Genomic DNA, 576,716 nt, shown 5'->3' with positions numbered 1-576,716 from the left:
GCGCAATAGCAGGAGATGCTGTGAGGCTGAAGCAGAGCAAGAATTTTTCTTTGATAGAGATCCCCTGGTGAAGCTTTCCAGCAACAGCCCAGCCCAGACTCTGCTGGGCTGTATCACAGGCTTAGTTTCAAATGGACAGTGTGATGCAAAGCCAGGGCAGGGTACAGAGCACTTTGGCTGAGTCACGCTGTTAGGAAACGAGGATTTCTGTGGTGAGAAGCCACAGCAGGCACTGCCAAGTCCCCAGGCAGTGAACTCCAGTGTGTTTTGGAGATGGGAACAACGTTCTCATCCAAAAATATCTGGCCAGCCATGGGGGGAGGCAGTGGCTACAGGGAGACTGTGCTTCCTTTGTGTTCTGTTTTCATTTGTTACTAAAAGTGACCTGTGGAAGAAAGAGCTCTGAAGTGACCATGGGGCCATGGTCACAGGTGGGAGCCCAGCCATTGGGAGCAAAGCCAGTCTCTGGCAGATTCTGGCAGATTCTCTGTGGCAGATTCCTCATTTCAGCAGTGAGACTAAAAGAAAGGAAATGCCTAATTTTACACATGCTCTCCAAAAAGCCTTTTTCTTCCCTTTGTGTTTGCCCCGCAGAAGCAAAATGCCATGTTCAAATCCAGGGATGCTCTCTGAGAATAACTGCAGCTGGGCAGACAACCCAAAGGCAGAGCTCATGAGAGGCTCATGCTTTCTCTCCTCCACCGGCTTGGGACGAAGGGCCACATTTTAGGGCCCCATCAGGCAAGGCCCAGTCTTGCCCAAGCCACTGGCTTTCCTCTTCCCCCTGAGCATCTCCTCTGCCATTCTGGGTATCGTGTGGGGATGATGGTTAACAAGAACACTGAGTCAGAGCTTACAGCTGTGATGGCAATTAGTGTAACATTTGTTTGTAAACTGACGAATACTGGCAAAAAGTGCGTGTGAGGGAGGGATCTGTGACTCACAGGCTGCCAACTCACTCTAACCAGATACAACTGGCCTCAGCCTTTTTCAAGCTCATCCAGGCACTTCAGGGAATGCAGTATTTCAGCCCCAGCACAAGTTGGTTTTGTGTCACACAGCCCTGTTCAAACACATGTTTTAATTGCGTAGCTTGCTCAGCTCACCGTCTTGCACTGCTCCCCGTGGTCCTGATTGCTCTCCTGAGGTCTCCAAGGACCCCACTTGTCAGACACAACTGCAGGAATGCCGCCTCTCTGCCCTCTCTTCCCAAGCAGATGCAGCTCTATGAGGGATCCTGAAGCTCAAAGGAGAGCCCTGACCCAAAGCTCAGAGGAGACTGAGTGGTGCTTGGCAGTAAGAAGGGGCTGTGGGGATTGACTCCAAAGTGGTTGCTGGAGTGCTTTGACTTCCAGATGCAGTTCTCTGCATAATCCTTTAGCATCTGAGCTAACACAAGCTTTTAAGGTGAGGATCTCTGAAATGAGATGGTAAGGGAGGGTACACTCATCACCAAATCTCTCAGAAGGCAGCAACACACCTTCATCACCCTTGATTCAGTGGAAAGGAAAAGCCCTGAAAGTCTTGTACTATTTGTTAAAATTTTCAACTAGTTTAGATGATACCTGAAGCTTTTTCAAACCCTTTTTATGGTCCCTTTGAGTTTAAACTCACTGCGTATGTACTCCTGTAGCAATACAATTTCCTTTCACCAGCAGAGCTCACTTCAGCTGTTGTTGGGTATTATTATACCTCACTGCTTCTTTCTTCTCCCATCAGCCCCTCTATATTGGATCTAAATGTCACTTACAGTTCAAGCTATTTGACTGCTCATCTCCCTGTACCCCAGAATAGCCCAGGAAGACATGAAAGTTGACAGGGGAAGGGACATCAAGAGGCTCCATTTTCTAGAGCACAAAAGAATCAGACCCCAAGAATCTGGTTAATAGATGTGAAAGTATCACAGGACGTTTAGGACAGAGTAATTTGGTTAGAACTGTGTGGTATGACTGCTCACACTTGGTGCTATGTGCAGCAAGAATCATCCAAGTGGGCACAGATACTACTGCAAAATGTCACTGCTGCAGTGAAGTTGGTACCCTTTCTGAAAAGAAAGAGGCCAATCCTCACCACAAAGGAGATATAAAAGCTAAAACTTATTTTGAACATTATTTTTTTAACTAAGCAGAAAACAAGGACTGACATAAAAAGTCTTTATCAGTATTTTTGCGGCATACAAAATTTTCTGGTAGACTGGTAACTACTTCAGAGAAATCAGGAACCAAAATAAAAGTGATTATGAAAACATCCTTTAAATCTGAGTTGAAATGATGGCTTCTTTGCTTGTTTTCTTCTTTAGCTTGCTTGTTTGTTTTTTTTTGAACTCACTCATGCTAATTGTCCTGCAGCCGTGATATGTACCAGATAGCCAAGAAAGCTGACATAGTGAAGTTATATACAGCATCCTTGTGACCTTTTTGCAGTGAAGATACATATCTGTCCAATAAAGCCCAGGCCAAATGACAGTGACAGCTGTCTTGTGGCATTCAGTTTGAATTGAACAGGTTTGCTCACAAGTCAGGAACAAGTGTTTCATTACAGACTGTGCACCAAGATCAACATAAGCCCCCAAAAGTGAAACTTTCCCTCAGCAGCTGTGGAAACTGTTCCGGTGGACTGAGATGCACTTCACAGGCTCCTCCTTGTCTCCTTGCTTTGACTTTCCCACCTCCTGCAGGCTGGCATCCTCTGTTGGCATTTGCATATTGCAAGGGAATAAAATCTCAGTTCTCTCAGGAGTGAATCAGAGTGTTATGGGAACTGAGCACTCGAAGAACGAGGAGCGAAGGAGCATGGTTTTCCTTAGGAAAGGCCCAAAGCTGCCTGCATGGGAAGATGCCCTTCTCGCAGGGAGAGAGCCCAAGTCACTGCTGAAACGGGGACTGCGTTATGTCAGCTTGAGCCTCATAATGAAAGGGATGACCAGCACACCTGACTTCTTGTGGGGACTGCACGAGGTGCAGAAGCTGAACCTTTCACGCAACCAGCTGGTGGTGATTCCTCCTTCACTGGGAAAGCTGGACAGGCTTGTAGTGCTGAACTTGGGTGGCAACTGCCTCAAGTGTCTGCCTAAGGAGATCGGGCTGCTGAGGAACCTGAAGGTCTTGTTTGTCAATATGAATTGCCTAAAAGAAGTGCCAGCAGAGCTCAGCTTGTGCAGGAAGCTGGAGGTTCTGAGCCTCTCACACAACTGCATCTCACAACTGCCTTTGAGCTTCACCGACCTGACAAGTTTGAGGAAACTGAACCTCAGTAACAACCGCTTTGTGCAAATTCCTCTCTGCATTTTCGCCCTGAGAAGCTTAGACTTCTTGCACCTAGGGTCCAACAAGCTGGAAAACATCGCAGAGAGTATCCAGTATCTGGTCAATCTGCAAATCTTTATTGTAGAAAATAACAACATACGCAGTCTGCCGCGGTCTCTGTGCTATGTCAGCACCCTGGAGCTGCTGAACGTTGATTACAATGCCATACAGAGCCTCCCAGATGACCTGTACCTGCTGCGCCGGCTGCGCCGCATCGCCTGGAACCCGATGGACAAAGGCCTCCACATCGCCCACAACCCCTTGTCCCGGCCCCTGCCTGAGGTTGTTGAGGGGGGGCTGGACGTCCTCTTCAACTACCTCAGGGACAAAAAGGAGCACAACTGAGCTTCTGCTGAGCTTGGGATTAAGCCTGTCATCAAGACTCAATCACATCAGAGAGCTTTCCTGCACAGGCATTTCCACTTCATAATGCTTGGATTTTGAAGGCTGTGGATGGCTTTAGTAACAGTTGGAGGAAAGCAAGTAAAGTACAATGGTCTTGATTAAGTGTGTGAAGAGCAAACTTTCTAAAAATAGCTACCTCTGTAACCTTCACTGTTGTGATACTTGGGGGTTTTTTTTAGAAGAAAACACAACAACAAACTTGTGATAAAATATTTGCTCTTCATTTGACAGAAACAAGTTAAAGCAGACTGCTGGATGTGCAGAAATGTGTATTTGACAGCTATCAGGTTGGAGAAATATTAATATAAATTAGACTTTCTCTCTGTGATTGCCGTTGCATTTCTACTCCTGCTCACTTCTTCATACACAGGTAAACCATGACATAAACAAACACTGCTATCTAAGTGAATCTCAAGGAAAATGTTTGCTTTGGGCAGTGAATATATCCTGAGCTATATTAGCTCACAGACAGTATATTACTGGCCAGTTCAATACCACTTGTTGTTTACCCCACAGCTGTGCTCTGGCTTGTATAAATTACAGGTAGAGATTGCCAGTGATGAGGCAATTTCCCAGTTCTTTGGAAGTAGATCCCAAACTTCCCCAGAGCTCCTTGTACCCCTGGTGAGACAAGCAACCCTTCCCTGGAGCCTCCTAGGATGCTGACAGCAGTGCATCACAGCCGGGAGCAGCATCTGCACAAAGCAGAGAAAGGACTGTGGCTTCTTCCCTCACACAAAGGATGGAGTTGCTCATTGTTACATGTACAACTGCTCTCCATTCCCTTTCCCATATCCCTGCAATCCAAGCTATGGAGTAACTTTACTCAGGAGGCAGTACATCTCCTAAAGTTGAAATATTTCCTTCAGGAAAAGCAGCATCAACCCAATCATCACCTTAAGTAAGAGCTTCAAAAACAAATAGTTATTTCTGGGATTTTCAGTATCAGCCAGCAGCATAAAAGTCAAGTCTTATGTGGTTTCTCATATTGATCTTCTGTGAATGTCCTTCATCAAAGTTTTATCTGGTAATAAAGAGGCAGTATGAAAGAGCTGTTAACAATTTATGCAACTTGGGTTTCTTGTTCCCTCACACCAGTGTAAAACAGAAGCAGCTCTGTTGAAATCAGTTGAGATAAATGCTTGCAATGGCAGTGTAAGAGAGGAATGAGACTGTAATTCTTGAGCTAATTATGAGTATTCAAAGCCATTTTCAAAGTGCTTCCTATGTCAAATCTCAGGAATCAATGATTACTTTCTAAAACATAATTTGTTCAAAATCATAGAAGGCTGTGAAAGACTGATCCTACTTCTAGTGAAGTTAATGGGCAATCCCTGGCTGAGGGAAAAGCTCCTCAGCAGAGGTAGGAGCAGCCTGATAAAGCAGACAATTATGTAATTCATAGGTACATGAGAGTAAACACAGCACCTTTGGGCACACTGACATTATCGGTGTGGTGTTGAATGCTAGCAATGAGGAATTGTTGCTCACATAATATTCCACCCTGGGTCTGCCTGACCTCATATTTTATTGTGTTGGATTGTTTTGTGTATGATTTGTATCTCAACTGAGATTTTCTATGTTAGGCCTGGAAATCACAGTCTCCAAGTGTGCAGTCAAGGACAAATCTTATGTTTCTAGCAAACATTAAACCTTTTTGAAGGGCATATTTGCTCAAGCATTAAGCAAACAAAGCAAGAAAACAAATATTTTGTGAATTTTTTTACTTAATATATATTTCAAATGCAAAGATATTTTATGTGTAGCTTTACATGTATTTATTTAACTTATGCAAAATTCCAAGTTTTTAATGAAAAATGCATCTAATAAATTAATGTGTGATTCCATTAGCAACAAGGAATAAAGCTGCAATTATTTTTAGAAATACCAACAGATAATTCTTGGAGGGGATTAGGGACAGATTATTAACTTTTCTAAATGCTCATTTCATATCCCTTAGTCTGGCATTCACATAAACACTGCAATATTGCTTTGCAGGAAAATTAGATGCCTATGGCATTAATCACCTGAAAAGATTTTCCACATGTCAGTATCCAGGATTATATGACACCAGATAGCCTCTGATATGATCTGACTAGGAGAGGTATGCACAGTAATTTACATGGAAGATGTGAGGCTGGACTGCATGTGTTCATTAGGATACCACTGTGAGGGTGAGAAACAGTGAACGATTCAAGAAAATGATCTCCAGACAGAGGATTAAAAGGCAAATTTGACATAATCAAATGCATCTGCAAAAGCAGTTATAATATGAAGTGCAATACCAATAATTTAAAATTAAATTACTCAATTGAATAATAATGACCTTTTACTCAAGCTAATAAACCTTTGTAAGCATATGAAACACATAAAAGTGACTGCCTTTTTAAATAGAATAATAAAATTGATTGAATAAATGGTACTTTAATGTATAATTCAGATTTTACCATTAAGAAAATAATTTCTACTGATCTGCTTTAGTCTTTTTTTCATTCCTCAGCCAAGGCCCTTATAAATCTTTCTCAGAGATACAGAAAATTATCTCTCATGACTGAAGGTAGTGTTCTGAATTCTTCCTGTAAAAAGAAAATATTGTATACCACTGTTATTGCATAGAAATATGCATGAGAGGCAACTAATGACATATGTACTTGCATCTGAGAGGGAGCAAGATAGAAGAAGCAAGCAAGGGCACAGGAGGGAGATAGAATGTGTAATGTCACATGCTGGCTCTAGTTTTGAGCAGGGCATTAGAAAAGAATTGGTGGATCTCAGCGTTGTCATCTGATATTAGCTGTGCAGATGACAAGGAAAAAAGGAACTGAAAGGCTGCAGGGCCTGTAGTCATATCTCATAATATATGACAACAGTACCACTTATGTGTATATCAAATGATACAAGTTTAATTTTATAATCTTTCAGAGAACTGTATGCAGAATATTACTCTTGTTTCTGGTAAGCACTGAAGTTTTCTCATCCTAAGCTTCACAGCAGCATAACATTTGATGCATCCACTATTTTTGGTGGTGGTAGTATTCTTCAAAGGAATGGAAAATGTGGGTTCCACTGGTGGAAAGGATCCTTTTCTGGCATGGTGGCTTTTCTATGGCTGTCGCTCAGGGAAGCTCTCAAGGTGCTTAGAAAAACTCTTGATGTGGACAAAAGAAAAAGCAAAAAACAAGAACAAAGTAGAAAGAATACAGTCAGGGGTCAAGCTGGCTGGAATAAATGTAGTATACAATAGGGCTATAGAATTTTCTTCTCAGCTGTCATCAATCCCATTGGTGGTACAGTTGGTCAGATCTGGTGAAAAGGTTCCACTTATTTTTATTTTAAATCGAAAAGAAAGCTGCATTCTGTGAAAAATTTAAAGTCTAGTCAAAAATCTAAGCCTTTGAAAACTGGAAGGTTTCAGGCTTTTGGCCTAACCAAAGTTAGTGGTTCAACCTTTGACTGAAAGAAAAACATTTTCATCTGAAATATTGCTGTAATACCTGACTGGAAGTTAATGCTGAAATGTATTGTGCCTACTGCTCTGAGGCCACTCGCCAACTCTGGCACATGGGCCAAATTCTTAATGCCACTCGTGACTGGTAAATTCCCAAAATACACTGCCTTGCTCCAGCAGCCCTGTGGGGCACCCATGGGCATGTCACCTGGCCAGGAACACCAGCCCATTACATGAGCAAAGCGGCAAGACCCTACAAAGACCCATTTCGGAGATGTGGAAAATTTCCAAGATGTGGACTGCAGTGGCATTTCAAAACAGAGTTTTGCAGAGTCCAGTTGAAATATCTTGAAATTCAGATTTTAAAGTTTATGATTATTAATCTGGTTGAAAAATATGTCAACTTTTTTTTACCAACTTGCCAATATTTTCTCCATACTTTTTCGTTTTCATCAAAATTCCCCTCTTTTTTTGTCAACATATAGAACAGTTTCTAATCATTTTACTATAAGAATATGCATTCTGCAGTTTAAATTTTTTAGAAAATGAATGAATGAATTTCTTATTGTGCTTCAGGTAGCTTAAGGAAGCCAGATCTTTCAGTTAGTAACTCTAAATTAGTGAAGGAGGATGAATCTAAAAAATATTACATTGACTCTGGAGAGATTTGGACTTGTTATTTACTTCGTTAGGCCAGTGCATTACTTGAAAAAACATACCACAGCATTTAAGTTCTGCAAGCAGAAAAAATATTGATACTTCAGCTTATTTCTTTAAACAATTAAAAAACAGAAGCCTCAAAGGTCTTCAGCACATGAGAGATAAACAGAAGTAAAGAAAGAAAGCAAGAAAGCAAAGAAAATTAACTAATCATCTGGGCATTATGATTTCACCAAGTTTCAAGGGCAAATTTGCTTCACAGCCTTCAGACAGCAGCTCTTAAGTGATTCAAGGAGTGTTTCAGGCTGAGTGGCTGAGTTCTAATAAGTATGCATGAAAATAATTCTATAAAAATAACAATATATAATAATTCATAAAATATTAAGAAAACATGTATATTATTATGTCACATGTTCTTCTGCCATTCTCACATGTGGGAGCTGAAATCTTGAAATATTTACAGACAAAAGAAAACTTCTGACTCTAGAAGGGCTTGTATTGATATGAGAATATATACTTCTCCCATTTTATATGTGGCAAAAACCAGATTTAAGAAATCAGTAAATGTTTAAATGGGAATAAGGCTTTAGATATATTGGTACAGAGGCAGACTTTAATACTCACATATGGAGTAAGTCTGAAATTCTTTTTATAAAATTTCATGATCATTCCTTTGTACAAGTAAGAGGCAGAATAGTAATTATAAAATATGACCCTCCCTCACTGATTCTCTGCATTTATCTGTGGTGCAACAAGAGCCAGCCAGCCTTCAAAAGCTACCCCTCAGCACTGCCCAGCAGAACTGACAGCATCCTGCACCAGTACAGCCACCTACCCCACGGGATTACTTTGCAGGGTTTAATGACAAAGCCTGAAATTTATAGTCCAATGTATGTGGAGTCACATCATGCATGGCTAAAAAGGTGGTTTCCAGCAAAGCAGGAAGCGTATCAACAACTTCAGAAAAGGTCACTGCAAATTATGCTGCCCCATAAAGTGAGCTTACCCAGGCAGAGTGAAAAGACGACCAAAGGGCAGAGCTTTATGTTTTCCTAGGGCTCAAAGGAGTTTCAGATAGCATAAATTCATTGATGGATAGCCTGCTTTTAATTTCCACTTCCCAGACATTAAAAACCAAAAATTACTCTTTTGATACAACTCTCTGAGGGAAATATGTATTGCTTCACTTTCTCCAGCCTTTGCATCTTTGGTGTGTTCACAGAAGCAATGAATTGCTTTTCTCCTCCTGCAAAGGCAGCTTTGCCGAGTGTGAGTGGGCATCAAAATGTACACAGGGTCTTATCTCTCACCCTGAAGGGAAGGAGTGCAGGACAGAGGAGCCTGACAGGCTCCACAACCACTGGTGACAGGATGAGTAACCTACCCAAAACTGGTGTCATGCTCACGACACCAGCTTTATGCACTTGCCTTCAAGGTATCAGGCAGTGGTTATTCTCCAGACACTGTTTCCATGGTTGATAGAGAGAGATGGATACAGAGAGCTCCAGGTCATCTGCAGACTAATTTAAGCATGTAAAGTAAGGTCAGTGAAGCTGTAGGGTACCAATGCCTTCCTCTGACTGGCTTTCCTTGCCTCTGCAGCATGTGTGCAGCGGGCACAAAGCACCCTCTCTCAGTAGAGTATAACATTCAGATTTGCTGAGATGTATCAGAGAAACAACAACACACCTGCAATGCCCTGTGACAGATACTTTTGATGTCAGAAAATCCTTTCTCCCTTGCTATTAAAATGCTCCACCTCAAAACAGGTGTAAGCAGGACACGTACAGAAGAAGTCCCTGTATTTTTAGAAACAGCATTCCAAAATCAGCTAAAAGAAACTACCAAGTGAGTAACAGGAAAACGGTTACAGTAAAAAATTGCTTCCACCTGGAAAACATGGCTATTATCATTATACTTTCCTGCTTGTTCTTTGTCTTTTCCTTTTTTTTTTTTAACATAATGAAAGTCTGTGTGTGTATGTATATATAGTTTCTGTCCTGGCCCATGCATGTATACATACTTTCACTACAGGGAACAACAGAAGCTATTAGTGGTTCCTAAATTGTTTGTGTAAATAGAGAAATCTCTCTGGTATAGAGTAATCTAGTGCCCTGTGAATGGCACTGATAGGAGAGCTGAAGAATACAGAAGAATAAAATCTTCACTTTGGGAAATTCATTCAACCAAGCGTGACTTGGTTAAGGTAATGCCTTTCCACAGCTATTGCTATGCACAAGGGTCCTCTATATCTTTCAGCACACTTATGTTCTCTTTACAGTTTGAAAATAACACTGTGAAGAATGGCATTTGTGTGTTGTCTACTTACAAATGAAGCCACAAAAATACTAACTTTGAGTTCAATTCACTTAATGAAATCACTCCAAGCACATGTATGTATGTTTGGAGGTATTTGGGAGGTTGTTACCATGTTTTGCAATGTAGTATATGAAGAATATGTATGAGCCAACTGAAAAGTAGCATATTCTGCAGCAAATAAAATGCTGGTAGTTTAGCATCAAAACAGGACTTAAAACATGTGACAGTTAATTATGTTGCATTTGAATTACTTACACATCTGTTTTCCTGTGTGTTTTTACCATTAGACATCAAGAAGTTCTGTGGCATTTTATCAATCTATGTGGGGATTTAAAATATGGAAGAATTCATATTTGGTCTTTATTTGATTGATCAATAATCATGCAAGAAGACATCTTCATTTTCTGTCACAAAACATTTGTTAGCCCTCACAGGAAACTATTTAAAATGCATTCTCTATCCCATAAAAGAAGAAAAGAAGCTAAACTCTACAGAGCCTGCTTGTCTGAGAAAAATGTATGTATCTGACACCAAACTGAATGCTTCTGGAGTCGATTTTGGCCTGGATGTGTGTAGGAGGTTGAAATGGAATTTCCACACTCAGTTGTCTGGGCTGCTCCTAGAAAGGGTTGATTCAAAATTTTATTTAACTTCAGGAAAACTTTAGTAGGTGGTTGTTTGCAAAAAGCTGATGTATGTCTTTTAACCTTGCCCTTCAATGTCCATATTTTATTTGGATAAGCAAATATAACAGTCTTTACTGTGAGTCTACATAGCCTCTTCTTATACTGTGTAAAAACATAAAGCCAGTATCACACAGACTTCAGGTACTACATTTTCTAGTCCCACTTGGAGGACCAGAGATTGCTCTGGTCTAAATGATGCCCCGGAGACTGGAAAACAGAAAGGAAATTATTGCTCTTAGTAAGAACTGGTAAATTTTCAGTTTCACAAAGCTCATATCAGAGGTAGATTTAATTTATTTATCATTTGGCTCAAAGTTATGAATTTACAGCAGTTAAGATGTTTCATCTTTCTTGGACTGGCATGCAGATATTAGAGTGCATGGGTGAGAAAATTCATCCAGCACGTCCAAATCCTGATAGGGACTAACCTTAGGGGAGAATGTGGAAATTCACTAGAGACTCAGAATTCTTCCTGATGTCTCAGGTGTCCATTAGAGAGGCTATTTAATGTTCTTTAGCAAGGCTAATACGTTGCAAAGCAGTGACATTTTAAGATTTCTCCATGAAGCTAATAGCTTTTCTCAGCAAGTAATTTTCACATTTACATCAATTTAGCACAGTCTAGATTTGGATAAAGACAAGCATCGCTTTTCTCTTGCCAGTGTTGCCAGGGTGATGATCACCAAACTGTCCCAACAGTCCCTGCTCTCCTGTACTCCCCAAACCAGCAGCTGGCTGTTCTGAGGAGGGCTTAGGATTGTGTGCACATTCAACAACAAATGCACAGCAGAAAAGCCCCACGGTTGCCTTGCCACAGTTGATACAAGCAACCGAATATTTAAAAGTATCAGATAATTAATAAATACAAGGAGGGCAAAGGAGAAAGGATTACCACTTTAGAGGATGATGCCAGACATTTCATCACTGTAGTAAGAAGCCAGGAGAACTGATGCACAGTTTTTTCTGTACTAGTTATCTTCATTTTCCCATTAATGCTGTTGCCTTTTCCTCTCATTTGTCCTTCATTCTTTTTTGACTGTGCTCTCTCTTTCCTATTGCTCCCCACTCTCCTTCCTTTTTTTTTTGTTTTCTCTCTGTTTCTTATTAACAAGTTTCAACATTTTTAATTAAAGTTGACTGCTTGACTGATGCCAGTTCAACCCTCCTTTTCTGGATTTGGCATCCAAATCAAGTTAATCATTAGTAGAGGCCTCTCTTCATTAACTACACAGAGGGATAACAATAAATAAATAAATAAATAAAAAGACAAACAACTAGAATAAGTGAAAAATGGAGAACAAACTTCAGGGAGCAGCAACTAGTCTGAAGAGCAGAATATACTTTGCACTTAGTGTCATTTTTCTGTGTCCCTGTACCTCCTAAATCCTCAGTTTCCAATATGATTCTACATGGACATTTATCTTAACCAGCTCCTGAAGGGCTATTGCAATGTTAAAGGTACAGGAAAGAGTCCGTGAACCACCATGAAGAAGTCCTGTCCTCTCCTGACATTCTCCAGGGATCCCCTCCTGTTTCCTGTGAAGCCCCCCATAAATTCACTGTCTCTGTTACTTTAGAAGTGAGGAATTTTGGACCCCTGTGGTCCTATTGCTACAGAATGATTTAGAAACACATAAAACAAGAACAGATTTTACCATGTGCTGTAGACAGTGAGATTTATGTCAATATCTCTCTCTCTACTGTAAAAATATGCCTGCCTCCCTCCCTTTCACCTGTGTGAAATGTACTCCTACTCCTACATAAGGGAAGCTGCAGTCTGAAGCTGGAGCAACGATGCATAGCCACAATTACAGAGTGCAGTAACAATTATGCTGTTCACAGACAGCTATTCATGTAAACTTCAGGACAGGAGGAAAAAAGGTAGAATAAAGAAAGGAAAGACAACAGGATCCAGTAAGGAGGCACAAATTTGCTTACATGGTTTGGAGTGACCTAGCTGCTGCGCATGTGTGGTGTGAAGCTCAGAACTGCCCTGCCATGACTGTCAGGTGATTTTTTTTTTGGGAGGGGGTCTCCTTACATGAGGTACTCAGCCCAGCAAAGCAGGACCAAGGGAACAGCTCCTCCCAGCTTCACCACACTGCTGAGAACAGTGGGGGCTGTAGGTGTGCAGCAGAAGAGGGATGGACCCAGGGTACACAATGCCTTATGGTATAAGGTGCAGTAACAGCATAACAGTAAAATTCATTCACTAGTTCTGGAAGAAATCAATCAGGGTGGAAAACAGTGCTGTTGCTTGCTGCTGGATGCCTGAAGGTGCATCCAGCTCTGTGGAAGTTTTACATTTAAAGGAAGGGCACAAAAACTCTTCTGCCTCCAAGGAGAACCTCCTGTTTCAGGATCCGTAGAAACTCGGGGATAGATCTGAACTGACTATGACAATCTTAAAGTCCCTCTCAACCTGACACTACAAAATATAAATCAAACCACTGTACAGTATCACTGAGAAAATGCAGTTAGAGTCCTATTACATAAAAGCAGGGAAATAATATGACTAGAAGGACATTTTAATACATTATACTCGTTACATGGTAGTTTGATGTCAAATATATTAAATATTAAACAAAATATAATAATCCCTCTAGTAATGTAAAAATGTTCACATTTTTAATCTAGAGATCTCACTGATGAGGCATGATTGTTCAACATCCTAGAAGGCAGATTTCTAAATTATGCTATTCCCTGTGGCAAGTGCAGGACAGATCACAGACTTAATGGAAGGAGCATTTTCATTTTCCCTGTTGCACAATGGGATTTACATTTCAGCCCTCCAGCAAGCAGAGTTACTCATGATACCGTCTAAATTAGTACCACCTCATAAGTTGCAATCAGGGTACCTCCTAAATTAACAAGTAATACATTTAGGAATCCCTCAAAGGCTCATTATCTCCTGTCTAATATATTATTATCACTGTGTGTAATTTCTGACACAGTGTGCCCACCCCTTCTTCTAGTGAAAGATTCCCATAGGTTAAATAGGGCATTGTAGAGGTCCATTTCTGGCTCCCCATTATACTTCTGTATCTACAGAGGAATTAAGGATAACTGCAAAAGAATAATTCCTCTGGCCTTTCAGTTTATGTACTTTGGTACTTGTGGAATAACAGCAGAAGTGCTGGTTGATTATGTTATCATTTCTATTTGGTACTACAAAAATAAATGCTATATTCATAACCCCATCTTCAGATAAAAGAGAGCTGTCATTCCAAGGATGGAATATCTGCTTCCATATCCCAAGCCCTCCTGGCTGTTTTAGGTACCTGCATTGCTGAAGCCACCTTTGAGCTGCTCATGCCCCCCTGCGTTGCCACTCATGATAGCGGCAGGAAACAACACGGGGAGAAGAAATGCTGATACTACAGTTCCCGTTGGGAAGTAGCTGCTCATTAATATGCTCTCAGGCTGTCACACTTTGAGATGTTGGTCAAAGGTGTTTGCAAAGCTGAAAATCAAGAAATGAGCACCTCTTCAGCCTTGTCTGAGCTAAGAATTTAACTCCTTGCTGACAGAACACATAAGCAGAAGGAGCAGCACTCACACAGGTTAGGCAGAGCATGGAGATATTACTAAAAGCTTAATACAGCCCCTCAAACCTTGTCTGAGTTCTCCCTCCATCTGCTTTTACCCCAGAACACGCTTGTGGCACTGGGATTCAGTTGCTTCAAAAGGCTTTGTTCACTTAACATCAGTGTCAGATGTCTTCATTCCACACAGAGGGCTGCTGGCAGCAGAAAGCTGTTCCTAGGCAAACTGGATCCCTCCAGGCATTTGCTGTGACAAAGGCACCTGAGACTGGGCCTGGTCATCCATGGCTTGCATCCATTCCTCACTTCCCAGAGACAGCTCCCACACCCATTCCTCGCTGAAGTTCAGTTCTACGTTCCCCCAGCAAGTGTTAGGCAGAGCAAATGCTGAAATTTCTGACTTTAGACAGAATAACCATAACTGTATTTATTTAGGGTTTATTGTGCTAGCTGGAATAAATTGCATCTGTGAGCTTTTAATAATGTTTTTAACTGTAGTTAATAAGCATTGGCACAAAGATGTCCATCACCTTCTTGGAAAAGGGCAGCCGAGAGTTTACACAATAGGAGGGTAGGGTTTCTTTCAGGCTCACAAGAAGTCATATATTATATTTCTTCATGGAGACACCTTCCAGCTGCTCAGTGAGGTAACAAAGAAACAAATCCATCTACAGACTCCCTGTTAGTTCTTTTGTGTATAGCCACCATTTGCATTATAAACAATTTAACAAAGACTCATTGAGCTAATTTTAACCCTATGACTTTGATGAGTTTAGTCCATTGACTTTGTGGAGGCAAATACAGAGCTGAGTCTTGTTTTTGATTAAGCTCATGAGTACAAAAAACTCTCTCAAAAATTGCCACTGTTGGACCTCAGCCAGCAGAGGCCCATAAGCAAATAATGGGAACTTGTTATTACTCTTTGATTATAACTGTCTGTTGGCTAATTACTCACAAAATGAGTGTCTCTTCTTTTTAATAGATAATCTTGCATCTATTTTTAAAGAACAAAGTCTCTGCTCTCAATTTCTGAAGGCCCCACTAACTAGTTTAAATATGGTAGATTGAATTCCAGTATGACTAAATTTGATTTGCAACAAGAAACAGATCAACAGATTTTTCTTATCTCAATGCAAATGTTCCTCATTCATGTGAATTAAGAGTCTCTGTAAACTCTGAGTTGACTCTCACAAACTCCTAGAATTCAATTTCCTGAGCAGGAGACATTATAGATTAGTTTGATTTCTAATAAATTTCAACCCTCCCAAGGTAGCTACTGCCAGCAGTGTCTCCTTTTTCAGAGCCGTAGATCTTAAAATATAGGAGTCAGATACTGAGGTTAATAATTAATGTGAAGCCTCCAGATCTTACAGCTATTCCAATCTAAAGTAATCATGTAAACTTCCAAGAAGCCAAGAAAGAGTCCAAATCAGAAGAAATGCATCCTTGATGCAGCCCATGTGTGCTAAGGCAGACATTCAGGTACCTTAGTGATGGAGCATGTGTTCATTCATTACCAGTAGAAACTGGGATTCATATTCTGAACCCATGAAGGAGCTGACTTCAGTCCTTGGAATTTATCCCTCATCATAGCAAATCCTCCATCACAAGTTTATCACTTTCTGAAATTCAAATTTGGACCCTTAATTGTGAAGATCAGGTCTGCAATATGAAGCATCTCTGAGTTACCGCACAGCATCTGTTACCCCAGAATCCCACACTGGCTAATTCCAGAAGTCTTGCCTCCATGCATCGTTAATGAGTCTAGGAACAGTAGCAGAGGACATGGAGGACAGCTGGAAAGTCTGCAAATCAACAGAACACCAAAGTTGAACACCCCAAGCAGACAAATTGCAGGGATCCAGTAGCACATGTACAAAAAGAGTGGGTGCCTCAGGAGTGGTCTAATGAGGAAAATTAGTAGATGCTGGAGTATGCCAAGAACAGCCTTTTGCCTACAAACATTTCTGAAGCCAAATGTCCTAGTATGGGGGATTTTTTTAATGGAGCCTCTTAAATTAGCACCTCCTGAGCTAATGATGCTAGACTATCCAGCCTGGAAAACATCCTTAAGAAAGAGGTTAAACATCCAGAAGGAGGTCACATCTAAGGAAATCATTTCATCAAAACTCCATTCCTGCTCTGTCCTGAATATGTTTTTGGGGAACTCTTTAAAAAAGTGAGAGTGTTGAGTAAAGACTAAAATTATTAGATACATAAACATGAATATGTGGATTACAGCATTAAATCCACCAAAATTGTGCATGGAGTGGCTACACCTGTATTTTATGAGTTCTGTCAGGTTCAATATTTAGAAATTAGTCTTGAGAGCCATGATGGAAAGCATTATAAAAATTCATAATATTGATTAGACTTTTCTGTTATAATTGCTTCAGATAATATAACATATAAAGGCATTCAGAGATGTAATGAACACTGTGAAAAGGACTGTGTATAAAAATATGGATTGAAACTGACACCAGATTTGCACGAGTAACAGAAAGCCCTTTTACAAGGTGACAGAAATACATCATAGGAAAGGGATTGGACAGCAGCTGTTTGGTTGCTTACACGTTCACAGTGCCTGTCTCACTGACAGACAGCTTTATAGTGGACTGATCCTTCAAAAGTGTCTGAGCACAGGGTCCTGCTACACTGAGAGAGAGAAAATATTTTCTTTATTTATTTTTCCAAATGGGGAATGCCTCTAGCAACAATAGTCCAGACATGTTTTCTCAGGGGGCCTGTATACACAGTTGGGTACATAGGCTGGGCCAGAGGGAGGGCTGGATTTCATCCTGCCCTCCTCAGCTCGGTGCTACGTGGGGGCTCTCAGATTTGCTGCCATCGCTGCAGCAGAGCAGGAGACAGCTAAAATCATCTGGCTTTCACAGGAGAGTGCGCAGCAGATGGCACTGTTGCTTTAGCAGTCCTGCAGTTTCTTTTCCCCTTTGTAGGAAGTGGCAGGTACAATTTTCCTTCCAATCCTCTCTCTTTCCGTGGCATTTTACCCCATTTTTGTCATCGGGTCCATCCACACCCAAGTGTGACGCTCCAGTGCCAGGGTCCCTCAGTGTGAGCATCACCTGGGCAGCCCTGCTTTCACCCCACTCCTTAATTGCCACCACACCAACTCCTAACATTTGCTTTATGTAGGGAAAACCTTGCTTTTGCATAATAATTTATTCCCGTTGGTTCCCGTGTATGACAAACTTAATTAGTTTGTTACATTTCAGTAGTGTTTTTTCTCAGACATTAATAGCATCTTGGGGAAGCTGAGCACGTTTCTGCCATGTCTTCTCACTTGCAGCACACATGGACTTTTATCTCTTTCCATAACTTTGTCTCAGTGATTTTTTTTCCCTTTGGTTTTTCATGCAAGATGCCTTGATGTTTATCTCCATTCATTTTACAATTTTTATGCCAAGCAATTTTTTGAAAGGCTAATATTTCTGGGTTTGCCTTACCTCTTTATAACCTGTCATTTAGATGTTAAATTAGTTTAGACTTTCCTAGATGTGTTTTAATTAGAGAGATACTTGTTTATTTACCACTATCTGCATATGCATGAGCTGGCTTTTTAATGCAGTCCTATCCTGAAAGCTGCTGAACACATCCACTAAAATCAACCAGCATCAAGGCAATTGGAATCTTATTGAACATAAAGTCTTAAAAGAAAAAAAATAGAGGAATTGCAACTGCTCTCTGTCTGTCCTGGCAAATGCTTAACTCTGCCCTTTTAAAAACCATAGACTTGGTGCCAAAATGTGTGATCCTGTGGTGCCTGGTCACCTGCATGGAAACTGAAACCCACTATTTGGCACCACTTAAAAAAAAAGTTTGGTGTTTCAGATCCAGAAGGTGAGAGTCCCACAAGAAGAATGGGAGCTGCCTAGTGCAGATAGGAAAACCTGGGCACACAGGGGTGTCTGAATCCTTCCCCACAGTTCACATCCTGTGTCCTGAACCGAAGTTGCCAGCAAGAGATGCTGTGCCCCTGAATCCAACAGGTAGAACACTTGTCTGAGGGTGGTGACCCATATCGCTTCTTTGCTTGGGCTGGACACAGAGCACTGTTTTACTCTGGAGCACGGGAGGAACGTGGGAGGTGTGGGTACTGGCACACAGTTTATATTTGTCTGAGTAGTAGGAAACCTTCCCACCAAGCTGAGATTTCCCATACCATATTTTTATCTCTTCCTGTGGAAGTGTGGGAACAGTAAAAAAATAAAAGTGACCTTCATGGAAGATACAATGTCAAAGCAAGCCTGACTTGGGATCCTGGACACCAGCATCCCCTCAGGTGGTTGAGGCACTGGTCTTCTTTGCACCTCAGCTTCCCAGTACTTTATGTCAAAAAGAAGGTGGTAAAATGCCACCAGGATTAAGCGACTGCTGAATGCCAAGGTCACATCATAGTTTTGAAATTAGGCACTAAATCCTGTTTTGATAACCAAAGTTATATCTATGGTGTGGAAGCCAGGAGTCCTTTGCACCTTCTGTTGTTGAGGTAAACCATAATCATACTCTGCTGTCATTTTGAGATATACTATTCTGTCCATCATCTTGTTGAGGAGTCCCTTTGTGCTCTGAGTTTCTTGCAGGGTGATGCAGTGAAATTCAGCATATCCCAGCCTAGATCTGGTGGGCACAAGGTTTACTGAAAGTACTACATTCCTCATCACCTTTGCCTTGTAGCTTTGAGCTAGAAGCATAAGTGAGCACCAGCAGTTCAAGACAGATTTTGTGACTGTCTGAAGCCCACACATCTTCCAGAATTTTAAATCTCCATGAGCCTCAAATCTGAATTTGAAACACCCATGACTGCAGGTGCAGGAGTTTCCTGGCTGCTAGGACAATGCAAAGTACAGGAACTACTAATTTGGCATGAAATTCTAAAATCTGTGCTGCCCTTTGGACACCCTGTAAATGTTTGCTCCTTTTTTTTGTTATAGGAGTTAATTGACATTAAGGGATTTAGAGAGTGAAAACCTATATTTAGTTCCTCACTTCAGTTTCCCTCAAAATCCAGGAATTTCCCTCACAGTACAGAAATATTAATCCTCTTTAGGCAAGAAGTGTTGCCCTTTTGGTTCGTTTCTGGCTGCATTTAGCATAAAAAATTAATTTTACTATGAAAGCCATCTCAAGAAAAAACTGTGTGTGTGTTTTCTAGGAGAATGAACACAGAAGAAAAATCAGGCAAAACAAAGGAAAATAAAAGCAAAGTCTTTAGACTGATTTATGTAATCCTTACTCACATGAATATTAACTGGAACTATCCACATGAGTAGATGTTGAAAAAGCAAATCAGTATCTCTTAGGCTTGCTTTTGTTTGAAGACAGCTGGAAAACAATGTATTCTTTAATGACATATGTGTGTTAATACAAATTGTATACTCTCCACTAATCTAATACTCATGAAATGAGCACATCCATCATGGAAATTAAACAATAACTTCTTACTTGAACAAATTCTGCAATGAATATGTTACAAAAATAATTAACAGATAATGTCAATTGGCTAGAACTTTATCATAAGAGAATGGTCTCCATTTGTAAGATTAAAAAAGCCCAAGACAAATCATGGGAAGTTATAAAATAAAATCCCAGGAACAGTTCTTCAAACTATGAGACATATTCTTTCACAATATTTTATTCTATTGATATTGTTTCTATTAAATCACTTGATTGAGGATTGCTTTAGACAGCTGAGTGCTAATGGTCCTCAGTAACATTTTGGAAAAATGTGGCTCTTGATTAGCTTCAAGAACATTTTTTTTCTCCTAGCCAATAGTCAGCTCTATCAATAAAATAATAATTTCTTATTAATGGCCTATATATATTTGAAGAAGAAGGTTATTTGATTTCTTTATATAGTTAATTAGACATGACAAGACATGCTTTGAATACATCACCACCCACTCATTTCTTCAGCAATGTCCATAAGAAAAGAATAAAAGAGGTATTTTCAAGCATTAAAAAAACTCTTGCTAATATTTGGTTTCAAATACATGAAGATGTAGGTTTGGTTCTTATTTAATCTCAAACTTTTCCTCAGGGCAGAAAACACTGATATTTTCATTCCTCGTAGGTATACTGGATTTTGCCATATTTTCTTGATATTGGCTGCCTCATCTCCTGCACTGCAAAGACAAGCAATGTTCTGCAAAAATACAAAACGCCTAATAGCCTCTGGGATTCTGCTCAGAGCTGGAAGCAGAATTCTGCCAAGTTGTGTGTATGTTTCCTAGTAGTTCCCAGCCTTTGTTTTAGACTTACAGCTGCCATTCTAGGAAGATAACATATTTTACAAATAATTTAAGTGAGAAGTTGCACAGGCTTACCTCACATAGAGGTGGAGTCAGAAATCCATATTCAAATCATCAAGAGCCCTGATGTAATTAGAAAGTCTAACACTGTGCAGAAGTCAGAGTACTGGCTATGAGAAACACAATTTCAGTTCTCTGCCATAGCCAGTGAAAATCAAATTCAAATTTTTCATGTCACAGAGAATCCTGCTACACGCTCAATTTAAGCTGATTGCCTGGAATAGCTAAGGAGAAGCAAAGCTGGAAAGTCTGAGCACTTGTCAGTAAAGGCATTTCTTCTTGAACAAGAGTTTCACACATCTGTGAGATTCATTAGAAAAAAAACTTCCTTCACCTGACCTAGGTGACCATGTAGGTCTTCTGCATGTACAGGTAGGATCTTCTGTGCTCACTTTTCACCTCTTCACTTTTGTGTGTGTGTGTGATGGAATTGCTTCAACAGCAAGTGGATAGGGACCTGACACCCGTGACTAGTTTATTAGCTAGTTTATGAGCTAGGACAGTCATTCCTTTGTCAGGGTCACAACAGAGGAGAGAACTGAGCCTCAGTTTCCAATTTTCAAGGTGAGAGCTTTCAGCCTGAAGTATATCATAGAATCATAAATATCCTGACTTGGAGGACTCCTACAGGGATCACTGAAGTCCACCTGCCTGCTCTGCACAGGACAGGCCCAAGAATCACACCACGTGCCCAAGTGCATTGTCTAAACACTTCTCGAACTCTGTTAGGCTTGGTGGTGTGACCACTTCCCTGGGGAGCCTGTCAGCACTCAACCACCCACCTTTTCCTATGATCCAATCTAAACCTCCCCTGACTCAGCTTTGCACTGTTCTTTCTGGTCCTGTCACTGGTCACCACAGAGAAGAGAGCAGTGTCTACCCTCCTCTTCCCCTCACAAGGAAGTTGCAGACCACAATGAAGTCTCCCCTCAGCCTCCTCTTCTCCAGGCTGAACAGACCAAGTGACCTCAGCCACTCTTCATATGGCTTCCCCTCAAGTCCTTCACTGTCCTCATTGCCTTCCTTTGGGTGTTTTCTAATAGTTTTATATCTTTTTTGTATTGTGGCACCCAAAACTGCCCCCAGCACTCGAGGTGAGGCTGCCCCAGAGCAGAGCAGAGGGACAATCCCCTCCCTTGCCTGGCTGGTGATGCTGTGCCTGATGCCCCCAGGACAGGCTTGGCTCTCCTGGCTGCCAGGGCGCTGCTGACTCACATTCAACTTGCCACTGACCAGGACCCCCCTATACCATATATATATATATACACACATATATAAAATATGTACACCTATATACTGTGTAAAGTGAGAAGAATAGCCTCTTTTAAGGAGAACTAGTGAGTACTCAGGTTATATAGACAGTCAGCTCTGGCTAATGGCAACTGGTGCTTCCAAGGACCATCTACTGCATCAAACTCCTCACACGTGGGGAGTTGGTAGACACAAGTCCCAGCAGCTTGCAGAGTTTTGATGTCTCTGAGGATCTGATGAACTTGAGCCCCTGATAATTACTACTTGGACTTAAATCCAAGATAAAGTTTAGAACCAAGCTGAAGCAATTATTACCTTCTCCAGATGTTGTATATGTCCTGATTGATGATATAAATGCCATTAACAATAAGAGGTTTTGGTTTGAGTGTGTTTTTTTTAGATAGTAGTGGCACTTGTACACAATGAATTATTTGACTCATTATTTTTACTTTGACATTGTCATTAACTGTAGCTATAAAAAATGCATTTTACCTCTTTTAAACCTAATCTTGCTTTCATTTAAGTTAATGGCTAAATTGCTATTGACTGTGGTAGAAAGAGCTCTATGCCTCTATATATTAAACTGCTGGAATGTAATTGCTTCACTGCATGGATCAGTGTTTGTAATACAGGATTTAAGTTAATAATCCTTTTTATATTGCTATATATGTGAAAGGCAAACTTATAATATAGCAATAATATGGTCAGTGTTGTCAATATGAAAGATTAAATCATACAACTTGCATTTTCCATAATAAACGTACAGATTCTAATTAGAACTAAAGTGAGCACTGCCTATGGATTTATCTTAACTCATAAGGATTATCTTCTGCTTTATAATATGAATGCAGGCTTTATAAATTGAAAAGAAATAATGAACTTCCAGGTTGATTGAAGTTGTCAGAGTAACTGGGGCAAGTTACAGCTTGAAGCCCATAGGCGAAGAGGGTTTTAAAAATATATCCTTGCTTATCTTAACTCACATTCTGCCTCATTTGGTAGGCTCAGGGCTTCACCTCTGTGAAAGAAAAGATGTGGTACATCATGTTTTGAAGAACATAAGCAGATTTGATAGAAGTCTGGAAGTAAGGACCTACTTTCTTGAAAATGGAAATTTAAGACTGCATGGATTTCACTCCTGCCTCTCAAGCAATCATCTTGGACCATCTTTCTTGGAAAAAAAAGACACTCATTTCAGGTAAGTTCATTGTTAACACTTTAGATTCTGACTTTTCTTGAATCAATAAATACTTCTGAATTTGCAACAAGCATGCAATATATTTGGCAATGTTGCACAAGGCCTTTGAAAAAGGGCAAATCAGTATTATTTGCGTAGTCAGACCAAGCAGATATTTGTTATCACAAACCTGAAGTAATTTATTATTGAGGTCATAAGGCATTAATAGATCAAGTGTCTGGTAACAGGGACAATATTTCTCCCTTTAGTTTGCTACGTAAGTAAATATGCTGTCTAGTAGATAATGTGGAAAGAGACTATAATTTAGTCAACATAAAAAAACTAAAACACACTGGAGATAGGTTATGTAGAGACTTCCACAGATAAAAACTAACATTTCATGAGAAGGAACTAGTTCTGGTTTATGCTGCCACTGCCAAATCAGAAGACAGCCACTGAACACTAAACTACTCATTAATACTATCACCACAGGCAAAGGTTTACCAGCAAAAACACTCTAGCATGCATTTACTAGGGAACTATTCAGGAACTATTACTCCCACCCCTCTTCTGTAGCATGGTCACTACTTACATGTTCAATCAGTGCTGCAGGTTCCCTCGTGCCCTGCACCGAAGAAGCAAACATGAAGAAAATGTTTGGCTGTACTTGTGAAATGAATTACCTCCTTCTCTTGCCCCACATGGCCCACAGTGGCCATGGGATCCTGCAAGGGTGAGGTTGATGGATCTGCATAATTCTCCCTGTATACTTGAGCTTGGGGGTGCTGGTTTCTGAACATCCTTCTTACAAGTGAAACACAACTCTAATGCTCTCTGGCTTGCATATGTCTGAGTAAGTAGTCACCCAGTCAAAACCTGTAAGGTAGAGCCACAGAGCCAGCCTTTATTAGAGGTGTGTATGTATAATTGCAAAACATAAGCTTCTGAGAAGTGACCAACCCTCTGCCCTTTGAAATAAAAATAAAGAACTGTGTTCTCATCGGTTGAAGAACTCTCACAGCAGAGCTGGGAATGCCTCCCTTTCACTTTCTCCTGCCCTCACAAAGCTGCAGACTGACAATTAGCAAATGTCCTAAGACATTAGACACTCTTCAGGCTCAGGAGTGGGATAGGGTGAATAGCTTTTGAGCAAACATTTGCTTCCACAAAGAGCTCGATAACTGCTACTAACATATAAAGAGACAGTAAGTGTTCTCTGCCTTGCCTAGCTCTTTCTGAAAGAAAGTCTGTCCATACCCACTTTCAGCTGGTGGTAGGCTGTAAACCCTGTGAGGAGAGGAATATGAGTGCTCTTTATCCAATTCTCCTGTCTCAAGAACAGTAGACCTAAGGCACAGCTCCGCTTGGAAAACTGTCTCTTGGCACAGGCAGCTCTCTTCTCACATCCCAGATCCACATGCTTTTTCCACTGAGAGCCTACACGCTCACTATATTTCAAAGATGGAATTAGGGCTCAAATTTTTCATGCCCCAAGCCAAACTGTCAGGATGCAAACCTGCTCTCAGACACTGCATTTAATCAACCCCCAGAAAGTGACAGGGCAGAAAACATAAATGTCTCCTGCCCCCCGGTGTCTGGACTGACCCACATGCTACTGTTACATTTAAACTTCCTTTCTGCATGTGGATCATTATCTACTAGTCTTTGGAGTGCTTTCATTACCTAAACTAGATATATGGATGTGCATCAGGAGTTTAGGGCAGGCTTATAGAAGCAGTTTTCTAATTCTAATTAGTTCTGCTCAGTTTTACAAGATTTTGTAAACTTTTGCTTTTTTTCCTTCCTGGTCAGTTAAATTCCCCATGTGATTAAATCATTTCAAAGAAGCATAGTATCATAGAAAGGTCCTATCAGAAAGGATTTTTGGAGGTCAACAAGTCCAACTTCTTGCTACAAAGCAAAAGTGATCTCAAAGTCTGATTAGGGTTGCTCAGGGCCCTTACCTGTCAAAGTTTAAAATCCTCAGTGGTGGATTTTCCACAAATTTTCTTGGCTTCGAGACTTAAAACACTTTTTCTGCATAGAAAAACATTTTTAATATCCAGTCCAAATTTCCCTAGGTGCAACTCACTATGCTATTTCTCTTTGTGCCTCTGAGACGTTTGGTTTCTCTGTAACTCCTCCTTAGGCAGTGGAAGGTAGTTAGCACTCCACTAGACTTCCTCTCCTTCAACCCCAGCTGGCTTTCCACACATGTCATGTCCTCCAGCTGCCAAGCTACTTGATGGTCCTCCACTGAACTTGATTAAGCTTGTCCATGTCTCTCTTGAACTGGGTGTCCCTGAAATGAGTGCAGTTATCTCCTGTGAAGTCCCTCCAGTACCATGGGAATAATTATTTTTCCCAGCTCACTGGCTACACGTGGGCTAAAGCAGCCCAACAAGAGGTTCACCTGCGCTGCTGCCAGGGTGCATTGCTGACTCCTGTGCAATTTGCCAAAGGCCTCAAGTCGTTTTCTGCAGAGCTGCCTTTTTGCCAGTCCCCCGCCTATGTCACAGCACAGGATTACTCCATCTTGGGGAAGGACTTTGCATCTGCCATTGAACTTTAGAATTCTTCTGGCAAACCATTTCTCCTGCTTGTGGAGACTTGCATGAGAGTGTCAGCCATGCCCTTTAGTGAATTCATGCCTCACCCTAATTTAGCTCTAGGTATGAGCTTCCTGGTGGTGTTGATCAGTCAGGGTGGTGATGAATATCATTCAGGGCATGTTAAATGTTGTCAACCCTAGTACCTCCAGTTCCTCACATGTCAAACAAATACGAAACATTAATTTCTAAGGGCTCTTTTTTTCTTTCACTTGGTGGTGGTGGTGGTTGTTTTATCACTACACTGCTAGCAGGAAATCCAAAAAAGTGTTTCCACCGTCTTTATGGTTTATAAAATCTTTATGATTTGTAAGCAAACTTACTTCTGCATTGTGTTCTACCAGAACACCTGTTTATCAGAAATATAGTGGTAACAGTAACAGGGCTAATGCTACTAAATTATGGATATGCCTTAAACCAGCATATGCCTCTTCACTTTTTGGTACTTTTCAAGAAAATAATCATTAAAGTTCCCTCCTGACTAAAATGGAAGATGAGGTATTTGTGGAAAAAAAGGAATTCAGCAGAGGCAGCTAAAATCTGACATCTCCTGTCCAACTGCCTCGTCTGTTGAGACTGCAGCAGTAAGGTCAACTGTATATTGCATTTTTTATCTATTCCTAATTCATTCTGCAAGCACACGCACTTGCACACATGTACCCATACATGCATGTACACGTATATTCACACTTCTCTCATTCTGTCCCCCTGTATTTTCTGTTTCTTGTAACTGTCTTTAAATATGCTGAATTGCAAAAATTATTCTTTTACTCTTTAGTGCAAACCTACTTTTTATTCGGGCTTACTAGTCTATTCAAAGTTTTCAGGTTTAGATACAGAGGGGTTTTAAATTTAGTTGATTTTTTTTGGTTTTTTGTTGGTTAGGAGGGAAAAAAGTTTCTTAGAAGTTATCATTTCCAGCTTTTAACTATGTAATAATAATAATAATGTTTAATTTTCAAAAATCAAAAGCCTGAAGCTTTCTTCTGATTTTGCATAAAATAAGCTTTCTCCTTTATTCTCCCTCACACAGTATAATTGAAGAACTCCAAAAGTAAGCTTAGCTGATATTGTTCCTGTTTTCAGTCTCCCTCATTCAAAAGCATTTGCATCTGCAGACTTCAGCATCTTTATCACCCACATTTTAGAAACTCTTAGTGTCGTCTCTAGAGTTTGTCTCCATTCTTACTGTGTGAGTTAAAAGGTATTAGAAATCAAATACCATTAGCAAAAATGCTCCTTTGCTGAACACTCTGGATAGCTGAGGAGGAGGATGATTCTGCTCTCAGCCATTTCTGCAGATACCCAAAAGAACAGAATTGCTCAGTGTAGGCTGCATGATTTCTGCGCTAATCATAATGAGTGTACCAGGTCAGTATGCAAGGCTTTGTTTCCCCTTTTTTTCCACCCTGTGCACATAAATGAATCAAGGGGGTTTTTGTTTGCTTGTGTCCAGAACCAGGTTCAAGATCTTTGCTAAATTGGTTAAGTCAGCAAGTTTTCTAGGCAGGTATTTCTAATAACTACTTTGGAGTGCTGTTTGCTGACTATAAGCATCTTGAAGCTCCTCAGCAGCTGCCTCTCCCCCATGGACATGGATTCCTGCTCATTCCTAGTGCAAGAATGTGGCTTTTGCAACACTGAGAGAACAAACTTCCCCCTGCTCATCTCCCGTCATTTATGGGAACCTCACAATGTAGTATTTGAAAGCTGAGTGACACTCGCTTAACCCCAGTGAACTGATTTTTGTAATGGTTTTATCTCCCTGATCGCTTTTGCAATGGAAAAGACTGATGCTATTTTAGACTGAAAGATGAGACTTTCCAGTGTACCTTCAAGCTGACTGTGGGCAGTTCAGACAGAAGGTTTAGGGGCATCAGGAGTGCTAGCAGTAAAAAGATGGCATGTAGCAACAAGTTTTTATAACCTCCAAAATCCTACCTTCTTTTCTATTTGCTCTCAGTTTACTAAGAATGGGAAAACATTTCTGCTGTTCTAGTAAACACATTTCAGCCAAACCAGAAGGACATCATCAGGTCAAAATACTCCCAATTAAAAATTAAATAAATGATGCCACTACCCTGAAGTCACAGCAAAGGTTGCACATTAAAAAACACACTCCAAATGACCGAAGAACCTCCCCCCCCTTCCAACAAACCAGCAGCGTCCAAGCAAGTTTACTGTTACAGATGCTGTAGATACATGTGCTACTGCTCCATTTGACTTACACGTGGGACTGCAGCAAATTGAAAGGAAAATCGCATCAGGTTATGCCAAGTCAACCAGAGAAATGTATTGTGTCTCCTTAAATGCATCCTTTCTCCCCGTTTCAGCTGAATAGTGCCACAGCTGTGCTTATGCTGCTGGCAGTGCTATGAATGTGCAAGGCTTTGACTTCTGAGAAGTGAGCTACCTTGGAAAAGCTGCCCCTAGAAATGCTGATCTGTTGCTAAATACCCAGCCCCTCCAAGGCATTTCTAAGTGATTGCCCTGGAGGTGGGAGACCCAAACTTCAATAAATTCTTCTGGAAATTCAGGGCAAGTACAGCACTGTCAAACAAGAGAGATTTAGCCAATTTAAAAGTATGAACTTGCCATATGTTTTGTGAGTATATAAAATAGCATTACTAGCACTAATAAAACTGTCACAGTTGCAAATATGTGATTATTTGCTATATGTGGTACTCATTTATGTACATTCTGGAGAGATGTGGAAGTCTTTAGAAAAGGATTCACATATTACCAGCAGTGACAGCTACACTGAAAATTGTCTATTATCAGATACAGGTTTTCATTTGCTTTTAACTTTTTGATCTTTTCATGGGTTTTTTTTATGCTTGAAGCTTGAGTCTGGGAGCGGGAGGGAGCAAATATTTCTGTTACTGAACCCCACTATTGAAAAGAGACACCTCTTTGCCTTAATCAAAATATATTTTTGAACAAGTTTACCTATTCAGAAAATAATAATTCTATGGTGCATTCAAGGTTTAGACCAACCAACACATAACACTATCAAATGAAGGGTTGGATAAGCAAGTTGCACTGAATATTTATCCACTGTGTGGCCTTCCTTCAATTGCATTCACCGGGACACGGAACCAAAGGGAAGTGAGAGAATGTGTTTACTAACAACCTCTAACAGGACAGAGAAGAGTTTTGCTAAGCAGCAGTTTGCTCAGAGACTTTCAGGTAACCAAGAAGATGTGGTGGCCGACTGGCCTGTAGCACAAGGGACAGAGACCTCTTGGTAAGGCAGTCTCTGGTGCCAGAGACCTAGTGGTCATGGTGAGGGAAACAAGGCTCTCCCAGCCCGCACTGCTCTGTTATGGTAATCTACCCCACTTTGGATTCCCCGGTTGGCTGTTGGCCTCTACCCCTCGTCGCTCCCCCAGAGCTTCCCCATTGGTCCCCATTCCCTAGTCCTGCCTTTTCCCTGCCCCCAGATAAAAACCCTGAGTTCGCCATTGATCTTTCGCCTTTGCCTCTGTAACCTTTGACAGTGTGGAAGTAATAAATGCTCCTGTTGGAACACACACAAGGACCCTTCCTGCCTCTTTGTCACTGACATGATGCTGAAGCTAGCCGTGTGTTTTTGCAGGTTAAGTTGTAATCAGATAAGTATGCCTTCACAACATCTCCAGGCAGTTCCTTTTGTTTCCTCAGAGCTTGCACGGCAGTCAGAAGAATCTACTCAAATCTTTTCTTAGCCCCATTAACTGGTGAGTGATAAAGAGCTATGCTCTGAAATATGATTTCTTACTTCATGAATGCTAAGCTCTTTCAGAAACAGATGGAGGTTAGCTCTCTGGGAGAAAAAAAAAAAAACACAGCAATTTTGTGATGCTCAATATAACAATTCTTGGAAGAAGCCTCCTTTCATATTTAAAATCATTTGCTATTTAAACAAGCTGGTACATTTAGCACCACCCAGGCGATGACAAACCACTTCTCTGGAGGTTCTGACTACTTCTCAGTCTGCCTGCTCCCTAAGCACATGTATCAGAGTCCTTGGAAAATCTGTTAATATAATTTTACCTCTTTGCCAGAAAAAATGCTAATCCAGTCCTAGGAGCTCTATTTAACTTTTTCTTCAACTATAATATTGTCGATTTAAAAGGTACTGGATTTTGGATCTCATAAGAAATCACATTGGATGCAGCATGAAATCTGGAAATCCAGATTTAAAGAAACTGGTTATATAAAATTGACTTTGTTTTTTTTCTACAGGATGTTAGCCTTCTGATCAGCTGACATGAGCAAAAAAGCAGTCCAGTGGTACTGTGAAAGGTAAAACTGAGTTCAAGTGGTAATGCTGCATTTTCTACACTTGGCACCCATTACTGTCCATAATACATATGTTTGCAATGTTTTCTGATTTCATTTACCCCGATAGAAACTCCAGAGTAAATCTGTTATGAACATGATTGTTTTGGCTTTGTCCCAGTGGAGGTGAAGAAAGGATTTATCCTGCTGTGAATTTTGCCCCTGCAACAACAAGGATTATTTTCACAATATGATGTAGTGCAATGTTTCTGGTTATGCTAATAATAAACCCAAAAGAAATCCTTCAATCTTACATGGCCATAAACATCAGAACAAATTTTCTTACATGCATGTTAAACAGCAGTTTATTCCCTTTCTTTTCCAGACAGGTTTAGAAGGTAAGCTGATACAAGAAAATGACAGCCAAATCTATAAAGTCTCTCTCTCCATTATCAATGTCTGCCAAGGTATTCATCTAGTGTAGCAGCAGGTACTTAGGATGTATTGCTGTGTCCTTAATATTGTTGGCTTTCATTACTTGTTGGTTTTCATTACTTATCCAGTATCAAAAACATGCTTAATACTCTCATAAAACCAAATTGGGACATGATTCCAGCCCAAATGGAAATAATTTATGACTATGTACTACAGATGAGCAAAATTCTTCTTTCATGTTCACAGAGGAGCTGTTCTTGCCCGAGCAGCAATGAATGTGCTTTAAGCTGGTCTTCTCAAATACTTTAACTAGCAATAGTTTAGTTTATACTGGATTTTAGCAACGCTTACAACTGCTGGGACACAGCATTCCCCGTCACATTCCCCAGTCTTTGCATAAACTATTACAAACCTGTCAGACAATGCTCTGATGATACCTTTTGCAGGAAGAACTAGTTATTCTTATACATTTCCTGCGTACAAATGTGATAAAACAAAATTAAATTCAATCCTGCAGTTAAACCTTAATGCAGCTTGGTTTTTTCCTTTTTTTTTTCTCTAGGAAGGATGCCTCAGGCAAGGCAAGTATATTTCAGTAAGGAAGGGATGAACATTTTCTAAAATTTCCAGTGTTTTTATCTACTACCTTTTCCTAAATTGCTCATGCTTCTTCAAGTATTAAAGCTGCAATGGGTTCTATAAATCCACTTTCTGATTATATGAGTTAAGCTATGCATTTGGGACCAAAAAAGGAAAAAAAAGCCTGAGTGAGTTATGTCACAAATTGCCTTTAGTGCTTCAAATTCAGACTATCAAATACAGAGGCATATTGTTCAAGATTGTTCCAGCATTAAAATAAATAGTAGTATAAGGCCCTTAGAGCTGTAAATGAATTACAATCCTTTTGCCAGGGAGATAAGGTTTGTGAGTGGGAGTAGAATCTTTTATTAGACCAACCCCTGTGGTTGGAAAAAGCAGATAGGAAGGGGTTGTACGCCAGGAAGATTTTCTTCTTTTTCCCATTGTGCTAGATTTACCAGTAAAGACCTGAAAATTTTAGATCCCCCATGTCCTCTGGCCATCACAGTTATAACCATAGTAACGCAAGGCTTTTTAAAAGCAACCTGAAAACTAAAAATAAATAAAATGCAAAAACAAGAGGACATCTTCAGCCTGCAGTGTTTTCAAACTTTCTCAGCTTTGGCGGGTACATTGAGGTTACAGTAGGACTATTCAGTACGAGTCTTCATAAATTAAGGCCTGTGTACTGCACTGCTGGAAACAAAAAAAGCCGCTTTTTTCCCAGGTTTTCTTCTTGTTCTAGCCATACCAGAGGACAGGAGGGGAGAAAACTGGCCTCTGTAGAGCAGGCTTTTGTGAGGCTGCTTGCATAATTTTGCCCTGGATGGATGAATCTTTTAGGAAAGGCTATATTGGCAGACATTTCTATACCCTTCATGCATCTGTACAGGATTTAGAAAGTATTCATTGTTCCTACATGCCATGCACAGTATTTGACAATAATGCTTTTCCCTTACAAGTTAAGAAGCTGCACTGTGTCCTTCATTTCTTCCACATTGCTCTGTTCTTTCTTTAATTCTGTTTCTTCTCTTTTTCTAGTCTCTGTCTCCATGTTTTTGCAATTTTGTCTGCTTTCCCATGAGCAAAGTTGCTACTGTGTTGGTTAATATATCTTTAAAAGTGCCAGGGATTTTTGTCTCTAGGATCATCTTCTCATTTCTCCTGAATATATTTTGCTTCCTGTCCCAGAAGCATAGAAAGTAAAACAAAATTCAAGTGTGGTGGCATAATTAGGCCACAATTTTATTAATAAAAGCCATCTGGGAACAAATGTTAATAACTTGTGCAGGATAGGTCACAGTTTCTTCCCTAATCATTTTCACCTGCTGCAAGGCTCTTTTCCTCCTTCCCTGGCACCCGACTCCGTGCTAGCTCCCTGCCCCACAGAGTTCTCCTCCCTCACTCCTTTCCATCGCTACTCCCCAGCCTAATGTTGAGGCTCCCTGATTATGCAGAGACTAAAGGCCTAGAAAACGTAGATTTTTCCTTTCTATGATATAGTAGGAACTCTGCTTTCTGCTGTACTCTGATCTGATTTGACTTTATCAAGCAAGGTATGAGATTGTCATCAGATAAGTGTCTGAAGTGGCTTTCTGTCGCCTGCTGAAATGGACCAGTCTGAACTTACCATTTCTAGTGACCCAGCCAGATTCCTTGAAAAGGCAGAAAAATTCACCCTGTCTCAATAAATCCAGTGATGGATGAAAATTACCTGAGGCTTCAGAATGTGGTAATGACTGCAGCAGGCTAAAAACCTATCTGGCTACAAATCCCAGTGTAATCTGAGTGTGAGGGAGACTTCACGTCTTTGCTCTTTTCCACCCTCCTTGTAATTCTTCTACCAAATTAATATTTGAATTATGTCTAGGCCATGTAAGCAGTGTTTTCTTGAAGTCAGGTGAAGGAACCCCCTCTTGGTTGTGGTGAGGTGTGTCCAGGACAAGGAAGTATCTTGGGGAGGAGTAAGCACCAGCTGCTGCTGGCAGCTATTGCCAGCTGCTTGCACAGGAGCTGTGAGCATCCCTGTCCACATGCATCTTGCTGCACCCACAGCAGGTTCAAACCCAAGAAAATTACTTTTTCCCAAAACAAAAATACATGGTTTCAGCAGCTGATGTTCATCCTTAAAAAACCCCAACAAACCCCACGACAAAACGGGACTGGTGAAGTTAATGAGAGAGGAAACCTGACTGCTTTTGTAAATGTGCCCTTTCTTGGATGGAATTGCACTGTGCCACCATCTGTGCAAACCCAAACAGAAAGCTTGTAATTGAAGTAGCGAGAACAGGGAAGGAAAACATGAAAAAGAAAGCAGTTTGACCAAAGTCCTGTAGGCAGTCAGTGGCTGAGCAAGAACTAACATTCTCTGATTCCTAATTCCCGGTACTTTTCTCCTGTCGTCTGAAAATGATTTATTTCAGACACTTGCTATTTGCTGGTCTCAGTGGGTTAAATTGGACCAGAACATTTCAATGAAAAACAATCATTTTTATGTTCCAGGAATCACACTGAACAATCTTTCAGCTGATGTTTCTTAGGTAATACATAGCTGTTATATGGAATGAAAGTTTGCTGTAAGTGCTTGCTGCTGAAATGTAAGAGTGAAAGATGGCTTTGGAGAGCCTCAGGAGCAGCTCAGGCAATGTGTGTCCTCCCACAGATAGAACAAGGAAATTACATAGTCAGGGGCAAGGCAAAAATCATAACTGTTTTTTATTAGGCTCTGTCCTCTATTTGTTAGGATTATTGCCTTCACTGTTGTCAAACCATAAATCTGTTTTTTCTCCTTTACACTGTAATTACAATCTTGTTTGGGGGAATTAATATTGTTTGGGCTGAAAAGGTACCCCCAAACCCTCCCAGTCCCACTAGCTTTAAGGGAAGAGATACTTTCTTTAAATAACCTTAATAATATATTTTTCTCCTAATAATAGAGCACAGCAGAACTATCTAAAATATATGGCTGCAGTCTTTATGAAATGAAAACGAGATTTAATTGAACATCTATCCTGGAGCTTTCTTTCATTCTCTGATAGAACATTACATGTAAAAATATCAGGATGCTATTTCAAAACAAGATGATGTTTCATTCAGGCTGGGGGGTTTTCTCTGTACTGTATGTATTCCAAGGTCTGCAAATGCTGGCACAATTGTAAAACTATCATCATGATGAACGGATTGTGCTAATTGGTATTAAAGAATATTTATGCTGGATCGACTAAGTGAAAACTTTAATTGGCCAGAGACACTTGGGTGATGATACCCAGGGAGTCCTATTAGCACTGAATTGATGTAGGAGCTTATCCTTGCAGTTGATGGCAATCACCACAGTGAAGAAAGTTGCAATGTAAGAGTAAAACTCCCACCTTAGATTTATGATGCTGAGGGGTACAAACCACACTCAATTCTGCATGGTCTGAATTACAGATCTCTACTTAACGGGACAACATAGACCTGCTGTTACAACTGTGTCTGTGATTACAATGCTCTAGAGTGTGCATTGCATTGTAATGCAGTTATTTATGCCGTGCCTTTTTCCTTAAGGCAATAATACATCAGTACATACACGAAAGTCCAAGGAAATTGTTGTGTCTCATTAGCAGAGAGAATTTTCCTTAAGAGATGCAAGAGAAACTCAGAGAAATTTAAGTTTCTGCCAGCAATCAGTGGTAACTTGCACACCAGTCTTCACAGAAGTTTTTCTTTTGGCAAAATGTGTTATTCCCGCACTAGATAGTTTTGTGATGCTTCTATTCAGTACCTCTGGAAACTTACCATGTTTAGATGCACATAGCTCTGAACTGCACCAAGCAGCAGAGCAAATTGCATGTCTCTTACAGAGAGCGGGCAAGGTACTGACCTGGAACACTGTTTCCTTTGTTGGCACTCCTCTAATCTGTTTTTCTGTAGATCTGGTTTATAAATACAACCTCATGTATTCTGAAACACTACACATTGCATTAAGAGTCCTTTGTCTCTGTCCTTATACCTCAGATCTCCAGCAGCAAAGAGCGTTGGTGCTATGGAGGGGCTGTGGACTGACAGAATTTCCAGCACATTTCTGGAGTCTTTTCAGGGGAGATTTTTCAAAAGCAGAGCACGTGCTTTCTGAAAAGAAATAGGTACGTGGCATCTGAGTCCTTTGGCTACCTTAGAAAAATTATCAAAAAAGTCCACTTATCCTTTCACAGTACTGAGTACCTTCCCTTAAAGGTGACCTCTACCATTACGAGCCAGGTGACACTGAAAGCTGCAGGGCTCTTGGGACAGACACTCGGTCACCATTTCCTATGCTGTTTCTCACAGCACCTCAGCCATTGAAAGCTGCTGGTTTGATGTGACCATTTGCAAGGATTGTTTGTTCAGTCTCAGTGGCACTGGCTTGACTTTGGCTGAATACCAGTCCAGACATCTTGGGAATACTAAACCAATATGCCCCCTTGACAGCGATGTCAAAGTATGGAAAGACCATTAGGCTGCACCAATCTAGGCTGGATGGACATTTACATGGCATGAGGTAACCCTATCAGTGACACCTTAAATGAGGAAGCAACCCCTACACTATACAGGCTTGCCAAATTTCTCTGCAAGGTCATTCCATTTCGGTCAGTACTGAAAAAATTGTTTGGTGATATTTTGCTAAAATATAATAAGGAAATTTTGGTTTAAAGTCACTTTATTCACTGCTAATATCTCATTAACTCTGGTCAAAAGCAGAGTTCCTTGTTTCCTTAATATTACTTATATTTGACAGAAAGCAGCTGCAGGATACCTCCTCAAGTCCACTCATGCTTATCATCACTGCTAGGACTATTAATTCACTGCAGTATACTTTAATGTACTATAACATTTAGAAATGGCATTTGGATGTGCAGTAATACTATTTTGCACAATTAACCTCTGGTTCCCTTCCATATAAGCCTGTTCTAAAGAAATATCAGTTATGCTGTGTTATTTTCAAATTACATTGAGTTTTGTGCCTTTTTCCTAATAGGTTGCCCTTTCCTCAGAGAGTAGTAACACACATTGAATTGTAATAACACTCTATTTTCCTTGCAATAAAGCTGTATAAATCACAGAGATAAAAGGAGATGAACCCATTCCCCAGCCCTAGATCAGATAGCTCCTGACCATAGTTTTTAAAATCAAGTTCTAGATCCACATTAGTTGTGCAAACAACAGAGACAATATAAAGAAGGAAATCTTTCTCCTTGAATAAGAAAATTTAAAAATTCTAAATGATCTTGCCTTAAAACCTGTGCCAAAGAGTGAATCATCCAGTTCACAGTCATTGTAAAACAGAAATTTATGCTTCATTTTTTTGCTTAAGAAATGTGAACCAGAAGGTTCTGTTAGAGTGTAGAGCAGAGGAAAAGTATGGAAGATGGCTTGCTTAATAAATTTCATCTTGAGCTATTTAATTCTTTTTCTGGAGCTGATATTTTTCTGGAGACTTAGAGAACTAGAAAAGTATGGGATGGTCTTAGGAAACAAGTTTTTTTAAATTTCATGAGAATAGAGATGTGTCACTAGAACAACAAGCTCCAGCTCCATTACAGAGGGATAGAGGCACTTAAATGTAAAAATTTTCAGAGGAAGAATATATCATTTTACTTTATTGATCATATGGTGGGTGAAAATTTTAAACTCATCCATTAATCTCACCAGTGAGGAGTAACTACAGAGTCGCACACGAATCTAGCTGATCTCACAGGTTCAACCTTCTGGTGGAGTGAACAAGAAAAAGTAGTTTTTGAGATCTATTTGATGCCTTATTGCTTTGCAATTCCACTGTGTCAAAATGCACAGAACTCTTGGCATAGGTAGGAATTTCATTTTTTGAACATAGGTGCTAAAGTTTTCTTTAAAGACCCACCATCTCATCAAGAAGGAGAATGCTTCTATTAGACTCTACAACAAACAGCTCTAATTCTGCTCTTTTTTTCTAGCATATTTTTAAATTACAGTAACATAGCTGGCTGTTATTATCTCAATTATAAAAATGCATCCAAGAACAGAATTTAGCCCAATGTATTTTTCCAATGTTTTATATTGCTAAAAAGAATGGATTTGGCTCAGGAAAATTATGCTTTCTGTTGTTTCATGCATATGTTCAGCTGAAGACTATCAGAGTTGTATTTGTGCATCTCATTGCAGAATTTGGCCCAAGGGTTTAGAGCTCCTAATATTTACAAAACAGATTGTATTCAATTTGCTGACACAAATATATAGCTTTAATACTGTGAGGCTTTAAAAATTTATATTCATGCCTAGATGCAGGATAAGAGTAGAAGTGAAATTAGTAAAATCTTCTTTTTGCATTGCTTATGTTGTGGTGGAGTGATAGAATTTGGCAAACTGGTCTCATCTGGTTACCTCATTGCCTTGACTTTCATCCGAAGTTATCAAGGTTTTCACAAGAGCATGCTCTTAATCCCCCCTGCTTCTTGCTAGATTTTCTAATCTTGGACTATTATGTTCAATCACATGTGAACACATTTCTCTGGCATTTGAGCTGCACAAATTCTTTTGTATGTGGTTTCAAACAAGCTTTAATGCACAGCCAAGTTGTTCAGTTTATTCAGTACTTCCAAATGGGGAAAAATAAGTTCACAAAGCATCATAGAACTGTTCCAGGGGCATTGTTTATAGCAAAAGAAAGAGGTTCAAAAACATTATCAACAAAATTTTCCCCTCAGGTATACCTGGGAGAACATCTGGATTTGCCTCAAGTAACCAAGAGAAGAATCTGGGCTAATGAATTCAATCAAGATTAAAAAAGCCATGTAAGGTTTTGATTTTGCAGAGCACAGATGTGAACTGCTGCACAAAGGCAAGGTTAAAAGAAATGCATAGAATGGTCAATGTGGGAAAAAGCAGTCCAGCAGGGGAAGATGTGTGCTGGGTGGCTGCCAAGCCTTTTCTGCCTGGCAGGAAAACTTTGAGCAGCTCAAATACCTGTTGTTATACTGGCAAGCAGACTGGAGCTCACATGACATGGTAAATGCCCATTGCTTGCCCACTTGTATGTTTCCAGCCCTCAGTAATCCTGAATAAAAGCAACTGGGGATGGAAAGACTGACTTTCCATGCAGGGCATTGCATGGATGGTCCTTCAGACCATCTGTGCCCACGAGGACATGGCAAACTGAGGCTCCTACATGGCTCTGGGAGAGGAAGGCTGTTCCTGAGGTTCAGACACAGAAATGGTGCTTGAGAGATCAGGTGAGGGCTGCACTATGGGTGTGCTGGATGGCCTTGGGCAGGATACTGAGGACTTCCTTGTGCAGTTATCTGCTCCATCACAAGGCAGACATTGCCTGCTGCTGAACCCCATAAGCAGAGTTTTACACCGATGCAGATGAGCAAATGCAGTTGAAGATGGCAGCAAGGGGAAACCCCAACTGCTTTAAGGCTTCAGTGTCTGTTCTCTACAATGGCATCATAAATTCACACAGACATAGGACACAAAATCCCAACAGCTGGATAATGTGGATTCCAGAGTAATATCATCCATTCAATATAGATGCTTTTGGGGTTTTTTTCTGGGCTCATCCACAGGAAAACAAAAAAAAAAAAGAAAGTCTGGCTGGCATTTCTTCATTCCCTAAAACTCTCTTTATATGAAATCTTTTTTACAAGGTTCATTAGAGCTACTTCTCTTCCTTCCCTCCCCCCTACTATCCCTTTTATCACCCACTTTACCCACCTATCTTGCTTTTCACATTCCTCTTCCATTTTCATGCATCCTCTCTTCCCATGGCTTTGGCTATCACTTCTGAAGAGCTTGGAGTGTGTCCCTGGGGCTGACTTCTGAGCAGCGAGCTCCAGTGCTTCAGGAAGGTGACCTGCCAGTAGTTTTAGGCTTGACTGAAAAATCAGCAAATAACATGAACATGATGAGATTTTTGCTTTGCACCCTTACACACACGCTTTGGGACTTGAATCCTCAGTGGTAAAGCAGCACAGAGGTTGTGCATGTGCAGAAGCAAAGAGAGAATTTATCTTCAGATACATTAACCCACACAGAAGAAATAAACACAACTTTTGCACTGTTTGCTGAAGAGAAAATTGACTGAAAAGAAAATCAACACAAAAGGGATGATTTAGGCATAGAGAACAATCTGTGGTCTCTGTTGCAACCATGGAGCTGAGCTCAGTTGGCTTACTGGAAAGAGAGAAGGAGATAAAAAATAGAACTTGTTCTGGTAGAGAAGAGTCTCTCATGCTGCTAATCAATTCAGTGGCCAAATTTGCTATTGTGATCTGATGGTTTAGCTCTGCCAACTCTTGTAATTATCTCTATTCCCATTCTCCATTAGTGGCCTTTCCAAAGGATGTGAGTTTTCACAGTGTCAGACTATGCCATGCAGTGAATACCACACCATCAGTGTGTTGCAAACATAACACAGCATGGATGATTTGCAAATGCAGCCTCTTGCGACAGTAGGTGGGACACAGCGGTTCTGTGTTTTTGGCCTCGGCGTTCTGGTTTCCTCATGGGTGACCTTTCCTCCCTTCATATTCTTCTCCCTGCAGATTATGGTGTGGCAGCCCATCTCATTAGCTGTGGGAAAATCAGAGCATCCAAAAAGATGAGGAGGCATTCAGATATCTAGAGCTGACAGGTAGCACAAAAGTCCTGGAACAGTCAGAGGACTCTGGCCAACCATGCATTCTGCTGACTGTTCCCCCAAACATCATTGCACAGGATGCTGTTGCAGAGGAGGGCATCACAGCAGCCCACAAGCACAGCACAGTGTTTGGTACAGGTCTCACAAGTGCTGCCCCACAGGAGCAATATTTTCAGATGTAAACAAAACTTACAGAAGCCGCTTGACGGAGCTGTTGAAAGAGCTGCTGTGGCTGAGGGTGAGCAGGTGGTGTAATGATTGAAGGCAAAATGAAATGTCTGCTTTGACTGAAGGGACATGTGCTGTTTTCCCAGGAACTAAAATGTGGCTCAGAGACCTTTTAAGTGCATGCAGACATGCCAAGAACAGTATTTAAGAAATGCAGCATCACATACAATATTTAAGTGATTAATCACAATATTTGAGAAAATAAAATACATCACACTAAAAATTCAAAGCTTCCTTTTTTAAAAATAAGAAACACAAGACTGAACAACCAGATGATTCCCAAGAGAATCTGATGATTAACTGGCTAAATCAGGACATCTGCAGGATGTAAGAATAATAGAAGGAAGCGGGAGTTTTGGCTACCACTTTTATAATTAGCAATTGTAATGATCTTAGCGGTGTCCTCCTGAAAGAACTTGAATATTCATGTTGAGGCACAGCATTCTGTTTCAGCGCTTTTGGTAACTGTAGCCACTTGCACAGAGTCAAGCACACACTCAAATCAGGAAGTCAAAATGAGTGCTCCAAATACTTTCTGTCGAAAATTTTAAGGAAAGCTGTTATTTGCATGCAGTAAGATGGGGAAGAGAAACATAGCGTCCAAGAGCTCCCTTGGCATTTTCAGTTTCCTAAATAATCATCCTGCTTCTGCTTCTTTTTTTTTTTTTCTCTCCTCTGCAGATTAAATTCAGACTTGACCCAAGGAAATGCAAAACACATCTGAATCTGTAAAGTTAGATTTCATTACATCAGGCCAGACAGTAGCCAAAGGCACCCGAAGTAGCAGTTGCTAGGTATAGAAAGCCAGGTATCCATTCAGTCTTCCTGAATGGATGCTAAAATTTCATAATGACCTAAGATGAGCCTGAAGGTCATACAAGGTTGTTTGTGATCATACTTAATTAGTAGTTTGGTGGATACTCTGACTGCTTCTCAGTTTTTTCACCTTCACAAATAAGTCAGATACATGGCTGACCAAGTTCCTCTGTGTTTGTACCGCAAAGAAACAAAGACTGATGAGATGCATCATCTTTGCAGGGAACCAGTTAGATCAGTCACTCCTCTGAGAGGCTGTAGAAAGAGGGACCCCCATCTGCCTGCTGATTGATCTGGAACCCTCAAAAGGTTGCATATGTCCATTGCATATGTGAGGTGATGTGAGGAGAAATCGCTTCCTTTGCTCTCTTTAGCCACCAGAAGATGAAAACTCAAAGAGGCTCTTGTCCATTTGAGTGTGTGCACGTGTGTGCTTTGGCTGTGGGCACTGGGCAAAGCGTGCAAACCCCAGTTAATGAGTAGCACACGCTAACAAGCATCATTATGCTTGTGAATTGCTCTTGGGCAACTGAACGGTTTGCCTCTATCCAGGACAAGAAGGAATTAATTAGCTAAGAGCCAGAAGGCAGTGATCCAGGTGCACCCCACGTCCAGAGGAGTGGGCTAGCAGCTGCAGTGTGGTATCTAGGGCAGAACCAGCTTGGTAGGCTGATGCTTAGAGAAAATTGTAGGCTGGTCAGGCTTCCTATCAGTCAGATCAAACTGATTTAATTTCCTGTGCTCAGGCAATGCAGTGGCTATCCACAGAAAGACTCTTACTATCGTCAAAATCCTGCATTGAAAATCTAGATACACTTTTTCTTTTCCCCTGCTTAATATGAAACTATGTGGGCATACAGCTCTTCCATTTTCCAGCTTATCTATGGTTTTTGTTTGTTCCTTGCACATGAACTTGCTTCAGCTAGAACACATGCTTCAGATAGCCCCATGTCCTATGAAGTGCACTCTGAGGAGACAGGTCAGCTTTCAAGCACAGGGAATATTCCAATGGATGCAGGTTTCTTGCCCAGGCATCTATCTGCCAGAATGGAAGTGGCACTGCTGGTGGCTTGCCTTCACAAGCAATCTGAGTTGTGACGCAGTTGGCTCCAGCAATGCTCTGTACTTTGCATAGCTGCTGCATTAATTTAACTGCTTCTCTCCACTTCAGCTTTCAGCCTAGGGTTCATTTCCATCACTGTCAAGATGCTCCTCAAGTTCCATCAGTGTGAAGTTCAAGTTCCTAGAGGTCCCACTCTTGCCCTGGGCTGGCATCCAAATCTTCCAGGTGCTGAAATGTTTTTAGTGCTAGGGTATAACATGTCTTTTCTCAATTCCTCTCTCCAGACCAAGGGAGTGCTTTAGCAGCACAACAAATACCGCTGCTGATCTTGCTCTGTCATTTGTGCACCCAGTGTATTATACCGTGTTCATTTAGCAGAGCATTTAAAATTAGCCTATGTAGCCCAATTCACCCAAACTAAAGAAAACTTACCATGTATAAGATAAAGTAATATCAATCTGGCAGAGGTACACTCAGCAAGTTAAAAAAATTAAAACTTTATTGAAGGCCTTTACGTCTCAAGCCACTGCAGACCAATCTTCACAGCAGGACCACAAGTGCCCTTTTGGGCACTGGTGCGTGTACCTATATGCATGAAGTGTAGCTAAGGTGCCTTGCCTGGCAGAAAGGAAGAGTCTTTGCTTTAGTAGCTTAATCGTCAGCATCAATTCTGTTGAAATTTGGACAAAATTTTTATAGATAATGACTCAGGTGAGCAGCAGTTTATGCTGCAACTAAAGATCCAGCCTCAAAAATCTACTTTTTAAAGTCCAGGAACATGTGTGGAGAGGAAATGTATGCAAAGCAGGGGAATGTCAGAGATAGAAACTGCATGAAAATCCCTTTTTCCAGCATATTAAACCCAGAAGTCTATATTTGCTCATATTTGCAAATCCATATTTTTCATTTTTTGTTTGTTGAAGACTTACTTTTAATTACACAGTAAATAGAGTTTAATGTTTAAGTCTAACTTGTACGTTTTGGACTGCATTCATCTGCACAGATTTGCAAACAACAGCAGTTGGATTCCTGAATACTGATGTGCTGATACTGGAAGAACTAGCTCAGGGACCACATTGCCTGTTACTGTATTACATGACAGCCAATGAATAAACAAATTAGCAACAAGGGGGTTTGGGGTTTTGTGTGTGGTTTGTTGTTGTTGTTATTGTTTTAAACAGCAATAATATTTGTGCAGAGGAGGAAATAATCCAGAATTTGCATGGTGACAAAAAACCTGTGAAATATCCTATTTGCCCTATTGGCCTATAAAGGCCATCTGAACAGCAACCACAATACTCAGGGAGGCCCCTTGTCCCCAGACAGCTGCTGGCTTGGAGATCAGTGGGAAGGAAAAGGAGGAGTATCCTGTCTGCACACATTTCCCCAGAGGAGAAGCTTTCCTGGCAAAGCCAGGAAAGATGCTTTTCAGTGATAGCTCCAGTGTTTATTGTTTCATACAATATGGCCAGGCTTTTGGAAAGCAATACCTAGGTAGAAAGGTATTGTCTCATAGAAATGGATAATGGATGGATCTGAGCTGATAAAAGGCTTTGCCTTTGTGTAGGAAGATTAAATAATTTCCAGAAAACGCTGCCCAGTAACACCTCTACGCATTGAATACTTGCAAGGGGATTGTGTTATAAAACTGCAGCAAAGTGCCACCAGTCTCTTGGATCACCTCATTTGGGAATGCTGAGGGTGTTCACAATTCTACACATGTAAAGATGCAGCAAGCAAAGATTGATGTTTGAAAGGTCTCTCTCCAAATAATAGGGTGCTATGAGTTTTTAGTGCAGGATTTTGTTGCAGGATTTTTTTGTACTGCTTTTGACTGCTCTCCTCTTAGCTCAAATATTACAAGACAAAAAAAAAGGAAGAGAACTGACAGCAAAGACAGATTTTTAAGTGTTATGACACTGATTCATGAACAAACCTGATATCACACACCTCAGGGGTAGACATAAAGGCAAGAGAGACATGAGCCCTGAATCTAAATTTCAACATGGGGTTACTATAACGTGTAAAGTATGGTTAATGTAAAAAAGTAAAAATAGCCAAGGAATATGTTAGGATTCCTATACTTCTGCACCAAAAAGGATATGGGGTAACCCAAAGAATAACAGGATTCCTTAATCAACTTACAGCTCATGGTGTAAAAAACATAAGAACTCTGATCAAACAGTCCATTCTTTCAACAACTGCTCTCAGACCTCAAGGCATATAAGTGAGCCCATCTCACACTAAAGGATGGCTCATCATCTGGGCCAGGCATAGTGCTGGGGACCTCAACCTCCACCCACAAGCTGCCTTCAGGATTAGGGTGGGGGTTCAGGGAGCTACAGAGGCTACAGGAGCACTGGCGCTGTAGACATCATAACCAGGGGAGCATGGCATTGCACCAACATTGTTTTCTCCACACCCTTCTCATCTGGGCCACATGTGGTGCTGGGGACTTCAATGTCAGCCCTGAACTGCCACTAGAATTAGGGTTAGGTGTTCCATAATCCTTGGAATTATTATTCCTGTTGTACAACAGGGGATTTTTACTTGGTTGTTTTCTCTTTAAAAAAACACAATATGATCTAGGTCTTTAGACCCCTTGCTGCTGGATGGATGCTTTTTCCTTACTCTGAGCATTTCCCTGCACATATAATATCATCCCTCGTGAGTCATATCACCTATTCCCATGCCTGCTGGCATTTTGAACTCTTCCAGGTGCAGCTTTTTTGATACCATCACTAGGCTTCCAACCCTTTACACCTGCTTTCTCAGTCAGCACTGCCAAGCAGGGGAAGCAATTGACTTGCCTGATTGTCTAGAGCAGCCTGGCATCCCTTCCCTTGTCTCACTAACAGGTCTGCAGTGCTGCTTCCTTAGCTTTCTTTCCTCCAGGAGGACTTCTCTAGATTGTGTCTGCCTTGAGGTGATCAAGTATGAGCTGGCTGTACTCCAACCCTCCCATTGCAGCTGGGAGGGGCACTCCCCAGGACCCCCAGCAGTACAACCCATTTCAATTTTTTGAATCCTCTCATGAGCATCTGTAAGTGCATGTTAATGGTCCAAACTGCATGAGCAAGCTGCTGAACAATCTGCAAGTCTTTGTCTGTCTTTTGACTGACGAAACCAGCCAGACAAACCCCAGGAGTGTCATGTTGTGTTGGACCTTTCTTTCCCCTCCCCGGACCCCCCCAGCCCTTATACTGGACTTTCCCTTTCTGTCCCTGGAGAGGAATAAAGCAGTGCTGGATCACCAGTCTTTTTTTCTCACTGACTGGCAGCATTTTGTAAAATCTTCTACAGGAAAAGACTCTTTTTTTCTTGCTGGTGACCACTCTAATGCATACTGCTGCTTTCTTGTAATGTCTGATAAAGGGTATTTTAGCCCTGGGAATGCTCATTTACTGGAGCAGAAATACCAGTAAGGCATCACCTTAGGTCATGGTCATAGCAATATAGGTCAGTGGGTGAAGCAAGAATGCTCGTGGATAATTTAACTCCCTACATGGGCATACTTTGGACAGGGAGTGAAAGAGTACTTTAAATGAGGATAGTCCACTGACTCTGAGGTAGTTTTCTGCACAGATAAGCAGAAGACTGACATGCCTGGGTCAAAGCACAGTCTCTTGCTCCTCAAATTGGCATGTTTTAAGAGTGAGAGAATGCAAAGGGAAAGCACCATTCTGGATTGCCTGACAGTAACTTATCTAAGACCTCATCTGGGAGAATATTTCAGGGTAAATACTTTTTTCAATGCATTTGCCTCTTTTCCATTTGGGAATTGTCTATAGACATGTTTTTGCAAGACTGTTTGTCATTCAGAATGATTTACATTGAGTGAAATTTAAGTTTAGACCCATTCACAGGAAGTTTGTTGCAGCTTTTCAAAGAAGAAATTCAGTCTGATCCAATTTAACACAGAGATCACAAGGCGTGTCTTCTTGCCTCAATTGGATAATTCTTTGATTTAGTTTTTTGATGTGAATATCAATTATTCATTTGAATTTTAACATTCTAGTAGTACTTGATGCTATTATAATGGTGTATGCTGTTTCGGCAAATATTTCTGTACGGATATTACTTGTGAGAAAATTTACGGCGTGAAAATTAAAACCAAGGAAATGCAGAGTTCCTTTCAAAATACAGATGAATATTCATAAAAGCATTGCAGTATTTGCCTCTCTCTGATGTTTAGTGTTGTTCATTCATCCAAAGTTGGAAGGATATAAGCTGAGACATGATACTTCAAGAGAGCAGTTAAATGAGGAACTGGGGAGATTAAGTTATAAGGCATAAGATGATTGTAAAACTCCTGGACATTTTGGGGCTGCAAAGCCTTTTTGAAAGATGAGAGAAAATACCACTGGGTGTAATGTACAAAGCAAGCTCAGAAAGCAGGACGTTCAGATGCAAATTACTTCAAGAGCCCTGGTCAAACAGTACCTTGCAAACAGAAGTATATGGAGCATACTGAGATAACAGAAATTTCAGTAAACTTAATTTTTCACTGTGAGGGCCTACTTCTAATGTGACAACATGCAAAAGTCTACATTGGAGCCTGATACAACAATGGGTGAAATACTTTATAGGAAAACAAATTCAGGGAGGAAATCTTACGTCCAAATCTCACAGTAGTCTGTCTGAAGTAAGTCATGAGAGGTGACTTAGTTGAACAACCAGGAACATAGCTCTAGTGGCAAAGCCATTCAAGAATGTATTGATCCTGATGTTTTGAAGTATTTGGTGTTTTTCTGGTCTCTGATATTTGTTTTGTTCTTCCTTGTTTTCTTCTGCCTAGGATAAAGTGTTCAGGGCAGTCTCCCACGTGCAAAGGGGTTACGTGCATCACACAGAAAACTCAAAACTTTTGACAAAGTCAAATGCAATAAGACTTTACCAGGGTTGCCCTCTGGAATTGTCAGCATTTTGAGCCCTAAGTGGTAAAAGTGAAATTATTGTGTAATTAAACACTTGGTTAAACCCCTTGGAAACTAGCATCTGGGGGAATGTCCAGTCATAGTTACCTGCTTCAGTATAGTTGCTAGAAAACAAGTGAGGGGGCTCTGATTTCTCTCCCATATGCAGGAGTTGGTACCCTAGCAGTTTCACCTCTACACCCCAAAGATGGAGCACAGGCACCTAGGAGGAGCAGAGCTGCCTCACCTCTTCTTGTTCTGCTGGAAATATTATGTATCTGCAGGAGAAACTGCTGCAAGAACAGAGATTCTGAAAAAAGGGAGGAAGTAAGAAACCAACTAACAAAGAATACTCACGATAGGTATAGAAGGATGGGCAGAATGGCTTCAGGGAAAAAGCCTGGAGAGCTTTTGGGTTGGGTGCTAGTTTAAAGAGATTCTTTGCTCATTGCTCTGTGCTTTTTTTTGCTGTTGTTGTTGCTTAATTCCTGCCGTAGTCAGGGAAAGTAGATTAGAATGCATAACAGAGATCTAGTTTCAGCATGAATTTCCTTTCTACCATACAGCACTTCAGTTGACTGTTCAGATGAGCATGCAAGTTAACCTCCTTGGAAACTGAAGGATATGTAGCTACTGTCCTCCACAGAAGAGAGCCACAAGAACCCATTAATTTCCTTTATGTAACCAGGCAGGTGATACGAAAATTTCCAGCTGGTGTGTTTGAACCTCATTCTGCCCTGAATTTAGGATGAAGCTGCCCCAGGCCCCTGCTTCACTCAGTGTTTCATCAGCTGACATTTTGAAAGCTGCTTTTTCACCACACTGAGTTAAATTTGCAATAAACCAGTCATTCTTCAGGAGATCAAACACATTAAAAAAAAAAGTAAAAAGGAATCTTCTGAGATCCAAAGATGTAAGCACATAATGCCTACATTATTTTGATCCTATGAATTTGTATCTGTATCTCTTCTATGTCCTTTTCCTAAGGTTTCTATTTCTCACCCCTCTATTTAAGCCTGAGGGATGCAGGAAAAGCTACCCCTTCACCTTAACTCTTCACACAATAAACACTGAATGAAGTTCATACTGCAGGCATTGGCAGTAGAATCTCTCGCTCCCCAGCAAAAGAGATTAAAAATGTCTCTTGGCACATCTCATCGGGGGACTTCTTTTATCCTTTGAATCAACAGAAGCTTTGGATCAACAAAAAGAGTGGAAGCAGGTGTGTCTTACTTCATGCCAATCTATCCTACTCCCCATCTTCAGAAAATTGTTCTTTAGCTCTCCAAAGGATACTTAGCACTTGGGTAGCCATTTGTTTCTGCTTTATCTTGACAGTGCAAACCAGAATAACAATAACCCTGGATGCAGAAGGACTCAAAATCACCTATGCTTTTATTATTATTATTTCATATACATGATATATTGTATTAAAAATCCACATAAACTGTCATGTTATCAGATATGAAGCAATGCTCTTCTTCAAGGTTATGTTTTGCATTTCTCAAATGCAGCTTTTAATCAGAAATTTCTGGCTGTCCAGAAGAAAGTATCTCTTCAGTGGATATTCTCTTATCTTTATGAAAGGTCTTTCTTGAACCACAGTTTCACACACCCTCTAAGTCTTTGTAAGAGTGGTTTAACCTTCTGTCCCTTCCCACAGTCACTCATTTACACGTTACATTTTCAAGCCTATGTTGGCAGGGCTCTTCAGGGGGTTTGCACTGAACTAGATAGGGGAATTAGGGAGCACATGAGAGGAAATGGCTTTTTTTCATAGGCAGTATTAACCATTCAAATTGTACATGGGATTATGGCTACGGCGCGTTTTCTCGGGCTGACATACAGACAAACTTGCAGCTTGCTCTTGCTATGCTCCAGTCTTATCTGACATGAATAAGCACAACTTCAAAGCCATACTGTGTTTCCACATTAACGTTACTCTGCTGAAACACAGGATATGGGATCTGTCCTGCAGCAGAGTGGGAGCAGTTCTTCTGGGTTTTGTTTTTTGGTTTTCTTTGGGTTTTTTTTAATATTGTGGAGCAAAGCAGGAATTTTCTGCCCTACTCTCCCAAACGAGATGCTTCTGAATCAGCAAAGAGCCAGCTGATGTCCCAGATTTGTGTTCTTCCCTTTTTCATGTTTCTCTTTCAGTTATGTATTTTTGTTCCCTAACCTGCCATAACCTATTTCCATACTTCTGTAACTGCTTAAGAAAGAGCGATCTCCCCCCCACTCCTTTCCACTGCCCACCTCCCCAACCTGTTGCTGGAATCTCAAATCCTCAAGCATTAAAAGAGGAGAGGCTTTTTTTTCCTCAGCTAAATTAACACCAATCTGCTCTTGTTAGCTTGACGTTCTCCTGAGAGCAGCCATACAACCTCTTCATTTCATTTCCCCTTCTCTTGCTGCTAAAGAAGTAGCACATCCTCACACCAGAGACACTTGTGTGAATCAATTTGCGGTGACCAGCTTAAATGTCTCCTGGGCCACTCAAGTTTCTTTCATTTGGATTTGTAGAGTGAAGAAATAGCTACCTTGTGATGGCTGTAAAAGAAACCTGACAAGGGACAGAGGTAAAGTGCCTGTGTTGGCACACCGTGCTTGCTCCTCAAGTCAACTTCCAGAGCCTCAGTGGGAGCATCATCAGGCCTGCTAAGCATGTCTAAAACCTTAATCTTTTTTATGATCCTTCCGGTTTTCTTCGTACACATTGGATATTTGGGCTTTTGTGTAGAAAAGCAGTCTGAATTCTTCCCTCACAACCAGTTCCATGCCAGTAATCCTTGCCAAGCTTGACACAAGCAAGGGTGAAATCCTGGCCTGGCTAAAGTCAATAGAAAAGCTCCCATGAGAGTGAGAGTCCAGATCATACTGTCAGCTTTTTGCACAAGAACCAACCTTCTCATGTGTGCTTGTCTGTGGGGATGTCTGTCGAAAGAGATATTCCTTCCTCATGGAAGGGAAAGAGCTGGAAGGCAAGTAAAACAAGGACAGTGTGGAGAGGGTCTTAAATGTGATGTTAGAGCTTTTAAGGATGGTCTTTTTTTTTTAAAGGTGTGTTATAAAAGTAGCTGACAGGTGCAAAGCTCCCCCAGGTATCCTCATCATCCCTAGAATGACATAACAAGCTGTAAGAAGCAATTTGTGCATTTTCTCCTTCTGCCTTTTCTCCAGTGAGTATTTCCTGGAGAGGAAATAACCTTAAACAAACTCAAAACCTCTGTCTGTTCTGAAAATTACACCTGCAAGGGTGGAGCTATCTAACCTCCTGGGTGATTTTTCTTTAAAAAAAAGAAAGGGTCATGTTTGCTTTTTTTTTTTTTTAACCATTGAAGAACCTCAATATAATTACATAACAATCAACCAGTTCCTTACTGGCCTCACTGTCAAACTGCTGCACTAGCAGCTATCCAGTTACTCACTAAATGTCTGCTGATTGTTTGGTCTGTTAGAGATGATTTGCAGTAGGTTGCAGACTCCAAGTTACTACATCTTGCTGGAGAAATAAAAGTCTTCATTGCCATAGTTTTGCTGACTTTTTCAACACTGCATTGTGTCATTTCACTACACCCCAAAGATGAAAGTAAAATAGAAAATAACATCTTCTAAAATTTTAGTATCTTCTTGGCTCTAAAGTATCCTGAGGGCAGGGAAAGGGGAACCTCAATATAATCACAACAGCACTTTCAGGACAGAAACTAGGGAGATTGTAAAAACAATAAAAAAGGTCGATGCTGTTGGTAACATTGATCTCCTTTAGCTGCAGTTTTGGGTAATCTGAAGACACTCTTCTGTGGCTGGAGAATCCTCTACATTCCCAGAGAAGTTAATAGAGAGCATGAGATTTTCATGCCCAATCCTCACTCTGGTAGGAATGAACAGCAGTAGCTATTTACTTGTTCTTTGTCTAGGCTATGCAGTCACATACAAAAGGCTTACATGCTCTGCACTTGCAGTAATTTAAACTTTTGGGGCTGCTGGTTTTGTTTGAAGCCACATATTCCCACTAACCCTAATCAGAAATATACCCGTTATCAAAGGCAAAATACTCCCCTCTCTGTCCAGCAGATTGGTTTACTGCAAGAAAACTACCTGCACAAGCAAATATCCCAGATATGTCAGACTTCTAACAGAGCTATGAATTCTGGTAACAGTCAGAGGTAGAACATTAATAACCAGAACCATAAAACAAATCTAAAAACTGCAGAATAATAATAAAAAATGATATTTATAGAGGCAACACAGGAGATGCAATAGTAAAAGAGCCTCCCTCTGGATCATCAATTCATGAGCTCTGTGATCCTGAATAACGGGCATGCTTCCAAACGATGAAATAAAACACGTCAACTATTCAAAATCACTAACTTTCCTCTTGCGTTCCTTAAAGGTGAATTGCAGCAAATGTATAAATTTTAGTGTGCAGTAACTTGTGTGCATTTTACTACCATAGGAAGTGAATTTCACAGTATTTATTGGAAATCATTATCTTCCTCTGCTTTTTAAAGTTTAATTTAAAATTTGTCACAGCAGCAGCAAAGCTGACACAGCCTAATACTGGTGATGGAGTGATACTCTCTGAAAGGATTCCATGGGAAGATTTGCCACAATTTGCCAATAGCAGCATCTGTAATGCTATTTTCTTATTAAAAATCATTAGAACTTCCAAAATAAAATAATTAAATGTTTGTTCTAAAAAGAACTTATGGACAGGGATCATGGCCAGTAACAGAAGATCTTTAACTGATCTAAGCAGCAGCATCAAAAAAATCAAGCCTCTATGGAAGCAAAACACTGCCCTATTTTCAGTCTTATTGGTTAATTAATTCTTTAATTCTTTATAATAATTTCATTTGGGACTCTGAGAGCAGATGTAACCACTTGCTCAATTATGGAGTGTTTCACACCTGCTCTACCCAGACAGAAGAGGCAAGCAGGTGAAAATCAATCAGTTTTGGCAGAACGAGCATTTTTTATTTTTCAAAAACAAATCCCCCACCACCTTAACTAACACACATGTTTCTTAACATGGGGAAATCAGGCCTTTGCTATTAGAATGGTGTCAAACACCTAAGGGTTATAACTGTAATATATTGTGTGTACAGCTCAGGATACAATTGATAAAAGAAAACTAATAATCAAATAGGGATGTAGTCAAATGCACATGAAATATGAATTTGAGTTTTTGGGTATGTGTACATGCATTTGTTTCATTGTAGGTGGACAGGCAAATATGAAGTGTTCTTATCTGACCATTAACCAACTCATTTTCAGTAGGTGTTGGGGTAGAAATGCTTATTGTTAAGTTGAATACTGTTTTCATTTCAGCCTGAGGAGTGGTGAAGTTTTTCTCTTCTGACCTCTTTCATATGATCCCATGCTGATTTGAGTAAATGGAATTTCACCATGAGTTTCATGAAGTCCCTAATATCTTTCCAGGGGCCATCTGGCAAGAGATAATCTATGATTGCTTCTTTCGATGTTATCAGATCTGTCTCCTGCAATCCACCTCTGTTTATGGAACAAGTTCACCTGGTAATTGATTATTATTTCATACAGGCTTACTGAGAAGGACTGGATTCAGACACTATTGTATTTGCAGTGCCTTCAGATCCGGCTTTAGGATTGTGGACCTCTGACCTAACCGCAAATAATGTTAAGGAAAAGACAAAAAAAGTTACTATTAAATGCAGGGAAACTTCAAAAACAGCAACATATGGCACATATGTAACTACTAAGTACCCACCAAGAAATCCTTGGTCTAGCACCATAAATCCTTAATCCAGAGATACCCCCAAAAGAGAGCCCCTAAATAACCTTGTAATAAGAATTTCATACTAAAGAATGGGCTCTAACAGTCTCTAATCCATTTGGAGCCTTCTTCAGTATTTGCTTCTGACTAGCAGGAGCAGTTAGACAGAATGCCAAAATGCATATGCAACTGTTTGGTCTCTTAAAATCTTCAAACACTAATGGCACCACAATCAAATTGTGGCATTCAGCCTCAGATCCTCAGACAGATAAGGCTGAATGAGATCAAATTTAGACAGCTAAACTGTATGTTCATATCAAATGTGTAAGGATCCCCATCTATGATTTTCCACAAGAATGTGCTAAAGACAGGCTCGGTCTGCTGAGTTGCTGTAGCTCACATTTTAAGGAGGTAGACATGGGTTAGGCAGCTAACAGAGGAAATGAAAGATTATTTATCATTTGATGTTTTATAAACTATTCTATAACAACCTGTAAAAATGTCAGACACAGAAAACCCTTGATTTGGCATTTCCTTGCTGTGCTCTTGTGAGGAATCCAACTCAGCAGGGACTTAAGCCTAACACCTTCAGATCTTCCAAGTTTCGGTTCTCTCTACTACCACAGAAAAAAAAATGAGCACAGCCAGCTAATGGTGGTAGAAAGCATTGTCAATTTTTCAAACATCAGGCCCCAAGGAAGAGCAGATCATAACAACCTCCCCCAGTTCCTAACTAGAACAGCAAAAGAGGCAAACCCCTTTGTGTGTTTTGTACAGTTTATTTCTTCAGGGCTCCAGCAGCTGTTTCCTTCTTTGGTTTATTTTAAATTAACACCACAATTTTGTGAGGAAGTGCTCAGGTGTAAAATAAAACAGTACCACTGTCCTTGTTTTTCATGCTGAAAGCAGTGAAAAACAGTAATAAGAGTGGCAGATTCCCTAACAAATATCAAATCTATTTCAGTACAAAAAGATAGTGGCTTTCCTTTAGTTGTGAGTGATGACAGAGCCTACATGTTAGTGTCCCAAGAATTTCACTAAAAAAAAAAAAAGCCTAAAGCTCTCCATGGAGGTGTCTTGGGTTAGGGGTTTTCTTTATTGTGGGAAGGTTACAGAAGTAGTGCACGAAGCTAGTTTGCAGATGAGTTCAAAGTAGCAAAGTGATTTCACTGCTGGAATGTTTCTTTCTGTGTATGTTCCTTAATTGTACCTCAACTTTCCTTTAAGAGAAATAATTTGTTCATTTCAGGCAAAAAATGGAACTGCTTCAAGAAGGCTAAAAGATAAAAACATCAATTTATTACAACTATACTTCCACTTCTATAAATGATGTAGTCTGAAAGCAGCTGTCTGTTGCTTTGCTTTATATAAAGATGCTATCCCATCCTTTACTCATGTAAACTGGCTTCTAGTCAGACTTCCACAGAGGTGTACAGAGAGCACAGAGACATTTTCAGAAGCAAAGATGGCCACAGGACAAGGGGTTATAGTGAATGGGTTGATATCACTGGTGACTGGTCACTAGTGAGGCTTCATCCTTGGCCCAGTCCTTCTCAACATCTTTAACTTGGATGCAGGACTTGAAGGGATACTAAGTAAGTTTTCAGATCATACAAAATGGGAGGAACTGTTGATTCCATTGGAGGTAGAGAGGCCCTGCAGGGAGACCTCAACAAAATAGAGCTCTGGCCAATCAGCAAGTGTATGAAGTTAAAAAAGATAAGTGCCAGATTCTGCAGCTGGGATGGGGAAAGGTACACACAGACTGGGAATGAGAGGCTGGAGAGCGGTGCCATGGAAAGGGACCTGGGTGTCCTGGTTGATGGCAAGTTGAGCATGAGCCAGCAGTGTCCTGGCAGCCAGGAGGGCCAAGCCTGTCCTGGGGACATCAGGCACAGCATCACCAGGCAGGCAAGGGAGGGGATTGTCCCGCTCTGCTCTGCTCTGGGGCAGCCTCACCTCAAGTGCTGAGGGCAGTTTAGGGTGAAACAATATAAAAAAAAAATGAAACTATTAGAAAGCATCCAAAGGAGAGTTAAGATGGTGAAGGGCATTGAGGGGAAGCCATATGAGGAGCTGCTGATAGGTCACTTGGTCTGTTCAGCCTGGAGATGAGGAGACTGAGACTCATTGCAGTTACAACTTCCTTGTGAGGGGAAGAGGAGGGGCAGGCTCTGATCTCTGCTCTGTGCTGACCAGTGACAGGACCTGAGGGAATGACCTGAAGTTGTGTCAGGGGAGGTTTAGGTTGGGTATTAGAAAGAGGTTCTTTACCCACGGGGTGGTTGGGCACTGGAACAGGCTCCCCAGGGAAGTGGTCACAGCACCAGCCTGACAGAGTTCAAGAAGAGTTTGGAAAAATATTCTCAGTACGAAGTGTGATTCTTAGGTTGTCCTGTACAGGGCCAGGAGTTGGACTTTGATGATTCCTGTGTGTCCCTTCCAACTCAGAATATTCTATGGTTCTGTGGTTTTCAAGCCTGCCAAATTAGGTGGGAAATTAATTTCCACTATGGCTGCCAGGTTTGTCTCATTCTGTTCCTGACAGGAAACCCAAAAAGTGACATGACTGATCCCCACAGCTTGTGAAAATGCAGGTACTTTTGATACAAGTCACCTGAACTGATGGCTCAAGCAGGCTCAGCTGCTTAGTATGCCATTAGGCAGCTTATTACCCCTGCAGGCCCACCTGGAGAGCCTGCCCACAGGCATTTCTTCAGGGTGCTCTGGAGCTCTCCTGTCAAATGGAATGGGATACTGATGCATGTCTTCCAGCCTCTGTGGAGACCAGTGCCTTTTAAGTGTGGGGGGGCAGGGGGTGGACTCAGACAAAATTTCTTGTTGAGGGAAATGGAGGGAAAGCAAAAAAAATACTTGTCTTGCTGTAATGAGAGAACCTTGAAATTTTGCTAGTTCTAGCCTAACAGTTCTGCTGTCGAGTTTACTGCATCTGTTGGCTAATGAAACAAAATGTCAAACCAGTTCTCTACTAAGGGTTACTTTGACAGTTTTCCAGAGGATGGTGGTGGGTCTTACAGCACATTGTATCATGTTATCATCTTAGAGCATTGCATCATGTTTATTTTGGGCTGTGGAAAGAAATGTGCTTAGAATTTGTTGTTTGGATCTAGGGATCCACCAAATGCCTAAAAAGGAGAATCAGACCTTTGATACAGTGCTGAAAAAACCCACAAACATCAGGTACTAACTAGAACCTGAGCATCAAAATCCTATTTTGTTTTGTCCCCTTTCCTCAAAAAATTGGAAGAATAATTTTCAAAGCTCATATGCCATGGAAACCAGAAGGCAATCCTGAGGTTGATGTAGTGGGTTGATGCTGGCTGGGTGCCAGGCACCCACCAATGTCACTCATTCACTCCCCTCTGCAGCTGGACAGGGGAGAGAAAATAGAATGAAGGGTTCATGAGTTGAGATGACTTGTGGGAGAGATCACTCACTAAATACTATCACAGGAAAAACAGTCTTGAATTAGAGATACTAATTGAATGTATTGCTAACAAAATCAGAGCAGGATAATGGGAAGAAAATTAAAACCTTCAAAATACCTTCCCTCCACCCTTTCCTCCTTCTTAACTCTACCTCCTACCCGAGAGGTGCAGGGAGATGGGGAATCTGGGTTATGGTCAGTTCATCACCTGTTGTTTACCCCATTCCTCAGAGAGCGGAGTCCTTCCCCTGCTCCACCCTGAGGTCCCTCCCATGGGAGACAGTTCTCCATTAAATTCTCCAGATTGGGTCCATCCCACAGGCAATAGCTCTCTTCAACCTGCTGCAACATGAGTCCATCCCATGGGCAAACAGTCCTCCCAAAACTGCTGCAGCCTGGGTCACTCCCACGGGGTGTAGTCCTCCAAGGACAGGCTGCTCCAGCCTGGGCGCAGGGCTCCTCTCTCCACAGGTCTCCCACAGGGTCACAGCCTCCACTAGGCATCCACCTCTCCAGCATGGGGCTCCTCCATGGACTGTGGGTGGATCTCTGCTTCCCCATGGATCTCCATGGGCTGCAGGGGCACAGCTGCCACAGTCTGCACCACAGGCTGCAGGGGAATCTCAGCTCCAGCACCTGGAACACCTCTTACTCCTTCTGTATTCCCCTTGCTGTCTGAAGACTTGTTCCTCTCACACTCTCACTCTGCTCTTCTCTGGCCACAATTAACACTGTGCGATAACTTTTTTTTCTTCTTCCTAAATATGTTATCACAGAGAAAATATCCCCATTTCTAATTGTCCCAGCCTCAGCCAGTGGCACATCCATCGTTGGAGTTGCCAGGGATTGGCTCTGCCAGACACAGAGGAAGCTTCTAGCAGCTTCTGACAGAAGCCACTCCTGTAGCCCCCTGCTACCAAAGCTTGGCCATGCAAACCCAATACAGTTGGCTTGGGAGGCTACCTGGGATATGGTGATCATTAATTTTCTGTATTTGAAGCTTCCTAGAGTAAGATTGCACTGAGGAAAACAATGACATGCAACAACTAACCTTTTTCAGTGTTTGGCTCTTGAATATACAATTTTCTCCATGCCTTTCAACATTTAGATTCAGTTCTGACTTTGGTGTTAGTCACTTCAATGTATACATAAATACTGCTGTTGAGCAATGACTCTAAAGAATTTTACTGAATTATACAGTGTTTTCAGCCAAGTTATGAAATTTCTTCACAAAAGTGTTAACCTCTCTTTTTGGTGGTTATTTTTTATTAAAGCTGTGCCATAAAGTAACTCTTAGGATCAACACTTTTAAGTACTGTGACAGATTTTTTTATGATCTTAACTGTCTAAATATCCCAGAAATAAAACCAGTTCTAGTTTACTCTCATGTAATTGTGATTAACTAATTTGCAGTCTTGCATCTAATTTAATAATACAAAGCAGGTATCCCAATAGATAAGATTATTTCCATGTTCTGCTAGGAACGGGCTAATAAATGTATACAGACATATAGAGGTATATATGAAGGACTGATTTCTGTAGAAACTCTTCTTAAAAAGACAGTTACAGAATCTGGCTGAGTAGCCCTGTATAAGATGAGGAATTTGATGTTACTTACTTGTCCTTCAAAGCACTGGATAAATGTATTAAACTGGACCTCAGCATCCCCCTTAATAGTATTCCTGTTGCTAGGAAACGGTTATCTGGACCCCATCCATAAGCCTTGTCTTTGGGACTGCTTTCATACTTTACTCAAAGCCCTAGCTCTGACATCCTTGAAATTGTGTTTTCATTTTTCATTGTCTTTCCTGCTGCTTTTGGCCATTTGTTTTCGCTTACAAAATCCAGTTTTGCAAATGAGCAGATAAATATCATGTAACTAACCAGCTGTGTAAAACAGAGATCTTCAAATTGTATTCTCCAAAAGATTTCCTGGAGTAGCTTTTTGCCCTCACCATTTGTCCTGGGATAAGTGTCAGTGTAGATGGGACTGCTCATGGAAGCTCATCACTTTCCAAGTATTTACTGAAACATCTGCATTTATGTGTAAAACACAAAGTTTTCTTTCCCTTCACTGCTGAGGTATTTATTGCACCCACCTTCTGCAAGATTATGCTTAATTAGAAGCCTCATTGTTTTGTTTGAGGCTCTTTTTTAGTTTATTTCCTTCTGCATATGAGACTTCCCATGGATTTACTAAAGGGAAAGGACACTAGGTCCTCTTGCTTATCAAGCATATAAATAGATTGCACAATTTATCTTTCAAAAATCCTAGCAAAGCCAAAGTGATAATTATATCTGTATAATTATTAAAATGTGTTCCTAGCTGAGCTTGTTATCGCCTCTCAAGAATCAATGAAGGAATAGATGCTGTGGATTTAATGATAGGGTTGTTTTAGTTGTTCTTATTTTACAAAGCAGAAGTAAGGAGATGGTGAAAAGGTCACAGAAGGTGGCAAAAAGGGTGAATTCAGCATTCTGCTATAGAAAGTGCTCTTTAGGAACCTCCAAGGATATTTCTAAAAAGCTGGACTGAGATATAAAAAAGCCCAAAAATCTAGACTTACCCCATTTAACCTCTTACATATTCCTGATTCAACACAATCTTCAGATATACATTGCCAGGACACTTTTCCCTCAGAGTATCAAACTTCTGTCCCTGCAGCTGTTATAAGTCAGTCACAGCAACACGTCCTGCTGTACCTTGTTATAAATAGAGGTAACTTGCTCATCAAATGCCAAAGACTGGCCAGCATTAAACAGACTGATCCTGCAGTTCTTACACAGGCAGGACCACCACTGACTTAAGACTTCATTCATTCCACTGATGGCATCAGCTCCCTTTTATTCATAGAGGTATAAATCAGGATCCACCCGGAAGACATCATGGATTTAGACAGAAAATTCAGTGTGAGTGGAGTGTCAAAGGGCAAATTCCTGTATGCAGGAATCCTTCAGGCTTCAGTGCAATCCCTGAAACCTTGCTCCATGGAGACCTTGTCTCCCCAGCTACCTGAAACTGCTGGGAACCTGACCTCTGTGCAAAGTTTTACATCAATGCTACTGAAAACAATTTCTGTGTCATTTTCAACGCTCATTTCTTACACTGCCCTCTTATGGAGTTGGGTTGCTTTAGCCAGGCTGTAAGGTCTTCCTTCTGCTTCTTGCATCTGGCAGTGTATCACAAAGGCTCTCACTTAGTCTTGTCATTCTGCTTCCAAATTGAAATTCAACTTTAAAACAGAGAAGAAAAAATTTGGAGTTGGGGATAAGAGGCTGCAAGAATCATCTTGTTGTCCTGAAAGGGGGATTCTGATGTTCCCTTTTCTGGTTATGAGCCTCAGATTTGCCATTAATGAAATGCTGGAATGCTTGATTTATATCACTAATAAGTGACATAAAATTTGTTTTGCTGCCAATGCAGGCTGTTCAGAATGCAGGATGTGAACTGATAAATATGTACTGTAGATCACAGTGAGCCCAGAAAAGAGACAACGTTGTAAAACATCCTGCAGAGCACAGTCTTGCCATGCAAATCCCAGCATTAGTGATAACTACCCCTCAGTGAATTCAGAAATTGCCCTGTGAATCTTTAGCATCAAAAAGACATAGACATTGTCCTTGGATTTTACATCCAAATCCCAGCACTCACTGAAATCCCTGATTTAAAAAAACCCAAATTGTTCCAGTTTTAAGGCTGCCTTTAGGTCAGGTTGTTAACAGGACAATATATTTATAGACCAAACCAAATACAGGTTTATCCAAATTCTTGTTTTACTGAGGAAGACCTGATCACAACTTCATGACTTGAGTTTGCCTGGCTGTCATTCATTAAAATACGAGTACCAGCTATTTCACTCTGGGCCCAGTGACAAGGCTAAACAGTGCCACAGTAAAGGAGTATAAGATGTGCTCCAGCTGTCCCCTACAACTCCTCTGTCCTAAATATATCTCTTCAGTGGTTTAACTGGCTTAGTTTCCAGGAAGACTGGCAGAGGTTTAGCTTTATTTGTGGCTAGCAAACTGAATGAGCAATAAATAAAACAGGGAAAGTTTTGTTCTCACAATGCAACACAGAGTACAGGACTTAAGAAGTAGCTTTGCTTGTCCAAGTGTTTTGTTTTGAAAAGAATTTTTGAAAAAGCATGATCATCTATAGTTCTCTTATTTGTATTCTCCTCTTTCAAAATCTCAGTAAAACTCCAGTTTCTTACGCCTTTGCCAACATACCTTGGCAAAAAACTTGGCAACAGTCAGGTTTTGCTCTGCTAAGAACAGCGTCTATCAGGCTGGTGAGGAAGTTCTTACTGCTTCCTTACACTCCCCTTCTCCATCTGCTGCTTAATATGCAGCATTTATAGCTCCTGGGGTAAGGAGCTGTCTCACAGTTGTGGGTTTGTGAAGGAGGTACTGGTCCAAGGACAAAACTCTTAGTTCTAAGTTCTAGAAATAATATTAATTTTCAAGATTTCTCAACTGTGTTGGCAAAGGGATATTTATGGCAGTGACAGACACCTTCATAAAAAGGGTCAAGGCACAAATTTCCCATTCCACACTTGCCTTTCTCTTTGCTATGATTGTTTTGTGCATGGGCCTGACCCCATTGACGGAGAGGAGAGGAGAGGAGAGGAGAGGAGAGGAGAGGAGAGGAGAGGAGAGGAGAGGAGAGGAGAGGAGAGGAGAGGAGAGGAGAGGAGAGGAGAGGAGAGGAGAGGAGAGGAGAGGAGAGGAGAGGAGAGGAGAGGAGAGGAGAGGAGAGGAGAGGAGAGGAGAGGAGAGGAGAGGAGAGGAGAGGAGAGGAGAGGAGAGGAGAGGAGAGGAGAGGAGAGGAGAGGAGAGGAGAGGAGAGGAGAGGAGAGGAGAGGTGGACAAAGGATGTTGGTCAGATACATGAGACACATGCAATTGATTTGATTCTCTAGGCTGTGTCAGGAGTTATGAGACAGGTTTGTTATCTCATTGCCTTCATCATGATGAAAGTCTTTGGGCTGATGGGACTGAGGCCTCAGGCTTTAAAGACCCCTCCAGGCAGGAGAATTCAGAGAACACCTGTCAGAGGAGACATACACCTAGGCTGTTTTCATAATTACCATGAACTGGAACTGGGGAACTTATCATGACTTGTGTGCACTGCAATCCTACCTCTCACTAAGATTTACTACTGTTAAGTTTACCACCCCCCAAATTTCTTTCTCACTTAGCAGAGGGGCTGCAGCAGGGCTGAGTCTGCTCCTCAGCCAAGCCTGAAGGTTTTTGCTAGCAGCATGGCAGAGCCAAGGGAGTCTTGCCTGTGGATTCGCACCTCCCATCACTTTTGCATGCTGTCTTTTTGGCCCAAGTGTCCTCAGAAGCAAAGTGTCTGCTGGGAACTCTGCCACAAATCCTCTCTCAGTAAAATACAGGTGGAAAGCAGCAATTAATTCTGCTCAGTGGAACACTCATTTAGGCAGCATGGCTATTGGAATGATCACTGAAGAGGCAGGGACTTTTTTGAGCTGTCCCTCAAGGCAGGAAAAGCCTCAACTCATATGTGATAGTCCTGAAGAAGGTATGTTGGAATAGCTGATTGAAAAAGATTTTTTTTTTTTTTTTTCTGATGCCTTTTTCCCACTGAGCACTCAGCTTAACAAGTGGGAGCTCATTCAATTGAGCAGAGGTGGCCTCTGGACTCCTGTGAGCTTATTCTGCCCAAATAAACTTGTTTAGTGAGGCAGCTTCCCAAGCCTGAAACTCATTCCTTTGAACTTTCACACTTTGTGGGCCAGTAATTAAAGGTATTAAACGGAGAGGTTGAGGGAGGGCACAATTTCTTCCTTTTGTTCTCTTGTTTGTTTGCTTGGAGTTCAGCCACTGGAAGTGCAATATCTCTAGCGTTTAAAAGAAATCAGACCGTAAAATATTCTATTGCTTTTGTCTCTTGGCTTTCTCAGTTGTAGAGTGTATAACTCAGCAGGGAGGAAAGGAAGCCATGGCTTTTAGCTTGGCATCTAGCTGCTGGCACTTATGCTTTTGTAATCAGCCTTCAGGAGAGACTACTGCATTTTAACCATTTTCATGACTGCTCAATTATCAGTCATTTCATCCAAATTTCAAGAGGACTTGACCAGTTCTGTTTTCACCACAGATTCCAAGCTGATTACATCTTTGGGATCTTCACAAACTCCATCTCTGACCCTAGTGTTTTCCTGCAGGATGGTCCTGTTTTTTTTCTTGGAGGCCCTTTGTCTGTGGTTATTACTTTGGCTGCCTTAATAAGTAAGAGCCATCTGGAGACATGGTTGACCGAGTTTGCACCTGCGTCTACATCTGCACTGTCTGGCCACGTCAGGTGGATGTTCACCTAAAAGATCTATCTCAGTGTGATAAAAAGGAGAAGAAAAGGGAGGGAGGGTGTAAAACTGTTATTCCTGCCTCCCTGCAACAGCAGGTGCACCAGATGGCTCGCAAAGTAATTAGGGTGAAGAAACAGTGTCAAGACTTCATGTGGTGTGGTCTGTAAATGATCATCAAATCAAATTCTTTATCAAAGATGGAGTTTTTTCTCTCCCCATTGGCAAATCAATACACATTTGAAACAGCGCATGTAATCTGCTTCCTTACGTGCAGGTACCTGGAATGCAGACAGAGAAACCTGGTCAAGAGACCATTCTTGTTAAGCAGCCATCTGTCCAAACAGGCTGTCCCTAAGCATTCCCAGCCTGTTGAGTTGTTATGCTTTGCTTTATTTGAAAGCAATTTTTCCTTAAAAAATATTTTTTTCACCTCCTTGAGTGGTCACCTAGAGGAAATTTTGCCATGCAGTATGTAAGGTAAACAGCACAAGGCTTCCTGGTAGAGTTATGCTTTGGCAGCAGAACAAAGGACCTTGCACTGGTTTAATCTACAGATCTACTGATTTTTAAAGCTGCTTGTATTTCCCCCTTTTTCTTAGCTTTTGACTGTGTTAGCTCCCTTGGAAGCAGGGAGATACTGGCTCCTGCCTGGGTCTGTTGGAAAGACCTACCAGAGCTCTGATTGGCATGTTGGGTATCTGCTAGAGCATGATAACGCACTATCACCGTGTTGCAGCCCAGGGTGCCTCAGTCCAGGACCACTGCATCCCCACCATTTTGCAAAGGGCTGCTGCACACAGCTGTCTGCTGCCCTGCTCTTTACCTAGCCCTCTGCACTCACCTGAAATAACCATGCTAACTACCAGTATGTTCTCTCCTATTTTTTATGCCTTTGTCCCCCATTTCAAATCCCTCGTTGTGCCCATGGAACTCTGCACCACCCTGGCACCCATGGGAACAACATGGATGGAGATCACAACCACTGGTGAGCAGTTTAATGGCAGGCCTGAGGCTTTAAATACTTTTACAAGGGTATTTCTGTTTATGTTCTGAAACACCTCTTTTTGCCACACACAGCATTTTGTTAAATAACTACAGTAAAGCAATACCCCATGAAAAGGGAGAAGACTAAAAATGAGCTTTCAGCTGGCTTCTCAGATAATCACAGAGCAGCGAGGGAGCAGCTGCACAAGGTTTAGATACTCCAGGATAAATTCTGTAGAAAAGCTTACACACAGAAAGAAGTTTTAACAATGTGCATAATGCTAGCCTAGAATTTGAGTCTAAGAAAGGCAGTCTGTTGTCCTGCTGCTATTTACTACAAACTGAATTATTTTGATTTGACTGTCAGCATGTTTGGGTTTTTTTCCAAATTATATTCTGCTATGGTGAGTTTACATCTTAAAATTGATAGATTTACCTTTCCAAATCTGTGATTTAAAAAAAAAAAAAAAAATTTTTTTTTTTTTTCTTTGAAAGCTAGTCTGTAGCTGAATGTTCTCTGTTAAAGGAAGTTATGACAGAGTTAAAGGGTTAGAGGGTCCCTAACAAACACGTGCCACATGCAGAAGAAGAAACCTCACCTGCGTTGCAGCACAGGAGACTGGAGTGGGCTGGTGTAGTGCAGGGCCTTGTAATCTGGCAAAGCATGGCATGCTGAGCCCAAAGAATTTCTCCAGAACTGCATTTGCAGTGTTTATGTAAATAAATCTAGAACTATGACTTTTTATTTTTTAAACCTGCTCTGCAGCTAGCCAGCAGTATCTAAACTTGCTGGGCTTTGTTTGGCCAGGAGGCTTGGCTCAGCTTTTACTCATTTTACACTGAGATCCAAAAACAAATCAGAGAACAGTCTAATTCCTCTGAGAGGCAAGTACATCTTTGGGATTAGGCTGTGCCCCACAGAAATACAAAGTGTTCTTGCTTCCTTTTAAAAGCTGCTCTCCACTGTCTCTCCTCTCCCTCTTCTCTCCCTTTCCTCTTCCCCCAGGCTTGGCAAGCCGCTGAGCCCAATTCTTGAGCAGATGCTATTGAAAAAAGGGTGCCTGGTGGGAACATCTCCTTGTGATTTCTCGGGAAGAAAACTCAGCTCTTTACCTGAGCTATCAGGCTCTGGGTCCCAGTTACATGGAGGGGCTTCTGTTCTCTTGGATGGTTTGGCACACAGCCTGAAGATTGTTCTTTCTTGCTAACTAGCTGAAAATCAGGTACCTGCTCAGGATTCTCTGGACCAGCTGGACTTTAGTTTCTGCTTGGTGAACTGGGTGTTTTCTGTTTGGGGCAGATCTGTGCCTAATTTTTGGACTTATAAATCCTTTACTGCTTCTAGATCTCAGTTTGATATAGTCAGCAGTTCAACTCCTGTAATTTCCGCACTCTGTTCAAGCCTAGATAATTATCTATCCCTGTAATTACAGTGGTGAACAGTGTGTCAGTACCTTAAATGTGCATTTCTGGTTACTTATAGCCATACTCTACTCCTCCATTCTAGTAAAAAGGAGCCAAATTTCCCCATTGGTATTGCTAGAGTCACCTTTTCAAATCAAACCTAAGCAAATAAAGCAGCTCTTATATATGCACTCTGACCTTAACTGTTCCCACAGCAGATGAACTATTCTGTATCACTCTACCACACATCTGGAGTTTTCCCCATCAAAAATGTCTTCACTGAAAAGATGGGGAAAAAAAAAATCTGTTTGTAAAATGCCTAGATCTTTATTTTCCTGCAAGAGGCAGTCTAGGAGCTTTCCTCAGTTATAGTTTGCATTTTTGCTTTTGTTTCTGTATATCTTCATATGTTCCAGAAAATACAATTAATTTCCCTACTGCTTTTGATTACTCCTGGTTGGCAAAAAATGAAGATTAATTGTTTTTTGATGTAGCAGAAACAAACATGATTCTTATTCACTAGTAACCTTGGCAGTGTCAAAAGGGGCACACACAGCCCTGGGAACAATTTTCTTAGCTAGCTGTACATACAGAGACACAAAGAAAAGTCAGTTTGTTGCTGTTTCTAAGATAAAACTATGGCAGAGAACTAAGATACAATCCAAGTCTCATATTCAAATTAATAGGTAATTAAGTTGAAATGCACTTTTAAATTTCTCTGGTTATTTTTTTTCATATATATTTCCCTATTTCACAGCTTTTTATGGAATTTTGAGGCTCTGTTTTTTTTCCTGTTGTATAATCTTAGCTTACCCATCTTGCTGAAAGACCTGTGGCAGGAAAATGAAAACAGTGATGGGACTGTCCTTGGAGTAGGTTTGCATGGAAAAGAGGAACAGGAAGCTGCCCAGCCCCATCATAGCCTGGGCCCCAGACCAGTTGATGAGAGGGGAAGCTTTACTGGTGCAGGTACAGTACTGTGTTTTAGAACTTCTTTTGCTTCCACTTTATGTTAGCACCAGAGCAATATGTGGACATACAGGCTGGGATGAAACCTACCTCAGGCATCCTGCTATATCCCTGTGCCAAACACAAACATGCCCTTAGTGATGAATGGAAGAGGGGGCCGGTAAACCTTAAGGTAGATGTCTTTTTCCACAGATGTGTATAAGGAGTCAGAGTAATTTAACTGCTTACAAAATGAAACAAATGGATACATTTGCACTGGTAGATGATGGAATACAAAATGTTAGCATTCTACAAATGATATCTTTTATATGTTTGCAAAGAGAGAAAGAAAACAAATAGGTAAATTAATCTATTCATTTTGCTCTGTGGTAATGTTTCTTCAAATTAAATTATTCCATAATGACCTATTCAGTGTTTTGCATTATCTTTGAAACAAATAGTCTATTATTTTGGTACTTCTCTGGCCCTTAAAAATGTGTCTCAGTTCTTCAAAAAGTAGGAAAGTAATATTTATTTCTGATTCAAAGATAGGGAACAAGTACTGTGATTCTAAAAATCTTAGTTCCTAGTGGTTGTGGTCCCACCAAATTTCTGTGCATAAGTTTTGCAGTGGCCGAACCTAACAGGGGACAAAGGTCAAACAAGAATGAGGACAAGACTGACTGAAGCTCACCTCACAGTAAGCTCACTGAGATCATCTCACACTGAACTCAGCCTACCCTTCCTTAGTTGCAGGAGTTTTGCTGAAGCAAGAACTCGAAAATTAGTTCTCTGTGATCATTAACAATTTTAATAAAATCTTTTTTAGCTGTAAGTGAAAAAGTCAAATTTCCAGTGCTTAATAGTGGAGCGTACTTGTGGTCAACTTGGGTTCAAACAGCCTTTCAGTTACCTAATTATGCACTGTGAGGATGCCATGCCAAAATATTGATCTTGTTCTGAGCAAAAAGCCAACTGTGCTCAGTGTAAGTCTGTGCTACAACCATTGTAGGACTAAGCCTTATGTGGCAGCTATAACATTTGAATTAAGAGACACAGTAGAATATTTTGCAGCTTTTCTAACTCAAATAATAATTATGTAGTATCTATTAGCATGGAATTCCAAATGTAAGCCTCAGGGTCAAATGGCTTAGAAAACTGAAACTTTGCTCCCTTCCTGGGAAAAAAAAAAGAGATGAAGCTGTTCTAGGAAGCTTCATTTGCATAAATTGCAAATATTGTTTACAAATAATACCATCTACTGTGTTCTGCTCTTCATAAATGACAAAATATTCTTACTCATGGACCACAGTAGCATGCACCCCAGAACTGGTAGGTCACTCTCATCAACAGGCAGTGATTTTACGTTTGATAGTGCAGCCAAGAGGGTGCATGATATTCTTATCAGCACAGGTAGTATTCGTAGTTCTGGTGCCCTCAAGTACAGCTGGTAAAGCTCAGATAACCTGGTCAGCTTTGGGACTGAAGACAACACATGGCCAAGATAGTTAGGATGCCTTTTTGGGAACACAGCACCAAACCTGCAGAAGTAGATTTGAAATCACAGAACTGAGCCCAATTAGCTGCACATCAGAGTAGATGCTGGTGAAGTGATTTTCCTTGAACTGAAGCCGTATGGTGGAGGATCAATCAATCAATTTATGAACACCTCGAGGGTAATAATAGTCTAGTGAATGTGAATTTGTCAAGGACAAATTGCATCAAACCAATCTAATTTCTTCTTTGACAGGATAAGTGAATAAGGGGGAAGCAGTAGATGTGATCTATCTTGACTTCAGTAAGGCTCTTGAGTCTCCTACAGAGCATTCTTGTAAGCAAATTAAGGTATATGATTAAATCACTGCAGAGAAGGCTCACAGCTGGTTGAGAAAAAATCAAAGAGAAACTATCACTGGTTTGTTGTCAGACTGGGAGGACATTTAAAATTGTGTATTTCTGAGTCCATTTATATTCAATCCTTTGCTGATCAATGATCTGGATGATGAAATTATGAGGATGCTTTCAAATTTGGAAGGAGTTACGGAAAATAGGAAATTGTTCCAAAATCAGCTGATGGAAATTTGATAGAGGCACATGCAATTGCAATAGAAGTGCTTTGCATATATGAAATAGTGGAAAAAACACTTAGGAAGCAGTATAAAGTAGAGAAGGAGTTAGAAGTTAGGGAGACAAAGACAGTGGCAACAGTGTGACACTACTGTGTTTAAAAAAGTTTCCTCTTTTTCTTGGACAAATTAATTTTCATTTGTGAGGGGTAAGAGGCTCTAGGTGGCTCTAGATGACCTTGCTTGAGCAGAGAGGTTATCAAGATGACCTCCAGAGGTCCTTTGCAGCCTCAACCCTTCTGTGTTTCAGTATCAATGTCACTACTGAGACCAGTGATACCTCTGTTAGCATGAAGTTTCAGGCTTCGGACTATGAGGAAGGTGTAAACAAACACTCAAAGGGAAAAAGGAAGATAAGGTAAATAATACAGGCTTGAAAAACTTGACATCTGAAATAGGCTGAGGGTGAAGCAGGCCACCTCTGTATCATTTGTTGTACTGAGCAGCAAATGTCCTCCAGTTTCTTACTGTCATTAAAGCACATAACTGACATTTGAAAACTTGGGCTTCAACAGACTTCTTATGCATGCTTAATTTTGTGTCATTTTGTTGTGCATTTAAAAGCTTAGGTGTTCTTCATTTCTTTCTCTTCAATTGAAGTTCATCATATTTACCAAGTTTTCTTGTTTGCCTTTTTGCTGCTTTTTTTTGTGTGCAGAAATATCCCTAGACAGAGGAAACTCTGCTCTTGATGTTGGCAACTAAGATTTATGGAAAAATACAATTTCAGCTCTGTGTACTTAGGGCTTTGTAAATTTTATAGCATTATACCTCTTTCTTCTGCATCTCTGTTGTACTGATTGGAGCAACACAGGTGAAGTAAATGACTAATGTTAGTCGAGAAAATACTGTGGCTTTATAACTATTCATGAAAAAAAAGCCTTGAAACATTTCCAGAACTGGAGGCAGAGAATTTATTGTTCCTGCTGGATCCCAGAATAACTACTGCTTTGTGTCATCATTTTATAATCCTTGTCTGTCAATAAACATAACTGTAGCTAGCAATAAAAATGATACAGGCTCAGTCAGGCAACGCTACCCTGGTAAAACAAATTTATGAGCCAGTTAATATTTTTAATCCTGTTACAGAAATGACCTCAAAACCCAGACCATTTATTTAAGCCTCTATCCCCTAAAGGAGCACATGTGGATGTCAGATAAATGAAACCTGCTTTTGAATCATGTTGATCTTGGGCTGGGGCTGGGCAGCAAGAGGGAGAAAGGGTGGAACTGTAGACATCTGTCTGCAAAAACAAACCAGCCCCATTAGTGTCTGTCTCCTGTCCAGTACAGAGTTGGTCAAACCCTCTTGCAGGCTCAAATGAAGCCATTCATCTGATAACACAAAATTCAGTATGCTGTATTTTTCCCTTCCCCACATCAGTTACGTGCCAGCGATTATTCCAGTTCTACCATTGATCCAAGATGACTTTTCACAACAGGGAGTCATTCTGTTTATGCTGCTTCAGAAATCTCTGGGATGTTATTTGTTCTACAGCATCCATTAGATGCACAGAATACATTTCCTTCTCTATTGTTTCATCTTATTAGGAAGATATGGCAATGACACTGGCTGCTAATTGCTATCCAACCAGTGCTTTGTGCCTTGTTAATTTTGACTAAGACTCTTTTCCTACATAGCATGGTGTAGATATTACTAATAGGAGAAAGACAGGTAGTTAATTGGTGTCTTGAGTGTTACACAGACAAATGAAAAATTCACTGATAATCAGTTTTTCTTTGATGGAAGGGTCAGCTCTTGTCAGTAGTTGCTACACTGTCCTTTCTCTCTACACTGCAAAGTATAACATTTTATACTTGTAATGGCTACCAGAAGAATATATGCTGCTGCCAACAACTTACAATGAATTAATACGAGGAATGGTCACTTTTTAAACCTTGGCCAGGTATTCCCTTGAAAGTGAAAGCCAGGGAGGGTCCTAGGTCAGAGTGTATTTTTGCACTGATTGTCTGAGTCTCCTGGAAAGTCTGCAACATATCAAGGCAAGACACATGGTCTTAACAACTCAGTTACAAGTTATAGGCATCAAATATCAAGTAAGAGTGGCTACAAATATATGCATTATTCTTGTTTGGGGAAGCCAGATGAGTCGGTCTGGCAATAGAAGTTCTACTTGTAGTTTTCATCTGTCGTATAAGAGAGGCGTTTTTGATGGCTCCAGACAGAGATCCTTTGAGTCCTGAAAGAAAATAACTGAAAGTGCAAGGGAAAGAGTTTTCTTTCACCCAAGCTACTTACAAAATCTCTTTGTTCTTGGACTTAGACCCAAATCCACACCTTCTGCACTGCCTCATCAAAAATACAGGTTGATGTTTCACTTCTTATGTCTTGTGTATACCAATCCTCTACTGCACACACAGACATGCATCTCAGGCAAAAGAAATGAGAAATGATGGTCCTTATAGAGTATGAGCTAATTGTTGAGGTAGGTGGACAGAAACAGTAATCAAATATCCTACAACAGGACATAACAGAAGCTTTCTGGTCATGAGCAAATATAGTTACATGCCTGGTCTTATAGAAAAGATGGATTGAGTGTATCTTCCTGCAAGTTGGTGGTTTGTACAGGATTGGTGTTTTGCAGCCCCCACTAAATGCAGAACTGTGAGTATGCAGCATCTCTGAAGTAATGCCAAGACTTTTATAAATGTGTGCCTGAGTTAAAGACAAATTTGGTAACCATGTAGAATGCTATACGTCATATTCAGTGTCTGTTCACTACAAAGGTTTACTTGTGAAAAAATGTTCTGGTTTCACTCCTAATTTTATTCAAATTTCTGTGTGTGAAGAACAGCCTTCAGACAAATAATCATTTAAGTGTAGCAGCTGAAAACAAACCCTAGGAAGACCATAGCATCAATTAATTTCCTAGACATTAGAATGGCTCTCTGGATAACAATCAAAAGTTGCCAGGCAAGAAAAATCGAGCAGGAAGATGAGTGCAACAAAAAGGCCCACTAAATTCAGTACAGTCTGGTGACAGTCAAAGTCTAGATATAGCTTCCTGCAGAACAGCAACAAGGCTACGAGTGAGCTTAATCATGTGTAATGATACGGATGAGCACAGCTCAGAGCAGCACCCTTGCTCTCTCCATTCTGCCTAAAGTGCCAGTGCTCCAGCACACAAAGCTGATGAGTGCCAACTTCTCAACCACTGTCTGAACTTACAGACATTATCAATTTAAAAATAACACCTCCATCAGAAAACATTTTACCTATATTGTCATAATAACACCTACTATTAGAGGGGGGGAAAAGGAAACCTGTGAGTTTTTATCTCTTGTCTCCTGGTTTGGTTGTTGGTGCATTTGAAAGCAATCTGTACATTGTCTGTTTCAATGTTTGCTCAGTCTAGTCACTGTTATTCTAGGAGCTAAGGGAGGGGCTGGGGAAGGAGAGAGACAAAAGCATCACAGAGCAAAAAAGGAAAAGGGTATGATGATTTTAAAATCTGAAAAAAGGTATTAACACAGGCTTTTGTGGATGCATCTAGAGAAGGATAGGCAAAGTGTTTTAATTTACTGGAGTTTGAGCTTGCTGAAAGGAAGGGTTGTGTCAATATTCTCCCTGCAGGGAAGGCAGAGTGAGCAGGGGAGGAAAGCAGGTGAGAATCCCCCTCCCTCCTGTGGCTGCCATTCTGTGCCTGTGTTGAGCTGTGCATGTGTTACACAAAGCCTGGGCAAAATGCTGATGTACTTCTCTCACAAGTCTGTCTGTGAAAGAGCAAACACCCTCCCAATCAGTTCCCTTCCCCTCCATGTCTCAGTGCAATTGTCAAGTTTGAAAATTACAGACATTGCATGTGCTTAAGGAATTGCTAACTCACCCTTCTGATTTCCTCCTTCCCTTCTTTTCACCAGGTGGGCAGTTTTCATTTTTCACATTCAGTTTCACTCCTTGTTTTTGCCTTTCAAATCTAGCAGTGACGCAGGAAGAAAAAATAAAGACATCAATAGTATAAAGAATATCTCATTAGTTTTGATTTATTATTTTTTCCCTTCCCTTGCACAGAAAACTGTAGATTTAATTTGAGGAGAACCTAACTGGTGAACTGCAACTGAGCAGGAATTCAGCTGGAGAAAAAATGCAACTCTACATGAGCAGTTTTTATATGCTTACTTAAATCCCTTATACACAAGCTCTTTCTTTTCCTCACCTACACAATGTGTGTCACACTGGCTCTTGTAATTCTGACTACCCTAAAAGGCCACCTTGAAATTTATTTCACAAAATATCATTTCCAAAACATGTTTTCAAAACTTTATTTATTATTAGAGAGGGGAGCTAAAAATTTAACCTTTGATCTAGACTAAATAACTTTTTGCCGGTTCACCCTGAACTGTCATTTCCACTGAATGGACTAAAAGAGGCAGAACATCTGAGAAGCAAAAACCTGTTTTCTAAAAATGGTTCTGCCAGTGTCTCACAGACAAGCTGGAACTAGTCTCTATCAAGCTGCTTTAAAAAGTAATATTTGTATTATTGCAATATTTCTTCTTTGAAAAGAGATAATTTTAATGATGGATTGATAAGTGATGGAGGCAGCCATTCACCCACCCCCTTTGCCACAGTGTGTGGGAGCCTTTACCCATTGCTACATCCAGGCAGAGATGATTCGAGACATCTGTTTAATACTTGAAATGGCTGAATGGGTTTTCTACTCACCATGCACCAGAGGGCACAGTCTGCTATTAATCACCATTTCTTTCGTAAAGGTTTTGGTTGTTTTCAAAACTCAGATGTTGAGGCAAATTTTTGTTTCCTAAAACTAAATATGTGTTCTGATTTTCCAAGTGACTAGATAGGTAACACAGCCCAGGGAAACAGGAGCAGGAGGGAAGGAGGGACAGGGAGGAATGGCCACTGTGTCTAAAACTGACATTGACATACCAGCTTTTTGGGATTGAAGCCTGGATTGCCCTACACCTCTGTAAAGTGCTTAGCACATTTTGGGCTCTGTAAGCTGTTGCATTAATAATGACCTTGGCTCACACATAACAAACAGCCTTAAGCTCAGAGTATTTAACCTGGGCTTCGAAGGAAAAGAAGGTGGCACTCCAAGCACCATTCATCTGAGCTCCCAAGCTGCAAGAGAAAGCGCTCAGCCACTGGGCAGATGTTCACACTATGTTCACACCTGCTGTCAATTGTTTCATCAGCACTGGAATGGTTAACAGTGAGAATTATCTAAAATACTGCCTTTGGCTCCTGATCTTTTCTTCAGTGTTCTCTGAGGACCCAGGTCAATGTCAAATTCTTGTTTATGACAAGACTGTGGCATAAGTGTGGCAAAAGGGGCATGCACCACGTTGTACCAGGGCAATTCAATATAGGTTGGACCATGTCTGTAAAGGCACTGTTCATCTGACACACACTTCTGACACACAGGTAATGGAAGAAGTCATTCAGGAAAAAAAATACTCAGGAAATACTCAGCCAAAAGAATAAATTCAAGTCCAAAATAGTAATCCGTATTCCGGGCTTTTACCGTGCTAATGTAAAGCGATAGGAAAAGGATATGATACTATGCAGAATTTATGAGCGACTGGAAACAGTGTGAGATGTTGCAATAATGCTAGCAATAACAATTTGTGTCTTTGCAGTGTTCAGTGCAAAAAGATCATAGAAAAATAATGTTACACAGTTTAACAATCAATGATCTTGAGAATGTAGTACTACTGAATGGGTTTTTCCTGAGAGGATTCTACCTGTAGTGGCAGAAAAGAAGGGAGAGAGAAAACTTCTGCATTAATTTTAGGTTTGCAATGCAGCTTCCATTTTCCAAGAAAAATGCTACTGGAGGAAAAAAGAACCCCAAATTTTATTCACCATTTTGTAACTATTAAATACAGATGCATCATAATGATACAAAGTATTTCATTTCTAATTATAAAATGTATGAGTGTTATAAATATGTTAAGCTCCTTTGTTGTTATGGGTCAGTACAGACTAAAAACTGTATTGCTAAACAAGCTGTAGTCAATATTGATTTTTGTACTTCCAAAACTTTTAGCCAATGATTATACATTTGTGAATATGCATTTTGAAATTTATTTCTGCTAGCAAACACTGTTTATTCCTCTTTAGGGAGAAAGTTCAGATAAACAGAGTCATGTAAAGAAGGTTTGGGAACATTTGTTGGGGGGAGGTTGTATGGGGGGAGGAGTGGGAGTGTAAGGCATTTCTGAGTACCAATTAAAAGTAAAATGTCTCTAGAGACACTTCATTTGTGTTTTTTCTCCTGTAGAGAGAAAGCTTCTTAATGAAGGAAATGTCCTTTAAATTCAATTTTAAGTGGTTGTTAAAATGAAGTGTGCATTATACCACCAATCTAAAAGACTAACAGGTGTTTCATTTCTGTGGAATCATAAACTACAAGGTTTTTTGACACTATTGGTGTTAGGGGGTGCTTGTTTACAGCTGGGATCCTTAAGGAAAGAAAACTTTAACCTTGACACAACAATAGAAACTGAAAAAGAAGTGACTGGCTAAACGACTCCATTTCCTTTCAAGAGCCCAGTGCAGCAGTGCAAGACATCATCTGGTGTGACACACAGAGGCTTTAACAATAGCACATGTGGAAAACAGTTTAAATTTTTTTTTAAATAGTACTGAATTTCTGGAACAATGATGTTCAGATCTAACTTCCTTCAGCCTTCTCGGTCCCTGCTCCTCATCAGCCCGGTAAATTTATATGAGATCTTTATATCATAACTGAACATTCAGCATTTATAAAATAAATCAGTATATGATGCATTAAGTGTCAATAGGATCATGAAGAACTGGAAGGGAGGATAGACATTTTGTTTAATTTTAAAAAAATTTTTTTTTAATGGTACGAGCTAGCTGATGGAATTAAATCTCTAGTGTGTGCCCTTTCCTGGCAATCAAGTTTTGCAGAACAAAGAGAACTGAAACAGCTGAAGAACAGAGTCTTCTCTCTCTCACCACCACCAACTCAATCACTATATAAGCTCAGCTGGCTTGTTTATAACACTCCAAAGTTAATTTTGTATGTGGTTATAGTTTAGGGACAGAAAGTCTACCTGTATTCTTGTCGTTGGTTGGGTGGTTTTTTCCCAGTAGCTTAACGTGAGTCGGCAGTAAAAGCTGAAGTTAGCGAGAACTTCCTTGGGTCGCATCCATTGCATGGTGTTTTTAGGACGACAGAAGCCCTGTAAGGGCTCAGTTCTTTTCATGGCTATACAAACTGCTGCTGAAAACAATATTTAGTGAGGAAAGAAGGACTGTGCCTCAGGGCATGAGGAGGATATCCTACTTCCACTGACCATTCCTGGATGACAAAGAAAACAGGATTTGACTGAAACGGCACAGCTAGGAACAACAACAATGCAAATACCTCTAATAGCAGTATAATTAACATGGTAAAGCCATGTTTTGGTACCATTATAAGTCATAGGACTGGTTTCCTGCAATGACTGTACCTCTTTAGGATTGTGTAGTGAAGCTAAAAGGTTCCTTTGTAATTTGTGACCTCCATGACTCCTAAACAAGGGCATGGGCTGCTTCGGAGGCAGTAGGTTTGGAGTTGATGTATGTTAATTGACTCATTAGCTTTCACAAAAACAATGACCTCTACTAACATCTCCTTTACGTGGCCCTCTTAGTACTGAATTCTTCCTCTGCCCTGACCGGTTACTTCATCCAGTGTACATCAGTCTGCTTCCTCCCTAATTACTTCTCTAATTCCCATTTGGTGCTGAGCATGGACTAGATTTCTATACAACTCTTTAGTCTGCTCATTCCTGGTTTTCCATGTATTCCTGTTTGTTCTGGGTCATCTTTTGCTTTCTGTGCCTCTGCAGCTTCTGTTCTATTTAGAAATATCACCAGAGTGACAGTAGTTAATGTGAACACACAGAAATTCTTGATGCCAGAATTATGAAAATCTCTTGATAGTATTTTTCCATTATTCACTATACAAAGTGCTGAAGCAATACCTCAAGGAATGTTCATTTCTTTATTTTTCCTTGCATCATCCCAGTTTCAGCTGATCATTGATTTCTTCTGTGCCAGGATTCAAATATATTGGACTCTGTTCCTTCTGGCTCCTGGAGATTTTTTGACTGCCATCTGACCAGGGCCCCCATAGCTTTCACTCCAAATCCTTCTTCTAAAATGTAAAATGATGGCCTCTAGCCAGGATGTTGCCTTTTACTTTTCCTGTGGCCCAGACCTCAGTTAAAGATTTAACAAAAGCAAAAAAGCTCTGTTTCAAGCCAAATAAAGGAAAAAAAAATCTAAAAGTTTTTCCAGATGAGAATGTTGGACATTTCACAGCCAGCTCATATGCTCTTTGGCAACTGAAATCTAGCACAAGCTTTGCTCACATAACACAAAATAGGGGGTTTTTTATATAAACTATTTCCAATTGTTGCCTTTTTCTTTTAATACCTCTTATTTTATAAAATCTACATGAAAGATGAAAGTAAATGAAAATTTGCACCTGTGTAGGCAGACTTCCTGGGTTGTCATCTCCAGTCCTGTGCCAGGAGTGCTGGGTGGCAACAAATGCTGGTACTCAAGTGAACATCACTGTGTGCAGCTCCCTCTTGCATCCAGATAATCAGTCCCTCAAGGGTACACAGCACCGTCCTGAGTTTTCCCAGCCCTGTGGAAGACCCCCTCTTTGCAAGGACTGACAAGCCCAGTGGAATGTCTCAGTCTTGTAGATGATGTATATACCTGTAGAACTGTGTTTGTCTTTGAACAGAGAGCCCCCATTTCAGCAAAGCATTCTGATCAAACTCTGCTGTGCTCAGGGGAACCTGCTATTTAAAATCCAGTGGAAGGGGGGGCATTGAAAGCTGATTATACTCATACTTACTGCACTGTGAGCTTTTGCTTGTGACTGAAATGACTTTACAAAGAGAAACTTAAATGAGGGATGGATTGGAAGAGAGGATAAACTCTTTCCCTCCGGCTTCCCAAATGACAGGCCTGCCACAATGTAGTTATATACCATACTATGCTAAGCTTTTTCACAATACAAAGTACTACTCAAACACAATGTGTGATTACTTCAGTTTCCCCTCTTTGGTTCACAAGATACTGTATCTGTAAGCATCTCTTAATTTGCTGTTTGTGATACTCGGTGCTGGACAGAATTTTCCTGTGCCACTCATGTTCCCTGCAGAATTTCTTGTTGCTGTACGGTTCTCACCAGTGCAGCATGAGGGCATGTGTATACTGGGGCAACCCAAACCCAGACTGGGCTGCTCTCAGCCTGCTGGGGAAGACAGTTCTGGATGTACTACTGAAAGAGATGATTCAGAAGGATTCATGACACTAAAGCACTACTGTCCAAATGTCTGAAACACATTTGGAATGTGTGACACTTAGAACTAATCCAGCTGGAGAGTGATTTTAAACAGAATTTTATTTCTCAGATGTTTTTGAGAGAGAATACCTGTTCTCCTCCCAAACCAGAGACTTCTCTCCTTCCTCCTTAATTCTGAGAACATCTTACTTGGCATAGGCTTTTGTGAGCCACTGGTGCAAAACTAAGTTTAACTCATGAAAACAAAATTCCAACAATTACTTGTTATTCTTTAAGACCATAGCAAAGCACATATGCACAAAGCACATGGCAAAACATATGCAATAGGTTATTTTTTTCTTGTTACATACATTTTACCTTTAACTAGTTATAATTAATGAAAAAATATTATTTCTGTTTTCCTGAGGTGTTGTTTTGTATGGATTCTGGCAGTCACTTTGGGAGTCTTAGCATCAGCAGTATTAATGCACTGAATCATGTAAAAAATTTCTCTCACTGTTCCAAGTGAAGCTAGAGTACTGAGGTCCCAAATACAGATATTTCCCATGAAGATTAAGGGTGACCTTTAATTAAGCTGAGGAAAAGGCTGTCAGCTGCTGCTTGAAGCCTAATATTGCAATGGCAGGTGAGGAAGAAAGTGGATGTGCAGGTAAGTTTTGAAAGTGGTGATGAGACAGAGGGGAGAAGAGGTGGGGGGTGTAGAGATGAGCTGAAGGGGGGAGGAATATAGAGGCATCAGTGTGAAATATGAGACCAAAGGATTAAGAGGAACAAGGAACACAGAAAAAAAATTGAAAACGCCCTGTGAAAAGAGATCTCTCCTTATGAAGGAAGTATAGAAAGTGTGACCTATAGAAGGTGTGGCATGCACAGTTCAGCCAAATGAAGACCATGTGGACCTTTTTGCTATCTGTGCTTTTATTGTAAGGATAGATACCAAGGAGAAAAGAGAGATTCTCAAACCAAAGGACTGAACATGCATAAGAGGAAGAAACTTAACCATGGAAAAAATCAGGGTGCAAACTGGATTTCTATTTCTAAGAAAAGGAGGTTTTCTAAAAATTGGGCTCTGTGGGATCTCTTAGCTAAAGCCATCACCTTTGTTGAAGGTGGTACTGGATAACTCCATGAAAGCAATTATATGACATGAATCTTCCCAGGCCTCTATTTCGACAATAGATATATTGTCAAAGCTTACACACACACAGGTGTAGAACTAGATGAAACATGAAATGAGCAATATGAAAGTTTACATGACCTTCAGTGGTGTTATTGTGGAAACTGTGATAGTACCACCATAGCAGTAAATGCTCATTTCATTTGTGTTGGGGGAATTTGTTGCTTGAAAACATTTATTGTCATCATGTATTTCACCTCAGACATTTTCAATAAGAAGCAAAATGTTCTATAAGCAGAATGGCTTTAATATAGCATTGCTCCCTGAAACTGAAATACCTTAGGAGAGATTGTTTCTATAGTAATGAGTTGCACAAGAAAAAATGACCTGAGAATGTTGGGGGAGGAGGAAGCAGGAGGCAGGAGTTGCTGTTGGGTTTCCTAGTCAAATTCAATGAAATACTGAGTGGTGTTGACATGGAAATTAATGGAGCAAACATTGTTCTTTAGAAGATATATTCATAAATATGAGAAACTCACTGCAAGTGGAAGTCTCTGGTCTCTACATGTGCCAGGGACTGGCTCTTTTATGTTTCAGTGCACAAATTAGAGATGCTTCCCGGGGGTTTTGGAAACAATTCCAGATTTTTGGCAACTTCATCATTAGAACAGTGCAGCAGGTTGGAACAAACAAAAATTAATTCAAATCATTAAGATTTCATTTGTACTGTGGTCACCTCACCTTCCTAATCTTTATTTTTGTTCCTTTCATTCTCTGATTCATTCTTCCAACATTACTTCTTTCATTCATAAGACATTAATTTTCATTGTCTTGGAGACTAGCAGATGCTATCTCACTTTCCACTTCAGCTCTGCCTTCTTGTTCTTGTACAGCTTACATAAAACTGTCTGCACTAAATAAGAGTCCTTAACTTACCCAGCAGAGCAGTGGAAGAAGCAAACACTGTATAAAAAGACTTTAACAACAACAGTGATAAAAGTCTTGCACTGATTTCACAAGCATTGCTAACCTTTCCCTAACTTGGACAGCATATGAAACACGTGTAAAAAGTTTTTGGCAAGTAATTTTTTTTTTTTAAATCAACTAAGAAACAGAAGTTTTTTAAAAAAAGAAGACAGCTTAGGATAGTCATGCTAAAATAAACTTAGTTTTAAAAACAGGTACATTTTGTCCTCATCAAGGGAGATGGTAAAATAAATACTCTTCAAAATGTTTCATCAGTTTCTCACAGTTAGTCTTCCCAGTGCTTTAAAGTTCTTCTCTCCCCTCCACAGATAAGTAGAGAAGTATCTCTAATGCCTTGTCTTTGTGAACAGGAAATAATACATCTTAGATAGCTAGACCTTTCAAATATCATGAATAAGCACTTAAAAATGTCTCACCAGCTGAGAAGAAAGAAAAGTAACTTAGATCATAAATGGATCAGTTTCAGAAATTGTAGTGATTAACACCATAGTAAATCTTAAGAAAAACATCCATGAGAAAGATTCTGCCACCTTTATACAGGCTTAATAAGAACTTACTCTGAAAAAGAAATCCCCACTGGAATTTAGTGAAGGAAGATACTTAGCAGTCGGTTTAAGTGTGTCAAAGCCTGATGCAACAGTAGCAGAACTTTTGAGATGCTATTTTTGGCTATCTTAAATATTCACTCTGTTTGGAAGAGAACAATTTAATAAGCATGAGTCATCGTGGATTTGTGAAAGGTAAATCATCTCAGACAAATCATAGTATTTAATGAAATAACTGTTGGTATAGACAGAGCCAGCAGATTTAACATATTTGGATTTTCACATACCTGTATTTAACTTCAGACATGATGGATTATTGGGTCATGATCTTTTCAAATACAGGACAGGTAATAAAGTAAAACAAAATAAAATAGCTAAGGAACATCAGGGAGGTGGAAAGCAAATGGCTGAGATTACAAAGGCCTTAGCATTTTCAGAAAAGCAGGGACCCAGAGGCATCTCTACTGAGATCAATGCCTTTTAATACTAGCTTACATAATATTTAAAAACTGATGGCTTCTCATGGAGGTTCATTAGATTTTTGCCAATGGCTTTAGGTTGTGTTCTGATCTCATAATCAATTTATAGAGCATATGAAATTACATCTTATCTGTTTCAGGAGGATCTTGCAGGCATGGCCAAACCAGAAACACAACAGAAGGAGATTAAAAGAAATTTAATGTGTAAAATTATGCCTTTAAATAGAAATGAGGCATTTGAAGTAATATTCACATCATTCAAATGACATTTGATTTGCTAATATGATTGAGACAAAGCATTCATGTTCAGTAGAACAGCAAGTATTTCCAGGCATACATGTACAAAAGAGCAGCTGCAACAGCCAAGAGGATTTGCTTTAGTCATCCATATGTGTTCTGTCACTTTTCAGTGCTGTTACCTGTGCTTGAGGGTGTAAAGGCAATTCCTTTCTGAACTGTGAACCGAATGCTGGTGATAGAAAAGGCCCTTTGGAAGAAAACTAATTTACAACTTAAGTCTGAATATTTCTAAGACCTCCAGCAAGAGATTCACACTGTGTATTTTTAGCTGCAGGTGACCTGAATCACTGTCTGGTGACATCTCTAATACAGAAAGGCTTGACTGCTTTACTCAACATCCTCTGTACTGCATGAAGTAGATGGTAGGAATGCCTCTTTAGACCATTCAGTGCTGATTAGTAGGAAAATTAAGATTCTTAAACTGACATGAAAAGTGTAGCATATATCCAACAAAAAAATTAAACTCCCTTGTAGAGATTTTTCGACAGATAAAGACTTGAGATGGTTTCTATAAATCAGAAGAAAGAAATGTAGAAAATTCTTCTATGAGTTATAGTGCTTATGTACTGAAATCAGGAAATTCTAGCATGCTTTGAAAGACATTATGTGGTTATTAAATGTCGTATATTAAAAATGTACTGATCAATTGATCATCTTGCAAATTTAATCATTGCTTTGATTGATTTGAGTAGGGAAGTAATAAAATTATCTGCACTTAAAAACCAAGTACTTAGATTTTTTTCCTTGGGATAGTCACCACTCAACCTGTTTTTAACAATGAGGGAGATAAAACACTGGAACAGGTTGCCCAGAGAGATGGTAGATGTCCCACCCCAGAAACATTCAAGGTCAGGTTGGATGGGGTTCTGAGCAACTAGATTTAGATAAAGATCTGCCTCTCCATGGCAGGGGAGCTGGACTAGATGACCTTAAAAGGTTCCTTCCAACTGATACTATTCAATGATTTTATGTTTTTTTTTTGGTTGGTAGAAATTTGCCTTCTCTTGAAAAGTTGCTCATCTTTTAAAATGTGGTGAGGGTGAATCATACACATAAGGCTTATAGTATCACCTTGCACTGCAAACATTTAGATTAGTTTAGGTACCATTGGTATTACATTAGCAAATGTTTTGCACATATTTTTTTAAGATAAAATACTGTTCTGCACAGGTCCACGCAGACTTGTTCCGCACAGCTCCCATGAACTTCAGCCAGAGCATGATATGGCTCACAAAGTTTTGCTTCAATAATAAGTGAATAGAGAACAACTCAGTTAGTTCTTAATTACCACACTGTCTGCACACAAAGTTGAATATCAGTTAATACGGCAGGATTCTGGATAGCAAATTGGGGTCTACAACCCAAAAGCTATATTTAATACATGTAACTCTGCTTACTAGGATAGGACAACAAACAAATCACTGCACTTTTAAGTGTGGTATTTCATTTTAATTCAAGAGCTGTAAAAATGTGTCTATCAAACACTGTTTGTGTGATATTTCACAGCAAATGTCAATAAACATCAACTCACAGGAATTTCGCTCAAAATCTTGCCTCCAGGAATCCCACAGTTAGTGCAAGGTAAAAGTCAGACTTCCTGGACAAGATGAGTGTTTACCTGAAGGTCAGCAAACGAGCTTTTGGATCAATTAATGGCAGGGTCATCGACTACAAACACTCTCTCCTCTGCTGCAGAGTCTGGGAACGGACTCCACCATCAGAAGCAGGAATCTGAGCTGCAGTCCTGGCTACTGGGAGAGGTGGCATTTTTCCTACAGCTTTGCTGTGGGCATTGAAGTTCCAGAGAGCAATGTGCACTTCAAGCTGCATAGCAAACAGTCGGGATTGCCAGATGCTGCCTCCTTCTGCGATCAATGGACAACAGTTGTGATGCCTGTTAGCTATCTGTTGGATTTATTAGCTATCTGTAGGGTTTGTTAGCTATCTGTATGGCTTAAATATTTATGTTTCTTGCAGACAGGACACAAACAAGCTCTGTTCACACCCCATGGCCCAGGTCCTACTTCAAATCACACTTCATGCCATTGTGCCTAATACTATTCGGAGACTGCCCACAATGCCTGCTGATTTTCAGTCTATAAAGAATGAATAATTGGGAATGGGAGAACTTAAATCTATAAATGCTAGAACGGTATGAATTGCTCTACTTATGTAAGTAGAGGAAGTAGCTATAAAAGTAAGCAATAAACAACAGAAGTAGGCAATACTGAATATGAATTTTCTACTAATTTCTGTCAGTGTTTTAAAATTATACAATAAGTCATTCAAGAAACCTTCTACTACCACACTACCTCCTTTTGCTTTCTGCATTAGTTTTTTCAAACTTACATTAGGAAACAGCTAATCATAATTTTTCACTGGTGTTTTTTCTCTAAGGAAAACCTTCACTGTTCGCAGCAGTTAGCACTGAATTCTTCTAGTCCTCCGGAGATTTGCACTCATTTCCCCAGTAAAACTTTATGCTGTCAATATTGCCCCTCGGTTCTTTACAAAACTGTGCCTAGAATGTTCCTATTTGTTTATAGTTGAGATTTGATTATCTTGTAATTTCCTAACATAGCCTTCCGTTAGGAATAAATCTAGGTTATATTGGCTCTATTTCTTATGATTTTGTGGATAATGTCTCCCCTACAGTCTAGGAAAACAAAGCAAAACACAATTCATCTTTTTCTTGCAATTCTGTGAAATATTTTGGCCACTTTAATCTAATTTCTTACATATTTTTAATCTTTTACTTGTATTTTAATGATTTCTTTTCTGAAATTAGTACCTGCAGTATGTAACTTGTGATAAAGAAAAGACAGATACTGGACTTATTACAATTATATTTGAGCCCAGCTGGTGATTGTTTGGTTTTTTTTACTCATTATAGCTGCATAATCCTATATTTGCTATAGAATTTGTTGGTGAAAATAGATGAGGAAATTTGGAACAATCACTTCAGATAAATCCTCATGCTACTTAAGGAAAGGTGTAGTATGAGAAACAAACAAATGAAAAGAAAATTAATTCATATATCTGTAGATACTAAAACATATTACTGCTTTGATTCTAATATATTCTTTGGCACATCCACTACCTTTTCCCATGTTTATGTATAAAAATGTTGCTAAGATGGTTTTCCTTAAAAAAATTAACAAAACTACTCCTTTATTTTTTTAAATATCTACATTCAGAGAAAAAATCCACTAATGTAACTTCAGTGCTGATTGAAATGCAGCCCTGCTCCCACTGCTTTGAACATAAAGCATACTCATTATGGTGTAACCAGTTTGCAAATAGATTTATCTTATAATATACTTTGAATGAAATGCACTAGTTCTTATTCAGAAAAACATTTCACTATCTGTTTACAGATCCTGCTGCTTCAGAGGACAAATTGAGAGGTGCACTTCCCTTCTACAGCTCCACCACAGAGACTAGGCAAGATTTCATGTCTTACTATTCCATGTGCAAGCCACTCAAATGAGGGCTACATTGCCACCTCCATGTTAAAAAGAAGTTTTCTGTCTAGTCCTCTTACATGATGAAAATAATGTGATCTTCGCAGTTTAGTCCCTGCCCTTGTGAAAATTTGTACTCACATTTAGACTGTTAAGTAGGTGCAAAACACTTGATCAGGTGTATACCTACCTCTCCAGGCAGCTGCTGAGCCCACGTCTGTACGTAACAACTCACAGGTAGTCCGGAGCCCTTTTCCTCCCCAAAGAGAACGTAAGTTTAATTCCACAAGTTAGATCAGACATTTAGATCAGTGAACAAGGGATCAGTGAACAAGGGATCAGTGGGAGCAGAGCAAGGACAAGAGGCCTCAAGCGTTTACTCGTATCTCTTGGTGATGCAGTTGTTGTTGTGCTGGTGTGCAGGAGCTGAGGTTAATCACTCTCTTCCTGAATACTGGTACTGTCACAGTTGCATCAAGGCAAGACTCAAGTAGCCTAGGCAGAAACAGAGATACTGTCCTTTCCACTTCTCACCTAGATGAGGTGAGAGTCAGCATGCTCCCTAGATGCTACAGATCCTGTGTAGATCTGTCCTGGGAATCATCTCCAACTTAAGCCATGTGTAGTGCTTGGATCACTGCAGAGTCCAGCTTTCAGTATCCTCTGTTGGTTAAAGAGCTGACAAAATGAGCTAACACATCAGTGCCATACAAATAGTCAGGATCACTCCTGTCCGTTATCTGCTCCGTTTCTCCAGGGGACAATGTGACTTTAAGAGAATAAACTGCAAGTAAAGGAGCACATCTTTTATTTTTGTGTAATCAAAACTGATTTATAACACTGTTTGAAATGATCTACTTAAAACTTCCTTCCTAATACGCATCAAAAGCTGGAAGACATTTGCTTACACAAAACCATTACATCAGAGGAATTTTATGTGTTTGATGGGTGCAGAATACCATCTTTTGGTTATTCAGTATCTTAGTGAAGTAAACTAGATGAAAATGCATGGTTTTTTTCCTCCCTTTTTTCTTTCAAGCCAAACCATTTTAAAATTGGAATAAATTCTTGGTAACTTGGATCTTAGAGGCAGTCATGTCTTAGTAAACTGTTATGACCTTGAAAAAAGTTCAGTGAAACCACAAGGAGTCAGACTATTCATTCTGTTTCAGTTCCCAGGAAAACACCGTCCAAATATCACCGCACTAAATAAATTAAAGAAATAAATATTGAACAGAAGGCAAAACTTGGACTAGCCAAAAGTTAAGCATAGAGCTTATCCCATGCAAATAAGTACCAATTATTGTTTATTGAACCTGAATCAAATAAGGACTTTTTTATATGTCTCATGCCAAGAATAGAACAGGATTCTCCCTGCCACAGGGTGTCCTGTGTTGCAGTGTATTCTATTACCATCCTCATGAGCTGTGGAAACCAGGTGGGGCAGTGTTTCCTTGCCTCCTCCGCCCAGACTATCTTGCTGTTAATGGCCCATCATTGTCCTGCCCATGACTCAGAGATAACTCCCTCCAGACTATCTTCTGTTAATGAGCCTAATCAACACTTGGCCTCATGACTCATTACCCTATTGTGAGATACTCCACCCAGAGGGAGGAACCAAGCATTCCATCCTGGATATAATCTGAGATTCTGAACACCACATGCACTCTTTCCATTGGATTCCCAGAGGACAGGAGCTACACAGCCACCACTGGGCCTTCCGGGGAAGAGCAGACCCTTCCACAGGATCACTCTTCAACAGAACCACATCCATCACTTCAGGAGGACTGCAGCCATCATCTTATCAGACTGCTACTGCCACCCTGACTAACAGGGTGTCAGGTTGTATCCTGACTCTGTCAGTTTGAACCAGTGTTTTGGGTTTTTTTTCCCCTTTTCTTTCATTTCCCTATTAAATTGTTATTCTAACTTGGTGCCTCCCACTGGTTTGTTTTCAAACTAGTACACAGGGAACCATAGGCAAAGTGCCACTGAAATACTTTTGTTCACAAAAAAAGGAACAGTCTGGTCCAAACTCTGAATACATGATGAAAAGAAGCTCTTTAAAAAAAAAAAAGAATATACAAAGAATAGACATTAAGCTTAACTTCTCTTAAACAAGCACTAGAATGAAATGCAAGTAATTAAGGATGGAGACCAGTGGTTACATGTGATAAATTATTTGGCAGTTGTTATTTGCTTTAAAACATATTCCCTTAAGGGGGTATTTATTATTCCTGAAAGCTTATCTGGGAACAAGGGGAGACTTGAGTAAGAAGCTGGATGCAGCAAATGAAGCAACTTGCTAAATGATTCACTATGTAAAACTTGTGTACAATTTTAAATATGTACAGTTGCATCAATTTTGCAAAGCAATTTCTCTGTGCAATTATTTTTTTTTTTACTTTTACTTTTCAGTCATGACTAAATAACTTTTAACTTCATCATTTCCATTTTTTAAAGCAGATGGCCACTACATAGAGAGGATGAACTTTTCAAAATTATGAAAAGAATGAAAAAATCAGATTAATTTTTTGGATACCTATTAATGAAATGTGGCACACTTCAGAACTGAGTCAGCAAAGACACATGAAGCAGTTAACTCACATTCAGCTGCCAAAATGGTCCACCTATTGAGCAGATAGCTGGCATTCATTAACTCACCAGAAGCATTTCTGTTTATGTAACTACAAATAGTATTCTATTGAAAAAGCATATCAAAGCTTGTCTTTTTTTATTGATATTGCAGAGAACATTTGCAGAACTTGGGAATGCAAAACATCTTCTAAAGGTCTGAGTAACTTCTTATCAGATATAGCCCTACATTTGTCTCCTTCCCTGCAACAATCCCATAATTTTTGAGAAAATTGTGTCACAGTGAGTGCTAAATCAGTCTTAACCACTCAAGGGAAATGATTTTCTTGTTATTACTTAACACACACAGAGGTTCAAACTAACCATTTCACTGCTTTCTTGACTGACAGCAGCCTTACTTGCACTTCTTCCATGATAGCTGGAGCAGAAGCCAGCTAAGCTAGTAGTGGCTGAAGCAGCTGTAGTAATTCTAAGATTTTAAAACGAGAGCAAAGACGATGTAACTCCATCCTCTGTACTAAAAAATAGATTAAAAAAAAATTCTGCAGTGTTGTACTCCATTCAAGACATGGTATGGTTTTAATAGCAGAATAAAACCCAAACGGCTTTTAAGTTATTTTACCATATCTGGGAATGCAGATGCCGCCTCAGTTCTCCTCTAAACACATTAGTGACATCAACTTCCAAGCAAGTTCTCACAGGCTCTTAAGAGCCCATGATCTCTTTCTTCATGTTTGCTTACCACAGAATGGTGGCAACACAGATCACTGAATGTGCTTGCTTCTGTACATCTTTGGAGGACAAGACAGCCTACATTTTGTTTCTACAACAGGCATTTATTTCTTTACTGAATAACATTCTTACCATTCTCTCACACCGTAAAATATGATTTAGTAACATGGCTGAACTCACACTCTCTAGGTCTATTAAGGCTTGTTTTCTCCTTCTTACAAAACAAATATAAACCCCTAGAAATCTGAATTTGAAATGTGTGAGTCATTTGGAACATTATCTTATTGACTGAAGTAAAAAGAATAATTTTCTACTCTTCTTCTTGAAGAAGAACAATAAGTGTTTATGATCTTTAAAATACAACAACGTAGCCATGCTGGTTTTACAAATAAGGAAGCTGTTGGGAAGAATCAAACAACAAAACAGCTTTTACTTAAATTACTCCATTTATGGAAGAGATGTTGTTTTCTGATGAAAACTAATGAATTGCTGAAATGTCTACTTCCAGGTTTTATAGAATAAAAGAAAAATATCTAAATCCCTGTGGTAAAATTGTTTGAAAAAAGAGAAAGAAAAAATAAAAGGATAATTCAATAGGCTAGTGGCTAGATACCTTTTTAACCTGCAGAGAATTTGGGTTCCAGCTCTTTCTCTACAAAATGTCTGGACATGAAATACTGATAAATACAGGAACCACAGATGTGAGGATTCCCTTTTTTTCTGGTTCAATTTAGTTGTTTCTCTAGCTGATTGTGTAAAGCTTTCTTTGAAATCCCTTGAGAGGCTGTGTTTAAATCCAAAGATTAGACTTGGCTCTGGGGGCAAGTTAACATTCTGTGTTCCCTTTGTTTGTCTTTTCTCCATGTTATTTCTTTAAAAAATGAAACAGCAAACCAATTGGCCTAATAGCCATAATGTCCATAAAAGTGCTTCGGATGCAAGTTTCTTATATGCAGATATCTAAATACTATATTGTATGTCACATGATCATTCTTTTATTGGTTTTCCTCTCAGTAGCAGAAAAAGAAGAACAGCTGCTAATTATTTCTCCAACAGCAGAAATAACTCAACTTGTCTCTTCGTTGGTTAAACTGGATTCTCTCCCATCCACAGTGATATACTTATTTTTCACAAATATACATAAAAAAGGGGTACATGTCAAGTCAGATGTTATGACTATATTCCTATGTAAAAATATAACAAGTATATAGATTTATTTAAAGGATGCCACCTCTACAAAAGTTTAGGAAACCACCAGTATTTCAGACCTCTCAATGTTCAGAACAATAGGTAGTTTCTGCCTCTTCTCTGTGGCTTTTTCTTTGTTGCAAACCACGACCAACTTGCTGTGAAATGGATAGTAACATACACACTGTGTACTAACAGAATGTGACTATCCCACTAGCCTTAGGTGACCTTTTAAACTTCCACCTTGCACGTGCGTTCAGAAGAGGTTCAGAGGAGATGAATCTCAAGGAGTGTTAAAAATGTCAGCAGTGGCCTTCTGGCACTTGGGTTCTAAGCCAAATGGACTTGAACTCATGTAGGAAATAGTGGGATGCTATTAGAAACCTTTTCTTAAAGGAGACAGAGTCAGAGCTACAAGAAATGAAGAGAGAGAAAAATGAGACAACAGGGGTAAGGGAGAAAGAAAGCTAATGAAAAAGCAAAGCTGAAATAGCCTTAAATCTTACAGCCTTAAAGAAAGTTAATATAGCCCTACATGAAGCAGCCTTTAGGACAAAAAGAAGGACACTGGCGTTCCTCGTTATGTCTAAACTGCTGGTCTCATGAGCACATGCATCATCCTGTACTGTCATGTGAGTCCCAGTCATAAATATCCACTGGCTTCTGTTCACTTTTCCAATCAAAATAAGGAAAGTTTGTATAGGCAGAAATGGCATTATATTGCACCATGGTTTGCTGCTGAGGGACCAAGAGGCACAGCATGTCATGACCTCACCCTTTAGCAAGTTTAGTCCTATTATAAATTATATACACTTGGAGAGATAGAATGTATTGCACATTCCTAAGCATTATTTACATGGTGGCAGTAGACAGCAAGGTATCCCCCCACCCCCACAATCAAAAAGTTATGGACTGCAACAGTACCAGAGATAATAAAAGAAAAATAGATTCAAAGACTGTTGATGTTGATTGAACTGGAAAACAGGCCTCAAAATGTAAAATCTTATTATCCTTATCACGAAGACTGGTTCAATGCTGTGAGTCATCATGACTCTAGAGCAATTCTTTTAACATTTCTGACAATGGTGTTTTCTCTCTGAAAGAGCAGAACAGGAGAAAATAAACTATTTTTAGTTTCTGACCTGAGAGCATTTGGGACAAAGAGATGGTGCATCTCATAGAGGCTCTTCTGCTATTTGTTCCCAGAAAGGCCTCAGTTGGAGGGGTCAGTCCTCTCTTAGCATGGCAGTGGTTCCCTCCCTGACAAGCTATTCCTACAGGAAGGTATGAAGCTCCTTTCAAGTGCTAGCATACCACTTCAAGAGGATAAAGACAGATCTCTTTATGTAACGATGGAGCTGAAAGTTTCATGTGTGATCTTTAGGACTTTCCAAAACATAAGATTTTATAAACTTAGCCATTAGAAAACCCTTTGTCTGCTGATAGTTTAAATAACACACCAAGATTCCAATCATAAAAAGGCCAAACTCAAAAAGGCTTAATCCTAACTCTTGCCCTGCTCCTAACAAAAACCAGCTGATCAGAGAATGATTCCTTGGTTCCCCTCTTAATGCCTAACTTCGACGGAGGTGAAGGAACCATGTAGCCAAAAGCACAGCAGAGAGCCAAGGGTGCAGCTGGAGGCAGAGACATGGGTGCAAGGACTGCAGCAAATAAGACAGTTTGGCAGAGTGCTACAGTCAAACAGGTACACAAAACTCTAGCAAATACTCAAATAGTCCAAGTACGTTGGCCCTGTGGGCCCTGACAAACAAAACAGTCAAAACACATTTCCACCCTCAGGAAAGAGTTAAGGAGCCCTTGGTTTCACAAGTGCCACTTTCACACAGGCTGAGGAATGTGAGATCCTGCCAGCCCGGCCCTGGGGGTGAGTACTGCTACTTGAGTTCGTGCTCCTTTAGCAGCCTGATCCCCAACATCGCATCCTGTCTGGTGCCTCCGTAAAAACAGTGAGCTCCTTTCAGTGTACCACAGCTGCTAAATATTTAAGCTGTGATACACAACAAGCTTGTTCCACCAATCAAACTGAAACAGACACTTGGCCCACAGAGCTAGAGGCTAGATGGCCATTTAAAGAAAAGTATGCATAATTAAATTCTGTCTCATTTTATGCCTTATCCTCCCTCTCTCCTTTTATCTCCAGCTACCATTAACAGGCTCCTTTTCATTCTCCCCTTCTTATCCTTTTTCCTTCTTTCCCTTTCATCCTTGTTTATGTCTTTTTCATTTTCCCCTACTTTAATTTCTTTTCCAAATCCTTTTGATCATCTGCCTCCTCAGCTCCCCAGTTCTTTACCCAGCTGTGTTCATGGGCTTTTCCATTTTATATCAGCTTCTCCCTCTCTTCTTTCTTACTACATTCCTACTTCTTCAAATGAATTAAACCTTATTCCAGCAAGCCCAGGACCTGATTTCGGCATTGTCTGGAACAAATTTTAGTCACTCTTCCCTAATGAGCAGATTTGGATGGAAACAAAGCATATGGCTAGAAGGAACAGCATGAAAATGGGGTGATAAAATCAGTGGTATGAAAATGAATTTAATTACATTATTCTTATCATTGTATCATCCAAATGCTCATTTGCTTTGACAATGGTTTCTGTTCAGCATGTGTGACATTTTAGCCGTATAGTTAATGTGTAGCATTGTCTCTCATTTGTTATTAAAAAGCAGTGAAAGGCTTGTCTAAATGAAATCAGATCTTCATTGTATCAGCAGGAATATAATCTTTGTAGAAAATGATCCTGCCAAGAGTATCTGTGCAGGTCATATATACAAGTATCTGTTTTAATTATTCCCATATAAATATGCTTGCTTTCTGTAGCTGTACATAAACACATACACCTAGCAAGGTAGACAGGAATATGGGTAAGTTATCCAGTTACAAATTAACCTCATTATCCGTTAAACTGATGTAAATAGAGTAATCTGTTCATTTTCACATGCTTCCAGGCAAAGGGGCTCTGCTCTGAGTCCTCTCATGGTTTCCCATGCTCTGAGTTTGAAACTAACACTCTTGAACTAAAGATTTTTTGTCTAGCAGTCTAGTATCCTTTTTTCCTAATTAAAAAAAAAGTGATAGTCTTCCAGTCTTCTTTACTGCAGCATCTGCATATTCCCAAGCCCTCCAGTCATGCACTGTGAGAGTGATTTGCAGATCAAATGCAAACCCTTCAAACTCCGTGTACCAGAAAAATCTGGAATTCAAGTTCAGAATAGGAATGCCTTCGAGTTTACGTCGTGAGATTCTCTGAAACCTGCAGAGAATCTCACAAGATTCTCTTTGGCACACTTCTTCCTAACCTAAACTGATCTCTCCCCTAAATCTGGGGATTTGTTGTTTAGGTTTTTTGGAGGGATTTGTTGGTTTTTTTTTTTGCAACTGAGGCTGGTAAATCCCCTCTTTCCTTCCTGAGCTCTCCTTATGCAACAATGTCCTACTCTCTTCTTCACAGTACCACATTGACTTCTCTCTGTTCAGTGATGAGGAAAACATCACCATTCATACCAATCTATCATTCTTCCACTTAAATCTGTCCAGAACTGGTCCTTGAGGATGAACCAGAAGTTCTGTGTCAAGTAAAGTCATTAGTCAGAACTGGTGGTTCTTAATACTTACATTTTTTCCCAGAGAAGTATTAAATGTCTTTTTCAAACAAGTCAGCTACTGAGGATGACATAATACAAACTCAGAGAATACCCTCAGCATATAGTACAAAGTAGACCTCAAACTGATAAAGTTACAACTTACTTCATTGCAACCCTGAAACAAAACATTTTCCCACAATGTGAAGCGTTTGAAAACATTCTAACATTCCACACATTAAAACTTCTCTTTTCATATTGGATCGGTCTTCTGCAAACTCATTTATGTATGAGTATTATCCATAACAATAATTTCTTGAGGTTTTAAAAATGGTTTCTATTTTATAGACTGTAATTCATTATAAAACAAATACTACACATGTATTACATATGAAAGGTCATCTTTATGATAGCATTGACATTTCTTTGAACAGAATGAAAAGAAAGCCACTGATATATTTTCTGATTTCTCCCACCTAAAGAACTCAGTGAATTCAAAAAGATGTCATCAGTTGAGATCAGCAATCACATAATGTACACATACATCATGTGAGCTTTCTGCATCTTTCATTGTGTCTCGTAGACTGCTCTCCTACACTAATATTTCCCAGATGGGCTGGATAGAAAGGACCATGAGGTGTAAGCAGACCATTCTTATTCCAAATGTCTTTTCTGTGTTAGCTACTGGTAAGTGTCACCTTTTTGTGTCAGTCATGATTGTTTTACCATTTTCTGAGTCCCGTTATTCTGGGTCTCTGATTCCTCTACCCCTTCATACCGTCCCACTTCATTACTGCTTCTGTTACATGCTGTTTTGTTTCTTAACTGTGCCTTTCCTTTCTTTGTTTCTTTGCTACCCATCCACTCCTTTCCTTCCCCTGACTTTCGTGTTTTTCCTGGAGTCTCTACTTTGAAACTGAAACACAGAGGAGAATTAAGAAAAACAAGAAAAAATGTTCTCAAGGGCATCAGGAGCAGCCCAGAAAGGTTTGCTTCCCAGTAAAACCTAAAATGTTCAGTGACTATGAGAGACATTTTCACTTATATCTATCTAAGACCGACACAGCTAATACAGCTGGTGTTCTGCTATTAGTGAAGAAGGTCTTGTGGCCAAGTGAGCTGCTACAGATAGATTAAAGAAGCTGCAGTACATTTATATCAAAATTATATTTATAAAGGTCAAAATATAACTTATGGTGACTGAAGATTTAAGAATTGGTTTTGGAGAAAATAACCTTAAGTGGGCAAAACCACTGCTAAGTTATGAGAGGAGGAATTATAACTCTTGGTAATTCTTGGTTCTTTCTTTTTTGTGATGTGCAGAGTGACAGCTTTCTAACTTAATCGTGCCAGGCACTATGAGCATTACAAACATGTGACAATGTTTACATTATCTTCTTGTACAATCACTATTTTTAATATTGGCAGAAATACTGACATGCCATGGAAGTTAGACTAATTTAATCATTCATCCTTACGATTTCATTGCCTCCCAACTCCTGTCAGAGTTCATTTCTAAATCAAATTTATTATTTTACCAGTGTATTTAGTGACTGTTAGCAGAGCCAAATGCACAAAGTTCAAGACTGGACCTAGAAAAAGGCATGAACAAAACAGGCTATTTCCTTTTGGTGTCTTTAACATCTACCTCTGAGCTGTCTTGTAAGAGCATCTTCAGACATAGCCTTAAGGCCCAATGCACCATAAAGACCACCCATGCTGAATAACTCCACAACAATTTTCAGACTTTTATTCCCCAAACTGGTGACAGAATAATGCAAAAAGCTTCCAGATCATCCCAGCTAACAGAGAACATGATCCATAGCAGGAATACTGCCCACTCTGTATGGATCCAAGTCTCCCCAGACATCCTCCTTGGGTCCCGGTTTACACAACCTGCCTTTGTATCATCACACAGAGCCACCAGCCACGTCAGTCCTACCAGGAAAACGCCCTGCTCTTTGTCAAACTAGATGTCCATGGTTTGGGGGATGGCCCTAGGACAGAGCCATGCCTTATAGGGTGCATAACTGGACAGTCTATTGGTCTGTATTCACATCTTGACATTGTACAAGCACTGCATGCTGGTTATGATGCCTTAAGAGGCAGCATCTACTTCAGGCAGCTTCTTAGTCACCAAAATGTGGTAGCTCCCATGAGTCATGACAGTGAACTCTCAGGGTTCAGGAGCTTCGTCTGTTCTCCGTATGAAGAGAACACACAGGCCTCACTCTGGCATTTCACCATCACCTTTGCCTCGTTCTGCACAGCTGCATATCAAAATCAATATGGACAACGGGGAGCTGTCACAAGGAGTGGACAGTGCTTAGCATCCTAAAGTGCAGCCTGAGTGCTGAGGGAGCTGCACTGCTGCTACTGGCTTCACTGGGAGCAGGACTGCTGCTCAAATAGGAACAGCACTACTGGTGAAAACATTAAAGCACACAAATCAAGCATAGGCTTGTTCTTCTACTACTGTGATCATGAAAATAAAAAATATTTTGATTTCTCCTTTTGGGGTTTTCCCCAGTTACTCTGTTCCAGAAGCTGTGCGTCCCTGGTTTTGAGGCATTTCAGAGATGTTAAGCTGTTATTTCCAGGAACACAAGCAGTTATTTCCCATTATAATATGGATTATTCCAAAGCATTTGGTGCTTGGAAGGAACTCTAATCTAGGAAACTTTTAGGTCATATCTGCAATGCTTGTGACCACAAATGTTATATTACTTAATTCATTCAGTTATATTCTGAAGAGCTCTGTCAATTCATTGTTTGCACCTAAAGCTTTGAATTTGGCAGAGGTAAAGCTCTGATGTTACAGTGTTTTAATCTAGCTGTTTTACAACTTTTCAGTAGTAGCATTCTTTTAGTAGCATTCTGTTAATATCTTTTTGTTTGTACTGTAAACAAAATAAGGATGTTTGATTAAATTTTTCCCCTGACTTAGAATCTGTCTGATTTGTTCCTCAACGTGAGAAAATTTTCCTCAGCAATGCTAACATCTGATCACTGCATGGGAAAAGGGAGAGAATAACATTTTCTTATTTGACAGAGATTCACCTTTTTTGAGAGCTTTAAGTCCTTCAGATGTGGCTCAACTCTTTTTCATGTAAGTAGTGGTTTTGCCCCAAACCACACCTGTAATTCCCATTAGCAGTGGTGTGAGGGTAAAAAACCTCCAGATCTTCCACAATGCAGCTTTTCTGTGCATACAATTCCCATTAACTTTAATCTAAGATCTCCACAATAAGCAACAGCAGGGTCAGCGCTCATTTTGAAAAAACAGAGAAATATGTAATGATTCACCACATCTGCAAAGCCTTCCTGAGTTTTATTTATCATGATTTTATTTTGGCACTCACTTTTCGCATCCGAATGGTTATTTAAACTTGTGAGAGGAATCCATTTCAGCATTATGTTTCAGCACATACATTTGTATCCATCATAATTCTTAATTTAGACTTAATAAAATAATTTACCAGTATAAGGTAAAATATTAAGTAATTGATTTTTAGCACAATAGTGCAAGAAGCAGGAGAATCAATAGCATCCATGGCCACAACAAATTTCAAATTACCATTCCCAATGCTTTTGACAAATCAATGGGTAGTTGATTTCCTACTAATTTTATTATGTGTAAAATACTAAAAAAATTCACTGCATGTAAATAAAGTCATTTTGGCTGAGTACATTTCTGCTCTTATTCTCTCCTGTGTTTGCTCTCCTCTTTGTCTCCTCAGAGCCACACTATTTAAATAAGCTCCCATTATTTTCAGTGGAATGACTTGCTAAAGGGAAATATTTGTGTCCCTTCACTGGACATCTGCTGTTGGTATGAAAGCAATCAACAGGAAAAAATGATGGTATGAAGTACATTTAACTTTCACGCCTCTTCATCATTCTGCACAAGCGAACACCAACAAGAATTCAATCGTAAGTATATCAAAATAAATTCCTCCCCTTTCTAAAAAAGCAGATATTAAAAAAGGAAAATAAAGAATAAGAAAAAATTACTAAACAAGAATAGATTTTACATGTGAACCTTTCTTTTTAGTACCTCTCCTGACACACTATCACCATGCAAAAAAAAAAAATTCAAATACTTTCAAATACTTACAAATATGAACTAAATTCTACAAATGACTAAGACAAACTGTGTAATTTAGAGATGTCATCATTATAACATCTAACTTAATTATCAACAACTCTTTAACATATTAGTGTAAAAACCTGCATTCAGCACAGGTGGTGGTGTGAGAGGTTGTGCTTACATCTATGCTCATATGCTGCCTCCTTGATGGATTCTGCATCTCTGACTACTGGGTCAGCCTGCTCAGAATTGCCTCTGATGAGATGGTATTGCAGTGTTTTGCAGCAGTATAAATTGTTGTTCAAGTAGACTTCATGAGATTTTTTTTTTTAATTTGAAAGACAAGATATAAACTTCACATCCACTCAACTACAACTGTAGAAAAAAAAGAATCTTCACTTCATGTTCCAACAGGATCCAGTTTAATAATGTCTCATGCATCTCATATAACAATTGCATCAAAATAATAGCAGGAAGTTGTCCAGAGGTGCTGCTGACAACATGAATGCTACATTGCTAAATCAGAGTTAGTAATAAAGAGGCTGAAGGAATGGTAATTCCATCCATCAATGACTGTTTTTAAGACCCACAAAGAGAACCAAAGAGGCTACATATTTCACTTCTTCTGTTTCACAAACTCCTAATTAGCTGTAAATGAACTTTTGGGAAAACTTAATCTTATGCCAAGGCACAGATCCCATTATCTGATGCTAATTTAGAGCTATTGAAGAAAAATGAGAAAAACATATATGAGTGAACAAACTCAATAGAAGTTTACAGGCAGAAAGAAAACTAACCTTATATTGAATGGGGCTTTTCAGCTGGCTTTTGCTTCTATGCTTTTTTTGGTGGAATGAACTCAAGATGTCAGAAATATGTTTTCCCAACTGGAAAAACCATCTGAAGGGCCCTTGCAGATATGATCAGTTGATATTAGCGTTGATGGCATCAGACATCACTGTTTCAGTTCTTTGCCTTTTATGAAGACGTCTGAAACCCAAACTTTTGCCAAGCATTTCTAGGGATTACTCCTAAAGGAAATGTTCTATCTGACGAGAAGCCTGCAGAGAAACCCCCTCTAGAAAATGGCTTATCTATGGAGAGGGATGGACTAGAGTATTTTTAGCAGAAAAAATAAAATGCTATATAGCTCTTCTGGTAAAACTCAGTGTGTGTTCTTTCTATTATGTAATAGGCACTAATTTATTTTGGAACAATGACTCTGTCTTGGAAGACTGAGAAGTTAGCTTACTTCACAGTGCTCATCTAAATTTCGATTCTTCTGGTTTCACTCCTTGACACTGTTGATTATAGAAGCACTGAATAGAAAGAATAGCAACTTGAAGTTCAAATGAGTAGGGAGAGGTGGAACAGTACGGAACTTTGGAGACAATGAAATTAAGCCTAAATCTGTAATAGAAAAGGATGTTAACCCAGATGAATGACAAGATCAAAGCAACGAGTGACAAAGATGATATTACAGTCAGCATTTGTACAGACTTTGAAGACTGAATATATGAATATTTGCAAGTATTTGCATTTGATCAATTGCGTTTCTGCTTCTTTCTGCTCCTGACCAATCCTATTCAACCTCACACAAATCTGAAGGTTGTACACTCTTGGTAGGTGTTTGTTTAACAGTGTTAGGTACTTGGACTATTTTGCCCTCACCTCCTGTATGTATCTGCTGATAATGTGCACAGAGACACAGCTAAGGACACACACATTTTGGGAGAAGCTAAGAACAAGTAGTAAAAGAAAAACAGTGGAGATGCTTTTCTTTCCAAGGCACAGGAAGCTAGAACAATTATTAAAAGCCATGTAATACATTTGAAGATGCAAAGGTGAAAAGTGAGATGATTTTGAGTGCAGTAATGACTCTGATCAGCCTCATTTGGAATCCCCTCCCATACCCTCTGCCCATTTGTCAGAGAAGCACCATTTCAGCTCTCCCTGGGGCCTTCAGTTTCTGCTGGAGGTATGGTGTAGAAACGTGGTCTCCATGGGGCTGGTCACAGACCCTGATGACCCAGGTCCCAATCTGTAGGTTCATTTCCAGGCTTGATCTTGGACCTGTCTTAACGCAGTGGACTTGGCTTCCCATCTCTTAGGGAGCAGCTGACCCTTTCTGTTCCCTGAGAGCTCAAATTTGAGGAGGCATGATTCTCACATATACTATACCTACTGACTTATTTCTAAGAGTAGAGGTAAAAGCCACAATGGTTTTAAATCTTTGTAGATTGTTAAACACAAAAGTTTTCTAATAAAATGCTGACAATCAGAAGGTGAGACATAATTTGGCTTGCAGACATAAAAATACATCAAACACACTGTGGTATGAGGTGCATGTTCTTCCTCGTCTGTACAAATCACACGAGTGGTAGAAGGAGACTATGTGGATAATGGCATTAAAAATTTTGCTTCCAGCAGAAGAGACAGCGTGGTACACAGAGTTAAAATGTTACAAGTTTACTAGCTTCTACCTGCCTAGGCTACACTCTCTCTTACCTATCTTATTATAACAATTATGAAATAGATATTCTTCCACAATTCAGTTAATTGGTTTTGGGCTTAAACCAGCAGTAACTATCTCTGTACAGTGTGATCTGTTGTTCTTTGCTTCCTTCCTGACATTCAGATCCTAAAGTTCTCCCACTGTTTTACTTGGACACTTCAAATCTTTTTCTCACTTCTATTCAACAATTTCTGATTAAAGATTGTTCTCTCTAATCTTTTAAATAATTTTCAAAGATCTGGATGTGTTTTCTCTCTCAAGCCCCAATTATGGTTCAATATCAAAGCTGCAAGTGGCCATATAGAGTTTCCTCAGCTATTATTAAAAATGTTGGTTTTTAGCAGATGGAAACAAAGAGGACTTTGGTTTTTATGAGTTTTCACCAAACTTCAGAGTGATCAAGTGAATAAGATGTCCTTGGGAAAAAAATGGATAATTATTGTTGCTTGCATAAATAATTAGTAATAAAAAAAAAGAAAGAAAAAAAGCAGGCAGTCATATTACACATGGCAATATCTGATAGGGAGCAGTCACAGTTGTGATTAGTGCATCTCAGTGCCAAATGAATGATCAGGGATTGGTTCTAGTGCCAGCACACCCCAGCAGCAATAAGCAGGAGAGATGATGAGCCACTATGAAGATAGAACATTTTGTATGCAGCAACTTTTGCATCTGGTTTAGATTGACCTTGGATTCCACGTAGTTCTTTGTTGTTCCTTGGAGGCAGGGAAAGACAAGGTATGGGGTGGGTGCGATCTTTTAAGGACACTACTAGAACCTCATCCTACCCCTCAACAAAAGGCAGGCTTTTTTGAATAAACACTGGAAGATTTACATTTATCACTGAAATAGCTCTTCAGTAACAAATGAAACCATTATAGCATCCACAGATACAGATATATTAAATATTATGAAACAGAATATAATTGAGTATAATGCAATCAATAAATCCTGGCACATAGATAAGCCCACATATTTTTCTCTTTGTAGCTTTTGACAAAACTCAGCAGTGAAAAGGTAAAGAGCATCAGTAAAAATCTGCGTGAGAAGCTAAAGCTACCTAAAGATAAGTGCATATTAGCTGCTCTGTGTTTAAGAAAAGCCCCAAATGGAAAAAGAAGAAATTTTTTGGCATATTTTTCCTTGACCTACAGAGATGATGTTATTTTTTTTGAGTGGTTCTTCTGACCAAGGATTGCCTCTGGAATTTCGCTATAGCAGAAAAGTAGCTTTGACAAAACCAGAGAATTGGAATCATTGCCTGTCTTTTTTCTAACAAAGCAAATCATACTTTCACTCACTAGCTGTACTTAACCAAGAAAATGTGCCCCTGTCCCATGAAGAAAATTACTTTTTCATCATATTTAAACAGTGGTGTCATTGAAAGATTCATGAAGCTTGTCTGTCCGAGCTTTAAAACAAGATGGAGCAAGCTAGTGAAAATCACTCTTGTCTAACTACTTTACAGTGCAAAAAATAGCTTTGAGCTGTGAGTGTGATGTTATCTGCTACTGAACCAAAAGATCAGGTGACAGCTGTGTAGCCCACATTCTTGGCCACTTAATCAGCATTGTCACGGGTCAAAAAAAGGCAAGATGTTTGGGCCTTCCTCCAATATTTGAATATGAGTCTTTGCTTTTCTATTTCTGCTGTAACATGAGCAAGAAAGTGTTCCTGCTGTATATCATTATAGGAAGGGTGACTTCATGCCACGGATTATGCAGGGTGGCCTTGATGTCTTACAGAATTCGAGATATGTTTACTTGTTCTTGTGCCAGTAATACAGAATGAATAGCACTGTAAATATCATTAGCATCTTTAAGGTAACAGCTATGTAGATAAATACAATCTATATATCTAATGCTAAGCATAGATGTATGCCTATCCTAAGAATTCTTCTTTGACATGGGCCAAGCAGACCTGTTTCCACATCATGATAAGTATTTGGACGTCAGACCTCTCTAACCAGAAATGCAGTTCTTGTTCAGTTAGAAATTTTCAAAAATCAGTTGCGAGAAGTAGCACAGAGATCTGGAATACGGGAAATGGTTCTGCAAGAGAATGATTAGCGAAGAGAGGGCAGCTGTGCCAGTGAATTTTCTGTAATGAACAGTGTAATTATTCATAATTTATCATCAGGTTGTTTAATTTTCCCTTCAGTGGGATGTATACAAATTCCATATTTAAAAATAAAACAAAATCGTTGCAATGAAGGCTGGCTATGTGAACTTCCTATTGTTATACATTAAAATCTAGAAATTAGTTACAACCACTTCCAGATTTTCTCCTTATTCTACATGTCTTACTGTCTCGTCCTTCAGCAGGAATAATTTTGTGATAATTAGGAACTCCTGTGTTCCTCAGCTGAAATATGTCTAGATAGGGAACTGTAATCAGGTATTTCTTTGAGGTGATCCAGTTCAAGAACAGATGCAAGGTATGTAAAGTATCTGTTTGTCAGTGAGAAACAATCAGCAAAGTACTTTTTTTTTCCATGCAGATGCCTCCAATCCCCTCTCCAGCCACAGCTTAGCCTTTTATGAACTCTCTTGAATACATTCTTGGAACCAAACCACCAGAGAACCTGTGGGTTTTGTCTGGTGTTTTCCTGATGCTCCAGTTCTTTTTGTATGGTTTCTGGATGGTTTTCCTGCACGCTCCAGTACTGAACACAGTGAAACACAGCTCACAATTCCCAATCAGCCATGCATGACCTGTATTTTCTATTGTTCTTGTTGGTTTAGCAATTCCCTGGAGCTCAACCGTTTCTTAGATTTACTGTAATTAAAGCAGACCGGTTGTGTCTTTGAAGGTCAAGCACTTTAGCCTCATTCCCACTGTGACTGTGACCAAACACTCTTAAAATATTCTGCTATAATCCTCAGAACTTGGCAACTTTCTATCTCATCCTCACTAAACTAACATCAGATAGCTGTGGATATAGGCATGGAATTTCCAACTCCCTGTAACAAAGACAGGGTGGCGAGCTACTGCTATGTGTCTGAACACTGTATTTTACCACACTGCACAGCTGATCAGAGATACAATTTCACCTGTGTCTGGACATCCCGAACTGAGAGAGGTCATCATTAGCATAAACACTGGTGTAACTGCTCATTTCTGGATTTTTAGTGGCAGATCTACTAAAAGACATATTTTAAATTTTATTTTGTTGTAAGTTAAATTACTTATGATACTTCTTCAGTTTTTTTAAGTTTTGTGTTACAAAGGTAGCACTTTCGAGATCAGCTATAGATTCCAATTTTTGGAAGCTACAACTACCACTTTTAAAGAACATAGAAATTACTTAAATTATGTAACCATGAAAAAAAATTAAAATTAAAAATTGAACTTTTACTGCAAAACACCCATAGGTTACCAAGGCTTCGGGGAATTAAGGCAACGTCTTTTTTTGGAGCGGGGGGGAGAAGATTGAAGTTCTAGGCAAACAATGAATTAAGAGAATAGCTATCGAAAAGAAGAAGTCTGACGTCAGGAAACACAACAATTAATGCTACTCTGCCCCCTTGCGTTAACATTGGAGGTAGCTGCCGTACCCCCACACATCCCGAAGTTCATGCCCCTTCGCGAAGATTGCGTCACGTCACAGATCCATCACCCAAAACATAATAGAGCAGCGTCCCGAGAACAGCATGGTTGGGCGATCACTGGAAATGATACAGCTGTGTGCCTAAGCTCGGGCGTAATGTGTTGTATGTAAAAATAATTCAAAATACGCACAAATCACTAAATATGCTGGAGCTCGCACGGCCATGTGGGGGATGGGTAGAGTTTACAGTTCAATTAAAACCGGCAGCGAAGCCGGCTAACTACATGGAAGAGCAACACGGAAAACAGAGGACCTGTGCTGGAGAAAAATCAGAACCTAGAACCTGAGCTCAAGCTCTTCAAACCAGCATTATCTGAATTCTTGCTTTTATCGTTTTAATAACCCACAGGGAAAAAACAAGGCATTAAATCTGGCCACAGTTGCACTTGAAAGAAAAAGCTTTCGTTGAAAGCGAGGGCCAACAAAAATATTTCCACCTCTAGAACTCCACTTTAGTTTTAAAACTGTTTTAAAACCAGCAAACACATCCTTGCAGTGCCATGGACACCAGGAGCCAAAGCCCCAGTGGGAAGACGGCTGTCAAGCAGCTGTTATTTCGTACGTGACGCGGAGATAAATGCCAGAAGTCACGCGCTGCAAATGATGAGAGATAACTGCCATTTTAATGTGATTCTATTTCCACGATTCCCTCTCCAACCCTGCTAATTCCTGACGTTACTCTTCACTCGCAGGAGTAAGAGCTGCGCCCGTGTCTTGAACCGGGGGCCGGCTTGGGCGCTCTCCAGAGATCCCTTCCCGAAACGCTCCGGAGGGGTGAAGGGTGGCTCTTACCGAGGGCTAAGCAAGGAGATTAAGTTTTATGAGCAGCACGCGAATGCGAAGCAATTAATGTACAATACAGTGCCGCTCCTCGCCAGCCAGGAGAACCTATTCACATCTTAATTTCCTCTCGGTATCAGCCGCTCGCTGTGCGGGCAGGGCTCTCACGCTTGCGGTTCCCGCGGAAGGCTGAGCGGTGGCCTCCAGCTAGTTCTTCCGACAGACTCCAGACCGCCCGTACAAACCAACCGAAGCGCTTATGGAAAGCCGGCGCTCTCCGCCTCTCCTGCGCTTCCCCTTCCCTGTCCCAGTGCTCGGAGCAGCGCCAGAGCGGCGGGGCGGGGGCGAGATCTCTCACCCGGGGCCGGGCCGCTCGTTCCCGCGGGGCCGCGACCCGCGGCGGCCACAACTTCAGCGCCTGCGGCTCTGGCCGGGGCTGGCCCGCGGCAAAGTTACCGAGACGCCTAGCTGAGATTTTTTTTTTTTTTCGGTTCCTTCTTCACTTCCCCCCACGCTGTCCACGAGCATTCGATATCGTCCTGCCCGGCACAAAGCCACCACCTCCTTAGCAAGCAGAGCCGCGCTCGGGGCAGCGGGGCAGGAAGGAGACGCGAGCGCTTCGCCCCCGCAGGCGGCGGCCGCCCCCGAGCTGCTGTCGGCGGCGGGGCCCGGCCGCCTCGCCCTCTAGCGGGGGAGAGCGGCGGCGCCGGCGGCTGGGCGTGACTTTCCGCGCTCCCTTCAGCCCGCCCGCCCGCCGGGGGGGACCGCGAATCAGTCAGGGAGCCGAGCTGAGCCGGGACTAGCAGCGGCGCCGGCCGAGGAGGCTCCGGGATTAAGGGTGCCCCCCCGGGCACCGGGGGAGGCGAGCGGTACCCGCACGGCCCCCGGGGCAGCGGCGCGGCCGGAGGAAGGCAGACGGCAGACGGGCGGGCGGCCGCCGGCCGGCCACTTCACAGCCTCTTTCCTGCTCTTAACTGCAGAGAGAGGGAGAGGAAGGGTGAACAGCCCGCGGGGTACCAAGAGCGGGAGTCCGGCTGCCCCCTCCTCGCCTGCTCCCCCGGACTGGAGGGGGGCGAGAGGGGCGCCTCCTACTTTGGCAAATACTTTGGCACTTTGCTGGATCCGGAGCAGGAAGGGCTGGAAATATGGGGAAAGTTGGAACTTGCCTGGTTACTTTGGCCGGACTTTTGCTGGCAGCGGGAGCGCAGACGTTCACAGGTAAGGAGTCGATTCGCCAGCCCGGGGCCGGACAGCCTTCCCGGGGGCCGGGCGGCGGAGGGGCAGGGGGAAGCGCGGGCACTTCGGAGGTGGTGGGGGTTTGGTTTGGGTTTTTTTTGGCTTCTGTATCTTTTTTTTTTTTTTTTTTCTCCCCATCCCCCTGACGGGTCTGACACTTTGGAACCGCTGCGTAGATGGGGTGGAAAAAGCGTCCCGAGGAGGTAGCGGTGTCGGGATGCCGCTCGGCTGGCGCCCCTGAGCCCGATGGAAAGTCGAGAGGCTGGCGGGGCTCGGGCAGCCCTAGGGCAGGGCTGGAGGGACGGGCGGGACTCGGGCTCGCTCCGGCGTTTTTCCGCCGCTGACTTCCCGAAAGTTTCCCGCTGCCCCGGCACGGGGGGCGGAGGGGCGAGGTGAGCCGGTCCCCGGCGCTCCGCCCGCCGCCGCGACTGGCGACGGGGGAAGGAGGGCTTGCGGTGCTCCCCGGAGGGGCCGGCGGGGCCCCGCGGCTCTGCCCGCCCGCCGGTGCCTGGGCGCTGGCCCCCGCCGCTCCCCGCCCTCGGCGCTGCTCGGAGGTGCGGCTGTGAGACGCCGGCAGAGCCGAAGGGAAAGCCCCCGCCCCGCGCTCCCCGCAGCCCCCCGAGCGCCACCTGAGAGGGCAGGGCAGAAGCTGCCCTCGGCTGATGGGTGCCGGCGTTCACAGCCAAGAGGAGCCCGGCGAAGTGCCCCATCAGCGGCAGCGTTCCTCTGTTCTCCGAAGCCCCAGACCTGCAGATGGTTATCTTGGTCTCGAGTCCCCTGCTTGCACCCCCGTCCTATTTATGTGTTGGACAAACCCATAATTTTAGGCAGAAATTTGGATTGTGAAATAGTTCTGCGTGCTTCGCTGCAAAGAGTAACTTCAGGATTTTTTTTTTTGGTTTGTTTTGTTCCTAACATGAAGTTAGTGCAACTGAAAGCACGTTAAATTGAAGACATCTGGTCTTCAGCTCGTGCGAAGTTTGCTTTGATCTGGTGGGAAGCAATACTTCTGGCTCCTTGTTGCTCAGGCTGCAACAAAATAGTTTATATTTTGCACATGACATGTTGCTTCTATGCAGCACTGTAGCTAAACCAAGTTTATGGCTAGGAATTGGTGGTCTCGTTTAAAACTTCTTAAAAATGATTAAAAATTCTGGTTTTATATTTGGTTCCAGGGACCTCTTGTATATGTAGCTGCATTTCCCCTAGCTTCTTGAGAGCATTTTTACTGCAGATGAGACAGAAGATCTCCGAGTAGAAAAATGTTTTGTTCCAAGGTGATATGTAACAATGATGAAATATTTTTCAAACACTCCTATTAGAAGGAAACTGTACTCTGCAGCGAATTATGAAGCTGCACTCAATTATATTAGCTCTACAACTCATTAATGTTGGAAGTCTAGCGTCCAGACTTCAATGGGAGCACTTGCTTTGTTAAGACAAATCTGTAACTCGTTGCTGACCTATGTGAACTGTCTTACTTCTTGTTTAAAGTTAAGCTGGGACGACCCTTCTTCTGGATATTTAAATGGCTTGTGCATGCAATGTGCTGATACTGTACTGGGGCCAGCATTGAAGTGCTGTTCGTGTTGCTGAAGAACAATCCTACATTACTGTTTGATTTGTATCCGTTGTATTCATTTATCTGACACACACTGTGGGGAGAACGGTGCTATGAACCGCAAACAGTTCACCAATGACTTGTGCATGCAGTTATTCCAAGGGTGCAATTCCACACCTTCTGAAGTACTCAGTAGCGGAGGCTGCTATTCACACACTTCACTGAGGTTGCAAAGGATGGCATAGGATGCAGAATCTGCCCTGTCTTGTCCCCGTGTCTGCATATGTACATGTATGTTAAATATTGAAAGTAAAGATTATTTGTGAAGATGCATGTACAGAATTCTTTTCTTTTTAGTATTGATTCTCAGCACTTGGAATAAAATTGATGATATTTCCATTTTTGTGCTTTACCATATGAAACTTGTGCCTGGGTGTCATTTTTGCCTGGGGGGAAAACTTGCTGTTTCTTTTGTTTAAACTTTGATGCTTTAGCATCATAGAAATTAAATGACAGAAAAATCCATCCTTGAGTTGGGTAGTTATCTTTTGTAATAGCTGTCCTTTATTGCAGATGGGAGTTACATGACTAACCTGTGAAAAGTTTAAAAATAAACAAAGAAGAAAAGAAACAAAGCCAACTCCACACCTCTAAGCAGAGTAGCAGTGTGTGAGTTAAGTGCCTTTGGCATTTATAGTCCCATTTTTATTTTTGCCCTTTTCTAAACTGACTGATTTCTTTCACAAAGATTTGTTCTAATGTTACATTCAGCTATTGTCTTATTTGAGTTTCTTATTTAGAAAATAATCTTACTGAAAGATCGGGTCTTGGCTTTCTAAGGCCTGGGACCTTTCAAGTAATCTTTTGAAAGCAGCTTAACAGTTAATAACAATGAGATTTTCTCTGAGTCCTTAACTAAAGATTTTAAAATTCTAGATTCATCAGTTCAAGAAGTAAATGATCTCAAGAATTTGAATTCAAGAGCGGTTACTGAAAACATTGTCTTAAATGGACAGTGCTGCTTATCCTAAGTTTTTGAAAGTAGCTGTGCTCTTTCTGCAAGATTGGTTTTGGGTTTTGGTTTTTTTACTATTTTTTTACTTTCTTTCTTAGAAACTGTAGTACACCTAATTCAGCTGGCTTTGTTTATAATTTTAGCAAAATGTTATTAAGTTGGTCTCATGTGAAGGCTGAATGCTAATATTACAGAAGTCCCTGAAAAGTGGTGTTCAGTCATAGAAAATGCCACTTGACTCCACCGTGTTCCTTCTTCCACCTCCTTGGTAGGTTATTCAGGCTAGGGAAATTCTCAAGAATTCACTCCTATAAGGGATTTAGGTCAAACATAGAGATGTGTGAAGTTAGGAGGGACATTGTAAACTTAAATGTTTGATCTCACATAACCTGAAGGGTCTGGATGGGATGAGTTCTGTCAAATACAAAAACGGGGAGCTGAAACTGAAAGCACGGAAATGTACAAAAGAACTTGGAAACTGTGTTTTTATGAAGGCATTCGTGTTCAGGTAGATGTAAATGTGCACACAGCCTGGATTCTGAAATTGGTGCTTCTTGGTTACAAGCTGACTCTTAAGGAGGGAGGGCTCTTATTAGTCTGCTGTGTTCTCTCTTGATATGAAAAGCACCGAGGTTGTATGTTAATGCTCTTCTTATGGCACTGGTTTAAAAAGTTTTAGTTTTTCTCTGAGCAGGAATGAGTCTTACTGCGGTGAGAGGGATGGACAGACTGACTAAAAGTGCTTGTAGAAGGCCGTTCGTAATAAACCAGGACTAGTGGCAATTATGAGGAGAAGAAAAGGAGGAAAAGTGCTGTACAAAACTTGAAAATTACTTGTCCTAGTCAGCTGTAAAGGCTTTACATAAAAATAGTAATTCTCAAGCTATTTCATGGATTAAAAATACAAAACCTTGCATTCTGAATAGATGTTGTATCTTAGATTCATCTGCTCATTTTTGGGTGTAGGCACTTTAAAAAGAAGGATCATATTTTCCAGAAAAGAGATGTAAGGAAGAAGTTTGACATGCTGAAGTTGAAACTTACTGTGATCATGTTGATGTTTGGTGACTGCAGAGAAAAAGAAAGAATATAGGTTAAGTCTTCATAGGTCCTCTCATAGCTGAAATGAAGCTCCTGGCAATGTCTAGAAAATAAGTTTCTGATATAATTAACTGTGTTTAAAGAGATTTCTCAGACTATTCAGGATCTCTGTTTGAAAGTCTATAATAGCTATTCTGATGACATTAGCAACAAAGAGCTCCAAGTGTAATTATATCTCACTTTAGCAAATTCTGCTTTTGTTTGCATTGTTTATTCCACCTGCTTTTTTTTCTCTCCACACATCCATCAAGTCTATATTCCTGCATCTTCTAAGGGAAGTAACATATGGTAGCAAAAATGCAGCTTTGTTAGTGTCTCATGCAGTTGCCAGCTCATCTACAAAACGATTCCAACTATAGGTCATAGCATGGACTTGGCCTCACTAAACAGTGAGAGCTGTGGGGGGAGATTCTCAAACCAAACTTCCCACTGTTAAGAGATTTTTCTGCTGCTATTACAGCTGTTAGGTGAATAGGTGAATGACTTGATTTCTGGTTTACATCTAAGACTATTCATATTTAAAATACTCCAGCAAATTAATGGAAGCATTTTGAAAAACCAGCTTCTAGGCGTGATATTGGTTTTTTGGTTTTTTTTAAACTTTTTACGGTTACAAAAATGAAGTAAAATTTGTGTTCCCATGTAAACTGGAATGTTCTTTAGAATGCTTCAGGTAAAAATGAGTCAAGGCTTTGGAAGTGGCACAATTCATCAAAAAAGAAACTATATGGTGGGTATGTTTTTGGTTTTGGGTTTTTTTTACTTCATTTTGCTGTTCTGTTTTCAAAAGATAGTAATGAAATGTCATCAGAAATTAAAAATAAATTCTACAAAATATTGCAAGGATGTAATAACACTGGGTGAAAAAACTGCTATGGTGTTTATTTGGTCTCATGATTTAGCAGTCGTCAGAATTCATGAGGAAAACAAATCACAGTGTCCTGAAACAATAAAAGTGCATGTAATGTATGAAATAGTAATATATTTAGTGCTCACAGAAGTTGCTAGATTGACAGCTAGAGAGACCAAATCCCCAGGCAAATCACAAAACATGTTAGGGTAGAGTGAGCAAGCTTCTGAACTCCACCTCACTAATATCATTTGAGTCTGACCTGGAGACATGTGGGGATGGTTTATTTCTCGTGTGCACTCACCCACATCCCACGACGGTCAGCGAAAATGTCAAACAGACGAGTTGCTGGTGGCCGGGTCAGTTTTACACATTCCTGCTGAAACAATCCCTTCAGTTTGCATCGTTGGAGGGAAGATAGTAAGTGTAGACTTGATGGAACAAAGTCCAATGATGTTGTAGGGTCAGGATCTGTGAACTGATCCTGTATTTCATGTGTTGCAACTTTATGCTGAAGGAAATGCTTTTTGAGAGGGATATCTCTGGTGTTTAAAGCTTGTTAGTATCACTGTCAAACACTTATTTCTATGCTATATCACTAAGTTCTGAAGATGTTTCCCCAGGAAATGACATGCAATTATGAACCTTTCAGCTCACAATTAAGACTCTTGTGTAAAGAAGTAGTAGTTTTGAAAATTTTCCCAGGAAGAAACTGTTTGTTAATGTGTAAATGCAGCTGAATTACATACTCATTTTCTTTAGGAAAAATTGAGAATCTTCTTCTTATTTCATTTAATTTCATTTGATTTTGTTGATAACTTCCAGTTTGGTTGTTTCTGATGTGTAATGTTACGTGTTAAAGACACCAAAACCAATTTGGAGCACATGGTCATATATTTAGGAGAAAAAAAAAAGTAGCAATAATTTTTCCTATGTCAGTCTGTTCACCCAAATGTATTCAGATACTTCTTTCTGAATTTTGTAATGTCTTCCAGACTTTTGCCTGCTGTGATCTGCTGCTGATCACTAGGTGTAGCTGCATCTCTAAGTCCATTTTTCTAAGCATAGAAAGAGAAAGGGCTGTCTGTAAGCTGGGCTTTGTGAGAATGTAGATGTGTTTGGAGCTGGGGAGGTGTGAAAATAGATGATGGAATTTTGTGACCTAGAGAATTTTAATCCATTGGTGGCTTGTTTGCATCAATTTGATTACAATACAAATGAACTTTTAATTACTTGTAAAAAGGCTGATTTCAGTATCAGTGTTAGTATTCAAAAGAGGGACGAATGAATGCTCTAATATGACAAAAATACATAATAAAATGCATGAAACCTCAAAGAAATTGTCAGTACTTTCCTAGTGTTTTAAGTGCAAGAATTATTGCTGCAGAGATCTGGTAAGTTTTGCTTTAAGGATCAATCAAGATGGTTAATATACAACCTTAAGTTTTGTGTACTTCTCCTCACAACCTATTAAGAACCTTTCTGATCCATTCAAAATAATTATCAATGGAGATGATGTTGCTGTCAGTGGATTTCTGTTCTCCTTTTGGCAGAAGGAGGGGTTGTGTTGGTTTTTAAGCCACGTGGCTTCCATTAGTGCTATGAGGAGGTGTAGTGGGTAAGGTGCCATATATGCTTTCAAAATGAAGGAAAAACGTTTTTGTGCCCAGATGTCTTAGAGGAATAACAGTAAAAATTAAGGTGTATTTATGCCTCTAGGACATACCCATGCTCAGTATCTGCAGAGAATAGGAACGAAGTGTCTCAGCCAGAAGTGTCTGACTCAACGGTGACCCTTTGACACATAACAAACAATGATAGGAGAAAAAAAAAGTAATGACCACAGTTGTTCAGACAAAACCAGGGCAAGATTAGCAGGAAGGAGTTCTGAAAACAGGTGACACTTAGTGTGTTTTGGGGGAGAAAGGTGGGAAGGAAGGTATAACGTTTGCTGGAAGAATGGAAGAGATGAATGTTACTAGAAAAGATGTAAAAAAAAAAATCTGAGGTCTAAATGGCAGCTAAATTACTTGTGGAAAACAGAAGTGAATTTATAATTATTCGTATTTTCTTATTTTTTATTATCTTCGTTTTCAACACATTTGTTTTTAATAATGTATTCAAGGCTCAAATACGTCTTCTGACAACTTTACATAGCAATGGTTGATTATCTTTATGCATATGATTAAATGTAATGATGTTAATGAATCTTTAATTTTTTTCTGTGAAATGGTGTAAACCCAACATTTTGCTTATGAATTTGTTTGTTTTTCCCCTCCCCACCCTCCATGTGTCATCTGCCGTGATTTAGAACAATAATTTTTGGTTACAGTGGGGTTTTTTGAGGGGTAGATTAGCTTTTTTTATTGCTCCCCCGTTTTTTTGTCTTTTTAATCTTCTTCACTGTTAAGCTGTTATAAATATCTCTTACAGCATTTTTTTGTTAATCACTAGAAATGTGTTTTTGCTCTGGAATAACTAACAGCTAATTACCTCTTTCATCACTTCAGCTCTTCATCTTGTAGGAGAATGAAATAGAGCATCACATGCCTGTAGGAGAGCAGATTCTTTTTTTCCCACCACACATATTTGGGGGGGATTTTTTGCTTGTTTTCTGTTTTGTTGTTTGGGTTTTTTTAATGTTTAGGCACGGTTATTTTGGGGAAGTTTTCAGAAGGATCCTGCTTTATTATTTTGAATCCTGTCACATCTTTTATCCTGAACTCTGAAATCAAATATGGTTTAGACTATCTATAAATAAATGTAGTGGATAGAATACTTTTGTCAGTGGCCCTTTGTTTTAGTTCTGTAGCACATAAATGTAGGCTCATTAGGTGAAAGAACTGTTTATTTGTGCTGATAAGATTCTAACATAAGATTGAGGAGGATATTACAGCAGTTTCTGTGTACTTTAGGTGAATAAATAGTGGACCAGTAAGGTTTGCTTGATGAAGTTGTTACAGATAAATTAATAGAGTGGCTATTCACATTTTTTTTCCTGGTGAATATACATTAGACTGAGTAAATAATTTCCACCCATGATACGTGCACTTACATACTTGTGTATATGCCTGTAATCTGTGTACTAGTTTGTCTGCCTGTGTCTTAAAGTTGATGAGTTTTTATCCATTAGCAGACCTTTGCATTTTTCATGGTGTACTGGAAGCAGACGTAGTGGCAGGGGGGTTGTATTTTTTTTTTCCCATGATGGCCAGATAATTCCTTATTTGGGGGCTGATGCTTAGGCATTCTGCTATTGCTGATACAGTAGTTTGTGACCAAAAAATGGTCATCTACATGCACATCTTTTGCTTACCAAGTTCATATAGTTTCTGAGGGTAGAGTTTCTCATAGTTTCTGAAAAAAGGATCTCCAGTGCTGAGAAAAAGTGTATTACCAGATTATATCTCAAGGAGAGGCAGAGGTTTCCTGAAGGGATTCGCATTGTCCTCTACCTCCATAGAAACTTCTGTTTGTCTCACTTCTGCTATTTTTACCTTCATGTCTTTTTACTGTTTTAATAAACAGTTCAGTGAACAGTTGAAAACAAACATGAAAGTCAATTCCCATCTCAGTGAACTGTGTGAGGTGCCATAACAGACATAACTGTTTTCTCTATAGCTGCTTAGTATAGTTGCTCTTTCTTCTTATGTGATTTGGATATTTGTCTTGTTTGAAAAATTTCATTGTTGCTTCTTCCCTCCTCCATCCTTCTAGTAAATAAAATTACTGTGAGAAGTCCAAGGTTTCCTAACAAGAGCTTGCTCAGTGTGTGCTCAAAGGCATGGCAGAAACATGCAAGAAAATCTATTTGTTTCAAGGTGTTTGACACTGTTTGCACACCTGTTAGTACTATATATAGCATTTTGTAATTGCTGTGATGTTTCTGTCAATCAGTATAATTCAGGAACAGCACTGTTCTGATGATTATTTTGGAAGTTAATAGTGTTTCTTTAGTGTAATACCTCTTTTTTACTTAAGTGTTTTAAGATATGTCATAAAACCAAGGAGCTATTTGCTCTCAGTAGAACTTTCTGAGCTGGGAGATTTTTCTGGTTCCACATTGGGATGACGTAGCCTAATGTGAACCATGTCCCCGGAGCACAGCATGAAGAAGATATAGATGTATGTGTATATATATATATATGTATTTTTTTTTTTTTAAACTCCTGTTGTAATAGTTGCTTAGTGATCAGAACTCCCACATAGGTGTGGGAGATCCGGATTTAACTCTGCTCTGGCGTTTGACTGTGACATGGGTGAGGATCTTCATAGCCAGACTAGTTGGAATTTCGTCTTTTTTTTCCTCCACGGTTGAGAAATCTGCTAAATTTCCATTTACAAAAAATTTTAAAAAATGGAAGGTGACAGCTCAGAACCCCAAAACAAATTTAGAGAAAATGTACAGCAGCCGCTTGTCACCACCTCTAACTTCCATTTTCCCTGGAAACTCAAAAGCATGGTTAAATACTGTCACATGTTTAGGAGATAGAGACAGTTCTGGACATTTCCAGGAGCCATAGTTCTCAGTGGGGTAGTTCTTATGTTAATGACTGGAAATTGCTATAGCCTTTTTCCTTTAATGTTACCTTTTCTGCATTCTGCAGAGTGGATGGAGATTATTTTACAAAGCACTACATTCAACACTTTAATATAAGCACTTTACGTAACACATCACTTAAGCTGTTTTTCTTTTTAACTTCTGCAGAGATAGCTTGATACTGAAGTAATTTCTCAGTTATGTAAGATAAATTGTTGTGCCAGTAATAATTTTGAGGCACCATGCAGCTGATGCCCTCTTTACCGTGTCTGAGAGATGTCATCTTGACTCTGTCCTAGCTCAGGGGAAAACCTTTGCAAGCAACTTTCTAAATAGGAAAGAAACCTTTTGGGTTTAGGCCTGTGAGCATCACAGACTTTTTGTTGGGAAACCAACTAAAGTTAATATCTATTTAAAACCTTAGAGGGTGAAAATGTGAAATGGAAGCCTTTGTTTTGCCCAGCATTAGTACTTGCTGCTTATAGTGACAGCAAAGCACAATGGATTGAAGAGCATGTATAAAGTTCATGAGGTGTGTTTTATTTATTTTTACTTCAAGAATTGTTGTTAGAATTGCCTCCATAAATCTAGGCTAGTAAGGGATTTATGTGAATTAGTGTAGCACTTTCATTTGTGGATTTGGAAAACACTGGGGTTTGTTTTATTTATTTAAGAGTCTTTGAGACAAGCACATACCCTTTAGAGCAAATATGCATTGAAATTGCACAGGGCCCAGGAGTCCAAGACAAGTTGAAATACTCTCTTGGCAAGTAAAACCCCTGACTTCTGCAGCAGCCGTGCACCACCGGCAGGCATGGATTGGGGTTTTTAAATGAGTCTTGCAGAAACTTCAGAGCTGGATCCTTACATGTAAAATTGCTCTTTGGAAAGTTTTTAGACTAGAATCTGGTATTTCTTTGCATCCTGAATTTTGAGCAGTTAAATGTTACTCTTGTTACCCAAAAACTTTCCATGGCCACAGAAAGGTGTGAACATAAAAAACCTTAAAATGTTTATGAGGTCGTAGCCCAGTATATAGCATAAGGTATATATGCAGGAAAATGATGTGGAAATAACCCCTTAAAAATAATTTTCTTCAGATACTTCTGTTCTGTTTTCAGTCGTAGACAAACATACTGTAGTGCCTGTGGGTTGATTCACTGGCAGATGATTGCTGACTGCGAACTTCAGCCTTATTCACCTGTACCTTCCTCTGTCATATAATGGAGTTGGAGTGCTGAAGAGCAGATATTAATTCTGACTTGGAGAAGGGGTGAAGCATATGTTCAGACTGAGAGTTTCAGGTAAAGACTGTCTGGGCTTTATCTAGCTAAATGGCCAAGGTCAACTCAAGGGGAATTAGGGAATGTAAACAGTGCATGCATTGTCTGCTGCATTTGAAATTTTTTCACTGATTTCTACAGAGAAAGAGAAACAGATACAGCCTTTGGAGGTCTAAATTTTTATTTTGGAAGATACCTGTAATGACTTGGTGACAAGTGGAAAGCAGCAGCTGTGGAGTCATTCTGGCATCAGTCAGAAACTACTTCAGAGGTTTTGGTTACATGCATTGGGTTTCAGTTTAGGCTGCCATGTGGAAGCTTGCATTTTTAAAGTTCCTGCTTGCCTGTCAGTTCTGTTGAGTCCCTTGCAAAATATGGAGCCAGGTTCTGATGTGTAGCCCAAACCCCAGGACCACGATAAGAGCTGTCCATATTTTTGAATTACATTCAATTTCAAAATGAACATAAACTTGTGGTTTCATGAATTGTTCCACAGTATGTCTCCTTCAGTCAAGTAGTATCTGGCATGCTTGTTTGCTTCAAATTAATGCTCATTGTGGGTGGATCACAGCTTTGCAAACGGCAGTTTGGGAACCATTCACTGGCTGTGAGTGAGAAATCTCACGTTTCCAGAACTCAGTCTGTTGAAGTCTTCACAAATTGCAGAGTGTCACGCTAGATTTGTAGCAGTGAAAAATTAATTCTTGCTTGTACACCAGGATTAGAGAATGTGTATTTCTAGACCTTTGGGAGCAGAACTGCAAAGAAATGGGATCTGTATGCTTGAAACTGGCTTTGAGAAAATACGTGACATTCATAAGCAGCCCCATTCCTGTAATTTCAGTGCTTTGACTCTGCCCAGTGGTCTAGCAACAAAAGAAAGAATTGACCAGTCATAGAGATCTTCCAGAGCTGTGTACTGTGGAACTTTGTGCAGAGGAAGAGGGAGGGTTCTTACCTGCTCTCAGTTCTAAAATTGTGCTTTAGTACAATGCATTCCACAGGAAATACAGTACATATTTAACAAAGCTCTTAACCACCAGACCACCTTTAAGAATACATTGCTTACCTGCCACCTCCAGAGCTCTCTCCACCTCCTTTTCTCTGTTCATGCCGGCTCCTCATCTCTATATTCCACAAATAGAATCATAGAATGGTTTGGGTTGGAAGGGGCCATAAAGATCATCTAGTTCCAACCCTCTTGTCATGGGCAGGGACACCTCCCACTACATCAGGTTGCTCAAACCCCTGTCCAACCTGACCTTCAACACTGCCAGGGTTGGGGCATCTGCAGCTTGTCTGAGCAACCTGTTCAAGTGCCTCACCAGCCACACAGTAAAGAAGTTTTTCCTAATATCTAATCTACATAAACTCTTGGTTTGAAGCCATTTCCCCTTGTCCTAGCACTACACTTCCTGATGAAGTGTCCCTCTCTGGCATCCTTGTAGGCCCCATTCAGATACCGAAAAGCTGCTATGAGGTCTCTGTGCAACTTTCTCTTCTCCTCTTCTTGAATAATTTGTGCCTTCCTCGGCCTCCTCCGTCCTTTGGACAGCAGTGACTGAGCTGGGGAGAGAGCTGAGCCTGCAGGATGGCAGCTCTGATGTGGATTTCCTGTGTTGCTGTGGGGCACTTTTGCCCTTACAGTTTGGAGAACTATGTGCATGTTTTCAGAAGGCTGCAGAGCCTCTGGGCATCTATGGTAGCAGCTTGGGGATACAATTCCTGACTGCCTGAGTATCATTCATAACATGTTAGGCATTTTGCCTTTTTTATTTTTCCTGGAGGCAGATAAGACCAAAATGGTCCCATGCATGTGCTAACACACGTGACAGCAAAGCATGTGCTTATACATAAGTACTGTGAGCAAATGAAGTTTTAAGTCTTGCTTTGCACTGAGTGCAGTCACACTGAACACTTGGTAACAACAGCAGGCAGTGCTGGTGGGGAATGAGATACAGCGGCCAGATCTAGATTTCAGACCAGATGGACATTGTTCATAATATTATTTGGGTGTGAATGGTTTCTACTAGAGTGTGAAGTAAACTGATGAAGATTTTTTGTTTGTTTTTCAAGCTAAAAAGAATTAACAATACTGGCCCTAATTTTACAAACGCAACCTCAAATCCTCAAGATGACTACAGTCACTTTTGGGCGTACTGTCAAAGTAATTACAAAAAGCTCCTGTTGACACAATAATTGCAAATAAATCAGATGTTAACGCAAGTCAGCATGAACACACCAATATTGGCATTTTGTAGAGATGTAGTTACACATATAGTTTTCTGGAAATTGGAACAGCACTTTTCAAACACAGCAACTGAAATTTTAGTTTCTTATAAAAAGTAGAGTGGTTTTTTAGCCTACCTTTGAAAATTCACCTGGAATATTTTTCTGTGTGAGCAATGTGCCATTAAATACTATGCTAGAGATATCAGCTCATTTAAAAAATCTTTTGGGGACTGTTTGTGGGAAAAGATGACGAAGAATCTTTTATTACCTATGTCTGCTTCCATTCTTAATAGATACAGAATAAATGTGGTTTGTAAAGATTTGGAAGAGGGTCACTTCTTTATTCAAACATTTCAGTTAAATATTGTATAATATACTATCCATACCTTGGGTTGACCTGGGTTTGTCCATGCTGACATGGTAATTTTGGCCCTTGTTTCTATGTGCACTTCTAATGCATATGCAGTGTATTTCGCACTACCAGTACATATTTTTACTAGTTAAAATTATGCTTTAAAATGAGCTCAAAAGTTCCCACTCTGTACTTACTGTGCAAATTTTTATTGTGGTTCCTACTGATGAAAGTTCAATATATGAGCAGGCTGCTGGCCATGCTCTCACATCATCCTGCACAACGCAATTTATGTTCGCATTAGCAGAAGCTGAGGTGGTCTATTAAAGCATTCAAGTTTTCACTCCCATATTGAGAGCAGCAGATTCCTTAATCCTCATATGGCTGATGTCTCTGCTCTAGTGTTAATAGATAGTCTAATTTGTGAGCTAAATTACTAATTGTATTATGAGCCTAAACCTTATTAAGCCTTTTGTATAGAATTAGATCACAGGGCTTTGGGAAGCTGAATGCTGGTTGGGTTCTGTCTCCTCTCTTTAATGACAGGAGCAAGTTTTACTGGCATATTTTCTTCAGCACTACATGGGTCTGAGACTGCAGCTGATTTCTTTTGCTGGCTTCTACAGTATTAACAGAATCATAAGTTTGAAAAGTGGAGTGACTTTTAAGAGCAGCTGAAGATTTCCAAATAGGGTCTCAGGTACCCGAAAGCAGTAAGATTCCATGTTTAGCTGAGGTGAGGCCGTGATCAGGACTTGAAAAGGATTACTCTGATCTTGTGTACACACACTGGGTGCAGATCCACCTGTGTGGGAATAGTTTAAATCGTTCAAAAGCTGTGTAATGGCTGCAGTTGTATAACAGGATAATGGATTTAGTTCCTGTAATAGTTCAGGTGGATGAACTCTTAACTTAAACAAGTCACTCGTTAGATTTTTGTTCTGAAGATGCTCACTACCCACCTAGAGATGGAAAATGCTTGCCTTATCACATAGCTATGCAGTAAATTTCATGAGCACTCCTCATCTGCTTCTGTTCAAATCTGTCTGTTTTCAGAGTTGGTTTGCGCTCCCCACTCTGACTTTGCCCTGGAGTGAGCCTCCTAATGCAGCCCAGTTGAGGATGGAGATGATTGCCTCCAGCAATGAATCAGTAATAAACAAACAATGTGCAACTTTGGATTTTGACATCACTTGCGATAAATTTTTATGTTGATGTGGAGGATGACTGTGAACTGTTGGCGCCTTTGATATAGGAATATTTCTCTCAGGGCAATTAATTTTCTTTAAGAGAGAATATTTGCAGCTACTCCATACATTTTCTTGTGCATACACAAGATAGAGGTGCAGTGGTATGGAGTTTTACTCTCTTCATTTTAAGCACAACAGAACTCTAAGCTGTTGTGACAAACTGGTCTGTTTCACACCTGAAATTCTCAGAGCTCTGTATGTACTTAATGGCTTTGCTTTTTGCTGTTGTAAATTAATGTCATTTGACGTGCATGGGTAATAAATGAAATTAATAGGCTGTATAGCTTGTATCACATCTTCTTATATTTTTAAAGAGCTTTTTCTGTTTCTGTTCTTGCATTACATCTAGTGTTTCTGCATCACATTTAGTAATATGCTTTTTAGAGTATAGTAATAAAAAAATCGGTGTTTGTCCTAAGAGACAGAAAATCAGAGGCTTCAGCATTGGACTTTTCCATGTACATTGGTTCTCTCGAATTACATACTGTGTTATTTGTTATGGTGTGGTGAGTAGAGCAGCCAAAAGTCATTGCCAAAAGCTAATTGTTCTTCAGGTGTGTTCTGTAGAAGTCTGAATTTGTTAGGACTTCCTGTGTACCTCCCAAATTTATTTGGTTTTTGAAGTATTTTGGTAGGTGAAGAGTTTTTGAGGGAATTTTTACATGTTTAAAAAAATCTAGTATTCACCTAATCAAATACACCATGTCTGGAGATGAAAACTCAAGGGCTCTACATTCTAAATTTCTGCTGAAGAGCGGTAATCATGCTGAAACTCACAATTGACCTTGTCTACCTTTTGGTAGCAAATGCAACTTGCACTGTCTTAGATTTACAGATGAAATAATTTTGGGATCCGGGAATAAGAGAACTTCAGAGGTTTTTGTATGCTTAGTCAGAGGCATGGCTAGGAATGCAATGACTGTTCCAAATCAGGCTGCTGCTTCTGTAGAAGAGAATAATGCAGGTCATTGAGGTACACACTTCATTAGAAAGGCTGAACTAATGTTATAAACCCTAAAGGCCTAACCTGATGTCCTGGGAGGGACTGAAGTGATAGTGTTGTGCATGTATTCAGAAAAGCAAGTGAATTCCTTCATCTCTAGACTGTGCTCAAAAAGTACTTTATGAAGAGTGCCTTTCTACTCTAATTTTGTTTAATAGTCTTGTTAACATTTGTAGTCTGGCCCCGATTGATTTATTTGTGGGGTGTGTTTGATTTTGGTTTTCTCCCTTAGGATAATGAGTGGTGCTCAACATCAGTGGCATTCTTGTGGTGGTTTTCTTCCTGCTCTTTTCGTACAAAAGGCCAGGAGTTTGTTGACATAAACATCAAAGTTGTATATATATGCATTTTTGTTTCATCTAGTACGCTACCTTTTTTTAAATTTCTTTTTTTTTATTATTTTCCATTTGGTAAGGATTCTTCAGAACCTTTAATAAGTGATTTTGAGAATGAGCTGCTATACAGCTGTGGTTGGGAGCTGCACTACACCATCCTTCCAAACAGCATCCAGCCCTGAAGAGGCAGAGAGAAACCATTTCAGTCATACTTTCACACTTACTGTGTAGGAGACATGCTAGAAGCAAAAGCTTAATCTTAGAACTTAACTTTTAAAAAATACAAATAAAAAGAATCAGACATTCTTCACCTGTTTTGTGGGGTTCTTTTTTCTTTCTTTTTTTTCCCCCCTGTAAATAAACTTTTGTGATTATGAGAGAGGGGATGGGAGGATGGTTGTGAGATAACTACCTGCTTTACAGTGCTAATTATGGTATATATTACATATTAATAGGGAATTTTCTGTTGCCACAGGCAGAATCTCCCAGTGGGAGATACAGGAGAAAGCTATCTCAGAAGCAGGGAGCAATAGAGAAACCTGGCTCTGCTCTTTTGTGCGGTGGCAGCACAGGAGTTGATGTTGTTCATTGAAGCAGGGGGGGCTGCTCTGACAAACCTTGGAGCGTTGCATCCTTGCCGTGGAAGAAGATAGTGCTGTACTGGCTCAGAGAGAACTGAGCTCTGAGCGAGGGAATTTGTTCCAGAAGTTTTCCAGGGATTACTACCACTGTCACTGTGTGAAATGTAGGGACAGTTTGTGCATGGACATGAAGCTTTATAAAAGCATTGCAAACTAAGAGCTTTTCAAGGTACATTTAGTTGCAGTGCTTTTCTGCGTAGATTTCTTATGGTCTCCTATATTGCATTTATGCCATGGGAGTTTGAGATCTGTGGCCTTGGTGTTTATTCCTAAAGGAGGGAACACTTGTATATTAAAAAATAAAAGGGAAGAAAAAAGCATAACTGTGTGGTTGTTATGTTAAATGAATTTTAAAGCCGATGAGAAGAGGCATTCAGAGATGAGAATGCTAGGGGGGAGAAATGAAAGCACATTGAAGCTGTTTCCCCTGGAGGGCTTTAGGCAGGATTGAGAAGAAGTGGTGCATACTGAAGCCTTGTTTATAGTCTTTCACTTACTGTTAATAAAACAGGGATGTTCTAAAAGGTTTCCATAATTAAAATGCAGTCCTTGAGTATAGTGCATTTTCAGAGTGGTCTAAAGCCTTGCTGCCTCTCAGACTGCTTAAATCACTATTTATAAAAAATGCTACAGTGGACTTAGTGTTTTGAAGTTGTTTTCGATCAGAATGATGTTAGAAATGTTGGGTATTGAATAAATGAAAATAGAATTTATGGGGAAGCTGATAGGCGTACAAATTGACTGGTTAGTAACTAATTACCAGTAAAGAGATTGTTTTCGCCTTCTCTCTTTTTTTCCATAATTGGCTGAATATTAATAAATTAGGTTTATTTCTGGAAAACAGCAAGTTTTAATGGTCTGGCAGAACTTAATAAGAAAAAAGCTAAAGAATTAGCATAATAAATAATTATTGCTTCCAGGGTTTTTATTGTTAAGATAATAAAATGTTAAAAAGCAAACCACTTGAGTAGAAAGTAATTGCACTGACAAGCACCACACAGCTAGCATTCACAATAAAGTAAACCTTCTCTCAATGTCAACCTGATTTGCTATCCACATAAATGCTTCCTCACATTATGGAAATGTGCTTTTTCTATCAACAGAAAAGAATAAAACTCCTGGCATCTAATTAATCTTGTCTGACATTTGATTTCATACTCAGGTTAAAACATGAGGCAGGTGGGTCTGTCTTTGCCCCCCCCCATGTGCATGACCACAGGCAAATCTCTCCATTAATGTCAAGCTGCATCTATGTGTCTGTGCCTCTGCCACATGTCAGTCATTAATGCATTAGCATCGCTTGGATTTGGCTCACATGCACCAGTTTTCTTGTCTGGAGGGCTTGGTAAATAGGGAACTGCGGGGCTTCAGCTCTGCAGCACAAGCATTTCACCTTGACCTTCCCTGTAGAGGAGGAGGGATTCTGCTGTATAGGAGAAGGATTAGAAGTGGTAATTTGTAGCATTGGGAGTTTCTGAGTTTGTATGATCAAGGAGAAGAAAGAAGCAAAACTGGTTGGGCTTTGACATTTTTATTGATTAGGAGTGCTCTTGTTAAAGACTGAGAACTTTTAATAGTGCCTAAATGTATTACGTGCGTAGTTTAGACTTGTTGATGGCAGGATTGTTTCTCTAAAGTGCACCAAAAAACTCAACAAAACTAGTTAGATGCATTATGGGTATTTTATTTTCTGAAGTTGGAGTTAATGGTTTCTGCCAGAGGCAGTGGGCAGCACTTGAAAATGTGGTGGTTTTGACCTTGTATGCTAAAACCTGGGTAACTCTGTTGTATTTTTACATACTTGGGGAGTGCAATCATTTAAAAGGAAAGTTAAGAACTTAGGTTCAAGTAGGAAAATCTGTCCTTAGGAATAAAAGTAATAATATTAAGCCATTTCATAATTAAAATGACATTAGTAAACTGAGAGATACCTTCATTAACATAGTTTACATATTAAAATATTTTCCTATAGTGTTTGCATGCAAACTCCCATGGTATTGGGAAATAAATATTTGCTTATGAAGTCAGAAAGTATTAGGAAGAATCAGTTTTGTTTTGCTGCCTAAATGGAAAAAGTAAAAATGTCACTGGTGAAAAATGTCTGCTTCTGGTTTTTTGTTTTTTCTAAAAGTTATATTCTAAGCTTTTGTTTCTAGTGCCTGTATCCTACACAGTAATTGTGTTAGTGAAATGGTTTCTGTCTGTATCTGTGGGGCTGGATGCTGTTTGGAAGGATGGGTGTAGTGCAGCTCCCAGCCACGGCTATATAGCAGCCCATTCTGTAAATCACTTATTAAAGATGCTGAAGAATCCTTACCAAAAAAAAAAAAAAAAGGAAAAAAAGAGAAAAAAACAGGCAGTGTACTAGATGAAACAAAAATGCATACATTACAACTTTGATGTTTATGCCAAATTGGTTTATATGAATAGTGCACTACCAGAAGTTAATAGGCAAAAATTGTAAATGAGCCATATTCTCATTATGATGAGCACTGCAGTGAGTAGATAACTACTTCATACGTCACCTGCTTCTGAGCAGTGACAGGTAGAATCTGGCACTAGAGGAATTAGCATTTAGAGACCTAAAAAGAGAGAGATTTACTCATGATTGACTTTTGGCAACAGTGGCTTTCAGTCTTTGTTATGTTTTGACTGTCTTTTGTAATCTTAAAAGGCAGCCTCACCAGATGGAGGTAGAAGATGGAGCCAGAAGATGCCGGTCTCTGCCAAATGAGGCTCAACTATGAGGTTCTTGCTGTCAGGGTTTTCCCTGGATATTTCTTGACAGACTTTGCCTTCAAGAAGCAGATCTAGAAACCAAGAGGAGAAGCACTAACACAGCTTTGGTTCACACTTACTAGTTTTCTCCACCTTGAAGAATGAATATTGCTGGTCTAACAGCTTTTCAGAGACTGTGAAATGTAGATGTGGAGTTGGAGAAATGCCATCCCACTCAGTATCCCGTGTCGGCAGAAGCAGCAGATTTTTTCAAGAGATCAGTTGTAATGCTTTGCATTTATGTGCTGCAGTGTCTTTTCAGTTGCTTTTGGGAGGGTTTCAATTCACAGAACAATTAGAGTAGGAAGAGTCCTCTGAGGGTTTCCCAGCTGATTGTCTGCTCAGCAGTGAGAGAGTTGATTTCAAAGCTAGGTGGTGTTGCTCAGGTTGTCCAGTTGAGTTCTGAGTTCTTTAAGGATGGAGGGAGGTTCTGCAGCCTCTTTGCATTAAATGAACTCGTAAAATATGATCTCTAAAAATTTTTCAGTAACTTAGAGTAACATTTTTGTACAAGAAGAAATATTCCAGCACATATTAAAATATAAAAGTAGAAGTTAAAGGATTTTTCTTTTAGATTTCTGAATGCACTGTGTTTGACATGCATCTGTTAGGAAGGTCTTTCTTAATACCTTTCTTTAATACCATAATGTTGACAAATACTTTTTAAGGGTGTCAGTAAAATAAACTCATGTTGCTTTCTGTCCTAATTTTGTTCAGAATGGGTATGGTTGTACCAGTGACTGCTTCTGATTGTCTTATTTTTTCAAATAATAAAATGATGACTTATATAATATAAGAGAGTTGCTCCAGAAAATATTTAAATTTGGTTTTCAGATTCATGTAGCTTAAAGGCCTAGACTTAACTACTTTCATAGCAGAAGTTTTCATTGTATGGTACCAGCATTCTTGTTTAATAGCAGGGAATACTAGAGCTCTCCCTAACAAAGGTGCTTTTTTCAGTTAAAAAGTTCAGCAAAAAGAAAATACAGGACAATACTAAACAAAAAACAAATTACAGCACCAATAAAATGAGTGAAATATATTAAAAAATATCCCAGTGGAGGACAATTCGTAGTTGAGGGTAAGAATTACTGATCAGTAACTGAGTTTTGTCCCAGATAACACTGGCAGGGAAAGAAAGGTCGTTACTCTGTAGCTGTGAGACTGTGGGGAGTTTTAAAGCAGTGGAAGGAAGAATGAGTGATGCCTCTAGAGGAGTTTGTGGAAAGGAACAGCAAGCACAAACATGCTTTCCTGATGCAGAAGAGCTAGAATTTATTATACCATGTCTGAAGATTTTTTCGTATACTTTTTCTGTTTCCTAATTCATTTAAGTATCGTTGGCTGCCATTTCAGTGGAGTTCCATAAATTCCAAGTGCCTGAACCTGAGAATTCCAAGAAACCTGAACCTTTCTCTTTGTTTGGAGAACAAATAAAAAAAGACACAGAGAAATGGGCCTGGCTAGACATGCTTAGATCCCAGGCATGCTGCTATTCACAGGGGTATTGGTTCGTTTGAGACATCTGTAACTTAAGTCTCCATTGCTGTTCTCTTTCCTTATTTATCCTTTTGGCAATAAATTTTGTTCTTGCCAGAAATGTGCTAAGTAATTAGATGACACATGATGGTCATTTTCTGGGGATTAAAGTTCATGTTTTCAGAGAATTCTAGAGTTTATAGTCACAGTAAAAACATCTTGCTAGTAATCACTGAACAGTGATAAGGTTATAGGTTATTCCGTGTTTAAATTAATTACCATGTCAGACTTCTAATTAGGAGTTGGTGTATTATAGCTGAGGTTTCACAAATTACTAAAATAAGTGTCTATCTTCTTTCTTTTTTTCTGTCCATGTTTTGGCAATCTCCACAGGCTCTGTAGAATCAGCACCATAAAGTCAAGATTCCAGGTGCAATTCTTGCACTGTTTAAAATGTTTAGGGATTTTTTTAAAGTTCTTTAAAATACTGCAAAGGGCTTCTTTTTATTTAGTTACTGCTGGTTTAGGTAACAGGACAGTGATTTCCTCTTATGAGGGGATAAAATGCAAAAGACTAAGTGGCATGCTCTGCCAGTAGTCATGTAGCTGCTATTATTTATGTCCCCGCATATGGACATATAAATGCCAATTTTAAGAACTGTCAGTTCAAAAAGAGAAAAATAAGGAGTTAAACACCACCAGTTTACACTTGCACATCAACAGAATTGTAAATGTTGGAGTTGGTGTACATAAAAGGTATCTGTGAACATTCCCCTAGTGCTAACATTTGACTCAGGCCAGCAGGAAAATTAAAAAACCAAAACAAAGTAAACCTCCTAAATTTAGAGTCTCTTTTTCCATTCACAGTCTCATTATTTGACACTCTCAGGACTCAACACACTACTTTCATTTAGCCTATTTTTCTGCATTAATATCCCATCCTTCTTGCTCTGGTAGTAATTGTGACTGTTAGGTGGAGTGTTGCTTGCTGGTGGGAGGAGGGCATTTTGAATAGAAGCTGCTATGACTTGAAGCTTCAAATTCTGGCTAATTTTACAGTGGCTTTTTAATGCTACACATTATTACTTGTTGTAGGACTGAAATTTATCCCTGTATGAATGATGGATTGCATTTCCATTTTACTGTTGCTTTGGTTTCTTGTCAGTAGTTGATGACCAGAATGCTTTCACAGAAATGTTGGTGCAGTGTTTTGTGTGTGTGGTGGTGGCCTTGAGTTTTTGGTGTTTGGGGGAGAAGAGAGCTTTAGGCTGGGGTAAGCTTGGCTGCCAATGAAGGCTGTTACCAACAGAGATGCATGAATCTCCAAGCGGTGTCAACAACAGTCCCACCTATTTTTGGCTGTAATTATGTTGTATTAGAATATTTTAATTTGTCTGATACAATGCTGTTGGTACACCAGAGGTATTTGAAACATGGAGAAGAGAGAGGGAACATATAAACAGAACTGGGAAAAGAAAGGGAATAGAAAACACAGGGTGGAAAACTCTGGAAAGCAGAAGAGAAAGAAAAAACAAATGTGTGAGGAATGTGGAACATAAAGAAGTATTTGTCTCATTTGTTATGTGTAGGAAAAGGAAAATGAAATTAAATGACAGGCAGCAACAAACTAAAAGTTTTCAGTTTATTAATGACAGCTAGTTATATCACATTGCAACTAAACAGATTATATCTGTCTGAAGAGCTTTTTTTTTTTTTTGTGCACCTGCATTCAGGTAGATTTGGTTCTGTAACCTAGGTCAGCCTAATTTTTCAAGTTCTTGTATACATATTGGCCATAAGTAGGTACTGTGTTGTTTCTTTCTTTGCAATGATAGTTTGCCCTTAAAAAAAAAATCTTTAAAATCATGAAACTTTATTTTTTTAAAAAAATTTTTCCCACTTTTCTCAGTCTGGGCAACCCACTATGTTTTTAATTGAGCATGAAATGAAAATAGATTTGTTTACTCAATTAGTTGATGTTATCTGACCTGTCAATACTGGCAAAACTGCATTGGGGCAAAGTTTCAGGCTAATGTGTTGCTCTTCTTTTTTTGCTGACATCCTTCAGAAGCCGTAATGTTTATAATTTAAAACGAAAGCAAGAAAACCCCAAATGAACAAATAAATCCCACATGGTAAGTTTAAAAATAATATAACCATGATGCTCAATCCTTTTCCAAGCTAGCTGATTGTGCAAAGCAAATAACTGATGTTTCAAAATGGTCCAGTATATCTGTATATGGTATTATGTGGGTTGTCATTGTCATTACAGAAGTCATAAGATAGATAGATATTTAGAGATATATATATACACACACACATGAATTATTTACTACTGAACTTCTGCTATAACGTTCTTATATCTATTTTAATGAATTCCAACATGTATGTACATTACTAAAATAAACTGAGTTTTCTGCAGCTGTGAAAGATCTGTATCTGTATTACGTGTTTGAGTTCTTCAGGCAAACGTGCGAAAATGCTTCAGTCTTGTATATATACTTTCACTTCATCAGTGAAAAATGTTTCTGTGGTGTATATAAGTTTAGTGATTGAAACATGATTTTGGTTCTTATCCAGATGATTGCACAATGTAATTTACTTATTTAGTGTTTCTTGGGGGTTTTTTTTTGTTTCTGTAGGGGAAGTATGTGATTGGACAGGTGCTTTTACATTGGTGTTTCCATACGTTTATATGGAATGAATTATTTAAAATTCTGCCTTTTGCAGAAAATGCCCTACGTATTATGACTAAATTATCTTTTGACTTTAAATATTTATTAAGTACGCAGTTAATTGGTTTTGGTGCAAATGCGTGACATAATGTAGTTTAAGGCTAGGTGGAACCATTAGGTCATGATCTCTGGGGCACAGATCAAGAATTATTGCTGAATGGAGAACAAGTAATGCTGCACCTATGAACGTCAGGAGAGGAGTGCTCAGGAGTTAGTGTGTGAAATCAGATGGCACTAATTCCCTTTTGAATAGACACAATGTGGCTAACTATTTGAAAAACACCGTATTATCTCACTTTTAGGATTTGTGTATGAATAAATTTCCGTGATCTGGGTTAAGGTGTGAATGTACATTGTACTGGCAGTTCTGTACCAGCTGTGCAGATGAGGTTCTTGAAATGATGTGCGTGCAAAACAGCAGCATGAGCCACCAGTGCTGGCAAAGCAGAGCAGGCAGCCCAGCTGGAAGATATTCCAACTGCACTAGGAAGAGTATCTATGCAGTCTTTATGGTGCCTTATGCTGTAAATTCATTCTCTTGGGATTTTTTCTGTGTGTGTGTATCTTATGTCATATCTTAAATGGAATTCAAGTTCTGACTTCATTATGCTGTGTGTTTATTACACTCCATTTCACTTTTATTGTCTACTGCAGGAGATTCAAGAAAATCTTTTGAGTTGGTCGAAAGATGATGATTATTTTAAAAGATTTCCCCTTTCTCCCCAGCATCTGTTACTGGGTGGCTTGCAGTAGCTGTTCCTGATGCTGGCATCTTACAAACTTGAAGAAACAACAATAAAAACCCAAGAGACACTGTAGAAGACTTACACACAGAGACAAGAATTTGTTGCTGTTGGTATGAATTACATTGCTGCAGCTGTTCAAACTTAGATGAGCATGCATAAATGTGACAGCTATTGTGATTGTTGAATCTTTTTCTACTTTTTTAATGTTTAACTTCCAGTGATTCTTTTCCCTTCTTTGTGGTGTTACACAGTCCAGTTCTCATCTCCTGAATGCAGGTGCTGCTACTTAGGGCTGCAGTAGCACTCTTACACTGATAGATTCTCACTTTGCATCAAGGCATTTCTGAAAGCTGAATTAGTGAGTGAAACAGAAGCTAGGCAATGTTCTCTATTTATTTTTTCAGAAAATCTCAAAGCAAGGAGATTAACCATACCACATCATCTACCTCCCTTTGAAGCTTGTGACTAAATTGTAAATGGAGCCTGTGCTATTTGTAGCGTAAAACAGAATCACCGAATATGCTGCGTTGGAAGGGGCCCGATGAAAGATCGTCAGGTCCAATCCATTTTGTTATGAGTGTGTATATTTTTAATAGAGTCAATACTATTCACCCCCCCCCCCCCCCCCTTTTTTTTTTTGAGTTCTCAGACTCCTTGAAAATTTATGTTAATTAGATCTCCCATCATTTCCTCTCATGCAGTTGCTGCTTCTTGGGAACAGTGCTTGTTGTATGCTTCGTTGCTGGTAAAGAAAGCTTGCGTATTCTATAATTGGAATATTTATTTATGCTTTGCTTTTTAAAGTTATGCTGGATGCAGTAGGAAAACCAGATGCTCTCTCAGGGTGATGTGGGTGAAATAGAATCCCTTTGGGGATTACTGTAAATGCTGGTTTCTAATGTAACAGCTTTTAATTATATTGATTTAGCTAATATTTGCAACTGAACTGTTGCTTCCTGAGCATTTTGTAACTGTTGACAATAATCTAAGGAGAGAAGGATGATGTCTTGGTGCTTTTCCAGTTTTCAGATGTTGTAGTCATATTGTTACAGCTTAGTCAAAATTCTATATGCATGTGCAAAATCTTTATGACTTAATAGTAAAACCCTGGAATAAGCAAAACTTTATTGCTACTTGTCAGTGTGTTCATTGTGAGCTCTTAATTAATTCTAATAATAAGACTATCAAGGTTAATTTGTAAATATTTCCACTTTTTAATAACTATATTAATAAATGTTCGTATTTAAAGCTAGACGTACTTTAATTTTTTAGACTATTGTTTCAAGGGTACATATATAATAATACATAATAGGTAAAAAGTATAAATATGTCACATGATTTAATGTTAAAAAATATTTAGCATGTGTGCCAAGCTGAAAAGACGTGCTTATTCCCTCCACACTCATCATCTACAACTATCTTTCATCAGATTCCAGAGCACATTACAAAGGAAGATAAGTTTCCTCATTTTATGGAGGAAATGTGGATCATCTGCCTTATTGATTAATGCAGCACTTTTGGGGTTTTTTTTTGAACATGTCATAACAACTATAAATGCCTCAAAAGCTCTTGAAGGCTGTCAGTCATGGTGGAACACGATTTTATTGTCTTCTGCAAGCATTCTGATAAAATGCCTCCTTATGTGATTGGATATGGCCCTCCTATAGAATTTTTTGTTCTCCTTAACCAATGCGGAGATGGACTAAAGGAAAGAGAAGTTCAGGTGTTTGAGCTGGATAAATCTCCATGGATGTAACACTTGGTTTCTAATGTAGCATTTTACATAAATGAATCTAAGGCAACATAATTGTGAATATGCATATACTTCTGTCTCTCTCAAAAATTAAATGCAGGCATTTACAGTACTTTTATCTTTAACACTTGTATCCATTCATCAAGTACATTCTGTTTAGGGGAAACTTATGCAATGTAAACTTCCTGAAAGCAAATTTTATTTGAAATATGTAGAAGTTTTAGAAATCTACTCAAATACTACACTGTATAGATTAGAATGCTTATCTGCTATGTGTAGATTGGACTGATCTGGAGAGATAGCAGAAAAAATTAGCCTAATTTTTTGTATTAATTAAACAAGACCTATCAGTTATGAAGCTCCTTGTGCAAATAATCTTTTTAAGTATATTTTTACCAGTCTCATTTAAACTATCATGTTTTAGTATCACTGTCTTGTAATGCAACTACTGTGACTTACTAATTTGCCACTAATTTTGTATTAACATAATGACAGGAAATTCTAATAAAATCAGTTAAGTTGATACTAATTCACTATGGCTTTGGTATTCTGTGTTGGGGTGTAGAACGTTTTGCTCCCTTTCTGGTACACAATTTGCTGAGAGTTGTTTTCTGTTTTTCAAAAACTGTGTATGGACAAACCCAGCCACTTCTCTGGAAATAAGTTCTGGAAAAGTTTGTGAAACTTCTCACAGCTGGTCTTAATTATAATTGAGTAATATGTGAAGACTTCTGTGCTAGGCTTGTAAAGTGTTTTTGCAAAGTTTTATCCCTGATCTGCTTCAGAATAAAATATTTTTGTTATTTTTACTATTTGTCTGTTTCAGCCAGGAAAAAGCAGTAACAAACCTTTCCCTTCTCTGTTCATTTATTTTTCTGTGGGAAAGTCTTGTAAATTCTTGCTTTTAGGAGTACTTCCATTGAGTTAAAGAGGGACAGAGGTAAGAGTTTCCTGAAACTACCCGAGGTTGGGAATACCTGCAATGCAGTTAACCTAGATAAAGCATGGTGTTTTGCAGTGAAACTGGTTTTGAAACAGTTTTGACGCAACTGGTTTGGGGTTTGTTTTTCTTTCCTGAACACTGGGCACATAGGCCATGAGTCACTGCTGCACCTTCTAAAGACAATTGTCCTAAATGTCCTAAAAGTTAGAAAATATATGGCCTCTTTACCATATGGACTTTTACTTTATTTTACATGAAATTTTAATAACAAATGAAGATTTCTATTTTTTTTGTAGCTGCGGCAGCCTTAATGGAGAAGCAGCTTAATTATTGATAATTTACAAGGGTGGTACACTGGCTAGATTTCACCCATGTAAATCTGCTGCTGCCTTAGCAACAGCTACAGTGTATCATTTAGTGCTTAGGCTGTTTGTGGACTGTACAATATTATAATTATAGAAAGAAACTTACAGATGTAGGGGCTTGAATATAGATGAGTTGTGTCTTGTTGAATTTTTTAGGAGGGATACGCGTGGTGGATGTATGTATGTGCATCTAGCTCCCGAGTTTCTTGTCCCCCAGCGCTGTCTGTAGGATAAATGAGCAGTTGATGATTGTGAAGGGGTACTGTCCTACAACACAAAAGAAAGGATGGGAGCGGATATAACGCAAGAAAGCTGTTACTGTTAATTATGAGTAGGAGGACAGTACTTCAGAACCAAAGGGGCACCATGGCTAGCACTCTGTGAACAGAGCAGTAGATGTGTTTGGCCCAGGAGAAGCCCACAAGTTGATAAGGGACGAGGTCGACAATGCGGAGAACAAATCATCGACCGCAGCAGCGCTACTAGAACAATTTCAGAAAAAAGCGCAGCCATGTAGATAAGATTCTAATTAGCTTTATCTCCTATTTATAATGTAGCAGACACCTCTGTCTGGCAGCGACCTTCATGAAATTTCAAGTATGTCAAGAAGGATGATACTAAGTGACTGGTTGTTTATATTTGTTTACAAAGGCATTTTTTCCTTTCGTACTCTGTACTTGACTACTGTGCATGAAGTCTTCTGTTATATTGTGCAGTGTTTTTAATGATGCAAAATACTTATGAACACAGTATGTAACAAATGTACAAAACCTTGCCAGTCTACCTGAGGAAGATCATTGAAGATTATTCACTCTCCATCGTTACCTTTCTTTTCCATCTTCACTTGAATGAAGGAGTTTGCTGTTAACATTTATTGTAGTTATTGTGCACTTACTTTACCACTCTTTTCCGTAAGAATAGAGATTTGCTAACAAGCAAGCTCCTCAGTGGAGCAGCGTTTCTGGGGAAAAGTAACAAGAAACTTGAAATATACTGAATGTATTGAAGAAGTCTCAAAATATTTACTTAAGTGTCAATTCACCTAGGTCCTCACTTGAGCTTCTTTATGGGGGTAAAATGACATATTGTTAGTTATATTTTGTCCTCTTCAAAAGATAGTAATTTAGTGCACTATTGTACTGAAATGTCATTGTAGAGGGAAGCATGGGTTAGAACAGAGCCATGATCTAGAAAGGAAAAAGAATGATGTTTTTAATGCCAAGTTGTTCTTAGATGTTTCTAAAGAGTTGATGTAAAAGAAAAGCAGCAACTATTAAGGTACTCCTTTTAATCTGCTGCTCCAGCCATAATGTGTTCAGCAGTGCTTTAGGACTGTGTTAAGCACAACCAAGACATCTGTAGAGACTTGTCATGGCAAAAAAGCATACAAGTAATATAAAGGCTGTACTGTGCCCATTTCCTTAAACAGTACAGAGCAGAAAAGGGTATTTATTATTTAAATGTTTATGAAGAAAACAAGAAGTTTTAATGTGTGAATGTGCAGAAAAAAGAAGAAAGCCTAATTGAATGGTGGGGAAAGCTGCAGCTTTCAAAGCTAGTGGTGGCTTTTTCTTGCTGCTTAAATTAGGCTAGGAAGAAGGCTTTCTTTTCCATTAAATAGCATAATTAGCCTTACAGTAACTGGATGAGTGTCATCAAGTCTCCTGTTTGTTTTCATTACTTCCTTGTTTACTTGCAGGAAGAAAGTTAGTAAGGGGCTTTGCTCACCAAGGTGTGTATGGGAAACCCACCAGAAAGTGGGGTGTGATAAGTGATGCATGGTATGAGAAATAATTTGGGAATTTTGTTTTTGACTTCTAGTGTCAGCATTGAAATTTAAGGTTCTGATTTTTGGGTTTAGCTTTTTCAAGGATTAGTTGTCCCATGTTAATTAGCTGTATGATTCACGCTCTTTTTGCTTTGTCATAAAAGTCCTCTGACAGGGTACAAATGTTACTAACTGTATAGATTATTTGGGACATACCTGTTGTACTGTATGTAAATGGTACATCTGCTGTACTGTATATTAAGTCTAAATCCATGAAATTTAATGAGAGATCTGGATTTAGCCTTTGGTTTTTAATGCCTGATGAATTGTCCACAGCCTTCTTTTTAAATTGTGAATTTCTTTTGTCTGTTCAAATATACTCCTCGATTTAATATTAGCCCTCGTTTGGTCTCCAGACAAGAATGCAGTCTGAATAAGCTCCTGTGAAAGGTGGTCTGCTTTTTCGGGATCCTTTTTTACCCCCAAGTTAAAAAGAAATAATAACTGGGTTAATAGACTTACTCCTCACAGAGCGTGTGTGTTTATTTTCATTCAGTCATTATTCTCTATATGTAATGGTTCATCTTTTTTCATAAAGAAGACGGATTAGACAGTGACTGTGTGGGTGAGAACACTGTACATCACTAAGTAACAAAGTGTTGGTCTCTTTGAAAAATTTTGAAGTTCTTTGATTCCTGAATTAAACCTGACCAAAGGCTTAAGATTTTCGTTTTAAAGCATTCCAGAGTGTATCTAAGAAGCTTTCCTCGATAGTCTAGTGTTTGATTAACATGCATATTACTAACCCAAAAGAAAGCATATGTAAATCTGTGTATGTTCTAAAACTAGAGCAGTTGTACACTGTAACAGATCAATTTTGTTTCTTTTAATTGAAAAGAAAAATAATTATTGCCAGACTGAGTGGACTAACAACTGTTCTGGTTTACCTGAAAATCCTAACTTGAAAAAAAATTCTCAAACTCCTTGCATTATTAAAGTTACCTCTGCAAATCTCTAGTGTGCGTTATAGAAAATAGAGTTGTTTGCTCACCAACTCTACAGCCCTTATTAAGCTTTTTCCATTCTGTAAAGGCAATAGCTCTGAAATACAGAAGAGATTGCATTAAATCCTTGGCTGGCAATTTTGTGTGGGATTGAGTATTGAAATGCAGCAAAGCAAATAATGAAGGCATATGTTTACCTATAATTCTTTTTACCTTGGGAGAAGGATTAAATAGGAACAGTTTGGTTGTTGTCAAATTCTTAACAGTTGCTTTCAAGCATGAAACAGTCCCCGGGCTCTCGGAGGATTTACTTAGCAGTTTGAATAGAGAGGTCTTTACTGCTAATGGAACTGAGATGGCAGGCTTAAGCAATGGGGTGCTTTATAGCCTCTTTAGCCACTTGAGAAGATGTAACATCAAATAGCTGAAATTGTCTTGGTCTGCATTGGTGTTTGGGAAGTTGCACAAAGATTGATGAATAAATAATTCAGAGTTGTATGAACGTCTTGATGCCAGAGCGTTGCAAGTATCTAAAAGCTTGATTCACAGAAGGTTTAGTACCAGGAGACGTTCTGTAGTTTTTCTGTGAGCTTTGCCCCAGGGAACATTTACTGATTTACTGAAGTTTCCAAAAAAAAAAAAAAAAAAAAAAGGAGAGGGGGCAAAAAAAAAAAGAAAAAGAAAAAGAAACAGAAAAAGAAACAGAAAAAGAAACAAAATCTACCGGGATTGTTTGAGGTTTGTAGAGAAATGTTTAAGATTCTAAAATATTCTTAGCAAAAAGGAATATATTATATTTGGGAGGATGGTTGCAATTATGGAACTATTTTGTAGTTGAGATTTTTTTATCAGTTGAGATGTTAGCTGTTAAATTCCTTTGCTATATGATGATTTTTTGATAAAAAAATCTATGATTGTGGATACATTCCCAATCCCATCTATAAATCAGATTTTCAGTTTTGTTTTGACTCAGGGTGAGGTTTTTTTTTCTTGTTTTGCTTGTTTAAAGTTACTTACTATATGGAGTAGATCCTTTCTTTGAAAGGAGGAGGCAGTATAAAGTCTACTAGCACTGGAAGAATATTAGGTTTACATATCCTAGGATTTCCCTTTTTTTCTGCCAAGTGAAACATTATTTAGGGTTCCAATTTTAAAAAGTACAAAAGCTTTCCCTCCAATAGTCCCTTCTCCTCTTTAAATTTCTTATTAAACCTGCTAATGAGATACCTAGTATTTAGAAGCTTTACTACAGGGACCAAAATGTAATGTGAGAAACTCTTCTGCTTGAATACGCAGAAACTTGGGATAATTTTCTGTGCTTTAAAAAGGTTCTTGCCTATTCAGTTCATCTAATTTCTGCACATGCTAATTGCTGTGTTGGTACAGAACTCCTGAATTTCAGCTTCTCTAATTTTTCCTCTGAAAGCTATAAAGTCTGTGCTGTGACTTGTCTGTAAGAAAGTCCAATAACAATTCAATTAATTTATAGATTTGTAGATTTTAATTTTCTCTGTTGCCTACACAGGCTTTCCCATTACATTTCACACTTTTTTTTGGACCTGTATGTGGAAGGTATTGATACAGGGGGTCTGCCTGATGGCTAAAAAACCCAAATCCTGGCGTAGACTGTCACTTAGATAATTTAAATGAACACCTATTTCTGATTTGCGTTTGTTCACGCTTTGAGGTTCTGCTCTGTTGTATTCCATTATGTATTTTTTTGCTAGATGAAGAAATTACCTATCATCAGAAGTATTATTGCTGTTTAAATTCTTTAGACAATGAGTAAATTGCCTCTGAAACCTTCTGCAACAGTTATTTGGACTTCATAGGTCTCATATTAAATGGCAGATTTTCCAGAGCTTCATTAATGCTTGTATTCCTTTTAACAATTCTTTGGTTTATTCTGCCAAAATTGTCTGTTGTACACTGAAGTCTGCTAAGTTATCTAACAAAAAAAAAAAAGTGATACTGTATTTTATTGTTGAGTATGTTGATTGTAATATCAGCATTAGAAAGGTTTTTGACCTTGGCTTCATGTTTTCTAATCCTTTAGGTTATCATTTCACTCCACCTCATCCCTTAAAAGTTAGCATCCCAAGACTTCAGAAGCTGAAGTTCATGTCTGACAAAAAGGCTCTACTATTACGACTACAGGTGATAACATAATGAAAGCCTGTATTTGTACCTGTATTTGCCACTGGTCCCCTCAGATAATTGATAAATACTTTCTCACCAAATACATTGCTTTTAGTTTCCAGTGGAGCCAGAATCCCTCTGATTAGATTCCCTTGCAGTAAAAAGAACAGCCTCTCTCATCTGGTCTTGCCTTGCTGTTTTCTGAAAAAATTCACCTATGGAATTTAATAACAGATGGGAAGTATCACGAGGACTACTGCCAGGATAAGATACAGCTGTGTAGAGCAGAACTTGCTTCCAAGCAGGCTGAAACCAAAGCAGAATGTAGCAGTTGAAAACATTTTGCTTATTTCTAAGAATGAGCCATATTAACAAAGGGCACCCCAAAGAAAAGCAGTAAATCTTCCTCAAAAGGCTTTTAGGTAATGTCTGAAATGTCCATCTGCACACGTGCTCTCCTCTGTAAGCGTTCTGTCAAAATGGTAGGTGAATTCACAGTTCCCATGGAAGAATGGGAAAATGATGTCCATCTCCAGCTGCCTTTGAAAGCTACGTGGTGTCTTTCAGTCACTCACGTGATCCTTATTTTTTCCTTTTTTATTCTTTTGTCAGGGCTTCCTTTGGTAGACAATCCATTTAGTGACCTCTTGCTGTGGAACTAAGGGCACTTTAGTTCAAGTCAGCAGACCTCATCCTGAGATATTGTTACATTTACTTGCCTTTTAAAAATGAGCATCTCTTCAGGGACTTCGTTAGCTAAACTCTGAAATGTTCTTGGGAACCTTAAGACTGGTCACCTCCTGTTATCCAAGAAATAGCGTACTAACAGTTCTGCTAGTGTGTTCAGGGCATAGGCAGCTTTTACAAGCTTCCCTTCCCATTTGAAGGAAAGTCAGTGCTATTTTCTGGGTCAAACACTCTTTCCTCAGCTGTGAATTGAGGCACAAGACTTCTGAAGTCAGGAATATGAAATGGGACAGGTTTGTTCTCCTTGAGTCTTTTGGGAACCAATGCAGTAAGGCATTTTGTAGCTATTTGCTAGTATCGCTGCAAAGTGTTTGGGATGAATTCCTTGTGGATTAGAGGCTGGGTGAATCTTAAAGTCAACCAGAAAGTAGAGTAGTTGCTCAGGTGGCTGATCATGACCTGTGAGCTCATAGGCAAGATACAATTTCAGCAGTTCAGTTGCATAGACTTGCAGAGGGATGAACAATCAGGTATTATTGGCTCTGATGAAATAACTGGATTAACATTGAGAAGATGTTGGCAAAAAGATAATGTTTTTAGCTGCCGTGAGAGTGCATGCATGGTGGAGGATTTATTTTCTTAAAGAAATGGAAACTTCTGAAATTGAATCTTACAGGAACAGCACTCTGTCCTCATATTAGATTGGGCAGTGTAGCGATCTGATCATTGCAAGCCCCTGATGTTCAGTATCTCCCTCTCCACAGTGTAGCTGTAAAACAAGAAAATCTGAACTCCTGTGGTGAAATTCCAGCTGTATGTACAGACATCATTGCAGTGTGAGTTGTTCTTGCAAAAACACAAATCATGTCAACTAACAGTGCTGAAAGGAACTCAGTTAATTCAAATATAATAGCTATTTTTATAAATTAGATAGGTATATTCTACAGTGTTAAATAATTTACGAAAGAGTGAGTATTAATTAAAACAATTGCTCTTTATTCTGGAAATCTAAAATGCTAGTATAGTATGCATGCTCTTGCAAATACTGAGCTCCATGAGACTCTCTTTAAAATACAGTAAGAGAATTCCCCTGTCTACCAGTATTTACCAATTTGTGTGGAAACTTTGTTGAGGTGGTTTAAGGCAGATTGAGTCAGTGTGGTGGAACTTCTATCATTAAAAAATCTGCACTTTATGGCTCTCTCACACAGAAGTATTCCCAGCCTTCTGCATACAGTTGGGTAACAGGAAATTTTGAGCTCAGGGTCAACCCACACTAAGAGGGAAGCCAGCTTGATGAGTTCATAGGTCTTTTTTTGTTGCTGTTGTCAATTTATAGTCATATTAGTGCTGGATTTGAGGAATAAATGTTCATCTTTGGGAGAACCCAGCCTTCCTTATGTTGTTCTATTGTTTCTGCTAACACTTTACGTGCATTTATCAGTTATTTTGTGTTAAGAGTGTAAGAGAAGAATGTTTCAAGGATGTCTTTAATTTGTGATTTCTACATATTGGTGTTACTTGGCTCTCTGGCTATCTGTGCCCAGAATTTTAGTATTACTTGAATAAATTCTTATCTTAAAATTAGGATCATATTTCCACATCCCAACCCCCAAGTAATATTATAAAATAAAAGGTCCACTGTGGTACTACTGAAGTCATGTAACAGATAGTAATAGTGCTCAGAAACTTGGAAGGGGATGCTGCTTTCTCATACCCATAATCAAATAGCCATTACTCCTTTGCTACAAAACCGATGAATTTCTATACCTCTTTGCCTTTGAAACTGCTGGTTTGATAAAGATGTATATAACTCTGTTTTGGTGAAGCAGAAATTTGTTTATGTAAGATAACACTTAGTGATGAGTTTTTGTACAACACAGTGGCTTATGCAATGTTAGAAGCTGCTAGAGTTCATAAAAAATTCCATAGGCTACTAATTATAGTTCCAGCAGCTAAATATTTTCAACCTCAAGGGTTGCCCCTTCTTTTATAGCTTTTAGTTTTTCTGTGTTTTGTTGCATAATAGTATCCACACATCTTGTTTCTGAATCCTGATTTAGGGCTTTACTGAAATTTTAGTAGTCTTTATCCTTTGTCATGGAGGTCTTGTGGACATTTTTTTCTATTCAGAAAATCAGCATAGTTTGCTATTGTGAAAAGTCGATTTTACTAGGCAAGAACTTTCCCTGTGTTTCAGGCCTAAGAATAATTTGATACTAAAAAGTATTGTTGAACAAAAAAAGAAAGGGTAAAAGATTATTAATCGCCTGTTAAAAGGCCAGTTTCCTTCTTTTGTTTCTCTTTCCTTTTAAAGGAAGGTAATCTGTTTTGGGGGCTATGGAAATTTTTACATGATTTGTAGATTATAATACCAGAAGGGGATGGAGGTGGGTGTTTGTGGATTGGTTGGTCTGTCTGCCTCCATAGCCCAGGCTGTAGCAACTTCCACAGCTAAATCCTCCTTGAACCCCAGAATTTAATGCCTGGGCAGTGCATGTTTGTTTCTTTTGCCCCACTGCTCTATGAAGAACCCACAATTGTTTATTTGTCTGGGTTTTGTTTGGGTTGGTGTGTTTGTTTTTAATCACTTTAATTGTTGATGTTTTCACTCCTTCCTTCCTGGCATGGAGGTCCTTGTTCTCCATACTCACTCTTTCCTTCTAAGTGCAAGTTTTTCTACATGTTTGTCAAAGTGATTATATACCGTTGTCTGACTTGATGAATGTTGTTGAGGTTGCTGTGTAATGCTCTTTATTACTTAGTATTTCTTCCTCAGTCCTTGTGTCATCTTCAAACTCAGTTTGGGGATGGTGCAGCTTTCTGAAAGGTTTTTAACAGTGTCCTATTGAATATTTTTGTTAAGACCTCCTACTGCACACCTGGTTAGTGTTTTGTGTTTTTTTCCCAGGTAATTACTGTATTTCTTTGAATAGATTTTAGTTACATTAACAAATGTAATTTTTAAAATTATTATTGTGGTATCTCTGATATGTTATTGCAAAGTCCTCATGAAAAAAATACATCAAACCTTACATTTTGATAAATTTGCTTTCAAGCATATGCTTCAGATTCTTTAACATAATATCCATAAACTGGTGTTAACTTATGGTAGTTTGATATAATTGAACTTTGTAGCAGCTGTTCTCTCACTGGGGATTGTTTCAGGATCCAGGGAGAGTTCAATAGGTTTCTTCTCGTTGTCTTTTTTTTTTTTTTTTTTTTTTTTTTTGTGTCATTCCAGTTTTATCTACTGATTACAGCCTTATTTCCTGAAATTTGTTGGTATTTCAGGACTTCAGTTCTTGCAGAGTTATTTCCTGAATATTCTGCATGCTTCAGAAATTGCTGAAGTCATCTGTTTTGAAAAATCTGAACTATGTGATCTTAGCAGGGCTGCCTATGGCATGTTAATAATTGTTTAACATCCTTATTTACTAAAAAAGTAGTATATTTTTTCATTGTTTGAGAAGAATACGTCCTCTGTCTTATGACACAGGTAACATATCTGCAGGCTTGGATTCTTTTCTTAGCATTTCTAATACAGGGAGGCCAAAGCAGGTAAAGGTACATCTTTGTTTAATGAACTGTGTAACTTGACAGAATTTTCTGGGTTTGAGTTTCTCAGCCCTAGTAAATGATCAAAAGCAGACAGTAACTTCACCAGATTGATCAGGCCATGCTTCCTTAGTATTACAGCTGGGCAGTTGTAGCCAACTTCCTCTGGAATTTGACCAGGGAAATGCATTGGAAGCAAATGAAGGTGCATGTGATTAAACACTGTGTGATTAATACTGATATAACTGCAGTGGAAACTGGCTGGTAGTCTTCCACCCTACTGTCAGAAGGTGTGCTATTTGAACACAAAGGTCAGGAAATCCCAAGCATAATCAAGGATGGATTATTTTGGCTGTACATGCTTTTTATCTAAACCTTGAGTCAGAAACAAAAGCTTTAATTTTGCCAGATCTGCAGCGTATTGTCCCAAGTGCTGCAGTTTACGTGACTGCTCTGTGCTTCTTGCTCTGTCAGCCCCTCATTGCAGCACTGGAACCTCCTTCTCCACATTTAACAGCTGTAAAATACTTGGAAGAAGAGGTAATTAGTTCCTGCTAGTTGTGTGAAAATTTGTGGCTGAGTAAAGGAGCAGGGTTTGAGTTGGTGTGTGCCCGGGGAGCAGTTTCTGCCTTGCTTGGCTGTGTTGTGGCCGGCTGCTTGCCCACCTGGAACCATCACGGCAGGGTTCTCTGTCACACCTAGTGGGAGGCCTGGGGGAACATCCGTGATAATGAGGAGAACATGAGGACCCTGCCTTGTGGAATTTGTGATGAGATACGACAATTTGTGGCAGGAAATCCTGGGCTATTTCCTAGGGCTCATATTGTTCCATTGTGAAAGAAGCCAAAGTGCTGATTTTTCTTCCTTTAACTTTGATAAAACTTAAATGTGAAAGTTAAAATTCACTTTTAAGTGGTGGGCAGTGGAGAGGGCTTGTGAGAAAGGTATTTCATCTCTTCATTGCTTTATTTTCTTTCAAGGTTGTATTTGCAATTCTGCTGTGTCCTCAGGACAGTTCTTAAGCTTCTGAATGTTAACATTACTGAATTAATTATTACTTTTATGTGGTTGATGAAGATTATGTTTTGCAGTGTTTAAGGTCGTTTGCCTGAGGTTGTAAGTTGAAGAATATGATTAGCTGGTTGGTCTGCCACTGCTTTTGTGGTCTTGGCCTAAACACACATAGGAGATCTGCATGACAAAGCATGGATTATGTATTTCCACAGTAGTTAAAAAACCTAACCAAATAGAGTGGTAGAGGATAAAAGAAGAATAATTATACTGGCTGCTTGCATTCCTGTCAAATTGCATTTCCTTCTAAGAGTGCTGCTTTTAGTGAGGTTGCTTCTCTCTTCATCCTGAGTGATGAGAAAGCTGAAAACTCTGAGGTCTCTACTTTTTTGTTATGAACAGAATTAATTTGTTACTACACAGGAGTGGCAAAGGTCAGCTAGACTTATTTCCAGAATGCTGTTGTTGTTTGCAAGTTAAGATAGGTAGTTGAAATAAAATACTATGCCATAATATTTACTTGACTAGCAATTGATGTGAATACTATGAACCTAGTATAAGAAACAAAAATATTATATTTGCAGCAGTTTTCAGGAAAGCTACAGGCCTTCCTGATCTGCTTGTTTCTTACTAGCCATCCTCGCCTTGAAAAATTATGAGAGAACTGGAACATTTTGCATCCTTTTGTGAAGGTCAGTGTTGTGTAGTTTTGCAGAATCAACCAATTTCAGAGTTAGGCGTCCCCTGCTGAAGAGCCCTGCCAGATTATAATACAAAAAGAAAAGTGTTTTCCTAAGTAGCTCACTCAAAATTAATTCCGGTGCTGCCAATCCCCACACCTCCATCCCTTTCCCCCTAACAAATAACTCACTGAACCCTTGGCAATCAGCTGCCACATAGGAAAAATCAGAGGTGATATGAGTAAATGGATGTGTCACTCCGTGGTCTGTGTAACACCATGATTTTTATAAGAATTGCAGTATAACATGGAAAGGAGGCAAGTGAAAATAAAGCATGTCAATGAGGGTCTGGCTGTGAGAGCATCACTTTCAAAGGTGACAAAGAACAAGGGAACAAGGAACAGTATTGAGCGTAATGACCTTGGTAAGAATGCCAGTTACGAAAGTTCACTGCTGTTATAATTTTGTTCTTGTTATGGAAACAAGTGCACTGTCTTTAAGAAAAGCATGAGAAGAAACTAAAAAAGTAATTGAAAGCTGCCTACCACAACAAATGGAAGGAAAAAATCCAGCAAGGAACCAATAATTAAAGGCACTAATTGAGGGCACTGAGCCCATTCATTAATAAACCTACGTCAACAAAGTAATCAGCAGATTAAAGTCTAAATAATGAAAACATTAGGACTGCAATACTAATATAAGGGACTAAATTAAGTGGAGGAGACATTACTATTGTCTCTGAAGATTCACTCTGTGTGTATGTCCGCAAAAATTAAATTGAATTTTTAAATAATTAAATAGCTTTTACTGGCCTAGAGGGATTAAAGAAAAAAGGTTTCATCTACATATCTTGTGGTTCAGTTTTGCTGAATAATACTGGGTTGGTTATATTCCAGCCACAAACTTCTAAAATCAAAATGTAACCATTCTAGTCAGGAGTAGATATAATACAACAAGTAATTAGTCTGAATATTAGTAGGTGATGTGTTTTCTCTGACAGAGCAGTAGTAAAATAAGAAGAAATAATATCTTTTTGGTAGTTCACAGATGAACTTCAAGTACTAAATGTTTCCCAGTAGAAGAAGTATCTCTATTATGGTGTGATCTGAAAGAGAATTACAGCAAATAATGGATGTTATTTGTCTTGGTAAAAAACCCTTGAATATCTGATCTTTGCAAAATGACAAATTTGCAATTTTTTAGATGATAATTTCAGTTAAAATTACCATTACTGCTTTATTAGATGGAAAGATTAGCCAAAATGCAGTGACACATTAGGAGTGTTCTACTAATTTATCTGTTGAATAAAAAGAGATGGGATGTGTTTTTAAAGCTGTAAAATGTCACCTTATTTAAGTATTGTAAGTTACAAGATTTCTGATATAAGGCCTTTTTTATGGTTTAAATGACATTGCACAGTATCCCTTTTCTAGGCTTTTTCCTTCTTTTTTTTTCCCCCTGAAGATTTTTATAAGACTGTAAGCTTTACTGCCATCTATCAACTTCTGCCTACTTAGTCATTCACTCTTGTAATTGTTTATGTCACTATTCCCACAGCAAGAGGCATAGAAGATAATTGCTGCTAAAATCAGTTGAAATGTAGCCTGGGAAAGAAGTCCCAGTTCATTGTGAGCATTTGTTTAGGTAATTGGTAACAACTGGACTTAGGCTAGAAAGTGAATTAGAAAATTGCTGAAGTTTCTGCAATTTTTTAAATGCTACATGGGATGAGGTTATCTATTGCTATCTTTGATATATCTAAAATATCTTCAGTAAGTTTCTGTTCCTGGCTTTTCATATATTACAAATACGCATCTGTTAAAAGTTCAATATGGTACAAAGATGAAAATCCCATTACTTTAGGATTCTAAATGTCATAGATGTGGTAAAGAACATCATAATATGATGAGACCACTTCCATAGCTTGTACTACTGCATTTCCAATCTTTCACTTCTGTATTCTAGAGACTGGCCAGGCACATAGTGCATGGTTAAACCTGGGAATGATTCTGGTTCCTGGCTTGCAGGTGATCTGCTGGAGTCACATGCTGAGAGCAGTGGTTGATGCCTCTGAGTTGCTTAGTAACTTGTCTGCGTGGGTTGTCTTTCTGCAGTTCCACGCTGCATTTGTGTATAATTACAGCCTCACTCGGATGTTCCAGCACCTGCTGGCTCTCATACTTCCACCGCAGGAGCACTGCAGATACTCATTAAAGCAAAGGCTTGGTGTGGGATTTCTCTACCATGGCTGACATAGCTACAGCCAAAGGGAACTGGAACCCAAAAACTGTAACGCGTATTCAGAAGGAGTACTGGATTATTTTAACAAAATATATGTGTTCATCCTTGTTTCAGCTGCTGGGATAGACAAGCTGATGGAATGCAGCAATTCCTCTGACATAATGTTGGTTTGAACTGCAGCATGTGCTGAAGTCAACTGGCTGTTTTCTAGATACTCTCTTAATACCAGAGCACCAAGGGAATCATTTCGCGTGATTAAAATAAAGGAGAAAGATCCCTTTTAAATTCAAACCCATTTTTTGGTGTAAATTCAACGTACTAGTTCATTGTTGTTGAGTCTTACCTTCAATAATCTTCCATTTTCCAGTAGTCTTTTTTCACTTCCTAACTTGCTTGTGCTTGAAAGTGACAGCCAGAAGCTGTGGGACTCAGATGTTATTTACCTCTGGCAAAAAGCTACATACTATAATATTGCTGAGAATCTTGATATTTGGAGGTTGCTTCTACTGCACCAGCCAACTCTTAAGTGTAAAATTTTTCATAAATATCATTATAAGCAGACTAGTGTTAACTTCAGGCTTTCAGAATTTTTTTCATTCTGTTGTAGTGTGTACTCAAAAATATAGATCAGCAAGTCTTCCTACTTTGGTTCTTTTCCTAGAGAAAAGCATCTTAATATGTTTTTCAATCTTCAGGTAACGTCAGACATTGCAGTAGATAATTTTAATGATATTTCATATTGATTTCTAAGATGATTGGAGTTTCATTTTTGGCGAACAGTAAAGAAATATGGGAAAACAATGTGTAAGAGCACGTGAATGATATTTTAGTAGAGATGTGTGTGGTAAGAGAAATCAGAATTTCAACACAATTCTTTGTGTGTTGAGTTATTCACCTTATTGGTTTTAATCTGTGAAGGAGTTAAGTTAGAAAATACTTTTTATGCCAGTTTCACTTAAAACTACATTCTTCAAAAGAATGACAAGAAGCTCCAATAACTATGTAATATCAGTCAGAGGGGACAGATCTCTTTAATAACACTTTTTTTTTGGAGTTTTAACACTCAGATTACATGCTTCTTGAGATAAAATGGAAGTGCTCTCTCAAGATTTTTGTTGCTGAATTAAAATTCTTAGGTTCATAGGAATGAGTTTTATGGGCAGTAATCTACTAGTGGTGGGGAATAATTTCGACCATTTTTGGTCATGGTAGCAAACCACAGTAAAGGCACTGATAATGGTTGTGGGATACTCAGGCATTAAATGCTGTGGTATTTGTGGTTATTTCACTTTGAATGTGTGAAAGCAGTCTTGCAGTGAAGTTAAAAATCGAGGTCAGCTCTGTGCCCAGGCTGTGGGAGGCTGGAGTGGTGCAGCACAGGCTACACATGCTCTTGCTTTCTTTGGAAATGCTGCCTCTCACTGGCGCTGCATCATTTGACCTGCAGATGTTGGCAGTTCAAGAGGTTTCCGACTTTTGGAAGTCCTAAACTGCGTAGGGTGCTGGAAACCTAATGTTACGTTAGCTTTTCATTAGTTGAAATCTAGGAGTAGATGTCTGTAGGTTGAAGTTATTGCATAAAATCATGAGTAATTAGTTGATACATTTATTTCATTAATTGCTGGTTATTTGTCTTAACTTAGAAGTAAGACGCATAAATGTTACATTTTCTTTTTTTTTCTGGTCAACTCTCTTTACATTTCATCTATGTTGCCTTGTCCTCCCGTAGCAAGGTCTTGTCATCTTGTGCAAGGAAAAGAAGAGAAGATTTTTAAGCATGTTTCCTTGCTGTTGTTGAATAGTAGTTTAGTTTAGTGCTTTGCCTTTGTTCAAGGGAGGCAGGCCATCTTTTATGTTCACCATGTTGTAAGGGCTTTTTCACTTGGTTCTGTGTTTTTGTTTCTATCATTTGTGATATTGCAGGTGAACATGCATATCCAGTGTTTGGTTGATCACAGAAATGGCTGGTATGTTTTCATTAAGCAGAAAGAAAATCTATTGTATACTGCCCTGTAATCTGCATGTTTCCCATATTTCCATCGCATTTTGTTTATTTTTATAACTTGGTGAGAACATGGAAGAGTTTAGTACGCTGATCATCAGCAGTTGAGGTGTCTGTGTGTTTAGGGACTTAATACCTCCACTTCCTTTACAGGTATTCACAATGAAAGCACACTGTTCAGCAGAAAAGCTGTGATTTCTGCTGAGCGAAATTGTTGTTTAATACCAGTCTTAATTTTTATGTCAGTAAAAGTAAGGCTGATTAGTGCACTCTTGCAAATGGTCCAGCACGTTTTCCTAGGCATCAGGCATCTAGTTTTATATAGGTTAAGAGTTTCTCTTTTTCCATAGCCTCTTCCTGCATTATGCACAGTTTTACAAGAAGTCAGTGTAAAAATATTTATCTTACCTTTTGTGTCAGTGTTTAGTATCTTCGGTTATTGGTTGTACAGCTGCTAAACCACAGAACACTTAGTAGGGAAAAGACTTTCTTTGTCTGGGACCAAGTGATACAGCACAGGTTTAGTGATTTTTCACAACAGGACATTCTGTGACTGGTTAATGTATTGCAGAGGAAAGCTAGGAAGCCTCTTTCTTTTTCTCTCTTCCTTTTTTTTTTAAATTATTATTTTTATTCATGTGGTTGCCTCAGTGCCCTAAATACTCCTGTGTCAGCAATTAGCAGGAGCAGTGTTTCATTAATCCATCAGATCTCTGATGCAGCACATTCTAAGGCCAAAAGATAATAGGGAGTCATTTGTTTAAACCTCAGGATTAGCCTCTGATGGATCAGGCTGCAGTGTGTCATTAACAGCAATGGTGGTAGAACTGTAAACTAAAGCAGATACACAGTGTGTGGTAGATAACCCTTAAAATCAAGCAAAAGCTCTGTTGTCTTGTACTTCTAAGCTGATAAACATCCCAGAACTCACATAAATTTGAGGAATAGCTGTGTTATTTTCAATAGTGTTTGTAATTTTCTTTTGTATGAAACACTTAATATGTAGCCATAACACATCTGATATCAAATTCTCACTGAAAGAAGCATGGTTTTGTTTTTCATAATATTAATTTAGATGTATTTAACTATTACTATTAATGCAAAAATTCCTTCAGAATGTCTGATGCTTATAAAGCACAGTAGTTCTATTAAACCAGAGGAGTTTTTATATTCCTTGTAAGCTTTTAGAATGAGGTGTTTCATTCCTGTGCTGAAGCATGAGCCTTTAAAAATGAGAACTCTTCAAAAGCTAGCAGTTGATTTAATTTGTAACTTCCACAGTATATTGAACTTGCACATTATTGTGTTCTTATATTATAGGGATAAAAGAGGATTTATAGGTACTTTCTCCTTTTGATTGAGTAGTACTTTCAGAAGAACACTGTAAGTGCAGTAGTGGCTGAAATGATAAACTTTGCAATCCTGTTTGGCTCCCATGTGGAGACAGGAAGGGTAGAGCCATTACACAGGATGGAATGGCAGATAGCAACTTGTCTACAGTATAATCACAATCAGGCATGAGTGAGTTCCAATTCCCCTGTATTGACAATATTAGTTCCATTATCAAGAAATACCCTGCTGCACAGAGCTGGGAGAGGTTGTCCACTGTCATCAGCTAGTTTCTGCCTGCCTTTTCTAATGCTCAGGGTGTATCTGGCTACTTCTTGTTGCAGGTTGGCAACTGGTTTTGCTTCCAGGTTAACTGGCCTCTTCAGTATATTTTGCTTTTTAGGTCAGTTGATTGGCATTCAAACCTCACAGAAAATGAGGAGCTGAGGGCTTCCTCTTTATTCTGCTGCCAAAACAACATAGCCTCCAGTCAATCATGACCTATATATATAAATCCACTTGCCAAAATGTACTCTTGTCTTATCTTCCAGTACTGGAAGGGTTGTGGGGATTTAGTTGAAGGCAGTCCTATCCTGGTCCTTGCTAGAGCCGAACAGATCCCTGCTTGGACACAGGATAGAGGTGGAAAGGAACAAACATATTTGCTTTCCTTTCTTATCTTGAAATGTATCACCTGATGTGAAGGCAAAACTACCCTGCAAAGCCAAGTGGAATTTTGTTTGTGTTTTATTTCAGTTGTTGTTATGTACCCTTAATTGGAAATTAGCAGCAACTGCTTGAACATTTTACTATTAGACTGCATTATCTGTTGAGGTTGTTGATGTCACTTGGTGGTCCTCTGCACTTCTGAATAGTTAGACTGGGTATAGTGGCACTACTTCTGCAGAAATTGTTATCGACAGACGTTACTTTTTATAGGTAGACCTAAAGATATTTCAAATCAGAACCCTACTGGAATAAACATGGTGATTAAAAACTTGAACAACATAAAAAACACCCAAAACACCTCAAGGTAAAAAGGCCGTTGGTCATCTGAGATGAGAGAACTCCGTTCAGCAGAGATATATTTATTAATTTTTAGTTACATGCTCATGGTATAAAAATTGACCATTTAGGTGTACTTCTTGCCAGTGGTAACAAATGCCCAAAAAATAATTCCATTGTGAAAATCTTTTTGTTCTTCTGTGCTTTGGGCTAGTGGCAACTTTGCAATATGTCTGGAAAATTAGAAATACTATATTAATTGTTCCTCTGTTACGTACCTGGAGCTCTGGCTGTAGCATCACATGTATTGCACCTGCAGTAGTGTGACATGTCTCTTTTGAAGAAAGGGGAGCTTTCAGATAAATGAAGATCAGACTACTTTGTGACTGTGTTGGTGCCATAGATAGCCAGTGTAGCTGCATTTTCTGGTGTATGGGTTAAGAAGTTCTGCACAGAGTTTAAATTTCTTATTGTGATCTTCAGCATCAGCTGTCTAATGTGGAGGAGAGACAGACATGGATGGTTATTTCGGTGTTAGCAATACAAGGGAAAATGAGTTCTGTTATTTCGCCATGACCGTGTGAAGCATAAAGCAGACTTGGATGTAGTTCCTGTGTTGCCTTTCTAACTTCGGTCTGAAATGTTTTGTGCCTTAACACTTTCTTTTTGTTGTATGTGGATTTTTTTTCTTCCCCTTAGCAGAAGAACACAGGAAAAAATGGTCAGTGTAAACTGGAGTGGATTAGACGTGCCAGCTATGATGCCCAGTTTAATGGATTCCATATTTTTGAATAACCACCCCGTGTTATTGTTATTATATATAAAGATGTATTTCTGTTTTCTTCCTTCTGCAAAACGCAGTGGCTTTAATCTTTAAACTTACTGACTTTACCTTCTAATTAATTTTTTCTTGTTGCAGTTTCCTTCTGTAATTTCTTCAGAGGGGAATTACAGTCTTCCTGATGTGTGGTGTTTCCATATAGCGCTCTAATTGTTTTATTCAGTGAGACTTTTCAGTCTGGAAGTGGTTAGTTTATTATGCTGTACTGCTTGTCTTCCAAGTTACTCTTTTTGAATTATTCTGGTTGAATTGTGTTCTTTCAGTCCTTGTCCTCTTCAGCTCTCCCATCTCTCTTGGCTTGGTGAAACACTGGATGATGAGTGTACGCTACGAGCAGGTAGAAGGAAAAGCAGTGTTCATTCTACAGATCTTGCATGAGGGCACTGAGAGCAGACTGTCATAGCCCTCAATAGCTCTGTCTGTCAGCATGAGTCTGTACAGTGAATTCATCTTCACTGTCACCTTGGGACCAAGAGGGTTTGTTTTCTCACAGATACCTACCCCAACCCAAAAACTGTTCTCTTCCATTCTGTGTTTTGGCATTTGCAGAGCAACTCGCAAGAGCCCTGGGGATTTCTCTGACATTAACAAATATAGGGAAAAAAAAATGCTGCAGAGTGACCTTTTATTAACTAGAACCTTGAGCAACTTATCAGTGCTGCTGGGGTAAAAGTAACACCATGGTGAATTCAAATCTAAAATTGGTATCGGTACATCTTCAGTTGTGTGCGTGCCCTTATGCACTGGCTGGCTGTAGTTTTCCTTATAGGAACCCTTAGCTAAAGCATTGGAGAGACGATCCAGGCTTGCAGAACAGTTGATCAAGAATCATTTATTTTTAAAAAATACTAGGTAAACATCCCAGCAGAATACTTTTATGATCAGAGTCTGCATATACTGGAAAAACTATCGGGATTGTTTTTCGCTGGGATGAATAAAAAAGCTGCATTTCCTCATTTGGCTATTTGAAAGCCTTTCTTGGCTTTGTTGATCAGCATTCTGGGGCCAGGGTTGAGAGTCCCTTTGTCATTTAGAAAACCAGGGCTGTTTCGAGAGTGAGTCGCTCTTTCTGTGATTATTGGAGTTAGAAGGAAGGACTGAGCAGTTTGTCTTCTACTTGAATCATAGGGGGCTTTCTCTTCCCTTCAAATTAAATTATTTTTATATCATAGGATCATTGGAAATTCACCTGACCTGAGGCAATCTGACCTGTGGTCAGTAATGATCATACTGTTCAGACAGATATATAGTTATGGTGGGAAGAGGGTGAAGGTGAATTACTTTTAAATTTGGGATGTTATTTCTGCACCTGGGAATAAGCCACTAAATAAGAAACAGTCTATTGCATGCACCTAGCAGAACTCTATCTTCAAAGCTATTTGGCTTAAAAAAAAATAAAAAATGAAATTTGTCTCTGATGGATGGTGAATCAATAATCCCCTGCTGTAGATGAAGTGTTCCATAAAGAAGCTCCATCCTAGTAGAGTAAATGGAGATTATAAGTGGAAAAGGCTATAATTCAAGATATTGGGACAATTTGCATTTAAAAACTAAAAAAACAACCAAATAAAAAGATAGAATTTGGAGTCTTCATCTTCCACTGCTATCTCCTGATGGGATCAAATGATAGGAATAACAGTACAAAAATCAAAAGCAGTGTGTAAATAGCCCTTTCTTTGAATAACTTTCCATTTAAACAGTTTCTACATCTTGTAATACCTATAAATAGGTTGAAAATTCTTGCAGTAATACATATGTTGACAAACTAAGCTTTATGGTTTTTTTTCCATGCTTGTGCTAAACAACACCATTAGAGGAATCCAGAACAGATATTCATGCTGTGTGACAGTCTTCCACCAACTGTTTTATTTCCTGTTTATATATGGATATTAGGTTGGAAGCTGTGCTCATCATGTAGGGGAGAAGGTGGAAACATGGCCTGGCTTGGCACAGAACCCTGTCAGAATTACACAGTCAGCTTCTGAGGTCTGTATCAGCTTTAAAGCCTGCCCCTTTGCCAAGGTGTAACCTGTGCCAACAACTACTTAAGTTTCTGGAGGCTGTTCAAAAAATCTTGTTGATTCTGATGCTGTCACCCTAAAGACAGTAAAGACTGTGCTGGGTACAGGTTGTCTTGATTCCTTCGTAAAGCATCTGGTAAATTGGGCATGACTCACCAGAGCTGGTGTGTTTTCAGCATCCCTCTCACCTACAGTGTCTGTTCATAAATTACCAGCATATGCTTGCCTGGGCTCTGGTGGTTTGTTATGAGAAGAGGACACTAGTTGCTGGCGTAGCAGTAGGCTCTGTTGTAGCACAATATCTAGTTCTATATCTAGTTCTAAATATGTTGCATGTAAACCCCAAAAGATTGCAACATTCATTCTTGTCATGTGGATGTAAAGTTCAGGTCTCAGATGCTTTAAATGATGATCTTACTGTACTGACATTTTATTTGGATGGTAGCCTGGATGTGAGGTTCCATAAAACTGTAGTAGATTTGGGATTCTTCTGAATGTAAAACTTAAAAATTTTTGTGTTTGGTTTTTATGACTGTACAAGTTTTATATAACATTATTTTTCAAGTTGCAAACTGGCTGTGATTGAAAGTCTTTACTGGAGATCTTAAACAAAATGCAGTTGGTTTAATTAATTAACCGTGTAATTAATGAGGACTCTCTATAATAAAAGCTTCCTGTGCAAGACCCCAGTGTGGCTTAGGCTAGAGTAAATGGTTGTGAATTTTAGGGTCTCTTAATAAAATACTGTCAGATCTGGGCTTTGGCTTTATGTCTGTGGATGACCGAGGGATGTTGCTATTGTAAACATTCTGGAATATTTAATATTAATAATGGGCCTTCATTTGTAAATTATTCTTAGAAAATGTAAAAATAACTCTTTTAAAATCTCCACTTACAAGAAAGATTTAACAAAATAAACTCTAAATCACTATTCTTTGATGAAGTAGGATATAATCCTCTTAGTATGCTTTCATGATGTAAAAGAGAAACAGCCATTCCTAATTTAGCACTCATATAGACCTCTTCTGTTTGTACTATGCTCAGACACTCAGCATCACATGTAAAAATAAAACTGAAAAAGGGAAAAAAAAAGGCAAACTAGAACTAGGATAAACTGCTTATCATTGTGTGCTCCGGATGCTACCATTTTTAGAAGTAGGTGGCTTGTGGTCTTTCAGTCAGAATTGTTGCTCATTGAGAACAAGTGAGTATGCTACCTGTTAGCTTGCCTTCTATTTGTCATCTCATTGCTTATTATGAAGCAGGAGAGATGAAATGACATGTAGAAACTTAAGCATGCTTCTATGTCTTTTCTCATTTTTAACTCTTTTGATCAACTTCTGTTGTTGCAGTCCTTTCTTAATGACAGTAATGGCAGTGCTGCTTCTCTCTTTTACTATCTCCATTAGGACTTCCTTTCAAATTTTAGCCTGTATTTCTCTTTCATGGTCAGATGGTCATTTGGGCCAGCTGTTTCCAGTCAGTCACTTATCTCTCAGCATCAATCTGCATGAAAAATGGGACAAGTTGGTGTACTTGAATATGTATCCCCTCCTGTGCTGTGATCCCCCCTGAAAATGCATGTAATCATTGTTCTATCATTTTGGGGGTGGGGGGGGGGAAGAGGTATAGTCTTTATTTTTGAAGGCTGCAAGTCATGTTGGATTTCATTTTCTGAATTTTACATTGACAGGAGGCAGATTGCAGTGAAGACCATAAACTGACAGTTTAGGGCAAGCACGCTATTGCCTGAGGCAGTCAGGGATGTAGCCCACTCCATCCTTCTGACTTAGGACATTCATCCCTCCTGAGGTTCCTTGTCCTTTCTGATGATAGATTGAGAAAGACAAGCAGCACATGGGTAGACAAACACCTCACCCAGGCACTTGGTGCCATTTAACAGCTTCTTCCTGCATTTGACATTTTCATTTCCCTTCTTCACCTCACTCATCACTAACTGTTTGGGTCTTGTTTTCTGTACACAACACTAATAGAGAATGACAGAAAACAAATACAAGCTCCACTACTCATTTTATATGCAGTATATTCTAGCAAAATTATATAGGAAGGCTCAACAGCTGAACCATGAAAGGAACGCTTAAGATTTAATTGACATTGACCTTATGCAACTATCATTCAGGATAAAGTGTTGGGGGTTTGGTTGGTTTTGTTTGTTTTGTTTTGTTTTTGTTTGGGTGGTTGGAGTTTTTTCCTTGTTTTTTAATGAAGCATCAGTACCTGTCTTGGGGTGACGTTATGATGTGTATCCCATATCGCTGCCTATGCCCAAAATTAATTTTTGTGCCTTTCTGTGCCTCTAAACTGAGCCTGAGAGGGGGAAGGAAAAAACTGAGCAAAACTTTTTCAGGGCAGTTTGCAGCTTGTTCAAGGTCACACAGAGATAGCAGGTTTTTTTTTCAGCTGCGGGAGGAGAGCGAGGAAGCACCCGGCTTGCTGCTTTCCAGTCAGCTTTTGGCCAGTTGTTTCAGCTTCTTGTTCTCCGGAGAGAGAGAGACTGAGAGTTGGACTTTGTTTTTCCTTCTCTGGAATTCCGGATTTTCTCCCTTTTATACTGGACTGTTTTCTTCAACCTCAGAGCACATCGGGAGGACTTTCCACCGGGCACAGAGGGCCTGGCCCTGGCCCAAGCCCCAGCGCCGAGGAGACCAAAGGGAGGACTCTTAACACTTTCCCAGGTTTTTTTTTTTCCCTCCACAGTGAAACATTTTATTATTTAGCCTTATTTTCCTTTTCCTGTGTGTTTGGTAAATAAATAGTTTTATCTTCTTCACTTTCCTTCGAGGAAAATTTATTTTTTCCCGAACCTGGGGGGGGGAAGGGGTAGCTGTGCCTTCTCTCAGAGGATATATTTCTAAATTTGGCCAAACCGGAACAAATTTAGTGGCGCCCAACGTGGGGCTCGAAGGAAAGTGAAAAAACGGTGCTAATTACATTTTGGTTTGAATTTGCTTATTCTGTGTTGGGGTAAAGTAATCACCATGGTGGTTGAATTCATAATGTCTCTCTGGCTTGATGTACTCATGTCTTTTTGGTCCTTAGGCTTCATTGAGGTACTGGTTTTTTTTTGGTCCCTAGGGTTGTTTGCCTATCCACAACTTGCTCAAATCTTGTCCCTGATATGTAAATTTTACAGAGCAGGGAGACGAATCAGGATTTCTATCTTGCTGTGCTCGGTGATAATGATTTATAAGAAGTTGACAGAGGTACGGGCAGCTGTTCGGAGTGTGTATGATAAGTGGTTTCTCCGTCCTAACCCCAGTCCTAGCTTCAGTAGCCTGTTTTGGGAATTTATTAGTAATTGCACCCAGATTGTTAGAGGAGGAGGAGACGAGGTTTCCCTTCCCTTTAAATTTGATAGGTTATCTTTTGAGAATGTTCAGTTTCCCCTGGATGTTAAAGACATCATCTTCGTGGTATTGTATCTCCTAAGCTTCCTCCATATGTCTCGCAGCTTGTCTAGAATGAGAGCTCAGATTTCCAGGGTGACTGCTGAGACACCTGACCCAGAGGTGGAACATCCTGAGTGGTGTGGGGAATGGGAGGATATGGGCCAAATCTTGAAGAAATTCTCTGACCCAATGGTTTGCAAGTTTCCCCCTGAACAAGTTCAGAAACCAGCTGAGGTGGCGAAATATCTGAAAGAGAAATATAATGACAATTCCAATGAGAACAAGCTCCTTGCAATATGTTGGGCTTTGGCATATGCCTATCGCACACTGCAGCATGTAATGGTAGAGAGACAGGAAGATCAATCAGCAAAGCCTGCAGATACCCCAGTCACTCAGGCTGCAGATAAACCAGACAGCAAGCCCAAACCAGATGGAAAGTCTAAGCCACTGACAGTGGCTCCTGTCACGAGGAAGAAGCACACCACCAAAACTGATCGCCCAGTGAAAGATGATGATGATGCAGGGGAAGGGACCTCAAAAGATGCAGGGGAAGGAACCTCAAAACCACCATCTGACTCAGGCACAGAAACCATTACTGAGTCCATGTCCATAAAGGACCTTCACAGCCTAAGAAAGGATTACACCCGACGGTCCGACGAATCCATAATAAGTTGGATGGTCCGTATTTGGGATGCGGCAGGTGATGATGTGATGCTGGACGGTGCTGAAGCGAGGCATTTGGGATCCCTGTCACATGATCCAGTGATCGACCAAGCGATGAAAAGGGGGGCTGATTCTACCAGTGTCTGGAGACGAGTTTTAACAGGCGTGGCTGAAAGATATATGTGTGGAGATGATCTCTACATGCAGCAAACCCCATGGAAGACCATAGAGCAAGGGATCCAACGCCTGAGAGAACTAGGGGTGGTAGAGGTTGTCTTTGCAAATGACCCAGGATTGAGGAGTCCAGACCGGGCCAGAGTTATTCCATACATGTGGCGAAAACTCATACACCTTGGGCCACCAGAATACGCTTCTGCTTTAGCAATAATGAAACCGGACTATGGTGCGAATGAGACTGTGAAGGATATGGCAGTGAAGCTCCGAGCATATGCAGACTCTGTGCATGGCCCAACACATGCAAGAATCGCAGCTGTGGAAACACGTATGCAGAAAATGGAAGATAAGATGGAGAAGAATCACCAGGAGATTAAAGAGTGCCTTCTCCGCGGACGTTCCCCGGAGAGAAGGCACATCCCACGAAGTGAGCTGTGGAATTTCCTGTGTGACAGTGGGGAAAACATGAGGAAGTGGGGTGGACAACCCACTTCTGCTCTGGCAGCACGAGTGAGTGAATTGAAGGAGCGCAAGTCTCAGAAAGGAGGATCTACCAAAAAGGAAGTAGCTCCAGTTGCCTGTAGCCAAACTGCTGGAAAGGATGGAAAAGACGATGGCATGTCCAATTCCCATGAAGGAACCTCTAAGATACAGGCCCAGGGAAAGAAGGATGACCAGGCATAGAGGGGCCCTGCCTCTAGCCAGGTAGAGGTCAGGGAAAACCGCGTTTTTTGGACTGTGTGGATTCGTTGGCCTGGTACATCAGAACCACAAAAATATGATGCCTTGGTTGACACTGGTGCGCAGTGTACAATAATTCCATCGCAGCATGTGGGGGTAGAATCTGTTTCTATTTCTGGTGTAACAGGTGGATCACAAAATTTGACCTTGGTGGAAGCTGAGGTGAGCCTGACTGGAATTGAGTGGAAGAAGCATCTCATTGTGACTGGCCCAGAGGCCCCGTGCATTTTGGGCATAGACTTCCTCCGGAACGGGTATTTTAGAGACCCAAAGGGACTCAAGTGGGCTTTTGGAATAGCTGCTGTGGAGACAGAGGGCATTAAGCAATTGAACACTTTGCCTGGGCTATCAGAAAACCCGTCTGCAGTCGGCCTTCTGAAGGTGGAAGAACAAAAAGTACCAATTGCTACCTCGACAGTGCATCGCCGACAGTACCGGACAACTCGAGATGCTGTGATTCCCATCCACAAGATGATCCGTGAGCTGGAGAGCCAAGGGGTGGTCAGCAAGACCCACTCACCCTTCAATAGTCCCATTTGGCCTGTGCGCAAATCTGAAGGAGAATGGAGATTGACTGTGGACTATCGTGCCTTGAATGAAGTGACTCCACCACTGAGTGCTGCTGTGCCGGACATGTTGGAGCTCCAGTATGAGCTAGAGTCCAAAGCAGCGAAGTGGTATGCTACTATTGACATTGCCAATGCATTTTTCTCCATTCCTCTGGCAGCAGAGTGCAGGCCTCAGTTTGCTTTCACCTGGAGGGGTGTGCAGTACACCTGGAACCGACTGCCCCAGGGGTGGAAGCACAGTCCCACCATCTGCCATGGACTAATCCAGATTGCACTAGAAAAGGGTGAGGCTCCAGAACATTTGCAGTACATTGATGACATCATTGTGTGGGGGAACACTGCAGCAGAAGTGTTTGAGAAAGGAGAGAAAGTTATCCGGATTCTCCTGGAAGCTGGTTTCGCCATCAAGAAGAGCAAAGTCAAGGGACCTGCCCGAGAGATCCAGTTCCTGGGAGTGAAGTGGCAAGATGGACGGCGTCAGATTCCCGCTGAGGTCATCAATAAGATCACTGCAATGTCTCCACCAACCAACAAGAAGGAAACACAAGCTTTCCTAGGTGCCATAGGCTTTTGGAAGATGCACATTCCTGAGTACAGCCAGATTGTGAGTCCTCTTTACCTGGTTACCCGCAAGAAGAACAATTTCCATTGGGGCCCCGAACAGCAACAAGCTTTTGCCCAAATCAAGCAGGAAATCGCTCATGCGGTAGCCCTTGGCCCAGTCAGGACAGGACCCGAAGTGAAGAACGTGCTCTACTCTGCAGCCGGGAACAATGGCCTGTCCTGGAGCCTTTGGCAGAAGGTGTCTGGTGAGACTCGAGGTCGACCACTGGGATTTTGGAGCCGAAACTACAGAGGGTCTGAAGCCAACTACACTCCAACAGAGAAGGAAATCTTAGCAGCCTATGAAGGAATCAAAGCCGCCTCAGAGGTAATTGGCACTGAGGCACAACTCCTCCTGGCACCCCGACTACCAGTGCTGGGGTGGATGTTCAAAGCAGAGGTTCCCTCTACCCACCACGCCACCAATGCCACATGGAGCAAATGGATTGCTCTCATCACACAGCGCGCCTGTATCGGAAAATTGAATCGCCCTGGGATTTTGGAAATAATCACAAACTGGCCAGAAGGTGAAAACTTTGGTCTCACTGATGAAGAAGAACAAGTGACACGTGCTGAAGAAGCTCCACCGTACAACCAACTGCCATCAGAAGACACACGCTACGCTCTTTTCACCGACGGTTCTTGTCGCATCGTAGGGATGAAACGAAAGTGGAAAGCAGCCGTATGGAGTCCCACACGACGGGTTGCCGAAGCTACTGAAGGAGAAGGTGGATCAAGCCAACTCGCTGAACTCAAAGCTGTTCAACTAGCCCTGGACATTGCTGAAAGGGAGAAGTGGCCAAAGCTCTACCTCTACACTGATTCATGGATGGTAGCCAATGCTCTGTGGGGATGGTTAGAAAAGTGGGAAAAAGCTAATTGGCAACGTAGGGGAAAACCAATCTGGGCTGCTGAAGAGTGGAAAAACATTGCTGCCCGAGTAAGAAAGCTGGTTGTGAAAGTCCGCCATGTAGATGCTCATGTCCCCAAGAGTAGGGCTAATGAAGAACACCAAAACAACAGGCAGGTAGATCAGGCTGCAAAGATAGAAGTGTCACAGGTAGACTTGGACTGGAAACACAAGGGAGAGTTGTTCCTAGCTCGATGGGCCCATGATGCCTCAGGCCATCAGGGCAGAGATGCCACCTATAAGTGGGCACGAGACCGAGGGGTGGATCTGACCATGGACAGTATCTCCCAGGTGATCCATGACTGTGAGACATGCGCTGCGATCAAGCAGGCCAAGCGGGTGAAGCCCCTGTGGTATGGTGGGCGGTGGTCCAAATACAAGTATGGGGAGGCCTGGCAGGTTGATTACATCACACTGCCTCAAACCCGCCAAGGCAAGCGCCATGTGCTCACAATGGTAGAAGCCACCACAGGATGGCTGGAGACCTACCCTGTGCCTCACGCTACTGCCCGGAACACCATCCTGGGCCTCGAAAAGCAAGTCCTTTGGAGGCATGGTACCCCTGAGAGAATTGAATCTGACAATGGGACTCATTTTAAGAACAGCCTTATTAACACCTGGGCTAGAGAACATGGCATTGAGTGGGTGTACCACATCCCTTACCATGCACCAGCTGCAGGCAAAGTGGAACGGTGCAATGGATTGTTGAAAACCACTTTGAAGGCACTAGGTGGGGGAACTTTCAAAAATTGGGAACAGCATCTAGCAAAGGCCACCTGGTTAGTTAACACTCGAGGTTCCACCAATAGAGCTGGTCCAGCCCAATCTGAATCCCTGAATACAACAGATGGAGATAAGGTCCCAGTAGTGCATGTCAGAGGTCTGTTAGGAAAGCCTGTGTGGATAAATTCTGCCTCGAGTGCAGACAAACCCACCCGTGGGGTGGTCTTTGCTCAGGGACCTGGTTGCACATGGTGGGTAATGCAGAAAGACGGAACAACACGTTGTGTACCACAGGGAGATCTGATTGTTGTGTGAAATGCTTGTATACCCCTGCTTGCTGATTGTCACTGTCACTGTTCGTATATAGCTGTGTATATATATATATGTATTAATGTGTGTGTAGAATTAGAATATCTTAGTTTGGGCATTGAGCCAACAATATGGGATAAGGGGTGGAATGTCTTGGGGTGACGTTATGATGTGTATCCCATATCGCTGCCTATGCCCAAAATTAATTTTTGTGCCTTTCTGTGCCTCTAAACTGAGCCTGAGAGGGGGAAGGAAAAAACTGAGCAAAACTTTTTCAGGGCAGTTTGCAGCTTGTTCAAGGTCACACAGAGATAGCAGGTTTTTTTTTCAGCTGCGGGAGGAGAGCGAGGAAGCACCCGGCTTGCTGCTTTCCAGTCAGCTTTTGGCCAGTTGTTTCAGCTTCTTGTTCTCCGGAGAGAGAGAGACTGAGAGTTGGACTTTGTTTTTCCTTCTCTGGAATTCCGGATTTTCTCCCTTTTATACTGGACTGTTTTCTTCAACCTCAGAGCACATCGGGAGGACTTTCCACCGGGCACAGAGGGCCTGGCCCTGGCCCAAGCCCCAGCGCCGAGGAGACCAAAGGGAGGACTCTTAACACTTTCCCAGGTTTTTTTTTTTCCCTCCACAGTGAAACATTTTATTATTTAGCCTTATTTTCCTTTTCCTGTGTGTTTGGTAAATAAATAGTTTTATCTTCTTCACTTTCCTTCGAGGAAAATTTATTTTTTCCCGAACCTGGGGGGGGGAAGGGGTAGCTGTGCCTTCTCTCAGAGGATATATTTCTAAATTTGGCCAAACCGGAACAGTACCCCAGAATGTGCAGGTGTTTAAATTATTGCTGTGTAATAATTTTCTGAGTTTACTACGATCACAGTACCACTATCAAAAACACCAAACCCATTAGAAATCAACAGTCACGTATTCTATCCCATGCTTTGACTGTGGATGTATCATTGAAGTCATAATTGGGAAAGGGAAAGAAAGTAGTCCCTTGGAATAGGAAATAATACTTATCTACTCAAACCCACTGAAGGTACAAATGGCAGTGATAAGGGTGAATTAAAAGAAAATGAAACTTCTGGTGTTCTGCTTCTTCTCCCTGCAGATGCAGCAGTGGGTGGTGTAGAACAGTTTATGGAGCTGTGGATATGCACTTTTTTTATGCAGTTCACAGAAATTTAAATCAAGTTTTAGAGGTTTGTTTAAGCTGAGGAGGTCCACCTGCAAGCTGAAGACCAGACAAACTGTAGCCTGCTCCGTCATAAAGTGAATGTGTGAGCTTTTGTATTTTTATATTTTGTTGTATGGTTGAAAATAATGGGAAGCAAAAGAAGCCCATCCGCTGTGGACTTGGATTGCTGAAGATCTTGGCAATGCAGGCTCATTTGCTCAAGGATCACGAAGAGCTATATTGGCTTTACAGAACAGAGATGTGTGTATTCTTGCCTTCTATCATTGTAGCCCTCCTTACTCTAACAGGGATGAGTCTTAAGAAATAATGGGATAAAAACTTAAGCTCCTTGGTTTTGAGGTTTTTTGGTGATTTTTTGGTTTTTTGGGTTTTTTTTTCCTTTATTTTTTTTCTTCATGCTAAATATAGTTCTTCTTCCTTTATATACAACACAATTAAGGTTAAAACTTTCTTTTTTGTGGGGAAGTTATGTGCCAAAATTTATCAGTCGGGCTAGGTCTTCGTTCTCAGGTGTCTGTATATTTATGCTATTTAATCCTCTTGCACATTGAGCTGCCATGGAACAAATTGTGAAGACAAAGAAAGGTTTGGGCTTTGTATAGATATTGCAGGCTTGGACATCTTTCATTTATCTCTAATCCACTGTTCTGGAAAATATGAAAATTCTCATAAAGTCTGTTATTACATTGAGAAATTCATTACACTGAGTTATGAAGCTCTACTGACCGCTGTGACAAATTTGGTTCTCCAACTTTATTTTATGGATAAAGACTACATGTAAAATCATACATGTTCCCAAAAGGATAGTGCTAGTGCATGTTTAATATTAATGCAGAAAAGCTGTTAATTGCAAAGTATAAAAAGGAATATCATGAGCATTTGCAGATGCTTTGCTGAGAGTTAAAAAAGAATAGTATGCCAGATTCCTTCAAGAAAAAAAAGGAAAGGTTAATTTTTTATAATAATCTCTAATGTTACTCATAAATTTTCCAATTTCTCTGCTACTTAGCTACAATACATTATTTAGAACATAAAAGGTATTAATTTGAAAGACTGATCTCTAGATAAGCCAGCTTTCCTTTTTAATAGACCATTTAAAGCACAGGGTGCCTTGCAAGAGTTTTGCAGATAATATTTCTTATTGCATTAAAATAATTACTTATTTCAGATTGTGTTATTCCAGACATTTGTACTCTGAGGAGGAGTACATGATAGGATTTAGACTTCATATGTGATGATACGGCACCAGGTTCCCAGGTGGAAAATCTGGATTTCTTCTGGTAAATTATTTGCTTTAGTTCTTAGTATTTATGTAGTAAAATACTGCATGCCATGAATGTGTCAAACCTTTTTTATGTTGACTGTCATTTGGTTTAAAATGTATCCCCCCTTAAGCATTTCTTCTTTACTTCCTTACAAACATGAATTAAAAATGTTTTCTTGTCTACTAGCTGTTTTTCCTCTGCTTTAAGGCATATTTATCCTTAAATGTGGAAACGAGGGCAGGATGTTATATTTGCTTAATCATAGATGCTTCAATCAGACAAGCATGATTTTTTTGCACTTGTGCATTTGTGTTTAATTTCAAGAATATAGACATTACAAAATTACCCTCTTTAATGAATAATACCTGAACAAGAAAGCAAAACTAGTCTCTGTCAAAATCATAATTCTGAATTCTTAAGGAGGTTGCAAAAATTGGTGTTGGTTCATACTCCCAAGAAAGTTTCAAGTATAGTATTTTTCTGTAGGTACATGAATCTCAGTACCCTATGCAAATAAAACTTCTGTGAAGTCTTCAGTTATCAAAAGTTTGCTAAATTGAGTTACTCTAACTGCCTTCTTAAATAGTTTCCTATTTGGAAGACAGTGGTTACATGCAGGTATTAAAGCATCCTTCATCTTATTTTCATTTGGTATTACTGTGCTTCAAATCCAAAAACTTGTTGGCATTTGCTGCCTGTTTGTGTCTCATTTCCGGAGCTGACTCGTCTTTCCTGAGGAAGATCTTGACCAATGACTGGCACTTAACTGGATCTTCAAGATTCAATGGACCTCTATGCTTTCTGATATCCCTCTGCTTCCTTATGATGTCTAGCATAGGTAGTTGAAGACTGGCCAACACTTTTTTCAGGGGAAAAATAACATATGAAAGGATGATCCAGTTTACTGGAGTCTTTCATGTGAAATAGCCATGTAGGTTTTAAGAGTAATGAATTTCTTGAATGTCCACTTATTCAGTAAGAACGAAAAATTAGTATTTCTGTAAGAAATTGCACTCAGTTTGGGGCCATCTGTGTCCTATGAAATAGAAAATGCTTTAAGATCAAACATTACTTTTCTCATTACAACTGCAAATACAGGGCAATAGAGGAAGGTGCTGTATTGCACTTTTTAAATATATAAACTACATAACACAACAGGCATTTGCTTAAGGTTAAGCCAAATCTTGGCATTTAATGCTCTTTTTATACTGGCATTTACTAGGACACGGTTGAACATGGTGTTTTTTGGTTTTACCATTTCTTCTCTTGAGATGCCCTTTCTGCTAGAAGGATGTGAAATCAGCTAAGTTATACTGTCACAAGAATCATTATATGGAACAGCACCTCTCTCTCTCTCTCATTCTCATGCATTTAAAGTAATATGCAGGGATATCTGACCCACAGAAATTTGTTCTGTCTATTACAGGTGGGTAACTCACAGTGATGGAAGTTTCCTTGTGGTGTGCCATTGGCAATAGATACCAGGGAAGGGTAGGTTAATCTGGTTGCCTGCACAGCTGATTCTGAATTAAAGCAGAATGTTAGGTTTTGCTGCTTTTCCCCCCCATTCAAAATTAACTTGTCTTTCCACATTTATATCACAAATAAGTGCTGTGTTTGTTTCTCCCCTTGACTTCCTTGAATGGGTCTCTGTATTAAGGATCTTCAGTGTTTGTTCCACTTACAATGATGGGGATACTAGAGCTTTGATTATGGCACTAGATAGTGTATTTTAACATTATAAGCAACTTAAGCATATGCCTGGTTATGATGTAAGCTGTGTTATGGAAGGAAAATTTTATATGTAATCACTCTTGCAGCAAAGTAGAAAACAATAAAGTCAAGAAAGGACATCTGGAATCATGTTCTCTGGCCAGTGACCTTTACTTTTTCAAAAAGGAAGTTGATGTACTTCTGAAATATATCAACAGCTTCCAAGTAGGGTTGATATTGCTCAATGCCCTTTCCAGGCAGGGCTAAGGGTTACTAAGTTTTGTTACTGGTGTAGTACCAACTCTGTTTATAAAAAACACTGTATTTGATATGTGCTCAGTAATTTAAAGTGCTGCTAGGATGAAAGTGGCTCTGGATGAAGGTAGGCAAAATGCTTAGTGTTACTGGAAGATCTTGAAAAGAGAAGGTATGAGAGATACAGTAGTCCAAGCTCAAAAGGTCATGTTTTTGTCGGAGAGAAGCAAAAGTATGCAGTAGCAGGAGATGGAGGATGTTAAATACAAGGGAAGTTATTTTAAGAGGAGAATTTTGAGGGTTTTTTTCTATGTTATTTTGAACAGGCATTTTTTTCTTCTCATATCTTTGATGCCAAATTTGTGTCCAAACCATCCTTTTTTTTCACAGAAGGAATTCACATACTTGGCATACAATGGCTACAGAGCAGATTTGAAGCACATGGCATCTTGTACATACAGTTGAACTGAGTTTTGGTAGTTGCTACAAAATTTAGCAACTCTTGATTCTCCTCCCTCATGGGGTTCCCTTGGTGGCTTATGTTCTCTTTCCACTAACTCTTTTGCCTGGCATACTGGCAGTGTCATCTGCTTCCTTCTCTGTCTTCAGAGAGCTGAACTGTTGAGATATAATTAGCAAAATGTAGTGGGTGGAAGATGGAGCTGTGTCAGTGCTTTGGATGGTTGTCAGGAACATGTTTCTTTTTTTTATTTTTTTTTTTATTTGTAAGGAACACTGTAGTGTACTTTGAAGATCGGTTCAGATGTAGAAGTAAAATATGGATAAAACAACAAACTCCAATCTGTGAATTTAAAGGGCACAGGAACACAATAGACATATTTTGGAGATACACAGTTTAAGCGGAGAAGAATTCATAAATAAACGTACAGGCTTTGAAATACTCAGTTTCTATTGTTGGGTTATTATTTCCACTGCATCTTGAAAGGAGTAAAATGTGCTGTAAAAACCAGTAAATGTGCTGGAAACAAAGAAAGCTATAAAAATTCTACTTTAAAGGCCAAAACTTGTTACAAGGCGCCAGTATAGTGAATGGCTAATTTATGCATAAAGACTGAATTGTGTTTTGCAGAATGTCTTTTGTTCTAGTTTATCTCTTCATACAGTAGTCCTCTAATCATTAAATATAGTTTACTTATGCTGGAAGACAAAGTACTGTGTGTTTACAAATCTGCACAATGATCTTGAGAGGAAAGAATGTGTAGTCCTATTGTATTCTTGCAAGTGCCTTTTTCATCTTTGGTCATGACTAAAATTCACTGTGGACAAAAAAAAATAAAAGAAAGGGTTTTTGCATATTCTTGGGGTTTTTTTTTAGTATGTGTACAATGAACTATTTCTTGGCCAACAGGATTTTCAATAAAATGGTATATAATTGTTTTAAATGGTCCCCATATATTCCACTGTGTCAGAAAATAGTAGCTAGAATTATGAGTCAGGTTTTTGTTCCTGAAACAATGTTGTACTTCTCAAACTAGAGCAGGGTGCTCAGAATGGTTTGGGTTTGGGCTGCACAACGTAATTTGTATGCTGCTGGGAAAAAGAGGATCTGCCCTTACCAGAATTTAATCTCAAGTGCCTTAAAAATTTAATCACTGTAAAAATCAATATATAAAGGAGTTAGTCAATATTTCGCAAAGCTTAAAGGAAGTTTGGAGTTACAAGATTTTAATGAATTATTGAATGGCACTTGCGGGAGAGAGATTTAAATGAACTAAAAATACTTTTCCTTTCTTTTTTTTGTGGAGTGCGTTGCTCTGTTAAGAGAAGCTTAAAGTATCCTAAGGCTGAAAGACTGTTTGTGCAGAAGTCACTTACCAGGCATGGTTTGCCCCAGAATTATTTGGAATGATCATATTATAAATGCATAGACTTTCAGGGCTACATGTAAACCGCATGCCATCTCATAAATTATTCATAGTAGCCCACAGGTATAATTATTCAGAGAAGTGAAAATGAAGGAAATTACTTCCTATTAATGTTTGCTTATTCAGATAAATATTTTACTTATTTTTATTGAGATTTTAATCCTAAATTATCTGAGTCGGCTCACACAATATATGTGTACTTTGCAAGCATTGTCTTGTGATATAAAACCATGAAAGATGCATGAATCTTTCATGTTTCTCTTTCTTCACCAAATTACGTACTTTATTTCACTCCTCTTAGTTGTGTTTTCAAACAACAACTTCCTCCTTGATTTCAGGTGCAGAATACAGACTTGCCATATTCCGACACGAGCTTCGGTGCATTACAGGATTTAAGAAGGGTGCCGAGGTTGATGAAAGTGGCTCTCTCCAAGCTGCCATGTATAAAATATGAGTGCCGTATATGGAAAATAAAAGGCCACTGCATGAAAGAATGTCAAGGAGAGCAAAACTGCTTTAGGTCTTATTCTGCAAACAGGAATATGTTTTTGCTAATTTGAGTAATCCCGTTGAATCAAATAATTCATGTTTGGTGTTTAAGGTAAGGACTCAATCCTCCAACCTCTCTAGAACAAGTGTGAAATTTATTACAGCTCCTTCTCTGCTTTGCAATAGCTGGAGTAGGCAATGTCCATGTTGCCTCTCAACCATTGTAAAAAGCATAACAGGAAAAGAGAATAATTATCTATATTTTTTTCTTTTTTTAAAAATTAATTTTGGACACTATTTTGTGATTTTTATAGTGTTTCTGTGAATGACAGAAGCCTTGAGTTGTCATAGTTTTTTCAAGTATGACAAAGGGCTAAAACTAATTTTTATATCAATTCCATTGTCTGCTCTTTGCTTCTTTTGAAGCGTTGTCTTCTATTTGTTGTTAGAGCAGAGTATGGAAAGTAAGTCCTTCCATTAACATAAAATCAAGCACCCCAACTCAGTCAAAAGAACAAGGGAATTGAATTATTTCTTTTGACTTCATGTGTTGAGACCAGACAATATGTGTAATTTCAGTTGTTTTAGCTTTTCCAGTTGATAGTGGCAAGAGACTTCTTGTAGGGTCACACATCTTATTTTTCCTTGGCTGCCTTCCTTAGTATGGGGATGAAATAGCTTATACAGTTACTGTCTACTCTTTATTATAGAGAGGTTGTAAATTACTAACTTAAATAATGGCTTTTAGAGAGCTGAGAGACAGTGAGTGGTTTCATTGGTATTTTTGCAGTTCAAGCCATTGGGAATCCTCTTCAGATACCATGCTGCTGCTGCTGCATGGCGTCAGCACCACTTTCATTACTAGGCTCCTATAAAGCAGAAATAGGTGGTCTTTGCTTTTTCTTGATCTGTCCCTGATCCCTCCATAGCTTGACTTAAAATGCATGTAATTCTGTATTTTGATGAAAAAACTTCTCTTTGCATGTTAGTATCTACAGAGATTAGTATGTAATACAATAACTCTGGAGGGTCTCAGTATCAAAGATATCAAATTAGTAATGATATATAATGGTCTTGGAAAATAGGACAAGGGATAACGGCTTTAAACTAAAAGAGTGTAGGATTACATTGGATATCAGAAACTAGAAAAGTTCTTTCCTATGAAGGTGGTGAGGCACTGGAATATGCTGCCAAGAAAAATTGTGGATGCCCCATTCCTGCAAGCGTTCAAGACGAGGTTTAATAGGGCCCTGAGCAATCTGGTGTAATGGAGGGTGTCCCTGCCCATGACAAGGGGGTTGCAATGAGATGATCTTTAACGTTCCTCACAAGTCAAACTATTCTATGATAATTAGGTTTGATCAGTTGCAGTTGATACATGTTGGTCTATAAAAATGCTTACCTGTGAATTTTAAAATTCTGAAACTATTCACTTCAGTAATTTTAATCAAAAGCTTCAAAAGAAAAAAAAAATTGATACTCAGAAGTAGTCATCTTGCTGTAGTCCTTATTTCTTTGTGAACTGCAGCAGTCTTGGTTTAGCAGAATTAGAATTGCATGTCCTTTCTTGGGGAATAGGGTTGCAGTAGGAGGGCTCCAGATGCAATGGTGCATTTCAGCCACGATGGGTATTAGGTAGGGTAGCACTGCATCATTGAAACCAGCAGCTCCCGCAAACTTTGACAGAAGAGAACATAAATGAGGATGAAGAAAGACCGTGTGATAGAAATCCATCTGCTCTTACATCTTTACCTCATCAATTATGAACTCCTTGTGTTTCATTCAGGGACTTTAACAGCCCCTCACAATACATCTTCACCCTGAGCTGTCTTCTCTCATTCACACAGATGAGCTGGTGCCAGCTTCCATCATCAGATGAGTAAAACTGTGGATGTCAGTTTGTGTGGCAGTTTATCCATCTATGTTCACTCCATAAACCTCATTGTCAGTAGATGGCTGTCATCAAACTTGGATATGAAAATGTGGATGTAAATAAATCAGTCAGAGAATTTCCTGCTGGCAGTGAGATTCAGATACTTTTTGTAGAAATATCTTCAGACTCCTGGATCCCTAAGTGAGTTGACTCAGATCCACTAAATTTTGCAAACATGAACCTCTGGGGAGCAGACAGTCTGTTCTGGTCTGGAATACCACCAAGGTATTCTTGCCACAGTATTTTTACATACTGTGGCAAAATACTTGCCACAGTATTTTTACATTTCACTTGTATGAAACCAAACCCCAAAAAATTACCATTAACACTATGAACAGGGTCATGTTTGCACTGTGTGATGTTACCAGACCAACACATGGAGGATGGAGCCAGGGCTCACACTGGAGAATGTCTGATTCTCAGCTCTGCTATCCCTGAGCAGTCTTTGCCAAATGGTACAGAATTCTGCCTTCTCATCTTCTTTCATGACCTTTAGCTGATTTTTTCTCCCCTTCCTTTGTGTATCACTCTGTTCCCTGCACCATCTCCTTCTTCCACTCCCTGTTTTATCATTTTCTTTATTTCTGTATTTTGGGGAAGGCTTGATCTTAGCAGAGTTTGGTTAACGGTGTCTGTGTTTGAACCGTGTTGAGTTTCAGCATTTGAGGGCTGTTCACATTTCTCCTGGAGGTATAGGTGGAAGAAGGATAGAGTCAACCTGGCATAGTTGGATACTTGATATATCTGTTTTTGTTACCAAATGTTGGAGTTTTTTCTGGCATCAGGACTTGTCAAATTGTCCATTTTGAAAGGTGTTTTGAAGAATTCCCAGTATTTAAGTCATAGGCTGCTATTGAGGATGGTGGTTATTGAACAGGGACTCCATGACTGTTCTTCCTCTTTTGCTTAAGCTGATACTGTGAAGGGTATGAGTAAAGTGATTTTTCTTGAATTTATGATATCTTACTTTTTTGTACTGTTTCCTCAAGTCCACATTAATCAAATGTCTTACTTCTGTTTGATTTTTCCCTGGGTTGCTCAGCATTTTACAAACTTCTCTGTAAAACATTGGAAATGTGAAATGTGCAACTATATTAGGACGTAAAGAAAAACTTATATGTGCAACTTAAAAAAAATTCAAGAACCTTGATTAGAACACATTTCTAATTTTAGGAAAATAAAGATAATAGTTACTCAATTCTTTTCCTTAAATGAAAACCTTTAGGGGAAAGCAAAAGATTTTTTAAAAATACATGGCATGGCAACAGTTTTTTAGATTTCTCTAAACTTTAATGAAATGTGAAAGTTCATCCTTGGGCATTAAAATCTTATTGTGCCTTGGTCCAGTATCTCTCATTTGTCCACTTCTTTTTCTTTCCTCTTCACTTTCAAGTGATCACGTGCACCAGCTAAATGTCTGATAAATCTCCAGGCAAAGCTGGGTTGACTTGTGTGGAACTGACTTTAAAAATATTTGATGGAACATTGCTTCAGTCTCTGAATACTTGTCAGCTTAGATTTATTACAGCTGCTCCCACTACAGAGATATGCACTTTGGTCCTTAGGGATCTTTCCCTCTCTTTTGCTGTGTAGTCCCAGCTATTGCAGTGTCACAGTCGATCAATTATTCACTTTGACACTTTCGAGTCCAGCAGAACATTGGGTAGAGTAACATCACCATAACTTCTGGATTATTTTTCTCTTGGATGTAGGGGTGTGTGGGGGTTTTTAAGTGAAAGCCCTTTTTCATTGATGGGGTTTACTGTTTGCTTGTTTGTTGGGTTTTTTCAAGGGAATGGGTGGATGCCACATTTTATTCATTCAGGGAAAAAACGTTGCAGTATCTTCTGAAGTTTCCCATAGTGCGTACTGTGAAATAAGTGCGTCAAGTATCAGCAGTTTTCCTTAATAGATACCTTTTCTACATGTGTATTTCATGTAGCCCGAGTTTCTGTATGCAGAGGTGGATAGCTGTATATGGCTGATGTGGGAATAGGAATGCTAAGAGATGACTTTGGAAGGTCATTAATAAATACATCGATCTTATGAAATTATTGTCTTAGGGATAACCTGTCCTTTATTTTCAGCACTTCCAACAAGAAATTTGGAGTTTGTATAAAATTACAGCTGGCATGACCTATTTCTATAATGTGTAAATTAGATATTCCTAAAGATACTTTTTGACCATCTGAAAATATCTGTAATTAAGTGCACTCTAGTATCAGCAGGAAAAAATAATTTCACTCAAATAAGTGAAGCATGTCCTTTCAATGTTATAAGCAAAAGTGGTGGCTTAGTTACACATCTACTATTGATTATAACACTGTGACTAAATTGTTGTTTAAAAAATCCACACCAAAAAAACCCCAACAAAACTCCACCATAAAACAAACTCTACCACGCTTCTTAAAAAAAATGAATGCTGCCAACATATAGAGTGGAGTCAATTTGAACTGATAATAAATCAACAACAATTTTAATTAAATTGGAAACCTTTGAGCAATTTGACCAGGAGAAAAATTTACAGCCTATGTATTACCATATTTGTGTCTCAGGTGGTTTGATAAAAACTTCAGTAGTCAAGGTTAAACATGCAGTAAGCATATTTATTGCTCTCAGTAACATAAAAAAGTATATTCTCTAATGTCTTAAATGGAAATATCGTTTAAGATTTCAATCAGCATGTCTCACCTGCCCTCAGGATAAAATCTTTCCCCCTCCTTTTCCCTACATATGTACAGGAAAAGTGTGGGTCAAAACTGAAGAACCTTTTAGTGTTAGTGGTCAGCTGTGCTATTTAAAGTTCTTCTGAGTGGAGCCCTGTAGAGCTGGTCATTTATCACTTTAGAGTGGACTGAGTTAGCACTGTGAGGTCAGTTAAATGTTCCTTCAAGAATTTTCTTCTAAGCTTTGGGGTAAAAGAATAAAACTTGACTTGTTACCAGCCCTTGTCAGAGGAGCTGCAGTTGACAGACTTGAAACTGGTTGTGATCCTGACACACAGCACCAAGCCATCCTCTGCTTTATGAAGAATTGAGATTTAGACTGACCCACTTTTCCTTTATCTAACAAATTCCAGGTTTGCTCTGTTCAAACAGAACTGACTGAAAATTCAGTTTCCAGGAGAAACTAGGTGAGTTTGTTCTGGAGGCAAATTATTTTGATTGAAATATGTTTTTGTATATTTTCCTCGAGGTATTTACTTGATGCTGCAGACTTTTCTCTTATTAATAAAAGAAGGAATACACAAAAAATATGTAGTAAATTACTTTTTTCCTTGGCTTTTACTGAATGAATGTCTTGAGCAAATATGATGAATGAAAGGATTTCAGCCCACAAGAGTAAGGCTGAGGTGAGATGGTAGATAAGGAATCAGATCTTGCATACAATCTGTAAAGCTGCAAGCAGACAACATCAATGAGGAATGGAAATGGAGGAAAAGGACCAGTTTTAGCAGTCTTGTACAGTAAACTTTGTTATATGAATTCTCAGTTCTCTTAAGGGAGGGCAATTGTTACTAGAACATATCTATTATCTCAGAGGAACTTGGTGGGAGGAGAGTGGATGATCCATAAAGTAACTGAACTATTTATTTTTATAAAACACTAATAATATCACCTAAAAAAGGTAGTGGCTACCTGGCAGTTGGAATTTTATAGTCTGAGGCTCTGGTTGTTGAAGGACCTGCAGCATCCTATGCAAAGTCCACTCCCACTGTTGACTCAGAGAACTGAGCACGCTCTGGGCTGGAGCGGTCATTTTGGCCAGGATACCCAGCACAAGCCTAGGAAGTGCTAATTTACTCCCTGGAAGTGGGTGAGTGGGCTGTTTAGTGTTAGCATGTTCTCAGTGGTGAGCATTAAGATAATTGTCACCATACTTTTTCCTGCTTCCTTCAGCCCACAGTTACTATTTTAGATAGGTATTGAATCAAACCCTTGTATTGGCTCTGAGAATAAGGCATGGGATTTAGTCTGTTCCCAGTCTTCGTTGCTTCTGTGCTGTGAAGTGGTTCATTGTCCTTGAGTGACAGGTCCCTTAGGTTCTCTGCTGTATGAAATGCACTTCTCATGAGTATTTCCTACCAGCATTAAGAGCACGCTTAGCTGATGTGCTGTGTCATGTTTACATTTTACTGCTGTCTCATTTTTTCCACTAAGTTTTAATTGAAACTTCAATGCTTACAAGATTATTTTAATCTATTGAATATTTTAGTAGACTTTTAATTTTGGGAATGTAAATTTGTGCTTTAAAGTTGATTCATTTTATTCTCTTGACTGAGTTCAAGTTGCTGTTGAGGAACAGGCTCCCAACCACTGGATAACCTCTCCAGAGTGTAGGATACTTCCTGTGGTCTTCCATACTCATATTATTAGGCTGGAAGTTCTTAACTGGGTTCAGTTATTTCCTTCATTTTTAAAGAAATCCAACTTGAAATATTTTGTTCCTCAGTGTTGTCTGTTTGGGGTTTTTTTGTGTTGTTTTTTAATTCTCTCAAAACTACCTGTGAGAGCCAAATGTCAGGCTTAGCTTCAACCACAAATAGTTTGTGACCCAGGTGTGGGGTATAGGTATGGAAGAAAATATTCTTGTCTAAATTAGTTATTTATAAGAACAAGCACTTCCTAAGTTTTGAAGAGTGCAGTGTAGATTTGATTGTGTCTAGAAACTTAGTGAAACACTTCAAGTTTGAAGTTCTTCTAAATACATATGGTTTTTTTAGTATCTGTGACTGAAATTATTTTAAAATTACTATTTCAAGTCATTAAAGGGTTTATGTATATAGTATTATTAACTATGATCAACTTATTTCAGTTGTTCAGATGAAGTTGGTAGTCAGCCAAGAGGAATGATGACAGAAATTTTTGAAGTGTTCTATTTGTCAGTAGATAATCAGCATTATAAAGGCAGAATTTTGGTGTGAGAAGCCAGTGCTCAAGGCTTCTTTGGATATGCTTTCAAGGTAAGCTTAATTAAATAATAATTCATCTGCTCTATGTGTAACACAAAGATCTAGATCTCTGTGCTGCTATTTTCTGTAAAGAGTTTGTTTACTGTTCATGGTTACACCTGCACTGTAAGTTTCAAATGCTTCATGCCTGTTTTAAAATCATGATTAGGTAAACAGTTCTGGATTTCACACACAGGCTGAGCCAATGTTCATATGGTGTGTTGTTCAGAGACAAGTACTGCGTGAATGCTGCTTGGCTAATCAAAGTGACTGAGTACCTTGTTGTTAGCTTTCACTTTGAACCTCATACCTAATTTGCCCGTTTCAATTAACACCCTGCACACCCCCATGATAAATAACAGTATATGTGAAGTCTTGTCTAAACAGTTTCATTAAAAAAGAAAGAGCCATTCATTTCCCATTCCATTTATTTCCCATTCCCATCAGTTGAAGGTCTGCCCTTAGCTTTCAGATGCCTGTTGAAGAACAGATGCTGAAGTATCAAAGCCCTCTCTTCTAGATGCTGGAGGGCTTTGTCCATGTGTTCATACTAGTTATGACATTTATGGGTAGAATCCTTTCCATCTTTGTCTGTGCCCCATCTTCCAGGGGCTACTTCCCCTGTATGCGGCTCTGGTGAGGCCACACCAAGAGTCCCGTGTCTGGTTTTGGGCCCCTCAGTTCAGGAAAGAAATTGAGGGGCTGGCACAAGTCCACAGAGGGAAACAGAGGTGGTGAAGGGTCTGAAGGATAAGTCCTTTGAGGAATGGCTGAGGGAGCTGGGGTTGTTTAGCCTGGAGAAGAGGAGGCTCAGGAATGACCTTACTACTCCTTGCAACTACTTGAAAGGAGGTTGTAGCCAGGTGGGGGTTGGCCTCTTCTTCCAGGCAACCAGTGAGAGGGCAAGAGGACATGGCCTCAAGCTGTTTTGGGGAGGTTCGAGTTGGACATAAGGAGGAAATTTTTAACAGAAAGGCTGATTAGATACTGGAATGGGCTGCCCAGGGAGGTGGTAGAGTCACTGTCTGTGGAGGTGTTTAAAGAAAGACTGCATTGTGGCACTGAGTGGCACCTTACCAGGTGGTGTCCAGTCACAGGTTGGACTCGACAATCTCAGAGCTCTTTTCCGATGTAATCGATTATGTGGTTCTGTAATAATTGGGTGGATATTGCTGGGGTGTGTTACTTTGCTAACTTTTTTAGGTTATGGGGCAATATGCTATTAATACAGTTTCATGCCTTGGTTTTTTCTGCCATTCATTATGAGCCACACTGATTGTAGGTTGTCTGTTATCTCTTGAATGCATGATATAAAGACTGGTCTAATATACAACAAGTCAGCAGGGAGGCAGGTGCAGTTTTTGGCGTTTAAATTTTAAATAAATGGTCAGAATTAATTACCTGAAGTATTAAAGGAAAACAAGGAATGTAAAAATGATGGACTGCTTACCATCTTCCCCTGTGGCTTGTGCTTGTGAAGTAGGTGAAAAGTACTCTGCCACATAAAAGAGCTTCAGGATGGGCAGAACTCTAATTTTGTGCTTGTTCAGTGTGTTTTAAAATGGAAGGTGAGCCGAAGAGCTGTTTGGAAGATTGCTGCATGGTCAGTGGTGGACACTTAGGCAAAGGAGAGAGAATCTGTATTAATAGGATCAGTACAAAAGACCTCTGGCTTTCAGGACATCTGCTCTTCATTTTGTCTGATGATCTGGCATCTTTCATAATCTTTAATGTTTCAGTCCTCTAGACTGAAATATTAGACTTCCTCTAGACTTCCTCTTTCAAGGGAAGTGCTTCTACTGGTAGGTTTTTTTTCATCTGAAGCCAAGGTCTAAAGGACTAAATTCAAAATGTTTTCAAGGGTAATAGTGTCATCCAGAAAAGTAAGTTATGGGTATTTGGATATTTCAAAGTATGAAGAACCGTATACATTATGTAGGCTGCAGTGCTGAATCCAGTGTATGTACAGTTAGACTGGTACAAAGCTGCTTTTGCTGACAGTTAATTTCTCTTGCTGAGCACATATAGAAGTATATGTCAGGGCTTTTGCATTCACAGCAACCCCAGCAAAGCTTTCATCTCTGGTTTGCATGGAGAGCTTGTGGAAAGAATACTGCAGTGTGCCATGCTGAGCTGCAGGTTCCCAAGGGCCCAGTTGCACCCATTTGTGTGTTTATTCTCTGTACTCTTAGGAAATTCAGGAACAAGTGAGAAATTATGTTGATTGTACTGAAATAAAGATGTGGCTTATCCCTGAAAATGAGTTGCAGAAGCTAACTTACATGTTTAGTCAGCTAAGGATTCTTTGTGTACTTAAGTTCTTGCACATCTTTCACCTCTCTCCAAGACCCCAATTTAAATCCAGCACTCAGGGATATCGCACGGATTTGTACACTTGCTGGTGGATTGTGGTTCCATAAAACAATGAAAAGATTATGCTTATCCATGTTTATTCCATCTGTAACAGATGTAATATTAATAATATATTTTTTTACTTAAGTCTCTCAGCTATAATCCAGTGCAAATTAACTGAAGTTAGAAACAGTCTTTATTTTAGTATTTCAGAGCACTTCAGGAAAGAGAACACATCTAAGTGATTATTGCTTGTAGAAATACTGAGATAGGTACTTTCTTTTTTGCATATAACCTGATTTTCAGTGAAACAAAATCATGGTGCAACATGTTATTTCCACAGAGACAGGCTTGCTTTTACATTGACTGAAACGTAGTTTAGGTGGCATCTTTTTATTTTTTGTTATGCGGAATTTGGGGCTTCAAGTGTATAGTATTGGGTAGTGATAGATGCTGAGGAATGCTGTGGAAAATTCCCAGCTGTGGAGATATTTCAGTAGGTAAGTTGCTAGCAGCATTGTCTCTTGAAGCTTCCTACACCGTTCTCAATTTTATGGAATAGACATATGGGGAAGGGAAATGAGAGTGATACTGCCATTATTCCTAACTGACGACGTGGTCATCAGGTTAAGCGTGGCTAGCTTCTCACAAGTACTTTACTTTTCTAAGATTTTCACAGGTGTTTGTAATTGGAAAGCCTGAGGTATTGTGCTTGCACTCAGCTGGATTAGCAGGGTCAGATAAAATTGCTCCTTTTAAAAAAAAAAGTGAAGCATATCCGTATTTTTATCCCATAAGAATTATCAGTGAGTTTCTGTTTTGAAGTATGTGTGGAAGGAAATGTTGTCCACAAATGCACAAAATTTCTCCTCTGTTACTGCACTCACTGGTTAGACAGATCTTAGACATTAGCACAGACACACTCTATTAGGGTTAGCATAAACCATTTAATTACTGTCCTGAATTTCCAAATAGGTCTGTGGATAAATGTTTCACTTCGTCAGCAGCTGAAATGAGATGAAATGTAAGGACTGGTACAACAGCAACACAGATTTGTAACCCTGCAACAGTAGAATGCTGTTCTAGATTTATTGTTTTCGTTAGAGAATTGCCTTTATAAGTAAAAATTTAGGTATAATTTTGAATATGTCTCAAAAGAGTAATGGTACACTGGATATAAACAGCAAACAGCATTCCCAGTGTTTGTGTGCTCTGCTGACAATGTGGGTATGTTACTGCCTGCTTCTTTTAATAGGATTGCGTATATGTTTGGTGACTGCTTTAAAATAATCCTTTTTATTATTTTACAATATCATAATATTTCTTTTTAAATGAACAGCATGTATGCTTAACATGCATTTTTCAAGAGTCAACAATTTTTGTGAAAGCTATCGTGGTGTAATAGCATTGTATGAAAAGCTCCTTTTCTTCATAAACCCTTATATTTAATCCCTCAAAGCGGCAAGCAACATGCTGGCCAGAGAATTAACTTCAGATTGAAGATAAAGAAGGGGCCAAAGTTAATGACAGCTACAGAAAACTGAAAGATGTAATTCAAGTAGGAGAGTAACAGCTTGCAAAACAGGTTGCGATGTTTGCTTTATGCCGAATGACTGCTGCAAAAGAAAGTGAATTTCCTGTGCCTAGAGAAAACCACATTTTCTGGTAAATAGATTCCTAAACTTAATATTCCTGTGAACATGCGGTAAGTAAGTTAGATGGGTTATGTTTGGCATGGTACTGGCTAGCTATTTGACTTTAGAATATAAATGATAATGCTGTGTAATACTAAATTGATTACAATAGTCACACTTAAAGTTTCTGTATCATGTTATGAAATATTGAAACAGAAAGGAAATCTGCTCAAAGGGAAAAGTAATAAATCTTACTTGCAGTTAAAACTTAGAATAAAATATACTGTATTATTAAAAGTCAAATCAATTAAGATTTTCATTAATCTGACCATGCTCCCACATAAACACATAGTAAATATTCTGAAAGGTACAGGTATTAACCAATTATTTTCATTTATATTCCACTAAGTGCTTCAGTTTTTTATGAAGTGAGTTTCTGAAAATTGATGCCTCTAACTGTGCTAGGAGTTAGAGAAGCTTGGTCACACGAGGATTTACAACTATCTTGAAAATAAGAATTTCTTCATATGATCATTTGATGTCATCTGCTTGGGATAATATAAAATACTGTATGCATCTCTTAGCAGTCAAAATGTGAAAGACTTTTTCAGGTTTCTAGTGGGCATTTTAAAATAGGTGTTATTGTCATGTGGATGTAACAGGCAAACCCTGGGTCAGACATTATTTTTGGCCTGTATTCTGCCTCAGCATAATTCACAAAATTTCAGAATGTCTGAAGTTGGAAGGGGCCACTGGATGTCATCTTGTCCAACCCCTCTGGTCCAGCAGGGACACCTACAGCAGGCTACTCAGGGTCATGTCCACATGGCTTTTAAATATCTCCCAAGAGGGACACCCCACATCCTCCCTGGGCAAGCTGTGCCAGTGCTTGGTCGCCCTCACAGGAGAGAAGTGTTTCCTGGTGTTCAAAATCCAAGGTTATGAGACCTCTCCTTTGCCTCAGCTCAACCCTTTACTTCTGCCACAGACTTCCAGACTGAGAAGATTCAGGAGCTTTTTCAGTTTTTCTTGTCTGAATGTTTGTATTCACCTTTCACTTGTGCTGTCAGTCAGTGCTGCAGGAGACTGCTTTGTTACAGAAGATGTGCACCTTTGTCCTTACTTGAAGGTGCAGTTTTCCTGGCGTGGTGCTGCCACATTCCCATTCCTCCGGGTTGGATCATGTTCTGCACGCTCGCTGTGGGGGAGAACATTGCGAGGCTCCCTGCAGTAAACAATAGTTGTTCCTTAAAGCATAGTACAAGTACATAGTAAGTGTTCAGCTGGCATGGATACAACATTGCCAGGGTTCAAATAAATTACGAATTTTGTTTGGCGAATGTACTCGAAACCTGCTGGAAATATATAATGATGTAAACACATAACAACATTCAAGCAGTGCAGCTGTCAAGATATTTTCATGTGCAGAAAGACACTGCTAGTAATTCTTTGCATCACATTGCATTGAGAGTACAGAAACTTGGTTCAAAGTACTATTTATTCCATTGAGAACAGAAACAGGGGATTTATATCTTCATATTTTGCATAGGGTATCTGTGTAGTTTGCTAGAAAATACATAATAAATTAAAGCTTCCTTTAAAAATAACAATTAGAAGTAATATAAAAATGACATATTTTAATCATCATAATTGAAACCTCTTGGAGAATGGAGCCAATACAGTCTTGGGAGTTAAGTAGGGCAGTTTATTAAAACAAATGGAAGTGATCAATTCCAAGCTTTCCCAGTCTCAGCCTATATACTAGAGCAGGAATAAGCACTGCATAAGAGAACACTTTAATGACAGAATCCTCTTATCTCAGATACCAAGTAATAAAAAATAGTTATTATTGTCTGGATGCAGCTGGCTTAGCCTTGGCATTAAGTCCACCTGCCTTTTTAAAGAAAGGCCAGCTGGTAAAGAATGGCCACATGGGCCAGGAGGAAGAAGGCTGAGACTTTGTTTTGTGCATGCTCTCCTACAGGGTTCAAAAGGTAAAAGGCAGTAATGATGCTTTTGAAGGATTCATATTTCTTCTGTAAACTTCTGACACTGGCTTACTCAGTGCTTGTGCTTGAACCAGTTGCAAAGATTATAGCTGGTAATGGAAGATTGGTATGGTGTGTGTTTTTAGAAAAATCAGTGTCTTTTTATTAAGGTTTGTTGTGTATTACATGACAGCAAATAAAACTAGTCTCTCTGTCTCTGAATTAATAATGTTTTGATACTGTAAAAAACCCCTTGTTTGAGAAATATATCCTGGCATGGCACAAGCTACCTGTTTCTTTCTGAGGCATTTCAGAGTGGTGAGTGTTGGCTTCTCCCTAGAGATCCCTCTTGAAATGTTTAAGCTCTACTCTTAAGCCTTTTTGAAAGGAATCACAGATCAAAAGTTTTTTAACAGAAACTTCTGGCTGTAGAAATTGGTGTCTATCATAGCACTCAGTTACTTCACTTTTGCAGAATACAGTGGAGTTAACGTTTTATCTCTCATTACTTCAGCCTTTAGATCTCAATTAAGCAAAGTAGTCTAGCACAAGCATATTGTTATGTAGGCACTCCTGTCAAAATAATGATGTTCTTTAGATCCTAAGTAAGCACACTTTCATGTACCGTGTTAGTACTGTGGAAGGCTTTACTTGAAGAAGAGAGAGATCAAGAGCAAGTTCTTTAGCTGGAGGTAGTTCTCCTCTCAGAGAAGTCGCTGAAAATAGCACTGCAGAGCTATTTAAAATTATTTTTTCCACTCTGTATAGTAAAATACTCCTAACACATAGTTTATTTTCTTTCACAAAGAGCAGTCATTACAGTTTATCTTCCCATGGTTCGTCTTTCATTATGATGTAGTCAGCATAGATTTAACATTTTTATTTTGCATAGTGTGAATATTTCAAAACACAGGTCGATGGCCTAGGCTATAGGAAGACAAAGTTCTGTGCCTCTGATGTGCCACTTCCCGCTGCTGCTTCTAAGAGATTCAGTTTATCCCTTTCCATTGTGTACCTTGGGTCATGAGCATGGACAAAAGGGAAAGTTTGCCTTTGAATTTCATTTACCAACATGTCAGCTTGGTCCTAGGTCAGGAAATCATTCATCTGAGTCTTACAAAAGCCTGTACCAGTGCCCTCCCTGTTGGGCTTTCTGTCCTGTCTGTAAGGAGCTGACTCTTTTTGTAAGTTCAAATGTACTCAGGCAGAGGGTAATCGTCAGTGTCAGTCCTTTCCCGTTGACTGGTTCTAGGCTTCAGACAGACTCTTCTAGAAGAAAGCACAGGGAGTTTAATAAATCTGCACTATTAAAATACACATCTTTTTTTATTTCTGAGCTTGATGATTCTCTGTTTATAGTCAAAAAAAGCAGTGGTGTCTTAAAATCTAAAGTGTCTGTAACACCTACCTACCTGAACTTTCTGAATCATCTGAAGCATTTGATATATTTCTCCTAATGTCTCCCCAAAATACACTGTTCATGTTCTGCTGAAATCACTCCCTTCCAAGTCGTCTGAGCTTTTCTCAGTCCTTTTCTTTCACCCTGCCAGGAAAAAAAATGACCTGCCAAGTAATTAGCACAGTCTAGGTTAAATAAAATCACCTTATTTTCAGGACATTTCATATGCCTTTTTATGAATGACAGCACTGGCATCAATTCACCTCTTCCACTTAAATGCTGTAGTTCTGGTTAACAGGGTCATGTGATGGGCACATTGAGATGTTCAGAATCGCAGATAATGGTCCTCTGACTCCTTTTGACCTTCCTTCTCTCATTCGATAGGGCAAGCCCTGATTCATTCTTCTGAGATGTTAAAATGTTTTTTTTTGTTATACATAAATGCCTTTATATACTTCCTTATTTCTTACAAAACATAATTATTGCTTCACTAGTAAACTATAGGAATGAGATTTTGTCATGGATGGCCAGTTAGATACTGGTTTCTTGTTTGATCATTAACTGAATGTTGTGGTTAGACAAACATTTTGCTGACTTAAATGCCTCAAAATACTTGGAGAAGTACAAATGCATTAACTGTTTTGGGTGACCTTGAGTTTACAGAAGCACATCCAGTGTACTTTATGAGCTTTTCTAAGAATCTCTGGGTTTTTTGCTGTGTGAATGGGCAGCTGTATGTGCATCCACATATTTCTGTTCAAAACCCTTGCTTGTGCTTATGTAAACAAAATGTTCAGTGATGGGACATCGTTATTGTAATTGTGTGTTTTTATGAATGATTTTCAGTTATGCTATGAAGTGTCAGAATAACAATATGAGCAGTCATAATACTGTTTGGGAAACAGCCCATTTTTCATACTTCATGTAGCCTGTGGTGAAGTTCTTTCATTGCTTCATGTGCTGAAGTTTCTGGTTTATGTGATGAAAATGGTGGAATTCCATATTACAGCAAATATGAATAGCTTCTTGACTTTCATTGAGTAGACTTCAAATTATAATTCACTTAGGTTTTTACCAATTTAAGTGACTTTGGCTTAATTTCAGTCCTGCTAAAGTCAGTAGTTGAAGTGATTTTGCATTATTCTTACTTTAAAAAAGATTAAAGCTGGTTTGTGGTAATGGATAGATTCTAAAAGTTGCCTCTTAGTGGTGGGGTTTAATGGGCAGTCACAGTAATTAATATGTTTGTGTAATATGTCAGGTTTTATTGTGTGTAAAATACTGGAAAGCTATTGTCACATAGAAGGTGTCAACACTATTTCATAATTTATCTGAAGTAAAATAATGTTGGCAGAAATATTGGCATGACAACTGTAACAGCTTAAGACTGTGAGAAGTGTTTATTTTCAATTTAAATTTATTTCTAGAAATCAGCTCCTGCTTAAATTCCCTTCTGTGTGTCCCATACAACATTGACAGCGCTACTAATATTTGAGATTTTGGGCATTGGCAGTAGTTGTGTAGTGATTCATTTACTTTATTGTTAGTGATGACATTTAATGTGATAATTTAAAAAGCTTGTGAGAACTGTATGAGCTTATGATGACTTCTTGAGCATTTATAATATAACTTCCAGAATCTTCATTCTGTAAGATCACATCTGCAAAATTCAAGCTTTTTGGATGCAAGTTGTTTAACTACATTTTTCCCTAAGGACTTTAAATGTTCTATGTAGTTGATGTGATAGTATCTTAAGTAAAATAAGTATTCTTCTTCTAACTTGTCAGGTTAGGAATTTTGCTGTGCATCTTTCTTCTCATATCTTGTTGGCAACAGATCTGTTGTGTAAAGTTGGGTTTTGATTCTTTGGAGCAAGAAAGATTATATTTTATATGCTGTTACATGATATTGATAACAGTGGTAGTCATATATATGTGTATATATTGTACTTTAAAATGCATTTTATTAGGCAGAAAAGTGAAATATACTGTATAACTGATAGTTTTTTCGTAGAATACTGTATTTCCGTATTTTCCCTGTTTATGCTAATGAAGTGATGGCTTTGTATTCATTTTAGCAGATTTTCATTCTGTGCTCATTGATGTGGCTGTTTTAACTCTGTAGTTTTTATGTCTGAAGATGCTCCATAGAAATACAAACAAGGAATTGTATCAGCAGTATTTCATTACCAAAGCTGAGAGATGTCAGACATAATTACTGAGACTAACATCTGGAGTAGTTTATTGAAGGAAAACCTGCCAGTATTGTTAGCACATACAAAGGAGCATTATCCATATGTATGAAGCTTTATAACTGGAGCAAGTTGGGCAAGTACTGCAAGGGAAAGGTATAAAACACAACAAAGATAATTTATGAACTGTGCTTGCTACAGTGGTGTGTTTCAGTAAACTACTCAAAAGAAGCTGCATCAAGGTAGTGAGTGCTGCCCCTCTGTAGAAAATTTTAGCAAAATCCTTGGAATACAGATTTGAGGTTGTACTGAAGAATGAGGTTAAATGAAATGTGGGAGTCTAGCAGAGAAAAGCTCTGAGGCAGCATGACCAGCCCAGTTTTGTGCCCTTTTAGCAGGCCACTATTTAGCTCTCTTAATGGTTACTGTAGAAGATGGTTTTGGATTGCTGAGGTTCTTGCTACTGGTTCTTCTTGTGCCAGGAGTTTGAAAGGATGGTTTGGAAAAACCATCCTTTTGGCTTGCCTATATGCTTCAGCCTGTCTCTTCATAGTCTCTCCCTACCAGCAGAACAGGTGACAGTGATCTAGGAATATCTGATCATTTCAATGGGCATGAAGCTTATCACTTATTTTGATGAATGTAAGGTATATAGAAGATGCTAAGGTGGAAATCAAGAAATCATGTTCTCAATTGCTTGGAATTTTCCTACCAACTTTTTACCATTTTCTGCATGAGGGTTCCAGTCCCAGATAGGATTTTGTGCAAATGGTGTGCAGCACAAGGATTTAATAGTGGATTAGTGTATTATAAACGCAGACAAAACTATGTACATACTGCATCTGTGTTTTGAGGTTTGTATTACTGTGGGGTTTTTTCTGCTTATGATTTACAGTAGTAGCACCCAGAAACATTAATAAAATTATTCCTGTAAATCCTCTGTACCCATGCATGGTTACTTAGCAATATCTCTCCAGCGGGTGTGTTAGAATAACAGGTTAAAAGTTATTTCTGTTGGAGGGAATTGATAATTTAAATAGTGTTCCCATGTATATGCTCAGTAATAATTGTAAAACTTTTATTTCTCATACATCTCATTATTCTCATGCACATTCACTTTCTGGCCTTTTTTCCCCTTGTTGTCTGTAAGATAGCTTAGTGATTGTCAAAAAGACTTAAAATGTTGCTATCAAATGCCTTTTGACTGGGACATCAAAGAGTACCTGTGTTTTTGGTTTCTAGATCTTTTCAGTTATTACATAATTTTTGAATATATTTGACATGAATTATTTTAAAATAAGTTTTCAAAAAAACCTGGTCACAAAGTCCTCAGCTAATTCCTGTACCACTTTTGGTAGGTACTGTGATACATGCTAGGAAATGTAGAAGAAATAAGTTACTGTAAAAAGTTTGTTTGCGTGAACTTGCAAAGTAACCTGCTTTTGGAAAGTGATGAACTATCTCAATTGATTGTTTTTCAATGACCTGCATAATATATGAACAGGATTTGTTATATATTAAATGAAATGCATTTACTGAGTGTAGACCAAATATTTGAACTTAAGCCCATGTGTTTGTTACACTAAAAGTTTCCTTGTCCACGGAGGTGGTAGATGACCCCATCCCTGGAAAAATTCAAGATCAGGTTGGGTGAGGCTCTGAGCAACCTGATCTAGTTCAGGATGTCCCTGCTCATTGCAAGGAGGTTGGACTAGATGGCCTCCAAGGATCCCTTCCAACCCAAACCGTTCCATGATTCTAAGTCACTATAAATTGCTGGTTGCAGGACAGACAGACTGCCCTGTTTTCTTAGCTACAGTAAATACTTGTTTACAGATTTGCCCTCTGCCAGAGTTTCAGTTTATGCTTAATTATTAAGAACAAATGAATCCCCAAGGAGATGTCAAGTATTTCATTATATCTGCAAGGAGCTAGAGTGCTGTTTCAATTACTGTAGTCATTTTTTCTATACCAACTATACCAGTACACTGGGAACATCAGTATTGTTTAGAATCAAATAATGTTTCATTTTCATTTTTTCATTTTTCCCCATTTTTTTACACTTTTAAGGAATTAGACAATTCTCAAGGAAGCTTTAATTGTAAAATGTACACCTGCATTAGAAGAAAGTAATAGCCCATTAGTCTAATACCTTACATGTCTGAGACTAGTATTTTTTATTTAATAAAGTCAGTTCAACTACACTGAAAGTCAATAAAACCATAGTGGGTATGGTGCACTCAGTGCCTTTTAAATAATTGCAGTAACTGCAAATCATATTGAGGATTTCCCTCTTGGAGGCAGTTATATATTCTTAGTTTTTGAGTTTTGGAGATGAACTGAAACCCAGTGATTTGAAATATATGAGAAAACTCCAGGTTCTTTATAGAAGACATTTGCTCGTATGATGAGTGGCATTTACTTTCAATAGTAAGTGAAATAAGAGGCCACAGTGGATTTAATCTTGGCGAACTGAAAACTTTGTGAACTCATGCATAATGTATATGGATAACATGAGTAAGTTAACAGTAGTCTAGTATTTATTTTAGAAGTAATAAACAGTATAATTCATTACACTGATACGTCAATTTTTCATTTAGATCTGTTTTTGCATAGGAAGAAATACTGAAAATATGGTGCTTGACAGTCTTATGGATAAAAATGCAATATACAATGTGCCAGCTTGTAACTGAAACCTCTATTTAATGAAGCTATGCCAATGCAACAGATTTATGTTGCAAACAAATCTTTTTTCTGCGTTTGAAGACCAAGTTCAGCACTTGTTTCCGTACATATTACTGGTTTGGTTTTGCTTGAAAGACAGTAAGTAGAGCATTCATTACTAAAGCTAAAACACAGCCTAAAACCAAACTTATCATGTTTCCGAACAGAATGATGATCATTATTTAAAGGAGCTCCCTCCCATCCAAGCCCCTTTAATAACCTTCATGTAATCCTTTAATCCTGTAAGCTTTTATCTGGGGCTTTGTATATATTACCAGAGCAACTTACTTTCATTACAGAATCATCAAAGAATGGATTTCTGATGTTCTGTAGTACACAGGGAGAATGAAGAATTTTTAAAAAACAATTCCTTTCTGTTAGTGCTTTTCCTTTTGGATGTATTTTCCCCCCTGTTTCTCATAATATATTTGAATAGCTAAGCATTTACAATCTGGAAGTGTAGTTATGAAATCTTGCAATTTAATATTTTTCTGCAAAAACTTCTTAGTGGGGAATAACTTTAGGTTGATGAGGAATGTCATGTAACTCACTTTAATAATGTATGGTCTAAGAATTTTTTCTGTAGTGTAGCTGACCTTTTGCAAATTGCCAAGACAGGAAGAATAAATGACATTGTTACATTGAAAAAGATGTATGAAGTGAGTATTGCATTTTTAGTTTTGAAAGCTGAAGGTCTGATCATGTTCAGAGTTTATTAGTGATTGATACAAAATTAATGTTTGATGAATTTTCTTAAAAGCTGGATTGCAATGAAGAAGGTTCCATTTAAATTAATATTTGTGTCACTGCTCTGATCTTTATTCAGGACAAATCTGTAAGTTCTTCAAGCAGTTGTAGTTATTTTAAATATAATGTATACATTTAATTTTTATTGATTGGATTGAAGTTAGCAGTAATGTCCAGTTGTTGTCACTAAATAAGCTGCAAATTCCTGTATTTGTTTTATGCTTTAAAAACAGGAATATAGATGTTGTGTAAGTTTTCTCGTAAGAGTCTTGGTATGGATAAAAATCCAGCATTTTATTAAAACCAGAGCATGAATTATATGGAAACCTATACATTTTGTAGTTCTCTCCAGTAACTAAAAGTACTAGAGAGATGTCTATATGTTGAAGGACTGGAAATGCCTCTTCTTGGATTGTTTTTGCTGCCATACATTGACAGCAGGAACATTGCTGCTTCTCACCTTGTGGATTTCATCTTTGGAAAGACTGTTCTGACTTTTTTAACAGCATGTCTCAGGAGCATGTATAAGTGGTTGACACCTGTCCACATATGAGGTGTTTCTACATGATTTTGTGGGGAAAGAAGTAGCTAAACTTAGAGAAGATAAAAGCTTTCTAGGCTAAATTTGAGGCATATTTTATGACCATGATTTACGTGAACAATAAGTATCAATACTTGCGGAACAAATTGGTCTCCAGTTTTGTTATATAAAATTAACCTGTTCAGAAGATTATAACTGTATAGATTATAATCAGACCTCTTGAAGAATCTGATGGGGATTACATTTTTAAGAGAGCAATTCATTCGCTGAAAACATTTTATGTTATTTACGTACCATGTTCTTTTCATTGTTTTACTGAAAAGTTAGGGCCTAGTGTTTGTCACTGCAAGTGTTCAGCCTGTAAATTGTTGCAGAGGAATGTAGTAAGTATTGAAAGAAGCCTAGATTATTTGCAGTGGGAAGAAATTAATTCTTAAGTCTACAGTTTTTGGGAGGAAGTAAAAATGTCTCATTGACTGTACATACAAAGGAGGAAGAATTTTTTATTAAGTCTTCATAGAACTCACGTAATACACTTTGCTGATAGGATATTAATTTTATTTTTAATTCAAGTTTAAAATAGTGAACTGGCTAGTTATGTTGGGGTGTTTCAGTTATTGGTCACTGCAGAGGGAAAAGGTACTTGCTGGTTTTATTCCACCTGTATCCTCTTCACTCCAGAGCTTTATTTCAAAGCTGCATAAAATAAAACTTACTAGAGCTATATAAATGGAAGTTGGAAAGGAATAAAATTAATAAAAATCTGCAGTCACTCTAATAATAATTGTTATTTTCTCTCTGTTTATTCTATAGGTTTCACAAATTTCTCTATTTTAATTTCTTTCAACTATTGTTTTAAGATTTGCTGAATAATTGTTTTTGATCATGTCTCTTTTGATGTCTCTTTGCATTCTTAATTTTCCTTCTATGAAGAAAGGATCTGAGGATGTTGGCTTCTATTTTTAAAGCCAGTGGTGTTTTTTAAGCAGTCTTGAATAAACTTGCTTATTCTGCCAGAAGGACCTCCCATTTATTTATTTATTTAGATCTATATGACGTCTTTCTGTTTCACCCTCTCCTGTTCTTCAGAATAAATACCTAATTCATTGACATTTAGGGACCTCAGCTACAGAAATTAAGGATATTTGCTGTCTGTGTTAGTTAGGGAAAAGGAAGAAATAGTTTACCCTCCCACGATAGGTGAAAAAGTGTATCTGAGAGGATTTGCTATTTTTATATCAATGAAAATCCAGCATATTCACTTGCTGTGTGCAGTCCAGGGACCTGTTTCAGTATCTACATCTGGTAAAACCTGGAATTTGAGTAACAAAATCTATGTTTTCATTATCTTGCACATGTTGTATGATAAATTGCTGTTGTCTGTTGGATTAAATACAGTGGAGATGTGGTAGGATGGAAAATATGGATGATTTTTCTGTCCTTCTGTTCTTCAATCAGCCTTGAGAGTTGAAAAAAGCAGTCTCGGCAAGGAGACAGTTATGGCATATTCTGGGAAGAATTTTAATATGACTGAATAGACATCCTTTGCTTATTGACTGGTAATTATTGAAGATGACTGCTGGGGGGGGGAAAGAGCCATCCCTTATATAAACTGACAACTTCTTGCACTGTAGAACTTTGTAAATTAATAAACACCTGAGAAAGTGCAGAAGAAGCTACAGAACTGTGAGAAATTGTTGAATATTAAAAAGTGATGAAGGGGAAAGAAAAGGAGAAAACTTGCTGTCTGTATTCCTTTACTGTAGGCTACCTCAAAAAGGGGCAGACAAACTCTGTTTAGTGTGTCTTGACTGTTGTCACAAATGTCCTGGAGCCAGGCAGAGCAAGCAGTGAACATGGTTTGTCAATGGGCCATAATCTGTCTGATTTTCAGGGCCTGAAGTGAGAATCATTGGGTGCAAATCCAGTAAAAATACTTAAAGAGCTTCACTGTCATACCACAGAGCTTTTTGGGTGCTGCAGTGAAATGCTGGATTGTTGTTGGGTCTTCCTGACACGTGCAAGGAGTCAGATGCAAGCATTTCATGCAGCCTGTTTGGGGTCATCAGCCGTAGCTCTAAGGAATGCGTAGTGAAATTCTGTCACTCATTGAGTTTAGGCAGTCTGGGATTGTGGGACAACAGATAACTGAACTGCATGTTAAAATCTTCTCCAAATTGTACTACACCGAGTTCAGGAGCTTTTTCACCATTTCATGGTGCCCACACTGCTATTGCAACCTGCTTTCAACTACATGCATTGCTTTTGTCATCCAAGTAGGACCCAGTGGGGCAAAAATGAATGATTTTACTTAATTGTTTTTCTGTAAAATTTATGTCTAGAAATTTCTTCTATTTCCTGTTTGAATATTAATATCTCTAAGGAACAGGGGTTTGTTTCGTGAATAAAAATTGGAATTGTTAAGGAGGCCCATGTCAGAAAAGAGTGCTTCTGAGTCTGCCCCTGTCAGGTATGCCTTAAAGGAAAGGTGCTGAGAAAGTTGCAAGAAACTGAAAATAGTTTTTAGATTGCAATAGCATTTTCAGCCTTAAGTATATAGCATCACTGAGGCTGCACTATGTAATTACATTGTCAGTTGAGAATTGCTTAACACTTTTGATGCTTTAAACTATGACAGACTAATTCTGAGAAATGTTAGTTTAGTTCTGTGACACTTGCAGTGGTGCACAGCTGCTTGAAATTTCTGAATGTACACTACTTTCTGCTTGAAATTGGAGACAAAAAGGAACCTCTGAAATGAGCTGTCGAGCTTCCTTTAAGGGAGATGATTCAGATCTAACCTTCCACGGTAGGTGGTATCGCTGGAGATGAATGAAGAATTCTTCAGGATGTAATGCCATTTTGCCAGCAGGAAAACACTTCACATTCAAGATAAAAATTATTTTTGAAAGCTCCTGCCAGATACAAAGTGACAAGGTAGTTCCTAGGCATTAGGTCTATATCTGGATAGAAGACATTAGAAGTACAACTCTGGGAAAACATATTTAAGGAAAGCTAGGATGAAATGAAGGTAATATAGATTGAATTTGTCCCTGAGGTTTTGTTGCTCAGAAATCTTGTAAATGTCACATTTTAGTTTTTGCAAACTTTATTTAAAATAAGATTCCATGTGCTGCAGTGTGTGTAACTGTCAGGATGTGTTTGTGAAGCTGTATACCTGTCAGTCAGACCAGATCACTGAGATTTGACAGAGCTACTGCCTCATGTCTGTACTTTCATAAACTTTTCATAAGTCCTTTCATCAAAGATGGAGAAACTTGCTAGTGAAGTTATTAGTCTAGTTGTTTGGGTTTTTTCCTTTTTTTTTTTTTTTCTCTGCTCCTTCATTCTTTAAAGTAGGTGTTCTAAGTTGAGTCCTTTCATTTATTTTTGACAAAAACCTCCAGTGGAAGGTACCTCTTTCTTGTAGTGTGAATCATATACAAAATGCTGTTCTTCAGTTGTCTGAAATTACACCTCACCAGCAGTTAAAGTAAATACTCTATAATCCTTGAAATGTGTGGCACATGTTACCAAGTCAAATCTTTTTTGTTTTCTTGGTCTTGTTTCCTTATTTATAAGTCTTGAGGGATGCATCTAAATCTTGACTAGATTCTCATGTAGACTTGTCTTTTCCTTGATGTACCTGCATAGGCTTCTTAGACTTTCTCCTGGCGCACATCAGCACATTGGAAACCAGAAGTGGTTTCCATTAATTTTGCAGTGCATCTATCAGCCATTTAAGGTTGTGGTAGTTTATGATTATACAGTTATATACGGAGACATACATAAAGAGAATCTGTATCAGTCATTTTCGCTTTATAATTTCCTCTCAACTGAGGCACTTCAGTCAGTGTACATCTGTGAGTAGATGAAGACCAATCCAGTTGAAGGAATAATTCCAAGTAAAGGTTCTAATGGAGTGCCATACTGGTTAGGCACGGAAACCAAAGCTAGAAGTCAGATGCAGTCACATGCAATAGTTATTGCAGGATAAAAATGCTTTGAAAAAGTAGATGGTATGGATTTTCTTTTTTGAAGCTTAGTGCTCTGGGATTTCATTGAAATGACAAGCTGTACATCCTAGGACTCTCTGTGAGATTGTTACCAAGGACCAGATAACTGCCTAATGGTTGCTTAATTACCTAATGGCTGCTCAAATGAAGTTATTCTTAGAAAACATCCTGTTATATTTAGCAGTGTATTTTTCACTTGTCTTTTTTTTTTGAAAGAATTGTTTTTACATAATTTTCAATATGTGATTTTGATGCCCTGTTACCTAATTGCTAGAAGAAAAAAAAACATCTTGTGTCTTTTGGGAGGCTTGATTCATTATAGTCTTCCCTCCCCCAAAGTTCTCATAAAGTGATAATAACAAGTATTTTTACCAGATGCAGATTGAGTTACTTTATTTAAAAAATAGGTTGTAAAAAGGGTTTGTTACCTTACATGCATACTTTTATTGCTGCTCTTAATGACAAGGGACTTATTCTGAAGCATTTTTGGCCTTCAGCTTCTTAATCATAATATTAGAACATCATACAGTTCTGATGGAGATGGATTTAGACTGTTTATTGACTGGGTGTTTTTTGTGAAGCAGGCGTGGTGAACAGAAAGAAGTTATTGAAATTCACTAATGTGTGTAATTCATCTATCATAATTTAACAAATGGAAAAGACTAAGACATGCTGCCATCCATCACAATTATTTAACTACACTCAAGGGTGTGATAAATCCTATTAAACAACTTTTGGTTTAGCAGATTCAGAGAATTGTACTGAGCAAGTTGCATCTTCTCTGTCAGCTTTCTGCTACTGTTCAGTGACTTGTAGTTTTGACATGTGTTACAAAACATTTAATTTAAACTAGAGATTTTTCAAAGCTGTTTTAGAAACAAACTTGCATAGAGACATAAATAGCAGCAACCAGACTTAAGTAGGAAGCCATAATATGACTGTCCTTTCGAGGTACCTGCTTGTTCACTGAATTATATGGTGGAGAGCCAGAGCTGTCAGGGAGCTGATTTTCTTATCAGGCAGCTGTGTCCAAAGTAAAGGGGAGGTAAATCCTAGGGCAGTCCTGAGACTCTTTTGCCCTCAGGTTCAGCAGCTCCCTCAGTTTTTTCTTCCCTTGTTAAGATGAATAAACTACTGTATATTGCATATATGATAGTTTAGCCAAACTAAACTTGCCCCTCATTAATAAGAAACAAGCTAAATGAAGAGGAAAATCCAGTTGTTTCTTTTTTGTTGTTTTTTTGTTTGTTTGTTTGTTTTTGTTTTTGTTTGGTTTTTTTGGGTTGTTTTGGTGTTTTCTTTGTTTGGGCTTTTTTTGTCCTGTGTTACGATATTCCACAAGAGACTTCCATGGAAAACAGCTTGGAGTGCGCTAGCTCTGATTTCCAGGCCTTGGCACATGATGGTTTAGAGTGATCATTTGCTTGTGGACCACATCATTGTGTGTGAAGGAGCCTAGCAGAGATGGGTAGAAATTATTGAGAGGATGCAGGAACAGCAGTGCCTGGTAGCGACTCCACAGGGCGGGATGTGCTGGCTGTTGGACACAGCCCAAGTCTGCAGGTTATGAATTGACGTGTTGCAACACTGTTGCAAACTGCAGGGTTAAGTCTTCATCCTCTGTTTACCATAGCAAGCTCTGAAATATTACAAAAAAATTTAAGGGCTGTCAGGCTTTCTTTAAGCTATTGGAATGTGGCTTCCATCGGACCTATAGCATCAGCTTGGAGAGTCTGGCTGTACCGTAAATCCACATCTGAGGCTGCTGGTCAGTGTAACAACATGGGTGTGAGGTCTGTGCTTTGCAGAAGAGTCTCAAAAGGATTCCTTTCCTAATCCTATCCTTTTCCCTGTTTTATCTCCTGTACTCTTTAGTGCATATCATTATGTTGAGGTGTTGCATCAGTGCTCACTGAGTTGGGGAACAGGGAACTCTTAAGTGTTGTTCTCTGCACTGTTGTTTCTGCTCTTCCCATGCTCCTTGGTTAATTATTCTGGTTGCTTTTTTAGGGTACATGTCTGATGCTTTCTTTTCTGTCATACATGCTTATCATCTCCAGATCCTTTCATATATTCCTTAAATCAGACATGTTCTTTTCTTGCCTTTGCAGAGAACACTTCTGTATGCTTTCCTCTCCTCCTCCATCAGTTACTGCAGAATTTGCTGGTGTTCCTTGAAAATCCAAAGTCAATTGCCTGCTATCATGCTAGAAAGAGTGTTCAGACTGCAGTCTTTCCCTTCTCCACTAAAAGCTTCCTGCTGTTGGCCTTTACGGATTATCGTGTTTATGAATTTGCTGTTGGCTGTGACTGCATCTTTTCTTCCCCCTTTTCTTCCCTTAAGCCCAGCTCAATAGCTTTGCCTACCTGCTACTCCGGGTTGTCTTGAAGCTGAACACAGGCTATCTTCCATGCCCCCTAGGTAAGGGACTTCTTCCATATGCTTATCTTCATTCAAAAAACATCTTCTAACCTGACACTGAGATTATGTGCCAGTAATTAGTCAACTGATTAGGCTGAGGAGCAGTGAAAGGCAGCCTAAGATGATACTAATTAGGGGCTTTTGGCAATGTAGTGAAAGATGAACAAAGATGATTACAGAGAGTTGGCCCTCAAAGGCGCGGATTTACAGTTTTTAGTAAAGGATTTACAGTACAGAAGCTGTTGTTGATTTGCCATCTGTGAGAACTGCTGCAGCAGTGTTGAGATGTTATCTTGAAACTCTCTTCATGCACAACTTGGCATGATAGCGGTCCTTTATAAAATAGTGAAGCCATCTTTGTGGCATTATTTTTTGTTTGTCTGTGGGCCTTCACAGTGACTACTCTTTGCTTTACCAAAAAAGATCTCAAGCTTTTTTTCTTGTCAGGTTTGGTGAGTGACAATTGCACCACATCATGCTGAGGATATCGTAACACAGGGATTAGTTCCCTACAAAGAAAATGCCAGAGTTCAGGCATTGCGTATATATAAGTCATAAGATCAACAGCAGGCAAGCACAGAATGAGGCTCTGGTGCCTTCTCTTAGCAAGGAAGGATGTGATCAGAGGGCAGCTGAGTCAGCGTGCAACATCCCCATTGCTCCCATGTCCTGTATCTGTCTGGCTCTGAAGTATGGTTGGTTAAAAGGATGGACTGTGAGTAGGCCATTTCTTCAATATGTTTATTTTGGGAAAACAAATCATTACAAAACAAAACAACTTCCCCCCAGCAAGACCAAAAAAAGGTGCAGGGGGTGGAGTATGGATGAATGCCGCTGGTCCTTCAGCACCAAAGAACAGATCTCCTGCTGCCAATCAGTGAAGGAGGAAAACTACTATAGTATTATTATGGCATGTACCTTAAATAAGTCTACAGTATGCATGAATTTGAAATGAGACTAAAATACTTTCCTAAAAATTTGGAAGGTAAATGTGCCAGAAAGACTAAGAAAAACAGGAAATAGAAATTTTGTCTCATTCTGGTTGTTATAGATTAATTCTTGGTTGCTCTCAGGCTTACCTCAGGTTTCAGGGAGAAAAGGAAAAAAATGAAAACTGCCAAAGAACATGGGAAAATATGTCTGAATGTAATGTATGCGTAAAATGTGGGACACTTGTCTTGTAAATGAGGCAGTTTTCTGCAGGAAGGAGATCCATTATTTTGTAGTACTTTCACAACTGTAGAGAAGCAGAGGTGTATTTTGTCAACCATGGTTTAAATTTTCCATCAATAAAATAACCTTTTAAGGTATAGAAACCATTAAAACCAGTGAAGTTGGTCATTTATCTTGCAACTATTCACCTAAATTTTAAAGGAAGAAAACTTAGTATAAATTTTTCTCCAGAAAGTTCTCATGCACAGAATTTCCTGTCTCCATGAACATTTGTTTAGTCCTTTATTTACTTTGGTTGAGCTCTGTTTCTTTAGCCCTATTGTTCGCAAATCAATGCCTTTCTAAATTAAATACCAGATTTCCTAGAACACTGCTAATCAATTCATGCCACAGGTGAGTTATGTCACAATTTTTTTTTACCATTGTGAATAAAACAAGTTGTGTGAGAAGGTGTATGTGTGTGTTCCTGAAAGTCTCAATACATCTTAGTGAAGCTATTTGAAAAGAGCAGTGACTTCACTGATTCTGAGCATGTTTTCTGCTATATGTGGTTGTTTTTCATCACTACTCTGAGTGTATGGCCTTATAATTTCGTGAAGTGTCTTGGACTGGTAGGTTCTATATAAAAAAAAATCTGGCTTTCTGTTTTTAAGTCTTGGTTGGTTGTTTTGTTTTGTTTTTTTTTTTTTTTTTTTTGTTTTTTTTTTTTTGTTTTGTTTGTTTTTTTTTTTTTTATTTGTTTGTTTGGGTTTTTTTTAAGAAGGGATAGATCTGTGAAAGAATTTCCCTGCTTCACAGTTTAGAACTTCTTTGTAGATTAGGAATTGCCTGCTATTGTTCCTACTACTGTTGTGGGCAATTTACTTTACCAGCATCATGAAACCATGTAGCTATGTTGGTGTGCTTGTTTATCATGAGAATAAGACATTTCTTTCTCACAATCCATAGGTGATTACCTCTGGAAGCAGGACTAATGTGGATTTGGAAGTAGTGGAAGAAAGTATATACAGAATATTTAGAATATAGAATAGAAGTAATTGCAATGTTAGAATTGTTTGGTGTGTGCTTGTTAAGAAGGGAGGAAAAGTAAAATAGGTTACAAAAAGGGAGAGGAAGTGGAGGAAAGAGGGGAAGGAGAGATGGGTGTGTATTAAAAAGTAAGCCAAGCCTTTCCTTTCCTTTCCTTTCCTTTCCTTTCCTTTCCTTTCCTTTCCTTTCCTTTCCTTTCCTTTCCTTTCCTTTCCTTTCCTTTCCTTTCCTTTCCTTTCCTTTCCTTTCCTTTCCTTTCCTTTCCTTTCCTTTCCTTTCCTTTCCTTTCCGTTCCGTTCCGTTCCGTTCCATGTTTAAAACTGGTAAGACAAAGCTTTACAAGGATGAACAGGGGGACCAAGTCTGTCAAGCAGACATTGATTTGGTGCAAAGTAGCATGGCTGCCAGGGAGTAAACTGTGTTACACATCTGTAATTCTTCATTAGTAATTTCACTCAACATAAACTTCTGAGAGGTGAATCTTTTCTCAGGAGAACGTGATGTTTTGAGAGAAAAAGTTTGACTTTTCAGAGATATGTGACATTTAATATTTGTAAAACATTTGATTTGGAGCTATGTGACATTGATTTAGAAGCTGGAACGGTACAGAATCATCAGCGTACATCAAATGTCTTTTAGAAAAATGGTTAATAGGTAATCAGGGTGGAGTATGTGGAGGTCCTCTGAGGATTAATTTTAAATCTGATGGCGTTTAACCTTTTTATTAGTAATGAGGAAGAAGTACAGAGTCATTACTGATAAATGCATGCAGATGACAACAGGGTTAGTGCCATGGTAAGCAGTGATCAGAGGAGAGCTAAGTCATCTAGTAAGGTGGAGTGCAAGAAAGCAATGTATGTTCTGACACAGAAATGAAGATGTGTCACCAGCCTTAAGAAACATTATCAAGGAGACTGTGATTGAAAAAGACACGGAGGTCATGCTTTCTGAGGTGTGTTCAGAAGTATCTAAAACAGGAGGAATGCTTGGCATTGTTATTATTATGTCATTGGAATAGTTGATCTAGCTCGTGAAACATCACAACTGATGAAGGACCACAAACTCAGGGAAGCTCAGAGGAAGAACTATACTGAACCATTAAGTCTTTGGAAGCACACCTTTGAAATTGCTTAAATCGGTTCAGTAAGTCATATTTACAGTATTTGTAAATATATATATATATATACACACAAATATTGTACAGTACTTGATCTAGGTTTGGAAGCATGCTGTAGGAAACTGCTGTTTAATAATTGAGACAGGCCACTAGTAAAAAAAAATGCCTGAATGACTAAACAAATTCAGGCTGAGAATCAGGTGAATTAATTTTTGGAAAAACTGGGGAGTTGAAGTGGATGTTCCTTTGGTAGCTGTGGTCCAAATGGAATGCATGAGAGGGAGCTGGCTGATGTCATTACAAGGCTATTCTTCATAACCTTTGAATGATCATGGCAGTTGGGAGAGGTGCCTGAGAGCTAGAGGAAAACAAATGTCAAAAAGAGGAAGTAAAAGGATCCAGGGAACAACAGGCACCTCAGAAGGTGATGGAGCAACTAATTCTGGAAACCATTTTCAGGCAAGGACAAGAAGGACAAGAAGATTAGGAGCAGTTACCATGAACTCACTAAGGGGAAGTGACCAACACGATGAGCTTCTTGACCAGGGTAATAACTGGCTATGGGGATATGATTGGCCTGATAGATGAGGAGAGACCACCAGATGTTGTCCACCTTGGCTGCAGTAACTCACAGAGAAGCTGATGGAGAATAGGCTGGATGAGCAGTCAGTGGGGCAGGCAGAAATCTCTGTGAGCAGCCAGGCCCAAAGGGTGATGGTCAGTGGCACGAAGTCTTAGTTGGAGGCTGGTGACTGGTGATAGACTTGAGGAGTCCAGCACCTTCATTAATGATCTGGATGAGGGGCAGAGCACAGCCTCAGCAGGGACAGACCACACCCTCCAAAACTGGGAGAGGTGGCTGATACACTAAGGAATTGTTCAGCAAAATGCAAAGTCCTGCACCTGGGGAGGAATTATCCCTGACATCAGTACAGGCTGGTGTCTGACCAGCTGGAAAGCAGCTTTGCAGAAAAGGCCCTATGGATCAAGGTGAACACCAGGCTGACCATGAACCAGCAACGGTCCCTTGCAGTAAAGGCCGGTGGTATCCTGGGCTGCATTAAGTGGAGTATTCCCAGCAACTCCAGGGAGGTGATCCTTCACCTCTGCGCAGCACTGGTGAGGCCACAGCTAGAGGGCTGGTTCCAGTTCTGAGCTCCCCAGTACAAGAGAGACATGAATATACTGAAAAACATTGAGTTTTTAGAAAGGCCACAAAGATGATGGACTGGTGTATCTCTCTGTAATAAAAGGCTGAGAGTGCTGGGACTGCACAGCCTGGAGAAGAGAAGGCTCAGGGGGATCTTACCAATGTCTAAAAATAGCCGAGGAGAGGGTGCAAAGAGGATAGAGCCAGGCTCTGTTCAGTGATGCCCAGTGATGGGAGCAGAGGCAATGGGCACAACCTGAAATACAGGAGATTCCCTCTGAACATCAGGAAGTTTAAATATGTGACAGAAATCTGCCACAGATTGCCCATGATGGTTGTGGAGTCTCCAGCCCTACAGATACTCGGAAACTATTTGGTTGTTGTCACTTGACACACAATTCTTACTGTCTGTTGAAACCTTTAGACCTATTTGCTACTTCAGATGTAGAGACCAAATAAAACTTTCAAAAATATTTTTAAAAGTTTAAGTAAGATGCATTTGAAAAAATGTGAAAATTGCCCTAAAAGCTCAATGTTTTAATGTCTAATAAATAATTAAAGGTAAATCAAGGGAGATACTTCAACATATGTTTAAAAATGTATGTATAGATACCATATATAACAAGTAGTAGTATTACAATAATACCATATCAGTACTTTCAAATAATTGAGCCTAAAACCTCTGAGCTAGCCTAATCTGTCATGTATCAATGATACTGTCCTGATCTATACTGTTTGGAGACATGAGCACACATTTAGCTATTATTATTTTTATTCCTATCCTGAAGCAAACTTTGGTAACTGAGAGGGCATGACCTTCCCAGTGTAACATACTGGTGTCCCAGGAATATCAGACTTTTTTCACAAAGGATCAGAGATGCTTGTTCCAGCGTCACAACCTGGAAAAAACATCCCTTTTATCAGGCATGGAACAGGAATTAGTGGAAAGCAAAAAATAATTTGAATCAACCTGACAGTTTTTTGAATTAGCTCATACTCAGATGATTACAGTCTCTCACACACAGACCTGAAATGGTTTCAGCAAGGTTAGAAAGTATGAAGATTTGTGTGGCCTCAATTTCTCTTTTTGTTACAGTACAACATTTAAATGAGTTTACTACTGACTTAATCCTCTCATAAGCAAGAATTGAAAGTAATTATTTTACCTGGGTAGTGTAGTGATAGTGCCCTATTCTGCTGTGTGGGAGGTTCAAGAGTTCGCTCTTCAGGTCATCTAAGCTTGGGCATGTCAGTGTTGCAGCAGTAATGTTTTCAGCAGTGTCAAATGTGGGTCTCTCTTGTAGCTGATGAGACCTTGTGAAAATACCAGAGGTTTCTAAAATTAATTAATTCTCTTCCTTCTGAAAGGAGGTTATAGATGTGATGAATGAAATAAAGTATAATTTACTGCAAGTGATAATGACTAAAACCAAGGGAAAAAAAAGCAGTAGCTAACTACATTTTAAAATAGAAAGTTATTTATACCTGTAGCACAGTTAAAGCCTGTTGTGCTGACTGAATTTAGCAAGCAGACCTGGGATTCAGCCTTAGCACTGCTAATGACTCGAGGTGTTATTGATGTAGTGAACTAATTACCCGTGTGATGAAGTTGCCTGCTGGAGGTTTTTGACTGCTTCATCACCGTGGCACCTCCTACAGGTTAATTCACTGAGCAACACAGGTAAAACTTCCAGGTGGAGGTCCTGCTCTCCTTCATCCAGTCACAGAGTCGTTATGACAGCAGTAACTAATACCAAGATGAATATTTTCCTGAATTGTTGGTCAAGTGGATCTGTATCAGTGTTGTAGAACTGATGGTTGTATCGTAGAACTCAAGGCTGTAGCACTTCACATTCGCTGCATGGGAAAATGCATACACGGTGACTTTAAAAACAAAACTGAAATGAGTGACAGCCTTTCTCACCTGAAGGAAAACCCACAGATATTAAAAGGAAAAAAAAAAAAAGAGTGGCAGGATTCTTGGGTTAGCAGGCGGGACAGGGGCTGCATGGGCTGCAAGATCTGATTTAAAATTTGAATTCTTTCTACATATAAAATTCTTTTATGGCATTTGTTCTCAGATGTCTCAGTTCACACATTAGAAGTCAGAGCATAAACAGCTTGTTTAATTAGATGATAAACTAGTTAGCTCAAAATCTATAGGGAAAAATACTATCAGTAAAGTAGTTTCATAAGGAAAAGAATAAATACCAATGTGTTTAGTCTATTTTTTCTTTTTGTTTTACCCGTTGATGAAGTAGAATATAAACTTCTGATATACTGGGCAGAAGAATTACAAAATTTATCTTAACATTACTGGTATAAAGAAATGCTTAGGGGTTTTTTTTCTGTTTTTACTTGTGGCATAGCTGAAAAACCTCTTGAGACTAGTAAAGTGAACATTGCCTTTGTTCTTTACTTAAAGCTAGAGCTGTGTTGTAAATAGTCTGTATTTTTCATCCAAGCTTAATATGCTGTAGTCTAACAGGATGCATTAAGTGTTCTCTAACAACTGCAGAACTCATCAAGCAAATGGAAAGATTAGCCCTGAAATCAAGCTTCAAACTTTTATTTTCTCACAATCAATAGACAAGTAATGTATGTTGGATTTAGAATGATATGAGATTGACTGCTTAAATCCTTTTTAAAGTTCAAAGCTGGAAACAGATTGTGTCTACAAGCAATCCACAGCAGAGTTTCTAGAGGCTTGTGATAAATAAGTGAAATTGGGTTTGACTGAAATGGCCCATCAGTCCCATATGGGTATAGCAGGAAGATTTCAGGCTCAAAAAGACAGAGGTTTAGAGAAGCATCAAGCAGTGGTTTCACAGCACCTGAGATTGCTTTGTGGAGTCTGCTGGGAGATGTAAAGACAAGAGCTCATTAAAAATGAGTAGCACCAGGGAGAATGATTGAGCTTCAAGTACACTTGAGTTTTTTAGCTTGAGGAGTTTAAAGGTGAAGATACATTTTAAAAGCTCAACTGGCAGATGAGAAGAATGCTGTCAGGTTTCTCAAAGAAATCCCTTTATATAGAGATAAATAGCATGTTATAGTAGTTTTTTGACAAGATCGGGGAGAAAAAAAAAAGCAAACCCAAAAAATTACTCAGCTCAGAATGTCCTGATAGTAGGATGAAATAATAGTTAATCTCTCAGCTATCAAAACTGGATTTTGATAAAGCAGGTTGTCTTCAGTCCTGCTATCTGATAACTTCAGAGGCAGTATTTACTGCCTGTAAAAGCTGTGAAATCTGGGGAAGAAATTAGTCTTGGGGCTCCCTTTGAGGATATTCTATCTGTAATAGTAGTTCACTTGTGGTATCTTAAAGTTTGTGGCGGGTCCACTGCCTTAGAGGTGGCTTTTGCCTAATCAGACTTTGAACTGTTTTACACTGTTGTACTTACTTGCTTTAGAAAAATGATACTGAGCTTTAAAATCAGAACTTAGCTTCTTACTTGCTTTTTATTCAGATATAATCTGTGCTGTTAACAGATACAGTTGTTATGAAGTAGTTAAAGTAATATAAAATATCACAGATTTTGATTAGTCTGTGAGAGCATAAGGATTGTTTGTCAGTGTGTGTCCATTTACCTAATGCTGGAAGACACGGAATGAACAAAGCCACATTGACCTGGGAAGCAGCACTTCGGTTTGGTTTGTTCAGTCAGAACAAGTGTCCTTTGGCTCAGGACAAATACATGATATTTGTGATATGTGATAAATGTGTTGAAGCAACATAGTCCTTTTTTTCATAGTCTCATAGCATGAAATGCAGCTGATCACTATCTGTTTGGTGAAAGCTTGTGACTCTTGGCACAACTGTAGACAAAAGAACAGTGGTTGCTCAGCGTGTTACTTACATTTGCCTTCATTCCCATCCATTCATTCCTATCTATCCAATATAAAATGGGGAAAAACTTTGCGAGGGGAATTGAATAGCACAGTTTCTAGCTAAGAATGAAGATGTTGGATTTTAGTAATTTTAAGAAAGAAGTGCTGTTTTTCAAAGTTATTAAAAAGTGCCTTAGCAAAAAAGAGATTCCACTGGGATCGGGAATTTAATGGCTTTGTGAGTTGAATGGCTAGCAGTGCTGGTTGTGGAAAAGGTGGTTTGACTGTCTTTTATTAGGCTGTATTTCCCCAGAGCCCTAGGATGGATGTAGCATGAAAAGGTTTGTCTTCATGACAAACTGAAAATCTAATACGGTGTTTCCTGAACAGATGTTAGATAAATGGTCTGGTGTGGTCTCATAATCACAGTCTTGATGATTGGATATTTCTTAGATTATACTGTGTTTTAAGTATAGTGTTGAGGTGAGCAGAGCCTGTATTATGACAATTTTGGCTGCAAGGCATAGGTTTCAATCTCTTCCTCCCAGCTGGGATGGAAAAAAAGAGTAGATCTCCCCACCCTTTTTTCCTTCCTTCTGAATTGCATTTTATTTCACTTCAGACTTTCCATTACATGTGATTTTTTTCTTGAATATCATCTGTGTAGTTCTGTACTGTTTTCCACTTGTGTGGTTTTGTGGTGCTTCCCAAATGTCTTTCCCTGCTCTTCTTTCCCCTCCCCTGGATGAATCTTTGTGGGACAGCTGTACTGTGCTGTTTTAGTGAGTTATAAAGATGCTGGGATGTTTGGGTGAGGTGAAATGGACTAAGGAGTTTTTAGGAGAATCAGTTATAAAAGTGGAATTAATATGAAACTACTGAGGATAGGCAGCTGTCTTATTTGTTGGAATTTGCTTATCTTTGACAGGTCAGCACAACTGTTTACATTCCTCGTAAATACCATATTGAGAGATTAATGATGAGTGATTCTTGAGTTTACTCTTTGTCAGGGTAGCACTTCACCTAAGGAAACAATTTAGGATTTTGCCTTTAGGCCTTGGTAGCTCTATAGGAGCAAATGAAACCAGGAAAGAGTGAAATCAAATTTGTAATTTCTTACTGTGTTTAGGTATTTTCTCTTTCATTGCAGCTGCAAAATATGCTTGGGCATATATTTTGGTGATAGATCTCCTCAGTGTACTGAAAAGAGAAGATAAAATTGCAATAAAATCTAAATGAGGAAAGGTTAGAGGCATTCTACATAATAATTAAATTAATAGGGGCAGCATCTGTTGCCAATGTAAGAAATCACAAATAGCTGCTGAATGGAAAAGAGTTCCCTATGGTATGTGCTTTGTCCCTCAGCTGACAGAAGGGTGAAGTACTGCAGATTGCTGCTTCAGAGTTGCAGTTGGGAGTGGGAGTGTGGTCCAGGGGCTGCACTTCAAATCACCCCTCTTTCTTTTCTTCCCTAGAAATGAGTACAGAGACATTGTTGTGGGTTTTACTGTAGATTTCCAAAACAGAGGTGTTGTTTCAAGTCCTTTAAGAGGTGCTGCACGGTGTCAAATGAAAATATGCCTAATTGCTACCTTCCATATATATTAATGCACTGTGTGCATCCCACCATCCTGATCATGTCTTTACTAGTCTCCATTTCAAGTAAATGGGGGAAAAAATAATGTCTCCCATGTCTCTGTTCCATAGCATCTGCTTTCTTTGCAAGCTGGGATGACTGAATGCTTTTATGCGTTTCGTAAAGGGGTTCTGTGCGCTCCTGGGTGGTAGCTATAAAAATAAATTAAGTAAATCCTTTGGTATAAACTATATGAAATAGGTGTGCAGTTGCATTTTTGTTTTTCTCAGTAGGCTTATTTCACTGCAAGAATATAATTTGAATTTTTAATTCTGTTTTAAGTGTGCGAAAAGAAGGTTCCTTTTGTTAGTTATTTGTAGGTCAAAGCTTTATGCTGAAATGTTTCAGGCAGTTCATACAAGAGATTTTTTGCATTTTGAACCACATTTTTGTCATGTATTTGTGATAAACAAGATGCAAAACATAAGGGAAATCTGCCTTTTATTTATTCACTTTTGTAGTGGTTTTGACCACAGTCCAGAATTTCATCACGTTCACTCAGCTCCAATAAAAATGTAAATCACCTGTCTCCCTTTTGCAACTGGTATGCCCAGTGTGATCTTTTTAATAAGGTGTATACATCTGTAGGTTAAACAGGTGTTACAAATTGGACTTCTAGTTGTTCTTGTAAAGTCTTTCCAAAGTACTTCTCATATGGAGCTTTTTTTGGTAACACTTTTTTGTGAAAGTTATCATAGCATACATTTGTAAATTCAATTTAAGCATTAAGTTAGTAATTAAAAAGGACAACAGTACATATACAAAAAAAAAGAAAAAGTAACAAAAAAATCCCACCAACCCCCTCCCTGCAACAGCCACTAAAATGTATCTGTAGCAGTTATTCGTACAAGAACTGTCTCTCACTATTAACTCATGTTGAACTGGCAGAACAGCTATTAGTTTTAGCACCCAACATGATATCCTCCCTTTAACTAAAGCATAAAATCTGATGACTTCTGCAAATATGTTTGTTTTAATAGTACTTCTCAAAATAGAGTCTCCATAGCACATTTCTGCATAATCCTGTACGCTCTTTGTGGGGTTGAACACTCAAATATTTCTCTTGGTAGATACCCTAACTAATGACAACTGCAGCAGGGTTATAATTTGTGTATGTAAGCATATATGTGCACTTGCCCTTATAACTGATGCCATACATTAAGAAAAGCTATCACTAATATTGTGAAATCAAACACCCTGCCATTAAATAATGCCAGAAATAAGTTTGCTCATAGAATATTAATATGCACCCATTTTCCTGTGGGCCTCATAAATATTCACTGATACAAAAATGACACAAATATATGGATACTATTTGCTTACACAAGATGGATGATTTTTATTTTAAGAGCCTTTATTCATTGTCTTACCTTGGTGAGTGGTTTCTGTTTTTATGTCTTGGTAGCTCAAAGGCGTTGAAATGCACATTTTGAGAGGAAACTATTTTCAGGGTTTTTCAGTAAAGTCCAGGAACCCAAATTTTGAATTACTCTCTATATCTATTAGGCAAATGTAATTGTTAAAACCCATTTTATTTGCCTAAGTGTGGGCAGGTTTCTAGGGGAAGTTAGAACTGACAGATACGTTTTCCATAAAATTCAACGTTGCTACATTATCCTGTGTTACCAAAACTGAAACATTTTTGGTGACATTTATGTTGATTCACTTTCTGTCAGATAAGTGGAGGGAAAACAGAGAGAACAACTGTAAATGTTTTATGAACGTGTGGTGAGCTTTTGAATACTCTTAAATAACAGCTCTAAGTGTTTATCTGAATTTTGGCTTTTTTTTTTTTGTATGCTGTCATGTCATCCATCACCTGTGATAGTGCTAGAATTGTGTCCATAAATTTGGAATTCTCAAGCATTCTCGTGCCACCTTCTCCACAAGTCTTAGCACAGTTCTATAGAATTTTTTGTCAGTTTTTCTCCCTTAGGGACAGAATTAATATCCGACTTTCTTAGTTGTTAAACGCATACTTTTACTTCATGATCTTTTCTCTGGCTCATGAGATTTTTCCAGACAATTCTTCTATTCTCTACCTTTTTCAAAACGCCTTCTGAGCACAGCCACAATCAGAAAAGGTCTCTAATTGTAAAGTCTGTTTCTTTTTGCTCTTATCTCTCACCCCTGTGCATATGTAGATTTGACAAAATGTAGAAACTGTTTTAAATGAGATCAACTTTATGCAGCACATGGATTTTCAGGCTCCCTGACCAGTAATATAGATTGCAGAATTATTTTAGAGCTCTGAACACTTGCCTTTGGTAGGAAAAAAAAAAAATCCCTTGGTATGTTTTGAGTGAAAATAAATGTTCCATTTTAAAACAGACTACCCACTGTTGAAAGCTCACTAGTAAAGCCTGGATAAGAAATTTTGGTGCATGTGTGTTTGCTGCAGATACGTGGCAGCTCTGTGGGTACTTTGGAGACACACAGAGAAGTTTCTTTTACTGGCTATCTCTGAGCTAGCATGTCTGGAAAGCCCTTTCAACATGTAATACTGTAACACCTTTGAGAGGACAGGTCGAGCCTTTTTTTGCTGAGAATCTACACACAAAGTAGAGTCCAGGCAGACCACGGTGTTCAGTTTCTAATACGTTCTTTAAACTGTCCATTTACATAGCTGAAGCTAGTTTACATGAACCTTATTGGCTTAACCATATACGGATTTCAGGGAAGCAAATGTTTTTGAACTAGGCAATTTCTGTCATCACCCCATCTATAGTAAAAGCTACACAGCAGACCAGACCTGTGTTACAGGTTCACAGGCAGCAGTTTAGTTTTTTTATGTTAAAGATTGTCAGTTGATTCCCGCTGTTGCTTTCTCTGTTAGTGAGTTTATAATTGAGAATGGCTTATTTTCCTCTTTATGACTCCTTATCTGCCCCCAAAGGAGAAATTGTTTATTCTCTGATGGGATGGTTTGTCAGCTTAAAAGGCACAGGATCCTGTTTCCTAGTGCTGTGTTTCTCAGATCATTTTCTACTTGTCATGAGAGTGTCTAGATAGGATAATTGTCCTCAGCAGTAACCCTTGGGGTTACTCACAGATTATGGCTCATTCACAGATTAGGCAACCTTAGCAATTGTAGTTTGCCACAGTTTTCAGTTATTTCACGTTTCATTTGCCTTGGTATGTTGTCCAGGTGATGCACTTGCTCCATTGCTCTTGGATGCAGGGTTGTTCATGAGGACAGGAGGGAATGCAGTCGGCTGAGGAATGCTATACTGTTGGTTTGGGCAGAGGCTTCTTTTTTGTTATAGACAGAAAGGAAAGAGAAATTGCCTAATAGGAGATGACTCTTTCCCTGCATTATCCAACCCTACTGATACAAAATGTGGTCTAGGCATCCCAGCTTTCAGATCAGATGTCAGCATTTTAATTCCTGTTTCGAAGTATAGCTACATTGCGCTTAGAGTTAATCAACATTACCCCATTTCCAGTATGAAACCGAAAATAACAGACAGCAGAATTCAGAATACTTTTTAAATGAGATAAAGAAGAATACTAGGCAAATGGGAGATTCAGTAAACTTGTCTTCTGGGTTCACATATTCTGCAACAGGATTCATGTTACTATGGCAGATCAGAAACCATAGGGCTTTGCTGCAAAGAAAAAATTGATGTTATCCCAAAACAGGGCCAGTGCATCAGTTCTGGTATGCGCATATGTTCCCTGCCAGTGCTAGCACTGGCACTCATAAGAATTACTAGTTTTAGGACTTGTACACTTGGCAGCAAATTTTTGATGGAAAGTACATGTTGATCTGAGATCTCTGAAGTATATAAAATCAACAGAAATAAAGCAGTGCCCAGCATAATTTGAACTTTTTTCTGTGCTGCTTTTTGTCACTGAAAGGATTTTTAGTATCCTACTGTTTGCTAAGGTATTCTTTGAGAATGCTTCATAACAGTTGTCAGAGTCTGTAAAACACAAAATAGTTTGAATAAAACTTTATTCAAATTAGGAAAAATACAGTGTATTCTTTATCCCTTTTACTTTAATTGGTTGCTTTCATCTTACATTACATTCCTTGTTTAAGCTCATAAATTTTTCAAGATCTAAAGTAATTTAGCCAGCTAAAATTGAAGCATCCAAAAACGACTATGCTCAGACAATGGCATAGTTATATTGAACTGGGTTCATGATGGTTAAATGGATAATTGCAGTTGAAAGAACCATAGACTGTAATAGACTGTGTTGCATCTTGTGCATTTATCAATTCAGTTCCCCTTAGGAATCCAAAAATATCTATAAAATGCAGCATAAGCCAAAGAATCTTAATGGCATATGTATCTTCTGCTTTACTTATAAATATTTCAGTCAGCATAGAGTTCATCCTTTAAAATACAGTTTGGCCATCCAAACTGTGATGTCAGTATAACAGGCAGGGAAATTGCTTTGCTTGATTAAACTGTGTAACAGCCAATATGTATTTTGATTATTACTATCAATTCTAGTAGCAAAAAATGAGCAGATTTCTCAAGTGAGCTGGTTGATTATAAACAGCAGCCAGTCTTGGCAGTGGCTTGTGTTTCAAAACAGTGCAATGATGAGAGACATTAAAGACCTGATAGTTGCTCAGATTTTACCAGTCCTTGTTGATACCATGGGTCCATTTCATGAGCTGGAAACCTTGCACAGTAAGAGCATCGTGACTAGAAAATAGACGAAGTGCTGCAGGAGCAGCCAGGAGGGCTTCAATAGAGACAAATGTAGGGGTTTCTCAAAAGTTATGACCCATTTCTGAAGAACTTCATCTTGTAGTATGGTCAGATGTGAGGGGCAGAAGTGCCAGGGGTTGGTCATAAGCCATCAGGATCTTTGATGACTATTGATTTACAGTAATTGTTTCTTGGCTAATTTGGCTAAGTGTTTTTTTTGTTGTTTTGTTCCACTAAGGTGTTCTGTGTTACAAGGTTGCCTTTACTTCCAAAACCTATATATGCCATGCAAAAGACTTTACAAAAAGTCATGGCTATGCAAAGCCTTTATTAGTATTCATCTTATCCTCAGTGTCTGTCTGTGGAAAGAAACATGGCTTGACATCTGTGCTATTAAAGATCCTCTGTATGCTGGTCAGTTCTCTGGATAGGTGACTGTACAGCTTGATTACTTGTTGCAATACTCCCTACACTTTCCTTATTATTTGTGGGTGGATGGGGCTTAGGAATAGAAGGAGTTCAGAAGTTTCTTTAAACTTCTGGAGCAAACTTGAAGATTTGATACCCATTTTGATGAAGTTATAGTAATAATAATACAACAAAGGATGTAAATGGCAAAGATGGGAAAAAAAGAAATCCTGAGTGTGATTTAGCTGTAGACTTGCAAGAGAAATGAGGAAAAACAAGCAGGGAGAAAGGGTCCCATGTTGAGAGACAAATGGTCTAGACAAATAGAACTATTCTATTTATCCACATTTTTGACGTCTTCCTGATTCATGAGCATGGGAGAAGCCTTTATTAACCATCTGGAATCACAAATCTTGCCTTTTTCCCAGTATTGGATATTTTTCAGTGCTTGGCCAGGCTTCTGGATTTGAGGAAGAAAACACTTTAAACTGTTTTGTCTTCTTATCACTAGAGATATGTTTGATGTCATAAAGTGTGGGAGCTATTCCATATATTCATTCATCCTGGTTTGAATTGTAAACCCTGATTTATGCCAGCTTTCATTTGGGTATATATTTTTTGCCAAGTTTGACTACATTGCAGACTGCATAACTTAGTGTTTAAATTTATGTCCTATTATCATTTGCAGTACTTTTTCAAGGAAACTATCTTTCTTTTTTATTTTTTATAAAAAAGCACAAATATATCTGTGAAAGCTGATGTTCAGCTCGTATGTCTGAAACTTAGTTTGTGCTGTATTTTATGAAGTTCGAAGTAATATTTATGCAAGTACTAGAAAAAAATGTGTAAATGACTGTCTAAATTTCTAAGCCTTCCCTCTGGAAATGTTGCAGATGTTATTTAATATACTCTATAAAAATCTTGCGTATTTCTGAATTTTTTTGACTTCAGGAGAGAGAGAGTTTATGTCTCTTGTTAACATTGAGGCAAAATGTTAGATTTTGGAGTTGTGAGTTTTTAAATGGGTTTTCTGTTCCCATTGGATTATCTAATTGAATCTTTTGCACTTAAATTTGTACAGAAAGAAGCAGTTTCCAGAGGTGCTGATTTCCCTCATACACTTAGATCTATTGGAGACTTCCCATAGAAAGTTATCTTAGAACAGAGACTAGTACAGGATGACCTGTATCCAAGGACAGGGCAAACATGGTATGTCTCTAAAGGCCAATGTAATAGTCTCACTGTTAAGAAAAAAAAAAAAAAAATCAGTGATTGCATATAAAAATAATTTCTGCTGAAGATTATGTGCTTGCAAAATTCTTACTGTGAATCTCAAATATACACTTGGACTAGTTATTAGGAAGGCTGGACTTCAGTTAGGTGATATTTGTCAGGTGTAATGGAATTTTGTCTTCTACTTTTTGGTAAGTGTCATGGTTTTAAGCCCTGGGAAGAAATTAATTTTATCCTATTGAAAATGGACAGTATGGTATTCTGTAATGCCATTTATGTGCTCTAGGAAAATTAAGATTTTAAAAGTAATTTTTAAATCTAGATTTTGTCTGTTTCCTGTTTTAATACAGCTTGGCAAGGCTAAGCCTACTGTGCCTTTGGACAGATAGCAAAGATGATGAATAGCCCTAAAGTTTAGTTTTGTTTGAACAGCTGTAGAATTTCCTTCAATATGGACAGAAATATCTCTGACTAGAGTTATATTTATTTTCCCAAATAGGAAAGATGTCATTCTTCACTGGACTGAAACATCAAATAAAACAGAATTTTGTAACCCTGTGTTAGTCTCCTCTTAGATGATAACAATGTAAAAAAGCTGAAGTTTCCTCTGTACCACAGGAAAGAAAGCAAAGCTTTTCCGTTTTCTTGTGGATAATGTTAGACTCCATTCTTTTAAATTTGGGACATTAATTTTTTCCCTACCCCAGCTTGGGGGTGTGTGAGCTTTTATAACATTTTTTTTTTTTTTTACTTAGAAGAGAGTGAGAAAAAAAAGAAGAGGAAATAATACTGTTTTCTTTCAGAGATTCTGAGACTCAGCGTCTCGGGGTGACTTTATGATGTGTATCCCATATCGCTGCCTATGCCCAGAAATTAATTCTTGTGCCTTTCTATGCCTTTAAACTGAGCCTGAGAGGGGGGAGGAAAAACTGAGCAAAACTTCTTCAAAGCGGTTTGCAGCTTAGCTTGTTCAAGGTCACACAGAGACGGCTCTCTGCGTTCAGCCGCGGCAGGAGAGCGAAGGGAAGCACCCTGCTTGCTTTCTTTCCAGCCAGCTTTCAGCCAGTGTCTCAGCTCCTTTCCCTCCGGAGAGTTGAACTTCTGTTTTCCTGGGACTTTGTGTTTTTTTCCCTTTTCTCTGCTGGACTGTTTCAACATCAGAATACATTGGGAGGACCTTCCACCGAGGCCTTGGCCCTGGAGGTGGGTCCATCACCCCATCCCAGCTCCAAGGAGGGGGAGAGAGAGAGGCTACGGAAGGGCTCTGAAATTTTCCCAGGTTTTCTCTCCACAGCGAGAGGTTTCATTATTTAGCATTAGTATCTTTTTTCCCCCGTGTATTTCTTAAATAAATAGTTTTTATCTCTTTCACTTTCCTTTGAGGAAAAAGGTTTTTTTCCCCGAACCTGGTGGGGGAGGGGTGGTTTGTAATCTGCCTTCTCTCAGAGGATGTATTTCTAAATTTGGCCAAACCGGCACACTGAGCATAGGTTGACATTTTGAGGTAGATGTGCCGTGCTGTGCCAGAGGCACTGATCCCACAAACAGCTGTGCTGGTACCTGTTTGCAGTGCAGCACACCTGGGAGCATCTAGGTTTTCCCTTACTTGGAAACCAAGATACAGGAATTAAAGCTTGTGTTCCCACCTTTACAGATTTCTTCTAAAATGTAGGTCCTTGGGCATGGAATACTTTTTTTTTTCCCTGAAGAATATTAATCATGTAATCTTTTAATATTCTTATTTTTACTGGTGTTTATTTTGCTATTTTGTTTTTGATACCTGGTGATTGCATTATAAGAGAAAATTTGTCTGCAGTTCTAAACTTGCTCTTTTACCCTTAGGATTTTGTTTGCATGACAAGAAACTTTTATGCCCTCTATAAGGTGAAGACTAGTAAATACATAATAATCTATATTAAAAGATGTTTAAAAATGACAAAGCCTACTTTGAATGGTGTTGCAGTTGTTAGGATTGGAGACTCATAATCTGTTATCTGCATGCCTTGTTTAATTTTTACCCTTTTGTTTCTTTAACAGGGTGCTGCACTTTTGATGAGCCTCTTAGTTCCTGTGGCTATAGTCAGTCAGATGATGATGATCTCAACTGGGATCAGGTGAATGCGCCGATGAAGCCGTCCTCGGGTCAAGGGATGCTATCGGGTTCGTCTTTATTTTCTTTGTTTCTCTTCGACCTTACATCATGTGTTTGTCCAGCATTAATTGACAGTACTGTTCTTAAGATGCTGTTTCATCTGAGTCTGTTTAAGTGGAATACTCAGATTTTCCAAGTGATTTCTGTGAGGGATATTTTGCAACTCAGAGTTGTTGTGTGGGGAGTATAAAGGTTAGAAAGAAGAAATAGAAACTTGGTGTTATCAGGGAAGGCTGAAAGAAAACAGAAGGGTGACATGAAAATGAAACCAAAGTAGTACTAGAAACAAGCAGACACGACTTAGAGAGAAAAGGAAGATAGTCTTAGGTATTTTCATTGAAAGATATAATAATCAAAATCTGTTATAAAAGGATGGAGAGAAAAGAGGTGAGTGAAAAAGCAAAGAAACCCCAAAAGAAAGGGTTGCAATGATTCTATGCTCGTTGAATGTAAAAGATAGTTGTGATACTATTACTTAATGTATTTTTTGCACTGCATGGAGTTGGACCTTATTCCATAGCAACAACCTGTACATTCTGCTGAACTCTAAACCTGCTCTAGTAATATAGTTATTACCCTAGTACTTCATCCACAGAAATACGTAAAATCTGTCCACTAGTTTTAAACTATTCGCTAGCCTAAAATTTACCAGTTGTTCCTTTTTCTAGTTTTTATCTAGGCACGTTAAGAATTCCCCCCATGTACTGATCTCCATTTCCTGGGAGATGATCACCTGCAGCCCAGCTCAGCATCTACTTTGGCTTTTATAGACTGAGCCCTAAGTGACTATTATGACTTAAAAGTAGGCAGAACAAGAAGACCACTAGATAAAATCACTGGTTGTAGCATTGTGGGACTTCTTCAGCATTAGTCTCATAACTTAGTATAAATATATCCATAACACTTAAAAGCATTGCAGATGAATGTCCCAGTATTTCACATCCCTTCCAATGAGGTCTTTAAAAGACCCATAATGTACTTAGGTGTTTATATAGAATCTCTTCAAAAGTTGTTCTTGAGAAAATGTTCCTTCCTAATTTTTGAATAAGGGAATTAGGAAATAGACAACGTCAATCTTTAGAAGTGACAGTATAAACAAAACCTGAACATAATGCACTCATTAGTAGTGTAGCAATAAATGTATGATGTGCATAATCAGCCTTAGGTACCATTCACTTGTATAAAAAAGGCTTTCAGTGTTCTTCACTGTAGATTTACCAGTGTCGCCCTCAGTTGTGAATGACACCTTACCTGAGGTTCATGGCTGAAGTACCTTTTACTTCAGCACTTTGTTTCCTCTGGCAAAGGCAGGACTCCCAACTTCAAGATGGATGTTCAGTTTATCTGAGTCCTGGCATTTGGATCATTGTGCTAGATTGAGTTCATCAACCCAGATAAAGGAAGTTCTTTCAAATTCCTTTTTAAACTGGCATTCGTCCAGTGGTCTTGGCATATACTGCTAAACATTTTCTGAACTATTTCATTAGTGCTTGATACTGTTGCTCAAGATGGAGACACACATAGTTTTATCAGCCATCTTGGCTAGCGGTACAAGATGTACATTCTTTTTTTCAGTCATGCCACTGGAATTTTCTTTCTATTCCAAATTTCATTCATTACTTTCCTCACTTGGATTTGTGAAAGCAATTGTCGGTATGTGATGTTCAGTCTTCTTGGCAGATAGAAGAGGTTTAAATCTATGTTCTCTTCTCTCATGACGACAGGCTTGCAGCTTTTTGGGGTTTTTTTCTTGATGGTAGGAGTCTAGACTACAGACTGGCATGTCTATAGAAGGAAAATTATATGTGTAATTTTATTTATCGGATGTCATACAACTTGTTTCTTATTTGTCTTCTTGCCTTTTTATCAGAAGTCTGAAATAATGTTCTGATGATCTAGTAAAAATCTATTTAACTTGGTAACAAGTTATATTTACAGTTTAGGGAGTTTTATTTGTGCCCATAAAGGAAGTGAAATATTCTTTGGGAGCATTGGGTCAGAAGATGAATGAGTTAGTCTGAAGATATTGGTGCCTTAAAAGGTCAAAAACCCCTTTGAGAGGGAAGAAATGCTCATTTTTTGCAAATGAGAAGCACTGTGTCTAACAGCACGATTTAGTCAAGTGGTATCTAATTTTTCCTCATAATTTCATCTAGACAGTTTTTTCCTGTTCTTGTTCAAATCATCGTCTTAATGATTTTAATTAGTTTTCAGTTAGCCTTAGCCAGAGGGTTATGTGATACACTTAAAAAATGATTTCAAGTAGTTTGTCAGCAGTTTCTGGGCTACATATTTAGGAAGAAATAACTTCAGATGGTAATGAGTAGAACATCTTAAATTAATGGTTTGTGGGGAATTCTTGGCTTGAAAGCAAAATGCTTTATGCAACAATGTTGTAATACTAGACTGAAACAAGAACTCTCAGTTCTGTACTCCCTTGTCAGAAGAAAAAAATTAATGCACATAACATTCCTAATTTCAGGCAACATGCTCCAGTGGGTGAATTGATGTCAATATATAATATTTTGTATAATTTGGTGACTGTCAGGGGGAAGCACACAAGTGATGACATTTGATTTTTTTTAATCCACATGAGAGTGCTGAGAGCATAGCTGCACTTCAGATAGATAAATATTTTGGCATGATACGTTATTTCAGTGGAACAAAAGAAATGTCATATAAGATTCATGCATATGTGTGCACGCTTTCATGTACATGCTGTTTACAGGTTTATGAATATTGCAGATCTTAATTTAGATGAAAATTGCTAAACTGTATCAAAGGTAATAATATATCCCAGAAGTGTTCCTTGCAGTGGACTTTAATCCCTGTTGGATTGTTACTGTAGCACAGAAACAGGAAGTTACCACTAAAGTTAGTAGGGTGCTAGTGCTCTAATTTCCTTGATAAATATAAGCATGGCCTTTAATGAGTCAGTACTAACCTGAAATTGTGTTAAACAGACCCCAAAATTAACGACATGTATGAATTTCTGTATTTATTCATATGAATTAAATCAGTGTGGTTTATCCACTGCTCTTCAGTTTCAAGTGTCCTGTGAGTCAGATGGAGTAAATGCTGTTTGGAAGAGCGGCTCTTCCCTTTTTTCAGCCTCTGTCTTCTCCTTGTCTTTCTGTTCCCAAAATGTGTGTTTAAAATATTGTTCATTATCCTATGGAACAGTTAAGCAGTTTGATATTAATGTGTTTATATAATACAGATTTACAATTACAGCTAACTGTAAGCCCTCTAGTTGTAGTCCAGTAAAAATGTCTTCAGAAAAATACACCCACACAGTAGATTACTCAGTTGGCAGGGTGTGGGCTGCAGGAGCACGGCCTCCATGAGAAGAGGTCAGGGATGCCCCGTGTTGGACACATCTGGGCACAGCCACTGGACCCCAGTGCTGGGCACAGCTGAGCTCCTGCTGCACCTCTGGGATAGCATGTTTAGGAAACTGTAAAAGCCACTGGGCAGTAGCTGTCAGAGAGAGAAGTAAGAATATGTGAGAAAAGCAGCCCTGCAGACACCAGGGGTCTTCTCCAGGGTCAGTGGAGAAGGAGAAGGGATGGGGTACTCCGGGCACCAGTGCAGAGACTCCCCTTCTGCCTGGGTGGAGCCCATGGTGAGGCAGCTGTGCCCCTGCAGCCCATGGAGGTCCAGGGTGGAGCAAAGATCCTCCTGCTGCCTTTGCACGACCCCACACCAAGAAAAGGTGGATATTTCATGAAGAAAGCTGCAGCCCATGGAGAGGAGTCCACACAGGGGCAAATTTTATCACAGGACCTGTGGCCTGTGGGGTCACTGGAGCAGTATATTCCTGAAGGACTGTGTCCCATGGAAAGAGGTTGCTTTGGGGTTTTTTTTAGATACTTGAGAGCTTTGTATTAGTTCAGATACTGCTACAGTAAGTCATCACTGACAGCGATGCAATTAGAATTTTACAGATTACTCCAAGAAGAACAAATATTGTCAGGAGTCTTCTGTATTTATCATTTACTTGATATCATTTCTATTCGTGTCCATGTATTTTTCTATGAAACATTGTGTTCAACTGTGTAAAATCTTTCTATGGTGTTTCACAGTTCCAATTGATTTCTAAAGGACAGTAGCATCATTTTTATTCGATGCAGTGGTTGGTTTGATATCTCTGAGGGGATGTCACTGCATTTGCAGCGAGTCACTGGCATCAGCCTTTCATTCATTTTAAAACAGTTCAAACCCAAATATAAATCAAATCTTCACAGGCTGCCATTCTGCATTGAAAGGATGTTTCCTGCAGTGAAGCTTTCTGTGTTTAATGCAGTGCTGGTCAAAGCCGGGATGAGAATTCTGTTTGTGCTATTTGAGGTGATAATACATTATTTTCGTGGCTATATGTGATTTTTTGAATGGCCTACTATGCTTATTTGTATTCTGAATAGGTAGTGTTGCTTAATGCCTATGCAGTGTCTGCAGAAAATGCTTATAATGCTTATATTATTGTTTAAAATGGCCTTCTGATACTTAGTACCCAGACATGCAGAGCTAGCAGATATTTTATAAACAAGGCAGTGATTCAGAGGAGTATTTAATATTATAGAATGTGAAGTAGTTGTCTGAAAAATGTACATTGTTGTTTAATTGTGCATAGAAGAGTTGTGATCCATTTTAAAAGACAGATAAAGTGATCAGTTGGCAAGTGTGCAGTTCAAGCCAGCTGCAATGTTTTACCATGTAAAGTTATCCTTCTTTGATTTTGTACTTTATCATTAAGCACATTTTAGGGCTGCATTGCATTTTTGTTGTATGTTAGCAGGGATACTTTTCTTCTGTTTGTATCTATATTGAAGAGAATGAAATACATTCCTTACTCAATCCTGTTTCCCCCATATTACTTTAAATAGCTGTATTTTTAAATCATTTGAATGCTATCAAGAGATAATATAAAGTACTATCAAGGTGTGGGAGTTGCAGCTTGCTCACTGTGTTAAATTTTTTCACAGAATTTTCTAGACCTGGAACACTAGCACGTTTAGCATTTTATTGCACACCCAGGTAATAGCTGCAGCCATTAAGGACATGCCTTTTGGCAAGCAGCTCCAGCTTCCAATTAACTGTGTAAGTTAACACCAGTTGCTGCTAATATGGAGCAACATGGAGGTCACACAGAGCAAACCACCTGAGCAGGGAGCCGCGGCAGCTCTGTGCTGCCATGGCTACGGTGCCAGCACTGGAGGGGTTGGCTACTTCAAAAACACACCTGAAGACTTAGTGAGTGGCGTTTTTAACAGGTCTGTTCAACAACAAGAATGATGCCACCAGCTGTGTCTGAGGTATTGCTTGTTGCATGGATCTTATTTTTGTAACTTCTGACCTGACTTAGAGGTTTCAGCACCTGGCACAAATTCTGGGTTTATTACAAGTATTGAGCATCTGTCATTCTTGCAAAGGGAAGTAAAAGATTAATCACCATCAGAGTCCCTCTTTCTGAATCACTGATGGACAATGCTTCTAGGTTGCTTAGTAGGCAAACTAGACAAGTTATGATAATGTGTTTTGCCTGCATGCCTAATAGCTTTCAGAAAATTAGTGCTAATGATTTACTTAACCCTTTGTTGTAGATGTTCTCTGTATATAACTTTTAGTTTGCACTTTTTAGAACAAATGATTTTGAATATGAGCAGTGTGGTTTATGAAGTAATAACACCTAACTTAGATGACTGATTTGTGGATTTTCATTTGAAGTAACAGGCTTGCTGTAGTGTTCATCACTGTAGCTTTGGACATTAGTTTTCTTGTTTTCTGATGCATTCCATCAGCCCTCATATTTGAGTGCAGAATTGCAGAGCATGCTCCAAGTCATGGAAGTAAGTGGGATATACTATATTAAAAGTACCAGTAGCTGATAAAGATTTGTTCAAGATATTTGACTGAAATATGATGATATAATAAATTGTAGCACTTTTTTTTAATGTTTGGGGAGCTCTCCTCTCCTGTAGAAGACAGACAGAAACTACATGAAAGGTCTGAGAAGTCACTTCTCATTAAACCAGAGTATTCACAAAGCAACCTGGAAGATAAAGTTGACTGCTGAGGGTAATTTTGTTTAGCACCATGTAGTGCCACAGAGTGCTAAGCAAGTCCTCTAACCTAATTAATTTACCTTGCTGTGATTACCTGTTTCCTGCTGAGGTTATATCTAACACCTGCCATCATATATGCTGAGAAGCAGCTAACATAATAAGCTAGACACTGGAGTTGGGTTTGGAATGGATTTCTTGGCAACAAGAATTTTTGGGATAAGAAAGTTCTTTTTTGCTACATATCAGAAACCCAGTCTCCTTCCCCATCTTCCAGCCGTAGTGCCAGACACTATCCTGCTGGTTAAGTGCATCAGGATCTAGGTTCAGATTTCCTTGCTAAATTTAAAATAGAAGTACTCTGAATAACTGGGGTTTTGTTTGTGTGTTTGTTCTCCCTTCCTGGACTACTCATGATGAGCTCCTTCAGATGAGGTAGGAGTAGCCCAGCTGGAGAGAGGAAGCTAAAGTAAGAGAATCCCAACAGGACAAAGTACTTCATGTTGTAAAGCCAGTAAAAAAATACTTTTTTTACAATACCCTCTAGTAAAATGGTGTTTTTCAAGTCGAATATTGTCTGGAAAAGAAGAATGAAGTTACTTCTGGTAAGGGCTCTTGGTTCAACAAGGACCACATGAAGAATGTAAATTCTCTTTCCTGGGGATGTGTCCAAGACATGCAAATGTACCTCAGGAAGCTTTACTCTAGGTAGTTTGAGTCTCTGGAGTAATATAAACCAAACAGCACATGCTTTAGTGTAGGTTCCCTAGGGACTCACTGCTGGAGGCATGTTACTGCACCTTGCCATGGGTGTCTTACTGAAACCGCTGCCGTTTCTGCTCCAGTTTTAGCAGACTTGTGTTAAGTATCAATGCAATTTTTTTGCTTCTTTGCCTGGCTAGCTTCTTCTGTTGAAGAATGAAAATACTTTACTAGTTTGAGCAAAGGTGTGGCCAGTAGAAAGCCTGTGAATAAACAGTGAGTCTGAAGGTGCTCCTCTAGGAGCTGCACTCACTGCATTGCAAGATCAGGGGAAAGGAGAATAATCAGAGTATTCCTAAATAAGCTTTTTCTTGTTTAGTAATTAATCTACTGGAAAAAAAAGCCTCTTAATTTCTTGCAGTCTTCAGGGCTTTTCTTTCAGTCTCATGCTTATCCCATTAGATTTCTTCTCATCCATCCTGCCCTTTAGAAACTAATAAAGAGTGGATCAAAACCTCTCCTTGCATCTGCAGGCTTTAAAGTGTGGAACGTGACTGCCTCCATTTCAGGGCCTAAGTCAGTTGTTTCCTGAGTTAGTAGTTTGTCTTTTAAGACAGTTCTTTATGACAAGTTCATAATCATAGGCACAGTGAAAATGCCAGTGAGCTGGAGACAGACTCCATCACTCCTCTTTAGGAGTGCAAATGTTACAAATTTTCAGGGAATCATTTTGTGGCCTTTTTTTTTTTTTTTTTCTGAAATTTAAGAGGACTTTCTTGTTTCAATTAGATTTATGGAAGATTTTTCATACCTTTGCAGCACTTAATTTGTTGCCAGGCACTGATGACTGATAGTATGTTGTTAGCAGGTCTAGTTGTGACTATAGTATGAGTGGCCAAAAAGTCACTGGTTTGAGGCACAGGTCACTAAATGCTCCATGTGGCTTCAAGTGCTCCCAGATGTCTGCACTTTTTGGACTTCTGCTCCCAAGTTGAGGGAAGTCATGTGGCAATTTATCATGTGGGAAATGTGGCAGCAGAGATAGGTTAGTGCACAAGCAAAATGGATGGATTGTTTTTTGTGTTGTATGTAAGTCTTCTGGTATTTGAAGCAATTTGGTTTCCCAGCATATCAGACAAAGTCTTAATCCTTTACAGACGTTTGCAGAACTCAGGAGTCAGGGAAGAAGCAATTACATGAACTTTATGAACTGAATTAAAGAGCTCAGTATTTTTGTTCTCAGTATTAAAGCAATATACTTATTTCCCTCACCAGCTGACATAATTCTTCCTCTATCTAGAAGTCACATTTCCAATCAACTGCTTTTCAGTAGCACAAATGAAAAAAAAATGCTGTCTGGACCTCACTGAAAATGAAATGATGTACATAGTCATTTAATGAGAAAGCAGGTGCAGGTAATTATCCGAGTCATAATGTTGCAGCAGCTAATAACATCAAATATTTGTGATAATTGCAAGCAATTGATCACAGTCCTGTGCTTCTCACGTGTAACAGATTTGAAAAACACTTTTCAATACCCAATTCATGTATTCTTCCATGTTCTAACAATTCGTGTTAGAACATGGGGGCCACAGATGTACTTTTCTTGCCAGTAGCTTCATAAACTGTGATTTTGCATTAAGTTCAAATATGACTGTGTTCTTACTTAAATTTGTACTATTTCATTTTTCCCAGTGACTTAGAGGGGGGGAGCATTTTTCTGCCAAATTTGAGTTTCTGATTCCCCCATACTCTTACAGTCTTTACCTCTTCTAGATGTCAGAGTCAACTCTTGTGTCAGTCTGGTTTCTGCTGGAGCACTGTGTAAGTCCCAGTGTAGTGCAGGAGAGTTCTCCCAGTGCCTGATGCGTGTGCAGCTGAGCATGGTGGCACCATCCTGAACTAGGGAGTCAGGTGTTGTTCTTCCCAGCATGTCTGTCTCCTGCAGTTACACGAGAAGTAGATCAAAGTCACAGTGACAATGGGATGATCCTTAATGTATTCCCTTACTTATATGTTGAGAGCTTCAAAAGAAAGGAAGGGAATGGAAATTTGCTAGAGGCAAATTTCTTTCATTCCAGGGCTGTGTGATAAGACCTCTGCTCAAAGGAGTTTGGAGATGCTTCTTTCTGAAGCTTTTTTACATTCATATCTTACAGGTACAAGGAAATGATGAGGACCTAAGTTGGTCAGTAGCCCTCTTTCTGCACATGGGCTATTGCAGAAATGAATTTGTAGAAGAGAAATTTACATTTTTCAGGCATTTGAGAAGATTCTGGGAAGAGAACCAGAAGGTGAAGAGAAGCAGGCCCTTGGTCCAGTCTTTTATGTCTGAAGTGTTTTAGCAGTTTTCAGTTAATAGGAATCAAAGGCAGTTACTGTTTGAGTGGCAGACAGCACATACACAGTGGTTCTCACAGCTTAGGAAAGGGCTGCTTAAAAGGGTGGTGATTTCTTACAAGTGATATCCCAAGGTGAAACTGAAAGAGATTTCAGAGGAGGATTCGGGGCTCATCTGTATCCCTGATAAGGAAGGGTGCTTCAGTAGAAGCTAGCAGGGGACCTGAGAAAAGGCATGTAAAACTTGCTGCTTTTCTTGGCATTTCCTTGTGAGGTTTCCTTATTAAGCAGCCACACATTAAATGAAACATCTTTGGAAGATCCAGGATGATAGTTGATGAGGGTCCTGTTCTGGGGAGATCAGTTGGGTATTGTGCACCTGCTATGGAGCTAGTGCCTCTGGGAACTGATTAATCTAAAAACCATCAAGCAGAACAAGGTTCTGGAAGCTTCAAGAGTTCTGGAAGCTCACTGCGTAGCAGCAGTAGAAATGATTATGTGTCAGAAACAAAGAAATCACCATGTTCTAGAGTAGGCTTGATCAGCAACAGCATCAAATTCCCTTTCAGGGGTGCACAATGTGCTGTATGAAATTTAAGGCCGCCTGTAGCTTGAAATTTTACAGTGGAGTAAGTTGATATACCATGTATAAAAAGATGTGCTACATCTTTCAGCAATCACATTTAGGTGTTACGTGTGCTATGGTGTTCTTGCCATGTTTAATTTTAGTGTGAGGCACATTTGTGAAGCAGAAAGTTGTTTGGAGGAATTTCAATTCAGGCATTTTACTTACTTGGCTTGCAAAATGGGAGCAGCTTTATGAGTGCATGGCAGATTTTTTTCCCTGTTTTTTGGTATAGCAGTAATAACAATTGTATAATAGTAAGAATTTAATTATTATTTTAGGTACAGCAAGGAAAAGCTATATTTTGCAAGGATATAATAGTGCCTGTTGAATTTAAATTACCTGTGTTTTAGTGTGTCTACATCCAGTTGAACATTTAAGTTAAAATAAAGCATTAAAACAGGTAATTTTTACTTCTGTGCTAGCAAGTCCAATTAAGCAAAGTTCAATTAAAAAAAAAAAAAAGAAAAAGCCATTAGAATGCAGACCTTTAATAAATAAAGTCAATCAGTAGTATTTCTACATGTAAAAAATAGATTTAGATTCGGTGTAGTCTTCACCGCTGCACAGCACCAACAGGATATCAGTATTTTTCTAAAGGTACACATCTATGTCAATTAACTTTCTCCAGCCTCCCCTTTAGTTTCACCATTCCCATCTCCTCTTAAAGCCTGATTGTATTGGAAATGTCTCCAGTTCTAATCCGACATTCTTTGTAATATTAAGGATCAGACTAAATGCATCGTTTCCTACCAAATTATTGCCCTTTAGAGATGAGGTAGAGGTCAGTTTTGCTAAACTGCAGTGATGTTCTGACTCAACAGCAAGTGGGTCATAAAGAAATCATCATCGCAGTGTTTTATTCCTGGAAGCAGAAACCTACAATTGTTATGAGATACTGAAAGATATTTAGCAAAGCACACGTGAAATTATGCAGACAGAAATAAAAAGTTTTGTGGGTTTGTTTTCCAATTAATGAATTTGCCTTCAAAGTTCCCAAAAAGAGCTCCCCTGAGATCTTTTAGTAACCCATATTGCTGTCATTCAAATGAAAATACTCCTTTGGAAAAGCTGCTAATGCTGCTTTGCCAGCTGTAATATGGAAATAAAAATGTATGCCACGGTGATGCTGCTATTTATCTTTTGTATTTGTCAAATAAAGCCTGTGCTATGTAATGCAGCATAAAGAATATAGAAAATCCTTTGGTGTAATCTCAGGTTGCCTAATTTCTTTCACTGGTGAATCTTCTTCATGTTGATAAGAAAAGCATCTGAAATCATGTAACCTGAGGCCACTATTTTGTGTTAATGGGTAGGCTGCTTTTATGATGGTGTGAATTTCCTTTATTTTGCCATTTAAGAGCCTTTCAATAGCGTTGTAAGACTGAAGCCTAACAGAAGCTCTAATTTTTGTACTGTAGTTGTTAAATGACAGATCTTTGTAATGAAAGCAAACTTTAATTGCCGAAACACTGATTCAGTGTTGTTACTTCGAGATTCTGGAGTTTTGTTGCTTCAAGATTCTTTTCCTGTTCTATTCTCTACAGTTCATGTGCCATTCTCCCTTCCCGGGAGAATATATTTATTTACAAGAATTCTATTCTCTCATCCTTCTGTTTTAAGCTCAGTATGTGCATGAGATTTCTGTGTTCAGAAAGTCTTCATAGTCCCTCTCTAAATTGTGCGGAATCCTCTAGCCACACACAGACTTTACATTTTACATCAGCTGTCATGTTTGCTTATTGTGTGCCAAATTTCTCTGCCACCTCTAACTCTCGGTGCTTTTTCTAAGCATTGTTATTTTTCACAGTTTCATTTCCTAGTGAAAGCTTTGTTGGTGTACTGCATTTAAACATATCAATGATTCAGAGTCTAGGGAAGCGCAGACTGCTAAATTCCCTGGAGGATTCTGGGATATCCTTTTTTACCTAATAGTTGCCTGAGCTTTGCTTTGCTTTGCCTATTAAAATGTGCGCCTTTATGTTCTTCCTCATTTAAAGGAAATTTGATGGAACACTGGAAGATAGGTCTAGAAAAGCACACACATTAATATTTATGGCTGTGTGTGTTTTGACTCCAGAAGGGCTGACTAGCAACTGGATATAACCATGTTGATGATTTTCAATAGGTCTGCTGAGCCACAGGATATTCTGAGCAAGGTAGTTGCCTTTACTTTGAAACGAACACATGAAGAGATTCGGTTTCGCTAGGCTTCTGCATGCACAGATGCATTACTTATAGTCAAGATAAATTATATTAGTCTGCTTTTTTCCAAGGCATTCCTCAATACTTCAATATCTAATGCAAAGCTTCGTAATACCTTCTTCTTTCCATGTCAAGATTAAATTGTGAAAAAGCATATTTTTAGAAACTGGTAAAAATTTTCTGCAGGTTTTTTTTTGCTAATTAAGTGCAAATAGCAGATAGCACCGAGTTTTGACCTCATCTGATGTTCTTTGTCTGCAATTCTATTGTTTGTTATACACAACACGTTAATTATAGTATGGTAATTAAATTTTAGTTACTGTTTGTTCAATAAGTTCTTTGTTACGGTGTCAAAAAGTATTTTGACTCAAATATTCTCATGGTCTTTTAAAAGAGACATATCTCATTGATGGAAATGGAATTTCTAAGTAAAATTTAATTTATTTTTTAGTAGAAATGTTTTATTATAATAAGACAGCACTTCCTTATGGAAGTTACAAGGACAGCATACTTAAAATTTAGACAAGATGTTAATTGTTAGTAATGACTAAAGAAACCAACATTGTGTCCAACTGGGGACTGAAGCTGAATTCCAGTTATCATGTCCATTACTGCCGTAGACTTCACCTGAACCTTATTTTCTTATGCTAGGCTAGATATATCTAAATGCTCACAACTAAATTTTGCTGCACTCTACTTTGGGAGTATAAGTTGTTTGTAATTCTAAATAATGAACTTTTTTGCAGAGAACATGATAAAATTATTTTTCTGTGTCATTCTTTCCTCTCCTGCTCTCCTACTGCTCATTCCTCTGGCTTCACATCCTTTTTCAGGAACAACAAGAAAGAGTAGCTTTTTCTGTATAGTTGTGTTAACTTAATTTGGGGGATTATATTTGCAAAGAAATGTAGTAGTTTTACTTTGCAATTCCAAATAGTTTGTATTTTTACTTTGAGTCTCAAATGGGAATGCACTTCTAATTTTATTTAAGTTCCTTTGGGAGAATGATTTTTAGTTTGTTTGGGTTTTGTTTCTTTATAATGAAGATACTACATATCATAATACTCTGTGTATTCAAACAACAGCACTTTTCAAACATATGTATTGCTTCTGGTCAGTGAGAGTGGAATACTAGGTTTCTTTAAAAAAAAAACAACCAAAAAGCTATAAAAGCCCCCAAACTCCAGTAAACCAAACCCAGCCTTTAAAAAAATAAATTATCTACTTTCATACAAACAGTTGTATAATGAAATAGCATATTATTTAAATGCTGGTGTACTAAATATAGAACAGTTATTAAATGCTGCCACACAAATAGCTAAAGGAAGAAATTCAAGGCAGTAAAGCTGTGTGGTCCATATGGCTGCATTGGTAGCATGCTTTTTCCCTAAGATGGGAGTGTCAGCTTTTCTGCCTCTATAAAACTGGTTTGTTTTGGGGTTTTTTTTTTGGCTGCTGGAGGACAGAAAAAGACTAGCATGGCTACCATATTGTCTCAGGCCACCCTGCTTTAGGATTAGTAGCCCCTATCTCCACAAGGCTTCTTCTGTTTTGGGCACAGGCAAGATGCCAACTGCTGGAATCGGCTGACCTCAGATCCAGCCTAGTATTGCCACAGTTGAGGTTTCTGCAGTTCCCCTCTGTATTTTGCAGTATTTCTCACTAGAGACAAGAGAGGAACTGAAATGTTGCTGAGACTTAGTGCTCAAAGGTAAGTTCTTCTTGGAGTTTTAGCCTTTCTTTATTAGCTACATCGTACTGTAAAGCAACACTTCTTTGTTTTAAGGATGCAGGAAACTGAAAGCTGGTTTTAAGTGTAGGAAATTAGATCAGAAGGAAGACAAGGGAGTAAACATACTGAGTAAAATCAGCTGGGGGGGAAATCAAATACAATATACATCTGGAAAAGGGTGCTTAGAAAATAAGAAAATAGGAAAAATGCATACTTATTTTATGGGCCTGGGGTAGGTACTGTCCATCAAGAATCATCTTTGAAGTCTGGTTCAAGACACCATCCAATTAATAAATATTGTCCCTTCTTGTTTTGTGATGGGAGTTAGAAGAATCTGTGCTATACAAGCAGACAAAGATCATGTTGTGGTCTGAGCAGGGCAGGTGGCTCTGTGGTCAGTAAAATTGGTAGCTGCTGGAACAGAATTTAGAAGGTGGGATGTTTCAAAAATGAAATATCCAATAGGATGTTGGAAGACTGTATGTTAACATTCATTCAAGTCTAATGTATACTAAAACTGTCAGAGCAGTTCTTTTGGGTATTTTCCAGTAGTTTCTTTTTATACTAAAGCAATATAAATTTGAAATGAGGCCTTTCTGGGTTATGTCAAGTGAATCTGCCTTTCTTAATTTTGAAATGGAGTGGAATAGCTCCTACTTTTAGAAGCCTTTCACGATTATGCTAAGCGTTCACCTCCTATTTTCCTGTACTTTAAGATCATCCTTTGAAAGAAATGTGATAGATAGATACTTGCTGTTACTTTCTGTGTTGGAGGTAGACCCTATCAGTTCATCCCTGCCAGTTTTCCTGGTCTATCATTAACATGAGATCTGTAAGAGCCATAATGGTTTTTCCTAAGATAGATAAAGGATCAGCAGTATCAGGGTAGGGATAGATTTCTTGCATAAGTTTTCTCACTGAAATTAATGAAGTGCCTCTATCTGTTACACTGCAAACATTAAAATGTGATGGAAATGTTTAGCTTTGCTGTAACTGCTTTTGCAGAAGACCTGAAGCAATAGTTCTTTGTTTCAGTAAGTGCTATCTCACATAACAAACAGGATTTGTTAAATATCAGTGTTGCTTAGGATTTCATTTTTTACTAAGGTTTGTACAACTGGAGAGGAAATACAGACATTATAATTATTTCCTATGGATTAGCTAAGATGAAGCCTAGTTTTTAGGCGGTAGTTTCACACCTGGTTATATTAACTTGAGCAACACCTTCCTTCCTCTGCTGGGAGCACAGCAAGGGTTGGCACTGGCTGTACCCTCACAGGTGGGGCACAGTTCCACAGCACATAAATGCAGCCAGCAGAGCCAGTAACAGGAACAGTGCCATGCTAGTGGGATCCAAGGGGAAGTCCCAGGTCCAGGGTCCAGCTAGAGGCTTGGGGCAAGAACCAAAGGAGAAGCGGCCAGAGACAGAGATTCAGACAGGTACACCTCCAGCATTGCTGAGGCAGCGGGGACTGATAACCCAGGATTGAGCTGGAACCACATCCAGAGGCGGGGAACAGGGTGGGGCAGTAGGGCCTTGTACTGCCTTTGGGGCTCTGACACCACGTTCTCACACATCCCCAGCAGTAAAAAAGGACCCCAACAACAGAGAAAACAGAAAATCAGTTGGGTCCTTAGTTTGGTCTATTGTGTAGCCTCATAGGAAAGAAATAGGAAGGCACAGTAGAAATGTGTGCATCACTTTCAGTAGCAGTATGGATCTATCGGGCTTAAAGAGCAATTTTGGCTACAGAGGTAGGCCTTGAAATGCTTCCTAGACTAGCTTCTGCATGTCTGGCTGATACAGAAGAGATGAGGTATCCATAATAGTTCACACAGGTTTTGCCCATTTGAGAAACAATTGCATTTGACTTACATAAAATTTTGTACCTGAAGAAGTTAAAGGTTATTGAAGGTTATTAATTTAAGAAATGTCTCCTGAGAAAAGACCTTTTCTTTCTTCTGTCAGCATGATCTTTTTTTCTTTTTGTTTAGCAAAACTGAAAAATACTTTATTCCTGTTTTAATTAAAACAAGGGGGGGGGGGGGAGCCCAGAAGAAGGCGTCAGTAACAAGCTGTTCCCTGTGAATCAACCAGTCAAAGTACTGAAAGTTGATGACCTCAGTATCTTTGATGGCTGCTAATGCCAAATATTGCTTATTGCTTTGTAGTAAACAGTCTTTCTGTGTCTGGCTTCTGGTTGTAATGATGAAAGAGTAAAACACTTACAAGCAGCTTCAATGGGCTTGGTTTCAACATACCTGTCAGATAAATAATAGTACATTGTAAGCTAAGTATCTGTACTCAGTACTGCTTAGGGAGTTTGTTTCTACTTTTCAGGAAACAAGAACATGAATTGAGGACATACTAACCATGACTAAAAAGTTACTATTTGTTTTACTTTCCAGAACAAAATGAGCTCTGTACCTCACATTTGTGGATGCTATGTCCGCATTTCTGTTTCAGTTCTGTGTGAACTGACAGTTACTGTCCTTGTTTCATGCCTGTCTTCTTGCATGGTAATGGAAGAGCTTGTAAATAGGAAAAACAGGGTAGGGATTGAGAAAAGTGACATTGATTACTGATGACTATTTGGGAGAACCATTTATCATGCAAGATAACTCCAAACAGCACATAGCATTGCCCTCATAAGCTAATTTCTCATTAGCTGGCAGTAATAAAATTTACACTCTTATTTATCCAAGAATGTCAAATATTTTTTCCAGAAATGAGTAACACCTCATAACAACCAGGAGGCTGTGTGGTGTCCTGCATAATTTACAGACAATCTAATTGACCTATGCAGGTTAAGTGACTCACTTGAGATAATGAATCAGTGGCAGAATGTGAAATAAAGGTGGGAAGTACTTTAGTTTATGATTCCTAACAGGACGCCTGTATTGCTTTCCACTCCAAAACACCAATGCTAGCTTAAATCTGCAATCTCAAACTTTCATTGAAATACAAAAAAAACCTTACTAAAAGAGGCATTGGTAAAATACAGACTTTTTATAATGGATGTTTGGACTCAGCACTGGGTGATTACGAGGAAATGCACCATACGCGGTGAATGTATTCCTGGATGAGCTGACAGATGTTGATGTTGCTTAGAATGTGTTGTTATCTTTCTCACTCCAGTAAAATTCAAGATGGAGTTTCTCTCTATATTAGTGCAAGGCCAATAAAAGTATTTTTTATTCTGTAGGGAATTTTGTTTCAGAAAGCCTGAGCTACACTTCTTCAGCTCTACTCAGAGACTGAACCTTGTATCAGTGGCCCAAATGTGAAAGTTTCTCTCCCAATTAATTTTACTCTGCAGTAATTTATAAGCAATAATATTCTGATATTACTTGCCAACAGTACTAAGTATATAATTTTAAATTTCTAAGTATATATTTTTCAATTTCTAAGTATTATCAGGCAATGCAGGTTTGTTTTGAAGATTGCTTTTGAAGAGTTAGAGATTTTCTTTGGGAATTGAAATTTCTTAGTCTCCTATCTCCAAGGCTTACATTTTAGAAACCATGTCACCATTCAGGTAAACATGGGCACTAGTCATGCTTTTCAGCATCTTTGGGAATGACTTGTAAGATTTGGGAATCCCTTCTCACCTAGGATCTCTTTGACTATTTTTAGACTAAAATCTGTAACATGTTTGTGTGAAAATCTGTGGAAAAACAAAGCAGAAGGATAAGGAAAATTGTATAAATATAAAGCTTTAAGTAGACTGTTCAAAATTATTTCCTCTGGATTTTCTGTTAAAATGCCAACAATATTTTTAAAGCAGTGGATGTTTCTATTACTCTATTATTATATTAGCCGAGCTTTCGTGACACATCAAACCCTAAAATACTACTTATCTGTGCTACTAAAGTATCAGAGTTATTGTTAAGTAATTACAGTACTGAGTATCCATTTCTTCTTATCCTCAGACAACTAAAATAAAAGTCTTTAATTGCTGTCCTAGCTTAGACAGATGAAAAATCATGAAAAATAGAATGACTTCATGTTTTATGCTATAAATTTGTAAGCAAAGGTAAGCTACAGGGAAATAAGAGCTTAAATCTCCCTGTGGATATAAGTGAAATATTAGAGAATTTTAGTTATTTCTGGGGATACGTTGTCTCTTGAAGTATAAACAGTGTTTTTAAGTATTTAAGCATGTGTTATGTTGTTACAGGGAATACAGTACTTTCTACTTGCCTCCTAATGCTTGATTAAAAACTAATTTCCTGGTAATGATTTTCATGGGCATTTGAAAACCCTTAAGCAACATTTTTTCTCAGAAAATCTTCAGTGTTTTCAGATTTTTTTTTTAATGGACTGAACTAGTATTTCATTCTTTAAAAAAAAAAAAATCTTTTTAGATGCCATGAAATAAAAATAGAGAATAACTGAAGTGCTCATATTTTGGCTCAATCACTGTTTTTCCATCTGAGATTTTAAAGGTATGAAATGCTATTTTTGTTGTTTAATGCAGAATTAAAATCAGTACTCCTAAAGAATGCTTTTCACACATAGTTTAGGGCACATAATGGGTAGATAGGTAACTGGGGGATGTAAGGATGTGAATGCCTTCTGTAGCTTTAAGACCCTGACTGTGTGTTTAGACCAGGTATATGTTTGCTATTTTTATATTTTTACCTATTTCCATTGAAGTTCAAAGGCGTCATCTACCACATAGCAATGTTCTTGGCATCTTGGGACAAACCAGACAGTACAAATGCTTATGTACATGATGCACCTATAGTTTTAGAAATTATGATAGCTGTATCCCCCATTAATAGAAATTAAAGAATCAGGTTTCAAGGCAGAGGAAACAGAAAGGTTCAACAGTTAACTTCTTTAGTCTGTTAATATACTGAATGCCCCTTCAAACTGATTTAGTTGAATAACGGAAGGAGGTTGGGTTGTTGAATATTCAGTCAGAAGGAAGGTATGCAGGCAGATGATCAGGAGGAAACCAAAGGGATTGATGAATTTGGCATCCCTGATGGAGCAAAGAAGCTAAATAGAATGCGGCAGGACATGAAACTTCAGAAATTTAAAGAAACAATTAGATAAAGAGTGAGAATGTTAGACTAGTTTTTGCAGGTGCAAAATAAATGCCAGTAGTTGTTAAAAATAATAACACAGGGAATTAGCTACAATAAATAAAAACCAAACCCAAACCAACCTATCATCTCGTAAGAATCGTACCTTTTCATAAAAAGTTTTTTTTCGGCAACTCCAGTTTTCAAAAGAATTAGGTTTTATAGAATTTTATTCTTTTCCTAGTCCTTTGTTTCCTCCTTTGCTCTTTATTCTGAAGGGTTGGATAACAGTAGTTACTATTGTTGGGGTTTCAGTTTAGTCCTAGTTTTTTTTCTGTTAAAGGAATTTTTTCCCATAGCATGTTGCTAGGAGATAAATGGCCATACTTGAGAGGAGATAGCCATACTTAAGAAAGACAAAAGGGCCCGGCCAGGCTTTTGTTCTCCCCTGGCGGGCAGTTCAGTTCGCTCTCAGCGTCTGGAGAGAGAAGCCGCGGAGAGAAGAGCTGCTGGTTCCCGTTTTCGGCGTCTTTCCTTTCTGCTGGGAACAACACCGGGGATCCCAAAGCTGCTTTCCCTGCCCTGCTGGAGGCTGGGCTGTGGCCGCCCGCCCCGCTGCTGCTTCGAGCCTTCGCTACGCTGTAGCCGTGCTTACCCTGCCTGCCTGGAGCCCCGGGGGGTTCCCCTTTTGGATACATCTCGTCTGCCACCCGGGATTTGTGTTTGTGCCTGCCGCTCCAGCCTACCAGTCCAGCCGGCTGTTTCCGAGACTCCGGGACCAGCTGCCCACCGGTTTGTGAAGCTCCTTTGTTCCATCCTTCCCCGGGATCCCAGGGCGCCAGAGCAGCCGCGTGCTCCCCGAGCTCGCTCCGGAGCGCCCCCTGCAGCCGCGGGGGAACCATCGCACCTGCCCTGCTCACCGGGAGCCGCCAGCGATCCCTGTCGGCTGCGAGCGGAACTGCACCCGAGGGGAAAGGGCCCGACGGCCGAGAAGGCTGGGACTGGGTTTGTGTTTGCTGTTACTGCCACAGTTGTTGTTGTTTTGTTTGACTAGTTATATATATATATATATATATATATAGTAAAGAACTGTTATTCCTATTTTCCCACATCTTTGCCTAAAGACCCTTGATTTCAAAATTATAACTCAGAGGGAAAGGGGTTACATCTGCCACTCCAAGGGAGGCTTCTGCCTTCCTTAGCAGACACCTGTCTTTCAAACCGAGACAACTATGGACTACTGTTGATGAAAGATTTACTCAGAGGGTATAAAGACAGCAATTATTTAAGCAAGTGGAAAAATTTTTAAATCAGTGAAACAGGCTTATAAATTATAATCATTTAAATTAATATTACTTGAAAATATTCAGCCGGGGGGAAAAAGAGCATTCTAGAAAAAATAGAAGTTCAAGATTATTCCTGTCTCCTTGCTTGAGCTAGACTTGCAAAGCTGTAGGTCTCTCCTGAGCTAGCCACTGTCAGAATATACTGCAGAAATTTTGCCCCTGACTTCTGGCAAAACCAAGACACTCATAACACATTCTTCTCATCTGCTAAAGCAGGTTGAACATTAAATTATTTTATGTTGGCAATATTTCCAGACCATACAACTCTAAGAATTTCTGGGTGAAGTTTGTATTTTAAAAAGGCAGTAAGAGCTTATCTACCATTGACCCTTTTCAGTCACTGCTTTTTCACTTTCCTGGTGTGACCTTTCTGAATTTTATTACTGAAATACATGAAAAGGTGAGAGACTTATAAAAAGATGAGAGGAAGCAGTGTATTTGTGAGACTGGACTGATTAATTCTCACTGACCTCCATTACAATAATGATATCAACCAATCCACCTACTGAAGTGATAATGAAGTAGAAGTAATTAGGGTTTAATAAAAAATCTCCCTTAAATTATTCTTTCAGGAAATTAACTTACATTCTGTTAAAGCTTAGTGAGTCTTGCCTGCTGTCTCATGACAGGTCTTATCAAAAATGATGAGCAAAGAGTAGGAATAGCCTAGATGCATTTATCTAGTAATTGTTCATCATATTGCGGTGTCTGTTAAGTTACAATCTCCACAAAAAATCAAGTTTGAGTATTATGAAATGGGTGATGGCGCTGCCTAACTGAAATGTTTTTTTTTTTTTTCTTTTTCAAATAAGTACATTTCAAATGATGAAAAAAATCCCTCTGTATCTCGAGAGGCTTGTGTAAGCAAGTAAAAAGAGGATTCATTTTCAACAGACTTCTTTAGTTAAAAAAGTTAGTATAAACTCGAAACAAAATGCAAACAGTGGTGCTCAGCTTCCTGGGCATTACAGGTAATTTATTGTGTGCCTGAATAGCATTCGGTACATATCTATTTATTATGCTCCACATAGCAACTTCTGTGTCTCAGCAGGCATTTCACAATTGTTTAGAATAGTCCCACACTTAAAGAAATATCTTTACAAGAATTTTTATTCAAATGTTTTCAGTGTGTTTTTAAACCTCAGTCTCTGAACTTAGAGATCCATAGTTGTGAAACGTGACATAGATGCTGATCTCTGCTAAGTGTTCATTCACTTTCCAGTAGACTATTCTTGACTTTCCTCCTGTGTGCAGCAGATGACAAGGAGGAATAGAAGAATATGACAAGTGTAATAAAGACCGAGTGAGCAAGCGAGTGGTGCTCGGTGTTCTGGTGAACACAGCAGACGTAGCAAACAATCCCTTTTGCCTCAGGATCTGGGCTTTTCAGTGTGCTTCAGAGTGGGTGTTTTCTAAGGGGTGGTTTTGTTTATTGTTTATTTTCTACCTTTTCTGAAGAAGGGACTTAGGACTCTTAAGGAAGCTGGAAGAGTGGACTTCTATTTCAAAACAAGTCAACTTCCAAAGTAAAGTAACTTTAAATGTATTTACAGTACCATATCTGCCATCTTGAAAATTTTTTTTTTCTATTCTTATTTTATTGTTTTTCAATTTGATCTCCATTTTGGTTTGAATATATAGCTTGGAGTCTCTATGCTTCTGTATACGAAGTACTGTCTAACACCCACAAATGACACTGGAAAATGGGGGCTATATTATTTTTGTCTTGACTAAGTATTAGAGTTGGAGGTATTGCCTGTAATCATAGCTGATTAAAAAAATACCCATTTAGAAGTTTTTAGTTTTAGTATGTTTATTTCTGCCACCAATATGATTTCCGTGGCAAGTTATTCCTGAGCTGATTGCAGGTAAGTCTTTAACATTTTGATACATTTAGTTGAAACTTCACCAAGAAAGCACTTGAAAATGCTCACAGAATTAAGGTAGCAAGGCTTCAAAGGGTCACAGCAAAAACTCCAGGAGAATGAACTGCAAGTTTAGCTTGGTAAACCAAACCAAAATAACATTAGATTACTTAACTAGAGGCAAAATAAAAAGTCAACAAGTGAGGTGTGAGAAAATAAATGCTACAGTGTCTCAAGTAAAGCCAAGTTGTTTGCCTAAATATGAATTTATGTCACTAAGGTTTGCATTTCTGCTTTTGACACAAAGTTTTAGTCCGAAATGAAACAGAAAATATTTATTGTACTGTAAAGGATAATTGAATCTAGCAGTTATTCTTTGTAAAATTTTCATTTTCCTTTAATATTTTAATGTAATCTGTTTCATTATGGTAATGTTTTATAATAGAATTTTTGCCCCATAAAATGCTGTTGAAGTATAGCTTATTTGGTTATATGAAACAGGCTTTGAACATAATGACAATTAAAGGTCTGTAGTACTTCAGAAGATACATCTGGAAGGGTTCATGTTTGCAGACAAGGAAAGGAAGTTTAATGGAATCGAGACTTTAACTACAGTCACACACAGTAAATATGCCAGTTTGGAAACTGATTTTTTCATTGAATGTTTTAAATACAGAAACATCGCTTTGTGGGTGGTTTGACATGCACCCGAACTATTGCCTACAGTGCTCGTTTTCATGGTTACCTTGATACAAGGCTCAGCTGAAGGCTGCCTGCCTTTACACAGCAAGTTGCCCCTAGTGGGCCAGAAATCAGCTGTTGATGCAGAACAAGTTAATGCTGAGTGGCGGGTGGGAGCATTAAGGTGTATGTATTTGTGGTAAAACCAACCTGTCTGTGCCATGGTCAGCCTTCACCTCCCTGCTGCAGGAGCATCGCAGCTGGGGTGGCTTCCTGTGGCACTGGGCTGGTAAAGGGTGCTCCGTGCCCCTCGTAGTGGCAAAAACCAGTTGAAATGGGGATTTGAAAAAAGAAAAAAAGAATTAGCAGAATATGTATAACATGCTGGGAGTGGGGAAGGATAGCAGTGAATACATCATTTGTAACGTGACTGTCTTTCCCAGCCTTAGCTGTTGGCTGAGGGCCCTCTGACATGGCCCATGTCCCATTTCCTTCCCTGCCAGCCTGAGGGTGAGGATCTGTGCCCTCTGCTCCCTGTCTCCCTTTGGCAGGTGTTGTTTGCACCTGCCTTCGGCTTCCGGCTGCCCACCATGCTCTCTTGGGGAATATGGCCCTGTTGGGGGCCTCCTCTGTCCTCCCAACAGCCAGGCACAGCTTGGCAGGGGCAGCCACCACAGGGAAGGGATGGAGCAGTGGCTGCAAACTGCAGCCTCAGTCTTCCTGGAAGATGCCTATGAAAGCTTCAGTGGGGAGTGGCACATCTCCATGGGCAGCGCAGAGAAGCATAATGGGTCATGAGGAAGCCAGGCTAAAAGTACTGCAGAAAAGAGTAGGGTGATAGAAAAAAAAATTCATTTTAGTTCCCTAGTTTTAGTTTTACTGTTATACCTTTAAATCCAGGGGATTCTCCTAAGACAAAGTCAACATAGAAGAAAAGTGTATAACATTTGTTTTCTTTTAGTTTGGTTTCTGTTTGATTGTTCTTTATTCTGCAGCCTATTTTAAATACATGCAAACACATATTCCCTTTTCATGGTAGTGAAAGCACTTATTTATCCCTCTTTCCCATTTTAAATCACTCAAATGCCGTTAATATTTAACTTCTGGATTAAATTCTGGGCTAAAAAAAAGTCAAGAATTTAAGTCAGTGTTGTCCAAACATTTTCTGCTTGAGCACTGCTATAAATCCTTAAATTCTCCTGCAGACGACCAGCCACCTTTAGTATAAAATCTAATTTTTGAAAATTGTGTGCTTTAATACAATGGCATTTCAATTAGCAGTTTTTAATAAAGCTGTGAAATGTCAGATTCCTGCAACAGCAGGATCTCAGAACTCCAGAAAGCATCCTGCAGAAATATTATGCATGTACCTTCTGAATTTTTAATCCTATTGAAGACAAATTAAGTATCTAAGTGCTTTCCTGAATGGTACTTAAGCACGTCGTTAAGCCCTTGTGTTAATTAGAGTCTTATGCTTTCCCTTTTTGAAAAAAAACACCCTGATTCTGTTGTTCTCTTGAACGACAATCTCAGTTCCTGGGATTGTGAGTCAGGGGAACTGGAAGGCTTATTTCAGTGGTGAATCAGGCCCAAATTAATATATTTAATATCTAGTGGACTAGAACTTGAAAATATGTACATTAAACTGTATCTTCCATGGGACTGCACAGGAAAAAAGCCCAATATGAAGTTCATTCAGTAAATACGTTAACAATTATGTACACCAGATAAATGATTTAGGCATGTTTTCTGCTATATTTAAGGTGGATACAAGTGGAGACTAACTAGGACATAGAAAATAGCCATAGTAGTACAAGACTTAAAGCCATCTCCATCTGGGGCTTGGAAAAAGTCTCTTTAAAGGAATGAAAAGCGAAATTCCCGTTTTATCAGTGTGCAGATGGCTTTGGGAAGTCTGCCGGTTGCCACAGTGAAGGAAATTATTGTGTGAATAAACACAGATAAATTGGCAACCTGCACAGTATTCATTCTTTGTGATGTAGTTTGTGACGTAATCTCTTCTAGATAAGAGCCTTTAAAGATAGATTGTACTGTAGTGGTTACCATGTCAAGAAAAAAATAGCCAACAATAAGTATTTTTTCTTCCTGCCAAGAAGGTGTTTTTTGCAAAAAGAGTTTTATTTTAGGGCTGATACTATGTTGAATGAATAGTTTAATGTATTCTTTAAGGAAAGACAATCTTTATGCTTTAAATATTTTTTTTCAATTTGACATGTAGTGAAACCCTTTCATATAACTTACAGCTTGGATAACAAATACCTCTGTATTTTTCACTTGCTTTAGAATTTGGAAATCAGGTAGGAAAAAGCAAATTCTTAAGATATGTCGTTTTTCTCTTTGTCATTGCCAAGTGTAACAGGATCCCTAAGAGGAGAAAACCTAAGTGGAATACAGCTTTATATACCAATTTGTAGAAAATGCTGTCAGCTGCTTTTGTGGCAAAGGTATAAGCACATTTAAAAATAAAAAAAAAAAAGAAAGAAATTGGGAAATGGAGGTGTAATGGGTCTCTAATTTTTTTATGAAGTCCAGCTAAGGCAATATTCCAAGCTGATAAATACATACACAGACATGTATAAATCTTGGTGTGGACTAGTGTTAAATTTCATTTTAAAAGCAGACTGAATTCATGGTGGTGGGGTTTTGTTGTTTGGTTAGTCATTTCTTTAAGATGGAAGTAATAGCTCCAACTGAATATGCTATTCCATCAGTTTTAAAGCTTTCATGTTGTTACTATATAGGTTTACTAAAGTGTTTAACTCTGCCTGCAGAAAATGCAGTAGCTGATCCATTAAGGCTTAAACTGTCCTGTAGTTGCCACGGGTTGCATTTGTGCCTTTGTGCTGGTATAACAATGATTCCCTGTGGGACACGAGCTCAAGAGTAAAGGTCCTGAGCCATGCTGTTGCTCATCAGTGAAACACAGGCCCTGATGTGCTTGAAATTTTACTCAGCAAGTCTTGTCTAAGGTCTCTGAAGTGTTTCTGTGGAAGAAAAATGCTGTGAATACTAATCTGAAGTAATTTGTAGTTTAACTGGGGAAGAAAGCCCACTTCTTGTGGTTTGGAGTCTCAATGAGTGATTCAATTTAGAAAAACGGAGCATAAAAGTATGTTTTAGGGACACCACTCTGATTGTAATTATACTGGTGAGCTTCTAATTTCTGAGCAAGATTTTTTATGTGGAAGTAAAAGAATTGAAGTGACACATGGCCCATGCTAAGGGAGTTGTCATATGAGTGTATTGAACAGATGAGAAAAAGATGGCTGCTTTGATTCAAAAGAGGAGGGTAGAATAAAAACAAAACAAAACAACTCCACAGATCTACAGTAGATGACAATGCAATATTTAGCTTACTCTTTTGAATAGATAAGGTAGATTTCTTGTGTTATCTTTATGCACACTCATGAAACCAAGAGTAAATTACTCCAGTAACAGAAGCTTTTCTTAGCCTTGAGGCTGATATGCTTCTAAAATTACTGATATGTCAAGCAGGATTTCAGAAGGCTCTCTGTTGTTGCGGGATTTAGTGCCATAGGCAATATAGTTGTTTTACAGATCTGTGAAAAACTGTCAGACATTTGAGTGAAATTCAAAAGATGCATGTCATTTGCATGTGGTGTGTTACTGCGGGTACTAATCAGTGCAACAACTTAGTAGCAGTTTACACACCTGATAGTATTATGATGACAGTTTGTTTTTACCAGTAGTTAGGAAATTAGTAATCAGCCAGGAGGCAGAACAGTTTCCAGAAAACGCTTTGTGAAGAAAGTACAGTGACAGTCAGCTTTTAAATGAAAAGCAACTTATTGCTTGGATGCTCTAGAATTTGGAAGAGTATACATAGGTATGATCATTAGCCAAACATTAACCTAGCAACCTAAAGCTGGAAGAAAATTGTATTTCTATAAAAGTTGTAAAGCTCACTGTCGTCGGGCCTTCAGAAGCTTTTTATATTAACCTCTGTGTTTAACAAACCTTTCAGCCTGTCAGTGGGAAGGAAGAGAAGCACCAGTAGCACTTAACCCTGTTCTTGGAGATGGTCATTTTCGGATAAGAGTAACATGCAGGATCAAGCCATGTTCCCCCTCTCCTCCCCCTCTCCTCCACCTTTCTACATTTACTTCCCCAAAGCTTTTATCTGAAAAGTAACTGGTTTACCCCCAGGAGCTCCCCTGGAACATGTTAAAGCTGATTCCTGCTTATCTCCTGAGTATTGTTTCTTAAATGCTGGATTGCATGGTTGAATGGTTTACAAAAATAATGACTAATGTTATTGGTCGTGCAGCAAAGAGAATGTGCTTAGAAAAGAAGGGAGACTTTCTGGGCGGCAGCAGTAATTATTAGCATGTGCTGGTTAGTTTTACAGATACTTATCTTCTGTGACAGAACAACTGTCTCATGCTTTGAATGCCAAGTTATAATAAAATGCAAGTTGATAGGGTAAGCGACACATTGGAAAACACAGGTTACCATTTTGCATGCTGCTCTCACTGCATGTGAAGCTGTTAGTGTGTGGGGACCAAAGGCAGGAGTCAAGCTGGGTCGGGAAGGCACAAGCATGGGAGAAATAGAGGGATAAAGGGATAAAAGAGTCTCATCTCTTGTACATATCTGACCACTCAGTATGCTGGTGAGACTCTGCCTGATGCTTGATCACTGCAATCGATCCTGTGTTCTTACTAAATGCAATTTCTACCATGTTGTCCGTGGATGCACTCAGATCTTCAGCATGTGTGTGAATGCTCATAAACTTCAAACCAAGCTAACCAGAGAGTGGGAGAAGAGATTTGAGTGCCGGGAGCTGCTGTGGGGGCCATGCAAGTCAGGGGCTTTTGGGTGTGGGGGCCAGAGCCTGGGGAGGAGCAGGGTGTGGGTTCCTCTCGCTGAGTGAGATTCCCCTGGGCTGTAGAGGAGGAGCAGGGTAGGGCTGTCAGTGCTTTATGTGTGAGTGCTCAGTGTGTTCACAGGGATGCTGATTAAAGCACTGTTTTTCTGTCTGTATTTAATCTGTCAGGCCATCTCTCTCTCTTTCTCTCTCACTGTGTGTCTGTCTGCTAGTGTTAGGAACACCACCAGCTGGATCTGGGGACGTGGGACTGTAGCAGTCCTGTGTCTGTCAGGCATGGAGATGAAGACTCACCCTGGTTCCTGCGAGTAGCCTAGATTGGGCTACTCAGATGCTCTGTGGGTTTTTTGCCAGTGTTCGTATAATTTCATTTTTTCAGGTTTTCATCTGTTCTTACAGCCTTGTTAAGAAAGTTAAACAGCACTTAGTTTATGGTGATGCAAAAAGTCTCCCTAGCAGAACCTGAACCGTGTTTACTGGGATTTCTTCATTAACAGTTGCTTCAGTTACTCAGCTTTTAATACACTCCATGTGTTTTCTTATGCTGCTCTAATCAGTTCCCTTATTGTGTTAAGCACTTCTCAGAAGTCTTACATCTTTAGCTGCTATAGTTTCAGCAATACTTGCAGTCTCGTTCAACTGTACCCCCAAGGGTTCACCTTTTTTTTCTTTTTTTTTTTAGCAAGACCCATTTTTCTGTTACAATGTTGATTGTTGCTATTTCTGTGCTTGCCCTTTAATCCTTTATGTACTGCATCCTGTATTTTGACTTCCCTTACTTTTGTTCAGGGTAGATCTAGCAGATGTGTCTAGCAGACCTCTTCCAATCTCATTGCAGGTACACAGGCTAAACAATCAACCAGAGGAGCTGTGTCCTATTAGGAACAAACAAGGCAAGGAAACATCTGTGAATGTAGCCTCCAAGGCAGGGAGAGAGCTTTTGTGCTGAACGAGTTCTATTTTGTTTGTGACGTTGGAAACTTGGTCTCATTTCCTTGAAAACAGAAGGGACATGCAAAAAATTCTTCATGCACATATTGTCATTCTTTGTGTGAAAATGAGTGGTTCAAGGTGTCTTTTAAAATCATTCTTTGTATGCATGTTATATGCTGTGGTAAAGTCCATGGTTGGTAACTGCATGCTTTTTGGTTAGGGGAAGTTCTCAGAAGGGGAGAAGAGGGTTTCTTCTTTGAGAACACCTGGCCGTGGGAGAAGCTTTTCCAGGGAACAATAGGACAGGCAGTAATAGAGCTGCTGACTGGAGAGCTCGCACTTGGGAAGTTTTCTTGGCGTAATGGGGAAGAAACACAAAACTAGGCCAGGCATGATGAGAACAGGGAAGATTTTTCTGTTGACCTAGAGGAGAACACAGTTTGTTGAATCCATAAAGGCTATTGAAGATTGCTAGTGTGCCAAGCAGGTCTGGAGGAAAAGGGCCCTTGTTGCAAAGACATAGTTGGGCAGAAAAGGTGTATGTTTTCAAATGGCTGTATTTTACCTCTCCCTCAAAAGAATCTGGGTTTTCAGACAGAAGACAGTTTTTCAAGTTTATGTTCTAATGAAACATCATCTCTTTCAAGCCCTTTTGGTATTTTTTCATGTGTTCACTTTAAAGAAAAGGTGCAGACAGATCTGTCTCAAAGCTGTGGCATGTTTGAAATCCAGTCATAGCATAAAAGTTAAAAAATGTTATAGCTTGTGAAATATATTAGGTCACCTTTATATAAATCCAGCTGACTGCATCATGAGGAGTCTTGAGAGAATTTGAAGAAAACTTTGCATACCTTGTTGGGGAAGCTTTCTATTGTGAGTGTGTTTTATAAATCAGTTTTCAGATTTAGCAGTTTGTAGCACAGTTCTCACTGGCTGTAGAAGATACTGGTGGAGCTGCAGAGCATATTGGGATAGGCCAAATGTGGGCTGACAGAAGTGAAACAAAAATGTTGCCCTGCATCATACTTCGCTCTTTGAAGCCCAAACAGAGCACTGTTCCTTTAAAAGTGAAAAACTGTCCCAAGCAGTTGTACACTTTGGCTGATATGAGTTTTCCGAGTGACTGGGGGTGGTAAGGAAACCTTCCACCTCTGGTGGTACTGCTTTACTGCCTCAGACTTGGGCTGCATCTAACGTGGCTCTCCAGGGACAAGAGGAGTAGCACAATTCCTTGGCAATTTCGTAGTCCACACCACACCTGACCTTCCTTACCAAACAGAGGGAGAACTAGCTTGTAGATGCATTTACTTTATATGCAGGCAAGTCAGGTTTCCTGTTACAAACAAATAAACAACTAACCAAACAGAAAACTTTCCAGTTTTGTTCCTGAGTGGAACTGCAATTCAGATGTGATGCCTTCTCCCTGCCCTTCAGAAGGTTCTATACAAGCCCAGCATTAGCTTCATCCCATATCGGCAATATTCTATTCTTTTTCCAACCTAAATGATTCCATGATGCTAGGACTTTGGGAAGATCCAGACATTCTCCTCTAATTACTTTCAGTTAATTTCTGTTAATTGTTTCAAATACATACCTATTCCCTGCTTTAGAGTACTCAACCAGAATTTGCCTGTTCTAGACCTGGGGATATGATGCTGGAAAGCTTTTTCTTTTAAAAGTCTTTCTAGGTCTGGGTCTGCCTGTCCTGAAGTATTTTCTTACTTTTATTTCTGCTTTTCCTAAAATGCAGTGATTGCTTCAGAAGCTGAATTTGAAACTTGATACGACTCTCTCAGAATTTATGCACATGCAGTTGTTTTCTCTAATAGCTTGTGAACTTTGTATGGCCCTACTATACATTGCTTGGTTTTTGCATTGAGGTACTATAAGTTATATAAGAAGCCTTCAAAATGTCAGTACAGTGTTTGAAAACATAGAATAGTCATGAAGAAAACAGAAAAACAAATTACAGGGTGAGTAGTCAAAATCATTAAATATTGAAAAGGCTTGAAAAAGCAAACAGCATTCATCAGAAAGTAGGGGGTTTTTTATATTACTGGCTATTGGAAAAGGGGCAAAAGATACAGGATTCAGAAGTACCTGACTTCCTGTTCAAGCTTGATCAAAGCAATTTCTAACAAAATAATGGGAGATGTGTTTGTGCATGTGAGATGAGGAAGAACTTTAAGAATTAAGAATTTTAAGAATTCAGTGGAAGAATTATAAGGCTTATTAGTCTTATTAATTGTTCTGCTAAAACGAAGATGGCATTCTGGGTAGAAGTGAATTGATCTTTTAAAAAAATACACAGGACTTTTGAGGGATTTTTAATGGATTTTTTCCAAGAGTTTGAATAGTTGCAAATTTGGAAGATAAACAGCTTGAAAGTTGAGATTAATGATGTTTTTAGGATGGGTAATAAATAATGATTAAAATTACCACGTTAAATTTAATATGAGTAAATATTGCTCAAAAGAAGACTTGAAATTCACCTGGAGACAATAATGCTTTGTAAGTTAATGAGCAGAACTGATGGATGTTAGCTGAGGCACTGAAGGGAAGACTCTCAGCTGGTGTATTTTGGGACACCTCATTATGCCAGTTCAGGGGGGCAAGAAGCTCTGATGTTTGTGTACACATACCTACTGAGTGATGTCTGGAAGTGGTGCATTTGAATGAAAGTTCCAGCTTCTTTAGGTAGTGCTGGTCATGCTTTGAGAGTTTTCTCAAATTACAGCAGCCAGATAATTTTCAAATGTCACCTGAAAATGTATTTTCCTTTTTTCTCTAATATTAGTAAATAGTATGAAAAAATATAGAATACAAAACCTGTTTTGTTTGCAAGCTTTAGGAGTTAAAGTGCAAGGTGGACTGTAACTAAATTCAGGTCCTCTGCTTTCTGCAATACTTCCAAGGTGGTTTGTACATAGGTTTGTTTATGAAATACAGTAAATAAAAGGACACCTATATTGAGTTTGCCTCGTCTGAAAGTGGTACTCATTATGCTTAAGCCTTACAATTCATCTGCTCCTGCTCAGTAGTTCCAGTGTCTTGAACAGTCCCATGCTTAGTCTTGGGCACTCAGAGTAGTCACAATCTCTTGTGAGTGATGGCTGTAGGGTTGGCTGGCATTTAGGGAATGCTGTTTTGCTAATAAAAAGTAACCTTTTGTATGTACCTTCTGATCTGAGCCTTTCTATGATTTTGTGAACTGCCTGGTCACAGCATTTTTGACACCTTTCTGCACCTGAAGGTTGCTTTGTTAGTAAATACATAGAATATCTGTTCTTAAAATCACTTTTTGCTCTCTATCATTTAGCACATTTTTCAATTATTGAGAGTCAAAATCAACCAATAGTGATGCCTGAATAAGTAAAATACTAGTACTTTTTTTTAATGTTAATTAGGAAGACTAATAATTTGTCCTCAACCATGTATAAGACTGATGAAAAATCAGCAAAGTGACTTTCTTTGCTCACTAGTCACATTTTCTTCATGCATGAAAAATGATCCTGCATTCCTTTCATTGCGTTTGACATTCCCAATACAAAAAGTGTCTCTAACAAGGTGAGGTGACATGGTGAAACTTGCAGAAGTGACTGGAAAACCTCTCTTGTGCCATTCCCATCATTTTTTGTAGGACTGTATGTTGCTTTTCCAGTTGTCAGATTTTCTTTTTTAAACATTTCTTTTTTCAGTTCTTCTGTCACTATCTTTATAGCATCTTTTTGTGTCCAGTATTTCACAGAAAATTTCCATTTATGCTAATGAGAATTACCAGGATATTCAGTTGCCCAGTTACTCTGGAGCAAATCTGTATTTTCTTTTTTCAAGTATTCCATCTTCTTAGAATTAATATTTACATGAACCAAATATTTGCTGAATTACTGCTGAACCATTTTTCTGTGAGGAATTGTAAACAACAACAGTGACTTTAGGAAAGTCACTGCTTTGTTGCTTTAAACTCCTTAGCTAAAATGATGAAATACAGGTGATTCAGCAAGGTTGTGGATCACAGAAGCCTGAATTCAATGAATGGTGAGCACCATTAGGTTTTACTACATTGCATGTAGTGCCTAAACACAGCCCTACAGGCTAAACCCAGGTAAATCCCATTTAAACTTTTTAACTGAGGAAATTATCATCATCGGTGTGTTTACACATGAAAGTGCATTTAGGGAAATCAAATATGTGTGATAAAATGAGTGTATTTATAGTAAGATGTGCACTTCCCATTTCTTCTTAGGAATGAGTACTCAGATGATTATAAATTTTGCATATTTTCTTGTGGAATCCTTCTGTCCTGTCAGATAACTGTTTCCTAGTAGATATACCAGTGTATAGTTTCAGGTTGTTTTTTTTTTTTTATTTATTTCTTATGTGCTCCAATATATGATAAGCTATTCTGGAGAATTCATCCACTGTCAGAAAGTGTGCTGTGGGGTTTTTTGTAGTTTGTTTGATTGATAGTTTCCATGTAAAAAAGCTTGCCAGTTAATTTTTAGTGAATTCATGAATGCTTTAAGTATTGTTCTTGTAACTTAGCAAATTATACTTATTTTACGGCGTTTATATTTTAAATGTAAATAAATTAATGGAACGGCAGAGCATGTACTGATTGATTGAAAGAATATTAGTTTCTTTCCTGCCTTTTTTAAGAAAAAAAACATACTCAGTGACTTCTGTTTATGTTACTAATGAATAAGTATTTGTCCCAATATGTTATAGTAACAGACTGTGAATTAAATATAGTGTAATGCCTTTTAGGAAGTAAAATATTTATATTCCTTTGTATTATAAGTCAGTTCCATTTTTGTCAATTTTATGAACTTGGCTAGAAAGGAAGTTACACTTGATAAATAATTTAAATTCAACTGCAAAACTACTGTTATTGAATAGTTAAACCTATTTAACATAAAGATGCAGTCTGAACAAAGGTTCTCCAACATCCAATTTTGAGAAATGACTTGCATCTCATTAAAAAGTATTATCACACATCAAAGTAAGAAAAAAAAAATTAATTTTTTTTTTTCTAATAACTGTGTGACAAGTATATGTACTTATATTTTTATGAGAACACTTAACTATGCATTTGTAGCAGGGAACTATAACATCCATTTCTGGACTTATGAAAAATGCAGGGTTTAAATTATCTCATGCATTTTATTGACATGTTTTTTTTTCAAAGTGGATATGAATTTTATTTCCTTCTATGGTATCATAGGTTATCTGTTAATAGAATTCTTCCCTTTTCATTTCTTCAGCCCAGAATACGAATGTCTCAGAAATCATGTTGTATTTTTCTTACATCTGTTCAGTCTTTCAAATTCCTCAGTTCTGCAGCATGATTATTTTGAAGGTATATTTCAATGAAACACATTAATAGGCACTGAAAAATAGAGTATAAATTGACTGGCTGCTCATGTGAGAGTTGTTTGAATGTAACTTTATTTGAATACTTCTATGTTTCTTGTAATTTGCTGTTTTTAAGCTGTGACTATAGTATAAAATTCACCCCCACCTTTTTTTTTACCTGTAAAGCTTACTGGTTTACTTGTATTTTCATTTGTTCATACTTTTGTCAGATTGTTGAAGAGTGGAGACAGTTGTCACACTTAGTCAAGTTAGATAACTTGTGATTAGCTAGAGGAAGGCTAAGGAACTGTTTCAGACTCTGTCTGCATCCCATGCTGCATCCAACCATCTGAACACATAAAATTCTCTTAAATTTCATTGCAGCTCTTGTGGTGGATTGACCCTGGCTGGACACCAAGTATGCTCCCCTTCATCCTGGTCTCAGCTTCACTCCTGAATTTTCTCTTTCTCTCCTCCCTCCCAGCAGTGCAGAGGGACAGGAAGTGGGCCAGTTCATCACACATTGTCTCTTCCACTCCTTCCTCCTCACAGTCTTCTCCTGCTCTGGCATGGAGTCTCTTAGCATGGGATGCAGTCCTGCAGGCGCAGATTGCTGCAGCGTGGGTCCCACACTGGCTCACAAGTCCTGCCGCTTGGACTGTCCTGCTCCAGTGTGGACTTCCCACAAAATCACCACCTCCTTTGGCCATCCAGTTGATCTGGTGCGGGGCCCTCCATGGGCTGCAGGTGGATCTCTGCTTTATCCACACTCTCCATGGGCTGCAGGGACCAGCCTGACTCCCCACAGTCTTCACCCAGGCTGCAGGAGGTCTCTACTCCAATGCCTGGACCACCTCCTGCTCCACTTTCTTCACTGACCTTGGTGTCTTCAGGGCTGTTTCTCTCACATATTCTCACTCCTCTCTTCAGCTGCAATTCTGAAGGTTTCTTTTTTCTCACCTTTCAAATTACATTATCCCAGAGGTGCTACCTCCATCACTGATGGACTTGGCCTTGGCCAGCAGGGGGGCTGTCCTGGAGCTGACTGGCACTGGCTCTGCAGGACATGTGGGGAAGCTGCTCACAAGAAGCCACTCCTGTAGCTCCCCATGACCACAGCCTTGCCAGGCAAACCCAGCAGAGACTTTGCATATAGAAGCACTCACATGGTTGAGAACTACAGCTGATTCTGTACTACCACTGTAGATGTACCACAGTGCAGATTGCTTCAGTGTTGGGGGGCTTTTTGTTGCTTTCTTTCCCCACCTGTAGAATAAAGATTGTACTATTTACTAGCTTTACAAAAGAATGTTGAGATTCTGCAAAAAGTAATTTGAGATTAAATACCTTCCAAATACAAATTACTGTTATGTTAGTAGAAGAAAAATGGTTAAATTAAAATTATTTTTTAAATTATGCTTTAGTTACAGATATTACCAGATTAGGAAGAGGAAAAAAAAAGGAAGAGATTGAATCAGTCACTTTGTTTTTGCAGGTTCTTTCATGTTGGTGAATACATCTGGGAGATTTGCGGGACAGAAAGCTCACCTCCTGATGCCCCATCTGAAAGAAAATGATACACATTGTATTGATTTTCACTATTATGTTTCAAGCAAGAGTGGAGCTAGCCCTGGCACTTTGAATGTGTATGTGAAGGTTAATGATGGTCCTGTTGGTAACCCAGTCTGGAACACATCTATCACTGCTACTTGGAACAGAGCAGAACTGGCAATTAGTACTTTCTGGCCCAATTTTTATCAGGTATGTTTTACGTTTTATGAAATTTTGTTTCTCATAATAGCCATCTGGTTCTTAATCATCACTTTAAATCAAAATACCTTTCAGTATGTCTAGTTGATCTTCATCTTAATTATATTTTTGTACGTGATGCTAAATGTTTGTTTTTACATACATATGGCTGTGTTTATATGTTTACATATATTTATAGAAGTGTATGAAATGCACACATGCTCTAAATATGGGTGAACTAATTATGTTGAAAAAAGTGTAGAAATTTTGCCATTGATTTCAGTCAATTAACTCTGTTTCTCTGTAATAAATTCACTCGTTCTTTCAGTTCATTAGGGATGCTGGAATTGAATGCCAATAGATTTTATTACAGTACAGTCTTCAAGTTTGATTTAGATTAGCAATACTTGTTGCTTTAGAACCAGCAGAATATTTGAATCTTCAGTTCAAGTCTTCACTCTGAAAGCAATATCTGTTTGTTCTGTCCAGTAGTAAACATAAATATAATAGTAGCTGTCATAGGAATGGGATTCTGATTGTATCCTAAAGACTCAGGGGGACAGTCTCTTAGGATGCTGCTTTTCTGTAGGAAGTTTTACAGATTTTCAGTTACTTACTGTTCTATAGTAGTTCAATGTTTTTTCTCCTTCCTGTGAAAATACAGTCTATGTCTCCACAAGCAAGTAACTTAGTTTAATAAGAGCAGACCAGTAGCATAGAGATGTTATTGAAGCTCCTCCATCATCACTTGAAGTTTGGAAAGTTTTAATGGTATTTTATTTCTTCCCCTGTACTCAATGTTGTCACCATACTTATGGTTTGAAGCCATCCCAGAGATGGGGATTCCTTGACTGCAGACCTCCCTAGGAGGTACAATGTTGCTCTTCCACCAAGCTGTTCTTGAATGCAACACCCTAACAGCAATGCCCCACTTACCAGTGTCACCTGTGGCAGAGTCTTGTTTCTGCATTTGCTGTTTCAGGTAGCCAGGTATTTGTTGCCCCATCATATTCTCATGATAGGTTTGGCAGTGTCCACTGCAGGTACTGTGGGAGGCTACAGTGGACTCCTTTCTGTGGCTGCAGCATCTGATCTGTGAGGAGGTCTCAAGTGAACTCAATTTGTCCCTTTTGAGCCCTTTTTCTTCTAAGGAAAAGAAAATGCTGAAGAACTTTCTGGAGTCTTTTCTTCTGTGATTGTTTCACCCACAATGAAACAGCAAGTCCTTCTCCAAAAGATGAGTTTGGAGTGCCAGGAACATTTTATTCTTGGAATGTGGGATGCCTGGCAGTGGACGCAATACTTGCAGACATGAAAGAGCATACTCATTCATTTCCTCTTGCCTCTGCTAGTGTGTTCCTAGGTTGGATAGCTGGTGTTCAAAGGGTCCACATTTGCATCCAGTGTTCTGTCCGAGCTTCCTAGGAATTGCTGCAGCTGCATTGTCAGGGCTTCCTGGAAAGGATTCAGGGTAAGCTTACGGGCATCTCAGCAAACTGTATGATGTGGATCTTTTATAATTGTCTGCAGGCTCGATGAGGTAATACTGGTGCCTTTTCTAGAGGGACAGGCATTATTAGCAGAGCTGGGGTTCACTTCAGCCATGTGGGAGAAGCTGTGGGCTACCTGACTCTCTGGAGCATGAGGCTGTATCCTGATCACAAAGTCCAAGCTCGGTTTAGTCATACATCCATCAGGGTCAAAGGGCAGTGTGTATTTTGTTGCCTCTCAGAGTTCAAGGAGTGTTTAGGTGATGCTCTCTGTCATATGGTTTGGTTTTAGGTACTCCTGTGAGGAGCAGGGAGTTGGTATCCATGATATTTAAGTGTCCTTTCGGGACATTCCGATGGTTCTCTGACCTTACATCAAGACCTCATGTTACCAATTTGATACCAGTGTTGAGAACGCTTTTCAGTGCTGCCAAAAAGCCTTTCTATCTTCACTGAAATAATGAGGACCAGCCTGTGTTGTTAGCCTCAGTGGATGGTGGGAGAAGAGGATAGAGCATCCCACAGACAATTTTGTGGCTGACATTGAATGTAACTCAGTGGTTTATAATGTGGAATGTACTGGAAGGTTTTGTGAATATGGTGGGTGGTTCAGGAGTACTGAATACTGAGTAAATGTGTGACTGTGTCACTTCTGTCCAAGTCTGTAATGTCCCCATCTGTATAGTGAATTAGTAGAGAGGCTTCCAGTTTCCTGTCTTCTGAAAGGAGTCTGGTTTTTATGCAGCAGAACTGCTCTGGAATTAGCAGTCAGTAAAGAAGAGGGTTGTGCTTCAAAGTCTCACAAGTCTCACTCTAGCTCTGAATCAAAAGGCTGATGTGGACAGGGCAATTTTAGTAGAAGAAGCCTTGACTCTGACTATTAATTTTAGGGTAAATTAACATGTTCATAAAAATACACGCAACCTCTGAGTGTTTCAAATGTTGTTAATGTTACCAATAATAATCTGTGTCAGATTTCTGACAATATGATACATCTAACTGATGTCTGAGTAATAAGAGTGTTTGGCCATAAAAACAGAAGGATAACCTTTCCCATCCTCTTCCTCCTCAAGACCTGCCATCTGGACTGTTCACCGTTCTTCATAGGTGAACCCTTACATACTTGGATGGGGTACTACAGTTTAGCAAATTACCACACATCAGCTGATGTGTAATAGATGCCTGAGCCTATCTGTAATGGATTCTATGTGCTCTCCTTGCTGCTGGAAATGTTGAAATTTCTGCATAATCTTTCTTTCTCTGTGGAGTACACTAAGTCATTTTCTTTGTATTTGCTGCATATAATCTGAAATAATACCTAGTCAGGTACTGCAATTTAGCTGATGTGCCAAAACATCTTATGCTATGTTAATATCCATGGCGGTGCAGGGAATCACTGTTAAATAACTTCACTGGTTTTATTGTAAATAAGCTCATTTATTCTCAAGGAAGTGCTGTCACCATTTCAAGAGCATTTGGTTAATTGTCTCCATTTTTGGTTGCCTCCATCCTCTCAGAGATCTGTGATGCAATTTCCTCACTTGAGTGCTGGCATTTGCAATTTTTCATTGTTTCTGAACTCTTTTCATCAGTTTTCATTTTTTTCTTCTTCACAGAGTTTGTTGTGGGGGAAGGCAGGAAGTTAGCTGCAAGCAGCTGGGAGAAGGGCAGGAAGATGAGAGAGGGTATATGTGGATCTTTTGAGAATATGGCTCCAAGTTAGGTGACAGCTCAGGTGACTGCATGAATAGTGGGGAAGGCACAGGACTCACTGATGGGTGTATAACATAGTACCAAGTCTGTTTCCTAAGCTGCTATTCATTTGAGTACAAAACTCCAACATCCTTTGGCACAAATCCATGTGTTCTTTACAAAACGTCCAAGATACACAAAACTTCCTCCCAGTGATTTTCCGAGTTTGTCTGACCTTACTGAACATAATTAAGAAAAGCCCACTAAGAAGATTTTTAGGGAATGACGGAGCCCTTTTTAACTTTTCTTATATGAAAGTTGGTAGTTTCCCTATGAGTAATCTCCAAGAAAAGACGTGACATTAAGAGGTGAAGGGACAAAACAATGTAATTGTGTGATTGTCTTTGTTGTGTTTTAAATCACATAATCCATGTAGCCATCCATATCTGTGAATGTTTTATAATTCCATTCCATTAGCAGAACACCTACAAAATGCAAACGAAACCAAAATGTACCAAAGAACTCTGAGGACGAATTATATACAATGACATTTCAGAGTTATAATATTTATGCAATTCAGTATTTTTAAAAACACAGTGTGCTGTGTCTGTTTTGCTGTTGAAAAATGTAGGCAAAATAACTCCCACTAATGGTAGCTGACTACAAATCAGATCATGTAGTATGGAGTGAATTTTAATCCGTCTTTTAAAGTTGGTTTGAACCATGTATTGTGAATGCATACAAGCAAAGTGTTCAAAAGATTTAATAATTACAGTAGTTTATTATTGTAGCATCAGTTGCCCAAGCTTGTTAATGCTTTTCAGGTTGGGTTTCTATTTAGAATCGACTCTTTAGAAGTACAGTCTCTGAACAAAATAATTAATTTCTTTTAATGTACCCTTCTCTTTTTGCCAGGTAGTAATTTGTATATGTTTCACACCATAGGTAAGCTGTACTACATATATATCACAAATCACAATTATAACCTGCATGTAACAACACTAATTGTGGATTACTTGCTGATTATTTAAATTGTCAAGTATTCTGATGATTAATGATGTAGTTAATTCCATAATTAATGATCTTCCAAGTACTGCTGCCTAACATTTGCCATTGATCTTAGGTTATGCCTGCATTGCTGTCCAGTTAACGATAACAGTGTACTTGCAGTAACATGGCTTCAAGATGCCAAACACTTTCTGAGGGTCCAAGATAATCAGCACAGCTTGTTCTTTTCTACTGTGCCTCCTGGTCTCTGAGCTATTTGTTTCGAAGTAGCTGGTGTATTTCTGCAGGTATTAGTCTTATTTCTGTTTTATAAAACCGCTGTAGGAGTGCCCCCCTGAGGGAGCATTGCCTTCCTCTTTTTAACATTCGTCATGGGAGAAATTGTTTGCTTTACTGAGCTACTGTCTACTTGGTGCATCTTAAGCAAGAGCATCAAGGAGTCTACCGTGCCTTTGGAGACAGCCTGCAAACAAAACTAAGCTTCACATAATTCCTAAGACCTTCACTCTCCTCCTAACTTGAGTAGAATTAGAATGTACACAGAAAAAGAGAATTGAATGTTACATAGATTTTTCTGGTTAGTGGCAAGATTGTTTTTAGATTCTTGGGAGCAGTCTCAATAAGTTGAGAGGCTCTAAAATTGATGCTTTGAGCTACAAGTCATGAAAAGGCTGCTCACCTAGTGAGGAGAGGGTGACAGGGTTTTTTGGTGTAATGTTTTTATTTTCTTCAATTTTTTGATGTTTTTTCTCATTTTTTTAGCAGGAGTAAAATCTGGTGATTTCAGGGTTGTTTTCCCTAGGTTAGTTAATGATTCTCAGGCCAATTAGTAGGATTTAAAATATATTTTACATTTTAGAAGTATTGCCATTTTGGAGCAGTACAATATGCAAAATGCTACTATAGAGTTGAGTCTGGTAAGTGGCTTGTGTTCCCTGCTTCTAACCTTTCAAGCGAGCAATTTAGCACAGCTCCACTGCAAGTCACACACCATTCCCCTATCAGTTTTTATATTTTGAATTATTTTCTTTGTACTTTGCTGGAAGTCAGTCATGGCAGCAGTGAACTGAAACAAATCTTGATTAAACAAAACAACAAATGCTGCAGATTTAAAATCCAGAAATGGAATTGAAAGGATTAAAAATAGCTTCCAGTGGAGTAACACAACTGTCTGTACCACTGCACTGTCTTTAAACCTAAAATCCTATGAAGCTGGAATGAGAAAATAGGGTAAGAGCCTGGCAGTAATTCCTGATCCTTTTTAGTAAGGACACAAAGGAGTTCCATGGTATCACTTCACAGAGATGAGATTTACCCTTTACCATTCTGACACTTTCCCCTGTAAATTAGGACTTTAGGGAATAAGAAGCAGTAGATCCAACCTAACTTTTAAAATCTGGACTTAAACATACATTTTTTTCATAACCTGATTTGTACATGTTTTGTTTGGAGTTTGTCTCATGCAATGTACTTAAATCCTTGTCTAGGACAGAGCATTAAGCTTCTTGTGTGATAAAGGTTGGGCTTACATTTTTGTGTGTTTTGTGTGTTGCATTCAACTGCACACACACAGGTCCTGAACTGTGCTTTGAACTCCAAAGAAACTTTGAAATGCATATTGCATTTTGAATCACAAACCTGTGTCAGGCATCTTAAATAGCTCTTCTTCATTGACTTATGTGCTTTTTGGCAATAGCTATTTTGAGAAGGATGCACCAGGGCAAACCATGTACCTAAATTTAAAAACCCCAGCAGTCTAAAAATGGTCACAAGTAAGGAGGCATGCATTTTTTTGTCATATGCACAAGGCTCTGTTGCTTTTTCCTGTCCCTTGCTCCTAAACCAGAAAAACATTTGGGCTTTCAGTAGAGAAATACAAGACAGCAACTGGTTTAAAAACAGAAAGAGAAGACAAAGATTTAATAAGCCATAATGTCAGGAGTTCAGTTTTCGGTCTGGCTTGCTTGTTCCTTTGTGGTCTCGGATTGGCAACAACCACCAAAATGTTGTTTCACCTGCTTGAGTGCGTTTGAGAGGGCCAGGTGGTAGCTGTGCAGGAGTGAGAGGTGGAAAGGGAAATGGCAAGAAGCAAATTCCCAGCCAGGGAGGCCTGAACACATTTTAGGCAGCCCACATCAATAAGCTGTGATGGACCTCTGCAGGGCCTGGGAAGGACCGAGTCAGGAACCTCCCTTCACATGGCTTTGATGAGAAAGCAGTTGCTGCTATTGTGGCCTGGTGATAAGGCAGATAGTCCTAGGATGAGTCAGAAAGGGGAGAAGAATTCAACCCACAGGGTACAAGTCAGTGCCAATTTTTTGGAGAGAAACTGTTCCCAATGCCTTGTAAAGTACAGTCAAAGAAAGGTGCTCACTGGGGATGTAGTGGGGCAGGACTGTAGCCTGAGCTGAAGCAGCTTTCTTAATACTCCTTTCTCTTTCTTGTTTTTGCAAAGGGCTATTTTTAAGTCGTGTGAAGGACAGTGTTTATATTAGGTACAATCCACCTTTTGACTGAAAGTGTTGTAATTTTACAGCAACAAAGGCAGGAATTATGGAGTGAGGTTGTGTGGCAACAAAACCTGTTTATTTCTATTGTTCTTTGGAACAAACGAGTTATCTTGAGTCGCACATTTTCAGCGGTAAGCATTTATGTTGGTGAGCAGACTCCCTTTCTTTGTTCATATGTAGCAAGGGGAAGTGGCAGGAATGAAAAGCTAATTTTGCTCTTCAGTGAAGCAGGGAGGATCAGGGACAGTGCAGTGCTAAGCCGCTTCCCTGGTTCCTGTTTGGCAGGCCTGCGACGGGGAGAACGGTGTAAAACAACTCTCAGGGCAGTGTTCAGCAGTTTTTCCTGAGCAAATGAATTCCGTGTTTTAACCAGTTGTTTCCGGACTGATAAGGTGGCGGAATAATAGGCAAAAAATCCAAGGGCCGCCCAGTCTGACATTGCTGGAGTGTTTTCTCTGTTTTGACTGGAGTCTTTTGTATTGCCTGAAGGTGTTGCATCAGCTGTGAGAAAAGGCAAAGTTTGGAGGTGGGAGTAAAAAAGTTAATGTTTACAAGCCAAGCTACTTTTCAAATGGGAAATGATGGAGAAAACTGGATATTAATTGAGTTTCTAGGTTTTATTTCTAGTGAAATTACTAGGAAAACTGATCCAGATTTGTGAAGAGTCTTGACATCCCTATTGTAAGCTTTTCAGTGAATAAATGGGCTACTAGAAGTGTTACTCAGGTCTTTCTCTCACAGCATGTAGCTCTCTTACCGGGGCTTTCAGAAACCTGTAATGCATAGGATCAAATTCCTTTTTTAATTTAAAAAGGGAAAATGCTTAGTTAGATATTTGAGTCCGTAATCTTCATTCATCAATTTAAATAAAACAAAATATTGAATTTGTTTACAGCAGTTGATAGTATTTCACAGCCTATGAACAGAAGAGGGATTGTATTACTATACTTGGAATGAACTGTCATGTTCATAGAATCATAGAATGATTTGAGTTGGAAGGGACCTTAAAGATCATCTAGCTCAAACCTCCTGCTATGGCTTGCACACCTACCATAAAAACAAGTTTCTCAAAGCCCCATTCAAGCTGTCCTTGAACACTTCCAGGGGTGGGGCTCAGTTTCTTCGGGAAACCTGTGCCAGTGTTTCACCACCCTCTCAGTAAAGATTTTCTTCCTAACATCTAATCTAAATCTACCTTCTCTCAGTTTAAAACCATCGCCCCTTGTCATATCATTACAAGCCCTTGTGAAAAGTCCAGCTCTCCTGTAGCTCCCTTTTAGGTACTGAAAGGCCATAGAAATATCTCCAGGATGTATATATGGTTATATGTATACCTGTAATGTGGTGTCCCATAATGAGACCAAGTTGAATGAAGCTCTGAACAATCTGATCTAGTGAAGGTGTCCCTGTCCATGACAAAAGAGTTGGAACTAGATGAGCTTTAAGTCACTTCCAACCCAAACCATCCTATGATTCTATGACCCTGGAGCTTTCTCTTTTCTAGGCTGAATGATCCCAACTGTCTAAGCCTGTCTTCACAGGACAGGTGCTCCAGCTCTCCCATCATCTCCGTAGCCCTTGTCTGAACTTCCTTCAACAGGTTGCATGTCCTTCTTGGGTGCCCCAGAGCTGGATGCAATACTCCGGGTGGGGTCTCACTGAAATGGAGTAGAGGGGGAAAATCACTTGCCTTGATCTATTGGCCGTGCCTGTTTTGATCCAGCCCAGGATGCAGCTGGCATTCTGGGCTGCAAGTGCATGTGGCTGGGTCATATTGACCTTCTCATGCAGCAACACCCTCCAGTCCTTCTCCTCAGATCTGCTGTCATTCCATTCTGACCAGTCTGTATTTGTGTGTAGTTTTTCTGTTATACATGTATCAGCATCTCTCTTTGGCAATGGTATGTCACTACTGGCTTTAGTGCCTCTTCCCATTTACAAAAAATAGCATATTCCATGCCAGAAGAGATAAAAACTTGCAGTCATTAAAGTTGGTATCAGTTTGGCTGTTGATTATAATGGAAGCACAGTTAAATTGACAGTATTTCAATTTGTAATACTTTTGTTTGAACATACTCTCTTTAATGTCAATAACTGTAATTCAGTTGTATGTCCAACTGGCATTTCCTTGATGCATTGCCTGGCTTTTTTGTAGAATGACATTTTGGTATTTTGTCTAGAGATACAGCAAGGCATTTTAGATCATTCATTGAGTTTTTCTTTGCTGTTGTCATTAGCAGTCCTTATTCAGTTATTTCAGGGTTGTAGTTTCTGCCTATGAACTGAAGGAATGGGTTTATGTTTAGAATCTACAAGGTTTTTTGTCTGTGAGTAGATTGCAATCCTGAGGTACTTAAAGCCTCTCCGAGAGACTGTAGCTAAGCTCCCCTGTCACAAATTACAGAAATTATTTTGTAATCTACTCAGGTATTGCATAAGTATTCTTTTTTAAAGCTCACGTTATTGGTCTTGCTGGAAGTCAGGTAGGTCTTTAGGAAAGACACTCTTATGCATTTTTAAAAAATAGTTAAGTCCTTGTGTCATGGGTTAGCAAAGCATAGTCCCAGAAGGGATGTTCTTGCAAAGGGGTGCTTACAGCTTCCTCTGTGACTTGACAGAAGCTATCAGCTGACTAGTTTGAATATGGACAATTCTTTAAGCCACTTAAAGTTGTGACCGCCTCTGTGATACACACTTTAGAATAGACAAACTCCAGGCAGAGCTCTCTCTCGTTTCCGGCGCTGGCACAGGTGGCTGCAGGCCCCGTGCGGGGGTCAGCGGGCCTGGCCCAGGCCCTGCTCGGGCCAGGCTGGGCCGGGCTACGGCCATCCTGGAGCCGATGGGCCCTGTTCCACCCACAGAACCCCCCCACAGCCCTGCTGTGGGCAGCCGGAGCGGCTCAGCTCCCCCTCTCCAGTGTGGCCAAGATTCAGCTGAAGCTGCCCGGCTGCGCAGCAAAAGATCATGTGACCAACAGCGATAAGCGACATTCCAGCTGCAAGGCCGAGGTGAGATTAACCCTTTTAGTGCTGTTGATGAGCTGAAAACCTGAGGGAGGAGAAAGAGGAGATGCTTAAAGCTGAAATTCTGTAGTAAAGCTATGATACATCTGAGTACCCATTGTAATTTCATGAAGGCATGGGGGGTGAAGCGTTCAACTTGTACTTGTGAGCAAAAGCACCTGTGCTGAGATAGGCAGATGCTGAAGCAGCTGTAATTTCATGAGAAGTGTGAACAGGGAGAGATGGGAGCGATGAGGACTCTTACTCTACATGGAAAGGGGAAGACCTCAGCTCCTAGAGATGCTCCCAGAGATAGTCCTAGAGATGAAGATGAGGAGGACCCTTTGCTCCCAGGGAAGGAGAAGGGCCTCTCTTCTTAGAGATGAAATGCTCCCAGAGATGGGTGAAGAGAACTTTTGTTTCTGAACGGCTCAGCCTTAAAATTGTACCCCAGTAATTCAAGAGTGGACCCTCGAAAGCAGTTGTGGGAAAAGCTGCAAGTGGGGGAAGGGACTCACATGCGAGCAGAGAACCAACCCGGGCGGCTGTCTCGTTGTGATAGTGTTTTCATAGCATGGGCAAGAGAGACTCCTCTTCCTAAATGGACTGAAGAAGGTTATTATGGAAGTGGTAAACAGACTGAACATCTCAAGGATTGTCTTTTTACATTGTCAGTGGGAGAAGGGAGAAAGGTGGGGAGGAGGAGAAGTGTTCTGAAGGTGTGGTATGATTTTATTTTTTTTTCCCTCTTTTGGGTCTGTTAATGAACTTCTTTATATTCTTTCAAGTTTGGTGCCTGCTTTGCTTTTCTCCTTATCTCACAGAAGATAAATAATAATGAGTATTTTGGACCAAACCACTACACTAAATTGGTGTTTCTGCCTGGATACAAACCAAACCACTACACCTTCTTATCTGGCAGTAACATTTGTAGCAGTAAGCTTCTGACTGGTTTGGCGGGCTGCCCCACAGGTCTGCATGTGCCAGTTCCTCAGGGTATTTTTTAGAATTTAGCATGTCTGAAACTTGAGAACCTTTGTAGTTGAAAAAAACTACTTTGCAGTGATGAGGTGATGGATCAGGTAGGCCTTTCAGATGGCTTTGTGCTGCTCTTCTTATGCTGAGTGCTCCATAAGAAAGAGAGGGTTGTTTCGGGGGATTTTTTCAAAGTTATGTTTCAGTAAAACCCAGAAAATTAATTGTTGGGGTATTTTTCTTCTTAACAGAGAAAACTCAAAGCCACTAGGGAATACAGAAAACAAATTGGTAACTGTTCCCAGCCCACTGTGTTTTTACAGGCAGGTCTTTGCATCCACACCTAGATTCAGTTATCTCAGGGACTTATTTTGTGGTAGCATATTTCCCTGGGAAACCTCTCCATCACTTCTGAGGCCTGGTTGTCTGCTCCCTGTTCTCCACTACTGTGTTGCAACGTCTGTGCCTTAACTGCAGGTTCCTGGGGCTATGCCATGGTTCTCATACCCAATGGTCTTTCAGATGTTCTCTACTTGAAATAGGCTTGGTAGCTCTTCAGGAAACAGAGCAGTCTCTGCCTCCTTTCAAAGGCATCAGCATATTTTTTTTTTTTTTCCCAGAGATTGTTACACAAATGGAGTATGTGCAACTTTGTCGCATTTGTTAGTAGAGGGAAACACTTGTTCTTTTTTCAAAGGTCAGTGGCTGCAAACAGGAGCTGCATTCCTGGGGCTTGCACTGCTGTTAAAACTTAGGGTTACTTTGTGCACATCACCTCTCTATTTCCATTTCAAGGCTGTTAAGGTGAGGGTAATAATCACAGTTAGAAAAGTTATTTCAGGTCTCGGAATGCAAGTTATTCTTTGAGTCTTTGCTCTTTTTCTTTTTTAAGAACTTCTGCTTCCCAAGATAGTTAAGACCAATTCCATCAGGAGATTTTCTTCTTTGTAGGAATGAAATTTTGAATGGTGTTGCCCTGGATGTTCTACTAAATGCTGGGAGCCAAATCCATACCCTGTTTAGCCTGTTGCTGTGGATCAGTAGTATCAGCTTTAAGAGCCAGTAGAGTGCCATCTAGCATTTAGAAGGCTACAGACTGAGGCTTGTGACTGAGCAGTCCTTTTCTTGCAGAACTTGTTTCTGAAAAATTTATTTGGCAGCATCTGGACTTCGCTCTTTGACACCTTGTGGTTTTTTCTGGCTGCATGGTTCATGTAGTGGCGACACTGGCGCTGTAGGTTGAAATTTTGTGTAGACAGGAGGCAGAACTAGAGTGAAAAGTAATTTTTTCCTTTTAAGCCAGGTGGAGTTAAGGCCAAATTTACAGCAATTTTACTCCAGTGGGACTGAGAGGGAGAAATGGACAGAGGTTAGGAGGATCAAATCTGGGAGAGAACAACAGATCAGTGTCCACAGGTAGAGCAATGAGAAAGAAGGGAGAAGGCAGAGGCAGAAGGGCATGAAAGTTTTTCTCACCTCAAGGTTTGTTTTAAAATCAAACTCAGTGTTCTGTCAGTGTTTATTCAGCATCAGGAAACTGTGATATATTATGGAGCTGTATGTTACCCTCATAACATGTTTACATTTTGTATCATTCAGTGAGGGATATGGTACGCAGTGTGTGCATCTGTTCCAAGGTTAAACACAACATATGTGTGAAGAATAATTTCTAAGCTTTGTCTTCCTCAGGGTGCTTCCTAAGACCAGTTACAAGAAGCAATTAGAGTTAACTTCCTGAGCAAAAGTGAAGTATTAATAACAAAAATAAAAATCACAACCTGGATTTTAGCATGTACTTCTTGAGCATTGGTTTGGAAATGTACCTGCTAACATTGCTGGCATATTTTCTCCTGTTCCATATAAACATTCTTGGGATGTTCAAAGTTAAGGCTGCCAAACTTTGGAGAGGTTTACTTTAGAGTGTACTCAATTCAAATGACGAGAACGGTCCATTTATTTTGTGACCTATTTATAGCCATTAAACAAACTGTGGCAAATGGATCTGCTTTACTTAATTCACTGCATTTGGTGGAAGATTAAAAGCATGGAAAATACATTCCTGAAAATAGGTATGTTTGTGTCTGATACCCTGCAAATCTCTGTATGCTACAGAATTGTAGTTTTTAAAATAAAAACAGTTCACTCTGCAAGACAAAGAATTGAAAATAAAATACCAATCTTAAGGTGTTTATTAAATAACTACTTTGGCAGACCAAATATTAGGGAGATTTGGTTATTTCTGCTGTGAGCTATATATGATCCTTCTTGTAAATCTCCAAAAATGGTGTAAACATGAAAAATTTAATTTAAGTTCTGCTTAATTTTAATGATAAGAGCAACCCATATTGAGGGTTTTGTGATTGTGTTTTGTTTTCCAGGTGTTCTTAAGATGTTGAAAGAATTGATGTATTTTTCCATAACAGACTATTTTTATATTCCCTGTGTTCCAGAGCTGCTAACTGAACTTCTCTTTCTGCTTCTCAGGTTGTTTTTGAAGTGGTTACTTCAGGTCACCCTGGATATGTGGCTATTGATGAAGTGAAAGTTTTAGGACATCCATGTAGTAAGTACCTATCTTGTCTTGTAAAGCCAGACCCCCTAAAATGAACGTGCCACTCCAATAAATGTGGAGCAAAAGATGAGGAAGATGTCAGAAAACAGTGTCACTGCTGTAAATACAGGCTGGTATATATAAAGTGTTGCTAGCATGGCATCATTGCACCTTATTGGCTTTAAAGACATCTCTCTTAGGTGCACCTTGTGTACAGCACTTAGCATGAGCCCCAGACCCAAACTGGGCCATATGGCAACTCTTTAGGACAAAATCACCAAGTCATCATGGTTCTATGATTCTAAGATTTGCTGATGAGTTTTCTGTCTGGATCAAAAATTCAGTGCCGCCACATTCTGAGACACTAAAGAGAGCAGGTGAACAACACAGCAGCTGACTATATAAAATTATTTTTTCCAGGGCTTAGAAGGAAGAAAACTCAGCTGGCTGAGGTCTGAGGCTTTGCTAAGTAAGGTTGCTTAGGGTACTTCCCAAGATTCATGGCTCAGTTTCTGCACTGTTTCACTTCTTTATGTTTCAGATATGTTTCTTTATCCCATTATTAAGGATATGTAATACTTAATTAACCTGAATTGTCAAAACAAACCTTGTAAATAAAGCTTTAATGACACAACTTTAAAGACATAATTGAATAAACTACTTAAATAAATCATTACTTCACATGTATTCTGTTTGTTAAATAAGATTTATTAAAGTCATACATGGAATGGTAGGTTGTAATCTTACTGACCAAATAAATGACTGAATGAGGAAGAAGACACCAACTTCTGTGTGATTGTTCCTCTTATACCATGTTGTGCTTGTATGCATTTATTGTGGCTTTTAAGTAAGAGCTGTGATTCCAAATAAATAGTGCTCTATCGAATAGTACTGAAGCACCTCATAAAAATGGTTTTAGTGTTAATGGCAAGAAGACACACACATTTCTTCAAATACAGAGACACTTATGCAGAATCAGCAGTTGTTATTTCTGAGTCACTTATTTCTAATAAACACAGCAGGTTCTCATCTTGTTAGAAAGTATATGTGCTTCTGCATTTTTAATTTATATACTTGGTTCAGGTAGGATAAGTCTGAAGCAGCATTTTAGCAGCTTACTAATTTTTTATACAGATTTTGAGAGGTTTGATCTGTGCATTTGTACCAATCAGTTCTCAAAACCTGCAAATAGCTCATGTTAATGTGGAGACTGAGTTATAGCCCATAGCATATAGAGTTCTAACATAACAGTGTTGTAATGCAAAAGCTTTAATGAAAAGTTCTTTGATGAAGTAATTAAAATTTTAGAAATTAAGACATCAAACCAGTTAAATTGTCTAAAGAAAATGGAAAAAGTGTGAAAATTGAAGTAAAACTCATCTGTGTCTAAAACTCTGTAAAGCTCATTATGATATTCTTTCTGTTTATTCCCAGAAAAAGTGGTTCTGGAATTATTAACTCTATGAACAAAAATTGAAATGGGAAAAATATTTGATAGGCAGTTGCCTGGGTAGTACAAACAAAGACCAAGCAGAAGACAGGTTGTAGGCATGAAGAAATGAAAGGGATGGGTTGTGGTAGATGGGTAAGGGTTTTATTGTTTGTGTGTGTGTTTGTTTTTAAAACCCAATACACTTCTCCACTTAGGCCATACCTGGTAATTCAGAAAAGCTAGTTTTCTAGAGTTTAAGAAGATCAAGGAAACAGTAAAATCAAGTGGGGGTAAAAGCAGATTTAAAAAAAACCCAAACTGACAGCTGAGAAATGGGGAATATACTGAAGAATTTTACTGAATAGTCTGACATTAATAGTTTGATAGGCAGAAGTGGATAATTTTGGCTTAAAGTCTGTCTGTCCTAATTGGGATAGGTTTTAAGAAAAAACAAGGCAGTATATGTAATAAATTTGCCATAAGGGTAGTTAGGAAAATAGTTTATCCCATATTTAGATATTAATTGGAGCTATTTTATTCAATCTCCTCCTTCTTATACTGTCTTGCACTGGGTATTTAGCAACTTTTTCTTGTCGCTAGCTATTAATAAATTCCTTAAAAATGCAATTTCATCCAGCAGTTAGGCTTTTTAAGAAAATGTGATCAACACTTTAAATTATTGTAATGCTCTGCTAGAAAATAGATGCTTAGTTTGCCAGTGTACCGCTAGTACTAAGATTTTCATGTTGAAAAGCAGTGTTCAAAGCCTGGCTTATCTGTTAGTATAGACAATGCAAGAACTCTGCCTGGCTGCAGTAGGATTTGAATAAGCTGGGGAATACTGTGCTTTAAGGGATAGATTTCTGTATAAAATATCTATGTGTTTTCTGTATTATGTGGTTGACTCTTCTTAGTAAAACAAAAATACACACTATTTTCTCCTTCAGTGGATGTAGTTCTTGTTAGAATATCAGTTTCATTCATTAGGTTACTTGTAGGTATGTTGCTTTAATTTTTACTGGGATTGTATTCCCTTTCTAAATGAAAAATAAGCATTGGTGTGGAGAATATGTGTTGTGTTTTGGGGTTTTTTCTGCAGTGCTGTTGAAGGGAATTGTGTTTGAAGAATACAGCTGTAGTTGCTGAGGAGTGTTATGTTAGTATTTTAGCTGTTTGGTGGGCTGCATTCTAAAAGATCTCTTCTACAGACACTGTACTTGGTTAAAAAGAAAAACCTGTTCCCCTGATAGCATCACTTAACTTCTTGCTGGCTTGTCCAGTTGGTAGTGTAAGCATCCAGTAGGTTTGTCTTCAAAACATTATTAGTTTCCAATATGATCTTTTTTAATAGATTGTTATTACAAGAGGAGTGCTGAGCTAAGATAATTTGCAGAGCAGGAACAATTAAACAGCACCCTTCTCTTCTGCTCTTTCCCAGGCATGGAAGTAAACCAGCCTAGAATCTAATGTGTAGTCAGTGACTTGAACCTTTTAAAAGAGGAACTATTTTGCTTGCGTGGTGTATTTTTTGGAGCCAGTACTTTGGTCTTGCTTAACTTCAGCACTTTTATCTTTTCCAACAGCAAAAACTCCCCATTTCTTGCGTCTTCAGAGTGTGGAAGTCAATGCAGGACAGTTTGCTACTTTTCAATGCACTGCCAATGGTGGAACAGACTCAAGTGACAGACTCTGGTTACAGGTAATTTCTTTCTTTCCTTGTGCACTGAGATCTGGAGAGAGGAGAGTCTCTGAAAGGAATGTAAAACGTGAAAAATTATAGGGCTGTCCATTTCATCAATATTAGATTTTATAGTGCCTTTGAACTGCTGCATTTTAGGTATTCTGTTGTAGAAAGTGCTACTGGAAGATTTTCCTCCCTTGTTTCAGTGGAAAGCCTTACTAAAAATAAAGGTACTGTTTTCCTTACATGTGGTGGTCATGAGTAAAGGCTAAATCCCCAAGGAAAAACACATGACTTTTGTATAATTAAGTCTGTGCTGGCTAACTGCAATATTATGCATAATGATTTTCTTGGCTTACCTCTATCTCTGTTTAGTATTTTCAGCTAAAATTGCATTCTTACAGTTTGAGTGTAGAGAAGACCAGTATGACAGTCAAATCTGACCTTCTGTATTACAGACCCAAAGAATCTTACTTATATTCATTGAGTCCATTATTTTTTACTTAATCAGTAATGTAGCTTCTGGGTGGGTGTCAGATCTTGATTTAAAGTCTATCTCCAACTCATTTTCTTTCAGTCAAGACAGTGTTCCCTTATTCATATGTGTAGCCTGGTATCAGAACCGTGCCTTTTTGCTTGATCTCTTTTTATAATGGGGGTGCAAGTTTAACTGCTGTCTTGCTGCCATTATTACAGAGTTGTTCCCTACAGCAAACAATAGTCAGTCTTTGGACTTAGCGTTGGGAATACACCAGCCTCCACATCCCAGTGATTTCCATACATGAAAACCAACATACCAGAACAAAGACATTGTCTGTGAGAAGGAAGTAAGGACAAATAAAATAAATGAAGCAGTGTCTGAGGAGATCACTCAGATGAAGCTGCAGTAAGTGGAGAAAGAGGAATAGGTGAAATTGGCAGTGGTAACAGGTGGGACTTAGAAATGAAATTCTCTATTTTTGCAGTTTAAACAGTTTCAGGCTTCTACTGTACTTATCCTTTTCCATTGCATTTGCATTTTGTAAATTATTCGTTTAAGTGTGACAGGTTAAACAGCTGAGTCATTGTAAGAAATCTAATACACAGAAAAATAAGCAAAATCACTTGAAAAGCAAAGCCTCATATTTACCTGTATAAGAATAATGGACTGTTATGTCTGTTCAGAGAGCGTCTGATCAAATACAATGAGGGCAATGAAAATCTCTTTTGATTTAATTTGGGTTTGTATGGGTATTTCCAACCTCTTGGTGATACAAGGCTGATATTTTTCTAGTACTCCAGCCCCTTAAAGACAGTATTACACTGTTGGAATTGGTAGAATTAGACCCCTGTCTTTCCTATGCCACCAAGATTTTTTGAAAGAATGATTTTTCTAGTCATAAAAAGGTTTAGCATGTATGGGAAAATAATGGGTTGCTATTTCATCAATTATATCCTTTCTAGAACCTTTGAACTTTTGCATAATGCTCTATTGTAAAACGAAGGTAGAATTCAGTATAAAGAAATCCTCATGCTATTCAGTTTTTCTATATGTTTCAGGACAGTATCATATCATATCTTTAATTTTTTTCACAGAATTTAGTATACACATAAATTCTTTACCAGGCTGGAATGTAATTTCTCTATTGTAGAAATTAAATATCCTTCTAGATATTATGTAATACAAAATAATTTTATTAACAACATAACAATTCCAAAATATCTTGCTGAGCTTAGTTGAGTTGATTCCTTGTTAACACATGATTATGAGATTTATTTCTTTTTCTATGTGAAGGATAAGAGAGTAGTGACAGACAGACTTTTAGAGGAATTTATCTTCCTGCAGGGCCACTGTTTATTTATTCTGCCTGTAACTACAGGTCCCTCTGGTAATCAGCCTAAGGTTGTGCAAATTCCAGGTGTGCCTTTGCATAAGAATGTTTCAGAAGTTGACAGGATCTCCTGGATAGCTTGGATTTATTTTTGTACTTGTTTGCCAGTTTCCACAGATGTCTGCTGCATCTTACAGTAAGACTGATCAAACAGCTCCATGTGTGGGATGCTGCAAATCAAGGCTATGAGATAACAGTTCCCTACAGGATCAGCTGTACTTTAGCGCGCTAGGTCGTTATTGGGTAACAGATCCCCAGGCCTTGCAGCTCTCCATTCATCACCTGACTCTCTGGTTTCATGGTGTGATGGTGAGGAATTTTGTATATGCCTGTGTGTGTGACATCTCATGGCACTGCTGCAGGACTATGAGTACAGTGCAGCTATTAGTAACAGCTATCAGAAAACATGGTGTCTTCTACATCGTGTGACTGGTTAAATGGACATTAAAGATCTTTTTGTTCCCAGTTGCACTAAACCCAATATTCAACTACAAAACATCTTAATAAAAGACATTCTTCTATGCTCTAGAGCCAGAATAAAATGAACACCATTCTCTGGGAATATTTACAAGATAGCACTCAGGTAAAAGGGATTCAGGTTTTTTCATGCAATCTCGATGATATGCCTAGTTTGTTCACCAGTAAGACTAAGACTTTTCTACTATCCTTTTGGTGGTTTGTTTCATTACACATATAAAACCTTAAGGGCAAATCATAGTAAATAAATAAATACAGTTGAGTGATATTATCAGGGGCTTCTCAGCATTTCTGACATCTAAGTCATATCAGGAGGCCTAATCTGTTTGGATTTGACAAATTCAGAATACTATTCAGAGATAATTTGCTCCCAAATGATTTCCAGTACCTGTCATTTTTTTTCAGATTCACATTGTTAGTCTGAAGTACAGGTAAATTGCCAGGATGAAATCACAAACCCACTGAATTCAATGACATTTCTGCAGTTTCCAGTAGTGGCAGGATTTCACTACTGTACTTCTGTCTCTTTTATTTAGTACCTCTCTGCTTCTATGCAGCAGACTTCAAATTGAGAGGTACACATTTATCTCGCGAACAAATCCTTTACTTTTTACAGTCTGCTGGACTGTGAGGGCAATATGTTCTTTAAAACAAATGCATAGTTGTGAGTTGGTTCATTATTTTAGTCTCCATGTCTTTCCTGAGTACTTGTTGGAAACAGCATAGATGTTCTTAGTTTAATAATGCCCAGGCCTTGAAGCAGTCCTAAGTAAAATCCATACTTCACTTCCCTCACTTTTTTTTTTTTCTTTTCAAGTCTTTCCCACTCTTAGTCCCTATGGAACATGAAGTCTGTTAATTTATGGAGTATTGTAGAACTTTTTGCAATTGCAAGAGCCTTGAGGGAATCACAATTCATATGGTAGCTGCCCAAATTTGACCACTGAGGCATGAAATTTGTTTCATGATGCTGTGATCAGTATTTACTCTTTCGGGAAAGGGAAGACAGAAAGCTGATTACCTTTTGCATGGTGCAGAAAAACATTTTTCCTCATTCCGCTAGGCAGCCATAATCCCTAGTTCATGAGCTATGATCACAAGCTTGTCAGGTTATCTGACGATAAATTGTGGGTGTTTTCAGTGATACCATTTCAGGTTAAATTCAAATGAAAGGACTCAAGAATACAACACAGTGTCATACAAGTTTGTTTTTGTCGTTGTAATGAGTGTCTGCTTAATAAGGTCATTGGTTAGATTGTATGTTTATGAATTCATGTCTCCACTAGCTTATGTTCTAAATGTAAACATACCTTAAAAATAAATCTGAATGTCTGTAATTAAAAAATGTGTCTAATTTGCTTACATTTTCTTTTTCACATCTGGGTACAACACAGGTTATTGCCTGTATGGGAGGACTCTTTCTCTCCTAATGAATGGTTGAGCAAAAATGTCATTCCTGTGCTCCTTCCTGTGCTCCTACTGTTGGAAAGAAATGACAGGTGGAATACAGAACAGTTAATGGTCATATGAAAGCAGCCGAGACAATGCCTTCTGAAAAGCCTGTTAGTTAGTATTCAGTAAATTGGCACAGGAAACTCAAATCTGTATTATAGGAGAGAGTGGGTAGAATTCCTTTTTGGAAGTAACTTGCTTTTGGTGCAGAGTATTGGCTGCAAATAATTGTCTTGGTTTTCCTTAGCTTCTCAGACCAGTCTCCATCTCTTCATTTTCCCATCCTCATCTGCTGCTTCTCCTTATTTGCAGTGGGTTCATTCAGTTGCCTCTGTGTGCTACTTGTTCTTAGAATGATCTACTGTACAATTTCCAGGAAATTGCTGTCAAATCATACCCAGGTATAATGAAGTTCCGTTTTAATATCAAACACAACCTTTTGATATTGCAATTGCATTTTTCAGACGTGTGCTTTGACCCACTGTGAGTAGCCTTTCTTGAGAGAGGTTCCTCAAACAGTGGAAAGCTATAGCTGATGAAAAAGAGAAGTCATCGCTTCACTGCAGTAATTGTTTTTTCCTGGCTTTATTCTAAAACATGGTTGAAATGTAAATAGTTACTTTAAAATGTAATTCTCAAACACATAACTTTTATTGCAGAAATAGAGAACTAAAAGTAGAAATTTGATGAAGAGGTGCAGATAACCATAGGATCTCTGGCTATGTCTGACAGCTGTAGTAAGCACCATCATCAGATTTACCAGTAGCAAGAGACTAATGGATATTTTTTGGTAGAAGGGGAGAGGGTGAAATCTTTCATACCTTGGTTTATGCATGCAGAATGTGTACCACTTCATTTGCAGCCAAGAAACTAAGAAATGAAGAATCACTTTGATGGCAAATCTCTCCTCTACCTTATGTAAATAGTTTCTTTCCTGGATTTGGCTTTTCTTCTTTCCTGAAAACTGTCTTTCACCTTATTCAGTGTATTTTTTTTTTGTATCCTCAGTAATCTTTTGCTGAAGGTGTGAAGACTATGAAAGATTTTATTCATCTATATACAAAACTACCTGTATGCATTATTTATTATTTTTTCAAAGGAAGAGATGTAGTCCTGTGTCAGAGGGAGTTCTGGAAAGCAAATTGTTTTCCTCAGGAATACACACACACCTAACTAAGAGATATCAAAAACATCCTTGTAAGAATGTAGAGCCAGTGAAATGACTCTTGGCAGATGATGAAAATCAAACAGATTAATAGGATATACATAACAGTTTGTGTGTGTGTGCATGTGCTTGTTTATGTAAATTGCATACAGTATCCCAGAAGGTGAATGAAGTTCTGGACTTCTGTAAGAATTTTTTGTTGTGCTGTAAACTCTCTGAGACTTTCACATAATTATCATTTTGGGTGCCAAGTTTTGAAGCACATGAGGGAAATAATGTTTCAGCCATTTTTGAGTACTGAGATAATGGAGCAGTACTTTAACTGTTAAAATTAAACCATACACATATGTAACAACTTGGTAACATAAACAGGTGGATGTTACGTTATGTTAATGTAAACTCTACAATGAAATAGGCCTGAAGATGTTCTTTTGAACATTAAAGTACTTGGTGCTTGATGAGTAGGTGCATTTGTGTACTACAGGAGTGCACAAGATCATTTTTCCTCCTGCTCATCAATAGCTCAGTCTTCCAAGACGGGTCAAACCACCTTGTGCACTGCAAATTGTCTAGAGTCCATTGCCTTGAAGAAGAGCTTTAATGACATCAGTCAACTAAAGATTTTACCAAGATTGCATGCATCCTGAAGCCTTTGCATCCTGGTGTGTTTTTTTAGTAGGTAACCTGAGATTACTTCACTGTTAGAAGAACAATTAATGTCCTGTAGGAAGGGACACTACATTTTACTGCATAGATGAAAGTTCAACTTTTTTTTTTTTTTTCGAATTCTGGTGAATATTTAACATTATTTCCAGGTTTTGGAATGTTAATTTCCGTGTGTCCCCCCTCTTCATTCCAGTATGTATTTAGAACATTTCTTGCAGTATATATTCAGTATTTTCTATTAATTGTTATTAACCAGGTTCAGTTGTTTTTCAGTAATTGCACAGTAACCTTACTATGTGGCAGAAAATCTTCTATGAAGAACGGAGTACAGGAGGCTTATGATATGTATTGTGTTTTAGGCAGTGTCTAAGGAGCTGTGACCTTTGGCGAAACCTTTTCCATCGTTATCTGCCTTATATATGAATCATCTGATGCATATAATGGACTTTTTTACATGGGCTTACTGGTTTTATTCTTGTCTGAATACAGATTTGATTCATACTTCTCTGATGCTAAGATGTCTCTTACGGTATCTTCAATTATTAGTGATACCAGAGACTAGGAGAAATTGTTAATTGTGGAGTGTTAATGATAAATCCCACTGAACATGCGTGAGAAGCAAAATGTCACCTTGAAATCAATCTGTGTCTGAAGTGTTTTCATGTCAGTGAGATTTCAGAGCTGGCCAGCAGCAATCTTTGAGTCCAGTGATTTTAGTAAGGTGTGTGTGGCTGAATGTGTTTGGAGTGTGGTGGGAATGTACATGAAAGGCGCCTTTCCGCCTTGGACACCAAGTTCTCTGTTGTAGATTAGCTTCAGGGACACTAAGAGGTACAGCAGGTGCTGTGTACTCCTCTCACTCTAGCACTATGAGCAGTGAAAGGCACAGCTGAAAAAACTCAAATACCTGATGGCACAGCAGCTACTGAATCTGTAGCCTTGCATGACTTGTATGAGATGGTGCCACTGTAACAGAGGAGCCAAATATAAGCCTTATATTCTCTCATGGAGAAGCACCAAAGAAGCCTGGCCAGCAAAGCTGCTCTACAGGCTAAGCCTCCCAATCCACCCAGACTGCAATGCCTGGCATAAAAAAAGCCAAATGTTGGTAACCGTGAAGAAATGTCAGTGAATTTTGTTATTAATACTAAAATAAATCAGATAGAGGTAGGTGGAAGAATAAGTGTTACTTCTATCATCATGTATGAGCCCCATCATTCCTAAATTGAGTGGAAATGTTACCCAAAATATTCTGGTGAAAATACTTGACTGAACGGCTGTGAAGTTTTATGTTATGACGTTACTCAAAATCCTTAAATCAGAAACTCTTCAGGTCGATAAGCACAACAGACCATGTTGGTAGTGATGCCAAAAAAGACACTTTTGTGGGTATAAGAAAATGTGATTATTTTATTAAAAAACCCAAAACACTAAGCAGCCCTTGATGCAGTAGGAAAAAAGTACTGTGGATAGAGGGAAGACGTGCTTATCTCTGTAGTGGTGCTGGTCATCCATCAGGTTGCAAGGCGTGACAATGGGTGGTGTCCTCCAAAGGCCTTCCTTCATCACCTGTCTAGCGGAGGTGGGGTCTGCTCTGCCAAGAGTGTGCTTGTGACATGGAAATAGGCATTTGGTATCCAAGTAGTATACTCAACAGTACCTGCTTATGAAGGCAACATGGGGTCTGAAAACTTCTAATAAAGGCATTAAAGTTTCTGTCTTGAAAAAGCCTTTTTATCACAAAAATATTGCTCCTCATCTGCTGTCTCTTTGGTAATCTCCTGTGTTCAAAAGAGATTTGAGAGAAAAAGTAAATCTGAAAAATTCACAAACTGTAGAAGTTTTGCTTTTAGAGGTACACTAAACTCAGTTAAATCCACTGGGGCCTTTGTTACGGACAACAGCACAAAATCTTAAGAGAACTGGGGAAAGCTTGGCAAAGTTTGTTTGCAAGTAACCTGAGCAATTAGTGGATTTTGATCTTCCACATTTGCTGAAGTTGCATGTTATATCTATAAAGAGTGTCAGAAGTACCATGCAAGAGAGCTATTATTATTTTTATATTACAAGAATGATACAAAACTCAAACTCTGGACAAAATACTTGTGGTAACAGGTAGTAGTTCTTGTTTCTTCTTCCTTTTCTCTCTGTTTTAGATGTGTGTCTCAGGTGCTCAGAAGTTACCAAATATTAATGAATTGACTACATACATTGATTTGCAGAAAATGTGCTTGTCTGCGGACAATTATGGACATAAGTCAGAGGGGATAAACCTATCCCTTCCTCCATCCCCATATATACTCTCATTTGATGGAGTGACCCATAAGAAAAGTTGTTCTGGGATTACCTTTATCAGTCAAAGCTTTTTGAAATTCTTGTCTGAGTTTAAAAATGAAGCAACCCAGGAAGTGTTCACTATTCAAGAAACTCATTGTGTTGTGTTAGTCTTCCAGTTATTCCGGAGTGTTAAATAATAAAATGGTTATTAGCAGACCTAAGATAATGAAACAAGGAAGATAATGAAACAGTTGACCTGTGCCACACGGGACTGGTTAAATTCAACTTTCCTTTCAAAAGTGCAGGATGTTGGCCTGTTTCTGGACCCTGAATACTGCCTTGATATGAAGCACTGTTCAGGAGCAGTAGAATCACTTAAGGACACATAAGAATTAGGAAACTAATGAAATAAATTCAATAAGCTTTCTCTGCTGTGTTGGACCTTTGGGAGGAAGAAACAGTGACCTATACCATGAATACTGTAGGTAAACTGTACAAACTTACTGCTGGAAGGTATCTTGTTCAAACTGGAGTTGAGGAGAGGCTTTTTTTTACCTCCCCTTTCCTCCCCTTTTTTTCTTTTTTTAAGAATAAGGGCTGTTGAAGCTGTTTTGAGGCAAGGAGAAACAAAGTAGTTTAAACTAAGTCTAAAGAGAAGATGATGGGAAGGAAACAGACCACTGGAGAAGATGAGTGTTGGGGGTGGGAGCTGTTAAACTGTGACTGGCTCAGTAATTAACAGCTCCAGCCAAACCCCTCTACATCAACTTCCCTGTTACATGAACCAACTTGTGCCTTCCCTGCTACACTACTGATTATTACTGCTATGGTTGTTTATTCACAAATTGCACTGTCGGTATCACTGTCAGTATTCTTTTCTGCCTCTCTTTTCACCATTCATTCCTCCCATTTGGAAAAATCTTTTCAGGAGGCAGTAGCTGAGCCCTTAATGATTTTTCAACATCAAATCTGTGTGTTTCTTCCTTTGCTGCTTCTTCCTTCCCCGCTTTGTAGGACTCAGTATCGCTTTTGCTTTGCCTGCTATTCTGCTTGTTTTAAACTTTAGAATACTCTGCAGATTAGCCCCAGAACTTGCAGGTTGGAGTTTCTTCTTCCCATGCTGCCTTCCCCAGATTAGCACTTTTGCAGTGAAGGGAATGTGGGACTTGAATGCACTGGTTTTTAAGTCTCCTGTTATGTAGTTGCATAGAAAAGGCAGACAAAGACCTGCATTGCTATGCTTTATATGGTGTGTACCAATGAAAATCAAGCTGATGAACTCTACTTCCTCACTTTCTCCTCATCGCTTTGCTCCTTCCTAGCCCCTCCATAAGCCTGGCATCTGCTGTTGCCTTAGGTTTTAGCAGAATGTCAAGCCCCAGAGTATTTAAAATCCTATGTATGTTCTCTTCAGTTTTTAGCAAGGTGTTCGTCCTGGCTCTTGGAATTTTAAACACAAATAGAAGGATGATGAGAAGTACTAAGTATTACATAGTTCAAATAATTAAAATACAGTATTAGAGTAAGTGACTTCATAAGTTGGGCTGTAAGTTCAACAAAATGCTTAGTAGATACATGGATCATTGCCATAATTTCTATCCAAAGTATTAAACTCCCTGTTAGAGAGATAGTTCCTGGTACTTTGTTTTCTCCAGATGTTTCTGAGGCTGTAGTTTCCTAGAACTCATTTTGTATTCTACTGTGTGCTATTAAAAATGAATGGAAAGAAGATTTGGAATTTTACATATTTTGTGAGCACTGACAAATTGTTAGAGGATATAAACTCTTCTTAGCTGCTCTGGAATTTAATGTAAAAATAAAAAATGGGGGTTTGGTTTTTGGTTTGATTTTTTTCCCTTTTAAAATGTCTGTGTAATGATAGCAGATTTTCTCCTGTCAGAGTGATACAAAACAATTTCAGTATGTGAGTACAGAGTAACTGCTTTGGTTGAATTACACTGAATTTAATGATTCCAGAAAATGCATTGTCTTTGTTTACTTTCTGTGTTTGTGTCTTCAGATAGATGTCAGTGCTAATATTTGATAATGTGACTACTTGATGTGTAACTTAAATAATATTTTACAGTATTACCTGACAGCTCCAGCCAGTATTTAGGTTTAGCCATAATAAACAGAGTTTTCAGGAGAGCTACGGGTTTTGAAGAAAAGGCTCAGTTATCAAATAAAATAACTGAAAGGAGAAACCTTTCTTGAAAGGTAAAATAATAATAGTTTGCTTGAATGCCCATTAGTTACACATGCAGAGTGCAATTCTGTCTCATAGCAGAATAATTCCAAATAGGACAATAATTATCTTTTTCCAGCATGGCCTTATTACTTGAATGAAATGCACTTGTTAGCTTACACAGATGGAATAAATACAGGATAATCACAGGATGTGTGATGGCTCTAATCTAGACTGACGAACAGTTGTCTTGGTTGTGAACACAAATCTAGAAATTCAGAGGTAGAGAAAACCATCTTAGTTACTGGAATTGTATGAACTCTGCAAAGCAGTTTTCCTGAGGTATTAATTACTATTTGATTTAGTTTTATACATATTTTAAACAAAAATTGCTTCTGGCCTTGCTGGTGTTATTTGAGATCCCACTGGTATATCTCTAATCACAATTTTATAAATGTGCATATTTTAAAGTGGGATAATGCAGACACTTTCTTTTATTAAATGTATGAAAAGCTGCCTAATCTATGGACAGAAGCTGACTGATGTTTCCTTTTAACTCTCTTCTCACAAAATTGTTGATACATGCCTTGAGCATGATTACTGCAGTAGTAGTGCTGGATGTAACATCCCAGAAGTTCAATGCTTTTGAATTGCTGCTGCATTTTTGTTAAAAGTATTTCTGAAAGGTTTAATATATAGATTGTTGCTGCTAAATTGCTCTTCATTTAGAAGACTTACAGTTAGTTCATTGCCTAAAAGAGCTGGTAAGTGTAATTTAAATAACTACCTGTTACAGCAGGGATTACTGTAACACACATATATCAAAGCAGGAGTCCCGTGGAGAAGAAATACATATGGACGGATTCTTGCTAGATGTTTCAGAGATGTTTATTTCTCCAGCCGCATGGCCGGGGCTGTGTTCAGGAGCTCCTCCAGTCACAGGACCCGAGGGTCCTTTGCCCGCGCAGGGGAACACAAAACAGCCAATGGGGAACGAGGCTGACCAGGGGCAGGGAAACCCCCTGTCTCCCCCTCTCCCAGGGCTACATGGCAGGGGGGGAGACCCCAACAACTACCAACCTATTTCTTTTCATTCTAACTTGCCTAAAATGGAAAAATAATGTGCATTTTCAAGTGCTTTACGGTGTCTGTGTATGCATTTAATATGCTAGTACTAGGAATATGGGTTTTTCAAGCTGTGTATATCCTGAAGTTAAATTAAGCTTATTTTTTTATAACCCTATATTTTAAATAACTTGTTGTTTAATAGAAAATTTATTCTTACTAGCGACTTATCAGTTCCATATTTTCATTAGTTGGCTTAAGTAGCATTTTTATAGATATGTATTTGTATTTTTCACAAGCTTTCTCTGAGCATTTGAAAAGGCACAGGTTTCTCAGCAGCCAATGGAATCTGTTATTTTCATTTTTGGATCCCAGTGTTTATTCTGTGGCCACAGTTCCTGTGTTCTGAGGAGATGAGATAGCTGTGCCCTGGGGATGTGGCCTTTGTAGTCCAAGCAGGTCTAACATTAAATGGTTATGGCAGCTTCCTCTTTCCAAAGAATGAAGTGTCCTGTTCACACAGTTCTCCAAGTCCCAGGGGCAGGAAAAGCTAACAGCCCTAATCAGTAGTAACCCCTCAGACTTTTCTGTGGCAAATCAGGGCTAAAGTAAAGAAAGTTAAAAGAACCATATTTATTTTTGAATTGTATTTAAACCAAAAAAAAAATAAGCCCCAGCCAGAAAACAGGATACTACAGATTTGCTCCAACAACCAGTTCTAATAGGTCTTGATACCAGTACCATAGTGTTGTATTGTAAATCATGAATTTTATCCTTCTCTCTGGAATGGGATTAGTAAATGTGCTAGTTTGAAAACAAACCAGTGGGAGGCACCAAGTCAGAATAACAATTTAATAGAAATTAAAGTAAAGGAAAAGAAAGTAAAAGAAAACACTGACAGAGTCAAGATATAACCTGACTCCCTGTTAGGCAGGGTAGTGGTAGCAGTCTGGTAGAATAGTGGCTGCAGTCCTCTGAAGTGGTGATCCTGTAGTAGAAGGGGTCTGCTCTTCCTCAGAAAGTCCAGCGGTGGCTGTGTAGCTCCTGGCCTCTGGAAATCCAGTGGAAAGAGTATCTCTGGTGTTCAGAGTCCCAGATTATATCCAGGATGGGATGCTTGGTTCCTCCCTCTGGGTGGAGCATCTCACAATGGGGTAATGAGTCATGAGGCCAAGTGTTGATTAGGCTCATTAACAGAAGATAGTCTGGAGGGAGTTATCTCTGAGTCATGCAGCAGGACAATGATGGGCCATTAACAGCAAGATAGTCTGGGGGGAGGAGGCAAGGAAACACTGCCCCACCTGATTTCCACAGCTCATGAGGATGGTAATAGAATACACTTCAACCCAGGACAGTAAATTACGGACTTGTCTTTTTTTGTTTATTTTTCAATAAAATAGGATGTATTTGGGAAGACTCAGGCTTTCGTATAAAAAGTGGGAGTTTGCAAGACCTACTGGTAAATTTCAGAATCTCAAAAAACCCGAGATTAAAGTTTTAGTGACGATTAGCTAGCAAAACAGTATATCATAAGCAAACTCTTATTTGTGGGAGTTCAGATTGTTGCATTAGTGAGTGATAAAAACTTACTTTTCTGAATGCTACTAAAAATAATTCTTCATAAAGAAATTGTAGTGGGATGTACTAGTATGTTTGATAAACAAATGCTCATTTGATACGTTATTCTTAGCCATTCTAAATGAAATAGCTGTTGGCAGTCAGCACTGAGAACTTGTAATTTATCATACAGTGAGCTTAAATGGGCCTGTTACATGCTGGAAAAAAAGATACCATACCTGGGTAGCTTACTGAAGTCACTGCAGTAAGTCAGGGAGAACAAAACGTGCATCACAAATAAAGGGAGCGAAGCTGGATGTGTGGGTGCTGTTAAAACAGAAACAGTTCTGTATTCATATATCAAATTGTAAGTAGCATTTTTTCAGACTAAAAATAGTCTTCTGCCATTTGTCCATTGCTGAAATAAGAGTTTGAGAGAAGTTGTAAGACTGGGATTACTTTGTCTAATTTTTTCTTTGCAGCCTTTTTAACTATCTTCTGCAATGCCTATGGATTGAACTTTTCTTATACTTGAATTCATTACCTTCATTACTGTTCCTTTATGCTTAGGCTTAAATCAATTAGGCAGCTCTCCTACTCATTTGCTGTCATCCCAAAAGAGAGGGAAAACTTGCTCTCTTGGGCTGTATTTTTTCTTGTGGAATATAAAGCAATTATATTTCTTAGTTTTTGTCTGTTCCAGACACTATATTTTCCTTGAAAATAATTTTCCCCAAAGAGACTAAAGAAAAAAATTGGGCTTTTTTCTTCTCCTTTGAGTTCTAGTATAAAATGTCATGCTAGTGATTTCTGTGGGACTGTTTGAGTTCTAACATATAATTAGACACTCTACACTTTGCCTCCATGAGTTTGTAATGTTCAAGAGAAGTCAGTCAAGATAATCTTTATTGATAATAATCTCCCATATATTTTACGGCTTTGTTGTAGTTATAATAATAATGGCTTTTTATTCCAGAGCTCTGTCATAAATTTTGAAGCCACGATTAATAACCTTTTCTCACCTGGATTTTGGTAGAGGGCAAAAATGCTGAAATCCTCTGTGGAGCCGAGTTACATTTAAGGCTGCTCTAGCTTTTTCATTTGAGCAAAATAATGTGTGCCTCCTGAAATGTGCTTTGGCTTCTCTTTTTTCAGTTAAAATTACTGGTACGTGAATGGATGGCATGTGTCACAAAGCCATGTAAGCCAATTATTTGATCAAACTAAGATTTCCTGTTGTAGAACAGCAGTTAAAACATTCAAAATCAGGCAAGATTATTTGAGAATCAGAAGGTGAAAAAGATTATGGGACCCAAGTGAAATAGTAATTTATTGTAACTGCTACAGTGCATTGATTGGTTCCAATTTCCATTCTAAATATGCATTAAAAAGATGGGAAGTATGTCCTGTGGGGCTGGGTATTGGAGCGGTTGCCTTCAAGGACTGCTGGCAGTTTATATGAACACCCAGACTGTGAAGTTCAGGATTTCTACCAGGCCACTTGGAGGTCTGAGGGGACAGTGTGGTAGGAGACAGTTCTGTGTGTGGGGCCAGCAGGGACTGTGTGTGCATTATATCTTTCCATGATTGCCCCCTCTTCATGAACTGCAAATTAAGGCAGAAATTACAGTCTCATGCCATTGCCTAGTCCTTTCCCTTCATCTCTTTCTCTGTGAGAACATCAAGAAATTGTTTTTAAAATATTTACATGGTTCTTCAGTTGTGTTGTAACTCATAAGAGTCCTGGTAGATTCTGGGTGCAGGTGCCCCACGTGGCAGGGAGGGTGTACTGTGCAGGCTGGAGTGCAGAGGAGTTTGTTCACACTCTAAATGAGCTGAGCTAGTTTAGGTACTAGAATTAATCAGTGCGTGGCAGAATGATTTTCCCTAGAGAACAACTTAACCTATTTCTGGGCAGGATAAAATAGCCTGCATAAGGCTTCCTGATGTTGCAACTAGAAAAATGGGAAAACTAATATGGGTGGGTGTAATGTAACCACAAGATTTGGGTATGTACAGGATCCTTCGAGAGTCTGAAAGCTGCAGTAACATACTTTAAGACTGGCTTATGGCTTGTGATTGATCAGCAGTTCTGATTATCAGGATTAATAAGTTACTGTCTTAGGTAAGAGATAATGTTACTTTTAAGAAATACTCATTTTCGAAAATCCTAATTAACCCACTGCTTATTTCCTGTTATCTGCAGTCATTCTTGCTAGAAGGATATTACAGTGGCAAAACTATTAAAAAATAGTAGTTTTGAAATAGTAGTTTGAAATGTTTCTTTCCAAGTTTAGGTTTTGGTAACTGCCATGCCACGTCACAGAAGCTGTGCTTTATCAGCAGCTCAAACTCTGAGGAATCTTAAGGAGCTGTCAATTATCTCAAGTAATTCCCAAGTAATAATTTACAACTGAGTAATTTTAAGGCATGATAGCACATTCTTCTTTGGACATCTTATAAACTTTTTTTTTCTTTTACATAAGCTTTACATCACCCACGTTTTCTTTGGAAGAGGGCATAACTCTACCTTACTGTGCATTGGAATCAGTATTTATTTTTAATTATGGTGCTTCTTTGGTATTAACAGAATGATTAACTTTGACTTGGTTTTGTGATTTATGGTTGTGTTTAATTTTCTGTGACTTGTTTAAAACTCTTTTGTTATGACTGGTATTTCAAGGGTACTTCCAATTTAGTGGCAAATAAGAACATAATAAAATGAGATCAGTATTTTCTATATGTCTCAAAACCTGCTGGACAAACTGCAAACTCCAGGGCAGAAAAACAGACATCACCAGCTATTTTGGTGGTTTACAGAAGCTTAATGGGGCAGGACCCTTGACCTGCTAGAAACTCCTCAAGTCAAAGAGGACTTGAGGACCCACTAAACATACCTGGTGTCATTAGGTAGCATCAGACTGTGCCTGTGCCTTCCTGGAGAGAGTGGTTTTTGTGAAATGCTAGTTAGGGTTTTCCAGTTTTTCTTCATGTTTCGATAGTGGTTGCAGCCTTCAGTTTGTTGAAATACATATCACTGTATGAAAAGTGCATCTTTCTTGTTTTCTTGTTTGAGTTAATGTTGCCAGTAGATTTTGGTGGTGGGTTTGATTTTTTTTTTCATGCAGCTTTCATAATTCAATCATACATTTTCTGCAGGTTTTTGAGTGTTCATAGTGCAAGTATCCTATTTCATGGTCAGGTGGAGCATGAGTTCTGATGAGGATTTGAGAGCCAAGCCTCTCTGCCATTATCTTTGTGTCAAAGGACATGGCAAGTTGTCAACTCTGCCCTCTTCTGTCTTCTCCCCTCCCTTTTTCGCTCCTTGTGCTCCTCAGCTGTTACAGGGCTCATTTTCTTGTGCCGTGCGTGTCGTGTGTTGAATTGACAGCAAGACACTGTGCTGAAATAGAACTGCCCAGTTTCCAGTGTCATGCTGAGGGAGTGAGAGGTGGAGACAGCTTCAGGTCATTTGCCTGGTAAATCTGTGCCTGGTCTCTTCTACCTGAGTCACTGATAACCCCTTGTGTGGGTGCTGCTATGAGAACTGTCCACTGATGTCTCTGTGCAACTATATATGTACAAAATGCATATGCCAAGCAGCAGATGGAGGGAGGGAAGAGAAAGCACAGACTGACTATGCTGGGTTTCATGTTCTTTTAAGAGAAATAAGTTTAAATATTTGTGTAAAACAAGCTAAGAGAGGAAATGTTACATTGCTTTCAAATCTTTCTGTTAGTTAATCTATAAAGAGTTGAAATCAGCTGTTACAGATTAATGGTTGCCCACATTACAGATGAATGGCTTAACTCACATGGGAAGGCAGTAAAAATAACATACGGACTTCTGCTTTTATCTTTCATCTCCTCCTGGGAAACTTGAGAGAAGTAAAATTGGTTGTCAGTATTTTTTTTTTTTTTAATATGACTAATAATATTCTTTATTTTTGTTTCTTTGCCTAGGGTGTTTATGTAAGGGATGCACCTTTGAAGGACATAAAAGTGTTCAACGCCCGACGATTTGTGGCTCTTTTTAGTGTGGTGAATGCCACGAAGCGGGATGCTGGCAACTATCGCTGCATGATCCGGACAGAAGGAGGAGTTGGTGTATCCAACTATGCAGAACTGATAGTCAAAGGTATTTCACGATACAAATCCATATTTCCATGCTCAGTGGATGGAATCAGGGCTTGCAGTTGCTAGTGGAGTAAGAATGTCACCCATAGCCTGTTAAACTTGATAAGAGGTTCAGTAAATAGATTTTTGCTTATGTAAATATTTAAGAGTCTATCCAGCTGTAACAAGGGAGTGATAGAAGAAACCAGGGCTAATTAACTAGGTACTTGTTGATTGCTGTTTTACATATTTCCCCAAAATGCACTGTTTAGACCTGTATGTCTTCACAAGCTTTTATTAAAAGTATGAACATAATAATGGGTATTTGCCTCCTTTGTGGAGATTATATTCTAAAAATATAGTTACTACAAAATATGCAAGATTTGCATTAAAGTGAACACAGAGAATACCCATATTTAAGTACATGGAGGGGTGTTTTTAAAAAATTGAACACATAAAATACACATATTTCAATATATGGAGGCGTGTTTTTAAAAACTGTGGGAAACACTTATATGTAGATAGAATGGGGAATAATTCATCGCCAGTAGAAGAAGATGCAAGCAAACCATAATGAAAACTAAATCATTTTCCAAAAGCAAGAATAGGGTTTTAGTGAATGTGCTGTAGAGAAAATGTAGAGAAACAGGACAAGAGAAGGATGTTGCAAATAACCGGTGTATGAAGATAACAAGACAAAACAAATTGTAGCATGAAAGCTTAGATGAGCTATTTGAATGGACAGATGAAAAAAGAAACAAATAGAGTGGGTGAGATGAGAATATAATTATAAGGCATGGTGGAAAAAAATGAGGTTATTTTGGTCCAAGCATGAAAAGAAAATAAAGTAGGTGGCCAAAAATAGGTATATATGAAAGTTGGCAAGGAAAGGAAGTGTGGACTATAACCCCGGTAGGAATGATGAAGCATCGTTCAGGTCTAACACCAGTGAAAATAAGGAGGAATGAACACCACCTGAAGGAGGCAGGGGGAGGAGTTACTGTGTCAGTGATGGGAGGTACAGGAAGCTGAAGAAGTTCATTTTTTCTCAGCCTCTTTGATTCAGGGTGTTTTAATTTATTAGTGCTCCTTTTGAGGTGCAGTAAAAATTATGAAGTGTATCATTAAAGCATTTGTGCCTATCCAGATTCTTTCAGAAAATTTGCACTGGGCACTGTGAGCAAGTGGATAGCCTTAGGGTGTAATCCCATTAACTACTTGTAGAGTGGCAAAGTAATTATGGTAATCCCCATTGCCTGTGTTGGAGCTTTTATGAGACCACCTGCAGGTCGTTCCTTCTGACCTAAAAAGACCCATTTTAAACATTGGGCTGTAAAATGTTGCATGACTGTACTGAAACAGCAGCATTAGGGGCTAATTAGTAAATATCCTTTCTTCTTGATGGTATATAATTAAGAAATTTTATTTCCTAATTTTTAGTAGCTTTTCTGCAATGTCAGTTAGCAGACTTCAAAGATAATGGATTGATTTCAGTGCAGCTATATATGTTTTTAATCCATTACCATCCATAAATCATGAAGAATGTACATATGCCCACACTGCATGATGTTTAGTATACTTAGGAATTGCTGATGGCTTAATAATAGTATGTGTGAAAACAGTGGTGTAATTACTGCCTCCTCTTTTTTACAAACAATTAATTTAATTCTCTTCTAATTTATGCTGTGTAACTAAACTGACTTACGAGGAATTTCCTTGGAATTATATTGCTAGAATGACAGGAGAGCCAAACGGAGCACTTTTAAGTTAGAAAGAATCAGTTCTTCACAATTACCATGCTCAGTTTCATTCTGGTTACTGAAACTCAAGTTGCAAAAAGTACATCCTGCACTGGAATAGGGCTTTTTTCAAAATATGTTTGCTTTTAAGTAGAGATGTTTGCACAGTAGACTGGGTTACAGCTCTGTACAACATTCATTCTACTTCACTGTAGACATGGTTTCACTAAATAGGATCTTATTCTAAGTAGATTCCAATTGGGTGTGTAAAAATCTTTAAGGTTTGTAGTGCTGTTGTGGCATGGTGTTGTGTGGCACTGGAGACCAGGTACCAGAACTCTTGAAAAGAGCAGAAGGGCTGCTCATTTCAGGTGCTGCAAATCAAACCTGGCATCACAAAGGAATAGGAATGAAATCTTAAAAATGAAAGACATATAAGAAACTGCCAGGCATTCTTATTCTCTTCTCTTATTTTCTTGGTGTTTTACCTGAGTGAGCATGTTATAGCAAGGTTTCAGCAGTATGGAGGGGGAAAAAAGCGCAATTAAAGAGCTGTCAGTTCTCTTATGAAATAATTGTAAACATGAATATTGCCTGTCAGTAAACAATTAATCTGGCCTTAAAAAGTGGGGGGTGGGGGAGGGAGGGGGAAGGGTTTTTTTTTTAAAAGTTGTTTGTGTTAGCTTACATGCCTTTTAGAGGACGGTGAAATAAAGTATTGATTGTTCTATTTAAATAAATCCTGAAGGGGAGGTTTTCAATTTACCTGAGTGTTTGTTCTGATAAGAAAGGCTGAAAAGACAAGTGCCTTGTCATTGTGTGTGCTCAAACTGCACAGTATCCTCATCTAAGTTTGTCAGAGAATTGGATTGAAATGTCACTTTATCTAATAGGAGACATGAAATTGGCCTTGTCAGATAACCCACTTATTGTAAAAAACATCAGCCCGTATCTAATAGATGACGTGAAAGTAATCAAACATCAAGCAAAAGGAAAATAGTTGGGTGGAATTGATTAAATGCATTTGCTGAAGTAAATTAGAGTTCTACATACGGTCCCTAGGTTGAAGTTTGCTAATAGTGGGCAGATCCAACACAGATTAGATTTAGGAGAACAGAATGAGCCTGTCTAGCAGACATCAGATTATTGCAGAGTTCAGACTGCTTATTGAGTTCAAACAAGGTAAACCTAGGTGTCAAATAGGTTAAAAGGAGTTTGGTTAGGTTTTTAAGCAAGGGCATAGAAAGGTAGCCATCTGTAATGCTGGCAGCTTAAATGTCTGCATTTTCCAAATGCAAAATTTAACACTGGGAACAGAACCAAACCTCTTCAGGATCTCTAGAGCAAAGACTTTATTCTGGAGGGCAAAGTCATTTTGACGTCAAGGCAGAGTAAGAAAATATTAATGATTACTTATCTGTGGTATCAGTTGTTCTCATACATTAAATATACACACATACCTGGCATCTGTTTTCGCTCTCCAGCTAACCTTGCATGCTGGATCCATCCCTCTGTCTGTACCCCTTTTTTTACCAACAGTGCTGGCATTAGGACTTATTTTTATGGTTGCCTAACAATTCCTATCATGAAGTCCTGCTTTCATATGCTCATTTTTTGGCAAAAAAATGACTGGAGACTTGTATTTTTCAGTGTGGGTGTGTGCCTTAGCTTGGAGGTGTTGAGAAAACCTCCAGCCAAAAGAGCTGATACAGTTCATCCATGTTAGCAAACTTGTCATGGGAAAGTGCTGAAGACTCTGGACTTTGAAGTAGTAATATTTTTTCAGGAGGGTACTATGTCAAGAATTCTCTTTCTCTCTTCCTGTGAAAATCTGTTCTCAAATACAGTTAGTTTACAAACTACCAAATAAAACCCAACAAGACCCTGAGACTTCTTTGAATTAATCTTTCAAATTCCCCCAAAATTGTAGATACAGTGTATGGAATTTAATTGCAAACAGGGATCTGAGCTCTTCTGGGGCAGGCTGGATTCAAGCACAGGAATCAAGACCCGTGAGATCAGCATTTGTGTACTTTTAGTATACAGTCCTCCACCTTGCTGAATCCTTGTACTTTGAGAGTAAAATGGTGACGGATAGCGATGTGGGTAGTGAGGAGTGCAAGAACAAGAAGCTGCATACCCAGATGAGGTTATTTGTGCTGGGACAGAAAGGAAAGGCAAACTGGGAGGTGTTTTGAAATGAGAGGAAAGGTAGGCAAAAATTGGAACTACATAAGCACTAAAAGCTGCGGAGAAAGATGTGGGGGTGCTGGTCGACAGCCAGCTGAACCTGAGCCAGCGTGTGTCCAGGTGACCAAGAAGGCCAGTGGCATCCTGGTCTGTGTGTGGCCAGGTGGAACAGGGCAGTGATTGTCCCCCTGTACTCGGCACTGGTGAGGCCACACTTCGAGCATTGTGTCCAGTTCTGGTTCCCTCACTACAGGAAAGACATTGAGGTGCTGGAGTCCAGAGGTGAGCAACAGAGACAGAGCTGGTGAAGAGTCTGGAGGGTCAGTTATATAAGGACCAGCTGGCAGCCAGGGGTGTTTAGCTTGGATAAAAAGGAGGCTCAGAGAGGACCTTATTGCTCCCTACAGCTACCTGATAGGAGGCTGTAGCCAGGTGGGGGTCAGCCTCTTCTCCCAGGCATCAAGAGACAGGACAAGAGGTCATAGCTTCCACCTTTCCCAGGGAGATTTTGGTTGGACATCAGGAAGAATTTTTTCACTGAAAGGATGGTTAAACTTTGGAGTGGGCTGCCCAGGGAGGTGGTGGGGTCTCCATCCCTGAAAGCATTCACTTAAGTGCTATGGTTTAGTTGGCATGGTGGTGTTGGGTCAAAGGTTGGATTTGATTATCTTAGAGGTCTTTTCCAACCTTTATGATTCTATGATTCTGTGACAAAGAGGGGAAGATAAACATATACACATTCCTGCATTTGCAAAAAATGAGGGAGTGGATTTTGTCATTTTTCAAGGAAGTGATTCTGAGCCGCAGAGAAGAAATGTCTATTTTTGTCTTCTTTAACTCACTTAAATCATAGAGATTTACATTATCTCCACTGGCATCTCAGTGTGATGCCTTTCCCCTCCCAATTAAAATTTTAAAAGAACTGCAAAGCAAAAGATGTTAGGATGTTGTAGAAAATGTTTTGAAAATTTGTATAATCTAAGTACAAAGCAGTTTAAGTGAAGGAGTTGCAGTTTTAAGTGTGTTTTCAATTAATAAAGAAGTGCATAAGAATAAATAGCTTACATGCATGTATGGCTACATTTTTTTTTATCCTCTGTGTAAGAGAAGGGCTGCTCTTGATCATAAAGTCTTTTTCTCATGTTTAATATAAATGATCCATTTATGTAGGGTGACTTGAGAGCACCTGCCTAAAGCTGTCACCTGCAGACCACTGGCTCTGTAAGGTAGCCACTAAGGCTGCCTTTCCCTAAGGGTTTGTGCCCATTGTCATTTGTCAGAGAATTCAAGAAGAGGTCACATGTCTGTCCAAAGTCTAAAAAGCATAACATTTGAAATATGGATCAATTTACCTTCTTTTTTTTCAATTAATACTCTGTTTTAAAAGTGTACATTTAAAAGGATTTTACAGTACTGAACAGCTTTGTGCACTTGCTTCAGGAGAGATGTGCAAGGAAGAACTCCTCTTTAAGATAAGTCATTGTACTAAACAGCCACTGCTACAAACTTGTTTCTGCTGTCACTTGAAAATCCTTCCTTTAGTATACACAGCTCTAAAATCTCAAGTCTATTGTATCATTTGATGAAGGTATTAATTTGCATAGTATTTAATTGAGACTACCTCAGTGGCCACCAGTAGAACTGCTTTTAGTGAAAGACAGTAGAGCTGCAGTGTGGTACTTACCTGACTAAGTGATTCAAACTCCTCAGCATGCTAAAAAAATTAAATTACTCCATCTAAAGAAAGAATAAATTAATAAGATGGAGGAATACATTTCATACTTCAGTCGTGAAATCAGTTCATTATATTTGGATATATAATGTTTCTGTTACAGAATCTGCTTAACTGAGTCTCATGTTTTTAACCAGTCATATAAGCATTATATTTGTAATGAAAGGTTGATTTTAGGTGATCTCGATCTCTGGTAAGAAGGTAACTTTTGGTATTAACTATGTTAATAGTATGAAACTGCAGTATATGCAGGCTTTTCTGAAATAATGCAACTTGAATTAACTTTTTTCATTGTGGTCCCAGAGAAATGAAAAACATGCCCTGAGGTATAAAAAGACAATAAAATACTGTATGTTTTGAGTACTTGTAATATTTGGAAGGAATTGTTGTAATCACTAACCTTAGTGACCTAACTCCTGAGTTTGCATTTTGAATGGCACTTCAACAGCCTTTAGTAGCATTTGAAACTTGGAAGTAATTAACTGTTCTTTCAGCATGGCTAAGTAAATGCCTTAGGATGCTCTATAAAAGTTCCATTTCATGTCTTGGTTCACAAAACAGCCTAATGATTTAAATTGATGCTAAATCATTTTGAGTCAAGTCAGAACTGTTTCCAGACATACTATCACTGTATGAAGCCATAGTTTATATACTTTAGGAAGAATAGTTTCAATAAAACTGCAGTATTTTTAAATACTTTAAAAAAAAAATTCTTAGATTTTTAAATTTTTAGTTTAAACTAACTCAACAATGACATCAGTTTGCCATATATTGCTGTAGACATAAAACAATGCTTTTCACTGCTGATTTGAAAATCTAAACAATATTCTTTATATCCTGGAATCCACCACAATATATTAAGCTATTTTTATGTCTATTTAACTTAGTAATAATTAGTAGATATCTTCGGAGATGTTCTGGTTTGTTGCCCTTTTTTATTGTGTTCTTCATGCTAGTAATCACTTAGTTTTGTTAAGATGAAAACACACAGTGAGGATGCCTGTGTTGGCTGGTTTGTAGCGTTGTATTTCAGCCATTGCTAACACATTGCACAGATCGAAGCTTGCATTCAAGTGTACACTGCTAATTAGAAATACCGTCTATCTGAGGCATTGCTAATCTTCAGTGTACTTAGTGCTCTGAGTTACTCTTTCTGTAAATGAAAAAAAGGTAGCATACTGTAGGACAATTACATGTTTGTTAAAATAGCAAATCTGCTGTTTCTCAGCAAATACTGAATGCTTCCCAGAGATCCTTTCTCCCTTTTGCTTCATTCTTTTCTGTTCTTTGCTTTAACTGTGACTTTGAAGACCATGACAAAATGATGAAATATGTAAATTCAGCTTCTTGTCTGCTTGACTACCTGTATCCCAACACAGAGGGAAATGGTTAGCAGAAGAGGATAAATCTGAATCTAAAGCTTAGGGAAGACAGATGTCCTGAGTTCATTACATATTCTGTGTAGCCTTAAGAAGGTGGCAGTGTTTGCTGATAGATATGTTGAGAATACAGGATCAAACAGTGCCTTATTACAGTGACTTGATTTCATTCTACTTGAATATATTTGACCAATGGGAAGGTGAATTTTTTTTCAGATGTGATCCATAAAACAGCAGAGTAATTTAACCAGTAGGGGAAAAAAGAATTTTTTATTTACCTTTAAAAAAAGATGATGTCTGAAAATTACTTCCACAGTCTAATTTAAAAGAAGATGCCCATCACATAGTAAATAAAAGTGGGTTTAAAATTTTGGTCGCTTTTGAAATCTTTAGAATCCAAACTATCAGGGTGTCACATGCATGCTTGCTCTGTGATACAGGGTACTGTTTCAGTGTGGTAGTTAGTGAAAGTAGCCATTACATGAAGTAGAAACAGACTCCCTAGTAAAAACTCAAGAAATCCCCCAGCTTTCATTTAGAAGCTCTTTAATTTGAACCAAAGTATAGGACTTGAAAAATTACTGCACGTACTCTGTTTACACAGAAGTCTGAAAATATGAGGGCTGAGTAGTTAAGTACATGAAAAATAATTAATAATATATTTTTGTGTAGAAATTCCTGTTCTGATTACGTGTAAGGATAAGCTACAACATGAATTTTAGCTTTAAAAAAAAGTTTTGAGTAGGATTAATATTAATATCCAGTAAGAACTGTATTTGTATGAGAAAACCTGAGATTATCTTTCTTTTTAAATTGGATGTTGCCATGGAGTGTCTAGTGAATAGAATTCCATTTGCACCTGGTTTGAAGTTAGGTGGTATAAACCAAAAGCTTCAGGTTAAAATCTCCAAGTGCATAAGCAAAAGAATCTGAATATTGCAGTTTAATGAAAATAAATCAGTCCGTAGTGATGATTTCTTCATATCCATATTTTTATGCAGTCTTCAACTCCAATGTAGTACAAAACCCGTTGCTTATTTGAATGTTTTAGCAGCAGAAAAAATGCAAGTGTAATCATAGCTTGTTACTGTAACTTGCTGTTTCAGAGCCACCAGTTCCCATTGCTCCACCTCAGCTGTCCTCAGTCGGTGCCACTTACCTCTGGATACAGCTGAATGCCAATTCCATCAATGGGGATGGGCCCATTATCCAAAGAGAAGTTGAGTATCGAACTTCAAGTGGAAGCTGGTATGACATACAACCCGTGGACTCCACAAGCTATAAGATTGGGCACTTGGATCCTGATACAGAATATGAAATCAGTGTATTACTTACAAGACCAGGTGAAGGAGGAACGGGATCTCCTGGCCCAGCTCTCAAAACAAGAACAAAATGTGCTGGTGAGTACTCCAAGGTGATAGGAAAGTTGATATCCAAGGTGATAGTGTCTTTCTAAGGCTGAAGACATAACTTAATTCACTAGCAGATTTTACTGTCTTAAACCAGCAGGCTGCAGGAATTAAGACTGAATGGTTTTAAGTATAACCTATTAACATTTTCCAGCTGCAATGACCTTGAAGGCAACCTTAAGTGCCACTGTAGATTGTAGATGAAATCATGACTGTGCATACTTTTGTTTTTTCAATGTCAGTTATATCAAACTTGTAGATAAAGTAGAAAGAGATCCTGTGTAACAGCAAAAGCATTACCTGTTGAGTCTCAATTAGCAGATGAGGTTTAGCAAAGGACTGCTTCCTTGGGTGACTGACAGCATGTCTCTACTAAATGAGATAGTGCAATTTCTGGTGCATTGTAGCAATCTTGGCTCCTGTTTTGGATGTTATAATTAATAGAGCTGGCCTCTGATTGTAATAACATACAAAGTTCACCTATTATACAAAAGCAATAGTACAATAATTTTCAGTAAGACTGGCAGTGATATTAGTTTGGGATTTAGCTGCTCAGAAAATAATAGAGGATACTGTGACCTGGATTTTCTTTGGTCATTAGTATTTTTCCCCAGTATTTTGAATCATCTCCCTGCTGCTGTAAAGCTGGTGGAAGATAGGCAGGAATGTAGCTAGAGAAAATAGGAGTAACAAGTAATACTAGCTTACTGTTCCTAGTCCTTTAAAGAATGACTTGGTCTTATTTGCCTTTTTATTAGGAAAAATTATGTACTTAAACAGAAATAATGTATTTCCATTGCATATACTTTTTTGTAAAGTCACCTGGCCACCTGTCAGTGAGTAAATAATTGGTGTGATGTCAAACACAAAATAAAATATAGTTGCTGTCAGAATCCCACTATTATGTTGTGAAGGTGCAAACTTATACAAGTACTAACTCTTTGATGTTATTTTGGTATTTTTCTTCGTCTCATTACTGGAAAGAAGTATTTAATGAAAAGTACCAAAAAGCAGTACATCTAAGTTATAATAATAGTTAAGTATTTAGTATTTCTAAGATTTTCTCTCCTAGACTTTCTCTCCTATAACTTCATCTGAGTCAAAAGTGAAGCATAAAAATGAAATATAGTTCCCTTCAGGAGGGTTTCTGGGTCACTATGCCCTTCATAATAATGTAAATATCTGTCTAGGTAAGTACGTATTTAATACAAAAGTATTTCAAGTTATTTTAAAATTAAAACAGATTTTCTAATAGTTTTTTTCATCTGCTTGTATGATCAGTTAATGCAGTACTGGGTGCTGTGTAAGTGAGCCTGTCTGTCCTGCAGGGTTATGGGGTGTGGTGAATTGACACCAGGCAGTAGCGAAGTAGCCACTCAGTCACCTCTGCCACGGGACAGGGAGAAAATAGGAAGGCAAAAAGACTCATGGATTGACATAAAGACAGTGTAATAGGTGAAGCAAAACTGCACTTGGAAGAAAAGGGAAATAGGAAATTACTGTTTCTCATGGGCTGGCAGATCTTTATCCACTTGCTGGGAAGTAGCGCCTTGGCATACACACTGGTTACCTGACAAGACAAACAGAGCAACAATTAACATCCCCATTTCCTCCTCTTTTCCTTGGGCTTTGATTTCTGACTGAGACATTGTATGATATGGAACATCCCTTTGGTCAGGGATGTTCCATACTGTCACAGGGGCCACAGCAGTCCCTACTGTGTCCCCTGCCAGCTTCTTGTCCACCTCTGGTCTGTTTGCTGGAGGAGTAGAGTGGGAAAAAGAAAGCCTTGAGGCTGTGCAAGCACATTTAAAACACTGATGTGTTACCAACCTTGGATTAGTCACAAATCCAAAATGCAGCACCACACAAGCTGCTATGAAAGAAATTTAACTCCACCTCAGCCAGACTTAGTAGAGAGTGATATCCAGAATTTTAGTTATATTTAAGAATATCATATGCTTTCTGTTCTTCTCAGTGGTACATACTGTTGAGTTTTAAAACATGCATTTAGTTTCATAAACCACTGTGTACTGGAAGTGTTTTATTACCTGGTAACATCTTGTAATACATCAGAATTATTTGTGTTTTCATTAAACTAAACAGTAACCTTCTTAAATTAAAAGCAGAAAGTTGAATGACTGAAAAATGTAAATTGAATGATGATATTAAATCTGTCTCTACAAATTGGCTTTTTTATAGCGAGGACCCTGCTTTGAAGGTGTAGTGGTTATTGGTTAACTGTTAGCAAGTGACATGCTAATAACTGGCCCAAGGGCTTAAAAAGAGATGCTGATAAACTAATGACGGTATAATTAAGCTGGGTAGGAGTAAAATAATGCCAGTCTCCAAAGCATACCATAGAATTAATAAAACAGGAGTCTTTAAGAGAAGAATCATTGCACCTTTTTAATTACTGTGATAATTGCATGCTGCTTGCCTGTTCCCTAGGGGAAGATAGTGAACTACTTGGAGACTTGAAGCAGTATGCTAGGCATTCAATAATCTTAATAGTTCTCCAAAGCATTTGAAATATGTTTTCATTTTAGCAAAATGAGATTTCAGAGGCTTGTAATAGACAAGTCTTATCTGTAACTTTACTAAATAAAAGCAGCTATAATTAGAATGCAAGGAAAAAAAATCTCTCCAGACTTGGTTGCATCACACTCACTGGAGCAGTTGCCAGTTTAGAAAGTGCATTGTTTCCTTTTGATGAAATATAATGTAAATGTAAGTGCTCTTTCAGTGTAATTCTCAGGAAAGCCAAAGAATTACATTCAGGTCTGGATTAGATTTAACCTGGAATGTGGAGTTCGGGTTTGAAGGAGTTTAATGGATTTTGGCCATGATGAACCAATCAGACACAGAAAAAGGGTTTTTTCTCATTTTAAGGTGTGAAATAGAGGCCTTCTGAGGTTGTCTGGAATGTAAATCACCTGTTCCATGCTCAAAGCTCCCTCTCCCCACAACCATCTCATGTGGTGTGAGCATAGAATACAGAATGCCAGGGATGGGGCATCCACATCTTCTCTGGGCAACCTGTTCGAGTGCCTCACCTTACAGTAAAGAATTTCTTCCTAATACTTGATCTAAACCTACTTCCAGTTTGAAGCTGTTGCCTCTTGTCCTGTCACTATTGTTCCTGATGAGACCCAGTCGGACCCAAAAACAGTAGAACTGTCCATAGTAAAACTAAAGTAGATATGTTGAAGGATTAATAAGCTAGACTGTGTTTTGTAGTTTCTTCTTATCCATATCAATATTTCTGTGCATGGAATTATTTATTTCAGGGCTTTCCAGCATGTTTTGTCTTTGACATGCATTGCGTGATACAAATCTTGATCTGGTCTGTGTCCCTGCACTCTGGTGGTGAGACAGTGCCCCACTTAAAACACACCTGAATAATGCACAACTGCTAAATGAGCTCTTGCAATTTTTTTCTCTTTTTTGCTGTGGCCCCTCTATTAGGAGACATTTTTTCTAATTTATGTTGTTCCTTGAATCTGCTGGTGAACAGATATGTCTTGAAGACAGCTACCTTAGGAAGAAACGTTAGAATAAAATCCTCCCTCCTGCTAAGGGAGGGGATTGTTAAGGCCCCCTAGGGAAAGTTGTTTTCTTTTTCTCATATATTTTTTTTTTCCACTGTGACATTTGGCATAATTTCTGAAAATTAGCATATTTTCCTTTACTGAGCTAGAAAACTCTACTGGAATTTAAGAAAATAAAAAACAAATAAAAAGACTGCTATGAAAGAATCTTCTGATGAATTATCCCCAAACTGGAGTTTTTTGAACAGCCAGATCTCTACTTCTTTGTGTTAAGACACAATTACTGCCCTGGACTATTTGCAAAACAATCACTGTCAATTTAACCAATAATTTTCATACAGTGAAATAACAGGAGTGTTTTAAACATAGTTGGTTTTGCTGTCTCTTCTACCCCATCACCTGAGCTTGTCAGGAGGAAAGCTGTTACTCCCAGTACAACTGAGCACTTGAAACTCTGCTGCATGTTTGTTTTAAAATGTCTGGTACTCCTAGAAGGCTTGTTAAAATCTGGAAGAACAGAGCAGAGGAACTCTTTAAATCCCCACTCTTGAAAAAGAATAATCTTTGTTTTTCTCAGTTTGCTCTTTGCTTTGGCTTCAGCTGGTTAATCTTCCAAGGTCTCAAAATTATTTCACTAGTTCTGTGCTGCCCAGTGGCATCCACTGGCATTGGGAAATAAACCTTCATTTGTCAGAATACAATGATGGAATGAGTATCCTCTTCCCTCTGATCAGTTAAGACCTGCATCAGGTTGCACCAGGTGGAAGGATCTCTGGGCAGATGGTACAGGCCAGGAACTGTCTTGAACCCTGCATGTAAATTTAGTGTGCTCAGGTATGTTGGACAGTACTCAGTGCCACCACTTTATTCCTACTCCATGACATGGCACACTGTTCAGGTCCTACAGGATGGACAGTCTGTATCCCCTTGTGTACAACATTCTGAGTAAAAAGTCAGTTTTGCAGTTGGTTTTCCCTGTTTTCTACCCTCCCACATCCTTTTGTTATTAATTCTCTAGTTAGTTTTTTCTTTTGTCAGTGTCCGTGCCCTAGCCTGTCTTGAAACTCAGTGGTGCTTTCTGCTGACTTCCATGCCCTTCCCCATTCTATATCGCTATTAGGAAAGATGAGTTCCTTCCTAAGAGCTTCTCTACGTTGAAATGGCAGCTGCCTTTATCTGTCCTGTAAGACTTTGGTCTTTTGACCTTTTTGTTTCAAGAAAAGAGGAAGGATCTTAGTGTCACAGGGAATTAAGTTATTCCTTCTCGTTGCTATACCTTAGGGAACTGCCTGTGTAGACGTTCAGGGATTTTTCAGGCATATAAAAAAGTCTTAATGTTGCTTAGTTTTTGTGATCATAGCACAATGTCAACTTGAAGCCATACTGCAGGTTTTTTCCACAGCTCTTTCTCCTAGCAATTTTCTTCAGAAGATTTAACCAAGGTTTTTGCAGCTGTGTTATATTAGAACTAGACCTCAGGTCAGAGACACCTGAACCCTGAGGAGGAGGGTTGCAGATATTGCACCATTTTATTTTCCATGGAAGAGTTCCATGATATTTCTAAAGTCACCATTCCTAACCTGAAACCGTAATAAACTTTAGTAGGAAGTTACATTGATTCATCAGAACTAGAAGTCCACAATGAACTTATATTTTATTTATGGTTTTGTTATGAAAGTAAGATCCAACTGTATAGTCCTTTTTTTCTAATGCCTTTCTGATATACTAACCAGCTCATATAAGGGCACTTTCTCCTAAGGGTAAAAGCTAGTTTTGGATTTTCTGCACTGTAGCAGGTGAATTTCAGCTTTCAGATGTGCAGGAAGTAAACTGAAGGATTTTAATAGAATTCCAGGAAAATACTGCATCATGAGATAACATGTCCATGTGTGTGCATCACTGCTCACTTAACTTCTGATGGAGAAACAAAACAGAAATGCATCTTCTTGGAAGGGGCCCTTCATAAAACACAAGTGATTTTCAGCATTGACCAGTATATGAAAGTTCTTCTTTGGCAGCCACTTGCCTGGAAAGAAGCACACAAGGTGTTACTTACTGAGATGACTTCTCTGATGCCATGTTACAGAACAGCCTCCCCTTATGTTATCGGGGATTTTGGGCTGAGAAAAACCCAGATAATCCAAATTCCTCCCATATAAAAATCTCTTTAAGTCCAGTTCTCTTCCTCCTTATCTCACAGTCCAGAATTTCCCCTAGGAGTCCTTTTAAGTTCCTGAAAACAAAAAAAAAAAAGAGAAACACCAAACAAAGCCAGTGAATGCAACTGCAATAAATGCCACTCCTTTCTTCTGGAAGGACAAAAAGGAAGACCCAAAGAACTACAGTCTGGACAATCTCACCATAATCCCTGGGAAGATGGTGGAACAACGAATCTTGGAAACCATTTCCATGCACACAAGGGACAAAAACATGATCAGGATTAGTCAGCATGGATTCACAGAGGGCAAGTCATGCTTGATGAACCTGAACTCCTTTGATGAGATGGTTTTGTAGGTGAGGAAAGAGCACTGGAGATACTCAACAGTTATCTGGGCATCATACAAGATGCTGTAGTTGGTGCTGGGTTGAGCAAGAGTGGTGTACAGTGAGGGCTGGACCAGATGAACCAGACCCTTCCTACCTCAGCTATTCTGTGATTCCAAGTTTCTGTCAAAATCTGGGAAGAGAAGCTGTCACCATGGTGTCAAATTCTCCTAGACTCTGCTTTAATAAGCAGGGATGTATCATGATCTTTCCACTGTATTCCTGTCCTTCCCTGAAGCTCTATAAACAGTGGTACAGTGTGATGGAAAGACTTTACCACAGACAAAAGTTTGAGTCCCACTACATTGTTCTGGATGCTTCTCTAGATTTGTCGTTTCCAGTGATAGTAAAACCAAAGCATTTTCTTTTAGGAAATAAACACCATCAGAGTATCTGCCCTTTCATCCCAAATGTGTCTTTCTCTTGCAGGGGGCATCACAGGTTGGTTCTCCATTCAGTGAATTTTCAGTCTGTGAGCACAAAAACTTCTAATATTAGCAACCAAGAGAACTGGCATTCCATAGAAATTACTAATGCCTGCATTTATGTGTCTCCATTGGTCCCCAAATAAATAGTTTTTGGTTAGATAGAGCATCCAGAGATCTCACTTGAGAAACAGAACATTTTCTTTCACCATCACATGAAGGGGAGGGAAAAAAAAAGGACAGGAAAACTGCTGCAAATATGTAGGTCTGTTGGATCTCTTTCTGACACGTGTGCTGAACTATAGAAGGACTGTAGACACAATCTAGTGTTGGTAAGGACACAGAGCATGAAACCTGGCTGTCAGATCAGTTTGTTTTGAGAAGCTCCACATTAGAATAAGGAGAAGCATTTGGGATTCTTTCCTGACAGAGCTGGGTTAATATGGGGGTGGAAACAGAGTATGTAAAAAGAACTGCCATGTCTTTGGTTGTGTGAAAAGCAGTCATATAAATGGAGACTTATTTCTTCACTTTAATAGATTCCCATTTCAAAACATTTGCAGAGGAAGAAATTAACCTGCTCTTTGAGACAAATGAACCTTCACTAACTTAGAGCAAACCTGAGGGGCAATATTAATAATTTCACATCTGCCAGGTGGAGGGAATGTGAAGAAAGCATAATGACCCTTAAAGAAAAGTAGATAATATTATTTCTCCTGTGACATATCTTCATCTCCAGTCTTTGTTACAGTCTCTCATTAGTTACAAGGATAAGCTCAAAAACACATACTCAGTTACTGTACCCGACTTCAATTCAGGAAGAATTTCTTGTTATGGAGTGAGAAAAACCCAGCAAGCTGGGAGTGTAGTGGTTATAAATAAAAGACTGCTATGTGGGCACCTTTAATAGAAGTGGTAAACTATAAGTACTTGTAAATACTTGTAAAAACTACTATTAGGTCATTCCTTAGTATTTACTCTGTTCTGAACAAATGAAGTATAAGCTGTTTCACAGATGCTTTGGATCTCTCTTTCCAGAAGTATATTATTACTGCAGATTTAAATGAATGCATTGGTACTCTGTTATTAAAAGCAATTAAAAATAACAGGAAAGGGCATTCTGTGCCTTTCCAGTGAAGTTCCATGGGTGCCTTGAAATTTATCCTTACCAACTTTAGGATGAGCACTTTCTCCCCTCTTCTGAGGCCAGTTTTTACATCAGCTATTCCAATTCTCACGTACAGTTGCACCATACTGTCTTCCACTCATAGGCAAACTTCATTTTTAATTATGCTAATCTTTCAGGAAAAACTTGAGCAAATGAGACAGGAAAGTATGGCTTTTCCTCTGACTTGGTCTTATCCAAAACCAAAGCAAAATCTTTTATATATTTGAAGTGACCAAAATACATTTACTTCAGTTTGTATCTAAAAGAATAACTATGTGTGTAAAAGAGTGTGTATGTGTATATACAGACGCACACACACACATCTCTCTCCATCTCTTTTTCCTTCATATGTACATAGGAATGTATCAACCCTATGGCCAAAGGGAATTTTAGGCTCTAAAGGACAGGTTTCGTGTTAAAAAAAAAAATAGTTTCTTGAACTTCTGAGCCGAGTCTAAAAACTCCTTTTTGTTTAGGAGTCAGGAAAATAGGATGTCCCATAGACAACAGAGGCCTACTTTCTGAAAGATTTGTCTGCCAAATATCATGGTCTTGTGAAGGTAATCCCATTTTCCATTATGACAGACCTACATGGCAGGAGGCAGCACCCAATTAACCACAGATATGTTGTCAGATGGAGTATTCAGTGTTAGACTTCTGTTTGTCTGCCCTGAGCCTCCTGAATGGGAGCACAAGTTTGGCTCTCTCATCCTCTGGAATTAAATTCTGGCAGTACTGTGTCAAATCAGTTTAAATTTTAAGCAAGTTACTTGGATGAAATTTGCCAGTGGTCTTAAAGGGTATTGAAAGATGGAAATGGATGAGCAGACATGCATGCTCCATGGTTTTAATATTTTAGGGCTTGCTCTTTTGTTTGAGACTGTTAGACCGTGTGCTATCTTGCCCAGCAGCTTTGGCCAGCTTTAAAAACACATAACTGCACAATTCTGTTGAAGTGTCTATGAAGCATGAAACATCCAGGAATGATGTAGAAACACGGAGACGCTTTAGTTTTTTAAACCTTTTAGTAGTTTGGGGTCTTTTTTAAATTATGAAAAAAGTAGTATCAAAGGTTTTTAGAAAGAATGGTATATTAGTTTTACCTCACTTCAAAGGAAAATGAACAATGACACCACTCAGGTGCTTCCAGTTTTTGTCAGTGCTTGGGAGGCATTTTGGCTTTGCAAACTAAAAATCACTGTTTGTTTTGCAAATGTAGAGTCATATGCAGAATTCAGTCCAACCTCGTAAAGGTTCCCAGGAAGAAAAGCTGGTGCTGAGTTCTGGCTTTTCTGGAGTTACTTTTCTCTATGAAGTTCAGGTACAACTTTGTAGCCTAGACTGTGGACTATGTGTCAAGTTTGAGACCTGAAATCAGGGCAGATCCTGATGAAGAAATATCCTGACTTTGTAGAAAAAAAAATTCTCCCTCTTCAGGGTACTAGGTTGCTGCAATGCTATAAATAGGTAATGCTATCCTACAGTCCAAGGATCTCTCATGGTGAGCAAGAGTGCATCACATTTCTGTTTACAACAAAAATAAAGTTGAGACAGTTCACAGAGCACTAGACCCCAGCTTCTATAGATGTAAAAAAATAGGATTTTTTGGTAATCCATCTAATTGCTACTGAATGTGTTGCTTAGGCAGAGAGGGGCATCCCCATGGAGCTGAGATTCTTCCAGACTGTTAAGAAGCCAGAAATATATGAGTAAGGAAAGCTGCTCTATATTCTTTTTTTTTTTTTTCCTACTCTGTATATACATGGCTAAATGAATTCTGGCCCAGGAAATAAAAAATTTTACTGGAAAGCATTCAGCAAGGAAAATACTAACTTAAATCTCTAAGAAAGAACAAGAAATAAAATTGGGAAACGCTTTGCCTAGCATTATTAAAAGACAAATAGTGGAGATTAAAATCAAACTGCCAGTGAAGTTAGTGATTTGTGGCTCTTGCATTTCAGTATGCCCAACCATCTCAAATAGTTTAAACAATTGTGTTTTCAAATTTATACTTCTGATGTCTGCATTTAGCTGTCTTTCAATATATACCATCATTTGAGCACACTTGTTATTCTTTAAAATTTATTAACAACTATCTATGTATTTAGTTCATGCTTACTCATTCCATTAAACTTGATCCACTTCCTGGAAGGAGAGAGGAGAGCTTTCTTTTGGGAAAGGGAGAGTTCAGTTTCATTTGTTAGTTCATGATTCGGAATTTTCAAAAAGCTCTCTGAAGATGTTTTGGTGCCAAAATTTTGCAGCAGAAAATTATGTTTATAGTGGACTGTTATCTTTTAGAATTATCATATGGAAAAATGCATGTAAAGCAAAAAAGCAATAATAAATGTTTACTCCTGACATGCAGAAGTGTGTTTTCATTTCTAAAAATTTATGTTCTTTGGAAACAAAAATCAAATTGTCTGTCAGTTGCTCTTTGTTTTGACTATTTCTGCAGATATTTTGTTTGCAATTAGCTTAAAAAATAAAAAAAAATCAGTAATTTTCTTAATTACTGTTGTATAATGTTGAATTTGAGAGGATGAACCAATGTGTTACTGGCACATTCGGCCAAGTAAATGAAAAAAATAACTTTTGATGACCTGAGCATAATTGTAGATGACTTTGGAATGACAACTGGCAAAAATTGTACTATAATTAAATTTCCATTATAAAAGTTTCAGTTTTTTGTCTGACATGTGAGGCTAGATTGTGAAGAGTATTCATTTATAAAAGGAAAAATTAGAGAGCTATAATTTATAATTCAGGGTAATCAATGAAAGCATTTCTTTTGTCAAAAAGCCTTTCACTGACAAACAGCATTGCATTGTTAGTTGTTTTAAAAAGAAACTAAAAATCCTTTTGTTATTTTTTTTCCGTTACTGTAAAAGGAGATGAAAAATTGTGGTTGTTGAATCGTGCTGTAATTCACGGTAATATGCAGATAGGGCTTCTCAGACTGTTTCTCTTCATTAACCTTTACTTTGTCTAAGTGTGTATCTAAGACTGTTCATGAAGAATGATGATATTTTAAGGCCACCTTAGCAAGATTCTTTTTAATCTTGAACAGAGTTGTTTCTGATAGGAGAAGTGACAGCGTATTCTCATTTTCAGACTGTCCAGTTATTAACTGAGATGGACCCTTTGCTTTCCGGTACTGGAGTCTCAAAGAAAATAAAAACATTATGAGGCTGCCCTGTTCATTTCTTTCAAAGGGAGCGCTAGAAAAGATCAATATTTAAAAATTTTGGGTACCAGATTTTCACAGGTGATAGCAAAGCTCAGAATCACTCTCATTTAAAAATTAGATAAGTCATTCTTCTTCCATGCACTCATTTGAGCTCTGCATTTACAGAAGTGTTTTATGTGCTTTAGTTATCACTGTTAATTAGGCACAAGTCTAATTGCACACTGATTCCTCTTAATATACTATCTGTTCATTCTTTAAACAAAGTATATATGCCATTCATCCCAAAATACAGTTCTACAAACACAGGGAAGTTGGACTCTTGACTGAGTAAAAATTGCTTTCATCTTACCTCTGAGTCCATTAAAACAATGAACTATCCCTGCTCTGATAACATCACAGAACAGTTCGTTCATGAATCTTTGGCATGAATTCATTTGGCATGAATCTTCCAAAACTAATTTATTTTATTCTGTGTTACAGTGACACAATCTCTGCTAAGCAGTTAGTGTACAATATGGTCCTGAGTTCCTAAAACAAGTGACTTGAAAATAGGTTATTTTCATAACAATAATTTTCAGAGACTACCTACTAAAATTCCAAGTGGTTGTTTACTGCTGTGTGTACTACCACTTTACTGTTAATCTTTTCACTCACAGCTCATTGCTTATGAAAGCAGTCAGTGTTAAAATCTTAAAATCTGTCAGAAAAGTACTTTTCTGCATTCATTTTCATGCTCTGCAGTAGTTGCTTCCTGGATGTTACTGCAAGCTGCTGAGACCAGTTTCTATGTCTTCTTTCTTTTCATCCATACAGCAGGTTTTAATCTTCACAAAATGATTTACTCATTGATTGTTAAAACTATTTGATTTGTAATTAGATAACATCCTAGTGCTTTATTCTGCATTTGGAGCTCTAGAGATGCATAGTTCTGCAGTGGATCACATAAGAGGTTTTTTCTTTAAGATGTTTTGAGCTGTCTTCTGTTGTTGAGAAGTTTTAAGTGGCATGGCCCTAGATGCCTTCTGTAACAATTGTAGTCTAATAGCAGTTGATTTGACAAGTTGAAATGCTGGAATGGCAGGGCAACAGAGTGTTCATCCTTTTCAATGTCTTAAGGATGCATAAAGAAGAAAAAGGTAATCTTCAGAGAATTCTATGAATATGAGTAAATCTCAGATCCATCTAAATATTTAATTATTTCTTCATAGCAGATAGCTTATTACTTTGATCAAAAATGAATGTACCTAGTACATCTGAGCAACTGAATGGAGCAAATCTTTGTGAAGTTCTTAGATTGTATATAAACGATGACTTATTTATTTTTCAGACTTACAACTCATACATCTAGGTTTATTTTTGTAAGCACAAGTAACCAGTTTCTTTTTTATCCCCCCTTTTTTTTCCCCCTTTTTTTCCCCACAAGATTATTTCTTGCCCGGAAGGGATGGTGGAGCTGTTAAACAACGATGGAAAGACATGTAACAATGGAAAAGCTAATTTTAAACTCATTCTCAGCAAAAACTGAACTATGTTTGCTAAAAATTTCCATCATGATGAAAGAGAAAGAGCAGCCATTTCCGAATAATTTGCTAATATTTGTCAAAGTTGCACAAACAGCTGGTAAGGGACTGATGATAAAATGTCTGTGACAACTGTGTGCACTGGTGTCTCTAGGCGTATAGTTGCTGGTGCTATTTCTCACGCAAAACATCAAATATAAGGTTAGCAAATGAATTCAGAAGTTATTTAGTTGCTTTACTTTAACATGCCATGACTGAAAAAAAAAATATATTGAATATAGTTTAAAGTAGTAGTAGTGAATATCTGATTTTTTTTTTCAGTATGAAACATTAAAGAATATATCCTACTAAGATACTCTTTTAAAAGAAACTGACGGTGGTGTCATTTGTCTTGCCCAAATTGTCCAGGAATTCAAATCACGATTTTGTATTGCTATAATAGAGGCACAGGGCACATGATGTAGAAGAAAAAGAAAATTGCCTATTTTCAATTTTAAGTTTCCACGATTACAAAAATTACTGGGTTTGCTGTTTGGGGGGGGGGGGGGGGAAAGGCTTCAGTGTGTTGCAGTGATGTTAGATGTTGACATTACAAATGGAATCACTTTTTCCAGTGAAAAACAGAGGCTGAAATGTGCAGCAACTTGAGATTGCTCTAGAATGAGACAATCTGCAGGAGCATGCAGAAGCTGTCATGGGTCAATAAGCCTTTACCTGTTCACAGCTCAAAACTTGTAAAAATTGGCACTCATTACAGATGTATCCTAAGTCTTCATACAGAGAAACAAAAAGGGCAAGAAGAGCAGCTTTTTGGGGTGGATGGGTAAGCAGAAGTGAAGGTGGAATCTGTCTCCTTTTGAGGAGGGAAGAGGGGAAAAGAGTGAGCTAATTTCAGATAAAAGCACTCTAGATGAGGTTCAGGAGATCTTCAATCCTTTCCTTTTGTAAAAGCTTTTGTTTGGCTGAAGCTCATTAATCCGGTCCAACCTGAACTGTATTTTTTGCCGATTCCTCGCATTTTATTTTGTTTATAATTGTTCCTCATTCTCATTAGTTCTCCTATTTTATTCAGTATGTTTCACCGCAGTTTCTGGGTAGCATTTCATGTGTAAGCCTTGTAACAAAATGGGTTATGTAGGCATAATCCTGAGAAGCACAGTTGATAAAGCAATAATTGAAATAACACTAGATTTTGTTTTTAACTAATAATGATCTATTGTTGAAAATAAAATTCTGAGGGAAGTCTATGGTATTTATCAGGAGTAATCATGGAAACAAAGAAATGGGTTTTTTTAAGGTGCTAATAAGCAATCTGATTATGCTGTATAATTGTATTGGCATCATGCTGTTATTTCAGGTCATTTTATTTTGGCAAAAAAAAGTATGAGCCAGTAAGACTAGACTAATTTTGCTTCCCATGATCAAACTTGAAAAAATTTTGTCAATATTTTCATAACAAACTTTCTGTTGATTTTGCCCCAGCATTGCTATGAGTAATCTAAGGAAATGCTGTGGTTCTTTAGACCAGCTTAGTGCCTATGGAAACAATAAATACTACTCCCATAAACTTAATTTCTAAGATTCAGCAGAAATACAAGTTCCCAGTTACAAGTTGCCTCCAGCTCTTACATAGGCTATCAGGAATGATGGTTGTGCTACTCAGTGTGTATCTTTGGTAACATCTGTAGTCAGCATGGAAGGACAGACATTGTAAAAGTTAGACTGAAAGCAGGATCCAAACAAAGTGTTCTTGCTTATCTTTTCAAGGGCTCCTTTATTGATTTCCTATTTTAAATTCATCTTTTAAATTTTATTCTGTTTCCACTGATGAAAAAATGTTTCAAGGGAGACTAGGCTACTGCATGTTAGTACCCACAAGTCTCTTCAGGGATAAAGATAAAGCGTTCTAGGATGACAGTAAGGTCAGTTGCTCCTATAAAATATGTAAAGACCTGCCCAAGATGTTGAACAGTGATAATCCTAATATCTATTGATGAAGGACTGAAAGCAGTTATTTTCCTAAAATAAGATCTTGTTGTAAAGCCTCACTTTTAGGACATTGTTGATTTAAGTTCTGTGATACAATGCAAGATGGTGCTTCTACTTTCTGAATCTGAGCAGAATGTGTTCTTATTCTAGAAAGAGAAGACAAATGTCTCCTTAATCTTCCAAACTGTACCCATTAATTTTTAGATGGTCCATTGCCAAGGTTAAAGTATAACGCACTGACTGCTCGCTTTCAATAGCTTTTTCAAGGATGATACTATTTGTTCTGTCAGTGGAGTTAGAAGTTGCCCAAACATTTAATATAAACAAGGGAATTTTCGTACCAGGTAAAAAGACCAAATTCTGCAGTCAACTGCCATGGATTTTATGCAACTGATCTGAAATGCTGTGAGAGGTGCCAAGGAATCATGCCATTTAAGAATAAGCTGACAACAGTATAGTGTTACCAGCAGAGTTTCATGTTCTAGAAGAAAGTAAAAATAATTCTCTCATTTTGTCAGAAAAATTAGATATGTTTGCTGTATATTTTTAATAACTCTTGATGGAAGAGGAGAGGTTTTCTAGGGAGTCTTTTTTCATCAAATTTCACATAATAATAGAATCATAAAGGTTGAAAAAGAACATCATGTGCAATCATCAGCCTAGCACCACATAATTGCCCCTAAACCATAACCACAACTGCCACATCCACATGCCTCTTGAATGCTTCCAGAGATGGTGATTACACCACCTCCCTGAGCAACCTATTCCAATGCCTAATCACTCCTTCAGTGAAATCTTTTTTTCTAATATCTAAGCTGAACAACTTCAGGCCTTTTCCTCTCATCTTTTTCACTTGAGACATGGCAGAAGAGAGCAATATCCATCTCACTACACCCTCCCTTCAGGTAGTTGTAGAGAGCAATAAGGTCACCCCTGAGCCTCCTTTTTCTCCACACTAAACACCTTCAGCTCCTCACCTGTTCCTCATATGCTCTGTGCTCCAGACCTTTCACCAGCTCTGTTGCATTTCTCTGGACACACTCCAGCACCTTGTAGGTCCTTCTTGTAGGGAGGGGCTCGAAACTGAACACAGGGCTCAGGATGTGGCCTCACTGCCCAGGTCCTGCTGGCCACACTATTCCTGATACAGGCCAGGACGCCATTGGCTTCCTTGGCTACCTGGGCACAGCTGGCGCACGTTTGGCTGCTGTCATCCAACACTCCCAGGTCATTTTCTGCTGAGCAGCTTTCCAGCCACTCTTCCCCCAGCCTGTAGCGCTGTGTGGGATTGTTGGGACCCAAGTGCAGGACCTGGCACTCGGCCTTGTTGAACCTCACACCATTGGCGTCGGCCCATTGATCCAGCCTGTCCAAATCTCTCTGCAGAGCCTTCCTGCCCTCCAGCAGATTCACACTCTCACCTATGTGGTGTTATCAGTGAACTTGCATAGGTTGCACTTGATCCCCTCATCCAGATCGTTGATAAAGATATTAAACAGGACTGGCCCCAATACAGAGCCCTGGGGACCCTCACTTGTGACCAGATGCCAGCTGGATTTACTGCCATTTACCATCACTCTCTGGGCCTGGCCATCCAGCCTGTTTTTCACCAAATGAAGAGTGCACCTGTCTGTGCCATAAGCAGCCATTTTCCCAGGAGAATGCTGTGGGAGATGGTGTCAAATGCTTTACTGAAATCTAGGTAGACAGCACCCATAAGCATGTCACTTCTGTCATGAAAGCAAACAGGTTGGTCAAGCAGGACCTGCCTTTTCTAAACCCATGCTGGCTGGGCCCAATTCTTTAATTGTCCTGTGGTGTGTGATGGCCCTCTGGATGATCTGGTCTACTAAGGTAAGGCTGAGAGGCCTGTAGTCCGACCCTTCTTGTAGATGGGCATTTTCTAATTCCAGTCAACGGTGTGAAAAGACTAAATTATAACCCCAAAAATATATGTAATACATTGCTGTAGGTAAATCAGTATGGGACATACAGATTACCTATATCCCCACTTTTTTCTTTTTTTTTTTTTTTCTTTTCCTTTCTTTTTTAATGAACCAGCTTGGGCTTTGCATATCGAGCATTTGTTCAAAGTACAGATTATTCTTATTTGTGCTATCTGCTTTTTCACTTCATTTCACTTAGTTTCTTCTTGTGACAGCTTCTTTTGTCTAGAATCTTAACTCTTTACTTTTCTTCCTCTGGTACATATTTTGCTTCTGGTTTATACAACCCCTTCATTAAAAGCATGGCATTTAGAATCGCGTTACTCTTAAGTCCCACTGAAGTAAATATGCACATCTGAAAAAATGTAGTAAATTTTTTGCTATTTCATTTTACTCTGTTTGGTGTGGTAAGACTGAATGGAGTGAAAATACAAAAATATATCTTTTTTTAGTATGCAGACTGTAGGTTTGCTTTACGGTTAGTATCCTGTCCACCAGAAATGAAAATGCTAGAAAGAAAACGACTAAAGGATTATGATCTAATGGACAGTATCTTTTTTTTTTTATTTTAAAAAATTGAGGCTAATACATAAGGGATTTAAAATTTTTCAAAGTACTAGAAATTAGCAAAAGAATTCTTAAAAAAATACAGGCTATTGATGCATTATTTAAAATAAAACATTGTAATGCTTTGTTTGTAAAATGATTAAACTTTTTTTTCCTTTTGTAATGCTTTCAGAAAGAGACGTGAATTGTCACAGGATAGAAGAGGTTTGGCCATAGCAATGACCACAAAAATGCTCCCAGCCTCAGACATCTGACAGTTGAGCTAGGATTTTATGGATTGTGCTCTGATCCTTTCTGTTTCTTCTTAGTTTCGCTTTTGGGGCTAGAAACTTCTCTGAAACTTTGGCTAAGTGTCTCTTTCAGTTGTGACCTATTGTCTTTGGCCAGCCAAGGTCTGCTGAAGTCTCCAAAGGGTTTGTCAATAAGGGAGAAAAAGGTCTTTTCTGTCCTGTGGAGGAATTATACTTGGCGTAGGCACTCTTCAGGTGCTTCAAGGAGAACTGCCCTGTGAAAGAGATCAGAGAAACCCCAAAGGGAATAATGTCAGAGGAATCAAAGAAATGTGAATGTCCTGCATCATCTGGTTAATCTTCCTTGTAAAATAAAGAGCTACTTCAGAGCTGAATTTGATCCAAGAAACTCTTGACAGTTTCTTTGATTTTTTTTCAAACCAGGGAGGATATTTTTTTAACTTAAAGTTTCAGCATTGAAAGGACATCTATCATTGATACACATGTGCCATTTGGTTTCTCTATGATCCTAGGAATTAGTAAAGCTTTTTTGAGACTTGTGGTGATGAACTTTTTTCTTTGGTTGGATTACACTTTTATCAAGCCATCATCCAAGAGAAAAGTAATTTAGAATACAACCAGAATGAATTTTGAACTCAGCATTCATTGATTTACAGTAAATCTAGACTAAAGCAATCTCATCTTCAGCGGAGCACTGACTCCTCCAGGGATCGAGATAAACACCAAAAGAGACAGAGCTGCTCTTTCAGAAATTAGATTTAGGAAATTGAAAGCCGCATTTCTGCAGATTTCTAGAGATACATCATGTTTTGGATTGTTCAGAGTTAATGATTTTTTCCCCACAGAGGTACTGAACCTGCTCAAAAAGTGCTAACTTCAGCTTGAAACCATTCCTGGATGGAAAGGAGTAGCTGGGATCCAGTTCGTAGTATTCCAGCCGACACAACTCTTTCCTTTGTGACCCTGTGTACAAGGAGGGCCCACTGCCAACAGCATCATTCTGGAATTCAGAGCACATTCAGAAAAGGAGTTAGCCTAGGAATTTGGACATTAGTCAGAAGGTGGCACAGCCTTAGTGTCTTGGAATAGGAGAGTACTAAATTGTTGAGGAAAGTCCCTAGAAATGAGAAGATTCAGGAAATAGTTCTTGGACTTGTTTCAACTAGTATTTTTGCAGAAAAACATGAGGAGGAGTATTGGCTTCGCAAAGGTTTGGATTCCAGCCCCAGTACATATGCTTTCCCATAATTTTTTCTCCAGTTTCATGGTTCTCTAGAAATGTAGAGCTGAAAATTATCAGGTGGATTACCAAATGTCTAAGTAGATTTAGCCATAGATTTTTTTCCCATTAGATAGACACAAGCCAAGATATTTGCTTGGGGGCCTTCTCCTTTTTCACAGACAAGTTTCATTCAGTCTCACTGCTTTGCTTTTGAAAGTCAGATTTTGAGAGAACTCAGAGATATTCAGAGAAAGCTATTTTTGGTGCCTACTCTTCTACAAAAGAATCATGAAATCAGTATTTTAAAAGGGGATGAAAAGAGATTTACAGCCTATATAAATCCTATTACCATGCAGATATATAGTGAAAATTTTTTTATGTCATGGACTGAAAGATCTTTAGGAAATACAGAAGTGATACCTTATCCTTTCTTGGAAAAAGCCAGTTTATTCAGCCACTTTTTATAGAACCAGAGTGTGCTATAATAAGTAGCAGGATCATCATCAGGTAGGAACAGCACTTGCAGATCTTAAATGTCATGGATTATACTTTAAATGTTGACTTGTGTAGAGATCTGCTGTCGAGATACAGTTATACAGAATATAGCTATTGCTTGGAAAAGTGTTATTAGCAAAAGGAAAGAAAAAGGAGGAAATCTGTAATGATCCTTTCAACAATCTGCAAGTCATAATATTTCATGTTGCAAAATCACCTTTCTTTTCCATGCATGCAAGTGCAAATAAAAAAAAAAATGGGCCGAGCAAAGCAGATGGAAAAAGTGTCTTCGTTTTGTTTATGAACTGACTTTAATCTCAGGGAAGCTTGGCATATGAAAATGGCAGTTTCAACTAAAAAACTCCCTGAAATATTTCATCTAAGTATATTTTAACCACAAGAGTATTTTCCACATCTTGGTCTCATACTACTGCATTGGTACTGAACTTTTCTGAAGTCCGTTTGTTGAGATGGAAGGAACATATGATTAAATTCAGATGTTAGTAGGTTTTCCCTTATGGCTACTCTGTGGTTTGTAGAGCTGCAAATGTTTCTCTCCTCGTAAAAGAAGCAATTCCTTAACTTTAATGATACCTGTAGTTAAGTGTGGTTCCAAAACACATAGCAGTAATGATGTAGAAACTAATTACACCACCTGACTTTCACTGTAATAGCTCATGTAAAATTAATCTGTGACGTGGTTGTGGATCTTAGTCATCATGTATTTTTCATGCTTTTATTCTGATTTATTTTGATTTTGTTTTATTTGTGCTTGATTCCTTTATCAGTTAGTGTTTTCATTTTAACTGTGAGATTAAGGGGAAAAAAAAAACCAAACCAGAAACAGAAAAATCCATACTGTGTGGTCCTCTCCTGGCTTTTTCATGGCTTTATGGGTTAGTGCTGAGCTGCCTAATAGACTGAACACAAAATTACGGATCTTGGGGCCTTGTCTTCTCTGACACAGCTTTGCTGTTGCCAGAGTAATTACCATCTCTGCAACTGTGAGAAGTCTCAGGCCCTGATCTTTAGAGGGTTTAAAAATTAGTCTTGGATGCAGATAGCGGTAACAAACATCTCTTGTGTAAAATTGCAGACAGAGGGGTAATTTTGCTAGTGCTTTCCTTTTAATGGATATTTCCCCCAGAAATGGCTTGCAACCTCATGCAGTCTTTAATTTCAAAATCACTCTTGGAGACAGAGTGGAGGTTAGAACTCCTTATTTGTACTTTCATTGTGTTGATAAATAAGCTTTAAACTTGGGTAAAGCACTGTTAAGTGAGTGCTTTTTTTTCCCCCCTGTACTTCATTTGTAGACCTCCATAAAAATTTTAACAGTTGTACAGCTGTGTCATTGCTGCATACAGCACTCTGGATAATGCATATAAGGCTATTGACTAGAGGTCTGTTCGGTTACCTGCTGAGGATCACAGAGAAATAACTGATGGAACCCCAGAAACTTCCACTGAGAAATGCTGATCCTGTTGATTTATAGAAGGGTTTGTGGTAAACTGTGTCAGCTAGACTGAATTGGATAGTGACACTTTGGGAATTACAGATGTTGTAAATCCACAAGGTTGTTACTCAGTTGCTTTGGGTACGTTTTCTAGCAGATGGTTCAGACCTGTGCTAAATTCTGCATAAAAAGAAAGCAATTCTCATGCATCTCCACACTTGTAGCTTTTTAGTACAATGCAAGACTCCTCAGACTGTTTCATTTGACCATCTCTGAAATCTCAGTTCAGAACAGTATGGGTTAAGGGCATTTGCTGACTCAAGAATAATGGGAGAGAGAGAAAATGTAATTTTCTAGGAGTAGAGGGGATGGATAAAATTCCTGTTAACCTGAATTAGGTCTGCATAAGTGCTGCTAAGAGAAGAATGCCTCTAGGTGTGAGCGAGGCTAAAACTCCTCTTTGCCTTGTTTCTGTGTCTGCAGTTAGAAAATGGTGTGGGTTTTGGAAGAGCCACATCACACTGTATTGCGCTCTCACCGTAACACCTCAGGAGAAGCGTGGGAGGTCTCAAAGCTCAGATGGGGCCTCCTGACACCTCTTACCCAGCAATGGGAAACCCAGCAGTGCCCACAGGAACATGAAACAGCAGACCATGGCTTTTCATCAGATGACCTTAGTTTTGAGACACTGTGATAAGATCAGACATTTGCAGTAATGGTGGTAAAAATGTTAAGCTGTATTTACCCTGTTTACTCTAAAGCATTTGTAGTAGTAAATATATTGTACCTAAAATAGCTCAACATAAAAAATTTCTTCAGCTGAATGTTGTAAGAGTTTCCTAAACTTCACATAAACAGTACATGCCATAACTGCTGCTCATAATTGATACTGATTGTTCAGCACACAAAAAAAATGTTCCATATGGTAAAGCTTGATAAGCAGGAAACATCCACATATTCTAGCACTGTGAAGTTTTTTGGTTCTTCATGAAGTTTTTGGTCCATACCATAACAGAGGTTATATTGGGTATGGAATAGGGCAATGTCATTATTGCTGGTGTGCTTTGTTTATTTACAGTTTTAAACAAGTTTTGTGTAGGGAGAGTAAAAAGACTAACAGTAGGAAGAGTTTTCAAAGCTCAAATATAATGTATATATTGTTCCCAGGTATCAGTAAGGAATGTCAGATAACTGTGAGTGATTTTAAGAAAGGAAAAAATAAACCATAAAAATTCAGCCAGGGAAAAAGACAAACTACCTGTGAAAAACAGGTGAGAATTTGGAAAATGCACTTCTACATTGTTTATGCTTTGTAAAGTTTGCCAGATGAGTTAACCTTCTGTATGAGAAAGAATGGATCCTGAAAATGCTCAGTGCTTGCACAGTGCCCTTAGGCATTAAACAAAAACTTTGAAGATTCAAGTTCTTGGAATACAGTCATCCTACCAATTTCTATATCCACCTCTTTATAAAACACATATTTTCCTGAGTAATGAACACAGGTAAAGCTTTGTTTATGCTTGTGTGCACCAGTGTCTTACCATGTTAATTTGTTTTATTCTAGGCAGATCATTTATAGTTTAAAAAAATATTTCTAATTAGGGACACAGAGTTCTGTTACTCTATTCTGTTATAGTTTTTTAATGAACATCAAGCCTTGCTGGAAGGATTCTGATTGTTTTATACACAGAACCCTCTTAAGGTTGTACACAACTTTAGAAATTCAGGTAGAGAAAATGATATGTGATTACTTCTTTATCTTTCTTTATTTTTTTGGGGTTTTTTCTCTCTCTGCCCTTCAAAAACAAATCCCATACATATCCCAGTAACCAAGAATTCACTGCAAAGGCTAAGGAAGAAAACAAGCTTCTAAAAAGATTGTGTTATCCCTAAGCAGTAATTATATGGGTTATAAAAGTAGTAGCTAAATTATAGAAAATGTATTTTCCATAATATTATATTTAAGCTTTATTGTTACCTAATGTTATACTTGAAGCTATATATTACAGCTGTATGACATAAAATTAGTAGCTATATTATATACATTGAAGGAAATAGACAATGGTATGTGACATGTATACTGGGAAGAAGTTCCAGGTGAAACCCACAGCACTAAATACTTATTTTGCATTTACTGACTTGGGTTGTTTATTCCTTAGCTTTTTTTTTTCTAGCAAGAGCAATTCTAGTTATAATAATATGCCATCACAAGGTACATTGCTAGGAAACTGAGCCACACAGTTATCCAAAGGTAGATTATCCAAATTCAAGTTGGTTGTGCCACCAGTGCAGAGACCTGAGCTGGCTGCCAGTGAGCTTGCTTGGGTCTGGAACCTGCATGGCTGTGTTTGCTTGAAGTTGTGCATTGGTCTCCTCAGGATGAGTTGGCCTTTCCTCCTGAGCCTTCTCCACAGGTTGTCTTTTCTCTGTTACACCCACATTGCACCTTCCATTTCAACTCTGCAGTGGCATAAGTTATACAAATATTTTATATGACCTAGAAAGCTTTTTTTCTCTCAGTTATCATTACTCTGAGCAATAGGTAATTCACTGTATTTCATTTTAGTTTCTCACAGCCGTGTAAACTTGACCAGCCCTATAGCTTATGATATACCCATGAGGCTGTGCTGGTTTAATTGGAGTTCTGGCCTTAGACTGGTTTTTTGAGGCATGAGGTACAAGTTGGGCAAATGCTAATCAGACAAATTCTAGATGCTGTGCACTTCTCTTGACCTGGCACAATGTTTAACCTAAGTGTCTTAAGAGATCCTCTTGGTCCAGTCTTGTATAAGAGCCAGATATAGACTGAGTAAAATCTCTGTTCACTCCTTAAGTTTTCAGATAATATCAAGGTAACTAGGAACTCTTTTAGGCAAAATAAGCCATTCTCAAGCGAATTCAAGCAAAGTGCTATAGAGTGTTTTATCTGAACTAGTTAAAATTTGAGTCTTGCCAGTTGTCTATTTATCATAAGGATTTTTTTTCTTGATAGTCACAAGTATAACTGTTCCAGTTTTTTTCAGTTGCTGCTGGATGTGCTTCTTGCTTTTTCAGGCAGCCCTTGGGAGAAGATCATCTGAGCCAGGGCAGTTTTCACAACCTTATTCTGAGGTGGTTTGATGGAATGCTATGTCTGTGGATACTTGAATATGGCCCAGCTAACCCAAATTACAGTTCTGTTAAACCTGGTAGAAAGTAGTGGAACGAAATCAAGAGGTTTGTGAGGTTTCATGTGAGCTGTGAAATCCTACTCATGAGGCCTGCAAAGAAGGAAAAAGTCTCTAGGGATATTCAAAGCTTTAAAAGCTTTTTGTCCTAAGGAAGAGCCATGTCCACAAATTTTCTATTCTCAAAAAAGGCATTGGTTAAAAAAGAGCTTTGGCAAATCTTTTGCCTCCTGAGCAGTAGGCTCTAAATGGTAGCAGGAAATATGGCATCTTGGGATTACATCTTCTGCTCTGGAAATCTGAGGAGAACCTTTAGGATTGCCAGATGTGGTGATGTACCAAAAAAACTAGATGTTTACTATTTAACTTTGTGTCTATTCAGTACCTCTTCCATCATGTAATCAGATTTGCCTCCTGTCTGGAGGTTAAGAAATCAAGAGAGGTACAAAATAAAACTCAGGTCTCTAGTCATTATGTCCTGCACACAAACTACAGTAGCTGTGTTGAGGAGCAAAGTCAGATAACGCCCAAAAACATTATAATTTTTATAGCTTCTGAAGTAATAGGAACATGCTGTGACTCTGGGGCATATTAACAAACCAAAACCCTTATTTGGATGAACCTCTTTAATACTAACTCAAGTATGATGCAAATTCTATAAGAAAATAAAGCATTTTAATTTTTAATGCTGTCAAATATCTTGGTAATATTCAGAAAAGACAGAATTTCATCTCTGTTGTGGAATATTTGTGCAAAATTACCTACCATCCATGCCTGGTTATGCAGATTGCAAAATTTTTAGATGGCATATGCCCTGACAGGCCCCCTCAGAGGATCATCAAGTATTTTAGTATGGAGATGAACTGTAAAATGCAGGTGAATCGTTTTCAGACTGTTATTTCCTGACTGGAATATGTGGTAAATTAGCAGAGGAACACTATAGAAGAAGTCTTTGCCAACTTAGCAAGGTGCTAATATTACTGCTGTGTTAACTACCAATACCAGATCATCCTCCTACATAGCATGGAAATTGCAGACTATCAGATGTGTACAGTAGGAGGTCGACAGTGAAGTCCTGTACAATGCAAAATAGATGTTAAAAAAATCAGTAAACAGCTGATGGCACACTATGGGAAAATTAATGGGTAAGGAAGAATGGTGGTAGAATGTTCCATTATTAAGCTTTAAATAAAATTTTTGAGAAAAAATGCGCCCACCTCTTCTTTTTATCTATATATATTGTTTTTAGAACAGATCTTACAGAAAAAAAAACTTCTTCATACAGAGCTGTGAATGTGTTAAGAAACAATATTTTTTAACTATCCTTTTACAAAGTGTTTAACAAAGCACATGATTTTCTTTTTCAAGGCAGAAGGCTGTCTCTTCCATGTAGTAATAGTAGCAGAAATAGTTTCTGGTTCTTTTCATAGCTTCATTCCCGTCTTTGGAAATGGGTGCTATGCAGAAGACAAGCAAGGAAAACCTTCTTTGATTGTTCCCCTCTGCGAGACTGCTAATGCACCTATCCATGGCTTTCTGTTGCACAAAAGCTTGAAAAACTTGAATTTAGATGTTTGTTTTACCTCTGTGAAGGTCTGTGGCTCTGAAAGCAAATGGTGCTTTCAGATGCAGTTTACAGAGTGTGACCCCGCTTGTGTTACCCAGACACTCGGGGCCAAAGGAGGAACAGCTCTGGGTCCAGCAAGCTCAACCAGAGCAGCATTTCTAAGCCCCAGCAAGGAAAGCTGAGAGCAGACTTTTGTCCTATGGCCTCATAGCATACCAACATCAGCATCCAAAAAACAAAATTAAGACGTGATCTGTTCTTTGTAAGTGTTGTTGGAAATGGCTAAAGGGATGGTGATGAAAAAATCCCGCAGCTACAGCAGCAAAGCATGTTCTGTTAATCGTTTTAACACTACTTTCCAAGCAGGTAAGCACATTAATAACTTGCAAAGGGCAATGTATATGTTCCCTAGTGCATTTCTTCCAGCAGTGTGGAACTCATGTTGTGATCAGAAAAAAATTTTTTCTTTGCTTATGAAGCTTAGTATTGATCATTGTAAAATTGCACAAGCAACTAGTGAGTATCTCTGGAGATTCCTTGTAGGGTCCCTCCTGGTCTCTCTGCCAGTTCAGAAGGACAGAGAATCTCCTACAGAGCCCATCTTGTCTGAAACCCTTCTACAGATCGGATATGCTAGAACATTTCAGGTAGCAGGCAACTAAACTGTGCTCAAAAGCGCTTTATTGAGTCATACTCAGGTAAATCGTATGGATGAATTTCTGACTCATGCATTTGTATTTTCAGATTTTGCTATTTACTTGTGTGGGTGAAATCTTGATAGGTTAGAGCAGTAGCTTTTTCATCCTCATTTTGCTTCTGCAGAAGGCAAACATTTGTATTCTGTTACTCCTAAAGTGCAGAAATATTACATAGCAATTAGCACTGTGAGGATAATTGCCTCTTATGGGTACATTATGCCTCAGTTGTTTACTGCTAAGTGAAATGTGGAAAGTTGGTATCAAATTAGGCAATAATGAAGGCGAGAGCTTGACAGAAGGGAACCTGTTCCTTGCTTGTGGCTTCTGAGTGAGGAACTCTTTTTATGTACGAGGAGTGTGAGTCTGCAGTCAGCTAAGTCTGTAGATCTTGTCAAAAAAACCTTCTTCTGTGGAAAATATGCACCATTCCCTGTGACTGCTCAGCATTTATGTTGCATCCCAGTAATGTGTTGCTGTAAATCCAGGGAAAAATTGTCAATTACCAATATCTACTTGCATGCTCTGGTAGCCAGCCAGAGCCTTGAAAAAAAAGACTTTGCTCTCCTCTGTCCTTCACATTTCATTTCTAAAAATGTTGTGCAGTTTCATCTGCAAAACTCATTCTGATAAGCTCACTGAACTGCTGAAATTGTCTCCTTTCAATAAATCTGCAATTACCATGTTATTTAGAGCATCCACTGCGGACTAAATCACAGTATGAAAGGGTGTAAACTGTGTGTGTAATCACAAGTACAATGTGTACAGTTCTTTCTACACTGACCCTAATTACTGCTTTGCAAGAATGCCCTAGACGATATTCACTACACATAATAGGCAAAATAACATGGGGTTATTCACAAATTCTGTTACTATTTTCCTTACTTTGTTCTTAACAGTAAAAAGAAAGTCAACTGATTTCTTAAAGCTTCTTCTGAAGCATCCTAAAATAAGACCTCACCTTTTCCACTCTGCTCTTCAAAGAAACTTCTGGAGTATGAATTGCTGTGAAATGTAAAAGCATGCAGTGGAGCAGTGAAAGACAAATTTTGTTTCTGTGTCCATGACTTCTGGTGAAGAGTAGGAGAAATGCACTTAGATTTGGTAAATGTTTCTGTGTGAAAAGGGAGATGCAGGACAGGATGTAGCCTACACACAGACTGTGGAGGACAGGATTTGGTGGGGGGGGGGGGTTGCCCCTTTCAGGTCTGTGCTCTTTGTCCTATTCCCTTGTGTTTGTCTGACAGTACAGAGTGTGCAAGAGCCCTGCATAAATACTGAAGAGAATTTTTGGGTTTTTTGGACAAAATGAATTAAAGAATCCAGTCCACTACACTAGGGACCTTTTATTCCAAAAATATTGATATGGAAGAATTTTTTTAAACTGTATTCCGTATACAGTATAATACAAATATTTGAATGGCCTATTCATTATGAAAGACTAGAGATTTCCCAGATATATGTAGAGATTTGATTAATTATATAATTTGGGCTCTTTGGTAATATGTTGTAATTATTATTTGTGTTAGATTAGGCACTACTGGTAGAAAATTGTCTGCTTTGTTGATCATTTAGTGTTACAACATTACTATTTTTAATATATATTTAAAGTGTGGGTTTTCTGGTAGAGTGCTGTTGGAAGCTACATTAATATAATATTTAAAGCATCTGTTCCCTTATAGAAAATTATTACCCCCCCTTAAAGGCTTCTATCACTTGGGCTGCCTTGTTGTTTTTTTGAAAAAATTCTGTTTATATGCTAGTCCATTATCCTCTCTAGGAAGCCAGTGTTGCATTTCAAACCAGTCAAGTGAGCTGACTGGATTTGGCAGCACACACGTGGAGAGCTTGAAAGGAATGATACAATTGATTCCTTGTGTTTAGCTCCATTATCATCCACTTTTGGTAGATGGCCATTCAGGAGATAAGTAGTGGGTCAAGTAATAAAATCAAGAGCTAACTATCAAGAGCTAACTATTAAGTATACTAAAGGTCACTGTGATGATTTTTAATACCCAGACTTGAATGAGGAATTATTATTGTTATTTTAATGCAATATAAGTAGGGATTTACAACTTGAATAATTCAGTAAAACAATATTTTTAAAGTAGGCAGCATTGAAAAAATGTTGCTTTTTTTTTTTTCTTCTTATTTGTCACACACCATTAAATGTCCTTTCCTCCAGGCTAAAACAGACATCTGCTACTTTGGCCTACTTATCAAAAGAAATGAAACTTTTATTGGCATGACATCATTACGTTTAAGCTTCTTTAGGAGAGGAAGAAAATACCAACTGGATGAAGCTAGGATGCCATTTAATAGCTAAGTGAACTACCTGCTGTTAGCAGAGAGAAGTGTTCATTTGTAAATGATCACTCAAGTTCAAGCACTTCTGTGTGCATTCTCCTGCACACGCAGACAAGCCCCCAGAGAGATTATATCCCAAATTTTAACATCAGAGTGGCCACCAGCTGCTGCCTTGGGAAGAAGGGAGAGGATAGCCAGTCAGCAAGAGCAAGAAGTTAGTGATGTTGGTGTGTACACAGGTTTTAGAATTAAGGATTTCTTGACATCAGAGTTGGGTTTTAAGTTTCCTGAAGCTATTGTTTCAAATTACTGGCAGAATAAAAAAGAATGTGTAGTACACAGGCTATTGTCATCATTGTGATTGCAATCAAATGCAAGATGGTTTAGGGGTTTTTTGTGAGGTCTTTTTAATGCTAAAATTAAAACTTGATTTCTGGAGCACAGTCCTATAGGTAGAATTCTGCAGCTACAGTCGCAAAATATAGAGTAGACTGCTGCGTTCCACCTGTTAGCCTGGAGCTCTCAGTTTTCTCTATTCATCACATACTGCTGTCTCAAAGGAGTCAGTAACATTTTCTTCCTAATGCTGATGTTGGGTATTGCCAGTGGAGAAGCTACACTTTCCTTTGTCTGGATTTCTGGAAGCTTTAGATGCTTAGTCCATACATAGCACTGGATTTCAAAAGGTAAGCATAGGAGGGAACAATTAATGGCAAACTTCTGCTTGGAAAGAAAGCAGCTCTCTCTGTTCTCTTTTTTAATTTCTCGTGTTCTTTACTAAGAAACTTTATTCAAGGAAACAATGTCAAATTGAGTTTCCTAGAGGCTTGCCCGAAGCAAACCACATTAGTAACTGAGGGCTATGTTTCAGAATAACACTGCAATAATAATATTTGAATATTTCCTAGTAAAATCAATCACAAAAAAAAAAAAAAAAAAGTCAAACCAAACCCTAAATAAATTGTTTAGTATGTTTTTCCATTTCTCTGGGTCCCTATGGTTTGCTTTTCATAGGGTCCTAGAACAGAAAGTCTTTCAAGAGGCCTTCTCTTCCTTCCTTGTCTGGAAATATGTTATAAAGCATTTCAACTATATTTCTAGGTATTTGTGACATCTTTTTGACTAGCTTTCTGAAAGTTCTCAAAGAAATTGGGTTTTGTAATTTCTTCATCCCACCCATACCAGCAGTTCATGCAGTTAGAAGTTTTTCTAATCCCTAAGCTCAGTATTTTTTGCTGCGGTGCAAACCTTCAATTTTTCAGCTGTAGACACAGAGAAAAGGTTATCCACTACCCAAATGTGGCATTGTGATTGAGACCTAAATAGTCCCAACAGTGTTACCTTTTTCACATATGATACTGCTAAATAAAAATGATTTTAAAAGTTTGTGTGATTCATTGTTCCTGCCTCATAGTAGCATCTCACAATTTTAATTTAGGAATAGTGTCCTCATGGTTGGTGGTAGGGTGGGATTATTCCTCTGTTTTTCCCAGAATTGTTAGCCAAGATCTTCTTAACTTTGCTGTTGCACACACCACTGGTGATAATTTTTAATAGCTACAGATCCTAGACAGATGCCTTTTAGCTACACTTTGGCAGGGTACCAGATCACTACATTTTCAGTGCAGTTCTCCGATGGGATTTTTCATTGAGTCCACAGTGTAAAATCTTAATTTAGCCTAATCCTCCTTAGTGTCTATGAGTTATAGAAAACTTATTTAAAGTAGTGTTAGAAGCCTTAAAAAAATCAAAACATATGTATACACTACTCTGTTTCCAAACTTGAGGGCCGTTGCCTTTTCAAAGAAATAAAATGCTTTTAATTTTCTGTGTGATGTGTCTATTTTTGTCTTCTCCTAAGTTGGCAGGGGTGAGGAGGAGTTCTTGCCCATAGTCTAGTTAGTTGTTCTAGAGGCCTTTAATTCTTCATGCATCTTCCTTTAGGGTTTTAGAAATAGCCTTTGAAAAAAAGCATACAGCTTTCTTTTGCTTTTTTGAGATCTTGCATGCAAGTTTCCCAGATAGTCAATTTTCAAGTAAGCAGGGTGACCAGCAGGCCTAGAGGTGTGAAAATATCCAGCTTAGACCCAACTGTCCTTCAGCATGCCTGTTCCTTCCCTACCACAGGCTAAGAGCTTTACCCCTCACATCTGCGTTTTTGATAAACAGTAGGTCATAGTTGATTTTTTAGTGGATACTCATACAAAAGGAGCATTACATACTTCAGTTGTCTTGATGTCCATACTGGATGCTTTTCCATTTTGTTCAATAGTAAACTTGTTTTCTCCTCAGTATTCTTTTTACCATAGTTTTTATGGCAGTGGCACAGTTCTGCTGCACCCTACTGATACCTGTCTTTGCAGGCATCTATACTTAGTGATTTGACCAACTTTGTCATATGTTTCCTTCTCATATCCAGGGGCTGAAAGTTTAGAGAATGGTTGTCTAAACTTGGATAACTCTTTAACCATCATCATCTTTGCTCCAAAGAAGATAACATCATCCTTTCAAGATCTAGCAGCCTATGAGAATTTCATAGGTTATAAACAAAAAGCCTTCCAGTCTCCATGTAGAGAAACTTACAGTAGATTGGAGCTGGTTGCATAGGTATCTGTATTAATCTGTGGTCTCCTGGGACTTAATACGTACAATCCAGGAGAAAGTTTTTCTGTGAGTCCCCCTCAGCGTTCTTTCCTCTGCATCCCATCTGTGTTAGACTGTTGATTCTCTGCATTATTCAAAAGTAAAATGTCACTCTGACCAACCACAAACTATGTTACCAGTACAGCAGAATAAATCAGAGCATAATGTTTCTTACAGTTTGCAAAATTTGTATTATGCACTGTAAATTGAAGGAGTAATGACCTGCCTCGCTGGTTTTAGGCACAACTCTGTCAGTCACAAGCAACATTGTACATTTTTCTCTCCCTGAAATGGGTATCAACATCAGCAGTGTAAACGACTTGCTTATAATTTGAAAAATGTATATGTATTTGTTTCCCTAGAAACCTATGTAGTTCCTCAATTTTTTGTTGTTTGCTGTTTCAGCATATAAATCTCATCTATTATCTCTTTATTTCCAGGAGCTTTTTAGTCTATCCATATAAAGGTGCTTCAGGATACTGTAGAGCTAGACATAAATGAATAGCCAAGATCTACCATTTTTTCTTATAGTCATTGTGTCTCTCACATTTGTCAGTCATAGTATGTGGTTAATGAATGAAGGGTGAGTGATTCTATTTACAGTATGAACAATGTAATGTCACTGTATTTCCATTCCTAGCTGTGTCATTATCAGTACAGCTGAAAACAACACAAGTTTGTTAAATAAATCACATGGGTTTACTTCACAAGTCATAATAAATTTCACCTTATAAGTCCATGCTTGCTACTGCAAGGTTCACACAACTAATATGTGCATTCACATGCATTTCTTTGTTCAGCTGTAATTACCAAAAACAGAGGTTTGGGTGAAAAAGAAGTCAAACTTCTAATCCTTCATTTGGTCCTTTAAATGCATTTTGAATCAATTAAATCAGTGTAGTTCTAGAAATTACAGTGTAATTTCTAGAAACACAAGTTACTTTTTGTTCCCATGAAAATGCCTCATTTGTTTTTTCGATGTACAGATGGTGATGATTTGTAACTGAGAGAGCAAAAAATTATTTTTTTTTAAGGCTAGTAAGAAGAAAAGGTACCCTTGAACTCCCAGCAGTCTTGTTCATCTCAGAGGTGCACTGTCTGTTGGAAAGTGTCCTTATGTGTTTCTAATGCTCAGAAGAGCTCTTATTCATAGGCTGCTTTGACAAATCGCTCTGCATTTTTAAAAAGCTGCTTCCAACACTCTTCTTCAATGATCATAAGGTTATAGGTCCAAGTTTTGACTTGTCCATGTGAAATAAGGCACCTGCTGAAATGATAAAGCACAATGCTTGTTGCAGACCCTTTTACAGGAGAGTGCTGTGAGTTGTTTCCACAGTTGCTAACTAAAATCATCATGGCCCTGAAGAATAACAGGAAAAAGTGTTGAGGGGCAGAATATAAAAATGGTCACAAAAAAGGCAGTGGAGAGAAAACATGGATTCACAAAAAGAACAGTCAAAGGCCAAGGGTGAGGATTGAGACAGAGAAAATAATTAGTGCAAGCTTAGTAAATGAGAAGGGAATTATGAAGATCTCAACTCTGGAAATATGTAGGGAAAATTATTATCTCCCAGTGATGAAGAGGGTAAATATAATAAAATAATGCATGACAAACTGAAAAAAGCATGTATCAGGTTAAAGCATAAATGGCAGAACGTGATTCTTCTATTTCAGATGCAGTATGAGAAATGTGGATGCCAGATAGAGCTTCATTTATCCAGGATAACTGGTTTCAGAAACCCAGGAACTCAAGTTGTGTTTTGATAGTACCCCAAAACCAAGGGAACTGGCTTTGGTAATAGGCTGAATGTACAGGGACTTGGCGGGGGGGGGGGGGGTTGATGTTGGGGTGCTTTAACCTCTTTCTTGCTCTGCAACTAGAAGAATTGTGCTTTTTCTTGTGGACTTCTGCCTATGTTATTACTTAGCTATAAGGTCTGTGGCTTATAATTCTGAGTTTCTGTTGTCTGGCCCTAAACAGGTGCTTGTATGGTTGGGGTTTTTTCTCTCCAATTATATAGAAGTAATTATTTATTCATTGTTTTCATTAAACTTTAATAAATACATGAGAGACGAGCTCACATTTTGTTTGAGACATATTAGTAACTCCTTTACATCTTCATCTGCTTGAAGATAACAGATGAAATGAAGGCTACTACTGGAAATTAAGGCTATAAATTTACAGGTAGGGATTTCAGTGTAATCAATATTTTGCTTATAATGATAACAATCTTAGGAAATGCGTTGGCTGTAAGATGAAGAATCAATGTTTGGACATAAAAAACAGGTGTCAAGTTTGACAGTGACATTGCTGTCAGTATCTGGAGGAGAGTGGATTAAGTCATCAAGCAGAGCAGTAATTCTGTCAAATACAGTATGTGGGAAACTAATGAAAAAGTTAGAAACAGTGGTTCTTGCTTATGAGCTATTTCTTCAATAATATGTTCATCTATTTTTGGTTTTATCTTACATCCCTTCTCCCTCTCTTTTCTTTCAAGTTGCAATTAGGAACACAAAATAAGTTCTCTCTACTTCAGTCAGTCTCTTCTATATTGTGTTCTGAGAGCTGAATTTCTTTAATTATGGCATAAGGAAAGCAGTGCATTGTGTTCCAATGTTCCTAACAGTAACTACTTGAAAGAGAACCAGAGCTATGTGGTCATGCAAACAAATACTCCAAGATTAAAAAAAAATGTTGAGAGACAGAAAAGGAGAACACAGATAGGATAAATCTAAACACATTTCTTCATCAAACCCACAAGCACTAACAGGAAAAAAGAGTTCTAAACATGTAATTTGCAATCAAAGATAAGAACAAGTGTTGTATTAAATTAAGTAGGAAGCTTGCCTCCAGTGCATCAGAAAGCTCTGATTCTGCAGTCTGTTTTCCTGTACTACTTCAATTTTACCTGTCTACCAGGAGGCATTTTAGCAGAGAGGAAGAGGCTGAATAAAACATCTTTGCTCTTAGTTACACCTCCTGAGCTTTGGAAACAGTTCAGGTAACATGCTGAAAGCACACTGGCTGATGAAAAAATACTGTTTATAATTATGCTAATAAAGAAATAATGGCATCATTTTGGAAAAGGGCCTCCAAATTCTCTAGGTCTTTTGCAGCTCTAGTGATGTGGAGAGTTCAGGTCTGGCACCAAGTAACAGTGGTCGTTTTAGGTCAGCTGCTCACATTACACTGGGAGTTGCTCACCTTTGGAGCTGTCTTTCCATCACTTGAGAAGTCTCACTTCCTCTCTCCTCCTGTGACAACAGGAGCAACTCCATCACTACCAGCTCCCAGTGTTGCCAGTTGGCATCAGCTGCTGCTACAGCTCTCATCTACAAATTGTGGGATATATCAACACCATGCTGTTTCTCTTTGAACAGTTAGAAGATGTCAGTCATGCTCCCAGCTTACAACCAGCATGTCTGTGCACTTGCAGTGCCTTGAAGCAGGCACACTTGACCTTTAATTTTAATTACACCCTTTTAGTGACTAAACCACACAGGATATTTTAGCAGAATTCTTCATGAAAAAGCAGAGCAAGATGTAATATATGTGCAGAGCTGCTCTCTGCCTGAAACTCCACATTACCTGAGAAGAAGAACTGGCCTGGGACCAGGAGTTACAGTATCCCTGTCTTTTAAATGAACGTGAAACTACTGTCTACTTTCCTCATTTAAACTGCAGCTAAATGAGAAGCTTTTGCTAAAGATGCTGTGTCTTTGTACACACCTTCAGTTAGGCCCCCAAGTCACCTTATTTCATAATGATGTTATTTCGTAATAGTACCTTAGCTGAAAAGAAAGCTGTGAGGCTTTTTAGCAATTCTCATGTTGTTTTTCTAGGTATCATTGGCTAGTCAGTGGACTGCTGGGGGAAGTTCTACATTGGATTGAAAAGAAAGAATATGTTTATATTTCCATGCCTTCTAGAAAGAGAAATCAGTGTATTCCAGAAATTGTATTTTCCTGATAAATGCATTCAAAGTAAATGTTGTGCATAGGGAATGAATACTGCATTCAGTTATTGTAGCTTTATGGCATTAGCTGCAAGTGGTGATAATGTCCTTTCATTGCTTCACTTAGGATCTTAGACTTCCTGGAGAACCTAGACATCCATAGTGAAATCTTAGGCTTCAGCATTCTGTGATCATTGCTGTTTCATTTTCCAGTAGGGTGATCTGTAAAGTTAATGTCCCATCTTTTATCACATGTGGGAGCCATATGATTCACGTAGATTAAATCTTTTGCCCAGTGGATAAATGTGGATCTGATATTTCATCTCAGAGTGGATATTAAGAGCTGAACAAACTCCTCTTTGCCAGCCTTCTACCTTTCAGGAAAATGACCAGGGAAAACTGTCATGTTCACAGAAGTTGAATTGCTCTGCAAAAATGTTATGACAGATTGTAAGACTAAATTTGTCATCAGTCTGGTAGGACAGGCTCATTGCTTGACAATCACAACAGCCTAGTTGCCATATGGATTTTTGAGGCCTGTGCTGCATGCATACCAAATCCTTGGGTTACTGTTGGTTTCCTGACAAAGTTACAAAAAGATTACATTGAAGCATTTATTTACAAGCCAGGAATATCACTAGCACCAAATCTACTATGAATCCATTTGCTAGGAGTCACAAACTTGCCAGAGACGGCAAGTCAGCAAAGCTTGAGGGGACTAGAGAAAATGTTTTCCCAGGCAGAGATGTCTCCAGATTGTGTTTACAGTCTAAATCAGCTGCTAATGTTATTTCTTCAGTAAGGGGAAGGTAGATCTGTGCAGGCTTCTCACTATTCCTAGAGATGGGCACTGTAGTAAATGCTTTGATTTGATAGGCAATGCCTTCCTGATTTTGTTGGAAGAATAAACCAATGATGCATAATAGCATAGACAAATTGTATTACTCCCAAAAACACTGAAATTAATGGATAAACCAGAAACTGTAGGCTCAAGGCTTTGGTCACCACATATTAAAAATACCTGTGCATTATTTTGAATGGAAGCATTTCTCAGGTATAGTGCAGAGTAGCTGTTCTGTATCACAGGGTATACCTAGCTAGGTTTTAAGGCATAAAACCTTCTTCATGTACTTTTAGGATTTTACAAAACATCCAAAACGTATCACAAAAATCATAAAAACTTGCCGTTTTGTGAGATCTGTGTAGTCATCAAATAGTTAATGACAGGGGATGCTGACTGTGTTAATCACACAAGATACTGGTATGAAAGATTAAAGAACCCTCATGTGGAGAAAAGAGAAAACATTAAGTGAAAATATGTGCTTAACAAAAAGATGTGAAATGAAATGAAAAATGTTTGAAATGTACTGCTTTTTTTTAACATTCAAGTGCCTCAGGTCTGCTGTATCAGTGTAGCACAAGGACCTCTAGTCCTCCATCTTACTTTACAACTAGCAGGTGAACAGTCTGTGGGCACCTTGCAGATACCCTAGGCAATATGCTTGGCTTAGCTTTGTAACATTGTAATTTGTCTTTTGTTGAAAGGATAGATTTATTTCCTTTGCACTCACATGGCCGATTCTGCCCCCGGATGTGTACATTAGGTATCAGGCTGCCTGACCAAAAATGACAGAGTGTGTTTTACTATAGGCAATGTTTTACTATAGTGCAAGATTGAAATGTTAGCCTGTGGTCACAAGGTGAGCCATTTGCCATCTAATGAAGTTGTTTTTGTTTTGGATGCAAGTGAAGCAGATGCTTTTTAGAAAGCAGAGTCAGTTGCAAAAGGAACGGAAACCTTAAAAATTACCAGCTACGCTTTTCCCTATGCCTCAAGCCATGAAGGTTTGATTTATACAAAGGACTTTGGCTCTTCTTCCACCTCAGATATTGCATTATAAAAGTTAAGTTTTCTATTTCCACAACATTATTGAAAAAATACTTCATCTAGAAAAACAAGCTCAAAGTGAAATGCAATGACCATTCACATCATAAACAAGTATATAGATTGTGCTATCCATATACTTCTGTGATTGGAATAATTGCTAAGTAAAAGTGGTAATTAAAGTTCTTTTTTCTTTCCTTTTTCTTCTAATTTTTCATGGTCCTTCTGTGTAGAAAACTTTTCTCTCCTCTGGAATGTTACCAGCAGCTTCCATTCCTTAAACTTCAGCCCTGTCTTTGCTGCTGTTTAAGTTCTGCTCAACAGCAAGGATGCTCTCCTGTAAGTGCTCAAAGCTGTGTAAGCTGCCCATTCCTCCCCAGCACTTGGGAATGTCTCCTCCTGCCATTGCAGCTTTTCTGACCAGTTGTGCCTGGACTGCCAAGGACTGTCTGTGATCTGCAGTCTGCAGTGACAGTTCTGTAGACCAGCTGTCACATGAAGAGCTCAATTTTTTTCACCAGACATGCTTATCTATAAACATCTCGTATGAGATCACAGCCATAAACTTGGGAGTCAGGGGAGTCAAGAACATGAATCCTGTATTTTTTGAAATTGTGCTTATAATAAAAAGGGTGTTTTGTTCTGACCTAAGTCCTGATAGTACTCCCTCTTTGCTTTTCTCCAGTTTGCATCTTCATGAAGTGTGTGATTTTTCTCTACTTTCTTTCCATAAGTTCTATAATGATCCACTGCTATTTAAACCAGAAAGCCAGCTATTTATGAGCTATTTTTGTCTATTTTCAAGAAAGCAAATGATGCTAAATTTTTAAATACATCTTTTTTTATATTACTTAATAATTGGGTTCAAGATTAAAAATTAATGTACTGACATTGCTTTACTTAAATTTTGGATATGTGGATGTATTTTAAAGTGAAACAGCAATCATTAGTGTTACCATATGGACTGCCAGACTTAAATGCCTATAAAAATATATTTACACAGGAGTGAGATATCTGCAGATAACTGCTAAATTTCTCTCCTGGTAAGACAAACAGCTACATCTAAATCTAAATGTAATATATAAGGCATACACAAGATAACCACAAGAAAACTGAAATGGATACCAGCATTGTTTGTGCAATTCTGCAGCTTTATTGAGAAACAATAAAATTCTTTAATTCTTGTAATTAAATAAAAGAACTCGGCATTTTTAGTGATGTCTGTGATACTGTTGTGCATTTTTGTGTCTGTTATGTTTTCATAATGGCATTTGTATGTACAGTGATCTTTATAATGATTACTGGGTGTTATTTGGGGAGCTCTCTATTAGTGGTTTTGGTAGATTGCCTTCAGAATGTTTCAGATGCTCTTCTTCATCCTTCCATTAAAAGAAATGGAGAAAGTTTAAACCAGCTATTAGGAATTTTTTTTCAGGGTATTTCAGACAGTGCCTTAGGCAAGAATAAAATATTTTGTATATATCTAGAACAGCTGTTATGCACATACTTCTTTTGTCTCCATAGTATTGCTGTATTCATTTTGCTGTCCATCTGTTTCCCTCTTGACTTAAGAGATAGTTTTCCTGATTGTTACATAGAACTGTTTCTGTTTTTAAAAATTGAAATGAGTTGGAAATTCTTTTGACTCAAATGGGTTTATTTGTTTCAATTTTAAATAGCTTTTCAGTTGCACTGAGAGCAAAATTGTTTCAACAACATGCAGTCATGTAGGTAATCGTATGACCTGCTGAACATGTTGTAAAAAATAACCTAGCTGTAGTTGCAAACATTAGGCTTTACCTTTATCAAGAGATTCTAGCAACATCATAAACAACAGGATTGAATCTTGAGTCATTTGTTCATGCCATTGGAAACTGTAGATGGAATTACTGCCTTATTTTATGGGAATTCATGGGGAATACTTTTGTATGGACCATGATTAATGCCTATGAAGCTGCCAGAAGCATCCTAGGGTTTGTACTGCCAGTTGCGACTCACTTCTTCTATGTGTTTTAATCTTGTTACTGCAAATTTATCTATAGAAAATTTGGATAAGTGATTTTGCATAGACTTGTAAAAATGCATGCTTAGACTTCCCTCTGCTAGAAAGCAAAATCACCATAATAATAGGTTCAGATTTTAAGCTTTTTGTTTGTGGTTGTAAAGCCCTCTTACAAATATGTGAGCTGGCATTGCACAGCATGTATAAACACTACCTGGTTTTGGTTTTCACCTATGGCATTGACATGTAGTGCTTCCCTCCAGTGACAGGTGGCATTCTGAGCCAAAGCCTGATTCAAGTAATCAACCATTGTCTTTATTCAGCTGCTTTTTCATATGCCCTGAATCTGCTAAGCTAAACAGTCAGCTAGTACCAGGAAGAGACTTTCTGATGAGACATTTGGGACTTCTACTTCTTATCAGGGAGTCCAGTTAACTCGAAGATTTCACTAAACATCTCTGCATGCTGTAGGAATAACCAAAGGTTTCCAGCATCCTTGAGGTCCCTCATTATCCAATTACATGTCTGTCTGTGGTAGACCCCCCATGCTTCCTGTAGGCAGCTGAGAATAGCTGAAGCCTTTCTTCCATTCTCCACTTCCTGCTGCATTTTGCCAAGGGCAGTGGGGAGAAATGAAGAAAACCAAAAGTGTGTTCTCCTATTTGTGTCAGCCAGCAGCTTTTACTACACCTGTCACTCAAAAGACAAGACAGCAAGGCTGGAAGTCCTTGGGATGCATCTAAAGCATAGGACATGTAATATTGGGCATATGCTCAGGGGTACATGATAGTGCTATGGTGAGCATCTCTCCCAGGGCATTTGCATGCTCAAACAGAACCCTAAGTGGGAAGTATGATAGGATATCATCCTGAATATTGATAGGAGGTCAAACTTAAATGCTCCGGTCTCTTGGTGTTAGTGAAAGTGTTGTATTTTGACTTTTGGTGACAATTCTGTATTTGATGGAAAACTTAAGAACACATGAGACTTGTCTTTGTTAACCTTTTTCACCTACCAGGAGTATGTCATCCACATTCCTGTTCAATTAGGGCAAAACTAAGGCCTTTGCTAACTTGCTTTCACTAATGGGCCTCAGGTATGCCTGGGAGGGTTTAAGGTCTTCTTGCTGTAGGTGGGATCCCCCATCCAGGGATCCTGTGCACCATGTGAGCCTGTGGGGAATTGCTGTTCTGCAGCATGCTGGAAAGGGCAGAGGATACATATCTTCTGAACTTGCAAATCTTTCTTCAGTGCATTGGGCTACAGAAGTTTTTCTATGACAGCTGCATGTCATAGCTGTGCAGTGGCTGAGTTCACTCATGAATTCAGAGAGAAAACTGCACTTGGGCTTGCAGAAACATTTTTCTTCTATTTTAGTTCATAATTGAAACCAGATTTTCTCCAGGGATAGTCTTGCCATATTGAACAACTGTAACACTTCCAAGAATCTATCTTTTTTGCTATTGGCAGAAGCCAGTGTTGGAAGTTTCAGATCAGTGAGTTAAATCAAGAATGCTTTTGTACCATGCTAAACATTATTATAAAAATTGGCACTGAAGTGGTTCCTTACTGTTGCCTACTGAGTTTTTTCTTCGGTCGTAAGCAAGGACTACACCAACCCCTGTTCACTTATACTCTTTATGGTAGTATTAGATGTTCAGTTCAGTTTGTTGAAAGGGCTGAAGTGAACTTACATACTTCTGAGCTGTCATGTCAGCATCCTCTGCTTTAACTCTTAATGATTTTTTTATGGTTTTGGTGGTGTGGTATTTTCCCAGTTAGGAGCCACTCTTGTATTAGAATACTTGTAAATATGAATTAAGGTAGTGAAATCTTCATTTAAATACAGGGAAGGAAAATTCTAGTCAAAATATTCTCAGACATCTAACAGTAATTTGCTTTAAGGCTTCTTGAAAGTTCTGTCCATGGAAACACCCTGTTTAATTTAATTCTTAATTAAAATCATTATTCTGTGGCATATCTAACTAATTGTTTAGCAAGAGTAAAAAAGTCTGTGTCTTAATAATTTTCCAGACTTAACGAGCTGTAGTTATCGGAAGAAAGATGTTCTTTCTTGGGTAGTTCCTTTTCATATGTCTTGAGTAGTCTTTTGTAATTTTAAAAAATAATATTGTTTTAATTACCATGGTTACATGCTGCTAGTGGTGATACAATTTAAAACGATTGCTTTCTGCTCAAATACTTAATGCAGTGTGAATTCATCAGAAATTAAACACAAAAAAATTTCTATAGTGCAAAATTCCTTGTCTATTTTAGGCTGCTATCTGTGGAGGCCTTGATACTGTGTTCTTCATTCAGGGAACACTCACTGTACCTGAATGCAACTGAAAATACTCAAAATACCAAACCAATCTGTGGTGGGCTGACCTTGGCTGGCTATGGCTGCCCGACACTTTGCTCTCTCAATGCCCCTTCTCAGCAAGATGAGGGACAAAATAAGATGGAAAAGGTCATGGATCAAGGTAAAGAGAAGGAGATTACTTATCAATCACCATCAGAGGCAGAACAGACTCAACTTGGGAAAAATGAATATGATTTTTGTGATTTGAAATAGACTTGAGTAGTGAGAAGCAAAGACAAATTGAAACAGTGAGATAACCCATCCTCAGAGCTGTGTCCTGCAGTGTGTTGGTTGGAGCCAGCTGGAGCCTGGCATCTCCTCACAGAGGCTTCCCTACAGCCCCTCTGCCAGTGCCCGGGCAGCTGCGCCCAAGACACCATCCCAACTCACCTGTGTCATGGTTTAGGAAAGGTCGTCCCCAGTTTAGTACCCCCACCAAGACTTTCCAAAACCAGACATGCCTTCTCCACCTTCCTACTCCAGGGATGGAGTTGAGAATTGGAGGTACAAAAGGTGAAAATCACGCAGTCATATGGATTGGTGAGTCCCCTCAGCAGTAGAATAGCTGGAGACACCCTGACCTTCATGTTGCTTTTCTTTCAGTTTTCAGAGAATACTGAAACAGTAACAGTATCTCCTTCCAATGTAACACCAGTTGAGGAGTAGCTGAGGAAACTGAGGTTATTTAACCTGGGGAAAAAGATGCTCAGTGGGGACATTATCACTCTTTAGCTGAAATGAGGTTGTAGGGAGGTGGATATCAGTCCCTTCTCCCAGGTAACAAGTGACTGGATGATAGGTAATGGCCTCAGGTTGCTCCAGGGAAGATTCATATTGAGTATCAGGAAAAACAAAAGTCACGGAAGGGATTCTCAAGCACTGGAAAAGGCTGCCCAGGGAAGTGATAGAGTTACCATCCCCAGAGGTATTTAGAGGACGTGTAGATGTGGCACTTGGGGACAATGTTTAGTGGTGGGCTTGGCAGTGCTCTGGTTAGTGGTTGGACTCAGTGATCTTAAAGGTCTTTTCCGAACTTAGTATTTTTATGATTCTATTCCATGATTCTATAAATATCAAAGTACTTTGCAAACAGAGGATTTAGTTACTCAAATTGGAGGTATTGAAAGGGATTTCTATGATCTTACAGTGACAAGTACCTAAGTCAGAAACTGAGCTGAGGTTTCAAATTCTCCAGTACAAGGATCTTTCCACTAAAACTTATCACTGTGGGTAATACTGATCCACACAGACTTTAGCTGATGGATTGGGTCAAGTAAACAAGTTTTTGTTGACTTCAAAGCTCTGTCATTTTGTCTTTCTCTGAGGTTTTTTTCCATTTTGTCTGTGTGGTTTACCTTTGAGATCCAGTCAGGAAAGCCTCACAGGAGTGTTTCCATCTGCTCTGCAGTGGTGCCACCTGACCTCAAGTGCTGTGTGCAGTTTTGGGCACCGTGATGTAAGAAAGACATTGAGCTATTAGAGAGTGTCCAAAGGAGAGCCACAAGGATTGGGAAGGACCTGGAGGGGAAGCCATAGGAGGATCAGCTGGGGTCACTTGGTCTGTTCAGCCTGGAGGTGACTGAGGGGAGACCTCACTGCAGTTACAGCTTCCTCATGAGGGGAAGAGGAGGGGCAGGCACTGATCTCTGCTCTGTGCTGACCAGTGACAGGTCACTGAGGAAATGGCCTGAAGTTGTGTCAGGGGAGGTTTAGGTTGGACATGAGGAAAAAGTTCTCCAGTGAAAGGGTGATTGGGCACTGGAACAGGCTCCCCAGGGAAGTGGTCACAGCACCAGCCTGACAGAGTTCAAGAAGCATTTGAACAATGCTCTCCAGCATGCAGTGTGATTCCTGGGGTGTCCTGTGCAGGGCCAGGAATTGGACTAGATGATCTTTCTGGGTTCCTTCAAACTCTATGATTCTATGATCTAGTACAGCAAGATCAGTAAATGTTTAAAATACCTTATTAAGGGCTACTTTCTGTTTTGTAGATTACCTATTGGAAATGGAGTTCTGAATATCACAGTCCTGATTACAAGTCAATGAAATTATTTGTTCCTACAAATACAGTTTAAAATGCAGTTGTGCTACTGGCAGGCTTAAATAAACATAAAGCAGATACTAAGTTGTCAGGAAATTTCTAGTTTAAGTTGTTTATACATTATATGAATATTTCTAGATTTTGTGTGCATATATATACTGAATCCAGCAAACCATTTTTATTTGCATGTAGATTACTGACAAAAAAATAAGCATCGTCATAATTCAAGATTATAATAGACGGCCCCTGCACCATTCTGCAAATGCCAAAGAAGCAGCTCTTCTATTGTCACCTTCTCATTTGGTTCAATTATGAGTTACAATAAGAGCTTATATTTTCTATCATGAAAATGCAAATTTTGATACTTAAAATGTATGGTTTATATCTTTCTGAATATTTCCTATTTTCTAAAATTAAACTGTGTTAAAGCTTTATTTTCATTTTTAAATAAGGACATCTCTGTGACTATTCATTGACCTAAAACTCTGGGAACTGCTGATTTTGAACTGTTGTAGGTGCTTGTTGCTTTTTGTAGGTTTGAATTTTTGATTTTTTGCTTCCTCTTTACTCTCTTCCCAGTTTTGCTAGGAAAAGCATGATGAAAGATTAAAACCTGAGCACTTCACAACTCTGTGTAACTCTATGTAATTTATTATCCTGAATTTTTCAGTTTCATATTTGTGATGAAGACAGGGCAAAGCCAGCAATGGGACATTTCTGTGCTTGGAAGAAAACTGTATGATTTATAACAGATGTCATCAATTTATAAATTCATATTAGAGTAACTTACAAATAGTGACTGTATAGTACTTGTTTTTTATTACTTTGTGTATGACCTTTTTCAGCATAGGACTTATTTTCCATTTGTTCAGTTCAATTGGAAAAAACAATGCTTAATGGACTTTGAATCCTGAGTCACTGGTGATAGAATTAGATAGTTTTCAGATTTATTTAATTGCTGTCATATGCAGTTCTGTAATTTGTCATACCAGCTTATACCTGGTGCACTTTTCCTGTTTCCTTGAGCTGTGTGGTAAAACTGTGATCCAGGGCTCCTGCATGGTCTGCAGAGTGATCTGGTTCTGTCTCAACTGTAAAGCAACTGCCTGTCTTGGACCAGTGAAACTGTAATCTAGTCCTGGCCCCTCTCCTTTGCTCATGTTCACAGGTACTTTAGCAACCTCCCATAACCTCTGCTTTCCTGAATATTTGATGGCTGCTTTGTGCTCTTCCATGTCAGTTATGGTTCTGGCATAAATGCACAGGTTCCATTTGACAGAACCAAGTTTAGAGGAGGGGAAGGAAGCAAAAGGACATAGCCAAATGCAAAGTGACCTGTAGTGTTTAAAGCAAGGGATGCTGGAGGCAACAGAGGGAAATGTAGTCCTGATAAATGATTAATCTTTAAGACTAGAGAAAGGAGATAAACAAAACAGGCTCAAGATCATGTGTGGAAATAAAGCATGGTTTAAAGGAAATAACACAGGCTTGACTAATCTGTGATACACATTACACAAAAGCACATTTATTTTCTTATTTTCTTCTTTATCTCATGCTTGTGTTTGTTTGCCCCTACTCTTTTTGTCAGTAGATCATACATTTCTGTATTGAGGCAGATATCAAATTCCCAGACATACACGTTTTTGTGGGAATCTTACAACTCTGTTAAATCCTATGAAGAACTAATTTTGAAGCAATTTACCAGTACACCCCCTTTTCTCAGATGTTCTCCCTTCTTCTCCACTGGCAGTTTATTTCCTTATTAAAATGTATCAGAAACAATGATGGTTTCTTCTGTGTTCTGTGCTTCAGTATAACAATACAAATTCCCTTCATCAGCAAGCATAGTTTCTAATGTTTGCTTTTTACAGGGAGTGGCATAGCCAAGAAGGCTGGTGGTAAATAGCTTCTTGATCTGTCACAGGAAAATTCAAAGAAATCTAGCAGAGAAGGAGCAATGTGTGGGATTTCTTGAAGTATTTTCTCGATACAGCAGGAGAAGAAGTTTGAATAAATTCAACCAATAAACCAAGAGTGTATCCTCTTAATGTAGGTACTTATCAGAACCTTTAATTTATAAAATACTATGTATAGTTGAATGTTGCAACTGATATTGAAGCCAAACGTTTTAGTTAGTGACAGTATCAAAGATGGCATTTGAGATTGTAGGTGAAAAAACAAATTACTCAGTAGCTAGTAACTACACAGATTTGGATGAAGCTCCTGTAGAAGTCCTGAGGATGGACTTAACATGAGGACATGTATCCAGACTGAGTGGCACATACATAGGAGATTCTTTCAGGAAATGAGTCTTGTCACAAATTAAACAGATGATCTTATCAACTTTACAGTACTTACATGTTTATAGTCATTAGCACATAATAGTGTAGTAGGAAGACAGAATATTCTGTTCCCCTTTGACGTGTATATAAGTTCAAAGCTTCTTTTACCAGTTGTTACAGAGAATCTGATTCATTTATCAGGTTTATGCATTTGAGAGATATTTGTCAGAACTGATCTCATTGTACATCATTTGGTTAAGGTTGATTGCACATGTCAGATTAGAAAGAATGGTAAATACTCTTTTTAGATGAGTAACATTGATTGGTGGCATTTTCTCGTCTACATAGATTTATATGACCATGTTGTCCTGTCATCTAGGTTCAATCTAGGTTTTGTTTTCAATCCCCAATTTAGCTACCACCGCTGTTTGTAACAGCTCTGAAATGATGTGATTTGTCAGTGGCGATAGCCCACACTGATAACCAGAACACGCTGCTACATCTTACTCTGACTGATCTGAGAAACAGCTTTGCCCATTTATTCTTTCGCACAACGTAATAAACCGTCTCTGGGCTTCTGCTTTCAGGGCAGGTATTGAACAGCTGAAACCTTCACTAATTTACACAGTGGTTTATCTTTTCTCCAGTTGCCTTCAGGGGTAACTCAAGCAGCTGTACCATAAAATGTAAGGAGTTTGAGCATGCTGGTCTGTCACACAGCAGAATGACAGTGTATGCTTTGCCTTTAGTACTAGTCACAGTCAGAAGGTGATTGGGGCACTGTAACAAATACATGTACTTCATTAGTGTATGAAGAGAATGGTTTACCATCTTACAATACCCTAGATGTATTCCAGCCATTTCTAGGGAAATGGGCTAGAAAAATGGATTCTTCCCTCACACTTCTAAATGTTTACAATGTCTGAAAGTCTGTGCCAGCTTCTGAAGGGTGCCACGGGTGTGGAGGTACCTATCTGCCTAAATGTGTCTGTGTCAGATCAGCAAATAATGACATGCGCTGTGTTAAAAAAACATGGAGAAATGATAGAAAAGGACAATAATGATGCTGTAAAGCAGTCATGTGGTAACTCAGTCAAAGGGGTAAATGCCTGTGATACATTCAATTGAGAGGGACAGTATATGCAACACAGCTCATTTGACTTCAATTTTCCTCAAAGTGATCTTTCTGATCCAGTATCTACCAAAGGTAGATCTACCAAAGGTAACATCTATCAGAAATAGGCACTTTATTTGCCATCTTACCATGGTAGTTCTTCCGAGAGTTATTTGTCACCACCTTTTCATTCTTGTTGATTTACATATTCATGGCAGTTCCCGGGGTGAAGTTGGGATAAATTGTTACTGCCATATGTGTGAAGGGGAAAGTATATGTCTGCACTCCTTATTTTTCATTTCTCAGTTAGATGTGTGCTTTCTTCATGCAAAAGAAAGAAAACCTTAAGAACACATGCTTGTCTGTCTTTCAAACTCTGTAGAATTAGCTTGTCATGAAATGTAAAACTAATGTGTAGTTGTAAAAACCACTGCCAGCATTTTCCTCACTACTGGCTGATGGCTAAGAAGATTTAGAAATGAAAGGGGTTATTATAAAGTGATTACTGAATAGCTAGGTATGTCATTTTAAACAAGCAACTAAAAATCTGTATTGCAGATTTGGAATGTAATCTTGTTTGTATCATTCATACTTAAAATCTGATTTTGATTGTGGAGGAGTAATCATGTAATGTAGGTAATTTGACAAAAATATATCAAATGATGTTTTTCTTTCATTCCTTATTTAAATGTATTAGAATTTAAATGATTTACCATTGAGAGTATACCTATAAAGTGACAACATAAAAAAATATTAGATTCAATTTACATTGGTTCAGATTGAAATTTTGCTGTAAAGTGAAACATTCATATCAGCCTTCTCTTGAAAGAAAATACTATATAGAAACCAACACTTAAAAATGTTACTACCTTTAAAAGGATGTAATAGATTATTAAAAGGGTGTTATTGATGATTAGACCAATATATTTTGCGACTGTGAATGTCAGCCTGAAGACATAGGCCTCATGGAATATGTGTAGCCATGAACTGGAGAAGAGGTAAAAAGTTAAGGAAACTTCTTGTGTGATTTTATCACTCATTCATGTTTCTGTATCAAGTTCTTGTAATAATATATTACTAAAAGCTTAAATCCAGTGCCTGATCTGGTTTCAAGCAACAGCTACACTTATTTTTTGTAAGCAGTGAGCTGATGCCTTAGATATTTATTAGAATTTGCCTTCCATGAATCTTCTATAATTGGCTAAATATTATGGTTCTCTCCCAAGAGGTACTGTATCTTAGCTTGTGTTTCATCTAGAAATATCACAGAAAAAATTACCTTAGTAAAGAGGTGATACTAGTATTTAGGATCCTTCCTGGAAAAAGTAAACCTCTGCTATATCTCACATTTGAATTTGTGAAGTCAGTGAGGATTCAAGCTGGCTCATTCTAAGAACTTGGCCTATTCATTTTGTTGCTGTGAGCTGTAAGTCAGTATTTTATTGTTTTCTGAGCTCCCTCATTTTGGAACTAACCTCTTTTGGCCACAAAGTACAGTGAAAAAAAAAGGTACTTTTCAGTGCTATGTTCTAATGGGTTAAAAATGAGGCTGAGAATTGGGATTTCATGGCTTTTGCTGATTCACTGCAACCCTCAGCAAGTAATTAATTTCTTTTGAGTTTCAGTTTCTTTGGATATGAACTAGGAGAACATGCTTTTGTCATACCTGATATAGATACATAAGGTTTAACTTACACAGCACTCAAAATATATAATAAAATCAGTGGAAGCATGGTCTTGCATCTGGTTCCACGCTGAAGAATGGTGTTAGGTGTAATCTTCCGGGCAGCAGGGTAGTTTGGGAGATGCTGGCTTTTCTCTTTCACCCGGTAGCTTGTTGGCATCTCGACCAGGAAATAGAGGCTGAGTATGAGCACATGCTCTAAATGTGAATCTTCCAGTTCTCAGATGATGGGAAGTGGTTTAGTCCAGAGAAGGCACTTTCTGTAGTGGGGGGCCCTGGGATTTTTTTTTTTGCCTCAGTCTAGTCCTATTGATACTTTCTGTCCATTGTGACACTGTGATAGTCAAGGTTCAAGTCAACATGATAGTCAAGGTTCTGGGGGAAATGTGTGCAGGAGCTTTATTCCTGCTTTTCAATGCTCTTAAGTCTGCAATAATGGGGAAGGGTGCAGAGGGATCCCTGCAGGCTACTGCTCAAAGCAGTAGTATGCTAACTTTAGGGTATATACATCCTTCTGTTCATCTTCTTTCGCTGGCATTGTGACTTGGAAGTCAAATTAATTTAATTGAAAAAATGTAATTTAAAAGAAGACAATCTTTTTTAAAATAATACAATTAAAAGGAAGCCGTTTTGCCAGAATTTGTGCAAACATTCATAGTGTAGTTTTCAGCACATTTTATATCTATGAAAACTGGATTATTCCTTCCTCTGTGGCATTGCAGGTGACTACCATTTCAGTTTCTCTGTCTCATAGTTCTTTCTTTCATTAGTGCTGAAACTCTGCAGGTCTTGCATCCCAACATTTTTTAAAGTGTCAGGGAGTACGTTTAGAAGACTGATAGAAGTGCTGCTTTTCTGTGGGAGGCATCTGGTTTTGCAGAAGTAGGAATGCATTCTTTTGGAAATGTTATTAGTTAGTAATATGAAATATTGGTAAGAATTTTAAATACCATAATTTGGAGTCTTTCCAGGAGATGCTGGGTATCTTCTGTGGTCTTTTCACATTTACCTAAATAGCCTTAGTAACTGTTGCTATCAATTTCCATAGCTGCTCCATGACAGGAAGCAGAGATATTTCATATGACACCAGTATTTCACTAATTTACAATTATTCTTTGCTGGTTTTCAACATTTTTGGTTGTTTCCTGAACATGCTGTGTTCTTAGATGAGTAGGATGACCAGCCTCTAATGTGCTGCTCTTAACTCAAAGGTTGTTTCTGGATCTTCAACAGTTTTGTGCGCACTGGCAGCTTAGTCTTTGTTTTCACTTTAGAATAGTGGGACTCAGCAGTACAATCGCACCACCATCATCATATTAGGTTTTTGATTCTCTTCATGAGTCATTTGTCCCTTTGTTTCTTTGTTTGCCTTCTTTTTGTTTGATTCCTTTCTTTTATAACCCAAATAATGGACAGTATGAAAAATCATGTGGGTAAAGTATTCCTTTTCTTCCTCTAATCCTAACTACAAAGCAGTTCTTTATATTAACAATCTGACTGAAATAAAAATATGTCAAAAAACTGTGAAATTGCACCACCCAAAATCTTGCCCATTGTTTCTTTCCTCAACTGCATTCTGCAGTTTTAGGCGAACTGGAATTCGAAAAAAACATGATCTGTTATCAGATCAGATAAATCACTTTTTTTTTTGAGCAAAGAAAGGCTCTTTTTGAACTTCAATCTGTTGTTGAAGAACTCAGATAAAGAATAATTACAGTATAAAAATCACTCCATCGCAGTTGAATGTGATCTTTTACAAAACTCTCTTACCAAGTTTGCAAACAACCTCAAATTGTTAGTAGTCATGTGTAGATTAGATTTCAAATCAAATAAGGACAAGCCAAACAAGTAAATTATTTTACCTGTATTCTTGTTTGCGTTGACTATAGATGTATACAAATGTGGAGATCTGTTTTCTAGAAACAAACCAAATATTGTTACTTTGATAGCAGCTGGCTCACAAGCCATGTTTTCTGTTCCTCTGTAGGTGGTCTCCATCACTGTAGCGTGCAAGTTCCTTGCAGGCATTTATGAAATAGTGTGTGACACCATCAGATACTGATGCTAGAGTCCTGTGGCTCCCACTTCACTCAGAGGGAATTGATGTGAAAAGATGTTAAGTGATTTGAACAAGACTGCTTAGGCAATCTGTGAAGCAGTCTTTACATTTAATTATCATTATTAACTATTGTGTTTTAAAAAGCTGTTTTGTGGATAATAACTTAAATATTCAGTTTTCATCTTAAATTTGTTTATTTTCTTGTTCTATCTATCCCTTACTTCCTGTGAAAGGACAGTAGAGTCCAATCTGGACTCTATTCCAAGTCCAAGAGTTGTTGTGTAGATAAACTCCACTAATAGTTTTCATAGACAAGAAATAAATTTTTAATTCCTATTGTTAGGTGCCTTTCAAATCTAGCACATACCAGATGTCTGCAGCTACTGGAGTGCCATGAAGTGGCAGAAAATCACCATGCCATTCCTTTCTTGTTCTTAATTCAGTAGGTCTGTGCAGTCTTTGATGAAAAGACAAAACTTCCAGTCCTGAGTTTTCATTCTAAACCCAGGTTTTGATGATCAACGACAGGATGCTAAAAATACACCTAAATGTCTCTGTGGTTTTGAAATTGAGTTTCTGAAAAAGCATTGTACCTGTGGTAAAAGGTATAGTGTGAAGTTCCAGAGAAATGAGCTGTGAATTGCAGCTGTGATGGAAATTGATCCTGTCTGTCATTCCGTGCTCCATATTCTCAGGAAAACAGAGTGGAGCAGAAAAGGAGCCAAGATCACCGATTAAATGGGATGCTAAAGTGCCAGGGGCTAGAACCGGGCTTGCTGGTCCCTCAGGTCAGAGCTGCAACTGTCAGAATTCACTGCCTGATTCCCTGCTGAAGCTGGCAGAAGGAGAGCAGTAGGAAAAATGCTGCAGGCACCAGCAGGGGAATGGGTAAGAACTACCTGGCTAAGCTTCAGGCTTGACAGGCAGTGTGCTCCTTTGGGAGGAAAACCTCTTCTCTTACGAATTGGGAGGCCTCATTTTCCCCATTTGCCTCATGATTTGTGCCAGTAAGGCGTAAGAAAATAGCTGGAGTACTGAGGAGCAACAGGGGCTCAGTTCACTCGGAAAACTGCAGTGGGTGCAGAGATCTGGCTGTGTAACCTCTGCAGGTGGGCGTTTACCAAGTAAGGAGGAGGCAAGGGCTCAGCAAATAGCTGTCGTGCTGTGAAGTACGTATGTTGTAATGCAGTCAGTATGGTGTGTTAAGCTCCTTATTCTTTTTCTGCTCTAAAAGGTGTGATTTCAGCTGTGATCAGCATTGTGAAATGACACCTCTCTGTGTAGCTGTCACCTACCTTACATGGTGCAAGGTACGAAGAGCAGACCATGGCTGGGATGACAGCCTTCCGCTACCGCAGGGAGAGTTAGCGCAAGTTTCATGAGCACAAAAGCAGCATCTCTGAGGGATGCCTACTTTTTCACTCAAAGTTGGGAACTCACCATGGGAAAGTGATAAATCCTGTAGAAAATAAAATCAACTATATGAAGTCATCATGCTGTAATAATTAATTCAGCTTTCCCTTTTAAATCATAGTAATTAGCTGTCATTCTTTTAGTGCTGCTTAACAGTTTTCTTTCCCCAAGTATCCTGTGTCCTTGCTGGGGAAAAGCATATACCTTCCAGTGCATTGGAAGTGATGTACTGTGCTCTCAGAACCATATTGCATTAAAGATAGATAGATAGATAGATAGATAGATAGATAGATAGATAGATAGATAGATAGATAGATAGAAAATTAGAACTTGTTTTCTCATTGTTAGGGTGGTCAGACATTGGAATAGGTTGCCTAGAGGTGTTGGGAATGACCATCCCTAGAGGTGCTTAAGAGGCATCTGGATCTGGCACTGGGTGATGTAGTTTAGTAGTTTAGAGGTTACAGTGACAGTGCCATGTTGACAGGTGGACTTGATGATCTTAAAGATCTCTTCCAACCTTGGCGATTCTGTGATTCTATTCTGTGAAATATTTCCTCTGGTGTATACAGTGATACCTCCAGAGAAGTTCGGTGCTGACTTGATCAAATGGAAACTTCCTTTTCTATCTTTTGTTGCACTAACTGCTATTTTTCAGGGCTGTTTTGAGCCACATGGCTTTTTTTAATCCCAAAATTTTGTTGTTGCCGTAGCCTTTTTTTTTCTGGTTTAAAGTAGCACTGTTAAAATCCTCATTAATGACAGGGTTCATTAGGGCCCTATTAGTTGCATAATCTCTGAATGAATGGTAGGAAAAACAGATAGGAGCTGTGTACCTATCTGATGCTATGGGTTACAGAATCAAGTCAGGAGCCAAAGCAACCAGGATATTCGCCTTGTCTGATGATGATGAGCTTTGTCCTGTGAATATCAAGGGAAGTTGTATTGTCTCCATCCCTACAATCTAAACTCTTTCTTCCCTTGTCTATTTTGTTGGAGGTGAAAATGTATCTGTCATTTCACAGATTTAACTTGAGGGCTAACTTGTACTTTTTATTAAGGTAACATGACATAAGAATACCTTCCTTCTGGGCAGAAATCTTGGATAGGTTTTGATCCAGATATTTTGTACAGCCACTCAATTTCAGTTTTAAAATGCTATGAATTAGTTTTATGTCTATAATAAAATGATTTCTCAGCTCCCCTGTGAATTTTCTGGTGTGCCCACTGTGGAACTATGCAGGCTGTTCCATATTCTTGCAGCCAGGAGCTTTTTTCAATTGTTTAATGTTGTATGTCAGGGTCACCTCAATTTTGTTGGTTTTCTATTTCTATTCAGCCCATTCAGATACAATTACAGTTACACAATGCCTCTCAAATGTCCTTTGCTATTCATCATCTCATCTAAAAGAAAAAATTCTTAGAAACGGAAATGAAATTAAAAAAAAAAAACAGGAAAATCATTTTCCGTGAAGTTTATGTCTGAACTACACAGAAGTAAATGTTTAGGAAGTTATGGAGTCTGTATGCCAGTCCTTGAGATTTGATTCATATTAATTTTAATTGTTGTACCAGTAGAAATGTGTCAAAGCCCCCAGATGCCAGAATTCTTACCTGAAATGCCTGAGCATGGAAGCAGATAAATGGCTTTGCAGCAATTTTATTCTTGGTGGGGACATTTTTACCTCTCAGTCAAGTCACTAGAAAGAAGACCGGAATTAGAAGTTGGTTTGTTTTGCCTTATTCTCACCAATTGCCAAATATTCTATACTGGTGATCAACATTGTATGACAGTGAAAATGAATTGTAAAAAATTTTAAAAAGCAGCTGGATGATTTGAAAGGGGGATAAAATACCCTGCTTTGTAGATGATAGAACAAGCAATTTCTTAACACCTTTTCTTCAAGGAGCTGAGATGAATAACATCTTTGAACAAATATTTCATGCATGCAGGGATTACATTAGAAAGTAAGAAGATGAAATCCTGTGTAAATTGTTTAGAACATTCCTAGTGAAGACATGTTGATTAACAAACATAAAAGGGGGAAGATGCATATTAATTTGTTTACGTGTAAGAGGCTTCTAACTCATTAAAAGTCTTCTAAGTGTTTAACTAGTGAAGCAATGGATAAAACCTGACATTGTCTTTAATCTTTTTGAGGACTCAAATATGAAAAAACACAGATTATTGCTAAATATGTATAATAGCTTTGTTAATGACAGTGTTTTGAAAATGTGGGGGGGTTTCAGCTCAGTGGTTCTGCTGTAATATGGTGAAAATTTTAATTCACTCTTCTATCACAATTGCTGTGACCAGTAGGATTGAAGAAAATCTAACTTCATCAACCACAGTCTTTGGTGCTTGTGTATAGATTTTGGTCGTTTTGATTGATTACTCATTTTCAACTGGGAGATCTCTGGAAAGGCACAGATGCAGGAGAATGTCCTGTTTATTTTGTATCTTTGCTAAACCACTACAACAAACTGAGGTATTTGCACTAGTAACAGCTAATGTTTTTGTGGGAAAAAACCCTATGGTCTATTTTAAAGAAATTGGAATATTAACGTAATGTCCTGGACAAATAGAGATTGAGTAATTGCATTCAGTCTAACTTAAAAAAAAAGAATAAGAAATAGCTGAAGAACCATCTAGCCTTTGCATAAACAGTCCTGCAAGAAAATTAACGTGTATTTGCAAGTTTTCTCTGAAATCACATTTTCTTTTTAGATACTTGTTCTGTGCAGGTTTTTGCTCTAAAAGTGTTAACACAAATAATTTGTGCAAAAGAAATTGGACATGCTTACTTTTTCCAAGCAACAGGTAAAAAAGTGTCATTTCAACTGTACCATGCAATTTGAGTCAAAGAATAAAAACTTTATTTAGTGTTTTGCTTGCTCTTCATTTTTCATCAAAGACACTTCTCACTCTTTTCTCCATTTTTCCCCATTTTTTCAGAGCCTATACTTCTATTATACTGTGATTCTGTAAAGCATTGGATTTCTGTTTCTGCTTATCTGTCATATTTGTAGAACTGTATAACCTCTTACTTGACACATCACTGTTGTAATATGAATAAGTAATCACAGCAGAATTATGTTGGTAATTTTGCAGATCCTATGCGTGGGCCACGAAGACTGGAGGTTGTGGAGATCAAATCTAGGCAGATCACAATTTGCTGGGAGCCATTTGGATATAATGTCACACGTTGCCATCGGTACAACCTCACAGTGCATTACCGCTACCAGGCTGGAGGACAGGAGCAAGTGAGAGAGGAAGTCAGCTGGGATACAGAAAGTTCACATCCCCAGCACACAATTACTAATCTATCACCATACACAAATGTCAGCATCAAATTAGTATTGATGAATCCTGAAGGACGGAAAGAAAGCCAAGAACTTGTAGTGCAAACTGATGAAGATGGTGAGTTGTTGTATTTACATATATATGGTACACGACCTGATAGCATAATTTTCTGTGTAAGTGCACATTCTGCTTTCACTAAAATTTGTAACAGATTTTCCACCAACTTCACCAATTTTAATAGAGCTCCATTATTACAGTGATCTTTCATATAACCTATAACATCCCACATAGTTTAATCATTTCATCATTAAACTTGTAACTTCTTATTGGTCTGTGTTCTGCCTCTCTAAAGTTCCAGTATCAGTTTGAAGAAATTTCAGGTGATTTTCAGCAGTATCCTCATGTAAGCTCCTCTACTGAGTGCTGTGCTCAGCACTAAATATTTGTTCTTGATTTGCAGTTTCAGTTTCTCTGTCTTTGGCTTTCTAACCACTGGACACTGTTAGTTGCTTATTCACACTATATTTCATATACAGGCATTTAAATATACAGATATTCCCTTCCTTTTAATAATTTTCAACTCAGATGGGGTTTTCATGTCTCTTTTTTTTAAACTTGGTTCATTTTGAGTAATAATAAATATAATAAGTAATAAATAATATAATTTGCTAATGTCTTTTCTGAAGCAGAGACAGCAGAATTGGGTAATGTGTCTCTTCACTGCTCTAATAATATTGCATGAAAAGGTTATACCATCCTCCCAAGTCTTCTGTGATATTATTTTGATTACACATGCAGAGAGTTTACTGGAGGTCTGTTAGCTACAATACCAAAATGGGACTTCCTTGTTGAATTGGTCATGCACCAGGAATCAGTTTCACCTTTCCAGAATACTCTGTGCTGATATATAGCCCCTTAGTTCCCTCTACAAGTGTACCTTAGTTTTTTTGACCTTGGTTTTGCTGTTTTAAACGCATACAGTTAAAAGGAACCTTATCAAATGACTGGCATTGCTTTACATAACAGATCTGCCCTCTTTCCATTTTTATCATCTGCAATCTGAACAGGAATGGATTTGTATTTTCTTCCAGATCAATGACAGATTTACTTTAAACATGTTGGAAATATTTCTAATAAAACCTGCGGCAATGATGAGCTCCTTTTATAATAAATACTTGAAATCTGTCATTTAAGCCTATTAAATTATTTAATACATGCTGTATTGGTTTTATGTAGTACTAATTTTTAATCAAAATATATGAGGGAATAAATTAAACAATTTAGGAATATATAGTTACTAATGCAACAGATTCAACAAGGCATAGCTAACAAAAAGAAATGTTTAATTAGAATTAATTGTGCTGTCATGCTCTAAATTTAATTCGGTTCAGTTGTAGGATGACAACACTAAAGCGCTTATTGTTGGGGATGTTTATGTGTTTTATCTAAAATTTCTTATTCCTGGCCCTCTGGAACTTCATTTTATTTCAGGACCTATTAAAAACTAACATCCATGTCTGAGAGAATACCTTGAAAAAAATTACAACTTCTTAGCATATGGTGTACATTCAGTGAGGTATGTAAGTCTGAATGTAAAACAACAGAGTATACTGACCCAAATAATCATCATCATTTTTCAAATCACACAATCGTGTTTGTTGCAAGGGACTTTGAGAGCTCATTTAGTCCAACCTTCTGCTCAGAAAAGATCAAGTGATAGCAGATTGCTCAAGGCCTTGTACAGTAGAATTTGAGTACATCTCTAGGTGACCTCTGCCAGTGTTTGAACCCCTCTTTGTGGCTCAGCTGCTCAGAGTTTGTGACCTTCAGATAATTTGAGAGGTTACCATAGTGATTTTGCTCTACTTCCAGCCTATTTACACTGTATTACATTCCTCTTCCTTTACACATAAATCATGAACCTCATGATTCCAAATGAGTTTTGCCAGTTCTCTCCTATTTGGAAACAAGGTTTGGTGCCCAGAATTAAGGTTGCCCTAAAGGTGTCATTTTATTGGTGCACACAGCGCTGGTAAGCCAGTTCAGAAACCATCACCTGTGTCCTTGGAGCATCCACTTAGTGGAGCAAAGAACTCTGTGGAGAGCTATGGAGAGGTGACAACAAAGTTTTAAACCTTGTAAACTCCAATACCAACAGCAGAGAACAGTAGGAAGTTCTACCAGAAGTGTAGAGGAAGTTCTGTACCAGAAGTGTCAACAAGAAGGAGTCACCAAATGCCTTGCTTGCAGATCTTTCTCTTCTTTAACTGTTTGGGTAAATTTCAGTAAGGGATCTGAGAAACTTCAACTACTGCAGCAAGGGGCTTTCATCTTTTTTCTGTGGGAAATGTTACATGTATCTTTTTATTGGATTTTCACATGGAGTTTGTGGAAAAGTGCTAACGCCTTGATGCCTGTTGCTTCGCAACAGTCCTCTGTTCATTTTTCAGGATTTTTTTTTCACATTACTTTGCCAGTGCTGTTACAAAATAAAATCCCAGATACAAGTCCATGTGCTGTTTACACGTCTCCTCTGAAAATTGCATTGTCATGGGGATAAGGCAATGGTTGCAGAGCAAACGGGCAACACAAGTAGATACCTGAGAGCAGTTGACAAAACTTGCATCAGAACCTTCTGACATCCCTGATTCTTCACAGGTCTTTCTTCCACATTAAGAGACTTAAAGGAAAATTAATAATGTCAGAGTTTTAGTTTAACTGTTTCACACTTTCCTTATGTCCATCCTGTTGTAGGTCTTCAGCCCTAATGTGAGCGTTGCTGTTCTATGCAATATGTGGCTCGTCTTTCCAAGATAACTCTTCTAGTTCAGTCTCTGAAACTATACCTTGTTATTTCAGTGCCTGTCCCTTTTCATATATGAATGTTTAATATGTTTTCCACTTCCAGAAGTAACGCTCTTGATAAGTAGGTATCACAATTAGATTTTATTTGCAAAAATTTCTGTTTGAGATATCCCCTAGTTCCTCATATAAAGCTGATTTGTCCTTTTTTTTAATTATCAATAGAGGTTTGCAGGAAATTTGTGGTGCTTATTAATTCGTACTTACACTGAAGGTGACACATAATCGCACTGTCTTGTTAAATAAATCATTCCCCTCCTGAGCTACCCTGGCCTTTGCTTCAGTCTTTGGGGAAATTATAGTGGGATGGTTTTTATGCCTCAGCAGTACAAATATTTAAACAGATCATGTCCGTCTGAAATTTTCCTTAAAACCACTTTGTTGTTTTTTTTTTTTTCCCAATCTTTTAGTCCCGAGTGCTGTGCCACTTGAATCCATTCAAGGGAGTACTTTTGAAGAGAAGATTTTTCTTCAGTGGAGAGAGCCAGCACAAACATATGGTGTGATTACTTTGTATGAGGTATCTAGAAATTTGCCACATTTTATGTCTAGTTTTGTTTTTCCAAAATGCATAATCGTAAGAAAATTAATATGTTTTTACAGTTTATGTAAAATTAACTTCATTTTAAAAACAGTAACCATTTAAAAGTAAATACAATGTAGAAGTAAATTACGCAGGACCCAGAATGTCCTTGAGTTACCAGCTTTAAGAAAACTGATAACATGATACAACATTCTATCTAGTACTCTAGATCAAATATTTAAAAGATTGAAAGACAGATCTTAGCAAATTCATTAAAAAATAAGAGACATAAGACAGCAGTTGTGGTCAACATCACATTTAGGTAGGAGTCATTACAGGAAGTTTACTCTAATAGAAACAAGCAGGCATAATTTTAAAAAATCTTATTTTTTTAAATGCAAATTCAAAAAATTTGTATGTTGTTAGATGTCTAAAAATTACTGCTTTTCTTCATGTGGAACCTTTGCCTGAATACCTCTTAGGAAAATTGACAAAAGACTGCACAGATTAAACTGTCAGACAGTAATCACTGTTAAGCTTCTTACCTGACCTTACTACAAAATTGGTATTGAAATGCTTTGTTTAAAAAAAACCCCACCTAAATGAGATACGGTGTAAAAGAATAGTTAAATTGAATGGTAACCTATTGATACTGTTTTGAAAACGACTTTATTGTAAGAGGATAAAGTGTTATGAAAAAGTATTAATTGATTTTTTGTTAAGCTAACAACTTTCTAGCTAGTTTGACAGTTGCCTTTATTCAGGAATCAGAATGGCCTAGTTAAGTGTTAATGTTGTTACTGTTGCTAGGTTTATGTACATAGAAACACACAGTGGTATATCCCATTTCTACTGAGGAACATCCCTGCGTGTCTAATTCCATTGCTGAGGAGTACACCCACTGTACCCAGGCAGTTCATCCTTAAATGTATGCACACACATAACTCCATTGGTGTATTGGGACAGGTGTATTGAGAGATGTATTCACAGCTTGACCTGAGTTCTGCAGGATCCATGGAAGAACTTACTTCGCTGTGGAACATCAGCCACTTAGCTATCTAATAACTAAACACTGCAAAAATTTTGTAAGAATCTAACACAGGCGGCAGAATCTGTATTTAAAACCTAGTTGTGGTGGTAGTTGACTAACCTGTGTTTTAAAATCTATTAAAAAAAGTTATGACCCACAAGCCAACATAACAGCACTTAGCATGAGGTACGGAGATTCATGTGAGCAGTATGTTACCTTAATTTCTTTACTGATAAAAAGTTCAGACAGTTGGTAGTTTAATCTTCTGTCATCTGTTAGAATTAGAAGGGATAGTTGGGTGCTTTTTAAGGTGCTTTGAGTTCAGTTTATGGATGAGGATTTGTAGAGGATATGCCTATATCTACTGAAATAAGGTTGGGGTTTATCTAAATGGTATGAAAGTTTTTATTACTAATTTTCAGCACTTCATTGATGTTATATTAGATGGCTCATATAAAAATCAATTTTCATTAAGTCAGCAGTTTTAGGAAATTGCAAGTGTTTAAGGTATGTAACACCAACATTTGGATGTGTCTATGTACTGTATTATGGGTCTTCTTAATTAAGGTGATATTGAATAAGTATAGCAAAAAAGAATGTCAATTACCACTTTTAATAATAAGGGGTTTGGAATTATTTGCGTAAAAATGAAACTTTAAAAGCAAAGAGCAGGGGTGAATAATTTTCACTTTTCTAATTTTTTAAATGTCTTTCATATTTTTAAATTCTCATTACAGTGCACAGAAATCAGTAATTAATAGAAGAAGTCTGGATCAAGTTTTACTGTGAACTTACATTAACATTTCTAATGAAAACTAAAAATACTGTATGAATCAAGGAAGGAACTGAGGATACAATATACACCCTGCATATATTACTTAACATTTATCTTTTCTTTCCTCCAAATGAGAATCTGACCTAGGTACAATATAATAACCTGAAAAAATCCAAATTAGCAATTGTAATAGCTAAGCTTCAGACTAAAATAGAAGCTTTACCCAATTTCTGAAAAATTTGCCTTAAGCTGCCCTTATCATTTTTTACAGATTACCTTATTCAGGGCAAAGTGTAATTACAGTGAAGTCAGCTGGAACTTGGGGTTTACACCCCGTCTTATTTACTTGTCAATTTTTACCTGTTTGTTTTGGTTTTGTTACTGGTGCTGATCAAAACCAACAAGTAAGATGAATTCAAAATGTGACGCTGTTAAAGCCAGCATCTTGAAGGAATTAACGTAAGCCTGAACCTATCCTTTAGAGTTGTAATCCAGCTGCCTCTAAGTCTCTGTATCTATAAAAGTAATAACTCAGACGAGTTACGACTCAGTCCTGTGCCTCTTCGTGGGATTCGGGTTTTGAAGAGTGTAAGAGAGTAAGATAGCTTATCATAAAATGTCTGACAGCGCATACATCAGAAGGGTTTACTGGATAAAGATGCAATCTCTGTCCATCTGCTCAAGGCAGTTTATAGCTTTCTTATTCTTTTGCAGATCACCTACAAAGCAGTCAGTTCCTTTGACCCAGAAATAGATTTATCCAATCAAAGTGGACGAGTCTCAAAGCTAGGAAATGAAACGCACTATCTCTTTTTTGGACTGTATCCTGGCACTACCTACTCTTTTACCATCAGAGCCAGCACAGCTAAAGGCTTCGGACCTCCAATAACAAATCAGTTCACAACTAAAATATCAGGTACTTGATCAAAGAATATTATCATTTCCTTATGATAATGAGTTGGGTGATTCTTTTCTTGTTTACTTCTTTAGAATTTAACAAGCAGCAAATTGAAAAAGGGAAGAACACGTTCATCCCCGTAGATGTCAAAGTGACATATATTACCATATCTGAAGAACTTCCAAGTGCTTAGATATTAGCTAGTATTTTGAAATTCCTGTTCACAACTGTAACATATCACTCGAGAAACCCCTGTGAATTATGTGTTTGCAGCCAGTGCCAGCTGCAGTTGCAACATTTAGCATAGGGTTTTTTTGGATCTGAAGATGAGGGTTTCATTCAGAGCTTAGTCAGCCTTGACGTGATTCTAAATTAGTACAGTAACAGTGCTGGAAAATCTCCTTAATGAGCCATGAACAATCGAGAGTAGAGCAGAGATGCTGTTCGTGTAGAGCTCACTTAGAAACTGTAGTTGGCTGCCAGGCTGCCTGTGTTCCTGACAGGCGTGGGGACTGAAGTGGATGTGAAACTGTATTAGCCGAGAACATCAGGACTACTGGTTTTCAGATAACAGCAGCATGACTCTGTCGCTTCTGCAGATCCTTGACCAATATTTCAAGCCCTCCCTTGAGGCAGAAGAAAATTCATTGAGGGGATGGAATGTTGTTACATCCTCCAGAATGCTTATGTAATTGATGACAAAATGTTTTGCAAAGTTACAGTTGAAGTCCCTTTATTCTTCACTTCTCTACAGTCTGCTTCAGAATTAAACTGGCAGTTTGATGATAAGTTGGTCCCTTGATAATATTTACAGAAAATTGCCTTACCTCTTTGTGGTCAACTGTGCTTTCCAGCAAGCATTTGTGTACAAAATCTTCTCTTCTACTCTCATTTTATGTACTTCTTCCCCTCCCACCCCTCATTTTCTGCCCTCACTGGAATGAAAAAAACTGACACATGTCAATCAGAAATAAAATTATTTCTTCTATATTATTGTAAGAAAGGGCAGTTAATGCAAGGTGGAAATTATTGCCAGTGCAGGTGTTTGTAGAGAAACAAAAATGTTGTTAGTTTTCAGGTTAGACAATTAACTCTGTATGGAACATGAAACATAATCAACACTGATCAGTAAAGATGGAGTTTTCATCCCCTTTCCTATACCGAGCAGAAATTTTCTCTGTCAAAAAACAATTTCTGACACAGCAAAACTTTATATGAGTTAGGATGATGAGACCACCCCTTAATAGAATGAGGAATGGGGACTTGAGTACAGATGAGAATCTGAACATTTGGGAATAGTACTGGACCTTGAATTGTTGTTTTCTAAAATGATAGTATGACCAACAAAAATTCACTAGTGGGAACAGGCATTGCAGGCATGCTTGAGGGTGAGGCCAACCTCCAAGTCTCCATGTGGCGAGGTTCTGCGAACTGTCTGGTCTGCACCACACTCTCAGTGCTTCCTCTTAGTTACTGTACTAACAAGGAATGTTCATGCCTTGTCCACAGGTAGTTAAAACCAATCTCTGATGAATTTAAAATAGAAGCAAAATGTGTGTATTTTTTAATGTACTTGAAAAGTCACGACTGGCATTTTAGCTGTCGAATATGGAGCCCTCTTTGCAGTGCTATTGGCTGTGATCTTATTGTCTCACTGGAAAGCTTTGAGGCTCTTTCATGTGGCCAGTGCTCTCCAGTTTGGACAGATGTGGAACAGAACTTCTGAGCGTTTCTGGATGAAAGTTTCACTATTTTTTGGAACAGATTAGGTGCAATTTGATCAATTTCTGCATTTTACTTTGTCTAATTCTAGACTGCATTTTATTCTAAATAACAATCTCTTAATTTCCTAAGTGTTTTGAATAGTACTCTTATATACTGTAAATAGTTGTTGTGTTTTATTTTAATATTATGTTAATATTTCCTGTTCTCTCTGCTTGTTGGTTAGTTCCTTCTTTACGTCTAGGCAGTGTGGAGGAGGAAGATTCCTAATTTAGACAGGGAAAAACGGAGAAGAGAAAAAGTAGCCAGGACTAAAGGTTATGACTGGGAGAACCACAGCTCTTCCTGGGACAGGAAGATAGTTTTGGTCTTTGTAGGGACACTAAAATTAGTAAAGAGAGCTAGTAGGGACTTAGGAGTCATAAATTAGGAAAATCAAAAGACTTGTTAAGGTATGGGCAGGAGACTAAGGACAAGACATGACAGAGCATTCAAAAAATGTTCAGAGCTCATACAGCTTCTTGGAGATACAGTTCCTATCTGTCCTTGTTTTCAGGATGGTCAGGTTGAGAATGGGACTTTATATGAACAAGTTCTGGATATTCAAAGCTGCAAAAAAAAGAACCTTTAAAGTAGTGTGTAATAGTATGACTTTAGTGGGTGCCCAAATTACTTAAAATGATTAGTCTAAATGTTAGTGCCTTATATCCAGGATTGTAAACAGAATAAAACCCTCTGAGCTTACAAGGAGGTTTTTGAAGATTAATTTTTTATTTGTGAAATATTTCAAAACTGATGAATAGCAATGCAAAGCAGTGGAGATTTTAATGTTTTCACAGCAGACTGAGGAGTTGCAGAGCACAGTGCAATCTGTAATGCAATCCTTACTTGGATATGTAGGGCACTATGGATAAAGAGAGAGAATGTCATTTACCTTTCAAGTAGATGCAGATACTACTGGGAAAATGAAAATTATTCTAAAATACACTTGATAATAATTTGCTAGAGGTTCATATTACCTGTAGGTGAAGCATAATGCACTCTATTGGTATGGTACATGCAAAGCATCCAGTAAGATGAAACTATATGAATTGAGAAGAACTAAATGGATCTTTGAAAGAATCTTCTAAGGAAAAGATCTTACCCACCAAATGTATTTTCCATTTTAAATGAGAATTAGTTTAGGGAAGTTAATTGCCCTGCATTATTCCTGCAGTCAGAAGAGACCATTGCAATCACCACTTTTTGCTTCTATAGCCTTTAAATCGGTTAATTGTGCATCTTCATTAACAACTGAACAATAAGGATGCGGCAGCCTGTCAAATAACCAATTAACTGAGTAGCCTTCTCTCCAATGTAATGATACAAATGTGAGTAGATGATAGCACTGAAGAAAGTAGGAACAGTAAAAGGCAATAACTGAGGCATCATTTGTTTTAATCATAACTGTAAATCTTTAATGAAGACACAGTTTGCCAAAGTGCTGAGTGAGGCTTCAAACTAAGATGAACTCTTATCTTGGTGGACAATAGACACAGACAGTTATAGCACTAGTTAAAATTCCAGGAGAAACAGATTCTGAGAATGCATCCTGATACAACTGACATACTGAGAAAGCTGGGCTCAATTTCAAAATCTATAGTCACTTCAGCATGCACATTTCCAGATGCTGTTCTTAAGATAACTTTTCATTTCCAAGTCATGGATTCTCAATAGTTTCTGCAAACTTACACTAGTATCTGTTTCCTGTCTTGAAATTGGCAGTGAGCTGGTATTTCTTTATTTGGGATTTGTTCTTTATTTTTTTTCCTGAAGTTATTTAACAGTTGTCTCATGCTTGCATTGTAACAGAAAGCGTCTTAGACTTAGACTAGTAGTATATGGTCTTTGTATTTGAAGAAGCTTTTAAAATTGCATATGCAAATAAAGATACAGCTCTTGGAAGAAGAAATACAGGAATAATGATTTATTTGCCTCTTTTCTTTTCTTATTCTAGCACCCTCTATGCCACCATATGAACTTGAAACACCTTTGAATCAAACTGACAGCACTGTGACAGTCTTGCTGAAACCTGCACAGAGCAGAGGCGCTCCTGTCAGGTACTGGGGGAAAAAAATCTTTATAAAATTAAAAAACAAATTGATTGATTTCTTGAGCGTATTTTCTGGGGATTTTCTACACAGCAATCAGTGTCTAAATTCATGTCTGTATTAGCTCTAATTAAATTAAATAACTGAAGAAAATGAAAGTGCTTTGATGTTGAGTGTTCATGTATTGTTTAAAGGATTTGATCCAGATGCAAGTGGTTTGTTCTTTGAAGATAAGGAACAAAGCCATAGTTCTGTTGTGTGGGTGGCTTCTTTAAGGTAATTGCTTACTACAGTGTTATAAGTTCAAGGGCATATCACATTTTTTATGCTGAGCTACTGTCTTTAATATTCAGTCTTCTTGTTTACTCCACAGATTTAAGATAGTCAACTCTTAGTAAGTTAGCCAATTTAAACAGTATGTACTGTAACATTCATGAAGTGTTTACATTATTTGACCATGATAGCAGAAATAATAGTTTAAAAAATCAGCCTGGAAAATCAGTATCTTGGATTCTTTAGTGTTATATAGTATCTGTTAATGAATTTCCAGTTTTCAGAGGTTTATCTCCCTGCCAGATACATGGTACTATGTAAGTTTTTCATTGATTAGAATAAAAGATGCCTGATTTTCAGTGAAGAAGACAGAGAAACAGTTAGATTATTTTAAATGAGAACCAGTAATGAGCTCAATACTCTGAATAAACAAAAAACAAAGATGAGAGAAAGATTTTTCAGAGCTGTAAGATGTTTTTCCTTTTGTCTAATTGTGTATCCTCCTTAATACTTCCATTACTGTAGGAAGAGTTTCCATCTATACTGAGTGGCTATCAAATATTTTCATCCTGATGCTGAAGTTTGTGATCATTTCTGTTTGGGAAATACAGATCTGGTGTGCTCATACATGCATGAATGAAAATAAATGTTTCTTGGGTTTGTTCAGAATATTCATACAATTCATATAATTAGGGGTTTTTCCTATTAGTTATATATATTATATGTACATAGGTCTGCATTTTGGAAATGCTATCCAATCATTCATTCAGACAGCTTTTTAAAAAGAAAATCTAGCACATCACAGAAGTCTGAACCATCTGAGAAAAAAAGCAGGAAACTTTAGAGCACATTTAATGAAACTGATTTAGCAGGTTAGTTTAAAAGCAGAATTATTTGATATTTGTCTGACTTTATCTCACAAAGCTATAGTGTAGTCCTTCTGAATCCAAGCATCTGGATGAAAATGATACAAGTTGGAGTCATTGTTTAAACATGAATGTATTAGGCTATTAATAAAAAAATGGTTTCAGTCCTTTTATCTACATCATGAACTAAAGATGATTGGCTCCTATACAGTAGTGACATATCAGAAACTTCACTGACAATAGAAGGGAGCTCGTTAGGAGATGAAAGTCTGCCAAATAAGTGTTTGAGTGGTTAGGGAAATAAGAGGAGAGATTTAAAGTGACGTGAAGCTATAGAACTGACAGATGAACACACAGCAGCAAATTTACCGAGGTCCTTTGCAACAGGTCTTAAAATAAAATGAATGCTGACTGCAAACTTAGAGTGTAAATGCTGAGTGAGGCAGAGTGAAAATGAAAGTAAGAATTTCTTAATACTTCTAACATTTTATAGTACATTCCACTTGCAAGCACACTGCTTGCAAGACACATTCTGCATATGGATTTTATCATCTTAATCTGTATTCATTGGGTGTTAAAAGTTTAGTCATACTTCATTTATCCACACCACTAGGCAAGAAGCCTTGTCTATTGATTCTGCTACAGCTACTGGCTTGGTTAATGCAGATATTTGAAACTGCACTAAACTTGCAGTGTAAATGACTGTTGTTGTTTTATTGATCTACACATCAGCCATGACACATAAAATTCGTCAATTCCTGAGATGGAGAAGGAGAGCACAAATTCTGTCATTCAAGTCAACAAAGCTGATACCTGAGGTCATTCTGAAGTCCAGCTTTTTTTCCTGTGGTTAAATTCTTTTTCTCTTCTTAAATAAGAAAAACCTTTTTATTTTATGCCACTTAGAATCTGCACACAACGAGCACAACATCAAAGGAGAGAAGGCATAACGCTGATTGTTTAAATATTGATTCAAAAAACAGACTATATAGAAATGTTCAGAAAACTCTGTTTACAGTGATAAAGTACATATTAATCTTGAAGGCCAAATGGCACTCCACGTTGTTTTAGAATTCATAAGACTGGACATGATTGAAATGTATTTTGTTAGATATTTAATACAACAAATACTGTTTGTTTTGTCTCCAATTTCAGGTCCAGCATGTTTTATGGCTGTTGCTGTCTTTGTTTCAAGGAGATTATTTTGGAATTATATATACTTAAAGCAGTAATGCATTCAGTAGTGATGAATGTATGCACTTCTTTAACAGCTGGCTAAGCCATTTTGATTTTTAGAATGATTGTAATTTGCAAGGCTTAAATGAAACAAAAAATGTTTAATTTAAGATGATCACTCTGTGGAAATTGTGTAATATGGGTCTTATTGTGGATATTCTCTTTTTTCAGATATTTCAATTTAGGAGTAAAGTTTTGAAGAATTTACATAAAAAGCATACAAATGCAAATATTTTTTCTATGAGGGCCCTTCAACATTTGTTGAGGGGGGACTCACTCTTCCAAGGTAATACCATTTGTGTATTTTACTTCTTCAGGGCAAGTTAGCCTAAATTTTAGAAGACTCTGGGGCCAAATTTTTTGCAAATGTTTCAATTGGTCAGTGCCATATACTTAACTAAGGAATGCTAATTTATTGCACAGATCTGGCTCATACACAGGAAAGAGAACTGTAACGCTCGGTTACTGCCTGCATTTAGTGATATTTATACATTCATCTGAGTTAGAAAGAACTTTAGGTTGTCACATTCCATTATAAAAGGTTCTTGTGATCTTCCCCTGAAAAACATTTTCTTGCAAGGTTTTAGCTTCAGCAGGAGAAGCAAGTTTTCTTTCTTGCACCTATTTCTATTCACTCTTGCTATGATTAAGGTCAAGTGGTGTTTCCACTTCTTTTATCTGTTTACATAAGCAGCAAAATGTTGTCCCCATACCATCCTCTTCTTGCTATTCTGTGCCACATCCTCAAAAAGCTTTAATAGTAAGCATCCCAAAGATTTTGACTCAGATAACACTGGAATCACCTGGTGATAGCAAGCCTCTTTGAGGAGCAGACTGGGAAAGGAGCAAAATGAATAAGAAAGAAAGCAAGACCATCCAGGCTCTACTCTGCCTCATGAACTCTTTTTCGTATTACATTATTACAGAGTTTGGCTCAGCTGGATTTGCCCCATTAAACTCCTCTGGCCAGTTAATGGCCCATTCAGCCAGCCTTCTACTCTTACAGACACCACAGACATTCAGTACTTTCCTATTCCAGTCTGAAATGAAAAAAGAACAGGCTGACCAAATGTGTCAGCTAGCCAATCCCTGTGGATGCAGTACTTGGCATTTGGGACACCAGAGTACTTCCTGCTCTGACTGCTGTGAGTATGTGGGATCAGTCCAGCAGCATCTGGGGCTGCAAAGCTGAGACAGGATGAGAGGGAGAGAATTGCAGCAATTGCCAAGTAGTGTAATTTAAAAATATGTTAAACAAAACATGCAGAAGGAAGCAAATAAACTTTGACTGATGTGAGTTGAAAGCTAAGTGTTCTGAAGGTAATCTGTGTACTCTCCATGCTTGCCCTTTATCAGCTGTGTGCCCAACTTCTTCAACTTGCATAAATAAGAACTCTACTGGGAAAATAAAGCAAATATCTCCTTACTTGAAGTGCTTAATTTTGAAACATACTTTTAATCTCTCTACCTTGAAGAAGTAGCATTTATTGTACTTCAAAAGGCCATAATAAGATAGTACAACTTTGCAGTACAACTGGGAACTACCATAGAAATTTCGAACTACATGTTATCTAAAGCGATAAGCGCTCCTTTCACACTTTGTCAGAGGGACACATCATGAGGTGTTCAGATTGCCTAAATTTCACAGAAATGTACATTTCTTATTGGCCTAATCCAGACCTTTAAAGGTATCCTGTAAATACTTGGTTCATTGTCACAGCTGGAATGAAGGTTATCTGCACATGGTCCCTGGCATAGGAGCAGCATGATTCACAGGAAATTGAAATGGTGTAAAGAAACCTCCAATCTGACAGTCTTCCAGAAAAGCCACTGCCTACCTTTATTCTTGAAATGTACCGTCTTTACAAAAATGAATCACTTGGTCAGGAGATGAGCAGGTTTAGTTGTTCACTGGCAATCAAGAAATTGAAATAAAAACTAGCAAGCTAGCCAGGCTGTTTGGAAACACATGCAGATATCATGGGAACTCAGAAAGCAGCAGGATTCCAAACACTGAATAAAAACGTTTCAGGATATTTTCCATTGCTGTGAAAAGTCCATGAGACACTTGAATTGCTGTTGTGAGCACGTTGTAGCCACAGGCCTGGGCCTCAAAAGTTGCAATCCACTTCTCAAAGTTCCTGATATCTCAGTCTGAGTTTCTGTGTTGCATAGTAAGTGTGCAGTGTTAGTTACTGTGCATGAATTATGAAGGCAGGCATCATGAGTATAATTATAAATTCAGGATATGTGAAAAAATGAGTTTTGAAATGGGAGAATGCTGATTGGCAACCATAAGAGATGTTAGTGTTCTGTGTGGGCAAAAACATGACAAGAGCACATGCAAATAAAGACATTGCAATATCTGCTTTTTTAGCTATGTCCTCTCACAATTTCTGCTTTGCAGATTATGTAATGCTAGCATGTTATTGTAATTTCCTTCTATTCCCAGTGGCATTACATGGTAATGCAGTAATGAGAAAAAAGAAAATGCTATGTAGACACAGTTGAGGAGAGAAATATCAGAACTGTACATTAATCAGCAGAATTTGGAAAGCTTCCCAATAAAATGAAAAGTGAACTCTGGCCTTTCAAGAGCTCACAGATAAAACAGTCTGGATATTAGGTGGATTTGTAATAAAGAAATGGTTATGTTGAAATAATGTAACTATACATGTTCAAGTAGCATTACTAACTCACTAATATTCTGAAAAGCCATGTTCAAAATACAGCCTTTCAAAATACTGTGAAACTACAGGATCTAAAGAGCATGAAGGGAACTTACTGTCCATTCTTTAATTTGCTTGCTATGAGCATCCTTTCTATTGCTTAAGGGCCTGTAAACATAAAGGCCTGAACTGTGTGCTGTAGGGTCAGCTCTTTCCAAATCATAGTTTTACTACCTATAAGGCAGCCAGTAAACTTGTTTGAGGATGTCTGTGGTAGAGAAGGGATTGGGTTTTATTAATTCCCATAATTGTCACTTCTTTATAGCAACACGTGTAATTATTTACAGCAGAAGGGTCAATTTCTGTTTCATTGAGGGAACAGGACAGTAATTGCTTATGCTATAAAAATGCTGTAATTCTTTTTTGTTATGCAGTAGAACTTGTCCTTGGATTTTTTAGTGTGACTTGAGCTAAAATTTATGGTACCTTTTGCCTGGACATGCATGGTGCAGCTTCACATGTCCTGTTAGATTGTTCAGAAATTTCCATGGTACTTTTACTGTGACTTTTCACATAGTCCCTGAGTAAAATGAGTATTGATCCTTGATTTCTTTAAGTACTAATTTGTGTCACTGAGAACTCAGCACATAATGACATCTGTCATTTAGCAATTAATAGAAGTTTATCCATAATAAATAAAGCAATTTGAGAATAAGAAAATAGATTATTCCATATCTCTGAAGAGATTATATTTCAATTTCATAACTCACTAATACTTTCTCACAGGTTTTGGTTATAATTAATGACTTAAAAATTTGCTGCACTTTTAGGAGGCTCTGCTCTTTTTTTTGTATTAACCTTCCTTCTACATGCTGGCCTTAGTTAAGTTGCAGTGGAGACCATATCTTTGCAAAATTCCTTATGATAGTCTTCTCCATATTGCTTACCTCTCATTCTGACAGGATGATAGTCCAGTTCATCTGTACTATGTCTTTGTTAAGATCCTTTGGAACTCTGGGTTTTTCCAATCTCCCTCATGAAGGCTGAAGTCCAGCAACAATTCAACCAGTGAGTCATTAACTCTTGGAACTCACACCTGTTTTCCTGGCTCTGGACTGCCAACATAAGTCAGAATTGGTAAAACACATTTTTCTAAAATCTACTTACTAAAATGAACAGCCCAATCTGTGAGTATGCAAGGAACAGAATGGGGTCATTTTTTCACGATCCCTTTCAGAGGAATGTCTACTCAGTGCTCAGGTTAACATACTTGAGCTCAGACCATGAGTGTGCATATTTACCAGTGAAATTTGTATACCCAGTACCATTCTCTTGTACTGAGGCCAACAGGCTAAAACTAGTCCATATTCATACTGCAGAGCTCTCAGGCACCAGGACCCCTTAACAGATTGCCATTTGGGAATGGGCCCTGATTGATGTCTAGGAATTTTGGAGAGAGTGGTAGCTGGCTGGTGCCACAGCCCTGCTGGGGACCTTTCCAGTGATGTAACAGGGAGGACCGTGTTGCATAAATAGCTTAGATGGATTTTAAGCAGCTCAGTGTTAGCAAGTCTGAGCCACCTGTTCTCAAGTATCATTATGTTTCCAGTAAAGCAGCAGAGACCTCTAACTAGAAATACAAAGTTCCTGAAGCTCCTCTCAGGCAAACAAGAGACCTGAGGTCCATGTTCTTTTCTCACTGGACTTTCAGTGTGTTATAATTTAGATGGTATTTAAATAAAAACAGAAATAATGGAGAGAATAAAGAGAGTCTCCATTTGATTAGACAGGTTTCATCATGTACGCTCTCCTAGCTCTCTGGTTTTTCTTGTATTTGTGTTTTCATGTGAGGCCAGCTTCAGCAGGAGACCACAGTAATTCTGTACAGACGGGTGGGGTTTGGGAGCAGTGTGGTGAAAGCCTCTAAGGTTGAAAACAGTATTTAACCCCAGCCTTTGGTTTCTGCAAACCTGCTGGAGTTGTTAGATTGTTGTGGAAAAAGCTGGTATGACTGTCACAACTTTCCTGAGAGAGCTCAGACACTTGTATCTTAAGCAGATGTAGACCTATACAGTAAAACCCAAATAAAGTGCCTTTTATGTCTTTAAGTGTAAGTATCTGTTTCTGTCTGAGTATAGGAAGTTCCTCGATTAGGGCCATTGATCATCCCAAAGAGACAGTATGAGAGGTGCAATCCTACTTCATGTCAGAGTAGCCCTCTGAGGTTGTAAAGAGACGTGTTTCTCCCACTGAGTGCGTAGGGGGCTCAAATCTCCTTCTGGGTTCTTGCCTTGAGAGAAAGAGGTGTTTAATGTAGAGACCACAGTGAAAGAATTATGAACATGACTGGAAATTACTGCACTGAACGATTTTTGAAGGAGATACAGTTTAAACATATCCAAGTTCAAATGCAGAACCAGAGCATTCCTTGAAAATGTAGGAAAGACGTGCTGTTGCTCTGTGCTTACTGAAGTGTGCCAGGGATTTGTTTTCATTTTACTGTGTGCTGTGGAAGGATTGAAGAGGGAGTATGTGAGCCAGCTACATTTCCCCCAGTGGTTGTTGTACAGGATTATGTGGGGATGTACTTTGTGGAGACATTTTAAAGTAATTTTCTGACAGTGTGCATCACAGTTGGTTTGTAGCCACAGTGCTGAGTGACCCATTCTAAATTCCTGTAAAACTGTGGTTAGGAATTGTCAGACACATAAACCCATTGCTGTCTCTTGGAGCTTTCACTGTTGACCTTAATGTGTATTATGTACGTGCACTTCCCATATCCTTGTCTGTGTGAAATTAGATTTTCCACTGTAGCTTATCATCTTACCTCAGTTCTTTTGTTTTTGTGAAGGTTTGAATCCCATCAGTATTTTTACTCTCAAATTCTAGATGCCAAAGTGAGGTGTCCCAAGTGAAAAGTATGGTGTCACTTCTGGTCTTCATTCACCCATTGGACTAAATGAGCACTCAAGTCAATCTTGCAGGTCATACTGGAAGCCCTGTCTGCTTGGGCCCTGTTAGTGCTGAAGCCTTGGCAATATGGCACATCAGTCTTTCTGTTCTCTAGCTATGCCATATACTTGATATTTTTTGTGGTCCTCAAGATTCAGTTCCTTTTCTTTCGTAAGTATTTAAATTAACTGTGTATTTTTAAGTGGTTCATAAGAGCTCTAAATCAGAGACTGTGATATAAATACACATTCACTGTGCTGTATAGTGATGTACTAAATTATCAACTGAGAGGTGACTCAATGACATTCTGCCTGTTTTGTTTATAGATCTAAAATATAGATATTACATATTTTAATCCATTTGACACTAATCCTGCCTGCAGCATTGGATTGGAACGTTGCACAGAAAATACTGAATAGCCTTCAGGATGAGATGCAAAGTTTGCCTTTTATGAGCTAATAACAAGGATGTGTATTGTAAGATAGAGGCTCATTTTGGAAATAACAGAGGAGAAGAAAGTGTGAATGGATAGCTTACAGTATGACTGATCATCAAAACACAGCATGACTGTGAAATAGGCAAATAGACTGTGCTCAGCAGGTGGGGCTTCCAGCAAAGGTGACAAGCTATGAACACCATTGTACAAGACACTGGCAGACCTCATGTGAACTCCTATGCCTTGTTCTGATCTACCAAGAAATACCAATATACTGGCACTACAGCAGTGGAGTGTTTTGGTGTAAATGATCATGGAACATCTGTGTTACATGTGTAGGAACCAAGAGAACTCAGCTTGTTTTTTAGCTAGCCAGTTAAGACCAAGAGAAGAAATGATTCTTTTCTAAAAATGCATCAGAGGAATAACTTTCAGAGAGGAAGGAGAGCAATTTCAATTTAGAGAGCATATATATAAACAGCTCAAATATAAATTCTCTACACAGTGGTGAATTGAAACAGGTATATACACCTGTCAGGAAGGTGGTGCTAGTTAAAATCACACAGCACTGTGGTGCCGAAAGTACATTTTTCAGTTTTTTGTACATGACAACCCCCAACAGAGCACAAACTTTTGGCAAGATTTTCGCATGGATCAGAATTGACTGAGTGACAAGGAGCAAAAAGTCAACAGGATTTTCTAATAATTGAGGTTGCAACACAGTAGTAATCAGTACCTGTTTAATGGCTTTTCTATAGATTCTTTGACAACGGTCATTGACCTTAGGAAATTTTCTTCAGTATTGTGACTTTTAAGCAAGCTTGAATGAGCCCTTTATTCACTAGCAAACACTAAATGGCTGCTGCATTAAAAAAAATATTCTGTTGCTAATACTTAACTGTATGGCAGGATTGGGGTTTCCAGAACAAAGTAATTTGGGGCAATTCCTAACACTCAATATAAATAATATTTGATTGGGCCATTCTAAACCATTGAACTATTTGTACTAAAGTGTTTTGATCATGTGTTGCAAGCAAACAAATAAATGCTTTTATTTTATACCAAATAATGTTAAAGGAAACAAAAGGATAAAGAGGAGTGCTACATGGAAGGAGGAAGAAAAGCTATAGATGCACTCCAAGTGAAACACTGTCATTCCCCCTACTTGATGCTGAAGGAGTATTCATTTTACTGAATATTAACATGAAAACTTTCTGTTATACTGTTCATGTAAGTAGGAAGGGAAATCACTGGCATTTACAACAAGCATCATGACTCTAAAGCATTGCTAAGTAAAAGCTAATCTGCTCAACCGGATTACATTAAATGACACAAAGAAACATTAGAGTCACTTACTGGGCTCTACAACTCAAAGCAGCAACTCTTTAGTCCAGAGAAGGGTAAGTGCCTCAGCCTGAAACAGCCTCAGAGAGCGGTAGGATAGATGTATAAGGCATTTTAATAATGTTGAATTTAGGGAGAAAGTACCGTGGGGAAATCAGATGAGGACAGATGAATTAACTGCGTTCTCACATCTAGAGCTGAAGCTGTTTTCAAGATTAGCCTCGTAGGGTAGTAGAAGCACAAGGCCAAAATCTCATCTGTATTTAACAGTTGTGCTAATCCTGAACTGTGCAGAATCTTTTATCTACAGCCAGATTTCCTGTGGGAAGAGCTGTACAGTGTCATGCTGCCAAGGTTTCTATGCCACCTAATCCTACCAAAGTCATTCCCAGTGCAGGGAGGAGGAAGAGTTATACCTCCACTGACAGAATAGAAGGTCAGCCTTGTATTTATCCACAGAAGTCCTGAAAAACTGGGGATGATGCCACGAAAACTGACTTGTTTTCTGTGTCTGCCTGCATCATTCTGCACTGCTGATTAAAGTGCCCTGCAGAGCCTTTTTGTAGGGAAGAAAGAATGAAAATGAACACAGTACTCTCCGTTTCCAAATTGCTGGACTGGAACCCACTGCATTTAAGTTGTGGAAAGAGATGATAGCATTGTGAGGTGAGAATTCTGTTGTGGTTATTTTTGCTGTGGTCTTGCTCTCCTACAGCAGAGCCAGCAGGAGGAAATGTGCCTGTGCCTTGGGTGCTTAAGTGATAATGCTGGCTTCTGCAGTTGCAACTGAAGCACAGGCATGTCCTGCCTTCCACCAATTTTCCCATGAAAACAAAGCATCTGGAAGGAGAAAATGGACAAATGAGACCACATCTTAAATGACTGTAGTGGAGCTGTTGGAGCTAGTCTCTCTGTGCTCCATGGTGTATCCCCTCATTGAATAGATTAAAAACTTCATATCCACTGTGAGTGCTTTAATGAGCAGTAAACAGTTTTCAAGCTTTGAATCAAAAAACCTGTTGAAATTGGATTGTGTATTCAGTCAGCTGCCTCAGCAAATATTTTTCTTCCTGTGCTGCACACAAACCAGCAGATTGCAGGCATCCTTGAATAAAGGGAGAAAATAAGCATTCTCCCTGTACTTACAGACTGCTCATTTTAACACATGTATTTTGTTAATTCCCCAGCTCAATTCAGTAGTGAATTTCCAGTGCACAGCTTTGTAGAAGTTGTAGGATATGTTTAGTGTTAACAGTGTTATTAATCCATTAGTGGATCTCCTGCTCTAAATCCTACTTCTTAATTTTTGTGTAATATCCAGGCTCCTTGATCAATTTGCATATTAATTTACATTCATAAATAAAAGCTGTGCAACTGGCCATAGTCATGCTCATGAACACTGGTGTATGTGCAGACTGTCCACACCTCATGGACACCCTCCAGGGCATAGTTACAGCATTGCAGTAGTCTATTGTTTACTAGAAAATATTGAAGTAGAGTATCACTTACTTGTAATCTTGTAATCAGTTTTCCTTAATAGAATTATTTTTTTAATTTATAAACCCCTGAAGATATTGCAGTGTATGTGCAGATCTTACTGTCGTGATTTTAAATCCATAAGCTGTATGTTTTTCTTACCTTTTGCAAACTGCATTTTCTAGAAGTTTGTGGAGAACAGAATGAAAACTGCTGCTCTACGAGGCAGCATCACACATAATATGCATAAATTGGGAGTTGAATACAAGAGACTGAGCAATAATATATCTTTATCATTTATGTATGGATTTAGATCTGAGGAAATGTTCCTATTCCTTAAGAACATCATATTGTTTCTCAAAGTATTTTCTTCATTGCTCTTATAATTTAACTTTGTATAGCTACTGATCTTCTTCATGGCTATTGAGGAAGAAATCTCTTGCTTACAAGTGGCTCTGGATTTCTTTGAAAGTAGAAATTACTCAGGCAGGTTCTTGCATGAAGACTGCTGCTTTTTTCTGTTACTCCATTCCTTTTAATTCCAGTACAGTATTTTATTGTATTATATCCAGCTTCCCTGAAGACCATAGAATGAAAATAACATTGTATAGTATTTATTTAAAAAGAGATGTTTGAATCTCAAAATTATTTAGTGGAAATGACCTAACACATTCATCCCATGTAGACTTAAAGAACTAGGACTGTCTCTGTTAGGTGGGAATTGGCCTTCCCGTTTTCTTGAGAATCCAAGTAAACTGGTCAGTCAGACCTTGCCAGATCTATTTTCTGCATAATTTGTGAAAACTGAGTAACAGCATGGCATCATATTCCATCATAAGAAAAGTACCTAGTTTGTGTCTTCTTTCCACCCTGCCTCACATAGCAGGATGGAACCAGGTGGAATCTTATGGTTTGAGTGCCATCAACAACTTTGCTGGAGCTGAAAGTGTGTTGTAATGAATTTTTGCATTCCAGTCATAAGCAATTTTGAAGCAGTAGTTAGCTGTCTTTGAATATCAGAAACTCAGGCATACACTTCCAGAAGCAATGCTTCCGATTCTGGTCAGATGGGCTGTGTGATCTCACAGATTGTTGCATATTGGTTTGCATGTGTTCAGACTCCTGGAATTTTCTTTTGTATCTTCCTCATTGATCTGTACTTCAGTACCATTGTGCATCAGCGTTTTCCTTCTCTGTGACAGATTGAAAAGAAAGGATCAGTCAGACCTGACATGACCTTCCATTTTGAATATTTCCTTCAGATCCCCTCTAACTTCGTTCTTTTTTAGACTAAATTATTTTAGACAGTTTTGCTTTCTTAAGTTCTTTTAAACTGTGACAAGACTTCACTCCTTTTTCCATGCTTTCCTGTTGTTCTGTAAATTGGCCTTGGCAACCTGAAAGCTGGTGAGTTAAATGGTGTAATATTGGCTTGTAAAAGCACTTTGCTTCCTGTACTGAGATACTTTTATCTTGTACTTACGAACTTACCATTTTTCTGTGTTCTTTTTAAAAAGAAATTAAGCAAAGAACGTAAAGCTGATTAAGAAGCTTTGAAATGGTCTTTGGATTGTTCCAAGTATCATAAATGTAAATTGATTGAAAGTCTGTTTTCTGGCTTGGTACCAAAATACATCGCTGTAGTTTCAGCAAAATTTGTTGAAATAGAAAACAATGTTAATAGAGAGCACAGTTCCTCAGACAGTGAGAATCTTATTTTATGATCTAATGGCACATTTTAGCCTGCAGTAATAGATAAGGTTTCTCAGTTCTTATGATTCGCTACTAAGCATAGGATTTCAAGGTCATATTATTTGATTTGGACTAACTTTGGATCACAGCTGTGCTTGTTTGCAATCTGGTCACATTCTGTTAAGTCTTTGGTAATGCATCTAACTTCACACTTGGATAAATCAAACTGATGAACAAAAATGTATGTATTAAGAAGTCTTAGAATAACTTGTATTCCACTGCTGGTATTTTATGAAAAACAAGCAAACCAAAAGAGAGGCTTTCTAGCCTTGGTAGAAAGTGGTATAACCACATCTGCTACAGTTTGGTTCTGAGAAACTGGCAATCTGACTGAAATGAAGACTTCTAGAATAAACTGCTAATTCTTGCCACCATATAAGGTGATCATTTTGCATACTATATATGATATCTAACCTTTAATCACAACTGCTGTGTCCTTGTGCTTGTTACAAATTTCTAATTACTAAATTGCAATGACATCAAAGAATAAATACTCAGATAAAGAAATCTTTAAATTAGTTAAGTAAAAAAAAATCAACAGCAAAAGTCTTTCATCTTGACCTAATTTACTTGAAATTCTATGCCTGATGTGAAGATTAATAACAGGTGGCCTTTTAGGGAGCACTCAGCTTGAGTCTAATGTTCTAGTTGTTCTTTTATTATCCCAAACATCTATAACTAAAGGATTTTTTCACCGTGCCCTTTGTTCACAATATGGGACTGTAATTGAGTTCATATTTCTCGCCCAACCTTTCAGCTGTAATTAATATTTTATTATATCAGATTTTATCACTAAATAGCCTAGCAGCAGGGTATTGAGCCACACACACGCTCCCACACACACATGCACACACAAAAGCCATAGTGACTTATTGATGCCAAGCAAGTTGCATGTAATGAGTTGTGGTTGAGAGAATACAAAATAAATTCATGGTAGCCAGCTAATATTCCAAAGCAATTTAGAACTGATCTTATCTTGATCAAACCAGGACAAAGAGAAATTAAAGTTACAAGACTGAAATATTCAGTGTGGTGTTACTATATCTGACATGTGGCATCTAACAAAAATGGTCTGTGCAAGACCAGCTATTAACTGTTTTCATGATTATATTTTAGGAGCAAGAGCAGTTTAGTTCATACGCTTTTTGTACTAAGTTACACACTGTCTTCTGAGCTCTGCTAAGCACTAACACCTCCACAGCATGACAAATACAGAAGTCTGAACATATAAGTTGATTTGCTATTTGTCCTTTAAACTGCAATAAACGAAGATTATTTCCTTGCACTGCACTGCATACCAAGGGGATGGTGAGTGTTACTCTAAGTTATTGTGATGGAAATAAGGTGTTTTTAATACAAATTTTGAAAGATGGAGAAAGTCTTATCATATAAATATCTGTAAGCAAGATTGGAGAGAAATGTTTCATAAACCTAGATGACTTTGATGTTTGGTGGTTTCTGTTATAAAAGCTTCCCCCATAATTTGTGACTAACTGGCATCCCTGTTCTCAGCAGGTTTTTACATGGAAGTCTCTGCCCTCCCCCACCTCTCCCTGTCTGTCTCTCCCTTTTTTCCTCTGCATCCCTCTCTCTCCCCACCTCCCTCTTGCCCTCTTCCTCCTTCACTCATTGCTTTGAATAGGTGATTGCTGGAAGAAAGTACTCAAATTAAGAACAGATCACTAGCAGGATAGTATAGAACAAGCTCTATACTTTAAATGGCTTGTTCATTGTTTGATAACAGCAGAAATAGCCTCTTGAAATCTGTACCTGCAACTTTCTTTTTAAATTATTTTGAGTTGTTTGTACATATCCAAGCCGCTTAGAGGATGAGTAGGCCCTTCTTCCCAAGGGAGAGCTCTGTTGCAGAGGTGAAGAGGAGCTAAGCCTCCTCACATGGTCAGGAGAGGAACTGCCGTGTGTTTCTGGCTTCATCTTGCTGTGGTGGGAAGGATGGCCTAGGAGATCCAACCCTGAGACTCAATGCAGATGAGAGCAGAGTTTTATTTCTGGTGGGATAGGGACAATCTGTTTAGCTTTCTGCAAGTCAATATATCATGCTATCTTCATTCTCATATCTAAAGTTAAAATAAGTGGAAATAGCCTTTTGCACTCTAAAGAAAAAGAGCAAAAGATACCTATGTATGATTGTGAACAACTTGGCAGTGGTGAGGAGTGTTGTAATAAGCAGCTGTATGTATAGCTCACTTGACATTGTCTGTGCCTTAACTGTGCCTCCCCTGATGGGGGAGACTTTTTAGGGTCTTTGCCAGGAGTCTGCGAGACAAACAGGGACCTTCAGCCTTCTCTGCTTTCAGATAGTTGTTTATTAAGTCTTATCAGAGAAATAGAGCCACTAACGTGACCCAGACATAGCACAAAGCAGAGAATGTAGGAGAATGCCAAATTATCAAGATTACACAGCCTTTTTAAAGGTAAATTAACCAATGGTCACTAAAAGTGTACATTATTTTTACTTTTCCACCAACGTATAATAAATCATCTTGTCACATAGACAGGAACTGCAGAATTCTTTATCCAGTCATCCCAAACTACTTCTACTGCAGAATATGGAGTAGTAGAAGAAGAAGAAGAAGAAGAAGAAGAAGGTCTGGAGAACAACAACAATCCCCCATTTTGAAGTTTTTTGCTTTTCTCTATTTACTATATTAATAAACCCAAAAACTCTAAATTTTTCACCCTGTGACAATCTTACATAGTATTCTATCACCTAGTTCACACCAGTGTAGATTCTAATTCTTCCTAGAGGGTAGGCAGTTTTCTGCATGGACGAAGATCAAAACCAGTGTTGTCCAGGGGGGTAGAACCCTTCAAAACAGGCAGAGAAATATTCTCTGCACTCTAGGTTCCCACACTCACTCTCTGAAAACTTTTTTTTTTTTAATTTACCTTTTCCAAGTTGACCACCAGAAAATTTTAGAATAGTGGCTTTGTGGACTATTTTGTGGAATTAGTAACCTCACAATCTCTGTGTGGTTTGCATTCATTTTAAAGCCAAGTTGTGAGAAGACTGTAAAGAAAGTAGGAGGCATCCCTGTTTTGTACTGCTTGGTAATGAAGTTGGTCTCAAAGCCCTGGAGGATCTGAAGCTTTAGGTTAGTTCAGTTTAGACCAGCATCATTTAAGTTTGTGATATTGCTGCTTGGGTTTAAATTAAGAGCATAAAGCCTTGTGGAGTGAGATCAATAGTATCTGGTTCCTAGAGGGACTGAGTTGTTTCTCAGTAGGAATAAAACTTTTCACTGGTAAAATGAAGAAAGGGAGTACTCCTTGTCTTCTGTGTGCTATATTACATGTCCAAGATCAGAATTAAACTCTTTGATGTATAAATAAAGTTTACACCTGATTTTTTTTCCTGGTTTCCTAAGAAAACAAGTCTTAAGTATCATCCTGTTGATCTGCCTGTATATTCCTTCCTTCCCTCATTAATATAGGACCTCTTGGAAATTTTCAAGCAATAGTTTGAATGTTGCATAAAAAGTGTCTCACATACTTTGGAATCCCTGTGAAAGACCCATATTAGCATCTGAAGGGATAGGCTGTGTTAGAGTATGAGTTAGTTCATTTCATTTGGTCCATCAGCAAAGAGCTACAATTCACATACCAGCAAGCCCAGTGTGGAGCTCAGAAGCAGCCACAGCATGTGTTGCCTCTTTACCAGCCAGTGTTTGGGAGATACTAAAAGGAGCTGAGCATATTGAGGGTGGGAGCTGGGTATCACAGGTGACATGTGGAATGGAGATGGGATTATGGCATGTTCTTGGGTACACATTCTGAATTTCTTGCAGTAAAACTTGTAGTGCCTTACTCTGTTTATAAGGCTTTGAAGCATCTCCTGTTTCAAACGGCCTTTAAAAAATCCAGTACCTGATCAATGTAAATGTCCCGTGTACATGGAAAGAGCTGTCAGCAGAGATGTTTTACTGTTGCCAAAAAGTTAATGGTGACATACCCATCAAAAAGATTATAAGCTTATGTTTACCAGAGTTATTTATGGAAGAATCCAAGCATCAGTTGGTAGACCAATTCAAAAAAATGCTCAGTAGATCACAGTGAGTGTACAGAGATCTTGTAGGCAGTTATTCTTGGATAGCAATTCCCCCCTCCAGTCTTATGAAAGTATATAATACGATTTCTCAACTCTATTATGGAAGAAAGTAATTTTATAAATTATGCACAATTTGTTTGTAAAAGGTATTTGATTTCATAATATAGCTATGAAATCAAACACTTTTTGGAAGCATACTGTGTGTAATTTATAAAAACGTAGCTGACTGTAAGTTGTTAAAAATGCTATAAGTGTATCTATATTAGATAGACTTCATTTTTATTGCATCTTTCCTACTACTACTTTTTATTTTCCCTTCTTATTTACCAAACAGGATGATACATGTGAAGCTGTTTTCAGTACATTATCTGTTATTTTCTTCTTTTCTTCTCTACATTTCTACCTTGTGTAATCTTTTGTATTCTTGAATATTTCAATCTTTTCCTAGTTTTGTTTTGTCTCTCTCTTTGTTTTTCTTTCTATTTTCATATGCACAGTTGCCTATCTGCAGCATTTCTTTTTTTCTGTGAAAAAAACCCAAACTAAACCAAACCAAAAAAAAAAATCACAAACAAACAAAAAACTCCTAACCAAACAAAAAAAAAAAAAACAGAAACACCAAGGGGAAAAAAAAAACACCACGACCAAAATATGTTGCCAGATCTCTGGTGCTCTTCTTAGTTTGTCACTCTTAGCAGATAGATCTCATTGATCCAGTATGGAGCACATTAGGGGAGCTCTGTAGTCAAAGAGTCTGTCTTTTTCTTGTCCAGCATGTAATAGCTGAAAGAAATTATGAATGTGGAGCCAAATGTTCTCTTGTATTATATTACTTACACCTGTAGAAAACTACTTTGAACTCCTTGTGAAACAGTACTATTTTAAGTAGGGTTAATTTTATTTATATTTTGTACTCACTTTGTATTGTGCAGGCCTATAGACTATGTAAAAAATTTATATTTTTTCTTGACATTTTTGAATTTGAATAAAAAGCAGCCAAAAACATGAATCTGTATTAAGTATGGAGACTACAGGCCATGGTGAAGTTATCAGTGTTTCAGAAAAAGTATGTTTCTGATCATAGGGGGTTTTTGGGGCCTGCAATATTTTAGAACGTTTATTTTTTTCAGCAGAAGAAACAATGATTAAAAACTTCCCCTTCAAAATAACAAGTAGATGTATATGATTACAGAATAAAAAGAAAGGTAGAATTATATGGTTGTTTCTAAGTATGCAGAATTGCTAATACATTGTGTATTAACATATGTGGATCATATCAGTCTAGAGCAGTACTCAGCCCCTGGGAGAGTAAGGGTGGGGAAACTCTATTTATAGATGATTAAGGAATTTCAGGTGTGGAAATGTACATAACAGTTGTGAAGACATAGTTGCAACTTGTCATCTTGGTAAACCTGTTTGTGGTAGTTCTGACAGTCACTCTGGTAGGCCAGTGCAGTAGTACCATTCCCAAGTCCTAGCTGGGAACCAGTATTTAAAAAATTAGAAATAATTAACCATGGAGTGGTATAACCAGGGAGAAGAAAAATATCCTTTCATCAATATTTATCAAGGATTAGGGGGGTTGGGAGGGTTGAGAGAACAGTTTTGATCCCCTTGCCAGTTCACAAATCTTAGTTAACAAGAGAGCAGTCTCTTGTGCCACAATTATTGTTGGCATTATGTCTAAACACCATTTATATACATGTTGGGTAAATGGTTCTTATAAATTTTAATATGCTGTTTCAATAGTAAACTAATACTTCTTTTGAATAAGTGTAGGTTAGCATATATATTGAATTTATTGATTTTTTGCAAAGGATGGATGGGATAAAGTTAAAACTGCAGTCCATCAGCAGGCTGTATGTTGTAAAACCAAGTACAGATTATCTACTGCCGCCTACATGTTGGCAATCTTTATTGTCCTGCTAAGTAACAAAGTATTACAAACTGCAATCCTTAAAAGATTTTCTACCCTCTCTCCTTCTCTACTAACAAAACAAAACTATGTTTTGGATTGTCCTTTGTGATAACTGAACCTGAAGGGAGAAACATTTCAGAAAGGTTTAGTGAATGGTGTATGATTGCCTGCAATTACAAGGCTGAAGATCGCTGGACACTCTCTGCCCCTGACAGGTGTGCTTAGATTCTCTAAAACAATGAATCTATACTAGGAAATAAGGTAAAAAGTTAAACACTCAGTGTCATCAGGACTAGGTGGTACCCATCTGGCCACTGGAAAGTAGGAGTGTGCATCGTTGTCTCCTTTTCCTTGCAGATTTTCTTCTAGGAATTTTAAATCCTAGGGAGTCCAGATTTGCGAAAGAGAAATATATTACTTCTTCTCTGTCTGGAAAAAGAATTTGAATGTATTATGAATTTATGGTGGCCATTAAATTACCACTTTTGGAGCCTATCCGTCTCTTCTGCAATTGAGATATTATGTAGCACATTTTCCTTCTCAAGGGAATTGAACCCATTGTCATATCCTCCCCTGGTGACTGTCCTTGGAGGAAAGAACAAGAAAAATACTTTAACTTCCAGTGACATAATGCTTTCCATCTGAAAACTTGTCAGGATTTCCTGTATAAAACCATAGGAATGCTAAGGAGAGGTTTGCTTGGATGTATTTTTCCCAGAAAATCTCCTTTGTAAATCCTGACTTTTAAGTCTTTGAGACTGTCCATACAAAAGAGTTGGGCAGTCACAAAGCAGCTTAGGAGTTTTACATTAAAAACCAGATACTGTTCCCCAGTGGACTTGGGTCTGTGAAGATAAAGCCTATTACGACACCTGAGAGTTTACATTTGGCAGTATCTCTAGGGACTGAACCTAAGCTGTCTTATCTCCTCCTTTACAGCCGTTAAGGTATTTCTGCTGTGATTGATCTGAGAAATAGGGCTCCTTGCATGACAATGGAAGTGTTGTATAATATTAGTCTCTCTTATGTTCTTGCCAGGTCTGATTCCAAAAGATTTCTTGAATTTCATTTTTCCCCATGGGCTGGGAATTTCAGGTGCCGGTAATAGTATTTCCTGAGAATGAAGACAGGCCCTGCTTTGGAGAATCTAACCAGACTTATCTCTTCACCTGGCAAAGCTAGTAAATAAAGCCAGGTGTGAAAATAGAAGCATTCCATTCAAGTTTGAACAAGCTTCTAGCACAAAGTATTTTATTTACTTAGCACCTTCCCTACATTTGTGAAGCAACAGCTGTTCCACGGAGTTAGAAACCTGATTGTGGAGCTTTTGTTTGCTTGGAACCTCCTGGCTTCAAGTAAAGATGCAAACAGAAAGTTAGAAGAATTTCAGACTCCCTTCACTCCAAAAAGCTATAAGGATTTAAGATGCTCTTCGCTCACCCAAAGAAACAGGCAATGCACCTCTAACACTGGTACATTAAGTGCTTAAATGGGAACCATCACAAGAATTTTGAGTTACAAGTTACACAACAAATGTGTTGTGAGAATATTATTTGCAGCATTGCCTAAATCACTTTTTTCCCTGCTATATAAATTACATATTAATGTATTATTTTAAAAATACTCATTGGCATTGTTGTTGGCATTGGTACAGCAACATTATTTTAGAGGTTTTGTTCAGTCTGCTTGTTTTTCTTCACTTCGAGTTCTATATTTTCATATCTGAACATTATGTTTCTACAAGGGATTTTTTTTTAAGCTTCTTCATCTCTTTTTAGAAGCTATAGTGGGCAATGCTGTATTTTGCATAAAGCCCAGAAATGCTCTGATCCACCAAATAAAATGTCCCTGAAATAGAGGAGGCTACCTTAAACGTCCTCTCCATGATTAGTAGGTGTACTCATTTGTCCTTCTGCTAATCAAAAACTCCCTGGTCTTACTTGTAGTCCGCGGTTGAACCATGTGTGCTTCCACCTTTGATAAAATATGCAAAATTCTATAGTGGTCAGAGGGACAGGCCTGCTATTCAGCTGGTTCTCTGGCATAGGATCTGTTCTGGAAATATACAGAGTATATTTTATTCACTGTATATTGGGTGTTGCTAGAACTCCTGACCTGCTGGCAAAGCCTGTGTAGCTGTGATGGTGAGACACCTGATAAATCAGGGGTTGTTTATCACCTTTGCTTAATCCCCTTATAATAAATATACAGGCTCTTGCACAGTAAGAGGAAAGTTAGTAGCAATTTCCTGTAGCCTTTTTCTATTTGCCTGGTAACCATAAATTTTTAATTCCTGTCCTTTAAAGAGTAATTTCCCTCTTCCATTTCAAGGTACATTACATATGTATAATTACATATAATTTCTAGTACTGTAAAATTTGAAGTTACAGGATGAAGTACAAGAATCTAGTGCCATATAAGGGTATGGAGAAATAGATAAATATCTCCAATGTTAATCCATATAAATATGATATGACCATGTCAGAGAAAAGGGGTAACAGAGATGAAGTTATGTTGCATATTATATAGAAAAAGCTATCCAAAGGCTGTATTCTTCTCAAGAAACAGTTAGATAATAAACTTGCATAACACATGACGAGCAAAGATACATGAATTTTAGATGCAAAACATGAACAAAACAACTGATATATTTTAAAAGTCTTAATGGCAGTACGATAGAATTTTCAGGGGCTACAGAAGTATAGCAGAACTGTGGGGACCCTATGGACTGTTATGGGTTGAGCAATCAGGTTCTTCATGGACTTAGAACTGAGATAACAGGGTGGGGTTTGGGCTTCTTAATTTTGCCCTCTATTGGAACTGCTATTTTAGTAGAAGAATGCAGTAAAGTGATTCTAGCATGCAGATAACTAGGGCTGTGGGAATGAGTAACTTGAAATAATGGTCAATATGTAGATTAAGGGTTATTCTCTTGTTTGACTCTGTAAGCATTAAAACAAAGCAAGCATGCAAGTCAAAAATACAGAAATAGATCTATAAAAAGTACCAGTTTTGTATATTTATAATAAAGCATGAACTTACAACAGTGAGCAGAAAACTTCAAATTAGGCTCAAGAGTATTACCATAACAGTCTGCAAAGGTAGCCCAACAGTTCACACAGCTGATCAGGGTACTCTTAGTGGATCTTAAGAGCTTTGCAGGCATGATACATTTCCTAGGAAAAACAAAAGAGAAAGAAGAATTTGAAGAGGTTTTAAGCAGTTGAGGCAGGCCAGATGGAATAAGGAAGTTGCTTGTTCTCGTTTCACAACTGGGTATCTGAAGCCCATAATGGTTAACTGACTTGCTTAGGATCACACACAGCAGTTGTATTAAGACTAGTAAATAAATTCAGGTAGTCTTTGTCCATATTCAGTTCCTTAGGCCGTCTCCCTTCTGTAAAACGAATTCTAAAAATGTCTTTAACACTTCAGTTATGTAAAGCGTCAGGACTGTTTTAGAGAGACAAAATAGAGCTGATGTTTCAATAATGAAGTAATCAAGCTTGTTTTCCCTTTGTGCATAATTTGGAATTACTTTGGTGGAGCTGTAGTTAAAGATTAATAAGTTTCAATTAATAAATGCCTAGATTGTACATGTTAAGGAGTCCTGTATGAAGAATTTAATGAATGAAGTGGAAAGAAGTCCATGTTTGTATCCAATAGGTCCATCTTGGGAAGTAATATTGTAACTTCAAATGAGACTTTGGTTAATTAAGATTTGATTTACTGCATTCCAGTAGTGTGGAATAATGTCTTCATTCAGGAGGTTACCAAAACCCATCATTTGATGTAGTTAAGACTAGATATATACTTTAGTCTTCTTTGAAATTGTCATTTGTCTAAGTATTCTGAGCATATTTTATTACCATGCTAATATGTTTTCTTTTTGCTTTCATGTCTCTTTTTCAACTCTGAAAAAAATTAGTATATTTATCAGACATTGACACACCATTCCAATTTAAGCAATACAATTTCAATAAATATCTGAGAGACCTGCTACATCTAATTTCTAACAAAAATTAAAGCTATTGTGTTCAGATCTGTATCTCTGCATAATCATTTAAATTTGGAACTGGTTTGGAATTGGTAGAATAAAAAGCAGTGTAAAAATCTTTTTTTTTTTTCTTTTCTTTTTCCATACACCTTTTTTAATCTCCAAATCTGAAGCATTTGAATCCTAGGTTAAAAAAAATTCCCATGTGTTCCTTTCTCAATGCAACAGTGAACTTCAATCTATAAAAATAAATTTTGTATTTAATTTCCCAGGCATTGAAATTCTATAGTACAACTGTGTAATGTGAATTATACTTAAATTACATTTCTTTCCTTCAGAAAGATCAGTCTAAATACTGCCGATAGCTGATATGCTTTTGGCACCTTTCACTGTAGTGTAGAACTTATTTTCTGGATTACAGATAGGAAGACTTTATTCTCTGAAATGTAGAGGTGTGGAAAAGGAATAATTCAACTTCAAATGAGCCGAAATCTGACTAATACATAAGAGGAATAATAGAGTCATGGTGCAGTGCTAGCTCAATTCACTAAGCTTGAACTCTTTTTGGAGTAGGCAGTCCAGCTGTTACATACTAAGGAAAGCAATATTAATGTGGAGAAAGCTTTTGGATTATGATTGTAGTTGGGGTAATTTTGTAAAATTCATTAGCAAGATGATCTCATTTGTACAAATTTAAAAAGTATCACTGGCAAAATTCTGTCAGGTTTCCATTGACCCAGGTGCTCATAATGTGTTAATTTACATCAGAGAAACAGCAGTGTGTGGAAATTGGCCAGCAGATAGGATTTAGTTATTTTTCATTAGCACTTGGACTTTGATGAAGGGGAACAGAAAAGAGTTGTTTGACCTTTCAGTGCTTAAATTATTAAAGAGCAAATAGATTTGAGGTCTAGATGCTTGCAAATCTAATTCATCTTGTGGAGTAAGGATTAAAAGACATTTTGAGTTTGAAATTGCTCCAGTCAACTTACTTCTTTCTTTAAACTATCTGAAAATGAGTAGATGGCAGGCATATAAAATGTATACAAGGAGTTGTGCATGTATTATAACTACATAGGGATTTACCATAGGAAAAGGAGCATTTTAATGGCTGATTTGTTTCTAAAATATCTACAGTCTTTTGCTTTAATCACTGAGGGAAAAAATAAGAGATCCCTCATTTCAGCCAGTACTGAAACAGGTCATATTACCTCATCTGAAGTCCCTCTTATATTCAGTCCTGATGCAAGAAAGAAGTAACTTAGTTTACTATCCATCATGCTTTAGTGAAACTAGAGGGATCCTTATATTTGCTGCAGTATTAGGCAAGTGTATCCAGTTACACTACCTTGCAAGAATAAATGTCTGCATCACCTTCTGCATTTTTTTCCCAATACTCCATTTAAATTTGCAAGTGGTATTTATTGTAGATTCACTGCAAATTAATAGTTAGAGGAGGCAACATGCTGTCTTCAAAGTAGCTTGGAATCCCAGTTCTAAGCAACTCTATTTTGTTCTAGAAAATTAATTGTGAAAATTATGTCAAAAATTGATTTGTAATAGAAAAACAAGATTGTAATGTAGATATTCCAGGGCTAGTTTTTTTTACAAATCAGTTCTCGCAGGATCAAAGAAAGAGTGCTGTGGATTGACCTTCATTTACTAGTCAGCATGGAATTAATCAACTAATTAAAATACTTCTGCTTGATATGAAGACTTTGTTGCACAGAGCTGCAAAATGTACAGGCAGAGGCCTTCAAGTGAACCCTCAAGACATTTCTGTGTCCCTGGCTGTACTAAATTTATGCATGGTGAGATTTCTGCATCAAGTTAGCATTAAATTAAAACATTTAAATTTGGATGTCCGCTTCTAGATGTCTACATGTGAGCTGAGTATTTAGTTATTACAATCAATGGAGTCTGAGGAGCAATTAGGTTGACTCAAAATAGACACATTCTTTCTGCTGAGTTCTCTGAGAACTGTAAATATATACAGACATCTTCATGAAGGCAGATAGATTTAAGTGTGTTAACATTAAACTAAAGCCCCACCATGTTGAAAGTCTAAATCAAGCAGAAGAAGAGGTATTAATTGCATTATGTTAAATTTTTATTGCATTGTGTTAAATTTTCGGGCATTTTGTGTGAGCATAGAAGTGCAGAATCTCCTACTGAAGATGCTAGATCTTAAAAATATAGTCAACAGGGTCTGTGGCACATGATCAGTAAGCCTGGTAAAAAACAGTAACATGGTCAAGAGAATTGGTGTTTTCTGCATATTGGTGATATTTAACTCTGAAGATTCTGCAGACCTAAAATGGTGGTGTTATAGAATCATAGAATGATTTGGGTTGGAAGGGACCTTTAAAGATCATCTAGTCCAACCCCCTGATTATGGTTAAGGGACAACTTCCCCTAGACCAGGTTGCTTAAAGCTCCATCCTTCCTGTCATTGGACAGTTAATCTCTTTATTTCTAAACCAGATGTGCCTTCAGAAGGAGAGTAGCTATAGCTGTGCAGGGACATCACTAAGCCAATAAACCCTGTTGGGTCCAGACTGAGATGGTCCTGCAGAAGCTCAGCCCATGTGTACCTATACTTTGGGCAGAATATCCTTTAAACATAATCCTCTACCTACAGATGACAGAACATTAACATGTCAGAAGACTCTGGGGATATTTGATCTTTAAGAAACTTAGCTTACCCAGAGATTCCTGGTTTTTTTGAAACATCAGCTCAAAAGATCATAAATTGTTATGGATGTAGATGGTACGGAAAAATGTGGACACATTACCACTTTGACATAAATTATCAAGACTGACTTGCTTAACTGGGATTCAAGATTCCAGGAGACAAATACTGATTAAGAATCACTGGTCCCCAGTGAAGCAATAAACTTGTAAGCCAAGCCTCTTTAGAGACATGGACTTCCCACTTCACAATTTTAAAAGCACTGACTCAGTCTTTTACAGCAACTGCAAGGGTATAATGATTACACTGTTCACATGTACAGCAGAAATTGCATTTTCTTTGTTCCTGTTTGAATGTCCATAGCACCTTTACAGTGGAGAGGGGTGGACTGGTCTCTCTAGGTCCCAATACAGCAAAGACTGCAAGTGCAAGCTGACTTGCTTTGCAGAATGCAGAAACTTAAAAATATGGTTATCTGTAAAATGACTAAAAGTGCTTTTCTGAGTGATAATAACTTCCATCAAAAAGTGTTATATACCTGCTCAGCAATAGTCAATATGCCACTGAAATTTTACTTCACTCTCTGCTTTTATAAATATTTATAATGTCATAAGTTAGGCAAATACTGGCCCCTGTCTCTTTGTAATTGTGCCTTCATTTTTATCTTAGTACTAATTTAATTTCATTTAGGTAAGATAAACAGGTTGGAGAAGGGAATCTATATCTTTAGGGTTGCTTTGATGAGCAAAATAATACTTAATTCCACATTTTAGCACTGATAAAGCACATTTTTTGTGTACAAGAGTTTGAACAAGAAAATGTTCTGTGCATTCACTTGTGTGAAAAGCTGTGGTGTGTACAGATAATTTTGTTTTTCCAAAACAAAATGAGTTTGAAAGCATGAATCTATTCCACAGATTTATACACCTGAATATGAAAATGACATTTTCTTCCTGTGTTCTTTGTTTTTAACAGTTCTTTTCCAGTAAATATTGGCATGCTATTACGGTTTTAGGATGGTTTGACTGCCCAAGTTTTAAAATAATCACTGTTCCTTTCGTTCTTTCCTTTCTACACTCTTAGTGTCTATCAAATCGTTGTTGAAGAAGAGCGCCCACGGAGGACCAAAAAGACAACTGAAATCCTAAAGTGCTACCCAGTGCCCATTCATTTCCAGAATGCCTCACTCTTGAATTCCCAGTACTACTTTGCTGCAGAGATTCCAGCCAATGGTTTACAAGCTGCTCAGCCTTTTACTATTGGTGATAACAAAACCTACAGTGGTTTCTGGAATACTCCTCTTCTTCCTCATAAGAGCTACAGCATCTATTTTCAAGCTGCTAGCAGAGCCAATGGGGTAAGTCTTGCAACAGGCATGATTTTATACAGTGTTTGTGTGTAAATAAATGATTGGCATCAACTAGCAGGATGCCCAATTTAGTTGCTAATGAGAAAATGAAGTAACCGTGAAATTTAACACACTGAGTTTAAAAAATAGCAGTTTTCCTAACACAATATTGCTTCATGATTAAAGGTTACAGGAAAGAGGAGGGGAAAACCACACATTTTGTCAGTAGTGAGCAAGCAAAGTAGTATGTTACCATTCTCTCTTATTAGCTAAAAGCTGTCCAGTGACTGTGTTTCACTGGCTTTTTTTCTTCCTTTTTGTTTGTTTTTGTTTTCTTGCTTTGAACAGGAAAATTTTGTGATTTCTGTTGTTAAGTTTAAGCCAAACTTGATAGTGGATTTCAGCACATCTGTCTTGGCGTGTCCAGTCCTGTTACCTTAGTTTGTAACGTCTTGATCTCCTTTTTCCTCATTTGGTTGCCCTGATTGGATTAGAAACCACTTTTTTTGGTCCCTTTCTGCAAACAAAGTAAAAGAAAAAGAAAGAGAAGTAGATGGAACTGAAATGAAAAGTGTTTAAAAAGATCCTCACAGATCATGTTTCATCAGACTAATTCTTCTTGGAACTGTTTTTCATTTCCTGGGCAGACCTACCCAGAGTCCTTCAATTTTTGATAAGCTTTGGCTGTCTGTGCTGACAGCCTGGAAATGTTTTCTGCCAGAAACCATAATGGTCCCTCATTCACAGGCCACCAATAGTGCAGAAATGTGAAACACCATTGATTATTTTTTCTTTCTAAAATTGTCTAACATGATGCCTCAAACTATACTTTCTGTAAGAAAAGAAAAATCTCCCAAGGTTATTATGTTGCCAGAGTTAAAAAGCAGAACACTTCCCTGTGCTCTTGGGAATATCTTTCACATTTTCTACTTTTAGAGGAACCTTAAGTGAAATGTTTATGTACCATACCCAAGCAGTATTTGTCCATATTATGAATGCACTTTGGAGCTAGCTAATAAGTAGTTAAATATGGAATGAGGTGCATTCTTCTCTGACATTTTATCAGTACTTGGAAGAATACAGTCATGCATGACTTTGTTTAGAAACACAAGATGTGACCTTTTTCCTCTTTATTTGACACAGGAAACTAAAATTGACTGCGTCAGGGTAGCCACAAAAGGTATGTTTGTATTATGTCATGTATTCTGTACTTCATCTTGTTGACCTTCCCCTCACATGGTCTTTGCAAACTTTCAGAGGTGTTTATATTGCTAAAATACATCACTAAACATATTATAGAATTTTCATAGACTCATTTGCATCCCTAGCTAAGATTTAGGAAATTTGTTTGTTTGTTTGTTTGTTTGTTTTTAATCAATAAGTGTATTAATTACTTTTGGTTGTCTACTTGAACACAGGGTTTTAAAAATATATTCTGTGGGTTTTTATATGATCTCACAATAAATATTTTGTACTTAAATATGTGTGTATATATATATACAGTAGAGTTGTAAAATTGCCAATTGCAGAGTACGTACTGCTTATATAACCATAGTGAAAAATTGCCCCTTAGTTGTAAGCAATTGCCTTCATTTAATTGTTGTGTAAAAGAGAAGCAGAGAAATCATGTTCTTCATTTTAATGGCACAGATTGGCTATATTTATTCGACTGTCAGCACATGATACTACCATTTATGGGAAGAGTTTGTATAATTGAGACAGTGCTGGCTATAGGTTTTTTCCCCAAAAAGGGAAAGATAAACATGCTGCTGGTCTGTTTATCTTTGGGGGCTAGCTCTTTCTGTGATTATCTTTGTAGTCTCACCTTTTTAGAACCTTTAGCTGTTGGCAACTTAAAAGCCTGAAAAAGAAGTGATGGAATAGTACAGTTACTTGGAGATTGTAATAGAGGAACAGAAAAGAACGTGCTGCTATGAGTAGGAACAGGTAATATCACCTGGCAGTTCAGGCACCTGGCAAGAGGATAAAACAGAAACTGCTTCATCTCTATACCACTGCACCTTGCAGGAGATCATGCTTGTCTCAGTGACTATCCCTAGTGGAACTGATTCCACCATGATTTCCTCTACATGTAGACTTCACAATTCCATCACCACCACTAAGACTAAATGGGGTGGATAAGAATCTCATTACTTAAAAGTAACAGAAATGTTAGCATAAAGTTGCCCTTGTTGAAAGTTTGGATACTCCCTAATGTGACAAATACATTTTTATGCCTCTTCAAACAGATTCCTGGCTTCTTTTCTTCTCCAAACCAAAGGAAGTAGTTTTAATTTTAATTTACTAACTGTCTGCTTACTAAACCACTGAAATCTTTCAAATATCTGAACTCAACCCAAATATAATATAGATGAGAGATTAATTCCAGATGCAAGTGAAATCCTGTATTGTTTTCAAGTAGCTTCAGCAATACCAGGAGTGAACTGTGTTACATCAGAAATCATAATAGATTAGATGATTAGAGGAATGGATTTTAAATTACTTGAAGATTTGTATTCCAAATCACTAATGGATGTCCAACTATTTAAATTACGTGTCTGACTGAAGATTTTTACTCTCTCATTTGAGAAGTGAGGGTAACTTTGTGGATTGGAATAGCTCCCATAGCAACAAGCTACTTTGAGCTAACCCATTTGGCAATGGAGATGTGAGAAATACAGCTTTTCTTTTAAACAAATCTCCCTACATTTCTGTTTGAAAGCATGTTTCAGATTTTTTCATAATAAAATAATGTGAGAGATTGTTGTGAGGACTTTTTTTTTTGAAACCAGAGGTATCCTTGATGGTATGTATAGTCCCCGGTGCAAAACTTTCTTGGGGGCAACAGTAAAGCATTGATTTCCATGATTTTAAATGGAATGCTTGTATTATATTTTTAATCTGTATTAATTGTAAAATAATTAAATGGAGACCATGACGTATTTTAATATGGCATTAACAATAGCTGTCTGTACAGATGTTTTCCCTTTAAATCTAACAGAGATACTCAAGGGAAAAGCAGAAATCTGTGCCCTCTTTGGACCTCCCACATTTGGGTTAGAATAAAATAGCAAAAATGCTCTGTGTCTGTAGGTCTCTGACTCTCACTATACCTGCATTGGGAAAAGACATAAAATTGTCCTCTCCCATTCTCCTCCCCTCTGTTCAACCCCCACGAACTGCTCAGTGCAGCATTCATGTTGTCTGTACCCCAGTAAGCAAAGGCTGCTCTGACCACTCTGTCAGATTTCTTAGAGACTTGCACCATTTTCCACTGAGCTTTGAGACTACAGTGTAGCTCCTAGACAGTAAGCTGCTTAAGCTCTGTGTGCTTGTTATGTCCATCTACGGATGCGCTGTAGTACTCCTGACAAATAAGATTGGGAATGCTCTCCACTACAACATCTGGTTTTCACACACCAGTAACTTTCCTGAAATATTTGTAATCTGGGCTTCTCTTATCTTCAGAAGTTCGAGTCTGGTGGTTTTTAAAGCTAGGGGAAGTGCTTTAGGCCATTCATGTATGAAACTGCTGCAATCTTCTTTTGAATTAAGGTCTGATCCCGAAAATACCTACAGCCTTGTGTAGGCCATTGGAATCAGTAGACATGCTGTAGATTTTACTACATATGTGGGAAACCATATGCTTTCACAGAATCACAGAATATTCTGAATTGGAAAGGAACCCGCAAGGATCATCGAATCCAGCTCTTAAGCGAATGGCCCATATGGGGGCTCAACCCACAACCTTGGTGTTCTTAGCACCATGCTCTGACCAGCTGGCCCTGATCAAGTCAATTATGTACCTACTTTTGAGCACAGAGGATAATCTCCTTGACTAGGTCGCAACTACTCCATCTCAAAGTAGACACATAAGTATTTTACTAGGTCAAGGCCTGTGCCATAAAACACAACCTGCAAAACCCACATGTCAGCGCAGCCAACTGTCTGCTTGGTTCTTGAGAGTCCCTGCAATTCCATTCCCATGGAATTTGAGGATTGCGCCAAGTGCATCAGGAGCCCTTCCTAGGATCGAGGTCCCTGAAGGCAGCTCTCAAGGTGCTCCACTGAGCCAGCTGAGATTGGCCAGCCCCTCATTGTGTGTATTAAGGATATGTGGTTAGCCTGTTTGAAGTCTGCCCTGAGGACCAATATGGGAGTTCAGAACATGTCACCAGCAGAGTTGTATCACTTGCTAGTTATATTCCCTTTAATTATCTCATCTCTAGATAAGGAAGTTGTTGGTGCTCTTAAGACCTTCTTAAGATCATTGAGAGTTAGTTTTATCACTGTCATGCAGTGTTTATTCCATGGCCCACCATAGACTTTACTTTTTATTAAAATAAAAACACCTAAGTGTAATATAACAATAGTGTTCTTGTCCCAGATCCAGCAGAACTGTTCTGTACCTTGAGTACACTTTTCCCTCCCCTTGATGTCAGCAGGAGTAATGCATGTGCTTTACTGTCAAGCATGTGCTCAACTGGCAGACACCAAACCTTGTTGCTGTATCGGAGACCAAGGGCACCAGATAGCTTATTATCATAGTGGCAGGCTTCCTGTTAGAAGAGTACAGCCTATCTCCAGAAAAGTGCAGCCTAATTCTACTGGGTCAAGTGCATGTCTAGGGTCAGCAGGTAGATAATACTTTCTCGTTTCATCGAGTATATTTTAAACAACCTCAGCTTGTACCCTTCTAAAAAATGATCTTGTTTTATGACCATTACATTTTTACAAATGAAACCTCTGTTAAATGTGTTCTTTTAGAGATCATATAAAAATCCTGATTGCAGTGATTACAAGTATAAATTAGGATGAGAATGTTGGGTTTTGTAGAGCTGAAAGTTCTCCTTCTTCTTCTGATGAAGTCAGAGGAAGCCTTTGCCACTGACTTTGTTAGCAGAAGGATCATACAGCACATTGTTGTGGTGTGGAGTCTCCTGATCTTAGTTTTCTGTAGAGAAAGGCTTCTGGGACCTCTGTGACTATTTGGTGTATATACAAATGGGGAGACTGCAGGGTTTCCACTCCCATTATTTTTGACAAGATAATTAAACAAACAAACAAACAAAAATCAGGAATAACTTTTTGTACCAGTGGTAATAATGGTTGTCATACATTTCTTGAAATACGGCTTTCATATTCCTACTCTTTCTTCAAGCTAAATGACTGTAAAATCTCAGCAGACTAAGTTGAAAACATTCCAAAACTCCTCCAAGTTCATTACTATCAACTTTGTGGTGGTTTGTGATTTATATTAAGACTGTATTTCCTGATATGACTTACAACACTGTCTGGATAGAAACATCTTGATTGTCTCCTAGGAATGCAGTTCTCAAGAGGGAGGCATCATTGTTCTAATTTTGCGGTATTGGAAGGCTTTCATTAATTATGAGAGAGAAAAGGATATTATAATATTTAGAATCCAATAGCAACAGTACTCTAGAAGCTACTATCAACACTGCATTTCAGTGTTGCAGAGGGATATTTCAAAATATTATGCAGCAGCAGTTTTGAGTTTAATTGTCTGCAGATGGTAGATGATCTATTTTCCTCTCTCGTTGCCACATTTCTAATAGCACCCAGGCTGTTCTATGTAAATGAGTGATCTTTCATATAATTTTGTCCTTAATTTTCCAATATTTTTTTCTTTGCATCATTCTCCAGCTGCATCATGTTGGATCTGACCTTTTAATTTTTTTTATATTCCTTAATGTATATGTATCACAGCGTGCTTAACCATTTAGAGGCAATCATAGAACTGCTGGAAAACAAAGAAATAACAGATCTTATTAATGTGAGCCATGGTAATAGTTGTCTGTAGCAGACAGTGGTTGTTATAGCTCTGTCAGAAAAGTCTGAATATTTCAGGGGCACAAACAACTCAGGGTTTTCAGCTTTTCCTTGTGAACTTGAAACTTGGACCTCACACACATACCTAATTAAAACCATGCCACCTCTCAGTGATCATTCTCTGTATGCTGAACATTAAGTATATGTGTAGTGTGTGCATTTTCAGAACAGTGGCCCAAGTGGGTACAAGAAAAATTAATCTTAACTAGCTCAAAAACACTTTATGTAAAAATTATCTTGAAAAATTATAGGTAAAATATAGTATTATGAAATAGGAAAATAAAAATGAAACTAGCTCAAATTACTTGGAGAAGCTCATACTAGAGTAATCTGAATAATCAGCTAGTTTTCACTTACAAAGCCTAGTGCTGTGACTAGCAGAGCCAAAGAGTCTCCAGTTTCCTCAAAGGCAGTAAATAATGTGCTTTGAGTCCTTTTCCTGAATGAAAGTCACACGCGACAGCTTATTAATTTGCATAATAACCACACTAACAACTGAAGATGAAAAGGAACTTGTGGGAGTTTCTTTGTTTTTATTTGTGAAGTTCAGACAATAAACGATTGACCAAGATTCTTCTTGCTGGCATAGCTTCAGTCTGGCTTTTTTTTCCCTCATGCATGCTGACCTGGAACTCTTCCTTTGCCTTAGCTGCGATAATCGTGACTCAGCTTACAACACCATACATTCGCATCGCCCCTGCTGCAGGCGACGACCAACTAACAGGTCAGATGTTCAAGTACAGACGAGTCATCATGCCCATTCTGTCTCATTTTCTTCGGCTCCTTTTCCCTGACAGTTTCTTCCTTCTCTGCTCATAAAAAAGTTTCCTATGTTAAAAGTTTCTTTCTGTTCGTAATTTTTTTCCTCAGATCCATTAAATTCAGTGGTGTGCTTGGCACCAAAACTTAACACACACGTCCCTGTACGTACGACTCCGCTGCATGTGCCCATTGTGTGTGTGATCTGTGGAATGTTCCTTCAAGCCTGATGTTGTAAAGAGATTTAGTCTTGCTCCATCCATAAATTCAATGAAAGTTTGAATATAGATATGTATGTGTGTACCTGTTTATTTTTTTCTCTGTTATTAGATCAAGACACTAGAATTTGTAAATAATTTAGGCTCAAGAGTTGCATGTGGAAGTTAGGACAAAGATCTAGTATTAGTGGATTCAGGTTTTTTCTGTGTAATGTTGGGAAGATCATATTTTCTGGCAAAATTTCAATATGAAACAAAATAAAGAAATAAAATAGATTCCTTTTTATTATGTCATACGTGAGTTCTAGGATTAAAATAAAATAACCTAGCATGTGACATATGAGAATGAGCAAGACTTAAGTATTTAAAAAACTCATTGTCAAAGTAGAGTCAGTACTCAAGTGAAACCACTGTTAGGCTGTATGTGGCTTGAAGGATGGTTCAGAATATACCAGAAAATCCTTATGAAGCTGGGGAAATTATTCATTTTGTTAGGAAATAAACCCATGCATAAAACCTTTTAGGGTTTTGCAAACATCTTTATTTTCAAACAGAACCAAAGAGCATTAAAAGCTCTATAACGTGAAGTAAGTGTGATGAAATATCTAATGGAGGATGTAAATCTAGTCCATCAGCTTTTAGTGTATAATAAAATCATTGCCTTTTTGAAGGATACTGTCATAGTTCCTTGGGAAGCATGTTGTTACCATGTTGCTACTAGGGTGTCTAAGAGATGAGGACGAGTTCAGATGTCTGGTATCTGGATACTGCTACAGTCAATAAGAGGCAGTGTCCAGATTCAGCTGGAGATAAGAGGATTAGTGGCATGTCTGCTATACTTTTAATTCTGGGATATGTGTTACAATAAAAAAGCTGAGTGATTCATAATGCCCAAGCTACCTTGTCAACCAAGACAAAATTGCTGCATGTATACTTTTATTCTGTAATAACAGATGAACTAACCAGAATAACATACTTATGTGATGCCAGGAAGTAGCTTGTTCTTGTTACTGCTGCTTGGCAGAAGCTGTGTCTGCATCCATTTTTATACCTCAGTTATTTTTTTACTTGACAATTCAAATAAAGCATTGAAGAGACAAGATCTCTTCCATAGCCTTGAACTTCAACAAGTGTTGATTTCTTCATCACAGGATTCAAATAAGCTTACATATTTTTCCATGTGGAGAATGAAATATTTTTCTTGTTTTGTTTTTTTATTTGTTTCAATGCAAAACTGGGTAGCTTTAGGTAACCCTGGAGACATGCCTGTTCCATAAGAAGGAGATGGCTACAGTAGTTAACAGTGAGAGAAAAGATACATGGCTAGCATAGGATTGCTGGCAAAGTATTTCATTGCTTTGTCACTGGTGGCATTGGCAGTCTGTGGTTGTCTGTCAGATCTGTGACTTGTTTCCTTTTTCACGAAAAAAAATAAAAATGTTCTACCAGAATCTAATTTTATAGTGAAAAATATCAAATTATACCTGCCACCAGCATGTATGGCTATCTGTGAAATGTATTAGAAAGCCTTTGAAATCCCCTCATCATGTTCCCAACCCCATCTCATGTTTGAAAGACTGTGCTCAAAAGGAAAGAAAACATCTTTCTCCTTTTCATTTGCCACAACTGCAATAATGAGTGCAGAAACCTCACCCCGCCCACATGGTTGTCCCATGACAGCAACAAGAATTCCTGTTTTTCTAGAGAGACACCCTGTCTAGAGTTCCTTAGGGCAGGCTTTTCAACTTCAGGGCAGTACAGCAGTAGTGGGATCTGCAGTATCCATGAGAAACACAAAGGTTTTCTTAAAGGAGGTTTATAGAAGCTGGACCACACATGAGGGAGCTGGGAGTGACACACATTGTCCCCACATTTTTCTCCTATAAATTTCAAGACCATGGAAAGGATTTACACGTAAAAGGATTTGTTTATGTGAAAGTATAGGGCTGTTTGTAACTGTAGTTACCACAAGCCCTACAGCTGTAACTGTTAAATTTCACTTAGAATTTTCTGTTCAGTGCCTTTTCCTCACTTCTTTGCTCAGAACCAAAGTAATTACATTTGAGATCAAGAAATTAGTTTCCTCTTTTAGCATTTGAGGAGGATACATAACTGGTAGTGGGAAGGTCAAGGATGGCATTTTCGAGTTTCTTTACATTGGAAGTTGATGCTTCTTGCATAATGGAAATTTAAAATCTTGGCTGCATTCCTGAATATCATTACCAAATTTGAAAGGTCTTCCTCTTCACAAATATCATGATAATACAGCTCAGCTTTCAACCCAGTTCTGCTTGCACTCATTTCCTCCATCCTCGTCATCAACTCATCTTGCCTCTTACTGGTGCAGTTTATAAACAATGTATTATTAGTTTCTCTTTGTCCTTCCTTTCTCCTTCCTTTTTCATATAAAAATAATAGGTCTTCCATTTATAGGATTACTGCCTAGTTGCCCTAAATATCTTGACAGCCACTCCAGTTTGCCTTTGCAGCATGTAGCAAAGAGAACTTTTCCTTTCAGTTGCACTTAAATACCTACAGTGTAGCTGTTCTTGAGTTATAACATAAGATAAGCTAGTATAAAAGCAGCTGTGTGATTTTGACTCTTAGAAGCCAAACCAGGGAAATTAGTGTTGTTAGTCAATACATTATTATCAGTGATTCAATAACTTAGTAGCTGAGTAATTCAAATTTGGGAGATAGTGTTTAGCTTTCAGTGTTACCTTACAAAAAGTAACTAACTTGAAATCCACTCAGTTGACCCTGTCCTCCAACAGACAGGGAGAATATCTATCTTACACCTGTCTGCCAGGAAAGAAGGCATGAAGCATAGTAGTACTCATGATACCATCTCCATGTTTTCATAACAAATATGGTTTAACATACAGTTGAAATCATGTAGAATGTTATCAAAAAACTTATCACATACAAATGTGACTGTATGATCTTAACTTTAAAATTTAATAAATCCATCTTTCTGAGACAGACTGAAATCATTTGCAGTTTGTTGCAGTATTTCTTAAGAGACACTTCATCTAATAGGTTTAAATTGGCCATATTTGGTATTCACTTGGCCCTCATATATTTTGTTCTCTCTGCATTCTGATAAAATAGCATGCTTGGAATCATGATTAGGGTGTTCATTCTTTCAGGCATTTTCTTAATTGTTGAAATATGTCTGAGCTACTTAAATTAAAGTATTTCCATTTGTGATTTAGTGGAGCAGCCACTACTTCCCTGGATATTATTAAGACTGATTTCCATAGAACGCCCTTTTTACGACCCATTGTTAATTACACATCCAGCTGCAAGAGAGAGTTCTGTATTGTACATTCTTCCTACATTAAATTCTTGATACAAATCAAATGCAGCAAGATCTGTCAGAAGTTTTATAAAGTAACTGATACTTAACAATTGGGAAGATTTTTTTCTTTTCAAAAGAGAGGGGCAAAAGCTTAAAACTTAAATTATTTTTACCCTGCATACCTTAAGGTCTAGATGATCACCATATTTAATAAACAAATTAAAAGCAGTCATAAAATAATGCCAGTTGTTTTCTTCTCCCTTTTGAAGTTAGCACCATAATAAAATGTACCCATTTCTTCAGATGTGCATTCAGTACATAGCAAGATCTATTGCTGTATTCTGGGTCACATTCTGTTCTCAGCCATTCCACTGTAAAAGTGAAAAAAATAAACTGAAATCTTTGATTGATTATATCTCAACTTCATGGATTTTTTTTATGTCAAGGGATTCACTCCAGTTTTGTACTGCATTACTGAAAACACAGTTTGTTTATTCACACAAAACCAACAGCATAGATTTGAGAAGGAGTGTTTTGCTTTTTACCTCATTTGTTGTGCTTTACAATGCATCTGAGGTGTACCAACATGGGCTGGACAGACATTCACATTCATTTTTTCTCCATCCTGAACCATTGATTTAGATGTATTCTGACATGCTGAAACTTGACGTGCTATTTTGGGCAATGTAGAACCCACTATTTCCTAGTTGAGACAGGAGTGCTGTCTGTAACAACAAACCTTTGTGCAGATATATCTGTCTGCAGGTTCAATACACCATTTTAGAAGTTTATTATTGTCTTGATACTTCTGGACAACATTTAAACTAGTGGGAGTTGTGGATAGTTATCCAGGAGAGAATGAGCACCTGTGTGCTGTAATGTCAAAGCCATAGAGCAGTAGTGTTGCAAGGTCAAGTGACAAGGAAAGCAGAATGAGAATGGATCTGACTCTCCAAAGTGAAATTCTAAGCCTGTTTTTACGTGATGGCCCCAGTGATTGTTGTACCAGTTGTTCAAGGATTCTGGTCCTCTTGCTCAGCTGGGTAGAATGCAAAACAAGGAAATGTTCCTGCTTTCTGCAGCACTGGCTGAATGCATTTCAATGGGCTGGAGTGTCACTTGTGATTTATTGCCCATTTTTGTTCTTTTATGTGTTATATTTGTCATTTTTGCAGTGACAGTTTCATCTATAAAACAGTATAGTTACAAGAAAATGTTAAGAGGATACAGGAGTGCCATGGGAGCTGCTGTTTCCTTTTCTCTGTTTTATTTCCCCTAGTACATTACAGAGTCAAATGTCAGGTTTTCTGTGACACAGTGCAGCCACAGCATCTATGCTTTTAAACATAAGTGCATTTTCCACAGAGCACCTGAAGATGAGCTAAAGTTAAATGGTAAGACAAAGAAGGTATAAAAATAATGCTAATAACATTTCACAAATGGGGAAAAAACCCATAATACAAATGCCATCTCTACACAATAGAGAACACAAGCTGATTAGAAGTTGGTTATCAGTGTGATTTTATTAGTTGTATTAAGTACTCCATTTAATGTTTTAAAGTAATAATAATAAATAGTTCTTTTAATGTTCTCTGGAAGTGGGACCCTTCCAACTCCCCTGTGTAAGTAGAATAGGAAGGATAAACTGCAGGGGGTCATATCAGCAGTTTTGCTGTGGCCATTGGTGCTTGTGGTTGGCCAAGGAGGTGTGGGTTCTTCAGCCCACCTGGCACTGTACTGCCAGAGCCAGCGTGTTACAGACATGGGACAGGAACAGCTGGAGAAGATCCCATGAACGAGAAGAAAGTATCAACCTTTCCCTATGCTTTAGGAAGGACGAGTAGCCTAATTAGGCCTGTTTTCCACTGTAGATACAGTTTGTCTTTTATTCAGAGGAGTTGAAAAGTTGGTTGCCACAGAGGTAATAGTCAGTTGTTGCAGGAGCTGTGTTATATTCCCAAGTACAAAACCAATGTGGAAGTTTGAGCATTCCAGTATATAGCTGAGAGAAAATACGATTCCAAGTGTCTAATAGCTCTTTCATGAAGACAGTCATCCAAATTTAATGAAAGCCACTAAAGATGGGTCTGATTCATCCTAGCTTAAAAAATAATCTATTTTCTTAGTAATGTGTAATCTTCATGTCAGGATATCTGTGAGGCTGCTTGAGGTTGGTCTGGAGCGAGAGGGTACTTTTCTTAATCTCATTACAGAGAATGGAAGCACAAAACCCAGTCATGAAAGTAATGATATGAATGAAATGACCAGGATAAATTCTTCACAAACTGAAGGAATCTCTGCCATCTGTGTAGTACTGGTACTGGTCAATATTACATCTACTTCAAAATGTTTCAACATCAGCAATGTACAGAGAAGCAGAAAACCTAAAACAAAGTGAAAATACCAGTAGGTATTTTTTAGAGCATAGGTGTCATATAGTGTGTTATTTCATTTCTGTATTAAAAAAATACAGCTCTCATTTTTATATTTGAAGCAGAACATGTTTTGTATGTACCACAATGAAAAATTAAGGAGAGACAAGGAAAGACAAAGAAACTCAGAGATATAATTAGTAGCTAAAAAACCCTGTGAATTTCAATGTTTCTGTAGTTATTGACTGTATTCATAAAAGACTAAGCAATTAGAATTTTAAGTTGAAATAAAATATGGCACCAGTTGTGGGTAAAATAACCTGTAGTTCTTGGAATCTACAAATCTGATGTTTGTACCACTGGAGAGTTTAACAAATATTTAAGGCAATATTATATGGATTGCCTCTGTTTTAATGTACAGATGAAAATTCAAATGTGTGACAGTTAAATAGAACAGTGCAGCAGAGAGGAGAGTAATACTGTCAACTTTAAGCAAAAGTTACAGAACATACTGTCTTGGGTAAAATAATGTTTCAGCAATTCAGATTCCTTGAAATAACTGAAATCTTAATAAATATCTAAGCCACATTTGTCTCTTTGTAGTAACAATTCAACACTGTAAGCCACAACTGTAGTTATTGATGAGTTTTTAACACCTCTTTCTTCAGACATGTTTCAAAACAGAAAATTTCTGTTTCAGAACAGAAAATATTATTTTCTGCAGTAATGGGAGTTTGACTACAAGAACTAATGATTTTAGAGCTCTGAGAAAGGCATTCAGGTATATCTGTCCATTTTCAAGTCTCTATTTTTCAAAAAATTTAATTTTCATTTCCTTCCCTTCATCTGATTTTCTGTTAGTGCTGAGCACTAAGAAGTTTTTGTGTACATAGAAAATTCCCGTGTAAATGAAAGTTTTCCATAAAAGTGAGCAGAAGCTGGTGTCTTGCATGGTTTTAAGCTGTCAAGAGGAGAAATAAGTACTATCAGGTTCTGTTTAAGCTTTTGAGTTCACATTGGAAGCACGAAGTGAAACAAAGGAAAAATAGTAAATTCTAATTGGTCAGAAGCAAACAAAGTATCCTATAAACCTTTTTGATGCAAAATAGTTGCACTTTTCAGTGTGCTGTCATTGAATCAGACCACTTCTGGTTATGAGTAAATGTGTCAATAATTAAAAGTGAAAAGAGTTCATGATAAAAATGACTATTTGAGGCATTCTTAATCAAATAGGACAAGTTTAGATTTTCCTTTAACCCCTAAAACCTCCAGGCAATATATGAAAAACAAAATGTAATTCAGTGATAACTACTCAGAAGAGGCCTAGTCTGTTCCTGTCCCTGTAGTAGAATATTGGTGCGTTCAACATTATTTCAGTCTGACTAGGCTTTTTTAATGGCAATACTGTAAACATTTCTGAAATGTGAACAGAACTGCTACACTGTATTGGCACAAAGACAGATTCAGAATTCTGTGATTATTTTCCCTTTGTTGTGCTGATTCTCCTTTCCAGTTCCTCTATCCAACCTTCCTGCCCCAAAACAGTGTTGACTCTGAAATGCTTTAAAAATGCTTTAAAAGAAAAAAGTCATGTGTCTTTTTTCCTACGTTTTATAAATTTATCACAAACATATTTTTTCTATTTCTGCATGCATCATTACATGTATAATTCCATTTATTTCTTAGTAGAATGAACTATGTTATGCTTTCTTTCAAGAAAATATGTGGATAGTGAGTAATGATAAGTAAATTCCAAGTGTGATTGTTTTTGAAGGACTTCTGAAGAGTCCTTCATAAGGATTACAGTGTGAAGGGAGGCTGGTAGTAGAAGTCACCAGGAATGTCAACCTCATCTGTGAGCCAGTGGCAGCACAGGCCAAAACATCCATGGGTGTTCAGACCTCCCACAGGGATACTGCATTATCCTCTGCCCCCTTCCTCTTAATGGCAAAGTAACCCATGCCTTCACTGACTTTCCATTTGTTCATTAGTGTTCCTCTGCTCAAGTCCTTGGCTGACAGCAATATCAGGGGATGATACCTCATTCTACTGCTTCTTACCCATAGCTTCAGGTTGCTTTGTTCCTGTGCTGGATGGGATCCCTTGCATTCAGGGATGGAAAATAAAACAGCTGTGTTTGTCCAGGCCAAAAGCATCTAGTTCTGTAGCTGAGTTTCACCCTAAGTAGGTCAGCTCCAGAAACATTACAGTGATCTGATTTCGTGTCTTCCCTGCTTGGTGAAGGCCAGTTGAGTACTAGAAAACCACATTTTATCTCCCCTGAAGAGGGCAGAGTCCTCTTCAGGCTTCATATCTTTCCTGTTTCTCGGAAATAGCTGAAATGAATTTTCAGTGATATCTGGTATTTCTTGTCACGTCTCAGTATACTTTCAGGAGTAGATCTGGTGTTGAAAGCACGAGAGTCCACGAGAAGTCTCCTTCAGCAATAGGTGAAACTCAAATATCCTTGGTGGGGTTGATGATAAATTGTCCACTTCTTCTATAGGGATGGTCTGAAAGTGGTGCTGACTCATTTAGAAGATGTGTTATGTGTGGACAGGATCAGTCTGGACTGTCTGCTTTCATTTCCTTAGAGCTAATTTGAGAGAGTTACTCTTCTACTCTGAGTACTGTTGGTTTGAGGCTGTGTCAAAAACCATAAAATCAAATGTTTTAGGTCTAAAGGCTACCCTTGTTGTACGTTATGTACCTCTTCTTGTTCACAGAAGTCAGGGCTATAAGATGCAATTGCACTTCCAATGCCTACAAGTGGGGCCTCTTTCAGAGAGCATCAGCTGAGAACAAGCTGTGTATTTCAAAGTACGGAGACACCTAAAGTTTCAACCCTCGTTGAAACTTTTCAGCCTCTTTTCTCAGACCTCTTCATCCTTATTCAGTATGAGACCTGCATGCATACAGCTAATTTGAGACAAGTATATTCTCATTACTGCTCAGTCAATCTTGATTAGAAATTTGTGTCTCATCATATTTGGCCATTGTTATGTTTGTGTAGTCAGAGAGCAATTGGTAAAGAAGCCCAGTTTCACCTCTCCACGGAAGTCAGGAGAATTTTAGCTTTTATTTCAGTGGTGGAGTCTGTTTTCAGATACACTGCCATGAATTTTCCCTGTTTCGGCATAGAGATCTGTGATGTGCACCACTGTGGCTGCTTCTTTGGCCACACATAGTGAGTACTTATAAATATGTAACCACCCTTTTTCCTTCACAAAATAAACTAAAGTGTGTGGGAGTACCCTTTTGGGCCATTTGAAAGCTTTAAGTTCCAAAGACTTTATATTTTTTTTCCTTAGTAAATTATTTATTTCCAAGAAGGAGATACACTGTGTCTGTATATTCAGAACTTGTTAATAATTTCTGGCTGTGGTATAGCTATTGAGTGTGCTTTAAACATCCCTTAATGATCTCAGTGCTATTAAAGTGTGAGAGCTTACACTTTTTTCCAGAATAAATGAGGTCTTCCAACTCCTTGGGTGCCCACTAGAGAGGAAAATTTTTATGAATTTTAATTATTTAAATTTCTTTGATTGAAAGAAAAAGGCAAAGAAGGGCTAGCAGAAAGGTTGGTGGCTTTGTTTCAAAGGAGGAAATGAGCTGTTCATCGAGACTTGCTTGCTTTTTTTAAGTCTTTTTTTAAAAAAAACCACAGTCTCCAGAAAAAATCCAGTCTAAATAGTCTGGATTAAAATCCTGTTAAAAATAGATTGGGATGAGACCAAAAGGTATGTGCCCAACTGGGAACTTCATTTGTTTTGGGCATGTTATGTAAAGTATGCTGTTATTCCTGACAACCAGAAATGCTGATATTTAACCAAAAAAGTCTTTCTGCTCACATGCACCAACATGAATCATCCACCAGTGAGAGACACAGTTCATTTGATAGTCAGTTAAATGAGTTGTATTCATCAGTGAAGTAGTTCTTTGCATGTCTTTTCATGCAGTTCTTTGTCATGTATATTTACATTTTCCTAAAGAATATCACAAACAAAATTAATAATTCATAACTATTGTTACATGGCAGAGCCTTATTTTGATACTCCCTTCTTGCCACAGACCTTCTAACAAGTCTGGTTTTTTGCTGCATTTAAAAAGTCACCAAATAAGAAATACACCAAATCAACATGGTTGTCCTATGGAAGTACAGAAAACTTTTTTTAAGAGGATCTGTACGCAGCAGTTATGTATTGTGATGATGATCATAAATTGCAAAGAAAATACTCTCCTGCTAAAATGTAAGTGCTGCTTGCCCTCTTTCCCAGACTTTAAAAAAATAGATTGGTGAGCACATCATAGGAGAGAAAATCAGGCTATGTTGATTTCAACACTCAAATGGCACCTATGCTTAGCAAAACAGAAGGAAAACATAGTCTCTGCCATGTAGGAAAAGCAGTTTATACCATGAGCATTTCCAAAAGAAACCAGGAACAGAAAGGAAAAGATACGTAGAACGAGAAGTAAACGGACCTTGCTCTTGCGACATTTGCAAAACTAATATATTCAAGACATGGGGTAGAGAGAGAAAACTGAAAAAATGCTGATCAAAACCACCTTCTGGCACAAAGTGTACTCTGCCCAACAATACCTTGTAACTTCTACCATATGGACAAAAATCTGCATTTTTGAAGGAGAACGAGGAGCACTGATTGGAAAGCTAACAATGAGGATGGCAAGGGAGAACAAACTCTCCTAGCTGGAGTTCTACCAGGAGTAATTAAACAAAGACTTTGTTAGCAGAATACATGCTGGCTAGCAGATGAGGACTGAATGCCAGTCACTTACAGTATAAACAGAAGAGCTGGGGTGGTAATTCATTTCATCTACAGATCTGTATGTGTTTTGGGTCTTCTCCAAGACAGGCTCAAATCCTGGCATCTGGAATGAACTTGAAACTCAAATAAAAGCGTCGGACTGGCTTGTCTCTCACAGCATCGGTAATGCTGCTGCTGCTGCAGATTTATAAATGAGGGTACCATTTTCTGCAGCCATGGGTGAGATGAGGGGAGAAATGCTGAGGAAGTTTCTGGAGGAAACAGGACATTTTGCACTGCTGCCCTGTTGCAGTGTGTTTTGCAGTTTGTGATACAGGATTGTGTTTCCTGTTGGTCATTTGACATTTATAAGGACCTACCTCTGTGGAGCATCTCTTTTCATACTAGCTCAGACATATTAATGTTCTTCCTTACTTTGTCATACTGCCTTTCATCCCAGCCCTTTACTTTGGCAACTCTGCTTTTCCTACCTTTATGTTTATGAACTTCTGTGTTGCTTTCTTCCATGAAACACCCCAAACAACATTATCAATAAATACAAAAAGTCTGTCCCTCAAATCACTCCGGAAGATCTGTTTTTACTGTGGCACTAACTGAAAATGCTGAGTGATGCCAGCTAGCTAAAAGAGCAGGAAGGATAGAATTATTTGGGTGTTGCAAATGCATCTTCTTAGGGATTTTTGCCTCCCCCTTCCCCCTGTGATTGCTACACCTGCCTATTACAGCCTAGCTCAGCTAGATAGTGTGCTTTTAGTGGCAAAGATTGCCTAGCTGTGTGCCTGCTCTGTTCTTAGCACAGTGGGGCTCCCAGTCTGATTTACAGCTTCTAGCTCCTACTATCATACAAATAATAGAGAGTAATAATGATAGTAGCCTCTGTAATTTGTGTTGTCCTTGGAGAGCGTGGGCAGAGTCTTTAAAGCCAAGTTCTCTGATCTTTTCAGTCTTCTCGTTTTGTGGCAGGGACAATAGGATCCTCGTGATGGGTGTTCCAAGGAAGCATCATATCTCTCTGCCTCCCTTCTGCCTTGCACCATTTTGCATGATTTCTGCCACCTAATCACAGTGCAACTGTCACACAGGGATATAATGTTTCATTTTCCTGACTCACTCTATGAAATAACTCAAAAATAGGTGCTGAGATGTGATAGTTGAATCTCACTGCCTGCATAAAAAAAATCACAGGGTAGTTACTAACTCAAAAGTTAATTTCAAGTTTGACTGGAAAATAAGATGATCTGAACTAACTGTATTATTACTTTAAAGCCTTGTAAGGTTAGCTATTACATCAGTCACTGGAACACCTGTGGATGAAATGCAGTTGGAAAGGCTTGCAAGTGTCTTACCAACCAAGTACCTTTTGAGAGTGCAAAGCTGCAGAAAGGAAGTACAAAAGGCAGGAACTATGGTCAGCCTGGAGTGGGAGAAATAAAATGAAACTGGTCTAGCTAAGTAATGGAAGGGATTATTTGTTGACTCAAATAGAAGAAGAAACATCTGCATTTTTTAAAGACTGCTTTAGACAAAACAATCTTTAGCTAGTTTTACTAGTAACAGCTTTAATCTTACCCCCCTCTTTGTAAGTACAACCAGCAGCTCCTAGAATGTTGAGCCAATGTTATTTTATTGGTCATTCTATTCTGTAAAATGGTCAGTCATTTCTAAGTACATTCTTTGGGGGAAAGAAATACTGAAAAGCAAGTCCAAATGTTCGTTTACAAAGAGAGAAGGAGAGAGAGTGTTTATTCAGTTTGGTAGAGGTCCATTTCTTTTACTGGAAAACATTTTCATTGTTCTTGAAAAACAAGATAGTGGTGCATATAAGGTAAAAGAATGATTATTTTGCTTACATAGTTCATTCAGCTTAGCTTTCATTTTAGTGAAAAGTAGTTCTGTTGCACCCTTTTCTATCCATAAGCTACCTACAAGAGATTATTCTTTATGAAGTTTTGAGGTTGATGATAACATGATACTTGTGCCTTCTGAGTGAGAAAGGAAAGGGAAATTTTCCGCCAAAGGAAGTGGCAGAGCTAGAAATTCTTCAAAGAGAGAGGAGGGATTTTTTTTACCTAGCCTTCTAACCCATTGTGTGGAAATAGAAATTTAGCTGCAAAAAGTCATTTAAGAATTCAAACTCTGGCAGACACTGGATATTAGCAACTAGAATATAATTCAGTTCTCATTCTGAAGAGGAAGTAAGATGCCATGAACTGTCAGAGTAATGACTAAACTTCAGAGGAGATTCCAATATTAAGAAAAAGTTAATGGAATAGGTCTGAGAGTAAAAAAGTGAAATACTATCTTCAGATGTTTCGTAGGTACTACTTAAAAATATTATCACTGGGGCTTTCAAAGTAGGGAACAAAATGGAATCTATGTGGAAAAGTCATGTCAGGCCAGCTAAATGCCATTCTTTCTAAGTGAAGGGAAAAAAAGGTATTTCACATTTGAAATGCTACTGTTGGGAGAGCCACAAAGAATGGGGAAATCAGTCAGTAAAGGGAAATTGTAGTTTCTGAAAATTACTAGAAAGGTAAATATCTAAGGGTGTGGAACCAAGCAATGTTACTGTCTTCCACTGTATTCAGCACAGGAAGCCTGGGGAAATACTTTGCTGGGTTTTGCAGCCCCTTAGGGTTTATCTGTAAGTGTATCTCTGTTTTTCACTTCTGGCAGGAAGCACTCTAGTTTGTTTTCATCAAGAAAGATTCTCCAAAGTCAGCACCTTAATCTTTTTTAAACTGGCAGGAAACATCTCCTTATCCTTTCATTTTCTAAGCAGTTCCCTTGAGCTGGGCTGCGCTCGCTGCTCTTTAGTGACCTATTGTCGTTCGAGAGGTTCATCACAATGTGTGTGTCAGTTTGGCCTTGATTCTTGAGGCTCCACTAGCCTAGACAGTCTTAGAAAACAGAAGTGAGGTTATTGTGCAAGGCTTGAAGCCAGTTGTCTGTATTCCAGGGTAGAATCAAAATCTTAAAAGTAAAATGAACAAAAAAATCCAAATAAATCATTAGATCCAGTGTTGCAGTGGGCATAGCTCAGTTGTTGGCATTAACTTAAAGACCTGTTTTCATTAAATACAGATGTTTTACTGGAAACACAGAATTAGTCTCGTAGCTATATTCTTAAAGGCTCTAGGGCAGTCAAGGAAATGAAAAATTACTGTGTCAAACAAAGTGGTTGAAACAACAATAATAAAATAAAGAAATAAAACACCAAGACTTGATCATCATGATAAAATAGTGTGTAGGTAACACTGTTTCTGTAATGAAAGATTACATTTCACTCAATATTTTTAGCATCTGTCAGTACAGCAGTTAAAAGAGAAATCACAGCACCTTTTTTTTTTTTAGGCTTGCAATAGTACTTTTCCAAATCTCTCTTAAAAACATAGAGACAAAACCAAATCCACAAATGGACATTGCAGTTTATTAGGAGGCAAAATGAATTTCAGAACTTGCCCAAAGTTGCCTTGATCCCCTTAGCACCCTTCTCTCCGTGGTGCCAGTGCAATTGCCTGTGTGGGTATGGGTTAAAAGTCAGTTAGCTGGTAATTATGAGGTGAGAGGCAAATATCACTCCATCAACATCTACCTATCAGACAGAAACCACACAGAGGTAAAGTGACACTGCTTGTCATAGCTAATGCACTTTAGGATCTAATATTAAATGCTGTGTGGTATGTTTATTAAATGCATGGAAGAGTCAGTGTTGGGGCAGCAGCTCTTGATTACGATGCTAGATGGTGTGAGTTAGCAAAATTCATATAGGACTACGAAGAGTTTCAGCGGGACAAAAGCAAACTGAATGAAGTGGTAGTACTAACTCAAATTTCAGTCTTGATAAATGCTAAAATGTACATTTGAATGGCTTTTAATTTGTAAAGGGTTCAAATCTGAACATTGCACTGAAGAAAGGGGTGCATGTTTCATTGTAAACAATGCACTGTAAAAAACTTTCAGTGTCCATCTGATGCTGAAATAAAACCAAACAATGCTAAGGGGGATGAAGAGTGGATTAGAACACAGCAAATTTCTAAAATCCAGTTGTAGAAAAGCTGAGGTATGTTAAAGGAATAAGTGGCATTAAATAAAATGCAGAAAGTTAATCCCAAATTTCTAATACTAAAAGACTCAAGGAATGTTCAAGAAAGGTGAAAGGTGGAAAGTTCTTTTCATTTGCCCAAATAGATTCTAGAACCCATTAACACCAAGAATGAAGCAACATTTTGTCAGCAAATAAAATTCCATTCATGTCAGCTGAATGGAAATAAAGGAGAATTGAGATAATGCCAATATTATTTTATAATAATTAATGATAGGAGTTTTTAAAAGGCTTGTTAGGCATCATGCTTCCAGTTTAAGACAATCTCTATTGTGAGTACAGCTGAGTTCATCACTATGAGAAGCTTTATCCTATTTTTAACTCCAAGTGGCATTACAGTGCTTTTCATAGACAATTTGAGATGGTTCCTCAGTTGGATAATCAATAAATGATGCAATATGGGAGTTTGTCCTGATGTTAGGTTCTGTGCTGCTTCCTGTGTAGTATTCTTTGCAGATATTGTGTTACTGGTGGATTTGCCAGCTTGTCCATGACTCCCAAGAGAATAATGCTTTGTGTCATGGTTCATGGAAGTTGTGCTCCATCATATGCAGAAAACGTGTGTGCTTTGAATACGATTTTGCTATTATCTCCTCTGTGTAGTGTAAGTGTAGCTGGTTCCACTGAACTGCGGACCATGAGCTGCTGAAGAGAGACAAGGCACTGAGATAGAACACATTGGATAGTACTGTGACTGGTTGCCTGTACTTAATTTCACTGTTAAGCACTCATATTCCCAAAACTAACTCTGGGAGCCTTAACGAGAGGAATGAAACCATAAAGCAGATATTGTTTTTAACAAGTCATTACTGATGAGTATTCCAATGGGGTGGGGTAGCCTGAAGGCGATAAGAATAGGCTTTGGAAGGAACCAGTCTGAGAACCTGCATCTAAAAAGATACTACTTGCTCTTGACTTAACATTCTTTCTTGCTTGGGTTTTAGATTTAAAAGAGCTTTGGAGTCCTTCATAAGTCTTGCAATTTGCATCATACTTGATTCCCTGCTTCCTGTTGGCCAAGTTCAGCTCAACAGCTGCTTTTTGCACGAACGTGCTCTAGATGTCTTCTAAATATCTACTGCAGTTTTGAGTGCTGTGAAGAGTACAGCAATATAGAATTTAGCAAAATTATTTGTACATGATACAGGAAAATAAAAATAGGACAGTTTATAACAGAATTTTATGAATCTGTATTGAAGAAAACACAAAGTCAGATTTTTGTCTTTATTCATACAAAGAAAGGATTTTACCAATTCGGAACAGTATGTGTGTATTTTTATCAAACTGATACTCTTGTGGGACTGGGCACAGGAAGAGGCAGCACATCATCTTCTCTGATTTATCACTCATGCAAAGTACCTTTCCAAAGAACCTGGTTCCTGCAGTTAGCTCTAGATATGTTTTGATTAATGGTTATTACCTTTTCTGGCAGGTTTTTCTGTCATTCCTCCTGTCAAGGAGTTTTGAAGATGTAGGCCAAAAGTGTAGCTGTGGGCATTCAGAAGTACTCTCCATCCCAGAATATCCTGGTTAAAATTGAGAAGAAATATTGGAAATGTTTTCATTGTACTTTTCAGAAAATATCTCTTCATGTAAATTGACCATTAGTTTGCTGTCTTTCCAGAAAGAGAAAGTGAGAAACAATTAAAATATAGTTGGTGCTATCAGAATCCTCTCTGAAACCCAGACAGTGATATAAGAATGTGGTCTTAAAATATTACACTTCACTTAGGCTTTACTCTTCCTTCTCCTTTCCCAAAAAAGCTATAGCAGGAAAGCAATCCATAAATCCTTGTGTCCACTTTATGGCATGGTGCCTCAAATGATGAATGCTGACGTGTTTTGGTTTAAAAAAAAAAATGGAAGTCCATAAAAAAATAAAATCAGCTTAGTGAATTGAATGCTGTTTCCTTAACATTTTTCATCCTGAACTCATTTAGTAGGGAAAATGGATATTTCATCAGACATGGATTTGACGTTCCATCACATTATACAGTAAACAGTACAAACGATGTTATTTTTTTAAATGGAGAAGCTGGAGGAGCTAAGACAGTAGCTGCTGTAAGGCACTGGTTATCTCATTTAAACAGATATTAAATGTAGGTGCCAGTGGTGTGATCATCAGCTGCTTCCCACTTTGTGAATAAATTGCTTAGAAGGAGTCTTTTTTCCTACCAGATGTGACCTAGATTTAGATTTCCAAAGGCAAAAAAAAAAGTCTATTGTGTTAAAAAACAATTGTGGGTAAAATGCATGGTAAATGAGCTTATCTCACTTTTCCAGGTGTTTAAGCTAATATGTTACGGAATTACAGCTTCATTTATGAAAAATAATTGAGGAAAATGTTCCAGCAAATCAAATTTGGATAAAGGCTTAGTATAGTTATTGTGTTGTTAGCAAATTTCTAAATGGAAGAAAGAAAAGGGAGCTCGCACAGATAATCAAAATATAGAAATTTGTGAATCTGTGAAGAGGCACCTATAAAGGGTCAGGGCTGGCAGTGGTATCCCACCTGTATTGTGGTCCGGCAAAATGTCTTAGAAAAATATGAAAAATTATACTCCCAGCAATGCATATGAAAGCAGGATTTTCTCTTAAAAGACCAACCATTGATATCTGTTGGCCCTGGATAACATTAGTGACATTAGTAGGTTAAGTGTATAAACATCAAAAGAGTAACACCTCTATTCTTTGAGTGACAGCTTTATTCTTTTTCTCATTCCTCTTTTTCTTTTATCGATTCCATAGGGGCTGCCACTCGAAAACCGGACCCGGAGCCTGAGAAGCAGACAGACCATACTGTTAAAATTGCTGGAGTCATTGCAGGCATCTTGCTGTTCGTCATTATATTTTTGGGGGTCGTGCTGGTAATGAAGAAAAGGTGAGCAATTAGTGGATGTTTTCTATGTCCATATTCATATTGCATCTCCTACGGCAGTACTCAGTTTGATATTGGTAAAAGTATCCAGCCACCTTCGTGCCCACAGAGAATTAATGTTTGTGTCTTTGTTTTATATATAACAACTTGAGGTTAATGATTCTAAGACTTCTTACATCAGTACTGCATGATGGACTCTTAATAATGGGAGAGTATCTTGTCCTGTGTGAGTCTCCACCCTATTTGACATCAGCTGGAAGCTAGATGTAGTTTCATTCTTGCATGTGAAAGAAATCCTTAGTCAAACAGGAGCTAGAGCTAAGGTAATTTGTGCTAAAAATGAGGTCTGTTTTGTTCTGCATAAACTTCATTCCCTGAAAACAAAGGAAAATGTTACAGTGGTGTTGAATGTTTCCAAATGCTGGTTCACCACACTCCCGCACTGAGATTGTTTTGCTTTGAATATCATTTGAAAACTGCTGCATTATTAGAAGTGTAAGGCTTTTAAAACTGTTTGCCTTTCTCAACACTCTAAGAGATAAAATAGAAACAGGAAAAGTACAGCTAGGGAGATGGCATAGATAAGAAAAAAACCCCATATGATCTTAGAAGCTTAGTCTAGGATGGGAGAAATTAATTAGCAAATAGAATGAACGTTTTAGGTTGTATCCTGAGCAATGTGAGCTTTGCAGCTGTTAGAGGTGAGGTTGGGAATGTGCAAGTGCTGAGTAAAGGAGCAGAGTGACAAATTCTCCTTCCACTTTTGCCACAGTCTCCTTACTGTGTCCCATAGTCCCTCGCCTCCTTGTTATTCCCCTTTTATTATCCCCTTTTTTCCTTTGAGAGCAATCCTGGCCTGATTTGGCTCATCCCAACCCTGTGTGGTTTAATTGTATGTTAACTAGTTTGGCAGCTCTGAGATAGTCCAAACCCCTGAGCTGCCCGAATTTCTTCCAGAATTTGAGCAGTGGAGGTGCACAGCAAAGGAGGCAGCTGTCTGACAGTGCCTCAGGGCAGGCTACAGAAGTAGCTGCTTTTCACTCTCCTTGAAGACAGAAGCAGGGCCATGAGTTAGAAGGGATCTATGAAGAGAAAGGTGAGCTGTGGCCAGGGCTGGGGGCTAGGTCATGACAAGAGGTATGTAAAGGACTCAGAAGCTGCCATACAGAAGAGACTGAGACTTAAGCCCCAGGGTGAGCCTGACTGGGGCAATGGAATTGACCCAGTAACCAAGTCTGCTCAATAAAGTACAGTGTAGCAGAGTTGAAATCTGTTCTGACTTTGCAGTACTTTTTTCTTCCCACTTCTGATTTCTTGCATCATTCATACCTTCAATTTTAACAGTTGAACAGCCAAACTCCTCCCGAGGGCCAGACATAGCACTTGGCATGCAGGGAGGAAGGCTTCTTGAATTTTCTAGCCAATCCTTCTTCACACAATTCCTGACCAGCATTCATCATTCTCTCTGTTCCAGTTCTGAGCCTCTCCTTAAGTGCTTCTGCCAAAGGTAGAATGTATTCACCCAAGGGAGACAAGTTATTCTTAATCTTGAAGGGAGAGCATTGCAAAATGATCCAAATAGTTTCAAAGTGAATAAGGTGTCTGGGTCTCTGGCTAAATGGATGCTATGCCAGCTCCTTCTTAATTCTCTAGAGAAAAACTCTTTGATAATTAATTGTTAGAGGCAGGAGGGCTCAGATTCTAAGTGTTTGCATTAATGCAGAAGGATACTTGATTCCTTCTGTCTACCACAGTAGAGTAATTATTATTCATAGTAATTCTGTTGTTAGAGAAAAAGTGTGTTATGTGATCTTCATTGGTTTTTGGAATAAATCTGCTGGTGGCAGAGATGAAACTACTGAAAATACAGGTCCAGGAACTCTTGTTGCCAAATACATACAATTTCATTGTGTAGTACAGAGAGAATGATACCAATAACTTAAACATATCCCAGAATGATGCTGCAATCTTGAACAAAACAAACTGAAATGAGTTGAAGCAAATATTAAAAAGTAAGAATGGTTCATTTGTGTAACAGGATGTGACTAGGCTTTAATGAGAGTTTCGGGAGGTGGGTATATTGTGTCCCAAGCCTCTAAAGCATCTGCTGTAGCACAGAAGATCTTGAATACAATTACACTCATGACTTAAGCAGAAGATGAACAGATTATTCAATAGATTGTTATCGGTGCATTAATTCACTAGGCTGCTGAGGGCCCCTATGGTTTCACCTTGGTTCAGTTACCAGGTCTGCATTATGCATTTGAGGAAAATGTATAAATCATGCCACAAGCTTAGTGTGACTGTAGTGGTTTTGCAGTTCTGCGATATTTTAGGTGCTGCTTTGGGAAACAATCTTATCAAGCCAGTGTGTCGTTTGACTTCTGCACTTGATCATTTTATTTCATTTACTTTATCAGGAGCTTTACTGGCATAAGGATCTGAGTGAAAAATAAAATAGCACCTTGTAATTCAGTGGCACCTTTCCGCTGAGAACCACGTTGTTCTCTGCACTATTTATGTGCAGACTCTCTGGGCTACAGTGGTGAGTTTCACTGCGCTGAGTCTACGTGCTCTGAAACTTGTCCTGTTTGGAAGTGGCTACAGCAATATCCCATTCACACTCCACTATCCCAAGGCATATCCCAAAGCAAATACTATGTGTTACTCATTCTTCCAAAGAAAAGAGTCTTGTGTACTTGATCTCCAGATTGCACCAGTAGATGAAACTTACTCTGTCTCTGGGGCTTCACAGTGCTTAATAAACTTAATTTCAAACTGTTTATTTCCATTGTCAAGAGATTTGGAAAGCAGTTTCATTTATGTGATAACCATGACTTTGTCCAGTACATTCCTTACATAGACACCTCATTTCATTCAACAACTGTTCTTTGCTTGATTGGTGCCAGGCACGACAGATTTTCACAGGTCAGTCTCTTGAACTTCTAATTCGGTAGCCAAGCAGAGAAGACCAACATTCAAGGTTTTCAGTGCAGCATAAGCATGCTTTGGATATGGCCACTATCAAAGCAGTAGATAGAGAAGTTTTGCAAATATTAATATTCATTAGGCAGCATTATTAATTTCACTATGTAATGGTCTTCTGAAGTAGTTATATCATAAACCAGGTCACAGAAAGATTAGGTGACCTAGAAATTCAGTGCATGGTTTGGATTCACTAGTGAGGGTAGAAGCATCATGGGCACTGAAGCATTTTCTGTATGAACACTCAGCTATTGCCTGAAGTAAACAAAATTTGTAAACTTGTCACATGGGTCAGGGGCAGACTGTTAGTGCTTTCCTGATTTTCTCTCCACGTGGTTGTTCATAGTTCTTTATCCATTCTGTTCTATCTTTTCTTTATCCATTAGCATTCCGGCATAAAGGTGTCGTGTAATGTAGTCTAGGAACCTGCAAGCTATTCCTAACACCAGTATGGTCATATCAATGAGATGATTCTTCTCTGTGAAGCTAGAATAATGCCAATAGGCTTTCCTCTCCTCAGATGTGCTTTGTATCTCTCACATAAGAATTAACACAAAGTTAGATGAAAACAGTACATGTGTTTCCACAATATTGATCCACAATAAAGTGGATTTTGAATCTGATCCTGCATGTTAAATCTTAGGCAAGGCCCTTGATGGGCAAGGCTCAGTCTTTGATGTACTTGCATAGGATTTCATAAAAACATGAAAAATAAAGAATGCACCAAGTAACTTCATCTTTTGGTCAGTTTAAAGTGGAGCAGCGAAAATGAGAGTACTGTTGTTACAATCTTTGGAAAAGCAACAGCAATTAAATCAAGACTTGCATAAATCAGACTCTTACTGCTTTATTTTCTCCTTTCCTTTTTTTTTCTTTATATTGTATTTAAGTTAAATTTTTTAAATTTGCATAAATTGGTAAGTTAATGGTCCAACATTTGCTTAAAAGCCTCTTATATGTCTTTAGGGCAGCTGCTTCTGTCAGGGCTGCCATCTTGTTGCTGCAGTGGGAGTGCAATAAGGAAGCAGTTATTAAAATTTTATTCCATTGGCTTCTGCTTCAGTTGTAGAATGGAGCTTTTCTGATCATAAAAATGTTATTTTGTTTTGCCTGCTTTTAGTTTCTGTTTTCATCTGTCTCTGTGCCTGAGCCTTCCATGAGTTTCTAATATATGTAATTGTGGCATCTGTTTAAGTCAGAGACCCTGGTTCTTGGCAGTGGATAAGGAAGGTTTTTGCACTCAGTGGAGCTGAGCTGGGAATGCATTGTTCCTATTCCCTGACAGCAAATCAGGCTGTTCAGTTATACATACACCTTTGCCAACAATTTCAAACACTTAGGATAGAAAATGAAGATAATAAGACTGAAGGAAAATTCCAGCCTCTTCTCCCTGAACCTTATTTTTCCCTGTAGGCAAACTACAAAAGAGAGATGATGAAAGAAAACACAGTGGTAATGACACAGTTCCAGAAGTTTCCACTCTGATGGGTCAATCGTCCTTCAGCCAGCCTCCTGCGCTGGTTTTGGTAAATTTTATTGTGGGTCCTTATTCTACAAGTGGTATTCATGAAATTAAGTTATGTCTTCAGTCCTAAAGGAGTTAAAAGTGCTGAACATTGTCACTAGATGCAGAAAAAGTTTATTGACATAAAATAACCTCACTACTGGGAAGTGACTGAAGAGCCATGATCATAAGAAAATTTGGCCTAAGTTGGCCAAAATCTTTTCATCAGTCTTTTTAACAGAAAAAGACTTTTCATACGTAGACAGAAATTTAAGTTTGTTTATATTATGTTGGAGGGAAAATGGAACTTGTCCATATTTATTAAAAAAGCTAAATCCATTCAGTTGTGAATGGTGCTTTAGCATATGGCCTGATGCCTTGCAATTTTAAAACTTTCTGTTACTGCAGGACTTTAATGTATTCTTTTTACCTGTTTCTTTCAGTGTATGGTATTCTTGAGAGTCAAAACCGTGGTGCTCTTTTACAAGGACTTTTATATGGAAAATCTCACAACTGTAGCAATATAAAAATAGCTGGAGCTTGAGACTTCCAATTTTTCTCATCTTACACAAATTCTTAATGGGACATTTACACAAATTAAAGCTCCTGGATTTTCAGCATTTTTTCATAAGGAATAATTTATCTCTATAACATATTTGGCAGAATTCTGCATATAAGTACCGACAGTGCTTCACTGATTAATTGTATTTATTGTTGTTTCTCAAATTATTATACATCTTTTAGAAGTATGAGAACATTTGTGCTAATTACATTAAATCTCTCTCATGGCAACATATGGCAAGAAACAGGGTTGGCAGTGTCATGAGATTCTAAATCAAAGTGAGAGAAAGAGTAATTTTGAAAAGAAAGGTAGGGGAAATATGACTGAACTAGAAAACAACCCCTTGCTAATAGTGCAGGTAAGTGCTTTGATAGGACCTGATCCCGTGCTCCCAAATGAATGCAACAGGCTATGGGCTGGTGGAAGAAGCTTACAACTGTTTCACAGCTTGCCCCTCACTCTAGTCTTGGATATCTTTTAAAACTCAACTTTAGCAGGTATACATTTTCCACATGTGCCATGTGATTAAATATTCTGTGTGTAGCCTCTTGTGTTTGAACAATACTGTTTGCATCAGAAAAATGGGAATAAAAACTGGGAAATATTTCTAACGGCATCTTCACACAAAGAAGATGAGAGAGAAAATTTGATGAAAGCCTGGTTTTCAAAGGGATGCCTGAAGCATGTAGCCAGAGGCAAGTTAACATTAGTTATAGTCCTTTGCAAGGCCTGTTTACATGTTTCCTCTGTAGTCAAAGGGCTGTATGCATGTGCTGTAAAAATTACAAATGCCTACATGGTTCCTTTCAGTCTTTTATCTTACCAACATGTGAATGCAAGTTGACATTATGCTCAGAGATGTTTTAAGATCTCCTGCCTTCTTTTAATTGCAGTCAATATATAGAATTCATTTAGGCTGAAACTTGCCCTTTCTGAGGGGGTTGCAGTCCTGCTTGTAGTGGGCCCATAACTGAGGGAGGGAGGGAAGGATGTAAAGCAGAAGAGCATAGCTGGAGGGCTTCTGTACTTCATGCTCACACAGAGCATATCTAGGTGGAGTATCTGGCTGTGCAAGAGGTTATGCAAGACTGACTGAGCCCATATTTGTCAGGACGGTGGTGCTAGGTCTCCCAAGTTGTTCTTTGTGACATTCACGTGGGCAGGAATAACATGGATACAGGGTCAGTTCTTATTTTTATCTCTGCCACATGGGGAAACACCACCAATACAATTTTAGCCCACAAGGATAAACTTTTTATTTGCCTGACAGTAAGTATGTTTTTCTTCTGAATTTAAAAGGGTATTTAAAAGCTGAAATATTAAAAGAGCTGTGACCATTGATTCTTCCCCTCTGGAAACAAGTCCTTTTGAAGGCAGAACTGATTGCTTTAAGTGAAGAAAGGAATAGCCTAAGATTCTGCGGTGCTGTGACTGGAAGAGAAGCTACTTAAAATGTATTCTGAAATTCTGTATTGCTAAGCTTCTAACACCATGCTAGAAGTTCCATATCCTTATTCCTAATGCAGTTGAGGTGTAACTGGAAGTGGTTTCGCACTTTAATTGGGAATATTTGTGTGTGTGTAGTGTATGCAGATATAAACATACATTAAATATCTAACATTACTTAGTAAGTGTACCTTAAGGTGGTTTGACTTAACAGCTGGAGATGCATTATATATTGTACTGCTCAAAGTGTTATGGAGATTGGATATGTCACCTGTCTATTCCAGAAACATTGCATGATATGCCCAGATATACATTCTTGCTGCCTTTCATTTGTGTCACCAGTTCAGGTCTCAGTTTCATCTTGATTTTTCATACATTAATATTTGACTTTTCTTTCCTTCCATTTCATCTTTTCCACCACTGCCTAATCCTTCCACCATCATGGCAGAAGAAGCTATCACTCCTACACTTACTACCTGTAAGTAACTTCTTTGTCATCAGAGACACACTTTCTGCCATGTTGTTCCATGCCTAAGTAGTGAATGCTAATATTGAAAGTTCCTTTATAAAAACATACTTTGTAAGTTTTACCAAGATAAAAACAACATGGTCAATAATGTAACTAAATATTTAGCTTTATAAGAGTTTCTTATGTCTCATACTGTGCATTAGAGTCCTTTGAATAACATTATGTAAAGAATTTTCTTAATTGAGAAGTAGTAGGTATAAATATCACTACCATGTCAATGAGAAATTTTCATGCCTAAATAACTATTTTTAGAATTTATTTAGCAGTTTCTTTCTCATTTGCTCTGTTGAAGTTATAGCATTGGTTAGACATGTACAAGCATTTCCATTTGTTGCTGTGTACATATTACTGCTTTTTCATGAATAATGATCATGCATAAACATCATGAGTTACCATTTCTGGAGTGAATTTCAAAGGAGAGAGCACTAAAAAATGAGGGCAGGAGGAAGCATAACTTTCAGTAAGTAACAATTTTTTTGTTTTGTACAGTCCCTAGTAATACCATTATATGCTTCTTTATTTACCCAAAGCCTCGCTTCGTTCCCTGTTGTCAGCAGGTGATGAATGAGAAGCGTTCTTCTGTGAATTTAGCGAATCCCTTTCTGAGGCTATTCACTCTTACTTGTTTTCCAGGTACAAGGAGTACATAATAGATTAGCAAAGTACCAGGGGTCTTGCTTAGTTGCAAAATGAGATGTATTTAATCTTACATAATCCAGTTGGCCAGCAGCAAAAAATCAGCTGTCCAGTAGTTATCTGTTTCCTTTAAACCTCAGATTTAAAAGTTACGGGAACCTATGAGATATTTTTACATAGTTACAGAAGTAGGGGTGTTACTTGCATAAGACAAATTTTAGTACCAGTTTTTAAGTACATATGGGGGTAGCATGCTCTTGAAAGGAACACATTTCAGTAATGTTTTTATTTAAAAGCAATATAAAGTTTCTCATGTTTCTTCTAGTTGCTCTTCTAACCTTTTAAATACATATTTTTTCAGTTTGTATTTCAAAAAAGCATCAAACATTCATTTATAGAATTTATGGAAAAATTATTAAATGTTTTCTATCTTGAAAACTTGGTAAGCAGAACCATTCTTCAAATGAATTACAGCAGCTAAAATTTAAACCTCATAGCTGAAATTCTCTAAGACTTCTCAATATATTGAAACTGCTCATGTGGTTGGTAATTCATATTACCTTATTTGACACTTTATGTGTAGTGCAATTTTTTTAACTGTTGTTTAAAGCAGCGTATTAATGTGGAGGCCAGAAAAAATTAGCTCTTCCACAGACAGAGTATTCCAAAATTTGTTTCTGTTCCTGAGATGAAAAGACATATTTTCCATGAAATAGGCCTTTAAAAAAAAAATTCCCATTTGGGACCATTTAAATGTAGTTCTTTAAAATGTCAAAAGAATATAATACAGTAAGCCATGTAGTATGTTCTTGCCATAATGAGTAACTATATTTAAATTAATTTTTTAATATGATTCATGTCTCAAGGCTAAGTCAAAAACAAAATTGAAACAAATGGAACATTAAATTAAACACTGTTTCATTATTCAAAGAAATTGGATTCTACTTTTTTTTCTCTTTTTCCACAGACAAAGGAAAATGCATGAATTGAAATGGTTTCTTTAAGTTTTACAAACAGGTTTTGTCCCTAGTTTTGCCATCATAGAGACTGTTAGTAGTGGATGGAATAGGGCATCTCAGGATTATTTGAAATACTCACCTAGTGGCTTCAAGAAAAGATCTTTTTGTTGGTGTAGTACAAATTCAGTAACTTTGTGGCTTGGGTTGATTAACTCTTTCAGAAGAAACGCTGGGATTTTGACCTTGTAGTGTTTTTTTTCCCCTTCTGGCAAAAGAAGGGAAGTAAGAGCCCTGAAAAGTGCAGTCAAGATTGGCTATCAGTAGGAGGAAATATTTTGGACCAAATTCTCCACCTGTTTACGCATCACACAATTTCACTGAAATTGGAGGAAATCTTACATGAATGCAGGATTCATTACAGTTTTATTTTTAGCTGAGGAAGTTGGTGTGGATTATAAAATGTTCTGTATTTTGAGAAACATAATTTCAAGTACTCTGCCATTGCTAATTTACCACTTCTATACTGAGTATCGTATTCAAATTTACTGATTAGTCATTGTAAATGCAAGCTGTAACATCCAAGTGAGCATCTATGCACTGAAATAGTTACTATTGTCTTGTCTGCTGCTTTCCTTGTGTGCTGTGGGCTCCTTTTCCCTAGCAGACTGCAATCTCTGCCACTTCTAGATCCATCCTAAATTAAAATTAAAAAAGAAAAAATTGGCAGATGCCTAGAGCTGCTGATGAATCATCAGAGGTGGACCTACAGCTGTGCATATTTGGCAGAGAATTATTTCTATTTTATCTTGTGTTTACTAGTTAGCCAGTCAATAGATATTACAGAAAAAGAGTTGAGTACTGCTATTGAGAATTCTTTTTAATGGGCTTAAGTGCCTCTGCCAATCTTTCCTCCCACTCTTGCATTCCTGACAACTGGTGCATTTTTTACCTTTCACCTCAGGCAGGCAGCAGATATATTTTTTTTTGTCTGGACACAGTTAGTCCTCTATAAATTCTTTTGTTCTTAAGATTAGAGCAAATATAATAGTGCTCATTAACTCTGCAGCAGGTCTTTTGACTTGGTGGTTGATTCCAGGTGGGAAGAAGGAAGAAAGGAGATGGTGTCATTAGTTACACTGGCAATGAGTGGTGTTCTCAGCATGGCAGGCAGCACTGGCACGACTGCTTGCTCCTGACACATTTTCTGATGTGATTTCAGGGCAAAACCCCTGCGCCATGGGCTGAAGAAGGAAAAGTACATTAGTGTTTTGTTGTGTAATTATGGTTAAATGGACTAGGCAAGCCTGTTGCTGAGGCGACAGCAAGAGCCACTGTGCTGACCATTGGCCTTTTGTATTTGAGATTTTAATTTTTATAAAGATTCTGCCCTTGGAGCTCATTACTCATTAGTCAGGAGCTAACAATTGCATTTCATGAAATTCAAGCATCAGAAAAACAAATTGAGTGCTTGGACCATCAGAATTTACTCCAAACACTGTTGCCTGATCGTTTGGCCAATTCAATTTACCCCAGATTCTTGGGCAGATAGTTACAGATTGTAGTTTTTATAAGTTCCTTTCTATAAAAGGTTTCATTGTATTGCTGTGAGTAGGATGTACACCAAATTAAAAATGCAAATTTGTGAAGGCAGCTTTTGATGCTGTTCCTCAGTTTGAGCTTGATATCAAAATGATATGTTATGATTATTATTGAAATTAAGTACTTATGCAACAACAGTGCTGCGCAGCAGTTAGGTGCATAATGTTATTATATTTTTGTGCCTTTTCACAAGTCATTTCAGCTTGTGAAAGGTGAAGTAGAGAAATAGGAGACAGTTATTACCCAATATTCTTATGCAATGCTAATCATGTTAAGATCTTAATAGCATGTAATCTGCTATCGTCTGTCCCAGCACTAATCATCTGGTTAGGTGCCCTAGAACAGAAGTCATCACAGGGGCATCGTCTGTGTGGAAATCTTAGTCCCAAAGCCTAATACTATATTGAAATAGAATTAGAAGCCTACTGCCTGGTACTTGGTGTATGACACAGGGGACAAAATTCCTCCTGCAAGAAAGCTAATTTCACAAACATTGAGCTTTTTCATATAAATGTGCATGAAAACATACCCTACTTTTCGCAAGAATTTGATAGTTTGGGGCCCAGCTGAAGTGTTCTTTTCTTGTGGATCTAAGTTGAGCTCAGGAGCCTGGGAGTCTGTTCTCAGTTTAGTTCTCTTGATTCACTAGCAGATAATCAGTGTTGGCTTCTGGATCTCTGTACAGAGAATTTCTAGCTCATTTGCCCAGTCCCATTGCCATTGACCTAGTACTTAGGGCAGAAAGCACAAGGTTAGTAGATTTGCAAAATTACCCAAATAATTAAAGTAATAACATTTCCAAAAAATCAATGGTGTCAAAACTTCTAACAGTGATTTCTGGATAATTCTGGAGAATATGCAGTCTTCACATTTAAAACTTCTGTAGTAATTCAAAAATAGTGAAAGATTTTAGAAACAGTCCTGTTTTCTCAACTGCTGCTGCCCCTGGAACCAGAACAAGATCATGTTTGCATCTTGTAGATGGAGGAGAGTATTGAACAGAAAACATGAATGTGTTTGAACTGTTTGATCTGTTAGACTACACCTGTGATCTCTTCTGCATCTTTAAATATGCAGAGTTACATAGGCTTGTATCATAAAATCACGTAACTGAAAATAACCGTGGATTTCTGTAATTGTCTTGTAAGCTAGACTTAAATGATTTGGGGATGTCCCAGGAGTTTTGTTGCATGTTGCAAAGTCTACAGTGCCAACATACTAAAATCTTTGGATAGTATTTAGTGCCTAAAATAAAATCTAGTAATAAATAATAATATAAATACTAATAAAATACTAAATCACCATTGCTAAAAAACACATTTTTGTGCTGTGTGCTGTATGCTTTGTGTACAGATGTGCAGTACCTAGCTTTTATTCGGAGATACCAAGCAGGGTCAGAATTGGGATTTTATTTTTAATTAAAATACACAACATAATTTTTAAAAATTGATCTAAAGTCCTTATTTCCCATACTGGTTCCTTGTATCTTCTGATTCTTTTGGATCTGATCGTATGGCTTTATAGCCAAGGCTTACAGTCTCATTTCACTGTAAAAAAAATTGTAAATAATCCTTAATAGACTGATCAGCAGAAAGTAATTTTTTATTTTAATTTTGCTAGCTCTTTCTGAAGTGTGCGAGTCCCCCAGGACAGTGATCTGACTGTACGAAATAGCTTCCTTCAAGTGCAGCAGAGATCAGATCATTCATGTGGAGGAGTAGCTCTGCTTAGTTCATCTTTTCTGGGCTTGTTTAGGTGCTCACTCCAGGTTACTTTCTCCATACCTGTATCAGAAGCCCATGGTCATTTCTGAAGTTACCCAGACTTTCCAAATTATCCCAGATGTGTGAGTTAGAAACCATAATCTGGATGGTGCTGCAAGCTTGGGTTTTTCAAAACAAGTCCCTACAGAGAGAGTGAGGTGAAGCATCAGAAGAGATTGATTGCTGTGCTGGTCACGCAGTCTGTCCTGGTTTGGGCCAGGACAGGGTTAATTTTTGCAGTAGCCAGGAGGAGGCATGACCAGGACCTGGAGGTTTTTCTGTACTACCTCACACCATTTTCCAGGGACAGGGGAAGGGGTCGCTTCGGGTGGAGTAGCCTGGCAGAGGGAGCGGCCGGTGTTGTCAGGGGAGTGTCTGTGCTGCCTCTTCCTTGTACCCCCTGTCATTAGTATTGTTGCTGTTGCTGCTCATTTTCTCATCTCATTGCTGTTTCCAGTAAATTGTTCGTATCTCAACCTTTACCTTTTGTGCCTCCAGTTCTCCTCTCCTGCCTGCCACAGGGGGAGAGAGAGGGGGAGGTGGGAGTGAGCGAGTGTCTCTTGATTTGGAGTGGGAACACTAAATTGGAGAATGCCATTCCTAAACCACAGCACAAATTACTGTCTGTGCTCCATTAGTGTCAAGCAGTAAATTTCCTCATGAGCTGGGGTTTGAAGATTTTTTTGTCCTCTGAGGGGACACTGCTTGTTTGGTGAAGGTATCAGACATTTGGTGTGGGAAACACTGTAACTGTAGAAAAAATAAATACTCAACCTAGAGACGTCCTTGTCCTTTCCATGCTATTAAAAGCTTTGTGTTGTTTTCTAAACTAATATATGGGATCTGAATTGAATACTGAGACTGCTTTTAGAAATTGTGGAATCCATATACTCTTGCAGGATAAGCCTGAAAGCCTGTCTTTGTTATATATAACACTGAGGCATGATACATATACTTGGGAGAGAAAGAAATGATAGTGACAGGTATTTGTATTTAAGAAGTTAGCATTGTATTTGATATTTGTTTTGCCATCCCATATGACTCTTGTTCAGTTACTGTTACTGGCGTGGACTGTCTTCTCTAGAAAACTGTTTATTGAATTAATTCTTCAATTAGCCTGTTGACTTTAGGTTTTAGTTTTCTTAAAAATTTGATTCCCAAATCAGTCATGCTTGCTGTCAACAGCAGTCATTCTAGACACTGAGATTTTGCCATTATCAACCGTCATTGTTGAATTACACTTTCAAAGACAGTATAAGGTGAACCATTTTCATTCACTTTGCTTAAAACTTTTCCCTCAGGAAAAAAAGTGCTATTTATGTGGTTTTTATTCTGAAAATGCATTTCAGTATATACAGATGGCTCAAAACTGACTTTTAAATACTTTCATTTTAAATATCCAAATAAGAAGGTGAGTTTCATATTTTAGTATTAGTATTTATTGTACAAGGGGGTAATGGTGTTGGAAACTTAGTTTCTCTAAAAGCCAAACCTGCCATTACACTTTATGTGATTGTAAATGTGTTAACAGAAAGGAGAGAAATTATGCTGCATATTAAGACCTAAACTCACTTCATAATTTATGGTGGTAAAGGCCTGTATTTTTTCTAAAAGATTGAATGTTAGTTTTCAAAATGGCATTATGAAATATTGAACTGATTGACAGAATATGTCTGCAAAAGATGGGACTACAGGCAATAAGGTGAAGGATGCATTCCTGGTCTCAAGGAGCACAAGCAGCAGAAAAATGCTTAAAGAAAAATGGGTAGAAGAAATCACACAGTGAATCTAAGCCCAAGACTTCGTAGTGCCAGTAAGCCACAGGCTTAGTCACCTCTGTGATACGGATGAGAACAACTGTAACAAGCTGTTGGTGTCTGTTGAGTGATGCCAGCACAGGGCACTGAGGTGTTGTAGTCATTAGTATTGGGATAGATTCTACTGAGTGATACTTTTTTTTTGTTGGGCTTTTTCTCTGAAATCTGTTCTCTGCTGCTCAATTCCCTGGGAGAGGCTTCACCTGAAATACATTTCTTGAGCCTATCTGAAGGGGTTATGGCCAGGTTAATGATGATCCACCTCAAGGTAGCATCTATAACTGTTGACTGTTAATTTCACAAGGAAAATGTTCTAATCTTGGCTTCTTTTCCTACTTTCCCATTACATTCCTTTTCTCACCTACAGTACACTTTGAGCTCCTTTAAAGTGTAGACTGACAGATCCCTAAAGGGAAGAAGAGTGGCCATTTGCTTTCTGTAATGTCTGGATGACCAAAATCATCATTCATTTCCAAATTTTCTTTCTGTCATTTTTCTTGGTCATTGATTTCCTGCACTGATTACCTATTTCTGGCATGAGAGGATAAGGAACCATATCTCAGGTGCTTTCTCCTTCTCTTCATGATGACTCTTACCTTCTGGTTTCACTTGACAGTCTGTGCAAGGATTCTGTCTGAGCAGGATCCTTCCTAATTTCAGGGCAATATTGCACTTGCAAAGTGTAGCTGGGTAGATTGCATCAGCTTTGAAACTGAACATCACAAAAGCTAATCAAGCAAGGAACCAGAGGAATGGACTGTGCTGTGTGCTTGCATATCTAGCAAAGCCTGCCTGGCATTTCTTCAGCCCCAGACACCCTGTTGCAAAAGAATATATCTTTTATGAGACTTATCATAATATATTAGAATCATGACTTCATTTCATTTACAAATGTGCAGCAAGAAAGGACTTGTTATTACTGCTATTATTATTATTAGACTTTAACATTTAGTATAGGCTACAGAGAGAAATCTGTAGGACCATCAGGAAAGTCTAGCATAATTCTTTCAGTTCCTGTGCCAACCAGACACAGTTTTCCAAATAAAAAGAAGCAGTAGTTTGAGCAGAGCAGAGTTTTGTAGGGCTTGTGCTGTGAAATACCCGCTCCTGTGAGCACTGGACTGGTGAACATAAAGATGCCCTTTTATTTTTCTTTTTAGTGGCTGAAGCTCAGGGCTGCTTCTGCATTTGAACTGAGATCCCTCGGTGAGATATTGAACCAAATGTCTGGGGGTATCTCAATTATACTCAGCTTACCTGCAGAGGGAGATAGCTTCTCTCCTTCATTCCTATTCCCTGATTCCTCTGATCATGAAAACAAAAGTTGGACCTACCAGTGTCTTGTCTGAGGAAAAGGCAAAGGAAAACATTTGCCAACCTGTGCATTTCACACTTGAACAGGAATGAGAGAATCAGCTGTTTCAGAGCAATTACGCCACTCTGCACCTCCTATTTCAAAGTGATAGTGTTCTTTCCTCCTGTGTGGTGACATCAGTAGCCAAAAATAAAATCTTCCTGTATGGATTTCACCAACATGTTCTTATTGAGTATAATAATGCAATTTACAGTATTTGCTGCAGCTACATAGTTTTTACTTATGTTTTAGGTATAATGGCATGTATTTTGCCATTTATGGTCTTATTTGGAAATTGTCAGTGGAAAGGTCACTTAAGATCAACTAAGTTCATGGCTTACAGTGTATTTTCAAAAGCAGATGAAATACTGAATGCTTTGTATTTACTGACATTTTTCAGGTTAGATTGTCATGTTTATGATACGTGATAGACTACAGCCCTGTTCCTTAGCTATAACATCCAGGTGTTACTGGCAGAAGGACTTTCCTTTCTGCTTACCTGAGTAGGGAAGATTCATGTCTGCACTTTAATATGATTCAGAAATTATATAAGATAATTTAACAAAAGAAGAGAAACATACACAAGTGTTAGTAAAACAAAGGGATTACCTACTCTATGTTCTAAAAATATAAATTAAAGAGAGAACAGCATTCATTGCCTGCATGTTGAGTCCTAATATATGCTCCCAGCAAGAACTGGGAGCATATTTTTTTATTAATAGATAAATGCAATTTCAGCTGCCTTTTGCTGGAATCCAAAGCACCATAAACTATTTTGAGGTAGTAGTACTGAGCATTCGTGGAAGTGTCTTGTCCAGTCCTCTGTCCAAAAAGTGTTTTACCTAACCTACTCCTTAGATCCTACTGTTGTCTTCCTTCCAACTACTTTTTCAACACTAACATATGTGCCCAGCTCTTAAGCCTGCCTCCTTGGTCTCCTGGCCATTTACTTTTTCATCTGTTTCTCTTCTTCCTCTGCTCCTCCTTTTACTTCTCCTATTCTTTATCCCCTTTTCCTTTTCCCCTGCCCCAGATACTATAATGTCTGTCATGCCCTGAAAAATATTCCTTTAAGATTGCCTTTTTTTCATTCTCTGTGTGCTGCTTTGTCTCTTGGTACTTAATGCAGGCTGCCTAGTCATCTGCTCTTTCTCCATGTCACAGAATCACTGAATGGTTTGGGTGGGAAGGGACCTTAGAGATTTCGTATTTCCAATCCCCCTGCCATGGGCAGGGATGCCACTCACTAGATTAGGTTACTCAAAGCTCTATCCAACCAGGCCTTCAACAATTCCAGGGATGGGGCACCCACAGTGTCTCTGGGCAACCTGTGCCGGAGTCTCACCACCCTCACAGTTAAAGAACTTCTTTCTATGATCTAATCTGAATCTCTCCTCTTCTGGTTTAAAGCCATTACCCCTCATCCTTTCACTACCTGCCTCTGGATGTCATCCCATCCTTCTCTTGTGCCAACTGCATTGCTCAGGGACTCTTGGTGCCAGCTGCAAACTTGCTGAGGGTGCACTTGATCCCACTCTGTCGCTGATGAAGATACTGAAAAGCACTGATCCCAGGACAGAGCCCTGAGGGACACCACTTGTCACCTACCTCTACATGGACATAGAACCATTGGCCACAACTCCCTGGCTCCATCCATCCAGCCAATTCCTTATCCACAAAATAGTCCACCATCAAATACAAGTCTTTCCAGTTTGGAAATAAGGATGTTGTGTGTGATTTTGTCAAAGGCTTTACAAAAGTCCTACTATCTCTCTCTTCAGAACAGGGAAGGAAAGACATGTCTCAGAACATCAGAATATCCTCCTATTACTGAGCAACTTTTTTTGTAATTATTTTTATTATTGATATTTATATAGAACATATATATATTATATTATATTATATTATATTATATTATATTATATTATATTGGATAATATAGAGAGAATTATATATATATTTATATAGAATATTATATAGATATTTATATAGGTTATTGCTTAGATAGAATGACTCTGTGGAAGTATTTAACAGAGTAAAATTAAGAAAATACTGACTTACATGTCCACATGAGGATTTTTTGCATTGGAGATTGTTTCTTTAGTTTCCTGAGAAAACCTCACACTGTTTTTGTTTATTTTTTTCTTATCTAAAAAAAATTTAGGCTTTGAAAATACTTACCTCCAGGTTGAAAAATAGCATGCAATATTTTATATTCAAAAATGAAAAAAACTATCTTAAGCAATTGAAAATTATTTCTCCATGAAAGCCACAATATAACACTAGTTTTAAGAAATGTATATAAATACTGCATATTTGCTTATGTCAAAACAAGGTAATGCTTACTGTATTAAGCACAGCTTTTCATTTTATGCTCTCTTGTTCTTTGAATCTTAACCTTCACTCGTTTCTTTAATTTAAGAGAAAAAGCCATTAAACATAGATACTTCCGGAAAGTGTGTGCTGCATGAAAGCTTTAATTAAATCTACAAGTAAAGCTTTAAAAGAACAAGAATCAAATTAATTGCAACAAGGACCATGCATTTATTTCTGTGACAGGCCCTTGCACATTAGAGAAAAGGCAATCTGTGTACCCTTATCTGAATTAGCAAACTCAATATCACTTTTTATTAGCATGGTAGGTCATTGCCGTGCGTCTTCGGTAGGACACTGTTTACATGTTAATGACCTCACAAATAGAGTCTGTTCCAAATGCTTTGCAGTAGCAGAAAGTTGTAAATCCATGAAGTGGAATAAACTGTCCTCTGCTTTCTGCATCATTGCTTCTTGCGAGTTCCCCTCTAGACTGAGCTTCATAATTAGGCAACAGTATAATTAAGGCAAATTCAGTAAATGCAAATAGGGCAAAAGGATTTATGGCTGATTATGGTTGTTACAGCATACCTGAAATAAATTAATTTATAAACATCACTATTAGTTGACTTTTCAGTGACATGGAGTCTAGAAGTAGAAAGTATTGTTCACCGAAAGTGTTCATAGCTTGTGTTAGTGTGAGTCCATGATGATGTATTCAGATTTACATGCTGACATACACATGAAAAAACCACTGTAAGATTCAGTAGAACATTCTGCTTTAGTTGTCTGGAGTGTGATTGCTTTGTATTAGATGAGATTTTTAAGATTATAAATATATTTTTCCCCCACTGTATAATGTAATGAAACCAGCATGCTCCTTAAAATCATATCCTTAAAGAAAATACCATATATTACATCTGGTAATTTGACTAGACAGTGGAAAGCTTCACTGCATTAAAATCCTGAAATGATAAAGCCAACATCAAATGAGTAAAACAAACTCAGCATAACCTCTTAAATCTGATTGCCTAAAATAGCTAAAACAAGGCCTGTTCTGATAGCCTGCTGTGTGAATTCCTTTAAGTGCTGAATACCCTCAGTTCCCATTGACTTCAGCATCATGCAGAATCTGGTCATGTATTTGGATGTATTTGGATGTCTCAGCCCTGCCAGAACACAAAGCCCATTTTTCACTGGTCACATGCAGCCTATACCTAGTGTTGCAAAGCTCTTTGGCTCTGCTTGCAGCAACCTTGGGAAGTGCTTTGCAGACAGAGAGTAATGGCTTCTACTTTAGTCGCTCACCTAATATGCAAAGCAAGTTTAATTATATGCTGTCCAACCCTCTCTGCTACATATTTTTCCACTTGCTGGTTCTGAGTGAAATACATACTTTCTATGTGCAGAGGTTACTAGTAAGTGTACAGTGCCCCTGGAAGCATTTATGGCTAATCTTGCCCTCGGCATGCGTAATGTAGCTAAGTACTAATTAAAGGTTACAGAATAGGGATCCATCTTCTCTGTGCCTGATGATTAGAAGGTTGTGTTCTGCACGAATCAGGGGCAACATTCAACTGGACAGAATTGCTAGGGTGTTGCAAAACCTAACTATGTGAGACTAAAATTCAAGAGACTCCAGATTTTCTCACAGCAGACAAAGAACTAATAAATCACTGTCTTGTGTTTTGTAATAAATTAGCTGGTTTACTGTGTTTCATATAAATATGTGATGCTGCTAGGCATACATGGGTAGAATGTAGATTTGATTTCATAAGAGACATTTCTTTTGTCCTACATACTGACTTCTGAGAATTATCCATGGCCTAGTTGTACATTTTTTCTATTAAATACAAAGAGAGATAAAGTTCTGGTAGGGCAATAAAGTCACCATGAACATTATTGCCATCTCTCAGATCTAAATAATAGCTGATTAAAGCAATTTTTGATGATTTCTAAATAGTGCCATAACTGCTGGCATTCAATACAAGAGAAATGAACAGAAGAGTGGTGGAGCTGTGTGGCAGATAAAAAACTTGGCTGTTCAGTGGAAGTCTGTCTTTGTAGCCCTGCAATTTCCTCACAATTTCCAGAGGTTTTGTAATTTTATTACTTCTGCAGAAACTTTCAGACCAGTATGGTCTATAGTTTTGCAATTGTTATCCTTTCAGAAATCCTGTTGTTCACTTCCTTCCACTAGTCTTCTTCGTGACATAAAAATCTAAGCGCAATGGATTTTTAAAAAAAGCTTCCAAATAGTTTTATGGAAGGAGCATGGGAATCAAGAAGTCTGGTTTCTGCCACCAGTGCTGATGAAAGTTCTTAATCCTTTGGGTGCCATATTCTCCACATTAATTACATTTTGATTGCTATTAACTGCTTCAGAGCAGTGGTATCAGAGCTGTCAGAGGTCTGATAGTCAGAGAGGTGGAGTACTTCATTCTTCCTTTACCATCACTTGGATTTGAGAAGGTTTGGTCTCTGTGTTTCTAAACAGAGAGCCAGCACTGCCTGAATATATATGCTGGAATATTAGTACCTGAAAATCAGTGATGGAGACATCACCAGCTCAGTCAGGATTACCAAGATATCCTTGCAGAAACACATGTTCTCTTAAGAGTAGCCCTTGCAGAAGCACCAGGGGAGGTGTAAAGTGTTTTCTCTGACACTAGCTGCTTTGATACTTCAGTGGCTGCAGAGCTGCCTTTCCCACAGTGGGAATAATCAGCATCCAAGCTTTACTGCTTGAACTCTTCTGCACTTGGATTACTCTTTTGACAAAAGAAATTATCATTATGTAAAGCTCAGATACTCCAATAGTAGGTTCCTTTTGATAAAGGTATGGAAACAGTAAAACAGCATAATGCAATAATCTAGCATCTCATAATTTTCAGAAGTGCATTAATAAATTAGCTAAGCATACTATGCCACTTACAGTCCAATAATATGCTGTCTGGTTAGAAGAAGTCATATAGCCATAGGGTGAAAATAAGATGGAAAAGGTCATATGATTAAATTAGCTCTGTTCAGACAGGCATTACTTACATTTTTTTGTGCTATGATTAAAGAAGATCAACATTAACTCAAGCAAATATGATTAAGTCAGTGACCCTCAGAAATGGAAATTAACCTCAATGATAAATGAAAGGTTACTGTCCACTACGAGCACTTCAAGATATGCTGCTCTTGGTTAATCACGTCTTTCACTTTCAGCTACGAACTCTGCATATAACTGCCATTCTGATTATTTACAGAGGAATGCACATCCTTAATACAGGATCCAAATATTAAAACTTACTTTCCTTTTATTTGTGATTCACACTGGTTTTTAGTAACACAAGAAATGCCTACGCTGGTCCTAGTGCTTATTCCATTAATATTCTGTCAGGTTTGTCACTATTTTCTTCTGTTGTAAACAGGAAGCACTTTCATCTGAGAAGTGCTGTTTTCCAGGTATTTAATCTCTTGTTTCCTATCACTATGTTATTGCCTAGTGGGTTAAAAATATTGACAACAGGTTAACATTTTGGTCACATGTTTCTCCCTTTTTAATGTTGGGTTTATTTTCATTTTGTAGACCTTCTTGGGAGAATAGGGTTTTTTTCTGCTGTGTCCTGCCAGAGTCTAGTGAAAATCTAGGCTTAATTTATAGGGTAGGATTTTCACAATATGTCCCTTGTATTTGTCTACTCATGGAGAATCTAGACTTTTAAACTCAAATGAGTTCTCTTTCTCAAATTTTTTTAATATGGGTGAGAAATTGCAGTAGTCCAAGAAGTTGTAATACACCATGAAGAGTCACTTGATGTTATTTTGGTACTTGTGAATTTCCTTTGAACAAAAAACTTTTCTGTCTTGCATTATCTGAGAGCCAGAAAAAGTGTCTATATTGGAGTGGCTAACCAGGAACAAAACGCAGGAGGAAAGGTCACTGTCCTGGTTCATGATTGCTGATTAGTCACCAAAAGTTCAGAGCTAAGTTGGCCTGTCTTCATCTTCCCCATATCTCACTGCCCTCCAGAGTACCTGTGATCAAGGATTTTACCATTGGACTTGGTGATCTTAAGAGGTCTTTCCCAGCCTTCAAAATTCTTTGATTCTCTGTAAATATTCATGCAGATTGTGTCTGTGACAAAGGGGATTTCCATGCATATTTTAGTTGTTTGTTGTAATTTTACTAACTTCTGTGTGCTTGGTTTCTCTTTAGTGTTCAGAAATGTCCACATTGCAGACTTTACAGTGAACTCTGGCAGAAGGGAAGGCAGTGAAGGACTGTCTTTTTTTGTTGCTTGTTTTGCAGTTGGATGCTTATCAGAAAATAAATCAAAACAGCTATTTTTAAAATCAGGCTAAACAGACTAGTTTGCATATTTAAGATAGCAGCATAGCTAGCAAGGAAATGAGAAGTAGTTATATGGTTACTTAGAGTTTTTGCATTTTGAAGTGATATCATCCACTCAGTATTGAGTAATCCTTGAGAAACTGAATTGAGGTACTAAGTAAACCTGTCACATCCTATTTCTTCATCATCAACTAACAAAATATTAGTGTCACAGTTTCTCCTGCTCTCTGCAGGCGCTTGTTTTATTGAATTATGTCCTATGATGATACTGTCATCTTTACAGAAAAAAAGTCTTTGCTTTCCTTATCTATCCAAGGTCAATAAGAAGGAGAATGCTAGTTTGTGTCATGTGCATGCAAGTCAGGAATTAAATGTTAAAGTGAGGTTGAATAGACCCATAAATGTCTTAGGAGTTTAGATGCAGGTAGTTTGCCCTTGCTTTAGCTAGTGAGAGTGATTTGACAGCTGTACTTTGTAGTTTCTTCCTTCTGGAGCATGTGATCATGCTTTGATAGCAGCCCTTAATCTATTATTAATGTAGTCGTATGTAGATCAAAACTGAAGAACCTTGGTCATGTCAGAAAGTAATGGAAGTCTGTTTTGATATTATTTGAGGATGTATCGGAAGTGAAGGAAGTGAAGTGCCAGAGTACTGGCATCAGGTATTTCATACCTCTGTCCCTCTATGCGAGCTGTAATCTGAAGCTCTGTAAGTGTATGTGTACATGTGCTCTGCACAATAAACCTCCTCAGGTTTTTGTCCCAATACCTAGTAAATAAGTGCCTCCATGGAGTCTTTCCCATTTGTTGATTTTGAGATTTGTTTGATTTTGGCTTTTTTATCAAGCTTTGAGGAAGAGACTGAGACTTTTTTTGGATGAAGCCTTACTAATATCTAGTTGCTAACATTTTGATGATAGTCCACGTACACTGTTGCTTCCAAGGAGGCCAAGGGGATGGGCAACCTGGTGTGCTACAACCTTCCTAGAAAGAGCGTCCTGCAAGGAACAACTCTTCCAGGGGTGGTGGCTGGCTTCCCTGGGCAACAAGTGATTTCAGCAAGTGTAGTGATTTCTCAGCTATAAGTGATTCCAGCTCTTGTGATTCAGCTCTTTGTGAGATCACCCAAGGCCAACTCAGGGATAGAGAGACAGGAGCCTTGTACAGCAGTTCCCCAGAGGCAGCCTTTATTGTCCAGCAGTCCCTGTGAAAGGGTAACTAGGGACAAGGCTCCCCCCATCAGGGCTAGGGGGCAGAGGTTATATGGGGTAGGCAAGGGGTGGGGTAGAAACCAGCTAGCCAACTGGGTACAGGCTATTACCATATAGAAACAAGGCATGCTGGCGGTGGTTCACTTTCTCGCCATGACCCAGAGGAAGGTTGCTTATCTCTGGGGAAGATCATCTTGCCCTCAAGCCTCTCTCTTCTCCAAGGGAGAGCAGAGGGCTCCTGTGCCCAGGGCTCCCAGCCCTCCACAGTACACCAGCTTTCAAAATTAAGGGGGCTGATGCAGTCCTGTCTTTTTCTCTAATAACATCATTATTACAGACTATTGTAGAAGTAATTCAGTATGGGTGATGTTCACTCTCTCATCCTGAAGCAGGCTTTTTGTGGGTTTAAGATGATGTAAAGAAGCTATAAAACTTGACTGCAGAAGAGCTCATGGCCTGCTATGACCTCATCTTCAAACAAGCTTTCCCCCTCCTTCTGCATCACCTAGTATCTCTTCATGGATGGTCTTTAAAAAGCGAGCAGTGCAGCTCTTCACATGGCTGTCCTGTAATGCAACAAAAGTTTTTGAGAAGAAAACTTGGAAGCTGGTGCTGGGGTGCCTCAGGGTGTTTCATTCTGCTGGTAACAAGTCTCAAGACAAGAGGCAATTACAGCTTCCCATCTTTACTACAGGAGACAACTGAAGCAGCATGGAGACACCAGATAGTAAGACATGAGAGAAATGACTGTGAAGTGGTAACAGCCAGTTGGCCATATCATCCCACTCACATCCTCATGCTTTCCTGGAAGACCAGTGCATCCTTGGCTACTAAGTCCTTCTTGCAGGAACTCCACCACAAGACAGATGGACACGACATGTGCTGGTTTTTTGAGCATACTGGTTAATTTGGATCCTGAACCCTCTGGATTTTGGGATGATCATTCTCAGTTTCATCTGAGAGCCAGGATGAAGTCCGGGCTGCTGGAACTAATGAGCAATCCTGGTTTCCTCAGTTTAGCCATAAGATGGGACACAGCTGTATGCTTCATCAAGGAACAAATGTGCCCCAAAAAGGAATAGCTGAGGAAATGTCCCAGGAGGCAAAACAGAGAATGAAAATATCTGTGTGACAGAGGTAGCACTTTCAGTAGAAGGAAAAGCATTGAAAGTCGTCATCTGACAATGTTTCAGCTGCTGACAAATTTCTCTTACAGCATAACATCCACATGTATCCATTCAACCAGAAAAATAATTAGCTGGTACCACATGGACTGTAATTTTTGGTGATACAGCAGCAAAGGTATTTTGTGGGAAGAAAAGTAACTGTGATCCTTCTCCTCTTTGGATCCAATACCCACACACCTTGTCACAACATTGTTCCAGACACTCACCCTTCTAGTACTGCCAAAGTGGAGATGGGTACAGCAGGAACATGAGACCTGTGACCTATTGTGGCTTGCTGGGATGATGTAACTTACTCTTTGTCCATATATGGCATAAAAAGCTTTGAAGAAGGAGGTCCACAGAAGCTTCAGGATGGCCCAGATTTGAAGTTTCAGCTCTTGGTGGTTAAGTTCTGTAACATAATGCAACAAGACATTCTGTTATTAAATTCTGCCTTTGCAAATCTAAGAGAACAGGACAGTGTTGTATTTCCTTCACCATCTATCAGCTCCACTACAAGACAGTGTCATATCTTTTACTACTAGTACTAGAAAATTCCTACAGTAGCTAATTTACCAGTGAAATATAGACATTTAAACATGTCAGCTGCATTTTTTTTTTCTTCTTATATGCTGCTTGGAGTTTATATACAGATGGCATTTTTATGCTTATATCTAATAGCTATTAAATTTTCCTATGCCTTATTTCTTTTGAATGTCTCTTTACCAAGCCAGTCAGCTTTTCATGTCTGAAGCTAAAAATAAATGTTTATAGAGAAATCAGAAGAGATTTAAATTATGGGTTGATTCACAAATAGAAAAAAGAAATTACACAGCTTTCATTAATTATTCCAAGAGTACTTTTGTTTGTGGGAGTGGTGCATTGAGCATCTGTTTTTTTCAATCCTGAAGAAAGTTAAGTAGCTCAAAACACGAGATTAGAGAGAAACAAGCCAAAGTTGCACATTGCATTTAGTCATAGGAAATATCACTTCTTGTATTCCACTGAAAGAGGGATTGCATATCCACAGCTGGAATTTTTGCTACCCTTTATTGTAGCAGCAGCAGCTGCCATTTTTCTATTCCATAGCATTAAACCAACCCATAATTTTGCAGCAAATTCTGCCAGAAATGTGCATGTGAATACTGATACTCTATACTGAACCAGGCCTCAAAATCTTTTTTCTTTCTTGGCAACATGTAGAATGTTAAAGAAATGGCATTTTCACATCGACATGGAAAAATAATGCTAAAAAACCATAATCTTGTGGCATTTTCAGGTGTTAAATGACTTTACAAGGAGCAAGAAGGATGAGTAGTTCCCAAGAAAATGACACTGCAGCCATAAGGAAAGGAAAGAGCACTGTACTTTGGGCCTTTCAGTGGTCCTGGAGCTGAAGATAATGTTCATTTTCAGAAAATGCATTTTTCTTGCCTTTACTTGGTTACATGTGATAACAAGGTTAAAAGTGTGATAGACAAATGAGCTTCCAGAAGTAGAGTTGATGTAGCAGTATAGAAGGCTGCATAGCAGTAAGAAATTTCTGTGGAATATTTTAAAAAGAATGATGTTTCACAAAGAACATTAGAAGCTAAGCTAGAGGCAGCATTCTGTATCTTAGTCTGGTTTTCACATTAAAAAATGAACGTGTCCCTCAGCCATCAGGTGTTCTTTTTTCATGTATGTGTGGCTTGCACATAGTGCAGTTTATTTATTCAATGGTCAACCTTCATCCACATATAAGAGCATTGACTCCAGGGACAGAGAATTCTTGACTATCTGTACTGTACCTCACTTGCCTTTTGCTCCATTCAGATAGATGCAGCACTATTTCAGGCATCTAATGATTACTCTCACATATGCAATTATGGCAAACAGATCTAAGATAAGCAAATCAGAACTGCAAATGAGCCTCACTTTCAGGCAACTCTTTGGGAGGTTACTTTTGGCAAAGAAACAGACCATCGTTTTGAAGAGACCTGGTAAATTGCAGAAAAGCTAAATCCAGCCAGCACAACTTATTAAGAACAGCAGCTTACCATGTCAGTTCTGTAGTACCCATTTGTTTCGACACAACTGTTTTTCTCTCAGTAACTGTCAGCGAGTTCATGTTCACCTGATATCTACTCGTAATACACTTGGCAGTTAAAAGGCTGTTTCAAAAGTCAGGTGTCCGTATCTCATCTTTCAGCTAGACTTAGTCCTCAATCTTTGTCCTTTTTGTTAAACCCCTCACTTTGGAGACATTCACAACACTTGGTGATATGGCAAAGCTGCAGCGTGTTTTCACGGAGATTATTTTTTCTGTTGCTTGGAAAGCAGTTAATTATCTGAGGATCAGTTGTGTGAATGGTATTTTCACATCAAATATGTTCATATTTTTTATGCCAGCCTAGTAGAAAGTGAATTTTTCATAATGGGGATGAGTGTCAACAGATGTAAAGCAAAAAGAAGAGAACTCCAAGACAAATCAATTTATGATGTTTCATAAACTTATGTAATGCTACAGTTAACACCTGTCCTATTAGCAAGTAAGAAAGTAAAAAGTAGAATGCTTTCTGTCTGCTCTATTATGAACTATAAGGAAATATTATGATGGAAAAAATATACACAAACTACTTTATGAACAGGAGCACCTTGACTTGTCTAAAGTAGCAGTGGTTATTTACTAGGCCTTGTTTCTTTGCTGTGATTGCAGCAGAGGAATTGTTTCTTGTCTACTCAGTCTGAAAACGGCATAGGCATTTGTTTGTAGTTAACAGAAAGATGATGATGAATTTTTTTTCTGAGTTTCTTTTTTCCCCCATGTCTGAGGTACCAGCTATGTACAAATCCCTACCATATATTCAGGCTTCTAGAGAGGAGCAGTGAAACTCATGATAAGCGTTTTTATAATTCTTTGATTACTTGTAGCTGTTTCTTTGATAAGTTTGGGCTATTCTGGACATCAGAAGTATCAGTGGGTAAGCAGATACAGGCTTACAGAATAATTTAAGTTGGAAGGAACCTTGTGAGGACAGCTGGTCTGATGACACTTATCCCCACATCACATCACCATATGGAAATCATTGGGTCTGTTCTAGCAAAATGTCCTGTTATGTTCAGAAATGCATTTGATAGAGCAATCACAGGTGTTTGGAATCCAGCACAGTAAATCATTATGACAAAACATCAGAGCAGCTGTGATACGTATTTTGTAAGCAGAACATCCTAAGATATTTAGAAATAAAGTAGGAAATAACCTCAGCAACTTTTTGTCATTCAGAATGACCTTTCAGAAAAATTTTTGAAGCTTATCCCTCACAAACAGTACCTTTAACTTTTACTTTCTCTGTTTATTGGATGATGAGGCTGTATTATCAGTTTAGAGCTGACTTTCATGGAGCTTTTTCACTAAACAAAATGTGAAAAATCTTATCAGTTGTGTTGCAATTATTCAGCAAGTCCTCTGTATGTGTTCAAGGAAGCTCTTGTGAAAGTTTGCTGGAAGGGACATCTTTGCATCCCCACAGTGCTGGACTGGATGTATCCTGAGTCTGAGGTTTCCTCATGAATGAACCATGCTGGCAATATGTAAGCTGATTTGAAGGAGCATGTACTGTGAGGCTCCAGACCCAGATCTTTCCATGTTTCCTTTCCATGAAACCAGGTCACGGAGAGTGAAAGGAATTAGACAGATGCAATTCAGTATAGTTTCAAGATATGCACAAGAAGCCAGGACCCTAAAATTGTTTCCAAGTCTCCTGTTTCACCTGCAGTTGTTATCGGTTCTAGATGGAAGAGCATCATAGATACATCTAGGACTAAACTGGAGTAAGGACAAGACAAAATTTTCATGCTCTACTTTGTGTCAGACTCTCTGACACAGGCAAATCTGTCTCACAGCTGGTTGGACTGCCTGAAAGTTTCTAGAAACACTGAGCATGACTGTTTGCTATGCAGTAAGTCCCTATGCATCACAACTGGGACATGCATGCAAAGCAAGCAGTGTGTTTGTCATGTTCATTGTCAGATCTTTTGAATATTGTTGGGCAGATCTTGGGGCCTTTTGTAGCTGTGGGCCTGGAAACTGGTCAGTGGGTTTGTGTTCAAAGGCAGGCTTTTCAGTGACCTGCTCCCAAAGCAGGTATGTTGTGCACAGAGGCTCTTTGAGTCAAAAAAATAATGAAAAAAATGAGTGATAATCATTTTAGAGCAAGAAAGAGTTACTGTATCTTTGCATTGAGGTGTACTGAGAATATTATATCAAGATTATATCAAGTATGATCTAAGATCCCAGACTCATACATTCTGTTCCTTCTCAGCCTTTGATTTGATAGTTAACCATCTGTTCAATATTTCATTAATCCACAGTAAAGTTGGAAAGTAATAATAGGCAGTTACAGGCAATATTAGAAAACACACGATTCAACCATGGGCAGGCAGGATGTCATTACTGTTTGTTTAATTTAGAACGTAATGACCATTTAAGTAGTACAGGTATATACTGGTATGCTTTCCTTCAGTGGCTGACAACACACCATCATGTGTACATGGTAAATGTTAAATTCCATATGTCTTGAATAATTCCTTGTAGATAGATTCTCTCTTCTAATCGTTGTAATCATAGACTTAATTTAAAAATGGGGGTAGAATTTTGAAGCAACTATTTGTGGCAACTGGAAGTAATATGATCACATTATTTCTTGTTGAGCCTGAAGGTGCTACTGGCCATTGCTCTGAAACCTTTGTTTTTATTTGAAGAAGAAAATTACACTCAGAGGTCCTCCAGGGCATACTTGACTCTGCATTGGATGTTGATATGCTCATAAATGTGTAATCTCCATTGTGATCTAGTAATACGTTAATGCCAAGTTCACAAGATTAATTGGGCCACATGCTGTCTTGTGGTTCTGCTAATACACTTTTGAGTAGCATCAGCATTTTCATGCCTTTAATTTGCAAATGACCCTTGCATGGCAATACATTACATAAGCAGACATCTCACAAGATGTTTTCAGGGTCCGTCATCCAGACTCTTCTGCAGATTTCCTGCATCTTGACCTGCCTCTGCAGTTTGCCCCCAGTTGCTATAAACCTATTAAAGACCAACATTCACTGACCTTTAAAAACTGCCCTATTTAAAATAAATCCTCTATTAAGGGATATTTTTGACTGTCTCTTTAATTACACATAGGAAAAACCATTTTCCATTTTATATCTGAATCCCCAGACTTCATAACCCAGCACTTGATATTTTGTTCAACACTAAATTGCAGGATCTGGAAAAAATAGCTGCTTGCTCCTGCAGTTGGTGTAAAGAGGTGGGGAAAAAAAAAAAGAAAATAATAAATTGAAAAACTAAGATACATTGTGTACATATTAACTTTATAAAATATGAACTGTGTAATTTTATTGGGGGAAAAAAGGCTTTATTGGAGAAAATGCATTTTATTTGTTAATTGGATTTTTTTTAAAATCACAAAATCCAATTCAACATCATAAATTTATCCCAAAATACTTCAAGACAGACTTGAGGTTAAAAACGAATATACTTTAAACATAGGAGAACCTCATTAGAATGTTGCTATTAAAGACAAAATAAAACTGCAAAGGCCAGATTCACTGGTACACTCCAACTGCTTTGTGATGCTTTGGAGATTCAAAGTAGCCATTAACTGGACTTAACTACCCAGTTAAGTCAATTTTATGTCAGTTTTCCACTGTGAAAGCAGAAAAATACATCTAAAATGTATTGATCCAACTGTTCTAAATGAGATATCTTAGAGGTAAAGCCTTTACAACCAGCCTTAGCTGAGATTATCTTTGTCCACTGCAAAGGCAGTGGACATGCAATTCTGTTCTAATATTCTCTCCTTCTACTCCTGAGGAGTAATAAGGGGAAAAAATAGCCAGCTTAGTCGTGGAAGGCCTAAATCATATCTTTGTATATATTCCAAATCAACTTTAGCCCTTTAATACAGGCACAAAACTCTGAAAATAGGACCAAACACGAAAGCTTCAGCTTAGGAAGCACATTCTTGTGCTTCACTCTGTTCATTTACAGCTGGATTTAGTGTTGGGTTTCTATTTTACAGTATTACTAAATCACCAAACTCCCTTCACACCCTGTCTTGGGCAGCAGAGGGTAGTAGGTAACTCTCAGTAAGAGTGATGATTTTAAATACACAATTCTCAGCCTTATGCACTTAATGAGGAGGGAAGTGGCTTTTTTTAATTAATAATACACAGATCATATTCTAGTATAATACAGTATGATTCATTCTAAGATTAGAGACTCTTTTCCTGACCTTTCAGGCAAGGCGTTTGTGAGATGCAGGGGTTCATAACATGTCCATTGATGTACTGGCATCAATTTCATGCTGAGTGGCTAAGTAGGGTAAACCATATAACATTTCGTAAGGGGAGCAACTTAGGTTGGATCTCGGTTGTGTCCGGACTCGGAGAAAAGCAAGTGGAAGGCACTTTACCCACGACCATTTGGTTTCGAGCGTTAGTTTGGTTAGAGTGGTCTTAATGGTTTGGTTCATACGTTCCACTCTCCCAGAACTTTGTGGATGCCACGGGGTGTGTAATTTCCAATTAATACCTAATTGTTGGACTAATTGTTGAAAAATTTGGGAGGTAAAATGGGTACCTCGATCTGAATCAATTCTGTGGACTATCCCATAACGAGGGATAATTTGCTCCAGGATCACCTTGCTTACTGTTTGAGCAGTGGCATTAGCAGTTGGGACAGCTTCAACCCAGTGAGTAAGGTGATCAACAATTACTAATAAATACTTCCATCTTTGTACAGGGGGCATTTCGGTAAAATCAATTTGAATGCTTTGAAAAGGTCTGATGACTAATTCGATTCCCCCACTTGTGTTTTTCTTCATAACTTTTCTATTTACTTTTTGACAAATTGTACACCCACATGTAACTTGATTAGCTAATTCATAAATTCCTATGCATCCAAAAGTTCTGAGGAAGTGTTCCGCTAGAGCTTTTGAACCCCAGTGATTGCTCTGATGGATATTTCATAAAATTTCTCTAGTTAATTCTTTGTTTAGAATTTGACAACCATCTGGCAAGTGCCACTGGCCTTGAGAATCTTCTTCTCCTCCTCCAACTAGAATCAATCTTTGCTTTTCTTGGTCACTAAATACGGGTGTGGGTAAAGTGCTCTTTGGTAGAGTGCTTTTTAGTAAAGTGCTGTTGACGTTGTTTGGAAGTGCATTAACTTCCATCATTTTTGCTCTTTCTTCTGTAACAGCTGCTGCCTTTGCAGCTAGGTCTGCAAGCACATTTGCCCTTGCTTCTCTGGTGGTTCCTGTCTGGTGTCCTGGAATATGCACAACAGAGATCACTTGAGGTAGTTCGAGCACTTCTAAAATTTTTAAAATCAGTTCCTTGTGCAGGATGTCTTTTCCCTTGGTGTTAAGGAATCCTCGCTCTGACCAAATTTTTCCAAAGGTGTGGACTACCCTGTATGCATATCTTGAATCTGTATAGATGGTTCCAGTGCTTCTGGCTAGTCTGCGGAGGGCTCTTTTGAGGGCGTACAGCTCACATACTTGAGCTGACCAGGTAGATGGTAATTTCCCTTTTTCTAAAACACACATTTGATGTTCATCAACTACAGAATAGCCAGAGCATCGTTTCCCATCTATGACTCGAGATGACCCATCAATAAAAAGGATTTCTCCCTCATTGAGGGGGCAGTCTACTAGATCTTCCTGGATCTTAGTTTGCAAATCAATGATGTCGAGGCATTTATGCTTGATGGTGTCTTCAGAGGGGGTTCCATAAAGGAACTGAGCTGGATTTTGGTTGGAGCACGTAACTAAACTCAGGTGGTCTGTGTGCATGATGATGGTCTCATATTTTACCATCCTGGGGTCAGTTAGCCACTCGGATGCTTTTTGGCTTAAGATAGTCTTAATGTTATGTGGAGTATGTACGGTCAACTTACCCCAGAGATGAGCTTTTGGCTCTCAGAAACCAGAGTGGCTGCTGCGGCGATAGACTGGATGCAGACTGGCCATCCTTTTGACACTGGGTCTAATAGTTTGGAGAGGGAAGCAACCGGCTTTCTGACTCCACCCCACTCTTGGGTCAAAACACCATAGGAAATTCCTTTCTCCACATTATACAGGTCAAATGGTTTTTCTAGTGAAGGAAGGCTTAAGACAGGTGCTTTGGCTAATTTGTCTTTTAGGTCTTTTAATTTTTGGTTGTCTGATTCTGTCCAATTAAGTGTTTCTTCTTCTGTTAATTTTTCATACAGAAATTTGGCAGACTGGGAATATTGGTCAATCCACAGTCTGCAATATCCAAACAAGCCTAATAATTGTCTAATTTCCCGTTTGGTTGTTGGAAGTGGTAAGTTTAGGATTCCTTCTATCTTTTCGGCACTCAGTTTCTTGGTGCCATGGCCAATTATGTGTCCTAAATACTTTACCTCTTGCTGGACAAACTGTAATTTGAGTTTTGAAACTCTTAAGCCGTTCCTTCCTAGAAAATTTAATAATTGAATTGTGCCCAATCTCACTGTGGATTCTTGCTCTCTGGAGAGCAGCAGATCGTCCACATACTGTGCTACCTGTATTTCTTCTGGTGGAGAAAAGGAGCTTAACAGAACCTCTAGTGCTTGACCGAAGAGTGTTGGTGCCTTGGTGTAACCTTGAGGAAGTCGAGTCCAGCGCAGCTGCTGCCTCCTTCCAGTGTCAGGATCCTCCCATGTAAAAGCGAAGATGTTCCTGCAATGAGAATCTAGAGGACATGACCAAAATGCATCCTTGAGATCAATAACAGAGAGCTAGGTATGCATTGGTGGTACCCGACTCAGAAGAGTGTAGGGATTTTGCACCAAGGGATACTTGGTTTGAACTCTTTTATTGATCTCTCGCAGATCTTGTACAAGCCGATAAGATTTATCAGGTTTCTGAACAGCCAAAATTGTGGTATTATATGGAGACTTGCAGAGTTCGAGGAGTCTGTCCTCCCTAAGGTCTGAAATGATGGGCATCAGTCCTTTTATCCTTAGACAGTGGGTACTGCAGTACTCTCACTGCTTTACTGGCAGGGAGTAAGTCAATGGTCAGTGGGGTGATGTCCATTTTTCCTCGGGTTTTGGGTCTTGCCCAAACTATTGGGTCAATGTCCTGCTCATCTGTTAAAGATAGAACAAATAGTTTAGTCCTCATCTGGCCCCCTTGGGATACCACTCCGACTTTGAGGGGAAGCTGAAAGTCACAGCCCAATAAGTTGGTTCCTGCCTGAGGTAAAAATAATACATCACCTCTTTCAGTGTGTCTATTTCCGGTGATGGCCACATTTTTAATTAGAGGGACTGCAAAGGTCTCTCCTTTGGCTCCATAAATATTTAGAGTCTCTTTGGAAATAAAACATCCTTGGGGTTTTTCAGTGACACAGGTCCTTTCGGCACCTGTGTCTACTAAATCTCCGTTAGTTGTTTCTGGGGACCAACTTCTAATTTTATCAAGGGCTGATGAAGATGTTTTTGTTTCCCCAGAAGATAGAGCCCCTGACATCTTCAGTTATTTAAAACTTGGCCTTCCATCTGGAGGGCTTTTTGATCTCTTAATTTCTTAAAGCACTGCCAGTGTCCATGGCCTTCTTTATGGCAATATGTGCAGGTTATTGTCCTGGGTCCTGTTGGGTTTGAGGTAGGTTGTTGTGAGGTAGGTTGTTGTGGGGGGTCCCTCAAGGGATTTACCTTGAGAAGAGGAGCGATGGTCTACAGCCATTATAACTTTTGTTTCCATCCTCTCCTCATCTCTTCTAACACAGACCTTTTGTGCTTCCTCCAGCAATTTGTCTAAACCTCTCTCTGGCCATTTCTCTAATTTTTCTAATTTTCTCCTGATGTCAGGCCAGGAGTGCAATACGAACTGGACTTTAAGCATTGTTTGTCCACCTTCGCTGTCTAAATCAATTCCTGAATATAATTGGATGTTGTTCCTCAATCGAGTCATCCAAGCTGTGGGTGATTCGTCTTTCTCCTGTTCCCCACAAAAACCTTTTTTCATGTTGTTCACTCTGGGAACAGCCTCTTTAATTCCTTTAACAATTAATTTTAGATAATCCGTCATGTTCTTCCGATCCTCTTCTGAATTTCGGTTCCAGTTGGGATCTTCTAATGGTAATTTTCATTCTCCAATTGGGCCTTGATTAGTATTGTTTTCTCTATCCCAAATATTAACTCCTGCGATCCTAATAATTTTTCCTTCTTCAATTGTAAATAATGATTGGAGGATGGATTGCATTTGTCTCCAAGTACAAATATTAGGACCGAGGAACTGGTCAAATTGTTCTGAGAGATCCACTGGGTCAGTCAGTAAATTTTTCATTTCTTTTTTAAATTCTCATACCTCTGATGATGCTAGAGGTACAATAACATATCCTACCCCTCCTTGAGCACCTCCCATTGGCACCTGTTTAAGAGGTAAAACTTGAGACTTTTGGGGGGTGTCTAAGCAGGTGGAACATTCCGGGGTTGCAACGGATTTCTTCCTAGTGCAGAAGGCAGGTCCCTTTTGACTAGAAAGAACCTCACATTCAACCACCTTCTTTTGAGAATTGGAGGAAGTTGACACATCATAAGTTTTCTCAGTTTCTGTTTCGCTATCACTTTCTGAATCACTTCTGGTTGATTGACTTGGTGGAGGAAGAACTCTCCTCCGTCCAATTTGAATTCTTTCTTGAGAGGGAGTTGGTGGAGGAAGATGGTCTAAGGGATCCCACTTCGGTTGATTTAATTTTCTTTTTCATTTTTCTTTTGGTTCCTCAGAAATTGGTAGGATTTTGTTTGGTTCTTTTTCTTGTTTTTCCTAATACTTTACCTAAGTTTTTGCATATTCTAGTTCATCTGAATCTTTGGAGGCTCTGTAGTGTACAAATGAATAAAGTGCTTCACAGAGCCATGTCTCTGAGGACCCATATTTTGGCCACTTAAGCCCATCTTTTCTGATTTTTTGTTTTGGCCATTTGAGTGCACAATACTGGATCATCTGGCATTGATCCTCATCTTTGGTTAAAGAGTTTTCTTCCCACTTGGTCAACATTTCCCCCAATGGGCTATCTGGGAAGATTTTGTATTTCTTGACTGGATTGTTTCTTTTGCTATTTGATTGTCCCATCTTGTTGGTATGAGACAAGCAAGTAGTTCTTATAAAAAGACTTTCTAAATTAAATCAACCAAAGCAATGCAAACAACAATGTCTGATATCAATATAAACACTAAATTAAAGTTTAACAGGAGTGTATAATTAATATAAAATAACAACCTTATGAGGTAACTTTAAAATGACAGGTCTGTGGGAGAGTTAAAAATGGATTAATAGATTTTTTAAAACAAGAAAATTATAATGAAGGGAATAAGCACAACAACGAGATACAAAACTGGCACTTTTGTATTAAAACAAAGCAAGCAAAGTACTAAGACAAACCACCAAGTAATTTGGTTTACAGCAACAAATAAAATAAAGGTACTAGCAAATATACTCCACAACAGTCTAACTAAAATGTAATCACGCATAGAGCAAATTAAAATTTTTAAATCAAGTCTTCCCAAGAAGCAGTCTAACAAGCAAGATAATTAATCAGAAAATCTTAAAAGCTTGGGAACCACAACAACACAATTGCCTTGGTGAAACATCAAAACAACTCAAAATGGCAGCCTGTGGGAATAAATTCAAAATGGCAGCCTTTCCGCCCAAACTCAAAATGGCGGCCATTCCACCCAAACTCAAAATGGCAGTGTGCCTGCCGGTTCTGGACCCGGTAAAACTAGGGATGCTAGACTTTTAAATGAAACTGGAACTGCGCATGTTGCTAAAAGGGGTAATGTCTCCCTACTAGAATTGCAACCACCCTCAGTCTCCTCCCCGCATCCCTAGGGAGTGATCCCTTGTGGTGTGCCTGTTTTAATGAGTCTCTTCAATCACTCTTGCACTCACACAGGGGATGGCCGACCCCACACACACACAAACACACACACAATGAGACTCCCATTGGGAGTTCCCTTAAAATTTTTTGGCCCTAAAAATGGTAATTCCCTAACCAGATGCCCTTAAAGAAGGTTTCAGGCCTCACCAGGTCTCTGCAGTGGGGTGTCTCCTCTCTGCTGCTGTGATCCTTATGGTGATCTGGTAAATCCAAGGAAAGAAAAATGGCGAAAAAATTGCAAAAATTCAAAAATAAAAAAAAATTGTCAAAATCACTGGATTTTACCCCAAAAAGGATCCCGGACGATTCCCCAAAAGAGTTGTGAGGAATGAGACAACTCTTGGTTCTTAATTAAAATAATTAAGAACAATTTATTAAAAGAGCAATCAGCAAAAAAAGAAATTGAAAGTACAAAAGAATTATAAAGCCAAAAAAAAAAGAGTCTGCAGTGATTAGAGACCTTGTTGGCTGAACCAGCTCAAAAGTCCCAAGGCAGAGACCTTACAACGCTGGGGTGACTTCAGCTAGCCCAAAGTCAGAATGGTTAAATTGCCCTTTGAAAGAGGTAGAGGCCTGTGCTCCCAGCATCGGGCTCCACCAGCAGCTAACCTGAGGTGAAAATGGCACCTCGGAGCTGGTGTCCAGCAGTTTTATAGAGTCTGGGTCCTGCCTATGACTGCCCACTGTCCAGCCCCCATGGTCCTGGATGATTGGTGGTGTCTTGAGGTGAGGTAATCTCGGTCTGCTGTCTCAGGGAAAAATGTCATCGGCTTGAAAGGCGGGAAAAGTCCTCATTAATATTCCAGGTTGCCATGGTGCTGAGTTGCAGGCCAACAGCCAAGTTCTAAAAATAGCTCCTTGTCAGTTAGAAGGTCTTCTTTTTGGCAAACCTTAATACTCACTCAAAACTTAGAAAGGTTCAGAACACTTGGTAAAAGGTCTAAAACTGGGCTATAAGTATTTCAGAGAACTCTTAAAAACAGGGTAAGTAACTTGGACACATACAGGAATTAAGACATTGCGGGTTTTTTACACTTTTTAGGGATTAAGAGGGGAACAAACTTGTGGAACTTTATTAACAAGGGATTTTTAACAAGGAATTATGTAAAACACTCTTAAATCAACTAATCAGGGGAATAACTTTGGAACTTAATAACTCTCAACTGGGTTGATGGGTAATTTGAATAAACAATAATTAAACAATTAACAATTAAAAGTTGAAACACTTAATATGCAAAGTCCAACACTCCATTTCATATATGACATGTACCACATTAAAGTATGTCCTTATGCAGCAAGCTGAACTGAATTCAAACCTTAGGTGTGATCAGCACTGCTTAACTCATACCTTGTTTATGTCTGCCACTGTCTTTAGTACTCACATCTGTCTAAAGATCAGACATGTTTCTGCTGAAATCTGTCACAGGGGGTTGTACTCACCAACTTCTTACTACAATTCTCCTGTTTGGAATAAATCAGACAAGGCAAGTACAGGGTAACACAGGTAGCATCTGCCCTTGCTTTGTGAAGCTACTCCACCTAACCAGGATGGGCAGCTGCATTTAACCCAAACACTCTTCATTTAGGTTCTACTTTCAGTTTAATTCAGTTGCAAAAATTGTTGATGATGAATGAAAGCTAAGTCACAAGCTAAAGGTGTAGCATATGTTATCTCTATTCTACCTTCCACTTTTATTGACTGCCTTTTTATCAGTTACCTACTATCAAGGTTTGGCCCATCTTGGATGGTTTTCTCTTACTAATTTATGAAGAAAGTAACTTGTAATAGTGTAAAAACTTTGTTAAAATGCACCAGGTTTGCATGGTTACATAATAGCCAAATACTGGTCCCCCACTGGAATTCCAACAGATAAATATACATTTATCCAGCATAAAAACTTTGTGTACAGAAAATTGCATCTCCCTTCTCCATATGGGATACCTTACTTTGCCAAGTTTTATAAATCAGTAAAAAAACGTGCACAATGTCATGCATGAAAATTTTGCTCCTGCTATTCTGATTATCACAGCACATAAATTTCTAAGAATGTAGGACCTTCAGACTAGAAGGCTCATCAAATCTAAATCTTACTTTCTCAGTAATAATGTCATAAAATTGCTTTCATAAATTTATATGTACTGGGAAGTTTCCTCTGCTTTGAAGTTTGGTCTGTACATTGACTACTTTGGTCCATTTTTGACTACTTCCAGCACATACACTTCATAGGAATTTTTTTTTTCCTTAGGGCAGCATCGACCTCTAATTTATGTGGTTCTCTTTATCTCCAAGCTACTAGTTGTCAAAGACATATAGTTCTTCCTAGCTATAGGTGGTCTTCATGGGTCTGTCATGTGTCATATCTGTATGTGAGAAACTCATTTCCTCACATGAGCTTTCCAAAACTTCTGCTCTGTTAAATAAGGTCTCTGTTCCAGATAACCCAGAACCCCTTTTTTGTATCTGATCCAGTTTGAGGGGGTTTTGAGGGGGCTTTTTAAATCTGAAGAAGTCCAGATAAGCTATTGCCAGTCCCTTGTACACTGACAATCCTGGCATTAATACTTCTCTCTCTCTGGAAATGCCTGTCCTGTTACAGCCAAGAACTGAATTTCCTTATTTAAGGCTGCATCATATTGACGGTTTATAATAATCTAATGAGAAATAATATACCGAGGTCTTTCAATTCTTTGTTAAATGTGCTCTCAGCTGTTACCAGAAATTCTTGATACTAGAACTAAGTGTGTAACTTGGTATTAAATTATAGGACTTTGAATAGGAAGGAAGGATTACTTTGAAATTGCATCCCAAGGCTGTGTTAAAATTTCTGCCTTTTCTGCTTTTCCTGGGACAAGTCAGACTTTCTGTGTCTCTCTGGAATAGAGCAGTGTGATATTTTACATCAGAGCACCAGCATTCAGCATACTTAGGCCCAGGGATGATTGAAACCACAAAATCAGCACAATTAGTATTATTCAAAAATAATTTCTTTTAGCTGTGAATTAAGGTTATTACTGTAAGGTTCAATTATTACTTAACTCACCAAACAAATCATCAAAGATGTGAGTATAATCATTTGAACCATACAGCATAATCTCTGTTCTGCATGCATGACTTATCTTTCTTATATTGTTTCTTCCCTGTCTTCATGCTGAAAAGGGTTTCTTGAACAAAGACTATGTTTATATCTTATGATCGTGGTTAACATGGGGATAAATGCTTGTAGGAAGAATGACTGCCATGAATAAAGGTATGGAAATCACCATAGAAATAAAAATAAAAAAAAAAAAGAAAAGAAAGAAAATAAATTAAAAATGGAAATTACCCCTGCATGATGGAAGCAAAACTCAAAGTTTCTGATGCCCCAAGCTGGAGGAAGCAAATGATGCACCTTCTCAATATGCAAAAGAAGTGTCAGATGAAATGACAAGTCCACTAGCAAAAGCTTTTAATAGAGTTACTGAGTCAGAATGGTTGTGTATGACTGGAAAATATTGAATGTCTCTCTGTTCTCAGGAAAAAGAAACCATGGGCAACTGTTGTCTTAGATAATCCTACTTTTAGTCAAGACTTCAGAACGGTTTTTAATAAAATAATTTGGAAAAGAGATTAAAGGTAAATCATATGAAAGTAGATTTACCAAGGTAGGTCATGCTAAATTAATAGGATATTTTTGTGTAATAATATAAATTATCTTCTATGCAGCAGGAATGTAATTGGTCAACCTATCTGGTATTCAGTAAGACAACAGGTGCAGTACCATTTGGATGTGTATTACTTTAACTAGGCAGGATGGCAATTATTACAGAAATGGAAACACACAAAGTGATCAAAAGAGAGATGGCAATGCTTGGTTATATTAGTGGCAAAACCCCTTTTTTGACATAGGAGCTTCTTAAGTGTCACTCTAAAGACTGATCTGCCATTTTTCATCATGTCACAAAAAACCCCAGAAGTGTGCCAATGAAGTTTACTGATGGGTAGCAAGCATTATAAATATGCTGGAGGACAGGGAAATGAGGATGAACTGGGGACAAAAGTACTGGAGAGAGGATGGTGGAGTTTAATAGTAGAAAGTAGGCAGTCTTACAGAGAATGCCTTTTAGTACTCATAGTATGCGTATTAATTGCTATCCAGCAGACCAAGAGGTGGCATGGCATGCTGGTTGGCAGTGTTGTTCTTTCATCCATGGGTTCTTAGAGGTTATAATCACTGTTCCTGCAGTCCTGGGTCTTCACTCAGACATGAAGGTTCCACAGTGATGAGGAGAATAAGGCATAACTGGTTCATTGAAGCAAGTTGCACTGATTCCATCTTTGTTAATTTCGCTGACATGCAGTCTTCCTCCAGATAGTGTCTTCTGTTTCTCCTGGCTGTGCATACAGTCTTGTGCTAATCTAAAGCTAAGTTAAAGGTAGATATTTTGACAGCAGAAAATAATCGTGGATCTTTGAGTGCTTTGCAGTATTTAGATTACTCCTTTGAACTGCTTGGAATCATTACAACACAATGCAAACAAGAATAGAATAAATCCCTGAGTGGTACAGTATATGTGTACTGAGAACATGTTGTGTGATCAAAATATCTTTGCATTAAAACAGCAGAGGTTTTTGCTAGCATTTTTGCTGTGATAAATAAGCAACTAATTAAATATTTCAGATTATGTAGAGCATACCTTTAATAGCTGAAAGGCAGTTCTCCAATGTTTAGCTCCTTGCAGACTGTTGAAAATTATGCTTTCAAAACCAACCTTCATTATATACATAGGAGTGATTTATTGTTTCTTGGCTTATGTCTGTGAATTTGTTCGTAAACATACTGTCATGAAAATGGCAGAAAAAAGACACAGAGGAATTCTAGTGGCTGGTATTGAAGTTGAAAGTGTCCTCCTTAGATTATTTTGCAATCATCTCCTTAGAGTAGAGGCACTCTTCCAAGACAGAAGAAAAGAGGGGGAAAAAAGACTTGAAAAATCTTCAAACAGTCTCTCTGCTTACTTAAACTGCCATTGCTATTTTCATAGAATAGAACACAGACAAATGCTATCACTGTATTGTGAATGCTAACAGAAACAATAGTGAACTCATTTCTGTTGCTTTAGTGTCAGTTAATATTTATTGTAGATCCACAGATTACCGTCTTAATCCCTTTTTTCCTGCCCCTCAGGGGTGTGTGTGTGTATAATTGTTGTCGTTAGTACCCACGTCTTCCTTTTCTTCCCCCAGGTTTATCAATAGCTCTCTACCTAAATGTGACATTTTTTCATTGGTAGTCACTCACTACACTTTGGGATATATTTTATCCCTTCTTTGTGTGTGCTGAATAGCATGGTAGGGTGAATTGAATCTTGACATTTTGGAGTGAAATAGGCTTGTTTTCTTTTCAAATCCCTGAAGTTGTTTAGTGAAATGCTGCAGTCTAGGCTTTCTTCTATTGATATATAAATAGAAAGAAGATTAGTTTTGAAAGCACAATGGCTGCTTACAGACTACAAAACGGTGCAAAAAAGGGACGAGCATACCTTGATGTCAGTAACAGTTTTCTGGGGTGGGGGTTGTGTGGAGGAGGGGAGAAAGGAGGGAGGGAAAGATTCAGAGATGAAAGGAGATGGCTCTCAGCCTGGTATCTGCATCAGTGAAGTATGCTGAATGGAAGGTGTTGTAAGAAAGGTCAGTCTTTGCAGTTCATTTAAAACTTACCTGAAGTTGTATTTGCATCTGATTCAGAAGAGTGATTGGATTGGAAGTACCATATCTATACATCATCTTCAGCCTATTATTCCATGTATGCTGATTTATTCTTTTCAACTTTCTTTCATCCTAAGTTACTTTTATTCCTTTGAATTCCCTTAGTTCTTTGTGATCTGTGATGCTCAGGTCTAGTAATGGAGATAGCTACAGCATTCAAAAAGATTATCAGAAAACTTCAAAAGATATCTAATTTCTGAGGTTGCTTGTACCTGTACTGCTTGTAACTTTACTGCTGCTTTTATGGAGTGGTTTCTCTGCTGTTATTGACCCAAATACTGCCAAGTTAAATACTTCAGAGTTTATTGAATTTCCCTGTCAATTAGATAGGTATTCTAGCCAAAAGAGCAAAATCATAGAATTGTAAAATGGTTTGGGTTGGAAGGGACCTTAAAAATCATCTTATTCTAGCCCTCTTGCCATGGGCAGGACACTTCCTACTAGACCAGGTTGCTCAAAGCCCAATTCAGCCTGACCTTGAATGCTTCCAGGGATAGGGCACCCACAGCTTCTCTGGGCAACATATTTCAGTGCTTTACCACCCTTACAGTGAAGAATTTCTTCCTAACACCTAATCTATACCCATCTTCTATAATTTTCCTATCACTACATGCCCCAGCTCTCTGTATTCCCTTTAGGTACTGGAAGGCTGCAATAAGGTCTTCCTGGAGCCTTCTCTTCTCCAGGCTAAACAAGCCTAGCTCTCTCAGCCTGTTTTCTTAGGACAAGTGTTCCAGCCCTCTCATAATGTTTGTGGCCCTCTTCTGGATTCACTTTACAGGTCCTTCTTACACCGGGGACCTAAGAGCTGGGGACCCTAGAATGATGCTCTCTCTGATGGGTTATGGGACTTCAAGTCTCATGACTCGCCCAGTTGAATGTAGTGATTGTTCTCAAATGCTGAGAGTGTTGCTGCAGTCACAGAACTGAGATACAGCATCCATTAAAGACTGACATCTGGCAAGGGCCTTAAATACCAAACCATCACAGTTGTACTCATTTGTCAAGGAAATATATTTTGGTGCTATCTGAAACAGGCAAAATTAATTTTTTCAGCACAACAGTTCTATACTGTTCAATTAGCTTTATCTACCTAATGGTTCATCCATCACAGACATACAAACATTCCCACAGTGTATACACAGCCTGAACACAGCACGCATGAGTAGGACTTTACTGGCAAGAGCTTCTTGCAAATTTTCCAGTTTTCAACTAGCTGCCAAGCATCTTAGAAAACTGCAGAATCCCAGGAACTTTAGAAACACCTAGAGATAAAAGAGAAATGTGTTCACACTAGAAGAGGCCTCTGATGAGAAATTTTATCTGTGTCACTCTCTACCGCAAATCTGTGGCCAATCCAATCAGCAGAGCTTCGATTCACACCCTTCTTGGGATAAAGCAGTGAACTGATACACAGTAAAATTCCACTTTCACAGCAAATCAAGAAGATTTTTTTGTTTATATTTGTACTGACACAAATCACCCCTGAAAGTGTTAAAATAATACCATGGCTGTGATTGTGCCATTCTTTGAGGATATAACCAGTTAAATCATAGTTCCAAAATGCCTGAACAATAAGTGCTTTTGACTTACCTAATGCAGTGACAGATGCCTAAATCAGCCTTTCTGAAAAGTAAAACACTTCCTTCAGAGCTTTCTGTGCATTTCTCACCAAGACTTTGGGTTTATAAATCACATGTTCTAAAAGGAATATGAGAGAGTGTGTGGAAAATTTTGTTCGATTCCTAAAAGCGCTTCAAAGAATTGATAAATGGGATAAATGAATAATTTAATATTGTAAGAAAAGTTCAAGAACCTACTGCTATTACAACACCAAATTTTCTCATAAAGGATTTGAGGTACAGACTCTTGAGATGTGTCGAGCATCTACACACATAGCTCTCATTCACATGGTTACCAGTGCAAGATTTTCACTCATTATCCCCAAATGTTAATGGCAGAGCAGATTCAAAAAATTTTAATAGACTTTTGTGAAGGAAAAAAACAATTTACAATTCAGTAATGTCCTAGAGCACATTTAAGTTTATGGAATGAATTAGTTCACTGGGAAAGGTTTTAAAAAGAAGTCATAAGCATCATCAAATTAAGCATATAATGGTAAAGTCACTTAACTCTCTATTTGCATATAATGTGAGTTCATGGTTGGAAAAAGTTGTTTAAAAGGTTGTATAACAGAAATATAGAAAGCCTTGTTATAATTTATTGCCCTGTACCATTAGTCTGGTAATGCAGAAAGATACATGTACACTGATCTGTATTATACATACATATGAAAATAATTTGACAGATCAGGAAAAAAAAAGACATTTTTAGCTGTGATCTAGACTGCCAAAAATACCTCTGTTTATTCAGTTAGCTTTCATATTTAATTGCCTACCTAGTCATCTGTGGACATAATGTTGGCATACTCTGTATAATATGATAGAGTCTCATTTTAGGTGTGTAATGAACTTCAATTTCCTAAGTGGAGCTTATATTAGGTGACATTTTCCATGTTGAGAAAATTGCATTTTTTTGAGAAGAGGCTTTATGGCAAAAGATTAGAAATCTAAGTTAGTTCGGTCAGTTTTAGCAAAACATTTGCAATGGCTCACAGTTAGAAAGTAAGCTGAATGTTTTGATGGTAGATTCCCCCAGACTAGGCTGAAAAGACATTATCAGTAAGAATTCTATAATTTCTTGAACTCCTGTGAATTCTGTCGATTATACCTCAAAAGACTGGCACAGGAAGAGTCAAGAGCTTCTTGAATGAAATAAGAAAATAAGGAAATAAGACATGCTTTTGTTGTGCTGTTTAAATTAGCAAAAAAAAAAACCCATAAATTTGTGTTAATTAGAATCCACCAGACTGTTTTTCATAAATTTCATCTCAGCATTTAGAATGGAAATGTTGAAACAAATTTTAGACATCATTCAAAGATAGGAGCATTTCAAGCAGAAGCTTCAAACTGAATGTTTTATTCACAGTTGTCTTTGTCTCTTCTGAAGACCATTCTCACAGAAGTTAAAGGTCTCTTGATTAGAGCGTGTCACTTAGAAGAGCATGAAAATGCCAGGGATTTAATTACTGCTGTTCTGTTGCTACAGCAATTGTATATTTAATTTCTCTTTTAAAAGTAGGGCAAGGGGGAAAAAACAAGTAAGTGCATGCAATGTGGGTTTTTCTTCTCTTCTTCTCATGAAGCTACAGAAAGGTCCTGACTGAGTAAGACAGTCTGTGTTGGTTTCTCCAGCTTGTTGTAGCATGATCAGAGGGAGGAAGTTTATGGAGAGGGAGGGTCACGCAAAGCCCAGGTAAAATAATTGCAGTGATTTTTGTGATGCGCAGAGCAAACCTCGCCGCATGAACCCAAAGACTCTGGTAAGAACATTGGTAGTTTTCGTATTTGAAGTCTGCTAGGCTGACCCTAGGGGCTGATTCAAAAGGCAAACAACAGCAGCCCTGAATAGTTTACAAAAAACCATGTTATCTCTACCTGTACCACAGATATAAACCAGATTTTACAAGACCCTGACACTTAGGGACTTCACTTTTGACACATGTAAGAAAGCTGAGAGCATTCCCCATACGTTTTTTAGCTTTTCAGATGAAGGTCAGTCTTTCCCATTTTCCCCTGTCTATGGCAAATTTGGTGCCCTGAGGATGGAATTGATTTTATGTCATTCTAGACACTCCCGAGGGAAGAAGTCCCTCCCTCTTCTTACTATGGTAATGTTGAGCCAGTGGAACACACTAATTACATGTGAGGGCTACCAATGTGCACTTGTGCCTCCTTGATTTTCCTCGAAGGCCATCTTGTCTTTCCATTTACCTGGAAGAGGAAAAGTTAACAGCATCAAGTCAAGCATTGCTACTTAGAATCTGGAAATAAATAAATTCTCCTGTCATGGAAGTTTCTGTCCTAATTTGCTCTTGTAAAATCCATCCCTTGTTATTAGACCGGTTCAGAAACAAAAGGCTTTCAGGTGGCTTTTCAAGAGTCTGTGTTGCAATCAATCTCATAACAAAGTGGAAGAACTCAATTTAGAATAAAATAGTGAAAGATTTCAACCTAGAAAGGCTAAATGAGCATCCAAGTAGATCCAGTAAACTGTTCCTCATTTGATCAGTCTTCATCCAAAAGAGAATAATGAAGGGGGAGAGAAATTTTGGAAGTACATGAGCAGGAACTGAAGGTACATGAGCAGGAACTGAATCACTGGGCATTGACTATTAGAGGAAAAACTTAAAAATAGGAACAGTAAAAGTAAACAAATTAATTAATAGTAAATTGTACCAGTAATTTTTATTCTTCATAAGTCAGCTAACACAAGCATAAAGGAAACAGTTTTTTAATTGTTGCATTTAAAATAGAAGGGAAAGCTTAATATACTGCATAATTATACTATGAAACTGATTGCCACCAGGTGCTGCTTGAGCTAAGATTACAGTGAGACTCAAAGGTAAACTGGACATCTTTGTGGACTTGTAGAATATGCAAAGGTACAACTGTTAAAATTCAGGTGTAAGTACTGTTTAAAAAAGTCTTTTGGAAGGCATGTAAAACTTGATGTTTCAGAATCTAGAACAATCTCTTGCTGATAGGGGATTGGGAACAGTTTTTTTCCACATCTGCATTTCATGGTATCTCTTATGCTTTCCTTAAAACATCCAGAAGTTTATGGAAACAGGATAGAAGACCTGTTGGGCTCAGGTCTAATCCAACATGCAATTCTTACATTATGATTAATGAGGTTCCCTTTATCAACAGCTGTGATTCTGACCTTTGTGGCTCTGCTGCTTATCTCCTGATTTATACATCTTCATAACCTCCATCTCATTTAGAATTAAATAAAAATCTAAATAACTTCCATGCAATTACTATAGCCTTTTCAAATATTTGCTCATTCAAACAATTTATTCACAGAATCTCAGATAGTACAACAGCAGCACTCTTCTAAAGTATAGCACTACTATTAGATTGGGTTTTTACATGCAGGCATTCATTATGGCATGTAGGAGAGAAATGATATGCTGACACTAACATCTCTGAAACTTGCTTTGGAGACCCAGTGTTAGAAATGTGCATCTCTCTTATTTAGTATGGTGACATGGTCAGATATATTCAGAGATTTATTTCCTGGTTTGTAATGTTAGTGTGATTCAGGACATGTTAGCCTGATCTGTTATAAAATGAGCCAGTTTATCTTTAGTTTAGCCTGTGATCAGTGGGGAGAGTGCTTTTCCTTTGGGAGCTGAATGCAAAATAACTGAAGCAGATTGAAGTTGGCAGTGACTAATGAAGTCTTGTGAAGGAGTCAGGAGTCAGTGGGTTACTACATAGGATGGATTGAGAAGACAGTAACAGCAGCCTCTTTGTTGAGTTTATGCTGTCCTTTTTCTTTTTTTTTTTTTTTTTTTTTTTTTTGCAAATCAGTGCTTCTGTGAAGAAAATCTCCTCAAAAAAAATTTAAAAATTCCTGATGTATGTCTCTGTTTCAGAGACATCCGCACACACATTTGTTACAGTGGAGATAATTCTAGGCTTCCATGTTTAATGAGCCAGCATGGTTGCCTAAAGGTGTTCTACATGTTAATAATTTTAATCAGTCACATAGAATTTATGGAGCTAGAATTTCAATTGAAATTAGCATGAGTTAAAACCTCAGTCATTTATTTCTCTGAGAGCTCCCCCTACTTTGCCAGTCTTGATAATGTGCCCTGTTGTCACAGAATCTGGCACAATAAATCAGTTGTTTCTCAGGCACCACTGAGCAGCCTGGTATGGGACTTGCACACAGAGCATAACTACTGGGAACAGAGAGCACTGCAGTTGGGTTTGCATTTGCTATACGTGTAAAATCCGTGGGCATGGGACAAAAGCTGAAGGAGCATAAGGAGGAGGAGTATGCCAGCCTGGCCTCGAAGGTACTGGGAAAGGGGCAGAGACAATGCCAGCCAAGCCCCTGCCTCCAGCCTGGCAGCTCACCCCAGGTCAGCAATCACTGCAAACTGCTTCTGCCTTAAGCCCGTGATTAAATGACTTGAATGACTGCCTAACCTCAACTGTGTGCAAAGCAGGGTGAAGGAGGTCAGGCAGGAAGGAGGGAAGCACACCCTCCTTGTGCAATCTTTGGGGAATTTAGCTGGGCTTTGTGCTATGGGTAGCACTGATGCAAACACCAGTTTACAGCCCACACCACAGTTACTGGAAATTTTTCAGCAATGCTACAGCAATTCAGAAAAATGCTGTGGTGTTACACTATTTTTGTTCCTGAAATACTTGTTGAAGCCTTTTGTTAAACAAAGTCTTTAAGACTTTTCTTTTTTTAGGCTTTGTCTTTTTTAGGCTCACAATACTTTGGGGATTTTGACTGAAACATCGTGAGACAAACTGATTCAAGCTCTCTGCAGTCTAACTGTCCCAGCCTGTGTGCACAGAGTGCAACAAGATTTGTGTTTTCCACCTCATTAAACTGACAGCAGAAATTAGTTTGTGGTATTAAAGACTAAAAAGTTAAATTACAGCTACACATGTCCTTTATGCAATGGTGTGTGTGAAAGATGTTTGATTTTAATGTTTTCTATAATGGAGAATTTAAATTGCAGTGTTTGTCAAATCTCTAATCTTTGTTTCAGAGTGGAATATTAATTATGCTTTTAACTATAAGAGGTAAATAAAATGAGCATCTACTGCCTGCCTAAGGGTAAATTGCAGATTACTGACAACGTGACATGGCGTACTAAATGTCAGTTTTGTCAAACAAATTTAGAGGAACAGTTAAACTATTAGCTTCCTGTTGTTACAGGGGGTTTTTTTTGCAATGAATGACTGTTCCTAGCAGCAGGGGCACTGTACCATATGGAACACTAACAGAGCTAAATCGAATAAGAGAGATGAATGAGGAGATAGTGCTACAGACGCACTCAATTAATTTATAACTGTCTATTAACTTCTGTTGGTGGTTTTGAATAAACAATAGATTAACCATTACACCCCTTCTCTTTCTTTATGAAACCAGTAGAAAGACAGTGTGGGGAGGGCACACAGTAAAGAAGAAACTGAGCAGTTTCTTTATTTTTACCTCCTGATTCTTAGTAACTCAACTTGTGTGGTATTGGCAGTACCTGCAAGTAACAAATGCATTAGATCCAAGAAGCAAATAAAAATATTTCAGATGTGGTTATGCATGCAAAATAGTTCTTCAAATTACCAATTCTTCAAATTACTCTGCCTGATTTTTTTTAGGAGCTGTTTTAGTAGCAGAGAAGCACTAGTATGGCATGTGAACCTAAGCCAGTCATTGCAATTTATTTGGCAGTTAAAGGAAAAGGGTTGTGATCAGTGCAGAAATAAAATATTGTGAATGTGTCTGCCAATCTGTGTGTGCCCCAAACTACTTCTAGGTCTGAACTATGTGAAGCAGGTAAGAGGTGATGCATTAATGTGCCCCTGACTAGGAAAATTTAAAACATTTGATTTTGTGTACCAGATTATGTCCTGCTAGAGTAATTAGAGTCAGATTATTTCCTTCTAGTTTAAATCCTAATTAAATAAACATAATATAATATATTACTATCCCTGGCTTCCATTTTAAGGTATTGGAAAGAGATAAGAACCTCCTTAGTAAAAAATACCTAAAGACCACTCAAGCTATTTCATGTCACACTTTCACATTGGGTGTTCAAAGAGCTAACTGATGAAGATCTTACCACTGCTGAACCTGAAATCCAAAATACCAGGCAGGAAAAGTGGGCAAGGTTAAGTTAAGAGAGGGGCATTAGAGGGGATAAAATAATAAATACAGCAAGACATTATTAGCTCCCACTCTGTCAGTGAGAGTGATCAATAACTGCCATAAGCCTTGTCATCATGTGATTGCTTAAAGCCAAAATACTTTTAGACATAAGCCTGAATCGAGTTTAAGTTGGAAAATTTTCTTAAAATTCTTACCTAAGTTGAAAATCCGTAAGTTTGTTTTGAATTATTGTCCCAGTGCAGTGCTGAGGGACACTGCCCATCTGTTGGATCATCTTAAACGAGGAATTCACAGATACTTGGAGACACTTAAAATTTCATCCTATTTTTAGCCTTCTTTTAGCAATTAGTGCTACTTAGTTCATTATACCAGTAGGAGAGGTCGCTGGGAGATGTTCGGGAGCAGGTGCTGTAGGCTCAGAGGAGATCTGGGAACACAGTACTTGGGGAACACAAGACACAAATTCATAGAAAGCTTGAATCCATTAGATATACTGCACATAAACAGAGTTGTTTGAAAGTGGAAAGCTTCCATTTCCTGGACCAACCCTCCATTTAGGTAATAACATTCGTCCTGGTGAAATCCTTTCGACTGTTGGCTGAATGCAATAGTCTTCTCCATCTTCTCTGGAAAGACTACCACTGCTATCAGCCTGCTGCTAACTTCCTTCCAAGATCCATATTACTGATGAGTGAAGTATTTTTTGTCTGTCCCATTACCATACATATGGGGTGATGTAAGTTTTAATTAGCAAAACTCCATGAAATATTTAAAACTCGTCAGGTGAAAGGAGTGATATTACTAAAGTGGAAAAATAGCATGAGAGTCTTACATTGTGCAGGAACACAAACTTCTTAGATCCTAGTGGAAAAAAATAAGTTAAAGAATTGTCAGAGACAATCTCAGGGTGGGACTGCAGAGGGGCGGTAAGTTGTCCTTGTCAGATTCAAGCCACAATATTAATGCATTCCTATCTGTAGGCTTTTTGACATGTAAAATATAATGTTCCAAGTTATGCAAACATTTCTGTCTGCTTCTGACAGAGTAAGCCTTTTTTTTTTTTTTCAGTTTTACCTACACAGGGCAATAATTCATACACTTTACCTAATTTCTGAAATGAGCTGTTGTGGTAGAGGAAATACTGCTTTGCTGCTATTTAAAATTCTACCCAAACTTACGTCCAAGTTCCAGTCCAGGTGTTCATGTATGTCCTTCAGCCTGCATTTCTAAGTTTGTGGGAAAACTCTTGTTACCATAACTTCTCATCTAAATTCAGCTAGAGTCTCCTCAACCTGTAATTCACCTATGCCAAAATACTACTGCAATGCCACTGCCCACTCTTACTTAGTTACTGTTATTTATAATGTTGCAGTTTTAAAGGAAGGCGCTGTTTAAATAGTGAACATGTGTCCCTAATGAATCGCACAGATGTCCACTCATCTGTTTTCAAGTTGCTTACTTCCTTGCTGTTGAAGAAACTGTCACAGTACTATTTTTTATCCAGTATTTGTAAGCTTAAAGATTACTAATGACTGTTAAAAATTGCCCCCTAATGGAGAGTAATGTCATTCCATGCAGTGACTTGCATGAAACCACATTACCCTCAGTCGGGGGGTAATTTTTAATTACTATAATGCTCTCACAAGTACCCATGGTGCAGCACTGAGGTCATCTTTTTTCCATTACTTAGTTTACTAAGTGACTGAGTTTAATGGATGTACAAGAGATCCTACTTTTGCATTTGGTCTCACACAAGAAAAAGTTAGCAAGTGGAAGCCTGTTAACCTCTTGGAAGAGCACTCATTCTCCAAGGACAGGAGTGGAATGCGCTGTTCTGAGTTCCTTCTCCACTTAACTGTCCACTGAAGTCAGCTTTAAGGAGTCTTGTAATTTCCTTTGAAAGACACTCCTTTTTAACAAGTTGTCTAGATAGACTAGGAAATGTCAATCTAGTCAAAATATTTGTATGACATCCAATCCTAAGGTACTTTTAATTTGAATCACACAGTATGTTACAGAGAAATTGCTGTGATCTAGTCTATGAATATGGTATACTTGCCATTGTGCATTCATATTTCTTTAGGTTTGGAAGATAGTCGTAACACTACAGATATTTTCAGGTACTTTTGTAATGTTGCACAGCCATATATTCTATTATGGCTTACTTATACCATTTTATTACAAAATATACCAACATTTGTGCCAAAACACGAAAAGAACCTGTTCCACAGTAAATGCTATACTATTTTAGAAGCATTCCTGTTCACTGCTTTTTTTTTTCTTTAATGTAAAAAAAGATTTGGCAGATTCTCTAGGAGGGTAATATATCCACATATTCCCAAATGTTACTGACTGGTAGTATTGCCTTGCAATTTAATCTCCTGCTAACTTCTCTCTCTCTCTCTCTCTCTCTCACTCTCTCTCTCACTCTCTCTCTCTTTCTCTCTCTCTTTCTCTCTCTCTCTCTCCCTCTCCCTCTCTCTCTCTCTAATTTCTGCTAATGGGGCTCCTACCCAGACCTATCTTTTGACCTAACCTACAGTTTATTACAGGCCCTAAATTACTCCATTTCAAGTACCCTCTCCAAAACCACGAAGGGCTTTAACAGAGAATTCTGTGCTATATTATTCAATAAAATCACAGAAAGCATATTATTAACCATTACATTCTTCAGGGGTGCAGAATCATTTTGATGGAACTCTTTTAAGTTTTGTTAAGGAGGTATGCTTTCTTAACAAATTATGGTGTGGTTTTTTTGTTGGGGTTTTTAATAAAGAGCAAGCAGTTTGCTTTGCAGCTGTCACAGTTTGTATCCTTTCTCTGTAGATGATGAGTTGGAGAGTTAGTTTTAGCACTAACACATTATAGCTTAGAAACTTCAGCACTGTTACTGCAAAGGAATAGTTTATTATTTTCAACACAAAAGCCTGTTAGTTCTGTTTCTGGCCTCATGGCCACTTCCCTTCAGACAGGTCTGTGCATCTGTAAATCTCAGTGTACTTACTGTATTACATCACTACTATAAACGGTAATACTTCAATACATTTGAAGTACTGGACTGTGTGTTGTAAAAGCAGCAGCTATCATTAGTATTAAAATTGCAAATTCTAACTGACTGATGTTTTTAATGATATAGTAGTATTTTAGTTGTTTGAGGTTGTTGCCTTTCAAAGAACAGCACAATGCCTAGCGGCTCATATTTTTACATATTGAATTTTGTGATGGATGGGGATCAGGGGAAGGGCTATGACTATTTATTGCTTTGACTCTGTTTGGTCAAAGGAACTTTACCATGCAAGCTCTGTTTAGAAGTTACAGATTTTTCCAAGGATAAAAGATGTTGTTCTGTCTTTAAAAGTGTATGTTCACAGAATTTAGAATTAGATTTGAGTACAAGGCATTCATTTTTTCTTTGTGTTTCTGTGACAGAGGTATAAAGGTAGTGCGGTTCCATGCAAAATTTGATTCTCAGTCTTTGGGTTATCATTCTGCTTGTGGGTGGCAAAGCTCTGAGTGAAAATCCTGTATTATAGGCAATCATTAATTAAAATTCTTTTCAAATGTTAAAGTTATTGTGGCTGTAAAACTGATTGTATTTTCCAGATGAAATTGTATTAGAAAGATTTAGAGAAGCTTTCCTTGACACCTTTCTTACATCTTTTAATTAAGAAAGCCTTTGGTGTTAATAGGTTCAAGTTTGCCAGAATTAGAAATGAAGGTATCTAAATATTTGAAATGTTCTTACGTAAAGCCACTGTGGTATGCAGCTGTATCAGCTGCCCTTTCCACCATGCTATAAAGAGCCCGTAAAGTGGATTAATCAGCCTTCCTTGCCATACAGGCCTCACATTAAAATCTTCCTTATGAGCCATTGAAAGCACAAAGGGGCCCAACATACATACCTGCTAAAAGAGAAGTAGGGATTGGACAGCTTCATTAGCTTTTTATACAGGGGACAGATGACAGCTTCTCCCAGAAGTCGCATTCTGCTGTGTGGGATAAAATTGGATTGAGCGTGCAGCTGCATCTCAGGCTGACCAAACAGTATCAGCCACACAAGGTCTCAGCTGGAGCACTTCCTCCTCTGGTCATGTCGTTGGATTAGCAGCAGTCCATCTGCCACCACGCTTCCACTGCCAATTAAATGATATACCCATGGCTTGGGAGAGCACTTGAATGGTTTACAAGCTACTTGCTGCTAAAGATCCACTGCTCAGTGCATTTGCCTGCAGTGAGCACAAAGCACTGGTGCATTAGTGCACTTCCAAAAATGCTCCAGGTGTATCCTCATGCATCCCGCTAATTATTCTACCTGCCCTAAGAGGATGGCCCAATTTCAGCAGCCCCTTAGGAAAAATTATTTTCTTTCTTACATGAATTATAGTGACTTTTGTTGAGACAGATTACTTCTTGTGGAAGCAAAGGAAGATAGACTCCTAAAAGACTGATTAAAACTCTGCAGTTGGATATTTTGAACTGCTGAGGTATATTGAATATTACAGAAGTCTTGAAGGAGGGAATTGCTTGAAAAAGTGAAAGGCACATGATAGAGTGTAGGTGGTGCAGAAAAAATTATGTGCAAGTTTGTGAATGCTCAGTACCAGCACCAGCAAATACATTTTACAGGCTGCTGCCTGTATTAGGATACAAAGAGGCAAAAATTATCTATTCAAGTTAGGACTATGGATCAAAAGCCAGAGTGAACAAGGAACTCTGTCTTTCACAGAGGGCAATATATTCAAGAACTGAAGAAGTACCTCCCACTGCAGCAGGAGTTATACAGGAGCTAGGTCAGGATGCTTATCTGTTTACCAGAACATCTGTACTAACACAATAGAATTTTTCATCAGCAAAAAGCCTTTTGCTCTTTTGTATTCCACTTTTGGGGATCAGCAAGGCAGTGAATGAGTCATATTAGGTTATGCCTGTCAAAACCTCTCCTTTTGGTTCTGCACTACACCACTACATATCTTTAATTATATGTTTGCATATCGACGTGCATGTATATAATAGATACAATATATACAATGCATTTACATATACTTAAATAGAAAATATGCTAAAGATAAGGGATATTTCAGAGAACTTTAAATGATTTATTTTGACTGCATTTTATGTCCTTATGCTGATAAAGCCAAATCATAGAATGGTTTGAGTTGGAAGGGACCTTAAAGATCTATAGTTCAAAACTCCCTGCCATGGGCGGGGACACCTTGCACTAGATCAGGTTGCTCAAAGCCCCATCCAGCCTGGCCTCACAGGACCATTCCTGTCACAACCTTGCTTCTTTTGATATACCCAGCAGGCAATCCATTTGCCCTCAAATGCCTTAGTTTCTGTCCAGGGAGAGAGGGGTCTGTGTAGAGACCTAAATACCTTAAGGGAAAAATATCTCCTGTATTTAAAACTGTCACAGTTTCTATTGCTTTCTATTAACTTGAGCCTATGCAAGCATAGAGCTAACTTGTTAGATGCTGTAGAGATCCAGGATTCTGCCTCCTCTGCTGGGACTTGCAAGACAGATTTTCTAACCCCATAGTGCAAGTAACAAGGTATTTCACATAGAAGGCACCTGTTCCATACCCAGATCAGCCTCAGGTAGTGATGCACTGTGAGGCTAGGGATTTTCTCTTTGCGGAAGGAAATGCTTATGTGGCAGATTGACTTTTAAGGAAAGGTGTTTTCCTGGCCATGGTTACGGATTTTGAGAATATCATAGCAAACCTCAAAGACAGAGGCTAATGTATCCTAACAGACACATCTGCCATACATCTCTGTAATTCCTCATGCCTAGAACACCTCAGAAAATATGGTGAAAATCTGGTGTGGGCAAAACCATCCCAAAACAAATTTGCATTAGTTTAACACTGCCTCTTGTTTTGGTTTGTGAAAGCATAGGGTTTCTGGATACCTACAGTGCACACTATGCCTGGGAGTTTGAGGCTCTATTTAAACCTGACAGCTATGGGATAAGAAGGTGTTTTCTTTCATCATTAGCCAGCCTTTTCTAAAATGGTAATTAGTTTCAGGAAGAGAATTTCAAAATCTGTTGTGGATGTGTTCCTGTGAAAAGCTTTCATGTTCACGTTGTCTGGCACTACACATCACACAACTACCTCATCCTGAGCAGGTCCCGCTGTTGTCTGTTTAGTTTTTTTATTCAGATCACAGGATAGTATGATGGGGGCAAAGAGGAAAAAGAAAAGCTGTTGAGACAAAGGGGAGGGATTGCAATGTCAAAGTCAAAATACATACTTTAAAATATGTTATAAATAGGGACTTCTACCTCGTGAGGGATCTTTAATCCCAATCTACACACTACAATGGAGAAAATATGTCTCTCTGAGATCAATATGATACACACATCCTTCATTCATCTAAATAGTTCCCTTTAAAATTTTAGCTTTTAAAACAAGATCAGGTATGTATATTAATTTGCATACAGAACCTAGGTACTCCTATTTAAATATAGATCTGGGGTTGTTTAGCCTGGAGAAAAGGAGGCTCAGGGGAGACCTTGTCACTCACTACAACTCCCTGAAAGGAGGCTGCAGTGGGGTGGGGGTCAGCCTCTTCAGGCAACCAGTGAACAGGACACGAGGACACAGCCTCAAGCTGTGCCAAGGGAGGAACAATTTCTTCTGTGAAAGGGTAGTGTAGCATTGGGATGGGCTGCCCAGGGAAGGGGTGGAGTCACCGCCCCGGAAGTGTTCAAAAAACGAGTGGATGTGGCACTTAGTGCTGTGTTTTAACTGACAGGGTGGTGGTCAGTCAAAGCATGGTCCTGATGGTTTTGGATGTCTTTTCCAACCTTAATGATTCTGTGATTCTAAGTAAAATGGCATATATGCTAACAAAAGAGAAAGTGCAGGTTCTGTCTAAATTTTCATGTACTGTTCTTCAAACAGAGTTAGCTAAGAGAATGAAATTTCTTTTTGTGGGGGAAAAAGTATTCTCAGGAAAAAGGAAAGGTCAGGTGTGTAATTTTCCTGTGACCATACATTTCAGAAAAGGATTTCTTCAAAGACTTCGAATATGTCATTTCACTAAACTTGAAATAATGTCATAAAAGCGTGTAAAGTAGTATAATGTCATTTTACATTTATGTACAATTAATGTAGCAGAAATAAATACAAATAAAACATAATGGAAAATGTAGCATTTTATTTTCATTAAAATAAGACATTATTAATAGCATTTTAAAAAATTAAAACATCATTTGTCTTTTTTCATGGAAAAATTCTTACATTCTCATTATGCAGTTCAGTGTGAATATAACTAGCTCTCTAAGGGAAAAGCTTTATTGATAAAAATATTTACACAAGCTTCAGTCCTTAAGTTAGAAAGGTGGTTTAGTACGAGCGGCAGAAAATAATTAATAAAAAAGGAAATTATTAACTGAAAAGAATCTATATCTATCACCATATTTAATTATTTGAGTGTTGTAATTTTGCTAGTATTATTCTATATTATTTCTGACTACATCTTACATGTAGGACTATTCAAAGAAAGGGCACAATTGAGGATTGTGTTCAAATCTGTAATGCTTTAAATCACCATGGCTTCCTTTTTATGAAAAAAGCCCTAATACCAGCACACTTAATTCTAGAATAATTTGGATCAGAAGGGAAATTCAGAGATCATCTTCTCTAACCTCCTGCTCAAAGCAGACTTTGACTAAATTGAGTTGCTTGAGACGTTGTCCAGCAGGGTTTTGAGTATTTCCAAAGACTGAGATCCCACCTCTCTGAGCCCCTGCTCCACTGTTTGACCACTCCAATAGTGACAAAAAATTTACTAATTCTAGTAAATAGGAATTTCCTGAATTGCAACTTGTGTCTAGTGTGTCTTGTCCTTTCATCTTGTTCCTAGAGTCTAGTTCTGTCTCCTCTATATGCTCCCATTAGGTTAAAACAACACTAAAATCCTCTGTGAGCTTTCTCTTCTCCAGGCTGAACAAGCACAGCTCTCTCAGTCCCTCCTTGTCCAGGATTTGTCTATTGAGAGAAATCCAGGCTCAATTCCCTGCTCAGTCACATAATGTTTGAAAGTCCATTTCCTTTTCTGTCAGAAAGGCTTCTAAGTATTGCAGCTGGGCTACTGGGTTCTTCCCTCTGCTCATAAAGGATTTGCCATGCATTGGTTTCCTTCATATTCTAAGAGGCACGCTGATCCTCATCCTGCAAATAGTTCTGCATGGCTGCTCTAATCATGTAAGTAAAGAAGTCTTTAGTGAAATGAACAGATTCATAAGCATTTGCTTTGTAATTAATTTGTGGGGAAAAAAAGAGTTTTAATATTCTGTGTGGTTTTCATATACACCCCTATAATTCAGGAGGACCTAGTCAGTTAAACATTGTATTCTCTATTTTCTTTGTTAATTTGAGGATCATTAGCAAAACATAAACTAAAATCCATACTGCGAAATTGTTAAATCTTGAAACAAATTGAGAGGATTTGTGGCTTTTCATTTTTCCTTCCTTAGTTCAGCTGAGTAGAATGGGACATTTTATTGCCCAATTTGTTACTTATAGTATTCAAGATCATGGTCAAGATTAGATAACAGTAAACTATGGAAAATACTGCTGCTCACATCTCATTACTGTTCTATTCTATTGGGGAGGCAGAAGGTTGTTGGAGTTCTTTTTAAAGTGTGCAGGTGAATTTTTCTGAAGACCAAGACCAGTGTCTGACTTGAGCCAAAAATAGTGCAGCCAGCAGCTTTGCAGACACAGAGTTCTGCCAAAGCTTCTCAAATTCCTTTTTACTGCCATAGCCTAGAGCCTTCCCTGAAGAACCTGTCAATCACACTAAAATACATCGAGGTCCTCTTGGGTGGACGTGGAAGAACTAAACTGTAACCACAAAATTAACTTTCTCTGAGAGCTAAGAAAAGAGTCAGCCCATTTCAAATAAATGTTACATTAATCTGATGCACCACATAGCTTCATTTTTTGCAGCTGGTCAGTCACCAGTGATGCCTCTGCATCAGCCATTGCATCAGCAAATTCTGTTAGTGCAATGCCTCCTTTGACCTGAGGTGTTCTTGGGTTTGATGCTATAACCCTCACTTGCAGAAACTCAGATAACCCGGTGTTCATACAAATCAGAAACTGAGAAAGAAGTAAGCAGAGTTTTTAATGATGTCGCTGTAAGCAAATCTCAAACCATGTGCTGTATACTTGAATTCAAGAAGGAACACTTAGCAGTGAAAGTAGATGAGCTGTGTATCTCTGACTGCAGCTGTACCTTACTGTTCCATCATCTTTTCCTTCTTATTTCCCATTCACCTCCATATTTTCTTTCCCTTTCCTCAGCCACTCAGGTCATGCCATACTTTCCCTGTAAGCTAACAGTGGTACGGGGATCTTTCCAAATACCTTTCCTTTTTTTGCTTTGATCTCTTGTGATGCTAATGCACCAGTATACTAATAACAAAAAAGTGCAGAAAGACCACTAAAGTTCTTACATGCAATGAGTAAAAAGCCAAGTTAAGAACAACAGAAATCAAAACTGGGTTTGTTTGTGCTAATAAAAATCAAAACCATTTTTATTAACCTCCACCTTCATGTAAAAAATTTGTACTCCTTTCACTCAGTTCTTGTAACTCTGTAAGTTAAAGGAATCCTTCCCCTACTCCTTTACTTGTATTCTTTTCTACTTCTCTCTTTACAGCCAGTCCTGCTGTTACTGGAATGTCTTCTTGATGTGAAAGTGCATCCAGAGTCTCTGGCAAAAAAATGAAAGTCACAGTGAATGAAGGGGGGGGAACTAAATCCTGTGGTGTCAAAAACACTGTTTCCAAAATTTGAGCATCATCACAGCATTTTTTAAAATTTCATTCTTTTTTCTTTATCAGCGAATGCAAGAGCATGATAAAAATGAAATGAATAATGTTAGCATTTGCTTGAAGCAGGAAGCTGATCATTAGAACAAAAAGAAGGTGCCTAAAAGAAATTATAATAAACCACCTCTTTATACATCAGGTGAAAAGGCTTATGTACTCTTGGCTATATTAAAATATTCGTAATCTCCAAATCAGTAGTACATACTGTTGTACCTTTAATTTGTTCTGATGTCAATGCAAAATATATGTTGAACTTCTTAGGACAAAGAATAATTTTATAATCTAATACAGGTTTGCATGCTAAGAGATCATAAGCAAGGAACAGCACAATTCAGTGTTATCCTGCCACCGCTTGCTTTTTTATAGTTCTCCTGACAATTACTTTCCCTGTGATTGTTCTCTAGAAATGCTGGTACTTGAATTGGGGGCAGCTTGTAAAGTATTTTATTAAGTGTTCACTAGTTCTTGCTGCAAAATGAAGCGCCTTTAAAAATATTTCTCCTAACCTCATTTCCTGTCTGATAGAATATTGACAGAACACAGTTTAATGTCACTGTGAAATTGCAGTCTTGAGCATATTGCATTTCAAGATAAGACATATAAATGTTAAATTGAATGACAGAAGTTCAGGTGAGCAGAACTTTACTATCACTAATGCCATACTGTTTATATTTCATTTCCTTATTTGATTTCAATTGCTTCATATTTGTGGCTCAGTCCATGTAGGGGAAATAGAAAGGGGTTCAGGGTAAAATGTTGCTGTTTTGATAAGAAATGTAAAGTAGACTAAAATACTAATTACTTGTAGTTATAGTTATTTAATAACACCTGAAGAAATTTACCATTTTGATTCTGAAAACTTGTTTTCTATAAGGACTTTTTAAAAATAAAAAGCAACATAAAGAGTATAAATGAGGCGTTGGGAGATTCAAGGTATTCCCAAATAAAAAATAAATTCTAAAAATAGAAAGTAGCATTTTGAATTTTCTAATGCAGATTAGAATACCCAATGTTACCAAATGTGTACTAGCTCACACACATGTAATTCTCACAATGATATGTGATGTGTGGGTTTGTCTCTGCCTTAGAGGACCCATTGTTGAAGACAGGAAAGCAATCACAGTTACTGAGAAGGACTGTTTTGTTGTTCAGGAAAAAGTAATTGCAACATAAGTTGGAAGAATGTATAAAAGCTCAACAAACAAGGAACAAGTCTGTTATCTTTGCAGGCTTTTTTACCCCCTTCCTGTGGAGAGCTTTTATCACATTATGTCTTCATACTGAATGTCGCTGAATCAGTTATGTGTATTAAATTAATTCAGGTTGAAGCATATTCCCCAAAATTAGCTATGAGTTTTCTTTTAACATATCCTAGGCAGCCAAAATAGATGGGCAAAGTAATAGTAATAATAGTAATAGTAATAATAATAATAATAATGTTGATTATTACTGCTGGTATTGCAAGTAGCCTACAAATCAAACAAAGTGAGTAATTCTGAGTGTTAGAAAAGCAAATAATGTATTCGAATCCTCTTTCCTGCATTATCTGTTGAAGGGATTGTTAATACAATAAAAAATGTATCAAATTTTGGAATACAAGTCCACATCATGTCTGTGATAGTGGCCAGTAACCTTTAGATGAATACAGGAACGGAGTGAAGGGAAGGTAATGCATTCACTGTGCTCTGCTCAGCCTTTAATCAGTTTTTCTTTTACCAATACTAACTTTTGGTATCTCTAGAGTCCTAGTGGTGATGTTTTGCAAAATTTTCATAGAATCATAGAATGTCCTGAATTGGAAGGGACCCACAAGGATCACTGAGTCCAAGGATCACAGGACGCCCCAAGATTCACACCACGTGCCTGAGAATGTTATCCAAATGCTTCTTGAACTCTTGTCAGGCTGGTGCTGTGACCACTTCCCTGGGGAGCCTGTTCCAGTGCCCAACCACCCTCTGGGTGAAGAATCTTTTCCTAATATCCAACCTAAACCTCACCTGACACAACTTCAGGCCATTCCCTCAGGTCCTGTCACTGGTCAGCACAGAGCAGAGATCAGAGCCTGCCCCTCTTCTTCCCCTCATGAGGAAACTGTAACTGCAGTGAGGTGTCCCCTCAGTCACCTCCAGGCTGAACAGACCAAGTGACCTCAGACACTCCTGATATGGCTTCACCTGAAGGCCCTTCACCATTTTTGTTGTCCTCCTTTGGACACTCTCTAATTGCTTAATGTCTTTTTTATACGGTGGTGCCCAAAAATGCACAGAAGACTCAAGGCAAGGCAGAGCAGAGCATAGCATTTTCTGGGTTTTGTGAAAATATTTATTTTATATTAAAAAAAAATCTATATACTCCCTGCTCCTGGTTCTTTCATTGTTGAGAAATAATAATTGTTTATTAATTTCTTAGTTTTCTCCATGTTTTCTGATATACTTTTATAATATTCTCAGTTCAACTGCCTCCTTTTTAAACTAGGGACTCCTTATCTATGTAAGGATTACTGCTTTTCTGGTAGGATCTGCTCCTTTGATCTTCCTATCACCTCTCTGTATATATTCTCTACTTTGTGAAAATCTTTTTTGGATAGGCATGTGTCAGAACTGCATGCAGTGTTCAAAATGTGGATGCTCCATAAATCTATACAATTGCTTAATCACATTTTCCATTTTGTTCTCTATCCCTTACACAGTCACTTCTGACTTCTTTTTGCCTTTTTGACTATACATAGCACTGAACTTTTTGTCTTCAGAGAACCAGTGACTATCAGATTTCTTTCTTCAGTAGTTTATGAAGTCATTTAGATGCAACACTGTGTGTGCATAATGAGGATTATTTTTCCCATATGCATGACTTTATGTCTTTCACCACTGAGTTTTGTCTTAAGTGAATATCCAGTCACTCTACCTCATGAGATAAAATACTAACTAATTTCTAACTCTATTTCTAATTTTTACTACAATTTAAAAATTATGTTTTGTTCAAAAAGATAATGGATATTTTCTAGATCAGTGTGTATATGGGAAATAGTGCAAATCCCAACATGCACTTATGTAGGATAGACACTAGTAATGTATATCTGTTGTGAAAAAATGACCATTTAACCCTACCCTTGGTATCACATCTTTCCAACCAGCTGCTAAAGGATTTTACTAAAAGATCGTTCTTATTGTAGTTCAGATTCTTTTAGAGGTTTGGTGAGCAAACTGTTAAAAGCTTTTGCAACTAAAAATGCACTGTGCCACTGGGTTGTATGAAAGCCCCCAATCCTTTCTTCATCTGAATCATTTCTGTGATTTGTCCACAAGCAGAGAAGTAAAATTTGAAACAGTAACTATGTGAGAAGCAGCTATTTTATCTTGAGTTTCAGTAAGTGCAATAGATCACTGCATTAATGGAAAGAAAAAAATCAGCCCAATTCCTTTAGCAGGACAATTATAAATTTCATCTCACTTTGTTTATTAATATCTTGGTGGTGGTAGTGTGTTGCTAGACCTGTGGGAAGTAGCAGCATCTTGTTTCTCCTTTCTTTTCTTGGTAAGAAAGGAGGGATACTGATACAAAAAGGAGAGTACCACTCTGCTTGGAATGGGGAAGCAGGAAGTGAGTGTTTTTGTTAGATTCAAATTAATCTGCTTTTCTCACTGTTCCTAAATTAAAATGGAAAGCACATTTTTGGCAGGGCCTGAGTTCATTCCAACCCCAGTCTCCATTATCTTAAAAATTTTTATTTTTACTGTTGTTACATTCCTCTAATTAGTGTCCCATTGTGCCTCATTCTTTGTGCCCAGAGCTTTTTAAACACAAAAAGGCAAGCTAGGTCCAAAAGAGTTTTGTTATTTAAGTCAAGACAGGACAGACAAAATGGATACAGGAAAATACATGGAAAATAAACCAGACAGTGGCTAACAATGTAGTAGCAACTTAGCAGTTATTGCAGTTGGTTTCTTGAAGGGTTTGAGGGAGAAGTCACAGAGAAGGAGGGTTTTTGAGAAAGGTATTGAGTTAGGCTTGCACAAGTTTTATAGAGTGAGCCTTTCAACAAGAAGGGACTGTACAGGAGAAGATGCATCATTTGAGAGTTTCATCATGGTAGATAAAATGGGGACAGATTGTGATGAACTGTTCAGCTTATTACTTTCCTGGACTGTTTTTATTAATATTTGTAACAGAACAGAGTAAACAATACACAAAATCCCACACAGTTTTGCAGGGGAAGTCTGTATGATTGTCTGCCCTGCATTTTACTATATTTTAACTATTACACCAGTTCACTTCATGCTATTTCTTGTGCCTTAAAATTCCAACAGTTCCTAGTTAGTCTTGAGATTTTTCTGTATATCAGGCTCCTCTTTCTTGAGACTGATACAGTACATTCTCTTTCCTCATATAGTCATGGTGACACTATTTCTGTGATAAGCTGATCTTTTTGCTTTCCCTACAAAAATAATTTTATCCTAGGTAATCATCATGGGAGCTTCCATCTGTTTTATGTTCTTCCTTTGGTTGTAGATCTCTTTTCCTTTAAGAAGGATGAAACATCAGACAGTAGCTATGAAGTGTCTTTTCCGCGAGTGAAGATGATCAAATATTTAAACCTTTTTTATGCCCCCAAAATTTACTTCAAACCTAAGAGTATGAGTGGTGGTGGTGATGTGAGGTACCATGGTTTTACAAGTTTCTTAAATCTTGTATAGCTAGAGCCTCTTGGGGATTGTGAGACCCAAGGAATGGATGAGAAGCAGAGACTGCAGCACTGCAACACTTTCAGCAGTATCTGAATAAACTGAAAATGCTAAAAATGTTATATTCAGCTAAAGTTTACTTGACTGAGTCCAGTGGGTGTTTTTGTTCACAGTACAGAAGTCTGGCTGGTATCGCTCTCTTCCTGTAACAGTTGTTTCAGATTTGAACTTTTCCCACAAGACCTATTTCCAGTATTAGATTCAGATTGAGAAGTACTGTACAGTTGTTACTGTCTTAAAAAATAAATCTGCTGTAGCTTAATTATGTGACCAAAAGATTGGAAGGGGAGCCATGCATGGCTGCCATTTAAATATGCTGCCATCTAAGGGTGAAACAGGAAAAAAAAATACCCATTTCATGTTACCACTTTGATAAGCCTGTCCTTACAAAGGACTTCCATGAAGTTATTCATGTATTGGGTGATAGGTCTCAGATTCAACTTTGAATAATATATTACTTATTCATTACAATTAGATATGGAGGGGAGGAGGGGGAAGATGGAAGGATGCAAAGATCTAAGAGTTTTGTTTTACTTATGGTACTTGAATGAAATTTAACTGTCTCTGATATGAAAGAGTTCAGACCATTATCTAATGCTACTTCTGCATTTATGCACCGTGGAGTAATAAAGAACCAGTTTTATTATCAAGTCTACAGAGTGAGCAAAGGCTCAAGCGAACACAGGTTACTCCTGCACTGGGATGGGCAAAGGCATAACTGCTCATGCTGCAAGTGCTGCGCCAGGTGCTTAAGGCAGTGTACTTCATTCACTGTCAGTCATGAGGAATGGGGTGTCAATCTTATCAGTTTATTGAGGGCCAGACATGACCCTTAATACTTTTCTGTGCAGCGACCCAATACCATGCCTGCACTTATTATTCCTACTTCTATTATCAGCAAGACTTTAATTTCAAAGGCATTTTGAGCTTTAGTCATGGATTAAGATACGGCTGAGCTTGGTACTACATTGGTACAGAACACAACAACAGCTCCTGCCCAAATGGCTTCTTATCTAGGTGGAAGATAAGGGATAACAGGTGGATAGATGGGGAACATGAGGAGACTGAGACAGTACTGATCAGCACAGAGAGCAGTAATATTAGTACTTTGTAAAGTTTGTCTGCTGGCAGTGATTTGAAGCAGAAGAGCGAGATATCAGTCAGGAGGGTTACAGAAAGCCCCTCCTGTGCAGCATGAGAGGAGACAGATTTTTGAATATCTAGGGGAGGCTAGTGTGAAATTTTTGTCTGTGGTGGGAACCATCTTTTCATACTGAATAAGAGTTAACAAAGAGAAAGGCTTTGAAAGTTAGCACAAGTTGGTTATGCTTGATACAGTTAGCCTCCAGAAGTGGAAGGAACCTAGATGAGATAATAAGCTCCAGTAACTTCTAGTGTAAGATATGTAAAAGATGCTTCTGGCAGATGAATATGACCTGGCTTATTACGTTTTCCACAGAGCAAAAGTCACTGAATTAACAGACAGGACAAGTAAAGTCTGTGGAGCAGTTATTTTTTTTAAACCCATACCTTGACGATATTCTACAGAAGGAATCTGGAAAATTTAAATTAAGACTGTAGGCAAGAACTTGAAGAAAGGCTTGGTCTAAGATGGAGTCACAGAGGTTGAAGGAAAAATCAAGAGTTTTGGATATGCTGTTTTGGGATGTAGCTAAGCATAACTCAGGAGAAGACAGACTTTAGACTGAAACAGACAGACAGATCTGGAAAAAAAACAAAGAGGTATATGCATCCAAAGCAATTCAATAGTTTAATGAACCACTATTGTAGTATCGGGTTTAAGATCTTGTCTCTGACAGACCACTCCTGCTGAGAAGCAACTAACTCATGTGACTAATTCTCCTGAAATCAGGAGTGACAGAAAATAGTCTTTAGGAATGCAAGTCAATTTAAAATGTCTCTTGAGTGTGCAGTGTGTATTCAGAGCTCCAACATACACTATATAGTATTATATAATCCAGATTGCTGGGTTACACAGGGTCTCAGTGAAACCTCTCCAGACTGTTCTATGTATATGAAGTGAACATTGGTATTGATTTGTCATTTCCAGTGGAATCTCCCTTATCATTTTTATTTATATGGTTAATCAGCTGTAGCCTCTGATACTGTAGCTCACATCATTTTCATATCCAAGTAGTCCCCTTTAATTCAGTGGTGGTCCCCAAAGATTAAGGTGCTGTTGACCACATGTCAGTGCACTGGCAACTATTCTTTGATTATCAGACTGAAAGGAATGAGAGTAAAATAAAATTCCAGAAATGCTGAAACAAATGTAGATGTTACTTCATAATATGGTTACAAACTACAGCACACTAATGTAAATAACATGAAGACTATATCTGCTTACTGAGAATTGTTTTTCTCCTTTTTTTTCCTCATCATTCATTTCTTAAGAAAATTGGCTAAAAAGCGGAAAGAGACACTGAGTAGTACTCGGCAGGAAATGACAGTGATGGTGAATTCAATGGATAAAAGCTACACTGAGCAAGGCACCAACTGTGATGAAGCTTTCTCTTTCATGGACACGCACAATCTAAATGGGAGATGTAAGTTTTTTCTTTTCTTTTCTTTTCCTTTTTTTTTTTTTTTTTTTTTGAAGGTGAAAGAAAGGTGCAAATGGTTTTAAAAATATTCCTCATTACTCAGTCATGGAAAATCCATGGGACTGAGAGTTTCCCACTGTGCAGCACATTACAGTGTCTATTCAAATGAGCAAGACAGTCAGACATCAAGAATAGACTTCTTTAAAAATAATAAGGATAATTGAGCTTTTTTCTGTCCATCCTTTTCTTCTGCAGAAGAGCAGTGACATTACTGAAGCAGTAGTTTTACCTTTTTCCAATCTCCATTATGTTGAAAATTTTATATCCCTCATGCTGTCCCAAGTCCTTCAAATGCTTCCCCTGCTCACTTCTTTTTTGGTAGGATAAATTTATTTTTGAATGTAATAACTTAATAATGATAATCTGATTGTCTTATTATTTCCAATTCTAGATGATGCTCTTTCTGTTGCTTGTGCAGAGGAAGAACTCAGTGGACTTATCTGTTCTGTAATTTCATAACAGATTCTCTTATATCCTGGGTGTTCTTGGATCTACCCTGAAAATAAATAAGATTTGGGATATAAAATTTCCTGTATTAGAATTTTAGTCAAGGTCTCACTTCTGTCAGAGGGTTAGCCCTAAGCAAAGACCATGAAAAAACAGTATTTTTTTTAATTGTTTAAAAGAATGACTAGGTTCAAAAAGTTTTTTTGATTTTGTGGTTCTTAAGGAACCTCAGGGTTTTTTGTATGCCAGTGGCTTTTTAACATCTTCAGAATTTGTCAAAGATTAAATTTTGTTTCAAGTACTAACAGTATGCAAGGCCCAACTCCCACTCTTTAATAATATGCTTAAGAATTTATCTTTGATGAGCTCAATTGTACAAACACTCTGTGAGGTTTAAACAGTGAGACTTTTCTCAGCAGCATTAGGCTCAGAATTTGCAATGTTAATTTGCATTTGAGTTAGTTTTGAAATTGATTTGAAATAAATCTTTCAAATCAGACTTGCTTTTCTGGTGAGAACATACCCTTGCAGTTAATGAGATTGCTTATTTCTGTGAAGAGATCAAGAGGTTTTACTTCATCTTGCATCATCATGAGACAGTTTTCCAGTGGTGCTACTGAATGGCCATAACTACAAATGAAGCTGTAATGAGTGTCTGGGACTAAATCCTCTTTACGTAAACCACCTCAAACCTATTTGAAATTATTGCCGTAACAAGTTTTTTATACCACTTCAGGGCTAGAACCTCTAATTAGACTTGCCAAAAGAACCATGGTCACCAGAAGGTGCACACTGACAGTCTTCAGGAATAATCTTTGTGTAAGGCCTAGTAGTCAAGAGACGTAGAACATTCCTACTTCCTATGAAAGTTCATTATCCTGTCTTCATTCTCTACCTACCAAGTTTTATTACCTGCAGCAGCTGTGACCTCAACTAATCTCTGCATCCATAGCCAAAAGAAGTATCACTCTGTTCTGGCCATCAAGGAAATGTAATCTCCTCATTCCAGAGACATAATCAAAGGAACATGGTCTCAGATATATTAATTTCTATGGTAAATGATAACTGTCAGCATTATTTAAGCCAGTTTTGAGATATCCACATCTTAACAAGGGCTAGCAACTGTTTGCGCTAGAAGATCAACTGAAAAAAAGATGGCTGAAAGCCAGCAGGAGTAATCTCACTCCTCATCCAGCAGATCCTGTCTTCCTCAACTCTTTTGCTTCAGACATTCCTGTTAGTCTGTTTACAGGTATCCAGAATGTGCTTGCATTCCCTGATCAGACTGAGTTTGAGCTGTGTAGACAAGCAACTGAGGCTGGATTTGCAAGGAGCTTTGCTTAAAAGCCTCTAATGACCTTTTGGCTGAACATCCTATAAAATGCTGTGATTAACTCTCACCTATTAGACGTATCTGTGTTTACAACAGTAATTTGTATGATATTTGTATACGGGGACAAACTGAACTTAATTTGTTCCATTGGGCTTTCCCGTTGGTTTTACAAATGGTTCAGTGATTAAATACCAATGTGAGTATTGGTCTGTGTATCACTCCCTGAAAACCACTGTTAAACAAAGAGTAATATTCAGGGTCTGTTGGTATCTCCGTGCACATTATCCACCTGTCTAAACAAATCACATAAAAAAGGGAGAGGAAAAAATAAACTACAGTAGAATATTTGCATACAGTATTTATAGTATTATAAGGAAAACTTATTAGTGATCAAAGCTCCTGTCAAAAATACCTCTTGTCGTTGTGATGTCTTGTTACAAGCATCAGTATTCGGTCTAATCTTGTGAATTAAGAAGTACATTTCCCATCAGTGATCAAAATGCTTTCTCCAATGACACTTCTTTTTAGAGAATTTATCAAATTCAATGAGCTATTTCATTCACTAGACTTGCCTGGTTTTCCCTAGGTCCTGATTCCAGTGCAGGAAACACAACAGGATGAACTCTAAGCCAAATCAATCCTATATGCTGTTTCGCTCAGCTTAAGTAGCTGTGTATCATTTCTCTGTCTCTAACCAGCTTTGTTTCTCTTTGCAGCTGTATCTTCACCATCTTCATTTACAATGAAAACTAACACACTGAGCACAACAGTGCCTAATTCTTATTATCCAGGTAACCAGTTTTTTTCTTGGTTTCCACCCTCTATAGACCTTTCCATAATGAAAGCATACATATTTATGTTATTATACTTCTCGCCATCAACATTTAATGCATATATAAGAAACATACCGGCTGCTAACAGTAGCTTTCTGAAAGAAAACTCGGGAACATGTATCAATCATTTACTGTTCTCTCTCTTTTTACCTTTTCTGCATTGACCTGCTTATGATGTATGACAGATCCATTTGTGCCAACTGCAATTTTAGGTGAGAACATTTCCCTTTATCAAAGTTTATTGCTGAAGTAATTTCAGAAGTTGCAGTTCTTGGGGAGCAGACAATAGTATGCAAAATGCTGGAGCTTTATGCTAAAGGGAGGGGTGGTAGACTTGGCTACACTGAGGTGCTAAGGACAGTTATCAGGCTTGATTACTACTGTCATAAGTGCAAGTCATGGGAGAAAAGAAATAATTTTAACAAGTGGATTTGGAAGGAAATGTTTATGCATGTATTTGGAGTGACACAAAAGAATTTGATTATCATAGCAATTGAAACAGTTTCCCTCATTTTTTTTCTGTTTTATCTTAGAACTGAAGATGTCACTTCTTAAAAATAACTTTTTTTCCTAGTTAAACTACTCAGGATACAGAAAATCCAACAAAATACAGTTTTGGCCATCTACCAGCTATCATGTCTTCTGACAGTTCTGCAGAGTTTCTGACTTGCTTGTTAAAGTGAAGTTTCAGAGAGGAGATGGTATTTTGAACAGCAAAATGATAATATGACACTTATAGTATATAGTTTATTATGCATCAGATGTCACAGGAATGAAATAAAACAGTAGGTTAAAAACATTCAGTTAAAATATAAAGCATTTCCACTTGGAATTGAGGAACATCTGCTATTGTCCAGTGTCAGAAAGAGAGAGGCTTCTGCACAGTGATAAACAGTAAGCATGAGGCGCTATTGCATTTTCAGTGCTTAACTCTAACCCCTTTGTGGCTTGTATTCATTTACACCTCCTTCCCATGCTAACTTGAAACTAAACAGGGGCAGTTTTTTAATAGTAAATAATATAACAGTGCACTGTAGCAAGAATTCAAACTCCTGCATTAAGCCTATTTATTTACTCATTTTTCAATTTATATTTTCACAACAAATTTTCCTTTCTCCTCTTTTTTCTTCTAATCACTGTAAAAAGGTTAAGACCCCTTAACTGATTCCTGTCCTTAAGCTGTAAGTTAAACAAGCTTAAATAGAAGTAGAAGGAAGCATATAAGAAGTAAAAGTTTAGGAAGGCAATCTTGAAAATTTGTTATTGTGAAAGAATATTTAGTGCAGTGCACTTCAGTGTGCTAACTTTGAGAAGGAACTTTGCTGGTTTTATACATTATGTAAATCTGGAAGAAGGTAATGGTAGTGACTGTAACAATGTAATAATCTGCATGCAAATGAAATTTGCAGTGCCTTTTAACTGCCTGAAATGTTAGATTTTTTTGTGTGCTTTAGTATTCATTCAGCGCTTCATCCAGTAGATGTTCTTTCTGACCTTGTGGATGGGCAAGGAGAAAAGTACTATTATCAGGAGAAAAACTTTGAGATTTCCTATCTGTATTATTAAGTTTTAGTTAATGGTTTCTTTGGTTATTTTTGTGATCCTTTTCTATATAATAACAATGGCAAAATTATTTGTTAGCTTTTTTCCCCCAAGAAATAATCTCTAAGCAAGTAATTCAGCTATCAGGCAAACACACACCGTGAAAAATAAATTCTCTGATTTTACTAAGTCTGTAAAATCTTTTAATTAGTTAGGTGTGTATTTTATGGTCTACTGCAGCAAACCTGTGCTTACTCATCTCGGAAAATATTTCAGTTATTTCACTGCATAAAATAAATATTTTTGTAAGTTTACATGTTAAAAATTTAGTACCATTTTATGAGCAGTGCTCCATTCAGATTAGATCTCTCCCAATATGTGTTTATGACTGTCTGTACAGGAATAGTGTTGTATCTTAGGTAAATCAAATTAACTATGCTTGAGTTGGTAGAGGAATACAGCTATTAAAAAAGTATGCAGGGTTTTAATTACAAGTAATACCTGCTCTCACTGTCTTCCACTGTCCAAAGAAGTTGTGTTAAACTGCAGGATCAAGCCTGTAGTTAGAACTAAATGACCTTCAGAGTGTGACCTCCTGGGAAAGGTACAAGTCTGGTGAATGGCTGAGTTCAGTTTTCAAAATCTGCTAGAAAAGCCACAACACAGTTACTGTTTCCAAAGTATATTATTTAATAAATGTTGTATAGCTCTACAGGAATGGATAAGTGTAGAGTAGGACAACTGAAGCTGTAGGAGTATTTAAGCCAGGCAAACGTCCCATTGCATATGGATACTGCATCTGGAGGAGCTCACCCTTTAAAAAACTCACAGCCTGAAAAGCTCATGCTACAGTGCTCAGAGGCAAAGTAAAAAACTGTAATATCCGTGGCTCCTAGTGTACCATACAAACCAAGGATTAAAAACACTTTATTTAAAACAACTTAAAAGATAACTCCTGCTGTATTAATGCGGCTGTAAGAGATAAAGAAATGGAGAGAGGAAAATTAGTCTAAAAGTAGAGAGCTTGCAGGAAAGAGATTCGTAAGTATTAAACTGATGCTTTCATAGTACAAGACTTTGATAAGTTTGCCTTCATCTTAGTTACTAACAGTCTGCGTTGCAAAGAATTTTGCAGTTTGCAAAAAAGAAAAGAAAAATCCTTGAGTTTTCTAACCTGTTTCTAAAATTGAAATAAGCAACCCAAAAAAATCATTATCAACTTTCTACTTTTTTTTGTCTTTTGTGTCTTAGCCACCTTGCAGTTTTCAGGTGCCATTTCAGCAGCAACATACTGTACCTACACTTGTATACCACGCTTCATGCCATGCATCCCAAGGTGCTTTGCAGTACGATTTTATATCACATCAGACAAAAGCTGTAAAATGTTATGACTAAAAGATGAATCCCTTTCCTCTGCATTAGACCAAATTAGCAGACTGACAGGAAAAGGAGTGAAATGGCCATACTCATGCCCATACATTTTTCTCTGCTGTTTTTTGGTTTAGGTGTCAATGCACAGTTCATAATGACTCTATGCGTAGTGAGGACCAGATTTCATGTGTCTTAGTGGGAATTGAGAGGACCTCAAACCATCCTTGAAAAACGATTCATTGAGCTTTCTGGCTTTAACATGAATTTTCAGTAGTACAGCTAAGACCAGAATCTCACCTTTAACAAGGTGTGTTAGTATTTTTGGTGTGTACATGAGAATCTGGGACCTTTTCATACAGAGTATTTGTGGAACTTTCTGCTATAATATATCTAACTTACGAATGTGGAAATACTATTTTAATGCTTCCCTTTCATACAGCTTATTTTACAAAGCAACATTTTTTGATAAATACCTTATTTTGTAACATTATACAGATTTAGTAATTTTTTTGTGTGCAGTCAGTGAGGAATAGCTTGAATAAGTCAAAGCACCATATTAACAATTTTGCTTAAAATATAAAAACTCTAAGATATGTAAAATTACTATTTGAGTAAACAGATAAAATATTTATGATGATTCTTGGACCTTAGAATTGGGGGTGGGTTTTTTTCTCTTGTCAAGTCTGAACAAATTTTTAGAATTCCATCTAAAGAGGAAGAAAGTTATTTTACTTCCTTAGGTAGTGTGCACTTTCACATCTATTTACTTCTAAGTATAGGTTTTGATCTCAGTTCCATCTATGTGAATTGACTTACAGTATGATACCTTGGTTTTAGTAAATCTAATTTATACTGTGAAACTGAGATCAGAATCTGATTCATTTAGGAAATAATTCTGTAAAGACTAAATTAAAAACATAAAATTACCTGTAATTATTAATGTAGTACTGTTGCTTATGCCCTGTTTCCTTTTTCTCCTCCTCTTTTTTTCTCCTGATATGTATCTTCTTAAAAGTGCCAATCAATGGTAAGTTGCCCATTTGCCCCATGGAAGAGATGTGGAGGGTTGGGAGAAGTATGTGTCTCATAAAAATTTTAACCAGCCCACGGGGGTCTCCTGTTTGTTGGCTTGCATGTCAGTAGACATACAACATTCCATGCCTGGTGTGGTGGCTCATGATACACCGTGGTCCTAAAGCATGTTCAGCAGTCAGTCAAGACATTTTTCCTTACCAGATGATCCTTTGCATTTGTCCTCTTGTAGTTTGTCTCCAAGTGTCATTTTCAGATCTACATTTCCATTGCAGTCCTAGCTTGATGAAACCATAAGCCATTTTGTGCATCTTTTTATTTTGCTCACTCCAAACATTTGCTCTAAATTTGCAGTGTGAAATACAGCACTTTAGTATAATCTGTGAAAAATACAAGTCCAGTTTCATTCCGTGGGACTTGTGGAAGTTTCAGAATGAAACTTCTATGCAGTTTGAAGCCAAATGCCAGTTTTAAAATTTGTTTGCAATCAGCTAGCAATATTTAAAACATATTAGAGTTTGGACTGCTCTGCAATGCTTCCATTGTAGAACTATGGACTTTGCCTCATTCCAATCAGTCTTGCAATTTCCTTGTGTAAATTGCTCCATGGATTTACTGTTCTTCTGGTGTAGCCTTCACAGACAGAACCAATGCTGGTGGTGTCAGAGTTCTGGCATTCCTCTAGAAATCTCTGTACTTTCTATTTCTTTTAAAAGTGAAAATGAACCAGTACATGATGAGATACTCTTTTTCTAGATGAAACCCATACGATGGTCAGTGACACAAGCAGCCTGGTCCAATCCCATACCTATAAGAAGAGAGATCCAGTGGATGTGCCCTACCAGACTGGACAGCTCCATCCAGCCATCCGTGTAGCTGACTTGCTACAGCACATCACCCAGATGAAGTGTGCAGAAGGCTATGGATTTAAAGAGGAGTATGAAGTAAGTGTCAGGTGTAAGAATCTGATTACTATGTCATCTGAACTGTTAGTTGTATGTGTTTGATGCTGAGTTTTTATAACTGTGCATACTGCTTGCATTTTACAAGAGATGGTGCTTTTTTGAACTTCACGCTTTGTCATGCCAACTTCATGTTATAAAAATTGCTTAAATGTATAATTGTTTAAACTGGTATTTATAGTATTAAATTTCCAAAGCCTGTGCTTCAGGCCACTTCTGAAGTCACTGATGACATTTTTCCCCCTGAAATGTAGAAAACAATTCATTCCCAGAAGGACCTAATCACTTGTCAACTTTCATTTGTGCAGCTGACTTAAACAAGTTTGTTCCTGTGAGGCTTTTTATGCCACTTTTATTTAAAAGTGATAGAATTGAAAATTCTTGTGTTTGGATAAGATTTGCTCCTCAGCCAAAACCTTTTATACCAGCATTAAGCCTAGAGGAAAACCACAATTAATTTATTAAAAAAAATAAAATCAAGACCGTAAAACGGAATTTAAAGTGCAACCAATGACATGGCTTTTTAACTACAGTGGATCAAATGATTCTGCTGAGAAACAGGTTCCCAGAAAATTTTCAGCCTACCAAGCTGATGAATGGCATCCCATTACAGACAGTAGGTGTACCCATGACTAATGCCAGTAGATGCAATACATCAGAGTGCAGTTTGTTAATAGTGGCAGGGAAGGAGGACTTAAAATAGTGAAGCTGGAACTGAAAAACTCCTCTTTATATATGGAAATTGTTATAATCAGAAAGAACTGTAACTATCCATATATTTGAGGGGTTTTCCGATTGAACTACTGCCATAATGCTGTTTTTCCTTTATATGCAGTGAATGACTGCCCAGTATATTTTAGCACTGCATAGGTTGCAAATCTCTTTGTTTACATTTCTGTCAAACTGATACTTTACACATTTGAACTAGACAACAAAATAATTTTTTCTTTATATATTTATCAGAAGGATAAATGTCCAAATGAAAAGGAAGAAATAGTTTGACAGGGGATTTGTTTTGAATGAAGTCTCATAGATGGTTTTCGTTCTAACAAGATAGCAGGATTATATAGTCTCACCAGGGAAAGAGTTTGATTCAGGGAGATGTTCACACAAGATTCACTCTGAAAATGAATCTGTGGAACAGAACAGAAAGTAGCACACTGCCCATTACGAGCACTTCAGAGGAGTGGAAGGATAGAGAGCACTTGCTGTCATGCATAGTTTTAAGTGCTTTAAGATAAAACTTAATAATTAGGGCCACTATTCTCAATAATTAGGGCTATAGTTCACTGTCTAAGCACATAGATGTAATTTTAAGTCCTATTGGTGTCATGCACAAGTTATTGAAGTAGCATAACCAACACAAAGGATAAAGGTTGAAAAATCGTCTTTAAGGACGGTACTTTAAGGATGGTACTGCTCAGCTCTGCATTAGGATTTACCCACTTGGGATACTGAGTATAGGTCCCAATATACAGGGGCTTGGAGGAACACCCTGCTTTGTAGGATTTTGCCCTTTTATTCTCCTAGGAGTAGGCTCCTGTTCCTGCAAGCAAGATCAGGCCTGGCTCATGGCTGGAGCAACTGATATTGTGCCTGTCTGTGCCTGTAGAACCAGAGCACATGCAGACATGGCCTTAGGGCCACACCGGTAGTGACTTCATTGCCTGCTTTCCCATCTGTTTTCTTCGGTGCGGGAAGAACATGAATGCACTTCTGTAAGCTTTGGACTTAAATGCAGACCTTCCTTTGCGGCCTAGTGGAGTGCGAATGATCGGGATTGCACAGAAATCCTTAAAGTTCAGGGAATTTCTGCATAGCTAGTCTGCAGTGGATCTTTAAAATCCTTTCTATCCCCTGCCAGACCCTTAAGAAAGGAGACATTTTAGCTTGGTTCCAGTGGTGTTAGACTGACAGGATAATACTGGCCTGATTTCCCAAGCACCCATACACTAATTGTGGGTTATTTAATCTGTTCCCCAGAATTATAGCTTAGGAGAGCTTTTACTGGTCTGAGGGTGCGCTAGCCAGGAAAACAAGAAGCCCGGAGGTCTGGCTGCACCCTCTATATCTGCGGCTCTAAGGGAGAGAGTGAGCTCCTCACCCGAAGGAGCTTGTCCTGGGCTAGGCTGTCGGGGCGTGCCGGTGGAGGCAAAGAGTGAAGGAGGGGACTCTCCATACAGGTTCCACAAGCAGGTGTATGGCTGGTGAGGGGACTAGGGACAAAGAGCTGATTTTTGGAGAGGGTCCAGGATTTTCATACTTGGAGCAGGAAAGGTGGGGATAAGGGTAACAGACAATAGGGTAAAGGAAAGGAGGCGGGATTGACAAGGAGGCAACCAATGGTGACTACTTAGAGGACAGATTACAGGAGGCAGCCAATGGGGTATCGAGTAACACAGAAACTTCTAGATCTTATACATATTCAACTAAGGGACATTAATATTTACAAACTTATACATAAAATAGGGAGGGGAGAACAGGAACCAATCAACACAAAGTAGGCAAATAGCTGCCCCAAGGGGTGATGGGGTCTCACCCTAACCACAAAGGCAGGCTTCAAACCTTGGTGCCTGACCACCAAACAGTGGAATCTGGCGTTGTTTTCGAGGGTCAGGGTGGCTATGGCCACTTGCACCACACACTGGTCACGGAGGAGCCTTGTTCATCTTCTTTCTGCATTAAAGAAACAAGCTAAATAAAAAAGGGAAAAGTGGTTTCCGCAATTCGTCGCTTCTTCATTGTTACCCCTGTCACTTTCAGTTTTAGATTCAGTATTTTCACAGGGATTTCACTATATCCTTTCTCAAAAATTTCCGTCAAAGGGCCTTAAATCCAAGTAATGAGTTTGTCTGCTTCTAAAACAGATCAGTTAGGCCACTGGAGGCTGCCATGGCTTGGCAGAAACAGATAAATTCATTAAAGTCTTACAGTTTCAGATAAGTTTTGTTTTTAACCCTGTTTTTGGATCAACTTAAATTGGTGCCTACTCAGTGTAAAGTGGTTCTTTGCCAAATTGAGGTTAGTTGACATAAGACAGTTTCAAATCGATTTCAGAGTGTCCGCACAGGAGCTCGGACTGGTTTAACACAATTGATTTAAAAATACACCTTTAATTAAACTAGTGCAACTTTGTGTAGATAAAGCCTTGAAAAATCAATTTCACATTATGTTCCATGACAGGGAGTTCTGAGCTTCCATTATCTCAAAACCAGAGGTTCCTTTGAAAAGCCAAGATTTGCAAAGGGTATCCTGCTCAGATCAGCCTCACTTACTGTAACTAACAGGAGTGTGTCAATAACAGAATTTAAAAAAAGGTTCCTCCATGTAGGTAGTTTTATTTTTAAGGCTTTCCTCCCCATTGTCTGTCTCATCTTCCCTCTCCTCCCCTTCTGTCGAGCACATCCTTTCTCAAGGTTTTCTGGCAGTTAACTGTTTCAGTCTGGAAATTATTTTACATCGTTCAACCAATACTATTTCAAATACAGTAGTGTTATATACTGTCAGGATAGACTGCACTGATAATGTTCCATCTGTGCTGCATGGTCTTCATTCTGATGTGTTACACCAATGTAACTGTACTGATGTCTAAATCATCATAGTTAAATAGATGAATACAGGCTCAGAGTGCCTGTCAAGGTCAGGAACATGAAATATATTACCCAGTGTGTGTTAAAGAATTCATTTCAGTTTAGCACTTCTAAGCACCTGTTATAGATTGGTCAAAGTATTTAAAAATAGGTTATCTGGCCATGGTCATTGTTCAGCTATACCTTGGGGGATTGTGGTCAAAGGTGATCATAAAAAAATGGATCATTTGAAGAGGATTTGGAGATGAGTGTTGAAAATAATTGAGGGTATGAAAGAAATTCTGTCTTAATAGCACTATATTAATTTAAATGGAACTTCAGGAGATATTCTAATATACATATGCTAAGGTAGATGTGGTAATCATCAGTAAAACCCAACTGACTGAAAAAGTTTCACTGGCCAGTGGGATATCTGGGGTAAATACAAAATCGTATTAAGAAACAAAATAGGGGGAAGAAACTCTCTAAAACCAGTAGAAATACAGATCCTTGTTTGGGGAGGCAGAAGGTACTGCAGACAAGCAGGAAATTTTTCATGGAGGATGTTTGCCCCATAGGTGCCTGATTTGAGGTTTGTTTTCTCCAAACCACTGTTAGATTGATGTCTGACTTTGAAAGAAGTCTGATATAATTTCCATTTTCTGCCATCATGCAAAGCCGTAACGGACTAGAATACTGTCACTCAAACCCAGTCTCCATTCACATATTTTCTTTCTCTTTGATTCCAGCTGGAAGACAAATTTGCTGCCACATAACACTTTAAAGCCTTGTGCTTCAGGGGCCCTATTCTGAAATCTTGAAAACAGTAGGAAAACAAAGTATTTTTTTAATGTTATGTTAATACAGCTACTGGTAGGACTTATCTGGCCCTATTTTTTCTTGCATGTTCCTTGTGACTGCAACTAACCTTTCTCACCTCCAGCCTGTACATTTTTATCACAGCTTTTTCTCTGATTTTATTTGATATTCTGCAACACCAGCTGAGACAGTCAGTACCACAATCAGTGCAGGTTATTTTCTATCCCACAAGACACAAGTTGCACAGAACACAGAAAGAACAATGGGTGAGGATGGGGGCTTCAGTCCACAGTGTAAATGAAGGACAGCATCTGTGTCTTCAAGAACCAGGAGCACGTAACTGTTTCTGTTTCAATTTTTGTAATAAAGAGGAAAACTCATTAGGGATTATAAATGTAACAGAGATAGAGATAGAGGTAGGAGTAAAATAGTGGAAACTTGTCCAGTGAAAATGGCATGGAAAATTGTTAGAAATATTCATCAATAGGGATCACTGCTATTATTTTTTTTTGAAGTTTCATCTGTTTAGATGGGGCTCAGAATAATCAGTGAATGCCCAGTTCAGTCATCAGTCTTTAATAGTGGAAAGTTGCAGTGGTTTGATTAAGCCATATATTACTATGTAAGCGTTCTCTCATATACAACAAGGGATAACCCCAACAAATGGGGACATAGACGTCATTTATGTGAGGCAGGTACTCTTCCTTTATCAAAGAACATTGTTCAGACCTAACCAGTTTCTTCACATTGCTCTGGGATCTGCAAAAGCCTTCCCTCAATACCAGGAAACTTGTTACTGACTGGTATTATCCCAGACTCTTGGGCATGAGAAGATTTAGCGCTGTGGAGGTCATATATAGGGAGGTTGAAAGAAGTAGTAAAAATGAGCGACTGCCTTATCCACAAAGCATGTTTGGGTTTGTAAATCTTAAAGTACTCCAGATTAATACCAAATTGGTGAAATAAAGTAATCCCAAACCTGAAACTACATTCACTGGTAAATAGCCTATGTTAGTAGTGACAGCTTCCCAGTGCATGCAAATACCGGCTTGAGTATTGTAGAAGAATGGGTGATTTCCAGTTGTTGATCAGCAAGAATCAGTTGTCAACAATTTTAACTGTATGGCAGTTTGGGATTTTTTTTCACTTCAGAGGAAGGATGCTTAGTTTACTGAATGTCTGTTGTTGTCAGCAAGTTTTATGCAATTCTAAATCTATCCTTTATCATCCTGAATTTCTCTTCTTAACCGTTTTCACATGGATGAGAAGTGCTGTCACAGTGCTTAATAACATTCACGTGACACTGCCTTATGGCACAGTGTGGTTAACTGCCCAGTGATCAAAATGTCCCACAACTTTCTAAATCACACTGTTTCCCTCTCCCACTCTTCCTAAATGCATTCTCCTCCAATTTAAATAAAAGTGCATGTATATGCAGAAAGAGGTCTCTAATTTGTTTTGTTTAAGTAGGTTTAATTAGAATTTATTCTTATCACAGAAAATAGATTTAGGCAGGTCATGGCTTCATTAGAAAGGCTTTGTGCTTTTATCTGTTTGAATAGTAAAATTGCAGAGGTGTATAGACTAGAACACTTCCAGTATCCTTAGGATTACTCTCAGTGGGATGTAGGCAGCTGTTTGCTCATGCTGTGATTCAGCTATTTTTGGTACTGGTCAGTCTATGATTTACTCGGGTATGGACCTCTTGTTTTCTTCTTCTCAGTAGCCTAAACAATGTGAACTTGTGTGTGATCTCAGGCAGCAAGGACACCTAACAAGAACAAAGATACCTAATTCAGCTAAATGTTTTCTTCATGAAAGTCTGCCAGACTCAGTCTTGTATGTAAAGTTTAGACCGTGTTTTGAGGAAAGCCTGGTAGCTCTAAAGTGCATCTTTCATGACAATTGTACTCTAAGCAGTTAAAACAGAGACTGGTGGTATTGATCCACTCAGAAAAATGTTGGTCCACTCAAAAGTCGTGAGATATAGATCCTTAAGCTGATCAATTGGATGGATAAACAAGTACAGGTTGTTCTTATGTAGGAACTCTGGCAGCTATCTCAGTCATTTGCTGCTTCTACTGACTCTGGTAGTCCTGGTTCATGCTGAGGCAAACTTATGAATGAGTACAAAATATGTCAGCAGGAAAAAATGTCATTTCTCATGGTCCTGGAGATGCCCTGGGAGTCTTTTCCATGTTCAGATATTTAGCAGACATTTGTTTCATATCTCAGCATAGCTGGACTGAAAATGTAAAGCTAGTTTAAAGCATCTTAAGCACCTCTGATGTTATTCCTGATCCTTAATGAGTCTACATAAGCATTTAAAATGGGTCATTTTAACTGTTGCATGCAGTTTTGTGGATGTCCCTCTGGCTCTCCATTGTCCCATGGTAATAAAGTTTCAATTTGCTTTAAGAGGTTGCGGGGGTCTTTCCCATCTTGAGTCCAGCTGTCACAGCTGTCTTCCAAAACTGGTTTTAATCTTCCTCCCCTTTTTCCTGACCTATGACTCCCATCATTAGGATCTTTTATTCTCTGAAGGCATTGCAAAATCTTTCTCAATTTATTCTGGAAAGATTTGTGGGCATATGCAATGTGAAATTGGGGCAATAAAAGAAATAGTTTCCAAGTTTCAGTGATTGTTGTCAACGTAGTACCAAGCAGATCTTTGAAAATCCTGTTATCCACATGTGATAAATCCAAGTAATTAACACGGGGATTATATAATACTAATGGAAATAATTAACCTTTTCCATCCTACTTCTTCCTTTGTACATTTGGATGTACAGAGATATATTCTTATTAATAACAAACACTCACAGATAATTCCACGATTTTAGCATGTGAAATCTGTTGGACATTATTCTCCTGCCTGTCTTGTCTTCATCCCCTTTGGCAGCCACAGGTTGAGCAGCAGTCAAACTGTACTAAGCAGACTTCTGAGTATATTTTACTCTGGTTGTCCATTAGTCAAGTCATTTTTGCCGGCTGATCTTGCTACTGTGCTTTTGCTAGTATCAAATTCACGCTCTCTCTGTACCTATTGAAATCAGGGTTTAATTTCAGATTTAACCAAACTATGTATTGTTATGGGCTATTGAACACGACAGTAGGAAACTAAATGAGGCCAGTGGACGTCATTTCAGTCATAATGTGAGTTTCCAGAGGGAAATCCTCTAGAATGGCTTTAATGCTCACAGCAGTAAGGTGATAGGTTAAACATTCTAAGTGCTTGTGACAAGTATGATTTGAAAGAAAGAAAAGTTTTTGAAACGTTGCAGGCTATTTGCTGCATATTTGCACCAGCCTGACTTATTAATTATTCAAATAAGACATTGAATATTTGATCAGAATCTGTAATCCCTTCTTCAGTTAACATATTATTTACTTTTGAAAAGTGCTGATGTACCATACTTTTCCCATTGCACCTGCAAAAATGAATTGGTCCAATTTATGTGCATGGAATAATATATTGTGCTTTAATGTTCAAGATATTATTCATTACTTCCTACTCATATAAGCCTTCTTACCTTCTTCATATTTTATTAGTGCCCTTTAAAAAGACATAAAAAATCAGTCATGTAGGTATTCCATTTTAAATTATGCAGATGATGTTAAATGCAATTATAATCTATTCTTTATTAATTATATATACACTCTATGTTTTCTATAAATTGCATTTATTCAGTACAAATAATTAGGCATTTTAGTCCATTGCTGGTCTCATGACCAGAGCATTATTACTGGCTGTTTGTAAAGTGAGAGGAATACTTTTCAAATCAAATTAGCATAATTTAGCTATTAGGGTTTTCATTTAACATCAGTTTATCTACAGCATATGTAAAATATGCAGTGTTTTCTATAATGCATTTGTTTTAAATAAGTTAAAGTAGCCATTACAAATTTTTCAGGAAATGAAAATATGTGTTTTTATGTAGCCTGTGGCTCAGTATATCTTTTAAGAAGTTTTCTATCTGGAATACAAGACTTCTTCTTACGTGTTTCCTGTAGTGCTTTAGTGATTGTCCTGTCAATGGAACAGATGCTCGTAATTTTCTAGCAGGAATGATTTCTTTTTGTAACAACATACTGATTTGATGGGCCCAAAAGAGTCTGCGGGAAGTGCTAAGTCCGCTGAAAATCTGCCAGGTCGTAATTGGGCAGACAAGGGGGCTGGCAAGCTTCTCTTCTCTCTTGCTGGTTTCCTGCCATTGCCTCTGTCTCTGCATGATAGCTGCTCCCCCGGTTACCCATCGCTCTGGATCTCCGTGATGCCCCTGCCCTCACTGTTGTGGGGCTGTGCTGTTTGCTGAGCTGCTTGGCTCTGCATCTGTCTCATTAATTAACAGTGAGGTCTCCGTGGGTCCACAACGAGTCATTTCAGAGGTGTAGGGGATATAGCCTGCTAAAAGCTGTGAGAAGATGCAGGCACCTTGGTCAGGCAAAGATTAGCAGGGTAACAATGGGCAGAAAATCGGCCTCCAGGGCAAAGCTGATAGGAAGTCTGGAGTACCCATGGAAACAAAGGAGTCCAGGAGTGAGCAGAAGGAAAAGCAGGCTGGCTTTGGGGACTTGTGAAATACTGTCAGTGAGAGTCAGTATTTCAGAAATGACATGAAGGCAGCATCAACCATGTAAAATTATTGGAGTTACTGGGTGTGCAGCTCAGTTCGAGACTGATGAAAATTCATTATATTGACACTTCTTCACAAGACAGAAACAGCAGGTCGGAGTCACTCGACGTAAATCCACACACAAAAGCTGAAAGGTTTAGGTCTAGAACATGATTTGGAAGCCAAGACAGGGAAGACCTTAAGCACATGTTTGAGTTCAGTTGGTTTTAATGGGATTCAAGGGACTGTTTTGAAGTTGCTTTTAATATACCTTCTTTTCTGTTTTACATTTTACCATTTACATAAATGGAAGCCACACAAGGGACATCAGAAACATAATAGTTTAGACGTGCTCATATAATGGTGAAGAAGCTTGAATATCTGTCCATAAGAATGGTGCAGTTTCTTCCCCTTAAGATCTTAAAAAGATTCGTGACTGACAGTGCCCTGCTTTGGTCTGTGTTAAAAATAAATGGCATATGTTTCTGTTAAAATCAGCTGAGCTCAGTTATTACTCATCTAGCTTTAAGGTGCTTGCCTATGCTATAATAACTGTTCTTAATATATTAAGAAAAGAAGTTCTTGTATCTACAAGACAGATGTCTGGGTCCCCAAGAGACAGGCTGTCTCTGCTCTTACACCACACACCAAAGGGAATGAAAAGAAACGAGGACCTGCTTTGATGCACAGGCTGGGGCTGTTCAGAGGCAGACATAGCTATGGCTGCCTTTGGCTAACAAAGGGAGCCTGCAGTAAAGGGGGCATAAGCTCTTATTGTGAAATTGTAGATTTTTGTCTCTGTCCTAGGCATAAAGGGTTCCTTTCTGAATAGACTGCCTCCTACTGCTTGCTCTGGGATGGTGGAAGCTTCCGCACAGTACAGTATTGGTTCCTGAAGTAAGCATAAAGTTTTAGTTTCTGATTAGTCTGGGAGAAGGCAACAGAAATACTTTACCCTTGATGCTTAAATACTTGGCTGTATAACAGAGCTTAGAGTTTTGATGTGAGATAATATTGCCATTCAGATTGTCTATAGTAAATATTTTTACATGAGCAATCCATGTGCTTTTCCTTGCCAAGAATGATGGCCAAGCAACAGACTTCCAGTATAACATAACAAATGTTAGAAAGGTAGGTCAGATCCTGTATCCTCTACTCAGGAAGTAACAGTAAAAGCAGCCACCTCCAGCCCCACATGAATAGTTAGGAAAGAACAGAGGAGACTTAAATAGATGAGGAAAAGCTTGTAGTGCAAAGCTCTTTTTAGATTTTTCATGTCCTTCCAAAGTCTTATGAATCTAAGTATGACTGTCAAGTTGAGACACATGCTTTTTCATCTTGAGAAAGTCTGCATGCAACAGTTCTTCAGTCTTTTGTGATCCCAGTATTGCTCTTCTATGCGCTGTCAACCATTAGTCATTGCCAGAACACTTTAGTGTATTGTTTGCTTGAAACGTATTTCAGAACACTGTCCGCTGCATTAGGCTGTGATATCTGCTGAGCTTTTGTTCACTTAGCCTTGATTTTTATCTGCAGCTCTTTCTGTTTGTCATCGGTGTCTCTGGTCAAGCTGGACAAAGAAAACTAAAGTAAAGCTCTGCCTTTCCAGTTCATGATTTTGCTCGTTCACCCACTTTTACGTCAACTGCACCTTTTATGCTCTGTGTAACACTGTTGTACACAGCTTCCGTAAGGTGGGCATAATAAACTTCGTAAAGATTATGTACGTAAGGAAATCCTTAAAAGTGACACAGAGCCACTTTATCAGCCCCAGTACCAAGTCTCTACTTTCTTTGCAGGACAGTGAAATATCACTTATTCCAGGCTGCTGTAATACCCCCTTAGGATATTCTGAGCTGTACCAGAGATCAGTGTTACTTCTGCAATGCTAACAGCAATTATTCATTATTCCTTATAATACAGGGCATCAGCATCACCCAACAAAGCTATTAAGCAGCAGGTTTAAAATGAACAAAAGGAAATATTTTTCACACAGCACATAATTACATCATGGAGCTCATTGCCTCAAGATGCTGTGAATGCAAAATTACAAATGGGTTAAAAAATGGGCTAGACAAATTCATTATTAAACACAATGGCTGTGTGCAGTCTCTGGCTGAGGAAGACATTGCTTAGGAAAGCCATTGATTGCTAGAAGCTACAAGGGTATGCTGGGGAAAGATTCATTCTCTATTTGCTCTATTCTTCATACTTTTTTATAAACATCTGCTACTAGTTCTGTTGCAGAAAAACTAATCGGTTGTATGGACCTCTGGTTTGACCCAGTATGGCTGTTAACACACATAAAGAGGAAAAAAAATAAATCAATGCTCCTGTATATACACAGCAAACAATGTGATGTGAAATGGTAATTCTTTCTTTTTTTCCCCATACTGGTAGTCAATTTTATAGAGCTAACATCACTTCAGCTTATAAAGAACACAGACTGCTCTTTTAATCAGATAGCATCCTCAGTGTTTTCTAGATCTTTTATTCTACTAGCTCTTCTCCTAGTTCACTGTCTTACTGGTGGACTACAGGACTGCTGTGGACTGGGGCTGCAGCTTGATGATGCTGTAAAGGGAAAGATTAAAAACGAAATTCAGTTGTAAAATACTTTTATATAAAATGCACGTAGTTGCTATGCTAAAGCCTAATCCTTGAGCCTTTATTCTGAGCAGTGCTTTATTCTGTAAAGAATCTTGTTTCCATTAATTAGACCCTTTCGAGAGAGTTCTATTATTTACAGTAGGTTGAGGTAGTGGAATTAAATTCCTAGTGTGGGCAGTAAACCACTTCTTCTCATGTTTTGGAGAGCAAAAGGGGTGCTGTTGTCTGAATTTTTGAAGTTAAACAGGTTGAGCTTCCAAACCACACCAAAGCATTTGCTTTGGTTTTGCACTGGGAAAAACATTTAAAATCTAAGCAAATTTGGTGTCTTGCTGCTTTCCTAGTAGTTTTATACACATTTCAGTTTTGCCACTGACTTTTTAATTGTCTCTTCTTTTACAACATCAGCAGCTTGAATTTTAAGTTTTGATGGTTACATTGTGAATCAAGTCTATAGAAACGACAGTAGCTAGAACATACAAAAGTGTTTGAATACAAGGAAAATCACATAAATTGCTCATGCTTTTTATATGTTTAATTGTAGATCTGGTTTGAGATTGACATATTTTCCCTCCATTTGTCAGATTTTTGCACAGCATTTGTGTTTATTTTACTGGTATTTACTAAGCACATGTATCTCTGGCACACAAAGAAAGCTAGAAAAGCCATGCAATGTGCAGGATTTAGGGCTTCTTTCAAGTTTAACTGTTTTGTGGATTGCTTTTTATTTCTTGTTACTGAGACCGTGTGTTTCTTATTTTTTGGTGACTTTTTTTAAAACACTTTAATCCTGCCATTAGTCAGTATTTGAACATTGCTGAGGTAGCAGGACAGTCTACCTGGGAAGCAAATGTCGTTCATTTTGACATAACTAGGAGTATGTTTTCTTTTAGTTGAAGTGTGCTACAGTGGAATTGCTTTAAATATCTTATAGGGGATCAGGTTTAATCTTTTTTAAATAGTCCTTTTCCAAGGGCCAAGAAACTAATGAAGGTACCAAGTTTTTGTCTTGCTGCACACTCACAGAGATCTGCTTGTGCTTCATCAGTATTTACCCTCACTCTCTGCCGGAGTCCCTGGAAACCTGACTGACCAATCTGGAAGTGTAATAGTAACATGATTTTTTTGGTATAATGAAATATTTGGATAGTGCTACCCATATGACTGTTATAGTGTGGAGCAGCAGTGTTCCAGAGTACTCAAGCTTAGTAGTGCAGTAACACTGGAAAAAGAAAAACTAAAAAGATTGCTTTCCTCTCTATGGAGAAAAAGGAAAAAATACTCTATAGAAAGTACTATTTTGACTGTCATTAATACACACCACATATTTAAAAGCTGAAATTCATGTGTATAAAGCAGTGAAATACTCCATTCACCATACAGTTTCAACCCACACATGGAAAAGTTTCAGCATCTTCTCATGAAAAACAGAAAAATTGTCTTGATTTATGCCAGAATTCAAGTTGGATCTGGTATCATATCAAGTGTTTGTGTTTTAAGTGATATGACAAGTTTAGTTGCCAGCTATTATGACTACAGTGAAGTTACAGAGAACAATAGCTTCCAAATTCAGGTACCTAATACAAAACAAAAAAAAACGTACTTTTTGGGGGTATTGTCTCAGATATACTTTTAAATATATTCTTATGGAGCTAAGATTCAGGTTGAGTTATGGCAAGGTAGGGAGCCAGAGTGGGACATGTAAGACCTTACCTCTCTCTTCAGCTACCTGAACAGAGGTTGTAACCAGGTGGGAGTCAGTCTCTTCTCCAAGGTAGCAAGCAACAAGACAAAAGTAAACGGTGTCAAGTTGGTGCCAGGGGAGGTTTAGATTGGATATTTATTATTACACCTAATGTCAGGATTGGAACATTTCAGTGCCAGGTCACTCTTGTCCATCTAGGTCACTCTTCATCATTTGGTCTTGTTCCATTTGCAGAATTTGGCTCATAGAGTTTAATAATAAATCTAATAAATATGGACTTTATTGGATTATTTTAGACTACTAGTAATTGGCTTAATGAGAAACAGATGCCTGGAATCTTTGTATTGTCTTCTAAGGGAAATATTTATATAGAGACTCAAATTTTTTAAAGTTTTGTTTTATAGAGGGATGCAGAGAATAAAGGCATCTGCTGCTATTCAGCAGAGCTGTTACAGTGTTGGCTTCCCTCAATTAATCTAGCTTGAGTGCAGTGTTCTAATGAAAGGAAATGTAGAATAAAAATTTAGAGCTGCAATGTATATAAATCTTGAAATGTCCATGGATAGCTGATAAATTGCTGTGTTTTGTTCAGTTTATGCAAAAGAGAAAATCAAGCAGCAGATTGAAAAGCCAAAATTACATATCAAGTCATTAAACCTCAATCTTCATTACTGAAGAATTGTTTTGATACTTAGCAAGATCAGAATCTGAACAAACAAGTAGCTAGGTGGCATGTTCAGAAGGGTCCTGCACACCAGGAATATATCCACAGAATAATGTCATAGGTGTGATCTAAGTGCAGAACTACGATTGCTCCTTTTCTGTTCTTAAGGCTCTGAATATAAACAATATTTTGCACTGGGTTTTTTCTTTGTGACTAACCCTTTATTTCTTTGTTAAGTTTCATGTTTTGTAATCCATTATGTTAACACAGACTTGGTAACTTTTCAGTTAGCTCTCTTTACTTCATAAACAACTCACCTTCATGTCCTCACCATATTGTCCTTTAGAAAAAAAAGACTGTTCTGTCAAACAATGGCACTTTTTTTCCTTTTTTTCTGGAGTCTGTTTGCTGTGAGTTACGTTTGGGTTGTTAATTTACTGAACTGTTCTGTTGCTTGTACATAGCAATTGTAAAACATCACCAAACTAGAGGAGAAGAGACATCCTTGTTGCACATCTGTCCAGTAAGTAACTCATGATACTCAAATTCCCATCTCCATCAATATTGCTGGAGATAAATTTTTTCTGTGAGGTCAGTACTTACTTCACTTGCAGAGTATATTCTCTGAATGTAGCTGTGTGATTGATAAATAAGAAGGAAGAAGAGATACTTGCACGAGGTCAGTAAAAGTTCAGAAGACTTTTCAAAGCTCTTTGAAAGTTTCTCTCTCAGGCATCAGGAATATAATAGCTGATGACATGGAAAGAGAGCTGGACAACCCAGATGTCCATCAATAAGCTCCTGGGGATACATGCTGTAATAGAGCTATCACATACGTATTGTATTTTTCTACTGAGGAAGTATTAGTGCCATATACTTGATGTTAGATGAATGATGCAGAACTGCTCTTCAAATAAGAACATTTAGGGACAGCAACCCCTTTTGCCCCTCCCTCATTGTTAACTTCCACAGAGTAGTTCCACTACACATTACCCATTAGCTGAGCCTGGGTCATTTGAGTAGCCTTGATTCCATGTATTATATATGAGTGAACTGTCTGGTTTTAAGCCTGGTTGATTAATTACTGCAGGGTTACCTCTCTTGGATTGAGAAAGTGCTGTATATATATTTCAAACATCAAAATAAGGCAATTCAGGTTGGTGAGCTGCTGCTCTTCATTAGTGTGCCTAAGCAAACACTGTTTGTTCTAACGAGTAGTCTTGGGGCTGTTGAAGTGCTGCTGTCTGTCAGTGTACAGTGAGCAAATTAAAAATAATTAGGTTAACAATTGACAGCAACACTTGTCATCATTGTCAATCCCATTACTACCTCTACTATTTTTATGCTTATTATCTTTATATGCACTTAAATACTCTGTTTTGTTCCTTGACTGGTTTCTCAGAGAGATGGGAAATCATCTAGGACCAACACCATCTTTTTCAAAGTATTTACTCACCTTTCCAGTAAGTGTGCAGTTGTCCAAAGGGAAGATGATTGACAGGAAACAATTACAGAGTGAGAGCCTGCAGAGGGATGTCTGGGAAAAGGAAACATTACTTTAAAACCCAGAGCCAGGATTTTTGAATAGTGAAGTAGTGGGAGCTCCCGTTGCTGTGGAAGTTCTCAGTGGCTCTGCTGTGGCCCATTACTGCTCTCCCCGAAGCAAAGGAGTGTAGCAAATGATAAGCTCGGGGACTGGGTGCCAGTCAGGAAAAGTGGTAAATAGACATGTAGCTTTAAGACGGGAGATCTTTTTCTTTAGAACAAGGAAAATGCTGGGCTAAAAGTCAAGCCCAGAGGAATGACTGACTAACTTTATATATGCTAGCAAACAGTGTTATTTGCAAACAAGGAAAGCAGACATCGAGGCACCAAAGTTTCCTGTGAATATCAAAAAATGTAATGAGCCAGCACAATGAAGTGCTATCCTTTTTTTGAAAGGGCACTGCAAGTAGACCTTTATCTGCTCTAGCATACCATACTGCTCTTACTTCCCTTGAAAAGTTCTGTCTTATCCACAGGGAAAAACAACAGTGTGCAAAATATTTGTGTTCCATCTGTGCAGCCCAGTGTACTCTGGCTTTTATCTTGTAGTTAAATGTGATGTCAGTGTCGCCCTGTAGCGTAATTAAAATCTTATTATCTGAGCTTTGTTTCTCTCTTATCTTCTATTCAAACTATATTAACTAGAGCAGCCGAGATACACTTACGGAAACCCTTGAGGCCCACTTAGTGAGCCAAATCTGAGGGGTGCTTTATCACTTCTGAAAGGTTAGATCAGCTGAGTGTACATTACAGCTAGGATGAAGATAGGGGAGGGGTTTGTTCACTTTTCAAATTCAACATTTGTTTGCTTTTGTTTTGTTTCTCCACATGCCGTTTTCTGTTGCTTCAGGGAATTTTATTACATTGAAGGTTTTTCCAAATTGCATGGTTCTAAACAACAAACAGCTTGTCTTTACAGGGGATTTGAAAATCTTACTGGGTTTTGTGTGCTTGGATTAGCTGATAGTTTAAAGTCATGCAGTTCTTGTGAATTCTGAGCTCAGAGCGCTGTCTCAATTACAATGATGAATTCAGATAAAATCAGACAAAAATATTACTGGATTAGCTAGAAATATGTCAGAAGTCACCTTTCTTATCAGTGTATGTGTCCACCAATTTAATGTCGATCACCTTTCATTAGAAATAATCTTCAGTAAGCAGAAGTGCACTAGTATTAAATACATAGTCTCTTTTCAAATAATATAGTTGCTCAAAGAATAATGTACCAGGCTTACAGTGTCAGTCAAGTCATGGAAAATAAGTATTTTTCCATGGAAAGTATTTCCCACATCAGAAGGAGTTTCTTGAATCATTAAGCCTTTTCTGTTCATTACATATCTAGGCAATGAGTGAAGTAGCTCTCATCAATCACTTCAACAAGTGAACAGAAAAGTTTAATGACTGCAACACAAAGCTTACCACTTCATTCAAATGCAGACTTTTTCTTCTGGTGACTAAATTTTTTTTATATTTTCTTCTTCTCCTCCCTCTCCCTCTTTCTCACTCTGAATTTTTCATTTTAATTTCTTTTTTCTTCCTTTTGTTTTCTTTTTATTTTTTGGTTACATTTTAAACCAATTGCAAACTCTTCTCTTTACTGTAGGAAGAAGTAGTCCTTGCCTTCTTTTTTCACAGCACATTGTATCTTTATGCTCTACTTTAATAATATTTCATTAGTTCTTTGAAACCATTCCCTGGGGCAAGATTTTATTATTTGTAAAGTAAATCAAATATCAAAGTGCTAATCTTTAGGAGGAAAAATGGGCTAGACTTAGAAAAAAATATTTAAATCTTTTATTAGTTTTTTGAATTAAAATTTAAAGTGCACAGAAAGATTCCAAATAATATTCTCAAAGCTCTAAGGTACCTACAACCAGTTTGGTTTTTCTTTGCCTGATAAAATTCTGAGTACAGTAGAGAAAATCTAGGAGTGATGTACCTCTGAGTTCTAAATAGCATTGTGGAAGGAATGGTTTGCTTGGCAGAAAGGGACTTTAAGAAGAGTTTCCTGAATAAAAATTTGAAATGAAAAACAAGAAGTGAAAAATCTGGTTTTAATGGTACCTTTGAGACCTGCATTAGCTCAAATTCAATGTCTCTGCCTTCATACAACATTTTAAGATACCACTCCATTTTGCCCTCATTCAAACCATGTCATAGTGACCAGATTGAGTATTTTCTTTCTCTCCAAGTCCTTTGAGGTATTTACACGTTACCCTTCCAAAGATAGTATAAAGAAGTCAATTTAGAATTTACCTTACTTACACATCCAGTCCACTGTGACCTGGAGTCCTGCCCCTTTTGTGTAAATCATAGAATCACAGAATGATTTGGGTTGGAAGGAACTTCAGAGATCCTCTCGTTCCTCCTCTCCTGCCATGGGCAGGGACACCTCTCCCTAGCTGCTCGGAGCCCCATCCAACCTGGCCTTGAACTCTTCAAGGGATGGGGCATCCACAACTTCTCTGTTCCAGTGCCTTACCATCCTTGTTGTGAAGAAATACGTGTGTCTTGGTAGGTAGGATTCCGCTGTAAGAAATAAACAATTCTGCACCATTTTTTACTCGTGTGTACGATTAACGTGTAATTACATCCTTTGTAACAACGTGGGGAGGTAGCAAGGAGATGGCACAGTTAATGAATAATGAAGCAGATAGTTTTGTTCACAAAAGGATGGATAGTGCTTGTGTGGTCATCAATTTCTTTCTCTGGTTTCCTATCAAAGCACAGAACTAGTTGATATTCAGAGTAGCCTGTGTTCATTCACTTTATATTTACAGATGTTACAGTCATGAGTGTTGCTCAAGTTCACACTCTTCTTGAAAATATACAGATCTAATGATTATGGACAGAACTTTTATTTACATACTGTGTGAAGAAAAAAAAATGTGGGGAGGAATGGGGAGATAAGAAAATCCCACATGATGTACATAAAAAGTATTAGTTAAATCCTCCAAAAGCAGGAAATTCATTTTCATAAGAGGAAATAAGCACTGCTTGAGACCAACTTTATTTTCTCTTACACACAAGTTAAAAATAATGTATCCTGCACATTAGTTACAGTACAAGGGTGCATACTGTACCCAGAGGGTCCTTTCTGTAAAAAAGGATCATGAAATCCTATCAACATACTGTTATTTTTCTGCTGGAGATAAATCAGGAAGATTAATGAGGTTAAGTTATTGCTGTCTAGTATGCCAGGGAATGAGTTTCTAAATTAGAATTTTAATTGTATGTTCCATTGCAGTCCTCTCACTAATTCACATTTCACCATATTTCTGAAATCTTTCCTTATACAGAAGTCTTAAAGAATTTTAAAGGAATTAAAGTAATGGAGTTTTTAAAACTTAAGTGGGTAAAATGGAAATGGCTCTGAAAGCCTATCAAAACTAGGTTGGTTATCTGTCAAATCTTTAGACTGCTCTGCAGAATATTCTATAAAGATTTCTATTCCTGCTGTTGAATATTACAAGTTAGTTTCAGGTGTTACTTTCAGTATTAGATACCAAGATAAGAAGTTACACCAACAGATCTCATAAATTGGTTGGGTTAAAAAGATATGGAAAGTAATTCTTTGTTAGTTATTACAGAAGTACTCTATGACATTCTTTTTTGCAGCCTTGTCATGATTTAAGACCAAATGACAGTTGGTTATTGGAGACTGAATATACTAAGCAACCAAAATACTTCAACCACCAATATATACAGTTTTACAAATCACACAACTTCCATTCCATAGGAGAGGGCACATTCCAGGAAAGAAGTTGGGTGGGTCTATGTGGTGGTTCCAACCATGCCATGTGTTCTCCTACAGTGTCTCTCTGGTCACCTCATCCTCTGGGTCATTTCCCCAAGGAATTCTAGACACTGTCAGATACAGGACTGGGTACAAAAAAAGCCCTTATTCTTGATTGTCTTGTTCAAATGCACTTAGCACCTAAAAACCACCCTTCAACGTGGCTGGCACTCAGGATGTGCTATTCCTGAAGGTGTACACCACCTTCACAATTTTCACAGTGACTGACAAGTCACTTTCACTTAAGTTACTTCTCTGTTCTAGTGAGCTAGTGCGCTACTCTCTTGTCCTATAGCATTAACTAAATTTCATGTGTATTTCCCAATGCTATTGTCAACTAGAGCTACACATGCTGAGTGCTACAAGTATCTGTGTCATTTATAGTACCACACTGAAGCAGTTTGATCATATCAATACATTTTCTTTGTGCTGCTACAGCTTGGCTAGACTGGCCAGTTGTCCAGGAAGTAGCAAAGCATGTGACTTTAAAAATACAAGCGTATTAGGAAATGCACTAATTGAAAGCACTGCCTCTGAACAATGAGCACACCAATGCAATCACAGAATTAGTACCAGGTTTTTTCTTATTGTGTGGTTTTAGTCCTGGGTTTGAAATCCAAGTGTTAAGGCATGCTGCAGTTAGTCAGTGGAGGAGGTAATGGTTCCTCTTCCATTTTACCACTTAATGCAGGTTTATGCATGATATTTAGTGTCTCAAAAGACCAGAAGCACTTCTGCTTTCCTCCTCTTCTTCTCATGTGTAATGTAGACTAACCTAAATGCACCTGAGAAAGAAAAGACTGTTTCCTACCTCTGGCTATGCAAACCTTTGAGTGGATGTTTCTGGGGTTTTTTACATCAGTTCAAGTAGGAACAACCACATAAAGGAGCATCAGGAACAATATCAGAGAGGTGCTGTATGTCAGACTGCAACTCTGTATGTACTTTAAAACTGATCTGCATTTTTTATCTCACGCAGAGGAAACTTTATATAAACTATCAGGCTAATTTTACCAGAAAAATCCGAACACAACAAGTTTTAGCATTAGCATCAATATATTCTATTTGCAACAGTCTGTTGGGTTTTGGGGTTTTTTTCTTCTGTGTTCAGACCTAGGCTACAGTAATGCACCAGTAAGTGCTTTTTAGCTGCTGAAGGCAGTTTACATTGATTAGATAGATTTTCACATTGGCTCTTGCAACAGACACTTTTCAAGGGCAGGCACAGTAAAATGGTTTTTTTTTAATTCCATTATTTGAAAACTGGACATAATTCTCAGTGATTGAAGCTGACAGAGAAGGAAAAGCTGATGGTGAATATATTCTCTAGTGGCAGGCTGTCATCCACAGATGCTCTCAGTGACCAAAGCAATGACTGAAGTACGAAGAGCTGCTTGCATGCAGTGGGTTGCCATCAGTTACCACTGCTTGCAAACACTTGGGAAGATCTATTACCTACAGGTGATGCATTTTCAATGATGAAAGCTTCGCTTAAAGTGTCTAGAAGATTAAAAATGTTGTTTAATAGCTTGGATCTCCCTGCAGATTTCTTTTAACGTAACTATCAGTGACCCTTTTTAATTCCTTAATAGTCTAAATACTCAATTATCAACAAACTGAACGTGATGATTTTCATTTTCTGTTTAAAAAAAGAACAGTTAATGTTGTTAAGTCACAAGAACATCCTCACATGCCACATATTTAGCAGATTCTGAATACTGAAAATCCAATGAACTGACAGATTTACTGCACTCACACATCTTGCAGTTTTCATTAAATGAGCCTGAAGATCCTTGTCCTCCAAACATTTATGGACTTGCTTAAAAATAAATGTATATTTACTGGGGTTTGTAAATAAAAAGAGTCTAATGTGACCCTAGGATTTTAACTCAGACTGTAATGGATGTATTTTTTCCCATCTGTAATCTCCACATATAAAATGGACACAGCGTTAGTGTTAAACTAGTAATGAATCTTCACTATCAAATTCAGGGCATTTTAGGCATCTAATTTAGCTTCAACTCAAAGGACCATAGTAGAAATATAAGTTTCTTCTCTAGCTAATTGAGTTTAGACAAGGACCTCTGTTAGGACCACTGTTAGTTGTCTGGTCTGACCTAAAGTAGACAGGGTGCATAACTCTCTGTTGTGTAACTTAAAACAAATCCAGAGGTATTTATAACTGGATAGGTCAAATTACCAGTGTTGTTAAAATACATCTTCATCTGGTTATTTAGAAATAAAAATGGAAGATTAATGTTATCAGTGAAGAAACTGAGTCAATAGAGAAAATCAGATATCATAAAGACCCAAACACTTGAAAACAAATCCACAGGTCAAACTGAAGACTGTTACACAGTGCAATATGCATTTCTTTGTACCTACAAATAATATTCTTGCTTATTAAGTAGGCAGAGCGAGATTTATTATGTCCTTAACTTATCATTTCTTTGCATATAAGAGCTTGCTTTTTGTAAATGACATTGTAGGAGACTACACTTGTCACCTAGCAACTACAAAGTATTTTTTGAAAAAGTTGCTGCTTGGTTTTTGATTAATAATAAAAATAGTAATTCCACACTTTACATTTGCAGATCTTAAAGCACTTACAAAGATGTAAATTTTTTGTATCCTTATCTGGAACCATGAAATCTAGGATAGAAAGTGTGTTGGCAAAGATGACAATCAACAGAGATACAAATTTTATTCTGAAGATCTCACCCTGTTACCCTCATTCCAGCCTATTCAAACTGTACTTTTATACAGGTCCTTTCCAATATTTTTTGGCCTTATGAATTTTAAATGAGGAAAGGGAATAATTTTTAAAAATCTGTATTTGCAATTATTATCTCCCCCTCTCATTTGAGATATTGCAGTTATTTTCTAGTCTGAGGGTCACAGTGAATTAGCCCTTGGCAAATATTTAATTTTTAATGGAAAGCACTGCAGTATTGAGTTAAAGCACGCAAAAGTATCACATTCATCCTAAGATGATCCTGCTGCTGCATCACTGACCAGTTTTCATGTTGCACATAAAGCAGTTCTCTGTAATTAATTTTTCTTCAGAAAGTGTTTTATCCTGATTATTGAAATATTTTCTACTGACAGAATGACAGTTGACATGCATACTGAAATGCTGCTGTAACAACAGCTGGCTTAAAGGCATTTCATTTTTCAAGAAGATCACGGAGGCTGGGTAGCCAAGGTTCTGTGTGATTTTGAGTTGAAGAAATACTTATTTAAATTTATTTGAGAAATGTCCTATACTCATTTTTGGTTCTCCATTGCCCTTACCAAGCATTTGGTGGAGTGAAGCTGTTTGGGGGCCATATTTCTTCCTAAGGGTCCACAATTTTAAGAAACTTCTAAGGATGAATTAGAATGAATAGCCACAAAGATAATATGTGGTCTGCTGTGCAGCAGCATCCTTGGAGAGTGATATGTCAGGAAAGAGATTTAAAAATTTCTGTAATGAAACGTGTATTTCTCACAAGTAAGGAAAGATCTTGACAGATCATCTGTTATGACATATCTGCTCTGTTCTTTGTGGGACAAATGAGATTTTTCCTTATAGTACATTGTGGATTATCATTCTGTTGCAGTTTGTGTAATGGCAGCACATGGGGAATTTAGGAAATGACACTCCAGCTGTCTTTTACAATAAGTGTTTCTTTTTATGCTTTTGCACTGTAATACCTCTTCCTTCAAATTATCTTTGCTGTACTCTTCTCACTGTAATACCAGTGTGTATCCCAAAATGAATTTAAAAGAAAAATGGATCTACATGAATTATGTCTTATTTTCCCTATGTGATATGTTTTATTTCATTCACTAATTTATTGATAAAAACTCAAAGAAAAAAATATATCTGAAGTTCATTTTCTATAATACATTTTCAGTAAAGAAAGTGAAGTCAGTAAGCAGTAGCTGGAAAATGTAAATCTGTTTCCTGGTTTTTGCTGCTGTGTGAGGTTTGATATATATCTATTCTAAAGAACAGAATTATCTGTGTTGCAGATATATTGTTAGGAGATGGTTTATCTGTAAGGCTCATTAAACTCATCATTGTTTTCAGAAATGCCAAACAGGTGGAAGAAATTGAACTCATACATTGCCGATGAGACCAAGAGGAGTTTCCGAAAGCAGTACATTGCCTATTCCCTACGCATTCCCTGAATTCAGCACCATCTCAGTCTTTCCCAGTTGCCTCCAGAGACTGATTTTATTTGATTGGGTTAAAGCAATTTTGTAAAAGTTCATTAGTGGGACTGAAAGAAGCAAGATGTCCCTTGGAATATATTTGAGTCTTCTGTATTGCAAGGTGTAGGCTCAGAAGCTGTGTCAGCAGGACTCTTTCCTCTGTAACAGCACATGTAATGCTCAGTGAATTAAACTCAAAACCACTTGCTGGGTGGTGTCGTACGGATCAATTCTGTGCACTAGTCTCTAGAAGAAGGACTGTAAGAAAAATAGAATTTTCAGTAGTCTGCCTGGCTGTCTGAAATGCAAAATCCACATCAAATTTTAGATGAGATGAATTGTTAGTTTGTTGTCTTTGGAGCTTGCTGCTGAACATTTCCATCTCTACTTTGCCTTTAACTGTGTTTAGTTGCTCATCACCCAGTGTTGTCTGAGAGTGTGAACTTCACAAGAAATTGAGACATGGATCTTTGCTCATTGCCTTATGCAGTTTGGTTGGACTTATTAGAAAAGTAATTTCCATCCAGCCTGAGTTGAAAGTGCTCTAGAGTGGGAGGGCCTGCTTGTTTTAGATGCCACTGGCAAATCTATAATCAGATAACGATTGACGCCTTCTTGGCAAGGAGCCCCAAAGCTGTAAATCATCTTGGGATTCACAGGGTTCCGCTTCTCTATCCTGGTAGCAATCTGTGTTTCTCAGAGCTGTACCCAATGATGGTATGCTATGATTAAGGAGAAATTTATTTGTATTAGTGGGTTTTAATAATTTCAGTTTCCAAACCATTAAAAATTTTCTAAGGAAGTGCGGAGAAATGAAGGAAAAAGGAATTGAAGCCACTGTCAAGGCTCCTGGTTTTCTTGAGTTACTATTTATAAACATTTTAGAAGTAGTCCCTGTATTCCCAGGAATTTCAGGATCATAAGTTGGAAACCAGTACTCAAGTGAACTTACTAAAAGAATACCCATTTTAGACACTGCATGCCCTTGTGTTCTGTGGACTTCCACAAGAGTTCAAGGGTTTGTTTTGACTTTTATGCTCTTTGTTATTGGAAATCATTGGGATTTGAAAAACAATCTTCTTCGAATTTGAGGGCGAAGGACACTAAGGGTAGACCATTTAATGGGCATTATCTATTTTAAACCCTCAGTATGTGTTGAGATCTTGCAAGAGATACAAACTTCCCAATGTTTTCCCTATTTAGTGTGGTACAAAAGATTTCATCTCCTGATCATTCTAGTAAAAAGATGAAAACATGAGTTAAGGCTGGCCATAATCATGATAGAATTACAGTAGTTTGCTTGGCAACTAAGTGTTTTTTAACACAAGATTAATACTTCTGTAAGAAATTTTAAAATGCATCTTTGTCATATAACTTACGGATATAATGTATAAATTAAGAGATTGTGCGAATGCTCTTTTACATCACAGAAAGCACAGGACAGATAGGGTATAACAACTTGCTTGCTGCCCTTTTGGCAGCTTCTGTGTTTTATTAATGTAAAAATAAACTTTTAGCACCTTCAACTTTCTTATTTACATGAGATTTGTTAGCTAGAGCACAGAGGTTGGGTGAATATGAGATTATATCTTTCACAAAATCACATTGGTTTTATTCTCTGAGAAAATAATCATCATGGTGGCGTCATAAATTGTGCTTAAGGGAAAAAAGACGTGCTAGTCGAATCCATGGTTTTTTTAAATGCCTGTGTATGTTTGGATCCATGAGGTTGTCTGCCAACAAGTAAATGAAACTTAGGGTATGTCAAAAATAAAACGTATCAGTACAGTCTGTAATTTCTACACTCAAATACTGGAGCAACTCCAACACTGATGATGAAGCTCCTTCAGCTTCACATGTGTGTGTGTATGAGAACTATACAGGGAATCTGGGTAGCACAAATGAAGGACTCTCACTGTTGCAAGAACGCAGATTGGGAAAGGTTTAATAGCACTTCACTTGCAAATAATTCTTCTTGCTATTACACAGATAATCTCATGTCAAATTTTAAGTGACATCTGGAGCTATGCATAAATACCATTTAAACAGGAGACTCATATTTTTGCTCAATAAAAGAATCAGTTAAATGACACTTTAACAACAATACCCACAAGTACTGTTTGCCTTTCTCTTTTGTTTATCCATAAGGTAACTGTTGCTGCCTACTTTTCTTAATGTCACTTTCTTTCCGTTTTTTAGAGTTTCTTTGAAGGACAGTCTGCACCGTGGGATTCAGCTAAGAAAGATGAGAACAGAATGAAAAATAGATATGGGAATATCATTGCATGTGAGTGTTGACAACATAATTGTGCACTTTGTTAACTTCCCTTCAGAACTGGGTAAGAATGACCACCAGCCTTGTGCTCACATCAGGCTTATATTCCTTTTCCCTAATTAAGAAGATAAAAATGAGGGAAGATGGGTTTTTTGGGGTTTTTTTTTTGAGAAATGTCAGATGTAATGCATTTTCTCAACTGCCCTTCTGTATACTTTCTGTCCTGTGATCAGCGTTTGGTTAATGGAGAATGACACCTTTAACCAGTACCCAGCTCTAACAGGTCCCAAACTGCTCTTGTCAGCTTAGCACAAGAGTACCCATGATCACATCAATACCTTGGTATTATGTTCTGGATATTGTAGGAGCAGACAACACTGCTGCTTAAGTGTTCCACAATAACAGAGACAGCTACCCTGGCTTATGCTAGACAGAGTCTAAGGAAAAAAAGGTAAACCATATGTTTTACTTAAAAATGCCAGGCTTAATAAAGATTAGACATACTAATAATCAAATAACTTGAGGACATAATAACATGCTTTGGTTAGTAACCCCTAAATCTCACATTATGAGAATTCTAAAGCATTGTGACTAGACATGCTGCGCATGAACATGGAGGCAGGAAATATATCAAGTTCAGTAAAATTATATTATTTACACACTGATGTTGTTGCACTTCAGCCTTTAAGTTCTCAGTGTGTATGTAGGAGATGATCCTTTCCCTGTTTTTTCCTTTAAAATCTAAATTTAAGATGTGGAGTGTATGTGTTTCTAATAGCCAGCCAGATAACCATGAGCAGGTATAAGCAGAGAAATAAGCAGCCATCACCTTGTTTTGTAAGCATGAAAGTGAAGGGTGGTCTTTAAGGAGGCATCATTTAATGGTACAGCTGGAGTTCAGAAATCATGTAGAATCCCAGGTACACAGGACAGCAGGGAAGAATAAGCCGTGCTGATTGTCTGAACAGTTGGAGGACCTGTGGAAGGAGTATGTAGTGCCTGTTTCTGCTAACTTCAGCACCTATTCCAGGTGCTTGTCCAGGCACATACCTGCTTAGGTTTCCTCATCAGTGAACCACATGGACTTGACAGAGAGAAGGACAGGTCTTGTGGAGAAATGGTTCAAAATAGAGCCCATTTGAATGCTTCTGAATCACCACCTCAGGAAGTCCTCTCTGCAGTGCATATGTAAAGAGTGTAGAGAGAACAGCTCCCAGCTTAGTGATCTACAGCAGGTGATGTGAATAGGCCCAAATGGGCTGAGACTGACTGCAAACAGAAAACAGCTCTGTAGCTTGCTGCAGAATGAGAACCCACAGGAAATACACGTGGAGGCAGAGGCAAATTAAGCAAGAGATGATCTGCAACATGGTTTTGAGTGGCCATGATAGTATTGCTATGTGTTTTGGATGTACACTGTGCTATATACTGGAAAAGGAAATTAAATCTTCTAGAGAGATGGGATTATCATGATGGGCTGGTGCATATACAAAAGCAGGTAAGTTAGCTAGATGTGGTTTTGCTTGTTTCCCTCCAAGCAATATTTAATGTGTAACACACTTGGTTTTTTGTGAGGATATAGCAATACATTACATGAGTAACAGTCAATCATTTAAGTAAAAATATTGAAGGCAAAAATAAGAAATACAAAGCAGTTTAATGCTTATCCTTGCTTTGTGAATTTTTTTTTCCAGCCCAAGCCTATTACCATAGATCTTCTCTTGTAGTCAGGTTTAGTGTGTCACTCCCCTCTTTAATGTCATGTTAGACATTGTTTTACACTTTGACATCCTTTCGTTGAAGAAAACCAGAAAACTGCAAGTGCTTTATGTCTGAGGTAATCAGGTGATGAATAGCCAAGGGAGAACACATAAAAGATATTAGATACACAAATCAATGACAATTACAAGTGATATTAGAGACTTTCTAAGAGGCCAAATATAACTCAGGACATTTAGATCTCAATTTACTTGAAATGTCCTCAGTATTTAGCAGAGGGAGGGAGTTGGATGGAGTTTTTATCAATAGCACTTCCTGTTTATATGGCTGTGAAAACAAAGATAACACAAGTTAAAATTAAGATCTACTAGAATTAAAGGCAGTCTCTTAAAAGCTGAAACTGCCCACAGTTTGTAGTTCAACTTGTTGTTTGTTGTTGTTAAATACATGTATGCAAATGCGTAGTTAACTTTTTAATTATTTTATGTGTTTTTCTTCTAGATAAATGATTGCATTTCTCAGAGTCTAGGAATACAATTTGAATGCTCTACTTTCTAAAATTTGTCCCAGATAACTGTGTAAAGTATATGCTTTAGCTTAAAAGCATTTTAATAAATTCCCCTTTTATGCTATGTTCAAACACTTAAAAATCCAGTGGTTCAGATGCCACTGACTATGGGTACATGATTATAATGAAATATATATTTTTTCTGCAAAGCATATTTTTTTTCTCTCCATTTACTCTCTTCGTTTAAATTTTTCCCAAGATACTACTGTTAGATTATTGCTTGTAGTCATTATTGTTCTCAGAGGGAACTAAAACAATAGCACTAAGCGGCCAGCATTGCAGGAGCTTGTCAAAATTGTAATGTGCTTTTTGTTACCCAAGTGATGTGCATTTAATTGGCTACAAGCGTGCCCTACCCACTGTATTACAGTGGCTACAAAAAGTTGAATCATGGTCACAGTCCAGTCACCACAGGAAACATGCTCCTCCTCTACTGAACAAAAAAACCTGTGGGTTTTCTCATTAGGAACTAAACCCAGCATGAATCTGCTAAATTAATCTTTCTTCACCTAAGAAAAATTATGTTTCTGCCATAATTGTGTGGGGTTATGCATGGATCTTGGTAAAATTTATTCGGTTTTTTCCTCAGGGGAGTTCTTGAGGTGATTTGGGAATGGAAGGGGTTCTGTCTTTATTTTTACCTAACTCAGTATTGACTAAATCAGAAGAGAGTATTGATCACAGCTTTTTAAAGGAGCTAAAGATTTCAGGTGAGACATTTAGAAAAGATTTGATTTGCAGAGAATCGGGAAGGCACGTCCCAAGAAAGGGTCATTGCCTAGGCATGCTAATCAACCAGGTGCTCAAGGGGCTTGTTAGAGATCAGTCTGCAGGTTGGCATATACATGTTGTAGGTAACATGAGGCAAGAGAGAATAAAATGCTTAAATTCATTATCTAATACCGTATTCTACAAAGACAAATGTATTCTAAGATAACTAATTTTGAAAGCTTAAGTGATCAGTGGAAAGTTAAATCAGATCTCCTAATGTAAGGGTATCAAAGTAACAATGAGATGGAAAAAGGGAGTATTTAAAAGCTACACAAATCGTCAAGAGCAGCTGAAGTATAAAGGAAAAAAATACCTTAAAAATCTGGACAGTTAACCTAGAGGCTATTTAAAAATCAACACACATGTTGAAGAATATGGCTTGTGTCCCTCTTAGTTTTAAATCTGCTTGACATAAGCATAGCCTAGACACAGTGACATTTCTTTGTGTTGACATAAGGATTTTTTTGCAATTTAACAAGTGTTGCCATGCAGTAAGGAGTTAACTCAAATTCTCAAACCAATAAAAAAAGGGGGTCACTCCAGTTCCACTGCAAATGAATGGGTATTGGACAGACCATTACCTCCAGAATTCCCAGAAACTTAGCTGAGAATGCAGTACTAAAAAAGATTCACATGAGAAGAAAAAAGGCAAAGAGATGATACGAAGATATAGGTATGAAGTAACTTCTTTATTTTGCTTAATCCAAGCAAGAGTTATTGCAAGGAAAGTAACAAAGAAAAGATACCACTGCATATTATTCAGTTGTATAAATAGTCAAAAACAAGTAACAGGAAGTTATATTTTTAAGATGTATCTTAGAGGGAAATCTAAGCTTGTTTTGCCCAATATGGAACTCATTTCTATGCCAGTGATCAAATAGGAGTTTCAGTTACCTAAATATAGACATGTGGTACCATTTCAGGTGACCCAGGACATCTGTGCAAGACCAACGAATGCGGCACATGAGAGATGTGTTATTCCGTAGTGGCAGCTGAAAGCTAGGCAGTGTATCCTGGTGGCTACATAAAGTGCCATGAGATGTTTTGTGCTTAGACAACTGAGCCCTGCCCTGTGTAATTCACCGAGTACAAAAGTGTAGATCTTTACTAGCCTGAGTTGTCCTGGTGAGAACGCCTGTAAGGCAACGATGTGGGAAATCATGAAAATATGGATAAAGATATACCTGAATCCAAACAAGCTTGACTTCTGAGTCTGCTGACTTTAGAAGAAGTTGGATCAGGTCCCAAAACTGCAAAAGCAGCAGCCATGGCTGGAGCTTAGAAAGTTCCGTTGTATCTTTCTTAAGTAAGATGGATTTTTAGGATTAAGGTCCTGTGAGCCGAATCTCTGTTCTGAAGAAACTGATAAATAGCTTAATTAAGCATAGAATAGCAAAGCAATTGGATAAGCATAGCTTGGTAGAGTCAGACAAGCAGGGATTATGTAATGGAAGGTCACAGCTCTATAAATTTTAATTCTTGGGAAAAAATACAGAGGCTGAAAAAGCTAACCTGATTAACATAACTGATTCCAATATTCCAGCATGTTTGAAAAGCTCATTCTTGAAGACTGTTGAGTGAAATAATCCCAAGAAAATAGCAATGTAAGACCTGTGTGGAACCTGGAGATGGAATTTTAATTCATTCTGATTTACAGTGTTTGGGGTTGTAGGATGCCCTTTCTCTCTCCCAAGGGAATCCCAGGGAAATAAATGAGGCTCTGAGATCTCTAGTTCCCAAGACTTGGAGCATAAAAGAGGACAAGGTAAAGAATTTACCTTGATCAATTTATCTCTTGACTTGCAATTCTAAAACAATGCTATTTTAAGAAGCACTTGCCCTCTTCTTCCTCTACCATAATGTGGGATGATATTTTGCTACTTATAATGAAGTTGGGTTTTTAAGCCACTTCATATTCTTTCATTTATTCATTATCTTTTAGGAATTTTAAAGCTTCAGAAATAGCTGCTCTGAACACGCATGGGAAGTTTCAGGTGTTTTAATGATTATTTACATTAACAACAAAATAATGACCATCATGAGGCCTATCATCAGCTGCAAACTTTATTAGCTCAGAAATCAGGCAGCAAAACAATAATACACAGGTATCTAATTAGCAAGAGTACCTCATAAACAAAGCAGCAGTAAAGTGGCTGCTTACCATCTCTCCGCCCTTGAGATCCTACCCTCAAATTGTTTTATCCACATCTTGTGCAGCATTCTGCAAAAGCCTTTATGTTTGGTTGCTTTTGAACTAAGAGAGTCAAGGGGAGCTTATGAAGTCTCCAAGAAGAAGGAGCCCTGCCAGCCTACAGATATTCTTCTGCAGGGTGGGAACTAGCCTCTAGCAGTGTTGCTATTCATAGAGACTGTGAGGCAGCTGACATGAGATGAATTTATGCCATACTGTTTCAGATTGGGATTTAGAAAATTAAGTTGGAAATGTTTTCACAGTCCTGGACAGATACAGATGACCACAGTGGAGCAAAGTTCAGTGACGAAGCCATTGTCTGGCTGCTTGGGTTTTGCCATTACTTTGTTTTGCTTTCTCTCTTACTGAAAACATGAGTTTCCTTCAAAAACTCTGAGGTGGCAGTGTATCTTGAATGACTTCAGCTTCTTTTGAGTACTGGCAGAAGCATTTCAAAATTATTAAACTTGTGACAACTTAATGTTATTTTATTGACAAAAGCAGGGGATATCAAGGCAAAAATCATAATTGTAATGGGTTTCACATTAGAAGATTTAAGAAATTCATACTGAAAATCAGATGGGATTTGGAAAGCCTGTGAATGACTGAAATGAGAATTAAATGTAGATACAGTTTTCATAACCAACAAAATGAGCATGAACTTGCAACTGCTAAGGTTTTAGTTTGACTTTAAAGGAATATTTTGATTAAGCCTTTGTTCCTGAATATGTCTTTAATTACTTTTTTTTCCTCTCCGTTGTTCCCACTGCAGATGATCATTCTCGAGTGAGATTGCAGCCTATTGAAGGAGAAACAAGTTCCGATTACATCAATGGGAATTATATTGATGTACGTATTCTGATGTAGTCAACAAGCTCACTGTTGTGTTCAGTCAAAGAGGGAACTCCTACTATTCTCACATTATTCATAATTTGTAATAGATACCACAGCTAATATCAGCTGCTAACATTTTTTAGCACTGGAGAGTGCTATCTTTGGAAGCTAGGTGTGCACTAAAGGAAGAAAAAAGCCTCAAAGGTTTTGTCAATCAGTGAATTAAATGAGTCGTTTCCTCCAACTGCCACTAGACTGAAACCTTGCCAGGAACACTGTATGGCTACTTTGCCTGCTGGTGCTTATATGGGCTAGCAAAATGTTATTTTCACTTTCTGTCAACAGCTTGGCATCATTCCACATTTAAAAGAAAGCTGTTTGCATATTAATGTGACAAAACTCTGTAATGCCTAATGCAGAGATTTGCAGTCTCTTGTCATCTCTGCACTTTTAAGTTGCCTTCAAAGTATATTCTGCAGCTGTTAACCAGTAATTCTAATGCAAGCAAGACATTTCATTAAATATGTAGGCTGTTTAATTATTGAAAGTGGCTTCTTTGTTCATTCTGCATCATGTTAACTTAATGTTTTACATTAGAATAAATTCTTTAAGAGACAAGGTGTTTTTGGTTGAAAGAATGAGCTCAAAAGTAGAATTGGAAATCTTTAAAAAGCCAATATTATTTATCTAAAGCCAGAAGTCTATGGATAGCAAAGTTAGTAATTTTACTGTTTACATAGAGTGCTAGATGTTAGGCTAAGTAAAACAAGTGTTGCTTCATAGGAAACTGTGCCTGCTAAAGATTTCTTGTTCAGCAGTTGCATCTTTGAAAAATGGTGTCACAGTTGCAGTTCAAATTTAATTTCTAGTATGAAACACGAACGTAATGGATGTTTTTTCTCAGAATGTTGGAGAACTAGAGCTATATAAGAAAAGTAGGTACTTCAGTTGTAACAATCCAGAGTCTGAGGGAACTTTCTGAAGATACCTTCCGTTACTGATGTTTATAAGCACATTCAAGAATCATTAAACTAAGCTCAGATTTCTGCTCAGTCCCTTGCTGTTGAAAGTATAGCACAGCCACCAAGCAGTGAAGGCATATATGGAAATACATTTAGTTAGACGCCACACTAATCTCTGAAGGGAGTAATCTGTCGTGGAAGGAAAGAGAGTTCACACTGGGGACTTGGATTTGAATTCACTTTCACATTTCCTCCAACATTCAGGATTGTTCTCATTTTAGGCTAGTGCTATGTTCTTGTGTCAGATTTGGATCTTACACTAAAATATTTTAGTATGTGAGAACTAAAGATCATACAGTCTCATATAAAATGCTGATAGATAGCTGTATAGAAAACAGGGGTTTTTTGCTTATGGAGTTCAAAAGGATGGAGAGAATGTGGCTCTAGAAGAAACAATGCCTGAGAAGCAGAAGTCTTTCTCTCATCCTCAGCAGATGGCTTCGTTGCAGAGCTTGGAGGACTGCAGGCATCCTCCAAAGACAACTCTGCCACAAAACACAGCATGAGTGTTTGTAATCTTGCTAGTCAGGTTTCCATTGGAAGCACTGCTTTTTCTACTACAGGAGCAGCTTTAATTTTGCTCTTGCATGCAGTTATTACTAGAGTTGTCGTGCTGTCAGTATAACATGTTAATAAGGGAATGGCACCATCATAGACACAATGGTTATGATGTATTTTTTCCCATGCTTTTTTTTTTTCACTGGGAAATGGAAGTGTTTGATCCCAGGCACTAAGAATTAGGTAACACATAGCAGGAAAAAAACCCACTCTGTAGCTCTCTGAACTTCTCAGTTCATAGACTTCCAAATTTTGCTTCAATGTCATGTAAAGAAATCAGTTTTTAATTCATGTTATTCTTTCTGTAATATTCAAAGTATCTTCAATTGTTTTGATTCTTTCCCACCTTGTATCACTACATTTCTCCTTGCTCTTTCACAAAGAAATTGCAGTGGCATGCATGCTACAGCCTTAAGTTCTTCCTGCTGATGACTGACAATGCATCATAACCATTATTCAAATATTAACAGTCCTACAACTGAACTGATCAGCATACTTGTACATGATCTAAACATTTGGTGACACTCCCATCACATCAGAAAATCAAATACTATACAAATGCTATCATTACATTTTAGCAACCTGTTCTATGTTGCAAAGAATGCTTAGAGTGTTGGTCTTTATTGCTTGGCCAACTTGTGATTAAGTTGCTCTTGTCATCAGAGTTGTATTATGTTTGTCCTGAAAAGGTATGTTCATACCAAAAGATTTAATCAAAGAACTTATCCTCCTTTTTACTGTTGAGAAATAAAACGTAAATAAATCACCATGGGCAGACTGAACACCATGCCCTCCTGCCTTCCCCAGGCTGAATGCAAATCTGACATTGTTTAACTGTTAAAAAAGGGGTAGGCTTTGCAGTCAATAGCAATTGGTGAAGGTGTATCTCAGACTCCATGAGCAGCTAGTGCCATTAACTGTAAGGGCTAGGGAGGATTTCATGCTGTTCATTTTCAGCAGAGCCAACAAGGGACTGAACGAACATATTACTTCTGGTCCCTAATGTACAAGGCTGCAACTTAAGTATTTTGCAGAAAACACATTTGCTTTTGTTTCCTTTTTCACTTGCCTTTTTCCAAATGGAAAGAACTTTTGCATCTAATACATTATTTGTACTGTTGTGACATTTACTGAATACTATCCTAAAGGAAGTTTCACTCATAGGAACATAGCCAAGGTGCATACTACTGATTTTTTTTTCTTTTCAATTTATTCTAGGGTTATCATAGACCAAATCATTACATTGCTACACAAGGTAAGTTTATCACCTTTTCCTTCTGGTTATGTGAGGCTAAGAGGTTTTGGTACTTGAATGGCAGTTTATTCTCTCTAACATGCATTTTTGCCACAGTCAATATCCAAGGTAGAGTCCACTCGATCACTTAGGTAAAAACGAGGAAACGGAATTATTATCAAATTTTCAGGTATTTCAAGTAAGCAGTCCTTTACCTTTGTGTTAAAATAGGTTTTGAGTAAAAAAGCAGAATGCATCCTTTTTCAAAGAAGTTACTCAGCATTATGTTACTCATGAAAAAAGAAATGAGTCATGGTAGAAATAGTTGGTAACTGTTCAGAGAGACAACAGTGTCATGAAAATGTGTGTTCTCTTAACTGTTCAATGATAACTAGGCTCCAGGTCCTTAATATACAAAACTCTTCAGCTAGCAACTTTTGGTAGAGGACCAAAAGACGTTTAAACACTGGCAGGAGGATTCATCACAGGGTTCTACAGAGACAGTTTTACAGGCCATCATTTAAAAGCTTGCTCGAGAAAAAGAGCCTATTCTTTTATCAACATGCAAATTAATTTTCAATTTGTACTTGTCTTTAAAGACATAATTTGCGCATTCTGATGCAATCCTTATTTATTTTTTTGGTCAAGTTCAGAGCTGGAACAAATGGGAAGAATGAGTCTTCTGTGACTACTTAGTCACAATATTGAACAATATGCCAATCTCCTGCCTGTGCTTGGATAGCACGTGTGTGAAAATTTGATTGCTCCTCCACTGCTTGGAGGGAATCTTTTTTGTAATAGGTAGTCTGTGACAGAGCTTCTTGCATTTGCCCATGGATCTGAAAAAGCTGAGCTCCACCCACAGATGTTATTTCAACCTTTTAAGGGAGCCAGCCAGAGTACTGAGTATAATATGCTCCAAATAATCTTAACATGTGTTGGATTTAGAGGTCCCATACTTTTTAAGGATTTTTTTAACAAAGCAGATAAAATGTTGGCCACGTCAAATAAGGGGTCTTGCTGTGATTTAACTTGTTTCTTAAATATCCCAGTCTGCTGCCTCCAGTCCCCACTTCCACCAGTGGGAGGTTTCGTATCTCTGCCTTGCTGTACCTTAGCTTTCCACAGTCTCAAATGTGGTGCTTCTTCGTGTTCAGATGACAGTGGGGCAAGACCCAGATGTTATTTCTAGAACCACTTCACTAGTGTCAATATTACACTTTTAGACCAGAGTTTTACACTTACAGAATTTGTGATCTTAGAATATGAGCCATTTAAATGTGCTTCCTCTTCCACTTCTGCTGCCCACCCATCACGTTCAAGGAGCATTTGAGCAACGCTCTCAGGCACATGGTGTGATTCTCGGGCTGGTGTGTGCAGGGCCAGGAGTTGGACTCAATGATCCTTGTGGATGCCAGGATATTCTATGATTCTATTCTATGTCTGCCTTTATTAGTAAGCCAGTCATGTGCCACAACTTGCAGTGCAGCCAGCAATGTCCATGCTCTGTTTTAGAACACACTTTCATCAGCTATGTATGAATACATCATGCAGCACAACAGTTAAGCTGAATTTTTAATTCCCTTGATACCTACTTTTCATCAGTCTTTAAATAACTTTTCCCATTCTCCCTTTTCTCCTCCACAGCAGCTTTCACAGGTGCACATGCCTATTGTTCTTTGACGGAAAGTATCATTATGTGAGTCAGTTTTAAATCTCTGAGGAGTTAGAATGATTGATATTTAATTTTCCTATGTTCTTAAGCTGCATTCAACATATCAAGTGTTAATGAGCAAATATAATTGTTTGAAGTGAAGAAGTGGCAAATTTAATCAGTTTGTAATAGACTACCAATCTGCTTTTAACAGAGCTGGGAGTTGCCTAATCACCTGTTTATTGAAGTGTTACTGTCTTTCATACTAACCAGAGTCTGACATGCAGACGAGTAGCTTTCCACCTTGGCATTCATAGCATCCTGCTGCTACCTTGAATTAGGGGAGGAAACATTTTTTAAAAGAATTTCTTAATGGAGGCTTTCTCAACTAAAAATCAAAAATTATTTTGCTTCAGCTTTTAAGAGTAATACATTCAGTGTGTGCAATTTCAATTACAAAATTAATATCAATTTTCCTTTATGCGATAAGTATAATGTGAGTGGCAGACTGAATTTACAGCTAATAAAGACTTTTGGTGATCTGCTGTAATTGGCATCAACAGATGGCATCCGCACCTGAGTCACCATGATTAAAAAGAATCCCTCGTCAAAAGCCAGCATATTGGGTCATGCAGAACCAGCAGGCTGGTGCAATTTAAAAACTCGTTATTTTGCTTTATATATCCCTTGTTCCCATGGATATAATTCTTCTTTTTATAGGAGAATATCAAGCTCTTGTATGATCTGTTGAATTTACTGGCAGGTAAGGGTTATTTTTTTCGCAGGAGTTAGGTAATCAATGAATTTTAACCAGGCCCTTCTATGAGAGCATTAGGTTGAAGATTTGTACAGTGCTTATTCTCACAGACACTGCTGGATGTTCTGATTAGTGTATGACTTCTGATCTAGCAAGTCTCACCTTGATTACTGAGCAGGAAAAAATAATTGGGTTTGTATGTATTTGTTCTGTGTCTCCTGAAGCTCAGGTAGTTTACTGAGCTATGTTGTAGCTTCTTTTAGCAAGTCTCTGTCAAGGGCTTTGGATGCTTCCTCCTCCACAGTACCAGCAACTGTAAATGATGAGTGACAAACAAATGTTAACACAGTTCTGCAGCATCACTCATGGCCATTTTCACCAGGGCTGGTTTTCAAGGAGGTCAGTCATGTGAAACAGCAGATACTCACATGCAAGCTGCATGTCTTCATATATGAAGTACATTCTTTTGTGCATCTCAGACTTTTGAATACTCCCCACAGTTCAGATTGTCTCTGCTTGCTGCAGCATGCAGGGGAGCCGGATCTAAGATGTTTTGTGAAAGTACTTCAGAGCATATCTTAATGACTATAAAAAGTTACTCTTGAAAATAAAACAATTTTAGATACAATGGAGCAGTGTAGCTTTTCAACCTCTTCTTTTTCCTCTGTTGTAAAGCAGATGCTAAATTGCTTTCTGTATTGCTTATTATGGAGACAGACATCAAGTCAAGTTTCAGTCAGGAGGAGTTTTTTAGGAATAAGTTAGAAACTTTTGAAAATAAATATTTACAAGAAAAATGTTTACAGTCTTCACTACCAACAGCATAAACTTGCCACTCTAATAACCCCTTTCATATTCCTTCTCTTTTCTGCAAAATACTTGTCTTTCTTCCACACATAACTGTATGTGCTGTGTGAACATTTTAATAAGGGTTTTCAGAAACAAAAACACATTTTCTTTCAAACTGAAACTTCCCTTTTAGACATCTGAAGCAAAAATAGTGCATTGAATAACAATACCCTTAACTTCCTTGGCATGTTTTTTTTTGGTTTTTTGTCACAAAAAGTTGTCACGACTACAGCAGTCTGGAAGTTCCACACTTCTCTTTACAAAGAAACTCTTCCTTCTATGGTTTTAGCCTCCAGATGAATATTAGCATTCAAAATTACTTCAGGGAGAATTGAATAACAGCAAGGCAAAATAGTTGTCCACAATTTTTCAGTTTTATAGATGCTGTCATTTTTTGCAGGATGTGGGACTGAAAACAGCCAGTCTGTTTTCCTGATAGATATACAAAGTGATTGAATTCTATGTACCTGTATTAATCTTAAGGATTCAACTGTGTTTGATGCTGTTCTTTACTTCTTAATCTTCAAAACATTAAAAAGATGGTTGAGGCCAGCTGTCTTCAGACAGAGAGATGAGCCCATTCTAAGCCCCCCTTTGAAAACGTGAGTCTTTCTAGAACCCCATTCACCTGTTTTGCCATAGTGGTGACAAACGCCAAAGAAGTTACTTTTTTGCCCTGACCCATACATGTACAGAAGTTAGACCCTTTACATATGAACGTGACATCTCCAGGTTACATTGTGAATGGTAAATTCACCTTAGCTCTCTTGCTACCATTACCCACCAAAGACTCGTGATAACAATTATGTTTGAGTATCTGTTAAAAATTGGTACTTTCACTAGTGTTGAGGACAAAAAGGAACTGTGTGTACTAAAAACTGGTAACCATCAAAGTCAAAACTTTTAAAAAGTTGCCACTTTATGGTACATGAGAATACCAGAGTTTCTATCTGCCTCTTCATTTGTAATAGGAGGTTTTAGTGATAACTGTCAGAACAGCTATCTTTCACTATTTTCATGATTTCTGTATTTTCCCATCTTTGTTGCAGTCGGCTGTGTGGTAGTTTTGTTTGTGCAGGGAATGAGACACCCCGTTCAGGTGGAAGGCTGTAAGTGCAGAGCTAGCATAGTTTTCTAATAGATACAAAGTTGACTTAGGCTTTGTTGCAGTGTGTCGTTTCCCTGAATCTTTGTGTATAGACCAAGTGAAACAGGAGCAGTGTTAGAAAGCCGCTGATAGGTTCGTTGCTAGGTGAAGGCACTTGCATTCTTCGCGTGTGACTACATTTTGCATGGAATAGATACCCGCCTTTCATATACCTTTGGAAATTCTCTGAAAGTACAAACAAGCTCTAGATACTATATAAATAATTATTTAATATTTATTTGCCAATATAAATTCCTAAATCCCATGCAGGCTGTTCTTGCACTTGCTTGTCGATGTGGCTTGTGAAACAAGTTTGAGAAAACGATGTTTTTTCTGTAGGGCATTGTCAAAGCCACAGAGGAAGAAAAAGCAGTTCTTCCTATCATCTCCCCCACACAGACTGAGCTGCAGTAAAGCAGACATAAAGGACTTCAGAGCATATATAGATCTTTGTCTCAAACACAAGATATTGGTTTGATTTCTCTGTTGTGAAAATCAGACTAGAAAAGTTACAACAGATCTCTGCATATCAGAATAAAGAAGTAAGAGAAATGAGAGTCTGCAGTAAATAATTAGAGGCAAATCAGGCAAATGGGAATGTTTCAAAGTTGTAATGTAGAAAATAGAAGATTGTGTGAAAAGTAATATATTGGTCCTCTTTAAAAAATGTGGCTATAAAATATATTCTGCAAACAAGGAAGTTATCCTTTTTCTTAAATTCAAAAGCTGAACACGCTGTCCTTGTGAACCAAACACTTTCAGTAAAGAACATTATAAGGGTGACCATCTATTAGTGTTGCTTAGACTCCTAATTGCTATATTATGCACTAGAATCCATTTTTTGTTCGAGGAAGATGTATACAGCATCAGCCTTACAAATTCACCTGCATGTCTATATTTTAGGGGAAGGAAAATTATGAAAAGCTGATGTGTGATGAGAAGTTTTCCATGTTCAACAAAGAATCAGCCATAAATTGGGCTTGATAGGGAAGGTACCTAGCACTCTTGACAGAGTACTGTTAACACACCTGTTAATCAGTGAAGCCTAATGCTAAAGCAGAAAAGAGGCAGAGAAATGCAGTTTGTCAGAAAATCACATAGGCAAAGCATCTTTTTTCTGTGAAGTGTATTTACCAAATGGTCTTCAGCCGTCCGGAGGAAGAATGCTTTTGGGTCTTCTCATCTGCTAGGGAAGAAAAGGAGTGTAGCAAATTTACAAAACAGAATGTATTTCAGAAACAAATGTATCAAGAAAAAAATAAGGCAGGGCTTTTTAGGTTTTTTGGTGTTTGGGGGTTTTGGGGGGGGGTTTTTTGTGGGTGTTTTGGAGGGAGTTGGGGGCTTTTGTTTGTGTGGTTTTTGGTTTTGCTGTTGTTGTTGAGTTTGGGGGTTTTTTTTTGTCTTGTGACCATATCCAAGTCTTTGAAATCTGTCATCTTTTCTCTCTTACATATCCTTTGGTGGCAACTGAAATCTCTATATGGATATGGCCACCAGTGCACATGACAGTCCAGGTGATTTTGAAGCACTACCACTACCTTTGCAAACAAGAAAAGATACAGACTTACTGGATTAATTTCTTTCCCTGTCCATCTTTATCCTTCCATGCAGTTGCATATTCAGATGTAGACTGTGGAGATTCCCTCTGCTGCTGCTAAATCTCATTCTGCTGCAAGCATGCTCATGTATTGTGTCTGTATTAAGCACAAATACATGGCATGTTAGAATGGTATTCCTGGTTTACAGTGTGTATCAAATACTCCAGTCTCCCATAAAATGTAATGAAAAACAGAATTAAAATGTTAACATTGCCCTTTCCTACTTGAGGTGGTGAAAATAACCAGGTGGTCCCCAAAAATAACAATAAATAATAGTGCTGAATTTTTTGTGATGCAGATTTGATTTTTAACCATAATTACCTTGACATTAAAAGGAAAAATATCCAATACACATTTATTTCTATTACTTTTGTATATATCTTGATCTGACTAATAGTTGTTTGATACTGACTATTTCTGTGAGGAAGGAATAAATGTACTAGTGTTCTCTATCCTTAAATATAAATTTACATTGTGAGTGATACGTCTCACTCATGAGATACTTACCAGGACAATAAATTATGACAGAGGTTTTTTCTAGCATTTTTACTTATGCTTTAATGTAGACTAAATTATCTTGTTTGTTCATGTAGGTAAAGTGTTCATGTTAATGCACTTAAACTCCCAGTAAAAGTTTAAAAAATACAGCTTCTGAATATCTTATTCACATGCATGGGCAACATTCTTTCACAATAAGGTCCTTGGGGAAAAATAAAAGAAACAAGTAGCCAAAATGAACTCATATTTTTGAGCTAGAGAATAGTGATGATTTTATTACATCCTGATGCTTATGATTGACTCAACATGGAAATAGAAAGTAGAAATGCAAAAAACTAATTAGGTTCTTTTGTCCGTTCCCTAAGGAACCTTCTACTGAAGGGGATAAAATGATCTTAAACTTCTCATCCATCATCAAAATTGATTCTGCATTACAAGTTGATATGAAGAACCCAGTCCAACAAGTCAATTACTTAAGATTTTTGTTTTGGAAATGTTAGATGCAGCATGTTTTTTACCAAAAAAAATCTGTATGTGTTAGTCTTTCCAAGCTCAGATGAGCTATTTAGAATGAGTGATTAATAGGTATTCATATTTCCATGATGCAAATCACGCTTATTGAAAAGAATGCACAAATTAGAAACAAAAGCAGCTTTCTTAGTGGAAAACACTGATTCAGCAACTGAAACTTACTGTTGGACTGCTTTCACAAAGACAGTTCAGTCTGAACCATGGTCTCAAGCCTCCTGGAATAAGCCTTCAGTCAGAGCTGTGACCTCAGGCAGAGAGCCAACACCTCTTGTTGCTGTTCCATCTGAATATGTTTATACCTGTATCTCAGGTTCCCAGATGAGTCACCTATCATTCTTCCAAGATGCTTGACTGTAATTAAACAATTAAAATGTCTGTAGGACATAGAGAGAAAGAAGGTCCATGTGTGAGTGAGACCTACTTCTCTGTAGCCAGTACACTCCACCAGAAAATACATCAAGGCCCCTAATTACAATTGCATTATTTAAAGCTTTTCTGTTTCATAGAAGAAAAAACTGAAGTGCACTCCCTGCAAGCCACTGTCCAGCAGTGCAGTCTTAAAAGCTGCACGGTAAAGATTCAAGGCTCTGGCATTATTCAGGTATCCCACATAACTCTAGGGAATTTTTAAGCCCCATGAGCGTTACATGTAATTCAGAATTTGGAAGATATTGGATTTACCCAGTCTGAGAAAATGTTAATGAGAGGAACAGACCATTTAACATCTCTGCTCTGGGGCAAGCAAATTTTATGAAAGAAAGAGTTACTCTGTTACACTGGATGAATGACATTAAACTACAACTACACTGTTTTGATGGGGTGGGGTTTTTTTTTGTTTTTTTCCTGCAGTTAAGATCTGAAAAAGCAGCTTTCTTGAGTGGCATAAGGATACATATGAGCATTAGGACAGTAGTACTATGTACACATATGTACACAGCTTTTATTGCATTCAGCTTTGTCTCATCTCAGGCTAACTGTTTAAATCTGGACAATTTCTGATGCTGCCAGTTCCTCTGTTACCAGTCAGCAGTACTTCTGTGAGCAGTCAAAAGGTGTTGTGGAAATGTGCTATTTATTCTTTGGGAAACCATATGACATTTTCATTTTTTTTCGTTCAAATAGAACAAACTGAGCTTGTATTGGAAATCTAGCCATGGAGAAATGTCAATCAATAAGTGTGTAACACTTTATTAGATGGAAACTTAGCTGGCAGCATTAGCTGTAGTATTATAAAAACGTCTTAAATAGCACCTGTCAAGAGTGCACAAATAAAGTGTGGTCTCAGACTTTAAAATAAGTGGAGCAATGACTTGTTTCTGAACATGGTGGAAATACTAACATGGAACAGGAACATGTAAGATTTTTCAGGAATGGTAGAAGTGGTCGTGTTGTGGTTGCTGTATATTGTACCGAGACTGTTCAGTTCATTCAAACTCTACCTTGCTTCTGTTGTCTTTCAAGGTGTGTTTGGCTTCTTGTAACTGTGAGGGGCATGAACACCTTTTGTGTATTCATGGGCATCTAATAAGTGATGCACTTGTGCTACAGTGGAGCTCCAGTCCCGGACTGGGATTTCTGCATGGTACCATAATGCAGACAAAATAATGCATTGAGATGGGTGCTGTTCCAGCCCAGTTAGATCTGTATCAATAGAGAAAAGAAAATGCCATATGATATTCCAGAGAATAAATACCACATCCCCCCATATGACTAGCCACAGAATCACTGCAAAATAGGATCAGAGGAAATGCCAGCAAGAGAAATGATCCAGCCCTAGCCTACAGTTGATGTCTATGTGAATATACATACAATTAGAAAATATGCATTTTCAAACTTATTATCTAGTTTTATGAAATGAGCAATTTTAAAGAAGAAAATCTCTGGAGTAATCAGTTTTGTCATTGCTCAAAGGATATGTATTTTTAAGTATCGCTATATTAAACTGGGAGTTCCGAATGGTGTTCTGCGTTAGTGGTTTTTTATTTTAGCTATCTGTGAAACACTTGCATTTTTTCGTAAAACAGTGGGACTCTGGCTCCCCACTACTATACATTGTAAATAGCAGTGTTTTTATTTTCTTTTTATTTTTGGAAATAGATGGAGAATTTACAGGTCAGTCTTACCCTCTTCTTATTCCTGTGAGAGGTCTAGTGCTGACTCCTTAAATATAGGAGTAGGTGGTATAGAAAGCCAGCCAAAGCACTGGTCAGTGTCGTGGGAGCTATACATAAAATTTCCACATGCTCCTCAGTCACTTAGTAATCTAAGCCTTGTTGAAAGCTAATGGGACTTGAAAGCACTTTGAACGTTTCATTTTGTGAAAGCCAATTTTCACATACAGCAGTGTGCAGGCAGCAGGGCTGGCTGACTGGCTAGCTTGATGCAGGTAGGATTCAGTGTGTGCTTGAAAATCAGCCAATTACTATTCACTGTGCTATCCCTTGGCTGGTAATGAGAGAAAGCTGTGTTTTTCCAGAGCAAAGGATACAGTAGAAAGCCTCTGTGTTGCCAGTAGCTGCACTGGGCAGGATTTGTCCCAATAAAGCATTTCAGCTTGCTTTATAAGCAGCGCTTTCCGGAAATGTCAAGCTAACAGGATTCAGTCAGGTCTGGTTTTTATTGACAATCCATCTAAGTAAGGAAATAATGAAAAGCACATTGTAAATTCGTATCTCCATCCTGATTAACTCACTTGAGTATAGCTGAGGTGACTTACTGTGGAACAGTGTTGCTGCATACTGTTTTCTTGGGGCACTGTAAGGCGGTATCATTGCAAAAGGCCAAAAGAAGAAATGATAGACTGGCTGCAACTCAGATATATTTGATATGCATGGTATGTTCTGAAGCCTGGGTTAAAACTAGTGTTAGGAGAAAACAAGCAATTTTATTTCCTTGTGAATTAAGTTCTAGTAGAATTTTTGCTTACAAAATGATACCTTTTCTTACCTGACTATGAGTTCATTACTGCCTCTGCAAGCAAGTGGCTTCTCTCTTTGCCATCTCTGAATCTACTACAATGGAAGAATTGTTAAAATAAGGTCTAAGACTGGGGCAGAGTATTTTGCCATACCTCACATGAGAGTAGCATAGCCTCAGGCTTCCTTGCTGGTCTAACATACCTATAGGGAACCAGCCTTGTTGGTAAGTCATCCACAACTTCGTTTATTTATATTTTTTCCAAGGCAAGAGACATTTGCAGGAAGATTTTATCAGGAAATCCAGTATAGCTGTATAATTACAATATAGCCCTGCTGAAGATTATGTAATAATTAATACTTATAAGGCTGAAGTTAGAAAGTGCTTTTCAAATGTCATCACACTCAACATTGGAATTAAATATGAATTCAAATGAAATAACGGGATAAAAGTAAAAACCTTTTTTCAGCTCATTACAGGGGTTTTATTTATTTCATTGAGATTCTTTAGTGCATAAAATGTGTATGACAGCTAGAAACTAGCAATTAATAAATAACACTGAAGCATTAGTGGCCAAGTTTTGCCAGTACAAATGTCTGTTGCTTTTTAGTGTGCTAATTGTTACCGTGGTAGGCCTGGAGGAGACTACAGTAAAAGTGGACAGGTGAGTGGCACTGAGGGTACCTTTTACCCTCAGTGCTGTTGTAGTTCCTGGAACAGACTTGGGAGGACTTTATTAAAGCATTTAGAAGACTTCCAGGCTATGTGACCTCATTATTTTCTTGAGACCTAAAAACACAAAAGACTGATCTATATGCATTTTGATAGCTAGTGGTGAGCATTAGGCCCATATGGTGTAGTGATACCTTGACTACAGCTCTATCTCAGATACCAAAATTGTTCATATAATAGGAACACACATACTGTGCCTATGAAAATGCTCTTGCATAAACCTTTACAGTTAATTCAAGTGTATATGTTACAGTAAAAAACAAATGTCTAAACCTATTTTGAGAGAGAAAAGACTGCATAATCTTTGCCTGAGTTTCTGAAGTTTTTACAGCAGAGTTTTGTTCTGGACTTCATGGAGGCATTAAACCCTTAAGAACTTTTGGAAGCATGAATGAAAGTTCAAGGCATGCTACCACAACTATTCAACAGGCATATGGTGAAGACTGCTCCTGACAAATCAGATTATCAGCAATTGAGCAGATCTTCAAAGTACCTTCCACTCAGAAACCAGCTCATTTGGGAAGGTGAAGATGATTCAGCAACAGCTGTACTGCTGTGTGGCCATGGAATTATAAAAAAATACTGAAGCAGCAGTTTATCTTGCGAGTTGTCTAAGTCAGCACAACTGGGATCTGTACCTTTTCTTTATAGTAAGCTGACTATTTTAGGTAGAAAGATGAAGATAGGTTACTTTAGGAAAAAGTAGAATTCAATCTTAAGACTCCTTAGCCTACACCTGGTCACCTAAGGAGGTGTCCAGGTTTGCAAAGCTGCTGACCAGCGATGAGCTTCCCATGAGGTAATTGGGAGACTAACAGAAGTGAACAGTCATGAAAACTTGGTCACATAATGATGCACCTGCAAATTCCTGTTGGTAAAATCTTGGGCACATTCCCTTATTGAGTAGGGAAAAAATGTATTCCAGTTACGAGAGATGTTCCCTTGCCTGCAGTCAGAGGTATTTATAGTGTAAAGTGACTACTAGCTGCAGTTTATTACATACCTTTTTCTGAAGGGGTTTACCTCCAAATTCTAGTATGGTTAAAAGAGCAAATAACATGTGCTTATGGATTATCAGATCTCTGGACTGGCAGTGCAAGTTTGAAATTTTGCTTCCTCCTGTGAAATAAGTTATCCTACTAACAGCTACATCTGTCCCAAGAGGTTTATTAGGAAAACAAGAGTTCTTGTACATTTTAATCTACTAGCTTGTTGTCTCCTCCCCCAATATTTTATTCCCCTCTGGTTTTATGCTTTTGAGTGTATTTTAGACCATTTCTGCTACTAGTGGGTTTGGAGGTTTTTGACACTGTAGTTTCAAAGGGAATCATTGCTTTTGGGCTTTTGTTGCTATTGTTGTTGCCATGCAGCCATATCTCTGAGTAAGAAAACACTCACTGTATCTCAAGTTCATTTTGAAGGGAACATACATAGTAAAAGAATGAGGGCTAAAATGCAGCTCCTGAGTAGGCATGTTAGCTTAGTGTCTTTCAGTAGTCAAGCTGTAGGCAGTCACAGCAGCAAGCAGCAGTAAAAAGTGGAGGCAGTTATCATTGCTACCAGAAACTGCCGTAACCAGTAGATGAAGGGACCATTTTATAATCACCTCCTCATGCGATGTGGTTGTGTCTACTCACTGTAAGGGGTATTTTTGCTCTCTTTTCAAGATGGAATTTAACTGCTGCAGGTGTAAGTCTTGCATCTTATCAGTCCCCTGCCTCGATCAGCACATATTTATGGCTCCCACTGCCCATGCACTGTCCCTGGGGAACCTTTGGAGCTTAAGGGTATCTGTTCATTTTCTGCATATTTCTAGCTTTAATATCTATCACTGAGCTTGGTCTCAGGTGGACCAAATGTTAGCTTGTGGATTTGACACTCTATGCTAGAAAAATATTTTAGAAGCTATTTGTTCTTTGTCTAAGCTGCTTGCTTTTCTAGAAATTGAAAAATGACCCATAGATTTAAAAGTCCTGTGTGAGTAAGTGCTGCATATGCTTCAGGATTCAGGCTTTACTTGTTTATTTGTGTGCTTGCTTTATTCCTTACATCTGAATATGTTTTCCTATATTCTGGGCTAGTTCATCACATTCAAATTGATCACATACCCCAGTAGCAATACCAGTTGTTAGAAGTGGGTCTCACAATAGCAAGCAGAAATAGAGGCTCTAGAAAACTCTGGTTACAAAAGCAGCTTTAAGGAGTCTAAACCATTCTTAAAAGCTGTGTGATGTTCCATTTCCTAATATGATTTTGTTCCCAGAGCAGCAACTAACTACTGCTGGTAATAGAACCAATGGTTGTAATATATACAACCAATCGTTTCTGTTGAGTTTTTCAATAATACATTTAATTAGCTAGGGCTTTGGAGGGTTGATTTCTTTTCTTATTTTCCTTTGCTTTTCATCTTCTGGTTGCAGTATGTTGCTGATCTCTTCTTTTCACAGCAGAGATCTTTGATACCAAGTACTGTATTGCGGAGCTAATGGGGTGCGCTGCAGGCTTTCTGTCGGGTCGCACAGTACCTTCTCTTCAGACCTTCTCCTCCTGCAAGGGGGCAACTGCTGAGAATAACCTTTCTGCCTATTGTGCACACATCTGTTAAATTGATGCTTAGAACAATTATAGGCTCTTTTTCCCCCTACCACAAGTCTCTGGAATCAAATTGTTCCATTCTTCAGGACAATAAATCCCACAACCCTATCTAGCCTCTAATGCTTTTCAATTCTCGTTGGAGACAAGTAATAATTTATTCATATGTCAGAAAATACTTTTTAAAATGCCAAGAACAAAAGAAAAATGGGGTATAGAAAAATTACTTTCTGTGACTTTAAGGTAGGTTTTGGGGTGGGGTTTTTTCTTTTGGTGTCCTGAATGTGAAAGAGGTTTGGAGGCTACATGTAAGAATTGGAGTGGAAAAGCAAGAAAGCATGTGAGAATATAAAAGGAGAGTAGGAAATCCTGCAAGCATTTCTAATTATGATTGTCTTATTTAGATAGTAAGATTGAGAAGAGCATACTCTGCACTGCAGAATAGGACATTTCTTCTAGAAGTACACTTGGAATCAAGCTTGAAAGACTTGTCATAGGTCAGCTCTTTCTCTAGCCTGCAAAAAGCCATTACTTTCCCTAAAGATTTTTTTAATAATTTATTATCTTTTTTTCTTTATAGAGAATGAAAAATTCAAAATCTACAGGCATATAGTAGTGTTTAGGATCTCTTCCCAGTTGTAATTTGTGATTTCTGGATTTGAAATGTAGGAATCTTTAAATCACAACACAAATTGCAGCCTGTAGGGGAAGAAAAATCAGGATTCAATTGTTGCAGGTTATCCCAGAGCTGTCAAAAAGAAATTACTGTTTCAGTGTAGGGCCCAACTGTCTTTTATCTCAAGTGAATCTGTGGGAAAGAAAACTGAATTAATACATAAAGAAACTTGGTACATCGCACCTCAGTTCCTCAAGGATTCTGGCTTCTTGCAAGGGGATGAGACCTGTGTAGACAGAAGATCTTTTCTTACCTCTCCTGCAGCATTACCAAAAATACACTCAGATCAAATTTCTTGAAACATTGCACAGTCCCATGGAGACAATGCAGTGGAGCCATCTAGATTTTCCCCATTAAACCAGGATTCTTGAAGCAATAGTGCTGTTACTTTTTTGTCCTTGATCAAGCGTAATGTTAATAATGTGTCATGAACTTGAAGACTTCTTCCAGGACACTACTCTGTGGAAAACCACGTTTCCCTCATCCTACTTTTAGCTAAGCTCCTTGAAAGATAACAGCAGTAGTAATTTAGCTATATACTTGTTTCAGATTTGAGAGGAAGGAAGAAGCTATACAGAGATAGTATTTTCCTACAGTGAGTAGAATACTCTGCATCCTTATATCAGTAGGAGAGGCTGGCACAAAACCTTTCCAGTGCTGTCATGACTTTAATTGCTAAAGAATTAACATTGAATCCTAGAATATTAAAACAGAAACAAGCTAAACTTTCACTATAATATATACTAATTATATTACTGTGACATTCAAAATTACACTTGGGCCATGACTGTATTACATATCCAGGACACTTAGGTAGAAGTAAAATACTTGGTGTAAATTTCCATATGATGGAGAGCGATTAAACTTCTGTTGTAATTCAGAATGAAATCTCACAAGAGTATCACCTGTTCTGTGCTGTTAATTAAAAGAAGAAAAGGAAGGTGTTCAGTTTTGTAGCCATAACATCAGCTTGAATTTAGTAATTTCAAAAACTGTAGTTTTAGATTCTGCTGTTAATTCTATTCTTAAGACCTTTTGACATTTCTCGTGTTCTAACAGTCAGAGCTTCCTGTTGTTTTAAATGTTTTTTCTCCTGGTACATGAACAACTAAAACAATTCAAGGAAACCTGTAAGGAAACCAAAACCATAACAAAACCTATGAAACTCATAATATATACGTCATTTTTAAAGACAGATAAAATAAGGGGGAGAATGTGTAGCTTCTTTAAATGTAAATAAATACAAATTTTTAAAAATTCAAGGGTTGTGGTCTATTACCATCCTTTCTCTTAAATTTCAGATTTAAGTAAGTTACATCATAACTGTGATGTTATTTGCCTAGTGAGTTGGTTTTGGCTTGCCTATAGTATCATAGAGTCACAAAGTCACAGAATGGTTTGGGATGGAAGGGATCTTTAAATACCATCTGGTCCAAGCCCTCTGCCATGACAATATAGTAATAATATATTACTACTATTTTCTACTAAATACTTGATTTCACAGTGAAGATTTTATTTTCAAACAGAGCTCAAAGAACCAAAACATGGGTGCCAAACTGCTCACATCTCTCAATGTATGGTTTTGTAATGCTTGAAGTGTTGGCTTCTTTGCTAGAGGAACATTTAGGCCAATGCATTATCCATTTGTTCTCCAATTATCTGATTTAAGTCATTCCTCTAAATAAGCCCCTAATTGTTTACTGCAGTGTGACAGTTCAGTAATGGATTCAGTATGGATGTTAAGCTTATCGTTTATATTGTTTACTCTTATTGGCTCAGTGATTTTAAAGCACTGGTTTAAAATTGGGGTGGCACACTGAGAATTATGGGTAAGACATGTTGGCTACAAACAGACAGGACCAGGTACACACAAACAGATGTGTTTTTTCTCAACATTTTACATTTCTGTAGCACTTCCTGTGAGCTGGTACCCAGCTTCAGCATGATGCTGGAGGGCAGCCCTGTGTGTTCATGAACAGAAGCACGCAGGTTGTTGGGGAAAACACTGCAGAGGACACGCTCCCATGGCATGTCAGATTCCTTTGCTGCTTTCCCCACTGTTTTGCAAAGTGATATACTGCAGCAAAAAAACTGTAACTTCTGTCTCACTTCAGGAACTACAATTTAGGAGCTGAGCTAATTTGATGGATAGTGTATACTAGGAAAAATATTAGAAACTAGGAAAGGGCACATAGTCCACTGAGGCTCATTTCATTCCAAATACACCTTCCCTAGGTTATCATCCAATTGCTAAAAGAAAGAGTGATGTTATCCATTTTTTATAATTCCACTTCTGGGTGTTATGGAGATAAATACCTAACTGCTGGAGAACTAACTTTCTTTCAGAACACTATTTCAGGAGAAAAATACTTAAATGCAGATAGGTAGGATGACAGGAAAGAAATTGACCGACCCTAAATGAAAAATATGATGATAGTGATATGAATATATGTGTTTAGTCACAGTTTCACAAAGTTCCCCAGAGACAAGCTTCCAATCATGAGACTTTCAGATGGTAACCTTTCGTTTGATTTATTGTTTCAGGACCAATGCAGGAGACAATATATGACTTCTGGAGAATGGTATGGCATGAAAACACAGCCAGCATAATCATGGTTACTAATCTCGTAGAAGTGGGAAGGGTAAGTGATTTTTGTACTTAAAAAAATGAAAGACATCCAAGATGTTTGCTTTTTGAAATTAAATAACAGACCAACAAGGTGCTTACATACTAAGTGTAGCACATAAAATATGTATGACTGCCTGTGCTGAGAGGTTCATTATCAATTATTTTTAAACATGCCTCGGATGCTTGGCTTTGATAACCTTAGCACAATGAAAAAGTAACTGATAAAGCTGCATTCTGTACAGCAGAGTCTGCAAAGACTGACAAAGAGGGGAGGTATCATATAATTCTTTGTACATATCTCAGATATATGATTTCTCTTAAGAAAATCAGTGAATTTGTTGCAGAACAAGGTACAGAATCATCTCTATTTTTTTTAAGGGAGACTAAGGGGGAGTCATTCTGAAACAGATGTCTGAGAAATGTAGTTAAACTATGAAATTGCTTCTTGGTATATTTGTCTAAATCGATCCGGTTTGTTTGGCTTTTCCTTCCTGTAAGCCTTCTGGATGAAAACAGAAAAAATTACACATTTGTGCACTGTTCCTTGATCAGGAGGTTATGTTCGGGTAAAGGAAAGCTTGAGTTACCTGATTGATACTGTGTACTTCTCTTTCTTAGCTTGATAACTTCTGAAGTAGGCCTCCTACTCTAGTCTTTATGGCTAATTTTGTTTTCAACAAGTATTGAATTGAACCTTTTTCTTTGTTCCTCACAACTGTCAATAACTGAGTCTTTTCATTTACTGTTTTGTCTGTACACTGCTGTCTTAGGTCTCATCTGGGATGTTTTTTCAAGAAAATTTGCTTGGGAATTTGGCATATAGCTTTCATTTGGTATGAAAAAACCCCCACTGCTTTTATGGGAACTACTGCAATTACTGTAAATCGAAGTGTTGAAATAAGAAGTCAAATGCACACATCCCAGTTTGAGCAGCACGGTTTTAAGAGATGTTTTAATTTCACACTGGTGGAGTGTCTGATAGCCCCTCTGCCCTGTGGCATTTGCATTAGGAGAGAGAGAGCACTGTTTATGTGGTGTGAGTTAAAGTCCTTTTTAGCAAGTCCAGTTTTGCAATCTCAGTTTATTCTGCCGTACGTCCTTTGTGAACTGGTAATATAAATCCTAACATGTAGATATCTGTGTGCTCAAGCCTGCTAACAGATCAGGTGCCAGTACTATTTTTAGATATAAAAAAGATGGAGATTGTGACTGCAATTAACACCTGCTGCAGGAACACATGTACAACTAATTGCAGAGGCAAAGAGGGATCATGGAGACCACTTTAAAAATGCAGTCCCTTGAGTGAGGAAGAAGGTAGAAATAGCTGGATGGTCACGTATCAATTCAAAAAGGATGGATTTGTAAGAGTAGGAAGCTCTCCAGCAAACCTCTTTGTTAAAGCTTTATGCACATTCATAAGTACCCAAGCGAACAACTTAAAAAGGGATGTTTTCAGGGTATGAATAAACAAGCCTGAGAGCAAAAACAGCATTCTGCATCAAACCACATACTGTTTTCCCAAAGTCAGTATTTGGAAGCACCAATTAGAGTGAACTGTCGGATGTCAGCAAGGGAGACACCAGTCTTGATGCCAGTGTTGGCAGCCTCCGCTCACAGCATTTAGGTGCACAGCACATTCCCACAGCAGTAAGTAATGGTTTGTGCCACCATGGAGATTTCTTCAGGGTGCAAGAGTCCTAGTGGGATACAGATCTGCAGCTTTGTTGTTTCTGGCAGTGGTAGAAATTACTTTGTTCTCACTTTCTCCGGAGGCCAGCATAGGTGAGATCAGAGAGCAGAAATTGAAATGAGCTTTTATGGAAATAAAATCATATGAGCCACAGAACAATGCAGTCACTCCTCCATTGGTATTTTTCTGCCACTCCCAGGGCTGGAATCATGAGCAATAAGGAGGCAAATTACAAACACACCATCTGTCCTGCAACCCCCAACACAAGCTCTGTGCCACCTTGAGTAGTAATGATTTTAATGGACCTTTTGGTAGCATTCCTGTAGGGCAAACTTTATAACCTTACCAAACTTGAGGTTTTCTATTTCAATTGCTATCACTGGTATAAGATTTACAGGGGTTTATTATTTTTATTTTTTAACCGTGTTGACCCATTGTAAGCCAAGGGGGAAAATTCTTTTGCATTTCCAGGAAGGAAGAATTTTCAAAATTTAACATGTTTGCCACACAGTGTACGGCCTTCATGAATTAATCATTGAGGGGGTCTATGTGTACTTGTTTACCAGGACTGGCTGGATAGTCATTAAATCAGTGCTAGGAACTTGCATCATGCCCTGGAGCATTATGCATCAGGACTGTTTTAATTGGTGCTGGAGGAATCACCATGAGGCTGTCCCTAATGCAGGCACCTGCTGCAAATGACTCAGCCCCTGCATTACCCTCCAGCAGGGTCCAGGTACATCTGCCAATATCTGTCATTATCTGAGGCACACTTGTCAGAACCATGCATCCCTTTAAGCTCTTGTGTGTTCCAGCAAGGGGCCCTTGTCAGTGTTTCTGGCACCTGCAGACTGCTGTGCACCTGGTATTTAAATGGCACCAAAATGTGTTTTGATTGTTTTCTCTCTTTAATGAACCCACCTGAGGGACATTTAGCTCTTTATCTAGTAGCCTGTTACCCAGTCACTCACATTTACACTGGTCCTGTGGAAATTCAGAACTAGCTTGCACTGTTACACTAATCCATCTGCCAGAAGTCTTATCACAAAATCTGCAGGGCTCCCTAAGGAGACTTTTGTACTGATAATTTAAGCTAATGATTTCTAAACATATTTAGTCAGTTTTATGAAGACCTCATTAGAATGTGACTGTTTATTAAAAATCTAAATGAGGTCTCACAGTCATTTAGAAAAAGCAGAGCTGAGTTGCATGAATAGTTCTTTGATAAAGGATGGTGAAGTGGTGCTTAGTTAAGGTTGGCCTAGGTTGATGTAAAAACTTTTACCAAAAAAACCCTAAACAAATAAGCAGCCCTTGAAACAACCTTAAAAAAAGATTCTGTCTTCTTCATGCTGTGATCAACAACTTTTCACGCACAATGAAGTTCACCAAAAGAAAATGACAAGTAATCAATGGTAATGGTCCAAGAATCAGAATTTTCCAAGCCACACATGGATAAATAAGATAAAATGGATAATGGATAAGAAGCATAACCAAGAATTAAGACTCATATAATTATATCAGTGTGACAACAAGCTATTTCAAAGTAATGTATTTTGGATTCTATTAATGCAGAAGGCCTCCATGCCCATGTCTGTAAGTGGTAGAGCAACTGAAGATAGTGTAATTTCAGGGACCATCTTCACCTGAGAGATTTATCTTAATCTGGTGGATTATTTTATAAGAAACAAAAAAATTTATCTACCAGTGTGATGATGTTATGATCACCAGGGTTGATCATAAAATAGACACAGAAGAACATCTTGCTTACTTAACCAAGAGACTGCTCTGGAGGGCAAACTCCAAAAGACACAGAAAAACAATGGGAACAGGATCAAGGTGTACTGGCCAAAGTCTCAGGTTGTTCTTGATTTGTTTCAGTGTTTGCACACATTGAAAGATTTCTGTCTCCCTTGAAGAAGCATGGTGGGAGGATTTAGAATATATTCAATTGTGCCATCTAGCTGTCACCTCCATCTTTGCTCTTGTTGGGTTGGTACTAATACTTAGCTGGCAGAATCAAACTTGGCATGTCACATTATTTGTCATTTGTCAGTAGTCACTTTCTCTCCCACTTGCTTGAGGCAGAAAAATTTTCTAATATCTGACTAATAAATGGTGAAATGCACTGGTGAAATTCAGTGGAGGTGGTTGATAAATAAATGCACTGCAAGGACTTATGGTTGTCTGTCATGCTTTTAATATAACAGAGTATTCACAAACAAAATCCCTACAAATAATTATAAAAAATAAAACCTCACCCCAGGAGCATAGTAATTATAGTAATTAGAGTTTCTCAATTATTATCTGGAATTAGAAAACAGCCAGTGCTAATAGTGTTAATAAGCACACAAAAGACCCTCTTTTGTGAAAGGAAGCAAGGTTGACTACAACAGAATGGATGTGACACAAACAGGAATGAAGGTCAGCCGCAGACTGGTAAACAGCCCCAATGCCTGAGCCCACACCTTTGTGATACCCAAACGGCCTCTTCCTAGGTGACATTTCCTTCCCAGGAGCCAGAAGGGCTGTACTTGCATAGGGCAAAAGAAAGAATACAGTGCTGGTTTAGCTTTTCCTTGGTTTGTTTTTCTGGACCTGTGGTTAACATGTTATATAGGTGGCACTTCTCTGGAGAAATGGGGATGACTCTGATTTTTCATGCTTAAAAAGAGTACTGGGTTCCACACGACAGCGAGGAGATTCATACAATGGTCTTCTGACAGAGAGACTATCTCCTTGATGCCAGCTTGCTAAAAAGCATTACTTGTTGTAAGATAAATGGTGTCAGAAAAGGGTTGTTCTTCCTAGGAAAGCCAGTATGGGCACAGCCCTAAGCAGTCGTACGTTCATGTCTTTGGGTTCTCCGGATGTGCAGCATTGGTCAGCATTCAAGAGACATTTCTTGAATAGATTCAAATATGTTTCCTTAACAAATGAAACCCGAAAGTCTTTCTGATGAACCAGATCTTCTTCAGATCTACCTGATGATAATTTGGGTTACTGACAGAGATTAGACATCCAAGAAAAACTGCTTGTCTCAGTTTGAGACAAGTTTAGGAGGAAAATGCTCTGGAATGAATGTCATCTCTAAAGAAGACAGGTTTCAGCACTCCCTCCCCCGCTGATAAGAAAGGAATTTCTTGGATGAAAGTAAAAAAACCTATTTATTTAACAAACAAAGTGCCTGCAGGGCACGGGAAAAAAAGTTAATAACTGTTAAGATGTGAAACCTCCTTGATGCAGAGAAAGTTGGTGGCTTTAGAGTTGTGTCTGTAGCTGGCTCCCGAGGTCCAACGCCGGAATGTGGGGTCCCCGCCAGTCCGCAGTGTCCGATGATCTGATTCTCAGATCACAGCTAAGCCAAACAGTCCCAGGAAAAGCCACAGATGTCACTGGAGAAATGCTATTGTAGTCCCAGAGAAACTTCTTGCCTCAGCTAATAAAAAAAGGAGGTAGCTAAAAGTAAAGAATGTATTCTCTCTGCTGTGCAATCAGAGCCAAGCAACATGGGGGAGGTGAGCTCACACCGAGGTGAGGAATTTCCCCCTTGGCTTCTCTCCCCCCTCTCCTGGACCCAGCTTGAAGCTATGGGACCCATTTCTGGGCATAAAGCAGACGATAGGGGAATATAGTATTATCATAAAATCACCCCAAGACACTGCTAAATAAAACCCTGACCAAAGACATCTTACTGAAAACAGATTGAAAGAAAAAAAAACAAAAACTTCATAGGAAATTTCACCAACATAAAAACTATGTGAAACTTCCAATGGACTTACCACCTACGCTTAGAATGAAAACAGAAATTTTTATCACAAAGCTATTATGAAGTCTGTACTTATACATTTTACAAGTTTTGAGAAACTTCCATGCAGAAGATCCTTCTAATAAACAAAGGTAAACTCAAATTGTATTTAAGATTCAGATCACCCAATACTGTGATCTTGCAGAGATGAAACACAGTCACTTTTCAGCACGCCTCACAAACAGCACATTTGTATTTAGTATAAATGGAAGAACACTCCGTCTAATTGAAACTGCCTCTAAATGTAATAAGCCAAATTACCTACACTGGAATTAATTCAGGATACTGGTGTTAATGCTCCTTAGGAGGTGTGCCAAAGAGTTTGTATGCATACTAAGGTGACTAAAGTTTCATTTTGACTTTTCTACTGAAAGAAAGAAACAACATTTTATAAATAAGAGGGAAAAGGTAATTCTAGTCCCAACCTCTTAAATATATAAACAGTGTCCTTCCCTATTCACAAAAAATTTTTTTCCTAATCATGTTTACCCTCAAAAAATGGAATTTGTGCTTATGATACATAAGCACAAGGTATTATATTCTGTTGTTATACTTTTGGTTTCACTGTAATTCCAGTATCTCTTATTGGATAGAGTACAGTTTATACTTTTACAGAATATCAATGAGATAAACAGAAAAACAATCAAAATTTTAAATTATTCTTAATCTTTCAAGTAAGTGAACCCTTCTAGTCATCAAAATAGATTTCATATTTCTGGATTTTTAACCAGAAATAACAAGTTTACATTACTGCATTATACATCGTAGGGAAGGAACCCTTAGGGAAAAATTGTCTATTGTTCTTCAGGAAAGAGAAGGAAGGACTCTTTGCAATTATTTAAAGAAGATGTGCCCAGATTAGCAATGTGAGCATCATGAAACAGAACATCAAGCTACAGGCATTCAGCACTGTCCCATGTCTCTCAGAGCAGACATGGGTTCAGCTCTCAGTGTTTTGTTGTATTCTCATCTGCAGGAAAAGCTACGTTTCAAAGAATGTTAATCAACACAGATTAATATCTTAATGCTTACTAATCCAATTGAGATAATTCACTTTGAGAAATGAACAAAAGAGGTTTAAGGATACACAAATGCACTGACCCCTTTGTTGGACTAACTGAAGTGCCACCAAGGTGTAGGATGCAACTCTAGGTGCAGTTTGCAAAGAGGGAGGGGTTCAGCTTCTTGAAATGTCAGGGCTAGCAAAATGGCTTCCTAACTGCAAGTCTCCTCACCTCAGCAGTCTTGAAATTATCTCTCAGTCTGTCTGTGAAGGGAGAAGTATCCTGGAGGCACAGTTTTACTTTACCCAGTAGAGTAACACGTAGATCTGTCTAAGCTAACATCAGATGATCCGGTTTTAGAGCCAGAAGGCAATCCACTAACAAGGTGGTGCTATCTACCCAGCTAATGGCATGATATTGCTCTTGGAATGGAACCATGGTTCAGAGAACAGGCTGTGCTGCTGGATGCAGGCACATCAGGTCCTTGGAACACAGGATATGAGAAATAGACCCATGATTTCACATTTCTGTCAGGAATTAAGACAGACTTCGAGGAGCTCCGGCTAATCCTGTAGCCACCCTCCTCATGTGTTCTGTGCTCAGCCTTTCATCCTCCAGGGCTGTACTGAGGTGCACTAAATTGCCTAAACATAAGCAATGAAACAGAGACAGTCCACATTCCTTTGTTGGAATTGCGCTCTGCAATGGAGACAAGAGCGCAAAGCAACCCAAAGCAACCCTAAAGCAACTCTTCCAGACCAAATCTTCTTTATGGTCAAAGGATGGCCACACCATGGGTTTGGCCTGCCATCTTAATTTCATCTAACCAGTCTGCCAGGTTGATGGCATGCTAACAGAATACCTGGGTCTTAAGAACAAAGGGATCACACTCATTTTGTCAGGTGGAAAGCATTAGTTTCTGGCTGCTGCTGGACATCTCCAGAAAGCCAGCTCTTCTGGGCAGAAGCTGAATGAGAGTGCACCCACCAGGCAACTTAGGGCTGCACTGCTGGGGCAGCTTAGGGCAGCAGAAGGTGGAGAACTATGTCAGCTCTGAGTCGTGCCTGGAAGAAGTTAGACTGAGCTAGTAAAATTCATGGAGACATCTCTCCCCACCCTGGCAGCTGTGAACAACATAAAGATTTCTGGCTGACTTCTCAGAGACCCATTCATCTGATGGTGCCAAACAGTATCTCGAATATTGTATTTCTCAATAGTCTTCCACATCTCTTTTAGAAAACTGTAAAATGAGGTACAAAACTAATAACAGGCTTGTTCAAAAGCAAACAAAAGAAAATTTAAAAAAGGAAGACTGGGTTTTATCTTCTGTCAAAGGTTGTTTTATAAAATGTTCTTATATCATAATACATTTTTTGTTTGAAAAGTATTTAAATAAAAAAACTTTCAATTATTGGATGTTCTTTTACTTGAAGTCAGCCAAATTAAAGTATATGATGTTATCCGAGCTACATCTGTAAAAGCTGTTAAAAATTTTACCAGTGAGCTTGGTTGGCTGTTTCATTTTATAGCCGAGAGGTTTCACTTCAAAATTTATGTCTGACTTATCGTCATTACTTAGTTCAGGATTAATTTTAAATTAGAATGTATAATACTGCTCTTCACTAATGACAATCCATGCAGGGCATAGTCAGTTATATCACCCTCTTGCTAAGAGTATTTCAGAATCAAAGGAAATTGGAAACTTTGAATAATCAGTGTTATTTAAATGGTGCTGCGTGGACTACAAAGTGTATTTCACAGCCAGCTCACATATTAAGTCTGTAATACTACTCCTATTCCAAAATTCTAGGTAAATGAATTACTGTCCTGACTTTCCTACTGCCTTTAGCTACATGTGTCACATTGCCAAATGGTTAAATATATAGCTTCAGAAGTCACAATTCATGTTCATTAGCCATCCACAGCCTACATTATTTGTTATATTTAGAACTAGCAACAACAACTTTCCACGTTCTTTTTTAATTTTAAGTTTCACACATTGGACTATTTTACTGGGGGATGGAACTAGAGAGTGGAAGTAGATAATTCTCTTCTCCAGATTTCTAAAATTATTTGTAAAATAAACATGTTTGAAACAATTGGACAGTGTACCTTGGGATGAATAGATTAAACCAGAGCATTTTCATTATGTCTCTGGCAATCATCCTTTTATCTCATCTTCTGATGAACATCTGTATTTTTTGGCATGTGGTAAGATATAAATGTGGGGTGTATGTGAACAAACTCTCAATTATAATTCTGCTCAGATGAGATTTCAAAATTATGTTTTCTGCTTTGAGGATGATATTTACTGTTATGGTAGCAACTGTGTGGAAAAAAAAAGTCTAGTGCATTTAATATTCAGTTCTGGAATCATGTATCAATTATTTAGTTAAACCTTCTGTTAGTAAGGCTTTTTTTGTAAAACACGTACCAAATGTTTATAAAATGGAAAAGAGATTCGTCAAGTTATGGTAGCTAAAGCTGTGCTAAAAAGAAAAAATGAGCATATGCTACCAGCAGTGTTTCTCATATTTAATGAGTAAAACCATATTCTATTTTGTTGCAATTGTCTTGTCTTGTACAAATAAAGGCCCTGATCCAATACGCCTTTAAAAATGTGATTTTGATTTCCAATAGTTAATCTACTTCTGTCTTTAAGACACCTTTTCATTTATTTGGGTGGTCCTAGAGGAGATGGGAGATGGATCTTTAAGCATTTACATGACTTTTGGTTCATCAGGAGTCCATGGAGTTCTCAGGTCCAGAGCTCAGCACATGCAGAGCATTGCAGAACAAGAGCCAAAAGTAGGGGAAAAGCCTGAATTAAAATAAAGTTGGGTTTAGGGTTTTTTTGCCTGCTAGTAAGTGACTCATCAGTTGGTCTGTGGCTCTGGCTGCAATTCTGGCATGGTTCCCATGGCTTTTACAGCCCCTATTCCACTTGGGAGAGTTTTCAGGAAATTGTGTTGTCATGGATCCTTCTGCTCAGCTCCAGTCTGCTCCGTGCCCAAAATTCCCCTGTGCAGCAGAGTAAGAAATCCCCAGCGGGGCCAAGCTGCATGCGGCACAAAAGGCTATAGCTTCTGTGCAACATCTCCCAGTGCTTCCCTAATTATTCCACTGTATCATCTTAAATAAGGTTTAAAAAAGAATGGAATCAAATCCAGCAGCTGAGGCATAAGAATACAGGGACTGTGGTCTTCTAAATTGGTCTTTCTGAATTGTCTCTAGTTCTTAGCCGTAATCCAGACTGTGTGGACTTAGCAAGTTAGAAACGAGCATGTTTTCCTTCAAGGAAAGAGCAATTTCATTCAGCTGGGGTTGCTTTTTTTCCCCTCCGATTGTTTATTTTGCTTAACTAGAGCTGTTTCAAGGATGGCAGGCGCCCATCAGGAAGGAACAAGGCTAAAGTTAGCAACAGAGACGTGCTGATGAGCAGTGCTGTGCCTGGGATCACTGCTGCAACTCCTCCCTTCCTACATGCATTGGCCCTCTCCATGTGGTTCAGGTTCCACCTATGGAACAGATACATGAACAGACAGGAAAAGGGAATCAGCTCCAGAGAAGGGGTTGTCAGTGGGCTCCAGCCCAGAGGCAGTGTGAATTGTCTTACTCTTCATGAGGAGTCAAAAAATCATCTTAGCCATAGGTAGGAAAACCCTGTTTCAAAGAGTTTCTGGTGATGACTATAAAAGGGTCAGTTTGCTGGCCTGAGGAATTTGAACAATGTGAATTTCTGGATTATTTTAATAACACAGACAAAACAATGAGCATTCAATGTTTTTCACTTAGCTTCCATGAGAGGATTTTTGGAAATGCATCTGAACAAGATCTGAATAAATACCAAGTAGATGCAACAATAGATAGCAGCAGTAGCTACTAAACTGCTTGCAGCAACGTTTAATGCTTTTGAAATGTTTGTTCATTGCTTACAGTGGATAGATTCGCTTTAGAGATGAATATGCATTTGTCAGAGATCCTGTTGTTTAGGCATCCTGAGAATGGCCCTCAGTTTGGTCTTTGGTGGGTGGAAACCTTCTCCTTCCCTCTGGCATCCTGTCAGCTTGCTGGCTCTTGAGCATGGTGGGGGGAGCAGTCTTGCTACCCTTGCCCTGTTCCAGGAGTGCCGAGCACTGTCCAGGGTTCCAGCTCCAAGCCTCTCACCATGGAAGGGAACTCTGGTGTTGCCAGTCGTCCTGAAACCACCCTTAATACCTGATGAAATCTGAAGACGAAAAAGAATTTTTTTAGCCAATACTAATGCAGTTACTAGGTCTGAAGACAAGCATAGAAAAATAAATAAAAACCTGCTTATAAAGCTACCTGAACTTTAGCTCTGCTCTAGGAGCTTTCCATCAGCTGTGTAAGCAGGAACAAGCTGTTAGGATGCTTGTATAATTTTGTGGCTGGGAGCCAGCACTTCTGACCAGACTACTACCCTTTTTCTCTGAAGAGGATCCTGATGTGGGGCTGTGTTTTTCCAGCCCTTCAACTCTATTCTGATTCAAGTTCTATTCCGATTTAAATTTTATCCTGCTAACAAGTCAGAAAAAGGGCCAGAACTACTGACCCTGCTTGGACAACCTTATTGTTTTATCAGCCAATGTCACTAGTGTGATGGGGTGAGACCTCCCATCCATCCAGACAGTAAAGAAGGGTTGTACAGGATTATCAGCCCCATTCTGGAAACAAATGCTTAGGAAAGTATTTTCTTCTTCTTGACAGGACAGGGTTTGACTCTCTGCATAATCCTTTATATACTGAACCTGGAGTTTACATAAATAAATCATTTGAATCATGCATTACAGTTTTCAGTGTATGCTTATACACACATTCATCTGTTTTACCTTTTGCTCAAGATTAGACATGGTAGTAATCCAAACATTTTTGCATGAAAATGTGTTTGAGAAATACTCGTATCAGTTGTGAAGTTGAATTTTTTCTATCAGTTTTCCATTGAATATTTAAAGTGCTTGAGTTTTTTACCCGATTCATTTAAGTGCTTATTTAGGTAAACTAGATTTAAGTGTATTAGAAGATCCATTTTTGATTTTCCCTTTGTTGAGAGAGAGAAACTGTTCCATGAAGCAGATGTATAACAGATGCCACTCCTAGCATGTACAGAACTACTGGATGGTGGCCAGATGCAGTGGTGATAGCATAGCTATTACCATGATAAAGCAGAGTAAGAGAGAGATATAAGTAATGTGTTAGCTTCCCAGCCCACCACTTTCTCCACACAAATGGGAAGGAGGAGAAAATTCTTAAGTCTGTCAGCTATCTTCATCATCATGTACAGTCCTCAAATCATCCACTTTTAAAAAATAGCAGTTTAAGTTGAGCTGAGATGAATCCTACCCGTAATGTTTGGAGTTATCTAGTGAATTAGTAGTTAAGCTATATAGAGTTAGAATAGTTAAAGCCTGGGCATTAAACTCAGCTCTTGACTTCAAGCACTGAGTTTTGCTATTTGACTGCTCATCAGTTCCTTTGGAAAGTTAATCTGAGAAAACAGGTGCTTTTCTAAAAATAGAGATTCATACAATAAATACCTTGAGTTAGAAGGAATCCACAAGGATCATCAAAGACCAGCTCCTGGCCCTGCACAACACCATCCCAAAGAGTCACACCATGTGCCTGAAGGTATTGTCCAAACACTGCTTGAACTCTCAGGCTTGGTGCTGTGACCACTTCCGTGGGGAGCCTGTTCCAGTGCTCAGCCACCCTCTGGGTGAAAAACCTTTTCCTGATATCCATCCTAAACGTCCCCTGACACAGATTCAGGCCATTCCCTCGGTCCTGTCACTGGTCACCAGAGAGAAGAGATAAGTGCCTGCCCCTCCTCTTCCCCTCATGAGGAAGCTGTCGACTGTAATGAGGTCTCCTTCCTGTCTGCAAAACACTTTTATTTTAGAAGGTAAAAAGATATTTTTGAGACAAATCAACAGGTAGCAGTTGGGGAAAAAACTTCTGGTGGTATTTGTCCCTTTGGTCACACTCTGCTTTGGAAAGCACAGGAAATGAACAGTTACCATAACTGAACTGTGCAGGGTATAAATATCCTTTGTGCTCCAAACAAATTTGCCTTACTTCACTAACCACAACACAAAGCTCACCTGCAACTCTGAAAGCTGTCTTAAAAAGAGAGGCGGTAATGTCCCTCAGACACTAAACATTTCCACATGCAGAAAATGTGACCATTTTGTGCATGATTGCATTTTAAATCAGAAATCATTGCACAGAATGCAAAATGGATTCTGTATGAACCTTCTAAAATAAATGAACCTTAATTTCTTTTGTATTTTTTAAAGGTCAAATGCTGCAAATACTGGCCAGATGACACAGAGATATATAAAGACATTAAAGTTACTCTAATAGAAACAGAGCTCCTGGCTGAATATGTGATTCGAACATTTGCTGTAGAAAAGGTAAGTTTCCAAATTCAGTTTTATTAAATACAGTAGTATCTGCCACTTCCATACAGATTCAACAAGGGAAAGTTAAATCTTTTAACTGACATCCTGGGTTTGTAGGTATTTTTGGGTAAACGACTACCGCCCTCTTATGGTAATCCGTGTTTTTCTTTAAATGCAGCCACTTCTCTCTGCTTTTCATCACTGTTGGCCCCTGCCTGAGTTAGAAAAAGTGATGTTCCTTGCCTAGGAGAAATCGAAGCCTCCCTCCCAGCAATCAATTGAGAAACACATTTGTGCTGCTTTCCCATCTTATGTTCCCCACAATCATTTTCTGTCCGTACCAGAGGCTGCATGCAACATTACTCAGAAGTCTCTGGTAGGGAATACTGTTATCTCTTGGGCCAGAGTGTGCCTGGTCTGAAGAGAGACAGCTCTAACAAACTACTGTTCTTCTCAAAGCAATTTCCCTTCTTGGGGAAATTGGAGTCTGTCTTTACATGGAGAGTTCCAATGAGTGTGTTGTATTACTGTTTGTTAGAATAATGCCATGCATTTGTTTGATGCTTTGTAGCTTGTAGAACCTGTAGCTCCCCCAGACAGCTTGCAATATATGGAAAACATACAAATAACAAGTAAGGTACCTACTGAAAGTGAGAACAGGCAGGGTCGGTGAAGTGTACCATGCATTTTGTGTCAATTCAGCAGTTTCATTCAGACTTCATTAAAGGCCTGAAATGTTTTAATTGTATTTCTCAGGATTCATTTGAGTTGTAAAATTCCAAGGAAAGGGCCTCTTTGGAAGACTAGATATTCCTAATGGCACACTGAAATAATGCTCCCTCACCATGAGTAGATTTTCAACTAATTTGCTTAGAAAGCTTCTTTTGATTTCGTTGCAGTACCTGTGATTTATTGGTTCTCTCTAATGCTGAACTAATATTCATTTATGGGTTTGAAGAACATAATATTTAGCATCAAAGAATCCTGCACCAGGTACCTGAAACTGCCAAAAAGACTACCCCACAGGGTGTCTGTACATATGTCCAGAGTAACAAAGGAATTAGGGTTTTTTCTTGTTTTATTCTTCAATCTAATACTTAAATATGCATCCATACAGAAACCTGAGGGTAATGATAATAGAATTACGTGGTTTGAATGAACTGAAATATTGTATCATGTTTACCACTATACATGTTGTATATTGAATTCATTCAAGCCTGTTGTTTCCTTGCATTTAGGTATTTTTAATAAACAGATGAGAAATGTTGGCTCCACTTTGAAGTAGATGAAGCACTGGTTGATTTCTATTCTGCAAATTTTAAGCTCATGCTTTGATGTTAGCTTTTCGCTTCTTAACTGGGACTGAAGAAAAGACCTAGAGGATTTTACAGTTGAACATAACCAAACTGTCTTGAATAAGTGCATTAGAACAGATAGAGATAAAAGGCACTAAACATTTTATTTCTTTTTAAAAATCCCCATCTGAAAAGATTTCATTTAGACACTGCTTTTTAATAGTTGGTAGTTTTTCAGTAAGCCTCTAAAAGAGGTGTCAGTGTAGTTTGAGTTAAGTACATTTGTTTTTACTCTATTTTCCATATTTTTTAACTCTTCCAATGGTACTGGAACGTTAAGTCTGTACATCTCTTGCACCATATTTCTCTCATGTTTATATTTCTGATGTACTGGGACTGATACTTTTCACCTTCTCTAAGTTGAGGTGCATGATGAGGAGAGAACACCCTAACCAAACATGCAGATAATACTAAGTGAAAGGTGGTATTGAAACACTTAATATTGGAGCCTCAGTTCCAAAGGACTTGCAGATTTGGCTAACAGGAACTTTAGTCATTCAACAGGAAAAATGGCAGAGTTCTGTGCCTTAGGTGGCCTAACCCCCTGTGTCAGTACAAGGTGACATCCGGGGACAGCATCTGATATCCAGAATGATTGAAGATTTAGCACATATGAACTGCAAGGGTGGGAATAAAAGAACTGGCCTTGTCCATTGTGATAGAGATGAGGAGGAGGGGTAAGGAAGATCTAATTCTAGCCTTCAGCTACCTCATAGATGTTTAGAAAATCAGAGAAATCAAATACTCCAAGACCTCCAGTCCTTTCTGACCATCCTTTCTGTTTGTTGATGAACATCTCATACCTGCTCCTAAAGTACAATTTAGAAGTTGATTTGTTTGAAGATAAATTGATCACTTAATTTTTTTAAATGGATATTGTGTGGTAGGAGGATAACACTGAGAAAATTGAACCCAAAAGTGCAGTCTGATTTTGAAGACCATTTCCTAGATATGCTTTGCATTGTGTGAATTAAGCAGTTCCTTTGGGTTTCTTCACAGCACAACAGTTAACTCAGATGAGTAAGTCATACATGAATAGTAACATACAGCAGAAGCTTAAGTTTTGGTAGAATTTTTCAACATCCTAGGGTTTAGCAGTGTACACCATTTTCTGTTTGTTTCAGCTGAAAGAAAAAGTGAAAAATACAGTCTCTCCCAGCTGAGCATATGTTTTTATGATTCATGCAGTTGTGTGCTATTTTGGGTTTAGAAACCAGCAGGAAAGCTAGATATAAAAATCATTCATTTGTAGATATAATAAGAAAACTCATTTAAAGTATCCTATATGCAAAACCTTTCCTAAGTAGTTGTTAACAATGACAGACAAAAATGCAGTCAGCCTGACAGACAGCCTTTTCACAACTAAGGCACAGGACATAACCTGATCTGTGTAGCAGACAGGCACATTGCTTTAGAGGGGCAGTTTGTTTTTTGTAAATTGTTTGAAAATCTTGGCTGCATATAGTATGAAGAATTTGTATGGGATACTCACTTCGGTCCTCAGCTTGTATAATCATGGCATTGCTTTTTTCTGTGGGATCTTTGTTTCTTGGAGGGTCAGGGGTGGTTTTTACATGCAACATAAAAGTGTTTGAGACACTGCGTCCACTAAGCAGAGACATCTACAGAGTTGAAGCTCTTGCTTACAGTAGCAAAGAGATGTGTTTGCACATTGTTTTCTCTATTCCTGGGTTTCAATATGCTTTAAAATTGGTTTTTAGGATATAGGGTCATTTCTGTTTAAAGGGTGTGATCTCCTCAGTCCACACCACTGCCTCATATGCTCTTAATCCTTTCCCTTTCCTGCCTTTTTGTGTCAATTTCCAGGGAAGATGAGATATTCCTCTGAGTAGATGCCCTGTCCCCACAGTCCCCCAGCCTGAGCTGTCAGACTCCAACATACACTAAGTCCATTCTAGTCCTGTAGCACTGGCATGTCCAAAATTTCTCCACCACTGAAAATCCCAGACTAATGCATAATAGCAATAAATTAGGAAGCTTATATTACTTATTATTCAAAGAGAATAAAACCTTTTATATGCAAACCATCTCAAGACAGGAAATACATCTTTAAGAAGAAAAGCTGTAAACTACCAGTTATTAATATTGTTGACATTTAGTCCAGCCTAGACATGATATGCCATAATTTTGCTGTTTGCTTATGAACTATGCATGATGGCCTCCAGTCTGTGGATTTCTAATGAGAATAAAATACTGGCAGCTACATTTTTAGAGGGGGAAGGGAAAATAGAAGCAGTAAGAAAATAAAACTTAGCATACACACTTCTAATATCCAAACTGCTCCCCAAAGTCACATAGGAAATTACTTACACAATCAGCTTCTCATTCATACCTGTCTCACCATATCCATGTCCTTGTAGACTGTGGCAAATCACCTGAAGGGTGAGCATGTGGAGAGCTATAAACACAGCCCCTATGATTGGAGGTGCGAAAAGGTTTCTTATTATTCAGCTTTTTCCTTCAGACCAATGAAGGAGACAAATGATAAGGAAAATTATGCTGAAGCTGTGGTTCCCTGAAGTCAGCAGCAAAACCCCTGTGGAGCAATGGGAAAAAAAAAGTCATCTGTGCTCTGTGTTCAGCCTTGCTGCTGACCTGTTCTGTGATCATGGCATGCATCCTAAGGCCACAGTTCGCAAAGCAGCCTAGTACTTAAATACAGAGATGAGCATTTCTCTTGTTGCTAAAAGTTTCTGACCAATCTGGTGCTTACTTACTCAATTTTGTTGGAAGGCTTTGAAACCGGTTGATACCTAACCTTTGAACTTGCTCTCCTACTATGAGGAAGCTCTCCACCAGTCTGTACAGATTGTGTTGGTAGGGGGTGGACGCTTTTCAGCAAGGCTCAGGCTTTTGAAGATTTCAACCCTTGCCTTTTTAACAGAGAGGTGCTCATGAGATTCGGGAAATACGTCAGTTCCACTTCACGGGCTGGCCAGACCACGGTGTCCCATACCATGCCACGGGCCTGCTGGGATTTGTACGGCAGGTCAAATCCAAGAGCCCGCCAAACGCTGGCCCTTTGGTTGTTCACTGCAGGTAGGTAAAACACAAATCTCTCTGTTGTGGTTTGCACTAAACTCAAGACCTACTTTGCTTCTCCTTTACTATGTATTCCCCACATAGGTTGCTGAAGCCACTGGAGCTCTACTCAAAATAACTGTAAACAAGAATACATGTTGGTTTTATATATATATATATAAAACAAATACATACACAATGTATAAATGAGAGTAAAAAATTGAGTCTGAAGTCCTGCAAATGCCTAGCTCAATTTCAGTAATCATCCCCTTGATCAAGTATCCTTGAGATGAATCCTTACACCTTTTATATCTCCAATACACTGCTGCACATTAACTGTGCTCTTCTTCTACTTTAGTGCTGGTGCTGGCAGAACTGGATGCTTCATTGTCATTGACATCATGCTAGATATGGCAGAACGAGAAGGTGTTGTAGACATTTACAATTGCGTGAGAGAGCTTCGGTCCCGGAGAGTTAACATGGTGCAGACTGAGGTATTGCTCATCTACTGGAATACTGCTTTACAAGAGAAGATACTCTTCTAGCCCATAAATATAGAGCTTTGTAGTTGGCACCCTCCAGAAAGTAGTTTATTCAGTCACATGCAGAAAATAATCCCCCCCTAAACCTGAAGCACCCCTGCCCAAACAAGTGCACAGCTGTGCTTCACTGAAGGTTCGCAATATTTCTTAAAAAATAAGGAAAATCAGGAATGTTTCCTCTCTGGGAAGGATTCATTCTGGAGTACATCTTGTTGAGGCTTAGTTTCATGATAGCACCTACAAAACTGCCCAGGGGAATGAGGAAACCAGAAACATTCTGAGTTTTATTATGGAGTGTTACTGCACTTCTCTATTTGTAGTTCGTTTAAGGCAATCTTTCTATATTCATTTCTAAATGAGTGTGATAAAGTTTTTTAAACTGTGGTTGTTCCTTCTGGTCTTGCTTCAGTGCTGGTAAACTGAAGAGAGAAGTAGCAACCATATTAATTGTTCTGGTTTATTTACCAAAATACTAATGCTCTATGCACTCTATGTCAGTAACTATCTATTTTAATTGCTTTACCAGGAACAGTATGTATTCATCCATGATGCTATCCTGGAAGCCTGTCTTTGCGGGGACACATCTATTCCAGCTTCTCAAGTTAGGTCTGCTTACTATGAAATGAATAAACTGGATCCTCAAACAAACTCAAGCCAGATCAAAGAAGAATTTAGGGTAAGTAGTGGCTGGCGTTGCCTAGAAGCCATAGAGTTCAGCCATACCAAAGACTTCTGCTTAAGTGTTTATAGCCATATGAATTTTGTAACAGGTCTAGGAGAGAAAGACTGTAAAAAAGGGAAAAATAACATCACTCATCTCTACTGAGTTATGCTGAATCGTAAAATAATGCAGTGGGGTAGTAGTAAAGTATTCTTTTTGCTGAAGGGAAGTATGTTGATTCCTTCCACTGTCCTTTCTCCAGAAGGCAGGCTACTCTGCAGCTGTCTTTGAGGTTATTTTTCGTAATTTTATGCTTCCAGGATTTCTCTGCTTCCAAACCTGCTGACTGTGATGTGTTTTCATCTCTCTGCATATTGATTCCCACTGAAACTGAATGCTGAGCTGATCTATTCTTCAATATTTTGGGTTGCTTTCACTGCTGTGTTAATTTTTCTGTTGCATTGTTTACTCTCTCTGAAAGACTTTAAATATGGTGACTCCGACGCTGCGCGTAGAAGACTGCAGCATCGCGCTTTTGCCGCGAAACCATGAAAAGAATCGCTGCATGGATGTGCTGCCTCCAGACAGATGCCTGCCTTTCCTCATCACGATAGATGGGGAAAGCAGTAACTACATCAATGCTGCACTGATGGATGTAAGTCTCCACCACATCATTAATAATAAAAAGGCAATAAGCAGCCCTCCAAACTGAGCCATGCTAGAAAATGGAGTCAGCATAAGAAGACTGAAATCCTTCTAGCTTGTTTTGTTTTCCAGAAGCATGGCACAAAATCTTTAAACTCCCAAGTACATTTGGGATCACACATATGTTATGTCACAGCCAAGGTTCCAAAGCCATGCTCAGAGAGCAATTCAGGGAGTTTTGATAAATTAAATATATCTGGATTTCTTCCTAGTGCTTGAATTTTTAACCATCTGGCCTAGGAAAACAAGAGTTACCTATTAAGAGACTGAGGCAGTTAAATAGAATAATAAGGTTTGCAGCAATATTTCAGTTCCCTTTGTTTATAATTTAAATAGTAATTAACAAAAAAAAAATAATTGTCTGTCAACACAAGATAGTACACAAGCCATTACTTCAGCCTTCCCGTTTATTTCTGTTTGAATGAATGGTTCCTCTTCATGTGTGTGTGGAGTTTTTTTCCAAATGCATCTATGGCAATTCTAATCCTTGTAATAGAACAACAGTAAAAAGACACTTAAACTGCCTTTACAGTCTGCAGATATTTATAGCCTATTTTTGACGATTTACAGCTATAGTCATTACGGTTGTCAAACACATAAACAACAAGAAAACAGAGGTTAGTAAGGAAGGAACACATTGTAAATGGCCTTTTTAAAAAGTGAAGCTAGAGTAATAACAGTTTATAGCAGATTTTTTATTTTTTTTTCCTTACAAGTTCTCAAAGCCTATTCCTAAAATAAGCCCAAGTTCAAAACACTCCTGTGAAAATGTAGGAAAATGTATCTTTGTGTTTATCTGTGTAGAGAAACTGAGAACAGAAGTGTAAGTGACTTGTCTAGGTTCTCACAGTAGGTCAATGACATTTCATATTAGAACAGAGCTTCCTTAATCTGCAGTTTGCCACTGTGCCATTACATTGTCTTCTTTCCTGGAGACTTCAGTACTGTTTTGTTCTGTGAGTTAAGTAATGCTCAGAAAGAGCAGTGCCTTAATACTTGCTTTGAAGATGCTTCCCTTCTTCACTATTGAAACAATGGTCTACATACAGAACTGTATGTGGGCAAAAGGCTCCAAGGGAGGAGGTGATGTGGGTTGCTTTCCACCTGAAGCACCTTAGCCAGGCTTCTGCGGCATTCCTGCACTGATGGACAAGAGCAGACATTTGTCCATCCCTCTAAACACTCAATCTCCAAGAAGCAAGATGAAGTGTTTCCCCCTCTCCACTTGGCACCCGTTGATGCAGTTGAGGTGCTGTTGAATCACCTCATGTAAGCCTTCAGAGCTCACTTCAAGAAAAAGGGGTAGCAAGCATAATTTTCCTTATTCAGTATCAGAATGAGTTTGAGAAGTTTTCCCAAAAAAACTTCTGAGGCTTCTAACTGACTGAGTAATGGAGACCCCTTTGGATATCTCTCATCTGCGTGAAAGTTCCAGCAAGACAGGACCGGCAGGATAGAAAGCAGCTGCCTGATGTACCAGCAGCATGATGTACCTGCTGGTTGCAATGTGCTGAAACAAAGAACCAAAGTTTTGTGTGTCCACGTCTGTACCCAAAACACAGTGGATTCATTTTCCCTGGTCTCCTCGGTGACTGTCTCTGAAAGAGTGATCATAGAATCATAGAATATCCTGAGTTGGAAGGAACCCACAAAGATCACAGGGTTAGGGTTGGAAGAGACCTCTGGAGATCGTGTGGTCTGGCCCCCCTGCCAAGGCAGGGTCACCCTCTGCAGGCAACACAGGAACGTGTCCAGGTGGGTTTTGAATGTCTCCAGAGAGGGAGACTCCATGACCTCCCTGGACAGCCTGTTCCAGTGCTCTGCCACCCTCAATGTAAAGAAGTTCTTCCTCACCGTGATGTTGGAACTTCTTGTGTTTTAGCTTATGGCCATTGCTCCTTGTCCTGTCACTGGGCACCACCAAAGAGTCTGGCACCACCCTCTTGGCACCTGCCAAGTCGAAGTCCAAATCCTGGCCCTGCACAGGACAGCCCAGGAATCACACCATGTGCCTGCAGTAGCCAATCTGATTGGATCTCTGTCGTGGCACAAATGCTTCAGTTCAAGGCATGTAGAGACTTCCCCGCCCTCCTTAATGAAGGCCTTGGCACCCCCTCCCATTGACTGCTCCAGTATGGCCACAGTAGCTTTCCAGGCTCAGAACGAGGCAAGTGAAACAACTGTCTTGAGATCCACAAAAGAAAAGTTCCAGAAAACATCTCAGTCAGTGACATACTCTGATATTAAAAGAAACAAAGAGCACTGAAATTTATCCCCTGGGTATCCTCACTGCTGTCAGATAGACCAGAATTTCAACATTATTTCTGAAGAATAACTAGATATTTCCTTTCACAGGCATCATTCAAATTTAGAGCTAAATGCAAACAGCCAAGATTAATCTGTCCATTAACAGCTAAAAACAAACCCGTTGCTCAAAACCTCGTAGGAGTTGCATTGGAAGCAAAAATCTCTGATGATTTTACTCTATGCCTGTGGCACGAAATACATTTTAGAAATATAACATCTGCAGAAGTTATATCCTGCCCAAATACAGTTTATTAACTTTGAAGCATATAAGATCTCAGGAAAGAGCTGAAAACAATATATTAATTATACAGAAAATAGAAATAATGCTTTCAGTCCCGAAGTTTTGGGGCTATGACTGACATTCTGCTAAATGAATTTTTATCTCTTACCATTCTTCTCATCATCTTGTTACTTCTTTTCAGAGCTACAAGCAACCATCAGCTTTTATAGTTACGCAGCATCCCTTACCAAATACTGTCAAAGATTTCTGGAGACTGGTCCTAGATTATCACTGCACTTCAATAGTTATGTTGAATGATGTGGATCCTGCACAAGTAAGTCCAGAAAAATGCTTCATTCAAAAGAGGAGTGCTAGTGCCTCAGCATTTCAGAACAGCTTTAGGATGTAATTAGTTTTGTAAAACAGCATTAAATACTTAGACACTAAAACATTGATTTGTAGCTTGCGGATACACATAGGGAAAGAGGAATAAATCAGACCATCAGCAGCTTCTCCACCAAAATGTTAGTGCACACACACATAAGTGCATGCACCTATAATTTATTCTAAGAGAACACATTTTGGGAAGAGCTGCTAAAACCCCAAAATCATGGCTGTAGAATTCTAACTCAAGTCTGAGACATGCTAATAATGGCCAAAATAATAAACAGAAGCCAACAGCTGTTCATTAGCCTGCCTGAAACAAGTCAATGACCTCAGTCTCCTTACCAGGGAATAGGTGTTCCCAGGGTGAAAAACTGTGTTGTGTGTTGCACAAAATGATGTTGTCATTAGCAAGGAGATAGGAACTAAACTAGGAGAGAGGAACTAAAGATTGGAGACTAAGCATCCTTTGGAAAAGAGGGCAACAAAATGTGTAGAGGAATGTAATTACTTTACAAAAGAGTTGCACATGCTGTACATGTTGGTCAGAAAATTGGAAAACCAAACCTACTGGTTGGCAATTTAATCACTAGGATTAATCACTAAGTGTCCCAGAGCCTGGCTCACAACTGCACGATTCCAAGTTCTTACAAACATCATTTCCTTAATTCCAACAAACTGCACCAGCCCTCTGCTGGAAGAATATAGTGGTAATCTGGATTCTTAATAAGTAAATATTTGTTAATTATTGGTTAAGAGAAATTGTAATTTTTTATAGCAGACTGCATGTCATTTTTATTTTCAAAATGAGCAAGAATCATTTTAGCTTTGCTCGGTATTGCATATACGTAAAAAATGTTTACTCTTCTTTTTAACATGTAGAATTTGTTTTTAAAAAATACTAATCTTCTGTTTGGTCTTTCAACGGAACATGTAGGAATTCCACACACTGTTTTAAAGACTAAATTTCTGATTCTAAGCCCTGTGCTGTCTACAGGGAGGAAAAATAGAAATGAAAGACAAAACTTTTATTCATGAATCTAAGATTATTTTCTGAGTGAATAAGGAAAGACTCAAGGGAGTCAGACTGTTAGGGCCTGCTGAACAGAGTTTTTTTAAATTTGTTGGCTGTGTTTTGAATTTACAATAGGGCATGGCTATTCCAAGCATTTATTAGCCTCACAGGATTTAGCAGCTATTGGGATATGCAGTTAATGCACCTGCCTCTGCAGTATGTTAAACCTTTTACCTCTTAATGCGAGTAACAATCTTTTCATTAGGAATAAATCTCAAAACCCTCAGAGCAAACAGAAGTGGGGAGAGGGCAAAGCTTATTAAAAACACGCATTACATTCAGATTTATTAATAATTACTGTTATCATTATTATTTATGTATATATGAAGTGTTTACAGTTCTGTTTAGATATTACCATTTATGTGGATTGTTATGCTCTATTGGGAAATGAAATTCAACCCTTCACAGTAACTCTGACTTGAAGAGAGTCGCTAGCATCACTTGCATGCAAAATGTGCAGACTTAAATGCTTGTGGTTTCTTTAGAACTTGAAAAGCTTAGCTTCCTAAAACAGCCCCAGCAAACAGCTCTGCTTATTATCATTTAACCATTTTTCAGAGATGTGTTAGAACAGTATTCCTATGTATTTGAAAGATGTGTACTAAACTGTGCACATGTTAAATGATCTGAGCACTGGCATTTGCACCAGTTGTATGCATTGCGTTTTGCTGTCCTGTACACCAGCATATTTCATAGTAACAATTTGTGTAAGATTTAGACAATATTTAGAAAGCAGTTGTCTCAGCAGACCAAATGATAGGGAGGGGTTAAAAAAAATGAAAATATATTTTCCTGCTTGAAATTTCTGGGTTTAACTTGTTAAAGTGATCTCCTGCAAATCAGACCCTGTTTTCTTTTTTAATTGATGTAGTAAATGATTATGTTTTCCTAAAATGTAGTCATCTCTAAACAGCTTTGTTGAGGACTAAGTGTTATAAGAAATGCAAAACAACATCTGGAGTAAATGTGATTTGTCAGCTCAGCTCTGGATCACCAACAGCAATGCAGCAGAATGAAGACCACAGCTGTTTTACTGAATGAAATAAAAAGTTCCAAATATGACATCAATGCTTCTGCAAGCAAACAAAATTTCATGAGTTCATATTTAATTTTGGTGAATGCTTACAAAAGCTACATGCTCAAACTGCTCTAAATATCCGTGGCAAAAAAAAAATCATTAGGATTTTCATGACAAAAAATGGACAGGCAGATTCTAGCTTCAAAAACCTCCTTGCAAAGTGCTGATTTTCTCTTTAAAGTGTTAGCACAGATGATAATTGGTTCCTGGTTTAAGCCATTGTCATATTACTAGACACTAAAACCATGCAAGATAATAGTAATTTTACTTTGTGATCTTTAGATACGTAGAAGTAATGTTTTCGGAGAACTGAAGAAAGCATAATTAATATTTTCAGGTGTCACTAATAAGATGAAATTAAGCAGTTATTGAAAGTTTAAAGCAATGCTGATAATAGCCGATATCATCAGTCACGGGTAAAACATGTGAAAGTTAAATCCTGAGTTTTGAGAATTGATCTACCCTTCATAGTACAAATCACACATTCTAATGCAGCTTGAATTAATAGCAACTATTCAGGGCAGTTGGAGATACCAGGCCTTTGGTCTTTAGCCTCCACACTGTCTCCAAGATATTTGTCAGCCTTTCCCTGTCTTGTCATAGTATATTGTAGAATTAACATTGAGTGTCAGAAGTGTTTTACTCCAGATACCAGACACTGGAAGTACAGCAGCAAGAAACAGCATGTTCAGGTACATGAAAAGGCATTATGAAAGCAGAGTGCTCGAAACCAAACTTGGCACATCATGTATTTTACAAAGATGCTGTGCAAGAATTCCAGTAGTACATGTATCACAAATTAAAATACAGAAAAGTATGCTGAGGCAGCATGAACTCCAAGGTGATCTAACTGTGTTCTTTTTTGTCCATGGTGTTCTATAGCTCTGTCCTCAGTACTGGCCAGAAAATGGAGTGCACCGGCACGGTCCTATTCAGGTGGAGTTTGTGTCGGCTGACTTAGAAGAAGACATCATCAGCCGGATATTCCGAATTTATAATGCAGCCAGAGTAAGGATGCTATTTGCAAAACAGTTTTGTCTCAGTAGATGAGTTGAGTCTACTTAAAGCAAAAAAATGAAAGCTAAACTCACATACAACCACTTTCATTTTTCAGCTTATTTATTTGAAAGCGGTGGTGCAATACTGAGTCACACCACAATCAGTGAGGAAAAAAAAGCCTTCTATGTGTAATATAAGTAAAAAATATTTTAATATGTATCTCAAGTGTGTTAAATGCAAATGAAATAAATGCAGTATTCAGGCTGTATGATAGCCAAAAAATGCTGAAATCAGTGCTGTTTTCAATAGTTTGAAATTAGACATCCTGCATATTTGTATCTGGTGTCATGTGAAAAAAGCTGTGCATCAACACTAGGCATGTTTTCCAGTAGCAGTCCCAGCCATTCAGTGAAGATTCTGTCCCACTAGCCACACTTCATAACATATGTAACCACTTCGGAGGGGCAAGTAGGTTGTCCTTGTATTCAGCTTTTATTCTCCCATGAAGTTGACAGAAGACTAAATGAGGCACATCTTTCAAGCAGAGTGGAAAAAAGATTCCACCAGAGGCCAGGCATCTCGTCCCATCCAGGGAGCCTTTGCAGTGGCCTGGTATCAACAACCAAAAAGCTGCAGCTAGGAATAAGCAGCACTCCCTTCAGGAAAAATCAAGAACTTCCCTGAGACCTGATGGCTGGCAGGACAGGGAAAGACACCAAAAACATGTTAATACCCAAACAGGGAAGCAGACTGTAAAGCTTCAAGGTACTTCTTTAATACAATGAAGGCCTGACGTTTGCAGTAAACGCGGCAATGTAAAAAACACAGCCTCCAGCAGTGTTAGTGTGACCTTCACAGGCACTGGGTCTGGCTGATCTGCTTTGGGAAGAGGGCCATCAGCTGGAAGAAACTGGACAAGAAATCAGTAGATTCCAGATTTTGACATAAAGTACACAAAACCAATTGCAGAACACATCTAATGCTGCACCCAGTTTGGTTTATTCCCATATCGTGTTAATCTTACATCCTCTCTATTAACTCTTACTCTAGAGAATAAAATGTAATGTCAACGTTTCTGCGTGTTGTTCATTTTAAGCATGGCACTAAAATGCCCTCACTTTGCACAGACGTGGCAAACTCTAGACTACAAAACCAGTTTTCATGTGCATGTTTATTATGCCCATCTCAAAGGGCTGTAGTTTTCTGCCACTATCGCTTGTTCTATACTCCTTTTTTATTTTAAATCACCATAAAGCAACTGTTTAGTAACGTTTCACCAGAGGGGTTCTGACTGCTGCAGTAGAACACAATAAAATAAAATGTAGTTAGATATATTTTACAAGCCAGAAACATCTGAGGGTTCCATTTGGGTTTTTTTCATGTTTCCTGCTTCAAAATATCTTGAGAGGTTTTGACCTTTCTTGTAAAAAAAGGACAGAAACACATAAACATTCTTAAAAATACTGAGACTTATATATGAAAACAGTATATAACTGAAGTTGTGTTGCAGCTCTGTCTTTGCTACCAAGTTCCTCCTATCGTATTAATTAATTATTTGCTTGATGATGCAGATGTACTATTGCTATATTTTTAGCCTATTTGTATAGCACTCCGTTTAAAAACTATTGTTCTGATAACTCCACTGGAAATTAAAAGTCGTAAATCCTCAAGGGCAGTTGAAATTACATTAGCAGTTTGTCAGCAATCATCTGCATGAACAGCTTCCCTCACTGATGCATATATCTAAATTATGTGCCAAAAAAATTACTGTTCTTTTCCCTGTTTTTGCATGAATCTCCACAGCCCCAGGATGGCTATAGGATGGTGCAGCAGTTCCAGTTCCTGGGATGGCCCATGTACAGGGACACTCCAGTTTCAAAACGCTCCTTCTTGAAGCTCATCCGCCAGGTGGATAAGTGGCAGGAGGAGTACAACGGGGGAGAGGGACGCACAGTTGTACATTGCTTGTAAGTACTGGAAACAGAAGGGAGAAATAAGGGAATACTGTCACAGAATTTGTGCCAGGCTTTGGAAGATTTGTGACGAGGTGAAGAGGCATCTGTCTAATCTGGAACTGAATAAATAATACAACTGCTCATTTAAAAGCTCTGAATGCCAAAGGAATTGTGTAATTTTAATGTAGATTGATGAGTTTCCCCATCTGTCCTTTCTTAGAGCCCTATGAAAAGATGATGGGTTCGAGTTAGCTCTATTTTATATAAAAATGTCCAGTGACTCTTGCAAATGGGAAAGTTGCATATTTATTCACAGTAAATCAAAAATGTGCCTTCAGAACAATGTACCTTTTATTTCTGCAGACAAGGACCATAGAAATAAGTCGTTTTGGAGGGGTGATTCATTTTCCAGACATAAAGCACAGGAGTAAAAGTGGTGTGATAGACCAGTTACAATGACCCTGTAATTGCCTTACCTTTCTCTAATAATGGTATATATTTTTGTCCTCCTGTGACTTTGTGCTCTGTAGATACAAAAATGCTGCTAGCAAGGATTTTCTTCCTATTTTCTAAGTCCGTGAGAGACTTTTCTCTCTCACAGAAGAGGTAGCAGGGAACGTAAACAACCAAGACACCTGCAACCTTGAAAAGTCTTGGTTATGGTATAGTAGAAAAGTATTTTGACAATGGATGTTTTAGGATTTTAGCCAATCACCCCAAGGGGTGGCTGATCCTTTGTCCAATTAGACTATGAAGAAAAAAGTCTATAAAAGAGTTTGTAAAATAATTAAATCAATCAATCTTGCTGCACAATTCCTGCCTGCTGGATCTTCTCTCCTCCTCCTCCCTACGGCTGCTGGACATGGTGATATACCCTAGGGCCCAGGCCTGTGGTAATATAGCTCCACTTATGGAGACTCACATCCACTCTGCCACCATCCTTCTTTTGAGATGGCTTAATACTTGCACGTGCTGTTTGCCCTCAGAAGTAGCTGATCTTTTGAGGCTGAGTTTTCAGCAGTTGAAGTTGTATTCCTCTTCCTCTAAACGTTTGTTTAAAGATGTTGCCATGATGGAGAAGGGACACGCCAACAGGAAAACTGTGTTCAGAAGTTGGGACTCCATGTTAGAATGATGGAGGAAAATCTAAGAGTATACTGATAATTCCCACTATCACTGACCTTGAACAAGTCATTGCTCTTCAGTTTCCCCATCTGTAGTATGGGGATAATAATACTTTCATCAAAGGAGCATTGTGCAGTGTGATTAATTAATGTTTTGAGATCTTTAGCTGAAAAGACCCTTTTGAAGTGCAAATTACTGTTATCTCTGAGGTGGCTGATGATATTAAATAGTTGTACAACATCACACATGCGTCACTTCCAGGCAGTGAAGAAAGAAAAAGCTCTAATATAATCCTTTTAAATTACTTTATTTTAATTAAAATTCTCAAACAGTCCCACAGTATCAGGCACTGTTTTGGCAGCAGAGAGCATTCTTTTCATAGTGCCTGGATGTGACAGATGTGCAGTGTTGTATCTTCCTTTGAAAATCAACCATTTGCAAAGCTGGTTTGAAAGACCTGCTACCTAACTAGCCTCCACTCTGGTAATTATTAAGGTTTATTATTTTCAGTGAAGCACAGCCTAAAGATTCTGATTAGAGTAAGTGTAGAAATAATGGAGTTTCCAGAAAAAAAGAGATTTTCTTGAAGATTAAAAATAACCAGGGATAAATTATTATTAAATATTGTATTTGATCATGTATATGAACATTTGTGTGTGGCTTCTTTGTTAGCAATTCACTTCAGGTTCTCATCCTCTGATACTGTGGGTGGAGGGGGAAAGCATCTGCCTTTAAAAGCACACCTTGCCAGGCAGCCAGCCCCTCTTCCTGCTGACAGGAGCTGAGATCATCAGCCAGGGGAGCATGGTAACACCACCCAGTGCCATACCAAGTGTGCAGCCACAGGACTCCCACAAATGAGACTTCTGGTGCTTTTGTGGTTCCTCCGAAATGCCTTTGCATCCAGGAGGAAAGCACCAGGATCCAGAATAAAAGAACTCAAAGATTCACTTGCTCTGTTGCATTTCCAGGCCTGATGCTCACTGCAGCCATGTGTGTTTACAATGCAAAGCAGTGTTTAACTGAAACTAAAAGTATTTTATCCTTATTTTGGCATCCTCTTTGTGCCATCTCCAGTGCACACTGAAGAGTGGTGCAAAACTCAGCCATTCAATTCCCTTCAGGCTGTCAGACTGCTGACTTCTGAATCATAGCTTTGAGACTTTTCAGCGTGCTAATTCCAATTAAAAATCATCTTTTGCCTAGAATTCAGCAGCCCTTGGGGCCAGGAATGTTCTGTGGTTTCTCCCTGCTGGAACTCAAGCCTTCTGGAGCCATCCCTGTTGCTGTACAAACTTGTGACACAGAGTCCATTGTAACTGAGCCATTTTATCACTTTCACTGCAGGAATGGAGGTGGCCGCAGTGGGACATTTTGTGCAATCAGTATTGTTTGTGAAATGCTTCGACATCAGAGGGCTGTTGACGTATTCCATGCTGTGAAGACACTGAGGAATAATAAGCCTAACATGGTGGACCTTCTGGTATGAGCTTTTTAACTGCACCATTAAATAGAAAATGTTCTTTTTCTCAGAAGACTCAGTAAGATTTCCAGGATTTGCAGTGGGAGTTGTTCACAAAGCAAGCAAGTCATTTTCAAAGGGGATAATGAAGTCACTTCACTCGTAAGAGTATTTTTACACTGCTTTCTTCCCAAGGAGACTTTGTCTCTGTTCGTTTGAATTTTTTAAGAGTTTTAAACTTTCAGATGAACATCCTTATTAATTTTCTTTTCTAGCAGGCTGAACTAAGTGGAGAGCAGCCCTTGCATGGTAGAAATAATAGTTATGTAAAATTAAATGCCAGATTTTCAAATTATATATTTTATAAATAGCTTAATCGCCTAATATTTATCAAAGCCATGAATTTCAGTTTGACACACAGAATATTGCATTTAATTATGGTTGCTCTATCTCACAGAAAGATTAAAGAAGTTCAGAAACAAGGGGCCATGTGCAATTATTTTCCTAGAGAGTGTTTTATGAGCTTTTTTCCTAAGTGGAGAAGTGCTGAAGTGCCAGCTGCTATGCCAGAAGAGCTGCAGAACAGCTTAAACCAGCAGGTTCTTACACTCCAGTGCATAGTTTTGTACTTTGAGATGGGTGTAGTGTGATACCCTGTTCTGAAGCCTGGGCTATAAAAGACACCGTTTTACAACATCCTGCTGCAGATGTGGCTGCTTAAGAGGCAGCTGCATTTGATTTAATATCACAGGCAGGACAAAGCAGCATCTGGGCACTTTCAGGGATTGAGCCAATTTTGCAATCTCTGGTTAAACAAGTTGGGGTCACTTCAGCAACTTTTCCATAGCATGCCTGGGGTGAGGCAGAAGACATCTCACTGAGCTGGTCCAACCTCCTGAGTTTTAGGAGAGGACCCCTCAGATGAGCTGAGTGTGACACACTGGAGAATAGGCAGAAGGAGGGAGGCTTTCACATACAGATGAAGGCAAGTAGGAAGGGGTATCCATCTCCCCACCACATGGATGGCTGTGCCTTCTCTGTCCTGTGGGAGAATGGTTCCCACCACATCCCCCATCACAGTGCTCTCTCCTAGCCTGCCTCTGAAGTCCCACACCCTCTCCAAGGCCCAGCTCTGGCCAGATACATGGAAAAAGGCCAGATGTTGTCAGCTGTGCAAAGCAGGGAGGGAGTTCATGAGCAGCACCACAGGGCCGTGAGCCAGCAGTGTGGAACTGTGAGTCTTGTGTCAGTGAGAAACTATCAGACTTCCACAGTGGTGGGAAGGAGCAGCTTGGTTGGCTTCTTTTCCTCTAGTTTATATTCTCAGGAGGAGAATCATCATGCTGAGAACCATACATTTTTATTTCCTAGATATTAAGAAAAATGTCCTACTACTTCATTCACGTAGTACAGTTTGGACAGGGATTTGGCAGGCCTGCTGTTCTCTGTTCTCCTAGAGCTTAAGTCCACAGAACTCACTGATCTCTTACTCATTTATTTTATAGAAATAAAAAGAAAATCACTAATGTAGATGTACAGTCAAAGAAAAAGCTCTCTATAAATTCCCATTTGTGACAGTTCTCCAGATTTGTCAGGCAGTTGTGTCCATTTTTCAGCAGAGAATTTTTTTAATCAAAAAAGCTAAATGTATTATTTTAGATATAAAAGTACCTTTTAGTAAATTGAGAGTGGTGTTGGGAATGCCTGGAAGGCATGGGAAGGCCTTGTAGAGCCTTTTTTTATTAGGAAATTTCAAAGCACTTGTGAAGGAAATTAGTATTGTTTTCCTTATTTTACAGGAAAATTGGGATTTTTCCCATTATCACATGGTGCACTGACTGAGCAGAGTTAGAACAACATCTCTTCAGTCTAGCTCTGCCACCTCATAGGAACAAATATTTGAATTAGGCAGGTTTCAATTTCCATGTAGATTGCTTCATGATAAAAGGGAATTGGGACACTTGAGTTCTTTTCCTGGTCTTGTTACTGACTTCATCCTTTATGACCTTTCTTATATGAACGTGTCTTTGCCTCAGTTTCTCTATCTGAAAAATTAGAACAATAATGTTCATCTACCTTGTAAAATTTTATGGCAAAAAATTAAATGCTCTAAATCATTACATTATTTCACAAAAATACTTTTTGCTTTGTCAATATGTATTGTGCATTTTCTGACTAGATAAAAGGCAGTCTTTACCATCCACTTAGAGATTCATCTCTTAATTACATTGAAACCTTTGGTTTTCCTCCAAGTGTAAAAGTCTGAATGCCACATCCATACAGTATGGAAATGTATGCAATTTTTCAGCCACCATACAAAGGTAGCACATGGTATTGCAAAATCCCTATTACAGAATGCCCAAAGCATTTGGTGATAAATGTTATTGGGCCTACCCACAGGTGTCCTAGAAAATAAATTTAAATATAACCTCTCTGAAGCTAGATAGTCTAAAGAGACTTTTTATTATCCACTATCAAGTGAATAATAAAAATGTCCAAAGGACACCAGTGAGTGAACACAGTAAGAAATAATATATTTCTGCCCTTTAAGACAGGTATTTGGTTTACTGAAAATGACAGTTATTCTGCTGGATCAGTAAATCAGCATAAAGTGAGAATGGAGGAGTAGAAATGGATGAGTGGCTGATCTCTTATTTTGATCTATTATGTAGTTAGAGAATAATTTCCATTTATTTAGAAACATATATGTAATAAAAGCAGAAAAGAAATTTACATAATACTCTGTTCTTTCCTTTCTTCTCTTTTTTAATTCTTTTCTCATTCTGAAGAAGACACAAGCAGTTTAGGGAACCTTGCAGGACTTTAAACCCTCACATACAACTCATTCATCACTTAGGTTATATGTGCACCGAAGACTTGTTTTCTTTTGACATGACAATTCTCAACAAAATAACTTGGAAGTGGTCCATGCTTGTTAATAGCTTTTGATTTTATTAGTAGTATATGGTCTTTTGCCTGTTAAGTGGACTCTCTTCACAGCTAAAATGTGACCCAAAATCACAAGTACAGGCCAAAAAAGTTAATCCTTTAAAATGGTGTTGCTTCAGTGAAAAGAGAATATATCTGAAGATCTTCCTACTCGTGATGTTGGGGAAGGCTTAGTGCTGTCAGCTCGTTAAATCTGTTGTTGTTCCTAAATGACAATATGTGCTTAGTTATCTTTTATTAATTGATTAAAGTCATAAGCAAAAGAGGCATTTCAGTATCAGAAATAGTCATAAAAGTGGCAGGTGTTTCCAAATTGAATTTTCAGAAGCCAGAGCCCTTAGATTCAGGGAACCTGCACCTACTGTTTCTTTCAGCTTTTTTTTTTCATTTAAATATTTGTAGTATTTTTAAGTACTGCGAGTAGCAAGAATGGAAACAGGAGAGGGGTATGGGTGCACATAAAACTGGGAAGACATCAGTGACTGCACCATTCTAAAGTTTCAGAGTGGGCAAAGGTCAGTCAAAAACATCTGTCCTCCCCATTCCACTGAAGATGTGAAAGGGGCCAAGTCATGACCCTTTGTCCCCGAAGATGCAGAGCGGGTTTGCATCCCTCAGGAAGGGGATTTCCCTGGGACTTGCTCTGTTTCCAAGCAGTTGCAAGTAAAACCAGCAGATCTGTGTTTGGAGCACAGGGCTGGCACCTGAAAACTTAGCCTGGTTAACAGGAGAACTGTTACAAGCCTAACTTGAGTGTCACTGTCAATTGCTAAAAATTAATTGGAATTAATCTAATTAATTTAGCTCAGGCTTGATCTCACAAGGCTATTGCAGTCTTGTGGCTTGGGTCTGGGCTGCAGATAGAGGACCAACAGTAAGCAGCTCTTGCCCTGAAATGTAGCAAGTGCATGAATGATATTAACATAAAAGTTGCAATCTGGGAAGTACTAAACACTGGGTCTATTTTAAGATATACATTTCCAGGGAGGAATTTCAATAACTCCAATTCTGATAAAGTGCTACATGAGCACAAAAGTGCTACTTTTGACAGATGACAGAAGGGTTGCAAGTCAATTTGCTTATGTGCAGTCAGTTTTTCTCATACAAGTGTATTAGAGCAGCTAAATACTCATCTAACATGAGCAGTACCATAAGTTACTATGTCTAGAGTCCATTGTCAGGTTAATATAAAGATTTTCTTATCTGAATATAAATTGGATTTGCAAACTGGTTCCCATTGACAACAGCTGATAGTAAATAATTTTAACAGAAGTATTGACCCCCTTAATTAAGTTTCTTCAGTAACTGACTTTGTGGTTTTCTTTTGATTTTTCAGGATCAATACAAATTCTGCTACGAAGTGGCTTTAGAATACTTGAATTCTGGCTGATTGTCTAAACAGCACAGACAAAGCTCCTCCTTTCACCACCACAAACAAAGCAAGTCACTTCATGATGTCTGTGTAAATGAGATGAAGACTTCTCAGTGTTATGCTTATACTGCTTTGTATAATTGGCTCTTTTTAAGAGCCCCAAAAGATGTTTATAAAACTGCTTGCACTGCCCAATTCCCACTCTAAAGCTGCTGCTTGGCACCCCTGTGAGCCTACACCGAACCACGTGGCAGTCCTTGAACACCGTATTCATACTCAGCCATTCATGTGGTGAAGCAGCATAGTCCTCTGGTAAATAAGAGAGCACAATTATATTCTTATGAAGGAATTTGTACTTTTTCTGTTACATTTTGTTGCCTGTGATTCTCAGTTTTTGTCACAGCCTAGTGTACATTTCTGTTCTGTGGAGAATGCTGTCTGGCATTTTGATAATATATGATTTTAGTTGTATTCTAACACGTGCATAATAAACGAATCATATGTAGCTTATCTGAACTAACAGAAAGACATGTACCAAATCATGTTAACTTTGTTGAGTTGTAATTTCTATCCACTTTGTACCATTTCAGAGAGAGAATCTTGATAGAAATGCAGTTAGAAAATGCAAAAGGATGCTCAGATTAATATATCCAAAGGTTTTTCATTTGTTTATATTGTAAATATTTTTTGATTTCATCAAATTATTTATTCATTAAAATGATTTTTTTTGGTGAAGCACAGTGAGCGACAATCATTTTTATTAAGCCCTGGAAATGCTTACTGTATGATAGTGTAAACATTTGTTTACCTTGTATGGATTCTCAGCTCAATAAATAATTACATACATGATAAAATCTTGTTTAATTTAATATCTCTTGGCATCTGAGTGCCTTCAACTAAGCCTCTTTTCAGATTAAATCTAGTAAATACTGAGCTATCTCCAGTGAGTGTTTATTGTGTGATCCAGTGTTGATCCAGCCAATAGCAAGGTCATAGAATCACAGAGTCATAGAATGGTTTGAGTTGGAAGGGACCTTAAAAATCATCTCATTCCAACTCCCCCTGCCATGGGCAGGGACACATTTCACTAGACCAGGTTGCTCCAAGCCCCATCCAACCTGGCCTTGAACACTTCCAGGGATGGGGCATCCACAGCTTCTCTGGGCAACCTGTTCCAGTGCCTTAAAAGTGAAAAATTCTTCCTAATACCTAATCTAAATCAGCTCTTTCTCAGTTTTAATCCATTCCCTCTTGTCCTGTCATTACAACCCCTTGTAAGAAGTCCATCATCTTTCGTGTAGTCTCCCTTCAGGTACTAGAGGGTTGCAATTAGGTCACCCTGAAGCCATCTCTTCTCCAGGCTGAACAAACCCAGTTCTCTCAGCCTTTGCTTGGTGGCCTCCTCTGGGCCTCTGCTCCAGCAGGTCGATGTCCTTCCTGTGCTGGGGACCCTGGAGCTGGATGCAGCTCACCAGAGTGGAGCAAGATGTGCTGTGCCAGTATATGAAAGAGGTGAATTGTATGCTTAAAAATGCACTTGCACAAATGCAGAACCTGAAAGATGCCCTGCTCTGAAGAAGAGATGGTGTTGTGCTGGCAGTACTCTGTCTTGTCACAGCAACCCTGTGCAGCCCTGGGCATTCTCTGCCATTCCCTCTGGGCCTGCTGCTGTGGAAGGGGTGATGGTGCACTTGTTCTTGAGATGCATGACTGCTATGAGGGGCATGTAATTCCTTCTGTTAAAGATGTTAAAGATACCGATACTAGAATGGCTGGTGGGGAAGTTACTAAAAAAAATTGTGAAACTGCTCCGTTACTAGAGCTGTTGTCAGTGCTGTCAGTGGACAGGTTTACACCATTAAAGCTTCTGAAAATGGCTTCTAACCTTCGATGGTGTTTGGGTGGTTCCCCTTTCTACAAAGCACTGACCAATGTCTGGGTATGCTGGGAGTTGCCTTTGTTGCAGCAACAAAGCAGCAGAAAGGGGGAATGAGAGCACTTTGCTGAGCCATCTGCTGGAACTGCAGAACATTTTTTCACCCAGAAGACATTGCAGGCAGAGCAACTGCTCAATACTGAAGCCTTCCAAAGCTTTATGGGAAACCCAATTCAAGGATGTGGCCGACTGCACAGTATTTCAGCTCTTAAATGATCCTGCCATCTGGAATGGGGGCAGTATCTATATAAATGTATCAGTCAACCTGTTTTGAGAACCTCTAAATCTAACAGATCTAGCTTGGACAGAATGACTCACAGCTTGTCAACTCCCAGTTCAAAATCACTCTAAAATTCAGATCTGAGCACATGAAGATAGGTTTCCTCTGCATCTGGAAAGCATCTCTTTTAAAGTGTAACTGGCCATTGCTATAAATTGAACAGAGGTACTGAAAAACTGAGGAAATACAGTTCCAGTCCTGAGAAGAATGATGGCCCTTGGATAAACCTTGTAGCACTTCAGCCTGTTGCAGAATGTGCTCTTACTCATTTTAAAACCTTAGTGTTAGGAAACAAAATCCAAACCTCTAACATCATATTCCTCACAACCAGCTTGACAGGCCAGGTATGCCAGCCAAGCATGCTTCTTTGTAATAATTATGGGACCATAAAAAGTTGGGTTCTGTGATCTATCCATTGAAATATGCATGGACACATCCCATGTTACAAAAAGCTTAAGTAAGATATGTGTGCCAAAGGAGCTCTTGGACAGAAGGTGATGCTGGCAATGTGATCCCAAATGTGAAATGCAGCAATAATCATGGATATCTCTCCTGAGGACAGAGATTGCCAGTGTTAGCCAGACATTATTTCAGCTGCTGCACTCATGCAGACATACTTTGCACAGGTAGGCCTTGGAGGCCAGGGGGTGTAAGGAGACAAGGAAGAAAGAGTTCTGCAGTGTTTCTTATTGTTTTACTGATATTAGTTTTTCCCCTAATTCTTCTGACATAGAGTTTATGTTGCAGAGTCTGTCTGATGTTGTTCCAAAAGGCATTCTGCGAACTTCAATGCCATAAAACTGGAGCCAGCCAAAGAAAGCACAGCAAGCAGCTTTGTGTCCTCACTCTCATGCTACAGCTCTCAATCAATGCAAATTGTAGAGAAATCCAGGCTCAGGCAGAACAGTATTTTGCCAAGAAGAAAAAACAGATGAGGACTTCAGATGAAGCTGATCATGTGGTTGGAGCACCTCTCCGATGAGGAAAGGCTGAGAGAGCTGGGGTTGTTCTCTGGAGAAGAGAAGGTTCCAGGGGGACCTCACTGCAGCTTTTCAGAACTTCAGGGTGGTCTACAGGAAAGATGGTGACAGACTTTGTAGCCTGGCCTGTTGCAATACAATGGGGGGTAATGGTTTTAAACTGAAAGAGGGTCAATTTAGATTAGATATAAGGAAGGAATTTTTTCCAATGAGGATAGGAAAACACTGGAACAGGTTTCCCAGAGAGGTGGTAGATGCCCCATTCCTGGAAACATTCAAGGATGGGATGGATGAGCTTCTGAGCAACTTGTATCTAGTGGAAGGTGTCCCAGCCCATGGCAGCAGGGTTGGACTAGTGCATTCTAACCCACAGCATTCATTCAGGAGTTAGGAACAGAGGAAATGCAAGGAATCAGAAAGGAGAAGGAAGATATGAACATGGGGGACTGATATTCAAGAACTCTGAAAGTTATCTGGAGGGTGCCATTTTAGAGGAGACAACAGAGAGAAAACAGCAGTGACAGCCATTTTAAGTGTTCATAATCCAACCTCCCTTTTCGGAAGAAAGTTGCATAAATGCAAGCCCAGTAAAACTGCAGAAGTTTGAGAGACATCAGTCCTAGTCTGGAACAGAGGGAGGGATATTTTCTTCAATGCCCAGTATATAAGAGGTATAGAAATGAATAAAGAGGTACTTTAAATGTTTTGCCATCTGTATCACCAAACTCATCATCTCTTCAGGACTTGAGTTAGGTGATTTTTGCTAAACTATTCTGAAAGAGCAGCAGTGGGGATTGTGAGAGAGGTGATGGCATGCAGGGAATCTTTATAACAGCAATGCTTCTGACAGCTTCCTGGGCTTCTTTATCAGCAAAATGAGTCTGTCCCTGGCAGGATACCATCATGGAGTACTAACAGCTTAAGGTCTACAACTAGTAAGATGAAAAAATAAAATATAGGAAAACTTACCCAGCTCTACGTAGTGTGTTTCCAGAAGTTGTCTGTGCCACAGACTTGATGTGAAGGTGCAATGCAGTATCAAGACTGTCTTCATTCAGGGTTTCTCCTTTATCTGCTTCTGGCTCATCTTTAATAATCTCTGAAATGTTTTCTTTTTACTTCACTGTATGTGGGTGTGTCCCCAGATCCAACTGCTTACTGTATGTGCCCCTTCGCAGTTCTTTAGTAACATGCAGCAAAGACACAAACAGACTTTTGTTCTTTGAGGTGTGACAATGGAGATAAATTGACACTTCCAGCAACAGCTGTTCCAAGGTCTTCCTTTGGGAAGGCCTGGAGAAACAGTAATGGCAGTGGCAAACCTAAAGCTTTTGGCATTACTCACTCCAACACTGAGCAGGATCATCTGCTGAGTCTCCTTTCGTGGTTAAGTCTTGTCTCTTCTCCCCCCACCCCCTCCCCCATATCAAGGATGCCTAAAGGAAAGTAAGTGAATTTAAAGTTTACTTGAGGTTTTACAGCCTCATTAGTTTTCTGATTCAAAAGTTACTGGGTTGCTCTGCCTCCCAAAGTAGCTTCTTAAAGCACTTGTGCATCAGCCTTCAGAGGCAGCAAGTTATATAGGCAGATCACTGTAACAGAATGATTCACCATATCATTTTAGATTTATTGTTGGCTTTACACTTGGAGCCTTGATCTACAAAATTTTAGCATCCCATATCTCATGCCAGACACAGGGCTTTATTAAAAGAAAAATTAAATCAGGAATAGAAAAAAATATACAGTTTAGGCCTGTTGTGTGATGCTTGTTAGGGAAGAGTGACCACTCAGTTTTGGGGCACCAGTATCAGTAAAACCCAACAGACATGTGAAAAAGAATGCTGTTTCTAATGGAGCTCATCTTTTTTGGTTGTTTTTTGTAGCTTTGTCTATATGGTGAAATTACAAACTGATGGGTGCATTTGCATTGCCTCAGCCATTCACATGCTCTGCCTGGGGGAGCTTTCCATACACCACTGGCATGAGGCAGTTTGTTCTGCACACCCCTGCTCAGCAAACCAGCATTCCCCTTTAGCATCCTAGCCCACTGTAATGGGAAAACCCTTCCGAAGCCTTGTAAACCCTTTGCAAACTGCAATAAACAGCAGCAGCAAAATGCGTTCTTCACTCCTGCTGCTATTTCTAAGCAGACTTCTCTGTGGAAGGCTGAAAAGGCAGCTCCTGCCCTGGTTATTTCTCCAGACTCACCTGATCTGCTTCAAGCCTGAAAGCCACTTCCTGCTGCCCACAACTCCTCCAGTCTGTCTCTCCAACTCTTCACACAGTCTCGGGGCAAGGCTGTCACATCTCCACCTGCAGGGGCCCTCCTGGAAGATGCAGTGCCCTCTTGGTGCTCCCTCTTCCCTTCCAGTCCTGTCACCACAGCATGTGCTGCTCTTTCTCAGTAATATGACTTGAGAAAGGTGTAAGGAAGATTTGAGGCTGGAAGGGGTTGGGGTCTACGAACACTCTACCATGATTTTTTTTTTTTTAATATTGCAGTTAGGATTCAATGTACAAAGGCACAGAGAAGGTGGGCCTTGGATATGAAGAGTGAGAATGATACTTGCTGTAGCTTGTCTGAGGGAATATGTCAGGGGAGATTAACATCTCATGTTCAGTGACGGTCTTTCCAAGCAATGATATTTTTACTTCTGAAACTCTTGTAATGATGTGTTTTTAGTAGCAGCTAGAAGATTTTTAATTGTATCTCTACAGTTGTGATATTTCTAGCAATTGAGTTTTTTTGTGATGATGTGCTCGGAGGTCACAATTAAAGCCTAAGTATCTTTCATGCTAGACATACATTAATACTGCTGCCAGGCCTGAGTAAATGCAATCAGAACTCCCAGTCCTACAAACACTGATATTAATATCCTCTTGTCTAGTCCAACGTACACAAAAAAATCAATCTGATGCTCATGCACATTATGCATATATGAGTTCATCAGTCCTTGTGCATGTCCTGTCATGATGCTATATTGAGTCTGGCTGGGATGAAGTTCATTTTCTTTGTAGCAGTCCATATGGTGCAGTGTTTTGTATTTGTGATAAAACAGTGTTGGCAGCACACCAATATTTTAGCTACTGCTGATCAGTGTTTGCACAGCATCAAGACCTTCTCTGGTTCTCACTCTGCCCCAGCAAGCAGCCTGGTGGTGGTGAAAACCAGACAGAGTGGGAGGGAACACAGCTGGGACAGATGAGCTCCACTGACCAAAGACAGGGTGTCCCATACCACACACATTATCACACTCAGCAACAAGATGGGGATGGACAAGGAGGAAGCAGTTTCTGGGAGACTGGCTGGGCATTGGTCTGTCTGTGGGAGGTTGTGGGTGAATGCTTTTGCATTAATTGTTTGGGGTCTTTTTTTCCCCTTTCTTCTTCCAATTTTCTTCACTTATTAAACCCCCTTTATATCGACCCACATGTAACCATGCTTTTGCTCTTGCTGTTCTCTGGAAGGACTGTGCAAGTGGCTAAGTGGAGACTTAGCTGTTGGCTGGTGTCCATCCACCACAGCACATAAAGGTTTGTAGGACTAAGGTCTACAGACACCAGTCAACAATATGCCTCAACAAAAAACTTTAAATAGGAACTTACTTGTCCTAAAATGAATAGGGTTGCTTAGGTGCTCAAAATTAAGCACAGTGTATGTCATTAAGAGCACATTTTTTAAATTAACCTAAAAAGACAGAGCAGATTGGCCCACTCATTCGAAGTGGTAAAACTATGGAATTTAATTGTGTGTGGCAGAAAATTTGTGGCAGACGTTTGGCCCTCTCTATCTGTACAGTATTCAGTCCATTTTAAGCGATGTCTATAACCAGCACTTACTACAACAAAAAATCCTCTGCTAGTCCTTTTGGTATGCCATGAGTGAATAAGTGCAGCAGAGCCCTTCCTGAGAGCTTCCAAGCCTGCACAACAGTAGATGCTGTACAAGGAGGTGGCATTTGCCCCTGATGAGTTGCTCCCCCAGACACTATTAACTTCAGGTAACTCAGAAGGCAGAGCACCATGCTGGATCACATACTTAACCCTCCTTTCACACATGAGGTTAGTATGACAGCCTCTGAAGAGACACTGATATCTATGCAATCTTGTTACTCTCTGTATTTGTAACCCTTAGAAGTTGAGCTGAAGGCCTAGAGAACTAACCTGCTGTTGTGTCCCCTTGAAATTCTGATTTATATTTCTGTAACAATCAGCCTGTAATATAAACCTTTTGGGGATGAGAAGTCTTGAGAGTGAAATATAGTTACTGCCTTGCCACATGAGAAGTGGGATGACATTTTATGTTGGTCCTTGAAGACTTCATTATCTCTGTGTGCTCCAGTCTGCACAGTTTGGTGGGAACGCCTGGCAAACTCTTGCACGCACAGGAGTAAGGCAAGTGACCTTTGTTGGCCATGCACAGGAATTTAATCAGTGTTACACACCACATAAACAAAAATGTAGCTTTGCTGTTACAGAGATCAGCACAGATTCAGCCACACTGAATTGCAGCCATGGATTGCAGCCCCATGTTTTGGAATGATTACAGTCTACATCTGAAAACCAGCTTTCAAGCAAACCCATAGAGACAGCACTGTTAAAAAACCATCTGCCAATGGTTTGCAATGCTTTTGCTTCATTTTATTCAGGTTGGGTTTTTTTCTTGGTAGGATGTGAGCAAAATACAAGCTATCACCCAGACTAGATACTTTTCCCATCCCGGTTCTTCAAGCCTGACTGTACCAACCTTTGTCGAGATCTAGCAAGAAAATAGCACATGCACAAATGTGTATCTCTTTCAATGACAATCAGTGAAGGAAATGCAACATCAGTCTGTCTTCTGTCTTCTTTAGACATCCTTGTGTGCAGCTACAGCTCAGTCTGACAGCCAGAAGGGCCCAGCAATGAGTGCTGCTGTAATTGATTTGAATAAAAGCTTTTGATTTATTAAATAAAAGGTTTTGATAAATTAAACTGTACTGTCTTTCTATCAGATGGCAAAGCCTGCTGGTCAAATAAAGCTTCTCTCTCTTGTTGGCACTCCTCCCTTCCCGTTGCAAACCTTCCCTCTTGCCAAATCGCTCTGACCCACATTCTGGATATCTGACAATGCTTGAGGACCAGTCTGTGGTCATCCTGTGTCTGGTTTGACAGGCAGCTTTGCCAAGCCCATGTCCTCCAGTGAAGGCTCTCATTCCTGCTGGCAGCATTGCTCTCCTGTCTGCCATCCCACCATGTCTGTCAGCAGCGCAGCTGGGGGCAGGGCATCATCTGCTGAAGGTACGCAGAGTTTTATCACTTTGGGTGGTGTTTACCTTCCATGTTTTTAAATAGAGCATTACCAAGACCTCTGCTGAGAATGCTCTCTTGCAATATTTGTACTTGTTGCGTGAGATTTCCTTTAGCTGAGACTCTTAGGAAGACTTGGACACCCTTCCGTAACTGGCACTGTTAATACAACTACAAATTCATTTGGTACATTTCTTCTGGACAATGAAGATATAATTTAGTCCAACCTTGAACATAAAACTACTAAATACTTCTTGTTAGCAAGCAGTCAGAACAACACTTCAGTGTAATTTTCAGTATCAGCTGTGTCAAATGTACCAAGGTTACGGTGGTTTTACATTCTAGAGGTGCTTGGGCAAGAGCAGTGTCTTCCCTTTAAATCTGATAAATGGCTACATGATTTGGCACTGGATTATTCAAGCAGACAAATTAACTTCAAATATTAATACATTCAGCAGCCAGTCAGACAAATTGCTTGTTCTAAAAGCGCCAGAGTGGTCATGGGGGGATTTTCTTTCTGCTGTCAGGAAACCTAACCTTCAGAGCAGTGCTCAGCCAGGCCAGCAAGCCCATCAATCAGCTAATAAAATTGGCAGCAGTTAAACACATCTTCAGTTCTCTCTGGAAAGGAGGTAGGAAAGAAAAAAAGCTTGGCCAACTTGGCCAATGTCTACCAGGATTGTCAGAAATCTGTATTTCAAATAAAACACACATGCCAAGGCTCTGACTCATCATGGCCATCTGAGGACCCTGCTAGGAGCCTGACTACCCCAATTTTTTTTTTCCATGGCCGTGGGGTGAGTAATCTTGAAGAGGTCCATCTGGCTCCACAAACTGACAAAGATGGTGTACCTGTAAGAAGGGCTGCCATCACCTCGCTTCTCCTCTTGCATATTTTACACCTAAATCCTTTCAGAAAGGACAACCATGCTGTTTAAAGTAACATGGTAGATGATAATATAACATAAACAATTGAGGAAATTGAGTTTATATATATATTTATTTATTTTATATAAATTATAGCAGGAGAGTTTAAAATTTAAATGCTCTCATAAATTAGTGAGAATGAAAAATCCCTAGGTGACTTTAACTCTTTCCAGTTTTCAAGCATTTGCATTTATGGATTTTGTGAAGAGCAATGTTCTCTTAAAACTGATCATAACTGAACTGTATATGGATTCAGAAGCCAGTCTGTCAGCTAACTTATCTCTAGATAAAAAAAACTGAAAGGAAGAAACGCATTACGACACATGACATGATACTTGCTGTGTGGAATAATTATTGCACTCTTTGTACTCACTTAATTGCCTGGTTGTAGAGCTTCAGAAAACATTTCTAGTATGGGAATATTTGAAGAAAGCCTTTAGGGGTGAAAACAAAAGCTAAGCTGACTGTTGCAACACAACTCAGATAAGATTACAAATATAAATTCTGTGTTCAACAGGCAGAAAATGCATTTACAATTTTATCATTTTGCTCAAGGTTTCCTTAAAATTTATATCTTCATTGACTATAAACATATTTTCTCTATAATATATGGCACTGAACTGAACCAATCAGGAGGTGCTGTTTGTGCTCTGAGCACTAAAGCAATCCCATAAATTATGCAATATATTTTGTCAGTAAACGTATAGATGGGAAAATCATTAACATCACAAATCACACCCTGTTGATGTATATGTTAGCATATTTTTTTATTATAACTCACAGATGTGAAGTTCTAAATACACTTCACACGGTGATGAGGTATCCAACTGATTTGTCTTCCAGAAGACATTTAACACTACTAACCCATGGGGATGGGTTGTTCCTACTGGACTTGGAATTAGTGGCATTGCTGCTCCAGGCCCAGCTGAAGCAAGACACACTCTTCTAACCCATAGGCTGCATTCCCATTGCTGAGAAGGGCCCAGCAATGCCAGCATATCCAAGCCATGGATATGCTTATTACAGACCCTGAGCCTCCTGCATCTGTCCCTACACTGAACAAATATGGTGTTGGGGTTTTTAGTTTAGTCCTAGGTTTTTTTTCTGTTAAAGGAATTTTTTCCCATAGCATGTTGCTAGGAGATAAATGGCCATACTTGAGAGGAGATAGCCATACTTAAGAAAGACAAAAGGGCCCGGCCAGGCTTTTGTTCTCACCTGGCGGGCAGTTCAGTTCGCTCTCAGCGTCTGGAGGGAGAAGGTGCAGAGAGAGGAGCTGCTGGTTCCCGTTTTTTCGGCGTCTTTCCTTTCTGCTGGAAACAACACCGGGGATCCCAAAGCTGCTTTCCCTGCCCTGCTGGAGCGTGGGCTGCGGCCGCCCTACTCCGCTGCTGCTTCGAGCCTTCGCTGCATTGTAGCCGTGCTTACCCTGCCTGCCTGGAGCCCCGGGGGGTTCCCCTTTTGGATACATCTCGTCTGCCACCCGGGATTTGTGTTTGTGCCTGCCGCTCCAGCCTACCAGTCCAGCCTGCTGTTTCCGAGAACCCGGGACCAGCTGCCCACCGGTTTGTGAAGCTCCTTTGTTCCATCCTTCCCCGGGATCCCAGGGCATCAGAGCAGCCGCGTGCTCCCCGAGCTCGCTCCGGAGCGCCCCCTGCAGCCGCGGGGGAACCGTCGCACCTGCCCTGCTCACCGGGAGCCACCAGCGATCCCTGTCGGCTGCGAGCGGAACTGCACCCGAGGGGAAATAGCCTGACAGCCGAGAAGGCTGGGACTGGGTTTGTGTTTGCTGTTACTGTCATAGTTGTTGTTGTTTTGTTTGACTAGTTATATATATATATATATATATATATATATATATATAGTAAAGAACTGTTATTCCTATTTTCCCACATCTCTGCCTAAAGACCCTTGATTTCAAAATTATAATAACTCAGAGGGAAAGGGGTTACATCTGCCACTCCAAGGGAGGCTTCTGCCTTCCTTAGCAGACACCTGTCTTTCAAACCGAGACAGATCTTGGCGCCCAACGTGGGGCCTGAGGGCATTAAGAGAGAGAGGTGAAAAAGGAATAACAGTTCCTGAATAACTTAAGTTTGTGTGTTGGATATAGGAACCTTGGTAGGCAGCACTATGTGGTCTACTTTGCCCTGGTTCGGGTGGCATGTGGCCGTGGCTATATTCTTCCCCTTTGCAGCTCCCTACTTGAATATGGGTCCTCTCACTAAGGCTACCATTGCTGTTATCCAGCTTGTGCTATGGGTCGAGAAGGTGAGGAATTCATGGGTTTTTAACTTCCTCCGGAACGTGGGCACGTGGATAAACGGCTATCACACACTGAGCTCATGTTTTTGGGGTTATGTTAACAATGGTACCTTCTGTGAGGAAATGACACCAGGGGAAGTTTTCCCCCAACCCCTCAACCAGTTATTTGGACCCACCCCATCAATTTTTGAAGGGTTTAGATTCCCTCTGAATACTAACCACCTGCTGCTGGTAGGCCTACTCTATTTAGCATTCAAAGATAAGTTGAGATTGGCTTGGATAACTACCCAGACACCAGCCCCAGAGACTAGAGATCCTGCCCCAGAGCCTGACCCTGCCCCAGAACCTGACATGGCCCCAGAGAGTAGAGTTCCTACCCCAGAGCCTGATCCTGCCCCGGAACCTGACACAGCCCCAGACACT

General features: G+C 38.5%; 2 protein-coding genes and 1 long non-coding RNA gene across 16 annotated transcripts in view; 2 read left to right on the top strand and 1 right to left on the bottom strand.

Annotated features, from left to right (window-relative positions):
- LRRC30 (leucine rich repeat containing 30) overlaps positions 1 to 3,793 on the top strand; it is a 9,970-nt gene extending 6,177 nt beyond the window's left edge. Inside the window, exon 2 of the mRNA XM_069005935.1 lies at positions 2,349 to 3,793. Coding sequence (XP_068862036.1) covers positions 2,622 to 3,650 — 1,029 coding nt within the window. The 5' untranslated portion in view covers positions 2,349 to 2,621 and the 3' untranslated portion in view covers positions 3,651 to 3,793. The remainder of the gene's footprint in view (positions 1 to 2,348) is intronic.
- A 19,270-nt stretch (positions 3,794 to 23,063) lies between these two features.
- Positions 23,064 to 25,419, bottom strand: LOC138105877 (uncharacterized). The gene is made up of 3 exons (XR_011148760.1): positions 25,093 to 25,419; positions 23,721 to 24,004; positions 23,064 to 23,118 (listed from the first exon to the last, which is right to left on the bottom strand). It is a non-coding gene; the product is annotated as an uncharacterized lncRNA (long non-coding RNA).
- A 76,570-nt stretch (positions 25,420 to 101,989) lies between these two features.
- Positions 101,990 to 565,470, top strand: PTPRM (protein tyrosine phosphatase receptor type M). Of its 14 annotated transcripts, XM_069004457.1 has the most exons (34): positions 101,990 to 104,218; positions 211,569 to 211,691; positions 246,929 to 247,194; positions 260,344 to 260,422; positions 263,426 to 263,541; positions 280,201 to 280,375; positions 288,500 to 288,793; positions 343,416 to 343,724; positions 346,880 to 346,989; positions 349,512 to 349,713; positions 353,414 to 353,516; positions 380,271 to 380,544; positions 381,679 to 381,715; positions 387,038 to 387,112; positions 404,679 to 404,811; positions 411,754 to 411,783; positions 471,461 to 471,612; positions 474,166 to 474,240; positions 474,468 to 474,494; positions 478,984 to 479,171; positions 504,913 to 505,000; positions 511,010 to 511,086; positions 513,870 to 513,906; positions 530,380 to 530,477; positions 543,281 to 543,397; positions 547,646 to 547,800; positions 548,141 to 548,276; positions 548,851 to 549,000; positions 549,467 to 549,640; positions 552,420 to 552,551; positions 555,637 to 555,762; positions 557,557 to 557,720; positions 560,181 to 560,316; positions 564,581 to 565,470. In XM_069004457.1, exons 1-34 carry the CDS (start codon positions 104,146 to 104,148, stop codon positions 564,632 to 564,634), a joined length of 4,485 nt encoding a protein of 1,494 aa, XP_068860558.1. In that variant the 5' UTR covers positions 101,990 to 104,145; the 3' UTR covers positions 564,635 to 565,470. The 14 variants fall into 14 exon arrangements, with proteins under 14 accessions (XP_068860558.1, XP_068860560.1, XP_068860559.1 ...); XM_069004459.1 differs by lacking the exon at positions 411,754 to 411,783; XM_069004458.1 differs by lacking the exon at positions 474,468 to 474,494.
- The last annotated feature ends 11,246 nt before the right edge of the window (positions 565,471 to 576,716 follow it).

This window comes from Aphelocoma coerulescens, chromosome 2 (genome assembly GCF_041296385.1).
Source record: "Aphelocoma coerulescens isolate FSJ_1873_10779 chromosome 2, UR_Acoe_1.0, whole genome shotgun sequence".
NCBI classification, from domain to species: Eukaryota; Metazoa; Chordata; class Aves; order Passeriformes; family Corvidae; genus Aphelocoma; species Aphelocoma coerulescens.
This window is presented reverse-complemented; position numbering and strand designations above follow the sequence as displayed.

Coding starts and splice junctions, on each gene's coding strand:
- PTPRM (XM_069004457.1), top strand. CDS start 104,146: ATGGGGAAAGTTGGAACTTGCCTGGTTACTTTGGCCGGACTTTTGCTG. Junction 346,990..349,511: donor GTGTGATTACTTTGTATGAG/GTATCTAGAAAT, acceptor ATTCTTTTGCAG/ATCACCTACAAAGCAGTCAG. Junction 380,545..381,678: donor CTGCTAGCAGAGCCAATGGG/GTAAGTCTTGCA, acceptor TATTTGACACAG/GAAACTAAAATTGACTGCGT.